Source organism: Lycorma delicatula, chromosome 6, assembly GCF_047948215.1.
Source record: "Lycorma delicatula isolate Av1 chromosome 6, ASM4794821v1, whole genome shotgun sequence".
In the NCBI taxonomy this organism is placed as follows: Eukaryota; Metazoa; Arthropoda; class Insecta; order Hemiptera; family Fulgoridae; genus Lycorma; species Lycorma delicatula.
In genome coordinates, this window is record NC_134460.1 from 15008740 (window position 1) to 15585455 (window position 576716).

A 576716-nucleotide genomic window follows, 5' to 3' on the forward strand; every position below is an offset into this window, starting at 1 on the left:
TACCTAAAAAACTTACGAGCGTACGCCATTTTCATCATATCCGTACGACTTTATCAGTTTATACCGTTTGTTAAATTCGCATTTTGTCTTGAAAAATATACAATACTGATGACTTTATTCAAATTTCTTTTGTAGTTCGGCATAGTTCTAATAAAATTCACAAATTTTATTTTCCTTTGTGTTTTTAAAACCTTTTTCCGAATCTCTTGATCCGATAGTCTTTTTATTGATTACAGTTATTCAGATGTAAAAAAGGTTAAAAAATAAAAGTACTTATCATAAATGCAAATTTAATTGTATGGTAAATTCAGAAATGAATATTCTGCTGAGTTGAAAAGAACTTTCGTAAAAAAAAAAAAAAAAAGAATAAAAACGACAAAAAAGATAAAGAGGGAATACACGTGAGAGAACGATGGGTAAAACGATCGGTGTCGATGGAAAAGAGTGGAGGGAATGACTGTGTTGAATTATGCATTCGGTTACAAATCTTGTCTGAGTGTGGACTGTAGAAACTATCTAAAGATAAAAAATGCATGTTTCCTTTCAGCTGCTTCGTTTCCCGAGTTCATTAAGGCCGGTGCTTCTTCGCTTTTTCTTCTTATTCTACGCTTTATTTCTCGTCTTCTTTTACTTCTTCTATTGATCCCGATATCTACCTTATACTGTATATATTGATTTGAATATAAGATTATGCTTAAGGAGATCTAAAATGCGGATAAACCGGGGCTTCGCTTTGCTATCTACATTATTATACGTTTTAAAGCCTTTACAAACACTGTTTACTTATCTCCTATATAAACGTCTCTATTTATTCTACTTATAATAATTTACAGTATTTTTTTAAGTATACTTTTGTTATCTTTAAAACTCATTAAAATGTATGCGGTTTTCTTGATTCGCAGATGTAAATTCTACTATTGGAGGTAGGATTTAAATTTCCAGTATTTATCTATATATACTAAAATCTAATGTAGCACCATATGACTTCCTTGTACGCCTATTTAATTACATATACATATTTTTTGCTGCACTTCATTTAAATTTATTTCATTTGAAAGTGAGATACAATCCTCCAATCCTTTAATGTAGTGGACAGTTACGTAATTGCTGAAATATTAGTTTTTATTTACATCAAATATTTATACAGTTATTAATTCAAAAATCTTACATGAAATATTAGCATAGAGTAAAAGTCCCTTTATTACTCGTATTACGATAAATACTGATATCGTAATACGAATTCGTATCTTCGGGAGTTGCTGATTAACAAAAGTTTCAAATTTGTGGAGTGTCGTATTAATAAACATTAATAATAATTAAACTGTTCCGTTTAGTGAACTCCTGTATACCGGTTACAATTGTAACCGGTATACAGGATACATTTGTATCCTGTATACCGGATTGTATCCTGTAAAATGTATACGGATACATTTTGACTTTACGGTGTAAAATATTCAGTTTTTATTATTGGATTATTTGGTGAATAATCAAAAATGAAAAAGTAACAGTCACACAGAAAAAAAAAAAGATAACATAAAGAAATAAATGTCAAAAAACGACAAGAAGATGAATATGAAGAGGAAAAAAATGTTACGAACATGGGAAGAATAAAAAAAATTTTTTTTTTTTTTTTTTTTTGTCTTCAGTCATTTGACTGGTTTGATGCAGCTCTCCAAGATTCCCTATCTAGTGCTAGTCGTTTCATTTCAGTATACCCTCTACATCCTACATCCCCAACAATTTGTTTTACATACTCCAAACGTGGCCTGCCTACACAATTTTTCCCTTCTACCTGTCCTTCCAATATTAAAGCGACTATACCAGGATGCCATAATATGTGGCCTGTGAGTTTGTTTCTTCTTTTAACTATAATTTTCCAAATGTTTCTTTCTTTATAGATTTGCCGCAATCTTCATTTGTCACTTTAACCACCCATCTGATTTTTAACATTCTCCTATAGCACCGCATTTCAAAAGCTTCTAATCTTTTCTTCTCAGATACTCCGATCGTCCAAGTTTCACTTCCATATAAAGCGACACTCCAAACATACACATCCAAAAATCTTTTCCTGACATTTAAATTAATTTTTGATGTAAACAAAATATATTTCTTACTGAAGGCTCGTTTAGCTTGTGCTATTCGGCATTTTATATCGCTCCTGCTTCGTCCATCTTTAGTAATTCTACTTCCCAAATAACAAAATTAAACTTTTGTTTTGTTCTTGTTTATTTTCACGCGATAGTTCTTGCGTAGGACTTCATCTATGCCGTTCATTGTTTCTTCTAAATCCTTTTTACTCTCGGCTAGAATTACTATATCATCGGCAAATCGTAGCATCTTTATCTTTTCACCTTGTACTGTTACTCCGAATCTAAATTGTTCTTTAACATGATTAACTGCTAGTTCCATGTAAAGATTAAAAAGTAACGGAGTTAGGGAACATCCTTGTCGGACTCCCTTTCTTATTACGGCTTCTTTCTTATGTTCTTCAATTGTTATTGTTGCTGTTTGGTTCCTGTACATGTTAGCAATTGTTCTTCTATCTCTGTATTTGAACCCTAATTTTTTTAAAATGCTTGAAATTAAAAAAAAATAAGACATGATAAATATAAAGAGAAAGAAAATGTTAAGATCATGAAAGAATAAAAAAATTAAGAGAGGAATATTAATTGAGGAATTTATATTCCTAGTTTTCAAATTTTATCTGTCTTTATAGACAGATAAAATTTGAAAATTAGAAAATGTGTACACAAATTAAGTACAGAAGCATTATATCAAATCAAAGAGCGATTAAATGATCGACAACAAAAAAGAAATAAACGAAATGATGATCGACTCCGATTTAGAATACTGTCCGACAATATCAGATGAGTAATGAACTAAATTAAAGATAAGAATATTTTTCAATTTATTAAAGATCGGGCATGTATGCCTCAGTGTGTTTATTGTTCTTGTGAGGGTCTATTTTTCAGTCGCTCTGTAGTTAATTTTAATGTCGATAAAATTAACCTCAAATTTTAAAATAATTAAATAAAATTAAACTACAAAATCCAAAAATAATACGATTCTAAATTATAATTTTTAATTAAAATAATCAGATTTTTACATATACACATATGCATTGTCTATTAAATTACATTTTCGCATTTTTAAAAGTACATAAAATTTTATTTCGCAGTTAATTTTTTTTTTTATTACTTTGAATTATTATTTATTGCAAATTTTGTTTTACAATTACGGGTTAATAATTACTAAACCAATATATTTAAGTGAAAAGAAAAAGAGAAGTTAAAGAAAATAAATAAAAAAAGAGTCACAAATACAAAAGGAGATGAAGTCTGATTCGAACCGATGCGCCTTCTCTTTAACATCCAAATATTTCATTAATTAAAATTTTAATTTTGATTGCAATCAAAAAGGGAGGTGCACAACTACAGTGTTAAATCCAAAATTTAACATCCTTTCTTTTCTTTTTCCTGTTTAGCCTCCGGTAACCACCGTTTAGATAATTCTTCAGAGGATGAATGAAAATGATATGTATGAGTGTAAATGAAGTGTAGTCTTGTACAGTCTCAGTTCGACCATTCCTGAGATGTGTGGTTAATTGAAACCCAACCACCAAAGAAAACCGGTATCCACGATCTAGTATTCAAATCGCGTAAAAATAACTGGCTTTTCTAGGACTTGAACGCTGGAACTCTCGACTTCCAAATCAGCTGATTTGGGAAGACGCGTTCACCACTAGACCAACCCGGTGGGTTAAAATTTAACATCCTACGGCTAATCGTTTTTAACTTATGCAACACATTTGTACGCACGTATAGACAAAAAATGTGAAAAAAAAATCCAAAAAGTGCCATAATTAATCAAAATGGATTCAGGGATGATCAAAGTGGATATTTCCGTTGAAATCTGAAAACCGAAACGTTTCGCGATCACAATACTTACTTTACTTCTTACAAGGATGTAAAAATAAAACGAGTAATAAAAGCTATCAATTTACTCTGTATTACAGACGATATTTATTTGTTTATTACATTCTTTGATTATAATTTCGGGATTGTTTTACTCGATGATTAATTTTTACCGCTTTCAAAAAAAGGAAGAGGTTCTGTATTCATCTGTTTTATATTGAAGTCATACTCATTATGAAATGTTTCGGTTACAGTAATTAAAATTTATAGAGAAAGGATCTTGTAGCGTCCCTGAAGTAAATTTCTTTCAGATTATAGGTGCGGAAAATCTTTCAAACGAAAACTTATACGATTACGTAGACTGTTTGAAGATTTTTTAATTTGGTTTTCTTAATTACTTATTACTAGTTTTTATGTCGTAAGACGGGAGATAATATTCAAAGTATTTTTAAGTATAAATTTAAAAAAATTATTTGAAGAATTTGTAATAGAAAAAGCTATTCTAAAATTGCCCACCAGGCCGGTCTAGCGATTAATTCGTCTGGCGATCGGTTAAAAGCTGATTTTTGAAATAATAGGTTCTAAGGTTCAAATTCTAGTAAAAGCTAGCCGCTTTTATACGGATTTGAGTATTAGACAGCGAATACCGGTGTACTTTGTTGCGGTTCAATTAACCACACGTCTCGTTAATGGCCGATTTGAGCCTATGTAAGACTTCAGATTTATACGCCATACACATCATCCGCATTTGATTGTGCCGAGGGTGGGGTGGGGGGTTGCTTATTGTTCGAGCTGAGCAGATCGCAATATACACGTTAGGAAAAAATAAAAAAAATATAATTCTACGTAGGGAGGTACGGATCCTAGATGTCCCACAGTAAGATCCTAGAAATCCTGGGATCTTAGAAATGAGTTATTATTTATTCCTCAGCTATCCATTAATTATAATAATTTTTTTTTGTCTTCAGTCATTTGACTGGTTTGATGCAGCTCTCCAAGATTCCCTATCTAGTGCTAGTCGTTTCATTTCAGTATACCCTCTACATCCTACATCCCTAACAATTTGCTTTACATATTCCAAACTCATTTAGCTCGTTTAGCTTGTGCTATTCGGCATTTTATATCGCTCCTGCTTCGTCCATCTTTAGTAATTCTACTTCCCAAATAACAAAATTTTTCTACCTCCATAATCTTTTCTCCTCCTATTTTCACATTCAGCGGTCCATCTTTGTTATTTCTACTACATTTCATTAATTTTGTTTTCTTCTTGTTTATTTTCACGCGATAGTTCTTGCGTAGGACCTCATCTATGCCGTTGAATGTGAAAATAGGAGGAGAAAAGATTATGGAGGTAGAAAAATTTTGTTATTTGGGAAGTATAATTACTAAAGATGGACGAAGCAGGAGCGATATAGAATGCCGAAAAGCATAGGCGAAATGAGCCTTCAGTCAGAAATATAATTTGATTACATCAAAAATTAATTTAAATGTCAGGAAAAGATTTTTGAAAGTATATGTTTGGAGTGTCGCTTTATATGGAAGTGAAACTTGGACGATCGGAGTATGTGAGAAGAAAAGATTAGAAGCTTTTGAAATGCGGTGCTATAGGAGAATGTTAAAAATCAGATGGGTGGATAAAGTGACAAATGAAGAGGTATTGCGGAAAATAGATGAAGAATGAAGCGTTTGGAAAAATATAGTTAAATACACTAAGGCCACATACTAAGGCATCCTGGAATAGTCGCTTTAATATTGGAAGGACAGGTAGAAGGAAAAAATTGTGTTGGCAGACCACGTTTGGAATATGTAAAACAAATTGTTAGGGATGTAGGATGTAGAGGGTATACTGAAATGAAACGACTAGCACTAGATATGGAATCTTGGAGAGCTGCATCAAAACAGTCAAATGACTGAAGACAAAAAAAAATTATAATTCCGTTTGATTTATTATAAATACATACCTTTTTCTAAATATTTTGTGAATGTATTAAGCTATTTTATTTTCTTTTTATAAATAAAATTTCTTGTTTTCGTTAATTATCAATTAAAAATGACGGGTATTCATCTTAATTGATCGTTACTATCTTCAATTAAGTCTCATTACAACCTCTTTCATGTTATTAATTGACGTGTGTGTATAATTGTTGTACCAGGACTACGTTAACTTTAGTTAATGTTTAGTTAAGTTAGTATATTTGCTCGGGGAGGCAGAAGAACCGTTGAGTAGTTTGGTCTAATCGCATGCGTTGTACGGTTTACTAATGGGTTTAATAATATTTAATTAATAGATTACAGCAATATCTTTAGTTTACGTTTAAACTTGACGTATTCTCAAGCGTAAATGTTTTTAAAAACATTTGCAATATTATAAGAAAACATCTTTTTACAATATCATGCTCGTACTATACGTATTTTTTTTTCATACTATCACAGTATCTATTAGTTATTTAATTATGGATTACCGGGTATTTCGTTAAAATAAAAATTCCTTACGAGTTGTACGTAAATTTATAAAGGTTATTCGTACTCGTTTGATTGCCGTTAAGATAAAAAAAAAAGAGTGAAAATTGGTTAATGCGATGAAAATACCGACAATTTGTAATTAATTTAATTTAAAAAAATATTTTATAATTAAATATTACCGTGGAACATGTTAATTACTATACATATAATAATGATGGTATTAATTGTATCTACTGCCAACATTTTTAAACCCTTTTTCTTTTTTATTATTAGTTTTTTAAAAATATTACAGTAATGAAATTTATTTTATAGTTGTAATTCAGTTAATTTTCTCATCTTTTAGATTACTTCTTTGATTAATGACGACATTATAAAGTGTTGGAATCTTTATAAATTATTTTATAAAAGGACTTGCAGGTAGAATAATCAGTAGATTTATAGTCCTTGATAAAGGAAAAAATTAGTTGTTATTAAGCAGCATTCATTATTTAATACCGAATATGAAGAGAAGTTTTTAGTTGATTAATTTCCAGGGATTTCTTCCTTCTTCGTTCTTTTTATGATTAATTTTTGATAACAGGTATTATTCAGTTTTATGACTAAATAATAACCGATATCCCTTGCGCTTGATACTTATGTTAGTTATAAATTCATTTATTACAGTCTTAAATAAATTTATTTTGTATCCGGAATAGTATAATTTAATATATTAAGAGTAAAATATACAGTTTTTTAAATGTAAGGTAACGGTCTTGAACGTATTTTTAAAAACCTAAAAAATATTACAAAAAATAGTTTAATCAGCACCGACTAAGTATTATAACACAGACGTTGCTGTAAAATAATTATTTTGCTTCTAGGCACGTTTCTTCATTAATTTAATTTTCTTTTACTTTTTCTATTTTTACTTTATTACTTTTTTTAATGCGAAAAAATTTTTTTATCTTAAGTTTTACTCCACCGAGTTGAATTTTACAGTGGTCTTTTATGTTTTTCCATTCAAATAATTTTTTGTTGTAATCGTCTTGTATTTATTTTCATATTAAAATATTCTGCTAGGTGTTTTTTAATGTTTTTTGCCTCTTAAGAAATTGATTTTTAACGTACGTGCAGTCCTCGCAGTAGTCGATTAAATTATATTTCAGAATCGTTTTACTAGTACAATATTTTTATGTTATTTCACTTTAACTAGCTTTTCTATTATTATTTGTCATCGCCGTGTTATTACTTCCTTAACGCTACCGAAACAGCTGTTACTTTACATCAAATTAAAATAAAATGTTACACAGAAATGCGCTAGAAGAACGACTTTTCCGTTAATTTAATTTGGTTTTAATTTTTTAATATTTTTTTAATTCGGTTTAATATTGCTAACAGTAGATAACGCAGATAACGAAACGTCAACATTCTAACTTATTCCGTTAAAATTTTTTCGACCCTAAATTTATCGTAATTCAAGAACGACGCGATCAATCATCATCCAATTTTTCCATTCGCAATTTCAGATACATTACTACAAGATATCTAAATTTCAGTGAAATCAATCTAGTAATCCGGAGATATTTGAGCTACAAAATTTTGTACATATGTACGTAGATCTATGTATATATAGATATATAAATATACAGAGCGTTTGGAAAGTCACTGTGCAGTATGCTTTAGAGAATTATTAGTGCATTCTGTTCATTCGGCGTTAGGTTGGTTGCCCTGTTGCACAGTGGTGCCAATCGCCAAAAACATGGTCAAAAGTCAAATACATGCTTTATACATTGAAAAAAATAATGATTCCTCGGTGAAAATATGTTTTTGAGGATGCTGAATCCAAATATGACATTTTTTTCAAAATTTATTTGAAAAAAACTCAAAAACAAGATGGCGGATACAAAATAGCCCCCAAGCAAATGTAGAAATGAATCAAATATCCAAAAATTAATGTGATTTCGTAGCAAAAATTGTATCAAAGGGGTTTTCAGAATGCTGAATCCAAATTTGACATTTTTTTTTTTGAAATTTACTTGGGAAAAAAGAAATATAATTACGGATCTAAAATGGCGACAAAAAAATTGAAAAATGAATATAAAATTCCAAAATTGATTTAATTTTGGACAATAACTTGGATTAAAGGAATTTTTTTCCCACAATAGTAATTCGACTTCATTATCAGGAAAAAATAAATAGCAATTTGAGAAATAGAAGTGCATACTATTCTGAATGAAAGATGAAGAAAGAAAAATTCTATCATGGAAAGGTCTTAATGTTTGCTTTTTGAAAAAAAAAATTATTTTTATTCTCACAAGAGCTCTTTCTTTAAGGTTACTGCCTCTTAAGAGGCAGTAACCTTGTTAACTAAATAGTGAATTCATATAAATCGCTTTATAAAATAATATCTTAAAACTAATATCAATTTAACTAATTAAAACTAATATGATTACAATTAATATTCATCATCTAAAGAATGATAGGACTCATCTGAGCTGCTGTCAGATGAAGAACTACCCATATCTTTTTCAGAGGTTACCCTGCTACTTGCTGTAGGCAGTTCAAGCAGTGCTTTTGCTTCTCGATCAACAGAATCTCATCGGTTTGCTTGGCGATCGCGAACACTCGATATTACCGGATCTGAAGAAACAAACAGCGTGCAAAAAACATCTTCCATGTTTTTAGCTCGACTTGTTTTTCGAGCGAAATCCTGGCGATATTTTTTTATAAATTTGTTGCACGACTCTTGTGCTTCTTCAGAAATATGCCCTATTGGCAGATGATCATGCCCATATGGCAGGATCAGAAACTGCTTTCCGATATTATTGATTAGAATCGAATTAAGTTGAATTAAATCACAATAAATTTCAAAGTGCATTTTAAGCATAACGGACAATGATGGGCGCTTGCTATAACGTGGAATCAAAGAGAAATGATTCTTTGACTCGCACAAGTTTTTACAAAGCCGGATCTTGTGGGACTTTTGAGTTACTCTAATTGTTATTCGATTAAAAATATAAACAATCGTTATAATTGTTTAAACATTATATAAATAATGTCAAGAGATAAAAATTCCGCCCAAAAACCAATTTAATACTAACCTTGAATACTCCTTTTCACGAAAAACCTCGATACACTGACATGCATAAACAGTTTTTCATCGCAATTTAGCAATAAACAATAATAATTTGTTTAAACAAATCACTCAATATTTAACGTTTACGAGAGCTTGCTGACGCTAACGCGTCAGCGTCAGCTCGTGCTTACTTCGGACCTTATAGATGCTAATTTCGTCAACTACAGGTACCAACTTAACTACGTGGGCCCTAAAAAGTCCCAAAATTGCTATCTTATTTTAGGGACTTTTGGCCAGCTTTTGGAGGATTGGCATCACTGTGTGTTGGTTCGATGGGGACTGTTCGGTAATAAACCAAGACGTCTTTGTTTAGTTGTGATCGAACGCGCTTCGTTTCGTTTCGTGTTGTTTCGTTTATCGGCATCAATCGTTGCGAGAAACTTAACGGTTCTTTCGATTGAGGAACGCATTTTTCTCGTTGAGCACGTGTTTCGTGAAGTGGCATGTTTGCAAATATTTTGAAGACAAGTTTTCTGAAAACTTTCTTAACATGTGCCTTACCGCAATAAAAATTTCTGCTCTATTGATGACGCTGATCAAAACGGACGGAATGCTTGATATTTCGGATGGTATGGCCGAAAGCCCGTCAAACTTAACGCGTAAGTTAACACAGCAGAAACGAATCGTACTTGCTAACGAACATCGTGCTGCAAGAAAAGAATTTAAACTTTTCCTCTACAAAGTAATGTGTTCGAGAACTGAAACGTCATGCCAAAAGGCTAAATTATTATCAACGTTTAAAGGTTTTATCGACCAAAATTCCGTAGGTATCCTCGAAAACTACGTACTTTACGTAGTTTCATCCGGGAGGGTATATCAATTGACAAAATACACGACTGGCCAAGAACTAACTCTCATGTATTACACGAAAATTATTTATACGAAGCGAAAATTGGATTCGTGGTCGGTCGTCGGATTAGAACGCACGCGCATTGTGGATCCAGTCTTTTTTTAAAGTAAGGTTCTTCAATAAAAATTTATTAGTCAGTCAACAGAAGTGGAAGTCAGTCACGGTTGGTTCCAACTAGTTGGCGCCACAGCGCGCACGGCTAACAGGTAACAGAGAAATTTCTTCGGTGTACAAATCATTTCGAGGGGTTTGTGAACTGCACGATCGCCCGATTCGACTCCCACAGATTACTTTTTATCGGGAGCAGCGAAATAAGCAGTGTACCGCAGCTGACCGCGCACGATTGATAAACTAAAAATCGCAATAATAGTATACGTACGAGACGTTCCAGTACATCAGCTGGTTAAAGTGTTGAAAACAAATTGAAACGTATGCAGTGTTGCATTGATATTGGAGGATATCATTTTTAACACCATTTAGTATTCCAGTTATCGTAATATCTGTTTCTGTAAAATAATGAAATAAAAATACAAAGTAATAATTAAGTTTCGTCAGTACACTTCTACAATTCCAGTTCACAGCAACTTTCCTAACGCTCTGTATATGTGCATGTTAAACTTGTGTTTTGGGTAAAGGGATCATGAACATTAAGATTTGCAAAAAACCCAACGCGCAAAATTCGACCCGATTATCATACTTTCCTTGGGTATACTGTATGTATAACCGATAAAGTAAAAAGTATATTAATTAAAAACTGAAAATTTCAATACCGTGCATGTATTTTGTCATTCGTTTGAAAGGTAGATAAATACTTCGAAAGTATTTATACACGAAAAAAATGATAGAAAATCAACTGAAATGTTCAATATCTATTTTATTTTTATTAAGAAAATTGGATAATAGTTATTCATCAATTTTTTAATCGGGTAGTTAAATATTAAATAATATTCATCGTTTTACATATCCACTATTTTAGTTCCTTTATAGACTTCCGTACGTTTTTTAAGGTCGGTAGAATTCTTCGACAAGCAATAAAATTATAGGATCGGACAACCTTGTTTTATTATCCTTGCATTTTTTCTCCCGTGGCTTTGAATTTCTGTAAGAAAATAATTTTTCTTACGGCACGTATTTACGACAGCTCAGTATTATTAAGTAAGAGTTTTCTCGTTAAAATTTACTGGGAAGGAGCTCAGAATTTTCCTCCGGCTTGCGCTTAATTCTATCACGTACAGTTCCTCCAACAACAGGTACTATTTTTTCATCTTACAATCTTTCCCGTTACCCTTGATCCCTCTTCTCAATTTTTGTCCGTACAGATGTACATCAGACCGTTCTCAGTCTAATTGAGGGTACTGAGATATATATTGTAGAATAAATATATTACATGCGGGTTAATGGTATGTAACTTCGGTTACTACCAATTCTTGGAAAGTGCAGGCCAAAGAAGAACGAAGAGGTCTTCGGAAGAAGAAGAGGGAGAAGAAGAAGGAAGACCAACCACTCGCCTCAACATCACGGACTGGAGTCCGGAACAGAGCCCAGCAGAGATGCGTCCTGAAGGGCAGCCATACCAGAAGCGGATGAAGAGCTTCTACACAACCTCTCCTATTTCAAAACTTACAGTAAGACAAAATAACCCAGCAATTGCGACTCCTCCAGAAAAGGGAACGCATTGCTCCCTCCTTATAGCTAGTGCCCCGTTGTGGCGTATTCCTGCTAGCCTATTAAAGAGTTAGCACCGAAAGGACTTCAGTGGACGGTCTGAAGGGGAATTACGTCGGGAGGACAGGCTTTATAAGCCTAGCCTTCCGCGATCGGCCCATGAAATGGGTTCGATAACGCTGGTTTAACAACGGATTGGAATGCAATTAAATCCGTCTTAAATTCACTAAAATAATAATAGACAAAACTTGAAAAATTAGATCCGAGATTAAAAAATAACCCTTTTAAAAAACAAGCCCGATTAGAATGATCCAGCAGCAAGGGACTCTGTCCAGGTTCTGCGATAAAGTAGGGAGTAATAGACTCCTGCCAACTTTGCATTCCATTCCATTCCATTACATGCGGTTTTGTGTGGAGAGTGATTGTGCGACGAGTATGGGATTCTATTTTCTGTAGTGATTTTACTGCAAAATAAGTCTGTTTTCTTCAGCGACTATGTGGTAGGCTAGCTTTTGGAATCGCTTTTAAAATGGAAATCCAATTAGGTTTCTAAAATCAGTCAAACGGAGAAATCCAAAAGAATTTCTGAAATCATGTTATTTATTACGGCAAATGTTATGTATCTGAGAAAAAAATAAACATTTTTTTTTGAACGAATAAGCGAGGAGTAAAATTAAAAAATAAGATTTGTTTGATTTTTTAAAGTTTGATGTTTATTTTTCAGATTAAAGGTTGGGGATGGGAAAAAATTTCTTTGTATTTTAATAGAATAGTAAAACAAGGTGTTCTTTATTTCAAATGAAGTTTATTTAACCAAACGTATACCGTTTTGATTAACCGGTTTTTGCCGTTTTTGAAGTAAAATCATAATCCCGTCACCGTAAAACTTGTTTTTTTCTGAATGAAAAAATGCGATAAAAAGGCCTCTTTTAAAGCCACTCTTTTACGGTTAAAAGAGTTTTGTAGAGAACGAAACAAACGGTAGCCTAGCGAAGAAATATTATAATTGCACGAATGATGCATTAAAACTTGACGATCAAGCTCTCTCAACTTTTGACTGGTCACCAAAATTTTTGGGATGGAAGACGACATATTTCGTATTAATCGATTCTGCTAATGCCCGTGGCGGAGCGGTAGCATCTCAGCCTTTCATCCGGAATTCCCGGGTTCAAATCGTAGTCAGGCGTGGCATTTTTCATACGCTACAAAATTTCCATTTTCATATTCCCTCGCGCAAGCTTCATTCACTCTTATGCGGTGAATTAATCCATCGAGCAAAAAAAAAAAAAATCTGGTCGCTTTATTTGATCGCTTGAAATAAATTATCTGTTGTTGACAGAAGAGGTTAGAATCGATCGTTTGATCGGACGAACGATTCCTTTTTGACGCTTGAACCAAATTTGTGCCGCACGTACTAATTATGCATCACGTCCGTAAACGTTACAAAGTTTTTGCGGTCAAAGCCGCATTCTTCGATTTTTTTGTACTAGAATTTCAAAATGTATCTTATTTATTTTTTATTTACGCTCGCTTTCAAAACGGAATAACTTTTAAATAAGAAACTCATATACTCGTAATCATAACCTTTCTAAAAATAAACGGTGTTGTGTCGTCTTTTAATATCAAACAACTGTTGCCGTATGTGATTAATATTACCAGAGTTATGCGATCCTAAAGCTACCTACCGGCAGAATACGAAGAAACTATTTCCCTGATCTTCAATATTTACTAAATTATTATGAATTTATATTTTTGATACTTTTTACTGATTTTTCGAAAAAAGGTTCGGTATTACTTTCGTTGAAATTGAATTATTTTTGAGGTTGAAGAGAACGAACGTACGTAATACATCACTTAGAACGTAATTTCCTTATATATATATCATCATCGTTTCTAAGAAAGGCAGTCCGACAAGGATGTTCCCTATCGCCGTTACTTTTTAATCTTTACATGGAACTAGCAGTTAATGATGTTAAAGAACAATTTAGATTCGGAGTAACAGTACAAGGTGAAAAGATAAAGATGCTACGATTTGCTGATGATATAGTAATTCTAGCCGAGAGTAAAAAGGATTTAGAAGAAACAATGAACGGCATAGATGAAGTCCTACGCAAAAATTATCGCATGAAAATAAAAAAGAACAACACAAAAGTAATGAAATGTAGTAGAAATAACAAAGATGGACCACTGAATGTGAAAATAGGAGGAGAAAAGATTATGGAGGTAGAAGAATTTTGTTATTTGGGAAGTAAAATTACTAAAGATGGACGAAGCAGGGGCGATATAAAATGCCGAATAGCACAAGCTAAACGAGCCTTCAGTAAGAAATATAATTTGTTTACATCAAAAATTAATTTAAATGTCAGGAAAAGATTTTTGAAAGTGTATGTTTGGAGTGTCGCTTTATATGGAAGTGAAACTTGGACAATCGGAGTATCTGAGAAGAAAAGATTAGAAGCTTTTGAAATGCGGTGCTATAGGAGAATGTTAAAAATCAGATGGGTGGATAAAGTGACAAATGAAGAGGTATTGCGGCAAATAGATGAAGAAAGTAGCATTTGGAAAAATATAGTTAAAAGAAGAGACAGACTTATAGGCCACATACTAAGGCATCCTGGAATAGTCGCTTTAATATTGGAAGGAGAGGTAGAAGGAAAAAATTGTGTAGGCAGGCCACGTTTGGAGTATGTAAAACAAATTGTTGGGGATGTAGGATGTAGAGGGTATACTGAAATGAAACCACTAGCACTAGATAGGGAATCTTGGAGAGCTGCATCAAACCAGTCAAATGACTGAAGACAAAAAAAAAACATCGTTTCTGCCGTTATCGATCCCCACTTCTGGATGTTTCCAAGTAATACGGTCTTGCGGGATTTTCTGCCAGTTCGGTATATATATATATATATATATATAAAGTTCGTGGCACGAAAATCTACAAAAACTATTGGATGAATTTCATTGAAATTTAGATATGCTGTAATAGTATATATGTAGTTGTACGTGTGAAAATTTGATGAAGAGTGGTTGAGTCGTTCTTGAGTTACGCTCTATTTAAGATCGTAAAAATTTGAGTGGCACGAGTTAGAAGCGTGGTTTGTAATGATGCTGCTAGTTAGAACATTGACGTTTCTTTATCTGCGGTATTTATTGTTAGCAATATTAAACCGAATTAAAAAAAAAAATTAAAATATCGAAACCAAATTACATTAACGAAAAGACGGTCTTCTTGCGTGAACTGTGCAAGATTTTTTTTTTATCTCTTCTAAAGTAATAGTTGTGTTGGTAGTGCTAAGAAAGCTCTACAATAAAGAGCGATGATAAATAATAATAATAATAATCGAAAAGATTAATTAAAATAAAATAACATAAAAATATTGTAATAATAGACTGATTCTGAAGTATGTAATTTAATTTACTACTGGTATGAGTTCCTGAGTTAGGCTTAATTTAAGGTCGACAACAGACAACATAAACAGAATTTGAGATATCATTTTCGGTCGCACGGTAGGGTTGAGGGATGATAATGAATTTTCTTTACGTTTTGAGATATGAGGAATATCATTCATATATAAAATGTGTTTCGAAAATATCCAAAACTAATATATAAATTTCAGTGAAATTTATCTATGATAAATACGTTATTCTGATACATATGTTTTAGTAGTGTATTGAAGTCGGGCATGTGCAAATTTTATGAAGATCGGTTGAGTCATTCTTCAGTTACACTCAATTTGAGGTCGACAACAGACAACATTACCTCAATCTGAAGTTAACTTTTTTTTTTTTTACGCGCTTATTCAGCGAGTCACAGTGATGAGGGAGTTTAAACTTAATGCTTGTATGTAGAGCCTAATAGTTATTTTTAATTATTTCATCTATTACATTTATACTAATTTAAATTTCTTATAGAACGAAAAAAATTTTGTTTTCCAGATTTCAACGGAAATATCCATTTTGACCATCCCTGAATCCATTTTGACTAGTTCCGGCTCGACGTCTGTACTTTCGTATATATCTCAAATAACTTTAAAACGATTAGCCGTAGAGTGTTGAAATTTTGGATTTAGGACTGTTATAATATCTAGTTGTGCACCTCCATATTTGATTGCAATCGATTGAACCAAAAGCGTTCAAAAAAATCACAATGCCAAAAACATTTGAATTTGGACTTTTTCTTAACTGCAGTAATAAGCCCTTATTGAGATCTTTTCGATGATCTATCTTACGTGGTAGTAGAAATATTTGGATCTTAGGGGATCTTATAGGAGGAGAAAAGATTATGGAGGTAGAAGAATTTTGTTATTTGGGAAGTAAAATTGCTAAAGATGGACGAAGCAGGAGCGATATAAAATGCCGAATAGCACAAGCTAAACGAGCCTTCAGTAAGAAATATAATTTGTTTACATCAAAAATGAATTTAAATGTCAGGAAAAGATTTTTGAAAGTGTATGTTTGGAGTGTCGCTTTATATGGAAGTGAAACTTGGACGATCGGAGTATCTGAGAAGAAAAGATTAGAAGCTTTAGAAATGCGGTGCTATAGGAGAACGTTAAAAATCAGATGGGTGGATAAAGTGACAAATGAAGAGGTATTGCGGCAAATAGATGAAGAAAGTAGCATTTGGAAAAATATAGTTAAAAGAAGAGACAGACTTATAGGCCACATACTAAGGCATCCTGGAATAATCGCTTTAATATTGGAAGGACAGGCAGAAGGGAAAAATTGTGTAGGCAGGCCACGTTTGGAGTATGTAAAACAAATTGTTGGGGATGTAGGATGTAGAGGGTATACTGAAATGAAACGACTAGCACTAGATAGGGAATCTTGGAGAGCTGCATCAAACCAGTCAAATGACTGAAGACAAAAAAAAAAAAAAGGGGGAAGGCACATCGGTTCGAATCGGACTTCATCTCCCTTTTTTTCAACTTTTTTTTTTTAAATTTAAATATATTGATTTATTAATTATTAACCTCTCATTGTAGAAAAACGTGTGTACGATGAAGAATAATTCATTCAATCACAACAAAAAAAAAAGTATGAAAAAATATCAGAAGTTATGTACTTTTCATCTTTAAAAAATATGTAAATGTAATTTAATAGGTGTACAAGGAAGTCATGTGTTGTCCACATCAGATTTTTTTAAATTAAGGGAAGCCGTATCTTTTAATAACTAAATAAATATTGTTTTTGTTTTGAAATTTTATAAAACGTTATGATGATTTTTTTTTTCGATTTATTTAGTTAAGAGAAATTAAATTTGTAATTGAAATATAAGGTGAAATTTACGAAAAGAAAAAAAATATATATATACGTATATTTATTTTATGTGCTTTTTAAATATAGGTAGAAAATATGTTGTTTGAGAAATAGTAATGCGATCTTTGTTTATATAAAAATCTTTAATACATGTTAAAAAAGGTAACAAAAGAAAATAACCTCATTAACCAGATTATTCTCGCCTTGTATTAAACGAAGGGAAGAAGTAAAAAGAAATAGGCTGCTGTTTTTTCCCTTTTACTATCCACTAGTGTAGGATATGAGATAATGTAATTGATTTTTTCTTTTATAAATTTTATTACAATCAAATTACCCTTTTTTTATTTACTGTTAAACCGATATTTTTAAGTTAAAATAATTTACTCCTGCATTCAATTTTTAACATAAAACGGATAATGTTTTTAGAGGGCTGAACGTATTAATGGAAGAGTTGTATCTAGAAAAAAATTCTGTTGTTGAAAAACGTAGAATACCGTTTATTAAAAATAAAATAAGAAGACTGTCTGATGGAAATAGATTTTGTTGTGTGATAATTATAAATTCTACCTGTATAGCAAGGTAAGAAAATTTATATTGCAAGCGTTGTCGTATTTCAGGTACTGTAAGAACATTATATTCTGCTTTCAATACTGGTTTTTCTTTACGTACAGTGAGACTGAAAAAAATATCGGGGTTTTAAAGCTATCTTTTTTTTTCTTTTTTTTTTTCTGTTTAGCCTCCGGTAACTACCATTTTAGATAATTCTTCAGAGGATGAATGAGGAGGATGATATGTATGAGTGTAAATGAAGTGTAGTCTTGTACATTCTCAGTTCGACCATTCCTGAGATGTGTGGTTAATTGAAACCCAACCACCAAAGAATACCGGTATCCACGATCTAGTATTCAAATCCATGTAAAAATATCTGGCTTTACTAGGACTTGAACGCTGGAACTCTCGGCTTCCAAATCAGTTGATTTGGGAAGACGCGTTAACCACTAGACCAACCCGGTGGGTTTTTAAAGCTATCTAATATCTCTTTACTTAACGGTAATGAATGAAATAAAGTGAAAGGATAACTCTTATAGTTTTTCTCCTACACGAGTTCAACGTGGCTTCTGCCTTATGCAAAAGTTTCAACGCGCGGCACAAATCCATCCGACGGGAGAGTTTGTCCCGTGCTTTAACCGTTATATCTAAAGAAATGGAAGCGACACTAAGTAAGTTGACCGGTCACTTAATACATTACGATCGTGAAAGTCATAATCTTCATTTTGTAACATTTCAATCGCAAATGCGGTACGCACAGCAGTCTGTAGGCTTCAAAGTCGTAACAGCTGAAAACGATACGGACGCGTAACTAAGCGTCTTCTTAAAACGTTTGGGAGTGTAATCACAGGCATTGCTAGTTTGCGGCCGGCCTTCCGAATAAATTTTGTAGGAGTACGCTGGAAAGACTCCCAGACACGCTCAATATTTTCTTCAGACACCTCGACCGTCCCGTAATCTTATCCCGTTACACAGACATCCGGTCGTTTCAAACCGATTATACCGTCGACGTACGTTATTGTCTCTCGAAGGGTCACAATTATACTTTCTACGGAACGCACGTCAAACTGTAACTACAGATTCGCATTTAGCAAACTGTAAAACACAGACGTCTTGCTGTTCAGGAGTCGCCATATTTGCTAGTGGCACTGACAAGCGGTATTGCGTGCAACTAAAAATGTCCTTTTTTTAATTCCTTGTACGAAATAAAGGAAGTATTGTGATCCTAAAAAATTTCGATTTTCAGATTTCAACGGAAATTTCCATTTGACCATCCTTGAATCCATTTTGACTAGTGTCGGCGTGACGTCTGTAGCTAGGTATGTAACTCGCATAACTCCATAACAATTAGTCGTAGGATGTTGAAATTTAGGGATTAGGATTTTTGTAACATCTTGTTGTGCACATTCCCTTTTGATTGCAATCGACTGAACCAAAAGTGTCCAAAAAAGCTCAAAATCCAAATAAATTTGGATTTTGGACTTTTTCTTAACTGCAGTAATAAGCTCTCATTGAGAGATTTTCAAGGATATATCGTAAGTGGTAGTTATATTCGTTGGTTCCAGAGTTATAGCCAAAAAAAAAAGAAGTAAAATATAATTTGTAAAATTAGTGAAATATTTGGATCTTGGAGGGAAGGCACATAGGTTTGAATCAAACTTCACCTCTGTTTTTTTTTAGTTTTTTCTTTTTACTTAAATATATTGATATATTAATAATTATTAACCTCTTGATTGTAAAATCCTTTTAAGATGAATAATAATTCAATAACAAAAAAAATAAATAAATATGAAAAAAATATCATAAGTTATTAACGAAATAAAACTTTATGTACTTTTCATGTGGCCACTACATTACTTCCTTGTACGCCTATTTAATTACATATACACATTTTTTCTGCACTTCATTTAAATTTATTTCATTTGAAAGTGAGATACGATCCTCCAATTCTTTAATAGAGTCCCGTCCGTGATGCTCCACTCGGGGTGTCCCCGTTAGAGGCATTGGCATAAAGACCGAGTCCCGGCTCCCGGAGTGGGGACCCAGGGACGGCATAGCCGGGCCTGGTGGATCCCATTCTGGGAGTTTGAGGCGGGCGCAAAGTAAGATCCGACCGGCGGGCCGAGACGTGGAGGCCCGTTAGAGTAAAGGACACTCTCCTGGGCTGTGCAATACTTAACTGCAGGATCCGGCCGGGGGGAGAAGAAAGAAAAAAAATCCTTTAATTTTTAATAAAGTGGACAGTTATACAACTGCTGAGATATTAGTTTTTATTAATATCACATATTTATATAGTTATTAATTCAACAATCTTACATGAAATATTAGCATAGAGTAAAAGTCCTTTATTACTCGTATTACAATTTTATCTGTGTTATTCCTATCTTCGTGAGTTGCTGATTAACAAAAGTCTTAGATTTGTGGTTTCTCGTATGAAAGACGTTAATAGTAATTTAACTGTTCCGTTTAGTGAACTCCTGCATACTGGTTACAAATATTAATTTCAACTTTACGGAGTAAAATATTAAGTTTTTTTTTATTTGATTAGTTGGTGAATAACCAAAAATGAAAAAGAAACAGTCACACAGAAAAAAAAAGAAGATATTATGAAGAAATATTCGTCAAAAACGACGAGATGAATATGAAAGGGAAGAAAATGTCAAGAACAAGGGAAGAATAAAAAAATTACGAAATGATAAATATAAAGAGGAAGAAACGGTTAAGATCAAGGAAAAAATAAAAAAGATTCAGAAAGGAAGATGAATACGAAGAAAGAGAAAATTTGAAAACTAGAGAACGTGTACACAAATTAAGATCAGAAGAATTATATCAAATCAAAGAGCGATTAAATGATCGACAACAAAAAAGAAATAAACGACGAAATGTTGATCAACTCCGACTTCGGGAGAATATTATCCGACGATATCAGAGGAGTAACAAACTAAAGGATAAGAAGTTTTTTGTAGTTTATTAAATATTGGGCATGTATGCCTCAGTGTATGTTTTTCTTGTGAGGGGCTATTTTTTCAATTCCTCTGTAATTAACTTTGATGTAGGTAAAATTAAACAGAAATTTCAGAATAGTAAATAAAATTTAACAGAAATTAAACTAGAAAATCTAAAAAACAATACGATTCTAAATTATAATTTTCAATAAATATTAAATAATCAGATGTTTCACCAAACTATTACATATACACACATATATGTAATGTCTGTTAAATTATATTTGTATACTTTTTTAAAATATATAATTTTTTCTTTCATTAATAATTATTTTTATTATCGTTGAATTATTATTTATTGTAAAAGTTTTTTTACAATCGCCGGTTAATAGTTATTAAATCTTTATTTAAATTTAAAAAAAAAGTTAAAAAAATAAATAAAAAAAGGAAATTCGAACCGATGTGCCTTCCCTTTAGATCCAAATATTTCATTAATTAAAATTTTAATTTTAATTTCGAATGCAATCAAAACGGGAGGTGCACAACTATATTACAACAGTGCTAAATACAAAATTTCAACATTCTACGGCTAATCGTTTTTGAGTTATGCGAGATACATATGCACATACATACACACATACGTACGTACAGATGTCACGCCAAAACTAGTCAAAATGGAATCAAGATTAGTCAAAATGGATATATCCGTTGAAATTTGAAAACCGAAATTATTTTCGATTACAATACTTCCATTACTTTGTGCAAGTAAGTAAAAATGTGCATACGTAATTTAAAAAGAGTACAAGGAAGTCGTGTGGTGTCCGCATCAGGTTTTTTTTATTTTTATTTTAGCCTTAAATCAACATTGTAGTAATTCTAGAGATATTATAACAATCCTTTTTGGTACACCCTGTAATGTAAACAAATTTTACCAACAGCGCAGTGCTGTTGAAAAATCGTTTATTACATTTTAACAATACTCCCATAATGTTTTATTATTACTTAATGACCAACTACAGAATTTACTTCCTATACTGATGAAATTCTTTACGCTGAATATTTTGTTCGTTAAATAAAAAACAAGAAAACGATGTATCGAACGCTATACTTAAGAATCATTGCTCTTAACTTGAATGAAATGTAAATGTGATTATTAGAAATATGATCTGCTTTGTAGCATTTCAAAATTATTCCTGTAAACGATATCTTCTGTCAGTCGCTTTTTGCTATTTTATTGTTTTTTTTCTTTTTTATCAAAATATTATAGGGATAAAATTTATTAATATAAATTCTGAATAAAAATTTACGTAAAACGTTCTTTGAAATCTCGGCCGCGGCCTCAACTCTCTTTAAAAATGTTTTTTTTTTTATAATTTATTTTCCATTCTTTCAAACCCGTGAATTAAAGTTCATTAATTTTAAATTAGTTTTATCTGAAAAGTGAGATTTTTAAATCTTGAGCCGGTCTCTTCTTTTCTTAGTGCAAAGTGATTTTCTACGACTTTTTGTACGCTACAAATCTTTTGTAGCGAGAAAAGTTAAAATTTAAATAATTAATTCATTTTGCTATCCCTCGAGAAGATTTTTTCTATATACCAAAATGTATTCGTAGTGTAGTATCGTATCTTTATTATTAATGTTTGAAATGGTATTACATAGCAGTATTACATTTCTGTGTAATTTTTTTTGGAAAATATTTTTGTAAATATTGAGAATTTCTTTTTGTTTTTTTTTTTTTGTGTTCAGTCATTTGACTGGTTTGATGCACTCTCCAAGATTCCCTATCTAGTGTTAGTCGTTTCATTTCAGTATACCCTCTACATCCTACATCCCCAACAATTTGTTTTACATACTCCAAACGTGGCCTGCCTACACAATTTTTCCCTTCTACCTGTCCTTCCAATATTAAAGCGACTATTCCAGGATGCCTTAGTATGTGGCCTATAAGTCTATCTCTTCTTTTAACTATATTTTTCCAAATGCTTCTTTCTTCATCTATTTGCCGCAATACCTCTTCATTTGTCACTTTATCCACCCATCTGATTTTTAACATTCTCCTATAGCACCGCATTTCAAAAGCTTCTAATCTTTTCTCCTCAGATACTCCGATTGTCCAAGTTTCACTTCCATATAAAGCGACACTCCAAACATACAGTTTCAAAAATCTTTTCCTGACATTTAAATTAATTTTTGATGTAAACAAATTATATTTCTTACTGAAGGCTCGTTTAGCTTGTGCTATTCGGCATCTTATATCGCTCCTGCTTCGTCCATCTTTAGTAATTTTACTTCCCAAATAACAAAATTCTTCTACCTCCATAATCTTTTCTCCTCCTATTTTCACATTCAGCGGTCCATCTTTGTTATTTCTACTACATTTCATTACTTTTGTTTTGTTCTTGTTTATTTTCACGCGATAGTTCTTGCGTAGGACTTCATCTATGCCGTTCATTGTTTCTTCTAAATCCTTTTTACTCTCGGCTAGAATTACTATATCATCAGCAAATCGTAGCATCTTTATCTTTTCACCTTGTACTGTTACTCCGAATCTAAATTGTTCTTTAACATCATTAACTGCTAGTTCCATGTAAAGATTAAAAAGTAACGGAGATAGGGAACATCCTTGTCGGACTCCCGTTCTTATAAGGGCTTCTTTCTTATGTTCTTCAATTGTTATTGTTGCTGTTTGGTTGAATCGTAAACTATAAGTTTATTATATTAGAAAAGTTCGAACCTCATTTCGTTATGTTGGTTTTCCGAATATATTAAAGTACATATTATTTGTAACAACTCTTTTCCAAATAACCTTTAAATTTTTAAGTTCAGATATGGGAAATTTGTATAACTATTGCAATTTTAAGTTATGAAAATGTTTTAAAAAAGTTATATTAAGTTTTATTTTAATCTCAAAATGTTTTTTTTTCTTTTTCATAAGACTGAGTGATATAAAAAGTCAGAAGTATTTTGTATTGTATTGTATTGTATATTGTATTTCGGTCAAATATTTTTTTCATCTTATTTTTACTTTTGTTTATTTTTCCCTGTCGGCCACGATTACTATAAATATATTACTATTAATTTACGTATTTATTCATTTTTTTAAAATTTATTATACAGCGTGTTCCACGAACATGTATACGTCTTAGATTGGCAATAAGTAATTTTATTTCCGACCGATTAGGTTAAATTTCTCGTGGATTCCGATAGAAGATACAAGTTGTATTAATAAAATACCAATTTCTTTTCGTTATTTACAAATAAAAGGTAAACATTTTTTTTCTAACATTTTAATCTAATAAAATAAGCTATTTTTTGTATACTATTTATACAAAAAAAATAAAAGAAATCAAACGTAAATATCTTGTATGAAATTACTTCTTCAGTTAATCAGGTAATTAATAAAGTATCGGGTTCGAGTTTACGTGTAGCGTTTTAGGATCTTTCGCAGGTATGTTTTAAATTTACTTATCGGGTTTTGATCCTTTATTAGAAACATTAATTTTAATGTATAAGTCTTTAGTGTCGGAAACAGGCAGTATAATAAAATGCAGCCGACCTGCAGTTTATGATAAAGAAGTAGCCGCGTGTGTTTAACGAGATTTGTTAAAAATAATTTTTCTTTTAATACTGATGAACAGAAATTTACGTACAAATTATTGTAAAGAAATAAATTCAAAGTCTAAAAAGACTTTCATCGTCTGCGGCCTTTTGAGGATGATCCGGGTAGACGAATTGAATTTTCTTTTCGAATGGAGTCCAGTCGAAATTCGGTTTATCACGTTTACTTTTCAAAGACGTCTATCTTAAGTCGGCACAACTTTCACCGGTATTATTCTGCAAATAAGATTTTCATCCGATCGAGCAGAAAAAGCTTAAATCAAAAGGAATTATAGTTTGAAGTTTTGGGTGTCTGTTATTACTAATGATATTTTTTTTATCATGTAACACCGCAGTGACGAATAGGCGTCTAAATATGTTGTTTAATTCTTCACCTTGATGTTTCAGAATTAATTCTATTATTTTACAACAAAATAATTATTCCGTTTAATGTAAAAATGGTTTAATAATGTTGTATAATAACGAACTTCCTGGTCGTTAGATCAGGTCAGGACTAACGATCTAACGTTATAACGATCTAACAGGTCGTTTGGAAAGTAGTGAACTTTTAAACTTTAATTTAAGATCGACAGATTTAACAGTCGGTGACTTTGTTTACGAGGCTATTTCACGGCATGTATTTACTCCCACAATACTAACGACGGCTTAAAAGAAACTTAAGAAAAAATGCTTCAAATCACGAGGTATTTTTTTTTAGATACGCTTAAATATTATTGCTTTAGCTTTAAATATTAGTAATTTTATAATTTTAGCGGTATATCAATAACTGTAGGTTTTTAAACAAAATTAAGTTGTTTAATTTAAAAAAGTAAAATAAAAGTACTGAATAAAAATATCTATCGTACGGCTCATTGTACAGTAAAATTCTAATTGAAGATCTTCACTCGCTGTAAAACAATTTATAAAAAAATAATTTCCTAAAGATTTCAAAACTGGAGTATTATTTTGAAAAGTCGTCTTGTATCGTTTGCCCTACAACATAAAACGGTTGCTATTTATTTTGGATTATTTTAAACGATTAGTTTTAATAGTCGTGTGAAATAAAAGTAGTTGACGGGGTGCGCCAACCCATTTTAGCAAATATATAACAAGTGAGCGGTTGGGACACGTAAGCCGATGGTGTATAGCAACACGCTTAGTCTGCTCGTGTTGTTAGGAAAGCTCTAGGAGCTATTTAGGACACTGGTCGCTAAACTGTTTCTAGGCTCAGTAGCACAGACATTCGGTCTGTGGTACTGAGGAATGTCTGTGGCACAGACATTCGGTCTTATGCTTTAGGGCGACCGAATGGGATGGTGGCGGGAGAAATGCCAAGCAAACCGAAACCAAAACCAAAACGATCTCATTTCATCGCGGTAGCTGAAATCCTAGCGTAATCTTTCGCTAGCCGCAACCGGCAAAAAAAGCATTTAGTAGATATATTTATATGAATTTTTTCCATTACTTTCACGTGTAGAATAGGTTATGAAATTGCCGGGAGAACTTTGTGTCACATTCTGTAGAAAAGGTATATTTAAAGTTTTTTTTCCGACTGGACAATCTAAGGATCACGTTGCACAGCCTTAGACTTCTCAAAACACAGCTTTCTTCTTTCGCAGTTTTCACAGCTGCGTTCACAGCTTTCTCCTTTTCAAAATTGTTTCATTTTTTCCCTGTATTTTTCGTTTACTCCATTTTAATTTTTATAGTTTTCGGCTTTTCTGAAAATTTAGACTCGTCTATTACGTTATTATAAGAAATTTAAACATTTAATACTAAAAAGAAGTCGAGTGAAATAGATAAATAAAAGTACAATAATAACCCACAAAATTCAATAATGCTTTTTAATAACTTCATTAAATACAATTTTCCTTTTTTTTATTGGAATCAGATTGTCGGACTGATAAAGTATAAACTAACATAACGTGTACATTTTATATTTAAAATTAGGTAAAAATAACAGTAAAATTAGAAAATTATTTTACGAGATTAAATTAAAAATCGTAAAAATAACCTTAGTTGTATAAAATAATCAGCAGCAGATACTTTGAAATGATTTTTATATCACAATATAATCAAAAAGCAAGGATTTGTTAAAATAAAAAAAAATTGGCAGTGGTATAAGAAGGTGGGTATTTTCGAATTTTCATTTTTTTAATTATGAAATAAAAATGCGAGTAATTAAAGAGAAATTAATGGAACAGTTAACTTTCCTGTTCATATTATTTTCTTTTGACATTAATCCACATTTTTTTTTTTTTTTTAATACCCGTGCCTTCTTTATAAGTGATTAGAGTCACTTTATATTTTAACTAAATCCTCACCTTCTGATTTTTCTATATGGTTTTTTCTATTACTTTAACATTGTTTTTTTTTTGTAATTTAAAATTACTGGAAACATAATAGATCGTATTAAATAGTAAAAGAACCTTAAATTATATTTTATAATACGTTTCATAATTATTCTACTGAAATTTAAATTGATAATTTATTAAACAAATTATTATAATTATTTTTTTTAATATACTATATATATATTTTTTTATATAAATTTCTACGGTAATGACATCAAAATAAATGTTACATAAGTTAGTTATTTATTTTTTTTAACTACGTTTACCACTTTCCAGTTTTTTTTTTTAAATTTGTTCCTATAATAGTTAATATTATTTATTATACAATCGTTAATACTGTACATAATTTAGTCTTTTTTTTTTAACATGCCAAAATCTTTTACAAAAAATACTCATCCTTTATAGATTTATAATAAATTTGTAAATAAATTAATTCTAGTTAACTTCTTTATTCAATTTTAATTCTAAAATTAATGTTCACTGCTTCTAAAAAATATTTTTACACTCCCTTTTTTTAGTAAATATTCTTTTAAATTAATTTTCAAAATAATAAAAAAAATCGTAAATTTTTCCGAAGTATTTTAATTGATATATAGATTTGAAATAACTTATTTTAAAAAGCGATAGAAGGATTTATTTTTTTTATGATAAAATTTCTATTAATAATAATTACAAAGGAGTGTAGTTTGCATACGAATACTTTTGGGCTAGTTCGCATCCCGTCAAACGGATTACATCAATTAACGACTATAGTGTATCTAATATCTGAAGGTGGATCAGTAGTGCGCCTTGGCCTACAAAACTACAAAATAAAAATATCAAATTGTACAGAAAAATACATAAATAAATAAAGCGTTAAAAAAAACGCGAGTAAGAATAATATAATTATTAAATTTATTGTAAAAAAAAAATTGTGAATACTCCAAAGATATTAAGTTCGTACTATAATAAACATAAGACATAAAATGATTTCATAAAAAGTAATTTATCTAGTATACTGTTCAAAGTTTTTTCCTGTTTAGCCTCCGGGAATTACCGTTCAGGTATTTTTTCAGAGGATGATATGTACGAGTGTAAATGAAGTGTGTAGTCTTCTACAGTCTCAGTTCAACCGTTCCTGAAATGTGTGGTTAATTAAAACCCAACCATCAAAGAACACCGGTATCCATGATCTAGTATTCAAATCCGTATAAAAGTACTAGCCTTTACTAGTACTTGAACGCTGGAACTCTCGACTTCCAAATCACCTGATTTGGAAAGACGCGTTCACCACTAGACCAACCGGGTGGGTCAAATACTGTTCAAAGTTAAGAAAACGTAAACACACGGATGCGCAGAAACATGAAGTGGCATGTGAAGTGGTGTGGGCAATGCTAGTACGGAAGGAGGGTGCGATACGTTCAAGAACTAAATAGAAGCAGGAATTCATTTGCCTTATCTTCGTATAGTTGACCCGTACGTTGTTACCGGTGTTTATAATCATTATTTTTCAATATTTTTTTTTTATAAACGGTTTCCAAAAACTAATTTTGTTTCAATAACGGAATTTTTAAATACTTAATCTTCCTAATTCCTCATCCAAGATGCAATCGAAGATTGGGAAGAGAAATACCTCTAAAAATCCAAAGAAAATGTATAATAATGAATGTCTACACCAAAATAGTCGAAGAAAATCCAGCGATGATACGTGCAGAAATTCAAGGTCGCATTGCAGATCTTTGTGGAGTATTTGTTCATATTGTTCGTAAAGTGGTAACAGAAAAAATAAACTGGGGGGAAATTAGAATTTTAGTACGCCGGGAAAAACTCGCAACAGAATGAAAATGAATGTTAACATCGACAACTTCCAAAGATGCGCCTTACGAAATATCATATACAATTTTCATATACAACTTAAAGCCCTCCGACATTAAAAAAGTTATTATTCGTTGTAAAAACCGAACACCCAGATTTTCAGATGAATTACAATCACGAAACTCTAAGGAAAATTCTGAGGGTGTATGGGTTTTAGATGGAAGAAGACTGAAAATAACAGGAACATTTTAGTAGAAAAATAAGATATTCATATTAAACGAGTAAATTATCTAAAAAAGTGAACATTTACAGACGGGAAGGAAGACAATAATTTTTTTAGATGAATCTTATATTCGCTCGACACACGAGAAAAGTTATGGTTGGACCGATGACTTAAATAAAGACTATAAAATACCTGTATCCAAAGGATCGAAGCTGATATTGGTTCGCGCTGGCAACTCAAAACCTCTTTTAATTTTTTTCATCGGGCCAAAAACGGAGAATGCCGGAACAACATGAATGCTAATAATTACGAAAAATGGCTGTGAATAATGCTAATCCCAAATATTCCACGTCGATCGGTAAGTTACACAAGGTGCCAAATTTAAACAGCAAAAAATATGATGTGTTAAAGTGGCTTCGAAAAAGAAATATTCCGTGCTCAGCAGATCGTTAAAAACAGAACTGTACGAATTAGTGCTAATTAATTAGCCCCGATGTGAAGAGTACTACTTCGATAAAATATTGCAGGATTACGTGAACTTATTAGGATTGCCTCCTTGAAATTAACCCGATTGAATTGATTTGGGCGAAAATAAAAAGTCGGATAGCGGACAAAAATGTCTCTAATCCGAAAAATATAAATGATGTGAAAGAAATTGCTGAGAAAAAAATTTTTGAACTGCCAACGGAATATTGTTGCAAACGTGCACCAACAATAGAAAAAAATTATTATGAAGCAGATCGAGTTGCCGACATGCAAACTGAAAGGTTTACAGTTTATTACAGTGAATTTGTATTTTTATTTGAAAATTCTTACCTACCGATTGATGTTTTTTCCATATGTTAAGGGTGATGATGGGAAGCTTAAATCCAGATTTTTAACATCCCCCTCCAGAGATTTTTGAAAAACTCAAAAGGTTTTTGAAATGCGTTTTTCTCTGAATCTATGCATTTTAGAGAAAAGTTTTTCAAACAAAAAATGTAGAGGACATTTTCCTCTACAATTAATGTCTTTGAAGTTATACCGTATAATTTGAAATTGAAATACTAGTTGTAAAAAATGTGTTTTTTCACCGGAAAAAATTGTTTTTCGTCTGTATTACATTTGGGAAATTTGTTAATCTCAAAAAACAGACAACTTTTATTTATACAATTTTCTTGTACGACTTACCGTTTTGGAGCTGTAGCTTGTGAAAGTGTGAGAATGTTGTGAATTGGGCACGTGTTTGACACCCGGTCTACTCGTTTACAAAGTTTTTTACACTTAGCTTTACTGTAGCTCAAATAAATAAATCAATACGGTAGAATAAATAAATAATAGAAATAATTAATAATTAAACGACAAACTTAAGCAAATAAGTAGTAGCAAAAATAGATGAATACGGTAGAATAAACGATAATAAAAAAATAATATATTAGCAATATCGTTTGGAGGTGTTACTTTTGTAGCGACTAGTAGCAAGTGTTGCGCATGCCGGGTTATGCGATCGTGCTTGCGGAGGCAAGTTGTAAGAAGATCCGCCTTTAGATCTTACATACACTATAGTCGTTATTCTCGAATATTACAAATAAACTGGACCTTTTTTTTTGATCCGCTGAGAGAGTTTGTTACTAATATGATCTTACAATTAGTTGTAATTAATTTTCATAGTGAAATTTTAAATTTTATACATTTTTTTTTATTTTTAAGGGAAGCGTGTACACTAATTTTTGAATTAATTTATCTAAATTAAAAATTTACAATAAATAGAAATACGTATTTTTTATCCTATTCTATAAATACATAGTCTTTTTTTTAATAAAGTTTTTTCAGTTTCTTATCAACAAATAATATTTATTTTCATCGTAATGAAAATTCTAGTAAACTTATCTTTTTTTAATATTCTTTAAATTAATACTGGTTTACTTTTTTCATAATAATTATCTATTACTACACAAATAACTTTATTTATTTTTTAAATTCTATATAGTATACTCTCTATTTTATTAATAATTAAATTCTCTGTACACTCACCGGAATTCAGTTGAATACAAAAAAGTATAAGTTACAATACAATTGGAAATTTATATATTTCTATTTACTCGATTAATCATATTATTTTAAATACTTAAATCCCATTATATGTAATTTACTAAAATATTTTTTAAATAATTTTCAGGTGTGCGCAACTGTAATTTAAATTTAAGTGATTTATTACTTATTTATAACAAATTACGGTAATATAATAGTAATAATAATAATAATAGATATCGTAACAATAGTAATAGTAATTAAGTATTATTATTCAACTGGTGTTTATGTATAGCCTAATCGGTAATATTTTTTTAAGATTTAGTAAGTTCTATAAAATAGATTTTTAAGTTTATAGATATAAAACTGTTCTGTACAATTTTTTTAACATTAGGTACTTCACTGAAGTTTTTTTATTCAACCAATAAAAAACAATAATAATAATAATAATAGAAATATTATTGTTGTTTATCGTATTATTCTAACGATCTACTCGTATGTTCAAAAGTCATGTTATTTGTTGAATTTTTATAATAGTATATATTTTTATAAATTACTGTTACATGTAAGTAAAAATTAGAAAATCGAACATTAAATTCTACACTTTGCAGTTAAGTCTTTTATATATATTTATGTTTGTTACATAGTTGCCAATAAGTATTAAATTATGTACGTTTGATCTACTTCTAATGACTTATTTTTTCTTCAGCGTTATCAATTATTTAAATTTTATCAAATATTTTAATAAATTTTAAATTAGTTAACCTTATTTGTGAAGAAACTTAACGTTTATATTTATGAAACTGGTGCGACTATCCGTATCGATACTCTGTAACATCAATCTTCCAGTGTTAAAAAGAATCCTATTATTTTATCCCGCGAATAAAATCGAATAGAGTAGAGCTGAACGGTAAAGATAATATAATTTATACGGTGTTCACGTGATAAAGAGTTTCAGGAACTTCTGACTTATCGACTAAGGTATAACGCGAACATTATAGTTTGCCGAGGAGATAAATGAACGGTAAGTAACACGGTACGGTGTTTTTTATGTGCGTAAGCTTATTCGCGTGTAAGTTTATTTTTTGTAGGAGGTCTGGCTATAACTACTACGTAGTAAAAAGTTCTGATAGATCCCTAAGCGGACGGTCCTCTTACCGATTTAGATCAAAGATATACTGTTTTCATGGATCTTCACTTTTTCCGCACGGTCTTGGTCCTGTTCGTTTGACCTGCAGAATCGATTATAAGGACTAATCTGTATATTAATCCTTTTAATTAAAAGAAATATTTTGACAAGAAAGGATCCGTGTTACGAGATGATATCCGTTCGAGGCTATCTGTTAATGTATATGTTGCGACGAAGGTGTGTCGCCTTTATATACATTACTAGCTGCAGGGGGTACCGTAGTAGGCACGCCTTTGCAGCTAGGCCCTCCGGACGGGTTGCCCTGGCGGGCGGCGTGTCGAAATGGAATTATTAGGTGTCCAAAATTGATTACCTCTAATGTAAAAATTTTTTTTTTTCAATGATGAAAATTGATAAAACGAAAGTTAGTTTAGAAATTTAAACTTAGAAATTGATACTAACGAATCGGGATTTTCCGCTAGTGATCGGTACATTCCGGTGCCTACATTTTGGTTATATTTCATTATTTTATGAAGAAAAACAATCACATTAATAAATATGTAAAAAAAGTTTTTCAAACACTGCTATTAAATTAAACCACTAATAGGTAAAAAATAATTTTAGGACGGTATCTCATCGGGTTTGACAACAAGCTTTGATGGTGATATGTAAGATTTTGTGAAAGTCACAGCATCAAATTAAAAATTTGATATTTTTGCTAATTTTTTCATACGCGTGATGAATGGCCTTTAAAAAAATATATATAATTTTATATTTTTTAGTCATCATAAGTTTATACTTTACAGCTGCGCTACCGCACAGGTTTGAACGTATTTAGCGAAAGATCGGACCGGTACGTTTTAAGGTGGGTGACTGAATCAAAACACAGGGCTTAACGATTTAATTTCCGGATAACCAAGATCCGTTTAATCAAGATCCGATGCGTTAAACAGGTAGCGGTTAACCTGCAGATACACACGCCGTTTGAATCACGAAAATCGGACGAGCAGTTACTGAGATATTACGGTGGCATCCCATCGTACCCTCTTACCGATTTACGAACGGCACCGCGGGGGCACTTAAAAATACTATCATTCGACGGGTACCACTGGGAGTGGATGGGGTTGTCGGGAAGGGAGGTCGAAAAAAATTTTTCAGAGCGCCAGGATCGACCGTTTTTGAGATTTTGCAATTTTCTTGTGAAAATTCCCAAAACTTCGATATAAATATTTCACATATATATCGATATTTATATACGGTAGGTATATCGATATATAATATAACAAGTATGTAACCGACCACTACGAGACGTGTACTAACGAATCGGGATTTTTCGCTAGCGATCGGTACATTCCGGTGCTAAGCTCATGGACGCGCACACACAGACACACATATAAATGCCGTTTAGTAGGGTGGGATATAGCGATTTAGATATCCTCTGGAATTATAGAGCCGTTTGATGACTAGCTCAACAATAATTATTATAATCGATTTAAGACAAACGTCCTTGTTTACGCGATAAAGGGGTTTCGTAACGAGTACTATTATTTTGTTATTCGCTGAAGAAAAATCTATTAATCTTTGTGTTTCGAAAATTTAATCTCTAACGAGGCTTTGTAAAGAGATTTTGTTAGGCGAACCCGTTTCTTCACGATCTGTTGAAAACCGTCTCCTTATATTTGCTTCTTCTTTTCTCTTAAATGAACGGTAGCGCTGAAGATGTGTAAATAAACACGGTACCTGTAGCGCTTAGCATCCGCGTAGCTCGTAAATAAAATAAGGTTTAATGTATTTGGAACATATATATTAATGAAATTATAATACGTAAAAGAAATGGAATAAGTTTTTGAAATTTATTTCTAACTTAAACTGTTCTTAATATATGTATATATTTTTTTTTTTTATAAAAATTTTAATACTCTTTTTATTGCTGTATAATTTGATTTTCATGTTATGTATTTACATTTTACATTAGACAGTGTGGGTGTGGGTTGTGCTACATTTTTTCATAAAAAAGAAGAAAATATTTTAATTTACATTAAAATAAATTACAATAATACTAATTAAAAACAAAATATGTAAATCGGTAATACAATTTAGATTGCCCAAAATATATATTATATGTATAGTTTTTTAATATTGTAGATGTCGGTGGTAAAATTCAAATAGTATAAGTTGGCCGTTCATGAAGTTTAAAAACTTTCAAAATTCTCCTTATATTCTGATACCGGTTATATACTCGTAGAATACCGTTCAGCATCAGACCGAATGAAATAACGCCTCATTCGTTCGTTTGATATTGTTTATTTTTTGTATCGTTCGTTAACCGCGATGTTTTGAGTATGAATTTTGTATCGTTATTTGAAAGGTAGCGTTCTAAAATACCGAGTTGATTTTGCGATTTACAAGTACCGGCCGACCTTAATTATTTCTACTCTGTTAGTATTATTTTTTATACGTTTACAAATCATTTAATAGGCTAATTTTTTATTATTATTTGAATTTTTTGTATGTTTTATTTTAATCACTGCTCGAGTACTATAATAATTTTTGTTTTTCTTACCGTATTTTTTACCCCAGAATTCAAGTACTTTTTTTAGAATACGAAAAGCAAAAAAAAATCCGTTGTGTGTTATTTTTCACATTAAGTCGGTTAGTACACATCGTTGTTTTTAATAAATGAAAAAGAGATGTAAAAATAAACACTGTATACTAATTTATCGTTACTTTTGAGAAGATGTAGTAGGCGTAAGTAATAAAAGTATTGAAGTTCTCTTCTACGGTAAAGTGCGAGTACTTAAATCGGTTACCCGGCTCTTCATTAATTTAATACAGTATTTTTTTTTTGTAATGCTTTGAAAGTCTATTTGTTTAACTTATTCACAGTTTCCATTTTTTTAATTACGTAAATTTAACTGAATTTTAATTCAGTTTCGTTAGGGTAACTTTTACTGACGCATATTTACTTCGATTAGAAACAATGAAATGAGAAAAAAACGTAGCGTGTTTAAGAATATTCCCTTTTAACTTTAACCGTGGGGAAATTTTCATACTCATAGGGTGTATAAACCGTGAATAATGTAATCTGCTTGCATGTAAAGCGTTTTGTAGATGCACATACAATAACCCGGGTTGGGATGCGTTCGCTTTTCAAGTTACGAAGAAAATATAAATATCAAAAACTCTTATTTTCAACTTTTCTAAATTAGATATGTTAGTATATTAAAAAATTAAAATTATTCTTAACTAATTTGATTTAATAATTTAATCGTTAAACGATTTTAGAGTAGCCAGACACTCGGCTTCACTCGGGTTTTCCCAAAAAGGATATTTGATTTCATGTAATCTTTTTATATATCATCTGATATTTATTCTTAAGCCGCTTAAATCGAAAATCATCAATTTATTTTTTGATTCATCAAATAAGGCGTTGCATAAAAGCGTTTGAAAAATTGATTTCAAATATATGTATTATATCTACGTATATTATATACATAATGATTCACTAAGAATGAAACAAACTTTCAGAAGATGTTTTCTACCGGTAAAAATAGAAAAGAAAGTTCACGTAAACATACGTTCAGAAAGGTTTCATTAGCGAGTGTCAGCTGGCGAAAGATTTCTCCCTGGTTCCTGCGTCTTCGGTAAAATTAAGCCAGACTGTAATTGTTGAAACCCAAATAAAGGGGAAAATGTAATAGTTTTCTAGGATATCTGACCTGAAAAATTGAAAAATGTAGGCCCGGGACTGTATTCTTTAGTCGTTTCGAGATATCTATAGTAAAAGAAAAAAAGATTGGGGTCAATAATACACTTTTATGTTTAACAAAATAACTTTATTAAATCGGTAATAAAGACGTAAAAGTTTAAAAAAACTTGTAGAGAATCTGATTTAAAAAAGTGACAAAAGAAAATAAATATTTTATTTAATTTTTACAAAATTATTTAAAAAATCACAATAGTTTTTTCGGTACAAAGCACCTTCCTCAGGTGTTATAAACAGAATAATACGTTAACAGATTATGCTGTGTTTTTTTAAAAATAATTTGTGAAAAATCAAGTAACATATTTCTTTTTCTTCTTTTGTTATGATGGATTTTCATCAAGTAAGGGATTTTCATCAAGTATCGATTCTTTAAAAAGAAAATTAATTAATTCCGCAGAAACTAAACACAAAGAGTAAGAATTTCGAAGTTTATTAAAAACATAACGTATTAAAATGCGGAAGATTTTTGTATATGTAATAAACGAAACAAAATTTTCAATAATATAAAAATAAAACAATTATTATAAAAAGTTATTTTTATTTTGTAGACTATATATATTTTTTCCCAAAGTGAATACTGATGGACTGAGTTTCCTAAAGAATTTCTTTTTTTTACCCGTGTACATATATAGATAGGAGTGGTAATGAATTTAACTGTTATGAATGTTTGTACAGCTTTACAGATTCATTCAATTACATCCAATTTTTGGTAGTAAAAGATCTTCGGTCTGGAAGTAACATAGCCTATCTGAAATTGTCATGTTCAAAACGGGAGGCAAAATTAAAAAAATACGCTGTTTTCAAATTTTAATGATAGTATTCTATAAAAAAATTAAAAAGAGGAACTCTTTTTACCTTACGTGATTTTTTTGAAAAATTCATCGTACTCTAGAAATAAGCGAAACGTGCTCGGCAGAAGAAAGGAGTGCATCGTGGTTAGCGCCCGCCTGCGCGCTGTATGTTGCCGGTATGCGTTGCAATTCATCGCTGTTAATGATGGGAATACGACAGGTTAGAACATGTGTGCGATATCTGTACTATTATCATAACAGGATTAGATACGTTAAACCTCTAGGGTATCCCTACCTCTTAATCGCTAGCTGTAATGTACGTTTATATGTTTGTTCCGTTCTGTAGCTTCACAGATCCAACCGACTACAATAACGTTCGGATGGATAGAAACAGATATTCGATTTGCAGGTAATATAGGCTATCTTAAATAGTCTTATCCAGAAAGGGTTGGCGCTACACGGAAGGGGCAAAATTTAAAACAAATATGCTATTTTCAAATTTTAATAATGGTATTAGATAAAACGATAAAAAGAAACTCTTTTTACTTTTTCTGATTCTTTTGAAAAATTCATCGTATTCGAGATGTAAGCGAAACGTGTTCTCGGCAAAAGCAAGCAAGAATGCATCGCGGCTAGCACCTACATGCATTACACGTATGCGCATTGTCATTCTGAATGATAATTTTAAAATTCTATTTAAATACCACAACGTTTCTAAAATAAACAACATATATCTGTATCGTATCCAGTCGACTTATATTGAACGTAAAGTTATGAAACAACAAAAACACGCTGAATGGGGGGTATGTTCATTGCCCCCCATATGGGAGCCGCGGTACTGTATGCGGCTCCCCCATATGGGAGCCGCATACAGTACCGCGGCTCCCATATGGGGGGGCGGCAATGAACATACAGCGAAATAAAAAGAAGTTGAGAAGTGTCCATAGACTGGCATTGCTGCGTGTAGCTGCTAGTTACTGTACGGTATCGTATTACGCGCTGTGCGTACAGACCGGGGTCCTACCCATAGACATTCAGATAAAAGCCAGAACCCTCAGACACAGCGGTATGTCGAAAGAAGAGATGGAAGGGGTTATAGAACAAGAATGGCAAGAAGAGTGGGCAGGGTCCAGAGTGGGAGAATGGACCAGACGCCTAATCCCTAATATTAAAACCTGGAATAACAATAGACTAGGAGATGTCAATTTTTACATGACACAATTACTGTCGGGGCACGGCTCTTTCGGTCAGTATCTGTATAGGATCGGGAAGAGAACCACCCCGCAGTGCATCTATTGTCCAGAGAACGACGATGCCGAACATACGTTGTTCATATGTCCAAGATGGGCCGTTAACAGAGGTCAAATAGTAATTAATGGTCTTACACCAGAAAATCTCATAAACCGGTCGGGGTACAACAATGAGAACCGGGAATGGTTCCGCAGGTTCGCCGGGAAGGTCCTGCGGGCCAAAGAGGATGAAGACAGAAGAATGGGAGTATAAACAGTAGGGTAGGGCGGACAGTCACTCCATGGAGGGCCTGTACGCCTTGGTGTGCGGGTACCTGAGAAGGGGGTGAACTCCAGGGGAGTTTGAGTTTGGGTTAAAATAAAAGACCAAGTCCCGGTCGGCGGGGTCGTCCCTGCGGGAGCCTAGGCTCTTTTTGGGGTCGGCGCTGTCGATTAGAGGCCAAAGGCGTAAAGACCGAGTCCCGGTTCCCTGCTGAGGCGCTGGGGGACGGCATAGCCGGACCTTGGCTCTAAAGCGGGGGATTAGAGGCAGACAATGTAAAACAAAAGATCCGAGACCGGGGAGGCCAACCTGTCGTGCCGGACGTATAGCCGGCGGGTGGGGGACGCCTCCTTTGAGAGTAAAAGGACACTCTCCCCGACTGAGTATACTTAATTGGATATCCGGTCGGGGAGAGTAGAAAAAAAAACAAAAAAAAAAAACACGCTGAATAAAAAAAAAGATAAAAAAATAAAAATCCCGATTACTAGTTGTATACGTGTATCTAGAATTGTTATGATAAACGAATAAAAAAATAATTGAACAAGTTTTTTTTTTATATTTTTTTACAGGCATTTTTGCGGGCATGTTCTTACTTTAAATATATTTGTTGGTATTTTTGGCTTACTGCTATCGGTGATGTAATTTAAATTTATAATTTACCTCGAAGTATCGATGGAAATAAAACGATAAATTTGAATCGAAGCGCTATAAACTTTTAAGAAGTTGTTCAAATTAGCTGCGAGAGAAGAAAACCAAATAAGTTCACGTAAACTAAAAACTTTGAATAAATTAAAAAGTTTTAGATTTTCATCTGCTTGGCCGTGTATTATTCTTTTTCTGAAATACTTTTTGTAATTTGTTTAGTATGTGAATGTATGACGTTTCATTAACCGTTCTTAGTCTACAGCATTTATTCTCAAACCTTTTCACTCACCGCCCGCATTGAGAAACAAACATTTTCTAGCGCCCCAAAAATTTGTAAACTTATCTCTTAAAAATAATAATTGCAGTTGCTGTTTTTAAAAAACCTTTATTTCCATATTTATTTGTTATCAGTATGTAGCTTAGATAGGGAGATATGTAACATTAAAGACAAAAGTGACCTTTTCTCTTTAAAGTGGAAAATTTCGGTTCAAAAAATCATAGACAGAAAAAAAGAATGATTTTCGGTATTTCAAACGATTTTAATACAATTTATTGTAAAAGTTTTGTTTCCGCCATGCGCTCGATGAAAGACCAAGAAATACTTTTAAATTTTTAAAACTTCTCACTGAATTTTTTTTTTAATTTGATAATTTTTGAAATCTGAAGCATACTGTCAAAACGTAAAGTAGGCAAGCTTTAATTTTTTTTTATTCGTCTCTTTAAGCCTCTTGGTTGCAAAGTTAAAGTAGTTTGAATACAATAATTTTTTATCATAAAATATAGATTTCCCTTTAATTTTTTGTACTAGGGTAGTAGGTATTTAATTTCAGTTTGAAATATCAGGAAAACATAATTATTGCCCTTTTTTTAAATCAGCCATCGCTTTCTAAACTGCCTGAACGCCCCCAATTTTCAGTGGGCCTTCGACCGCCCCCTCTAAAGCCCTCCAGCGCCCACAAGGGGACTTTATCGCCTATTTTGAGAACGAAAGGTCTGGAGGGATCCTTTGATCACAAATTAAAATTGGAATCTATAAGTTTAAAAATCGTGCGTGCTTGTGTGTGTATGTGCGCGCGCGCGAATGTGTGTGTGTGTGGTAAGAAGACAAAATTTAAGTTTAAAGATGGTTCTATTAACAAAAATTAAAAGATTGTTATTGTGAGATAATTTATTTATAAAGTTTTCGATAGAGGTTGTTTTACGGCGATAGGAGCATTTTATAATGAATAATAATTACTTAGTTAAGTATATGTACTTTAATTAGTTTAAATATACCGTTGTAAGTGTACAGTGCATATGTTTTCCTCTGTATTTAACAAATACTAAGGTAACTTCGTATATAACTGTGACTTATGTAATTCCAGACAGGTATATACACCATTTTAGTTTATTATTCGTGAAAAATTGTCATTACACTTCTCTCGAGGTGATATTTTAACTTCACACTACAATAATTATAGCTCGTATTATATCGATGTCGTTTCAAACGAGTAATATTGATACAAAGGTTAAGCTACCGATTTTTGTCCTGTATTATGTATATTACAATGGCTATGAAAATTACGACTTTTTTTAACGGATTAGATCGCTTTAGCAGAGTTTTCATTTTATATTCGTAAAACACATTATTGTACTTTTACAGGTCGAAAAAATAATATATATGTTTTTAGAGAAAAAAATTGGCAAGGTATTTCTTAAAAAAAAAAAGAAAAAACTTTTAAAACGTGAAATATCTGGAATAAGTGTATGTTTTTACTTAAATAAAGAGATGTTTGGGTTTATTGACTGTTTAAACGTATTCGATTACTTAAGTACATTACATAAAGGATTGTTTTAGGTAACGCTTGAAAGACAGAATACATAGTTCCGATAAGATCGTACTCTTAAGCCGTACCCAAACATGTCAAACATCTTGTGCCAGGTTTATTATAAAAATTGACAATGATTTTACGTTACCCATAGCCGAATATAATTTGTATATCGGTATTCCAGATCCAATAAAACGTAGATTATGTTCACTCCTCAATATAGAAAAGAAACTATATTCTATTAGCTACAGAAATCGACTGTACGATTAAAATCATTACTCTTAGCAAAAGCGAATGTTATTGCCAATTTTTATTTTATATCCTTTACATGTATTACCAAAGAAAGCAGGGGCAGATAAATGTGAAGAATACAGAACAATTAGTTTAACTAGTCGTGCATCAAAAATCTTAACTAGAATTTTATACAGAAGAATTGAGAGGAGAGTGGAAGAAGTGTTAGGAGAAGACCAATTTGGTTTCAGGAAAAGTATAGGGACAAGGGAAGCAATTTTAGGCCTCAGATTAATAGTAGAAGGAAGATTAAAGAAAAACAAACCAACATACTTGGCGTTTATAGACCTAGAAAAGGCTTTCGATAACGTAGATTGGAATAAAATGTTCAGCATTTTAAAAAAATTAGGGTTCAAATACAGAGATAGAAGAACAATTGCTAACATGTACAGGAACCAAACAGCAACAATAACAATTGAAGAACATAAGAAAGAAGCCCTAATAAGAAAGGGAGTCCGACAAGGATGTTCCCTATCGCCGTTACTTTTTAATCTTTACATGGAACTAGCAGTTAATGATGTTAAAGAACAATTTAGATTCGGAGTAACAGTACAAGGTGAAAAGATAAAGATGCTACGATTTGCTGATGATATAGTAATTCTAGCCGAGAGTAAAAAGGATTTAGAAGAAACAATGAACGGCATAGATGAAGTCCTACGCAAAAACTATCGCGTGAAAATAAACAAGAACAAAACAAAAGTAATGAAATGTAGTAGAAATAACAAAGATGGACCACTGAATGTGAAAATAGGAGGAGAAAAGATTGTGGAGGTAGAAGAATTTTGTTATTTGGGAAGTAAAATTACTAAAGATGGACGAAGCAGGAGCGATATAAAATGGCGAATAGCACAAGCTAAACGAGCCTTCAGTAAGAAATATAATTTGTTTACATCAAAAATTAATTTAAATGTCAGGAAAAGATTTTTGAAAGTGTATGTTTGGAGTGTCGCTTTATATGGAAGTGAAACTTGGACGATCGGAGTATCTGAGAAGAAAAGATTAGAAGCTTTTGAAATGCGGTGCTATAGGAGAATGTTAAAAATCAGACGGGTGGATAAAGTGACAAACGAAGAGGTATTGCGGCAAATAGATGAAGAAAGTAGCATTTGGAAAAAAAAAAGAAAAAAAAAGAAGAGACAGACTTATAGGCCACATACTAAGGCATCCTGGAATAGTCGCTTTAATATTGGAAGGACAGGTAGAAGGGAAAAATTGTGTAGGCAGGCCACGTTTGGAGTATGTAAAACAAATTGTTGGGGATGTAGGATGTAGAGGGTATACTGAAATGAAACGACTAGCACTAGATAGGGAATCTTGGAGGGCTGCATCAAACCAGTCAAATGACTGAAGACAAAAAAAAAACATGTATTACAGCGATAGCAGTAATCGGAACAGGTACTGGAAAGTAATAAAATTAATGTACTTAATTCTCTAAGAAACAGGAAAATATATTTTTTTCTTCCGTTCTTTAAAAGAATCTATAAACATATAATAACTTGCTTTTAAGGTCTACCCTATTTGCATCGATAATAATTTATAAATATCACGTCATTATATAATAAATTAATTATAACTATAAAAAAGTAAATTACAAAATCAAAAATAGACGTTTAAAATTTATTTAAATATAACCATATAATATTTAAATATAATTATAACCATATATTATTTAATTAACCATATTATATAATTAACCCTGTATTATTTAAATATAACCATGATTTGAAGGTACATGCTATAAATAAAAAAATTACTACAAAGTAATTCACAATCCAGATTCCTGTATTGAAAATTATTTTGAGCACGTATTTATGTAGGTACACGATGGTCGGGGTGAAGAAAAAATGTTTTTTTTTTTTAATTAATGTTATTTAAAAATTTATCGATAGAGTAGTACTGCTTCCGTAAAAGAAAGTATTTTAAATAAATTGGTGGAAAAATATTTTCAAATAGTTCGGTGATGTATTAAAAATAGCAAGAGAAGATTTAATAAGCCCTTTCTTCTCTTTATCAGTATTGTGCTGAATTACACGAAACAAGTTCTATAGTGTACGGTTTGGTAGGGTTGGATATTAAACGTTTTTTTAAAGAATAAGTGACTTTTTAGCAGCGATTGTTCATACATTATATGTAAAATCTCAAGGATAAGTTAACGTATTTAATTTACTAAATATAGTCTTAAATATTCATAAACCAGATATGATTTGATTGCTATTTTATTTTCCTCGCGAATGTAGCTGGAATAGCCATATTAAAGGGGAAAGTATGGTGATCTTGTAAAAATAGGGCATCGGGTGTTTTTTCAAATCTTTACGTTTTAGGGTCCTAGAACAAGAAAACATGAATGTATGTACGCGCGTACGTAGATACGAATGTGTATCGCATTGCTTTTGGTCTTATATCTCAAGATTTTCCCGACCGATTTTCTTGAAATTTGTATCAAATATTTCTACGTACGGACATTGATCGTATTAATTTTTTCAATATTCATTAAGGGGGTCGGGATATTGCGGGTAAACCGATTTCAATTTTCTTCAGAGGAATATTTGAGAAAAATTTATTTCACCTATAGTGCGTGTTGTTTCCGCGTGCTGTGCTTACTATCGTCGAGCCCGACGCTAGCCGGTAGATGTCGGGGGACTTGCAGTCTACCTACTCGCTTGCACGTTCCCCCACCAAGCCAGCTGATCCCACAGCGGCACTGCGGCCCTATCACTCGCAGGTGCCTATAAAAAACCGATGCCAGCACAGCGAAAGCATTCGTCACCAATCACCGTCTGGAGAAGAAGAAGAAGAAGAAGAAGAAGGAAAAGAAAGAAGTTCCCTGACTGGCCCAACGTGGGACCTCCCGTGGGACGCCATCCCCCCCGCCAGAGCAGCAGGCCTGGCCGGCCCGCCGAGGGAACCGCCGGGCACGGACGCTACCTTCCCGCTCCACCTTGCCGGGCTTCAAGCGCGCTCTGGCCGGCGGACCGATTAACAGGCCCATCAGGAGGAGCCGGCTCAGCGTGGGATCGTTCAGGGAGAACCGCCTTGGCCGCGCCGGCGGAAGACGACCGATGCCGATCTGACACTGCGGGGCTCTGGGATTTACCACTCCCATGCTGTAGCGGGAACCCGACTGCCACTGAGCGGAAGCTCTGTCTGATTCCGACGAACGAGCCGACATCGCCGGAGACCGGCTTCCGGACCCAGCAGCCCTAGGGGGTACCTCGGAAAACATACAAAGACCCTTTTCTGGGCTACCGTGAGGTTCCAGGTGTCACGTGCCGTCGAAGCCATTCGGTAATAATATATGTGCGATCCAAAATCTTTTCCAAAAATTAAACCGCACTATTAAAACTGAAATGTATGTTTTATCTTCTATCTCCCTTCGGTTTAAATATTTTTTAAAAGTTTACAATTCATTTATATAGACCTATCAAGAAATGTCTACACTTTTTTAAATTATACATTCCAGACCTAGATTAAGAAAAGCTTTTTTTTTTGAAGATTTTCCTTTTCTTATTTTAGTGTCTATCGAAGGGGATGTTAAATTTAGAGAAAACTTTATTTAAGTAAATTTGTTAAGTTTAGCCTACATATGAATATTTATGGAAAAATCTTTTTTAAAATTATTCCCAGTTTCTAAAAAATATATATCCTGATTTCGATCTTTGGCCCTAACTCTTTTAATTTTTATTATTCAAACGATTTTCTTTATCACTTAAACGGCTGTTAAAAACGAGAGGTTACGTTCGTAAATGTTATACTTTTTTTTTAGTATTTTTATACTTTCTTTTTAACAGGAATCGCTTCTTTATTACTAAATTTTCTCGGCAAACTAAGAAAACTGTTAAAATCGAAATTTTTTTATTCGAAATCTAATTTATTCGTTGACATCAGGCGACTAATTGTTTTCACGTACTGGACTCGGGAGATGTAACCGAAGGAGTGACCTGGGAGTGGGAATACAGGATGACCTTTACCACTGTGTACTTAGATAGTCTACAAATTATAGCTATTTCTATTTACCGGCGAATATCTATTTTATTATAGTGTTATTTTCATACATTGCTATTGATGAAATCTTTTTTATTTTTTACTTTTTCTTACTGTGATTTATTTCTAGCGCTAAGTTAAGTAATGAACTTTCCTCGGATCACCTGTACAATAGTTTTTGTTATATATGAGGTGTTGAACCTTTATGCTTTAATGAGGGGTTTCGTCGGGAAATCTTTCACGCTATTATCAGTAATCAAATTTACCTGCGAGGTATCGTTTGTAAATGCTTACAATTACAAAAAGAATTGAAATTTGGAAATTTTGATGCTTTTAATCTTATTTTGATAATCATGAATTCATCGTGTAGCCGGGAAATTCGTGCAGTATTTTCCAGATTTTTTGTGTCATATACAAAAATAAAAAAGTAGCGTTTTCCATGTTGTAACTAAGCTGTATAAGTACAGCATGTACATAAAAAAATTAAGATTTTTTTTATGTACATGAACTGTAATGTGTACATATGAGCGTAAAAACGTTTCACAGAATTATTTTTATATTATATTATTATATATTATTTTTCGTTTTTGTGGTTAAAAACAAGACTTTTGAACTAGTTTTCAATCGTTCATCGATTATACTTGTAGCAAATAAATTTAATTTACAAAGAAATAATACCTATATTAATTTTTACTCCTAATTATATATATATATATATATATATATTATTTTTATATGTATAATTTTATTGGTATAATAATTATAATTTTATACTAATTATATATTATATATGGTCAATATAACCATACACATGAAGGAACACATTGAGATCGACTAGTATAACTTAAATTTGTTACTGTCTTTTTTTTAATTAATATAAAATTTATTAAATCTGTCTTTAATTTAACGAAAGCTTCAGGCTTTGGCAGCGATCTTTGAAGATAAATGTATACACTCACATACATACTTAACTAATACGTTGCTGTATCCGCATAACAATATTTAGCACATTTTATGTTTTATGTATATATATATATGTTTACGTAATGTAATAATATTATATTAAATACTCTGTGGAGTAAGGCACCCGGCATGAATGCTTGAGCAGTTTTAATTTATATATATATATATATATTTATTTTTTTAAATTATAGCACCAATCACAACCCAAATAACTACTCTTGATTTTGACATTTTATAATCGTATTAAATTAAATATACCCGACCTCCGTGGCCGAGTAGCTAGCGCCTCGGTATTTCGTGCGGAGATCCCGGGTTCGAATCCCGGTCAGGTATGGCATCTTTTCATACGTTACCGATTTCCACTTGATAATTGGTAACGGGCATCGACTACCGTAGCTGTAGAAAATTAATTGCAGCGTTTTTTTATTTAACGAAGTCAATCGAATTTTATTTTTAATTGGATTGTTATTTATAACTTTTATTAATGGAGAAATACATTTGTATTTATGATTTATTTGATATTTAATGCAAAGTTTCAGTCTGTTTCACGCTGAAATGATCGATCGTATCGGTTAGCCTTTCCTTTATTTTAAGAACGATACATTTTAATTAACAAAAAAAGAAGAAAAGTTTAACAGCCGTTTTGCTTGTAACCGCTTGATGTGAACGGGTTACCTTTCAATAAAATCCTTTTAATATGATGTTTAACTAAAATTAATATCGACCGGTCGACGGGATTGTGTAAAACAACAAAAAAATAGTCGTAAGATTTTGTCTGTTGAATTATTTTTTAAATCTATATTTTTTACCTATATTGTATAGCAAAATGAATAATAAAGACTATCTCATCAAATAATACTTAGAAGTTCTTTTTTAATGATAATGTGTGGGTAATGGTGGATACAGATGGTGGTTTTAAAATAATTATAATAGTTTTAATGCTGTAAACTGTGTATAGTCTATACAAGATGTTTTTAGTGAACAAGATTCGGTTGAGATCTATTCCAAGTTGTTCAAGTTTGTGATATTAATGATATATTTATATTTTGTTAAATACCAAAAATAAACTTATCGATTTTTAATATGAAGTAAACACCTTGAACTACAAATACGCATTTGAATTTGTAAATAATAATCATCATTATTATAGTACTTCTGAAACCTATTTTCTTTTTCCGGTTTAGCCTACCGTTTAGATAATTCTTCAGAGGATGAATGAGGATCATATGTATGAGTGTAAATGAAGTGGTAGTTTGTACAGTCTCAGTTCGACCGTTCCTGAGATGTGTGGTTAATTGAAACCCGACCACCAAAGAACACCGGTATCCACCATCTATTATTCAAATCCGTGTAAAATTAACTGACAGGACTTGAACGCTGGAACTCTCGACTTTCAAATCAGCTGATTTGGGGAGACGCGTTCACCACTAGGCCAACCCGGTGGGTTATTCTGAAACCTTTAACTTTCTTTTTTCCTGTTTAGCCTCCGGTAACTACCGTTTAGATAATACTTCAGAGGATGAATGAGGATGATATGTATGAGTGTGAATGAAGTGTAGTCTTGTACATTCTCAGTTCGACCATACCTGAGCTGTGTGGTTAATTGAAAGCCAACCACCAAAGAACACCGGTATCCACGATCTAGTATTCAAGTCCGTAATCGTGAAACCTATCGGCGTTGAAGATCACGCCACATCCTCACTTCGTGTAACCTACCGATGCTGGTTGTTATTTATTATAAGAGTGTTTCAGTTATTATGATAAATATGTTTACCGTTTTATTTTTATTTTTTTTCTACTTAGAAAGCGTTATTGCTGTTATGTTACAACTAGTCGTAAACATTAGTAAAATGTATTTGTTACATTTGGAAATGTTGTTTTTTTAAGTACGATAAAAATATATATGTTAATCGTAATAACGGGTTTAATCATTTTAATGTATTAATTTATTTTAATATATTAAATTAATTTATAAAATTAAATTAATGTTATATAAATTAATAAAGTTGATAATATTTGTTCTTCTTTAAACGGATGTTTGAAAAATAATCACAACATTTATCTTAGACTGGAAAGACTTGTCTTTAAATTATTAATCGCTATTAAAGGTTTCCAAATTTAAAAAATCACTGTAACTATAGATTTAATTGAGTTTGATATTAATTAACCACTCGGAAATTAATTAATGTGTATTCTTCCGGAATTGTTTTTACGGGACTTAGTTTATTACAAATTTTTTAATTTTTGTTATTAGAAAAATAAGTATATAATTTTTTTTGTAGTTAATTATGTACTTTGTGTAGCGATAAATCGGCTCGTAATCAAATAAATAATTTAGGTCTCTGATCTCTTAATGCTAAACACTATTTTTTTTTGGTGTTTGCTTTTTTTACTTTCCTTGTTCCCGACTGTATTCAGTTACATTATTCATTCTACAAACCAGTACTTTTCCTCGCAAAAAAAAGGATATATTTTTTAATTTATTTATACGGTTTAAATCGGGAATGTAGAGTTATTGCTACTAGGACGTTTGGAAAGTTCTTGCCTGACACAGATGGCGCAAGTATGACCAAACGAGTCCGAAATTTGTCAAGTATGGTCCTGTAGATTGGGTGGGCTTCGGAGTTTCAGACGAGTGCGTTAAAACTTTTGTTTGTAGCGATCGAATAAAGCAAAAAAATTTTCTGAAAAATGAAGTTCGAGTCGTTTTGTTGTAAAACGTTTGACCGTCGACGGAAATACAAAAAGAGTTTGATTTCACATTAAATGATTCTTCCCCTTTTCTTTTGTCTGTTAAAAGTGGGCTGCTGAATTTAGACGTCATCCATTCAAGATAATGAGTACTCGGAAAGCCCGACGAAATCGGCACAAAATCTACATTTCCGTATTAATTGATCACCGATTGAAGATAAGCAAGCTTGTTGGCACCACAAACATCTCAATATATAGTGTAAACCATATATTACACGATGTTTTACGTGTGAAAAACGCGGCTCGATGGATGCCGCGTTTGTTAACAATCGACAGAAAACGCATTCAAGTGAACATTTCTTAAGGGTTTAGACGTATTTAAATGCGATTTCGCTGAGTTTCTTCGACGTTTTATAACAGCAGGTGAAACACGGATTTATCGTTACGTGCTGCAGACTAAACGACAATCTAAATAGGTGGAAGCAGGTGAAAATGCGCCGAAAAAAGTGAAAACGGTTTCTTCTGCTGGAAAAGTCACGGCTATATTTTTTTTGGGGATTACAAGGTCTGGTAAACTCAGAAAACCGCAGGAGCATCATCGAGAGGTGTACTAAGCTTCACTAGCGGGCCGATTGAAGGATGCTAATCAGGCTAAACGTTCGTATCTGACCGAAAAAAAAGTAAATTGTTATTTCACCACGATACTGCACCTGCGCACACGTCTCGAGTTATTGCTGCAAAACTCAATTATCTGCGTTTCAAAGTGCTTCCACATGCGCCGTATATACCGGCTCGTCTCCCCAGCGATTATTTTCTCTTTCCAAGCCTGATATGGCTTGCCGATCAAGATTTACTTTAAATGATGAGGTCCAAAGCTGAGACAAAGTCGAGTCCCAAGATGTGACCGCTTATTTTGTAGAATTGGACAAATCGGATTATTAAAAAAAAAAAAAAAAAAAAAAAAAAAAAAAACAATTTATAATAATTTTGTGTTTTCTTTTTCAGGCTAAGAACTTTTGGAACGGTCCTCGTACTTCTGATATTCTGAAATCGTATCTAACAATGAATATAAATTTAAAAAAAGAAAATCTTTGAACTCTGAGATAGTTTTAAAAAAAACACACGTTAAAAATGTACGCGAACGCTTGCAAATAATTAAAGAGTAAACAATAATTAAATTAAAAAAATTATTAGAAAAATGATTTTAAGTCTTTACTTTTTAAAAATGATGTATTTACATATAAGATGTTTGCGGTTTGATGCGAATCATGGAATGTGTGGCAAGAGTAGTTATTCTGGGTTTCGGGTGATTATATCACACGGTAGTCTCTCTGTCCACGTGAATAAACTCCACAGAAGGCAAAGGATGTCAAGAGGATGTCGTGGATGATGACGGATCGAGAAGCATTTCTTCGGTCGGTACGCGGTGCGGTCCTGTTGAATTACGATCTTTTCCTAAACGCCGTCTTCTGCGTTGTTGAAGTCGAAGCCGATGAACGACTAAAAGACCTATGAGAATGCAGAACCCCGCAACGCCGGCTGCTACACCGCCCAGTACGGCGTAAGTGGGAAGATAAGCCAAAAGATGTCTACCGACTCCACCGCAATGATTTTCGGATTCGTCGTATCCAGAAGGACAGTTTGTTCTTCCGTCGCACCATAAGCTCGAACTTATACACGCGTTTAATTCCGGACATCGGTGAGGACATTCCCAGTCGGATCCCATAGTTTCATTGACGGCTTCCGCCGACGTATCGCCGTAATCCACTAATTGTTGTAATAATGACGATTTTGAACGAGATATTTCCAGCCAGTTTAGCGCAGCTATTCCGGCTTCACGGCCTACAAATTCCAAAAGAAAACTGGGTGGTCGTGGCGGTCGTAAAAATACTTCTCCTCCTGAACTTCCCCACCATTCTTCTGAAAAAATATGGACTGCGAATTGACGTTCGTTTGGTGTAGCCGGACATACCACTCTCAAAAGCCTGTAAAAAAAAAAAAACAGTGTTTAGTAAATATTATGGAAAAATAAATGCTTTTTATTTAATTTAAATTTAAATAAATCAAATTATAAAATACTATTGTTAAACTAACAGCAGATATGTACAGACCACGGTCATATTAATTTTTGTTTGTCATTACAAGTGAAAAAAATAGAATTCTGAAAAGTTTCTTCTCAGAAAAGAAAACTGAATAAATAAATCAAGTCAAAGCGATTTTTAATAATAAAAGATATCATCAAAATAATAACGATACAACGTTCTTATTTACTCTTTAAGAGTTATGCCTGAATTATTAACCTGTACCTATACAATAAAAGTTAGAAAAACAATCCGTAATATTTTCTGTGTTGTTTAGTTTTAGTGTTTTAGGGTAGTGTAGTGTAACCCACCGGGTTGGTCTAGTGGTTAACGCGTCTTCCCAAATCAGCTGATTTGAAAGTCGAGAGTTACAGCGTTCAAGTCCTAGTAAAGCCAGTTATTTTTACACGGATTTGAATAGTAGGTCGTGGATACCGGTGTTCTTTGGTGGTTGGGTTTCAATTAACCACACATCTCAGGAATGGTCGAACTGAGAATGTACAAAGACTACACTTCATTTACACTCATACATATCATCCTCATTTATCCTCTGAAGAATTATCTAAACGGTAGTTACCAGAGGCTAAACAGGAAAAAGAAAGAAAAAGGGTAGTGTAGTGTAGTTTTAGTGTAGTGTAGTTAGTGTAGTGTAGTTTTAGTTTTAGTGTTGTTTTGTTTAGTTGTTTAGTTTCTGAGTTGTTTTTAGTTCCCTTCTTTTGAATTTTATTTATTTTTTTCTATTCTTTTGACGTTAATTACATAAATTAAACTTTTACCGTACGTACGGTATATATTTTTCCGCAGCTTGAAGCTCTAGGTAAGTAGATATTTATACCCGTTTGAAAAAATCTTTTCTTTTTACCTGTAATTATTAATGTTTTTTAACCCTCCTCCACCAGTTTTTGAGTTTTTCACGAAATATTTATCTTTTATTAGGAATGACTATTTTTTTAAATTGTAAAAATTTTTTTTTTTTTTTTTTTTTGTCTTCAGTCATTTGACTGGTTTGATGCAGCTCTCCAAGATTCCCTATCTAGTGCTAGTCGTTTCATTTCAGTATACCCTCTGCATCCTACATCCCTAACAATTTGTTTTACATACTCCAAGCGTGGCCTGCCTACACAATTTTTCCCTTCTACCTGTCCTTCCAATATTAAAGCGACTATTCCAGGATGCCTTAGTATGTGGCCTATAAGTCTGTCTCTTCTTTTAACTATATTTTTCCAAATGCTACTTTCTTCATCTATTTGCCGCAATACCTCTTCATTTGTCGCTTTATCCACCCATCTGATTTTTAACATTCTCCTATAGCACCACATTTCAAAAGCTTCTAATCTTTTCTTCTCAGATACTCCGATTGTCCAAGTTTCACTTCCATATAAAGCGACACTCCAAACATACACTTTCAAAAATCTTATCCTGACATTTAAATTCATTTTTGATGTAAACAAATTATATTTCTTACTGAATGCTCGTTTAGCTTGTGCTATTCGGCATTTTATATCGCTCCTGCTTCGTCCATCTTTAGTAATTTTACATCCCAAATAACAAAATTCTTCTACATCCATAATCTTTTCTCCTCCTATTTTCACATTCAGTGGTCCATCTTTGTTATTTCTACTACATTTCATTACTTTTGTTTTGTTCTTGTTTATTTTCACGCGATAGTTCTTGCGTAGGACTTCATCTATGCCGTTCATTGTTTCTTCTAAATCCTTTTTACTCTCGGCTAGAATTACTATATCATCAGCAAATCGTAGCATCTTTATCTTTTCACCTTGTACTGTTACTCGGAATCTAAATTGTTCTTTAACATCATTAACTGCTAGTTCCATGTAAAGATTAAAAAGTAACGGAGATAGGGAACATCCTTGTCGGACTCCCTTTCTTATTAGGGCTTCTTTCTTATGTTCTTCAATTGTTATTGTTGCTGTTTGATTCCTGTACATGTTAGCAATTGTTCTTCTATCTCTGTATTTGAACCCTAATTTTTTTTAAATGCTGAACATTTTATTCCAATCTATGTTATCGAAAGCCTTTTCTAGGTCTATAAACGCCAAGTATGTTGGTTTGTTTTTCTTTCATCTTTCTTCTACTATTAATCTGAGGCCTAAAATTGCTTCCCTTGTCCCTATACTTTTCCTGAAACTAAATTGGTCTTCTCCTAACACTTCTTCCACTCTCCTCTCAATTCTTCTGTATAAAATTCTAGTTAAGATTTTTGATGCATGACTAGTTAAACTAATTGTTCTATATTCTTCACATTTTTCTGCCCCTGCTTTCTTTGGTATCATAACTATAACACTTTTTTTGAAGTCTGACGGAAATTCCCCTTTTTCATAAATATTACACACCAGTTTGTATAATCTATCAATCGCTTCCTCACCTGCACTGCGCAGTAATTCTACAGGTATTCCGTCTATTCCAGGAGCCTTTCTGCCATTTAAATCTTTTAATGCTCTCTTAAATTCAGATCTCAGTATTGTTTCTCCCATTTCATCCTCCTCAACTTCCTCTTCTTCCTCTATAACACCATTTTCTAATTCATTTCCACCGTATAACTCTTCAATATATTCCACCCATCTATCGACTTTACCTTTCGTATTATATATTGGTGTACCATCTTTGTTTAACACATTATTAGATTTTAATTTATGTACCCCAAAATTTTCCTTAACTTTCCTGTATGCTCCGTCTATTTTACCAATGTTCATTTCTCTTTCCACTTCTGAACACTTTTCTTTAATCCACTCTTCTTTCGCCAGTTTGCACTTCCTATTTATAGCATTTCTTAATTGCCGATAGTTCCTTTTATTGTAAAAATAACGAATAAGATTGAATAAATACAGCGATTTTGTCTTTGACAATACGATGTTAATTGTAAAATTCAAACTTTTTTTTGTTTTTCGATTTTTACTAACAGAATAAAATTTATAAACGAAACGGTTGTGATAACTTACTAGAATATCTTTTCGGTCATTTTTAGTGTCTAGTGTTTTTCTTACCCTGGCGTCAATTCAATACAGATTAAATTTTATAACTAGATGTAAACACGGATAAACAGATAAGGTTTTTGGTCTTATTATCGCAAAAAAGCTACTGACAAAAATGAATTTTCGTATTGTATAGAAAATTTGCGACGATAGATATTCTCATTATTTTTGTAAATAATTAAAAGAAATTTTCTAATACTTTTTAAAATTATATTTTATAAATTTTAATATTAAAGTTTAATATTTTCGAAATCTAACTCTGAATTATTAGTAATTGAGAAATTTAAAACGACGTATAATAGTGTAAAACTAAACTATAAATGTTCTTCATCCTCTGAAGAATTATCTAAACGGTAGTTACCGGAGGCTAAACAGGAAAAAAGAAAGTATAAATGTTCGTACTCTATTTAGCGTTTTGTTTGTTTTCAATTTTGAATGTTATTTATTAATGGTATTTTCGTAACCGTAAAACTACTCTACATATTTTAATTTTATAAAAATAATTATAATAATTTGTGCTTTATTAGATTTCTTAGAAGAGATCAATCCATTCATTCGTTTAGATTTTCCACATTTTATACACACACGCGCACGCGCAACACACAACAGGGCGTTAATAATGTAAGGAAACCCTTAAATAACTTCACGACCGTTAAACGTAGAAAGATTTAATCGATCGAATTCTCTTGCATGAGAAACGTTCTATTATTCGGTGTGAGATGATCGCACCTGAGTTATAAGCCGGTCCCCCATAAGGACGATTAAACTTTACTTACATTAATTTCAATTCCTTTCATCCGTTCAGGTAGTTCTTTCAAATATGATCATTTCCTTGGTTCCCTTTTATCGAAACGAAGTATTATTTTTAAAACCGAATTTATTTGAAAAGAATGATACAATTTATCTCGATATAATTACTGATTGTATCGTATAATATTTTAAAGAGCATCGATAAAAAATGTTTGACGTAAAAATCATCTGGTTATGACTAGTTTAATCGATTGCAGGCCATTTAATATTTTTCACTGCCGATTTCAAAAATGATTACAGTATTTTTTTTTTTTTTTAATTTCAGAGTACTCGTATTTACATATCGACTGCTTAACGATGAAACACAAAAAAATAAAACTTAGTAAACGGTCTTAACTCAAAACGATTTATCCTTGAAATGAATCTTATTAAAACCCATTTTAATCGTGGTGTACTGTATTCTATTCTTAAAACAAACCGAGAAAAATAATAAACGGCTGGCATTTTGATTACGGTTGTTGTAGCTCGACTTTTTTTTATGTTAAAATATTTTTTCGATGTTGTTTAAAATGTTACGTCACAATCCAACCCTTTCCGTTTAACATTTTTGAATGTTAAACGGAAAGCCTCTTTCTTAGTGCTTAGGTTGCGGTGGTATCATACTAAAAAATATATCGTATCGAGGTGAAACATTTGTTTAATTTCAACTGTTAAAATGCTATTTTAGGGTTGCCTTACATTGTTAACAATATACATACGTGGATATATACATATATATATGTACATATTCGTATTCATGTATATTATATTGTATAACTCTATTATAAATCTTATTTAAAATTTGACTAGGTAAAGAAAACACCTGAGTTTAAGCCCCACCTAATAAAACCATTGTAATTTTTTTTTTAATTTATTATAATAAAACCTGCATTTGTTTCGGCTATTGAAAGAAGTAACTGAAAAAAACAGGTTTGCAGATCTTTTCAAAGAAACGATGATAAACGCCAGTAAATATCTCAAAAAGACAGTAGAACAAAGTATGGAAAAATTAAGATTACGGACCATTTTAAATATCTTGGAGAAATAATTAGTACAACACAAATTGGAACGACTAAACTTTTAAGCAAAAATTATATACAAAAAAAGAACCTTTCTATAAATGCAGAATTCACCGTTATAAAGCAGCGGTAAGACGGTAATCTTGTACGGCATGGAAACTATAAATGTTACCGGGATGGGAAATCTAATCAAAAAATAAAGAATTTTAAAAAGGATTTATGATTAAAAACAACACTGATTGAAATCAAATAAAGAGGTGTACGATAAAATTGAAAACCTGGAAGTAACAATAAGAAAATTCTACGCCTAAAATTCTATGGACACACGGTTCCAATGAACCGATCGAGGCTAAACAAACAGATTTTCTCTAAACTTGTAACTACAAAAGTCAAGGTGGCTATGTTAAACAGATGAAAGAAGAGCTCAAAAGTTTCACAATTACAGAAAACGACTGTCTAAAACAAAAAGAATACAAAAGAAAATTTTTGAGTTTAAGATTCCCGCAGGTGAAAAGAAAAAAACTCTAAATAGGAGACTGAACTGAAGAAAGAATAGTAAAACGGTTTGAAATAATTAACTTCCGGAAGAAAATGAAAGAAAGTACATGAAATGATTGCGTGGTCCTTGAATGCCTATCTGCAGAGAAAAAAAAGTCCGTACTTTCTACATTATTTTAATTTTGAAATTTATTACAACGAAATGAAACATGTCGATTACAGTTTTAGAAAAAGTTGAAAAATACGTTTGTACTATTTATTTAGTATGTGTAGAACTTTTCAAGGTCTTCCGCTTCGCTAAAATAATTTTATGTAATATTAGTATACCGTTTAAATATGGATTTTTCGGTTTAGTTATATCAGTTTCAGATTATTTAAGTCATTATTTTGGAAGCGGTAGTTATTTAAAAAGCAATTCTATTTTTGGTTTCCTTTAATTTAAAAAATATCCGAAATATCAGGCTCATTAATTGTCAAAATGATGTAGTTTGGAAAAATTGATAAATCTCTTTAATTGCTGTAAAAGATCGTTTAGCTAGTGATAATTGAAGAAGAAGAAAATAACTTAAAGCCTTAAATCGACCTAATTATTTTCTTTAGAGAAGTTTTTTATTAAAGTTATGAAGCTTGAAATCGCAAAATAAGAAATCCTAAAAAATTGTGAACGTATCATTCACAATTTTATTCTTTTCTTTTAAAACTGCGTGAAAAAAAAAATAAACTGGCTTTAATTTTGTGTGTAATATGAGTGCTTACAAAGGCTTATGTAAAAAAAATGTATAATGGTTTTTTACTGGCATTTTTTTATCGCATAATATTCTTTTTTTCTTCTATCCTTTTTTCGTTTCTATACTTTTAATGGATTTCAAGACGGGGAATTTCCTTATTATTTATAATTAAAATCGAAGTAATTTTTAAGGCGTAAGAAATTTAAATTCTAGCTTTAATAAAAAATACAATTAAAAACGATTAAAATAGATCTTCTGACCTGATCGGCCGTCCTGTGTAAAGAAGTACCCTGTTTTTTGTAGCGCACGTTACAGAATCATCAGCGGTCGGTTGGACGGGTAAAAAGTGGCCCCACGTTAGAAGAAATAAACTGCGGTTTTCGTGAGCCTCGACAAGCCAAGGTAATCCGTCGCAGTAAACGTCAGCTCTAATTTTAGGAGGGCTGACCAGTTCGATTTCACCACCCGAGCCTCGAACGCGTTGTTTTCTCGGACACTCCGGTCCTCTCTCCGTTTCGAAAGAAGCGTGAAAATAAATATCGTGAAAATCTTCTGTTATATTAAATCGAGATACCGTTAACGTTATTTCGAATACTCTTGATGCCGAAATAAATGTTATCGGTCGTCCGTTACTCGGAGTTAAAGATGTATTATCGCAGTAGCATCCCCTAGCTACTTTAACGTCCCTCCACGGTACTTCGTATACGAATAATTCTGCCGTTTTCGTTGTTTTCTCGTCTTCGCTGTTACGTACGCATACGGACCTTCCTGTATGTACATCGATTTCTGTAGAACAATCGTAATTTTCACCGAACGACGCGTTATGAAGCGTTAAGCGAATTTTTTCACCCTGTCCGGATTCAATTCTGAATAAACACGACAAATTTTTCGCTCCACCGCGTCCGTAAAAGAAAATATTCTTCGGTGATTTTACCGCTCCTGATTTTATTCTTCTAAATATTCTGCTGCAAGGTTGCGGTGGAGGTTCTTCACCTCTTCTTCCCGGCCATGGATCTCCGCCTAATCTTGTGTCGACAAATTCGTATCTGGAACAAAATTAAAAAAGTATATTAAAAACGACATTTATTAAATACATCTTTTTTTCTATATCGGCTACTAATATCTTATTTATATTAATCTTATTTATATTAATTTACTTATTAATATTTATGAAAATGGGGAATTTCCATCAGACTTTAATCAGACTAAAAAAAGTGTTATAGTTATGATACCAAAGAAAGCAGGGGCAGATAAATGTGAAGAATCCAGAACAATTAGTTTAACTAGTCATGCATCAAAAATCTTAACTAGAATTTTATACAGAAGAATTGAGAGGAGAGTGGAAGAAGTGTTAGGAGAAGACCGATTTGGTTTCAGGAAAAGTATAGGGACAAGGGAAGCAATTTTAGGCCTCAGATTAATAGTAGAAGGAAGATTAAAGAAAAACAAACCAATATACTTGGCGTTTATAGACCTAGAAAAGGCTTTCGATAACGTAGACTGGAATAAAATGTGCAGCATTTAAAAAAAATTAGGGTTTAAATACAGAGATAAAAGAACAATTGCTAACATGTACAGGAACCAAACAGCAACAATAACAATTGAAGAACATAAGAAAGAAGCCCTAATAAGAAAGGGAGTCCGACAAGGATGTTCCCTATCTCCGTTACTTTTTAATCTTTACATGGAACTAGCAGTTAATGATGTTAAAGAACAATTTAGATTCGGAGTAACAGTACAAGGTGAAAAGATAAAGATGCTACGATTTGCCGATGATATAGTAATTCTAGCCGAGAGTAAAAAGGATTTAGAAGAAACAATGAACGGCATAGATGAAGTCCTACGCAAGAACTATCGCGTGAAAATAAACAAGAACAAAACAAAAGTAATGAAATGTAGTAGAAATAACAAAGATGGACCGCTGAATGTGAAAATAGGAGGAGAAAAGATTATGGAGGTAGAAGAATTTTGTTATTTGGGAAGTAAAATTACTAAAGATGGACGAAGCAGGAGCGATATAAAATGCCGAATAGCACAAGCTAAACGAGCCTTCAGTAAGAAATATAATTTGTTTACATCAAAAATTAATTTAAATGTCAGGAAAAGATTTTTGAAAGTGTATGTTTGGAGTGTCGTTTTATATGGAAGTGAAACTTGGACGATCGGAGTATTTGAGAAGAAAAGATTAGAAGCTTTTGAAATGTGGTGCTATAGGAGAATGTTAAAAATCAGACGGGTGGATAAAGTGACAAATGAAAAGGTATTGCGGCAAATAGATGAAGAAAGAAGCGTTTGGAAAAAATATAGTTAAAAGAGGAGACAGACTTATAGGCCACATACTAAGGCATCCTGGAATAGTCGCTTTAATATTGGATGGACAGGTAGAAGGGAAAAATTGTGTAGGCAGGCCACGTTTGGAGTATGTAAAACAAATTGTTGGGGATGTAGGATGTAGAGGGTATACTGAAATTAAACGACTAGCACTAGATTGGGAATCTTGGAGAGCTGCATCAAACCAGTCAAATGACTGAAGACAAAAAAAAAAAAAAAATAAAAATATCTTATTACTACTGTGAGTTTTGAACGTTAGTATCGACTAATCATAATTTTTCAAATCCTAACTGGAGGTAGAACCTTCAACGTAGCAGGTGAGCGCACTGGCTCAATGGCATTTGGAATCGAGACAGTAATACATAATTAACGATTAAAATGTACGGTTTTTTACATAAATATAATGGTTTTTGGCGATCTGAAGCTCCCGAAAATGCAATCGTCTGGAAGAATAATAAACATTCTGCGTAAGGTTTATCGAATACAAATAAAACTATATTACGTCGAGATTCTTTCGTAAGGGATCAGACTAACATTAATAATCAGAACGACCAATTTTTTTCCGGTCGGAAAACTGTCTTTAAGCTTTTTGTTTTTTTTTAGAAACACATATTCTACGGTACGGGTTCATGTATTTTAAGAATTATTCATTTAAATGATTTAAGGTGTTAATTAATTGATAAAATGTATTTAAAAGCTTCATAATTTTCAAATTGTAGTAATTTTATCGTATTACCGTACCGTTCGCTAGCGGTACAATAATGAATCGTTTAAGATTAGAGCTTTCCTAATGAACTGAAAATGCGTATTTAAAAAAACTATTTTATTATATAAATACTAAAAAATATTTTTAAATGTTGACGTGTACAAGCATTTATTTTTCCGAAGCTTTGATGTTCAGATCTATTCGTATAAAATACAAAACCATACGTGTGTCTGTGCTTTGTCGAGAAAATTTATAAAATCCAACCGAGTTTCATACACTTGAGAGAACATAACCGATAAAATTTAGAAAAAAAACACAAAAAGGAACTTACAACATGTTGCAGATATTTTACGATGTACACGGTCATATAAAAGACGGCGATTGCTTACGTAAAAGTAGGAATTCTGGAGTCCACTGGGAGATATCCCAGAGGTAATTCTGGTGCTTGCTAGGGATATCGCTACACTTTTTCCCGATGGAGTCGAAGAACCGTGCTTTTACAGACATCAGTCGCTAAATTACATACAAACTTGCAGTTATATAAATTTATATATAGTATATGCTTTTATGAATTTATATACGGAGTGTTTTGTTTTATATATATATATATATAAAATTGTTATATTTCATATATGTGCACTCTATCATGTGTTAGATACATACAGATTCAAATATATTTATTTAAGTTTTATAACATCGGTTAGTAGTAGAAGTACTTTTTATGATTTTTTTCTTAGCAAACTGTACAGCAATTTAAATTACGCTTCAGATAAACAATTGACGTCCTAATCGTATTTAAGATATTGAGTGTAATGCGTTGTAACTTACAGAACGACTTAATAATTAGTCGTTTGTTGGAAATTGGTTCAAGCAGTGTTCACTAAAATAAAAAAGCCATTGTTGAAAAGAGGTTTATTTTGAAAAATAAATGTTTTTATATGCATTTAAACATTCATATATATCGGGCTAAGAAAGGTTGTATAGGTCGCTTGCTAGGCGTACTATACAGTAATGAACTGATGTTCTACTGATCATTCTGTGTTCTACTCCGTGCGCGCGCGCGCGTGTGTGTGTGTGTGTGTGTGCATTCTTATAATTTATGCGCTTATAAGAATATTTGATAAATATAAAAATAACAGAAGACTTGTCTGGTATCTTAATCAGTCTGTCACACTTTAATTCTATCTCTCTCTCACTCCCTCTGTTTTCCCCTATCTCCAAGTCTATTAAGAACTAGGCAACTATATATTTCCTTCTAGTTAAACGTCCATCACCTTTTTACATTTTAAAGAGAATGGTTAGCAAAGTTTGCTATATCCGTCGGATATATTCTGAAATTTAGTCGGTTTCTCACTTAAATATATATATATATATATATTAAATTTATTTTCTGAGATTTGTTTAATTATTTATTTCTTAAGATGGAGATTTTTTCAATTTTTTTTTATCTTGTTTTTTTTCTGCTTGTTATAGAATTATAATTTTTTCTTTAACGCAGCATGGTTTATATTCAAGTGATTTGGTTTTAATTATATATATATATATATATATATATATATATATATATATATATATATATATATATTTCGTTTTACGCTTTAAATTATCGATTAAAATATAATAAATTAATTGTAACATATATAAAATCTTTATACTGATTTTTAAGCTGAAGTTTATATAATGAAAGTTCATGCGGAAATAAGCTTAAATTATTTGATCTTTTAAATTTAATTTTTAGTTTAACATTACGGATGTCTTGGTTAAAAATCAATGTTTTGTAATTAATAGTAAACGAGTGACAGTTAAAATTACGTATCAAAAGATGCAAAATATTACTATTTATGTAAATACTAAACAGAAATTATCTGTCTTCTAAAATACTTCCAGAAATTAATTATAAACTTTTTTTTAAATTAAGAAATCAATAAAGATACTGACTGCATTCTTTATATCGAATACAAAGGGAAAATTTTAAAGAAAAAAGTTGTTAGAATCTTTTAACAAGATTTAAAGGCCGTATCGGAAATTTAAAGTAGGGACTAACATACGAACCCACTGGGTTGGTCTAGTGATGAACGCGTCTTCCCAAATCAGCTGATTTGGAAGTCGAGAGTTCCAGCGTTCAACTCCTAGTAAAGCCAGCTATTTTTACACGGACTTAAATACTAGATCGTGGATACCGGTGTTCTTTGGTGGTTGGGTTTCAATTAACCACACATCTCAGGTATGGTCGAACTGAGAATGTACAAGACTACACTTCATTCACACTCATACACATCATCCTCTGAAGTATTATCTAAACGGTAGTTACCGGAGGCTAAACTGGAAAAAGAAAGAAGGGACTAACTAACATACGAAATATCTTTAGGCAACAATGTATCGATGTCGTCTAACGTCTTACTATTTCTTAAGGCCGTGCATCTGGGTTCAAATATTTAACTAAAACTGTATCGTGTTTTTGCCCATCGACGTTCGGCAATTTTATAGTTTTAAGTTTTTTTTTTGTCTTCAGTCATTTGACTGGTTTGATGCAGCTCTCCAAGATTCCCTATCTAGTGCTAGTCGTTTCATTTCAGTATACCCTCTACATCCTACATCCCTAACAATTTGTTTTAGATATTCCAAACGTGGCCTGCCAACACAATTTTTTCCTTCTACCTGTCCTTCCAATATTAAAGCGACTATTCCAGGATGCCTTAGTATGTGGCCTATAAGTCTGTCTCTTCTTTTAACTATATTTTTCCAAATGCTACTTTCTTCATCTATTTGCCGCAATACCTCTTCATTTGTCACTTTATCCACCCATCTGATTTTTAACATTCTCCTATAGCACCGGATTTCAAAAGCTTCTAATCTTTTCTTCTCAGATACTCCGATTGTCCAAGTTTCACTTCTATATAAAGCGACACTCCAAACATACACTTTCAAAAATCTTTTCCTGACATTTAAATTAATTTTTGATGTAAACAAATTATATTTCTTACTGAAGGCTCGTTTAGCTTGTGCTATTCGGCATTTTATATCGCTCCTGCTTCGTCCATCTTTAGTAATTTTACTTCCCAAATAACAAAATTCTTCTACCTCCATAATCTTTTCTCCTCCTATTTTCACATTCAGTGGTCCATCTTTGTTATTTCTACTACATTTCATTACTTTTGTGTTGTTCTTGTTTATTTTCATGCGATAATTTTTGCGTAGGACTTCATCTATGCCGTTCATTGTTTCTTCTAAATCCTTTTTACTCTCGGCTAGAATTACTATATCATCAGCAAATCGTAGCATCTTTATCTTTTCACCTTGTACTGTTACTCGCAATCTAAATTTTTCTTTAACATCAATAACCGCTAGTTCCATGTAAAGATTAAAAAGTAACGGAGACAGGGAACACCCTTGTCGGACTCCCTTTCTTATTACGGCTTCTTTCTTACGTTCTTTGATTATTACTGTTGCTGTTTGGTTCTTTTACATGTTAGCAATTGTTCTTCTATCTCTGTATTTGAACCCTAATTTTTTTAAAATGCTGAACATTTTATTCCAATCTACGTTATCGAATGCCTTTTCTAGGTCTATAAACGCCAAGTATGTTGGTTTGTTTTTCTTTAATCTTACTTCTACTATTAATCTGAGGCTTAAAATTGCTTCCCTTGTTCCTATACGTTTCCTGAAACCAAATTGGTCTTCTCCTAACACTTCTTCCACTCTCCTCTCAATTCTTCTGTATAGAATTCTAGTTAAGATTTTTGATGCATGACTAGTTAAACTATTGTTCTGTATTCTTCACATTTATCTGCCCCTGCTTTGTTTGGTATCATTACTATAACACTTTTTTTGAAGTTAGATTAACATGATTAAGATTAACACGTTTTAAGTTAGATTTTTAATTTTTTTTTTATTATTTATTTCGCCGTTATCATACCGCATAGGCGTTTTACATCTTTTTAATTTTTAATAATTTACTGTAGTAATTTTGTGTCCGTTCGGGCATCTCCTGCGTCCAGGAAAAAGGAACAAAAAGGTAGGCCATAAATATATAAATGTATTTAAGTCGATAACTCTACTTCTAGAATAAAGTTTAAAAAGATAAAAAAGGACGACCGAGTTTGGAATAAAACGTGTAATAAAAGATCTAGTATGTAGAAAGTATGTCGATACTTAAAGTTATCGTAAGAGATAAATAAAGAGAGTAGCGCCTAAAACCGTCGCCAGACGAATGACTATCTCAAATAAATCTATTATATATAATATAATTTAGATAAACTTAAAAATACTATATGCTGGAAAGGCGGAAAAATATTGTCCGGCTTGAGAGTCGGTTTTATTTCAAACAATAGGCGACTTAAATTTTACGCCACTTAGTACATAAAGTCTGTTTAAATATTGAAGTATGTTACCTATGCGGGAGGTTTGTATAATCGGCTATTTAGACGACTTCTAAACGAAGGGATAAACCATTTTATCACCGTTCTAGAGATTCACCTTAAAATACCCTGTAATTATTAATTATTCGATCGCCAACGTTCGCGTACTTTTAGATAAAATTATTTTTCGTCGTTCAATCGGGCTCCTCTTCGTAATTCACCTATGAACCGAACGAGGAGAGGTTTAATTTATACAATTGAAATAATGCGATTTTTAAACGTTTTTTCATACTACTGGAAGCAAAAAAAAAAATGATACAGATTCAGATTCGAACGCAACCTCCCTCCGGGACAGTGAAGTAAAATTTGAATCTCTTTTGATTAACAAGTAAAACGGAGAAATTAATATTTAACGAATATAGTAATGTTTAGTATATCTTTTAATTTTACGATGAACGTAAGTAGTGTACACATATACAGTTACTTATTATCTTGTTACGTTTACCGATATAAAGTATTATAAACTTATACCGTTATAAATATGTAACATTATATATAAACCTATGATGGGATATAGTACCTATAATAGGTTAAACGTATATAAAATATTATACTTTAAATTACATTAAAAAAAATTAAGAACCTAACATTCAATTTATAATATAATATACTCGTATATTAAAATGCATCAAAGAAAGGAGTGTTTTTTCCGCATTTTATGCTTCGCTTTATACAACTCCTATCCCTTCCTTAATTACGTTAGGGGATTATAATATCACTTCACCGTCTGACACATCGTTACTAAAATTGAAAAGCATAAATTTCCCGTTTATGGAAATGATAATGTTAAAGGTTATGAAAGCTTAAAAAAAAAAAAAAACAACAATAAAAAAGGATAGAAATCTATTATTTATTTTAGGAGCGGGTTTAGTTCAGTTTATTTTTCTTTTTGGCTGTTTGAGAATATCTTGATTAGTTCTCCAGGTATTTTCATAACCTATTCTATTCGTACAGAAGAATTGAGAGGAGAGTGGAAGAAGTGTTAGGAGAAGACCAATTTGGTTTCAGGAAAACTATAGGGACAAGGGTCCCTAGACCCTTTTATAATTTTAGGGCTCAGATTAATATAAAAGGAAGATTTAAAAAAAACAAATCAACATACTTGGCGTTTATAGACCTAGAAAAGGCTTTCGATAACGTAGATTGGAATAAAATGTTCAGCATTATAAAAAAAATTAGGGTTCAAATACAGAGATAGAAGAACAATTGCTAACATGTACAGGAACCAAACACCAACAATAACAATTGAAGAACATAAGAAAGAAGCCCTAATAAGAAAGGGAGTCCGACAAGGATGTTCCCTATCTCCGTTACTTTTTAATCTTTACATTGAACTAACAGTTAATGATGTTAAAGAACAATTTAGATTCGGAGTAACAGTACAAGGTGAAAAGATAAAAATGCTACGATTTGCTGATGATATAGTAATTCTAGCCGAGAGTAAAAAGGATTTAGAAGAAACAATGAACGGCATAGATGAAGTCCTACGCAAGAACTATCGCGTGAAAATAAACAAGAACAAAACAAAAGTAATGAAATGTAGTAGAAATAACAAAGATGGACCGCTGAATGTGAAAATAGGAGGAGAAAAGATTACGGAGGTAGAAGAATTTTGTTATTTGGGAAGTAAAATTACTAAAGATGGACGAAGCAGGAGCGATATAAAATGCCGAATGGCACAAGCTAAACGAGCCTTCAGTAAGAAATATAATTTGTTTACATCAAAAATTAATTTAAATGTCAGGAAAAGATTTTTGAAAGTGTATGTTTGGAGTGTCGCTTTATATGGAAGTGAAACTTGGACGATCGGAGTATCTGAGAAGAAAAGATTAGAAGCTTTTGAAATGCGGTTCTATAGGAGAATGTTAAAAATCAGACGGGTGGATAAAGTGACAAATGAAGAGGTATTGCGGCAAATAGATGAAGAAAGAAGCATTTGGAAAAATATAGTTAAAAGAAGAGACAGACTTATAGGCCACACACTAAGGCATCCTGGAATAGTCGCTTTAATATTGGAAGGACAGGTAGAAGGGAAAAATTGTGTAGGCAGGCCACGTTTGGAGTATGTAAAACAAATTGTTGGGGATGTAGGATGTAGAGGGTATACTGAAATGAAACGACTAGCACTAGATAGGGAATCTTGGAGAGCTGCATCAAACCAGTCAAATGACTGAAGACAAAAAAAAAAAATTCTATTCATGAAAATAATGGAAATCATTTATGTTCTAAAGTGCTTCGTTTGCGAGTTACGGCTAGTAAAAGATTTCTCGCGAATTTCAGCTACCCCGGTAAAATGAAGTTGTACTGGAATTTTTATGGCGTTAATTAAGGGACAGGATTTGTGATTTATTATGGGTTTTAACTTGGAAAATCGAATAAAACAGGTTCCAAAACCATATCTGTCGTATTGTTTGAGAAATATCAATAAATTTGGTAAAAAAAACCTGTTTTTTATGTTCAACGTACAATAACTTTGCTAAATGGGTAATAAACACGTAAAATAAAGTTTGTAGAAAATCTAGTTCTGATCAAAACGGTTGAATAAAAGTCGAATAAAACAAAGAAACATTAGAAAAATGCGAATTTCAATTGGAAAATACGTTACTACATTTATCAGAAGGAGTTACTGTATTGACTTACTAATTGACTTTTGTAAACAAAAACTAATTTTTTTAGTGAGGTGAAAGCGTTGTAAAAATAAAATTTGCTGTTAAAAATTTGAAAAAAAAAAAATGGAAATTACACAACAATTGTAAAAAATAAATAAATAAAAATGACTTTGATAATCTTTTTTTTAATTATTAACAGAAATACATTTGACAGAATTTTAGTTTGAACGTGATCGGTTTGTCATTCAAATAATGCCGTACTTATTTACAACAGAGGAATACCCTAATACGGTATTCATTTTGGGTGTGAGTAACGGTAATGCTACAGCTCCTGTAGTAGAATATGAAATACGTTTTTGAAATCGCAGGATTTCAGATCCCAAAAAAATTAGCACGACTGTCAAAATCTTCCGGAAACAGGTTCACTGTCTACTATTCGTACCAGCTACGAACGATCTCTCCTAAACGATGCTGATGAAATTATTATCGATGCAGTTCATCGCATTCCAGGCGTCAGCACACGATGCCTCTAAACAGATCGGAGTTTCGCATACGATGGTTTGGAGTGCCCTTAAACAAAACTAGTTTTATTCTTTTCGTGAACAGCCAGTTCAACATCTGCACTCAGAAAACGGCCCGCTTCGCTTGGAGTTCTTCAACTGGTACAATACAAATCGCCAACTGTACAAGAATATTTTGTTTACCGAAAAGACAAATTTCGTTCAAGGTGTCGTCAACAACTTACGCGATGAGCGACATGGGCAGAAGTAAATCCTCATGAAACGGTGGAAGGCGATTTTCAACACCGATTTAGCGTCAATCTACGGTACGGCTTTCTTCGCATTCAGCTGTTTGGACAGTCATATTACCTGGCCGCTTAAATTCTGAGCTCTTCTTGCACTTTCTTCAAGAAGAATTACCGCAACTATTTGAAATGTTTCCTGAGCGCTGAGACGCAAATTATACTTCCAGCACGATGGTGCGCCTCCCCGTTTCTCTTGTGCCGTTTTCATTCCCTTAAATCTACGTTTCCCTGAGAAACGGGTCGGTGTGGAGGTCCACACAGATGGCCGACAAGATCACCTGATCTAATACCTTTAGATTTTTGCGTCTGGGGACGGACGAAAAGTATCGTATACAAAACAAAAAATACAATCTCCGCATTATGAATGCCACCGATCAGGTTAAGAAAAGCACTGAAGAACTAAAAAAAGCAACAAAAGTAGTTCAGAAGCGTGCCAAGAAACGCTTTGATAATGGCGGGGTCATTTTTGAAAATTTAATATAAACCGGTACATATAATGCACATCGGTCTAGGGTACTGTTTCTAAATAAAATTCGAATTTTCGTAACTTTTTTCGTTTTATTCAACTTTATGTTTTTAACTTTAAACTGTATGATTTATATTATTTGTGTTCATAATACTTTATTAAATTTTATTATTATAGCTTCGTATAAAGTGTTTTTTATTCTGTACTCAATATCGGTAAGTTTGCTGTTTTATTCGTGATATCTTTACGTTACATACAAAACTGAATTAACTTTTAGAAAATTACGATAATTATCTGCTTATTATCAGGTTATTAGTAAGTTGTTTTTATATTCAAGGAACAAATTTTTTTTTGAACTTACAATGATCGACTATTACCAGAGATAGGTTACGTAGTACCGCGAATTTTGTCTGAAACCGATAAATAATCTGATATCGATCTTAATAAATCTTGTCTTTGCATTTATATTTATCTCGATGAAATATAAAATTAACATTATTGTAGTTTTCTAGGAGAACTTTTTCGACATATTTAGAAAATTAGAATTTTCATAACGGTATCAATAACTTTGATTTTTTTTTCACGGGTAAATTTTAACGATTATATTATAATTATTTATAAAATAATTTGTAACGGGAAAAGTGAAATCGATAGAACGAATTTTGATAATATTGCTGGTAAAATGTTTTACATTCCCGACTAGAATAGTACATAAAAATAAATAATTTCTGTCGGTCATACAATGATTTTCGGATTTTTACCCGTTCATCAACGTACCGATCGGTTTGTGAATTTTAAAATATTAAATATTTGTGTATATTATCCGTTTAAGGCTCAAAAAGACTGTAATTTAACAATCGTAAAATCGGATGCGGTAGTTTAAACATTAAAGGGATTCTTTTTGATAATTTTTATAGAATATCTAATGCGGATAGTAGTAGTAAGGTATCTTATAGGTTTCATTAAATTTTTCTTCAGCGTATTTTATCGTTTTTAAAAAAAAAATATGAACTAGTAAATATAACTGAAATATTTGAAATTATATTTTCAATCCGGTACACACTTTATTTAGAGAATATATTTAAATGTTTTATCATGCAAAATATATATAAGTAGCTTTAAATATTAACCGAATGTTAATTGCTTTTAAACAGATTTACATACTGGACGGTGGATGGATACCGGTGTACCTTGGCGGAGGGGCTCAATTAACCACACGTCTCAGAAACGGTCGGCTTGTGGCTGTACAAGACTATACTTCATTTACATGCCGTATGGATCATCCTCATATCACTGGTCCGTGGAGGGGTTTCGATTTCTTGTTCTCTAGCTGAACATATTACGAGGTACGCATTATGAAAAAGAACTTAATTGGGGGAAGTAGTAAGAGAAATTTTGATTGTAAAAAAAAATTAACGATTGTGATCTGTTTTGTTGTTATTTAATAAATTTATAAAAAATAAACCGTAATTTATATTAAGATTTATTTGTAGTCGTATCTGTGAAATATTTGTATATACTGTACTTACTCGGTGTCTTTTTTGGTTTTTATATCCGCACCGAATTGGAATCTGATATCGTATTGAGTTTTTGAAAATAAATAGTTATAAGTTTTCATAAGGTCCTCCCTTCCACGTTTAATAATTAAATTTGTTTTTTACAGATTTCTTATAAAACGTTTCATTCCTGCCGTCAGGTTGAGAATAATTTTTTATCCTAATGAAACCCTTCCAACGTTATAATACGTAAGTTTTTTTTTCATTTAAATGCTTTTTAATTCTTCATTTTGTAGGCTTAAAAATAAAAATACAAAATGAATTACAAGTATATAATGCCGTGATTAAAAGGGAAGTGAGAAATAAGTATTTCTCCGTAGAGCCGAATGTCGGACTACTGCTGAATTGATATTCAGATATCCCTGAATTTCCATGGCAAGGACCTTCCCGGTCCTTAATAATAGTTCTCGTGCGCTCGCTTCCTGAAAATACTAATTATCAACGATAGAAAAATATTTATTTAAAGCGCGCATCGTTATATCGATTCGTACGTTTATGCCTCGTACTGAATTTTTTTATTACATTATTAATTTTAAAGGAATATATTATTATTAAAGTCCGCATTACCGCTTAATTTATACTTTGTTCCTTACGGTATTTATTATTATTTTCTTAAAGTATTTAATATATTTTTATTTTTATTTAAAATGTCTTCCCGAAAAAATCATACGTTTTGAAGAATGCGAAATCGATGCTACGGTTTTTAAAATTTGTGATGAAGAATCCGGAAAAGGAGCATTTCTACGTCCCGTTGGAAGTATTACAGAAGGGACAGCGCATTATTTCGGCGTTTCCGTGCCGACAGTTAAGACAATGCGTTTGCAGACTACCCGGACCAATGTTTTAATACTGCAGAGAAAAGTTTACATTTTTCAATCGAAATAAATAGTCTAAAATTTAAAGTTATCTAAACTTTAGAATGTTCTATTCTTACTAGACAGTAATTTTGAAATATGTAAGAAACCAACGAGTTGCGTTAAGTCAAGACGCAATTATGTTTACGCAGAAGTAATACGATGGCATAAAGAAGTAATCTGAACGTTTTTTAAAATAATGCTGTAAACGGAACGTTTTGACCTCGCGTAGTGTAAAACGCATGTCATCACGTATCGCTTGCAGGGCCCAAAAACTGTTAAGGGATTAGGGTTGTTCAAGAAATATAATCGATACCTTTACTCTAATCGCAACAAATATCGATCGTGTAACGAACATCATTTTGGGATGAGCAAAACTAATGCCGTTTTTATCTTTGATATATACGTAGTTTGTAAAACCAAGCTTCCAGTCCTTCTTAAAGTCTTATCCCGCTTGCGAATGGACTTGGATTTAGGAGGATCGATGTTCCATTCAACTCGTACACGTATAACCGATTGAAACTGTGCCAGCCGAAGCGCGTACTGAAACTTCTGTTGCGGGATCCACACCTCTACCGACTAGCGACTACGGTTGCAGTGCGAGTCGGCTTGCCGGCCCATGCATATTCCTCTGATCCGCGAGTATAAAAAACAAATCTTGGAGATATTTCCTGTCGATTGAGCCTACGTTTAAGAGATTACGACGAGTGGTTTTCTAAATATAGGCCGTTACTTTTGGATACGTTTTGCTCGTACACCCTATACGTGCATCATAGTCATAAGAAGAAAACGGGAAAGATAGTGTAAAGTAACAGATTAATTTATTATTTTCTGAAGGAGGAAAACGCATTATAATCTTTATTATCTCTAGTAGAACAAAAAATTTTACCTTTTTTAAAATTTCAAAATGTGGAGCGTTAAAACTCTTTAATTGCTAATAGCTCTGTAAATATTAGTTTTTCGAATTACGTTTAATTACATATTATTGAATTGTATTTTTTTTTATTTTAGATAAAATGTTACGTATGTCGTGAACAAAATGACACTTCATTTATTCAAATCTGTCGATTAACAAACTGTTAAGATATGACTGCAGTTGTGAAAATCAATCGCAAAACCATGAAGACTGACAATTTTGTGCCTGTTTTCACTTCTTTCACTAATCGGATTAAAAATAGTTAATAATAGTAGTTATTATTATTATTAAGTGAAAACAGTCTCAAAATTGTCAAACTAATTAAATGATTTTTGTTATTTACTTTAAAAAATTCAGCCATATTTCGAGAATCAGTTCCTTCAATTTGGTCAACACCTCCCGGGATACTCTGTATGTAATTTTCAACTTTATATCAGCCGGGGGGAAGTATATATATATATATATTTCCAAAATACTGTGATTTGAGGATTTATCAAAGTGAATTTTACGATATATTACGGTAGAGTATCTTAGCACAGGTACGAATATTTGCTTTAGTGTACATTAATTATCATTTTTATACTCGGAATGTAGGCCTAATCAGGCTAATCGCTACGTTGCTTACCTTATTCGGAAATTAGTTGGATGTAGAGCAGTTCCATCATCGGTGTGATGTTGCACGGTTAGAGAATTTGTGCGTGTTATGTAGCTTTCATCCGGTCTGCACGGTCGAGTGATGCGTGTTGAATTTCTAAGCGATGTGTGATCGCAAAGTCTTGGTGCGTCGCAATGATTACCTAATTGTACCCCGCCGCCGTCCCATATTCGGAGTCTTGTCGAACAATTGTGCGTCGAGTTTACTATCAGCGGATGATGCGAATAACTTGAAAAATATATCCAGACTTGATCGGTCGATTGACCGTGGAATTTATACGTACATGTTGTATTAGGCGGAAGCGTATGTCTCGGACTTAATATTACACCAGCTCTGCCGCGTAATTTACCTTTTGGATCTGTTACATCCGGATTCGTTGCGTTTATCCAAAACTCACACCTGAAAATAATAATTATATTATCAGATATTAAGTCTTTCGGACGTGAATTAATATTATAAAAACTAAACAATTATTAATAAAATTGATTTAAAATAAGTAAGATATTTTTTTAAATATTTAGAAATTTAATTAATTGTACGGTATTTACACAAATTATGTCGAAATTCAAGTTGGAAATTGAGTTTATTAACTTCTCGGATAACAATCAGATTAAGAACGTCGCATAACAAACTGTTAACGTATATAAATCAATATTCAAACATATTTGGACGTATGACACAGTTTTAGGGTGGAATTGAAATGAAGTAATTTAAACATGGAATTCCTTTAACGTTTCCCGATGAAATGCCGTTGAAAATATCAGATAAATCGTATTAATTAATAATTAAACACTTTTACAACGATCTAAATATTCTTAACGATAAAAAAAAAATATAAATTTATCTCTAATTTTGAAGAAAAACTAATCTCTCCGGAAAAATTTTTGTAATTAGCCTGCTCTCCTTTTTTTAACGTCCAGGACCACCGTTAGATATTACTTCAGAGGATGAGATACAATGACAATTTTTGTTGTGTGTGAAAATGCCATGTCGGACCGGGATTCGAAGCCGGGACATCCGGATGAAAGGCCGAGAAGCCACCACTAGCGCCACGGAGGTCGGCTGTAATTAGCCTGCTAAACAATAAAGAGGTAGTAAGAAATATAACAAGGCAGCACCTAGCGGAATTAATTTAATCGTAACTTGTATCACGCATTGCGATCGGTACACAATAATACAAGATTATTATAAATTATGTCAGGAACGGTTACGTTTGCTTCTCTTTCATGGTTAAAAAAGGTATTGTCCTGGCACTCTATTCTGAAATAATAATTATTATTACAAATATATATACTGCTCGTATGTCAGTATGAATCATCATTTGTCAATTACTCATAAATTATCAATATATAATTATTACACGACTGCACAAAAAGGAGTGTAATGTAGTTAGGGTTTTTGTATGTTTGTTCCACGGTAGCAGTTCATCGGATGAACCGATTTAGATTTATGACTCCGTGTTCAAATCTTTACGTTACTGGGAGTGTCGTAATATATATATACCGGCAGATGTCCGCTACTATGTGGAAATGTTATATCTTCGCAACCGATCTTCCGATTTTCAAAATTCAAACGCGGTATTTGCTAATGTTTGAAAAATTTTTTCGCGATTTCAATACTTCCTTGTACGAAGTAAAAAGTCTTTTATAAAGTCTTTTGCTTTTTATAAAGTTCTTTTTTGCTTGCTTGCACGAAGTATTATGATGGTGAAAAAGTTTGGTTTTCAGATTTCAACAGAAATGTTGACCGTCTCTAAAATCCATTTTGACTAGTTCTGGCGTGACATATGTACGTACGTATGTATCTCGCATAACTCAAAAACGGGATTAGCCGTAGAATATTGAAATTTTGGATTTAGGACTGCTGTTACATTTAGTTGTCCACCTCTCCTTTTGATTGCGATCGACTGAACCGAAAGTGTCCAAAAAAGCCCAAAATCCAAAAAAAATATGAATTTTTGATTTTTATTAACTGTTTAATCAGCCGTCATTTACTAATTTTCAACGATATATCATAAGTGGTACTTGTGTTCATTGGTTCCAGAGTTACAGCCAAATAAAATTTTAATTAATGAAATATTTGGATCGTACATGGGGAAGCCACATCGGTTCGAATCAGTTTTCATTTCCTTTTTTATAACCTTTTTTTTTAATTTAAATATATTGATTTATTAATAATAATAATAATTAACTGCTGTAAAACAAAATGTGTATATGTAATTTAATAGGCCTACAAGGAAGTCATATGGTGTCCGCATCAGATTTTTTTTATAGTCGCATCAGCAGTTAAAGTCGTTAGCGACTCAACACCATTTGTCTGAATATGCCGGTAAACGTGTAGTTTAAACAGACTCAGGCCGACCTTTCTTGAGACGTGTGGTTAATTGAAACCGGTGGTCACGATCTTTTCTTTTTTCCTGTTTAGCCTCCGGTAATGACCGTTTAGATAATACTTCAGAGGATGAATGAAGATGATATGTGTGAGTATAAATGAAGTGTAGTTTTGTAAAGTTTCAGTTCGACCATTCCTGAGATGTGTGGTTAATTGAAACCCAACCACCAAAAAACACTGGTATCCATGAACTATTTCGTGTAAATCTTAAATTTAAATCCGTGTAAAAATAACTAATTTTACTAGGACTTGAACGCTGTTCACGCGTTCTAGTGGTGAATGCGTCTTCCCAAATCTGCTGAATTGGAAGTCGAGAGTTCCTGCGTTCAAGTACCAGTAAAGTCAATTATTTTTACACAGATTTGAATACTAGATCTTGGATACCGGTGTTCTTTGGTGGTTACGTTTCAATTAACCACACACCTCAGGAACGGTCGAACTGAGAGTGTACAAGACTACACTCATACATATCATCCTCTGAAGTATTATCTGAAAGGTAATTACCGGAGGCTGAACAGGAAAAAGAGAAGGTATCCACGATCTGCCGGCCTCAGTGGCGCGAGTGGTAGCGTCTCGGCCTTTCATCCGGAGCTCCCGGGTTCGAATGCCGGTCAGGCATGGAATTTTCACACACGCTACAAATCATTAATCTCATCCTCTGAAGCAATAACTAACGCGTGGCCCCGGAGGTTTTGGAAAAAAAAACAAAAAGTTATCCATGATCTACTATTCAAATCCGATGTAGATGTATAGAAATATTTTACTCTTATTATAAAAATAATATTTATAAACTTTCAATAAATGTGATCACATAATTTAAATACGAATCAGCTGTAGGTAATTTGTGATTTTTTTTTTTTAATTTTCAACAACTTCTGTTACTACCTTTTGTGAAATAAAGAAATTAAGAATTTTTATTGTAATTTAAAAAAAAAAATATTCCTTTTGAATTCCGAGAAAAAATTGTGAATGAATCAAGTATAATTATGATTAAAATTCCTTATAAAGTAAAAGAGAAAGTCTACTTTTTACTTTTTTCGTCTTCAAGATAGCTTCTAAAAGATTATAGTAAAAAAAGAGATTGGATTTATTATTTTCCAATAAATCTTTCTTTATCAGTCCCACTTCTTTGATTCTTCGTAAAACGGTTTTGTAAAAGCATACATATGAATAATTGATAAAGCGAGGAAAGCTTTCATAAACCTAAGTCGAATGGGTTAAGTTACTTGATCGGTAATATCTGGTTTGAGATATAAGGGAAGAGTTGCGTTCATGATAGGAGAGCGCACATTCTCCTGCATAATATATTAAACATATTCTGCTATTTACTACTGTACATATATTAGCATCTTGTTACGAGGCGTGAAGATTCTCACTTAATAAAATCATTTTAAACCTAAAAAAATATCGACTTTATTCAAAATAGATTAAGCAATTCGATTAATAAAATTAGCCAAAATTTGGCTAAAGAAAATATTGGAGTTTAAGGTAGTGTAACATTTTCAAAAATTATTTTTTTGTAAAAAAAAAGAAAAAAGTTAAATAATGCTTAATCTTGTGCAATATCGTATTAAGATTTAATTTAATAAACAAGGTTCGTGTTTATATTTATACGAAAATCCAGTTCAACATAACTTCAGCGCTCTTTTCTATTATATATAGGGTTTCGAAGCAATGTAACGGTTTTTTTTTGGTTTGATGATATCACCACATAAACTTGAAGCTTGCGCGTGAGATATAGTAAAGGAGTTATGTAGCGTGTGAAAAATGCCTTTCCTGACGGGAATTAAAACCCAGGACCTCCGGTTAAAAGGCCGGAGGTCCGCTCCACCACGGGTAACTGGACGGTCGACATCAATACAAGCGTTTCAAAAAAAAAAAAAATACAGTTAGTATATCGTAAAATAAATGGCCTTTTATACTTATATTCAAAAATCCCGTACGGAGGCTTAACCCGTTTTCGAATAGTACTTTCATTCATAGAGGACGTATTTGTCCTATATACGAGATGTGTGTGAAAAGTAATGAGACTGACTTTTTACTTACCAAAGTTTTTATTTTTTTCAAACAATATTATCATCCCCTTTAAAGTTGTTCCTTTGGGCAGCTATACACCGGAGGAGTCGTTGTTCCCACTCCTGGTAGCAGCACTGGAAGGCTTCAACTGGTAGGGCTTTTAACCGGTCGGTCACAGTCTTTTGAATGTTCTCCAGAGTTCCAAAATGACCTCCTTTTAAGACACGTTTCAATTTCGGGAAAAAGAAAAAGTCAGAAAGACTCAAATCAGGTGAATAGGGGTGGTTGAGGAACCGTATGAATGCTTTTTGAGGTCAAAACTTCCCTGTTGGAAATGGCCGTGTGACACGGGGCATTGTCACGATGAAGCATCCACTTGTCTACAGTGTCTGGTCATGCGAATCACTCTTTTCCTGAGTCTTTCAAGGGCACCTTTTGTAAAACACTTGATCGACAGTTTGTCCTGGAGGAACAAATTCTTTATGCACGATACCCTTTCTGTCAAAAAAGGAAATCAGCCCGGTTTTGATCTTTGATTTGCTCATTCGACATTTTTTCGGTCGAGGAGATGACGGAGTGTGCTACTCTTCGCTTTGCCGCTTTGTTTCAGGATCGTACTCAAATATCCATGATTCATCATCTGTGATCACACGATTGAAGAATTCTTGGTCGTTGTCAATCCTCTCAAGAAGATCAACGCACACGTTTCTTCGATTGTCCTTCTGTTCCGTTGTAAGGTTTTTCGGCACCGATTTCGCACAAACCTTTCGCATGTCCAAATCGTCTGTCAAAATTTGATGTACGGTGAAAGCGTTTAAATTTAACTGTTCACTCATCATCCTTATTGTTAAACGACGGTCTCACAAGAACCCTCACACGCTCAACGTTTTCGTCAGATTTTGAAGTTTATGGAGCGAGGTTGATCTTCAACGTGTTCTCGGCCTTCCGAAAATGATTTGTGCCAGCGGAAAACATGTACTCTTGATAAGCAATGTTCCCCATAGGCCTGTTTCAACTTTTTAAAGGTCACACCCGCAGATTCCCCAAGTTTAACGCAAAATTTGATTGCACAACGTCACTCTAAATTCCGATGCTCCATTTTCGTAACACACAACAAAAAAACTACTTCACTGATGGCGCTGTTAAATATGATGTGTTGGTTGAACGGAGTTGAAACTCGTACTGAGCATGTGGAAGAGATGAACAAACCGGTAGACACAGCGTTGCCAGATCGCTCTCAGTATTACCAATCTCATTTTTTTTCTTACACATCTCGTATTTAAGCTGTTTAGTGTAAAATTGTTGCTCAATAATGTCCGTTTAGTTAAAAATTCACCGATCTCTCGAAAGATTATTAACGAAACGGGTGTCCGTTGCGGGAAGAAATTTGCGGCTTGAAAATTCCTTCCGGATGGTGTTGTTTTTACCTAAACGTAATTCTTTTTGAAGTAGATTATATTTTCTTTACAATTCTCTTTTTGTTTTATCATTTTTGATCCTTTTTTTCTCTTATTTCTTCTATCGGTGTGGTTCTGATCCTATACTGTTTTCGCGTAAGGATTCTGCGACTTGTCGGGTCAATTCATTTTTGGCGTTATATTACTGGAAATCTAGTTCCAGGCTTACTAGAGGACTCCGTTTTCTGTTCGATAACAGCAGAAATAGCCGAACTATTGAATAACCGACCGTTACGTATCGTATGTGGAAGAGGTTACCGGAAACTCGATTCTCTTCAGTACCTCCAACTTAGATTCTAATTGCGTCTCTCTTTTCCGTATCCATTGTCATTGTTGTCTATCTTATTAGTTTTTCTGAAAAATAAAGTTTCTAAGATAATCCTGATATTTTGTAAATCGTTCTAAAGTTTAATTTAGTTTTTTAATAATATAACGGCGTAAAATATTTCAATTAGATTTATTTTATCCTGAATAATACAGAATTTATTTTTCTTTATCGGTAATCTTTAATTGCAGCAATAACAGCGATTTTGTATTTATTAATTTATACGCGCCTCGCTATAAATTTGTATTAATAGTTGTAATTTTGGAAATTAAGTAAAAAAGGTAAAGAAAACGTCTTAGAATTATCATATTTATTAAAGAATTTAGTTTTTAAGTAATAAAGAAAAGTATATTTATACGAAATAAAATGTGAAGAGAGGGAAACAGGAGGACAAACACGGATTAAAAATTAAAGATAGAAATCGGTTACTTCATTATAAATAATTTTTTCCAGAACTTGTATTTTTAATATTAAATATCCAGCTGAAGTAAGATTCAAGAACCGTCGTCTCACTAATATCGTTTAAATTAAATCGCAGAGAATTACGGCGTCACTCGATGTACTAAATGATTTAAGTCGGCGTTTAAATTGGCTTTAATCTATTTGACTTTACGTTTTCGTAATCTTTTTGACAATTACCACCGTAAGATGACGAATCAGAAGAGTGCATCTCAACGTATAAGATTTATAAAATTGAAAACCAAAAGTATCGTTTTCTGTACTTATTTAATACGGCTAAATACATCGACCGGTAAAAATAAAAATAAATCGGATTCTTCATTACATTTGTAATATCATTAAATTTTATAATAAATTACGTTTAACTTATCGGATATTTGAAGTTATACGATTAATAAGTAACGAATTACTAATACCTTAGACCAATAAATCCAGTGTTTATACTAGCGATAAGATTTGTGTAACGTTCAGATCGTGTACACGTTCTAAAGGATGTCGACTAGCTTTCAGTCATCACGCGATAAAAGTTAGTTAAATCAGACATTCCAAATTATATTTTGACGAGTGACGGAGCTCATGTCTTCCTTTCGGCCAAACTTCACATCCGGTCGAGTATAAATTTTCAAAGCTGCACAAAAATTCACTCCATAGTGATAGTCTGCTCCGTCATTTTATTATTTGGAAATGTGAATTATTATTATTTGTTATAATGATTATAATTAATGATTATAATTATAATTAATAATTATATAATAATTTGTAATTATAATTATTATTTTTTATTTGAATTTATTTAAGGGCGATGACGGGATTGCGGTTACGGTAAATTCACAACTCTATATTATGATCTTAGTAAGCATCCTTTCGCCTGATTTAACCCGATTAACCCAGGTTAATCAAAAAAACGTTATTTCAACAAGACGGTTCTACGAGCCGCGCTTCAAGAACTTCCGTGACGTCGTAAGGAAACTTTTCCTATTCGGGTCATCTCAAAGATCGGGGAAATTCGTAGGCCGAAAGATCATCAAATCTTTCTGCGTGTGGTTTTTTTAGGGTATTTATAGTCGCACGTTTAGAAAACACCCGCAGTGCATCCAGGATTTTAAAAATGGATCCGAAATAGGTGGTTCGAATACATGCGGTTGCGCTGCAAAACGTGGTGAGTAACTGACGGTAAAAATTGTTGGATTTTTTATTTTTTTTGTCTTCAGTCATTTGACTGGTTTGATGCAACTCTCCAAGATTCCCTATCTAGTGCTAGTCGTTTCATTTCAGTATACCCTCTACATCCTACATCCCCAACAATTTGTTTTACATACTCCAAACGTGGCCTACGTTTATTTTACGTGTTTATTACCCGTTTAGCAAAGTTATTGTACGTTGAACATAAAGGTTTTTTTTACCAAATTTATTGATATTTCTCAAACAATACGACAGATATGGTTTTGGGACCTGTTTTATTCGATTTTCCAAGTTAAAACCCATAATAAATCACAAATCCTGTCCCTTAATTAACGCCATAAAAATTCCAGTAAAACTTCATTTTACCGGGGTAGCTGAAATTCGCGAGAAATCTTTTACTAGCCGTAACTCGCAAACGAAGCACTTTAGAACATGTGTGATTTCCATTATTTTCACGAATAGAATTTTTTTTTTTCTCTTCAGTCATTTGACTGGTTTGATGCAGCTCTCCAAGATTCCCTATCTAGTGCTAGTCGTTTCATTTCAGTATACCCTCTACATCCTACATCCCCAACAATTTGTTTTACATACTCCAAACGTGGCCTGCCTACACAATTTTTCCTTTCTACCTGTCCTTCCAATATTAAAGCGACTATTCCAGGATGCCTTAGTATGTGGCCTATAAGTCTGTCTCTTCTTTTAACTATATTTTTCCAAATGCTTCTTTCTTCATCTATTTGCCGCAATACCTCTTCATTTGTCACTTTATCCACCCATCTGATTTTTAACATTCTCCTATAGCACCGCATTTCAAACGCTTCTAATCTTTTCTTCTCAGATACTTCGATCGTCCAAGTTTCACTTCCATATAAAGCGACACTCCAAACATACACTTTCAAAAATCTTTTCCTGACATTTAAATTAATTTTTGATGTAAACAAATTATATTTCTTACTGAAGGCTCGTTTAGCTTGTGCTATTCGGCATTTTATATCGCTCCTGCTTCGTCCATCTTTAGTAATTTTACTTCTCAAATAACAAAATTCTTCTACCTCCATAATCTTTTCTCCTCCTATTTTCACATTCAGCGGTCCATCTTTGTTATTTCTACTAGATTTTATTACTTTTGTTTTGTTCTTGTTTATTTTCACGCGATAGTTCTTGCGTAGGACTTCATCTATGCCGTTCATTGTTTCTTCTAAATCCTTTTTACTCTCGGCTAGAATTACTATATCATCAGCAAATCGTAGCATCTTTATCTTTTCACCTTGTACTGTTACTCCGAATCTAAATTGTTCTTTAACATCATTAACTGCTAGTTCCATGTAAAGATTAAAAATAACGGAGATAGGGAACATCCTTGTCGGACTCCCTTTCTTATTAGGGCTTCTTTCTTATGTTCTTCAATTGTTATTGTTGCTGTTTGGTTCCTGTACATGTTAGCAATTGTTCTTCTATCTCTGTATTTGAACCCTTATTTTTTTTAAAATGCTGAACATTTTATTCCAGTCTACGTTATCGAAAGCCTTTTCTAGGTCTACAAACGCCAAGTATGTTGGTTTGTTGGATTCAGTGGAAAAAAAAGTGTCCATCTTAAAGATATTTTAAAATAATTTAAATAATGTATTTTCATTTCGTACGTAATAAAGAAAGGAAGTAATCCTTTTTTATTTGGTTACAGTGTACTTTTAATCTCCCGATTCTTTCCATAGTAATAATACTACGATGTTATAAGTACTATGAGTGAAAACAAATAATAAGTACTGCTATAAAATTACTGTTTCATCGACCGATTAACTGCCGATAAGAGTATACTGTTGCAACTATCGCGTAACAACGTAGACTTAGTCGCATTTTGGATCGCTGTAGTGTGTGTTCAAGATGCCGGCTGATTGTTTTCTTGTGAAAGTTACTGTTTTATATATATTTAATCCTGTGTAAATTGATTTTTTTTTAAATTACTACACGCATACTTTTACCCTTTTTATCAAAATGAATATAATAGCGGTATTAATTTTAAAAATATTATTCTGATTGAAAACGGGATTACGTATTATTAGATATTTTAATCGGTTTGGTCGGGAATAGATTAAGTTGAATTTAAATGTAATAAAATGAGTAATTTTAAATAAATTTTTGTGTTGTTATATAAAAAAAAATTTTGTATATTATAATAAAAAAAGATTGAGGAATTTAATAATACCAGTGAACTTTTTTAGCTTTACATTGACGCAAGTTATCGACTTTAAAACTCTTCGGCAAAGAAGATATCTCGACTAAAACTATTATTAGCCGTGTGTGTGTGTATGTGAATATATATATGTATATATATACGCATACAAACACACAGACACATGTAGGTAGATATGTAGATTATAAATTAAATTATTGTTACGAAAGATAGAAAATTTTATTTAAAATAATTAACAAAAAGTACTTGTATGCATATGTACGCACTTGTATGTATATGTAATACGTGTGAGTGTGTGTGTTTGCGCGCGCGCATGTAATAAAATTTTTTTTAATATTTATTATCTAATGGTCAAGTTTTTTTTATTAACTACTTTAGCAATATTTATTGGCTTCCGAAAATATTGAATTTATTTTGGATTAAAAACGGTTAGTTATAGTAAGAAATAGTATTGTACGTGTAGTGCAATATTTATGACCGGTAATAATACAGTATTACATTTATAAATCGGTTTCTGACAAGAGGGGTTCCGTTATATATTTATATCAAAAAAATACATACATAATACGCGTAACATACGTTTAAAGTTTACCTCGCATCATTATAATTTTTTTATCAGATCCGATTTAAAAAAATTATTTTATTTAATCTTCTTTCTTTTTTCTCAATTTTTCCCAAACGATAAGTTTTTTTATTATAAAAATATGAGGTTTACAGGTTATTACATATTACATATTTAAATTTTTATTTTTTGATAATTTTAAATACAGTTTTTCTTTGCTCAAATTGACGACTTTTAATTTATCGATCTATCCGAAATATAGGTTTTTATTTCAAATATTTTGCTATTAAATACGATCATGTAATATAACGTACTATACCTAGCGGATAACTACGAGTATTATAGGAATCGAAGAAGAATCGAAGAGGTTACGTAATCGAGACTTTAGAACATAATCTTTTCTCATCGATCCAAACGAATAAAAAAATACATCTACTGTAATAGAATATTTAGATCGATCTTGTACGATGTAGTGTAACTCTTTTTAGTCGAACTCTTCCTTAAAAACATTTGCGGTGTTATAAATTTTGCGTTACGGAACGCAAAAGCATTCTAAAAAAAACATTTGTACAATATTAGTTTCTCGTGAAATTTTTAACGACGCAGAAATATTTTGGATAAATTAATTTAAACGATTTTATTTTAAAGATGGAATTTTAAACAGTCGTTAACTACGACAATCGGTATCTACTTTTGATATCCCGACGTATTACACATATTATACATCGTTTTTATATAATACGTTTTAGTTACTTTTAAAAAGTAACTGTAAAGGTGAAAATTTACTTTAAAAAAGTTATTTCTCTTTGAAATGATATTTACTTTGAAACGACAGACTTACGAAGTCGACGGTACAGCGGGATTTAAGTAAAAAGAAAGTTTCTAAAAAAAATGTTTATTAAACCTTCGTTTTACAGTTATAAGCTCTTTTATTTCAACATTAAAACAGAGATGTTTCAATTTGATAATTAATATATTATACAACAGGCCTTTTTTTTTGCAAATTATTAAAAAATGATATTAAATTTTAATTTTCAAAGAGGTATGCTAATTGTGGGTGGGTGTGTGTGCGCGCGCGCACACGCACATATATTTATATATATATATAATGAAAAATATAAATGAATAATATGTGAGAACCGTTGCAAAAAATTAAAATGTATAATTAGATATTTAGATATTTAGAATTAGATATTTCCTCCTCTATGAATCATGAGACCTTGCCGTTGGTGAAGGGGCTTGAGTGCTCAGGGATACAGAGTAGCTGGACCGAAGGTGCAACCATATCGGAGAGGTATCTGTTGAGAGCCAGACTAAGGAATGATTCCTGAAAGAGGGCAGCAGCTCTTTCAGTAGTTGTTAGGGGCGTGAGTCAGGACGACTTAAACGGCCGTATCAACATCACTCAGTCCTCTGAGTACTGCGCAGCTGAAAGCAATGGAAAACTACAGCTGCTTTTTTTCCAAGAAAATGTGGCTCTCTGCATTTTCACATAGCAATAATGGAGGCGCCTTCCTTGGTAAAATATTCCGGAGGTAAAATAGTCCCCCGTTCGGATCTCCGGGTGGGGACTACTAAGGAAGGGGTCACCAGAAAATTAAAAAATAACATTCTACGAGTCGGAGCGTGGAATGTTAGAATCGGAGTATCTGAGAAGAAAAGATTAGAAGCTTTTGAAATGCGGTGCTATAGGAGAATGTTAAAAATCAGACGGGTGGATAAAGTGACAAATGAAGAGGTATTGCGGCAAATAGATGAAGAAAGTAGCATTTGGAAAAATATAGTTAAAAGAAGAGACAGACTTATAGGCCACATACTAAGGCATCCTGGAATAGTCTCTTTAATATTGGAAGGACTGGTAGAATAGAAAAATTGTGTAGGCAGGCCACGTTTGGAGTATGTAAAACAAATTGTTGGGGATGTAGGATGTAGAGGGTATACTGAAATGAAACGACTAGCACTAGATAGGGAATCTTGGAGAGCTGCATCAAACCAGTCAAATGACTGAAGACAAAAAAAAAAATTAGATATTATTAGCGTTTGGATAGTTGAACAGTCATAATCATAAAATGTAATAGTGATTGTAGATAAAATGTAATTAGTCAAAATAAAATCAACAGTTAATAGCTCAAAATAAAAAACAAATTTCCTGCGTTATAAAATTCAACAAAACCCTGGAAACTAAAGAGATAATACATATATACAGTCTATGAATAACGCAGGTTGAAAGCAAATTGTTAGTCGACTATATGGTGAATACGTTGTAGCAAACCTTTTGTTTTCGACCTGAACTATTCAGAGCGATGTTATATTTCCTAGTTTTCAGTCTCGTGATTTATCTATGTATTATTTATATGTATGCAGATATGTTTTATTTTGAATCGCGTAGTAAATTTGAACCTTTTTTATGTTTTTATGTTTACGATATATATATACATTTTTTTTTTTTACTTGTTATTTAATGATGTGATTTTGAAGCGTATTCATTTACTATGCTGCTTTCTATAATTACTGTAGGCGAGTAATTTAGTCATTTTAAAAATTAAATCGTTTTTAATTATGTTTAATGTAGCAATGGAATCATTGTAATAACTTCGCTTGACTGGATTGGTATATTTAAAAAAAATTTAAAAAACATGCAGATGAAGATATTTTTTAATCGAAGTATTATCCTAATATTAATGGTATTAATAGCGCATGTTTACTGCATTTTTAACGCTTAATAAAACGTGTAATTTTATCATGAATCAGTAAGCGAGATTCTTCATTTTATAATAGCACCTAAATCGTCTGGTTTTTATTTTAAACAAAAAAAAAAAAACGACATATATTTTAAACGAGACTCAAAGGATATATTTACGATTTAACGCGTAAATATATCCTGATTATAATTAGAAATTAATTTTTATAAGTTAATTATTTTCTTATGTAGACTATAAAAGAAATAAAACGATATGATATAATTGAAATTAAATTAAAAAGAAGAAAAAACTTACTTGCGAGAATTTCTTGAATAATCGAAGGAATCAGAATCTGAGAATATAACGTCGACATCGAGTTCAAAGCCCCGAAGGGGTGAAGGAGCTGACTCAGAATGTAAGGGTACGCTGAACGGGGACGAGTGAAAGGCGACAAGCATATGAGGTCCTCGAGATACAATTTGGGGTAGCCAGTCTCCTCCACAATACTTCACTAATACCGGATCGTTGGTTGAATCGCCGTCGTAAAATATAAGATGATCACGTTCCCCGGTACAGTCGGTCCAAGCACGTAACTCCTTCGTGGTTTTATTTAGGTTGGCTAGCGGAACTTGAGTTATCTGTTAATATACAAAGAAATTATACAATATTACACTTAAAATAAATAAATCCAATTTTATCTACAAATTATTCGTGCAATATTTTTTTTTGAAGCGGTAGAAATATTTACTACTAAAATTAATATTAATTTTTAATACTTATGAGAGAATTCATTTCATAAATACATCGTTAAATAATTTAATGAATAATTTAAAAAATAAGTGAATTTTAATTTAAATTTTAATTTAACGCCAACATACTTGGCGTTTATAGACCTAGAAAAGGCATTCGATAACGTAGACTGGAATAAAATGTTCAGCATTTTAAAAAAATTAGGGTTCAAATACAGAGATAGAAGAACAATTGCTAACATGTACAGGAACCAAACAGCAACAGTAACAATCGAAGAACATAAGAAAGAAGCCGTAATAAGAAAGGGAGTCCGACAAGGATGTTCCCTATCTCCGTTACTTTTTAATCTTTACATGGATCTAGCGGTTAATGATGTTAAAGAACAATTTAGATTCGGAGTAACAGTACAAGGTGAAAAGATAAAGATGCTACGATTTGCCGATGATATAGAAATTCTAGCCGAGAGTAAAAAGGATTTAGAAGAAACAATGAACGGCATAGATGAAGTCATACGCAAGAACTATCGCGTGAAAATAAACAAGAAGAAAACAAAAGTAATGAAATGTAGTAGAAATAACAAAGATGGACCGCTGAATGTGAAAATAGGAGGAGAAAAGATTATGGAGGTAGAAGAATTTTGTTATTTGGGAAGTAGAATTACTAAAGATGGACGAAGCAGGAGCGATATAAAAGGCCGAATAGCACAAGCTAAACGAGCCTTCAGTAAGAAATATAATTTGTTTAGATCAAAAATTAATTTAAATGTCAGGAAAAGATTTTTGAAAGTATACGTTTGGAGTATCGCTTTATATGGAAGTGAAACTTGGACGATCGGAGTATCTGAGAACAAAAGGTTAGAAGGTTTTGAAATGCGGTGCTATAGGAGAATGTTAAAAATTAGACGCGTGGATAAAGTGACAAATGAAGAGGTACTGCGGCAAATAGATGAAGAAAGAAGCATTTGGAAAAATATAGTTAAATACAGTAAAGCCACATACTAAGGCATCCTGGAATAGTCGCTTTAATATTGGAAGGACAGGTAGACGGAAAAAATTGTGTAGGCAGGCCACGTTTGGAATATGTAAAACAAATTGTTAGGGATGTAGGATGTAGAGGGTATACTGAAATGAAACGACTAGCACTAGATAGGGAATCTTGGAGAGCTGCATCAAACCAGTCAAATGACTGAAGACAAAAAAAAAAATCTAAATTTTCTTCTTAGGAAAATGTAATTTATTTCAAAAAAGCTAAAGATCCAGGTAACCGTCTGGTTTTACTGGTATATTGATTACGTCATCACTGTATATCTTTTACGATAAATTTTTGTTACGTTGCTAAACCAGTTTAAAATACATCCTGATCCCCGTAGCGGGAGGCACCCTTGTGACGATCCCGGTCTCCACACCACCCCATCCATCCTAGCCCTGATGGGCTTTAATGGAGGTCGTCTTTTAGACCCTCTAAACTTAATAGCACAACACAATCCCTTGTCCTCTTGTCAGGATTCCACCGCTGTAAATGTCTCGGCAGACATTGTCGTCAGTGTGTTTACACGACCTATTATCGCCTTCTTATGGCTTTTTTTTTTAGCCACGACCACCGACCGTAACTTACAACTGTCTACTATCACATTAACCGATTCGCGGAAGTGCGATTCCTCTGACACCGAAGGTTTCACACAAAAACTCTTCCTGTATCTAACTTCAACTAAATTCTGCCTTCAGATCATTACTTGATCTAATCTGTAAACGCCAAAAATACTATCCTCATATCGACAGAACAAGTGTTGATCGTAGCAACGACAATATTGTTCTACAATTCAATTTACTCAAGTCCTCTTAATTTATTTAAAAAACAGAATTACCAATTTAATAAGCCTCTAATCAAGTCGTACCCTATCTCTCTCTGCTGTTATCCGCTTTCGGGAGTTAAAATTAAGTCTAGGTAGGTTATTTTTTAACATTAAATTCGTACTGTAGGCAAGCGGTAGAATTACAGGCGCGGTAACTTTATTATCAACCGTTTTTAGTTTCCCTGCTACATGACTGTTACTGTTGCAACTATTGCAACAGAGTAGCTGTAAGGGAATACCCGCCAAAATCTCTTAGTCAGTCGATTCCAATTTTTTTCTTTTATTTATTTAATTTGAAAAGTAACCTTTTCTGACTGAAATAATAACGGTTGAACTGTGGACTGTAATTGGAAAACCATCTGTCAAAGAATATTAAAATTTGTGGAGAGAAAATTGAGATCGAAATATTAAATATAAGGTAGTTAACAGGAAGGGATATGTTTAATTTAATTTTTATTTTTTTACTCGGATTAATTTGAGTTAGGTTAAATATTAATGAAGGATAGAGGATACTCTATTATTGCTGAAGCAGATTAGCTAAAAAAAAAAAAAAAAAAAAAAAAAGCAATCGGTCAATTTTGGGTATCAGAGTTTCTGCAAATTTTGACGTTTTAAGACCTTAGTCTATTAAGCGTAAAAAAAGTAACAGAAAATTTCGGAAAATATATGTAAGTACGTACGTCTGTTGACCTGAATTTTTATTAATATCTTCGGATGGCTGAAAATAAACTCTTCGAAAATTGTTCAACAAATTTACTTATATATATATATATATATAAATAATTTGTATAAAATGGAACATTGATAACAATAAGTTTTGGAAAAAATTATAAAAGAGAAAGGGTTTAACCGTTACGTATCAAATTAGGCCGCAGTATTTCTACGCGTGATATCTTAATCGTATTAAATTTTAGGCCCGTACAGGCAAGCGGGTAAGAAGGTACCCCATTTCACATTTTATTCGATTTCTTTTTATATTAAAGCGCGAAATCGAAGTGAAACGTTATGCAACGGGATACTAATTTTTACGCGAAGTAAACTTTTTACGCGATCAGTGCTCACTACTATCTCAAGAAATACGAGGTCTGTAAATAAAGTAATGATGGAGGAAGAGATCTAAGCGAGTGTAGTCGTTGGGAGAGCTCTCCGTTTTTACATTTTCATTAAGTTCATACTTTATGTTTTGTTGTTCATTTTCATTACTACTTGTTTCCTTTATTGTTTTAAGTTGTTTCGTTTCATTTTTTGTTTTGTTTTCCTGCGTTTTTTGTGTTTTTCGTTCTAATTCGTTTGTTTAGGTTAGTTCCGTTTATATTTGTTTGCCTTGCGGGATACTTTTGTTACCCGTGATTTTATTTAGTGTTACTTCTTTATTTTATTTCATTTAATTTAACGTTCTGCTTGCGTTTATTAACATTTTATTGTTGTTTAAGCTAATCACGGTGTTTGTTTTTGATTTTTTTTTTTATAACTTAGCCAACTTAGTCTGTTAAGGAAGATTTATCTTAGCGACACGGCTGTTATACTTTTAATTTTGTTATTTACATTCCTGGTGTAGAAGTTCTAAAGTCGAACTATCTTGATTAGTTTGAACTTAAATTATTTTATACAGTTTACGTTATGTGTTATTTTATTTTGAACTATGACCGATATGACGGTACCGTCAAATTGGTGATAGTGATACTGACAGTGCGGCTAGGACTGACCGTCCTCATCGGCAGTCGGTTGCTAGGTACCTAGAGACTGCTAGATGGAAAACGATGCGGGTGGATGTGTCTGGGCGTCGCCAGCAACGAGCTGCGGCCCAATACATGGAACTTAGTGATGCCCTGAATGAGTGTGCGATTGACTTTCCTCCTCTCCCGGCTGTTTCTACTGTCGCGAAGATGGAGGGTCTACCGGTGGGGAACACATGAAAAAGGCGGCTGCGGCTCCTCCCCGAGTGCGAAAGAGCAAAAAAAACGTAGGGCGGCAACTGTGGGCTATTCCGTGGTTGGCTTGTTTGGCTGGAATTATTTGCCTGTAACTAAGTCCTAACGATTATATGTTCAGAGCGTAGTTTTATATGGAAATGAAACTTGGACGATCGGAGTACCTGTGAAGAAAAGATTAGAAGCTTTTAAAATGCGGTGCTATAGGAGAATGTTAAAAATCAAATGAGTGGATAAAGTCTGAGGATTAAATTCTGTTTTGTATGTAATCACTGTTTTTTTATTATTATTATTTAATTTATTATATTATTATTATTGTTGTTGTGATTACTATGATTATTATTTGTTTATTATTGACATTTATTATCATTATTGTTTGTTGTTGTCATTGTCATTGTTCTAATTATTATTGTCGTTTATTGTTATTATTGATTTGTCTTGTTTTACTTATATTCTTTAACTAATAAATTGTAATTATGTATACATTTTCGATTGTCAGTCTCTCAATATCTTTTTCGAGCCGCGAACACGTGACATTTTATCCATTCGTTATTAAACATTTTAAAAAAAAAGTAAATTACATTTCTAAACATTGCAAAAATGCAAGAACACAAATAAATTCCTGTATGTAGACATTTTATCCGATAAAATGTATCGAAACGTAAACTAAGATATATTATAATTATATTATCTTTAAGATAATATAATATAATATAAAACGTAAAAATAAAGTACTCCTGCAGATCGTGCTTATATCCGAACCTAAAGAAATAAAAATGGATTACTCGAACGAGCAAAATATAACTATTCGTTTGGTAAAAATTAAAGATTATTTAATTATTTCTTAATTTAGACGCTCCGTGGCGGTGTGGTAGCGTCTCTGCCTTACACTTTGAAGTTTCTGGGTTCAGTTATCGTTAAGGCTTGGAATTTTTTATACGCTATAAAAATCATCTTTCATTAGTAATTGTAGTAGGGTGATAACTTGCTAAAAATTTGCTAAAATAATTAAGTATGCTTTTTTAAGTTCTACGTCAGTTATTCGATGTCTATTTAATATTTTTCTATCCGAACCGAATTTAAGTTTCAGTGTGTGTGAGGCCAACTTTAAAGATAAAATAATTGAGAAACAGACGGTAAAATATTTCAGCAAACTAAAAAAGGAAAAGATATTTCATATCTACCTCTGGAGTAACAAAGCCGTTACTTTACCTTTTGTCCAATTATTAAGAATTTAAATATAGTAAAATAAGGCCTTTCCCTAACAGTTTAAGCCGTACTTTAACGACGAATTTAAAAGATCATAATATTTTGTTTTCGTAACAATAGTGGACATAAGTAAGTAAATAATAAAACTTTCTTAATGTTGCAACGGGCTTCGATTTTAATTGTTGTACTTGTAATTTCCAGTTTAGATGCTCTTTGAAAATCGCCTTATATTATATCTGAAAACGTTTCCTTCGTTTCCCCATCAACACCAAATAAATTGCAATTTGCGACGTTATTTTCAAAGCACAAAGATTAACTATTATTTTGCACGGTTCTTTCCATCTCTACTTATCTATTTCCGCACGGGTAGAGATGAACGATTGTAGAGGTGTGTTTGGAGACCGTAAAAAAATTACAGAAAAGAACAAGTTTCAATGTGTTATTAAACTTCTTTCTCTTTTTTTTAATAAAGCAATTTTTTTACCGACTTTACACGAAGAAAAGTACAGTATTACTTTCGGTTGCATGCTATGAACAAGGGGAGGGTGAAAATGAGTTTTCTTTACGTTTTGTTGTACGAGTACGAAAATATCATGCAAAAAAAAAAGGGTTTCTTTATATACATAATGCAAGTATAGACCTATGTTTAAAATTTTATGGCTCGAAAATCTCCAAAACTGCTGGATGAATTTCATTGAAATTTAGATATACTGTAGTAGTTTATCTGAATTTATGCTTGTGAAAAGTTGATGAAAATCGGTCGAGTCGTTCTTGACTTATCCTCAGTTTAAAGTCGAAAAAAAGATGAGGTTAGTAATATAAGTATAAAGTTGAGGTTGAGAACATATTATATGTTCTCGGTAGACATATATATGTCTACTCGGTCTTCATATTATATAAGTTATATTATGTATATATATATACGTAATATAACATATATAATATGTTGACCCAGTAGTGTTCTATTTTTCATTCGCGCTTGTGTCACAATGGTTGCAGTGGAGCGAGTTAAAAATTTTTTTAATTTTTTTCTGTTACAGTGCTTTTTTGACGTGTAACTATTTTTTACAGCATCAAAGGTTCATTTTTGTAAAATTTTAGATTAAAATGAGTTGATTTTTTCAAAAGGAAACAAAATAAAATAAATAATATTTTATTTCTTTCTTTTTTTTACTATAACTATTTTTACTGCACTTATTTTAATTTTTGTACACAACAGTTTTTATTACTTTTCTATTATTTTTACCTATCAACTTTTCTGTTAAAAAAGATTTTAAAAAAATTATATACTTTTAATTATTAATTATGTTCTGGTTAATTATAATAGTAGATGAAACTTTGATATTTTCCGAAATTAGAACTATTTTTGAAGCTTTTAATACGTATAAAATATATTAATTTTGTAGTTTAGTTCTAAGGAGGTTTGAAATTTGAAGATCACAGCAGAAAAAGACTCGTGTGTTGACGGATGTTTGAAAAAAGATTATATTAGTTTGTTTTCTGAATCATAGAGCCTACAAAAACACGGTTATTGAAATACGAGTTGTTTTTCCTGTTTTTTTTTTATTAAAAATGAGTTGTCGAAAAAGTTTTAAGTTATATATAATCAGTAATAGTACCTACCATTTGTTGAGTGAGGAATTGTTAGATTTCAGCTGAACGTAATACAACCTACAAATGATTTACGCCGAATATGTTAGAAATAAAAAAAAAGTTAATAAATTTCCTGTAAATAATTGTGGCATTATGTGTTTTTACATTTTACAAAAAAAAAAACTTGATGATTTCTATGTTAAGGGGGTTTTTTTACTTTATGAAATTGTTACTTTTTTGTAAATATTTGAGTATTATTTGAGTATCTGACCGAATGATCAAATGTTACCAAAATAGATTGGTAAAAAAATGCCACTTTTTAAATCAAATTTTAGAAAGATTCTGATGGTTAGTCTGTACAACTTAAAACGAGCTTACCGTCTACTTTTCAAGTTTTCAAATTCTGGGATTCTAGAAATGTTGATGTGTTTAACCGTTGTGTGAGGAGGGACATAAATTTATACCAGTATTATGAAGGTCGTTTAGTAATTAAAGAGACAATTTACAATACGGAAAAACTATTCAGTAGAATAAATTAAAACTGATGTTCAAAGTCGACACCGTTGACGTAGAAAATATAAGCTATTTGAATTACAAGCAACCCGTATCGTGTTTACAAAGAAACGAAGTGGTTTTCTACTGAGCCGATTATACTGTTTTACAAGACAAACTAAGTGTACCCTATTGGTACTCAGACACGTAAAAGTCACACCTTATTTCGGTTCGTGTTATGTATCATCTGTATAACGTACTTCATTTCTCATAAAGTGTAATTTTGACTGAAGCTTCTTGCATCTCAGGTGCTTTACGTATATCAAAGACGCTATATGGACAGTGAAGTAACGTGAAGCTGCAAATCCCTTCTGTTGTAAAATACAAATGCATTATGTACTAATACTTCTCTGGCTTATTTCAGTAGGGAAACAAACACAATCTGATAATTTTGTAAATTTATTCTTACTCGCGTAACTTTTTAAGGCTTAAATATAGTTAGATTAAAGTGAAAATGTATTCCAGATTTTTTGATTTTTACTTCCTTGTACGAAGTAAAGGAAGTATTGTGATCGCGAAATATTTCGGTCATCAGATTTCATCTACTTTTTTATTTTTTTTTACTTCGTTCTACAAAGTAAAGGAAGTATGGTGGTCGCAAAACATTTCGGTCATCAGATTTCACTTTTTTTTCTTCTTATTTTTACTTCCTTGTACAACGTAAAGGAAGTATTGTGATCGCGAAACATTTCGGTCATCATATTTCATCTTTTTTTCTTCTTATTTTTATTTCCTTGTACATTGTAAAGGAAGTATTGTGATCGCGAAACATTTCGGTCATCAGATTTCATCTACTTTTTTTTAATTCGGTGTACAAAGTAAAGGAAGTATTATGATCGCGAAATATTTCGGTCATCATATTTCATCTTTTTTTCTTCTTATTTTTATTTCCTTGTACAACGTAAAGGAAGTATTGCGATCGCGAAACATTTCGGTCATCTGATTTCATCTACTTTTTTCTTTTTTTACTTTGTTGTACAACGTAAAGGAAGTATAGTGATCGCGAAACATTTCGGTCATCAGATTTCATCTCCTTTTTTCTTTTTTTTACGTCCTTGTACAAAGTAAAGGAAGTATGGTGTTCGCGAAACATTTCGGTCATTTGATTTCATCTACTTTTTTCTTTTTTTACTTTGTTGTACAACGTAAACGAAGTATAGTTATCGCGAAACATTTCGGTCATCAGATTTCATCTACTTTTTTTTTTTTTTACGTCCTTGTACAAAGTAAAGGAAGTATGGTGTTCGCGAAACATTTCGGTCATCTGATTTCATCTACTTTTTTCTTTTTTTACTTTGTTGTACAACGTAAAGGAAGTATAGTGATCGCGAAACATTTCGGTCATCAGATTTTATGTACTTTTTTCTTTTTTTTACGTCCTTGTACAAAGTAAAGGAAGTATGGTGTTCGCGAAACATTTCGGACATCAGATTTCATCTACGTTATTTTTTTTTTACTTCCTTGTACAAAGTAAAGGAAGTATTGTGATCGCGAAACATTTCGGTCATCATATTTCATCTTTTTTTCTTCTTATTTTATTTCCTTGTACATTGTAAAGGAAGTATTGTGATCGCGAAACATTTCGGTCATCAGATTTCATCTCCTTTTTTCTTTTTTTTACGTCCTTGTACAAAGTAAAGGAAGTATGGTGTTCGCGAAACATTACGGTCATCTGATTTCATCTACTTTTTTATTTTTTTACTTTGTTGTACAACGTAAAGGGAGTATAGTGATCGCGAAACATTTCGGTCATCCGGTTTCATCTACTTTTTTCTTTTTTTACTTTGTTGTACAACGTAAAGGAAGTATAGTGATCGCGAAACATTTCGGTCATCCGGTTTCATCTACTTTTTTCTTTTTTTTACGTCCTTGTACAAAGTAAAGGAAGTATGGTGTTCGCGAAACATTTCGGTCATCTGATTTCATGTACTTTTTTCTTTTTTTTACTTCGTTGTACAAAGTAAAGTAAGTATTGTGATCGCAAAATATTTTGGTCACCAGATTTCATCTCCTTTTTTTTTTATTCCTTGTACAAAGTTAATGGAAGTACGGTGTTCACGAAACATTTCGGTCATCAGATTTAATCTACTTTTTTATTTTTGTAACTTCCCTGTACAAAGGAATGGAAGTATTGTGATAGCGAAACATTTCGGTCATCAGATTTCACTTTTTTTTTTCTTATTTTTACTTCGTTGTACAAAGTAATGTAAGTATTGTGATCGCGAAATATTTTGGTAATAAGATTTCAACTCCTTTTTTTTAATTCCTTGTACAAAGTTAATGGAAGTATGATGATCGCGAAACATTTCGGCCACCAGATTTTATCTCCTTTAGTTTTTACTTCGTTGTACAAAGTTAATGGAAGTATGGTAATCGCGAAAAATTTCGTTCATCAGATTTCTTCTACCTTTTTCTTTGTTTTACTTCGTTGCACATCTTTACTTCGTAAAGGAAGTATTGCGATAGCGAAACATTTCGGTCATCAGATTTCACTTTTTTTTTTCTTATTTTTACTTCCTTCTACAACATAAAGGAAGTATTGTGATCGCGAAACATTTCGGTCATCAGATTTCATCTACTTTTTTCTTTTTTTTACTACGTTGTACAAAGTAAAGTAAGTATTGTGATCGCAAAATATTTTGGTCACCAGATTTCATCTCCTTTTTTTTACTTCCTTGTACAAAGTTAATGGAAGTATTGTGATCGCGAAATATTTCGGTCATCTGATTTCATCTAATTTTTTCTTTTTTTACTTTGTTGTACAACGTAAAGGAAGTATGGTGTTCGCGAAACATTTCGGTCATCTGATTTCATCTACTTTTTTTTTTTTACTTTGTTGTACAACGTTAAGGAAGTATAGTGATCGCGAAACATTTCGGTCATCAGATTTCATCTCCTTTTTTCTTTTTTTTACGTCCTTGTACAAAGTAAAGGAAGTATGGTGTTCGCGAAACATTTCGGTCATCAGATTTCATCTACTTTTTTCTTTTTTTTACTACGTTGTACAAAGTAAAGTAAGTATTGTGATCGCAAAATATTTTGGTCACCAGATTTCATCTCCTTTTTTTTACTTCCTTGTACAAAGTTAATGGAAGTATTGTGATCGCGAAACATTTCGGTCATCTGATTTCATCTAATTTTTTCTTTTTTTACTTTGTTGTACAACGTAAAGGAAGTATTGTGATCGCGAAACATTTCGGTCATCAGATTTCATCTACTTTTTTCTTTTTCTTTTTTTTACGTCCTTGTACAAAGTAAAGGAAGTATGGTGTTCGCGAAACATTTCAGTCATCTGATTTCATCTACTTTTTTCTTTTTCTTTTTTTTACGTCCTTGTACAAAGTAAAGGAAGTATTGTGATCGCGAAACATTTCGGTCATCTGATTTCATCTAATTTTTTCTTTTTTTACTTTGTTGTACAACGTAAAGGAAGTATTGTGATCGCGAAACATTTCCGTCATCTGATTTCATCTACTTTTTTCTTTTTCTTTTTTTTACGTCCTTGTACAAAGTAAAGGAAGTATTGTGATCGCGAAACATTTCGGTCATCTGATTTCATCTAATTTTTTCTTTTTTTACTTTGTTGTACAACGTAAAGGAAGTATTGTGATCGCGAAACATTTCGGTCATCAGATTTCATCTACTTTTTCTTTTTCTTTTTTTTACGTCCTTGTACAAAGTAAAGGAAGTATTGTGATCGCGAAACATTTCGGTCATCAGATTTCATCTCCTTTTTTCTTTTTTTTACGTCCTTGTACAAAGTAAAGGAAGTATGGTGTTCGCGAAACTTTTCGGTCATCAGATTTCATCTCCTTTTTTCTTTTTTTTACGTCCTTGTACAAAGTAAAGGAAGTATGGTGTTCGCGAAACTTTTCGGTCATCTGATTTCATCTACTTTTTTATTTTTTTATTTTGTTGTACAACGTAAAGGAAGTATGGTGTTCGCGAAACATTTCGGTCATCTGATTTCATCTACTTTTTTCTTTTTTTAATTTGTTGTACAACGTAAAGGAAGTATAGTGATCGCGAAACATTTCGGTCATCAGATTTCTCCTACTTTTTTCTTTTTTTTACGTACTTGTACAAAGTAAAGGAAGTATGGTGTTCGCGAAACATTTCGGTAATCTGATTTCATCTACTTTTTTCTTTTTTTACTTTGTTGTACAACGTAAAGGAAGTATAGTGATCGCGAAACATTTCGGTCATCAGATTTCATCTACTTTTTTCTTTTTTTTACGTCCTTGTACAATGTAAAGGAAGAATGGTGTTCGCGAAACATTTCGGTCATCTGATTTCATCTACTTTTTTCTTTTTTTACTTTGTTGTACAACGTAAAGGAAGTATAGTGATCGCGAAACATTTCGGTCATCTGATTTCATCTACTTTTTTATTTTTTTATTTTGTTGTACAACGTAAAGGAAGTATGGTGTTCGCGAAACATTTCATTCATCTGATTTCATCTACTTTTTTATTTTTTTATTTTGTTGTACAACGTAAAGGAAGTATAGTGATCGCGAAACATTTCGGTCATCAGATTTCTCCTACTTTTTTTTTTTTTTACGTACTTGTACAAAGTAAAGGAAGTATAGTGTTCGCGAAACATTTCGGTCATCTGATTTCATCTACTTTTTTCTTTTTTTACTTTGTTGTACAACGTAAAGGAAGTATAGTGATCGCGAAACATTTCGGTCATCAGATTTCATCTACTTTTTTCTTTTTTTACTTTGTTGTACAACGTAAAGGAAGTATAGTGATCGCGAAACATTTCGGTCATCAGGTTTCATCTCCTTTTTTCTTTTTTTTACGTCCTTGTACAAAGTAAAGGAAGTATGGTGTTCGCGAAACATTTCGGTCATTTGATTTCATCTACTTTTTTCTTTTTTTTACGTCCTTGTACAAAGTAAAGGAAGTATGGTGTTCGCGAAACATTTCGGTCATCTGATTTCATCTACTTTTTTCTTTTTTTACTTTGTTGTACAACGTAAAGGAAGTATAGTGATCGCGAAACATTTCGGTCATCAGATTTTATGTACTTTTTTCTTTTTTTTACGTCCTTGTACAAAGTAAAGGAAGTATGGTGTTCGCGAAACATTTCGGACATCAGATTTCATCTACGTTATTTTTTTTTTACTTCCTTGTACAAAGTAAAGGAAGTATTGTGATCGCGAAACATTTCGGTCATCATATTTCATCTTTTTTTCTTCTTATTTTATTTCCTTGTACATTGTAAAGGAAGTATTGTGATCGCGAAACATTTCGGTCATCAGATTTCATCTCCTTTTTTCTTTTTTTTACGTCCTTGTACAAAGTAAAGGAAGTATGGTGTTCGCGAAACATTTCGGTCATTTGATTTCATCTACTTTTTTCTTTTTTTTACGTCCTTGTACAAAGTAAAGGAAGTATGGTGTTCGCGAAACATTACGGTCATCTGATTTCATCTACTTTTTTATTTTTTTACTTTGTTGTACAACGTAAAGGGAGTATAGTGATCGCGAAACATTTCGGTCATCCGGTTTCATCTACTTTTTTCTTTTTTTACTTTGTTGTACAACGTAAAGGAAGTATAGTGATCGCGAAACATTTCGGTCATCCGGTTTCATCTACTTTTTTCTTTTTTTTACGTCCTTGTACAAAGTAAAGGAAGTATGGTGTTCGCGAAACATTTCGGTCATCTGATTTCATGTACTTTTTTCTTTTTTTTACTTCGTTGTACAAAGTAAAGTAAGTATTGTGATCGCAAAATATTTTGGTCACCAGATTTCATCTCCTTTTTTTTTTATTCCTTGTACAAAGTTAATGGAAGTACGGTGTTCACGAAACATTTCGGTCATCAGATTTAATCTACTTTTTTATTTTTGTAACTTCCCTGTACAAAGGAATGGAAGTATTGTGATAGCGAAACATTTCGGTCATCAGATTTCACTTTTTTTTTTCTTATTTTTACTTCGTTGTACAAAGTAATGTAAGTATTGTGATCGCGAAATATTTTGGTAATAAGATTTCAACTCCTTTTTTTTAATTCCTTGTACAAAGTTAATGGAAGTATGATGATCGCGAAACATTTCGGCCACCAGATTTTATCTCCTTTATTTTTTACTTCGTTGTACAAAGTTAATGGAAGTATGGTAATCGCGAAAAATTTCGTTCATCAGATTTCTTCTACCTTTTTCTTTGTTTTACTTCGTTGCACATCTTTACTTCGTAAAGGAAGTATTGCGATAGCGAAACATTTCGGTCATCAGATTTCACTTTTTTTTTCTTATTTTTACTTCCTTCTACAACATAAAGGAAGTATTGTGATCGCGAAACATTTCGGTCATCAGATTTCATCTACTTTTTTCTTTTTTTTACTACGTTGTACAAAGTAAAGTAAGTATTGTGATCGCAAAATATTTTGGTCACCAGATTTCATCTCCTTTTTTTTACTTCCTTGTACAAAGTTAATGGAAGTATTGTGATCGCGAAATATTTCGGTCATCTGATTTCATCTAATTTTTTCTTTTTTTACTTTGTTGTACAACGTAAAGGAAGTATGGTGTTCGCGAAACATTTCGGTCATCTGATTTCATCTACTTTTTTTTTTTTACTTTGTTGTACAACGTTAAGGAAGTATAGTGATCGCGAAACATTTCGGTCATCAGATTTCATCTCCTTTTTTCTTTTTTTTACGTCCTTGTACAAAGTAAAGGAAGTATGGTGTTCGCGAAACATTTCGGTCATTTGATTTCATCTACTTTTTTCTTTTTTTACTTCGTTGCACATCTTTACTTCGTAAAGGAAGTATTGCGATAGCGAAACATTTCGGTCATCAGATTTCACTTTTTTTTTCTTATTTTTACTTCCTTCTACAACATAAAGGAAGTATTGTGATCGCGAAACATTTCGGTCATCAGATTTCATCTACTTTTTTCTTTTTTTTACTACGTTGTACAAAGTAAAGTAAGTATTGTGGTCGCAAAATATTTTGGTCACCACATTTCATCTCCTTTTTTTTACTTCCTTGTACAAAGTTAATGGAAGTATTGTGATCGCGAAACATTTCGGTCATCAGATTTCATCTACTTTTTTCTTTTTCTTTTTTTTACGTCCTTGTACAAAGTAAAGGAAGTATGGTGTTCGCGAAACATTTCAGTCATCTGATTTCATCTACTTTTTTCTTTTTCTTTTTTTTACGTCCTTGTACAAAGTAAAGGAAGTATTGTGATCGCGAAACATTTCGGTCATCTGATTTCATCTAATTTTTTCTTTTTTTACTTTGTTGTACAACGTAAAGGAAGTATTGTGATCGCGAAACATTTCCGTCATCTGATTTCATCTACTTTTTTCTTTTTCTTTTTTTTACGTCCTTGTACAAAGTAAAGGAAGTATTGTGATCGCGAAACATTTCGGTCATCTGATTTCATCTAATTTTTTCTTTTTTTACTTTGTTGTACAACGTAAAGGAAGTATTGTGATCGCGAAACATTTCGGTCATCAGATTTCATCTACTTTTTCTTTTTCTTTTTTTTACGTCCTTGTACAAAGTAAGGGAAGTATTGTGATCGCGAAACATTTCGGTCATCAGATTTCATCTCCTTTTTTCTTTTTTTTACGTCCTTGTACAAAGTAAAGGAAGTATGGTGTTCGCGAAACTTTTCGGTCATCAGATTTCATCTCCTTTTTTCTTTTTTTTACGTCCTTGTACAAAGTAAAGGAAGTATGGTGTTCGCGAAACTTTTCGGTCATCTGATTTCATCTACTTTTTTATTTTTTTATTTTGTTGTACAACGTAAAGGAAGTATGGTGTTCGCGAAACATTTCGGTCATCTTATTTCATCTACTTTTTTCTTTTTTTAATTTGTTGTACAACGTAAAGGAAGTATAGTGATCGCGAAACATTTCGGTCATCAGATTTCTCCTACTTTTTTCTTTTTTTTACGTACTTGTACAAAGTAAAGGAAGTATGGTGTTCGCGAAACATTTCGGTAATCTGATTTCATCTACTTTTTTCTTTTTTTACTTTGTTGTACAACGTAAAGGAAGTATAGTGATCGCGAAACATTTCGGTCATCAGATTTCATCTACTTTTTTCTTTTTTTTACGTCCTTGTACAATGTAAAGGAAGAATGGTGTTCGCGAAACATTTCGGTCATCTGATTTCATCTACTTTTTTCTTTTTTTACTTTGTTGTACAACGTAAAGGAAGTATAGTGATCGCGAAACATTTCGGTCATCTGATTTCATCTACTTTTTTATTTTTTTATTTTGTTGTACAACGTAAAGGAAGTATGGTGTTCGCGAAACATTTCATTCATCTGATTTCATCTACTTTTTTATTTTTTTATTTTGTTGTACAACGTAAAGGAAGTATAGTGATCGCGAAACATTTCGGTCATCAGATTTCTCCTACTTTTTTTTTTTTTACGTACTTGTACAAAGTAAAGGAAGTATAGTGTTCGCGAAACATTTCGGTCATCTGATTTCATCTACTTTTTTCTTTTTTTACTTTGTTGTACAACGTAAAGGAAGTATAGTGATCGCGAAACATTTCGGTCATCAGATTTCATCTACTTTTTTCTTTTTTTACTTTGTTGTACAACGTAAAGGAAGTATAGTGATCGCGAAACATTTCGGTCATCAGGTTTCATCTCCTTTTTTCTTTTTTTTACGTCCTTGTACAAAGTAAAGGAAGTATGGTGTTCGCGAAACATTTCGGTCATTTGATTTCATCTACTTTTTTCTTTTTTTTACGTCCTTGTACAAAGTAAAGGAAGTATGGTGTTCGCGAAACATTACGGTCATCTGATTTCATCTACTTTTTTATTTTTTTACTTTGTTGTACAACGTAAAGGGAGTATTGTGATCGCGAAACATTTCGGTCATCAAATTTCATCTACTTTTTTCTTTTTCTTTTTTTTACGTCCTTGTACAAAGTAAAGGAAGTATGGTGTTCGCGAAACTTTTCGGTCATCAGATTTCATCTCCTTTTTTCTTTTTTTTACGTCCTTGTACAAAGTAAACGAAGTATGGTGTTCGCGAAACTTTTCGGTCATCTGATTTCATCTACTTTTTTATTTTTTTATTTTGTTGTACAACGTAAAGGAAGTATAGTGATCGCGAAACATTTCGGTCATCAGATTTCTCCTACTTTTTTCTTTTTTTTACGTACTTGTACAAAGTAAAGGAAGTATGGTGTTCGCGAAACATTTCGGTAATCTGATTTCATCTACTTTTTTCTTTTTTTACTTTGTTGTACAACGTAAAGGAAGTATAGTGATCGCGAAACATTTCGGTCATCAGATTTCATCTACTTTTTTCTTTTTTTTACGTCCTTGTACAATGTAAAGGAAGAATGGTGTTCGCGAAACATTTCGGTCATCTGATTTCATCTACTTTTTTCTTTTTTTACTTTGTTGTACAACGTAAAGGAAGTATAGTGATCGCGAAACATTTCGGTCATCTGATTTCATCTACTTTTTTATTTTTTTATTTTGTTGTACAACGTAAAGGAAGTATGGTGTTCGCGAAACATTTCGGTCATCTGATTTCATCTACTTTTTTCTTTTTTTATTTTGTTGTACAACGTAAAGGAAGTATAGTGATCGCGAAACATTTCGGTCATCAGATTTCTCCTACTTTTTTCTTTTTTTTACGTACTTGTACAAAGTAAAGGAAGTATAGTGTTCGCGAAACATTTCGGTCATCTGATTTCATCTACTTTTTTCTTTTTTTACTTTGTTGTACAACGTAAAGGAAGTATAGTGATCGCGAAACATTTCGGTCATCAGATTTCATCTACTTTTTTCTTTTTTTTACGTCCTTGTACAATGTAAAGGAAGAATGGTGTTCGCGAAACATTTCGGTCATCTGATTTCATCTACTTTTTTCTTTTTTTACTTTGTTGTACAACGTAAAGGAAGTATATTGATCGCGAAACATTTCGGTCATCAGATTTCATCTCCTTTTTTCTTTTTTTTACGTCCTTGTACAAAGTAAAGGAAGTATGGTGTTCGCGAATCATTTCGGTCATTTGATTTCATCTACTTTTTTCTTTTTTTTACGTCCTTGTACAAAGTAAAGAAAGTATGGTGTTCGCGAAACATTACGGTCATCTGATTTCATCTACGTTTTTATTTTTTTACTTTGTTGTACAACGTAAAGGGAGTATAGTGATCGCGAAACATTTCGGTCATCAGATTTCATCTACTTTTTTCTTTTTTTTACGTCCTTTTACAAAGTAAAGGAAGTATGGTGTTCGCGAAACATTTCGGTCATCTGATTTCATGTATTTTTTTCTTTTTTTACTTTATTGTACAACGTAAAGGAAGTATAGTGATCGCGAAACATTTCGGTCATCCGATTTCATCTACTTTTTTCTTTTTTTTACGTCCTTGTACAAAGTAAAGGAAGTATGGTGTTCGCGAACTATTTCGGTCATCTGATTTCATCTTCTTTTTTCTTTTTTTATTTTGTTGTACAACGTAAAGGGAGTATTGTGATCGCGAAACATTTCGGTCATCAAATTTCATCTACTTTTTTCTTTTTCTTTTTTTTACGTCCTTGTACAAAGAAAAGGAAGTATAGTGATCGCGAAACATTTCGGTCATCAGATTTCATCTCCTTTTTTTTTTTTTTACGTCCTTGTACAAAGTAAAGGAAGTATGGTGTTCGCGAAACTTTTCGGTCATCAGATTTCATCTCCTTTTTTCTTTTTTTTACGTCCTTGTACAAAGTAAAGGAAGTATGGTGTTCGCGAAACTTTTCGGTCATCTGATTTCATCTACTTTTTTATTTTTTTATTTTGTTGTACAACGTAAAGGAAGTATGGTGTTCGCGAACCATTTCGGTCATCTGATTTCATCTACTTTTTTCTTTTTTTACTTTGTTGTACAACGTAAAGGAAGTATAGTGATCGCGAAACATTTCGGTCATCAGATTTCATCTCCTTTTTTTTTTTACGTCCTTGTACAAAGTAAAGGAAGTATGGTGTTCGCGAAACTTTTCGGTCATCAGATTTCATCTCCTTTTTTCTTTTTTTTACGTCCTTGTACAAAGTAAAGGAAGTATGGTGTTCGCGAAACTTTTCTGTCATCTGATTTCATCTACTTTTTTATTTTTTTATTTTGTTGTACAACGTAAAGGAAGTATGGTGTTCGCGAAACATTTCGGTCATCTGATTTCATCTACTTTTTTCTTTTTTTATTTTGTTGTACAACGTAAAGGAAGTATAGTGATCGCGAAACATTTCGGTCATCAGATTTCTCCTACTTTTTTCTTTTTTTGACGTACTTGTACAAAGTAAAGGAAGTATGGTGTTCGCGAAACATTTCGGTAATCTGATTTCATCTACTTTTTTCTTTTTTTACTTTGTTGTACAACGTAAAGGAAGTATAGTGATCGCGAAACATTTCGGTCATCAGATTTCATCTACTTTTTTCTTTTTTTTACGTCCTTGTACAATGTAAAGGAAGAATGGTGTTCGCGAAACATTTCGGTCATCTGATTTCATCTACTTTTTTCTTTTTTTACTTTGTTGTACAACGTAAAGGAAGTATAGTGATCGCGAAACATTTCGGTCATCTGATTTCATCTACTTTTTTATTTTTTTATTTTGTTGTACAACGTAAAGGAAGTATAGTGATCGCGAAACATTTCGGTCATCAGATTTCATCTACTTTTTTCTTTTTTTTACGTCCTTGTACAAAGTAAAGGAAGTATGGTGTTCGCGAAACATTTCGGTCATCTGATTTCATCTACTTTTTTCTTTTTTTAATTTGTTGTACAACATAAAGGAAGTATTGTGATCGCGAAACATTTCGGTCATCAGATTTCATCTACTTTTTTCTTTTTTTTACGTCCATGTACAAAGTAAAGAAAGTATGGTGTTCGCGAAACATTTCGGTCATCTGATTTCATCTACTTTTTTATTTTTTTATTTTGTTGTACAACGTAAAGGAAGTATAGTGATCGCGAAACATTTCGGTCATCAGATTTCATCTACTTTTTGCTTTTTTTACTTTGTTGTACAACGTAAAGGAAGTATAGTGATCGCGAAACATTTCGGTCATCAGATTTCATCTACTTTTTTCTTTTTTTTACGTCCTTGTACAAAGTAAAGGAAGTATGGTGTTCGCGAAACATTTCGGTCACCTGATTTCATCTACTTTTTTTTTTTACTTTGTTGTACAACGTAAAGGAAGTATAGTGATCGCGAAACATTTCGGTCATCAGATTTCATCTCCTTTTTTCTTTTTTTTACGTCCTTGTACAAAGTAAAGGAAGTATGGTGTTCGCGAAACATTTCGGTCATCTGATTTCATCTACTTTTTTCTTTTTTACTTTGTTGTACAACGTAAAGGAAGTATAGTGATCGCGAAACATTTCGGTCATCAGATTTTATGTACTTTTTTCTTTTTTTTACGTCCTTGTACAAAGTAAAGGAATTATGGTGTTCGCGAAACATTTCGGACATCAGATTTCATCTACGTTATTTTTTTTTTACTTCCTTGTACAAAGTAAAGGAAGTATTGTGATCGCGAAACATTTCGGTCATCATATTTCATCTTTTTTTCTTCTTATTTTATTTCCTTGTACATTGTAAAGGAAGTATTGTGATCGCGAAACATTTCGGTCATCAGATTTCATCTGCTTTTTTCTTTTTTTTACGTCCTTGTACAAAGTAAAGGAAGTATTGTGTTCGCGAAACATTTCGATCATCTGATTTCATCTACTTTTTTCTTTTTTTACTTTGTTGTACAACGTAAAGGAAGTATAGTGATCGCGAAACATTTCGGTCATCAGATTTCATCTACTTTTTTCTTTTTTTACGTCCTTGTACAAAGTAAAGGAAGTATGGTGTTCGCGAAACATTTTGGTCATCTGATTTCATCTACTTTTTTCTATTTTTACTTTGTTGTACAACGTAAAGGAAGTATAGTGATCGCGAAACATTTCGGTCATCAGATTTCATCTCCTTTTTTCTTTTTTTTACGTCCTTGTACAAAGTAAAGGAAGTATGGTGTTCGCGAAACATTTCGGTCATCTGATTTCATCTACTTTTTTATTTTTTTATTTTGTTGTACAACGTAAGGGAAGTATGGTGTTCGCGAAACATTTCGGTCATCTGATTTCATCTACTTTTTTCTTTTTTTATTTTGTTGTACAACGTAAAGGAAGTATAGTGATCGCGAAACATTTCGGTCATCAGATTTCTCCTACTTTTTTCTATTTTTTACGTACTTGTACAAAGTAAAGGAAGTATGGTGTTCGCGAAACATTTCGGTCATCTGATTTCATCTACTTTTTTCTTTTTTTACTTTGTTCTGCAACGTAAAGGAAGTATAGTGATCGCGAAACATTTAGGTCATCAGATTTCATCTACTTTTTTCTTTTTTTTACGTCCTTGTACAATGTAAAGGAAGAATGGTGTTCGCGAAACATTTCGGTCATCCGATTTCTCCTACTTTTTTCTTTTTTTACTTTGTTGTACAACGTAAAGGAAGTATAGTGATCGCGAAACATTTCGGTCATCAGATTTCATCTACTTTTTTCTTTTTTTTACGTCCTTGTACAATGTAAAGGAAGAATGGTGTTCGCGAAACATTTCGGTCATCTGATTTCATCTACTTTTTTCTTTTTTTACTTTGTTGTACAACGTAAAGGAAGTATAGTGATCGCGAAACATTTCGGTCATCTGATTTCATCTACTTTTTTATTTTTTTATTTTGTTGTACAACGTAAAGGAAGTATGGTGTTCGCGAAACATTTCGGTCATCTGATTTCATCTACTTTTTTCTTTTTTTATTTTGTTGTACAACGTAAAGGAAGTATAGTGATCGCGAAACATTTCGGTCATCAGATTTCTCCTACTTTTTTCTTTTTTTTACGTACTTGTACAAAGTAAAGGAAGTATAGTGTTCGCGAAACATTTCGGTCATCTGATTTCATCTACTTTTTTCTTTTTTTACTTTGTTGTACAACGTAAAGGAAGTATAGTGATCGCGAAACATTTCGGTCATCAGATTTCATCTACTTTTTTCTTTTTTTTACGTCCTTGTACAATGTAAAGGAAGAATGGTGTTCGCGAAACATTTCGGTCATCTGATTTCATCTACTTTTTTCTTTTTTTACTTTGTTGTACAACGTAAAGGAAGTATATTGATCGCGAAACATTTCGGTCATCAGATTTCATCTCCTTTTTTCTTTTTTTTACGTCCTTGTACAAAGTAAAGGAAGTATGGTGTTCGCGAATCATTTCGGTCATTTGATTTCATCTACTTTTTTCTTTTTTTTACGTCCTTGTACAAAGTAAAGAAAGTATGGTGTTCGCGAAACATTACGGTCATCTGATTTCATCTACGTTTTTATTTTTTTACTTTGTTGTACAACGTAAAGGGAGTATAGTGATCGCGAAACATTTCGGTCATCAGATTTCATCTACTTTTTTCTTTTTTTTACGTCCTTTTACAAAGTAAAGGAAGTATGGTGTTCGCGAAACATTTCGGTCATCTGATTTCATGTATTTTTTTCTTTTTTTACTTTATTGTACAACGTAAAGGAAGTATAGTGATCGCGAAACATTTCGGTCATCCGATTTCATCTACTTTTTTCTTTTTTTTACGTCCTTGTACAAAGTAAAGGAAGTATGGTGTTCGCGAACTATTTCGGTCATCTGATTTCATCTTCTTTTTTCTTTTTTTATTTTGTTGTACAACGTAAAGGGAGTATTGTGATCGCGAAACATTTCGGTCATCAAATTTCATCTACTTTTTTCTTTTTCTTTTTTTTACGTCCTTGTACAAAGAAAAGGAAGTATAGTGATCGCGAAACATTTCGGTCATCAGATTTCATCTCCTTTTTTTTTTTTTTACGTCCTTGTACAAAGTAAAGGAAGTATGGTGTTCGCGAAACTTTTCGGTCATCAGATTTCATCTCCTTTTTTCTTTTTTTTACGTCCTTGTACAAAGTAAAGGAAGTATGGTGTTCGCGAAACTTTTCGGTCATCTGATTTCATCTACTTTTTTATTTTTTTATTTTGTTGTACAACGTAAAGGAAGTATGGTGTTCGCGAACCATTTCGGTCATCTGATTTCATCTACTTTTTTCTTTTTTTACTTTGTTGTACAACGTAAAGGAAGTATAGTGATCGCGAAACATTTCGGTCATCAGATTTCATCTCCTTTTTTTTTTTACGTCCTTGTACAAAGTAAAGGAAGTATGGTGTTCGCGAAACTTTTCGGTCATCAGATTTCATCTCCTTTTTTCTTTTTTTTACGTCCTTGTACAAAGTAAAGGAAGTATGGTGTTCGCGAAACTTTTCTGTCATCTGATTTCATCTACTTTTTTATTTTTTTATTTTGTTGTACAACGTAAAGGAAGTATGGTGTTCGCGAAACATTTCGGTCATCTGATTTCATCTACTTTTTTCTTTTTTTATTTTGTTGTACAACGTAAAGGAAGTATAGTGATCGCGAAACATTTCGGTCATCAGATTTCTCCTACTTTTTTCTTTTTTTGACGTACTTGTACAAAGTAAAGGAAGTATGGTGTTCGCGAAACATTTCGGTAATCTGATTTCATCTACTTTTTTCTTTTTTTACTTTGTTGTACAACGTAAAGGAAGTATAGTGATCGCGAAACATTTCGGTCATCAGATTTCATCTACTTTTTTCTTTTTTTTACGTCCTTGTACAATGTAAAGGAAGAATGGTGTTCGCGAAACATTTCGGTCATCTGATTTCATCTACTTTTTTCTTTTTTTACTTTGTTGTACAACGTAAAGGAAGTATAGTGATCGCGAAACATTTCGGTCATCTGATTTCATCTACTTTTTTATTTTTTTATTTTGTTGTACAACGTAAAGGAAGTATAGTGATCGCGAAACATTTCGGTCATCAGATTTCATCTACTTTTTTCTTTTTTTTACGTCCTTGTACAAAGTAAAGGAAGTATGGTGTTCGCGAAACATTTCGGTCATCTGATTTCATCTACTTTTTTCTTTTTTTAATTTGTTGTACAACATAAAGGAAGTATTGTGATCGCGAAACATTTCGGTCATCAGATTTCATCTACTTTTTTCTTTTTTTTACGTCCATGTACAAAGTAAAGAAAGTATGGTGTTCGCGAAACATTTCGGTCATCTGATTTCATCTACTTTTTTATTTTTTTATTTTGTTGTACAACGTAAAGGAAGTATAGTGATCGCGAAACATTTCGGTCATCAGATTTCATCTACTTTTTGCTTTTTTTACTTTGTTGTACAACGTAAAGGAAGTATAGTGATCGCGAAACATTTCGGTCATCAGATTTCATCTACTTTTTTCTTTTTTTTACGTCCTTGTACAAAGTAAAGGAAGTATGGTGTTCGCGAAACATTTCGGTCACCTGATTTCATCTACTTTTTTTTTTTACTTTGTTGTACAACGTAAAGGAAGTATAGTGATCGCGAAACATTTCGGTCATCAGATTTCATCTCCTTTTTTCTTTTTTTTACGTCCTTGTACAAAGTAAAGGAAGTATGGTGTTCGCGAAACATTTCGGTCATCTGATTTCATCTACTTTTTTCTTTTTTACTTTGTTGTACAACGTAAAGGAAGTATAGTGATCGCGAAACATTTCGGTCATCAGATTTTATGTACTTTTTTCTTTTTTTTACGTCCTTGTACAAAGTAAAGGAATTATGGTGTTCGCGAAACATTTCGGACATCAGATTTCATCTACGTTATTTTTTTTTTACTTCCTTGTACAAAGTAAAGGAAGTATTGTGATCGCGAAACATTTCGGTCATCATATTTCATCTTTTTTTCTTCTTATTTTATTTCCTTGTACATTGTAAAGGAAGTATTGTGATCGCGAAACATTTCGGTCATCAGATTTCATCTGCTTTTTTCTTTTTTTTACGTCCTTGTACAAAGTAAAGGAAGTATTGTGTTCGCGAAACATTTCGATCATCTGATTTCATCTACTTTTTTCTTTTTTTACTTTGTTGTACAACGTAAAGGAAGTATAGTGATCGCGAAACATTTCGGTCATCAGATTTCATCTACTTTTTTCTTTTTTTACGTCCTTGTACAAAGTAAAGGAAGTATGGTGTTCGCGAAACATTTTGGTCATCTGATTTCATCTACTTTTTTCTATTTTTACTTTGTTGTACAACGTAAAGGAAGTATAGTGATCGCGAAACATTTCGGTCATCAGATTTCATCTCCTTTTTTCTTTTTTTTACGTCCTTGTACAAAGTAAAGGAAGTATGGTGTTCGCGAAACATTTCGGTCATCTGATTTCATCTACTTTTTTATTTTTTTATTTTGTTGTACAACGTAAGGGAAGTATGGTGTTCGCGAAACATTTCGGTCATCTGATTTCATCTACTTTTTTCTTTTTTTATTTTGTTGTACAACGTAAAGGAAGTATAGTGATCGCGAAACATTTCGGTCATCAGATTTCTCCTACTTTTTTCTATTTTTTACGTACTTGTACAAAGTAAAGGAAGTATGGTGTTCGCGAAACATTTCGGTCATCTGATTTCATCTACTTTTTTCTTTTTTTACTTTGTTCTGCAACGTAAAGGAAGTATAGTGATCGCGAAACATTTAGGTCATCAGATTTCATCTACTTTTTTCTTTTTTTTACGTCCTTGTACAATGTAAAGGAAGAATGGTGTTCGCGAAACATTTCGGTCATCCGATTTCATCTACTTTTTTCTTTTTTTTACGTCCTTGTACAAAGTAAAGGAAGTATGGTGTTCGCGAAACATTACGGTCATCTGATTTCATCTACTTTTTTATTTTTTTACTTTGTTGTACAACGTAAAGGGAGTATAGTGATCGCGAAACATTTCGGTCATCAGATTTCATCTACTTTTTTTTTTTTTTTTTTTACTTCCTTGTACAAAGTAAAGGAAGTATAGTAATCGCGAAACATTTCGGTCATCCGATTTGATCTACTTTTTTCTTTTTTTTACGTCCTTGTACAAAGTAAAGGAAGTATGGTGTTCGCGAAACATTTCGGTCATCTGATTTCATGTACTTTTTTCTTTTTTTACTTTGTTGTACAACGTAAAGGAAGTATAGTGATCGCGAAACATTTCGGTCATCCGATTTCATCTACTTTTTTCTTTTTTTTACGTCCTTGTACAAAGTAAAGGAAGTATGGTGTTCGCGAAACATTTCGGTCATCTGATTTCATCTACTTTTTTCTTTTTTTAATTTGTTGTACAACATAAAGGAAGTATTGTGATCGCGAAACATTTCGGTCATCAGATTTCATCTACTTTTTTCTTTTTTTTACGTCCATGTACAAAGTAAAGAAAGTATGGTGTTCGCGAAACATTTCGGTCATCTGATTTCATCTACTTTTTTATTTTTTTATTTTGTTGTACAACGTAAAGGAAGTATAGTGATCGCGAAACATTTCGGTCATCAGATTTCATCTACTTTTTGCTTTTTTTACTTTGTTGTACAACGTAAAGGAAGTATAGTGATCGCGAAACATTTCGGTCATCAGATTTCATCTACTTTTTTCTTTTTTTTACGTCCTTGTACAAAGTAAAGGAAGTATGGTGTTCGCGAAACATTTCGGTCACCTGATTTCATCTACTTTTTTTTTTTACTTTGTTGTACAACGTAAAGGAAGTATAGTGATCGCGAAACATTTCGGTCATCAGATTTCATCTCCTTTTTTCTTTTTTTTACGTCCTTGTACAAAGTAAAGGAAGTATGGTGTTCGCGAAACATTTCGGTCATCTGATTTCATCTACTTTTTTCTTTTTTACTTTGTTGTACAACGTAAAGGAAGTATAGTGATCGCGAAACATTTCGGTCATCAGATTTTATGTACTTTTTTCTTTTTTTTACGTCCTTGTACAAAGTAAAGGAATTATGGTGTTCGCGAAACATTTCGGACATCAGATTTCATCTACGTTATTTTTTTTTTACTTCCTTGTACAAAGTAAAGGAAGTATTGTGATCGCGAAACATTTCGGTCATCAGATTTCATCTGCTTTTTTCTTTTTTTTACGTCCTTGTACAAAGTAAAGGAAGTATTGTGTTCGCGAAACATTTCGATCATCTGATTTCATCTACTTTTTTCTTTTTTTACTTTGTTGTACAACGTAAAGGAAGTATAGTGATCGCGAAACATTTCGGTCATCAGATTTCATCTACTTTTTTCTTTTTTTACGTCCTTGTACAAAGTAAAGGAAGTATGGTGTTCGCGAAACATTTTGGTCATCTGATTTCATCTACTTTTTTCTATTTTTACTTTGTTGTACAACGTAAAGGAAGTATAGTGATCGCGAAACATTTCGGTCATCAGATTTCATCTCCTTTTTTCTTTTTTTTACGTCCTTGTACAAAGTAAAGGAAGTATGGTGTTCGCGAAACTTTTCGGTCATTTGATTTCATCTACTTTTTTCTTTTTTTTACGTCCTTGTACAAAGTAAAGGAAGTATGGTGTTCGCGAAACATTTCGGTCATCTGATTTCATCTACTTTTTTATTTTTTTATTTTGTTGTACAACGTAAGGGAAGTATGGTGTTCGCGAAACATTTCGGTCATCTGATTTCATCTACTTTTTTCTTTTTTTATTTTGTTGTACAACGTAAAGGAAGTATAGTGATCGCGAAACATTTCGGTCATCAGATTTCTCCTACTTTTTTCTATTTTTTACGTACTTGTACAAAGTAAAGGAAGTATGGTGTTCGCGAAACATTTCGGTCATCTGATTTCATCTACTTTTTTCTTTTTTTACTTTGTTCTGCAACGTAAAGGAAGTATAGTGATCGCGAAACATTTAGGTCATCAGATTTCATCTACTTTTTTCTTTTTTTTACGTCCTTGTACAATGTAAAGGAAGAATGGTGTTCGCGAAACATTTCGGTCATCCGATTTCATCTACTTTTTTCTTTTTTTTACGTCCTTGTACAAAGTAAAGGAAGTATGGTGTTCGCGAAACATTACGGTCATCTGATTTCATCTACTTTTTTATTTTTTTACTTTGTTGTACAACGTAAAGGGAGTATAGTGATCGCGAAACATTTCGGTCATCAGATTTCATCTACTTTTTTTTTTTTTTTTTTACTTCCTTGTACAAAGTAAAGGAAGTATAGTAATCGCGAAACATTTCGGTCATCCGATTTGATCTACTTTTTTCTTTTTTTTACGTCCTTGTACAAAGTAAAGGAAGTATGGTGTTCGCGAAACATTTCGGTCATCTGATTTCATGTACTTTTTTCTTTTTTTACTTTGTTGTACAACGTAAAGGAAGTATAGTGATCGCGAAACATTTCGGTCATCCGATTTCATCTACTTTTTTCTTTTTTTTACGTCCTTGTACAAAGTAAAGGAAGTATGGTGTTCGCGAAACATTTCGGTCATCTGATTTCATCTACTTTTTTCTTTTTTTTACTTCGTTGTACAATGTAAAGTAAGTATTGTGATCGCAAAATATTTTGGTCACCAGATTTCATCTCCTTTTTTTTTATTCCTTGTACAAAGTTAATGGAAGTATAGTGTTCACGAAACATTTCGGTTCATCAGATTTAATCTACTTTTTTATTTTTGTTACTTCCCTGTACAAAGGAATGGAAGTATTGTGATAGCGAAACATTTCGGTCATCAGATTTCACTTTTTTTTTTCTTAATTTTACTTCCTTGTACAACATAAAGGAAGTATTGTGATCGCGAAACATTTCGGTCATCAGATTTAATATACTTTTTTATTTTTGTTACGTCCCTGTACAAAGGAATGGAAGTATGGTGATAGCGAATTATTTCGGTCATCAGATATCATCTACTTTTTTCTTTTTTTTACTTCGTTGTACAAAGCAATGTAATTATTGTGATCGCGAAATATTTTGGTAATAAGATTTCAACTCCTTTTTTTTAATTCCTTGTACAAAGTTAATGGAAGTATGGTAATCACGAAAAATTTCGTTCATCAGATTTGTTCTACCTTTTTCTTTGTTTTACTTCGTTGCACATCTTTACTTCGTAATGGAAGTATTGCGATAGCGAAACATTTCGGTCATCAGATTTCACTTTTTTTTTTCTTATTTTTACTTCCTTGTACAACGTAAACGAAGTATTGTGATCGCGAAACATTTCGGTCATCAGATATAATCTACTTTTTTATTTTTGTTACGTCCCTGTACAAAGGAATGGAAGTATGGTGATAGCGAATTATTTCGGTCATCGGAGTTCATCTACTTTTTTCTTTTTTTTACTTCGTTGTACAAAGTAATGTAAGTATTGTGATCGCGAAATATTTTGGTAATAAGATTTCAACTCCTTTTTTTTAATTCCTTGTACAAAGTTAATGGAAGTATGATGATCGCGAAACATTTCGGCCACCAGATTTTATCTCCTTTATTTTTTACTTCGTTGTACAAAGTTAATGGAAGTATGGTAATCGCGAAAAATTTCGTTCATCAGATTTCTTCTACCTTTTTCTTTATTTTGCTTCGTTGCACATCTTTACTTCGTAAAGGAAGTATTGCGATAGCGAAACATTTCGGTCATCAGATTTCACTTTTTTTTTTCTTATTTTTACTTCCTTCTAAAACATAAAGGAAGTATTGTGATCGCGAAACATTTCGGTCATCAGATTTCATCTACTTTTTTCTTTTTTTTACTACGTTGTACAAAGTAAAGTAAGTATTGTGATCGCAAAATATTTTGGTCACCAGATTTCATCTCTTTTTTTTTACTTCCTTGTACAAAGTTAATGGAAGTATTGTGATCGCGAAACATTTCGGTCATCTGATTTCATCTAATTTTTGCTTTTTTTACTTTGTTGTACAACGTAAAGGAAGTATTGTGATCGCGAAACATTTCGGTCATCAGATTTCATCTACTTTTTTCTTTTTTTTTTTTTACGTCCTTGTACAAAGTAAAGGAAGTATGGTGTTCGCGAAACATTTCGGTCATCTGATTTCATCTACTTTTTTCTTTTTTTACTTTGTTGTACAACGTAAAGGAAGTATTGTGATCGCGAAACATTTCGGTCATCAGATTTCATCTACTTTTTTCTTTTTTTTACGTCCTTGTACAAAGTAAAGGAAGTATGGTGTTCGCAAAACATTTCGGTCATCTGATTTCTTCTACTTTTTTCTTTTTTTACTTTGTTGTACAACGTAAAGGAAGTATAGTGATCGCGAAACATTTCGGTCATCAGACTTCATCTTTTTTTTTCTTTTTTTTACGTCCTTGTACAAAGTAAAGGAAGTATGGTGTTCGCGAAACATTTCGGTCATCTGATTTCATCTACTTTTTTCTTTTTTTACTTTGTTGTACAACGTAAAGGAAGTTTTGTGATCGCGAAAAATTTCGGTCATCCGATTTCATCTACTTTATTCTTTTTTTTACGTCCTTGTACAAAGTAAAGGAAGTATGGTGTTCGCGAAACATTTCGGTCATCTGATTTCATCTACTTTTTTCTTTTTTTATTTTGTTGTACAACGTAAAGGAAGTATAGTGATCGCGAAACATTTCGGTCATCAGATTTCTCCTACTTTTTTCTTTTTTTTACGTCCTTGTACAAAGTAAAGGAAGTATGGTGTTCGCGAAACATTACGGTCATCTGATTTCATCTACTTTTTTCTTTTTTTACTTTGTTGTACAACGTAAAGGAAGTATAGTGATCGCGAAACATTTCGGTCATCAGATTTCATCAACTTTTTTCTTTTTTTTACGTCCTTGTACAAAGTAAAGGAAGTATGGTGTTCGCAAAACATTTCGGTCATCTGATTTCATCTACTTTTTTCTTTTTTTACTTTGTTGTACAACGTAAAGGAAGTATTGTGATCGCGAAACATTTCGGTCATCAGATTTCATCTACTTTTTTCTTTTTTTTACGTCCTTGTACAAAGTAAAGAAAGTATGGTGTTCGCGAAACATTTCGGTAATCTGATTTCATCTATATTTTTCTTTTTTTACTTTGTTGTACAACGTAAAGGAAGTATAGTGATCGCGAAACATTTCGGTCATCAGATTTCATCTACTTTTTTCTTTTTTTTACGTCCTTGTACAATGTAAAGGAAGAATGGTGTTCGCGAAAAATTTCGGTCATCTGATTTCATCTACTTTTTTCTTTTTTTACTTTGTTGTACAACGTAAAGGAAGTATAGTGATCGCGAAACATTTCGGTCATCTGATTTCATCTACTTTTTTATTTTTTTATTTTGTTGTACAACGTAAAGGAAGTATGGTGTTCGCGAAACATTTCGGTCATCTGATTTCATCTACTTTTTTCTTTTTTTATTTTGTTGTACAACGTAAAGGAAGTATAGTGATCGCGAAACATTTCGGTCATCTGATTTCATCTACTTTTTTCTTTTTTTACTTTGTTGTACAACGTAAAGGAAGTATAGTGATCGCGAAACATTTCGGTCATCAGATTTCTCCTACTTTTTTTTTTTTTACGTACTTGTACAAAGTAAAGGAAGTATAGTGTTCGCGAAAAATTTCGGTCATCTGATTTCATCTACTTTTTTCTTTTTTTACTTTGTTGTACAACGTAAAGGAAGTATAGTGATCGCGAAACATTTCGGTCATCAGATTTCATCTACTTTTTTCTTTTTTTTACGTCCTTGTACAATGTAAAGGAAGAATGGTGTTCGCGAAACATTTCGGTCATCAGATTTCATCTCCTTTTTTCTTTTTTTTACGTCCTTGTACAAAGTAAAGGAAGTATGGTGTTCGCGAAACATTTCGGTCATTTGATTTCATCTACTTTTTTCTTTTTTTTACGTCCTTGTACAAAGTAAAGGAAGTATGGTGTTCGCGAAACATATCGGTCACCAGATTTTATCTACTTTTTTTTTACTTCCTTGTACAAAGTTAATGGAAGTATGGTGATCGCGAAATATTTCGGTCATCAGATTTCATCTACTTTTTTATTTTTTTTACGTCCTTGTACAAAGTAAAGGAAGTATTGTGATAGCGAAACATTTCGGTCATCAGATTTCACTTTTTTTTCTTCTTATTTTTACTTCCTTGTACAACATCAAGGAAGTATTTTGATCGCGAAATATTTCGGTCATCAGATTCTATCTACTTTTTTCTTATTTTTACTTCCTTGTACAAAGTAAAGGAAGTATTTTGATCGCGAAACATTTCGGTCACCCGATTTCATCTACTTTTTTCTTTTTTTACTTTGTTGTACAACGTAAAGGAAGAATAGTGATCGCGAAACATTTCGGTCATCTGATTTCATCTACTTTTTTCTTTTTTTACTTTGTTGTACAACGTAAAGGAAGTATTGTGATCGCGAAACATTTCGGTCATCAGATTTCATCTACTTTTTTCTTTTTTTTACGTCCTTGTACAAAGTAAAGGAAGTATTGTGATCGCGAAACATTTCGGTCATCTGATTTCATCTACTTATTTCTTTTTTTACTTTGTTGTACAACGTAAAGGAAGAATAGTGATCGCGAAATATTTCGGTCATCAGATTTCCTCTACTTTTTTCTTTTTTTACTTTGTTGTACAACGTAAAGGAAGAATAGTGATCGCGAAATATTTCGGTCATCTTATTTCATCTACTTTTTTCTTTTTTTACTTTGTTGTACAACGTAAAGGAAGTTTTGTGATCGCGAAACATTTCGGTCATCAGATTTCATCTACTTTTTTCTTTTTTTTACGTCCTTCTAAAAAGTAAAGAAGTATTGTGATCGCGAAACATTTCGGTCACCTGATTTCATCTACTTTTTTCTTTTTTTACTTTGTTGTACAACGTAAAGGAAGAATAGTATCGCGAAATATTTCGGTCATCAGATTTCATCATCTTTTATCTTTTTTTACTATGTTGTTCAACGTAAAGGAAGTATTGTGATCGCGAAACATTTCGGTCATCAGATTTCATCTACTTTTTTCTTTTTTTTACGTCCGTGTACAAAGTAAAGGAAGTATTGTGATCGCGAAACATTTTGGTCATCTGATTTCATCTACTTTTTTCCTTTTTTTACTTTGTTGTACAACGTAAAGGAAGAATAGTGATCGCGAAATATTTCGGTCATCTGATTTCATCTACTTTTTTCTTTTTTTACTTTGTTGTACAACGTAATGGAAGTATTGTGATCGCGAAACATTTCGGTCATCAGATTTCATCTACTTTTTTCTTTTTTTTACGTCCTTGTACAAATAAAGGAAGTATGGTGTTCGCGAAACATTTCGGTCATCTTATTTCATCTACTTTTTTCTTTTTTTACTTTGTTGTACAACGTAAAGGAAGAATAGTGATCGCGAAATATTTCGATCATCAGATTTCATCTTCTTTTTTCTTTTTTTACTTTGTTGTACAACGTAAAGGAAGTATTGTGATCGCGAAACATTTCGGTCATCAGATTTCATCCACTTTTTTTCTTTTTTTTACGTCCTTGTACAAAGTAAAGGAAGTATGGTGTTCGCGAAACATTTCGGTCATCTGATTTCATCTACTTTTTTTTTTTACTTTGTTGTACAACGTAAAGGAAGTATAGTGATCGCGAAACATTTCGGTCATCAGATTTCATCTACTTTTTTCTTTTTTTTACGTCCTTGTACAAAGTAAAGGAAGTATTGTGATCGCGAAACATTTCTGTCATCAGATTTCAACTTTTATTCTTCTTATTTTTATTTCCTTGCACAACGTAAAGGAAGTATTCTGATCGCGAAACATTTCGGTCTTCAGATTTCATCTACTTTTTTCTTTTTTTTACGTCCTTGTACAAAGTAAAGGAAGTATTGTGATAGCGAAACATTTCGGTCATCAGATTTCACTTTTTTTTCTTCTTATTTTTACTTCCTTGCACAACATAAAGGAAGTATTGTGATCGCGAAACATTTCGGTCTTCAGGTTTCATCTACTTTTTTATTTTTTTTTACGTCCTTGTACAAAGTAAAGAAGTATTGTGATCGCGAAACATATCGGTCACCAGATTTCATCTACTTTTTTTTTTACTTCCTTGTACAAAGTTAATGGAAGTATGGTGATCGCGAAATATTTCGGTCATCAGATTTCATCTACTTTTTTCTTTTTTTTACGTCCTTGTACAAAGTAAAGGAAGTATTGTGATAGCGAAACATTTCGGTCATCAGATTTCACTTTTTTTTCTTCTTATTTTTACTTCCTTGTACAACATAAAGGAAGTATTGTGATCGCGAAACATTTCGGTCTTCAGATTTCATATACTTTTTTATTTTTTTTTACGTCCTTGTACAAAGTAAAGAAGTATTGTGATCGCGAAACATATCGGTCACCAGATTTCATCTACTTTTTTTTTACTTCCTTCTACAAAGTTAATGGAAGTATGGTGATCGCGAAATATTTCGGTCATCAGATTTCATTTACTTTTTTCTTATTTTTACTTCCTTGTACAAAGTAAAGGAAGTATTTTGTTCGCGAAACATTTCGGTCATCAGATTTCATCTACGTTTTTCTTTTTTTTACTTTCGTGTACAATGTAAAGGAAGTATTGTGATCGCGAAACATATCGGTCACCAGATTTCATCTACTTTTATTTTACTTCCTTGTACAAAGTTAATGGAAGTATGGTGATCGCGAAATATTTCGGTCATCAGATTCTATCTACTTTTTTCTTATTTTTACTTCCTTGTACAAAGTAAAGGAAGTATTTTGATCGCGAAACATTTCGGTCATCAGATTTCATCTACTTTTTTCTTATTTTTACTTCCTTGTACAAATTAAAGAAGTATTTTGATCGCGAAACATTTCGGTCACCTGATTTCATCTACTTTTTTCTTTTTTTACTTTGTTGTACAACGTAAAGGAAGTATTGTGATCGCGAAACATTTCGGTCATCAGATTTCATCTACTTTTTTCTTTTTTTTACGTCCTTGTACAAAGTAAAGGAAGTATTGTGATCGCGAAACATTTCGGTCATCTGATTTCATCTACTTTTTCCTTTTTTTACTTTGTTGTACAACGTAAAGGAAGAATAGTGATCGCGAAATATTTCGGTCATCAGATTTCATCTACTTTTTTCTTTTTTTACTTTGTTGTACAACGTAAAGGAAGAATAGTGATCGCGAAATATTTCGGTCATCTGATTTCATCTACTTTTTTCTTTTTTTACTTTGTTGTACAACGTAAAGGAAGAATAGTGATCGCGAAATATTTCGGTCATCTGATTTCATCTACTTTTTTCTTTTTTTACTTTGTTGTACAACGTAATGGAAGTATTGTGATCGCGAAACATTTCGGTCATCAGATTTCATCTACTTTTTTCTTTTTTTTACGTCCTTGTACAAATAAAGGAAGTATGGTGTTCGCGAAACATTTCGGTCACCTGATTTCATCTACTTTTTTCTTTTTTTTTTTGTTGTACAACGTAAAGGAAGAATAGTGATCGCGAAATATTTCGATCATCAGATTTCATCGTCTTTTTTCTTTTTTTACTTTGTTGTACAACGTAAAGGAAGTATTGTGATCGCGAAACATTTCGGTCATCAGATTTCATCCACTTTTTTCTTTTTTTTACGTCCTTGTACAAAGTAAAGGAAGTATGGTGTTCGCGAAACATTTCGGTCATCTGATTTCATCTACTTTTTTTTTTTTACTTTGTTGTACAACGTAAAGGATGTATAGTGATCGCGAAACATTTCGGTCATCAGATTTCATCTACTTTTTTCTTTTTTTTACGTCCTTGTACAAAGTAAAGGAAGTATTGTGATCGCGAAACATTTCTGTCATCAGATTTCAACTTTTATTCTTCTTATTTTTATTTCCTTGCACAACGTAAAGGAAGTATTCTGATCGCGAAATATTTCGGTCATCAGATTTCATCTACTTTTTTCTTTTTTTTACGTCCTTGTACAAAGTAAAGGAAGTATTGTGATAGCGAAACATTTCGGTCATCAGATTTCACTTTTTTTTCTTCTTATTTTTACTTCCTTGTACAACATAAAGGAAGTATTGTGATCGCGAAACATTTCGGTCTTCAGATTTCATCTACTTTTTTATTTTTTTTTACGTCCTTGTACAAAGTAAAGAAGTATTGTGATCGCGAAACATATCGGTCACCAGATTTCATCTACTTTTTTTTTACTTCCTTCTACAAAGTTAATGGAAGTATGGTGATCGCGAAACATTTCGGTCTTCAGATTTCATCTACTTTTTTATTTTTTTTTACGTCCTTGTACAAAGTAAAGAAGTATTGTGATCGCGAAACATATCGGTCACCAGATTTCATCTACTTTTTTTTTACTTCCTTCTACAAAGTTAATGGAAGTATGGTGATCGCGAAATATTTCGGTCATCAGATTTCATTTACTTTTTTCTTATTTTTACTTCCTTGTACAAAGTAAAGGAAGTATTTTGTTCGCGAAACATTTTGGTCATCAGATTTCATCTACGTTTTTCTTTTTTTTACTTTCGTGTACAATGTAAAGGAAGTATTGTGATCGCGAAACATATCGGTCACCAGATATCATCTACTTTTTTTTTACTTCCTTGTACAAAGTTAATGGAAGTATGGTGATCGCGAAATATTTCGGTCATCAGATTCTATCTACTTTTTTCTTATTTTTACTTCCTTGTACAAAGTAAAGGAAGTATTTTGATCGCGAAACATTTCGGTCATCAGATTTCATCTACTTTTTTCTTATTTTTACTTCCTTGTACAAATTAAAGAAGTATTTTGATCGCGAAACATTTCGGTCACCTGATTTTCTCTACTTTTTTCTTTTTTTACTTTGTTGTACAACGTAAAGGAAGAATAGTGATCGCGAAACATTTCGGTCATCTGATTTCATCTACTTTTTCCTTTTTTTACTTTGTTGTACAACGTAAAGGAAGAATAGTGATCGCGAAATATTTCGGTCATCAGATTTCATCTACTTTTTTCTTTTTTTACTTTGTTGTACAACGTAAAGGAAGAATAGTGATCGCGAAATATTTCGGTCATCTGATTTCATCTGATTTCATCTGATTTCATCTACTTTTTTCTTTTTTTACTTTGTTGTACAACGTAAAGGAAGTATTGTGATCGCGAAACATTTCGGTCATCAGATTTCATCTACTTTTTTCTTTTTTTTACGTCCTTGTACAAAGTAAAGGAAGTATTGTGATCGCGAAACATTTCGGTCATCTGATTTCATCTACTTTTTCCTTTTTTTACTTTGTTGTACAACGTAAAGGAAGAATAGTGATCGCGAAATATTTCGGTCATCAGATTTCATCTACTTTTTTCTTTTTTTACTTTGTTGTACAACGTAAAGGAAGAATAGTGATCGCGAAATATTTCGGTCATCTGATTTCATCTACTTTTTTCTTTTTTTACTTTGTTGTACAACGTAAAGGAAGAATAGTGATCGCGAAATATTTCGGTCATCTGATTTCATCTACTTTTTTCTTTTTTTACTTTGTTGTACAACGTAATGGAAGTATTGTGATCGCGAAACATTTCGGTCATCAGATTTCATCTACTTTTTTCTTTTTTTTACGTCCTTGTACAAATAAAGGAAGTATGGTGTTCGCGAAACATTTCGGTCACCTGATTTCATCTACTTTTTTCTTTTTTTTTTTGTTGTACAACGTAAAGGAAGAATAGTGATCGCGAAATATTTCGATCATCAGATTTCATCTTCTTTTTTCTTTTTTTACTTTGTTGTACAACGTAAAGGAAGTATTGTGATCGCGAAACATTTCGGTCATCAGATTTCATCCACTTTTTTCTTTTTTTTACGTCCTTGTACAAAGTAAAGGAAGTATGGTGTTCGCGAAACATTTCGGTCATCTGATTTCATCTACTTTTTTTTTTTTACTTTGTTGTACAACGTAAAGGATGTATAGTGATCGCGAAACATTTCGGTCATCAGATTTCATCTACTTTTTTCTTTTTTTTACGTCCTTGTACAAAGTAAAGGAAGTATTGTGATCGCGAAACATTTCTGTCATCAGATTTCAACTTTTATTCTTCTTATTTTTATTTCCTTGCACAACGTAAAGGAAGTATTCTGATCGCGAAATATTTCGGTCATCAGATTTCATCTACTTTTTTCTTTTTTTTACGTCCTTGTACAAAGTAAAGGAAGTATTGTGATAGCGAAACATTTCGGTCATCAGATTTCACTTTTTTTTCTTCTTATTTTTACTTCCTTGTACAACATAAAGGAAGTATTGTGATCGCGAAACATTTCGGTCTTCAGATTTCATCTACTTTTTTATTTTTTTTTACGTCCTTGTACAAAGTAAAGAAGTATTGTGATCGCGAAACATATCGGTCACCAGATTTCATCTACTTTTTTTTTACTTCCTTCTACAAAGTTAATGGAAGTATGGTGATCGCGAAACATTTCGGTCTTCAGATTTCATCTACTTTTTTATTTTTTTTTACGTCCTTGTACAAAGTAAAGAAGTATTGTGATCGCGAAACATATCGGTCACCAGATATCATCTACTTTTTTTTTACTTCCTTGTACAAAGTTAATGGAAGTATGGTGATCGCGAAATATTTCGGTCATCAGATTCTATCTACTTTTTTCTTATTTTTACTTCCTTGTACAAAGTAAAGGAAGTATTTTGATCGCGAAACATTTCGGTCATCAGATTTCATCTACTTTTTTCTTATTTTTACTTCCTTGTACAAATTAAAGAAGTATTTTGATCGCGAAACATTTCGGTCACCTGATTTTCTCTACTTTTTTCTTTTTTTACTTTGTTGTACAACGTAAAGGAAGAATAGTGATCGCGAAACATTTCGGTCATCTGATTTCATCTACTTTTTTCTTTTTTTACTTTGTTGTACAACGTAAAGGAAGTATTGTGATCGCGAAACATTTCGGTCATTAGATTTCATCTACTTTTTTCTTTTTTTTACGTCCTTGTACAAAGTAAAGGAAGTATTGTGATCGCGAAACATTTCGGTCATCTGATTTCATCTACTTTTTCCTTTTTTTACTTTGTTGTACAACGTAAAGGAAGAATAGTGATCGCGAAATATTTCGGTCATCAGATTTCATCTACTTTTTTCTTTTTTTACTTTGTTGTACAACGTAAAGGAAGAATAGTGATCGCGAAATATTTCGGTCATCTGATTTCATCTGATTTCATCTACTTTTTTCTTTTTTTACTTTGTTGTACAACGTAAAGGAAGAATAGTGATCGCGAAATATTTCGGTCATCTGATTTCATCTACTTTTTTCTTTTTTTACTTTGTTGTACAACGTAATGGAAGTATTGTGATCGCGAAACATTTCGGTCATCAGATTTCATCTACTTTTTTCTTTTTTTTACGTCCTTGTACAAATAAAGGACGTATGGTGTTCGCGAAACATTTCGGTCATCTTATTTCATCTACTTTTTTCTTTTTTTACTTTGTTGTACAACGTAAAAGAAGTTTTGTGATCGCGAAACATTTCGGTCATCAGATTTCATCTACTTTTTTCTTTTTTTTACGTCCTTGTACAAAGTAAAGGAAGTATGGTGTTCGCGAAACATTTCGGTCATCAGATTACATCTACTTTTTTCTTTTTTTTACGTCCTTGTACAACGTAAAGGAAGTATAGTGATCGCGAAACATTTCGGTCATCAGATTTCATCTACTTTTTTCTTTTTTTTACGTCCTTGTACAAAGTAAAGGAAGTATTGTGATCGCGAAACATATCGGTCACCAGATTTCATCTACTTTTTTTTTACTTCCTTGTACAAAGTTAATGGAAGTATGGTCATCGCGAAATATTTCGGTCATCAGATTTCATCTACTGTTTTCTTTTTTTACTTTGTTGTACAACGTAAAGGAAGTATTGTGATCGCGAAACATTTCGGTCATCAGATTACATCTACTTTTTTCTTTTTTTTACGTCCTTGTACAAAGTAAAGAAGTATTGTGATCGCGAAATATTTCGGTCATCAGATTTGATCTACTTTTTTCTTATTTTTACTTCCTTGTACAAAGTAAAGGAAGTATTTTGATCGCGAAACATTTTGGTCATCAGATTTCATCTACGTTTTTCTTTTTTTTACTTTCGTGTACAATGTAAAGGAAGTATTGTGATCGCGAAACATATAGGTCACCAGATTTCATCTACTTTTTTTTTGCTTCCTTGTACAAAGTTAATGGAAGTATTTTGATCGCGAAACATTTCGGTCACCTGATTTCATCTACTTTTTTCTTTTTTTACTTTGTTGTACAACGTCAAGGAAGAATAGTGATCGCGAAACATTTCGGTCATCTGATTTCATCTACTTTTTTCTTTTTTTACTTTGTTGTACAACGTAAAGGAAGTATTGTGATCGCGAAACATTTCGGTCATTAGATTTCATCTACTTTTTTCTTTTTTTTACTTTCGTGTACAATGTAAAGGAAGTATTGTGATCGCGAAACATTTCGGTCATCTGATTTCATCTACTTTTTCCTTTTTTTACTTTGTTGTACAACGTAAAGGAAGAATAGTGATCGCGAAATATTTCGGTCATCAGATTTCATCTACTTTTTTCTTTTTTTACTTTGTTGTACAACGTAAAGGAAGAATAGTGATCGCGAAATATTTCGGTCATCTGATTTCATCTACTTTTTTCTTTTTTTACTTTGTTGTACAACGTAAAGGAAGAATAGTGATCGCGAAATATTTCGGTCATCTGATTTCATCTACTTTTTTCTTTTTTTACTTTGTTGTACAACGTAATGGAAGTATTGTGATCGCGAAACATTTCGGTCATCAGATTTCATCTACTTTTTTCTTTTTTTTACGTCCTTGTACAAATAAAGGAAGTATGGTGTTCGCGAAACATTTCGGTCATCAGGTTACATCTACTTTTTTCTTTTTTTTACGTCCTTGTACAACGTAAAGGAAGTATAGTGATCGCGAAACATTTCGGTCATCAGATTTCATCTACTTTTTTATTTTTTTTTACGTCCTTGTACAAAGTAAAGAGGTATTGTGATCGCGAAACATATCGGTCACCAGATTTCATCTACTTTTTTTTTACTTCCTTCTACAAAGTTAATGGAAGTATGGTGATCGCGAAACATTTCGGTCTTCAGATTTCATCTACTTTTTTATTTTTTTTTACGTCCTTGTACAAAGTAAAGAAGTATTGTGATCGCGAAACATATCGGTCACCAGATTTCATCTACTTTTTTTTTACTTCCTTCTACAAAGTTAATGGAAGTATGGTGATCGCGAAATATTTCGGTCATCAGATTTCATTTACTTTTTTCTTATTTTTACTTCCTTGTACAAAGTAAAGGAAGTATTTTGTTCGCGAAACATTTTGGTCATCAGATTTCATCTACGTTTTTCTTTTTTTTACTTTCGTGTACAATGTAAAGGAAGTATTGTGATCGCGAAACATATCGGTCACCAGATATCATCTACTTTTTTTTTACTTCCTTGTACAAAGTTAATGGAAGTATGGTGATCGCGAAATATTTCGGTCATCAGATTCTATCTACTTTTTTCTTATTTTTACTTCCTTGTACAAAGTAAAGGAAGTATTTTGATCGCGAAACATTTCGGTCATCAGATTTCATCTACTTTTTTCTTATTTTTACTTCCTTGTACAAATTAAAGAAGTATTTTGATCGCGAAACATTTCGGTCACCTGATTTTCTCTACTTTTTTCTTTTTTTACTTTGTTGTACAACGTAAAGGAAGAATAGTGATCGCGAAACATTTCGGTCATCTGATTTCATCTACTTTTTTCTTTTTTTACTTTGTTGTACAACGTAAAGGAAGTATTGTGATCGCGAAACATTTCGGTCATTAGATTTCATCTACTTTTTTCTTTTTTTTACGTCCTTGTACAAAGTAAAGGAAGTATTGTGATCGCGAAACATTTCGGTCATCTGATTTCATCTACTTTTTCCTTTTTTTACTTTGTTGTACAACGTAAAGGAAGAATAGTGATCGCGAAATATTTCGGTCATCAGATTTCATCTACTTTTTTCTTTTTTTACTTTGTTGTACAACGTAAAGGAAGAATAGTGATCGCGAAATATTTCGGTCATCTGATTTCATCTGATTTCATCTACTTTTTTCTTTTTTTACTTTGTTGTACAACGTAAAGGAAGAATAGTGATCGCGAAATATTTCGGTCATCTGATTTCATCTACTTTTTTCTTTTTTTACTTTGTTGTACAACGTAATGGAAGTATTGTGATCGCGAAACATTTCGGTCATCAGATTTCATCTACTTTTTTCTTTTTTTTACGTCCTTGTACAAATAAAGGACGTATGGTGTTCGCGAAACATTTCGGTCATCTTATTTCATCTACTTTTTTCTTTTTTTACTTTGTTGTACAACGTAAAAGAAGTTTTGTGATCGCGAAACATTTCGGTCATCAGATTTCATCTACTTTTTTCTTTTTTTTACGTCCTTGTACAAAGTAAAGGAAGTATGGTGTTCGCGAAACATTTCGGTCATCAGATTACATCTACTTTTTTCTTTTTTTTACGTCCTTGTACAACGTAAAGGAAGTATAGTGATCGCGAAACATTTCGGTCATCAGATTTCATCTACTTTTTTCTTTTTTTTACGTCCTTGTACAAAGTAAAGGAAGTATTGTGATCGCGAAACATATCGGTCACCAGATTTCATCTACTTTTTTTTTACTTCCTTGTACAAAGTTAATGGAAGTATGGTCATCGCGAAATATTTCGGTCATCAGATTTCATCTACTGTTTTCTTTTTTTACTTTGTTGTACAACGTAAAGGAAGTATTGTGATCGCGAAACATTTCGGTCATCAGATTACATCTACTTTTTTCTTTTTTTTACGTCCTTGTACAAAGTAAAGAAGTATTGTGATCGCGAAATATTTCGGTCATCAGATTTGATCTACTTTTTTCTTATTTTTACTTCCTTGTACAAAGTAAAGGAAGTATTTTGATCGCGAAACATTTTGGTCATCAGATTTCATCTACGTTTTTCTTTTTTTTACTTTCGTGTACAATGTAAAGGAAGTATTGTGATCGCGAAACATATAGGTCACCAGATTTCATCTACTTTTTTTTTGCTTCCTTGTACAAAGTTAATGGAAGTATTTTGATCGCGAAACATTTCGGTCACCTGATTTCATCTACTTTTTTCTTTTTTTACTTTGTTGTACAACGTCAAGGAAGAATAGTGATCGCGAAACATTTCGGTCATCTGATTTCATCTACTTTTTTCTTTTTTTACTTTGTTGTACAACGTAAAGGAAGTATTGTGATCGCGAAACATTTCGGTCATTAGATTTCATCTACTTTTTTCTTTTTTTTACTTTCGTGTACAATGTAAAGGAAGTATTGTGATCGCGAAACATTTCGGTCATCTGATTTCATCTACTTTTTCCTTTTTTTACTTTGTTGTACAACGTAAAGGAAGAATAGTGATCGCGAAATATTTCGGTCATCAGATTTCATCTACTTTTTTCTTTTTTTACTTTGTTGTACAACGTAAAGGAAGAATAGTGATCGCGAAATATTTCGGTCATCTGATTTCATCTACTTTTTTCTTTTTTTACTTTGTTGTACAACGTAAAGGAAGAATAGTGATCGCGAAATATTTCGGTCATCTGATTTCATCTACTTTTTTCTTTTTTTACTTTGTTGTACAACGTAATGGAAGTATTGTGATCGCGAAACATTTCGGTCATCAGATTTCATCTACTTTTTTCTTTTTTTTACGTCCTTGTACAAATAAAGGAAGTATGGTGTTCGCGAAACATTTCGGTCATCAGGTTACATCTACTTTTTTCTTTTTTTTACGTCCTTGTACAACGTAAAGGAAGTATAGTGATCGCGAAACATTTCGGTCATCAGATTTCATCTACTTTTTTCTTTTTTTTACGTCCTTGTACAAAGTAAAGGAAGTATTGTGATCGCGAAACATATCGGTCACCAGATTTCATCTACTTTTTTTTTACTTCCTTGTACAAAGTTAATGGAAATATGGTCATCGCGAAATATTTCGGTCATCAGATTTCATCTACTGTTTTCTTTTTTTACTTTGTTGTACAACGTAAAGGAAGTATTGTGATCGCGAAACATTTCGGTCATCAGATTACATCTACTTTTTTATTTTTTTTACGTCCTTGTACAAAGTAAAGAAGTATTGTGATCGCGAAATATTTCGGTCATCAGATTTGATCTACTTTTTTCTTATTTTTACTTCCTTGTACAAAGTAAAGGAAGTATTTTGATCGCGAAACATTTTGGTCATCAGATTTCATCTACGTTTTTCTTTTTTTTACTTTCGTGTACAATGTAAAGGAAGTATTGTGATCGCAAAACATATAGGTCACCAGATTTCATCTACTTTTTTTTTGCTTCCTTGTACAAAGTTAATGGAAGTATTTTGATCGCGAAACATTTCGGTCACCTGATTTCATCTACTTTTTTCTTTTTTTATTTTGTTGTACAACGTAAAGGAAGAATAGTGATCGCGAAACATTTCGGTCATCTGATTTCATCTACTTTTTTCTTTTTTTACTTTGTTGTACAACGTAAAGGAAGTATTTTGATCGCGAAACATTTCGGTCATTAGATTTCATCTACTTTTTTCTTTTTTTTACTTTCGTGTACAATGTAAAGGAAGTATTGTGATCGCGAAACATTTCGGTCATCTGATTTCATCTACTTTTTCCTTTTTTTACTTTGTTGTACAACGTAAAGGAAGAATAGTGATCGCGAAATATTTCGGTCATCAGATTTCATCTACTTTTTTCTTTTTTTACTTTGTTGTACAACGTAAAGGAAGAATAGTGATCGCGAAATATTTCGGTCATCTGATTTCATCTGATTTCATCTACTTTTTTCTTTTTTTACTTTGTTGTACAACGTAAAGGAAGAATAGTGATCGCGAAATATTTCGGTCATCTGATTTCATCTACTTTTTTCTTTTTTTACTTTGTTGTACAACGTAATGGAAGTATTGTGATCGCGAATCATTTCGGTCATCAGATTTCATCTACTTTTTTCTTTTTTTTACGTCCTTGTACAAATAAAGGAAGTATGGTGTTCGCGAAACATTTCGGTCATCTTATTTCATCTACTTTTTTCTTTTTTTACTTTGTTGTACAACGTAAAGGAAGAATAGTGATCGCGAAATATTTCGATCATCAGATTTCATCTTCTTTTTTCTTTTTTTACTTTGTTGTACAACGTAAAGGAAGTATTGTGATCGCGAAACATTTCGGTCATCAGATTTCATCCACTTTTTTCTTTTTTTTACGTCCTTGTACAAAGTAAAGGAAGTATGGTGTTCGCGAAACATTTCGGTCATCTGATTTCATCTACTTTTTTTTTTTACTTTGTTGTACAACGTAAAGGAAGTATAGTGATCGCGAAACATTTCGGTCATCAGATTTCATCTACTTTTTTCTTTTTTTTACGTCCTTGTACAAAGTAAAGGAAGTATTGTGATCGCGAAACATTTCTGTCATCAGATTTCAACTTTTATTCTTCTTATTTTTATTTCCTTGCACAACGTAAAGGAAGTATTCTGATCGCGAAACATTTCGGTCTTCAGATTTCATCTACTTTTTTCTTTTTTTTACGTCCTTGTACAAAGTAAAGGAAGTATTGTGATAGCGAAACATTTCGGTCATCAGATTTCACTTTTTTTTCTTCTTATTTTTACTTCCTTGCACAACATAAAGGAAGTATTGTGATCGCGAAACATTTCGGTCTTCAGGTTTCATCTACTTTTTTATTTTTTTTTACGTCCTTGTACAAAGTAAAGAAGTATTGTGATCGCGAAACATATCGGTCACCAGATTTCATCTACTTTTTTTTTTACTTCCTTGTACAAAGTTAATGGAAGTATGGTGATCGCGAAATATTTCGGTCATCAGATTTCATCTACTTTTTTTTTTTTTTACGTCCTTGTACAAAGTAAAGGAAGTATTGTGATAGCGAAACATTTCGGTCATCAGATTTCACTTTTTTTTCTTCTTATTTTTACTTCCTTGTACAACATAAAGGAAGTATTGTGATCGCGAAACATTTCGGTCTTCAGATTTCATCTACTTTTTTATTTTTTTTTACGTCCTTGTACAAAGTAAAGAAGTATTGTGATCGCGAAACATATCGGTCACCAGATTTCATCTACTTTTTTTTTACTTCCTTCTACAAAGTTAATGGAAGTATGGTGATCGCGAAATATTTCGGTCATCAGATTTCATTTACTTTTTTCTTATTTTTACTTCCTTGTACAAAGTAAAGGAAGTATTTTGTTCGCGAAACATTTCGGTCATCAGATTTCATCTACGTTTTTCTTTTTTTTACTTTCGTGTACAATGTAAAGGAAGTATTGTGATCGCGAAACATTTCGGTAATCAGATTTCATCTACTTTTTTCTTTTTTTTACGTCCTTGTACAAAGTAAAGGAAGTATGGTGTTCGCGAAACATTTCGGTCATCAGATTACATCTACTTTTTTCTTTTTTTTACGTCCTTGTACAACGTAAAGGAAGTATAGTGATCGCGAAACATTTCGGTCATCAGATTTCATCTACTTTTTTCTTTTTTTTACGTCCTTGTACAAAGTAAAGGAAGTATGGTGTTCGCGAAACATTTCGGTCATCAGATTACATCTACTTTTTTCTTTTTTTTACGTCCTTGTACAACGTAAAGGAAGTATAGTGATCGCGAAACATTTCGGTCATCAGATTTCATCTACTTTTTTCTTTTTTTTACGTCCTTGTACAAAGTAAAGGAAGTATTGTGATCGCGAAACATATCGGTCAGCAGATTTCATCTACTTTTTTTTTACTTCCTTGTACAAAGTTAATGGAAGTATGGTCATCGCGAAATATTTCGGTCATCAGATTTCATCTACTGTTTTCTTTTTTTACTTTGTTGTACAACGTAAAGGAAGTATTGTGATCGCGAAACATTTCGGTCATTAGATTACATCTTCTTTTTTCTTTTTTTTACGTCCTTGTACAAAGTAAAGAAGTATTGTGATCGCGAAATATTTCGGTCATCAGATTTGATCTACTTCTTTCTTTTTTTACTTTGTTGTACAACGTAAAGGAAGAATAGTGATCGCGAAATATTTCGGTCATCTGATTTCATCTGATTTCATCTACTTTTTTCTTTTTTTACTTTGTTGTACAACGTAATGGAAGTATTGTGATCGCGAATCATTTCGGTCATCAGATTTCATCTACTTTTTTCTTTTTTTTACGTCCTTGTACAAATAAAGGAAGTATGGTGTTCGCGAAACATTTCGGTCATCTTATTTCATCTACTTTTTTCTTTTTTTACTTTGTTGTACAACGTAAAGGAAGAATAGTGATCGCGAAATATTTCGATCATCAGATTTCATCTTCTTTTTTCTTTTTTTACTTTGTTGTACAACGTAAAGGAAGTATTGTGATCGCGAAACATTTCGGTCATCAGATTTCATCCACTTTTTTCTTTTTTTTACGTCCTTGTACAAAGTAAAGGAAGTATGGTGTTCGCGAAACATTTCGGTCATCTGATTTCATCTACTTTTTTTTTTTACTTTGTTGTACAACGTAAAGGAAGTATAGTGATCGCGAAACATTTCGGTCATCAGATTTCATCTACTTTTTTCTTTTTTTTACGTCCTTGTACAAAGTAAAGGAAGTATTCTGATCGCGAAACATTTCGGTCTTCAGATTTCATCTACTTTTTTCTTTTTTTTACGTCCTTGTACAAAGTAAAGGAAGTATTGTGATAGCGAAACATTTCGGTCATCAGATTTCACTTTTTTTTCTTCTTATTTTTACTTCCTTGCACAACATAAAGGAAGTATTGTGATCGCGAAACATTTCGGTCTTCAGGTTTCATCTACTTTTTTATTTTTTTTTACGTCCTTGTACAAAGTAAAGAAGTATTGTGATCGCGAAACATATCGGTCACCAGATTTCATCTACTTTTTTTTTTACTTCCTTGTACAAAGTTAATGGAAGTATGGTGATCGCGAAATATTTCGGTCATCAGATTTCATCTACTTTTTTCTTTTTTTTACGTCCTTGTACAAAGTAAAGGAAGTATTGTGATAGCGAAACATTTCGGTCATCAGATTTCACTTTTTTTTCTTCTTATTTTTACTTCCTTGTACAACATAAAGGAAGTATTGTGATCGCGAAACATTTCGGTCTTCAGATTTCATCTACTTTTTTATTTTTTTTTACGTCCTTGTACAAAGTAAAGAAGTATTGTGATCGCGAAACATATCGGTCACCAGATTTCATCTACTTTTTTTTTACTTCCTTCTACAAAGTTAATGGAAGTATGGTGATCGCGAAATATTTCGGTCATCAGATTTCATTTACTTTTTTCTTATTTTTACTTCCTTGTACAAAGTAAAGGAAGTATTTTGTTCGCGAAACATTTCGGTCATCAGATTTCATCTACGTTTTTCTTTTTTTTACTTTCGTGTACAATGTAAAGGAAGTATTGTGATCGCGAAACATTTCGGTAATCAGATTTCATCTACTTTTTTCTTTTTTTTACGTCCTTGTACAAAGTAAAGGAAGTATGGTGTTCGCGAAACATTTCGGTCATCAGATTACATCTACTTTTTTCTTTTTTTTACGTCCTTGTACAACGTAAAGGAAGTATAGTGATCGCGAAACATTTCGGTCATCAGATTTCATCTACTTTTTTCTTTTTTTTACGTCCTTGTACAAAGTAAAGGAAGTATGGTGTTCGCGAAACATTTCGGTCATCAGATTACATCTACTTTTTTCTTTTTTTTACGTCCTTGTACAACGTAAAGGAAGTATAGTGATCGCGAAACATTTCGGTCATCAGATTTCATCTACTTTTTTCTTTTTTTTACGTCCTTGTACAAAGTAAAGGAAGTATTGTGATCGCGAAACATATCGGTCAGCAGATTTCATCTACTTTTTTTTTACTTCCTTGTACAAAGTTAATGGAAGTATGGTCATCGCGAAATATTTCGGTCATCAGATTTCATCTACTGTTTTCTTTTTTTACTTTGTTGTACAACGTAAAGGAAGTATTGTGATCGCGAAACATTTCGGTCATTAGATTACATCTTCTTTTTTTTTTTTTTTACGTCCTTGTACAAAGTAAAGAAGTATTGTGATCGCGAAATATTTCGGTCATCAGATTTGATCTACTTCTTTCTTTTTTTACTTTGTTGTACAACGTAAAGGAAGAATAGTGATCGCGAAATATTTCGGTCATCTGATTTCATCTGATTTCATCTACTTTTTTCTTTTTTTACTTTGTTGTACAACGTAAAGGAAGAATAGTGATCGCGAAATATTTCGGTCATCTGATTTCATCTACTTTTTTCTTTTTTTACTTTGTTGTACAACGTAATGGAAGTATTGTGATCGCGAAACATTTCGGTCATCAGATTTCATCTACTTTTTTCTTTTTTTTACGTTCTTGTACAAATAAAGGAAGTATGGTGTTCGCGAAACATTTCGGTCATCTTATTTCATCTACTTTTTTCTTTTTTTACTTTGTTGTACAACGTAAAGGAAGTTTTGTGATCGCGAAAAATTTCGGTCATCAGATTTCATCTACTTTTTTCTTTTTTTTACGTCCTTCTACAAAGTAAAGAAGTATTGTGATCGCGAAACATTTCGGTCACCTGATTTCATCTACTTTTTTCTTTTTTTTTTTGTTGTACAACGTAAAGGAAGAATAGTGATCGCGAAATATTTCGATCATCAGATTTCATCTTCTTTTTTCTTTTTTTAATTTGTTGTACAACGTAAAGGAAGTATTGTGATCGCGAAACATTTCGGTCATCAGATTTCATCCACTTTTTTCTTTTTTTTACGTCCTTGTACAAAGTAAAGGAAGTATGGTGTTCGCGAAACATTTCGGTCATCTGATTTCATCTACTTTTTTTTTTTTACTTTGTTGTACAACGTAAAGGAAGTATAGTGATCGCGAAACATTTCGGTCATCAGATTTCATCTACTTTTTTCTTTTTTTTACGTCCTTGTACAAAGTAAAGGAAGTATTGTGATCGCGAAACATTTCTGTCATCAGATTTCAACTTTTATTCTTCTTATTTTTATTTCCTTGCACAACGTAAAGGAAGTATTCTGATCGCGAAACATTTCGGTCTTCAGATTTCATCTACTTTTTTATTTTTTTTTACGTCCTTGTACAAAGTAAAGAAGTATTGTGATCGCGAAACATATCGGTCACCAGATTTCATCTACTTTTTTTTTACTTCCTTCTACAAAGTTAATGGAAGTATGGTGATCGCGAAATATTTCGGTCATCAGATTTCATTTACTTTTTTCTTATTTTTACTTCCTTGTACAAAGTAAAGGAAGTATTTTGTTCGCGAAACATTTTGGTCATCAGATTTCATCTACGTTTTTCTTTTTTTTACTTTCGTGTACAATGTAAAGGAAGTATTGTGATCGCGAAACATATCGGTCACCAGATATCATCTACTTTTTTTTTACTTCCTTGTACAAAGTTAATGGAAGTATGGTGATCGCGAAATATTTCGGTCATCAGATTCTATCTACTTTTTTCTTATTTTTACTTCCTTGTACAAAGTAAAGGAAGTATTTTGTTCGCGAAACATTTCGGTCATCAGATTTCATCTACGTTTTTCTTTTTTTTACTTTCGTGTACAATGTAAAGGAAGTATTGTGATCGCGAAACATTTCGGTCATCAGATTTCATCTACTTTTTTCTTTTTTTTACGTCCTTGTACAAAGTAAAGGAAGTATGGTGTTCGCGAAACATTTCGGTCATCAGATTACATCTACTTTTTTCTTTTTTTTACGTCCTTGTACAACGTAAAGGAAGTATAGTGATCGCGAAACATTTCGGTCATCAGATTTCATCTACTTTTTTCTTTTTTTTACGTCCTTGTACAAAGTAAAGGAAGTATGGTGTTCGCGAAACATTTCGGTCATCAGATTACATCTACTTTTTTCTTTTTTTTACGTCCTTGTACAACGTAAAGGAAGTATAGTGATCGCGAAACATTTCGGTCATCAGATTTCATCTACTTTTTTCTTTTTTTTACGTCCTTGTACAAAGTAAAGGAAGTATTGTGATCGCGAAACATATCGGTCACCAGATTTCATCTACTTTTTTTTTACTTCCTTGTACAAAGTTAATGGAAGTATGGTCATCGCGAAATATTTCGGTCATCAGATTTCATCTACTGTTTTCTTTTTTTACTTTGTTGTACAACGTAAAGGAAGTATTGTGATCGCGAAACATTTCGGTCATCAGATTACATCTACTTTTTTCTTTTTTTTACGTCCTTGTACAAAGTAAAGAAGTATTGTGATCGCGAAATATTTCGGTCATCAGATTTGATCTACTTCTTTCTTTTTTTACTTTGTTGTACAACGTAAAGGAAGAATAGTGATCGCGAAATATTTCGGTCATCTGATTTCATCTGATTTCATCTACTTTTTTCTTTTTTTACTTTGTTGTACAACGTAAAGGAAGAATAGTGATCGCGAAATATTTCGGTCATCTGATTTCATCTACTTTTTTCTTTTTTTACTTTGTTGTACAACGTAATGGAAGTATTGTGATCGCGAAACATTTCGGTCATCAGATTTCATCTACTTTTTTCTTTTTTTTACGTCCTTGTACAAATAAAGGAAGTATGGTGTTCGCGAAACATTTCGGTCATCTTATTTCATCTAGTTTTTTCTTTTTTTACTTTGTTGTACAACGTAAAGGAAGTTTTGTGATCGCGAAAAATTTCGGTCATCAGATTTCATCTACTTTTTTCTTTTTTTTACGTCCTTCTACAAAGTAAAGAAGTATTGTGATCGCGAAACATTTCGGTCACCTGATTTCATCTACTTTTTTCTTTTTTTTTTTGTTGTACAACGTAAAGGAAGAATAGTGATCGCGAAATATTTCGATCATCAGATTTCATCTTCTTTTTTCTTTTTTTAATTTGTTGTACAACGTAAAGGAAGTATTGTGATCGCGAAACATTTCGGTCATCAGATTTCATCCACTTTTTTCTTTTTTTTACGTCCTTGTACAAAGTAAAGGAAGTATGGTGTTCGCGAAACATTTCGGTCATCTGATTTCATCTACTTTTTTTTTTTTACTTTGTTGTAGAACGTAAAGGAAGTATAGTGATCGCGAAACATTTCGGTCATCAGATTTCATCTACTTTTTTCTTTTTTTTACGTCCTTGTACAAAGTAAAGGAAGTATTGTGATCGCGAAACATTTCTGTCATCAGATTTCAACTTTTATTCTTCTTATTTTTATTTCCTTGCACAACGTAAAGGAAGTATTCTGATCGCGAAACATTTCGGTCTTCAGATTTCATCTACTTTTTTATTTTTTTTTACGTCCTTGTACAAAGTAAAGAAGTATTGTGATCGCGAAACATATCGGTCACCAGATTTCATCTACTTTTTTTTTACTTCCTTCTACAAAGTTAATGGAAGTATGGTGATCGCGAAATATTTCGGTCATCAGATTTCATTTACTTTTTTCTTATTTTTACTTCCTTGTACAAAGTAAAGGAAGTATTTTGTTCGCGAAACATTTTGGTCATCAGATTTCATCTACGTTTTTCTTTTTTTTACTTTCGTGTACAATGTAAAGGAAGTATTGTGATCGCGAAACATATCGGTCACCAGATATCATCTACTTTTTTTTTACTTCCTTGTACAAAGTTAATGGAAGTATGGTGATCGCGAAATATTTCGGTCATCAGATTCTATCTACTTTTTTCTTATTTTTACTTCCTTGTACAAAGTAAAGGAAGTATTTTGATCGCGAAACATTTCGGTCATCAGATTTCATCTACTTTTTTCTTATTTTTACTTCCTTGTACAAATTAAAGAAGTATTTTGATCGCGAAACATTTCGGTCACCTGATTTTATCTACTTTTTTCTTTTTTTACTTTGTTGTACAACGTAAAGGAAGAATAGTGATCGCGAAACATTTCGGTCATCTGATTTCATCTACTTTTTTCTTTTTTTACTTTGTTGTACAACGTAAAGGAAGTATTGTGATCGCGAAACATTTCGGTCATTAGATTTCATCTACTTTTTTCTTTTTTTTACGTCCTTGTACAAAGTAAAGGAAGTATTGTGATCGCGAAACATTTCGGTCATCTGATTTCATCTACTTTTTCCTTTTTTTACATTGTTGTACAACGTAAAGGAAGAATAGTGATCGCGAAATATTTCGGTCATCAGATTTCATCTACTTTTTTCTTTTTTTACTTTGTTGTACAACGTAAAGGAAGAATAGTGATCGCGAAACATTTCGGTCATCTTATTTCATCTACTTTTTTCTTTTTTTACTTTGTTGTACAACGTAAAGGAAGTATTGTGAGCGCGAAACATTTCGGTCATCAGATTACATCTACTTTTTTCTTTTTTTTACGTCCTTGTACAAAGTAAAGGAAGTATGGTGTTCGCGAAACATTTCGGTCATCAGATTACATCTACTTTTTTCTTTTTTTTACGTCCTTGTACAACGTAAAGGAAGTATAGTGATCGCGAAACATTTCGGTCATCAGATTTCATCTACTTTTTTCTTTTTTTTACGTCCTTGTACAAAGTAAAGGAAGTATAGTGATCGCGAAACATTTCGGTCATCAGATTTCATCTACTTTTTTCTTTTTTTTACGTCCTTGTACAACGTAAAGGAAGTATTGTGATCGCGAAACATTTCGGTCATCAGATTACATCTACTTTTTTCTTTTTTTTACGTCCTTGTACAAAGTAAAGAAGTATTGTGATCGCGAAATATTTCGGTCATCAGATTTGATCTACTTCTTTCTTTTTTTACTTTGTTGTACAACGTAAAGGAAGAATAGTGATCGCGAAATATTTCGGTCATCTGATTTCATCTGATTTCATCTACTTTTTTCTTTTTTTACTTTGTTGTACAACGTAAAGGAAGAATAGTGATCGCGAAATATTTCGGTCATCAGATTTCATCTACTTTTTTCTTTTTTTACTTTGTTGTACAACGTAAAGGAAGAATAGTGATCGCGAAATATTTCGGTCATCTGATTTCATCTACTTTTTTCTTTTTTTACTTTGTTGTACAACGTAAAGGAAGAATAGTGATCGCGAAATATTTCGGTCATCTGATTTCATCTACTTTTTTCTTTTTTTACTTTGTTGTACAACGTAAAGGAAGTTTTGTGATCGCGAAACATTTCGGTCATCAGATTACATCTACTTTTTTCTTTTTTTTACGTCCTTGTACAACGTAAAGGAAGTATAGTGATCGCGAAACATTTCGGTCATCAGATTTCATCTACTTTTTTCTTTTTTTTACGTCCTTGTACAAAGTAAAGGAAGTATTGTGATCGCGAAACATATCGGTCACCAGATTTCATCTACTTTTTTTTTACTTCCTTGTACAAAGTTAATGGAAGTATGGTCATCGCGAAATATTTCGGTCATCAGATTTCATCTACTTTTTTCTTTTTTTACTTTGTTGTACAACGTAAAGGAAGTATTGTGATCGCGAAACATTTCGGTCATCAGATTACATCTACTTTTTTCTTTTTTTTACGTCCTTGTACAAAGTAAAGGAAGTATGGTGTGTGCGAAACATTTCGGTCATCAGATTACATCTACTTTTTTCTTTTTTTTACGTCCTTGTACAAAGTAATGAAGTATTGTGATCGCGAAATATTTCGGTCATCAGATTTGATCTACTTTTTTCTTATTTTTACTTCCTTGTACAAAGTAAAGGAAGTATTTTGATCGCGAAACATTTCGGTCATCAGATTTCATCTACGTTTTTCTTTTTTTTACTTTCGTGTACAATGTAAAGGAAGTATTGTGATCGCGAAACATATCGGTCACCAGATTTCATCTACTTTTTTTTTGCTTCATTGTACAAAGTTAATGGAAGTATGGTGATCGCGAAATATTTCGGTCATCAGATTCCATCTACTTTTTTCTTATTTTTACTTCCTTGTACAAAGTAAAGGAAGTATTTTGATCGCGAAACATTTCGGTCATCAGATTTCATCTACGTTTTTCTTTTTTTTACTTTCGTGTACAATGTAAAGGAAGTATTGTGATCGCGAAACATTTCGGTCACCAGATTTCATCTACTTTTTTTTTACTTCCTTGTACAAAGTTAATGGAAGTATGGTGATCGCGAAATATTTCGGTCATCAGATTTCATCTACTCTTTTATTTTTTTTACTTTCGTGTACAAAGTAAAGAAGTATTGTGATCGCGAAACATATCTGTCATTAGATTTCATCTCCTTTTTTCTCTTTTTTACGTCGTTGTACAAAGTTAAGGAAGTATGGTGATTCCGAAACATTTCGGTTTTCTTATTTCAACGGAAATTTCCATTTTGACCATCCCTGAATCAATTTTCACTAGTTTCGCCGTGAAGTCTAACTTAATAACGATTAGCCGTAGTATGTTAAAGTTTTGGATTTATTATTGTCGTATCATCTAGTTTTGCATCTCCGTTTTTGATTTTAATCGAAATTGAAATTAAAATTTTAATTAATGAGATATTTGGATCTTAATGTGAAGTCACATCGGTTCGAATCTGACTTTATCTGCTTTTAGTTTTTTTTACTTTTCTTTTTTTAATGTAATTATATTAATTCTATAATTATTAACCCGTGATTGTAAGAAAGTTTTACAATAAATAATAATACAAATATAATAAAAAACAATGAAAAATATTATTAGTTAAATAAAATTTAATGTATTTTTAAAAATGCTTAATTGTAATTTAATAGGCATTACGTATGAGTCTATGAATAGATTTCGTGAAAGATCTGGTTATTTAATTTTAATTTTAAATTACAATCGAATTGTTTTTGTGTTTTATAGTTTAGTTTCTGTTAAATTTTATTTAATTATTCAGGGATTTCTGTTTAATTTTGTCTTCATTAAAGTTAACTACAGAGCGTCTGAAAAATAGACCCTCACAAGAAAAACATATACACCGAGGCATGTATGCTCGATCTTTAATAAATTGCAAAACATTTCTTCTTTTAGTTCATTACTCCTGTGATATTATCGGACAATATTCTCCCATGTCGGAATCGATCATCATTTCGTTTATTTCTTTTTTGTTGTCGATCATTTAATCGCTCTTTGATTTCATATAATTCTTCTGATCTGAATTAGCGTACACGTTCTCTAGTTTTCAAATTTTCTCTATTTATATCCATCATCCACTCTTAATCTTTTTATTCTTCCGTTGTTCTTAACATTTTCTTCCCCTCATTTTTTTGAGATATATTTCTTCATGATTTTTTTTTTCCTGTATGATTGTTTCTTTTTCATTTTTGATTATTCACCAAATAATCCAATAATAAAAACTGAATATTTTACACCTTAAAATTGAAATTAACATTTTTAACCGGTATACAGGATTTCACTAAACATAATAGATTAATTATTATTATACTTAACGCCTAGTATTATTATATAGGAAGGAAAGTATATCGTATTCTTTGTCGATGTTTTGCTATCCTTAAGCAGTAATATATATATTTTTCTTTATCTTTGGGTGCTAATTAAATACCTTTAAAAAGAACACGACTATTATGTTGTTTTACTTTAAAATCTCTTACCTTGTTGTCTGTTATAGTACTTATCTTCTGGTCTTTTTACCGTTATCGGGTTAAGTGAAAAGTTAGTTAACTTGGAGGTTAGCTAACGAAACTATTTGTTGTTTGTTTTCATAAAATTTTCCCATTACTTCGTGTTTTTTTCCCGGTTTCTTTATCCAAACTTCTTCATTCTGTCCTTCACTACTTTAGTTTACTACATTGTCTGAGTTAATCTATTTATCTAATGGGATTATCGGTTTCTGATCGTAAATACTTGATTATAATAAACAACATAATTACTAAATTGCGTATAGATATAAGAGATACATTAATTATTTACATCTGATTACGTTGCAATTATACAGCGTTAGCTGTAAATTAATCGAGTAAAGGTTGTTCAATTTAGAGTAATTTACATATTATTTATATGTTATTAATTTTAATTAATTAACTGTAGTTATTTTTATATATAGCTTTTTAAAATCGTTTTACTTATTTTAAAATTTTAAAGCTTATTTCTAATAAAATTGTTTTTCTTTATTGCCGATCAATTTTTTTTATTAAACGTACTCCTGCTTCCATTTTTATAGATATAAAACAGTGTTTAAAAAATATCAGGATAAACTTTTGGAAATAATTATTCTATCTCTCACACTGAACAAAAAAGTATCTACTGATTATGGTTGTAAAAAAAAATGTTCTTCGTATTTCCATCTGTCCTATCTACATGTCTATAAAAATAAACATGTATACAAACAAAGGAATTGGTGAGTATATATATATATAAGATAAGTCAATTATTATCCGCAATGTAGTTATAAATTGTATTGCAATACAAATAGGAAACTTACATGTACATCATTTTTCAACATAGTCCCCTTGCATTTCAACGCACTTGGTCCATCGTTGCACAAGCTTCCTGATGCCCTCATTAAAGAAGGTTTTGGGTTGAGCGGAATGCACCGCTTCTTTCACTGTTTCGTCCGAGGTAAATCGACGGCCCTTTAATCCCTCTTTGAGTAGACCAAATAATCGGTAGTCAGAAGGGACAAGATCAGGACTATACGGAGGACGAGCCGGTACCTCAAGGTTGAATTTCTGGACAGTTTTAGCAGTGTGGCAGCAGTATGTGGACGGGCATTGTCGTGCAACAACACAACACCTTTCGACAGCAGTCCTCGGCGTTTGCTTCGAATTGCAGGCTTCAGCTTGGCAGTAAGTAGCTCACTGTAACACGCACTGTTTACTGTCGTGCCCCTTTCCACATAATGTTCCATTACTGGGCCTTGTGAGTTCCAAAACACAGTTAGAATCAGTTTTCCTGCTGACGGTTGGGTCGTGAACTTTTTTTGGCAGGGTGAATTTGGACGTTTCCATTTCATATTCTGTCGTTTACTCTCCGGCTCGTAATTATGGATCCGTGTTTCGTCACCGGTGATGTAACTGTCTAAGAAGATGTCCCTTTCGTTACCGTAGCGATCCAAATGTTTTTGGTAGATGTCCAAGCGCGTTTGTTTATGCGACTGTGTGAGTTGTTTTGGGACCCGTCTTGCACAGACTTTATGAAACCCAAGTCTGTTGTGAATGATTTCGTAAGCAGAACCGTGATTAATTTTCAGACGATGTGCCACTCCATCGATAGTTACTCGTCTGTCTAAGAAAACCATGTCACGTCAGGTGCACGCTCAATGTTTTCCTCATTTGTGGCGGTAAACGGTCGTCCGGCTCCTTCGACGTGCGTAACACTTGTGCGACCGTTTTTGAATTTTTCAATCCGTTCGTAGACACTCCGTTGCGGCAACATACTGTTCCAGTACTGTACCAGAAGTCTTCGATGAATTTCGACACTGATACATCTTCCGACCGCAAAAAAACCGATCACTGATTGTTGCTCTTCTTTGGTGCAAACAAAAAGCGGAGCAGCCATGTTTAACCGCAGGACAGCGGTAATGGAACTAGCCTAGCAGCATCAAACCTGCTGTCCGTACAGGTTTGATGCTAACAACAAACCGTGCGTGCGTCATCTTCGCAACACAAACATAAATTGCGTCATCTACCAAGATAAACAAAAATAAAACTAAATTGCGGATAATAATTGATTTACCCTCCTATATATATATATTTGCAAAATAATAAAGTGAGTTTAAAACAGTCATAATTTTGGAACAATTCTTAGAGATACGTGCAGCCTATTGAAGGAGTCACGTCCGGGACGATTCCTGAAGAATTAGGCGTTTCATAAAAAAGGTTCTAAAAAAATGGCTGCACTTTATTGATTATAAATTTATCCAAAGGTTAAAATTGAATGATCTGGATTCGGTTCAGGTATTCTGGATAAGTTTGATCGCGATTGGAAGTTTTAAAACAAATTTATTTTCTGTGTTAAAGTTGCGTATCATCTTTTGGGATCAGTATATCGGCATAATATTTTAATATAGGGGAAACCTCCATATGTCGTAATCCAATCTGACAACCTAATAGTTAATGTATGGTCTATTAAATATGTTGATCATTTTTCTGAAAATAAAACCGGGAGAAATTCATTCTCTAGTTAGATGGAGCTCCTCCATATTTTGCTACCGTATTTGTGCGGGATTACCTAAAGTAAATATTTCGTAGCGATAAATCAGACGAGAAGGTTGGATAGTCTGACCTTCGTCGTCTCAAGATCTTACTCTTATGGATTTTTACTCGGGGGGGTTATGTGAAGACAAAAAAGTTGTCTTGTCTAAATAAAAAATCTTTTAAAAGAACCGACCGGTAAATTTGCTTCGTTTATCATACCTAATGTTCTCTGTCGTGTGTGGCAAGAAGTTGAATATTGTCTTAATATGTGCAGGACAACTAAAGCAGTGTATGTCGAAATCCACTGAAAAGATAAGATTTTTGGAGAAATTATCTTTATTTTTACGTATACTTCATGTTTCTTCTGTCATATTTTCTGTTCCATCGCTTAAAATTCAATACTTAATAGATAACCGGACTCCGTAGCGCGAGCGGTTGCGTCTCCGCCTTTCACCCGGAGGTCCTGTGTCGAATCCCGGTCAGGCATGGCATTTTTTACACGCTAAAAATTTCCATTCGAGCTAAATGATCGTAGCAATCGATCGATGTCCGGACATCTCTTTAAAAAAAAACTTAATAGACGAGTTGAATTGACTTGAAGGAGGGAAAGCCCAACCGCAAAAAAAATCCTCTACATTTCTTTTCCGTTTTATTCTGGCTGAACCCCTGACAGTTGCCGATGGATGATAATGAAATTAATTATTTTTAGCGTGTGAAAAATTCTATGCCTTACGGGTTCTGAAACCGAGAAGTTCCGGATGGTAGACAGAGAAGCTACCGACCACTGCAACACGAAGATCGGCAAAATCCAGACTTATTTTCATTTTCTACGAAATCATTAAACAATATACCAAAAGTAAAATATTTATTTTTTTATTTTCCAAAATTGTGGTCTTTTAAAACTCTCTTGTAATAGTCGTACACTATTTAAGGATTTAACAGGAAGGACAACATCGGACTTAATATCTTATAGCAAATATTTAGAAAATTAATATTCGATCTGCTCTATCTGTGCTGCACGTTGCTTCATTGTAAAAGCCATTAATCAAAATAATTTTTGATATAACAGATGGTTTGATATTGGTTTGATATATGGTTTGATATAACAGAAGATTTGATATAACAGATGTTCTGTCCAAAAAATAACAGATAATAATAATATTTCATCTCACTTAAACGATTTTTTTATTAAAATATACAGAGAGCTTTTAAACTAAGGAAATGGCTTCGTATTTCAAAATTGGGGGATACTACACTGAGGGACGTAAAAACAAGCGCGGATCTACATAATTACAAAATTACTATTTTATGATTATGAAATTTGTGTCCGCCATTTGGTTAGCTGGCATTTCTCCCGCCACCACCCCATTCGGTCGCCCTAGAGCATAGACCAAATGTTCCGTGCCAAAAAACGGCTACTGTGCCTCAAAACAGATTTGCGACCTCGTTATTCCTAATGCTCCTAGTGAGCTCCAATCTTGCGTGAGCGATTAAGCTGGGTGCCGTACAGCACCCGCTTATGTGTCCCTACCGCTCACTTGACAAATTAAAACTAGATCGGGGAGGGGCACCCCTTGTTACAAATTAAAACTAAAAAAGTTACAAGTTAAAAAGACGGCAATTTAAGCCGCCACGCCTCGGTCGCTGTCAGCCAGCTAGTGCCTGTCCACCATTTAAAGCGCTTGGAGCTTTTACTGGCTGGTGGCCAGCCATTATTTCGGATAAGGACTTCCCACAGCTCCGCTAAAGGAATCAATAAATCCCATTTAAATTTAAAATCTAACGATGACGGTTGAACATCGCAACCTCATCGAGGAACCCCCACACGGTCCGACAATGCGGCTCTCGCCACATCGACTCGCCGTTTATGAGCGGCCAGTTTTCCCCCTGACCTCTAAGTTCCAGGGTGGCCCGGTCTCTGCCCCCCCCCCCCCCCAAGAGCAGGGCAGTCGAACAAAAGATGTTCGTTCGACTGGACCTCCCCGCAGACACACAACTCATCAGCCGCTAGGCGAAACCTAAACAGATATTGCATCAAATTCACGTGGTTGGTGAGCACTTGGGCACCCGACGCCCTTAAAAATGAATTCGAGGCATACCATCCCCCCAGATCCTGTATAGATAAATCTATACAGGGATCTTCCCTTATTCGTGGTGTGCCATTTATGCTGCCATGCATCCATCGCGAGGCTCCATAGCCTCTTCCGCAGGCGGGAAATGGGCAACTGAACGAAATTTGGACCCGGTGCATTGTGATAGTCGTTCCGCTCCGGTTCTAGCACGGCTCGAAACCGCATCCCAAATACCTCGGTTTCCCGACCTCTTCGCAACTTCCACATGGCTGCTCGAACTTTCACCACTAAATCGATTGGGAGAGCCTTTCCCAATACGGTGGTAGCCTCGTAGGAGGTTGTTTTAAAAACACCAGTGCATACTATCATGACTCTGCGCTGGGCACTCCTTAAATTTTGAAGAAGTGCTCTATTTCTATCCAACCTATGCGCCCCGACTGGCGCCGCGTATGCGATCATACTCTCGAAGACACCTCGGTACACCAAGTACATTTGGCGACCCGACAGCCCGTAGTCTTTCCGAGCAATCCTTCTAAGTTTGTGCATCACAGAGACAACGTCCGCCGCAACTTGCTTAATGTGGTTGCTAAAAAGCAATTTATCATCAAACAAAACACCTAGGTACTTATGAACCCTTACTCGGCTGATTACACAGCCTTTATATTTAATGTGGGGGTTTCGACCGGTTGATAATTTGTCTGCACACTTCAGAAGCATAAACTTCGTCTTGGGCACAGAAATCTTTAAATTTTGCATGTCCATCCAGCCCTCGGCGGTTGACAAAGCCGCCTGCGCTCTACTTTCTAGCTGCGGTCGTGAATTAACACGAACTAATAGGAGACAGTCATCGGCGAAAGCCTGGGCCGTGACCCCTTCTGGGAATGTCAACCCCAGAAATCCATCAAACACCAGGTTCCACACAGGGGATCGAGAACGGAACCCTGCGGGCTTCCCCTGGTGTTGTGTCCGCCATATTTAATGAAACATTTAAAAAAAAAAAAGAATGGTGGACATGTGATACATGATTTTAATGTAAAAATGATGTTTCTCGATAACGCATTCGTTTTCGAGTTTTAAGTAATCAAAAATGAAAAAAACAAAAAAATCGCGGTGGTAATAGAATGCGGTAAAACGCCCTGTAGTAACTTTATTATTTCCTATTGCCTTCTAAATTACATCCAATAACAGTTAATGTTGGAATTAATGGCTTGAACGCTAATAATAACAGTCTTCACTATAATAAATAACAATAATAATGCACAATAACTGATAATTTGGAACTCTGCTACAAATTAAACGGATAGGTCGACTGATATTATTTAATTAATAGTAAAAATGTTTTTTAAAATATGCTTTCCTTAATAAAAAAATAAGAAAACAAAAAAAAAATTTGTATTACTTTTTAAAAACTTGTTTCTGTATGAATGCCGAAATAGCTTGGGGTGCGCTGTAATTATGAAGTGGTTATATATGAGAGCACGCCCCACGCTTTTTTTTAGTCATGCATAAATAGAATATTCTTTTAAAAAAGTAATTTTTTTTAATACAAAATTATTTCTACTTTATATTATGAATTTTTTTAAATTTATTTTATTTTTTATTTCTAAGAAAAGCACGTTTTTAAATCTTTTTTTTATTTTCTAATTTTTAGTCATAATTAAGTGAAATTATCAAATTTTCCAAGCGAGCTTCGCAGTCTTGAAGATGTCTGTTGCACGATATTGCGATTCGCGCCGGCGTCGAAATGCCAATCGAACTTCACGCTGTTATGGTGTTTCGGTAGCTCTCAGGTTATTAATATCCATTCTTGCTCGTATTGCTTCTTTACCTTTATTTGCTTTCTTTTCTCGAATTTTTGTCGCGCTTTCTATATTCACCTCTTTCGCTGCCGAGTCGCTGTCTTTTTCTTCAACGTTGTAGAATTTTGTTTGTTTCCTTTCTTACATGCCGGCCGAGATTCGGTGTCTTTCGACTCTTCTTCTTTTAAAATAATTTCTGAGGAATTATATTATTCCATTTTTATTTGCTCCGCAGAACTGAGTCGTTTGATATGAACAAATAAAATTCTTTGAAGTTATAAAATATCTCTCCGTAAAGTGTTAATTTTATCACTAAGTATTTAAACTGACAAGTAAATCTTTACTTTTAATTTTATTAATATTTTAGTAAACAACAAAAAAACATTTTATTCCTATTACAAACAGGAGACGTAGTTTCCATTGTTATAAATGATACCGGTAATTTATAACTAGATGAAATGATTAGCGAACATAAATTTTAGAAGGTATTAACCTTCTAAAAAAATTTACATTAGTTATTTTTTTTTTTTTTGTCTTCAGTCATTTGACTGGTTTGATGCAGCTCTCCAAGATTCCCTATCTAGTGCTAGTCGTTTCATTTCAGTATACCCTCTACATCCTACATCCCCAACAATTTGTTTTACATACTCCAAACGTGGCCTGCCTACACAATTTTTCCCTTCTACCTGTCCTTCCAATATTAAAGCGACTATTCCAGGATGCCTTAGTATGTGGCCTATAAATCTGTCTCTTCTTTTAACTATATTTTTCCAAATCCTTCTTTCTTCATCTATTTGCCGCATTACCTCTTCGTTTGTCACTTTATCCACCCGTCTGATTTTTAACATTCTCCTATAGCACCACATTTCAAAAGCTTCTAATCTTTTCTTCTCAGATACTCCGATCGTCCAAGTTTCACTTCCATATAAAGCGACACTCCAAACATACACTTTCAAAAATCTTTTCCTGACATTTAAATTCATTTTTGACGTAAACAAATTATATTTCTTACTGAAGGCTCGTTTCGCTTGTGCTATTCGGCATTTTATATCGCTCCTGCTTCGTCCATCTTTAGTAATTTTACTTCCCAAATAACAAAATTCTTCTACCTCCGTAATCTTTTCTCCTCCTATTTTCACATTCAGTGGTCCATCTTTGTTATTTCTACTACATTTCATTACTTTTGTTTTGTTCTTGTTTATTTTCATGCGATAGTTTTTGCGTAGGACCTCATCTATGCCGTTCATTGTTTCTTCTAAATCCTTTTTACTCTCGGCTAGAATTACTATATCATCAGCAAATCGTAGCATCTTTATCTTTTCACCTTGTACTGTTACTCCGAATCTAAATTGTTCTTTAACATCATTAACTGCTAGTTCCATGTAAAGATTAAAAAGTAACGGCGATAGGGAACATCCTTGTCGGACTCCCTTTCTTATTAGGGCTTCTTTCTTATGTTCTTCAATTGTTATTGTTGCTGTTTGGTTCCTGTACATGTTAGCAATTGTTCTTCTATCTCTGTATTTGAACCCTAATTTTTTTAAAATGCTGAACATTTTATTCCAGTCTACGTTATCGAAAGCCTTTTCTAGGTCTATAAACGCCAAGTATGTCGGTTTGTTTTTCTTTAATCTTCCTTCTACTATTAATCTGAGGCCTAAAATTGCTTCCCTTGTCCCTATACTTTTCCTGAAACCAAATCGGTCTTCTCCTAACACTTCTTCCACTCTCCTCTCAATTCTTCTGTATAAAATTCTAGTTAAGATTTTTGATGCATGACTAGTTAAACTAATTGTTCTGTATTCTTCACATTTATCTGCCCCTGCTTTCTTTGGTATCATAACTATAACACTTTTTTTGAAGTCTGACGGAAATTCCCCTTTTTCATAAATATTACACACCAGTTTGTATAATCTATCAATCGCTTCCTCACCTGCACTGCGCAGTAATTCTACAGGTATTCCGTCTATTCCAGCAGCCTTTCTGCCATTTAAATCTTTTAATGCTCTCTTAAATTCAGATCTCAGTATTGTTTCTCCCATTTCATCCTCCTCAACTTCCTCTTCTTCCTCTATAACACCATTTTCTAATTCATTTTCTCCGTATAACTCTTCTATATATTCCACCCATCTATCGACTTTACCTTTCGTATTATATATTGGTGTACCATCTTTGTTTAACACATTATTAGATTTTAATTTATGTACCCCAAAATTTTCCTTAACTTTCCTGTATGCTCCGTCTATTTTACCAATGTTCATTTCTCTTTCCACTTCTGAACACTTTTCTTTAATCCACTCTTCTTTCACCAATTTGCACTTCCTGTTTATAGCATTTCTTAATTGCCGATAGTTCCTTTTACTTTAGTTATGTTATAAAATAATTTAAAAAAATAAAATTGTCTGCAAAAAATAATGGTACTAAAATATTACGAATAATTATATTTTAATTATTAAGTAAAGTAAAGGTAAACTTTTCCATTTTATTTGAAGAATTAAATTATTAAATAATTTATATTTAAAAAAAAGAATAAACATACTTTAATTATTTAAGGCTCAACTTGTTTTTTGTTTTTGTTTTTTTAGTAGTTTTAATAATTTTCTCGTTAGCGAAAAACTATATTTTTCAACTCTACTTTATCCCTTTATTCATAAATTAAATATGCTGTCGATAAAACTTGTTAGATTACTTTAGTTTTATCAGCGGTCTAAGTTTCATTACGGGTATCCTTTTATGGTTTTAACTTTTTCAGATATTCTCGTAAAGCTTTTTTCTTTCGTTTATATCTTTAAATCTATTTTACTGCTGTAGTTCTTTTTGACCGATATTATTTCTCATCTTTTTTTATTTTATTAGAAAAAGAATAATTAATTGTGAAGGGCTTTAGTAATTATTTTGATTAAGAATTTTTAAATTTATTGCCGACTTAAATATTATTCTACGGATACAAAATATTTGGTTGAAAAGGCGAGAATTTGTGAATTAAAAAAAAATAACAAAATTAATGTTTTATAAAAAAAACCGATGGAGGTATTAACTGGTTTGTTAAATTTAATTTTTAATTTATGATAAATAAATATAACTTACCGCACGTTTTATCTGCATTTTATGTGAACTTTCCTGTCTGACCGATATCATTGCATGTTTACACGTCGGTACAGTCTTCTGTCGTAATGTCAAATAGCATGTAACATTTCTCGGGTACATACCCGGATAATTTGGAGATTGTAGTCTACATCTTTTTCTATAACATTCATAAAAATTTCTACTGCAGTATGTACCCGGTACAACTTCACCTCTTTCAAAAGGAGCAGCTACGCTTCCAAATCTTACAATAGCTTCATCTTCACCTACAAATTTGTACCTAAAACACAAAAAAATAAATTAATTTAAATATAAATGCGATTTATAATGATTTATTAATGAAGCAATTTATAATTTTAAACAGATTATTCTTTTTATAGAAACAAAAAAAAAAAAGAAAGAAAAAACAGCTGATAAAAACAATTTTATTAGAAATAAGTTGTATAATACCATAAATAATTTTTCTATTCGTACCTAAAAGGAATCAAAAAATAAAGTACAAGTTATTGGATTGAAATTTTATCCTAAAACTGAATTTAAGTCACAAATACTCAAATACAAATAAAGAACTACATTGTGACCCAAATAAATTGGAAAAAAAAATAAAAATAAAATTCGTTTACAAAACAGTTTTCTTAAAATTTAAATTAGATGGCTATCTAGATTGTTAAAGTGCAAATATTCAGCAAACAAAATTACATAGATTAATAAGTGAATAATAATTACGAACAAAAAGATTTTTTACAGAGTTTATACTATAAAAAAGCCGGCAATGAGTTGCATAACTTCACCGGCGAAAGTTTTTTTAATTCATTCGATCGAATATAATTTAAATGGAGCGAAGTGGTAGCGTCTTGACCTTTCATCCGGAGGTCCTGGGTTCGAATCCCGGTCAGGCATTTTTCACACGTTTAACATACGCTACAAAATTTCCATCTCATATTTCCATACACAAGCTTCGAAGCTTATATGATGAATTATTAATGAATAAAAAAATAAATTGAAGCCAAGATGCTCAACAAAATAGAGCGATAAAAACTTTTAATAGTATGTTAGTATTGCAGTTTCGAAAATATGCATTCGAATTTTTGAAAATTTGGGTTCATGCATCAGGGGGCTTTTGTTAATGATAAAAATTCATTAAAAATTGATTTTAAATTAATTAAAATTTAAACAAAAAAAAAATTTTCGATTTAAAAAAAAATTTGGTTGTTTCCTATCCGGCGAAGAATATTATTTTAGTGGAGTATTAACTTATTTTAGTGACTTCATCGCTAACGAATTTTGAGCATTAAAAATTTTGATTTGCGAAAACTTTTTTTTTTATTGTTCCCTTACTCGAGGGGAAGCATTCGGGTAAAATTAATTTTTAAGAAAATAGTCCCTAAGTGGTGATAAAAAAACTAAAAAAAACATTTGTTAAAATACTTGAATAAATTGTAAATAATTCGTGAAAAAAATTATTCAAATGCTCTCCCAAGCGCAAAAGATTTATTTTTGTCAGACGTACGTTTGTGCGTATGTACGTGCATATGTATGTTGTTGGCCGGTAAAGTTACAATCAATTCGGATCGAAGACCACGATCTACTGTCCGCTCGTTAAAAAATTGAATAAAATAAAAATCCCGATACCTAGAAATTTTGCCGGTCACTGTTCTTTCTTTTTAATTAACTTAAAAAACGTAAAGATAGAGTCGTAATTCAAAATAAACAAAGTTGTAATATTCTTGAAAGGAGTTGAACATTTTTGGCTAATCTTCGTTCAAGAAATACTAAAGATTGAGTATGGGTATCAAAAATTAGCATTTTTACTTTTTAAAAACAGTTCATAACTTACGAGATTGATTTAAAATTAAAAAGAAATTTTTTTACATAACGGTATGTAAAATCTTATGATAAAGATGACATAAAAACTATAAGTGATCAAAGAAACGAACAGAATTTAAGGGATAAGTTAACTTTCTTCCGACAAAACTTTTACAAAAACGTTTTTATTAAATTTTAATTTCCACGTACGAGGTGTAGCTAGCTATTAAATAACGAGTCCAATACTGTAAAATATTTTATTTTAAATTTATACATATTTAGGTATTATCCCCTTCAATATAATACATCCTTTTCTATTCCTACAACGCTCCATACGAATTTTCCATTATTCGAAACAGTGCTGGACGTCTTCTTCTGAGAGCAATTTCATGATGTGTGCCGCTTTTTTTTCACAGCTTCAACGGTTTGAAATCTTGTTCCTTTTAATGCAGATTTGACCTTGCGGAATTGATAAAAATCATATGGTGCCAAGTCAGGCAAATAAGGCGGATGGTCTAACTCTGGGATGTTATACTTGGTTAGAAACATGTTGACAGTGTGAGCCAGTTCATGGTCTTTATGAAGAACCCATTACTTGTTCTTCCACAACGGGTCGTTTTTTTCTTATTTTTTCACGAGTTGAGGAAGGACCTCAAGGTAGTAATGTTCATTAATAGTTTGATCTTCAGGAACCGAGTGAAGATACACAATCCCATGAATATCGAAAAAATCAATCATCATAGCTTTGAATTTTGATCATCATCTTCAACGTTTTCTCAACCATCTTGGAAACGCTTAAACCACTGAAAAACCCGCGCCCGTGATAAACATTCGTTGTCATATACTTTTTTTTTAATAAAAGATAAGTTTCCGTAGCGGTTTTTCCAAGTTTCATGTGAAATTTCACAACAGTTCTTTGCTCTAATAAAACACTAAATTTTTCGGCAAAACAAAAAAAACAAATGTTATCCAAACGAAGGCCACGGCTAGACTAATATGACTACAGAAACTGGAGTGGCAACAATCGAAAGAGAAAGCTTCACGCTACACAGCTGTCGGTCGTAAAAATTTGGCGCATGCGCAGTTCTTCTGTAGCAGCATTAGTCTCGTTATTTAATAGCCACACCTCGTAGCTATTAGATATTTTATCGTTAATAACAAAGTTTTTATATGATCGTTTATATCTCACAATTATCTAATTCATATTTATTACGGATACTTAAAGTTTGTTTCTGATAAAGTAACTTTTTTAGAATTTGTAGGCGATGTTGATCAGAAGGCAAAAAGGTTCCTGTAATAGACGGAATACCTGTAGAATTACTGCGCAGTGCTGGTGAGGAAACGATTGATAAATTATACAAACTGGTGTGTAATATTTATGAAAAAGGGGAAGTTCCTTCAAACTTCAAAAAACGTGTTATAGTCATGATACTAAAGAAAGCGGGAGCAGATAAATGTGAAGATACAGAACAATTAGCTTAACTAGCCATGCATAAAAAATCTTAACTAGAATTGTGTACAGAAGAATTGAGAGGAGTGTGCAAGAAGTGTTGGGAGAAGACCAATATGTTTCAGAAAAAGTATAGTGACAAGGGAAGCAATTTTAGGCCTCAGATTAATAGTAGAAGGAAGATTAAAGAAAAACAAACCGACATGCTTGGCATTTATAGACCTAGAAAAGGCATTTGATACCGTAGACTGGAATAAAATGTTCAGGATTTTAAAAAATTAGGTTTCAAATACAGAGATAGAAGAACGATTGCTAACATTTACAGAAACGAAACAGCAACAGTAATAATTGAACATAAGAAAGAAGTCGTAATAAGAAAGGGAGTCCGACAAGGATGTTCCCTATCGCCGTTACTTTTTAATCTTTACATGGAACTAGCAGTTAATGATGTTAAAGAACAATTTAGATTCGGAGTAACAGTACAAGGTGAAAAGATAAAGATGCTACGATTTGCTGATGATATAGTAATTCTAGCCGAGAGTAAAAAGGATTTAGAAGAAACAATGAACGCCATAGATGAAGTCCTACGCAAAAACTATCGCGTGAAAATAAACAAGAACAAAACAAAAGTAATGAAATGTAGTAGAAATAACAAAGATGGACCACTGAATGTGAAAATAGGAGGAGAAAAGATTATGGAAGTAGAAGAATTTTGTTATTTGGGAAGTAAAATTACTAAAGATGGACGAAGCAGGAGCGATATAAAATGCCGAATAGCACAAGCTAAACGAGCCTTCAGTAAGAAATATAATTTGTTTACATCAAAAATTAATTTAAATGTCAGGAAAAGATTTTTGAAAGTGTATGTTTGGAGTGTAGCTTTATATGGAAGTGAAACTTGGACGATCGGAGTATCTGAGAAGAAAACATTAGAAGCTTCTGAAATGCGGTGCTATAGGTGAATTTTAAAATCAGATGGGTGGATAAAGTGACAAATGAAGAGGTATTGCGGCAAATAGAGGAAGAAAGTAGCATTTGGAAAAACATAGTTAAAAGAAGAGACAGCTTATAGGCCACATACTAAGGCATCCTGGAATAGTCGCTTTAATATTGGAAGGACAGGTAGAAGGGAAAAATTGTGTAGGCAGGCCACGTTTGGAGTATGTAAAACAAATTGTTGGGGATGTAGGATGTAGAGGGTATACTGAAATGAAACGACTAGCACTAGATAGGGAATCTTGGAGAGCTGCATCAAACCAGTCAAATGACTGAAGACAAAAAAAAAAAATTAATTTATTTTAATAACCGTTTTGCGTAGTTGTTTCTTTGTACTGCATTAAAAAATGATAAAGGAAAAAAATTCCAGTGATTGAACTCAGAACGAATTATTGAGATATTGCTATGCCGATCGCCGCACCGATTGTCCGTTAACGGCGTCAATAAAATACCTCTCCCTTTATTGATATCGTATTTTATTAATTATTACGATAACCATTCGGTTAAAAAACAAAATAATTGTTAATTTCCCGAGGTCGGTAAATAATCATAACGATTCCAATCGAATTAATATCACTATTTAATTATAGATATAGATATTTAAACAGAGAACACTAAAATAAATGACATATACGGTGTTATTTGTTGTACAGTAAAGTAAATTCCCATCCGATCAAGTCATTGAATTAATGGGGAAATAACAAACAAACAAATCGTGTAATAATAGTATATAAAGGTAGGGTCGGGAACCCCGAACCGGGATAGGGGAACTTCATTATTCTCAATTTGGGACAGATACGATATTCACCGGTCATCGCATCATTGCGGTTACGGGTTATGACGTAGCGAGGTATGGCGTACGTATACCTCGCTGTACGTGTCTGTTTAGAGCGTCCCGCTCGACCACTCTCCTCTCTATCTTTAGACAACACCCGCTCAATATTACTCTTATTGTAAAATAAATAAAACATTTTACTTCTGTATTCTGTTATTCCGAGCTAATTATTTTACATAAAAACGATGTATTCATTTACGTAACCTGAATAAATAACAGACTGTTTTTATTTTAGTTATTTCAAGTAATAATAAAATATAAAATGTATATAATACTAAATAAAAATAAAAAAAAATATTGAAATATAAAAAAAAACGTTTGAATAAGTACGTATTTATAAAATTTCATATATTCATTTGTGGTTATTAAAATTATGAAAACTGCTGTTTACGATGTAGAATTTTGACCGTATATTGAAACCTTATGAATTTATTGATTATAAAAATAAAAATATAAGTACAAACAATTTTCAGTAAGTTTATTCTGTGTTTCAACTGTACCAGATTTTAGTTACATACATACTGGTCGGTTATTTAACCACCTCAAAAACTGAGGAGAAGATTTCGGTCAACAGATCAATTACTGTTATTTATTATTCACTCGACTAGCAAAATGCTCCACTTAGATGAGAGTCGTTTAGCGAAGCAGTTTCTAAACGAATCTCATAAGTTTATGAAAATAATGAAACATTAAACAGTAGAAGTTTCAACTTTAATAAATAATTTTTTTTTGTTACTTTTTGTATTTAAATGAAAAAAAAAGTATTTTTTAAAACGATTAATTCACTACGTAAGCTATAAACCCTTATGCCGTAGGAATATGAAATTTAAATTTTGTAGCGTATGAAAAATATGATATCTAACTGGGATTCGAAACCGGGACCTCTAGGCTCTCTCTCTCTCTTTTTCCTGTTTAGCCTCCGGTAACTACCGTTTAGATAATTCTTCAGAGGATGATACGTATGAGTGTAAATGAAGTGTAGTCTTGTACATTCTCAGTTCGACTATTCCTGAGATGTGTGGTTAATTGAAACCCAACCACCAAAGAACACCGGTATCCACGATCTAGTATTCAAATCCGTGTAAAAATAACTGGCTTTACTAGGACTTGAACGCTGAAACTCTCGGCTTCCAAATCAGCTGATTTGGGAAGACGGGACCTCTAGGCTAAGACGCTACCACTATTCATTTATAATTCTTAGAAACGTACTTCACCTTACCGGAAACAAATCGAATCGTGATTTCGTAATTACACTATTTTGATTATAGTTTTTTAATTTATATAGAATTTCATTATTTTTATTTATTTCTTGTGTTGACAGGAATTTGAACAGGTACGCGTTTTAACGTTCTGGGTCAAATGTTTGTAGTCAATATTACATAACAGAATCGTCAAAGGTGTGTCAGAATCTTTTGTGATTTCTTAATATTTCATATTAAAAATTCCGTTCTATGCTGTTTTCGCATGTAATTATCCCCGTTCATCTATACGAATCACTGTTAAATTTATCGTAAAATACGTACAGTTGTTTCTTCAATATAAAAAAAACTATCGTTGTGAACACCACTTTCGTAATCAACTTTTTATTGGTGTTTTTATTATTGATATTTCAATATCAAGGTTATATGATTCCAGAATCGGTCTTCAGTTATTTTAAAAGCGGGGCGGGGGAGATAAATTGAATTTATTATTATTAATTTGAGATTTTACCTAAGTAAGAAAAAAATAATTCTTTCTTTATTTTCAGTTAGAAAATATTTTATTTCAAAAAAGTTCCTGTTAAAAAAAAACTTCCATTTTATTTTAGATTGTCTATGCCCCGGCAAGTTCGGTTTATTATTTTGGAATGTTCTCAAGCTTCTATTCTCATTTATTATTCTTATTTCTTCTCCGTTTTCACCTAATCGTAACAGTTAATTTTTTTCTATATCCTCCTTGCCTATATTTCAAACGCCTCCAGGCTTTCTTTGTCCCTTTATCTTATCGCCTGCTCAGATTTCTTTTCAAAGATTATTAATATTGATGAATCACGGTGCTGCGGTTACGACCCCGGAACCAAACAGAATTCAAGCTAGCGGAACTCGCTTCGCAATGTAATGAAATAAGTGCAATTCGTCTCGCCCGATTAAAGCTCAAGTGTGAGGATTTGTCGTTTTCCGAATATGACGATGTATCTGCTCGCACAGCCGTCTCAGTGCGCCAATATTTAGCAAAAAACGGGATGACTCCCTTGTCCCACCCGTTTTATTCACCTGATTTAGTTCCGTGCGGTTTTTTTGTTCCCGCGAATCATGAGGAACCTGAAAGAAAACCGTTTTGCCATCGTGGATGAGGTGAAAAAAGATACTAGGAAGGTGCTGTTCAATATCGCAACAGACGTATTTAAAAACGTTTTCAGCAACGGAATAAAAGACTGGGAAAATGTATTAGCTCTAAGGGAGAGTAATTTGAAGGAGATTTAAGGTATTTTTTTTGTAAAAACAGTAAATACGTAAATTAAAAAAAAAATTCCGGGTATTCCCTCGTATGATGATACGTTGATCAAATTTTAAAGATGATATCGCGATAAGATCTCTACAAGTTAAAAACTTGTCGATAAATAAAAAAATTATATCCTGTTTTATTAAAAATAGTATTATCTTTCATCAAGAAACGTTTTACAGAGGAGGTGGAGCTCTGAAAACAAATTTTTTCATATTTTTTTCTTAACTATTCGGGTGTTTCGCTACGTTTTATGTAGTTTTTTATTTTATTTGTTTTTTTAAGTTAATTTCTTTTGTTGAATTTTCAACGAGCAAAGACCCGGTTAAAAAATAATGTATAATCTTTTATTTTATATCTTAACGCCGTGTTGAAATAATCCATTTAAAACTGCCTGTGTCGTTTTAATGAATTATAACCTTCTAAATCTAAGCGATTTAAAAGTTTTATAGCGTGTGGGAAAATTTTTACTATTCATTTTATTTCTTTCTACGTATCGGTACTTAACACTAAATAACAGAAAGTGTTTATTTATCTTGAATTTTACCGAAGCTTTTTTTGTAATTTCAATTTATAATTTTAATTTTTAATTTCTTTGTATATAGAATATTTCAATTAAATATATTTATACCGTTACTGAACTTATATACGGAGGTTATCGTTATGTCTTTGATCATCGTAATATTACATGGCATATGCTGTGCGGCTAGCTGATTTAGTTCTACCGTTAATAAAGTAAGAGTTATAATGAAATAAAATTAAGTATCAATTAATCAGACGCCGTGTTTTGAAATTAACAGTTTCAGAAAAATACGGGAAGTTTATCATTTATTATTACATATACTGATTAATGTATCGAGTATGAATGTTCAAATCCTAGTAAAGTTAGTTCTTTTATACGGATTTGAATAGTACACAGTGGATATCAATGTACTTTGTTGGTTGAGGTTCAGTTCACCACTCGGTTCAGGAATGAGCTGTATAAGACTGCAAGTCATTTCCCCATCATACATATCTCATCTCATCTCGTCGATCTAGGCGGGTGTTATTGTTCACTAGTTGAACAGATTGCTACGTAAGCATTACATATAATGTTTAAATATGAATGTTTGGTCTGAAGTATGCAAATTTATTTTTAAAATAATTTTTTAGTTCGGTGATCCTTCAGAGACGGGCCGATTAAAATATATTCTCTTGAAATAACTGCGAATATCCTTTGACATGTAAGCGTGCGATTTCTACTTATAAGTGAAACAACTTTTTTTATACATTATTAATTCAGCTTATAAACGCGCGCGTGGAAATTTAGAAAGGTATGAAAAAATCTCTAACCGGACTGGGATTCACACCCAGGATCTTCTAGATGACGGATTGAAATTCTAGTAATTCGTTTTGGAGGTCAGATTATTCGTATCTGAAGCGCAAATGTTATGAAAAATATAAAGAATAATAATGAATCTTTTTCGCTTGCATAACGTGTATAACGGGATGGCCCGAGAATATGACGATTTTTTGAGGTTTATCTATTGTAAGAATAGAGTGCGGGGAAAATAGTACAGAGAGATCTTTCCGGTTTTGGATATTTCTATTTTCTGACTGTAACAATATATGCTGCTATACCAGCCACAGCGACAGCGGGAAAGTATATAGATCGGTAAAAAAAAATCTAAAAAATTATTGGTCTTTTTTAAGTTTTGTGCCATAGAAGTCATTAAAAAATTAAAAAAAAAAAAAAAAAAAGATTTAAATAAATTGTAAATAATCTACGAAAACCTTTTTATTCCAATCCTCGGAAGTGCAGAAACTCTATTTTGTCCAACAGATATTTGTGCGTACGTGTGTATGTTGGCCTGTATTTAGTCTTATAATTTTGGACCCTGTTGACCGATTTTCATAAAACTTGGTATACTGGTACTATCTTCGGGTGGCAAAAACGTATTAAATTTTTGCAAAAGTTAAAAAAGAGGCGGGGATGTTTTGACCGAAATAGAATTTTTCAAATTTTTACTTGAGCGCCTTTACAAAAATATTTTCTTACCAAAATTGAAGTTTTTTTATTGCGATCACAAATTACCAAAAGTTTTATTTAATATTCACCCCCTCCCCCAAACATGGCTTTGTATATCTTATTTTTTTAAGTATATCACGAATCAGAAAAGAAGTACGGGAGTTTTGCATCTAAACGGTATATTGTAAATTAATAACCCTTAAGCCACCTCAAAAAAATTTTGTGGAGCGCATTTATCTATGTTATTTTTAAATACATAAGATAACTCTCTTTATTACTATTTTGGTTTTTTCTTTCATTACTTTAACTCGATCAACCTTTATACCGAATAAATCATCGTTTTCTAGCGCTCACTTACAAATAGCGATTTTCCGTTAAAGTTGTTATATATTTTATTTAACGTATATATTTCTGAGAATAAGATTTTACGGGTATTAAAAACTACAATAAGCAAAGTACAGTTAAAACGAGATATTTCAGTACAATTTCAGAAAATTATTAATATTTATAAATTGTCTACAATAGTTTTTAAATAAGTTAAAAATTCAGATGTATTTTTTCATATGTATTAGATGTTTTTTCATAAGTATTTAATACACGATAGGTTTTAGCTACGAGATACGATGAAATATAATTTTTTACTCGTATAAAAAAAAATATTAAAGGAACTTTATCGCATATTTCAATGTTTGACAAAGCTTGTTAACGGTGATGTCAGCTTGGCTTTATGTAACTTTGTTAGTTCGCCCTTGCTGATGTCATTAGTAACACCAGTTGTCGAATCTTCTTGAAATCATTATAATTTTCTTACTTTACTCGTCGTGTTTGTTTTGTTTTGGAAAATAAAGGAATAGTAAAATTTATATTTCCCGAGCTTAAAATTTTCCTTCAAATTACGATGATTATACGTTGTTTAACATTATAATAATACTTTGTGTTTTTTCTTCATCGTGGAAAATAATCTTCAACTTCCTTATTCGATTCCCGGAAAAGCCTAAATTTTTATAATGAGATAGAACTATCTCAGGTTTGCCCGTCAATAAAAGTCTTACGTTAAAAAAATTAAAAATTTAAAGGAAAGAAAAATAGATTTAAATGAAATTTTTTTATTTGTGTACATCAGAAATAATACGATAAAAAATTGTTCAATACGTAGCTTTCTTTTTTTGTTCAGCCATTCAGCGATTTTTAATCTAACTCGTGAAGTGTTCTTTCTACTCGTGGCGAGCTATTTGTGGTTCACTGTAATCTAATTTTGCACTGCTATTTCTGAGCTTTGAAAAATTCAAAACTTTTTCATTACCCCAATAATTTTTAATTTGTCGATAATTATTTTGTATTGTTCTTTATTCATATCCTACCCTACTAAACGGCATTTGTATGTATGTGTTCGTCCCCTTTAGCTTAGCACCGGAATGTACCGATCACAACCGGAAAATCCCGATTCGTTAGTACATGTCTCGTGGTCTAGCGCTCTGAAAACTTTTTCGATCCCCATGGACGATAACCTCATCCGCTCCCGATGGTGCACGTCGGATGATAATATTTTCAAGTGCCCGCAGAGGGCTGTTCAGAAATTGGTGAGGGGGTGTGATGGGGTGCCACCGTAATATCTCGGTAACCGCTCGTCCAATTTTCACGATTCAAACGACATATGTATCGGCAGGTTGAACGCTAACTGCTTAATGGATCGGATACAAACTTGTTAGACCGGATCTTAGTTATCCGGAAATTAAACCATTTAGTCCTATGTTTTGATTGCACTCACCCACCTTAAAACGTACCGATCCGATCTTTCGCTAAATACGGTCAAACCTGTGCCCTACTGCAACTGTAAAGTATAAATTTATAGACTAAAAAGTAGAAAATATGTAAAAAAAAAACTTTTTAAAAACCACTGTTATATTAAATGCACTAAAAAGTAGAAAATAGAAAAAGTACTTAAAAAAAAAATTAAAACACCACTCTTTAATTAAACCCACTAAAGGGTAAAAATTAATTTTAGGACGGTATCTCAGAATGGATTTTACCACAACCTTTGATGGTGATATGTAAGATTATGTGAAAGCCACAGCTTCAAATTAAAATTTTGGTGTTTTTGCCAATTTTTTCTTATGCGTGATGAATGGCCTAAAGAGTGGGGTGTTGCAGCACCCCACTTTTAATCTTACATGTCACCATCAAAGCTTGTTGTCAATTCCATTCTGAGATACCGTCCTAAAATTATTTTTTAACTTTTAATACGTTTAATTTAAGAGTAACGTTGTAATAATCTTTTTACATATTTTTTATTTATTTATGCGATTGTCTTTCTTCATAAAATAATGACTTATAACCAAAAAGTAGGCACCGGAATGTACCGATCGCTAGCGGAAAATCCCGACTCGTCAGTATCAATTTCTAGAGTTAAATCTTTAATTTAACTTTCGTTATATCGATTTTCATCATTTAAAAAAAAAATATTTTTCACAAGAGGTAATCGGTTTTGGACACCTAATAATCCGATTCCGAAACGCCGCCGCCAGGGCAACCCGCCCGGAGAGTTTAACTGCGGAGAGTTTAATTATATGTATAAAATCATGAATGATTATTCCTCGGTTGGATATTGTAATAAAAACAGAAGTACAAAATATTCAGAACACAAATAAATTGCTACGTAAATGGTAAAAATACACATAAAACACTTAGATCGCAAATATTTTATTTTCATAGATATTGAGGTTAACCGATCGTTATAAAGTTTTACGATATTACAATTATTACATAAATCAAAAAAAAGATGTTTATCTGCATGCTCGGCAAATTTGATGATGGAAATTTAAGAATCCCAAATAATGGCTGAATTGAAGAGTAAGGTGGTTTTCTGTAAAAGATATGTAGATGTTATTGTATTATGTTTACCGGAGAACCAAGTCGATGAAACACTGAATGAATTTAACAGATATAAGGGCTATTAAATTCACAAGAGAAGTGTAAAGTGAAAATTAAATTATTAAAGTTTAGAATTTCTTGATACTGTACCCCATCGGAATGGAAAATTATACACTAGTTGGTGCGCTAAGAGGGTTTCTTCGGGTAGATATTTAAACTATCTGTCAGCCCAGCCGATGTCGTACAAAAAAGGTTGTGATAAAAAATTTAGCAGATGAGCTGTAACGTTTACTAACCTGATGGGCAGAAGGAGAATAATTAAAGAAACAAAAATTTGTCATTAAAAAATAATTATCTCACAAAATTAGTTTACATTGTTTACCGTGATAGGATTTATAAAGTATGTAATTCTAAGGATAACAATAACAGTAACGTCACAGGAGATTCGGTAAACGATGAAAGCGGTAATAAGCGCTATATAACTGTTCCAAAAGCCCAGAATTTGTCAGAAAAGATTAAAAATGTTTTGAAACAACAATTCAAAGCGACGTTTAAAAACCCAACAATTTTAACCGCTTTTTCTCAAATTGGAATCGCCAATTGAAAAATTTAAACAGTGTAATGGAGTATATAGCTATCATTGTAATTAATGACAGGTGCAATATATAGAACAAACCACGCAATATTTAAAAAAGCGTTTCGAGCATGAATACCGGAAAGTGAAGTCACAGCATCCAAACACGAAAAAAAGCTAACAGCTTTAATTACGACGAAGTAGAAACTTTGGACTATGACGTAAATAATACTAGAAGATTGGTTCTTGAAATCATTCTCATTATGAAAGATAAAAATTCTATTAACAACAGTTCGGATATTAACGCTTAAGTGGATTGTGTGCTATTATAATACGAGGTGTGTGAGAAAAGTAATGAGACTGACTTTCTACTTACCAAAGTTTTTATTTTTTTCAAACAACAATATTATCATCCCCTTTAAAGTTGTTCCTTTGAGCAGCTATACACCGGAGGAGTCGTTGTTCCCAGTCCTGGTAGCAGTGCTGAAAGGCTTCAACACTGGTAGGGGTTTTAACCGGTCGGTCACAGTCTTTTGAATGTTCTCCAGAGTTTCAAAATGACGTCCTTTTAAGACACGTTTTAATTTCGGGAAAAGGAAAACGTCCTTGTGTCACGGGTGTCACAAGGACTCAGGTGACTAGGGGGGGTTGAGGAACCGTAGGAATGCTTTTTGAGGTAAAAACTTCCCTGATGGAAGTGGCCGTGTGACACGGGGCATTCTCATGATGAAGCACCCACTTGTCTGCGGTGTCTGATCTCACGCGAATCAAGGACACCTTTGTAAAACACTTTGTTGACAGTTTTTTTCGAAAGGAACAAATTCTTTATGCACGATACCCTTTGTGTCAAAAAAGTAAACCAGCACGGTTTTGATCTTTGATTTGCTCATTCGACATTTTTTCGGTCGAGGAGATGACGGAGTGTGTCACTCGTCGCTTTGCCGCTTTGTTTCAGGATCGTACTCAAATATCCAGGATTCATCATCTGTGATCACACGATTAAAGAATTCTTGGTCGTTGTCAATCCTCTCAAGAAGATCAACGCACACGTTTCTTCGATCGTCCTTCTGTTCCGTTGTAAGGTTTTTCGGCACCGATTTCGCACAACCTTTCGCATGTCCAAATCGTCTGTCAAAATTTGATGTACGGTGAAAGCGTTTAAATTTAACCGTTCACTCCTCATCCTTATTGTTAAACGACGATCTGATATCACAAGAACCCTCACACGCTCAACGTTTTCGTCAGATTTTGAAGTTTAAGGAGCGAGGTTGATCTTCAACGTTTTCTCGGCCTTCCAAAAATTATTCGTGCCAGCGGAAAACTTGTGCTCTTGATAAGCAATGTTCCACATTGACCTGTTTCAACTTTTTCAAAGTTCACACTCGCGGATATCCCAAGTTTAACACAAAACTTGATTGCACACCGTCGCTCTAAATTCCGATGCTCCATTTTCGTAACATTCAACAAAAACACAACTTCACTGATGGCGCTCTCAAAAATAATGTTTTGGCTGAACGGAGTTGAAACTCGTACTGAGCATGCGGAAGGGATGAACAAACCGATCTAGTACAGACCGGTAGACACAGCGTTGCCAGATCGCTCGCAGTGTTACCAATCTCATTACTTTTCTCACATATTTCGTATAATATATTTAATCTACTATAAATAAAGTAGTGAAAGATTATTATATAGGATTACATATCGGTTTATAAAGGAATAACTATTTAGTCGTATGATACGATTCCAGTCAAGATGAATTATAGAAGTGACGGATATAAGTCATCGCATCACTCCAATAGTGTGGATCATATCGTATGTAGGATTTGTTTTGTAGTTGCACTTGATAAAGTGAAGCGAAACGTCGTGTCATTGGCTTATCATTGTTTTATGTGACAATTGTAATACTGTAAAATATCATAATGGCCGGTTTACCTGAACATTTATGAAAATAGAATATTTGTGATCTAAGTATTTTATCTGTGTATTTGTATTTATTTTTACAATCTACGTAGTGATTTGTTTGTGATCTGGATAGTTTGTGCTTCTGTTTATATATATATTAATTAAAAATTTACAAATAATATAAAAAAAGGTTGAAATATTTAATTTTTATTCGTCACTGTTGATTTCAAAAAAAACTCTTTTGTACTTAAACTTTTTTTTCAATATTATTTTTAAATTATTTACTATGTAAAGTTCAATTTATATAGAATTCCAATGTGGTATTTTACAAACCAACATTTATATCCTAAATATTAACACCTTTTATTATCGACTATTTTTCTGTATTGGATAAAAAAATTTAGTTGGGGTAATTCAGTTGAGCAATTAATTTTTCAACCGAAAAATATAAAATAAAAATTAATATGGAAAAAATGATTTTTTATTTACCCGGCTAGAGCTCTATTGATGACCCAATAGTATAACTATAATGGTAAAGTATAGTGCGCTTACCGACAAAATTTTGTATCGGAATTTTTTCAAATTTTGAGGTTTCAAGGCTCCCTTAGTCCAGAAAAATACAAAAAAAGATATAGAAATTTCCGGAACATGAATGTTCGAACTTGAGTTAATATGGCTGTATTTTGATTAGTACCTCTGGTGCCCCGACATAAATTCTTTGAAAACGGCTCAAAAATTTCCTATTCATTTTATATATATGTCACTGAAGACATTAAATTTTGGAGAAAATTAAAAAAAGTGGCAGGGATAGTTTTCACGGTTTTGAATTTTTTACCTCTTCTATGGTTATAGCAAATTGAGTTTTACAAGAATGAAAATATTATTAAATTAAATAAAATTCCATAGTTTTAAGTCGGTTGCGTTTAAGGTTGAAGGATATTCAATATTATTTCATATTTCGAGAATCTATTGACGAAAAAATTGAAATTTTGCTGTACATATCGTAGTTTTAGCTTGATTTTCTATCTCATCGGACAAGAGGGTACCTAAAATATTTATTATAAAAGTATTTCACAGTACATAAATATTATTCTATTAAACTACAATTTTTTAGTTTTGTTGAATTATTTCACAAGAAATCGAGTCATCTTAACTGAAGTTAATAATTAATTATTCTTGTAAACAATTTAAAAAACAAAAGTACCAAAAAACAAAGGGGCTAAGTGAGACCCCCACATTTAAATAGTATTTTTTTTAACTTTTATTTTCAAGATTTAAATTTCAACCGTATCTAGTATTAATATAGATGACATTAATACTTGATTTTTTTGTAATTTACAATCCTTTATTTTTTAAGTTTTAATTGTTATTAAAATTGTTACACGAGTGGCCACGCAAAGGGGTCAAATGGAAACGCATTTTTGTTCTAAATTTAGATGTTTTTTACTTCCTTGTACGAAGTATTGTGATTGCGTAAAATTACGGTCTTTAGATTTCATCTCCTTTTTTAACTATTTTTTTTACTTCGTACAAGGAAGTATTGTGATCGTAAAACATTTCGGATTTCATATTTCAACGGAAATTTACATTTTCACCATCCCTGAATCAATTTTCACTAGTTTCGGCGTGACGTCTGTACGTACGTATGTATGTATGTGCGTATTATATATCTCGCATAATTCAAAAACGATTAGCCGTAGGATGTTAAAGTTTTGGATTTACCACCGTTGTAACATCTAGTGCCCTTCCTTTTTGATTGCAATCGAAATTAAAATTAAAATTTTAATTAATGAAAATTTGGATCTTAAGGGAGGCACGTCGGTTCGAATTAGAGTTCTTTTTTTAATTTTTTTTTTTTAATTTAAATAGATTGATCTAATAATTAACTATTAACCCGTGATTGTAAAAAAAGTTAATCATTGCTAATAAAAAAATTTAAAAAAAATTTAGTGAAATAAAATTAAAATAATAGATTTGGTGGAACATCTGATTATTTAATTTTAATTGAAAATTATAATTTAGAATCGTATTATTTTTGTATTTTCTCGGCAAATTCTTATAAAAATTGCATATTTATTTATAAAAAAAATCATCTTATTTAATTATTTGACAGAAAAATAAAATTGATTTTTGAATTGTATTCTTTTTAAAGTGATTGTTAAATTTTTTTCACTGTGCGTAATATGCACAAGATTTCTGGTGTGTCGTCTAAATAAAAGTTAATAATAATTAAACTATTCCGTTTAGTGAATTCCTGCATACCGGTTACAAATATTAATTTTCACCTTACGGTGTAGAATAATCAGTTTTTATTACTGAATTAATTGGTAAACAATTTATTTAAAGAAATAAATAATACTTCAGGTAAGATTGTTGAATTAATAATTGAATAAATATTTGATGTTAATAAAAACAGTAACTTCGGTTACTACCAATTCTTGGAAAGTGCAGGCCAAAGAAGAACGAAGAGGTCTTCGGAAGAAGAAGAGGGAGAAGATGATGATGAAGAAGAAGGAAGACCAGCCACTCGTCTCAACATCACGGACTCGAGTCCGGAACAGAGCCCAGCAGAGATGCGTCCTGAAGGGCAGCCATACCAGAAGCGGATGAAGAGCTTCTACACAACCTCTCCTTTTTAAAAAACTAGAAAGACAAAATAACCCAGCAATTGCGACTCCTCCGGAAAAGGGGACGCAATGCTCCCTCCTTATAGCTAGTGCCCCGTTGTGGCGTATTCCTGCTAGCCTATTAAAGAGTTAGCACCGAAAGGACTTCAGTGGACGGTCTGAAGGGGAATTACGTCGGGAGGACAGGCTTTATAAGCCTAGCCTTCCGCGGTCGGCCCATGAAATGGGTTCGATAACGCTGGTTCAACAACGGATTGGAATGCAATTGAATCCGTCTTAAATTCACTAAAATAATAATACACAAAACTTGAAAAAATTGGATCCGAGATATAAAATAACCCTTTTAAAAACCAAGCCCGATTAGAATCATCCAGCAGCAAGGGACTCTGTCCAGGTTCTGCGATAAAGTAGGGAGTAATAAACTCCCGCCAACTTTGCATTCCATTCCATTCCATTAATAAAAACTAATATTTTAGCAATCGTGTAACTGTCCACTTTTATTATAGAATTGGAGGACCGTATCTCACTTTCAAATGAAATAAGTTTAACTGAAGTGCAGCAAAAATGTGTATATGTAATTTAATAGATGTACAAGGAAGTCATGCGGTGTTCACATCAGATATTTTAATTATATATTATTTTATTATATAGCTCTAATGTTTATATATTAAAAAAATGTAATTTAGACAACGGGATCAAATCCAGCCAAAATGCTTTGCTGAAAATTTTGATGTTTTTCGCAATTACGAATCAAATTTGCTTCCCGGTCAGTCGTACCGATAAAAACACTATTTTCACTGTCGTTAATATTAATAAAGATTATAATAATCTGCATTTAATATTCAAAATTTTTATATTTATTTAACTTATTTTGTTAATAAAATTATTTAGTTCATGTCACTATATATTGTTTGATTTTTGCATTCGTAAAAGATGTTTAATAATATTTAAAATTAAATAAATTTTACTTAACTACTTAATTTAATTATATTATTACGATTTTAAAATTTTGTAAACCGCTGGACAACGCCGGGAAGTTTTACAATCGTTTGTCGGCTTTTTTTATTATTGAATGAGTGTTAAGAAAAATATTCATTGCTTATATCAAATTTTAAGTTAAAAGAATTTCAGATTAATACTATTACCGTGCGGTCAACGATGCGTTAACACATTATCAAAGTGACGAGTAAATTTTACGATGTCGAACATCCTACTTACCGCGTAATTTGTTTTCCGATAAACCTTTAAAGGTTTACAACTCGTTTCATAATAAAGATAAAATATATATTAAAGGTAATGTTGTTTTACTCTTCAGCCGCTTCCTTGTTAATGCACGCAGTTTAATTTCATTATTCAATTTTTTTTTAAAGAAACGAAGGAAAATTAAAAAAAATCTTTTATTTGTACTTTTTACATTCTGTTTAAATTTTTTTTTTTTTTGTCTTCAGTCATTTGACTGGTTTGATGCAGCTCTCCAAGATTCCCTATCTAGTGCTAGTCGTTTCATTTCAGTATACCCTCTACATCCTACATCCCCAACAATTTGTTTTACATACTCCAAACGTGGCCTGCCTACACAATTTTTCCCTTCTACCTGTCCTTCCAATATTAAAGCGACTATACCAGGATGCCTTAGTATGTGGCCTATAAGTCTGTCTCTTCTTTTAACTATATTTTACCAAATGCTTCTTTCTTCATCTATTTGCCGCAATACCTCTTCATTTGTCACTTTATCCACCCATCTGATTTTTAACATTCTCCTATAGCACCGCATTTCAAAAGCTTCTAATCTTTTCTTCTCAGATACTCCGATCGTCCAAGTTTCACTTCCATATAAAGCGACACTCCAAACATACACTTCCAAAAATCTTTTCCTGACATTTAAATTAATTTTTGATGTAAACAAATTATATTTCTTACTGAAGGCTCGTTTACCTTGTGCTATTCGGCATTTTATATCGCTCCTGCTTCGTCCATCTTTAGTAATTTTACTTCCCAAATAACAAAATTCTTCTACCTCCATAATCTTTTCTCCTCCTATTTTCACATTCAGCGGTCCATCTTTGTTATTTCTACTACATTTCATTACTTTTGTTTTGTTCTTGTTTATTTTCACGCGATAGTTCTTGCGTAGGACTTCATCTATGCCGTTCATTGTTTCTTCTAAATCCTTTTTACTCTCGGCTAGAATTACTATATCATCGGCAAATCGTAGCATCTTTATCTTTTCACCTTGTACTGTTACTCCGAATCTAAATTGTTCTTTAACATCATTAACTGCTAGTTCCATGTAAAGATTAAAAAGTAACGGAGATAGGGAACATCCTCGTCGGACTCCCTTTCTTATTACGGCTTCTTTCTTATGTTCTTCAATTGTTATTGTTGCTTTTTGGTTCCTGTACATGTTAGCAATTGTTCTTCTATCTCTGTATTTGAACCCTAATTTTTTTAAAATGCTGAATATTTTATTCCAGTCTACGTTATCGAAAGCATTTTCTAGGTCTATAAACGCCAAGTATGTCGGTTTGTTTTTCTTTAATCTTCCTTCTACTATTAATCTGAGGCCTAAAATTGCTTCCCTTGTCCCTATACTTTTCCTGAAACCAAATTGGTCTTCTCCTCTCTGTTTAAAACGCGCAAAAAATATTTTATTTTTCGTTGCGTTTGCCAAATTTGGATGTACTCGGATCGACTTCAAATTTTCATTTATTAACTGTTTTTCAATTAATAGTTATTTTTAGTCAGGAATGATTATGCCAAAAAATGTTTGGCGGTAAAAAATGTGTGGTGGTACGTTCGTTTCGTTTTTTTTTAAGGCGATAAAGAAAATTATATAACGATGAAAAACTTCATTCATATGTCGGATAATTTTATATTCGTAAATAAAAACTTCATTTGGTAAATCGTCTCGTTTAGGGATTTGCAACGAATTTCAAAAGAAGATGATTACCAACTGCTTTCCAAAATAGCTATTCATATTTTTCCACAACAGGCGATTTATCAATTATTTTAAAAGAATTGTAGTTTTAAAAATACGTTATTCTTATTATAATAATATTTATTCGTTATTAATATGCGGCTTTTTTTACTTGGTTTATCAAAATAATCTACCGGTTGTATTTTTAAATTAAAAGAAAAAATGTTTAAAATTTTCTTGAATTTTATTTGCAGATCACCAAATTTTAATTAACGATCAGAAAATAATTTGTCTTTACTTTTTAAAATGTCTGCGAAGCTTGAAATGTAACTATATCTAATTCAAAAACCGAAGTCACTTATTCCTAAAAAATAACAATATCCGCTTTTATGAAACCAGGCAAGGGGATAATTGTTTGCGTGTAACACAACACAACACTTCGGCTTACGATTAAGGGTCGGGTCCCCCCAACCCCTTCTCAGACACACGTGTGTCTGAAGGTTAATAATTACGTGGAGTGAATAATTACTGTTTGCTTCTTTCCAGAAAATCGCCGCCCCAAAACCGCGATCGCGAATAGGTATCACCATTTGTAAGTTCCCTATTACCTTCCTTTCCTTTCAAGAAAGAAGAAAGAGGGAACGAGCCCAGCAGCCACCTGCCCAGCAGCCTTCTGCCCAGCAGCCACCTGCCCAGCAGTCACCTGCCCAGCAGCCACTGACAGCACAGAAGAGCGAAGAAACCTGCACTTTCCCCCGTTCAGCCCTTCGGGGCTTCGGGAATTACAAGGTTAATGGTATGTAACTTCGGTTACTACCAATTCTTGGAAAGTGCAGGTCAAAGAAGAACGAAGAAGTCTTCGGGAGAAGAAGAAGGAGAAGATGAAGATGAAGAAGAAGGAAGACCAGCCACTCGTCTCAACATCACGGACTGGAGTCCGGAACAGAGCCCAGCAGAGATGCGTCCTGAAGGGCAGCCATACCAGAAGCGGATGAAGAGCTTCTAAACATCCTCTCCTTTTCAAAACTTACAATAAGATAAAATAACCCAGCAATTGCGACTCCTCCGGAAAAGGGGACGCATTGCTCCCTCCTTACAGGTAGTGCTCCTTTGTGGCGTATTCCTGCTAGCCTATTAAGAGTTAGCACCGAAAGGACTTCAGTGGACGGTCTGAAGGGGAATTACGTCGGGAGGACAGGCTTTATAAGCCTAGCCTTCCGCGGTCGGCCCGTAAAATGGGTTCGATAACGCTGGTTTAACAACGGAATTGGAATGCAATTAAATCCGTCCTTAAAACACTAAATAATAATAAACAAAACTTGTAAAAATTAGACCCGCTATTTAAAATTAACCCTTTTAAAAAAAACAAGCCCGATTAGAATGATCCAGCAGCAAGGGACTCTGTCCAGGTTCTGCGATGGAGTAGGGAGTAATAGACTCCTGCCAACTTTGCATTCCATTCCATTAAGGGTCTCTTATGCTTCCGTTGTCATTTTATTTACTAATTATTTGTCCTCTCCTCCTTTTTACATAATTTCTTATCTACATTATATTTTCATACAAAAAAATTCTTACATCAACTTCATTGTACTTAAAAGCCGGTAACATTATTAAAGTTTCTAATATATCTAGTTCTTTTAAAGCTGAAAAAAAATTAGGTACTCCCGAGAAGAAACCTGTGTGGGAGTTAGTTACCATCACATTATTTTAACTGTATTAAATGAATAAAAAAAAAATAAAAAAAATTAATATATAACTTAAAGGCACTGTGCTGTCTACGACTAAAGTAAATGAAATAATTCTCGTACTTATTAACATCCCACCAAGGCCAATAAACCTTGATACCATTAGAATTGCATAACAATAGAAGAAGTTACCGTTAAGAACACCTCTCCACACAGATTTTTAATGTATACGAAAAAGAGCTGTGCTAAAAGCGTAGAGCTTTTTGCGCGATTCGTATTCAAAGAATTTCCAACTCTAACTTACTGGATTCTACCTGACAGAAAGCTAGAAAACCAATCCCCACAGATTTCTCTGACACCGGCATTTCTTAGTTTTTTTAGGATCGACAGAATCGAAGGCCTTTCTAATATGTAGGAATAATGCAGCAGCCTTTGAGTCGCTGTTTATACTGTTATAAATACAAGAGAAGAGATTTAGCATTGCATTTTCTGTATCACGGCCTTTCCTAAACCAAATTCATTATTATTATAGAAATATGTTTTACTTAAAAAACCATTTAAACGAATCCGCTTGAGCTTTTCAAGTATTTTGGAAAAATCGATTATAAAGCAATAGGTCCGTAATAATTAGGATCGTTTTTAAATCCTCCATTATGTATTGGAATAATGACAGACTTTTTTAATCGCTTTGGATACACTCCTGTTGCCACGCTAAGATTAAAGAGAAAGACTAGTATATCAGATATTTTGTCTATTGCAGTCTTTATGTATCTACTGTAATTTGATCATGCCCAGGGGCTTTTCTTCATTTAAGGGATTTTACTAAATTTTCTATTTCTTTTTTGTTTGTAGGCGTATAAACATTGTAGACGGACTTGTATTTTCAGAATGGAATAAGGTTTTATAACGGTTTTGGAGGGTTTCATTGCGTTTATTTGTGTCCGATGAAAGTGGCAGAGCTGTATTCACTGTGGCAAGTGATTAATTCATTCGCAGTACAGAAATTGACCGATATTATTCGACCATCTCTAATCTGGTTTATCTTGTTAATATCTTTAATTTGGTTTATTTTATTACTCGGTTTATTTTTACCGATAAGTTTATTTACGATACGCAAGCTTTCTACCGGGTTACCCTTTAAAGTACTCAGCATTTCATTGTAGAATTGGGAGTTAGCTGCTTCACACTTGGCTTGGTCGCGTAGTTTTTTGTATTCGTTTAAAAGTTTAATTTTATACGGTTACTATTCCAAATTTTTAATATAAATTTTCTTTTCGATTTTAGTTATAAGATGAAAATTTAACCAAGGTTTTTGAGATGGTTTTTTATATTATTTTTTACGATAACTTTTTACTCTTGATAAGTTCTAAGTTACCCTTTCAAACGTTTTTGAGAATGCATCAAAAACCGTATTTACATCTTCATAAATATATGCAAACGCGACCAGTCGGTTTTGTCTAATTCGTTTCTAAGGGTAGGCATATCAATTTTTGAAAAATCAAATCGACCGTTAGCGGTAGAGAAACATGTCAGAAAGAGAGTATAGTTTACTGTAGTGTAAAGAAATTATTGAGCGGTCAGTTATTTCGAAATGTTGAACAGCTGATCGGAAAGTATCGTCCTCTACAAGTGATTGGAGCGAATAAATAGATGATCCAGACACGAGATAGAGTTTCCACACGTACGCGTAGGTTCTTCTACGTAAGAGGCTGGAGATTACAAATCTGTATTCGTCTACCAAAGAATTTAATTTTAAAATATTATTATTTATGTCAGCCGTTATTAAGAGATTAGGGCGGTAATAAAAACTAGATATTCTTTTATTTCATTAAGAAAGTAGTCGCTAGCTGTAATGTGGAATCTGTATAAAGCGATAAGACAAAATTCGGTATCTGCCGCTTTAAAATCAACCTTTGTACCTTGCAGCGGAGACAGAGGTCGCATTATTAAATCGTACATTAGATCTTTAATATAAGCAGCTATTCTGCCCGCTCTGTAGTCGTCGTTACAATTAGAGTAGCTAGTATGATTATCGATCGGTTAGCAGTTTATTTCTTCACTGTAAACCCACGTCTCTGTTCATACAAGCTGGTAATTTTCTAATTTATTAATTTCCATCAAAGTTTTCCCTTATACTACGAATATTTTGAACTATACACAGTAGTATTTCACTAAATTATCGGGGAAAAATTATTTATATACAGTTACTATTATAATGATGAATAGAAATAAGATATTATATATTCTCGTGATTTAGATTAAACAATTAACAGAATGAACGCTTTCAAGTTTAATTACCGGGTCACCGTCAGTTTTTCGGATTAAGATTGAACCGTCTCTTATCCGTAATTACATGTAGTATTTATCGGATTTCGCTTTTCTCGCTAATGCAAAAACTTTCCTTTGTTCTCGGCATACTCTGGTTTAGATAGAGAGGAATATCAGAATTCAAACCCCAGCGTGTAGAAAAATCACGTTTGACTCTTCTTTTTTGCAGCAGTTCGTCCCTATCGATCCTCCGGAACTTGGAAATTCACGACTGAGGGGTAAGTAAGACCGTAGTCCCGTTGAGGGAGCCCTCTGGAGTTCACTTTTAACCACTAGTCTTGTATTAACAAAAATAGTACAATATATAAGACAAATATAAAGTTCTTTCGCTGTAAATACCTTTGCTTTTTGCAAATAAACAATAATTACCCTAACAATTTATAAATGAAATTTAGTACATTATCTTTTTCACTTAGTCTTAACAGTAACTCACCAACCACTTCTTGTTTTCATGCGCTGGAATTACTTGTGACGTCGCCGTAATCGCGTCGTACTTTCACGCACTAGAAATTCGCTCCTTCACTGACATCCTTGCAGAATGCTCTTCAGAATCTCCTCGCAGACTGTGATCATAACGTCTCGCTTAGACTGATCGTCAACCGGTCTTCCCCGGAGTATTTATACTTTTATCCTCTTTACCTGCTGGACCGGACCCGACTCAGCATGATAACCAGCGTCCGCCGTCACATTTTCCCATGAAATTTCAAACCTGGGTCCGGTAACTCTTCTTACGGAAGAACATCTGTGTAGGTGTGTCAGTGGGCAGTATAACAAAGGACGATTGTTAAACGGACCTTTTACATTTACTGAAAGAGTTTATTTTAGCCCTTTTCTGGATTCCTTCCATTATTATATTACTAATATTACTACTTTATTTTTAATCTACTACTTTATTTCTCTACTACTACTACTACTACTTTATTTTCTCTTCTACTACTTTATTTTTAATTGGCAGGAATCCGTTACTCAGGCTTGTTATACCCGGTCTTGTATATATAAACAAAGTACTTACAGAAATAAAGTTAATACATTTGCACTTAATAAGATCACATAGGTTTTTTTTTTTTTTTTTTTTTTTTTTTTTTTTTTTTTTTTTAGGGCGAAAAACGCTTGCGCGTTATCATCGCCCGGAGTCTTTTTATTTTTATATATATAAAAAATAAAAGGATTTAAAACTATTCTAAAAGATGAATAAAACTTACGACTAATATCACAGATAACAACTAATATAAAATCAAGAGTAAATAGAATTTTACAAAGTCCAAGATGGGTATAAAGGGCCCATTCTTGGATAACAAAAGACTAAAAAAAATCTAAAAACCATAAAAGATCTAATATAAAACTTAAAACTAAAACAACAAAATGAAATAAAACTTAGAACTAACACAAATTATATAATTAAAACCAGGTTAAAAATAAAAATTAAAAAGTTGAAATAAAACTTAAAACTAACATTACTAAAATCTTACAACTAATATCACAGACAGTCTTTAAAATATTAAAAATAAAAAAATAAATAAATAAAATAAATAAAAAATAACTATATAAAATTTAACAAATTCCGATAAGGAGTGTAAAATCGGATAAAAAAAAAAAAGAATAAAAAAAATAAATCAAAAACTCAGAAAAAAAGAAACTTATTTAAAAACTCTTCTAGCATTAAAAAATATACGCAACGATATTAAATTTTTTGCATTAACCCAGCACTTCGAAGAAATAAAAACAACCGGGTTAAAATTTCATTATCATTGCACAAGACACCACGGATATTTCTGGGTAGATTAAATTTACGACGCAACGCCGCATAACATATGCAATCCACAAGTATATGGTGCACAGTCATGGGGCAGTTGCATCGTGCGCATAGGGGTGCTTGTCCTCTTATCATCAGGTAATCGTGTGGGATCCTCGTGTGTCCTTTTATACTCTGGTCTCTTTTCATTACGCATAAATCTTTCGCCTTTTACTAAAGATCACATAGGTACAATAGTTCACAAAGGTCTAATGAAAAACAAACAAAAAAATGTATAACACCGTTAAACAATAGACAAAGACAAACAAATAGCAATATAACTAGCTCGTGATGATAAATCGAAAGCGGCTAGGCTCCTCATCAAGGCGTAGGAAGATGCTCGTCGAATATGCGATATTGAACCGGCTTAAGAATCGCTCGGATTCTCCAGTCCGAGTCCAGCGTATGTAGGCGTTTCAGTCGCCGGATATCCTCAATGTTGTCTGTGAGATTAACCGCTAGAAAATTCACGCGATTATCTAATCGCATTCTCTACTTTGAACCGAACGGTTTGAACTCTTCGCGAATGTACGATAATTTAAATTATTCGTGAATTTCTTCGTTCTGTACGAACCACGGCGCCTCCGCAGCGGTTCTCCCCAACTTATTCCAGAAACGTATAATCTCAATGTTACTCTTGCTCGTCGTACTCCGTAGCTCTAAACATTACGTACGATTTTAGAAACACTTTGTATATTAAAAGTTTGTTGGGTATCGAAAAGCGTTAATTCCTGCCTGATAACCCTACAAAACTGCTTATATCTCGCGTTTAACTGTTTTCTTTTTTCTCTCGCATGGTATTGGTTCAAGCAATTGTGAGTCGAATAGCGTCTGCGATCATACCCGCTATTCTAATTCTGTAATCCATAGAATAACTTTACGTTAAATAAAATGTATTCACTTATTCAAAAGTTTTTTAATGTTTTTTTTTTGTTTACTTTATTACATGTTTAATTATATTATATTTTTAATATTTTACATTACTGTGTCGTATATTAATAAACGAGATGAGATGAACATGTAGTGTGAAGTTATGAACGTGACAGTGAACAATACAATAATATAAATCGAATGCATATATTAACATCAGCTGTACTTAGACTAACTAGATATACAATTGTAAAAAAGAAGAAAAATATATCGTAAAGTAAATAAGATATCAAGCTGAACAGTATTTTCCCGTCGAACGACAATCAAGGTGAAGCCCGAGGTACCTTTACCGGTCAGAGTGTGTGATGAAAATGTCGTCTAAATGTGTTGTAAATATTTGCTCAAAATAATTTTCAATAATGGCATCTGAATTGTGAATTATTTCACGGTAACTTTTTATATCTTATGCGTTTAGGTTAACATCTCACGGCTGTATTTATATAATTAATGTGGACTTAAATCAATTTTTTAACGTATAATATATCTTATATTAACGCGATCTACATAATGTATTCTATTTATCGATCGTAAATGTTTATTTATTAATTTAATGGCATTCTCAAGTATAAATCCGTTAAGTTCGAGGTAGTGTATACTACAATATCGAATGATGGAAGGGTTTTACATATTTGTATGTTAGGTGAGTTTTTATGGTTAGATAGATTATTAAACAAAAATTATGATCGTTTATGAAATAAATACAGAAGTAGGTCTGTTAACATCGTACATACAGTGGCATGATCGTTCTTATCGCGTATATAGAAGTAAAATAAGGGCTCTTATCGGGGAAGTAAAAACTGTTGAAAGCAGCAGAATTTTAAGAAGCGTGTAAAAGATTGTTGAAGAAAAAATAAGATGAGAAATTTATGTAACAGGAATGGGCTAAATGTTGTTGCTGCTAATCTAAAATAAATTTGTAACGGTAGACGAAAAGATCGTTTTCAAAGAACTTATAATAATAGAATCCTAAAGTTGTTCCAGATTATAAGAATAGAAGAAAAGTCAAGGAAGACTGTTAAAATATTGGAAATAAAATATTATGTTACAGGAACAGATTATATATAATCTAATCCCTGAATTGGAAGAGGAAAATGAAATAACCATTTCTTCGTGAAATGCATATGTATTTGAAAACAACTGATAACAGGTAAATTGTCGGTTGAAAACCATCCGACTTTGGTGAGAACAATCAAACATGTTCAGTTATTAAGAATATATATTTACTCTTACGCAGGGGCGGGAGAATAGTTCTCGTTAGTTTTTTATCATTTCTCTTTTAAAACAAAATTCGGCAGCGAAATAAAATATTACGAAGCATATCTCATCGACAAGCATATAAGTACGTGTATCGTTTTAGTTTTGTTAGTCGATATCGGAAATAGTTACAAGCGCGAGATCGAAACTGTTATATAAATTTGGAAAAATACAAGGGGGAGTAAACTCCCGTTTTTATTACTTACAGAAAACGTTTACTCGATTCCTTTTATCGTAAGAAGGAGAACCCCGAAATAAAAATTGAATAAAAAAAAAATATTCGGTACTGAAAAATTTGGAAATACGGTTTAAAAATTCATACTATGTATAGTAAATATATATAAAGATTTACCTTAATTTGAATTCAAAGGGAGCGGCACTATGATAAACCCTTAAAGTAACTGTTACAGTACTAGTCTCGCTATAATATACTGCAAAACCTCTCGCCGCACCGCACCATGATCCTCCGGTAAAAGGACGTCCCAGTTCTAAAAGTTGCATATGTCCATCGGGACAACCGTCTAATGCAGTTCCTTCGAACCGGCCGATATGAAACGCATCAAATATGAGCTGAAAAATAAAACAAATAATATTTTATATAAATATTTAAATTATCGGTGACAAATAAAATCATAAATTCTGTTATAATTTTATACGAGTATATGCGTTAGGATAGTAAATGCTTAAAAATTCACTTGGTATCGTAATTTATTTTATTCGTAAGTTATTTATATAAACGTTAGTTTATATCACACTAAATGTTACATCACACTAAATTGCCTAGGATTTGCAGATGACCTCGCTCTTTTAGCAAATAATATTCAAGAAGCCAAAACACAAATCATGAGCCTTCAAAACCTAGCACAAAAGATAGGACTACATATCTCTTTCGAAAAAACTGAACTAATGGCCATAGATCCTCTGGTAATAGAGCGCATTACGGTAAACAATCAGAAAATTAAAATAGTAAAACGATTTAAATATCTAGGGGAAATAATAACTTATAATTTAAATGAAAAAGTGACATGGCAAAACAGGACAAATAAAATGATTAAATCCCAAAAATTAACTCGGTCAACATATAACAAAAAATGCCTTTCTGCTAAAACAAAACTTAAACATTATAAAACTATAGTACAGTCAGAAGTCACCTACGGAAGCGAGACCCTTTTCAAAATCACTCAGAAAAACCGAATTGAAAAAATTCTGAAAATAGAGAGGAGAATTGTCAGAACGTGTATCGATAAAAAACACCAAAAAGAAGGCCGATGGTGGATTGTGCCAAATGAGGTGGTGTATCGAGAAATAGAGCCTGTTACTGATACTATGCGGAAAAAAAGAATCTCTTTCTTCGGTCATCTCATAAGGACACCGCAAACAAGACCGTCAAGAAATATCATTGAAAAGCTCTGGTTCCAAAAGCTAGAAGTAGGATGGATCAAAGAAATTAGAGAAGATATGAAAGAATTGGGAATTTCCCTCACCGACCTACAGAATAAAACTGGAAAAATTACAAAGCTAAAAGATAAAAGCATTAGATTTAAACAAAAGACAGACAAACGACAAAATACAACGAAGAGGGTATTTACGGATGAAGAAAAGAAAGCAAGATCTGAACGGATGAAGAAATACTGGGCAGCTCGAAAGAGTAAAATAACACGCTTTTCTCAGAAAAGATCCAACTAAAATTGACTTAAGTGGTCCCATGTTGGCCGTAAAAGCATAATAATAATAATATAAACGTTAGTTTATACGCCGCTGAGGTGAACGTAAACGCGATTTGCAAGCAGGGAATAGAATGGACGCCAAGGAAGCGGTGGGTAACGAGATTACAGACGATCGGTGGCCATTGGTCGTGCCTCATGTTGTTATGACAACCTGTTTGTTCTCAAGAGCCGATAAAAAACCGGTTTTAAACCGTTATATTAATTCAAACGTTAGACAATATTTTTAATGTCAAACTTAACGATGTTCGGACTTTTTCGATCATTCTTTTCTATTTAATACATATAAATATTTTCAGCTAGGATCTTTGCAGCCCTGTGCCTTGGTGGTTTATTTGAATAAGGAACATTCTTGTTTAGAATACGATGAAAAGGTATATTAAATTTTAATTTTACAGGTGTATCTTTATTTTGTGTTTGGATATTTCGTAAAGTTCAAGAAATTTAAGATGCGGTTCCGTCGCTTACGTGTAGAACATCTTGGTAGTTGTTTTGTAATTTATTTTTCACTAAAATCTGAATGTTGAATATGACTGTTGCTATTAAAAACGGTTAATTTTCTATATCGTTCACAGCTGTTGAGAAAAACACTAAAATTATTGTTAATTAAAGCTAATAATTAATTATTATTAATAATAATTTTAATTAAATTATTAATTATTATGTAAAGTTAATTTTTATTTTCATTGCAAATTATAATTATTATTATCGTTATTTTAATCCTATAGGTTTTACGGTCACACAATTTGTAACATACAGGTCGATGCAATTTGTTATATATGAAATTACTTTTTTTCCAGTACACGTGAAGTTTGAATAAAGGAAATCGTCAATATTTACTGTGACTGACGTCCGGAAATTCTTCTGTTAATGCATTAATATGTAAGTTGTATTTATAAACCGGTGTTGTTTTTTTCTGACCTACATCGGTTTTATTTTATTCATTTACTAAAACTCGATGTAATGTTTTATCGATTTATGTTCACAGTATGGAAATTTTGTTATTATTCGTCATACATATATCGCGCATTCATTTGTTTTTTAATCGAGTAGTTTATTAATTTAAATTCTCCGCGATATATATGTTAATAGCTAATTACATCAGTAAATAAAATATACACTGGAGACCGTTCGGTGCATATTACTCTTCATTTATGTTTGTTTTCAAACCAAAATTTATTGTCGTTTATTTAATAACGTTTTCATTAATTATTAAAAAAAAATCGATGCGAGTTATTTGTAGTAGTTCCGTTATATATTTTCTGATTAATTTAAGATTTCGCGATTATAGTAGACGATAGGCCGCTTTCCTCATATGTATAATTATTAAAAAGAAAACTTTTTATTTTTGAATAATTTTTGCATAACATAAGACGCAGATGAAATAAAATAAAAAAGAAATATGCTTTATTAAGTACGTTATTCTTATATTTGGATCTTTATATTTAATAAGGATAATACGTTATTATCCTTACTAAAAAGGATGTAACATCCATATCCTTTGATAATTGGCCGATTTGATAATTTGATTTTGGGGCCGATTTGATAATTTGATTTTGGTTTTCCAAATACTAATTAGCACTTATTTCAATCAGGAAAGATTATTATTTTATAATTAAAATTTTGGTGTGTTCATTTTTATAATATAAATAAGAAAATGTACATCATTTATGACTAAAATTCGTATTACAAGGAAAATGAACGATTATCCGAAAATTTATTCGTAAGTCTAGGACGACGAGATCGATTAGATATTAAGCACCTTGAGGATACAGGTCCATTTCGGGCGATGCCACCGATGTGGTGGCCGGACTTGCACTCCTCGTTCGGGAGGAAATGTACGGGGGAGCTATTACAACGGATGCGGAGGCATCACTTGTCTCCAGATCATGTCAGGAGAGATGGGATCAGTCGACGAAGGATAAATGGATCCGCAGGCTGATTTCGACTTTCAGAGACGGTTGGACCGTAAGGACTAGAAATTTTGGCGCGTTGGTTTCTTATATAGATCACGGCTGTTTCAAAGCACACTTGTACACGTGGACGTTGAGACCCTCTGTGGAATGCGACTGTTGCGGGGAGGAGACATCGTAGAACACGCGGTGTTCGATAGCCATCGGTTCCTGCGGTACAGGGTAACGTGCTGCAGGGAATTCGCCGTGGTTTCTTTAGATAAAATCACGGGAACTATGCTGCGACCGAACGGACTGTTTTCACGATGTCGGCCAAGATTATCCGTACGAAGATGACGGAAGAAATGCAGGGGTGAATAATTTCCCTGATCCTCCCACGGGGCTATATTAATATTAAACGAGGTCCGGCCCTAATCTGGAGGTAAAAAAAAAATTTATTCAGTTATTTTGTTTTACACGATTCATGTAGATGTAAAGTCGAATTATTTTAAAAAGTACTCAAAAATAGTGTACTTTTCTTGCAAACTTTACCAGAACAAAAAAGAGAAATTATATAAGATTAAGATTTTATATATATATATATATATAAAATAAAGATTAGAAGTATTCAAAAATATATATTTTTTAATAAAAAAATCTTTTATTACAAAAATAAATCAAGTGTAAAATTCCCAAAATGGCAGAAAACTAACTTTTTAATAATTAAAAAAAGAGAAAGATGCCATAAAAGCTTCATAGAAAATTGTCATAAAAAAGGAATGAAAACTCGAGATAAATAAATTATATTAACTTGAAAATGGATTAATAATTGAAAGAACAATAATAATAAGGAACGTTCGTTTAAGAAATTCTTACTTAACTTTTCATTGACACATCGGGTTGGTCTAGTGGTTAAATTCGTCATCGCAAATCAGCTGATTTCGAAGTCGAGAGTTTGAAAGTTCAAATCCTAGTGAAGGCAGTTAACATTTATACGGATTTGAATACACTAGATCATGAATACCGGTGTTCTTTGGTGGTCGGGTTTCAATTAACCACACATCTCAAAAATGGTCGATTTGAGACTGTAAAAGACTGCACTTCATTTACAATCATACTTTAATCACATATCTGAGGAATGGTCGACCTGAGACTAGATTATACAAGATTATACTTCATTTACATTCATACAAATCATCCTCACTCATTCTCTGAAGTAATAGCTTATGGTTCCGGAGGCTAAAAAGAAAAAGAAATGACTTTTCATTGACATCTGGTTTTATAACTGAAAATGTTAACAGTGTAAAAATCGGTTACGCAACAGCTAACGGTTCAGCATATTTGCTCAATTTTTCTAACCAATAGCTAGCTCTCTCTGTGTGGGTAGTACAGGTTCAGTATAACTTCTGAACATTTATCTGTTTACGTCCTTTAAATTGAAATTTGTGTAGATACGAGTACATTCCATTTTTAACAATTTTTGCAAATTTAAAATGTAATTTAAATTTGTACGGATTTAATTTTAAAGGTATAATTCGATGAACTTTAAATATATATATATATAAAATATTGGGGAATACCAAGGGGGATTTAGGCCATGGAGAGGTTGCCCGGAGCAAATAATATCCCTAAAACTTATGATGGACTTATATAAAAGACGGAAAAAACAACTAATAATCACCTTCGTCGACTTTAAAAGGGCCTATGATTGTATACACCGACCATCCATGCTGAATATTCTGAGAAACCTGGGCCTTCACCCTAAACTCGTAAACATGATAAAATTAACTTTAAACGATACCCAGTCCAGAGTGAAATTCAGAGGTGAACTCTCTCAACCCTTCTACATAAAAACTGGATTGAGGCAAGGAGACGGCCTCTCACCACTCATTTTTAACTGCGCCCTCGAATTTGTCATGAAAAAATGGTATGAAATAAATCCCAAAAATATAAAAATGGGTACTAAGAAAAACTCCATCACACTAAATCGCCTAGGATTTGCAGATGACCTCGCTCTTTTAGCAAATAATATTCAAGAAGCCAAAACACAAATCATGAGCCTTCAAAACCTAGCACAAAAGATAGGGCTTCATATCTCTTTCGAAAAAACTGAACTAATGGCCATAGATCCTCTGGTAATAGAGCGCATTACGGTAAACAATCAGAAAATTAAAATAGTAAAACGATTTAAATATCAAGGGGAAATAATAACTTATAATTTAAATGAAAAAGTGACATGGCAAAACAGGACAAATAAAATGATTAAATCCCAAAAATTAACTCGGTCAACATATAACAAAAAATGCCTTTCTGCTAAAACAAAACTTAAACATTATAAAACTGTAGTACAGCCAGAAGTCACCTACGGAAGCGAGACCCTTTTCAAAATCACTCAGAAAAACCGAATTGAAAAAATTCTGAAAATAGAGAGGAGAATTGTCAGAACGTGTATCGATAAAAAACACCAAAAAGAAGGCCGATGGTGGATTGTGCAAAATGAGGTGGTGTATCGAGAAATAGAGCCTGTTACTGATACTATGCGGAAAAAAAGAATCTCTTTCTTCGGTCATCTCATAAGGACACCGGAAACAAGACCGTCAAGAAATATCATTGAAAAGCTCTGGTTCCAAAAGCTAGAAGTAGGATGGATCAAAGAAATTAGAGAAGATATGAAAGAATTGGGAATTTCCCTGACCGACCTACAGAACTGGAAAAATTACAAAGCTAAAAGATAAAAGCATTAGATTTAAACAAAAGACAGACAAACGACAAAATACAACGAAGAGGGTGTTTACGGATGAAGAAAAGAAAGCAAGATCTAAACGGATGAAGAAATACTGGGCAGCTCGAAAGAGTAAAATAACACGCTTTTCTCAGAAAAGATCCAACTAAAATTGACTTAAGTGGTCCCATGTTGGCCGTAAAAGCATAATAATAATAATATATATATATATGTATATATATATATATATATTTTATTAAATTATAAAATAAAGTAATACTTTTTTTTGAGTAATCGGTCATTTAACTCTGACCTCCATTTCTTTCTGTTGTGTGTGCTAATCCTCTGTATCCTGTGTACATAATTACAATATCATCTTACGTCATTTCTCAGATATCTATTTTAAAAATCCCAAATATTTCTCAGTTTTTCCTGTAGGAAATCAGCTAAACCTGGATGTATTAATACATGATCCACCGACCTACAAGTTCGTCTCGATTCTTCTGTAAGCTTCTCTAATCTCCTTCGTTCATTGGATTACCACTTTAAATACTTAGTTTACAATCTCAAATTTTACGAGTGTATCGATTTTATTTTAATTAATTAAATAATTCCTCTACGTTTACTATGTTACGTGGAAGAAACTAAAAACAATTCCGATAATAAAAAAATTTACAATCAATAAAACGTTACCACAGATTTCTTTTTTGGGTGTGAGGTGAATTATGATGAAATTTTATTGTAATATTATTGCTAAAAGTTCATTTTTTAAAGTTTGTTCGGCTTTCCCACCCTTAATATTGTCCCAAAGTATTTTTTTTTGGATCGCTTGCAATACTATTACTACTCCTAGGAAGACATTAGAAAAATTCTTTTAAAAAATATAAAATAACTAAAAAAATAGCTTATTTCGATTTTTGGAGAAGGGGAAATTTTAAGGCAGTATTTTTTTTTTAAAACTGGTAAAATAAGCACACGCACGCATGTGCTGAGCTTAACATAAAGTGGGGTTATATTGAAAAATTTCGAGAAAATACCCTCCCCAAACCCGCTGGAGATATTGAACCCAAATTTTACCAACAAATTGCCCCATATATCCTAGTTTCTATGCTAAATTTCATCAAAATCGATTTATCCAATCAAAAGTTATTAAGCTTCAAAACACGCCTACTCGCTTACATACATATGAATGTACTTATTGTATTGTATAGTATATTGTACTTACGTTCATCCGTTCATACTTCTCTCGTTTTTTCTGTTTAGCCTCCGGAACGACCGTAAGGTATTACTTCAGGGGATGATATGTATGAATGTAAATGAAGTGTAGTCTTGTACAGTCTCAGCTCGATCGTTTCTGAGATATGAGATGTGTGTGGTTAATTGAATCCCAGCCACCAAACACCGGTATCCACGATCTACTATTTAAATCCGAATAAAAGTAAATGCCTTTACTAGGATTTGAACCTAGCGCTGTAGACTTCAAAATCAGTTGATTTACTATGACGAGTTCACCGCTGACCAACCCGGTTGGTATATTCGTACTTTTTTTTTTTCCCCCTACTCTCCCCGACCGGATATCCAATTAAGTATACTCAGTCGGGGAGAGTGTCCTTTTACTCTCGAAGGAGGCGTCCCCCACCCGCCGGCTATACGTCCGGCACGGCAGGTTGGCCTCCCCGGTCTCGGATCTTTTGTTTTACATTGCCTGCCTCTAATCTCCCGCTTTAGAGCCAAGGTCCGGCTATGCCGTCCCCCAGCGCCTCAGCAGGGAACCGGGACTCGGTCTTTACGCCTTTGGCCTCTAATCGACAGCGCCAACCCCACAAAGAGCCTAGGCTCCCGCAGGGACGACCCCGCCGACCGGGACTTGCTCTTTTATTTTAACCCAAACTCAAGCTCCCCTGGAGTTCACCCCCTTCTCAGGTACCCGCACACCAAGGCGTACAGGCCCTCCATGGAGTGACTGTCCGCCCTACCCTACTGTTTATACTCCCATTCTTCTGTCTTCATCCTCTTTGCCCCGCAGGACCTCCCCGGCAAACCTGCGGAACCATTCCCAGTTCTCATTGTTGTACCCCGACCGGTTTATGAGATTTTCTGGTGTAAGACCATTAATTACTATTCGACCTCTGTTAACGGCCCATCTTGGACATATGAACAACGTATGTTCGGCATCGTCGTTCTCTGAACAATAGATGCACTGCGGGGTGGCTCTCTTCCCGATCTTATACAGATACTGACCGAAAGAGCCGTGCCCCGTTAGTAATTGTGTCATGTAAAAATTGACATCTCCGAGTCTATTGTTATTCCAGGTTTTAATATTAGGGATTAGGCGTCTGGTCCATTCTCCTACTCTGGACCCTGTCCACTCTTCTTGCCATTCTTGTTCTATAATCCCTTCCATCTCTTCTTTCGACATACCGCTGTGTCTGAGGGTTCTGGCTTTTATCTGAAGGTCTATGGGTAGGACCCCGGTCAGTACGCACAGCGCGTAATACGATACCGTACAGTAACTAGCAGCTACACTATATATTGCTATATTCGTACTTGCGTACATACACCCGCACTTACGGAAGTGAGTGTTGGGGACTCCGCAAATTATTTTTGTGGTTTGTTTAGAGTCCCTGGGTCGTTAAACGTCGAAAAATGCAGAAAACCTATTCCCCCATTATTTTACGGATTTCCTTACTTACTTCTTACAGCGGAGCACTCGAGATTTGATGTCACGAAAGTAAAAATCAAAACCTAGTACTGTTGAAATGCAGTTATAATTTTGGAAAGAGATAGCTATGGCATAACTATGGTAGGTAGACAGACGTAGGTGTATGTATGTATGTATTACTAAAAACGTGTGAAATAGTTAGTATTAATAAATAAAATAAATCTTCTCAGTTTTTTTGCCCGTTTTTTTTTAACTTATATAAATTTTTTTTCGATATCGACCAGCTTAATTAACTCTTATCAACTTATATTTAGCTATCTTTTGTAGTTCATTTTGTTTTATTATTTTGGTATTTCAATCGATTGACTTTTTTATTTCTCCTATTTCTTTTAAAGTTTGTCTTTTTTTTTTCCGGCAGTAATCGGTAGACCTGTTCCGATAGTGATTTTATTCAACATTTCTTTTTGTATTTGGGTCTATTATAGGACTTCTGTTAGGAAGGCTAAATAATTTGCGAAAGTTCAGCGTTCTGTTTCTTCGATTTTTTTAGGTTGTTAGTTTCTTTTTGCATTTTATTTTTTATTTTTCCCGATATACAATGGAATAGAGTAGGTGAGAGGCCGACTCCCTGGTGTACACTTGTACTTATCAGGAACGGTTATCAGTTTCTCCCGTGAATTTCACATTCGATTGTGTTTCTTTAATTACGTTTCTCGTTTTTTTATCTCTCTCAAATTCCTTTAAAATATTTATCCTATGTGTAAATTCATACGTCTTTTTGAAGTTAATGTAGGTTAAAAGATAGTAGTTTTTGCAGATGCATTTCTGCGTCTTGTTATTGTTTTTAAGTTGAAAATTTGCTTGGAATATGATGTTTCTTTTCTGAAACCACCTCGGTATTTTCCAGATTTATACTCTACAGTTTGTTCTACTCTATTTTGTAAAGCTTTGAATAAAATTTTATTTACGATAGGTAAAAGGTAGATTATTTATATGTTAATATTTTTCAAATACGTTTTTTCATGTCGAATAAAATGCGTTTTATTCTAATAAAGAAATGTTCCGCGCGATTCGATTCGAGTTAGATTAATGTAATCGATTAATTTAGTTTATTATCTAATGTTAGAATAGAATTACGGTCTACTCTACAATCGTTGTATTCTGCTGGGAGTATCGTTTCCAGTTAGTAAATTGAAATTTATATCTACTGATAGTAAAGTACTATGCTTTAACGGCTTAGTATATAACCGAATTAAATTATTAAGAAATTAATTCTATTCAAATCCTTTGTATGTAAGTAACCGTACCATTTTTTATTTTTATTTGATGAATAAGAATTTAAAATTTTTATTATGTAATTAAAGTTAATAATTACAGTTAATCAATATTTTCACTAATATGTAATTAAAATAAAAGTACGAATACTAGGAAAACATACTAGATGCTTGTATGGATGGTCGTACTGATTGTTTGTAAGGATGGTCGTGCAAATAATATAAATGATTTTTGTACTCGGGTAATGTGACAGTGCGGTATTTAGAATTTAATGTATTAAAAACCCGGAGGTCCCGGGTTCGAATCCCGGTCAGGCATGGCATTTTTCACACACGCTACAAATCGTTCATCTCATCCTCTGTACAGTAATGCTTAACTGCGGCCCCGGAGGTTAAACAGAAAAAAAAGGTATTAAAAACAGTACCTTTGTGCAAAAATTAATTTTAAATAGAACGTTCGGGATTAAGAAAGTCGGCTACAGGATGCGACACAAAAAATACAAAAAAATGTTTTGTTTTAGTAAGATTTTTTTTTTTGTTTCACTGACAAAACTTTACGTTCTTATATGTTTTAATATTTCTATAATTCTACCGTCTTAAGACAAATAAATTTACGTATTTAAAGTATACCGATCAGGAATTTGTCGTAAACTAATCTTCACGAGCGGATAGGTCAGACTTGCGCGTACGGGTAATTTGACCGAAACTATTCTTCCTTAAGAAAATGTTCAGCATTTAAAAAAAATTAGGGTTCAAATACAGAGATAGAAGAACAATTGCTAACATGTACAGGAACCAAAAGCAACAGTAACAATCGAAGAACATAAGAAAGAAGCCGTAATAAGAAAGGGAGTCTGACAAGGATGTTCCCTATCTCCGTTACTTTTTAATCTTTACATGGAACTAGCAGTTAATGATATTAAAGAACAATTTAGATTCGGAGTAACGGTACAAGCTGAAAAGATAAAGATGCTACGATTTTCTGATGATATAGTAATTCTAGCCGAGAGTAAAAAGGATTTAGAAGAAACAATGAACGGCATAGATGAAGTTCTACGCAAGAACTATCGCGTGAAAATAAACAAGAACAAAACAAAAGTAATGAAATGTAGTAGAAATAACAAAGATGGACCGCTGAATGTGAAAATAGGAGGAGAAAAGATTACGGAGGTAGAAGAATTTTGTTATTTGGGAAGTAGAATTACTAAAGATGGACGAAGCCGGAGCGATATAAAATGCCGAATAGCACAAGCTAAACGAGCCTTCAGTAAGAAATATAATTTGTTTACATCAAAAATTAATTTAAATGTCAGGAAAAGATTTTTGAAAGTGTATGTCTGGAGTGTCGCTTTATATGGAAGTGAAACTTGGACGATCGGAGTATCTGAGAAGAAAGATTAGAAGCTTTTGAAATGCGGTGCTATAGGAGAATGTTAAAAATCAGACGGGTGGATAAAGTAACAAATGAAGAGGTATTGCGGCAAATAGATGAAGAAAGAAGCATTTGGAAAAATATAGTTAAAAGAAGAGACAGACTTATAGGCCACATACTAAGGCATCCTGGAATAGTCGCTTTAATATTGGAAGGACAGGTAGAAGGAAAGAATTGTGTAGGCAGGCCACGTTTGGAATATGTAAAACAAATTTTTAGGGATGTAGGATGTAGAGGGTATACTGTAATGAAACGACTAGCACTAGATAGGGAATCTTGGAGAGCTGCATCAAACCAGTCAAATGACTGAAGACAACAAAAAAAAAAAATAGTGCGCTGCGCTGTTTCTGATAATTTTACATTGGGACAGAGATTTTTTACCGGACTGTAATAAAAAAGTGTAACGTACAATTTCGAAGAATTCTACAGATTATCAGAATTAAGAAATCAGAATTATCAGAATGAATTATCAGATTGTGAAAAAGAGTACGGATTCTTTCAACAAAACGGAGCAATATGTCCCGCATCAAGCGATCGACTAGGACGCCATTCATACGAAAGAACGTACTGTCACAAGTTGGCGGTGGTCTCCGCGTTCATCAGGATTAGTGTAGTTGCGATTTTTCCTTCGAACTGAATCCTTATAGTACCGATGAACTGAAGGCAAACATTCAACAATAAATGGACGGCATTGACTTTTGTGTCAGGTGACTCGAGCACAAAAGTGCATCGCTACGCAGGGTGTCCGCGTCAAACATCATTTAAAAAAGTATAATAAATATCTAAAATTTTTCTAATTTAAATACAAAATTAATTTAATTTACTTTTTCCATTTCCTTCATAAAATATTACATGTCGCAACCGTGTTTAATTTGTAGCGATTCGGTTTTAAGTTCACTCTATATAATATTTGTATGAAACAAGATGTTAGTGTGAAAAATCACGTACTTCATGATCATCGAATATTCCAACTTTCTTGGTGTTTTTTTTTTTTTTATAGTTTTACGAAGAACAGGTACAATAAATATAATAAATATATTGTGGATGTTAAACGATTCAGGGCAAGATATTAAGATTTTACGTTAGAGTTATGTATTTATTATTGATCAGAGATTAGTAAGATTAAATAGATAAATTCACAGAAATTCTACTTAGGTTATTCTCAAGTAGCGTTCAGGTATTGCAAAGTACTTTCTTTTTTTTGGAGGAGGGGAAACCTTTAGGCCCCATGTGGTCTCCCAACCCGTTTTAGTATAGGACTCTCCCTTGCGCGCCTACCCGATTGAATCTCTTCCATTTACAACTTGTGATGTTGGGCCCATCCTACGGTACTATCGCATCCATCCGCGTCTCAGTTAGCCCCACGCCTCGATCCTGCGGTTTTTTTTTTAAATTTCTACCTCTTGGAACCGGAGACCTGTCTCGAGGGAGACTCTGAGGTAGTCATTCATCCCTGGATATCTTCCGTTCAACTCGGTTCGGATGATCTTAACCGACATCTTCGACACCGTGTACCACGATCGTTCGGTCTCTAGCACAGTTCGATAATGTTCCCTGTCGTGAGCACGCGTAATTCCTGTATGCTTCCCTGCGCTGCAGGAACCGATCGCACACGAACATCGTATGTTCCGCGGTGTCCTCCTCTCTGCAGTAATCGCAATCCACGAAGGGTCTCGGCGTCCTCGCGCACAACTACACTTTGAATAACTCTTTGTAAGTAACCGGGTCGATTTGTACCCTATTTCCCACGGCAAATTTTTTTTTCGGCACGGCCATCTCTGGAGATCCGGGATTATTCTGTAGGTACGTCTGCCTTTCGTCGAATAATCCTGTAGTTACTAGTAATAGTAAATCGGAGGGGATAATATACTGTGACAGGACGTCATTCATATAACGACAAGCTAGTCACCGTCCAGTCCAACTGACTCGGCCTTCTAAATTTTTATGATATTTTATTATTTTTTATTCTCATTTACACTTCTAAAATGTTAAAATTTATTGATTCACAAGAGACACGCTTCTTTTTTACTGACAGATTAAAAATTCTCCATTATAAATACGGAGATTTATTTCTTAGTTATTATTTAAAAATAAAAAGTTGTTTATCAGATGCTAAACGATATTAAGTCTACGCAATTTATAATGTTGATATTAAAATAAAGAATAACGTGTGGCCGACGACCGACTTTGGAGTTCAGCTGTTTTTATTGGAAGAAAAGCAGAACCACCGGCTCATCGCTTGTCATTTTGACAAACGACTTTTAGTGTAGTTGACGGGATCTTTAGTAAAATACAGCTCCCACCTCGAATAGTATGTTACCGCAATAAGTTTTGGCTAAGCTCCATCTTCGACCGTCGTCCTACCTAATATCTTATTTGGCAAATACAGTATAAATTTTATTTATTTTACGATTTTTTTAACGTGTAAAGCTTGGTTTTATATGTACGTATATGTTTTTTACCGCGAATTTATAAGTACTGATTTTTCTTCGAGAAGTAGATTATTTTTTTCATTTTACTTTCACATTTATGTATTTTTTTTTTTTTTGTACTGAAAAGTAGAAAATGTATAATTCTTTTTTTTGTTCAAAGTTGCACGCCGAGTAAACAATTAGTTAATATTGTTGCAACTATAAATTAAACTAACCGACAAAGAAAACAATTTCTAATTTAAAATAACTTTTAAAATAACGTTTTTACGTATCTTTTTTCTCAACACTTTGGAACTATTTATTTCTTCTTACATATAACCCTGTTGTTTTGTTTTAAAATCTAACAATTTATTCAGTTAAATTTATTATTACTTTTTTTTGTTTTTAGAAATATCGGTTTGTCACAACTTTTCAATAAAATTATACTGGCCTAAATAATGTTGTTAAAATTATGAAGTTATAGCCTGTACTTCAGAATATACATTTTATGTGTTTGTAAATTTTAGTTTTTTTTTTTGTTATGATGTCTTTTTTTTAAACTCCGATTTAAAAAACATACTAAAAGTAAAAGAGGATTACGTTTTCTGTCCTTTAAGCCTCAAACTTATAAAGTTTAATCCAAACTACTTAATATAGCACCGAATTTATAAATTCAGATTTTAAAGACTTTTACTTAAATATGTGAGGAAGCGATTGATAGATTATACAAACTGGTGTGTAATATTTATGACAAAGGGGAATTTCCGTCAGACTTCAAAAAAAGTGTTATAGTTATGATACCAAAGAAAGCAGGGGCAGATAAATGTGAAGAATATAGAACAATTAGTTTAACTAGTCATGCATCAAAAATCTTAACTAGAATTTTATACAGAAGAATTGAGAGGAGAGTGGATGAAGTGTTAGGAGAAGACCAATTTGGTTTCAGGAAAAGTATAGGGACAAGGGAAGCAATTTTAGGCCTCAGATTAATAGTAGAAGGAAGATTAAAGAAAAACAAACCGACATACTTGGCGTTTATAGACCTAGAAAAGGCTTTCGATAACGTAGACTGGAATAAAATGTTCAGCATTTTAAAAAAATTAGGGTTCAAATACAGAGATAGAAGAACAATTGCTAACATGTACAGGAACCAAACAGCAACAATAACAATTGAAGAACATAAGAAAGAAGCCGTAATAAGAAAGGGAGTCCGACAAGGATGTTCCCTATCTCCGATACTTTTTAATCTTTACATGGAACTAGCAGTTAATGATGTTAAAGAACAATTTAGATTCGGAGTAACGGTACAAGGTGAAAAGATAAAGATGCTACAATTTGCTGATGATATAGTAATTCTAGCCGAGAGTAAAAAGGATTTAGAAGAAACAATGAACGGCATAGATGAAGTCCTACGCAAAAACTATCGCTTGAAAATAAACAAGAACAAAACAAAAGTAATGAAATGTAGTAGAAATAACAAAGATGGACCGCTGAATGTGAAAATAGGAGGAGAAAAGATTATGGAGGTAGAAGAATTTTGTTATTTGGGAAGTAAAATTACTAAAGATGGACGAAGCAGGAGCGATATAAAATGCCGAATAGCACAAGCTAAACGAGCCTTCAGTAAGAAATATAATTTGTTTACATCAAAAATTAATTTAAATGTCAGGAAAAGATTTTTGAAAGTGTATGTTTGGAGTGTCGCTTTATATGGAAGTGAAACTTGGACGATCGGAGTATCTGAGAAGAAAAGATTAGAAGCTTTTGAAATGCGGTGCTATAGGAGAATGTTAAAAATCAGACGGGTGGATAAAGTGACAAATGAAGAGGTATTGCGGCAAATAGATGAAGAAAGAAGCATTTGGATAAATATAGTTAAAAGAAGAGACAGACTTATAGGCCACATACTAAGGCATCCTGGAATAGTCGCTTTAATATTGGAAGGACAGGTAGAAGGGAAAAATTGTGTAGGCAAGCCACGTTTGGAATATGTAAAACAAATTGTTGGGGATGTAGGATGTAGAGGGTATACTGAAATGAAACGACTAGCACTAGATAGGGAATCTTGGAGAGCTGCATCAAACCAGTCAAATGACTGAAGACAAAAAAAAAAAAAAAAAAAATACTTAAATATCTCATAAGTTCTATTTTTTATACTATATGATTTGACCTGCTTTTTGGAAAAAATGATCGTTTGTAGGAAATTCATCTAGATAGAAGTAAGGAGAATAATTCATAGAAACGACGTCGACTATTACAGAACTAGAGCTATGATAATTATATGCGGGAAGATTTATATTGTACCGGGCGATTCAGAAAGGAATTCACAACTTTAAAAGCATTGTAAAAATTTTAAAGGGTTTCGTTGAGGTCTCGTTTCATAGAAGAAAAGCCGTCAAGTTTGTCACCGGACATTCACTTTGGTTCCATACAGCTTCCATTTGTAGTAATGCGACATGCATCTCACCTAAAGTCGATGCGTTCCAGACTGTAGCCAGCATGTCGGGCGTTGCCTTTGCAACTGCGGCGATAATTCGAAGTCTTAGGTCGACAAGATCGGCAGGCAAAGGCGTTACAGTAACTCGATCTTTAATGAAACCCTACAAGAAAAAAATCTAGGGGGATCAAATCTGGGTAGCGAGGTAGCCGTGCGATTGGACCTTCACGACCGATCTATCGACCCGGGAATTGAATATCAAGAAAAACTCGGAATTCTAGGCGGCAGTGAGGTGGTGTCCTGTCTTGCTGATAGTAATAGCGTCCATCTTTGTCATCGTCATCTGAGGAATTAGAAAAATTTGAGGCATGTGTAGATAAACGATACCCTTTACGGTCGCCTTCTGGAAGAAGAACAACCCGTCTTGACAAACGTTTGGTGCCAAGTGTAAATTGTACGCCTACTAGGATGCTTCCTACCGTACTCTCTACGAAAATTACGTTGAACCGCATTTGCTAACTACAAATAATGAAACAAAACGCACAACGAGCGCGTTCCGCACAAGTGAATGTATCTATTTTGAACAACACTGGTGACAGCGCTGTCACGCGGTCGAATTCGGTACTAATGAATTTTCGGGACACTAACGTTAGGATGCCGTCAGAGGATGAAATTAATGAAATTGTAGCGTGTGAAAATCCCACGCCTGACCGGGATTCGAACCCGAGACTTCCGGATGAAATGCCGAGACGCTACAACTTACGCCACGGAGGCCGGCCGGTACTAATGAACTACGTGAGTAAAAACTTGATGTGTTCTGCTGTAAAATGAGACTTCAGTGTAATCTGCAAATTACCTCGGTAAATTTTTATATGCTTTTAAAGTTGTGAAGTTCTTTTTGAATGACCTGGTATTACGATTTTTAAATTTTCCGATTGATTTCATGCGAGTACGTACATTCAATATCATAATGACGATGCGGTTGTTTTTTGTTTTATTATTTTTTAATTTATACTTAAAACGTTTCAAAAAATATTCTTAAGCCCGCTTTATTCAATAATTATTACGACGTAGATAGATTAATTGTTTGATCGTACTAATTACCATTATTATTATTTTTTGTACCGAATAAAGTTCAATATTTTACAAATATAATTGAATTAGTAAAATAAAAGAACGGGAAAGTTTAATTAACAATCCTCCTGATTTTCTTTACAATTGTAATTGTAATACAACGACGAAGGGATATTATGAAATTGAAGTTGGATGTGTAAGAGGAAGATAACAACAACAATGTTACGTTATTCCAAGTTGTCTGTATCTCCCTTCGGTAAAGGGAATTAATTGACGTAAGGTATCTGAACCTGCATTATTATACTCTGAATCCATTCATCATTAAAACAACTGAGCCGGCTGAGCGTAACCCGTACGCGTATATTCACGCAAACATATATACATTACTATTCACGAATGTGCGCGCAAATACCGCACTGATACTCACAAGCACGCACACACATATACATGTGCACGTAAATAGTGTTACAAATACTATGAATATCAACGAGAGAGTTCCCCTTCTAATTTCTGCTTCGTTCTGTAATTTAGGCTACGCGTTAAAATTTTATGGGATACAAAAAAATGTGAATTCCAGTTGTTCAGTGTAATATATATATATATATATTTTTTTTTATAACATTTTTTGTTGAAGTATGTTTTTTTTGTTGAATATGTGGTATAATTTTCTCGGTATTGATTTATTTTATCTATAAATAGTCTTATTAATATAAAGGCTAAACTGTTTTTTGAGCTTTATCAATTTATTCCACGTCGATACATTTTCCTCTTTATTATATTTTTTTATAAACGAATATCGTTAGATTCTGTCAACGCGTGAATCGACACAAAAATGTAAAAATTCGTTCAATAATTTCTAGAACCTTGCAAAAAATTAATAATATAGAAGAGAAAATATTTTTTTATGCGGTAAATTTTCTTAAAAATTAATGATCTTTTATGCGCGTGCGCATAAATACCTCCACACACACACACGCGTATATAATATATCTTCTACATACACACAAGTAAAATATTAGTACTTTTGTCGTGAAAAAAATACTCTATTGAAGAGAAAATAAGAGTTTGGTATTTTCAAATCTAATCTACATGTGTACACCTTATTTCAATTATCAAAGTCCTTAATTAATTATTTATTCCTTGTATTTTCAAAATGAAATAAAAAATTTATTCCCGAATAATGTGAATTTGAATGGTAGAATGTGTTTTTTTTTTTTTAAATTAAATATTCGATTAAAAAACAAAAGAAATACAGATTAATATATCAAGAGTTGTTAAACAAAAAAATATATATATAACAAGCGATAAATATTACAAATTAAAAAACACGTCGACCAAAAAAAAAAATTGCTCTTTAATATAGGATCATTAAAGAGCATGCGGGTAACAATTTTATATAGTATTTATATATATAGAATGCTCAAAAGGTGACGCAACCTTATGGGAAATAAGTTACAATAGTAGTTGAAAGTGTTCTCCATTATGCGATTTACATAATTGAATACGAAGTTGCATGCTCTTAAACACATGTTGTACCGTTGTTTTTTTTTGTTGAGGTATTGCAGCGACACATCGTTCAATTTCGCTCTGCAATTTGAAAGGGTGTGAGGATGAGTTTTGTAATCGGCATCCTTAAGGTATCTCCATAAGAAAAAGACAGAACCAGATAAATCAGGAGACCCAGGAGGCCACAATCCCTTCGAAATCACTCGCCCGTGAAAACTCTGATCCAAGAAAGTCATAGTGTTGTTGGCTGTAAGTCGTACATCGTCCTGCTGCAATAACGTATGCTCTACCCGGTCTGCAGGTATAGTGTATACAAATTGTTGCACCGTCGGTATCTAGCGCTCACTCTTCAGTGTACCGTGAAAGACATCACAAAGATTCGCCTACGTGACATTGTACAATAAACACTCGATTTTTTTCCGTGCAGCTGATGTGGACTTTTCGTACACCAAATGCGTGAATTCTGTGTATTCATGTATCCATCGAGGTGGAATTGTGCCTCGTCAAGCCGAAACCGGTCATCGAGTTCTTGCCCGTCTGGCTCAACAAATGACATTAATCACTAACAGGAAGTTTTCTGTCACCGGTTCTTCAGTGTCTGCAGGTCATACGTTCTTCAGTACGAATTCTGTACGGATGCATCTTTAAACATTTACGCGATGCCGTGCGGATACTTCCGACGGAGTGACCAGACCCGTTAGATAGGCGTCGCACAGACCTCTTGGGACTAAACCACCGCGTTTAGTTTAAACCACCGCGGTCTAGTGGTTAACGCGTCTTCCAAAATCAGCTGATTTGGAAGTCGAGAGTTCCAGCGTTCAAGTCTTAGTAAAGTCGGTTATTTTTAAACGGATATGAATACTAGATCGTGGATACGGTGTTCTTTGTCGGTCGGGTTTCAACCGCACATCTCAGGAACGGTTGAAGTGAGGCTGTACAAGACTACACTTCATTTACACTCGTATATACATATTATCCTCTGAAGTATTATCTGAACGATAATTATCGGAGGCTAAACAGGAAAAAGAAAGTGAAGACCTCTTGGGACTAACAGAATATATAGCTTGCACCGATTAATTTTTCTGGTGTTAGCACTTTCGGCCGACCGCTTTTGGTCGTTCCTGCCGCATATTCTGCCTCTTGGAAGAGGACTTGTTTGGTGCAGCGCACGGTACTTTTCTGTGAAGGCATTCTGGGCCCGGGCATAATTGGCACAACTAACGTATCGGGAAACAATGAATATATTCTGCTGCATTGTGTCCCCTTTTTTCCTCAATTAAACGTGCAAAAAAAAGGAGGAAACATTCTTCTTACGGTTTTGTCACTCTTTTAACACTTTAGTATAATTTTTCTTTTATATTTGTTTAAATTTATTTCATTATATATATATATATTAGTCCGGAATAGAGCCCAGCAGAGATGCGTCCTGAAGGGCAGCCATACCAGAAGCGGATGAAGAGCTTCTACACAACCTCTCCTTTTCAAAACTTACAGTAAGATAAAATAACCCAGCAATTGCGACTCCTCCGGAAAAGGGGACGCATTGCTCCCTCCTTACAGGTAGTGCCCCGTTGTGGCGTATTCCTGCTAGCCTATTAGAGAGTTAGCACCGAAAGGACTTCAGTGGACGGTCTGAAGGGGAATTACGTCGGGAGGACAGGCTTTATAAGCCTAGCCTTCCGCGGTCGGCCCGTAAAATGGGTTCGATAACGCTGGTTTAACAACGGATTGGAATGCAATTAAATCCGTCCTTAAAACACTAAATAATAATAAACAAAACTTAAAAAAATTAGACCCGCTATTTTAAAATTAACCCTTTTAAAAAAACAAGCCCGATTAGAATGATCCAGCAGCAAGGGACTCTGTCCAGGTTCTGCGATGGAGTAGGGAGTAATAAACTCCTGCCAACTTTGCATTCCATATATTACACACGCACACACATTTATATAACCTATAACACTCCCGATAACGTAAGGATTCCAACACGGGATCATCCGTCTAAATCGGATTAGCCGTTGAGCTGCTACGGTGAAACAAACATACATACAAACACCCTAAATACATTATACTCCTTTTTGGGCAGCCGTGTAAAAATATAAAACTCGATATTTCCTAATATATGCTAATACGTAATATATTTAAAAGAGCGCAATACCAATCTATATACACAATTTCATTTCCTCGTGGTAAGTTTTCTTATGTAATCGATCATAAATAATAGATATTGCAGTCGTACAAGGAAATGGGCTTTAAGTCGCGGGGTTAAGGGAAGCTACTTGTATTATGCGTGTAAAACAAAGCTACGTCTAGCAGAAATGCAACTTCTATTACCGTTTTACCAAATTTACCAAAATTAAAACATTTCTATGAAACGTTTTACAAATATCTTAACAATAGAAAAAAATCCGCCATTTTTAATGAGATGTTAGCTGTAATATTGTTTTAATAGAGAGTGTGGCGATTTACAGAATTCATCGTAATCTCTCAAAAACTGTTTAACGAATTAAAATATATTTAATATCTGTTCAAAAAAGCTCATGAAATAACTTAAAAAAAAAAAAGACTGATCTTTTTTTTAAATTTAAGGGGACGACAGTTCCCTTAAAAGGAATAAAAGTTTTAAAGTTGGAATAAAAGTTTTGTTAATTTGTTGATTGTGACGCGGTAAAGAGAGGCACTATTCGCAAACATTTTTACAGTAAACTGCATTAACTGCGGTTGGATTTGTATAGAAAATTATAGTATTTTTTTTTTATTTCAATATTTTATAATTTACTTTAAAAAAAAATCATTAAAATTGAATCCATTCTTGAATTAGAGCGAAAGAAGTAGTATTTCAACTCTTTTGAATACAGAAAAAATACAGCAAGAGACGGTTGCATTTTATGCATTAATTATTTTATTCTTGAAAATACTGCAATTTTATTACGTAAAAAAAAATATACCTACCGTAATAGTTTCACAGTACATTTATTTTTTTCTAGACTTGTACGAATAAAGTAATCGCTAAACATTTATAAAATAAAAGAATAGCAGTAAATATTCTCTTAATTAAACCAAGCGACGCAATTATTTTCCGTATTACGCAATATAATAAAAAGATTATGATAAAAATTTATAATTTTCATGATTTACGTAAATACCTGAAAGATTTTCCTACCGATAAAAAAATTAAATCTCTCATTTTACAAAAAAACAAAAAAATTATATTTATGAATTTTTAAATAATTTGTCTAATCCTGAATTTTACTTGGCCTGCTATAGCGTTATGTGATGCTGCTATAGCTATAACGAGAAAGTATATATATATAGATTGGTAAAAAAAAAAAAAAAATTAAAAAAATTGATCTTTTTCAAGTGTTCTGCCTTAAGGAGACATCTAAAAAAAAAAAAAATAGATTTAAATAAATTGTAAATAGTCTTCAAAAAGTTTTTATTCCGATGCTTTTTTAAAGAAACTGAAAGAAAGGATAAAGATCTTTTGGCGTAATAAAATTTTCTTACGGAAGTTGAAGTTTTTTAATCGAGATCACAAATTACCAAACATTTTTTTTAATAATATTCACCCCTCCACAAAAATGACTATATATATATATATTTTTCTTTTTTTAGCTATATCTTGCTTCAGAAAAGGAGTTAACGGGAGTTTTCTCAATATTTTTTACATCAAAAGGCCTTCACATCACTATAAAATGGTTTCGTCCGTTCTGCTCCGATGATCTGTGGTAACAAAAAATATTTTTTTTATTTTTTTGTACGTAATATTTATTCGAATTAAAAATGTAAAAATCTTAATGCTTAAGAATTAGCCAACGCGTTTTAAAACCTAGAAAAGTGCATTACATTGTTTAGAATTATTGCTGTACCTTGGCACTTTTTAAAAGATTTTAAAAAGTCCTTTTATTAAAATTTCTTTATCTCCGCTTAGGGATTATTTTATTGAAAATTAATTTTAACCGAATGCTTTCCTTGTGTACGGGAGCCCTTAAAATGAAAAAAAATCGTTTATCGCCATTTAAAATTTTTAACGCTCAAAACTTATTCGCGTTTCGTTAAACAATAAAATCATTAAAATAAGTTAATACCCTTTTCTTGGTTTAAAAAAAAAAATAACGAAAAAATTTCGTAGCCAGAAAGTTTCTTCAAAAATAAATTGAAATCGATTGGCGTAGTTATGTGATTTATTGCCGTCTTTTTTTCTCGTTTAACGTTACTTAAATGTGTACTGAAACGTTTGTTAATTAATGTTTGTAAAATCGTTTTCTTATCGTGTACTGCATTAATTTGCATTTGCATATTAAAAAATGGATCGAAGTTTTTTCTAAAATAATTATTTCTACGTAAAAATAATGAATATAACTATTTATTATTTAGTAATACAGTAGGACCCCGGTAATTCGTCACCTTTGGGACCGAGTGGGTGACAAATTAACGAAAATGACGAATTACGGAATAGTGTAACAAAAGTCGGGTTATATAAAAATTAACGCTATGCCTAACCTAATGTGAAGAATACAGAACAATTAGTTTAACTAGTCATGCATCAAAAATCTTAACTAGAATTCTATACAGAAGAATTGAGAGGAGAGTGGAAGAAGTGTTTGGAGAAGACCAATTTGGTTTCAGGAAAAGTATAGGGACAAGGGAAGCAATTTTAGGCCTCAGATTAATAGTAGAAGGAAGATTAAAGAAAAACAAACCGACATACTTGGCGGACCTATAGACCTAGAAAGGGCATTCGATAACGTAGACTGGAATAAAATGTTCAGCATTTTAGAAAAATTAGGGTTCAAATACAGAGATAGAAGAACAATTGCTAACATGTACAGGAACCAAATAGCAACAGTAACAATTGAAGAACATAAAAAAGAAGCCGTAATAAGAAAGGGAGTCCGACAAGGGTGTTCCCTATCTCCGTTACTTTTTAATCTTTACATGGATCTAGCAGTTAATGATGTTAAAGAACAATTTAGATTCGGAGTAACAGTACAAGGTGAAAAGATAAAGATGCTACGATTTGCTGACGATATAGTAATTCTAGCCGAGAGTAAAAAGGATTTAGAAGAAACAATGAACGGCATAGATGAAGTCCTACGCAAGAACTATCGCGTGAAAATAAACAAGAAGAAAACAAAAGTAATGAAATGTAATAGAAATAACAAAGATGCACCACTAAATGTGAAAATAGGAGGAGAAAAGATTATGGAGGTAGAAGAATTTTGTTATTTGGGAAGTAGAATTACTAAAGATAGACGAAGCAGGAGCGATATAAAATGCCGAATAGCACAAGGTAAACGAGCCTTCAGTAAGAAATATAATTTGTTTACATCAAAAATTAATTTAAATGTCAGGAAAAGATTTTTGAAAGTATATTTTTGGAGTGTCGCTTTATATGGAAGTGAAGCTTGGACGATCGGAGTATCTGAGAAGAAAAGATTAGAATTTTTTAAATGCGGTGCTATAGGAGAATGTTAAAAATCAGACGGGTGGATAGAGTGACAAAGGAAGAGGTATTGCGGCAAATCGATGAAGAAATAAGCATTTGGAAAAATATAGTTAAAAGAAGAGACAGACTTATAGGCCACATACTAAGGCATCCTGGAATAGTCGCTTTAATATTGGAAGGACAGGTAGAAGGAAAAAATTGTGTAGGCAGGCCACGTTTGGAGGGTATACTGAAATGAAACGACTAGCACTAGATAGGGAATCTTGGAGAGCTGCAACAAACCAGTCAAATGACTGAAGACAAAAAAAAATCCCTAGCCTTTATCAGCCCCCCTCTCACGTTACTAAGCGTGTCATAAAAAGACTGCAAACTGATGAAATTTAACTACATTATTCTACTGAACATTTAATATTTTATTATACAGCAAATGTAGTATACTTGCATAAGTAAACCATTCACTAACACAATTTTTTATAAAAATTACGTATCTAGTGTACTGTACTTAAAAAAATCAGTATACATACAACACTATAATACGAGTCAAAGATTAACACACAGTAACTACAAAACATTGTAGGCTTAAGTTTTGTTATTTATACATTATATATATAAAACCTACAACTAAAAAGGTACTATATTTAAATTTAGATTTACATATTTACACTTCATTTTACTTTCTAAAGAAATCTGTAATTTTTCTTTGGACATTAACGTTCCTTTTTTTTTTAATGATAATCGACGAACTAGTGCCACAGCAATTAACTTCGCCACCTGCGCTTCTTTTTTATCGGAATACTATTCATTCTATGGCATCTCCACGACTTCTCTGCAGCTCATTTTACTCGCTGGATTATCATCGAATTCTTCATCTTCGGCATCTTCCTTTAAATTTTCTTTGTTTTTAATATCATTAACAATTTCTTCATCGTTTAATATTGCATAGCCTAAATTTGTGTCGTCTAATTATACCCGTTCTTCTACCTCCTCAATTGTAACATCTTTTAAACCAGGAATGCTGTCGAAAATTTCTTTCGATTTCAAATTTTTGTCTGCCTTTTCTTCTTCAGTTTCTGATTCTGGTAGCCGGTCAGGCCACAGTTTATTCCAGCTCAACATCAACGTCTTTTCCGAGATGCCTTGCCAAGCGTCAGCAATACCACATATTGCTTCCTTTATGATTTCCAAACATCTTCTACCTGTAATTCATTTTCGCAGAAACTCAAATTTTGCATTAATAATTTTTTATAACGTTGCCTCGTACTTACTATGACCCCTTGGTCCGTAGACTGGAATTAACAGCTTGTGTTTACTGGAAGAAAATAGCAATTGTACGGCAATTATATTGCCATCTAGCGCGTCCAGTTTGTCGTCCGGATGGTAAGGAGCGTTATCCATCTTAAGTAACGCTTTTTCTAGTAAACTATTTTCTCTAAGATGTCGCTGGATTTCAGACACAAAACAGTCGTAAAACTACTGTCTACTAAAACTACTAAATTGATTTTAAATTTTGGGTTTTTTTTTTTGTCTTCAGTCATTTGACTGGTTTGATGCAGCTCTCCAAGATTCCCTATCTAGTGCTAGTCGTTTCATTTCAGTATACCCTCTACATCCTACATCCCCAACAATTTGTTTTACATACTCCAAACGTGGCCTGCCTACACAATTTTTCTCTTCTACCTGTCCTTCCAATATTAAAGCGACTATTCCATGATGCCTTAGTATGTGGCCTATAAGTCTGTCTCTTCTTTTAACTATATTTTTCCAAATGCTACTTTCTTCATCTATTTGCCGCAATACCTCTTCATTTGTCACTTTATCCACCCATCTGATTTTTAACATTCTCCTATAGCACCGCATTTCAAAAGCTTCTAATCTTTTCTTCTCAGATACTCCGATTATCCAAGTTTCACTTCCATATAAAGCGACACTCCAAACATACACTTTCAAAAATCTTTTCCTGACATTTAAATTCATTTTTGATGTAAACAAATTATATTTCTTACTGAAGGCTCGTTTAGCTTGTGCTATTCGGCATTTTATATCGCTCCTGCTTCGTCCATCTTTAGTAATTCTACTTCCCAAATAACAAAATTTTTCTACCTCCATAATCTTTTCTCCTCCTATTTTCACATTCAGCGGTCCATCTTTGTTATTTCTACTACATTTCATTACTTTTGTTTTGTTCTTGTTTATTTTCATGCGATAGTTTTTGCGTAGGACTTCATCTATGCCGTTCATTGTTTCTTCTAAATCCTTTTTACTCTCGGCTAGAATTACTATATCATCAGCAAATCGTAGCATCTTTATCTTTTCACCTTGTACTGTTACTCCGAATCTAAATTGTTCTTTAACATCATTAACTGCTAGTTCCATGTAAAGATTAAAAAGTAACGGAGATAGGGAACATCCTTGTCGGACTCCCTTTCTTATTAGGGCTTCTTTCTTATGTTCTTCAATTGTTATTGTTGCTGTTTGGTTCCTGTACATGTTAGCAATTGTTCTTCTATCTCTGTATTTGAACCCTAATTTTTTTAAAATGCTGAACATTTTATTCCAGTCTACGTTATCGAAAGCCTTTTCTAGGTCTATAAACGCCAAGTATGTTGGTTTGTTTTTCTTTAATCTTCCTTTTTTGGGTAAACTAAATTTTGGGTAAACTATTCTTTAAGAAAATAATCCCTAAGTGGTGATAATAAATTTAAAAAAGGAACTTTTTAATCGTTTAAAAAATACAAATTTCAGCCGTAGTTCTAAATAAATAGAGTTGAAATTTTTAAGAAGGGGTTTAAATTATTTATGTAGAAAATATGGATGAAGACTCTTCCATCAACTCCTTTTCTGAACCAAGATATATTTTAAAAAATTCAAATATATTTAAAATCATTTTTTAGGAATAAGTGTATATTAAATAAAAATTTTTGGTAATTTGTAGTCTCTATAATAGAAAAGTTTTTGCTAAAGAGCCTCGGTAAAGATTTGAAATTTATTTCGGCCGAAACACCTTCCTCCCTTTTTCCAATTATTGCATAAATATCATCCTCATTTATGATCTGAAGTAATACGTGACGGTGATTCGTGGAGGCTAATGGCTAAAAAAAGGTGACGTCACAAGTTATTCCAGTACATGAAAACAATAAGTTACTGTTAACTTTAAGTGAAAGAAATAATGTATTAAATTTGATTCATACACTGTTAGGGTCGTGAACAGTAAAGATATTTGCAGTAAAAGAACTTTATATTTGTCTTTCTGTTGTATTATTGTTGTTAATACAAGACTAGTTGTTAAAAGTGTTAAGACTAGCAGTCATGCTAAAGTCTTTTGTCTGAGGTACTGGATTCTGGTTTTCAATGTTTAATACCTTTGAATAGATTCTGACGATTACTTTAAATTCCGTTTTGTATGTAATCACTGTCTATTATTTTTTTTTTTATGGTTCTGATTACTATGATTATTATGGGCATTTATTATTATTATTGTTGTTTGCTCTTGTCATTATTATTATTATTATTGTGATTTGTTTATTATTTTCGTTCATCATTCTTATTGTCATTGTTATTATTGTTTTAGTCTGTTTTATTTATGTTCTGAAAGTATAAATGGTAATTATATAAATATTTTCAATTGTCAGTCTCTCATTATTCTGATCGAGCCGCGAACACGCGACAGTATGTATAATTTAATAGCCTTTAAACCAAATTTCCGGTTTAAGATCTACGTAGGTTTAGTAGATTGTGATTATTTATATTTAACATGTGTTTTTTATAAAGAATTATACTAAAAAAAAAAAAAAATTGAAATAATTTTGAAAAATTTCAGTTGCAAAGGAAAAAATGTAACGGATAATCTAGAAAATAATAAAGCGTAATAAACTGGAAAAAATTCAACAAATCTAAAAGCACTAAATAATTGAGTTGAGAATTTAGGATTTTGTGGGAAAGGGAGGCAAATAATATTTCTGTAATTTAGAATGCACGATTATCATAACTTGTCTGATTTTAAACAATAATGTATGCTGATAAATAATTTTACAAAATTGTATTAAAATATTTATAAAACAATCCTCGTACTGTTTGTTATATTTATTAATTTATGTTGACGTCATTGTATTTATTTTACGCATTCTAATTTTATTAACAAAGCTAGCTTTGCGACAGCTAAATTACTTTTCGTAAAGACAGAAGGTGTATCACATTATAAAGGATTCTACCATGTTTTCAGTACAGACATGGCTTTATTGCTTTTATGGTATAAACTTAGCTCCTATAATGAATTCACGCCTCTCCATGATTAATGTTACTTTTACACCAAAGACAATTTGCCTTACTGATGATGAAACTGTCGTTATAACTCTTTAAGTACTTAACTTCATAAAAAAGAAATTAAATTACAATTAATTATAATTATTTATTTAACATAATAAAAGTATCTAACATACTAAACGTTATTCTACCGAATTTAATTAACGAAACGTTTTTGTTTGTTTTGTTTGATCTGAATTTCTTTTTAATGTTAAAAATTATATCCAGAATTTTTATTTTTTATAAATTTTAAGTGACCTGTATGTGTAAAAAAGGATTATCAAGAACGAAATTTAAGTTGATCATTTTTCCTCTAATTTAGATATTCCCTTTAAAATTCATCGTAGACACGGACAAGAAATTACAAAATTGGGAAAATGAAATAATTTCTAGGTAGAGGGAGTATTTTTCGGATTTATTATGTGAGAATTTAAGTGAGGAGAATGTGAAGTTATGTTTGTTGAAGGTGGCATTAAAGAAGAAATAATTAGAACATTAAGGTGAATGACGCTAAGTAAATCTCCAGGTCACGATAATATTTGGGCTGAAATGATTAAGTGTATGGGATCCTAAGGCTGAGAAGTTATTGCTTTTGAAAATCGTGATATTAGCTTGGAGCCATAAGAAGATGGCAAAGGATTGGGAAGTAATAGTTCTCAACCCTAATCACAAGAAAGGAGATGATTGAGTGTGCCGGGTAAGATTTACTCAAGAAATATTCAGGGAAGACAAGCGGATGGTGGAGCCCGAAGAGATACAGTACGGATTCCGGTAGTAAAGGAGTAACAAAGATCCAATCTTTATCTTACGGCAGGTCCTGGAGAAAAGTAATGAATTCAGAAAAGGTTTATTGATTTATTGATTTTGTGAAGACTTTTGACGGGGTCCTATGTTGTCTGCTGTGGAGAAAGTTACAAGAGAGACACAGTAATTTAAATTTGATCAAGACCATACAAAACTTCTACGGAGTATGTAGAAGTGGACAATTCAGTCTCAGAGCAGTTAATTTCAATAATTTAAGTGAGACAGAGGGATAATTTGTTACCATATTTCTTTATCGGTCTCATGGGTGGACTAATCAAAGCATGTAAACAGTGACAAAGGGAATTTAAAGCAGAAGGTATTGGAGGACTTAGAACTGCTTTTGCAAATGATTGAATGCTTATAGCTAGCTCACCAGAAAATCTGAACCGTAACATAAAAATCTGGAAAGAAGAGATAGACAAAAGAATGATGAAAATAAGCCTAAACAAGACTAAGCTTCTTGTATGCCTCATAGCCAAAAATTTGAGATTATCCATCGACGGACAAGCACTGAAAGAAATTTCCAGCTTTAAATACCATGGAACAAGTATTAGTCAACATAGTAGGTTGGAGGCAGAAGTTGATAATAGAACTGCTGCTGGTACCAAGCATTAACGGTTTCCATCCAGGGGCTCCTGGAATATGACGGGATGAGTTTGGCGAAAAAGATACTTTTTTCCCTCTACTCCTCTAGGTCGGTCCGGACTGTTGGGTATAACTCCACCCACAGGAGTGCCTAGTTACTCTAACGAGCCTTCCCACCAACCGGCTGTATATCCGGCATAGTAGGTCGGCTCGTCGTCAGCTCTTTTGAGGAGTCTTTATTGTGCCCTTTCTTGACGCCGTGTCCGGACATATCTGCCCAAAACACAGCGTCGGGGCTTTTCTCTTTTACTGTGCCTACCATCCCCTGGAGTCCCCAGAGGATCATAGGCACTGGCACACCTGGGCATGCCAGCCCTCACCTCTAGGGTTTTCTTCTTTTTTTTTTCTGTTTAGCCTCCGGTAACTACCGTTTAGATAATACTTCAGAGGATGAATGAGGATGATGTGTATGAGTGTAAATGTAGTGTAGTCTTGTACATTCTCAGTTCGACCATACCTGAGATGTGTGGTTAATTGAAACCCAACCACCAAAGAACACCGGTATCCACGATCTAGTATTCAAGTCCGTGTAAAAATATCTGGCTTTACTAGGACTTGAACGCTGGAACTCTCGACTTCCAAATCGGCTGATTTGGGAAGACGCGTTCACCACTAGACCAACCTGGTGGGTTTCACCTCTAGGGCTGTTCTCCCGTTCCTATACTTATAGCCCCGGCGCCGCTCCTCTTTATTTTTACTCCTGATTACCTCTGTGGCATATGTGTTGACTCTCCTCCGATGTTCTTCGCTTTTAACATGTAGTTCACAAGGGTATCTGGTGTGCACTGTGCGTTACCCGCCCTATTCCGTTGTATGTCCCACTTTCAGCATTTGAACACTGTTTCTTCAACAGAGCCCTCGTCTTCGCAAAACATACATGACGGTGACGCGCTTCTGCCTTTTTTATGCAGGTAATCTTGAAAATTACCATGCCCCGTTAATATCTGCACTATGTATAAGTTTACTTCACCAAACTTCCTACCGTTTCACGCGACTAGGTCATGCATATTTCGCTTGGTCCATTGTGCCACTCCTCTTGCGCAGCGACAAAGATACCTGTCTTGAATTCAACACGCGTTCCTATTTTATTGTATTCTAGTGACTTGGTCGATGTCAAAGAGGAACAGAAAAGTAAACGCAATCTCAGGAAATGAAATATCTCAGTAGAGTGTCGGGTAAAACTAGATGAGATAGCATTAGAAGTGGTAACATTAAGCGACCGTGAGAACAAAGCTCATTATCCGGAAAGGCAGAAATAGGTCAAATAAGATGACCAGGACGTGTTTTAAGAACGAGCGAAGAGAATCTTATATTAGTGAGAATGAAAGACAGACGAAGAAGCGGTCGAGAAACGGTGGAAGGTTCAGGCTAGGAAGGTATAGTGAGACGGGAAAGAGACTGGAGTCAGGTGAGGCCAGATACCGAGAGACCGGAAACATGGAGATCTCTCGTAACCTTGACACGTGGTGACAGGAGACGACAAGAATAAAGAAGATTTAGAACGTAAATTTTGCAGTTGAATAATAACATTTTTGAACAAATATTTCATAGTTTTTCACTCGTAATTATTTTGGTGTAACCGGTTTTCCATATTATTGTCATCCTTAAATTATTTAGAAAATAACAAGTAACAAAATACTATATTTACAAATATTAAGAAAGGTATGTAACAAGATAACTGTGACTTTAATGATTAGATTGCATTTAAATGTACGTACACAAAAAAATAAATTGAAGTTGTTTTTTTTTTTTGGAACCGTTTTTCGAAACCATTGAAGAGAGCAGGAGTTAATGGACACTCTGACGAATGATAAATTCCAGAAATGTTTCCGCTCGATGAATAAACGTCTGGATCGCGTTATCCATGTAAAAAGGAATGGAAGCCAATAATCATCACGGTAATTAATTAAGTTTTTAAATGCTAATTTTGGAAACTTTTTTCCGATAGATCCTCTTGCACGATTGATTTAATTAATAATAACCGATATTTTTAATAACTTGAAATATTGGTGATAAATACAGAAAAATAACAATTTTGAAAAGTGTTAATTGGAAAAATTATTTCAATATACACGTATAAAATTATATGTGATCTATAGTAATTTAACATTAAGGGAGTATATGCGATAATGAAATGAAATGAAATGGCATATGAAAGTACGCGGAAATCTCCTAGGATTTACCTTAGTATTATTTCTTTCTCCTTAGTATTATTTCTTGCAATTAAATGTAAATAGAATTAAAAAAAAAAAAACAAAAAAAACGGGAATAAACTCATCCTGTTGTTATACAGTACAAAATTTATAAAAATCTCATAGAATTAACTGGTTACGTCATTGACAAATGTCGGGTTTTTATATAATTCTTGTTACCTTGATAACCATATGATCTATAAAGAGACCTAAATTACCTGATGAGAACTAAATACAAAGAAAGTTTCCATGATAAATACGATCACTATTTTCTGTATTTTACATTAAAGAAATTTATTTTGTTAGTCGTCCGTAGTACAGAACAATTTTTTTTTTAAGTTTATTCTTTTTTCTAGTTCAAAAATTATATGAAATTGAAGAGATTTTTTATAATACGAATGCTATGTAGAGATTTTTTCAAAAAAAGCTGTTCAGTGAAAAATCAAAGTTATTAAGATAGGACAAGAACCGCTTCATTAATGGATACACTCGTACATAATATGGATTTTCTGTTGACTACTAAAAAGAATTTGGATCATTCGAAACATTTTTTATTACTAGTTTTTAATAGAAATACCCTTTGTTCTTAATAACTGTGTCGGTTGTATTTGGGCAGTTGTACAATCGAATGCCGATAGTTGGTTACGGCAAGTTTAACGCTGCGTCAGTTCGTTATAAAAGAGGATCATCAATTGTTAATATGCGAAGAAAAATTCGCTACGTTTTTGGTGTACATAATGCGCCTTTAAATACGAAAATATGGAATTAAGAAAACATTTCGAGAAGATCAACGCTACAAGATTTGTCGAAGCCTCTACCAGAAAACACAAATGCTATATGGAATATTGTAAATAAAATTCTGTCGTATTATTCAAAAAGATAGTGTTTCTGCGACCTTTTCGCGGAAAGATTTGCATTTTTTCTGGGCAAAATTCATCTCGTTAACTTCTAGAAAATGACTGTGTCCTTCATTATGAATAGACTACAAAGATACTTCAGTTCGAAGATGATATCGATTTAACAAAAATTATTTACGAGTGATGTTCATCAAACCGTGCGTGGATATACGTCGAAGCACATTAGTCCGTTTTAGAGACGGAAAATTGGAATTGATTTACGAACGACCACTGCAATCACAGGTACACCGTTCGAGTCGTGATGTCACTGGACCGCTTTTATTTGGAGGTCCAAGTGAAAGTGTGAATGTTACCGGGGGCTTTCTTTTACTTGTTAGCCTCCGGAACCACCGTAAGGTATTACCTCAGATGATATGTACGAATGTAAATGAAGTATAGTCTTGTACAGCAGTCTCAGATCGACCGTTCCTGAGATGTGTGATTAATTGAAACCCGATCACCAAAGAACACCGGTATCCACGATCTAGTATTTCGAGTCCGTGTAAAACTACCTTACTACGATTTGAACTCTCAACTTGGAAATCAGCCGATTTTCGATACAATTTAACACTAGACCGACCCGGTAGGTTGTTACAGAGGGGCTGTTTTTTTTCCGGATCTTGACGTTTTGATAACTAAGAAACCCAAAAATCCGTATGAAAATTTTCCGGATGTTAATGTTCGTATGTTCGGTGTTGGCCTCTAAATCGCCTTATTTCTTTAGAACTACACGACCGATTTTCACCGTACTTAGTGAGATTACTTGTACGTATGGTGCACTGATAGCATTAACTTTCAAGTTGAAAGGTCAAGTAGGTGAAACTGTAGACGAAATCACTTTCAGAATCTCGACATTTCGCCTAATTAAGGTCATATTTTTTGTTAAACTCATTTGTTAACGTTAAAAAAATAACAATATTTGCAAATGTTTTTTGCAAAATCGCACCCCCATCCCAAAAAAGTTGTATTCGTCTGCTGTGTTGTGTTGTCACAAGTGAGTGGTAAAATTAAACGAATGAATAATATTTAAAGTGTAAAAAAATAAATCGGTCTCTGTGGGACTCGAACTCGATCGCCCGGTCGATTCGGTACCTGGTGCGTTAAGCCTCGCTGATATACCTGTCTGCCGACCGAACAAACTAAATTTATTCTATTTAAATTGTGAAATTACATCGCTTTAGTTAGTGCCGACCGTCGCCGCTAGTATCGCCACACCTGCGCGAATTAAATACAGTATGCGCGCGCACTTTAGTTAGAATCGCTGAATTAAATAAACGAAAAAATATTATATTTAAGTAAAATGATAAATATTTTTAATTAAATTGTGTGTGTAAGCCGTGCACCAGAAACAACTGTGTTGTCACTTTTTCTTTTTTTTTGCCAAAGTTTTTACAGAAGGGTCTACAGCACGTAGTTGTTCCATCAGCTACGTGGTATACATTTTATCCGACGATCAAAATTGTGAAGGATACATTTCCCGATCTAATAGTGTTGACGGCCACCTTTTTCATTTGCTTTGATCACGGTAGACATTTTTGGTCAGGATTACGTAAAGGAAATAATTTGCGCTTACAAGTCAACAATTGAAGATCGATTTCGTCGCGAAATGGAATATGTAACCTCAGAATTGTTTTTTATTCGATGAAAAATGTTTTGAAAGGAACCAGAATTTGTGTCGCTGCAGTTGGTTATTTCATCGATATAATTTTATATACGTAATTTTCTGCTCTTGAATTAATTATCCTGACGTTGTTATTCGAAGGTTATACAAAAAATATAAATGATCCTCTTACATACGAAATACGTACTTTTTTCGTTCGGACCGCCTAAGGATCACGATAAATACCACTCGATTTCCTGTCCTTCCGTTATTTTATCATCTTTTCTCAGCGATTCTTTCTTCTTTCTGCTATCCGTGCTAGACTTCTTAACATGTACTTTTCGTCTGGAAACAACATTCTTAAAAGGGATCTTCCAGTCCGTGTTTTGATATCTGAAGCTGTTTAAGATCCTTCTCGACTTCTTGGTTTTAGTTTTCCTGTTTTCAAAAGAGTTAAATATTTGTTTCGTCAATCTACTCTTTTCCATTTTATACAGATATTCTTAAGTTTTTAACCTTCTTCTCGTTACAGGATGATCGATTCTCTCCCGGTTTTTGTAAAGATCTTTAGATCTTTACATAGATTCCTTCCTATAGAATCGAGCGTGAGTTTTTCTTAATGTCTTTCTTCCCGCTTTTTCAATCCTTTTTCTTTTGTAAAGAAATTCAAGCGTTCAGATCCGTATATAGCTGCAAGTAAAATTCCTCCTTTGTAGCGTCTAAGTTTAGCGTTTCTCGATATTAATTTTTTTTAATTAGAAATTTGTTGTTTTACACGTTTGGCCATTTCAGTTTTTGTACTCTTGCTTTCACGCTATCTACTTCTAGAAATTAGGAGCGATTACTTCTCCGAGTATTAAATTTAGATGTACTTTTTATTTTTAATAGGAAATATTTTAATTACACCGATTGGGCTTTTTGTGTTGGAAATCCATTCCGTTTTTTCGTATAATATCAATAATCTTATTTTGCTCCCGCATTTTTCTATTCTTTTAGTTAATTTTTTTATTCTTCTGAGTTCTTCGCAAAGATTACTAAATCATTCGCGAAGGCGAGATGATTGGTTGACAGAGACAAAATATTTTTATGAAAATTATATCTTTCTAAAAAAATCTTTAACGGTTATTAAACTTACAAAATTTTTTTCATGGTCGCACGCCAAAAAATCATGATATATTACTTGTCGATCAATGATTTTAAATAATTCATTTTATTTTGATATTTATAATTAAGAATTTTTTACGGGAAGATTAAATATTTTAATCTATTACCCCGTATTATTTTTTAAATAAGTGCTCGTTCACTGGTTCCAGAATATAAAAATAAATTAGAGAAATTATATTCGATCGACCTCAATTCGAGTTTCTTTTATTTTGTTTTCATTTTCATAAAAAGGGAAGTGTTAGTTTACGTAACGTTTACAACAACGTTTATTTCGTATTTCAATATAAATCCAAACGATCCTTTGACCTCGACCTAAAATACGAGTATTTTCAGTTTTTACTGTTTTTTCATAATAGCAGCTTTTATATAGGTAATAAAAAAAGACTACGTAAAATGTATTATGAACTTAGAATATAAAATTTAAGAATTATTCATCGATAAACTTTCAGTTTTTATATAAAAGTCTGTGTTTGTAAAGCGTTTTAAGTAACAATAAACTCTTTTTATTTATATTAACACTCTGATTCAATTATTATGCACGTAAAAACTTTGTTAGCTATACTTCAGAGTTAACTTTTAACAATTGTGTTTTTACGGTTTTATTACTTAAGTAAGAATTTTATTTTATACTAAAATATTCGCTGAATACGATGTTTAATATCATTAATGTTGGCATAAAATTATTTTATTTCAATGTTAAAAATATTTCATATATATATATATATATATATGTGCTGTAAGTATTTATTTATTAAATCGCCAAGAATCATACCTAAACTTCCAGTATGGCCTTCGATGGTGTTATAGCTCTTAGTGAATTACCGAAATATAAAAATAGATGGGCACTAATGGTTTAAGAAGAGATGCACCATACGCAGGGAACACTACTGTTACAATAACCATAACATAATTTTTCTAATTATTACTACCTGAACCAAATGTATCCTTTATAGCTTTTACGAGCGTTACATGACAAGACCTTCACAGTGCTTACGTATAACTTTGGTGTTTGGTTTTATGTATTGATATCAGTACAAAAATGACCTGACATCATTACACAACTACTCAAAAAGGAATGTAATCTATTTAGGGTGTATGTGTATATTTGTTCCATCGTAGCAGGTCAACGGCTGAACGGATTTAGATTATGATAGGTACGGACGATTGGTAATAGTGGATGGACGATTTAGGGATACGTTTAATTATTTTAAATTACTGGAGAACGAATTGATTTGGTTTTACTCGATATTTCTTTACTAGGCGTGTAGTAGAAATTGCACGGGACATTAAGGATTCTGTGTGGTAGAATAGTGTTTTATATTATTGAGGGAGGACGTTTGATTGCCCAAAATTATATACAGGTTGGGGTTTGTATATTTTATTTGTTATTTTAATATAATATTTGTCTTGATTATTAAGTTATAAAACATTAAAGTTATAGACAAGAACTGTCCGGTAAGTGACGTCACTATTGCGAAGTTTGTAAACAACGCTTAGGCCAGCCGTTTATGTCGCTGTTTCCGCGGCATTTAGTTGGTTGGCGGGAGTCCAACCAAGTTTTTAGGTTAGCCTGCTGTAAATGGCGGCAAGTTGTTCCGAGCTTGTAAACAGCTGGTCGGTGGGAGTCGGATGACTTTCTAAGTTAGCCTACTGTACTGGGGGTTCCCGCGCTGGTAAACAGCTGTCGACTTCCCAAACTACTTTTGTAAGGTTTATTTACATTACGGACTTTTAATATTTTTTGTGTTTCTGTTGTCCTGTTTTGTTGTTCGGGTACTACCCGAGAATGTTAGAAGACATGTTAAAAGTAGAACTTATAAGATTAATAAAATCAGTTTAACAAAAATATATTCATTATAAAGCAAATTAAATAGGAAGATTAAAAAATTGTGTGATGTTACTCTTTCTCCGTACCGTTGCGATTTTAACTCGGTATATTTGATATGGGCATAGGTCAAAGGCAACATTGGGAGTAATAACACAACATTTAAAGTTAATTGATGCAAAAAATCTATTAATAGAATGTGTTACTAGATTAGATGCAAATGTTTGGAAAAAATTGTATTCGGCATGTAATTAAGGAAGAAAAAAGCACGGAAAGCTAGCAGACAGTTTGTGTGAAAATATTATTGAAGATATTGTAACAAATTTGGGAAACGATGACAAAAGTTCTGCAGACAGCAACTTATCGGGTATTGAAAAAATAAATTGAGGTAACAAATATTTACTTGAAATTTAATATAACGGTAACGTATTTTTTTAAAACGTTTTTTTGGAATAAATATATCATTTTATCACAATTTTCTAATTTTTTGATTAAAATTTTTACTTCAATTTTATGTTAAAAATAAATAGAAGGTTTTTTTTCGGCTGTATTGCGCCAAATTAAATTACAATCATTATTCTGTTTGGTTTGCTGTACGCTTTCTTGAAACAAATTAATGATACATTTTTTAGATTTCTTAATTTGTTCTTCAACTTGATGTCGAATTAAAATTTCTTCAGAACGGTTCTTAAGGCTTAAGACCGGTTCGACCTTTAAATTTTTTTTTTATCGACATATTTCTAAATATTTATAATTATTTTTAATTTTAACTCTATTTAAACATTTTTTAATAATAAAAACAATGGATTCCTTATTAAACGAATAAAAATCTATACGAAACATAAAATTGGTGGATTAGATTAAGTGGTAATGACAATATTTCCTTTCAAGAAACCAAGATATCTTGTCTAATACTAAAAGTAAACTTTACCGGAATAGAACAGAAAAGAGGAACCGTAATTCAGTTAGTTTAACGATGAGTGTGAAACCAATTTGAGAAAACTTGGACGGTGTAGGTTAGATTAAGTTATCTTAGCTTTCTGTATGAATTTAGTTTCTGCAGATTCCCGCAGAGCTACTTTTATTCCCGTATCAGTATAAACAGTAGAATATAGTACACACAACCTAAATTTTCCAAGAAATTGTTAACTAACTATATACACATATATACCGGGTGGCTGAAAAGAAACTTACACTTCCTCTAACCTTTTTATAATTGACATAACTTGATGCGGTTTGCGGCGTTCTTCCTGGAACCGAGCGGTTATTTCAATGAATGTATATTACTCTTTTTGATTTTTGTGGTGCGGGGGTCAACTCAAAAATTTCAGTCGGACCGTTGGTCAGTTGATATATCATTTGGTACAGTTAAAACTAAATTCTGATCGCCCAATCCAAAATGGCGGTCAAAAATATTTTTGTTTAGGATCGCTAGAACTACGGTTGTATGCTCCCTTTATTTTTTTGTTATTTGAGGTGTTGTCTGTTTCGGGATTTTCTTCGATAACAAAGGATACTCAGTAAGTCCCGATTTAGAATATTCGGTCTTCAGGGGGAGCGGGGAGTAAAGGCGGCTCAAAACTTTTAAATGGCGACTACTAAAGTCATTACGTAATTAAATATTGAAAAAACTATTAATTTTTTTTTTAAATTAAAGTTACAGTCTTGAAGAATTTAATTTAATTTAAATAAATAACAGTTTGCAGTTTACCTTTTCATACGTAATTAATTCTAACATTTATGTTGAAAAAGCTCCTATAATCACGCGAATTAAATATACTGAATCAGGTTATTTGAGGTAAAACATGTTATCGCTTCTCAGCTCATATTAAATAATCAAAATTTTCCTCCGTGCAGTAATACAGATGCTGCACGAAAGCTTCTCTCACATAATAAATAGTTTCTGGACAAATTTTCCTACATTATATTTCAATGCATCTGGCAATGCTGAAGTAATAATAAACCTTGGTCCGTGACTCGACGTATGTCAGTTCCTGACACACTACATCTGTCAAGTATGGTACTGCCGGAGAACACAGATAACCGCACTCGAGGAAGGTGTTTGCGGTAATAAATTTTCAGTGAATCGGGTGGCATATACGACGATGGAGCCCAAATAGTTAGTTTCTTGTGATTCTGCGGTTCGTTTGCCGTACTACGATATAGAAAAGTTAATCGTCTTCGCGGCTTAATAATAACGACTGAGCCTGTCGTCCAGAAGATGCCGGGTCAGAATACCGGTCACGCTTGGAATTTTTCATCGGTTACAATTTTTTCTTTACTTATTTCCACACGTATGTAGTAAAAATAATCATCGTAAAAAAACCACGCGGAAATGTCTGATGGAAATGTTCGGTGAGGCGTTTGCATCGGTGGCATTTTGACACAAGCCAAACTGATGACTGTGATGTGTCATCACAGGTTTACAAGGTCTAAAAGACGATTTCCGGTAAGGCCATCAGGTGACTTCTTATCGGGTCTAACTTAACCCCAAACCTTAACCTTTTTTTTTTTCTTCCCCTACTCTCCCCGACCGGATATCCATTTAAGTATACTCAGTCGGGGAGAGTGTCCTTTTACTCTAAGGGAGTGTCCCCCGCCCACCGGTTGTACACCCGGCACGGCAGATTAGCTCCCCCGGTCTCGGATCTTTAATTTTCTTTTATTCGCCTGCCTCTAATCCCCCGCCTCGGAGACGGGGTATGGCTACGCCACCTCCCATCCGCTCAGCAGGGAACCGGGTCTCGGTCATTATGTGTTTGCCTCTAATCAGCGGTACCGCCCCCACTAAGCACCGAGGCACCCGCAGGAGCGGCACCGCCAACCGGGACTCGGTCTTTTATTTGTCCCACACTCCCCAGGAGTTCCCCCCCTTCTCAGGAACCCGCACACCACGGCGTACGGGCCCTCCACGGAGGGTCTGTCCTCCCTACCCTAATTTCACAAACCCCTTCTTCTGTCCTCTTCTTCCTTGGTGCGTAAGATTTCCCCGGCAAACCTACGGAACCAATCCCAGTTATCGTCACTATAGACCATCCAATTTAAGAGGTTTTCAGGTGTAAGTCCGTTGTCCGAAATTTCTCTTCTATTTGGAGCCCATCTTGGGCATACAAACACAGTGTGTTCCGCATCATCAGTCTCTGGGCAGTACACACATTGTGGGGTAGGTCTTTTTCCAATTCTAAACAGATAATGGCCGAACGAGTCATGCCCCGTCAACAGTTGTGTCGTATAAAAATCTACATTACCTATTCTATTACTAGTCCACATATTTATGTTGGGGATTAGTCGCCTGGTCCAATCCCCAACTCTATAGTGTGTCCATGTATCCTGCCACTCTTGATCGATTAGCCGTTCAATCTCATCTTTGGACATACCCCTATATCTAAATGTTCTTTGTTTAATTTGTAAATCATTAATTTACAAATTTGTTTAATTTGTAAACTTTGCGCAGTGGCGATATCGTAACCAGTGAAGTTCAAACCTTAACCTGTAGCCGAGATGCTTATTATATTTAGTTAGTTCTTTTCATCCCAATGATATAAATGAAAAATAAAAGAATTTTACGTTGTTTTCTTCACTAATCATGTTATACTGTTCTGAACCCGTGGAAACGAAAGCGAAATTTAATCACAAATTCAGTGACGTCATCATTTTGTTTATCTTGAAGAGGATTATATGAACATTAATAATATTAGAGAAAGATCTCTTTAAAATTATTATTTTTTTATTAATTTTGTGTTTTCTTTTGGATGGTAGTAGAGTATCGTTGATTTGTATATATATAAATAATTATTTCATGCTTTGAATATATTTATTAAAAATATATTAAATTACGCTCATAATATAATTTTTTGTATTGTTGCTAATTATATAACCGTAAATTAGAGTTTACTAAAAAGAAATATTTCTTTTTACAGAAAGAATTTACTCTAAAACTGAATAATATGAGAAACCAGTAAAATATAAAGAATGTAATGTATATAACAGTAAAGAATTAATAATGTTTGTGTAGGAAATTATCGATTAGATTTTAGTAATTTTGGAAACGATAAGTTTATTATTAAATAAGTTATAAGAAAGAATTTATAGTAGAGGAAATCGAAAGTATTTTTTTTTTTTTTTAATTAAAAACAAAAGAATTATAAGTTTCGTTTGAAGTGTAAAAGAACTATAAAGGGCGTTGTAGAGGGGGGTATAACTCGCACATCCGCTTTGTTCATTATCTGCCGTTGGACTTTAGAGAATGAACCGGGGATTATTAGACGGTTGTGAAGGGTGAGGGTAACCAAGAATTATTGTTTGATCGGATTAGAGAAGGAGATGAGAAAATAGGTTAGAGAGAGAGAGAGAGAGAGAGAGAGAGAGAGAGTAGATACATAGCGCGGCTGTTTGTGTCACATCGTTCGTCACGCGTTCGACTGTAAATCAACTCGTGTTTTGACCGGTGCCAAATTGCAGTAACCTGAATTATTCGCATCGCTGACGGATTCGTAGCGTTTTTGTCGAATGAGGTTCATGTTTTCATTCGATAAATGAAGCGTTTTCGATAATTATAAATCAATCTTCTCGCAATTTGTAATAAAGAAGATGTGTTCGTTTAGTTTTATAGAATGTTTTTAGTTTACAGAACTTTCATTAACAAAAAAATATAACGCTTCAAAAATGTTATTAATTTGTTTTTTTAATCGACTCCTCCGAAAATAAATTTATTACATAATGACCTATCTATTATTAATGTAGCCTGGCTATTGCGTCCCACGAAAAATTACACCGACTTGTAGTAGTACTACACGACGGAGTACTGCGAACGCATAAAAAAATTATTACATAATTCGATTAAACTTTATTATTTTATAAATTTATGTATTCTCAATAAGATTTTACTTTAACGATTAATTTATTTTCGCTATTATAACCTGGAGCTTGTGCACGGGAATATGAAATTTAAATATTGTAGCGTTTGAAAAATTCCACATCTGTCTGGGATTCAAACCCGGGACCTCCGGATGAAAGGCCGAGATAATACCGCTCCGCCGCGGTATCACTACATTCTTCAAATAGATCGTCTTTGAAATTATACTTCGCTAGTAAATTCCAAAATAAAATATTGTTATTTGGAAAATATATTCGAACGCATCTTTTAAACACGTCAGCAAAGGTTCGGCTTTCTAGAAAAGGGTTTAGCTGTTGTAGAACAAAAAAATCGTTAGATCATTCCTGACGTGTCGTAACTATTGCGCGCAGTGACGATTTAGCGCGGCTTAACCGTAAGGTTATCTAGCGTTCCTTAGCGGACTTACAGAGTATATTTTTTATTTATATTTTTTTAATTTACAATACGTCTTAAATATTTCCTTTACTTAATATTATCCTAATGTTTTTTGTACTTTAACGATAGAACCAGTTCATCCTTGACGGTCGTTTATCATTCCCCAGGCGTAAAAAGATACAGGCATTTATATTTGTATTTAGAAGAGAGAAGTGAACGCAGAACCGCTCGCTAAGCTGACATAACGATCGTATTATGATAGCTGATCGTAGCGATTATTTGTATATCCGGCAGATAATTTTTTTCGGTCTGAAAAATAAATAAACAGAATAAATAAAATTTCAATTTTCTTATATTAAACGATAGGAATAACGTGTTGTAGATAAGCCGATGAATGTCGAAACATTAAAAGATTAAATGTTTTAGTTTTGGAATGCTTAATTTCTCTTTTATCGGGGTAAATTTCATCCTGAAACTTGCAAACAATAAAATCGACCGAACGAACGAGGGAGTTTGATATTATATCGTTTCATTCGGTGTGATATTTATGACTTTTTCATACACTAGTTATTTCCCGCGGCTTCGGAGATTTTTGATCGTGGATTTCTTTACCTAGAATAAGTTTTCAAAACAAAACTTAATTTAGAGGTTGATGTTTTAGTAGGCATATCGGCAAATTGTTCTTCTTACTTTGGCGAGAAGTTATTACTATAAAAACCGTACAATAATTCTTTTTTTTTAAGAATTCTTCATTTTAAAAAAGTGTTATTTTTATCAGTGTTATTTTTGTATCATTTTTAAAAGTGTTCAGCATTTTAAAAAAATTAGGGTTCAAATACAGAGATAGAAGAACAATTGCTAACATGTACAGGAACCAAACAGCAACAATAACAATTGAAGAACATAAGAAAGAAGCCCTAATAAGAAAGGGAGTCCGACAAGGATGTCTATCTCCGTTACTTTTTAATCTTTACATGGAACTAGCAGTTAATGATGTTAAAGAACAATTTACAATCGGAGTAACAGTACAAGGTGAAAAGATAAAGATGCTACGATTTGCTGACGATATAGTAATTCTAGCCGAGAGTAAAAAGGATTTGGAAGAAACAATGAACGGCATAAATGAAGTCCTACGCAAGAACTATCGCATGAAAATAAACAAGAACAAAACAAAAGTAATGAAATGTAGTAGAAATAACAAAGATGGACCGCTGAATGTGAAAATAGGAGGAGAAAAGATTATGGAGGTAGAAGAATTTTGTTTAGTTATACTAATTAGTTATTTATACTAATTAGTTATACTAATTGTTCTGTATTCTTCACATTTATCTGGCCCTGCTTTCTTTGGTATCAAAACTATAACACTTTTTTTGAAGTCTGACGGAAATTCCCCTTTTTCATAAATATTACACACCAGTTTGTATAATCTATCAATCGCTTCTTCACCTGCACTGCGCAGTATTTCTACAGCTATTCCGTCTATTCCAGCAGCCTTTCTGCCATTTAAATCTTTTAATGCTCTCTTAAATTCAGATCTCAGTATTGTTTCTCCCATTTCATCCTCCTCAACTTCCTCTTCTTCCTCTATAACACCATTTTCTAATTCATTAGGTTTTTCAATAAAGATTGTAAAAACAAGAATTATTTATTCTTGTTATTATATAGAATTATTTATTAATACTAATTACGTAATAATGAATTATAACTAATAAGATATGAAAACGGTAATAAATGAAATATGCGTAAATAAACGATTGTTGGAGTTGTCCTCTTAGATGGGTGTAAAAGTTTTCAAGTTCGGTAGAATTGCAGTCTCGACCTTCACCAGCACAAGCTTTTATTGACATTGCATGCACTATACCTAAGTGTAGCGGGGGATTATGTTGATAGGTAGTGTTGGTTTTATTGACATCGAATAAATAATAATTTTGCTGCAGTCCTTTGTCTATTTAATTATTGAACGACCTACGGCAACTACGATATTGCAGTTTACTAACTACGAGAATAAAATTTATCCATTTGTATCACAAATATTAATTCGGGTGTCACTGATTTAAAACTATACGCTAGAATAATAAAAACCAAATTTATTACCGATTTAATTTTACATAGATTTTATTATTATTATTATTACGTAAATATTAGTAATTTATTTGCGTAATTTATGATAGTTTAACTAAGCGAATTTAATATTCTGTTTTTTTCTGATTGTATTGTTTAAATGATTAAAATTTTATCGATTAATTCCCGGTATCTATATTCTCGATATTTGTCTAAACCGCAGAACGTTACTGCATAATAAATTCGTTTACGTAAAAACCGGGATATGCGACGTCAAATATTATTATACTATTAACTGTTAGCAAAGAGATCTTGCTTACTCCAACCGCTTCATCGTATAACGCTCAAACCTTTATTTGTGTTTTTTCCTTTCAAAGAAATGAAAGGGATGAGGTATACACGTTTACGCGGTAAACGTACGTACATATTCCAGTAACGGGTCGACTTTATAAATTGGTCGGTGGTGAGGGCATGTCGAATAAATGTAAGCCGCTGTCCGATCCGTGTTTTAAAAAAAGTAAGGATTATTATTCCTTTACTTATTTTTCTTTCCGTATTTCTAAGAGTTATATAGATCGGCAGTTGCACGGGCCCGGCCGAACTTTTATTTATTTTACAGAACTATTGATGATGTGGCTGTTGTCAGTATGACTATTATCATGATCGGATTCATTTAAATTTTAGTCGTTTCTCGTATGTAGATATGAGACTATATTTTAAAGTTCTGGTGTCGTTTAATTAGATTTCATTTCGTTGAATATTTAACAGCAGAATATTAATACAGATTCGTTTATTTTTTAACGAGTAAAATTAGAGTTGAAATTTTTATGTAATACATTAAGATATAATTAATGCGAGTTAGGGTGTATCAATCGGATATTTGTGTATACTGTGTGTTTATAGATATACTATTTTTTCTTATAACTTAAAGTAGACATCCTGCCGGTTTAGATAGACTCCAACCGGAAGAGGTACAAACGGTTATGAAGGTTGTGTATATAATAATAATTTAACGCGAGATGTAGGACAATATTATTTTATACATAGTGATTCACGAAGAATGTAGCAAATTTTCAGGACATATATATAAACGTAGGTTTAGAAACGCTTCGTTAACGACCGTCGGCTAGCGAAAGATTTCGCCCTAATTTCTGCGCTTTTGATCAAATTAAGCCGGACCATTAATTGCTAAATTTAGTATGGAATCTCATCTGAAAAATTGAAAAAAAAAATAAAAAATAAAAATAGGTCCAAGATCTGTATATTTAGTAGTTTTTGCTAAATCTGGGATAAAAACAAAAAAAAATTTGGAGGTAAATCACACTTTTTTATGTATGGCGTAAAATAATTTGTTAAATGAGTAATAAACAGATAAAGTTTTCAAACAGACCTTTAGAGAATTTGATTTTGATTGAAACGGTACGAATAAAGTCCATTGAAACTAAATATAACCGTAAGAATTTCGAAGTTGATTAAAATCAAAAATTATCAAAACTGCGAAAAATAAAGTTTGGAACTTATTGTTTTTCAATTCTTCGGGTCAATTCTTATAAAACCACTAAATTTACCTCTTAATTTGGGTCGTAAGGTACAGTCTGGCTTAATTTCACCGAAAGCGCAGAAGAAATTAGGGCGAAATCTTTCGCTAACCTACACTCGCTTCCGAAGCTTTTCCGAACCTATTTTATACGAAATTCTTCTTTATTTTTCACCAGTAAAACATGTCCTGGGACAAGTTTGTTACATTTTTCTTGAATCATTCTATATAAGAAGTTGTATTGTTGGTATTGATTTAACGATGAATGTTGTAAATTTGGGCAGAAAATAATAATAATAATAATAATTATTATTTTTTTAAAATATTGTTAATATTACTTGTAAAACAAACTTGTAAACCAACATACTTGGCGTTTATAGACCTAGAAAAGGCATTCGATAACGTAGACTGGAATAAAATGTTCAGCATTTAAAAAAAATTAGGGTTCAAATACAGAGATAGAAGAACAATTGCTAACATGTACAGGAACCAAACAGCAACAGTAACAATTGAAGAACATAAGAAAGAAGGCGTAATAAGAAAGGGAGTCCGACAAGGGTGTTATCTATCTCCGTTACTTTTTAATCTTTACATAGAACTAGCAGTTAATGATGTTAAAGAACAATTTAGATTCGGAGTAACAGTACAAGGTGAAATGATAAAGATGCTACGATTTGCTGATGATATAGTAATTCTAGCCGAGAGTAAAAAGGATTTAGAAGAAACAATGAACGGCATAGATGAAGTCCTACGCAAGAACTATCGCATGAAAATAAACAAGAACAAAACAAAAGTAATGAAATGTAGTAGAAATAACAAAGATGGACCGCTGAATGTGAAAAAATAGGAGGAGAAAAGATTATGGGGGTAGAAGAATTTTGTTATTTGGAAGTAGAATTACTAAAGATGGACGAAGCAGGAGCGATATAAAATGCCGAATAGCACAAGCTAAACGAGCCTTCAGTAAGAAATATAATTTGTTTACATCAAAAATTAATTTAAATGTCAGGAAAAGATTTTTGAAAGTATATGTTTGGAGTGTCGCTTTATATGGAAGTGAAACTTGGACGATCGGAGTATCTGAGAAGAAAAGATTAGAAGCTTTTGAAATGCGGTGCTATAGGAGAATGTTAAAAATCAGACGGGTGGATAAAGTGACAAATGAAGAGGTATTGCGGCAACTAGATGAAGAAAGAAGCATTTGGAAAAATATAGTTAAAAGAGACAGACTTATAGGCCACATACTAAGGCATCCTCGAATAGTCGCTTTAATATTGGAAGGACAGGTAGAAGGGAAAAATTGTGTAGGCAGGCCACGTTTGGAATATGTAAAACAAATTGTTAGGGATGTAGGATGTAGAGGGTATACGGAAATGAAACGACTAGCACTAGATAGGGAATCTTGGAGAGCTACATCAAACCAGTCAAATGACTGAAGACAAAAAAAAAATAAAAAAATAAAAATATTACTTGTAGATCTCAGCAACGTAAAGATTACATGAGAAAAAGTCGTACCTAAAAATAGCCGTTCCCAAAGTACCGTCACACCGTGTAAAGAGAACTGAAGAAAATAACGAACGAAGCGGTCTCTCGTACTCTTCTTCACCACGCCGAATACATTATTACCTATTGAAACTCGTTTAATTCAACCCTACAAGTGTCACCTTCAGTCTGCTGCTTAGAGTGGATGTATTATGAATATCGTTCAGAAAAAAAAACTGGACTGTTTTGGTCATAACGGCATATAGTGCCGCTTGGATGTCAAATGTTACGGATGTATTTTTAGACAATTGAAACGTAATTTAAAAATCCTTAATTTAGTAAACAACTCAGATTAATTAACCGCTATGCATTAGTTAATTACTCTCCATTGCGGTGGACTGTAGCGTCTCTCCCTTTCATCCGGAAAGTTCTGGGTTGGAATCCAGATCGGAGTTCAAATATATTACGCTTAGTTTGTTTAAGAAAACCTATATGTTGACCATACGAATAAATAAAACACAGTTTCTAAATTGTTGAACGATCGGCAAGAGAAAAAAATGGAAGTTCGTATAATAATAGTTTATAATTTAGATCGTATATTATTTTTTCATCGATTTCTGAACAGTTTATTTTAAAATTAACCGCGTTTGAAAAAATAAAAATTTGGATGTATTATTTTTTTTTTTTGTCTTCAGTCATTTGACTGGTTTGATGCAGCTCTCCAAGATTCCCTATCTAGTGTTAGTCGTTTCATTTCAGTATACCCTCTACATCCTACATCCCTAACAATTTGTTTTATATATTCCAAACGTGGCCTGCCTACACAATTTTTTCCTTCTACCTGTCCTTCCAAAATTAAAGCGACTATTCCAGGATGCCTTAGTATGTGGCCTATAAGTCTGTCTCTTCTTTTAACTATATTTTTCCAAATGCTTCTTTCTTCATCTATTTGCCGCAATACCTCTTCATTTGTCACTCTATCCACCCGTCTGATTTTTAACATTCTCCTATAGCACCGCATTTCAAAAGCTTCTAATCTTTTCTTCTCGGATACTCCGATCGTTCAAGTTTCACTTCCATATAAAGCGACACTCCAAACATACACTTTCAAAAATCTTTTCCTGACATTTAAATTAATTTTTGATGTAAACAAATTATATTTCTTACTGAAGGCTCGTTTAGCTTGTGCTATTCGGCATTTTATATCGCTCCTGCTTCGTCCATCTTTAGTATTTCTACTTCCCAAATAACAAAATTCTTCTACCTCCATAATCTTTTCTCCTCCTATTTTCACATTCAGTGGTCCATCTTTGTTATTTCTACTACATTTCATTACTTTTGTTTTGTTCTTGTTTATTTTCATGCGATAGTTCTTGCGTAGGACTTCATCTATGCCGTTCATTGTTTATTCTAAATCCTTTTTACTCTCGGCTAGAATTACTATATCATCGGCAAATCGTAGCATCTTTATCTTTTCACCTTGTACTGTTACTCCGAATCTAAATTGTTCTTTAACATCATTAACTGCTAGTTCCATGTAAAGATTAAAAAGTAACGGAGATAGGGAACATCCTTTTCGGACTCCCTTTCTTATTACGGCTTCTTTCTTATGTTCTTCAATTGTTACTGTTACTGTTTGGTTCCTGTACATGTTAGCAATTGTTCTTCTATCTCTGTATTTGAACCCTAATTTTTTTAAAATGCTGAGCATTTTATTCCAGTCTACGTTATCGAATGCCTTTTCTAGGTCTATACACGCCAAATATGTTGGTTTGTTTTTCTTTAATCTTCCTTCTACTATTAATCTGAGGCCTAAAATTGGTTCCCTTGTCCCTATACTTTTCCTGAAACCAAATTGGTCTTCTCCTAACACTTCTTTCACTCTCCTCTCAATTCTTCTGTATAGAATTCTAGTTAAGATTTTTGATGCATGACTAGTTAAACTAATTGTTCTGTATTCTTCACATCTATCTGCCCCTGCTTTCTTTGGTATCATGACTATAACACTTTTTTTGAAGTCTGACGGAAATTCCCCTTTTTCATAAATATTACACACCAGTTTGTATAATCTATCAATCGCTTCCTCACCTGCACTGCGCAGTAATTCTACAGGTATTCCGTCTATTCCAGGAGCCTTTCTGCCATTTAAATCCTTTAATGCTCTCATAAATTCAGATCTCAGTATTGTTTCTCCCATTTCATCCTCCTCAACTTCCTCTTCTTCCTCTATAACACCATTTTCTAATTCATTTCCTCCGTATAACTCTTCAATATATTCCACCCATCTATCGACTTTACCTTTCGTATTATATATTGGTGTACCATCTTTGTTTAACACATTATTAGATTTTAATTTATGTACCCCAAAACTTTCCTTAACTTTCCTGTATGCTCCGTCTATTTTACCAATGTTCATTTCTATTTCCACTTCTGAACACTTTTCTTTAATCCACTCTTCTTTCACCAGTTTGCACTTCCTGTTTATAGCATTTCTTAATTGCCGATAGTTCCTTTTACTTTCTTCATCACTAGCATTCTTATATTTTCTACGTTCATCCATCAGCTGCAATATATCGTCTGAAACCCAAGGTTTTCTACCGGTTCTCTTTATTCCGCCTAAGTTTGCTTCTGCTGATTTAAGAATTTCCTTTTTAACATTCTCCCATTCTTCTTCTACATTTTCTACCTTATCTATTTTACTCAGACCTCTTGCGATGTCCTCCTCAAAAATCTTCTTTACCTCCTCTTCCTCAAGCTTCTCTAAATTCCACCGATTCATCTGACACCTTTTCTTCAGGTTTTTAAACCCCAATCTACATTTCATTATCACCAAATTATGGTCGCTATCAATGTCTGCTCCAGGGCAAGTTTTGCAGTCAACGAGTTGATTTCTAAATCTTTGCTTAACCATGATATAAGCTATCTGATACCTTGCAGTATCGCCTGGCTTTTTCCAAGTGTATATTCTTCTATTATGATTTTTAAATTGGGTGTTGGCAATTACTAAATTATACTTCGTGCAAAACTCTATAAGTCGGTCCCCTCTTTCATTCCTTTTGCCCAACCCGTATTCACCCACTATATTTCCTTCCTTGCCTTTTCCAATGCTTGCATTCCAATCTCCAACTATTATTAAGTTTTCATCTCCTTTTACGTGTTTAATTGCTTCATCAATCTCTTCGTATACATACTCTACCTCATCATCATCATGGGCGCTTGTAGGCATATAGACGTTAACAATCGTTGTCGGTTTAGGTTTTGATTTTATCCTTATTTCAATGATTCTATCGCTATGCGTTTTGAAATACTCTACTCTCTTCCCTATCTTCTTGTTCATTATGAAACCTACTCCTGCCTGCCCATTATTTGAAGCCGAGTTAATTACTTTAAAATCACGTGACCAAAAGTCGTCTTCCTCTCCCCACCGAACCTCACTAATTCCTACTATATCCACATTTACCCTATCCATTTCCCTTTTTAAATTTTCTAGCCTACCAACCTTTTTTAAGCTTCTAACATTCCATGCTCCGACTCGTAGAATGTTATTTTTTAGTTTTCTGGTGACCCCTTCCTTAGTAGTCCCCACCCGGAGATCCGAACGGGGGACTATTTTACCTCCGGAATATTTTACCAAGGAAGGCGCCTCCATTATTGCTATGTGAAAATGCAGAGAGCCACATTTTCTTGGAAAAAAAGCAGCTGTAGTTTTCCATTGCTTTCAGCTGCGCAGTACTCAGAGGACTGAGTGATGTTGATACGGCCGTTTAAGTCATTGTGACTCACGCCCCTAACAACTACTGAAAGAGCTGCTGCCCTCTTTCAGGAATCATTCCTTAGTCTGGCTCTCAACAGATACCTCTCCAATATGGTTGCACCTTCGGTCCAGCTACTCTGTATCCCTGAGCACTCAAGCCCCCTCACCAACGGCAAGGTCTCATGATTCATCGAGGAGGTGGATGTATTAAGAGAATTCATAAATTAACTGGAATACGAACTAAAAACCGCACAGCAGGAAAAAAGTGGACACAAAAATAAGAAAAACTTGTAAAAGAAGTTGGAAAATTATAAATAAACAAAAGAAAATGTTTTTATCTCGTACGCACGCAAAAATATACTTATACAAGACAGATACGAGAATAAGGTTTTATCTTAAATAAACAAAAGTCGGTTTAAATCAATAATTTACATGAAAAACCCGTACAAGAATTGAAGAGGATGACTGTTTAAAAGAGCATTTTATAGGAGGGATATAAATAAATAAAACCAGGTACTGACCGGTGAGAGATGTTTTAGGAAGTAAGGGAAAAAGATAGAAATTGTAACAGGCAGTTTGTGTACGTTATTCGTGAAGTGGAAAAATAAAAGAGAGAAATACTATAGAAAGGGTACAAATAAACGATGGGAGCGACGTAGAGCGGGAAAGGAGAGAGAGCGAGCGAGAGAGAATGAGAGAGGGAAAGAATGAAAGAATTGTTTTAATATAACAAACGCATTGTTTTAATGTAGCTGAAACGATTACGTATTTCATTATGACTTGTTTAAATGCTGTGATGTTAATAAAATTAACAATGTTTGTACAAGGAGTGTATTACTGTAAAAGCTGCCGTATTTAATACGTTACCTAACGTTTTATTTCTTTCTTTCTTCGTAAAATAAATTTAATGTTGCATTATCTGTCTCTCTCTCTCTCTTTGTAATATCTCGGATGAAAACCGCCCGAAGTGTAAGAGAACAGCCAGAGTTACTTCGTCTAAAAGTGCCGGTATTCATTATTCAACTCGCCTTTGCGATCGGCGAAATTACTTGAAAAATGGAGACGCCTGTATCGCTGAATATCTCGTACTTGCAGCATACTGATGTACCCGATAGATTTAGTTCAGATGTACTTACTTGAGGGTCTTTCCCTGTAAAAAGCAGTAGTTGAGGTAATCTCTTTTACCTCTACGATACAAATAAAACAGCCTGTCGTCGAGTAGGATCATTTGGAAGTACCGGTAGTATCAAAGTTACGGTTGCAAGATCGGGTGTCACCTTTTTAAGTTACAGGCTACGCACATTCCTCCGCTACCCACACGTCGTAGAAAAAAAAATTCCGTTCACCTAAAGGCGATCCCAGTTGCCGATCGAGTCTAGACGTGTGTAAAGCCCACCTTCCTGAAGGAAGAGTTTTCCCGGTTTCAGTGAATTTTGTTAATAGCGAGGAACTTTTGTAAAACATATTTTTTTTTTGTCTTCAGTCATTTGACTGGTTTGATGCAGCTCTCCAAGATTCCCTACCTAGTGCTAGTCGTTTCATTTCAGTATACCCTCTACATCCTACATCCCTAACAATTTGTTTTACATATTCCAAACGTGGCCTGCCTACACAATTTTTCCCTTGTACCTGTCCTTCCAATATTAAAGCGACTATTCCAGGATACCTTATTATGTGGCCTATAAGTCTGTCTCATCTTTTAACTATATTTTTCCAAACGCTTCTTTCTTCATCTATTTACCTCTTCATTTGTCACTTTATCCACCCATCTGATTTTTAACATTCTCCTGTAGCACCACATTTCAAAAGCTTCTAATCTTTTCTTCTCAGATACTCCGATCGTCCAAGTTTCATTTCCATATAAAGCGACACTCCAAACATACACTTTCAAAAATCTTTTCCTGACATTTAAATTAATTTTTGATGTAAACAAATTATATTTTTTATTGAAAAACATATAAAGCCTATAATCCAAAGACGACATACATCACAGCAATAAAATAATAGATTTTATAAACGATAGCGATCATACTAAAATAGCAAACTCCAAAAATATAAATATCTTAGATAAACAAGGAGTCTATAGTCTGAAATGTGAAGACTGCCGTTTAGAATATATAGGTATGACCGACCGTTCTTTTTCTATTAGAGCCAAAGAGCGTATTAATACAAAGAAAGGCTATTTGCATAAATCAAAGTTTGCTAGACGCATGTTACAAAATAAGCACAACGATTTTTATAAATCCAGTATCCTCGAAAAATTCAATATATATTATTATAATAAATTAATCGATGAACAGAGCAGATTCGTGGACGATATTTTATTCAAACAAATAATTAATAATTATCAGGATGCCTAAACTATCTCCCTCCAAACACTAATATTCATAACAACTGCGACTTTCTTACATAACAGACATGACTAACTATGCTATGACGACCGGTTGTGATTTTAAATTTACTTTTTACATAATTTGATTTTAACGATCTGAAATTGCAAAATAACTTTTCCTGAGGATGATCGAACGACCGAAAGTGCTAGAAAAGAGAACGCGGACGAATCGTTGGTAATTTGGTTAGCTGGCATTTCTCCCGCCACCACCCCATTCGGTCGCCCTAGAGCATAGACCAAATGTACTGTGCCAATAAACGGCTACTGAGCCTCGAAACAGATTTGCGACCTCGTTATCCTAATTGCTCCTAATGAGCTCCTATCATGCGTGAGCGGTTAACCTGGGCGCCGTACAGCACCCGCCTATGTGTCCCTACCGCTCACTTGTCACATTAAAACTAAGTCGGGGAGGCGCACCCCTTGTTACAATTAAAACAATAAAAGTTACAAAATAAAAGACGGCAATTTAAACCGCCACGCCTCGGTCGCTGTTTGCCAGCTATAGTGTCTGTCCACCATTTAAGCGCTTGGAGCTTTATTGGCTGATGGCAGCCATTATTTCCAGGAAGGTTTTCCACCGACACGCCACAGGAATCAATAAGTCCCCATAAATTTAAACTTAAACTACCGATGACGGTTGAACATCGCAACCTCATCGAGGAACTCCCACACGGTCCGACAATGCGGCTCACGCCACATTGACTCGCCGTTTATGAGCGGCCAGTTTTCCCCCTGACCTCTAAGTTCCAGGGTGGCCCGGTCTCTGGCCCCCCCCAAGAGCAGGGCAGTCGAACATTGGGTGTTCGTTCGACTGGACCTCCCCGCAGACGCACAACTCATCAGCCGCTAGGCGAAACCTGAACAGATATTGCATCAAATTCACGTGGTTGGTGAGCACTTGGGCACCCGCCGCCCTTAAAAATGAACTTGAGGCATACCATCCCCCCAGATCCTGTATAAATCTATACAGAAATCTTCCCTTAGACGTGGTGTGCCATTCATGCTGCCGTGCCTCCATCGCGAGGCCCCAAAGCCTCTTCCGCAGGCGGGAAATGGGCAACTGTTCGAAATTTAGACCCGGTGCATTGTGATCACCGTTCCGTTCCGGTTCTAGCCCGGCCCGAAACCGCATCCCAAATACCTCGGTTTCCCGACCTCTTCGCAACTTCCACATGCCTGCTCGAACTTTCACCACTAAATCGATTGGGAGAGCCTTTCCCAATACGGTAGTAGCCTCATAGGAGGTTGTTTTAAAAACACCAGTGCATACAATTAAAGCTCTGCGCTGGGCACTCCTTAAATTTAGAAGCAGTGCTCTATTTCTATCCAACCTATGCGCCCAAACTGGCGCCGCGTATGCGATCATACTCTCGAAGACACCTCGGTACACTAAGTACATTTGGCGACCAGAAAGCCCGTAGTCTTTCCGAGCAATCCTTCTAAGCTTGTGCATCACAGAGACAGCGTCCGCCGCAACTTGTTTAATGTGGTTGCTAAAAAGCAACTTATCATCAAACAAAACATCTAGGTACTTATGAACCCTTACTCGGCTGATTACACAGCCTTTATACTTAATGTGGGGGAATCGTTGGTAAGGTTGAATTTCATTTATTTATATATAGATTATATTATATTCTAACTGTGCTATGCTTAATAAACTTAACTTATTAAAATAAATTCGCAAGTATAATATGGTATACTTTAAATATAATTATATATTTATAACGTAAATAATATTTGTTAATTTACTTGTTTAGTTAACACAGTATGACTATTATTTCTCCATTTAGGTATTTAGCTTATGATTTTGCGTGTGTTTGCGCGTGCGCGGTGAGAAGTCTGTGTTCTCAAATTATAGCTTTAAAATATCTGAACATACCTGAAACTTGCGAGATTTTTTCTTTAATCTTGGAAGGAAGTTTCAGGTTAGAAAACTGTCTTAAGAAATGCCTTATTGAGAAATTGTTAGCTACTGTGATTTCTTTTAACGTCATTTGTATTAATTTTATCGTTAAATTTCCTTTCTGTTATAATATACTGAATTTTGACAAATATTTAAACATTTTTTATTTTTATTAAAAAATTTTCCCGAAAAAATTGCACGAAAAATTTAAATAGATTGGTGAACAAGAAATTCAAAATCTATTCCGTTTTCCCTTAGCCGATATACGTTAATTTAAAACGTATGATTTACCATTTTCTTCTTTTTTTTATACGGGAAGAAATACATTTTCGTTGGTTTTATCTTAAAATGATTTTTATTATTATTTAATAGCAAATATAAAAAAAAGGGTTTGATTGTCACTACCGGTTTTCTCTCTAGCTTACAGGCATATCGTTAAATTCGTTTTAGTGATAGAGAAGAATATCTATATGAAGAATAGAATTTTACACAGATATTACCGACGAAAAAAATTTTCCTTTACGGCCCGGTTCGATGACATTGTGAAATAAAAAATAAGCTAATATTAATTTTATGAAATTTAAAAAATGTACACGCATTCTTCGACTTCTGTGGTTTGTTAAAATTTCCTAATTAAATCGTTTTCGAAAATAAAATATGCTGTTGTTAACTAGCAAAGAAGATACTTCGCTGGCAAATTAATTTTAGTAACCTATTATCGAAAGGACTGCCCTTCTCCAAAAAATCAATATATCAATTTGTAACTTCGACTTTAAAATACCAGCGCATTTCATTTTATCTCAAAGCGTTCAAATTTCTTGTTTTAATGAAAAAAATAAAGAGGTGGGATATAGATCATGTTAAGCTCGTGTTCTGATCTCAAACTAAACACGCTCGGCTGTCATTTTCTCATTTTCCTGCTCGTAGATAATTACCGGGTAAGATTCACTGTCATTTATTTTTCCTATATAATAATATCATTAATTTATACTCCTCAATTTAAATTAATTACTCGATGGAAAATATTTAGAAACCTTTTTCCTTTATTCATTTACCCACTGCAAATTAAAAAAAATAATAATAAAAGAGGTTATTTGTCTGGTTGAATGCATTAAACTTTCCCGCGTAAAATATTATGCCTTAAAACGTTTTATTCGTTACTCTACAATAGATTTTAAGGTAACTGTTAATCAAATTATTATAAACGTTTTGGTACGGGACACGTACAGTACATATTATGCATACAGGCCTTTTTTTCATTACGCACCTTCGGACCGGACGTGCTTTAATATGAATACACCCCGGAGCAGGATCAGTGGGTGGGTATTATTCATCCCCAACACTTCTTCCGTCAACTTCGCGCGGATAATCTTGGCCAACATCGGGGACTGCATACCTGGGGGATGGAAGAGCATATCGAATTCTCTTCGGCGTGCTTCCATATGCTGCAGAAATCGATCGCACACGATCACTGTGTGTTCTGCGGTGTCTTTTGCCCAATAGTCGCATTCGGCGTCTGGTATCAACGTCCGTGCACACAGGTATGGTTTGAAATATTCGTGGTCGGTAAGGAACTAGGTCGACTTGTACCCCGTTTCCTCGTGTTCGGGGTCCAAACAGCTCTGGAGGTTCGGGATCAGTCTGTAAGTCCAACCTGCTTTCGTCGGTGATCTCTCCTCCTACTTACGGACAAGCGATTTCTCCGCATCTTCCTTACTTCCTACCATTTACATCTCCTTCTTCTTCCGAACAAGGAGATCCAGAGGTTGAAGCCCGGCTATTAAGTTGGCGGCATCGTCCGAGATGATCTTGTACCCGCAGAGTACCCGAAGCATGTAGATAAACCGATCTTCACTCGCTTCTTTTGCCGTTAGCCCGACGTATCATGTTTAAATAGATAGGTAATAAATCTTAACCCACCGGCTTTTTAGCGGTGAACGCGTCTTCCAAAATCAGCTGATTTGGAAGTCTTGGAAGTCGGTGTTCCAGCGTTCAAGTTTTAGTAAAGTCAGTTATTTTTACACGGATTTGAATACTAGATCGTGGATTCAGGTGTTCTATGGTGGTTGGGTTTCTATAAACTACACATCTCGTGGAACGGTCGAACTGAGACTGTACAAGACTACACTCATACATATCATCCTCATTCATCCTCTGAAGTATTATCTGTAAGGTAATTACCGAAGAAAAAAGGTAGGTAAAAAGTTACGGTTACATCGTTGTAGTCAAAAAATGAAATTTTTATCCCTTTCTTATCGTTTCTATCTCAAAAGAAAATTTAAATGTTGGACGGATGTTTAAATTTGTTTTATATATCAGTTTCTTACGGTTCCGTGCACCTCTTAATAAGGATGTCTATTTCAGTTTGTTATAAATTAAATCCTTTACTAATTTTTTCGAAATATATCTATTAAAATTATATTCATTTTAAAACTGCTTTCATTTTATTAAATCTCCATAAAAAGAAATTTACCAAATGAAAGTAATTTACGAAATCGGAACTATTTACAAAATAAAAAATGATGGATGAAATTCAACTCTTTTATCAATAAAAACATTTTATTATGTGAGAACGGTAAATTCCAAAAACTTAACTGCATCCTCACGGTCTACCGAATTGTAATAGTCTTAAATGAAGAATTATCAAACCCTTTAAACGGTGAAATCCACATAATCGGCTAAATTCAAATAAACAAAATTATAGAACCAAACGACTTTTCCTTTGTGTTAGTGTGAAATCAAAAGATAATAACGGAAAATCAGTTTAGTGCTTCAATGCTTAAAATTTTGATAGTTTTATTTTATTTTATTTTCTGATACGTTTTGAAAATTATATATATTCTTTTTGTAACGGTCGGAAATGTTAAGGCTCTTTGTATAAGTGAAATAAAAATGTACCACGGTGACTTTGTAATCGGACTAAGCAGTTGGATGGAAGCAGTTATGAAATGTTCAGTATTTGAATTGCTCGTCGTTTCCCGCGTTTTAGTTCTCGTCAAAATCGGCGGGACAAGTTTTTGTATCATAATTTTTTTATATGGTGAAAAGTTCGATTTTTTTTTTTTAACTAGGTAAAGTTATAAAAACTTTGATTTAATTGCTTTTGTTTATCCCGTATGAGTTTTTTTTAAATTAAGTCTTCTTTCAAGACGTACTCAAGAAAGGAAGATATTTATCGCCACAGTGGTCGATGATTACGGTATACAGTCGTAACCGAACTGAAAATTTGAGACTTGATGCGTAGTTCTGTGATGTTAATTGTAGATTACTTTTTTTCGCAGTTTGTTTTGTCGTAGTATTACGCTCACCGGGAAATCTCCAAGGTCACTTGTTAGCCCTTTCTTCTCTAGATAATGTTTACACGTGAAAAAGATAAACTACTGATGTCTTTAACTTCGAAATCGTAATTTAATTTAAAAAATTAAGTTTCCCGTAAATTTAAAACTAATAAAGCCATTTTATGGCTTTATTATTATTGGAATAGTTGATATATCCCCTGCTATTATCGATTTTTTTTAATATGTTCCATTACATTTTCAGCTATACGTGCTTCACAGGAGTTAAGGGAACCTTTTGCACGTATATTTTCTACATCGATAGGCCGTCAAACCTTTATAAAATGTTTTATCCGTTCCACACCGACGATGTCTTAAAAAAGTAATATTTTTTAACGGTTTAAAAATTTATTTTAAATTTAAATCCGTCTCGCAAGTTACCCGTCGCATTAAAATAGCAATAATCTTAATTTTTTTATACCCCTTACTCTTTAGTATTTTAATTAAAAGCGATTAATACGTGATATATCCACCTTACCAGCAAATAAATGTCGTGTCCTCGAGATCTTTCAGTTTTCTCAAACCGTCATCAGCAGTTAAAAAATTATACTTAAGTTAAATACGTATACAGTCATGATTGCATGTTTTTTTTTTTTTTGTTTTTTTGTTTTGAGGTTTTTAGGGGCATCGACTACTTTGGTCATTAGCCCCATCCCACTTCAAAAAAAAATAAAAAAAGGGTTCAAAATTTCACATTTTCATGTGTCAAGAAATGATCAAAATTTTAATTTTCTTATAACTTCTGATCCAATAAAATTACTTTCTAGGCTTTCCTTTCGGCCATCCTTTTTTACGTTTCTCCATTCTTCTGACGGCCTCAACCTCTGATGACAGCGTATCTGAGGCCTCAGACATGGCATCGTCTTCCTCTATTTCGGATGCCAGTGACGTTCTTCGGCTGACGTCAGTTGATGAAACTTTCGCCGGCGCTGTTAGCATCTTTGCTAAAGAATCTAAATTAATGCGCGATGATGTCTCCGCGGCGGATGAGCCGGACTCTATCTCTACTGCAGTACTGGGTTCGGCTGAAATAGATGCTCTCACCGAAGCTGGTCTTTGCGCTTTGGGAGGCTCTATTCGTACAGGTTTTATTTCATCTGCACCTGGTGCTTTTTCTATAATAACTTGCACCTCTGTTTCCGCAGATTCAGGTTTTCTTGTCACAATTTCTTTAGATTTGTGACTACACGACGGAGCGATCTGTTTCTCTTTGTCAGATAAATCAAGATTTTTAATTCTTACACAAGTTGGTGACTTTACAATCGCAGATTTAGCTGGTTTTTTAAACGGCGCTGGTGTGTCTCTCATGTCAACGGCGTCAGTCCGGGGATGAGCCTTCTCATCTTTACTTTGTTTTCTCTGATGAGTCGACTCAATCTTTGAATCGATGATTCTTTCAATCATCGTCGCAAGACTTGGTGCCATCGTGTTAAGCAACTGCTCCACATTAATTTTAGATGTGGAAGGGGCAGCCGCTGCTTCTGCATAAGAAGTCGATGGTCGTGGTGTACGCTTATTAACAATCTTCTTTGGTTCAGGATAGCTTACCTTCTGAAGCGTTTTAACTTCCTGAATTGCTGTTTCTAATTTATATGTAGGGCAGTTTCTTGAACGACAGTTGTGATGCCCTTTACAGTTAACGCAGGTTGGAGGGTCTTTACATGGGTAACCCTCATGTGTTTTCTCTCCACATATACATATTTCCTGCGCTTCACATCTTGCTGCTGTGTGTCCGAATCGTTGACACTTAAAACATATCATCGGCTGCGGGATGAAAGCTCGTACATCAAGCCGATGGATGCCAGCTCGTACCTTTTCAGGAAGATTCGGCCTATTAAATGTCAAAACATGCGAGGCCGAAGGAAGAATCTCACCATTTCTTCTCATAGTAAGTCTGCGACATTGAGTTACTCCCTGACTCGACATTTCTTGTACAATTTCTTCTTCTGTACAATTAAGAAGATCGCGACAAACAACAACTCCTCTGGATGAGTTCAGTGTGCTATGCGGTTGGACAGAAACCGCAAATTCACCGATCTTCTTCAACGCCAAAACTTTCTGGCTTTGCATGTCGTTGATGGTTTCGACATGCAATCCATTAAAAGTTTTACGAATTTCCTTGACAGGACCACCAGCACAATTTGTAACTTCTCTTGCGATAAGGAATGGACTAACTTTTTGAAAGTTTCCATTCTCCCTTGTAATAATTAAAAATCTTGGTTTTGTGCGCTATAGCCAAATAGACTTTTCTTTAATTCTTTACTGATTCTATCAGCATCTTTCTTTATCCTATCAGATTCTTTACTTTTTTTCCTCTTCGCTTGCGGCGAATCGGAGGTTTCCAAACGAGGGTGTTTACGTGCACCCTCTGCCACGTTTGATTGTTCAATATTCATGAACAGTGAATCCCTTCTGTAGCAAGGCTAGCCGCCGGGGTACACCCCCACTCCAGGGCTACTAACCTTGGAGGTCCGATCCGGTACTCCGGTGGAACCGGCATATGTCCTGGCAGAGAGCGGATGCGCAGTCTCTGCACTGACTCCAGGCTCCTACTCACCGAAGCTTTCAGAGCTCCCATGCACCGACATACATGGGCACCATTGCTACATGCTAGCCATCGCAGGGGGCATGTGGACAACGGAAGGGTCTCCATTACACCTACAATAACATTGACCCTGGCCGCCACATCGCCAGCTCTAAGAGTGGTATGAATCCATTTCCAAAATCGTTTGTTATTCCATTTCCTGCAGGTGGCCAAAAATCCAGTCCGTTTAGTGACCTGAAGTTGGAACCAAGTCAAACTTAACAAAGCAACCGAGGAATTTACTCGGAACCCCGTTAGCCAGCTATATGTGATGTACAAAGGTACAGCTGTTGCCGCCCTGGACGTGGAACATAGATGTTGTGTTCCGGACGTGGGGATTATCTACCTCAGGGCAATAAGATTGCATGTTAACAATATACTGAAGAGAATATACTCTAATGGATTGAAACGTAATTAAAAGGAAAACCGTGTTATCAAAAATGATATTTTAGTTGTTCCGATTATTATTTCTTTATGTTTGTATTTAGTACTTGTTTAAATAATTTATTTTCTTTAAAAAATTTATGTTTATTAATTCGATTTTTTTTTTCGTTACTATACATGTGGAATTTGCCTGAATTATGTGTATTAAAATGATCGTAAGAAATATCTAACATTTTTATAAATGTATGTGGGTTGTAAGTATGACCGTAGCAAAATTAGAATTTTCTGGTTTATTGTTTTTATATTATCAATATGTTCTTTTGCACGTGTAGAAAATTTACGATTGGTCATACCGACATGTATCATATCGCAATCCTCACAGCTCATACTATATAACACCCCCTGTTTGTTAAGGTTAGAATCATTACTGTTTATTATCTTATTAAAATTATTATTAATATATTTAATTTATTTATTATTTGTATCCGTTAGCAGGTGTTATATTATTTTTTTTTTATAAACTGTTTCAATTTTTGACTATATGAAGTGTATTCATTTTTTATGTATATTTTTTTTTCAGTTTTATCTGATAATAATTTTATATTATCTTATTCATTTTATTATTTATTCTATTGTATAATTTATTTATAGTATTAATATTATAACCGTTTGTTTTGATTTAATTATAATATTTAACTCATGATGATGGTTAGAAAAAACCGAAAGATCTCGAGGATTTAACACTTATTTGGCGGTAAGGTGGATATATCTCACCTGGTAAGGTGCGGAAGTGAGTTACTATCTCACCCACGGGAACTTCACGGCTTACCTAATCGGTTCGGAAGAAGAGCCTCCCCGGCGTGTGCATATTGTACGCCAGTAGACACCAGAGGACACGGTTTTTAACTGTGCTCGGTGGGATCACGTCAGGGTACAGATGAGACTGGCGTGGCTCACCCCGATTAACATCGTGGGATACATCCTCCTAGGCAGGAAGGAATGGAACGCCGTAGAGAAAACGGTCGACAGAATTCTGGGTACGAAGGAACAGGAAGGCAGATTCGGGGAGGCGGCTCTACGAGGCTAGGAAGAGGACTTGATGAGTAATGCTTGCTTTGAGGAAGTAACGGCCATGCGATGCTTGACGAGGCCGCGATCAAGGGGATTTTTATTTATTTATTTATATATATATATATATTTATAGAATGTTTATATATTTATATATATGTTAAAGAACAATTTAGATTCGGAGTAACAGTACAAGGTGAAAAGATAAAGATGCTACGATTTGCTGATGATATAGTAATTCTAGCCGAGAGTAAAAAGGATTTAGAAGAAACAATGAACGGCATAGATGAAGTCCTACGCAAGAACTATCGCATGAAAATAAAGAAGAAGAAAACAAAAGTAATGAAATGTAGTAGAAATAACAAAGATGGACCGCTGAATGTGAAAATAGGAGGAGAAAAGATTATGGAGGTAGAAGAATTTTGTTATTTGGGAAGTAAAATTACTAAAGATGGACAAAGCAGGAGCGATATAAAATGCCGAATAGCACAAGCTAAACGAGCCTTCAGTAAGAAATATAATTTGTTTACATCAAAAATTAATTTAAATGTCAGGAAAAGATTTTTGAAAGTGTATGTTCGGAGTGTCGCTTTATATGGAAGTGAAACTTGGACGATCGGAGTATCTGAGAAGAAAAGATTAGAAGCTTTTGAAATGCGGTGCTATAGGAGAATGTTAAAAATCAAATGGGTGGATAAAGTGACAAATGAAGAGGTATTGCGGCAAATAGATGAAGAAAGTAGCATTTGGAAAAATATAGTTAAAAGAAGAGACAGACTTATAGGCCACATACTAAGGCATCCTGGAATAGTCGCATTAATATTGGAAGGACAGGTAGAAGGGAAAAATTGAGTAGGCAGGCCACGTTTGGAGTATGTAAAACAAATTGTTGGGGATGTAGAATGTAGAGGGTATACTGTAATGAAACGACTAGCACTAGATAGGGAATCTTGGAGAGCTGCATCAAACCAGTCAAATGACTGAAGACAAAAAAAAAAAAAATATATATTTTGCAGCAGCAGTACACTCATACATGTGTGACAGAATGTTGTAATTTAAAAAAAAAAATAGGGAGGAAGCGTGGCGACGTGCAGGGTCAAGGAGGTACTCTTTTTGCCTAGGGTGATCGGGTCCGCTCACATTCAAGAGTGGAGGGGTCGTGACTCCCTGATGATGGCATAAAGAATCCTCGAGGTATGAGCGGGTCGCGAAGTGAAGGATGTGCGAAACGTACATCTGTAACTGTTAGATTAGGAACAGGATGGGAAGCTCCTTAACGAAAGGGCGTAGCGGCTATCCGGAAGAGGAATGTCGGTGTGTCCTAGTGAAGTTGGGGAAACCCCGGTGGAAAAGCCCCAAAAGGCGGCTAGGTAGGACAGAGACTGCTGCCACGACACTCCGAAGTGACTGTGTTTTGCTTAACGGCGAGGACCAGTTGCCTTGGAGGTGGATATATCACTTATTAATTACTTTTATTTTATTAAAATATACCAGCGGAACCATGTTGAAGAAATTCTTTCGTTTTTCTTGGGGAAATTTTTTTTACCCCCACCCCAAATTGACCCCAAATTTTGACTTTTCACCCCCCTTTTTAGAAAATTACAACTTATTTATTTAGAATTACGGTTGTATCTGCATATTTTCTAACATAATAAACAGTTATTTTTTATCACCGCTTATGAATTATCTTGTTTGAAATAGTTTTGTTAAAAATTAATTTTTTCCGAATGCTTCCCCTTGAATATGGGAGCCCCTGAAATAAAAAAAATTCTTTCGCAATTTCAGTTTTTTAGTGATAAAAATGTATACCTCTCTTTTGATGGGGAGCTCCCAAATTTTTGAAAAACTCAAAAAGGTTTTCTTAAATTACGATTTTAATTTATTTAAAATCAAATTTAGTGAATACATTCTTATTATTAAAAAAAAATCCTTATATATGACGCCTAAATATATGCCCTTAAATTTCCAAAAAAGAGGTAACATATTTTTCAAAATTGTGGCACTAATATACTGATTTTAAAAATAAAAAAAATAAATCGAATAACTTGACCGTCGAGCCGGGAAAGGTATGTATATTTATTGCCGACATTTTAAAATTTCGTTCAAAATATTTTGATGAAATAAATGCTTCATTTTGAGCTTTAAATTTTAGCTGTAATCACAAATATAAATCGATAACTCGTTCTGTCCTCTTTCATACCGATCATTTCTTACAGCATCAAAAACAAATATTATATCAATTAGTCGATAGAAACTACTCAAAGAATCGATAAATATTGTTTCTTCGTACAGTTTATGGATGTTAAAAAATTCAAATATAATATCTGAACCGCTTTATATTTGAATTATTTTTCTGAACTGTGAATGAAAAAAAGAAAAAAAATTTAACGTCTATTTCGTCATACACTAATAAATTACGGTATGTCTGTATACGTATGATCACGCCGTCTTTAATTTATTTTGTAAACAGAAAATATTTGAATAATCTACATAAAGTTTGAGCTAAAAACTGAAAAACAGAAAGGAAAAAAACGATTTTATGAATTGCAACAACATAGACAAAGTATATGACGATTATTTTTTTATTATTTGTAACCTGTAATATGAGTAGCATTTAAATTAAAATTTCAATTTACTGAGTGCAGTTTACGTGTTTAATTCAGCAACGTAAATACAGTTTTTTATCTAACATTTTGAACGTTTTATGAATTAAAAAAAAATATATATTTATATAAATTATATAACTTGAATAGAAATTTCATGGGTTTTTTTACTGTAAGCTGCATTTTTATGGTGTAATGAATATATTTACGTAGTGGAAACGCTGCATGAAATGGTGGATTACATTTATTTTGTTTACACTATCGAGTATAAAATCCGTCTAAGCGTAAATAAACTTGTTCACAAATTTTTTTAACTTTTAGGTTTGTTGATACATTCATTTTTTTGTGATATTTTATCAATATGAAAACAACTACCCGTCTTACGTCTTCATTATTGCTATCCCTCCCTTCCTCTCTCTCTCTCTCACACTCTATCCATCACCCTCTCTCTCTTTATATATATATATATATATATATATATATATATATATATATATATATATATACTGTCTTTTTTTATACCGATAAAACAAGATATCCTGACTGATTCAAAATCAACGCCCAGCAAAAATTACTGAAGATAAATTGATGAAAACCTGTATTTTGCAGATCTAAAATCTATCTTTTTTTGCAGCTGTTAATTAAAATTTTTAATTTTTTTCTCGTATCACTTCCTCCCTATTGCAATATTTTCAATTTTAAATACTATACACGAGTTATCTTCTCAAATTATCAAACGAATGTACCGGAAGTTTCAATGTTTAAATAAACCATTTCTTAGTAAGATACAAGGCTTCCTGTAAACTGACCTTTAACCTAAAAACTAAAAAAAATGCATCCAGAAATCGTTAAAACGAGACGATAACAATATTAAATGACTGCTATCAGTAGAATATACCTATATTTGTTTATTTTTTCTTCAGCGTTTACACGGATTTAAGTTAGATAGGTTAGCGAGTAGTCGAAAACGGTACGATTGAGTTTTACGAATACAAATTCAAGTAATTAAATAAAAAATTACACGGTTTAATAAAAACAAGGTTGGAAAATAAAATGAATGGCTTCCCCGATTATTTACTATACCATAAAAGCGAATTATTAATCTTAAAACTCATCTGTTAAAACAGCGGCACCTTATATTTATTTAAACGGTTGTGCTGCGAGTAGTTTTGTGCGTGTTAAAAACTAGGAAAATGAAAATATAAAGTCGAAATCGATTATTAAACACTACTCGATTAGTAAATAAATTATAATGCAGTTATATAAAAGAGTTGTGCCATAATTAGTTTTATCCATGGTTTTTTTTGTTTGTTCAACAACCAATATATTTACAATCGGCTTCTTAAGTGGAATCACAAGTAAGTCGCTTGACAAAGAAGCTCATGATAAGGGATTCTTAAGGAACTCCCATAATAAGTTAATTTATAATAATTTTTTTTTTTTTTGTCTTCAGTCATTTGACTGGTTTGATGCAGCTCTCCAAGATTCCCTATCTAGTGCTAGTCGTTTCATTTCAGTATACCCTCCACATCCTACATCCCCAACAATTTGTTTTACATACTCCAAACGTGGCCTGCCTACACAATTTTTCCCTTCTACCTGTCCTTCCAAAATTAAAGCGACTATTCCAGGATGCCTTAGTATGTGGCCTATAAGTCTGTCTCTTCTTTTAACTATATTTTTCCAAATGCTTCTTTCTTCATCTATTTGCCGCAATACCTCTTCATTTGTCGCTTTATCCACCCATCTGACTATTTTACCTCCGGAATATTTTACCAAGGAAGGCGCCTCCATTATTGCTATGTGAAAATGCAGAGAGCCACATTTTCTTGGAAAAAAAGCAGCTGTAGTTTTCCATTGCTTTCAGCTGCGCAGCACTCAGAGGACTGAGTGATGTTGATACGGCCGTTTAAGTCATTGTGACTCACGCCCCTAACAACTACTGAAAGAGCTGCTGCCCTCTTTCAGGAATCATTCCTTAGTCTGGCTCTCAACAGATACCTCTCCGATATGGTTGCACCTTCGGTCCAGCTACTCTGTATCCCTGAGCACTCAAGCCCCCTCACCAACGGCAAGGTCTCATGATTCATAGAGGAGGCTTTATAATAATAGTTATCGGTAATCTTAAAGTCCATTAGAAAAAATATTTCTGCCAACACTTCATAGCCCACAAAAACAAAACATTAATAAACTAGTCAAAACCGATTCAGGGATGGTCAAAATGGATATTTATTTTAAAAATCTGAAATCCGAAATTTTTCGCGATCACGAAATTTCCTTTACATCGTAGAAGGAAGTAATAAAGCTTAAATTATTCATTAGTTAATTTTCTTATGAAGGATTTTTAACAATAGCAATCCTTCAGAAATAATAAACGAAACGTTTTTTTTACCTCGATAAAATAAGTTATTTTATCGAGTTTATTTATCGTTACGGACATTTAACCTAAAATAAAAGTATCGATTTTTAAATCATTGTTCAAAATGATTCCCGTTTTCCTGTAATCGATAATAAAGTCTTTGTTAATATTCACATCTTACTTATTTCTTTAGTTACACGCCTACACTCTCGTTTTTCAACTCTTGTATGTTATCAGGAATGTCTTTATAAATTACCGATTTTAAATAACCCGCAAAAAAACGTCCAGTGGTGTACGATGAGGAGATCTGGTCGGCCACTCGACTGTTCCTCTTCTATCTATCCGATGCCAGGAAGGAAATTTTCAGCCGTAGTTAATTCGTCTAAAACCATTTGCCCTGCACGTTTCTTATTCGTGACAGATCGTGTTTCTTGGAATTTTTTTTACAAGTTTTACTTTGTAAGAGTGTGAAATATTTTTATTTGTATGTCGTTCATTAAACGCTTGTGCAGTTCTTCTTGCGCATTTATTTTGTTCTCCGTATGTAAAAATTAGTTCGGTCTTTTCTTCCAGATTGTAAGTCGTTTTAGCGACAAATTTACAAAAGATAGAAAATGAAAGGTCAATTTTAACCGAAGAACGTAACGATTTAAATAAAGTATGACTAGTTAAATACAATAAATACCTTTTGCTACTGATTACACACGATACGAAAGAAAACAATTTGCAAAAATTTACCAAAGAAACCAGATTTCAATTGCTGGCGGAAAATTACAACCTGTTATAAAAAGTAATATAACACCAGCAATGCGATCTTCAGTTTTTTAAAAATTGTAGAGAGCAGTTGCCAACTTTTGAACTCGAAAATATCCAAGTGTTAATTGAATTAAATTTAATCGTTCGATTTGTAATAATGGAAATTTTACTTCATTAATGATGGTATTAGTAGTCATTAGAATTTAATTAATAATTATTTTTTTATTAAATATTATTAATTTATGAATTAGTTCTTATTTAATTATTTAATTATTAAGTTTATCTGGTAATCAATTTTTCAACTTGTTAAGGCAAAGAAGTAGGTACCTTATTATTGATTTTTCGTGTATTTAACTGATGTTATAATGTGTTTATCGTTACGTTTTTTAAACGCTGGAGGTACCTAAAACCTATTCTTTTTTAAGAAGAACGGACAATTTCTAATGATTTGTTTCAGTAACATTGAATCCCAACATAACGTAAAAAAAACCACATTTTTAGTTATAACTTATATATTAATTATATATTTTATTTTATTTGCACCAAATTACTTATCGTTCAAACGCACTTCCAATCAGGTGTCACAAGCTACATCGTCTCATTTAAAAACAATAAGTTTTCAACCTTTGAAAATTTAGAAAAAATGTAAGGGCGAAATTGTATGTCGATAATTTAAAAAATAACTAGCTGTACCCGCCACGCTTCGCTGTGGCACATTGTGGTTGCATGGATGAGAAATGAGAAACAAAACAAAGCATACGTTTCATAGAAGTTTAATTTTGCAATACTTGTGGATATACAATATTTTTTGTTTTTCCACTGTCTGCGTAGATATAAAGGCTATCTGGTTTGCCGACGCGGGAACACGCAACATACAGTTGCCCATGTGAGACGCAATCCGCATCTAAATCTAAACCACACAATTCTAAAGATTGACCTTGAGCGTTATTCATTGTGATTGCAAATGCCAATCGAATTGGGAATTGCAATCTTTTACATTAAAATGGTGTATCGGTCAGGATTATGGGTATTCGAGGAATGAGGACATCTTCACCTTTGAAAGGCCCCTTTAAATTCGTTGCTTCCACTACTTTATTCACCAATTTCTTAACTGCAAGTCGCGTGCCGTTGTAGAGTTTTAGCTGATTAATATTTCGCAACAGGATAATTGTCATTTTTTGATCGAACCGTTGCAAGAATCAATCTAATGAGGAATGTTTTCCCAGTTCCTCCTGGCGCATCCAACAAGAAGGTCCCCCCAACTCCGTCATTTATCATTTGCATTATGCGATCATAAATGCCTTTCTGTTCACGCGTTAATTTGGGAATGTTTGATTGGACATATGATTGAAGATCACCGATGTTGTAACCCTGTTCACGGCGTAAATCCACATCAAATGAAGCAATCGCAGCTAGTGCCAGTGGGTGCTGGTATTCCCGAATGACTAAGAACTTTATTTGCAATAGCTAAGCACTTGTCTTCAATATTTATCAATGCTTCGTTTTAAATGCCTTCTGTAAATTCAATGGTTATATTGGTATTTTCTAGGCGTACTCTATGCAAAATATCCTCAGCCATATGCGATCGATATATTTCCCATAACTCTGTGGGAGATGAAGGGAAAGCAAGCGGTCAATATAATTGCGAATAATGCGCGAATTTGGTTTGGATGTGCAGTGTTGCACGCGTCATTAATACATATATCCCACTGTTGGTAGTTTTATAATAAATTCAGAGCTTGGTGAAAGGTGCAGCTCAATCACGACACGATCGCACAAAAGTACCTCGATTAAAGTGAATATTTAATTCAGATTGTATAATAATCTGAATCAGATGCAAGTGGATACGTTTGTTTTTTTGTTAATAAACAATGTAATTGGGAACAGGTATTGTTTCACATTTGACTGCGGTTGTCGTTAGCTAGTATGGTGAGTGTTCCCCTCGCTTCCGGCAGATGGCGCGGTCACTGGTTTTTTTAACTGACCGTTAAAAAAACTGTTTTCTTGCGGTCGCGGGTATGTGACTGATGCGAAAAATAGATAAAAACAATCTTTGATGCGGGTTATATATCGTGCTGAAATTTGAGCTCAATCGGTGGAGAACATTTTGAGTTTTTGAAGCCGTACACAAACGAACTTAACATTTTTATATATATATAGATTTTCACAGTTTTAACCCACACATTACGATTATTTCATATGATTTAATAAGTTGTATCGCGTAATTTTATAGTGAAATTTATTATTTAAATTGAACTGAAATTTAAAAAAATTACTACCCCAAACGATTTTTCGCAGCTACCGAGCAAAGGGATAGGCGGATTTTAATTTTCTTTTCACAAAAAATTTATTATTTTTTTTGGGCTGTCAATTAATGTAATTAAATGTTATCGTTGCTATTTAAGAATTTTGAGTCGGGGTAGATGTAGCGTAGGTTCCATCCCCTTTGATAATAATTTAAAAAAAAATTCCCTTCGGAATTGGGTGGTATACGTGCCTGTAAACAGAAATACGATGGGAGTGGTAACTTTTCAAACGATCACCCGGTATATCTGCTCGCTCAGAATATTTTAACTGCTTTTTAGGTGTCTAGCAGTTCTCCCGACTTTTATACGAAGATCTTTAACAAGATCTTTCGCTGCGTTTATCATATTGTCGTTAATCGACCTCTCTCGCCATGTCTTTCTTCCTCTCTCGTCTGCCAAAAATGACGCCAACGAGAACTTGTTACCCGTCATACGGTCTGGCCTAACCGATGTTTTGTACAGATGAAAGATCGACTGAACATTTTTAAACAAGCGACGACGTATAAAAGCAGTCCAAAATTTTTCCTTGCTCTGGATACTGTTCAAAAAATATGTTAGTAAAACATTAGTTTGGAATCAAACACCTAAATCCATACTACTTATTCTCTACGTATTCGACACTGAACAACATCTTAAAAATATTTAAATTTCAATATTTTTTCTATAACTGTTTTTCCTAAATCCAGGAGCATTCTTTAACAATAAACCATCGATTCATTCTGTCGGTGTCAAAATCAACAGTTAACAGTTTTCACCGCAACTTCAACATCATCTTTAAACAAAAGGATCTTAGAAGAAATAAAGATGTTTTTTATGTAAATAATAATAACGATAATAAAGATAAAAATATTGGAAAAAAAGTTTTATATATATAAAATTAATTATAAATAAAAAAATCGTAACCTATGTAAGAATTAAAATTCTTTCGATCGACCGCGTCCAAAATCTACACCGTTTCATTCTTCTGTAATATGCCAGGACTTTACATCTCACTAGAAAATGCATCGCATCTTCTTGTTCATCCGAACTCGCATAACGAACATAAGCGCCTAATACCCACCGTCTGAAGAACGACGTCGTGAGTTATCTTCTGTATCTAAAAATAACACTCGTAAAAGTCTCGGAGAAAATATCACTTATTTAATGTAATTCTCCTAAATTTATATATCATTTATGAAATCCAAACCTTTGAAGCTATATCAAACCGTTTGACCCTAAGCTGTCCTCTAAATTTAATGACAAAATTTTTCCATCGCACTCTTTTTTTTTTTGTCTTCAGTCATTTGACTGGTTTGATGCAGCTCTCCAAGATTCCCTATCTAGTGCTAGTCGTTTCATTTCGGTATACCCTCTACATCCTACATCCCCGACAATTTGTGTTACATACTCCAAACGTGGCCTGCCTACACAATTTTTCCCTTCTACCTGTCCTTCCAATATTAAAGCGACTATTCCAGGATGCCTTAGTATGTGGCCTATAAGTCTGTCTCTTCTTTTAACTATATTTTTCCAAAAGCTTCTTTCTTCATCTATTTGCCGCAATACCTTTTCATTTGTCACTTTATCCACCCATTTGATTTTTAACATTCTCCTATAGCACCGCATTTCAAAAGCTTCTAATCTTTTCTTCTCAGATACTCCGATCGTCCAAGTTTCACTTCCATATAAAGCGACACTCCAAACATACACTTTCAAAAATCTTTTCCTGACATTTAAATTAATTTTTGATGTAAACAAATTATATTTCTTACTGAAGGCTCGTTTAGCTTGTGCTATTCGGCATTTTATATCGCTCCTGCTTCGTCCATCTTTAGTAATTTTACTTCCCAAATAACAAAATTCTTCTACCTCCATAATCTTTTCTCCTCCTATTTTCACATTCAGCGGTCCATCTTTGCTATTTCTACTACATTTCATTACTTTTGTTTTGTTCTTGTTTATTTTCACGCGATAGTTCTTGCGTAGGACTTCATCTATGCCGTTCATTGTTTCTTCTAAATCCTTTTTACTCTCGGCTAGAATTACTATATCATCAGCAAATCGTAGCATCTTTATCTTTTCACCTTGTACTGTTACTCCGAATCTAAATTGTTCTTTAACATCATTAACTGCTAGTTCCATGTAAAGATTAAAAAGTAATGGAGATAGGGAACATCCTTGTCGGACTCCCTTTCTTATTAGGGCTTCTTTCTTATGTTCTTCAATTGTTATTGTTGCTGTTTGGTTCCTGTACGTGTTAGCAATTGTTCTTCTATCTCTGTATTTGAACCCTAATTCTTTTAAAATGCTGAACATTTTATTCCAGTCTACGTTATCGAAAGCCTTTTCTAGGTCTATAAACGCCAAGTATGTTGGTTTGTTTTTCTTTAATATTCCTTCTACTATTAATCTGAGGCCTAAAATTGCTTCCCTTGTCCCTATACTTTTCCTGAAACCAAATTGGTCTTCTCCTAACACTTCTTCCACTCTCCTCTCAATTCTTCTGTATAAAATTCTAGTTAAGATTTTTGATGCATGACTAGTTAAACTAATTGTTCTGTATTCTTCACATTTATCTGCCCCTACTTTCTTTGGTATCATAAATATAACACTTTTTTTGAAGTCTGATGGAAATTCCCCATTTTCATAAATATTACACACCAGTTTGTATAATCTATCAATCGCTTCCTCACCTGCAGTGCGCAGTAATTCTACAGGTATTCCGTCTATTCCAGGAGCCTTTCTGCCATTTAAATCTTTTAATGCTCTCTTAAATTCAGATCTCAGTATTGTTTCTCCCATTTCATCCTCCTCAACTTCCTCTTCTTCCTCTATAACACCATTTTCTAATTCATTTCCTCCGTATAACTCTTCAATATATTCCACCCATCTATCGACTTTACCTTTCGTATTATATGTTGGTGTACCATCATTGTTTAACACATTATTAGATTTTAATTTATGTACCCCAAAACTTTCCTTAACTTTCCTGTATGCTCCGTCTATTTTACCAATGTTCATTTCTGTTTCCACTTCTGAACACTTTTCTTTAATCCACTCTTCTCTCACCAGTTTGCACTTCCTGTTTATAGCATTTCTTAATTTCCGATAGTTCCTTTTACTTTCTTCATCACTAGCATTCTTATATTTTCTACGTTCATCCATCAGCTGCAATATATCGTCTGAAACCCAAGGTTTTCTACCGGTTCTCTTTATTCCGCCTAAGTTCTTCCATTCTTCTTCTACAGCCCATTCTTCTTCTACATTTTCTACCTTATCTTTTTTACTCAGACCTCTTGCGATGTCCTCCTCAAAAATCTTCTTTACCTCCTCTTCCTCAAGCTTCTCTAAATTCCACCGATTCATCTGACACCTTATCTTCAGGTTTTTAAACCCCTATCTACATTTCATTATCACCAAATTATGGTCGCTATCAATGTCTGCTCCAGGGTAAGTTTTGCAGTCAACGAGTTGATTTCTAAATCTTTGCTTAACCATGATATAATCTATCTGATACCTTCCAGTATCGCCTGGCTTTTTCCAAGTGTATATTGTTCTATTATGATTTTTAAATTGGGTGTTGGCAATTACTAAATTATACTTCGTGCAAAATTCTATAAGTCGGTCCCCTCTTTCATTCCTTTTGCCCAGCCCGTATTCACCCACTATATTTCCTTCCTTGCCTTTTCCAATGCTTGCATTCCAATCTCCAACTATTATTAAATTTTCATCTCCTTTTACGTGTTTAATTGCTTCATCAATCTCTTCGTATACACACTCTACCTCATCATCAGCATGGGCGCTTGTAGGCATATAGACGTTAACAATCGTTGTCGGTTTAGGTTTTGATTTTATCCTTATCGCACTCATCCCTTTATTACCATCGCACTCATCCCTTAATATCCCTTAATATTAAAATCAAAATGACCGTTACAACTTTCAGTTAACTTCCTCCACTCTTTTAATCTAATTTCTTGCCCGTTTCCTTGTATACGAGCTTACGAATCAACCTATTGTCCCGTAAATCTAATACTTTGCAAATATTTATTTTTTAAGAGATGAGACCTAATTCTATTTCGATGTGAAGAATATAATCGGGTATATTATTTGACACGGCTAAAATTCTTTCCGAAATAGATCTTTCAAACGTTTTCAGTTCTTTCCCGAATATTATAATATTCATTTTCTTATATCGTTCTTTCTGTTATAATCTTTAATTTAAAATCGCTAAAAATATTTCGTATAATGGTAAATTTCGCTCGGCTTGATTAATTATTTTTATAAAAAAATGAGTAAACTACTTTTCCTAGTTTGAGGTAAATAAATAATGTTGCGGGAGTGAGAGACTTGAAATACTAGAAAACTTGCTTTTATTCGTGCTCCAGTCCATACGCTTAAGTGCTACTCTATTCGGTTGCTACGCAACGGTCTAAGAGTACCGAATACTTCTTTTTTTCCTGTAAGTGTACAGATAAGACGTGTTAAAATATTGTTCAAATGGTAGTCTGATTCAGAAACGTTTACGTGTTAGGAAATAATAAAAAAAATACGGATTCGTTTTGTAGTTTAGGGTTAGACAGTCGAATTATATTTAGTTCCACCACGCCCTCATAAATATTATCCGGCTTTATAATACATCATTCGTTAACATAAATCTACCGACGTAGTTTATTCTAAATGAACCTACTGAATTAGAGTGCATGTATTACATACAACCGTAGTTCATAATAGAGAAACTTCTATTGTATTTCGTAACAAGAAGCTAGTTCGGTTAATGTGAGGAAAGGGACCTTAGGCTATATAGTTCTATAGAGAATATTATAATGCGCCTATTAAGTAAGAGGTTTCAGTCTCAAATTCGGTAACTGCATCGCTTTATTTCATTTACGGGTTTCATGAAATTTTAAGGAGAGTCACAAAGAGCGTCGTCGACTATTTAACATAAATAACTAACCTTTTATCAAGAACGTTGATTCTTTATCGATTTATTGAACGAAGTTAAAATTTTATTAAAAATTAGATACTTTCTAGAAGATTTTACAAAAAATGTTACTTTTCGAAAATGTTATCGTTAAAGAATTTGGCCTTCATTTTTTTTTTGTCTTCAGTCATTTGACTGGTTTGATGCAGCTCTCCAAGATTCCCTATCTAGTGCTAGTCGTTTCATTCCAGTATACCCCCTACATCCTACATCCCTAACAATTTGTTTTACATATTCCAAACGTGGCCTGCCTACACAATTTTTCCCTTCTACCTGTCCTTCCAATATTAAAGCGACTATTCCAGGATGCCTTAGTATGTGGCCTATAAGTCTGTCTCTTCTTTTAACTATATTTTTCCAAATGCTTCTTTCTTCATCTATTTGCCGCAATACCCTTTTATTTGTCACTTTATCCACCCGTCTGATTTTTAACATTCTCCTATAGCACCGCATTTCAAAAGCTTCTAATCTTTTCTTCTCAGATACTCCGATCGTCCAAGTTTCACTTCCATATAAAGCGACACTCCAAACATATACTTTCAAAAATCTTTTCCTGACATTTAAATTAATTTTTGATGTAAAGAAATTATATTTCTTACTGAAGGCTCGTTTAGCCTGTGCTATTCGGCATTTTATATCGCTATTGCTTTGTCCATCTTTAGTAATTCTACTTCCCAAATAACAAAATTCTTCTACCTCCATAATCTTTTCTCCTCCTATTTTCACATTCAGTGGTCCATCTTTGTTATTTCTACTACATTTCATTACTTTTGTTTTGTTCTTGTTTATTTTCACGCGATAGATCTTGCGTAGGACTTCATCTATGCCGTTCATTGTTTCTTCTAAATCCTTTTTATTCTCGGCTAGAATTACTATATCATCAGCAAATCGTAGCATCTTTATCTTTTCACCTTGTACTGTTACTCCGAATCTAAATTGTTCTTTAACATCATTAACTGCTAGTTCCATGTAAAGATTAAAAAGTAACGGAGACAGGGAACACCCTTGTCGGACTCCCTTTCTTATTACGGCTTCTTTCTTATGTTCTTCAATTGCTACTGTTGCTGTTTGGTTCCTGTACATGTTAGCAATTGTTCTTCTATCTCTGTATTTGAACCCTATATTTTTTAAAATGCTGAACATTTTATTCCAGTCTACGTTATCGAATGCCTTTTCTATGTCTATAAACGCCAGGCCTTCATTTATTCATTATTATTTATATACTGAACACAACGTGTGTTTTATACTTAATTCTGAACAAAAATTACTTTTGAGAGGGAGAGAAATTCAGTCATCAGGATAATTATTATTTTATGCAGCCACTGAACAGGGGACAATAATTCTCGAGTCGGTTCAAAGAAGCCGTCCTATCTACCGATTAACGTTACGTGTGCAGTGGTTTTGTTATCAAGAACCCTGGGAATCCTCAGTATGGAGGATGTAGGAAAGTTAGACTTTTTTTTTTTTTTCTGTTTAACCTCCGGTAATTACCTTTCAGATAACATTTCAGAGGACGATATGTATGAGTGTAAATGAAGTGTAGTCTCATACGGACTCAGTCGGACCATTTCTGAGATGTGTGGTTAATTGAAACCCGACCGCCAAAGAACAACGGTATCCACGATCTAGTATTCAAATCTGTGTTACAATAACTGACTTTACTAGGATTGCACGCTGGAACTCTCGATTTCCAAATTAGCTGATTTGGGAAGATGCGTTCACCACTAGACCAACACGGTGGATTTAGGGGAGTTAGACCTAGACTTGCATAACCGATGTTTAAAAATAAAAATGTGAAGGATAAGGAAAAGGGAAATAGAGGAAGGTTTATCCCGTCCGTCCAGGAGAGGGAAAAAACATTATCCAACGGGTAGACTCTATCCGCCGGGATAATGTTTTTTTTTGTTCCGGGATAGGTTCTCTATACCCATAAATATTGTTAGACCATAACTAAAAATTTCTTATAATTCCATGTTTTAATGGAACAGCGGAGATAGTTGTTACTAATGTTCTCGTACAGGACGGTGATATTTCGAGGTCTGACGGAACCAATTTTATGTTAATGCCAACGGCTTTCGATACTACCGTAATTCTATTGTTCTAATAATTTCACGTCCTTGAAGTAATAAGATTACATTCATTACGTAATTAATAAACGCAGCCGGTTACGGATTATGAATCAATATAGTTTGCGTTAAGATATCTGAATACTTCCGGAATATCACGAAACGATCAATCGATCTACACACCCAAATAGAAGAATTACCATATCTAAAACGTTTAATCATGCCAAAATAATATGATGAGATTACCAAGAATGTACTTTTACGTTTTTACGTATTGCTGCACGTTATATTTTGATAAATTTATTCGTTTAAATCAGTTTTATATGATTCTGTCTGATATGTTGAGATTTTAAAAAAGTAAATAGCTAGTAACAAAAAAAAATCTTCGGGCTTATAATATCTTTAAATTTTAGAAAACGAAAAAAAATATTTTGGTATACAGTATGAAACGTTCGATAAACTTTACATTGTTTTTTTTTTTTTTATTCCATCATTGCCTTGTTTTTAGTAGAGTTCATCAAATAATTTGGCGTTATTCTTTGTTACCTTCAGTTCTAATCTTTAATCTCGACATACTTTGCTACACCGTACATACTGAACTACCTCTTTTACACACCACTCTTTTTACTTCCGATACAATTTTCAATACCGGGTGTACAAAAGAAAATATCGGGGGTTTTAATTTGTTATATCTCTTGGATGAGGTGACCAGCGTTAATTTAAGGCTAGAATCCCTTCTTCTTTTTCCTGTTTAGCCTCCGGTAACTACCGTTTAGATAATTCTTCAGAGGATGAATGAGGATGATATGTATGAGTGTAAATGAAATGTAGTCTTGTACATTCTCAGTTCGACCATACCTGAGATGTGTGGTTAATTGAAACCCAACCACCAAAGAACACCGGTATCCACGATCCGGTGTTCTTTGGTGGTTGGGTTCAGAATCCAACAGTAAACAGGGCGCGTACTGCTGTAGATCTATTCCCTATGTTTCCGCCTGATACCGCCTGTCGCAAAGATGGCGACTAATGAACAGAAAGCCTTCTGTGTATTTCAGTTTGCTAAATGTAAATCTGTAGTTTCAGTTCGACGCGCGTTCTGTAGAAAGTTTAATTATGGCCCTCCTAGTCACAATAGCATTCATCGATGGCATAATCGGTTTGAAACAGCCGGATGTCTATGTAAGGGAAACATATAGGACCACCTCTAGGTGGTCCTGTATTCTTCCCTTTTTAGATATTCTAATATCTGAGGAAATTATTGAAGGTGTCAGGGTCTTTTCTTGTATAGACCTAAACAATTTTTTAGGAAGGCGGGCCGCGAATTAGCGTTGCCGGTGATGACAGTGCCGAATATTTTAAGGAAACGCTTACATACGCGTACATACCGTTTACAGCTGTTGCCTTCCGACTATGTTTTGCGTGACGAATTTTTGATTTTAATGTGTTTAGTGATGAGCCAAAATTCCATCTCGATGAACGCACTAATGTCGGTATCTGGGTGTCAGAAAATCCCAGTGAATTCTTACCGTGTGAAAAGGAATCGCTGAAGCCAGTATAACAGAAGTTGCTTGTTTGAATGTGCTGCGGCGTACACGGTTCTTTCCTCAAATGTAGGATACAACAGAGAGTTTTATTTGGAACAAAATTTGGTGCTCCCGCTGATCGGCATAATTCTGTACGGGATCGATTGAATGTCGTTTTCTTCAACCGCTGGATCGGTCTGCATGGACCCCATGACAGAATTCGTTTGCCGTAACCTCCAAGGTTATCCCATCTGACCCGGTGTGGTTTTTTTTCTTCGGGGTTTTATAAAGGATCTTTGCTTCCGTTGCCTGATGATCTACCATTGATTTGAAGCACAGAATTTAAGCGGCTTCTAATACTTCACACGCGCTGGTTAAAATATGGGAATGGGACTAACTCTCCTATGGGTTGGATGTCTGCAGCGTGACGAAAAGTGCCACTTGAACACTTTTAGGAAAAAATTATTTAATTATTTTAAAATTTATTTGCGATTCATTATTTGTAAGTCGATGTTAATAGAAATTGAATATCATTAAAACCTGATATTTTTTTTTGTACATTAATTGCTGGATTAATTAAACCGGTAGTTTACTTTACAAAATTTTGTCATAAACTTCATTTTTATCCTACTCGTCTTAAGATTTATTATTCCGCGCTATAAAAATATTTTATTTTATTAACGCAGCAGCTTTTAAAATGCAATGAATTAAAAATAACGAGTTCGTTCACTTTCACTGCTTTTAAGTATAAGTTAACTCAAAATTACTGTAATCGGTTTGATATAATTCTCTTTAAATATTTTTGGTTTGACGGTATTCTATTATTATTTCCACATTTTTATAAATACAGTTTCTGTCTTTTTTTTAATGATTAATTCATTTGAAATAAGCTTGAACCTTGTGCATGGGAATATGAAAAGGAACTTTTTTAGCATATAAAAAATTCCATGCCTGACCGGCATTCGAACCCGAGGACGAAAGGCCGAGATGCTTCCGCTTCGCCGCGTATCGTTTTTATAAATAAAGTGATATTTGAAACATTGTAGCGGATTTTCTTTTAAATTTAACCTTCATTTTAGTTTATAAAGAAATAATGGCAGAAACATATGGTATATGACATATATTTAATTTAATTTATAATATTTTATTAAATTTGGGAAGACATTTCAGTCTAAGATAGGTACACGTATTCATCTCACTTTACGATCGACTAGAATCAGTTATCCCGTATCACATTAAAAAAGTAAAATAAAAAACGTAAGCTTCGAAAAAATCTTATAATCTTGACTGCATTTTCTTTGTGATTTTATTGCGTATATTTACGCAGTTAACAAACTAACTGATATACGAAGATTCGTGTGTCAGTTAATCGAGCTTGATTTCTTATTTACGTTTACATATTAGAAACAACAGTACATAAATTTTATGTGTAATCATATTCCTAAATAAAGTAAAATTGTCATATAAGTAAAATAATTATTTATGTAAATATTGATTTTTTGAAGTAATTTCACGATCTTTAATTTCAGCTCGCTTTCATATGCTGATAATATGACATACGTACGAGCTACGACGTATTGCAGTAATCTGCAGCCTATTACACCTTCATATTTAAGGTAATGAAACAATTTGAATGTAAACCGAATGATTGTCCCTGAAATAACTGGAGAAAATGTACACGGATAACTATTGTAAAATTAGAAACTAACAAAAGTCGAATGTTTTCAAGTACCTGAATTCGTTCTTGAGATATAAATTTACTCGTATACCGTATCTCAGGAATACAAAACACAAAATGGCCGACAAACAAAAAAGTAAGCGTTTCCGGACATATGCTTATATGAACCTTTTTATTTATTTTTTCGTATGTAATAATGTAATAAAAAAATATACTCTGCTATTCATTTTCGAATTATTTGTATCAAAATGAACAAAAAGTGTTTGTTATTCTTTAAAAAAAAAAAAAAAAATGGTAATTTTCCCTTTATTTTGATCCTGTTCGTCTATTTTCTTCAAACAAAAATTTATATCTCAAGTTAGGCTTAAGGAATCGTAATACTTGGTATAGATATTTATTAACACCGATGTTTTTTTTTTAATAAATAATAAATTTTGTTAACGATTATTATCTCTTCAATTATTAATAATGGCGACTTAAATGCCGATCTCCGAGACAGAGTGTAGCGTATCGATCTTTCATCCGAGGATCCCAGGTTCGAATCCCGGTCAGCAGATATGACATATTTTATACGTTACAAAGTTCCATTTCCATATTTCCATGTACAAGCTTCAGAGTGTTTGTGATGAATTAATTTGTCGAGCGAAAATAATAAATGAAAATAAAAAGAGTAAAATTATTTTCATTATACGATCTGCACAATTAAATTAAAAAAAATTTCATACTCGGTGAGAAAAAATAGAATTAATTTCTACAGTCATCTATTCAGAATGAATAATAACAGATTCGCAAAACAAATCTCTGAATTCCTCAGTTCTACTAAAATTACAAGAACAAACGGTTAAAACCGGTTCAAAAATATTTAGCAGAAGTAAGCGTAATAGAAGAAACCATTACACAGAAATCACGGAAAATATTAAAAAATAAAAATAAAAAATTCCAGGAGAAACCGAAGTCAACATGCGAACATCAAAACAGAAGAACAAAAAATCTCCAAAATTTTAAAGCTTAATGGCAAAAAAAGAAATAAACAGAACGTATAACAAGTAATTGATTTAACGTACCCTTAAGGTGGGTTTATTTATTGATAGTGTTCTGCCATTAGGGCACAGGTCCTGTCACGGTTGCTGCTCTCCATCTTGTTCTATCCTTTGCTAACCCTTTTTTGTTTCAGCATATTTTCCCTTCTCTATAATTCCATCCATCATTTGAAATTTCTTCCTTTCTTTCCGTTCACCAAGTCTTCTGTCGCATCCGCTAATAAACACCATCTTCTCGCACAATGTACAAGCCGGTTCCATTTCCTATATTCAGTCGCATTTAGTATTTTCTTGTTCTTTCCCGTTCTTCTTAATATTTCTTCATCTGTCTCACGGTTTGCCGTCTGTCGTTTATCATTATGCGCTACACCCGCATCTCAAAAGCCTCAATTCGTTTTTGTCTACCTTTGTCGTCGTCCATATTTCAGTTGCATAGCGTCGCGCTCTAAATAAAACATTTCATTAATCTCTTCCCTAACGCTAAGTTTAACTTTCCACACAGCCGTCTCCCCTTATTATTAGATGCCCGTTTACTTAATGATATTCCGGTTTTAATTTGTACCGTGGAAGTCAGTTCATCGGGTATAAAGTTCTTTAAGTACTGAATTTTCTTTACCTGCTCTAAAAATTCATTTCCTAACTTATTCTCAGTCCTCTCTTTTCCAGCTACTACCGTAAATATTGTCTTTTTTTGTATATCCTCGTACTTTGACTTTCGCAAGCTTCGTTTAAATCATCAAGCGTTTCGTTAAGGTAATTGCTACGAAAAAAAAGAACCCGTTTTGTTCATTTTGCAGTTAAATAACGTTTTAACAAGTTATTTTATTTAGAGTTAATTAACTAAACACGATCAAAAGAATGAACAAATTCAAGTTTATTCAAATTAATTACTTTAATAGAGATGAAGATGGAATCCGACTGAAAATTATCTTATCGATTTTTGAATACACGGTTTCGGCCGATTTTCAAAAATAAGCTATCATTTTCTTTGAAATAAGTTTCATTTTTAGCCGATAAAATTAACGATTATATAAAAAAATTCAAAAATTGACTGGCCACTATTATGAGAATTGTGGGTAATTTTTTACCGTAATTTTTTTTATTTATTTGAGAAATTGTGGGTAAACATGTATACCAAATATTCTAATGTTTAATCCAATCTTAAGAAATAAATTCTTTTAAAACACAAATTTGTGTTGACGGAATGTAGGAAAAAGAAGGGATATTTATCATTTTTTCGTAGAACATTTTATGTTCATTTTGATACGCAAATTTAATCAATAGCCTGGAAGGTTTTTTGTTATACTGTATATAATTTTACTCGTATATCGCCTTCTATTTTTTTTTTTCTATTTAACTAATGCGACATTTAATATAATTAGAAGTTCAGATTTACAGCTCAGTTTACAATCTTTAGTATACACACCTTTTTTTCCTTTTTCTGTTTATCCTCCGAACCAGTATGAGGTATTACTTCAGAGGATGATATGTATGAATGTATATAAAGTATAGTTTTGTACAGTCTCTGGTCGACTGTTGCTGAAATGTGTGGTTAATTGAAACCCGCCCGCCAAAGAACACCGGTATCCACGATCTAGTAATATTCAAATCCGCATAAAAGTTAGTATACATATTTACAGTACATTTAGTATAACATCACTGGAGCGGAAACAATTATTTTAAGGTAGTACAGTTTTGCGAACGGTAGATACATTTTGAATTTAACAAATTACCTCTCCAGCGAAATTAAATTAAAAATTAAATGTATTTTAAAAGGAACTTTTTGTTATAATCTGTATACTATATAATGTAAATTATTGTATTGCATTTATAAACGCGTAAGTACGTAGATAAATAATCAAATTGATTACGCTAGATTTAGCCGGCACAAAAATAATCTTATCTATAATTGCTATATTGGTAGCACTGTTTTCTAAACGATTGTCTGTCGAAAATTATTTCTTCGGAAATATTATATAATTTTGGATATTTTCAAGTTCTTCGAACTAGCATATTTTGGTTTTTCCTTTTTTCTAAAACGTAAATGTATATTTACGTTACGTAAATACGTATTACGTATTTACATATATATATATATTTTTAAAGTATGGTCTAGTATCATCCAACCTATATAAATGACTATAAAATCTGTGTGTTTTTTTCTCATACGGTCTGTCTTTACAAAACGTTGGTGTATTTCTTCCGACTTTCTAAATTTTTAAGTTTTATCCTAGATTTTTTGGGCGTGGAATTTTCTTAAAATTCTTTTCGATTTTTACGAAATTTTTTTTTTCAGAAATTCTGTAAGCCTTCCGCATTATGTAACGATTTCGATAAATTATGATTTTATTGTCTTAATTTCGTATTTTTGGATAGGGATTTTTTATAGTAAATATTATTTTTGTAAGATGATATGTGTTCTGGCTTTTATCTTTATTTTTGTTAAACATTCCGGGTAATTTTTTCACCTAAATATTTAAATTTTTGGACTCTGTTGTACGATTCTTCTTCTGAAATTTGTATCGTTTGGATTCTAATTTTATTATCGGGAAACCGTTCTGTTTTTTCGTATGAAATTTGTATAGAAATTTAATTTTGGATATTTTTCTAATTCTTGAATTTTTATTTCCATCTAATGTCTTTTACAAAAATTACCTGATTGTTAGCGAATGTTAAAACGTTTACATTTAAAGATTTAAATTCTGTATCCGTTATTATATTCTTGTTTATCTTATACATTTGGAGTTTTCTCCAATTTTTTACTATTTTTTGTATTTTGTAACCGAAATATACACAGTAAATATTTTTTTTGGTCTTTTTTTTTGTCTTCAGTCATTTGACTGGTTTGATGCAGCTCTCCAAGATTCCCTATCTAGTGCTAGTCGTTTCATTTCAGTATACCCTCTACATCCTACATCCCTAACAATTAGTTTTACATATTCCAACGTGGCCTGCCTACACAATTTTTCCCTTCTACCTGTCCTTCCAATATTAAAGCGACTATTCCAGGATGCCTTAGTATGTGGCCTATAAGTCTGTCTCTTCTTTTAACTATATTTTTCCAAACGCTTGTTTCTTCATCTATTTGCCGCAATACCTCTTCATTTGTCACTTTATCCACCCGTCTGATTTTTAACATTCTCCTATAGCACCGCATTTCAAAAGCTTCTAATATTTTCTTCTCAGATACTCCGATCGTCCAAGTTTCACTTCCATATAAAGCGACGCTCCAAACATACACTTTCAAAAATCTTTTCCTGACATTAAAATTAATTTTTGATGTAAACAAATTATATTTCTTACTGAAGGCTCGTTTAGCTTGTGCTATTCGGCATTTTATATCGCTCCTGCTTCGTCCATCTTTAGTAATTCTACTTCCCAAACAACAAAATTATACCTCCATAATCTTTTCTCCTCCTATTTTCACATTCAGTGGTTCATCTTTGTTATTTCTACTACATTTCATTACTTTTGCTTTCTTCTTGTTTATTTTCATGGGATAGTTCTTGCGTAGGACTTCATCTATGCCGTTCATTGTCTCTTCTAAATCCTTTTTACTCTCGGCTAGAATTACTATATCATCAGCAAATCGTAGCATCTTTATCTTTTCACCTTGTACTGTTACTCCGAATCTAAATTGTTCTTTAATATCATTAACTGCTAGCTCCATGTAAAGATTAAAAAGTAACGGAGATAGGGAACATCCTTGTCGGACTCCCTTTCTTATTTCGGCTTCTTTCTTGTGTTCTTCAATTGTTACTGTTGCTGTTTGGTTCCTGTACATGTTAGCAATTGTTCTTCTATCTCTGTATTTGAACCCTAATTTTTTTAAAATGCTGAACATTTTATTCCAGTCTACGTTATCGAAAGCCTTTTCTAGGTCTATAAACGCCAAGTAAGTCGGTTTGTTTTTCTTTAATCTCCTACTATTAATCTGAGGCCTAAAATTGCTTCCCTTGTCCCTATACGTTTTCTGTGACCAAATTGGTCTTCTCCTAACACTTCTTCCACTCTCCTCTCAATTCTTCTGTATAGAATTCTAGTTAAGATTTTTGATGCGTGACTAGTTAAACTAATTGTTTTGTATTCTTTATATTTATCTGCCCCTGCTTTCTTTGGTATCATTACTATAACACTTTTTTTGAAGTCTGACGGAAATTCCCCTTTTTCATAAATATTACACACCAGTTTGTATAATCTATAAATCGCTTCCTCACCTGCACTGCGCAGTAATTCTACAGGTATTCCGTCTATTTCAGGAGCCTTTCTGCCGTTTAAATCTTTTAATGCTCTCTTAAATTCAGATCTCGGTATTGTGTCTCCCATTTCATCCTCCTCAACTTCTTCTTCTTCCTCTATAACACCATTTTATAACAGTAAATATATAACAACTTAATATACAAGAGATCGGTATATACCAGCCGCTCGATTAATTTCATTTCATGAGTAATCCTCACCCACCGGTCACTGGGAACTCTTACTTAAGAGGTGAGAATCACCAGTCGGCGCTCTTTTCAATAGTTTTACTCGCTGCCATTTCGAAACGAATAATCTTTATATATATATATATATATATATAAATCTTGTTCTGTGTAATTATAAGGAACTTTGCCGCAATTCGTAAAAATCGGAGAAGACCTTTAGCTATACTTGTAAATTAGTTGTAACTCTTTTCATTTCAATTAATTTACAAAGTTCTTTTTTATGTGTTTACACTTTACTAAATATTTTCACTATATTTTTTTAATATTCTTTTAGAATTTTTACAATTTTTAATATTATACACTAATACAAGTATGTCAAACCGTTTGATTGCGATTATCTATCTTACAGAATGGTTTTTTCTGATAGTATACATTTTTCTCATGAAAAATTTATTCAAGTTCAAAATTCATGTTAAAACAGATAATGACTTTTGAAAAATACATTACAGAAAGTAATACCACGTAACAATAAAAAAATAATAAATTTATTATTAAGTTCAGTAATCCTTCGTTATACGCGGGGGTTCCGTTTCGCATAAATAGCACGAGTAACAAAACCGCGATACCAAAACCAAATTATTATTGTTTTTTAGTTCTTTACGTCATTCACTATATGGCGCTAATGCCATAAAGTGAATTTATGCTGTTTTATGCTGACGTTTAAAATTTATTGACCGCTCTAGAAAAGGGTCAATTTCAGAAAAATTTGTTATTAACCGCTTTTTTTCTTTTTCTGTTTAGCCTTCGGAAGCACCGTCAGATATTACTTCAGAGGATGAATGAGGATGATATGTATGAGTGTAAATGAAGTGTAGTCTTGTACTGTCTCAGGTCGACCATTTCTGAGATGTGTTGTTAATTGAAACCCAACCACCAAATAACACTTGTATCCACGATCTAGTATTCAAATCCGAGTAAAAATATCTGACTTTACTAGGACTTAAACGCTGGAACTCTCGGCTTCTGATTTGGGAAGACGCGTTCACCACTAGACCAACCCGGTGGGTGCTATTAACTGCCTTGTTTTTTTTTCTTTCACCTTCGGGACCACCGTTAGGTATTGCTTCAGAGGACGAGATGAATGACAATTTTTGTAGCGTGTGAAAACGCCATGCCTAACCGGTATTCGAACCCGGGACTTCCGGATGAAAGGCCGAGACGCTAACACTCCCGGCACGGAGGCCAGCATCTATTAACTGCCTAGCTGGAAAAAAAATTACTTTACAGATTTTAATTTTAGCAAGGCACTTGTAACGTCTTCCTTTTGTGTTCATCTTCCGGAATAGGAAAAAAGGGTGTGTTGTTAGCTCTTCAAGAACTTCTACGGTGAGCTCTTCCTTGTCGCACTGGATCGGTTCCTGATCATCTGAAGCGTCAATTGAAACCTTGACCTTGAATTTTATGTGTTGTTTGCACAATATCGTTCAGCGGTTTTGTTTTATTCGTTTTCTCAGTTTTCATTTTTTCTTAATAATGACGGGCCACAAATTCCGCCACCGTGCGTTGATCGCTGATTATTTAATTTCATCGACTGACTCCTTAATTTTTGCGATGCGATCTGCTACGGTGTAATTTTTCCATCACTGATTCATAGTCGATATCCACCTCTGTTTCACTTATCGATCTGCTGAAAGTCCGCCGCAGAAATAGGCTTTGAAAGCAGCGATAATCTTTTGATCCAAAATTTGAATTAGAATTGACGTATTTGGTGGCAGAAATAACATCTGTATATCATGTAGCATTATCGATTAAAAGAAGAACTTTAAACGGTAAAGACTTTGTTTTACAGATAACGTTCACCGTGTTTCGCAAAAAAATGAAACCGCTTAACAATAAGCGATGCTGTTACCCACGCTTTTTGTTTTGATTTCCATAAAACTGGTAAATTATTTGTATAATTTTTAAATTAATTTGTTTGTAGTTATACTAGTAAAATTCACTCTTTAGAAAATTGGGTGAGGCAATCACGAATAAGTAAAACCGCGAATAGCGTGGCATTACTGTAATAATAATTTCTTTTAAAAATAATAATTTAAAATTAACTCTGGTAAGCCAAAGAAGAGGTAGGTAAGCGTAACAGTATAGAGGTAGGTAGTAACAGTTATTTTAAATTATAACTGTTTCAAAAATAAAAAAAAAACTATTTAAAGAGCATTAGATAAGAATGGAAGTAACAAAAAAGAATTTAAATCATCTTTTCAAACATTTTAGGAAAGGAAAGATTACAAGAACAACAAACAGTTATATTTTCGTGTGCTTTTTTAAGGTCTGATTAATATGACACCGATTGTGAAGTACAGTAGCATTGTTTACCTTGTGTGATGACAAATCAGTGTCGTTATTATATTTTGTACGATGATGACGATGTGTGAAGAATTTTTGTATGCATTTTTGAATTTACTCCTTCATTTGATAACGCGAGTCTTCGAGTTAATGAACTAATAATGATGAGAATTCTCATTCCGATATTAATAACCGGTATACGATCGTGATATATTTTAAATATTATAAGTTAATATAATAAAAATAAAAATTATTAAAGATTTTCTATAAAACTTAGTATATATTTGGTTAAAATCGACACTGATCTGAATTAAAAATTACTTCCGCTTTAATCACTTTAATTTTCAACCAAATAGACCTATCGTACAATGTACAACATTTTAAAACTGTAAATTACGGTATAACGATGTAAGTTTTGGGTCGGTGCCAAAATATTTTTTGGAAAACAATCTGACTTGATAATAATGTAAGCAACATAGAAAAAGTTATAAAAGTGTATTTTGTAGTAAAATTTTAATTCACGAAAAAAATTAAACTTCCATTTACACTAACTCCTTCTTGCAAAAGAATAATTCCTCAGTGTCATGTAACTTGAGACTCGCAACGGGCGCGCGCACACACACTCACACACATATATATATATATAAAATACGTTAAATGAATATTGCCACATAAAGAAATATTCACAGAATATTAGTTCATTGTCGAAAAACACAAATTAAAAAAAAAATAAATAGTTCCTTCAGTTTTGTGTTATTTCCCCACAGGATACACGCTACGTTCTGTTTGGTTTTGATTTTCTTTATCATCTAGAACAGTTGCAATTACAGTTAAATATTCCGTAGAGAAATTCATTGTGTGTAATGAGATCAAAAACTATACTCGCAATTCTCTCGGAAGCCGCGTTCACACAGTCGTTTATAGTATAAATTGCACCCACAGAAACCCCTGTGACAGAACGGAACCTGTTCCGGTATATTGTTTAACTTTTCCCGGTATATGTGTTATCGGGTCTTTATTTTGTTATTCCTTTAAATATTTCTTCGTAATCGTTATAAAGTTTTAGGATTGCTTTAAAAAAAAAATCTAATTTCCGTTTTTTCCCCCGAAAACGTAGATAATGGTTTTGTAAGTATTTATAAAGATGTAATCTTGAAAAATGCAAAAAAAAACGCCATTCTTCTGCATTCATTCACGTTAGGACAAATTGATTCTACTTATTTGTCTATAAAATTGTATTTTTGGTCGATTGTTTAATAATTATCGGTTAAATATATTTGTAGAATAATAGGTACGGACAAATGTAGTAGACGTATTGACAGGATTTATTTGTGATAATCTTGGACATCTAAAACGTCTTCAAAATATTAAAAACATTTTTGAAAATTAGTACATCAGATAGTCGTAGTGTGCTGTACTTAGATTCGTAATAAAAATTAAAAAAATTAACAATTTCCCTATTATGTGAAGACTAGTTTATTTTTTAACTACTTCTATTTTAATGTAGTCATTATTACTTTTCTGTATTCTCCGACGATGGTTGTTATAGTTTAACGTTTTAATTGTAAAGGTAATAAGCTTGAAAGTGATAGGTCAAACGGTTAACTAGAAAAAATAAATTTTTGTTGATTTCCAGATCGATTTGTTAAACGAGTCCCGCTTCAAAAAAATGTTATTTTCTTTCCAAAAGTTTCCTTTTTTATTTTCTGCTTCTTCTTATTACCGGACATCCGGTAGGGTGAAAAACCTTCGTCTAGTCTTGTTTTACTTCCCCGATGAATCATTATAGACTACATATTCGACGGGGCGCAAACTCTTGGGACATTTTTTAGCGACTACCAGCAAAAAGTGAAGAAGTATGAAAAAAGGTAATGAAACGAACCCTCTTTCCAGACTCTCCTATTAGTGTCGGGGATTGGAAATAACAAGAGTTAGCCTAGAGAGGCTGATAGACGGCTTTAAAGCGAGTAGTACAAGTAACAGTGTAAACAGTACCTCTTAAGGGAGAAAGATGCACAAAAGAGAACGGGGACTCCGGAGAGGCTTCTTACTATGACGATACCAAGGGGCGATCAGGTCGCTACATGCTATTGTTCGTTCTATTTTGCAGCGTAATTTTAGTACAACATTTTTTTCCTCGTATTTAAGTATTTAATTTTCTTTCTATACGTACACAAAAAGTAATAACGGTAGATTATTTAATCAAAATCACACAAAATATATATAAAGATATATTCTAAACGGAAATAGACTGGAAAATAAGATTACGCTCAAAAATTAGTTTCAAAGTTTCTACTTAAAATATAAAACCAGATGATTTGTATTTAAAATTACTTTTTAAGCGCTTTCAGTTTGTATAGTACCGTTCTTGTTCCGTCCTTAGGTATCGTAAAAATAACTCGAGTGATAACACTGCTCGAAGGTCGCTCTTATTAAAAAGATAAATAGGAGGAGCAGAAAAATTATTTAATAAAATGAAACTGTCTTGACATTAGCACCCCTGAGTGTAGAAAAATATCAACTGTTCCCAAACAATTTCCGTTATTATAATCTCCTTTGTTTATTTTAAATTGTCGGTTCCGCTTGAAACTTGTACCCGCAAGAACAGTCGGATGCGATAAAAAAAGTTATTTTCTGAAGGTGTAAACCGGCCGTAATTTTATCTTTGATGGTAAAACATCATATTGTTTTACTGTAGTAAAAGGTGTACCTTGGATATTTTTGTAAGTCAATCGGAAAGTTTAAATCTGGTAGAACAATTATCACCACTGATTTTCATCTTGGCGGAAGGAAGGGCCGGTGGAAGTTTCGATTGATGTTTTGCAAAATCGCATTAATAATATTTTTCGAAAGAATAGAAGCGTAAAAATTTGGTAAATGGTTTAACATTTTTATTCCGAATGTCGGCGCTATCCGTTCCATAATCTAAATTACCACAAAACTTGTTTAACATGGATTCCGAAACGATCGAGAATCATTTATAGCGTTCACGTTTCTTCAGAACTTAAACGATGTTTTTTAACGAAAACTTTTTTTGATCGCATAACAACTAGCGATGAAACTGGGAATCATAATTTTGAGCCGGAATAAAAAAAACGTACGGTTTGGAAATATTCCAGTCAAGTTAGCTCGTCAGGAAAAATTCAAAACCAGTACTCAAACGGTAAAGCTACGCTAACGGTGTTTTGGACTATTCTATTAATAGGAAGAATAATGTCCTATCGTTACATGAAATAGTGAGAGAAAAAGTAAGACCCGCAATAAAGAGGAAATGTCCTGGTAATTTTTTAAAAAAATTTTGCACGATAACGCCTATGCTCGCACCGTTCAAAAGACACGGGAAGGTATTCAAAAATTGGATCGGGTGGTGTTACCTTCCTTTCGTTTCCCTCATTTCGCACCATCAGATTTTCTTTGTTTGATCTTTTCAGAGTTTTTACGTGTCACCTAGTTCGACAACAATCAGCGGTACAAGAATGGCTGAGAGACCGATGTGAAAAGTTAATTATTGCTGCAATAACAAAGCTTACAGAAAGGTGGCGTGGCCTAAATGCAGCCGAGGATTACGTTGAAGAGTAAAGTTACTTTCATTGCCGTTGAATAAAGAATAATATTTTACGGTCGTTTATTTGTTTATTTATTGAACGACAGTCGTATGTATTATAACAGTTTCAAAAAAAGTTAAGAAATCTAAAAAAAAAACTCGTTACTCCTGTCGTAAAATTTGAAAAATAATTTTAACAGAAAATAGCTCATTTAGAAAAAATAAATAAATATGCATTTAAAATTTATATTTTAAGGAGAAATGGAGATTTCATAACTTTAAAAAAAAATAATTTTTAATCGATATTATTTCCAAGCGATTTTGTAATATTACTTTTTACGTTCTAAAAAAACATATGAGGGTACGACATAATGGAGTTCCCCATTTCACATGTTAATAAAAGAAAAGTAGTAAAATACAAAAGCCTTTTATTTCCGAAAAGCACATAGAGTAAAGTGTTAATTACTTAGTTTTTTAAAATTATGTCGTCCAAATGGCGGCCGTCACGAATGATACATACTAAGTCGTTCCTGGAATTTTTGCATCGCTGTCTCCACTACATGTCGAGGAATAGCTATGGTAACCTCTTATCATATTCTTAAGATGTTAAGGGTTTGAGGCCGATGTTTGAAGACCTAGCTTTTCAGATTGTTCCATTAAAAAAAAAATCACAGGATCATAGATCACGAGAGCGAGTTAGCCGTAAGTATTTCTGGCAAAGTGACATGAGAACGACGAGTACTGTGTGCTGTGGCTTCCTCCTGTTGAAGCAAGAAGTCCTCTGATTCATCTTCGACGAATTCTTTCAATCGAAGCCGCAAAGTTTCTCTAACGCAAAGTTTTCTCGCCTTTCCCTGTATTGTTCACTTAATTCTTGTGCAAACATCGTTTGTACTGTGAAAATTCAAATTGTCGTGCAAATTTCGCCGCATTTTTTTTTTTGTCTTCAGTCATTTGACTGGTTTGATGCAGCTCTCCAAGATTTCCTATCTAGTGCTAGTCGTTTCATTTCAGTATACCCTCTACATCCTACATCCCCAACAATTTGTTTTACATACTCCAAAAGTGGCCTGCCTATACAATTTTTCCCTTCTACCTGTCCTTCCAATATTAAAGCGACTATTCCAGGATGCCTTAGTATGTGGCCTATAAGTCTGTCTCTTCTTTTAACTATATTTTTCCAAATGCTTCTTTCTTATCTATTTGCCGCAATACCTCTTCGTTTGTCACTTCATCCACCCGTCTGATTTTTAACATTCTCCTATAGCACCGCATTTCAAAAGCTTCTAATCTTTTCTTCTCTGATACTCCGATCGTCCAAGTTTCACTTCCATATAAAGCGACACTCCAAACATATACTTTCAAAAATCTTTTCCTGACATTTTAATTAATTTTTGATGTAAACAAATTATATTTCTTACTGAAGGCTCGTTTAGCTTGTGCTATTCGGCATTTTATATCGCTCCTGCTTCGTCCATCTTTAATAATTTTACTTCCCAAATAACAAAATTCTTCTACCTCCATAATCTTTTCTCCTCCTATTTTCACATTCAGCGGTCCATCTTTGTTATTTCTACTACATTTCATTACCTTTGTTTTGTTCTTGTTTATTTTCATGCGATAGTTCTTGCGTAGGACTTCATCTATGCCGTTCATTGTTTCTTCTAAATCCTTTTTACTCTCGGCTAGAATTACTATATCATCAGCAAATCGTAGCATCTTTATCTTTTCACCTTGTACTGTTACTCCGAATCTAAATTGTTCTTTAACATCATTAACTGCTAGTTCCATGTAAAGATTAAAAAGTAACGGAGATAGGGAACATTCTTGTCGGACTCCCTTTCTTATTAGGGCTTCTTTCTTATGTTCTTCAATTGTTATTGTTGCTGTTTGGTTCCTGTACATGTTAGCAATTGTTCTTCTATCTCTGTATTTGAACCCTAATTTTTTTAAAATGCTGAACATTTTATTCCAGTCTACGTTATCGAAAGCCTTTTCTAGGTCTATAAACGCCAAGTATGTCGGTTTGTTTTTCTTTAATCTTCCTTCTACTATTAATCTGAGGCCTAAAATTGGTTCCCTTGTCCCTATACTTTTCCTGAAACCAAATTGGTCTTCTCCTAACACTTCTTCCACTCTCCTCTCAATTCTTCTGTATAAAATTCTAGTTAAGATTTTTGATGCATGACTAGTTAAACTAATTGTTCTGTATTCTTCACATTTTTCTGCCCCTGCTTTCTTTGGTATCATAACTATAACACTTTTTTTGAAGTCTGATGGAAATTCCCCATTTTCATAAATATTACACACCAGTTTATATAATCTATCAATCGCTTCCTCACCTGCACTGCGCAGTAATTGTAAAGGTATTCCGTCTATTCCAGGAGCCTTTCTGCCATTTAAATCTTCGCCGCATAGATCGATCGAAAGTCCGGAGTGCAGAAGTAAATTTTACAAACAGAACGACTCGAAGACCGCTGTATAGACGCTGTAACAGCAGCGATGTTTTCAGGCGTTCTTATAGTACTAGGACAGCCAGCCGGTCATCTCGATTATGTAGACCGGTTGCGCTTACGTTTTCGATCCGTTTCGGTTTCGTTTTTTGATCTGGAACGGCCACGCTTGCCGTTGAATGGAAGCGCGTACGAAACGCTCTTTGCAAAGAGTCGCGGTCATGGATGATGCGTTTTTAAAAAAAGTTTCAATGTCGTAGCCCCCTCGTTCACTCGACCGAGGCGTGGCGCCTACTGACAAACTTCATTCTCCGCCCGAGCGTAAGGGGACCTCCCTCATCTATCTACCCTTCCGCCTGGTCAGTGACTTTGCGAAATGTGGGACTCCATTCTGCCCCACCCGGTGTAATATTCCTTCAATATTTCTTTAACAGCTTCTAATATGAATTTTTAGAACGGCTATTCAGATCGATTTCCTTAAACCCTCCTAAAATAAAATCATACAAAATTTATGACTTTAAGTTAAACTTTTTATAAATATTAAAACTGATAGACGCATACGTACAACATTTGGAACCAAGATTTGTCTTTTCTTTTATCTAATTAGAATTTAATTTTTTATGTAAATTTTATTTTATTTAAACAAATTCTTAAAGGTAATAAAAATGTTTAAATTTATCATTAAAAGAAGAATCATTAATAATGAATGATCAATGTAAATTTAAATTATACCAAATTACCGATAAAGGTTAGGTATATCATAGCAAAATTATTTCTCTACCTCTCTCTTTTGCTCCCTTCTGTTTGCGTCCCCTCTAAGGGTTTTCTGTTCTGTTCAATCAAAAATATCTAAGCTGCCCGCTGTAGAGATTACAAATAATGTACGTAAAAGGTACCGTTATATAAAATCAAGGTATTAAGATTATTGTACTGATTTTACGATAATATTTGTATTAACGCTATACCTATTAACCTGCGGTGGAGAACAATGAATATTATGTTGTTATTGTAAATAATTTTCATACAATATTGCTCGGTATAATATTCACCGCTGCATTGAAACTCTTTAAATATGTCACTACCAGGCGAATAATAACAGGTCATTCTATACGGTGTTGATAATGCTGATCGAAATTATTACGTTGTCTTTTGTAAAAAAACCTTCCGTATCTCTTACAATAATCAGTTTTATTAACTAAAAATTCTCTATCGATAGTAGTTGTCGTCTTAAAATTTATTTTTTATTCCGTTAAATAAAATTCCATTGTTGATTTTAAGATAAATTTACTTTTTTTTATTAGACTGATAAATTAAATATATAAAATTTTATGGCGTTTTGAAAAAAAAATAACAGAAAACATTTGCGCTGATTTCAGATTTTTTTACCGTTATGAATTATTTTCTTATTTAATCGTTAACAAGTTTTCGAATACACATTTGTTTTATTTTGGATATACAAGTTTTTTTTTTGTTATTACCTATTTACCTGAATCAATAATATTATTATTATTACTAACAAAAAATTGTTATTAAAATCCTTTTTTGTATTATATGTGCAGTAGTGCATTAACTACGGACAACGCGTCAACACGAGAAATATGGGAAATAGAACTTAAAAAATTAAACAATGTACTTGAAGATATAATAACGGGCAAAATTCAAATTCATAAATATAAATTGATTAGTCTTCGCAGACGATTTTGCAATTTTTTCAAAAGATATATACGAAGTGAACCTGAAAATTAAAAAAAACCAAATGAATGGGCAAATAAAATTGATCTAAAAGTTCCTTTCGTAAAAGCAGAATGATTGTCCATCGACAAAAAGATAGAATTCATACTGTTAAACTTTCCGAAAGAAAAGAAATAAATAAGTCCAAAAATTTAATTATCTGGGAGAAGTCATTTCGTAAAATGTAACTGAAAATTAAAAAATGGAATTCTAGTATCGTTTCACGAAGATTAACATAAAAAACTGCTGTTATGTAAATAAAAATTAGACATAAAACTATGATCCTACCAGAAGCATTATATGGTACTGAATGTTTACGGTGCTTTTCAGTACATCACGTAACAAACGCGAAGTTAAGAATTCTAAGATAAATGTACGAACTAAATATGAATTTACAAATAGAAATGTGAAAAAGAAATTTATAAACGTGCGGAAAGAATAGCGAATTTAATCCGAACAAGAAAGTTAAGATCTTATGAGCATTTGTGTAAAAAGTGAATAACAAACTGACAAAACCTTAAAAGAAAGCAGATCCGTAAAGATCATACGGTTTAAAGTAATAGAAAAAGATTTAAAAACATTGGGCCTTTAAAGATGTGATGAAGACGATAGAGATGAATTAGAAAATTATTACAAAAATCTAACTTACCAAAGAGAAAAAAGAAAGGTACGCGCTTAAATAGATGGACGAAAAAAGGAATCTACAACTAAGCGAAAGAATGAATACCTTTTTTGGAAAAGAAAAAATTCCCAACTGTGTAAACGCGATCCTTTGTGGTCAGAACGAAAAAATAAATTTAAATTATGAAAGTGTAATGAAAATAAATTAATGTGATTGATAAGTTAAAAAAACATATCCTGTAATATTAAAACAAAATTATTGAAAAACTAAAATTAATTATCTCTAACAAACAAATGAATTGCAGGCCTTCATTTTCTTCGTTTATTTAAATAAAAAGTAACGCCTACTCTTCCATTTGTCTATGTAACCCAACTACCGCTTATTTATGGAATGGAATGCAAAGTTGGCAGGAGTCTATTACTCCCTACTTTATCGCAGAACCTGGACAGAGTCCCTTGCTGCTGGATCATTCTAATCGGGCTTGTTTTTTTAAAGGGTTAATTTTAAATAGCGGGTCTAATTTTTACAAGTTTTGTTTATTATTATTTAGTGTTTTAAGGACGGATTTAATTGCATTCCAATTTCGTTGTTAAACCAGCGTTATCGAACCCATTTTACGGGCCGACCGCGGAAGGCTAGGCTTATAAAGCCTGTCCTCCCGACGTAATTCCCCTTCAGACCGTCCACTGAAGTCCTTTCGGTGCTAACTCTTTAATAGGCTAGCAGGAATACGCCACAACGGAGCACTACCTGTAAGGAGGGAGCAATGCGTCCCCTTTTCCGGAGGAGTCGCAATTGCTGGGTTATTTTATCTTATTGTAAGTTTTGAAAAGGAGAGGATGTTTAGAAGCTCTTCATCCGCTTCTGGTATGGCTGCCCTTCAGGACGCATCTCTGCTGGGCTCTGTTCCGGACTCCAGTCCGTGATGTTGAGACGAGTGGCTGGTCTTCCTTCTTCTTCATCTTCATCTTCTCCCTCTTCTTCTTCCCAAGACCTCTTCGTTCTTCTTTGGCCTGCACTTTCCAAGAATTGGTAGTAACCGAAGTTACATACCATTAACCTTGAAATTCCCGAGGCCCCGAAGGGCTGAACGGGGGAAAGTGCAGGTTTCTTCTCTCTTCCGTGCTGTCAGTGGCAGCTGGTCAGGTGACTGCTGGGCTGATGGCTGCTGGGCTCGTTCCCTCTTTCTTCTTTCTTGAAAGGAAAGGAAGGTAATAGGGAACTTACAATGGTGACACCTATTCGCGATCGCGGCTTTGGGGCGGCGATTTTCTGGAGGAAGTAAACAGTAATTATTCACTCCACGTAATCATTAACCTTCAGACACACGTGTGTCTGAGAAGCGGTTGGGGGGACCGCGTGGCCGCAGTGAAGAAACCATTTGTTTTTGTGGTGGCCGCTTATTTATGTATCACAATATCTCTAGAACCACTGTTAATTGTTGAGATTTGATAAGCTTCTTTAATCGTAGCTATTCACCGAATAAAACCTTTTTTAGACTTTCACTTTCACCGAATAAAACCTTTTTTAGACTTTCACTTTTAAGTCGATTAAAACGGATTTAAACCACTTAAAGCGGGATTAACTGTAAAGTCATCAAGCTCTATTGGAACAGTGTAAAAACACGAGTACAGAAATCTTCAGTAGTTTTAGATAACTTCAGTTGTTTCTGAGAAAAGTGAACGTTAGTCGTAAATATGTTAAGACGGACATAAAGGACATAATTCCGCTCATTCAAATCGGCCTATAAGTAAATTCTCGTGAAAATTTAACGCTACAATTTTTTGTAAGTTGAATAATAAGAGATAAATTTAAAAAATTAAAAAAATACTGTCAAAAATATCATTGGTGACAAATACTGCTCTTTAATCTAGGATAATTTAAGAGCGTGTGGGTGACAATTTTGTATACAGTATAATTTGTTTTCTAACTTTCTATATATATTTAAACATATATATATAATGATTTATGGTAAATTTTTTTATGATTTATATTTTTTATCCTATGACTCTACAACGCGGGGTCATACATCTTAATCGGTTCAGCCGTTTCGCTGCTACGGTAATGGAAACATACGTTCGTAGACATACACCCTAAATACACTACATTCCTTTTTGGGCAGTCGTGTAATAAAACTTTCTTTTTAGTTGAAGTAAGTAAATAACACTTTGTACGCCAAAATTACATTTAAAAAGACACATCGCGAAGCACAGTTATCTTTGCAGTAAGATTAAATATTTAACAAATCTTTGCCTTGATTTGGTATCGACCGGTTTATTTTTTTTATAAAGTAGCTTTAGAGTTCTGTTTTTAAAAATCGACTTCACTTCAAAAATTCTATTTTATGACGTTGTGAAAAACTTTCTACTCTAAACTGAATGTTTGTCATTATATTTCGAAACCTGTTTCTGGTTTTAATGTAGAAAAACAAAATTAAAATGAACGATTAATTAAAATGTTTTTATGATATTCGTAAAATTAAATAGTTATGTTATGAAAACCGTAAAGTAACTTTTTTATTCGACAGCATGGTAAATAACTTAATTAAAAACCTAATTTTTATTAATTAATTAATTATCAAATAAAATTTTTCATTTAATAAAATACTCCATATAAAGTTAAGTAATGAAAAATAAATATTCTCATCCTAGCAAAAATTAATTTTTGAATGATCTTTTACGTTTCTCTTAATTTTATTTATTTTTTTTTGATATCGAGGATGTAAATTAGAAATGCGTTTCAGTTAATTAAAAAGATCGTAGAAACTATTTATATTTGATATTATAAATATTAAATTTAGATAGACAGTGTTAAGGCATAGTTTACAAAAAGTGTTAGTATTTCATTTCATAGAATCGACTATATTCTTGTGATGTTAATAATTTGCCCTCCTATATTTTCTATTTTTAACTCTTATGTTATATTAAAAGGAATATTATTACCTTGATATCGTCATGTCTTTTTTTTTTTGTCTTCAGTCATTTGACTGGTTTGATGCAGCTCTCCAAGATTCCCTATCTAGTGCTAGTCGTTTCATTTTAGTATACCTTCCACATCCTACATCCCTAACAATTTGTTTTAGATATTCCAAACGTGGCCTGCCTACACAATGTTTTCCTTCTACCTGTCCTTCCAATATCAAAGCGACTATTCCAGGATGCCTTAGTATGTGGCCTATAAGTCTGTCTCTTCTTTTAACTATATTTTTCCAAATGCTTCTTTCTATTTGACGCAATACCTCTTCATTTGTCACTTTATCCACCCGTCTGATTTTTAACATTCTCCTATAGCACCGCATTTCAAAAGCTTCTAACTTTTCTTCTCAGATACTCCGATCGTCCAAGTTTCACTTCCATATAAAGCGACACTCCAAACATACACTTTCAAAAATCTTTTCCTGACATTTAAATTAATTTTTGATGTAAACAAATTATATTTCTTACTGAAGGCTCGTTTAGCTTGTGCTATTCGGCATTTTATATCGAATAGCTTCATCTATGCCGTTCATTGTTTCTTCTAAATCCTTTTTACTCTCGGCTAGAATTACTATATCATCATCAAATCGTAGCATCTTTATCTTTCCACCTTGTACTGTTACTCCGAATCTAAATTGTACTTTAACATCATTAACTGCTAGTTCCATGTAAAGATTAAAAAGTAACGGAGATAGGGAACATCCTTGTCGGACTCCCTTTCTTATTACGGCTTCTTTTTTATGTTCTTCAATTGTTACTGTTGCTGTTTGTTTACTGTACATGTTAGCAATTGTTCTATCTCTGTATTTGAACCCTAATTTTTTTAAAATGCTGAACATTTTATTCCAGTCTACGTTATCGAAAGCCTTTTCTAGTTCTATAAACGCCAAATATGTCGGTTTGTTTTTCTTTAATCTTCCTTCTACTATTAATCTGAGGCCTAAAATTGCTTCCCTTGTCCCTATACTTTTCCTGAAACCAAATTGGTCTTCTCCTAACACTTCCTCCACTCTGCTCTCAATTCTTTTGTATAGAATTCTAGTTAAGATTTTTGATGCGTGACTAGTTAAACTAATTGTTCTGTATTCTTCACATTTATCTGCCCCTGCTTTCTTTGGTATCATTACTATAACACTTTTTTTGAAGTCTGACGGAAATTTCCCTTTTTCATAAATATTACACACCAGTTTGTATAATCTATCAATCGCTTCCTCACCTGCACTGCGCAGTAATTGTACAGGTATTCCGTCTATTCCAGGAGCCTTTCTGCCATAAATCTTTTAATGCTCTCTTAAATTCAGATCTCAGTATTGTTTCTCCTATTTCATCCTCCTCAACTTCCTCTTCTTCCTCTATAACACCATTTTCTAATTCATTTCCTCCGTATAACTCTTCAATATATTCCACCCATCTACCGACTTTACCTTTCGTATTATATATTGGTATACCATCTTTGTTTAACACATTATTAGATTTTAATTTATGTACCACAAAATTTTCCTTAACTTTTCTGTATGCTCCGTCTATTTTACCATTGTTCATTTCTCTTTCCACTTCTGAACACTTTTCTTTAATCCACTCTTCTTTCGCCAGTTTGCACTTCCTGTTTATAGCATTTCTTAATTGCCGATAGTTCCTTTTACTCGTCATGTCTATTGAAAAAGTAATATTGTATTTAATTTTTTACATTTTTCTTTTTTTTAATTAATTTACGTCATTTTGCTGACAAATGTAAATGAAATATAATTACTATTACAGTAAGGAACGAACTTTTAGGTGATAAAATAATGAATAATATTTACCTTTTCTTTCAAAAAATATTCCTTAAAATAGACAAATTATTTTATTTTACGCATCATAATATTCGTAGTTTTCATTGAATGAATGCTTTATTTTGTACGGTCGCTTAAATAAAATATTTTGTTTATAATTCTTTGGCACGGCAGAGTAAAATAACCGTTATTTCAAAATTTTCTGTAATAAATCACTGCCGACTGTCCTAAAATAAAACTCGATATTTGGAAAAGAGATCGTTTTACATCTCAATAAGTCTAGTCTAACGTAATTTAGAAGTATTAGATTACCAACACAAAGGAACTCTCGGTGTCTACAAACGTAAACGACTTACTTTTTCTTTTTACGGTATGCAGAATAACATAACGTGACAGAAATTTGATCAGTGGATATAATATACGTATAACTTATAACTTTCGCCGCTAGGTGATGTAGCAGAAAGTTAAACGATATCGTTAGTCTCAAAATTCCTATGAAAACTATTTACGCAATATCCGTAAAATCTTATAATAGGCCAGATATAAGCAATATTATTTAATCACTGTATTTGCTCCATTATAATTATTTTTCTTTCTTTTCCACATATTTTTACGAATATTCAATATTGAAAAACCCGGTATTTATACGAAAAGTTTTAAAAATTTAATACGATCAACATTTTTAAACATATTTACTTATCTTTCGAAATTTTTAATGAACCAAATATGCTGTCCTTATGAAACAATCGTTATTTTGTGCTCAAATTAATTTATTATTTGCCTATATATATAAAGTGCTTTAATACTTTTCCTTTACTAGGTAGTACTAGTAAAGTACTGTTTACACTTTGTTATTGGATGTAATTTTGAACGAAATAAATCTATATATATAAAAATGTTAAGTTCGTTTGTGTTCGGCTTCAAAAACTCAAAATCTTCTCCACCGATTGAGCTCAAATTTTAGCACGATATATAACCCGCATCAAAGATTGTTTTCATCTATTTTTAATAAATCTATCTATCTATTTTTAATTTGTACAGTTTTTTAATAAATAAGAGGCTAATAAATCAGATGGAAATGTAAACAAAGGAAAACCAATCAGATCAATGCAAGATGGCCGCTGTCAAACACAACGACCAATCAAAGAGCCCGTATGGCCGTTGCCAATGTAAACAAAATCACAACTGATTAAGTAACAAATTTCTTTGAATTATATTTAACAGCTAAAACATCTGTATTTTATTAAAAAAAAAAAAAAAAAAAAAAAAAAAAAAAACACCAAAACATAAAGAAAAGCCACCAACAAGGATGACTTACAGTAAATAAATTAAAACACCCAACTTTCTTATAGCCCAGATAGACTTAAACCTCTTCAAAAATTATTCCTTTTGAACTAAGCCACATTTTGATATCACTGTTTTTCTATAACACGGCTGGAATTCTTTTCGTTTAATGATAAGATGCGTTGTCAAGACAATAACCGAATTCTCTTCCAAAGGACATAATACACCGCTAAACTATTTCTAAATAATTCAAATTCGTGTAATTTTTTTACGAATCGCGTTTTTATCAAAATCTCACCTTTTTCTCAATTGACCTGCGGGGTTTTGTTTTCTTTGGAGACCGTAATTCATTAGTAGATTCATAAACGAGAATCACGTTGTACACTGAAGCAGCACAACTTCTACTTACGTTAGCAGTTTATTAACATCGGAAATCAACGCCGTTTGATTATTCTGTAATTTGTAAGCATTACTCTGCTTTTGTAAGCATTTAAAATGATGTGTTTTTTCGCACGACTTAAAGGCTTTTTTCGCAGCCCACAAATCTTTATTTATAAAAATGTTAAGTTCGTTTGTGAACGCTTCAAAAACTCAAAATGTTCTGCACCGATTAAGCTCACATTTTAGCACGACATATAATCCGCATCAAAGATTGTTTTTATCTATTTTTCGCATCAGTCACATACCCGCGACCGCGAGAAAACAGTTTTTTTAACGATCAGCTGTGTACCAGTGACCGCGCCATCTGCCGGAAGGGAGGGGAATATTCGCCATACTAGCTTACGACAACCGCAGTCACATGTGAAACAATACCTGTTCCCAATTACATTGTTTATTAACAACAAAAAAACGTATCCCCTTGCATGTGATTCAGATTATTATACAATCTGAATTAAATATTCACTTTAATTGAGGTACTTTTGTGCGATCGTGTCGTGATTGAGCTGCGCCTTTCACCAAGCTCTGAATTTATTAGAAAACTACCAACTGTGGGATATATGTATTAATGACGCGTGCAACACTGCACATCCAAACCAAATTCGCGCATTATTCGCAATTATATTGACCGCTTGCTTTCCCTTCATCTCTCACAGAGTTATGGGAAAGATATCGATCGCATATGGCTGAAGATATTTTGCATAGAATACGCCTAGAAAATACCAATATGACCATAGAATTTACAGAAGGCATTTACAACGAAGCATTGATAAATATTGAAGACAAGTGCTTAGCTATTGCAAATAAAGTTCTTAGTCAATCGGGAATGCCAGCACCCACCCGAGCTGCGATTGCTTCATTTGAACTGGATTTACGCCGTGAACAGAGTTACAATATCGGTGATCTTCAATCATATGACAAATTAACATATGACACATTTGGGAATTCAAACATTCCCAAATTAACGCGTGAACAGGAAGGATTTATGATCGCATAATGCAAATGATAAATGACGGAGTTGGGGGGGACCTTCTTGTTGGATGCGCCAGGAGGAACTGGGAAAACATTCCTCATTAGATTGATTCTAGCAGCGGTTCGATCAAAAAATGGCAATTATCCTGTTGCAGAATATTAATCAGCCAAAACTGTGCAACGGCACGCGATTTGCAGTTAAGAAATTGATGAATAACGTAATGGAAACAACGATTTTAAAGGTGGGCTTTTCAAAGGTGAAGATGTCCTCATTCCGCGAATTCCCATAATCCTGACCGATACACCATTTTAATTTAAAAGATTGCTATTCCCAATTCGATCGGCATTTGCAATCACAATGAATAAAGCTCAAGGTCAATCTTTAGAATTGTGTGGTTTAGATTTAGATGCGGATTGCTTCTCACATGGACAACTGTATGTGCGTTTTCCCGAGTCGGCAAACCAGATAGCCTTTATATCTACGCAGACAGTGGAAAAATAAAAAAATATTGTATATCCACAAGTATTGCAAAATTAAACTTCCATGAAACGTATGCTTTGTTTCGTTTCTCATTTCTCATCCATGCAACCACAATGTGCCACAGCAAAGCGTGGCGGGTACAGCTAGTAAAAAAATAAAACAATAGTTAATTCCAATATAAACTGTTTACAGTTTGTTATTGGATGTAAATATGAACGAAATAAAAAATTTATAAGGGCCGCTTTACTTCGGTTTTTTTACTACCGCAATGTTTTTCGTTTTTGAGAGTTCGATTGCTTATAAATCGAAATCGAAGACATTTATCGAGAAACAGTTTCCGCGAACGTTCCCGTAAAAATTTACTTTAAATTCAAATATCATGTTTAAAAAAAAATTGACTCACTGTGGCGGATCCAAGATGGCAGAGAAAAATTTCAAATCCACACAAAGGAATAATAATTTTGTAACTATGTAGATCCGCATTTGTTTCTACCGCCTAGTATCCCTCGGTTTTGAAAAATAAAGAAGTTTCCGTACTTTAATATCATCCTGTACATTTTGTGATAGTTGCCTATTTAGTTATCGGTAATGGTAGATGGATGTATTAATAATATATTTAACGAGGAGTTAAATATTATGATAGAATAGCACGATTTCCCAGAAGTGAGAAAATTATGTATTTAGCTTATAAAATTACAAATGATGATAAAGTAAAGCAGATATCAAAAGCGACGAAAGAACTTTCACGGATAAAAGAAGTCTGCTGGTTGCTAAGTATAAAAATAAGGATTTGAAAAAAATCTCTTGAAAATATTTGTGTGGAATATAATGATTTGTACGAGTAAAACGGACAATAGAAGAAGCAGAAAGGAAAATAATTCTTTAACCGTTTCAAATGTGGTATTACAGGAGGAAGTGACAATAATACACGGAAAAGATTTCGATCAAATCAAGACGAAACTCTGCAAACAGTTGCAAAGCCAGAATTGACGCTAAAAAAAGCGATGCTGTATGTGTGGAATCGGAAAGGAATCGTTCACGATTCCGATCAAACGATTGATTTAACCTCTACTGTCAACTACTGGAAAGATTTACGATGAGGTACAAATATGCCTCAGTATACTTGAGGTAAAAAAAAATCTCAATATTGAGGTATTAATATACCTCAATAGAGGTATTTTTTTACCTCAAAAATGACAAAAGTAATCAGTCAAAACTGCACATATGTTTTAATAAACTTCATTTAAAATATAAAAAAAAAAAACATTGTTTTAATTTTGCCTTTTTTTTTTTTTAATTATTTGGCCTACCATTGGGCCACTTTAGTCAATTTTTATAGGAGGGGTTTTTCAGTTTCCTGTTAGCCCAGTACTTCTTCTTTCTTTCGGATGTCAAATTTCTTTCATGGTCTGAAATCACACTTCCTATTTTTTGTCTGTTGATTTTCGTTTGTAGTCTAATTTGTTTGTCTTTGAGTTTCTTAATTTTGTCTGTTTGGTTCTTCCATTGTAATTTCGAGTTCCTTCATGCATTCTTTGTTTTCTGTAATCCAATTTATGTTGGTTTTGCTATTCCATAATTGTTCTATTATTTTCCATTATTCTGATTATTCTGATTCCATTATTCTGTCCCAAAAATGAGATCCGTTTCTTTTTTATTGCGCCGGTTACCGGTTTTATTTCTTTGTAGACTGTTTTATTTGAAGCGAACCTCCACTGTTCATTATTTTGATATTTTTCGTTTATGCAGTTCTGACTAACCTTTTTCTATCTTGAGGATCTTGTCTATCGATGGTCGTTTTGTAGATGGTCTCATTCGCATATGTAATTTCTTTTGTGTGACTGTTTTATAGCGTTTTAATTTTGTTGCTATTGAGAGACTTTTTTTTTTGTAGGTGCTGTTGGTAGGATGCTGCGCTCTAGACAGTTTGTTTATTCTGTTGTGCCAAGCTGGTTTTCCGTTGAGGTTGTATGTTATAATTTTTCCAAGATACTTGAATTTATATACAATTTTAATCTCTTGCCCATTTACTGAAATTTTATTTGCAAGTGGGGGGATCTGTTAACATTATTTCACTCTTTTCAAAAGATATTTTGAGGCCGATTCTTTGTGATATCGCTTGTAGTGATTTTATTTCTTGTTTAGTTTCTTGTATGTTGTTTACCAAAAGGGCCAGATCGTCCGCGAATCCTAGGCAGTTTAAGTTTATGTTGTGTTTACATCTTCCAATTTTTATTTCCTTCGGGTTGACTTTGTACCAGTTTCTCATTATATATTCCAAGACACAGTTGAACAGCATTTATTTTGCTTTAAAATACGAGAAAACATTTTTTTCCTCAACTCTTATGTATGTTAGTGTGTGTGTACTTAATACAAGCCTATCTCGTATTAACAGTAAGTTCTGGAGAGCGTCTCTGGCTCTAATTAACATTTTAATCCTATCGAATGAGTTAACTAACTATTTACAGTTTTTGCAAGTCTCCACTTCATGAAATCAAACTAATTTTTTGAATATTTGTATGACATCCTGTTTTACCTAACAAAATATTAAATTATTTTAAATTAAATATTCGAATCGTATTGCTCTTTGCGATTGAAATATGCAGATTGTACTAAAGTTTTTTGACTTAACCGTGGAATCCACAGGAGTTCTAGAGCACTCCAGTAGTTCTTTTATTGGCCACTGCTAGCGCTATTTGCAAGCTTGTCACATGAGGCTTTGGTTATTCTCTATACATGAAGTTTTTTGTGCTAGTACATTCAGTGCTTTATTGTCCCATTATTTCGTTTAATTATTTGCGAGTGGGGTGCTGTGGAATCCCATCTGTGTCTTAATAGTTTTAAACGTTTAATCATTTTACGACCGGTTTTGAGTTTTTTAGTATTTGTCTTATCTTTTTTACAATGAATTCATCAGGTAGTATTTAATGAATTTTATAAGGAAAAATGTTCTGATGAAGATGCGAGTGATTGTGACGATAATATTGAAGTGTACTCTGAATCCGGTGATGATATAAGTTTGTTAGATAAACTGAAAGTGAAGAAGACGTAAATGATGATATAAGTGCCTTTATCGTTGGAATTAATGGCCATAGATGGAACAAAAAACCCCTCACCAGTGGACGTACATCCCAACCGCTTAGGAGAAGACACCTGCCTAGTGACTTTCCGGTCGCCACCCCCTCCCGTTCCTAGCCCTGTTAGGCTTTAACGGGAGACCAGTAGACGTACAGCTAAAAGAAATATTTTGATTCAAATTTCGGGAGGCGAGGCGAAAAATATAAATACTATTTAAGTCTCTTGGAAAATGTTATTCAGCAGGGAAATGATCGATGTTATTGCACATAATACAAATTTAGAAATCTATATTCAGACACAAAATTACTCGAACGATTCATATTTTCTAAACAAAACTAACAGCCATAAAATATATGTTTTTTTTTTGTTTGGATTACTATATACAGCTAGAGTTATGAAAGCAAGACATCTCAACACAACTGAAATATGGAACAACACGCGTGTAATCGTCCTTTACAAGTTTATTATGTCGCAAAATAGATTCAAGTTTTTGGTAAACTAAGTTTAAACTGTTTAAGATGATAAAGATAAATTTGCACCCGTTAGATCACTCTGGAATATTTTTATAAATAATTGTAAATCTAGTTATAGTCCCCATGCTTACTGTACTATGGACGAACTACTGCTTTGAATTTGAGGAAGATATCCGTTTGGATTATATATTACCTCTAAACCTGACAAATATGGAATCAAAATTATATGTTTGTCTGACTCCAAAACCTATTATATTATTAACGTATTATTAATTGTAGGGAAGAGGAAGGCGTAAAAGAACCACTACCAACAAAATATGTCAAGAGAGAGAGACACAAAACCGCCTGTAATTTGACAACGGATTTGGTTTACGTCGATCTCACTCGCAGAAACAACGTTGAATGATTCACAACAAGAGAGAAATTCCTCCTTCTTTTCTACCATGAAGCATTAAAGAGGTTCATCAAGTTTTGCTTTTGATCGGTGAAAAACATTAGTCGGTTTTTGTCAAAAGAAGGAGAAAAGTGTAATATCCCTCTTAAACGTGCATGATGGGTAAATCAGCGAATTCAGTAACAAAAAAACCTGAAATTTTTATAATGAAATAAAACGGGTAAACCGTTTATACAATGTCAGCAGGAAATCCCGAAGATGGACTCTACGGTATGCTAGATGAAGCTGATATCGTTGCATATGTTTTGTGTAAAAATAAATATCCTGATGAAAAGGTAGACTGATGGCGTAAAAAATCTCCTCGGTGTTAAGGTAGTATCAGTGACCGATAAAAATAAAAAAAGAATAACCAAAACAAGCAGGATTCAGTGAATGCCCCAGGAGTAAAGAGGGTAAATTAAAACGTTTTGTAACAAATGTAACAAACCGATTTGTTATGAGCATAAAGTATATGTCTGACGATCGTATTTTGAATAATTTTATATCGTACAAATTTTTCCAAGCGTTTGTAATTCGGTTCTAAGTAACGTGGATCATTAAAATTAATTTTTATAAGGATATAAATGTATTTTCCCTTGACGTGCTGTAACACCGCATCTGTGAATTCAAGTATGTATTTTTTGCCTGCGCATTTTAGTGTTAAAATAGGTTATCTAAGCTCAATGATTATTATGGAGCCTACACTAGAGAGTGGTAATTAGTAAAGCGTTCATTCGCAGAATTGAGCTTTCGTAAAACGAATATATTGGAATTACTCATAGAAATAAAAAAAATCTAAAACGCATGTCGCAAAGTAGTTATAACCGGGTTGTCTGAAGTATTGTTGGCATCGCCAATACAGTGTTGTTAGTACAGCGTTGCTAATATAGCGTTGTTAATACAGCTGAGGGTTGTATCGGGAGAAGACACCACCATAGGTAACAAGAAGTCGGATGTTGGTCGAACAATATGTACCCGCGCTGAGCGTTGTCTAAATTTTTAAACTTTAACAGTTAACATCAGTATATTTTTATTTCTGCTTGTAATTAGATCGATATGTAAGTATCGATTATCAGTAACGGTTCTGAAACGATATAACGTCAAAGTTTAATTCTACCGTACTGTGGTAATTATGTTTTATTTAAATTTCATCCGATGAAATTTAAATTATCAGAAGGAATAAATAGATAGGATCCAGGATTTTTTAAACTATTTAACCGTGAAAATGCATATCGTTGTAATAAAAAAACGCGTTTCAAAACTGTTCGCGCTAAATATTTTTAGTTATAATGCTGAAATAAGAACCTGGAAAACGGGAAATAATTATTAATTTTTTTTTTTGTCTTCAGTCATTTGACAGGTTTGATGTAGCTCTCCAAGATTCCCTATCTAGTGCTAGTCGTTTCATTTCAGTATACCCTCTACATCCTACATCCCTAACAATTTGTTTTACATATTCCAAACGTGGCCTGCCTACACAATTATTCCCTTCTACCTGTCCTTCCAATATTAAAGCGACTATCCCAGAATGCCTTAGTATGTGGCTCATAAGTCTGTCTCTTCTTCTAACTATATTTTTCCAAATGCTTCTTTCTTCATCTATTTTCCGCAATACCTCTTCATTTGTCACTTTATCCACCCATCTGATTTTTAACATTCTTCTATAGCACCGCATTTCAAAAGCTTTTAATCTTTTCTTCTCAGATACTCCGATCGTCCAAGTTTCACTTCCATATAAAGCGACACTCCAAACATATACTTTCAAAAATCTTTTCCTGACATTTAAATTAATTTTTGATGTAAACAAATTATATTTCTTACTGAAGGCTCGTTTCGCTTGTGCTATTCGGCATTTTATATCGCTCCTGCTTCGTCCATCTTTAGTAATTCTACTTCCCAAATAACAAAATTCTTCTACCTCTATAATCTTTTCTCCTCCTATTTTCACATTCAACGGTCCGTCTTTGTTATTTCTACTACATTTCATTACTTTTGTTTTCTTCTTGTTTATTTTCACGCGATAGTTCTTGCGTAGGACTTCATCTATGCCGTTCATTGTTTCTTCTAAATCCTTTTTATTCTCGTCTAGAATTACTATATCATCAGCAAATCGTAATTATTAATATCGAAAATTATTTTATATATGCGTTTTTCTGATTAAAACTTGAATAATTATTATTTATTGAAATAATCGCGCCTATTACAAAAAATAATCCAAAAGTATTATAGAATATTGCGTTCAAAAAAAGTAATTTAATCTTAAGTATGTATAATTAAATGGAAAAATAAATAAACAAATTATGTATAATGTAAAGGTCAAAGTTAAAGAACGACAATAGTTACATATAATGTATGTTTATGTACAAGCGGTACTGTTAAACCGGCAGGTAACATTCTCGTATGAAGTGTGGGACAAACAACCACAATGATATTGTCAACTAACTAGTATCACTTCAGTAAAGTTGGGCACGAATTGCGGTTCGTTTGTGTTTACAGTTAATTTTAAACAGCGGCTATGTATATTAATTAAATACATTTTTTCTTCGCTTCCGAAACAATTTAAACACGGCTGTTTAATACTTTATTAGTATACAGAGCTAACAAAGCTAGAGAATGTAACCGTTTTATTGAATTACTCTTATGTGACACTTGTTTAAGCATTAGCATATTTATTAATTATTTTTATCTCATTTTGTATAAAAAAATCATTCTGTAATCGTAAAAAAAGTTAAATTTTTATTTTATCGTACCAGATTTTTTTTTAATAGAACCTTTAATTCTGCTGACACGATTTAAATCCTGAATAAACAAAAATTTGGTTTTATTGGCGTAAATAAAATATGGTTATATAAAAATAGAGACAAAGGAAAAAAATATATAACTGCAAATTAAATTAATCCAAATCCCATAAAAAAAAAACTTTAAAATGTTATAGCGTGAATGAGCGTGTAAAAAACTTCGTTAAGAAAAAAAAACACAGTCAAGGGATACGTTTTGCTTGTCCTTCAGCGTAAGCACAAAAACAGTTCCTTCAAATTATTTTTTGCGTTTCTGGAACACGCATTGTTTATAATGAAAAATACTCCACCACAAAAAGTTGCTGTATTCATGTAAAATCAAATATTTGGATTTAAAGTCTCCTACATTACTACAGTTTTATGGACCGATGTTTACTTTTCTGACTATAGCTCTGTTGCTGATGCAGCAGCGTAACTAAAAAAGGGAAAGTGTAGCTATCGGCCAAAATTTGGGGTAACGGGTTTTTTTTTAATAAATATCAACGTTTCAGACCCTCTTTAGTTCCCATAAACACATAGAAATTTCCGGAAGATGTATGTACGTCCACAAATCGGTCTATATTTTAAGCTCAACATAATTTTTTCGAAAACTGTGAAAACGTAATATTGAAAAATATTGTTTAATGTAAGAAATAAAATAGCGTTAATTTATATCAAGAGTTACTTCCTCAATACTAACCGCAGTCGGCTAAACTACAATGCGATTGTCTTTTTCCTACATATTACACTCCCTTTACTCTGCCCTTCACTCACCAGACGGAGTGCGCATCCAATTACTACGCGAGATTAACTTCGTTGGATTATACATCATTACCTATTTCATAAAACAATAATTATCTCCTTCCTATCTTTTTTAGTAGTTAAGATTTTTCCTTATGCCGGTCTGATCAAGGTTACTACACGGTTTCCCTTGATTCTTCTAGGCAAATTCTGGAAATTTCGTTTTTTTCCTACGGGATACCTATCCTGACTGATCTACGTGGTGAATTATTATATTACGTTCTAATTGAAAAAAGAGCCGGCAATGAATTGCATAACTCAGGTCAAGTTACGCAGTTTATTTTTTCAATTCTATCCTTTTAAAATGTTTGGGCTCATGCATTGGGGACTATTTTTAATGATTAAAATGTTAGTAAAATTAGTTTGAAATCAATTAAAATACGAAATTAAAAAAAAAAATTCGATTTAAAAAAAAATTTTTTTAATTTAAAGCTTCTCCTATAAGAAGTGAAAAAGTTATTTTAGTGATTTTATTGTTCAAAAAAGTACGATTTGAGCATTAAACATTTTTTTTCCTCATCTGGGGTTCCCATATTCAAAGGAAAGCATTCGGATAAAATTAATGGAGAAAACAATTAAGTGTTCATTTTTTTTTGTCTTCAGTCATTTGACTGGTTTGATGCAGCTCTCCAAGATTCCCTATCTAGTGCTAGTCGTTTCATTTCAGTATACCTTCTACATCCTACATCCCTAACAATTTGTTTTACATATTCCAAACGTGGCCTGCCTACACAATTTTTTTCCTTCTACCTGTCCTTCCAATATTAGAGCGACAATTCCAGGATGCCTTAGTATGTGGCCTATAAGTCTGTCTCTTCTTTTAACTATATTTTTCCAAATGCTTCTTTCTTCATCTATTTGCCGCAATACCTCTTCGTTTGTCACTTTATCCACCCGTCTGATTTTTAACATTCTCCTATAGCACCGCATTTCAAAAGCTTCTAATCTTTTCTTCTCAGATACTCCGATCGTCCAAGTTTCACTTCCATATAAAGCGACACTCCAAACATACACTTTCAAAAATCTTTTCCTGATAATAAATTTAAAAAAATAACTTTTTAAAATGAAAATCTTTGGCTAATTCTTTTTTTTTTTCAACAAATACTAAAGAGTAAAGAGTAAGGACTATCAAAAAATGAAGATTTTTACGTTTTAAACGCAACGGGTAAGCTGTGAGATTGATTTAAATTCAAAAAAAGTTGTTTAATTTAAAAAATATTTTTTGTTACCGCAGACCGTCGGTGTGCGATGTGTAAAAATGTTATAACGGTTTGAAGACCTTTTATTGTAGAAAATATAGAGAGATGCTCCTTTTTCTGAAGCGAGGTATAGCTAAAAATTGAAAGTACACAAAATCTTCTTCTTTTTTTTTTTAGGCGGCAGCTGATAATTAAAATATAAACTTTTGTAAGAAAGGATTTTTGCCCGGTAAAGATTTGAAATTTTATTATGGCACTCCCACTTCTTTTTCCAATTTTTGCAAAAATTTAATAAATTTTTATCCTCGAAGGTCGTACTTGTTTGTTTTTTTTTTGTTAAATTTGTTTAATGTTTCCTTAAGGCATAAAGCTTAAAAAAAAATATTAATTTTTTTGACCGATCTATGTACTTTCTCTTTATAGCTACAGCTGCTATAGCCGGGTAACTTATATACTTATTTTATATTAAGTACTGATGAGAAGTTAATCTAAAAAAAATAAATCGATTTTTTGCCGCTGACGAGTTAATTCTGAAAAACAGGAATACGGTGAATTTCTTGAGTATTAGTTATTTATTGATAATTAGACTATCGTCCAGAAGCATGAAATTTTTATGAAATAAAGGTAATCGTTTGATTTTATTCATAAATTTTACAATTTTTATCGAAAAATAATTTTTTCAGCTATCACACTTTGAGTTTCCAGTAATTGAACTTCTGTAAGTACTCCCTCTTGCTTTTCACAATTAATTTTGTATTATAAAAACTAAATTTTATTAATAAAAATAAATTTACTTCGTAAGGGTAGACGATCCCCCAATCTTGTACTTATTTATGCAGTTGTTTCTGTATAAATAAAAACTTATGCTATACGGTTACTGTAATAAATTGGAAAAGACCTTAATTTACGGTCAGTTTTCAAAAATGTTGTTTAAAATTTAGCCTACATTTTATCATTTTTAATATTAAAGTATCGTCATCAATAGGGCTAAGGAAAATGTATGAATAAGAAGAAGTAATAAACAAATGAAAAAGAAGAAATAATAATAACAATAAATATTAATTTTTAAATAAAGAGTACTTTCGAAACATTTTAAAACTAGTATTTTTAGGTTTTTTCGTCTACCGATAATGATTGTTTAAAGATCAAAATGATAAAATCTATGTATAGATTGTACTTAAACATTTAAAATTTTTTTTTTTTTGTGTAATACTGTACTGTATAAATAAATTATCATTATTTCCTCTTTTCAATATGAGAGACGCTTTCACAGAGATTTCTGTTACTTCAGATACGATGCACGTTTTTAAAGTAAGTACCGTTTTGAAATTACGCTGCGGTCGACATTCCACACCTGCACACTGTGTACCCGCATCTGTTGGCAAGCCACAGACGCCATTTCGGAAATATTCGACTGTATTTAAGTTTGTGAGTATTTAAAATGCCTCCGCTGATCGAGAATACCGCCGACTGTGAAATACGTGGTGTGATTTGTTATCTTAGTGCTAAAGGCGTGAAAGCGGCTGAAATTCATAGTCATATCAGCGAATGATATGACTATGAAAGTGGATTAGAACTTTTAAAGATAGCCGCCATTCATGGTAAGGAACGGAATGGACGACCTTCTGTCATTACTGAAGATTTGGCGTAGAAAGTTAACGAAAAAGTGAGAAAGAACAGACATTTTACGATTTCTTCGCCATGTGAAGCATTTCCTCAAATTTCAAGAAGGGCTGTTTTTGAAATTGTAACCGAATGCTTAAATTATCGAAGATGATGGTGTCAAAGCGACCGTGTTGCAGTGGTTATTAAATTAGGCGGCAGACTTATGACGAAGGTGTTCAAAAGCTGGTTGCGCAATACAAGTATCTTAATATTGGTGGAAATTATGGAGAAAAGTAGATTAAAGTACAGGCTTTTACGTAAAAATAAGATTGTTAAGAATAGTCTATTTGCTTTTTTTTTAATTTCAAAAATGTACTTTAAAAACATGTCTCGTAAATAAAAATATAGGGTCTTTTCTGTTTCTACCCGCAATGGTTTTTTTGTAAGAATAACTACCGTATTTATTCCAGTACCCCTCGCCACCGAATAAGCCCGCACCTCGATTTTCCGGACCAAAAATATAAAAACAAATTCAGTATATACCGATAATTTAAAGCGCAACAGATACGAGGTGTGATCAAAAAATACGGTGAATAATTTTTTATTAAAAAAAGTAATAAGGTTACATAAAATTCTCCTTCAAAGTACTGTCCTTGGCTAGCAATGCACTTATCCCAACGTTGACTCCATGACTGGAGGCATTTCGGAAGGGCTTAAAGCTGCTCGGTCGTGGCCCTCTCAATGTCAGCAATGGTGTCAAAACGTTTTCCTTTAAGCGCAGTTTTAATTTTTGGGAAGAGCCAAAAGTCGCATGGTGCTAAATCCGGTGAGTATGGCGGATGTGGACAGACAGGTACACTTTTTTCGGCCAAAAACTCGCGAATGAGAAGCGTGGTGTGACACGGCGCGTTGTCGTGGTGAGGAAGGAAGCCAATGGTCCATTTTTCTGGTCGCTTTCTCACTCGTCTCATTTCCAATTCATTAGTTAAAATGCTTTGAACGGATCCGTACGAGATGTTAAGGTCTTCCGATAGCTCTTGAATAGTCATTCGCCTGTTTGAACGAACCACTGTTTCCACTTTTTGCACTTTTTCAACTGTTTGAGGTTACTGGACGTCCCGCACGCTGCTCGTCTTCAACAGACTCATTTCCGTTTTTAAATCGGTCATACCACTTGTACACAGTGTTCAAAGTTACCACATTATCGCCGTACACCGATTCTAACATTTCGTGAGCTTCTTTGGCACTCTTTTGCAACTTAAAACAAAACTTAATGTTAATGCGTTGTTCAAAATCCATGTTGCACGACAGACACGATAAACACAAACTCACTCTAGCGGCTCTGACAGCTGACTGGCAAGCTCTCACGTGTTACAACTTGTCCCTGGAATGGAAAGGAATGCGTAGTTGGCGGGAGTTTATTACTCCCTACTTTATCGCAGAACCTGGACAGAGTCCCTTGCTGTTGGGTGATTCTATCGGGCGTGTTTTTGAGGTTTATTTTTTAGTTAGCGGGTCTAATTTTTACAAGTTTTCTTTATTATTATTTAGTATTTTAAGACGGATTTAATTGCATTCCAATCCGTTGTTCAACCAGCGTTATCGAACCCATTTCATGGGCCGAACGCGGAAGGCTAGGCTTATAAAGCCTGTCCTCCCGACGTAATTCCCCTTCAGACCGTCCACTGAAGTCCTTTTGGTGCTAACGCTTAGTAGGCTAGCAGGAATACGCCAAAACGGGGCACTAGCTATAAGGAAAGAGCAATGCGTCGCCTTTTCCGGAGGAGTCGCAATTGCTGGGTTATTTTATCTTTCTTGTAAGTTTTGAAAAGGAGAGGTTGTGTAGAAGCTCTTTATCCGCTTCTGCTATGGCTGCCCTTCAGGACGCATCTCTGCTGGGCTCTGTTCCGGACTCCAGTCCGTGACGTTGAGACGAGTGGTGCGTCTTCCTTCTTCTTCATCTTCTTCTTCTCCCTCTTCTTCTTCCGAAGACCTCTTCGTTCTTCTTTGGCCTGCACTTTCCAAGAATTGGTAGTAACAGAAGTTACATACCATTAACCTAGAAATTCCCGAGGCCCCGAAGGGCTGAACGGGGGAAAGTGCAGGTTTCTTCTCTCTTCCGTGCTGTCAGTGGCAGCTGGGCAGGTGACTGCTGGGCAGGTGGCTGCTGGGCTTGTGACTGATGGGCTGATGGCTGCTGGGCTCGTTCCCTCTTTCTTCTTTCTTGAAAGGAAAGGAAGGTAATAGGGAACTTGTCCCTGCCTGTCTCAGTTGATCACGCTATTGGAAAAATTACAGCATATGGATGTAGTGTCGGCAGTTGCCGCTATAAAAATTCATCTCCGTATTTTTTTATCACACCTCGTATGATAAAATAATACGAAAATATTCAGAAAGTAAAGCATTTAATTCGTTCATTTAAATTACAATATTAATATTACATTAATAATTAATTACCGTAAGTACTAGTTTAGTTCAGAATCAGTAGGCCAGTAAAACGAAAAGAAAGTATCATGTTGAAAAGGATCATTTCAATACGCTTTTTAATGTGGGATTGTATTTTTAATTAATCACTGTCAATGCCAATGTCTGTAGAAGAGTTACCGGTAGTCTCCACATCGCTTTGCCAAAGGTGATTGTCTTCACTACCATCAATTTCATTAGATATTCCGCAATTTTTAAAACTTTTCCTTACTAATTCCGTGGAAATACCTTCCCAAGCATCTTTATCCAAACACAAATCCGGTTAAAATCTGGGCGTTTGATTCTTCCTGTAGGCGTGAGAAAGAAATTTTCATCAGCCATCCATTTACTGTACAGTTGTTTTATTGCAGATTTAAACGGTTTATTAACGCAGACATCTAGTGGTTGCAATAGAGATGTAAATCCGCCTAGAATTATTACTTGGTCTGTCATACCCTTTTTTAAAATGTCTTTCACTTTATCAATCGTATGCCCCCGATAACTATCCATTACCAGCATACCGGTATTTTTTTTATTAAGTAAATCTCCTGATCGCTTTTGCCATACACACCTGATCCGATCTGAAATTAAGGTTTCGTCCATCCAACCTGATTTCTGTGCTCTGATAATAACTCCATTTACCTGAACGGTAGGTAGAGATTTTCTTTTAAAAACAATGTACGGAGGTAATTTTGATCCATCAGAATAATGCAAAGCATAACACTACATCTTTCATTACCACCAGTGCGAATCGTAACACTTTTTTCACCTTTTTTGTTTACGGTTTTGTCAAATGGCATTTCAAAATATACGGGGGTTTGATTAGCGTTTCCTATTTGAGAATGCAAATATCCTTTATCTTTTCTAAGATTTATTTTGTATTTGTGAAAATGTAATATTTTTTTTTTTCATAAACGTCTGGAAGGCGTTGAGAAATGGTCGTCTTCCTTCTTATTGACAAACATTTCGTGCAAAAAATCGTGTTATCCATCCACGTCTTGCTTTAAAATCAACTTTATTCAATGATTTAGCAATTTCACGAGCATATGATCGACACATTTCTGTCGTGACAGCATAACCTCATTTCCTTTTTTCCAACAAAGTCATACAACTTTTTCTCTATGTCTGTGTATTTTGGTTTTGAGCCACGAAAAACCCTTTTATTACCGGTGCTTTTCACCAGAAGTTGTTTCTTCTTACGCCAGTCTCGAATGCAGCTATCATCTACGTCAAATTTTCTTCCTGCCGTCTTATTTCCAATTTTTTCAGCCTCTTCTATAAGGCACAGTATTTCATTTATTGTAAAAGATCGTAGACGCTGTCCTTTTGTACTCATTTTAATGCCGTAATTAAACTTTACAAGATAAACTAAACAGATAAATGCACATAACCGTCCACATATACAAGCAGTAAAATGACTATGGCGAATAGACAAGACGACGATGGGTAACTGATACTGTAACTGTAATGTCATTAGAACCGGATGCAGGCTATACAGAATGAATCGGTTTTATAAAAATACCGTAATTTCGTTCCTATCGATAATATGAACAGGATGTTAATAATTAAGGATGTATTCTGTATTAAGCGGCATCCGGTATTGGTAAACAAAAGCCTAATGTAATAATAACTATATTTATATGATTGAATTTAGATACTTCTAAGAAAACGTTTACTTTACATTAATTATCCTGGCTAAAGGCTATGTTTCAAGTAAGCCCCGCAGCCTTATTTTTTCTCTACAATTCCAAGAAAAAAGTGCGGGGAGTACTCGAATAAATACGGTATTTAAACTCATTAAAAAAATAATAATTGTTATTTTTTAGTAACTTACCTACATATTGAAAATTAGATGTTATAAGTTTTTAACAGAGCGATTGTTCTACGCTATTTTATTTCATTTCTTATCGACATTTTAAAGTAAGATGTTTTGCGTGTAAGAAATTTATAACTGTACCGTTTATATTTGTAATATAAGACACATTTAAAAAAAATAATAATAATAAATTAAAAAATTTTACCGTTTGTAGAAAAATTATAAATATGATCTCTGCAAATGGTAAAATTTAAAAAAAATTATAAAAAAAAGAGAATTACGAAATCATAGAAAAATCATTGCGCGGGAGAAACATAAAAGACCCAAAATATAGGTAATAGAGTTTTCTCAATGATGAGTAAAATTCATTGTTGAAAAACATAATTATCAAATTAAAATACAGTGAAGTATGTTTACCATTTTAACCGCTAATACAATTAACAAATCGGTTGCTATTACAGCTTGAAACAAATAATGAAATTATTGACGTTCGTACTATAATTTGAATATAGATTTTTTAAATTAATTTTTATAATTTAAATTAAGTTTATTGTTTCTTAATTCAGTCGTCATTATCAAACTTTACTTCTTCATTAGTTATACTTTTATCGGCTGTTTTTCTTTACGATATATTTTATCGAGAGTAACGGATTTAAATTTATTCCTATTTATTATAATATTGGAACGTTAAAATATAGTTTAAAATTTATATTTCTTGTCTGCGATACGATAAGCGTAATTAGTTTTCTGTTTATTGTATTTATATACTTGCAAAATAACAATATTTAGCTGTAAGTGAATGAAATTTTATTGTTAGGAATAATTACGCGTACATTCTTCTCTTGCCGGGATGCAATTCGCTACATTATTTATAAGATGTATAACAGTAAACGTTAGTGTTATTTATTTATTTCCATTCCGTTCGAGAACGTTAATTGTTATTTGATTTATTTCATCTCTTGATGTAAATCAGTCTGTGCTTAAATTTATGTTTGAAGTTATAAACAAGTAATCGTAACGAATATACCGTGAAATTCTTTGAATACTAAACGAGCGATTTAAACGATTCGTTTGATAGCTTTTTAGCTTTAATTAATTAGGAAAAATTAGAGATTATCGCATTAAATTTATATACGTCGTAGCCCCTTATAAACCGATTTCACCGAGTACTTCTCGTTCGTCAAACGTAGAGTACGCGTCGTCGACAAATTTTTTCTGGTAGTCTAAACAGGCTTTAAGACTGATTTATGACTCGATAATTTATTGTCTACTGAAAGCTGATACGACATAGATCTCTATGTCGTATCAGCCAGTACATGTTTTTAAACTTGTGCTCCGACTGTTTCCGCTTAGATTTGATATGTTTCTCCCAAGTAAGTCGTCGGTCAAGATAAAAACCCAAATATTTACAGGTCTGAGATCTCGGAATCGGAACATTGAAGACAGAAACAGGAGAACAGTGTTCCTTACGAAGGGTGAACGTGACGTGCTTTGATTTTGTTTCGTTTATTTTTAATTTCCTACACTAAGGCTCGATTCGAGGAGAGCAATATAAACTTCAATAAAACGAAACGCAGTAGCCGGATCCTCGTGGACAGCAAGAATTGCAGTATCGTCAGCAATCGTTGCAACTGTGATATCTCTGTAATTGCCAAGTCAGCCGTAAACAGAACATACAAGATGCGTCCGAAAACGCTGCCTTGAGTTACCTCCGATTGCATAAGGAACAAATCCGACAAAACCTGTCCATGTTTAGCCTGAAAACCCCTGTATTCCAAGTAAGATTTCAGCACTACGTAGAAAACATGCGGTAAAACTTTGTCAGTTTATAGAGCACCCCTACATGCCAAACCATGTCAAAAGCCTGACTGACATCGAAGAAAACTGCTGAACAGCACTGTTTCTCGTCTTGAGCATGATTTATAACGTTAACAATCCTGTTCGTTTGCTTCACAGCAGCATGTTACTCCCTAAACCCAAATTTGTGAGCCGGAATTTGATCGTCTACGAACCGCTTCAGTCTTTTCAAAGAGAGCTTTTCAAACACCGTTCTCTGCCATACGCATCGCAGTCTCCGACGTTCATCTATTTTCTTCCTGATGAAGACCGGATACGTATTTTGATCTGGGGGAGCAAAATCCATATTGGGCGTGGAGGTCCACGACGCCGATCGAACCAATTTGGTCAACTCGTGCACTGCATTTTCCACATCGGCCGGTGACATCAAAGGCACGTCCAACCGTATATTTTTCTCCAAAAAGTCTTGAAAACGTCGTTTGTTGGTAAATTTATTAAACAAAGTGGGAGATCTAGCAGTTCGCGAAATGGTAACAGACATTGTAAGTACAACCGTCAAGTTAAAATGCGGTTCAACATGCAAATAGTTCCTAGAAATACCCTTATAAACGAAACAAAATCCAGGAGATCGGGAACTTTGTTTAGATCTGTAGGCCAGTAGGTTGATCGCCCTTATGACAAACACTCCAAATTATTGTCAGCCATTGACCGGAAAGGTTGCCTTCCGTTTAGTGATGTCGGTCGTGAACCCCATTGTAGGTGCTTAGAATTCCAATCTTTGGGTCAAACAGATGAATCTTTGATCCAAAGATCTAAAGAAAGTGGTAAACTGATCCGCCTGCACAGCATGTCGTGGTGGGCAATAAACGGAGGAGACAAAACACCACGATCGTCCACCGCAGACAATTACAGTAGTAGCCTGTAAAAAGTTCTATAAAAAGTATATTTAAAAATGCTTCCAAATCTATCTTCTTATCAGACAACCCGTTAGCATTCCAGATTGCTGATCTGAAAAATTGTTCATTTTCTCTCAAGACGAATCAGGAGTAGTTCAAACATCCTGTCCATCATAATCCCCATTATTCGCTCAAATAGTTGAAACATATGACGGATGAAATAAGGAAAAACTATTTCAGTCATCTAAAGTAATAAAATTTAAAAAAATTAAGTTTGTGCGGTTCACGACGTCGATGGAAAAAACTTTACGTCAAATTTTTTTTATAAAATTCAAATCTTTATTTTATCTATCGCTTTGTAATAACGTAATTTAAAAGGAACTTTGACGTGAAAAAATAAAATATTTTTAATGAAAATGGCGGTTTGTAAAAACACTTTATATACATTTTTATACAAATTTATTTATTTATATTTTTTCGATCTTACAATGATTTAAGTTAAAGTGATTGCTCCTTTATTAGGACCTCCAGGGTCTTAAATTGTTTGCCGACCTAAATAACAAAATTATTATACAAATTAAATTTATTTTTTAAAAGACAGCTGTTATTTTATAACGGTAATGTAAATTAAATTTTTTTGGGTAATAGCTTAGTAACTTTTGAATAAGATTATGTAAAAAGAAGTTGGTATACCTTTGAAATTGTCATAATTTTCTCTACTATAATGTGCGTTTTTCTCCTATAAGATGGAACGCGGTTAAGATTCTAAGCGGCTGGAAATCACTATTTTTTTTTTATTTTTTTTTTTCCCTACTCTCCCCGACCGGATATCCAATTAAGTATATTCAGTCGGGGAGAGTGTCCTTTTACTCTCAAAGGAGGCGTCCCCCACCCGCCGGCTATACGTCCGGCACGGCAGGTTGGCCTCCCCGGTCTCGGATCATTTGTTTTACATTGCCTGCCTCTAATCCTCCGCTTTAGAGTCAAGGTCCGGCTATGCCGTCCCCCAGCGCCTCAGCAGGGAACCGGGACTCGGTCTTTACGCCTTTGGCCTCTAATCGACAGCGCCGACCCCACAAAGAGCCTAGGCTCCCGCAGGGACGACCCCGCCGACCGGGACTTGGTCTTTTATTTTAACCCAAACTCAAACTCCCCTGGAGTTCACCCCCTTCTCAGGTACCCGCACACCAAGGCGTACAGGCCCTCCATGGAGTGACTGTCCGCCCTACCCTACTGTTTATACTCCCATTCTTCTGTCTTCATCCTCTTTGGCCCGCAGGACCTCCCCGGCGAACCTGCGGAACCATTCCCGGTTCTCATTGTTGTACCCCGACCGGTTTATGAGATTTTCTGGTGTAAGACCATTAATTACTATTTGACCTCTGTTAACGGCCCATCTTGAACAAATGAACAACGTATGTTCGGCATCGTCGTCCTCTGGACAATAGATGCACTGCGGGGTGGCTCTATTCCCGATCCTATACAGATACTGACCGAAAGAGCCGTGCCCCGTCAGTAATTGTGTCATGTAAAAATTGACATCTCCGAGTCTATTGTTATTCCAGGTTTTAATATTAGGGATTAGGCGTCTGGTCCATTCTCCCACTCTGGACCCTGTCCACTCTTCTTGCCATTCTTGTTCTATAATCCCTTCCATCTCTTCTTTTGACATACCGCTGTGTCTGACTATATAACTTAAGATCTTGAATGGGATTTCATGAGTCGGTGTGTTAAACAGGAAAACGATAACCGAGGGAAAATATGAAAGTTTTAAGTACGATTAAAAGTAAATAACTATGCAATATTTTATGAATTTTATCAGTATTTTGTTGTAATAGTTTAGACGAGAAAATAGTAAACAAAAAGTATTTCTTGCTCAAGGAGGACACGTAATTTTTTAAAACCTGATAGTCCATTTAAATTAGAATATATATAAAATTAAATTTCTAATCTTATTTAAAACGTTCAAATATTAACGTCCTTATATATAAACATTAATTTATAATTGTAATAAGTTTAAATAAGTAATATATGCACCTATAAACGTACAGTGTAGGCTTATTATTTTACTCAACTAATGAAAATAACCAACCGGGTTGGTCTAGTGGTGAACGGATCTTTGCAAATCAGCTCATTTCGAAGTCAAGAGTTGCAACGTTCAATTCCTAGTAAAGGCAGTTCTTTTACGCGGATTTGAATACTAGATCGTGGATACCGGTGTTCTTTGGTGGTTGGGTTTCAATTAATCACACATCTCAGAAACGGTCGACCTGAGACTGTAGAAGACTATACTCCACTTACACTTACACATATCATCCTCTGAAGTAATACCTGACGGTGATTCCCGGAAGCTATAAACAGGAAAGAAAACTAATAAAAATAAGATAATAATTTATCTCGGGGAGATAATAACGGTAAATGTTCTCGAAAAAAAGGAATTAAAAGTAGGATTCTTAAAATGGTAACGGCTTGTAGATCGAGCCGATGTTTACAATAATAAATTCTCAAGCTAATAAAGCGAGACTACGACGCTACCGTTTGGTAATTTTCCCAGAAGCCTTATACGCAAGCGAGTGTTTAGGAATGTTTTAATGTAAGAAATCTTTTAAAAGAAGAATTTTAAGAAAGATTTTCGGACGGGAAAGAACAGAGGAAAATTATAGGCTAAAATCTAACAAAGAAATTTACCAAGAAATAAGAGATTTAGAAACAGAAATGCGGAAAATAAGAATAAAGTTTTTTGACGGTAGACAATAGACTTAAAAAATAATTATTTAACTTTTACAGAGGTATAAAAATAAAAATAGGGTGGCACCGGAAAGTAAACTGAGACCTAGAAGAAGTAAAAAATAGTGGAAAAAATAATAACAGACAGAGTAGAGTTTCGAAAACGATTGAGGTTTTCAAACTAAATGAAAGGAAAAAGCAAAGAACAGCTTTTTTTTTTTTTTTTTTTCTCTCAGCTCCCCTGGGCCGGACCGACTTGTTGGTATTACGCCGCCCAGGGGAGTGTCTTTAAACTCAAATAGGCCTCCCCACCTACCGGCAAGGCAGGTTGGCCTACCGGTTAGCTCTTTTTGAGAGTTCTTTATCAATAGACCCAAAAGGGCAATACTAATACACCACGCCAGACCCAGTTCGCCGCGACGCGGTACCGGGTCCCTTCAGTATTCAGTGTGCTGTTGCCTGACTGTTACCCGTGGAGTCCTTGGTGGCTCATCAGTGCCAACACACCGCAGCATGCTGGACCTCACCAGCAAGGCTGTCCACCCAGTTCTATTCTAGCCAACACCTTGTCTTCTCTCGTCGGAGTATTTCTGTAGAACAACTTGTCTAACAAAACTAGCAAAATTATTCCAGTTTGACTCGCTTCTTAGCATGTAGTCTATTGTTGTCTCTGGAGTTATACCTGTGAGTGCCTTACTATGTCTAAGTGTGTCCCCCCTATTGCACTCAAAAAAGGTGTGCTCAGCATCATCTATCTCGTTGCAGTAGTCGCAAATTGGCTCTTCTCTCTTGCCTATTTTGTGCAGATAGTTATTGAAGGAACCATGTCCTGTAAAAAACTGCGTTAGGTGATGATCAACCTCACCAAATCTTCTCGACAACCACGGCTTGATGTCGGGGATGAGGGTTCTCGTCCATCGACCCACAGCTTCCTGCGACCATCTTTCCTGCCAGATATTATAAACGGCATCCCTGACCTCTTGTTCTGGCTTGCCTTGTGCCCTCTCCACCCTCTTTTTTGCGATTAGGTCAATAGGAGGTGTACCCGATAACACGCACAGGGCGGCATAGGACACTGTCCTGTATGCGGACACAACACCTAGGAGCACACACCTGTGCGTTCTCGCCAGTCTCTCTTTGTTGCGCCTGATGGCGATAGAGCGCCACCAGGCCGGAACGGCATACATAAGCGAAGACACGACGGTGGTCGCCAGTAAACGGCGCTTTGAGGCCCGAGGGGCATTCTGCGATGACATGATGTTTAGACTTTTTATCATCCTTTCTGCCTTGTTGCATACATTGACTGTGTGCTCGAAAGAAGAAGAAAATAAATTGACGTGTATATGTATTATTTTACCTGGTTTTGAAAATAAATGTCCGGTTTGAAGAAGTAAATTTAAAATTTCACACCTTGTAATTAGTAGATTAACATGGATTTGTATCAAATAAAACGTTATATTATAAATTCTAAAGTTAGGTCATTACACGTGAAAATAATACTGAAATTTACTTATAAATAGAAATAAAAATATATATAAAGGTCTAAAAATGTATACAATTAAAAAGTTACATTTTATTTAGAATACTGAATCCCAAAGTTAAATTTATCTATTGTCGTAGAATTATAAAACCCGATTTGTTGTAACATTATTTATAGAATAAAAACAGTCTTTGCAAAACTACTACAAAATGTAGAGGTAATATTATATTTATGTTTTCGGTACTTCAGTACATCGAACGTAAAAGAATAACCAAAATAATAGTTGCGGTTTATCAGAGCAAAGGATTCCATCCGATATGAGATTTCTATTCGTTCCCGTTTATATAATGAATTGAGATCTGTCGAAAATTAAAATCCTGAATATATAATAGATAAACGTGAAGGTTTAGAAAAAAAGTAGAACATATAAACAAAATTTGCGAAAAAGTTTTACTCTCTTTAGTTATGTATTTCAAAGATGTACAGTAAAACTGTAATTTACACGTGAATGAAAAACGTTTCTATTTTTTCTTTTTTTTTCACTATAGTAGCGAAGCCCTACCGTTTTTCTATACTTCACATCGTCGTTCTGTAAGAGGTTGTATGAAAGTTTAATCGGAATCGATGTGGAAGTTTCCAAGAGAAATATTTTTTTTCTGGAAAATTTAACACTTGGTAGGATTCCAAAAAGCTAAATCCACTGCTCTGAAACCGTAAATAACCGTCATAATAATTCTAAGATCAACATATTATACGGGAAAGTTATGTATGATTACACACAAAAAAATATTAAATATCCATCCTACCCTACTAAACGGCATTTGTATGTACGTCCTCCTTAGTTTAGCACCAGAATGTACCGATCACTAGCGGAAAATCCCGATTCGTTTGTATGTATCAGGTGTATACTTGTTATATTATTACATATCGATATACCGTATGTGTGTGTGTGTGTGTGTGTGTGTTTGTATATATATATATAACAGGATCCGGTTAAAAAGTACTAAATTTTCCCAAAACTTCGATGTATATTTCGCATATATATATATATATATATCGATCCTAGCGCTCTGAAGTTTGATCTCCGGACGACGTTTCACCCGCTCCCAGTGGTGCCGGCCAGATGATAATCTTTTCAAGTGCTCTCGGGCCGCCGTTCGGAAATTAGAGGAGGTGCGATGGGGTGCCATCGTAATATCTCGGCAACCGCTCGTTCGATTTTCACGATTCAATTGGCGTATGTATCTGCAGGTCGAGCGCTAACTGTTTAACGCATCAAGTACAATCTCGATCGACCGGATCTTGGTTATCCGGAAATTAAATCGTTTAGCTCTATTTTGATTGCACTTACCTACCGTAAAACGTACCGATCCGATCTTTCGCTAAATACACTCAAACCTGTGCGCTAGCGCAGCTGTAAAGTATAAACTTATGAAGCCTAAAAAGTAGAAAATAAAAAAATGTATAAAAAAAATGTACAAGCCACTCTTAAATTAAACGCACTAAAATGTAAATAATAATTTTAGGACGGTATCTCAGAATGGATTTGACTACAAGCTTTGACGGTGATGTGTGAAAGTCATAGCTTCAAATTAAAAATTTTATGTTTTTTCCAATTTTTTCTAATGCGTGATGAACGGCCTAATGTTTGAAGTGTAAACACACGTAAGAAAAAATTGGGAAAAATATCAAATTTTTAATTTAAAGCTATGAAGTCATAGCTATCTTTATGAAGTAAAGCTATGAAGTCACATAATCTTACTTATCAGCAACAAAGCTTGTTGTCAAAGCGATTCCAAAATACCATCCTTTTTTTTCTTTTTTTTTTGTCTTCAGTCATTTGACTGGTATGATGCAGCTCTTCAAGATTCCCTATCTAGTGCTAGTCGTTTCATTTCAGTATACCCTCTACATCCTACATCCCCAACAATTTGTTTTACATACTCCAAACGTGGCCTGCCTACACAATTTTTCCCTTCTACCTGTCCTTCCAATATTAAAGCGACTATTCCAGGATTCCTTAGTATGTGGCCTATAAGTCTGTCTCTTCTTTTAACTATATTTTTCCAAATGCTACTTTCTTCATCTATTTGCCTCAATACCTCTTCATTTGTCACTTTATCCACCCATCTGATTTTTAACATTCTCCTATAGCACCGCATTTCAAAATCTTTTCTTCTCAGATACTCCGATCGTCCAAATTTCACTTCCATATAAAGCGACACTCCAAACATACACTTTCCAAAATCTTTTCCTGACATTTAAATTAATTTTTGATGTAAACAAATTATATTTCTTACTGAAGGCTCGTTTAGCTTGTGCTATTCGGCATTTTATATCGCTCCTGCTTCGTCCACCTTTAGTAATTCTACTTCCCAAATAACAAAATTCTTCTACCTCCATAATCTTTTCTCCTCCTATTTTCACATTCAGTGGTCCATCTTTGTTATTTCTACTACATTTCATTACTTTTGTTTTGTTTTTGTTTATTTTCATGCGATAGTTTTTGCGTAGGACTTCATCTATGCCGTTCATTGTTTCTTCTAAATCCTTTTTACTCTCGGCTAGAATTACTATATCATCAGCAAATCGTAGCATCTTTATCTTTTCACCTTGTACTGTTACTCCGAATCTAAATTGTTCTTTAACATCATTAACTGCTAGTTCCATGTAAAGATTAAAAAGTAACGGAGATAGGGAACATCCTTGTCAGACTCCCTTTCTTATTAGGGCTTCTTTCTTATGTTCTTCAATTGTTATTGTTGCTGTTTGGTTCCTGTACATGTTAGCAATTGTTCTTCTATCTCTGTATTTGAACCGTAATTTTTTTAAAATGCTGAACATTTTATTCCAGTCTACGTTATCGAAAGCCTTTTCTAGCTCTATAAACGCCAAGTATGTCGGTTTGTTTTTCTTTAATCTTCCTTCTACTATTAATCTGAGGCCTAAAATTGCTTCCCTTGTCCCTATACTTTTCCTGAAACCAAATTGGTCTTCTCCTAACACTTCTTCCACTATCCTCTCAATTCTTCTGTATAAAATTCTAAGATTTTTGATGCATGACTAGTTAAACTAATTGTTCTGTATCTTTACATTTATCTGCCCCTGCTTTCTTTGGTATCATTACTATAACACTTTTTTTGAAGTCTGATGGAAATTCCCCATTTTCATAAATATTACACACGAGTTTGTATAATCTATCAATCCCTTCCTCACCTGCACTGCGCAGTAATTCTACAGGTATTCCGTCTATTCCAGGAGCCTTTCTGCCATTTAAATCTTTTAATGCTCTCTTAAATTCAGATCTCAGTATGGCAAATACCGTCCTAAAATTATTTTTTTTACACTTTAGTGCGTTTAATGAATGGTGTTTTAAAAATTTTTACATTTTTTTAAAATTTATTTATGCGAGTGTTTTTCTTCATAAAACAATGAACCGTAACCAAAACGTAGATAGCGGAATGTATCGATCATGAACGGAAAATCCCGATTCGTTTGTATCAATTTCTAGAGTGAATTTTTTAATTTAACTCGTTATATCAATTTTGATCATTCAAAAAAATATATATATATTTTTACACAAGAGGTCAGTTTTGGACACCTAATTATCTTATTTTGAGACACCTTCCGTTAACTACTATTTAAATAAAATTAATATAAATAATATTATAAAATATATATTTTATAAATATAAAATTAATACAACAATTATATATTTTATCGCGGTTAAATGATCGTACAGGTGGTAATATGTGAATTTGCTTAAAAATTTTGTAATTTTTATAAATAAAATAAAATTAATTAAACTGAACTTATAAATATTGTCTTTAATGTGTACCGTATATTTTATGAATACTGTGTTACGCACTTGTAAAGATTTAAATTTTAAAAAGCATTTTCCGCACGGGTTATTAATGAACACTCGACTGGTTTATTGCATTTCTTCGTTATATCTTGTTGCACTGATCCATCATAAAATTTTCTAATTCTACTTTTTCATTTATTATAATTAATATCCCCATTACTGTTTTACCGCCTCTATACTTCATTTTATTACTAACTAACTTGTAATTTACGACCCATCATCAACCCGGTTCTTCTTGTATAGAGAATCTACATTTTAGATAATCATTTCAAAAACTTCAGTTATTTCTTTTTGACTTTCCTAAAATCCATATTTATTCCCATAAATCGTTAAATATTTTTAAATCGCCATTCTGATACCAGAAGAGTCTTTCACAATCTGTTCTCCTTTTTTATCTCAACCCTGCTCTTGATGATATGTTTATATATATATTTAATTTCTATTCGATTAAGATACTTCTTTGAATTCTGGGGTATTACACTTATTCTGGGCTGTTGTACTTCCGTATTAAAATTTTTATTTCATTTAATTTTTCAGTCGCACTTCATTTACTGTTTATTTATTTTTGGATTTAAGTTCTGTACTTTCAATGAATCCATATTTTTCAAAATATTTGAACTTTTCAAGCCGCAAACATCAAAACTTGTAAATTGTTTGAAATCTAAAATTATAATTTTTACTTTCTGGCGTCATATCTCTAGCGCTATGCTACAAGAAGGAAAGTACGGTAATCGTTAAAAAAAAATGGGAACGGGTTTCTTTTTCATTTCTCAAAGTTTTTTATGATCCAGGAACCCCAAAAAAGAAAAAAAGTGTTCGGAGTAATATTTGTACTTATTTACTCGTGTTCGGGTGTTGAAGCTTAATAACTTTTGACTGGATAAACCGATTTTGATGAAATTTGGTACAGAGACTTGTGTGCAGGGGCAAATTATTGGCAAAAGTTTTGGGTCAATATCACCAAGCGGGGCAGTTTGTTTTTTTGAGGACAATTTTCTCAACTTTTTTTAATTCACCCCGCTTTATATTAAGGTCAGTATATGCGTACACGTTTATCTTAGAATTTTTAAAAAAGATTGGCCCCCATATTTTCTTCCTTCTTTCAAAAAGCGAAACGACTATCATTTTATTTATTGCATATTTCTTAACCGAAATTTTTATGTTTTCCTTGGCGTAGTAGTAGCCGATCAATCGATTTTATAGGTTTTTTTTTAAACTCTGGTTTATTTAAACATTTAATATTAATATTATAATCAAATTTCATCATAATTCACCCCACCCTCAAAAAAGGATGTTAGGTAATTTTTATTGGTTGCACATTTTTCTGTAGAATGTTTTTAAAAATCTCTTCCATTTAACATAGTAAACGTAGGCAAATCATAAAAAATTCTTATGAGGTGATTTTTTGGGGTGAGGAGCAGAAAAAATTCTAAAAATGTAGATTTTTTGAACGTTTTTCATTTATCATTATTCTTCCATTATATAAGAATAATTATAAGGCTATACAAGGAGGACCGGAAAAGTGCGGAAGACATAAGAGCCATAACGAGAGTGCATGACATAATGGAAACAGTGAAAGCTCTGAAATGGCGATGGGCAGCGCACAACCCGAGAAGATGTGATGGAAGGTGAACAAAGCCGGTCCTTGAGTGTAGTCCAAGAGAGCGACAAAGGCCAAGAGGCAGGCCCACCAGAGGCATTAGAAGGGTGGCTGGAACCGAGTGGCAGAGAACGGCGCAGGACAGACAAGCATAGCGGGAACTGTTGAAGGCCTACCTGTCGAACTACACTTGAAGAGGCTACATCTTGTAAAAGATTGAAACAGCTGTGTAATAATAATATAAGAATAATTAACCGATGCCAGGAGAATACAAAAACTTTGTCGTCAGGATTGTTCTATACACACTTCATTTTCTTTTTCTCTGAATTTAAGTTTTATACTAGTAATGAATCTATTTACAATTTTTAAACTTATTTTAACTTTTCAAACTTGGGACCATCAAAACGTGTAAACCGACTGAAATCTAAAATTATAATTTTTTTTTATGTTCAATTCACGCTTACTTCTTAGGGATACAGTTCATCATGATTGTGAACTCCTAACAACGTCTAACTACTCGTTCCCAGCAACCTTTTTGTTATCTCCACCGTCTAATCTACATTTTTATTATATCTTCGTCAGTCTCGTTTCCTTCTTAATCTTCCTCTATCTTGTCGTACTTTTGAATTATCACTGTTTATCGGTACACATATACACTCCTTGTCGAACGATCCTTTTCATTTTGTTCAGATATAATATTGTAGTGATCTTTCTTTTTCATTTATATTTCTAGTTACTACGATTTATTTTCCAAATTTATCTGCGTTTCCCCATACCCGTTCACCCATTATACTGTAGATAAACATGTCCCTTTTTTACCTCTATTATTATATTATTATGCTTTTACGGCCAACATGGGACCACTTACGTCAATTTTAGTTGGATCTTTTCTGAGAAAAGCGAGTTATTTTACTCTTTCGAGCTGCCCAGTATTTCTTCATCCGTTCAGATCTTGCTTTCTTTTCTTCATCCGTAAACACCCTCTTCGGTGTATTTTGTCGTTTGTCTGTCTTTTGTTTAAATCTAATGCTTTTATCTTTTAGCTTTGTAATTTTTCCAGTTTTATTCTGTAGGTCGGTCAGGGAAATTCCCAATTCTTTCATATCTTCTCTAATTTCTTTGATCCATCCTACTTCTAGCTTTTGGAACCAGAGCTTTTCAATGATATTTCTTGACAGTCTTGTTTCCGGTGTCCTTATGAGATGACCGAAGAAAGAGATTCTTTTTTTCCGCATAGTATCAGTAACAGGCTCTATTTCTCGATACACCACCTCATTTGGCACAATCCACCATCGGCCTTCTTTTTGGTGTTTTTTATTGATACACGTTCTGACAATTCTCCTCCCTATTTTCAGAATTTTTTCAATTCGGTTTTTCTGAGTGATTTTGAAAAGGGTCTCGCTTCCGTAGGTGACTTCTGGCTGTACTACAGTTTTATAATGTTTAGGTTTTGTTTTAGCAGAAAGGCATTTTTTGTTATATATTGACCGAGTTAATTTTTGGGATTTAATCATTTTATTTGTCCTGTTTTGCCATGTCACTTTTTCATTTAAATTATAAGTTATTATTTCCCCTAGATATTTAAATCGTTTTACTATTTTAATTTTCTGATTGTTTACCGTAATGCGCTCTATTACCAGAGGATCTATGGCCATTAGTTCAGTTTTTTCGAAAGAGATATGAAGCCCTATCTTTTGTGCTAGGTTTTGAAGGCTCATGATTTGTGTTTTGGCTTCTTGAATATTATTTGCTAAAAGAGCGAGGTCATCTGCAAATCCTAGGCGATTTAGTGTGATGGAGTTTTTCTTAGTACCCGTTTTTATATTTTTGGGATTTATTTCATACCATTTTCTCATGACAAATTCGAGGGCGCAGTTAAAAAGGAGTGGTGAGAGGCCGTCTCCTTGCCTCAATCCAGTTTTTATGTAGAAGGGTTGAGAGAGTTCACCTCTGAATTTCACTCTGGACTGGGTATCGGTTAAAGTTAATTTTATCATGTTTACGAGTTTAGGGTGAAGGCCCAGGTTTCTCAGAATATTCAGCATGGATGGTCGGTGTATACAATCATAGGCCCTTTTAAAGTCGACGAAGGTGATTATTAGTTGTTTTTTCCGTCTTTTATATAAGTCCATCATAAGTTTTAGGGATATTATTTGCTCCGGGCAACCTCTCCATGGCCTAAATCCCCCTTGGTATTCCCCAAGTTCCAGTTCAAGTTGGTCTTTGCTTTTACCTCTATATATATATAATACTCTTATTTTTTGCCGTTGTTTACGTCTCGAATTTTTATGTAAACCTCAGCTTTAGCACTCATGTAAATTCTAATTTATATCGATCTTACAACATATTTAAAATTTTTATATTTCCACTGTACAAATACATCATAATAATTTCGGAATATTGATATCCGTATACAGTATTGAATTAAATTAATCCTCCAAGCTATCCTTAGAGAGTTAATGCTCGTCCCTTTTTAATTATTATGCACCTCTCTCTTTATGTCGAGAAGGTACATAGACAATTTTGTTTGTAAAAAGTATAAAACGTCGGAAACGGTTTCGTATTATTGAGTTATTTAAAAAAATAAAAAATAAACGAAGCAAATATTTGATCTAAAAAATTCATGTATTCACTCTAATTGAGTTAACCTATACTATCGACTATCGGTGTGTTTTGATAAAACAAATAGTATAATCTATTAATCTACGAAGGTTATTTTTCATCGTTCGACTGATTATTAACCGATGAAAAGGTTATATGATAAAAAAATGATTGCCTACAGGGACGTCGTACTAAACAAGAACAGTAATGCACCGAGCTAAAGCTGAAAATTGATTTTCATTCTCGAAACAGACACACAATATCTAGCCGGCTCTAAACAAATAAGAGTACATAGACTAACACACGCGTGAAAGCGTGCGCATGTACAAATTCATATACGGAATAAAGTATGACGTTTTCTCTTGCGAATCGCTTGCTGAGATGACAGAGGATATTCCTTTAACCGTTTTCTTTCAGTCGTTACATTAGACTGTCCTCTTCCTTTGGGAATATAACGTATGAACGGACGTTGTATCCGTGAGGGAATAGAAACCATTGTAATCGGAACGGTCGAACTAGGATCTCTTGTTTCTAGTTTAAAGATTTTATGACTTCCAACAGTCATTTTAGTTTAAAAAGACAGCAAAGCTATTTATTTTTTAAAATTCTATTTCTCTTTAATTTTATTTGAAGATGCGACTTGTATAATGATCGAATTTAATTATGACAACAATAAACGTTCATAAATCATATATATATATATATATATATATTTTTTTTTTTGTCTTTAGTCATTTGACTGGTTTGATGCAGCTCTCCAAGATTCCCTATCTAGTGCTAGTCGTTTCATTTCAGTATACCCTCTACATCCTACATCCCCAACAATTTGTTTTACATACTCCAAACGTGGCCTGCCTACACAATTTTTCCCTTCTACCTGTCCTTCCAATATTAAAGCGACTATTCCAGGATGCCTTAGTATGTGGCCTATAAGTCTGTCTCTTCTTTTAACTAAATATATATATATATATATATATATATATATATATATACAAAAATGAATGGTTTTTGTTAGTCCCCTATGCGTTCCTACACTGTTCATCCGATTCTGATGAAACTTTGGTGAGTTTTGCGCACGCCCGCTAAGATTTTTGAATTAGTTTGGACTTGCTAGGTGACCCTAGGATAGAGATATTTCGAAAAATTGAGTTTATGGTCCGATTTGGTTCATATTAAGAATATATATTAGTTACGTAAAAGAAAGATTTTTACAAAACCTATACCCGCTAGGTGGCGTCGGTGTCGAGATATTTACGACACAAACAAAGAAATATACTTTTTTGTATATTTATATAACGCCCGTTTGTGTATCCGCTGTAGACTAAAAAAACCGATTTACGCGAGAGAAAATGGAAACAGGAAAAGGGAAACGGGAATAGGGAGAAAGAGAAAAAGGGAAAAAGGTAAAAAAAAGTAATAGGGAAAAAGAGAACTAGAGAAAAAAAGATAAAGTGAAAGGGTAATTTTAATAAATGAAATTAAATTTTTACTTATAATTTTGGGACAGTAGAATTTTTTTATTATTAGGTGACAAAATATCAATTAATTATTATTTATTTAATTGTAATGCAAATATTAAAGGATCGTTCCATATAATCATTTTGACTTTCGATAAATTCTTCTACTTAATTAAATGACTACTAACTGTACTACCTTATTTTCTTTTTCCTGTTTAGCCTCCGGAAATTACCGTTAAGGTATTACTTCAGAAGATGATATGTATGAGTGTAGTCCTGTATCGTCTCAGTTCGACCGTTTCTGAGATGTGTAGTTAATTGAAACCCAACCACTAAACAACACCGGTATTTACGATCTAGTATTCATCCGTATAAAAATAACTGCCTTTACTAGGAATTGAACGCTGAAACTCTCGATTTCCAAATCAGCTAATTTGGGAAGGTGCGTTCACCACTAGAACAAACCGGTGTGTTGCACTAAATAAACTATATAAAACTATGCTGACTAGAAACAAAACAAGAATACACTAAGCGAGCTAAAAGCTTGCCCTGTCTTTGTCAACTGAACGGTTTGGTTCCGATTGCTAATAACATGACGCATTTTCATATAACATGTAAACGCAACAGACTATTACACTAGCAGTCGACGAGGGGCAAACTTTCAGTTTTCGTATTGTACGTAATGGTTGTACTTATTCATTTCTAATGGCTAGTCGGCGGTTGATAACGCAACTTTACAATATAAGATAAACTATCACGAAATTTATCGATAGTCGAATATAATTTATTAAGAGACAAAACCCTTAAGAGACGTAGAATGATGGATCGTCTTAGTTCTTGGAATAACGAACAACATATAAGGACTAGGTCTATTTAGGGGTACAAAGAAACAAACGCTCCAGCAGCGTCGGCAGCTCTATCGAGTGTTTCATATTTTTATAAAAACGTTCCAGTGAGGCGATTTCCCGCCATACGTTTACTTTTTTATTATTCGTAAATATCGTCTTAGAAAGTAAAAATGTACACTCTTTAACACGATGTGTAACAATTTCACGGATGGATGTACAGGGCGTTTCATAATGTTCTTAGGAGTTACAAAAATTCGGTACAAAAAAAGTATTTCACTTACCTAAATGAAAGTTATACGAGGTCATGCAGGAACTCAAACAGTTTTTGTTAAAATCTATAATTGTTCAATATGTCCTCCTCTGGTAATACGGCACAAATCAACACGAAAGTCTCTTGCCAAACTCGTTCTAACATGTCATTTTCGATAGAGTTGATGGCATCGATTATACGATCCTTTAGCTCAGAGATATCGTGCGACATCGGTGGAATAAACACCTTATCTTTCACGTATCCCCAGAGAAAGAAATCACATGGCGTGAGGTCTGGTGATCTTGGGCCACAGCATAATGTGTTGGTCTTCTTCAGACGCACGTCCTATCCGGCGCCGAGGTAATGTTGTGTTAACGTACTGTCGAACCTCTTTATGAAAACGGGCAGGACAACCACCTTGCTGGAAAATGAAGTCGTTGAGTAGCTTTCCATAAGCCATAATTGTAACATATCCAGGTATATCGTGCCGGTTACTGTCGTTTCCATAAAAAAGAACGGCCCATACAATGCCTCAAGAGAGATCGCACAAAAAACGTTTATTTTTGGAGAATCCTGAATGCGTTCCGCATAAGCGTGTGGGTTTTCAGTTCCCCAAATTCGCACGTTATTACGGTTTACTTTGCCGCTAATATGGAAAGTAGCTTCATCGCTGAAAATTATCTTGTTTAGAAAACCTTCATCTAACACCATCTTTTCCTGTAATTGTAAACAAAAATCGAGCCTACGTGTTTTATCTCCATCAGAAAGACGCTGGATTAATCGAAGACGTTACGGTTTGCATAGTAAACGTTTACGGAGTACTCTCCACACTGTTGTTTTCGGAAATTCAATTCTCTGCCTGCAGCCGCAGTCGATTTTGACGGGCTGCGAATGAAACTTGCACGCACACGTTCGACATTGACTTCTGAGGTCGATCGACGACCGGTTGATTTTCGCTTGCACAGGCAACCGGTTTCACTGAAGTTTTTATACCGTGCACGAATTGAATTGTCACTCGGTGGCTCCTTATGAAATTTCAACCGAAACGCACGTAGCACAGAAATTACTGACTTTGACAAGTGAAATTCTAACACGCAAAACGACTTCTCGCTTCCCGTGGCAGCCATTTTCTGTACTGTCGACGCCTAGCGACCAGATGGTTTACTAACTGCCTAATATATGTGGAAAAAACTATTTGAAGTACTCTTTCGTACAGTACTTGTTGTATTCTTATGAGTGAAATAGTTTTTTGTTAATGAATTTTCGAAACTCCGAAGAACATTATGAAACGCCCTGTATAATGTTTAAATGAGAAATAATCAGTTTTACAATATCTTAGTTAAAAAAAAAGGTTTTTTACGGGTGAAATTGCATCTAGCAGGTTTATTCACTACAAACGTTACCAAATATTTTTTACTGTTAAAGATATAAAAACAAAATAATTAATTGTATAATTTATGTAACATAAGAATAGAATTATGATTTGTGTTAAACGTAGCGAACGTGTTAAATTCTCAGTTCTAAATCGGTCTAATCGGTGAGAGCTCAAAGTTGCCGCAACTCAAGCATTACTACTAAAACATAAATCTCACTCCTTTATTATTATTATTATTATGCTTTTACGGCCAACATGGGACCACTTAAGTCAATTTTAGTTGGATCTTTTCTGAGAAAAGCGTGTTATTTTACTCTTTCGAGCTGCCCAGTATTTCTTCATCCGTTCAGATCTTGCTTTCTTTTCTTCATCCGTAAACACCCTCTTCGTTGTATTTTGTCGTTTGTCTGTCTTTTGTTTAAATCTAATGCTTTTATCTTTTAGCTTTGTAATTTTTCCAGTTTTATTCTGTAGGTCGGTCAGGGAAATTCCCAATTCTTTCATATCTTCTCTAATTTCTTTGATCCATCCTACTTCTAGCTTTTGGAACCAGAGCTTTTCAATGATATTTCTTGACGGTCTTGTTTGCGGTGTCCTTATGAGATGACCGAAGAAAGAGATTCTTTTTTTCCGCATAGTATCAGTAACAGGCTCTATTTCTCGATACACCACCTCATTTGGCACAATCCACCATCGGCCTTCTTTTTGGTGTTTTTTATCGATACACGTTCTGACAATTCTCCTCTCTGTTTTCAGAATTTTTTCAATTCGGTTTTTCTGAGTGATTTTGAAAAGGGTCTCGCTTCCGTAGGTGACTTCTGGCTGTACTACAGTTCTATAATGTTTAAGTTTTGTTTTAGCAGAAAGGCATTTTTTGTTATATGTTGACCGAGTTAATTTTTGGGATTTAATCATTTTATTTGTCCTGTTTTGCCATGTCACTTTTTCATTTAAATTATAAGTTATTATTTCCCCTAGATATTTAAATCGTTTTACTATTTTAATTTTCTGATTGTTTACCGTAATGCGCTCTATTACCAGAGGATCTATGGCCATTAGTTCAGTTTTTTCGAAAGAGATATGAAGCCCTATCTTTTGTGCTAGGTTTTAAAGGCTCATGATTTGTGTTTTGGCTTCTTGAATATTATTTGCTAAAAGAGCGAGGTCATTTGCAAATCCTAGGCAATTTAGTGTGATGGAGTTTTTCTTAGTACCCGTTTTTATATTTTTGGGATTTATTTCATACCATTTTCTCATGACAAATTCGAGGGCGCAGTTAAAAAGGAGTGGTGAGAGGCCGTCTCCTTGCCTCAATCCAGTTTTTATGTAGAAGGGTTGAGAGAGTTCACCTCTGAATTTCACTCTCGACTGGGTATCGGTTAAAGTTAATTTTATCATGTTTACGAGTTTATGGTGAAGGCCCAGGTTTCTCAGAATATTCAGCACGGATGGTCAGTGTATACAATCATAGGCCCTTTTAAAGTCGACGAAGGTGATTATTAGTTGTTTTTTTCCGTCTTTTATATAAGTCCATCATAAGTTTTAGGGATATTATTTGCTCCGGGCAACCTCTCCATGGCCTAAATCCCCCTTGGTATTCCCCTCTCACTCCTTTATTAATGCATTTGATGTATATTATATATTATAATAAATTAAAAAAAGAGTTGACGCATATTTAATATTTCTCGTTTTATTGCAGCTTGTAAGAAGCAATTAATCACCGTCTTAACAAATGTCATCTACTTTCTTAAATTACATAAGTGTAGATTTAAACATTGAATCATATGATTTTTGATTATTATATTAACACATACACACGTTGATATTTTTTATAGAAATTAATGAATTAGCGAATTAACTTGCGGTAATGGAACATTAACGATGTAAAAGGAAACTATTATCGGTTCAGGCAACTAAAATTATATTTAATTTTTTTTTTTCTTTAAGACTAGATACTAAGGAATGGGAAAAGAAATATATTTATAATTTATTCTTTTTTTTTTTGAAGATTACAAAAGAAATTCTAACAACAAAGTTGTAATACTTTCCTGGAGTTGATTATATTTATTCTTATGTAGTGGAAAAATAATGATACATGAAAAAAGTTTAAAATTCAAAAAATCGATATCTTTTAACTTTGATCGGTCTCCCTTACCCTCTAATATTGGCCTCGAAGTATTTCTTGTTTGTTCACTTGTGCTACTGCTATGCTTAGGAAGACGTAAAAAAAAGTTTGATTAAAAATATGCGATAAATAAAAAGATAACTTATTTTAAAATTTCGGAGAAGGGGTAAATTTCGGGCAAATTTTAATAAAAGATTATTAAAATTTGCCCGAACACGCTTATCTTATGCGTGTACGCATGTACTGAGCTTAATACAGAGTGGGTTACGTTTGAAAAATTTTGAGAAAATTGACCCCAAGAAAACTATACCCCATCCTTTGGACATATTGATTTCAAACTTTTACCGACAAATTGACCCGTATACACAAGTCTCTGTACCAAATTCCAACAAAATCGGTACTCGTACGTACATTTGTTTGTAGAACGAAAATGATCTCCCACATTTCTTTGTTTTTTTTTGAGATCAAAAACAAAAGAAAAATGTATGACATGAAACTTCGAGAAATTAAAAAACTTATACCTCATTTTTCGACTGATAACTGATTTTTTACTGATTATTTTTCTTCTTGCAGCATATACTTCTTGGTATCATAATTCTATATCAACAAGTAAAGAACGATCGGAAGTGCAATTTAACCGTGTAAAAGAAGCAAAAAAATATGAAATCTAAAAAAGGAAACGGTAGAGTTATTTGATACTTTAGGTAATTATTGGAAACGGTTATTTTGAAAATAAAGCAGGAGCTTATTTATAACTACCCTGCTTAAAACCCAAAATTTTAAATACGAAAAGAGCAGGATATAACATATAATTCTACTCCCATTGACTGCGCGATAAAGAGCTCCAGCAGAGAATATAATCCTGACGTGTGGTTACTAGGTCGTATGTTTTGCTTTTATCTCAATAAAAGGGATGTATTTTTAATCTTTAGCTTGCTTCTAACTGAACGTCTCAATATACTTACTGTCTTCACTGATCGATCGCTCCATTTTATTTGCTGTACGTCAGTACAGAATGAATAAATTAACTGACTCATCCGTTTTCATTTTTTCAGTCTTGAACAATATTACGAATTTATAAACAAAGTTGATTTTTTTATCAAATTTTTTATAATTTTATTTATCGTTTTTTAAAAAATTATTTAAAACTAAAATGTTTGAATAATTAGGTAAGCCTTTCAGGACATCTAACACGTACATAAAGCTCAGAATTTAATTCTATTAATAAAACTGAGAATCGTTTATATGTAAAAAAAAAATTATTTAAATTTCTTTTCTGAGAAATAAATTAATAAATTGATTTTCTTTAACCGGTAAACGTTTTCGAATACCTCAAAAATTTCTATGTTTTATTTAGTTAATCCGGAATCGTATCATAAAATACACTTAAATCACGTCAGTTTATAATTTGTGGCTTGTGACAGAATATAATTGTAGTGTAAATTACAGTAGTTTTATCGGTTGATTAGATAACGGTTGCCACGGTGATATTTCAAGGTTACGGTTGTCAGACTATTTTGCTAGAACAACATAAATCGTGAATTTTTTTATCGAATGATTATTTGTTCACAATTTTTTTTTTGTCTTCAGTCATTTGACTGGTTTGATGCAGCTCTCCAAGATTCCCTATCTAGTGCTAGTCGTTTCATTTCGGTATACCCTCTACATCCTACATCCCTAACAATTTGTTTTACATATTCCAAACGTGGCCTGCCTTAGTATGCCTTACCAGGATGCCTTAGTATGTGGCTTATAAGTCTGTCTCTTCTTTTAACTATATTTTTCCAAACGCTTCTTTCTTCATCTATTTGCCGCAATACCTCTTCATTTGTCACTTTATCCACCCATCTGATTTTTAACATTCTCCTATAGCACCCCATTTCAAAAGCTTCTAACCTTTTCTTCTCAGATACTCCGATCGTCCAAGTTTCACTTCCATATAAAGCGACACTCCAAACATACACTTTCAAAAATCTTTTCCTGACATTTAAATTAATTTTTGATGTAAACAAATTATATTTTTTACTGAAGGCTCGTTTAGCTTGTGCTATTCGGCATTTTATATCGCTCCTGCTTCGTCCATCTTTAGTAATTCTACTTTCCAAATAACAAAATTCTTCTACCTCCGTAATCTTTTCTCCTTCTATTTTCACATTCAGTGGTCCATCTTTGTTATTTCTACTACATTTCATTACATTTGTTTTGTTCTTGTTTATTTTCACGCGATAGTTCTTGCGTAGGACTTCATCTATGCCGTTCATTGTTTCTTCTAAATCCTTTTTACTCTCGGCTAGAATTACTATATCGTCAGCAAATCGTAGCATCTTTATCTTTTCACCTTGTACTGTTACTCCGAATCTAAATTGTCCTTTAACATCATTAACTGCTAGTTCCATGTAAAGATTAAAAAGTAACGGAGATAGGGAACATCCTTGTCGGACTCCCTTTGTTATTACGGCTTCTTTCTTATGTTCTTCAATTGTTACCGTTGCTGTTTGGTTCCTATACATGTTAGCAATTTTCAGAAGGAAAGTTTAGATTTTGCAATCTTTTTTCTAATTATTTCTAACGCTTTACTTACGTACACTTTTATTATTACTAATTTGAGAATATTATCTACGATAGAAGAGTTATATAATGTAAGAAAGATTAAATAATATTGTTACATTAGTTATAAATCCAACTATTAAGTATACGTCTTACAAGGAATCTAACCCAGAAGCAAACGATTAAGAAGTCTATCGTGATGATGTCTTAAGAATCTAGTTGGCTTGGCCGTATTAATAATAATCTATTAATCGTAAATTTGCTTGTTATTATTATTTATTTATTTAATTTATATACTTATTTATTCGCTTATTTTCTTAATTTTTATCGTGTACTTATTCTCAGTTACTGGATTACAAAAAAATGATTGTTCTGTTATTAACAAAAATTTGTTTTATTTATGAATTAATTATACGCGATGGTCAATCGCAAAAGATAAGTACGGTAAATTATCTTTTGAAAGACGGATGAGTTTTTTAGTGCGTGAATGATGCCCTATCTAACCAGGATTAGAATCCAGAACTTAGGATAAAAAGGAAAGATGTTTGTTACCTTCTGCAACGGAGGTCGGCATCTTTTGGCTATATTATACTTTCTTATGAACCTATCGTTATTTATTTTATTTTACTTGTTTTATTTGTGAAAGATTGAATCAACAGTAATAGATATTTTTCAACTATATCGGCGTGTAATGGATTACTTTAATTTTTAATTTTTATTATTTACATTACTTTTATATGGAGCGATTCAAAAAGGACTTCGCAATTTTAAAAGCGTATAAAAATGTATTTATGTAACTTAAACATGCCGTTGAGGTTTCATTTCGTAGCAAAACACATTAAGTTTTGACTCGCGTAGTTAATTAGTATCGAATTTGGCCACCAGTTGTTAAATATAGGTATATTTACTGGTGCGAAACGTGTTCGCTGTGTTTTGGTTTCACGATTTGCAGACAGCGACTGCAGTTCAACGTAGTTTTAATAGAGAGCACGGTAGGGAACCTCCTGGTAAGCATACAATTTACTCTTGGGGCCAAACCTTTCTTGAGACGGTTCTGTCAAACATACAAAATCACCAGGACGCTCCAGCGTCCCTGAAGTTCCTGTGGAGCAACCCAGAGAAAGCTTTGCACGTAGTCCGAAGATATCAACTCGACGTGCGTCACGTGAGACTGGCATTCCACAGACGACTGGTGCTTATGATGTAAACGATTGCGCTAGAAGTTGTATAAACTGACCGTGGTTCAACGCATTGCAGATGACAAAATCGCTTGGCTGAAGTTTTTTTTTTTGTGTAAATGATGGATAGAATTGCAGACGACATACATTTTTAGACGATGTAATTTTTTAGTGATGAGTCAACGTTTCACACCGGCGGCAAGGTGAACAGCCATAACTGACGAATATGAGGTTGCGAAAACCCTCATGAAACTTTGCAGCGCGTTCGTGATAGCCCTAATGTCAATTTTTTTATGTCCCCAGCAAACAATGACCGTACGGCCCGTGCTTCTTTAGCAGGCGACCCTAAACGGTATCGTTTATCTGGATACGCTTCAAAATTTCCTAATTCTTCAGTTTGTAGACGATGACGAACAAGATGGACGCCATTACTGTACGGGGAGGCACCACCTCACTACCGCCTACAAGTCCGAAATTTTCTTGATACTCGATTCCCAAGTCGATCGATCGATCGTGGAGGTCCAATCGCATGGCCACTTCACTACCCAGATTTGACTCCGCGAGATGAGATTTTTTCTTGTGGTGTTTCATTAAAGATGGAGTTTATCGGCCGATCTTGTCGAATAAGAGACTTCGAATTTACACCGCAGCTGCAGAGGTAACGCCCGACTTGCCGGCTACAGTCTGAAATGAAATCGACTTCAGGCGGGATGTATTTCTCATTGCCAACGGAAGCCATATCGAACCAAACTGAATGTCGAGTGACAAACATGATATGTTTTTCTATGAAATGAGACCTCAACTGAATCTGGAAGTTATCTCAAATTTTTATGTGCTTTTAAAGTTGTGAATTCCTTTATATTAATGTCTAGTTACCGGTATTTAATACTGTGTTTCGATTCTCTCTTTTTATTCTTTAAAATGTAATAAATAGTATTCTACAATATTTATTAAAGAATCTGTAAAACAAAACAAATATAATAAAATCAAACCTAAAAAAAGATAACTATCTCTATATAAAATTAATAAATTTAAAGCAGTTTATCCGCTAAATTATTTCTATGTATTATATGATTAAAACGCAAAGACCAACTTGAACTGGAACTTGGGGAATACCAAGGGGAATTTAGGCCATGGAGAGGTTGCCCGGAGCAAATAATATCCCTAAAACTTATGATGGACTTATATAAAAGACGGAAAAAACAACTAATAATCACCTTCGTCGACTTTAAAAGGGCCTATGATTGTATACACCGACCATCCATGCTGAATATTCTGAGAAACCTGGGCCTTCACCCTAAACTCGTAAACATGATAAAATTAACTTTAACCGATACCCAGTCCAGAGTGAAATTCAGAGGTGAACTCTCTCAACCCTTCTACATAAAAACTGGATTGAGGCAAGGAGACGGCCTCTCACCACTCCTTTTTAACTGCGCCCTCGAATTTGTCATGAGAAAATGGTATGAAATAAATCCCAAAAATATAAAAACGGATACTAAGAAAAACTCCATCACACTAAATCGCCTAGGATTTGCAGATGACCTCGCTCTTTTAGCAAATAATATTCAAGAAGCCAAAACACAAATCATGAGCCTTCAAAACCTAGCACAAAAGATAGGGCTTCATATCTCTTTCGAAAAAACTGAACTAATGGCCATAGATCCTCTGGTAATAGAGCGCATTACGGTAAACAATCAGAAAATTAAAATAGTAAAACGATTTAAATATCTAGGGGAAATAATAACTTATAATTTAAATGAAAAAGTGGCATGGCAAAACAGGACAAATAAAATGATTAAATCCCAAAAATTAACTCGGTCAACATATAACAAAAAATGCCTTTCTGCTAAAACAAAACTTAAACATTATAGAACTGTAGTACAGCCAGAAGTCACCTACGGAAGCGAGACCCTTTTCAAAATCACTCAGAAAAACCGAATTGAAAAAATTCTGAAAATAGAGAGGAGAATTGTCAGAACGTGTATCGATAAAAAACACCAAAAAGAAGGCCGATGGTGGATTGTGCCAAATGAGGTGGTGTATCGAGAAATAGAGCCTGTTACTGATACTATGCGGAAAAAAAGAATCTCTTTCTTCGGTCATCTCATAAGGACACCGGAAACAAGACCGTCAAGAAATATCATTGAAAAGCTCTGGTTCCAAAAGCTAGAAGTAGGATGGATCAAAGAAATTAGAGAAGATATGAAAGAATTGGGAATTTCCCTGACCGACCTACAGAATAAAACTGGAAAAATTACAAAGCTAAAAGATAAAAGCATTAGATTTAAACAAAAGACAGACAAACGACAAAATACAACGCGACGGTGTTTTCGGATGAAGAAAAGAAAGCAAGATCTGAACGGATGAAGAAATACTGGGCAGCTCGAAAGAGTAAAATAACACGCTTTTCTCAGAAAAGATCCAACTAAAATTGACTTAAGTGGTCCCATGTTGGCCGTAAAAGCATAATAATAATAATAATATGATTAAAACGTCTTGTTAACCGATTACTATAAATAAAATAGGACAGAAACTAACTTTTATCCGTGACGGTTTAATTCATGGGATGTAAAATTTAATAAGTTGAACAAACCCCTAACTATTGTACTTAACCCGTAGTAATTTTCATTCCAGTTTCTAAGGAATTAGAATATACTTGTCAATTTTTAATTACACCCGTACATTACACTTTTATTCACAAGTCTCTCATATTGAAAGCAAAATAAATATTTAATTAATTATAATATTATTCTTATATAAAAATATATAAAATTAATATTATAAATTATTGCTTACCAAATTTTGTTTGTTATAACTTTTATTTTGTATAATAACTAAAGGAACAAACACCATCCTTCGGTCACGTTTGTAAAAAAACGTAAAAATGCCTCTTGAACTTCAGTGTGAAAGTCCTTTATATATATATTCATGTAATGTGCAAGAGAGAAGGAGAAAAAGAAATACATTTGATTTATAAGTCTAGTTTAACATCTTTGTTTTCGTTAAAAGGCCACAAATTAAGTATAATAATTTGATTTCTTTAATATTGACAATTCTAATTGGTTCTGAAAATTTCAATATTAAAAGTCCGTCAATTTACAATATCCACTTTAAAAGTGACACACCTTTCCCATTATACTGCTCGTTGTTTTGGATTCTTGATTTCGCAAAGCCAGGTCCTTTTCGCACTTTTAGTCACCTTTACGACATTTATAGTCAATCTTGTTTACTGAATTTTAATTTTTTTTTTTTGAGTTCGGCTAATTCATACTTCTTTTTTTTTTGTTCGTAACAACCTGTGATAAAAAATATATAGAAACTGAACAAAATCTATTTAACATAGGACGTTCATCAATTGTTGTTGCAGTTATATTTATTTATCAGTTCTGCTTTCATCCTCATGTCAGTTGATGTTTTTGAGTTAAAATACATATATTTAAAAAAAACGGTGCTAGATTTGAATCGTGTCTGTTATTTTAATATTTATTTTCCTGCTTTGATATATTTCATAACTCAGCAAGATGTGGGTTTCGACTATAACGGTTTTTGTTAATTTTACTGGATTTGTGATCCGAATTTGCGTAGGGGTTGTCATATGTTAATTCAGTGTCGTCACGTAATGGTTTTTGTGAATTTATTATAACTTTGTTAGAAACTTCGTCCTGTTTGTCTTATGTAGAATATTAAGCAGTCGGGTAGCTCGGTTTTACAGCGTTCAAGTCCTAGTAAAGCCAGTTATTTTTACACGGACTTGAATACTAGATCGTGGATACCGGTGTTCTTTGGTGGTTGGGTTTCAATTAACCACACATCTCAGGAATGGTCGAACTGAAAATGTACAAGACTACACTTCATTTACACTCATACATATCATCCTCATTCATCCTCTGAAGAATTATCTAAACGGTAGTTACCGGAGGCTAAACAGGAAAAAAGAAGGGTAGCTCAGTTTATACATTTTGTGGGCATTGTATCCATTAGGTGTTTTTTTTATGTTCTCCAAATATTTAATGACGGGATTGTTTAATATCAAATAAATCTATTAACTATTTTCACGCCTTAATTGATTTATTATAAATAGTATTCTGAAAATAATTTTAAATAAAAATTTAAAAAAAAAAATTACGATAAATTACGCTATTTTAACGTGTTGTAGTTTTGTTGTAACGGGATACAATTTCTTTCAAGAATGTTAAATTTGTGTTGTGTAAATTCTTCACAACAAAAGGAGCGAAGAATTAAGAACTACGGAAGGCACCGAGACGAAGAACATCGGTTTCAATTACGATTAGATAATTTATTTATTATTACATTTTCTCGTTATAAATGGCGAACACTATTTACTGAAATTATATTTATTCGTGATTTGTAATTTGTAAATAAGCAATTTATTTTTACTTTATTTGACAGAAATTAAAGTTGTAACTTAAATGTTAATATATAATCTTGAGTTTTTATTAGCGTAATGTATTACTTTTACTGATATTTTATTTAACAAATATTCGTTAAACATCTAATCGTATTTCAAGTAAATAAAATGCAGTTTGAGTAAAGAATTTCAAACGCTACTAGCTATGTAAAGTAAAATGTATTTCTTAATGGAAATAACAACTTTCCGTCAGTGTAACCCTCTCTTGAATAATTTTTTATTATACCGTAATAAAAACGTTCAGTTATAGCTTATGAATAAATGTGTTCTTCCGTTAAAAAACAAGATAATATATTATTTTATACTTGAATAAAATTGTAGGCGGTTTACAAAGGTACGGTTAGCTATAAATTAATGTTATCGATTTAACGTCAATGATTTTCCGGGTAGCCAACTTTTAATAAATTTTATGAAGACAGGTAATATGTTTTCTGTCTTGTGAAAATACTTTCTTTTTGTTACACACACTATTTCGTACATGCGTCCACTTTAGCTCATATAAATACTATAATATTCATGTGATAAAGGGAAAAGTCGTTATTTATTACCGTTTAAAATTATTTTTAATTTTTACATAATTCAATGATTTGTAATTTAGTTACATTCAACAGGAAATAATTTAAAATCTTAAGTAGGAAAGTAAAAAAAAATTTTAAATCTTGTTCATAATGAACAAGAAGATAGGAAGAGAGTAGAGTATTTCAAAACACATAGCGATAGAATTATTGTAATAAGGATAAAATCAAAACCTAAACCGACAACGATTGTTAACGTTTATATGCCTACAAGCGCCCATGATGATGATGAGGTAGAGTGTGTATACGAAGAGATTAATGAAGCAATTAAACACGTAAAAGGAGATGAAAATTTAATAATAGTTGGAGATTGGAATGCAAGCATTGGAAAAGGCAAAGAAGGAAATATAGTGGGTGAATACGGGCTGGGCAAAAGGAATGAAAGAGGGGACCGACTTATAGAGTTTTGTATAATTTAATTTAAAGTATAATTTAGTAATTGCCAACACCCAATTTAAAAATCATAATAGAAGAATATACACTTGGAAAAAGCCAGGAGATACTGCAAGGTATCAGGGTTAAGCAAAGATTTAGAAATCAACTCGTTGACTGCAAAACTTACTCAGGAGCAGACATTGACAGCGACCATAATTTGGTGATAATGAAATGTAGATTGGGGTTTAAAAACCTGAAGAAAAGGTGTCAGATGAATCGGTGGAATTTAGAGAAGCTTGAGTAAGAGGAGGTAAAGAAGATTTTTGAAGAGGACATCGCAAGAGGTTGGGAGAATGTTAAAAAGGAAATTCTTAAATCAGCAGAAGCAAAGTTAGGCGGAATAAAGAGAACTGGTAGAAAACCTTGGGTTTCAGACGATATATTGCAGCTGATGGATGAACGTAGAAAATATAAGAATGCTAGTGATGAAGAAAGTAAAAGGAACTATCGGCAATTAAGAAATGCTATAAACAGGAAGTGCAAACTGGTGAAAGAAGAGTGGATTAAAGAAAAGTGTTCAGAAGTGGAAAGAGAAATGAACATTGGTAAAATAGACGGAGCATACAGGAAAGTTAAGGAAAATTTTGGGGTACATAAATTAAAATCTAATAATGTGTTAAACAAAGATGGTACACCAATATATAATACGAAAGGTAAAGTCGATAGATGGGTGGAATATATTGAAGAGTTATACGGAGGAAATGAATTAGAAAATGGTGTTATAGAGGAAGAAGAGGAAGTTGAGGAGGATGAAATGGGAGAAACAATACTGAGATCTGAATTTAAGAGAGCATTAAAAGATTTAAATGGCAGAAAGGCTCCTGGAATAGACGGAATACCTGTAGAATTACTGCGCAGTGCAGGTGAGGAAGCGATTGATAGATAATACAAACTGGTGTGTAATATTTATGAAAAAGGGGAATTTCCGTCAGACTTCAAAAAAAGTGTTATAGTAATGTAATTTTTTTTTGTCGCTCCTGGACTCGAATTTATATTTTGTACTAATTAGATGATTCCATCTTATTATTGTCACTTTGGTTGTGTATTTAGGTAATTTAATTCAACTGCGGAAGAAAATAAATTTTTTCGTTTTTTTCACCAGTTATTGTTTACCTTGATTCTTCTGACTCGATAATTCGTGTTTTGCGAAATTTGGTACCGTTACTTCTGAATATGGTTTTATTGGTGTTATTTAAATTTTAGTTACAATCCTTAGCTTCCTTGTACGAAGTAAGAAAATATTGTAATCGTGAAAAATTTCGGTTTCCAGATTTCAACGGAAATATCCATTATGACTCGTTTCGGTTTGTCGTCTGTATGTATGTACGTTCGTATCTAGCATAACTGAAAAACGATTATCGGTAGAATGGTGAAATTTTGGATTTAGGAGTTTTATAACATCTAGTTGTACACCTTCACTTTTGATTACAATCCATTGAATTTTAAAAAAAAATTATATTGATTTATTAATTTAAAAAATTAATTAATTATCCTCTGATTGTATAAAAAAATTACAATAAATAATAATTTAATAATAACAATAAAAAAAGGAAAATATCAGAAGTTATTAATGAAATAAAATTTTATGTACTTTTAAAAATGTGTACATGTAATTTAATAGGCGTTCAAGGAAGTTATGTGGTGTCCACATTAGATTTTTTCTTTATACAATTCTTTAGTTTACTTTTACGATTTTCTTAACCTTTCTCCTATTTATGTCTGTTGAGAGCAAAACTCTGTATAGCAAGAATTATGCAACTCTTTCCTGGTTTTTTTTACTTAATTATTTATGAACAAACTTTTACTTTAAACTCTTATAAACAGTTTCTTAGTTTTGAAAATATTTAAATTGTACTTTTTATTTTTGTTTAAAATATAGTATTAAAACTTGGGGCTATTTCAGCTAGTCATATCGCGTTTCCAGGATACAAAAATGAGTTGTTCGATTTTACTTCTTGTCAATAAATATGCTTCATGAATATATTATTTTATTTTTAGTTGTTTCCATGAGTTTATATTTACGCAGTTGTACTTTTGGTAAAAAGAAGATATGTGCATATAATAATAATAATAATGATGATGATATATTTTTATATTGGTCTTTCCACACTCCTTCAGCCACAATCACACTTTCCATAAAGACCAATAGGAAGGGGCTGGGAAGAGGCTGGTCAAAGAGGGATAAGTGGCAGAACACTAAGAATCTTAGTGTGCCACTACGTGAATACAAATAGATAAAATAAATACGTACGTATAATAATAATAAAGATAAAGATTGAAAACCGTTCGGCAGAATAAGTGGAAGAAAAAGAAAAAACAAATATTTCCGTAAGATGAAATTCTACAAAGACCGTGAAATCACAATAAAACAGATACAATAAATAGTATCAATACATACATTGGCAATTTCTACTAGAGAAATACCGCCATGGCTCTTGCCAGCGGTTAATACAAGTTTGGATCTCTCTCAAGGAGAAATAAAATAGAAACCAGCAGTGATCATCCAGCAGGAATGTTTGGCAACCGTCAGTAGTTACGAAGAACATATTAGAATTTATACTGACGGTTCTAAAACCGAACATGGTGTTGGATGCTCGATATATGTAAATGAAGAAGCCCACTTTTGGAGACTTCCAGATGTGGCCAGTGTCTACACGGCAGAACTCACTCCAATTCAGCAAGCTCTTCGCTACACTGAACACTATTGCGAAGAGAGAGTGCTAATATGTTCCGATTCATTAAGTGCACTCGTCGCAATTCGGAACAAGAACATTAAGGATGTCCTAATTGCAAACATCCTGTCCATTTTATACGTACTAAAACAACGAGGACAGCGATGCGTTTTTGTATGGACTCCGGGGCATGCTGGTATTACAGGTAATGAAATCGCAGACGAAGCTGCCAGAAAGGCAACAGTCTGCGATATTTTGGATGCATTTCCTGTAAAAGTGGCAGATGTTAAAAACCGTCTAACAAACATAGTAAAAAACAAGTGGAATGCTGAATGGAGGAGATTAAATACAAAATTAAACACAGTAAAATCTTCTCCTTATAAATGGAAAAGCGACTATAAGTTGACTCGCCGTGAACAAGTAGCGGTGACCAGACTTAGAATCGGTCATACGCGATTAACAAATTTATATTTGTTAACCGGCGAAGTGAGACCAATGTGCGGTGTTTGTAATAAAACACTGACAATCAAGCATCTAATAGAAGATTGTACCATATATGAGGACCTCAGAAAGAGGTTCCGTTTTAGAAATAATATTACTGCTGATCTGGATAATGGAAATGAAGAAAATATAGTTTCATTTTTACACGCCAGTGGACTTCTTAAAAGTCTATAAAAATGAAAGTTTAAAGCTGTGACGAAAGAAACTCTAAGCGGTAGCTTATATATATATATATAAAGAAAGAATGGTATTGATAAGTTTAATTTTAATTTTAAATGTATGCATATATACATAAGGGAGTCTCGAAACGTGGCACGTATAGTGACGGGAGGTAGCCCTCTTGCCTAGGCCATTTTGGCTCACCTGCATTCAAGAGCAGTGAGTCGGGGTGTGTCCGATGATGGCATGGGGGACCCTCAAGGGTGGATTGAGGGCGCGAGGCTGTGGGTGTACGCTGTGCATGCCTATATCCTGTTTATAAGAAGGATTCAACTGCCACGGCACCCTGGCGCGACTGATATACTGGTCAACGGCGATTTTGGTCGCCCCGAGGGTGCTTAAACAAACTATAAATGAGACTCGTAGAAGAAAGAAAGAAAGATATGGTAGGATAAGTTTTAATTTTAATTTTAATTTAATGGTCTTTTGGGAACCTATCTCAAATTTTAATATTGGGGCCCTTTATACCCCATAAGTGTTTTGTGATTGTCCTTGTCTTTATGTCTTAAATGTTTCTGTAGTTTGTGCTTTTAAATAAAATGTAAGGTCCCTTTACACCCTTACATATTACGATCCAGATGTTGATAGTAGTTTCTTTTAAAGAAACTACTATCACCATCTGACGAGGGCCCATAAAAATTCAGAAAAAAAAAAATAGTTTATAATGATGAAACGATACGGAACAGACAGATCTGTCCCCGACAAGTTACTATGTTGTCTCTTCTCTCAAACAGATCGATCGAGTCAGCATATCTATTTTCTAAGCTCAGAAATCTTGCGACAGGAGATTATTAAGAAGATCTTATACAAAATAGTCGAAAAACTCTTATATTTCTCCTTGAAATCCTTTTCCGTTCGATCTCCTGATTAAACGATAAACTTTCATGTAGGTAATCGCTAATGAATTTCAAATTCATAAAAGTTTGACTCGATGCCTAGTTCTGCACATCGAATAAAATACTTGTACAAACTGCTTTCAAACACGACAGGGAATCTCCATTTCAACGCCCGTAAAAAACTTTTCTGGATAGGTTCCATCGTATTAGATGTAAATAATTCTTCATGATTATAGATAGTCGTACAGTATTCGAAGTTCCGATGTACCAAAGTCTTACTCGGCAACATCCAAGTACGTACGAGTATATGTTTTGAAAATATCGACCCAGCCTTCTCGTGATATTTTAAATTAATTAAATTTCTTCTAGCTTCTGAAATTAACATTTCAATGCGCCGCACGAACTAAAGATCGGGTTTTTAACTTCATAGGCTCATTTAATTGGGATATCGGACAAAACAAACCGAAAAACCTGACCGGTTGCTTTGTCGACTCATAATTTTTGTTTTATCCAAATTTAGAGGAAGGCCGTTATTTATTTAACGTGTTAACGAATCTGATACAAATCTATTTTTATTAATTTTTTTCTTAATATCCTTGCAACTTCCGCAGTAAGATTAGCAGCATTTTCCATACCCAAGCTTTCATCCGCTTCAGAAAAAACAGTTCCTCTGCATCAATCCATCTTAGATAGAGAGTAACGGTCTACTAGGAGGTGATGTCTTTCTTACGGGTATGATGCGTTTAAATCAACTGAGGTACTAGAGATACCATTCAGATTTGCTTTCTCTGAGAATAATGATGCTCACCTTCTTTTAGATTGGCGTAAGTTTAATTTTTTAATTTGCCAATAACCAAGTAAATCTTTACAAATTTAGTTCAGAGAAAATTGATAATTAAAGTCAATAAAATTTTTAAAACTCAATTTTTTGAAAATCAAACAAAGAGGTTCTAAAAATTTATAGAGCGTTTGTAAAGCATTGACTTTTAGACAAGAAAACTACGCAAAACCTAGATTAAATTTTCATACCTATGTTTAAATGAATGTTTTTTTAAAATTATTTTCATCAGTGGAATTGAGTATAACAGAAATTCCTTAAAGCTCTGCGTATAATTTCGCTATAATAATCCAGTATTAAGCAAGATAACGACAAAAAAATTTTCAAATTTGTATTGAGATTAACTTTTTATTTAAAATATCTTTTTTCTACCTTATCTGGAACAATAATACGACTGGATCATCTTAGAAGAAGTTCCTGTATTTTTTAAATCGGTCCTTTTGGTAAAGGTATGTCTTGAATATACGTAAAAAAATATGCACGGGTCGAATTGAAAACTTCCTGCTTTTATTGAAGCGGTTAGAAAATAATAGCTTCATATTTTTAATTTATTAAATATTAATATTTTAAATTTTTTAAATAGCTGAGTTTGATCTTAACAACTTTATGTTGTATCTTAAAGATGCTTCCTACTAAAAAGTGATCAAGATGTGCGTTGAAAACAACTCAGTATCCTTGCCTGTGGCTCAAAAAGTTGAAATTTTTGTTGGTTTTTATTCAGTGCAAATAAATATGATTTGAGATTAGCTTAATGATTTTACAGAATGTAATGTTGAATTTTCAGAACTAAAATATCGTGATTTTTTTAGATTTGAAATTGTTCAAATTTTTTAGCGCCTTTGAAATTCTTATCGCCATTTCCGGTTTTGAGAATTTCACCATTATTGATTTTTTTATAGTTTCAATATTTATTTACAATCGTTTACATAGTAGAGAAACCTTAAGTAAATCTGATCATACGCAAACATTTGGTAGAAGATAACCATCCAAATTCCACAATAATTACAGGTAGTATCAAAACTTGTGAGGAAAGTTCAACACTATAAATCTAATATCAGTACAGGCCGAACAACAATGAACCGAAAAAAGAAGGAAGAGATAAATACTGAGAAAGAAAAAATAAAATATAAAGTAAACTGAAAACCTTAAAGAGAGTAAGTGTAAATAGAAATAGAACACTCAACAGGGTGCGTTAACATAAATAACATAAACGCTTCATAAATCAGATAATCATAATGTAACCAATATTACAGTTAGCATTACTTCATAATCATATCACAAATCAAATAATTATAAATCATATGGAGTTACTAAGGTCTAGTACGTGTAGTTTTTACCTCCCGACATCCTCACTGTTGTGTCCAATATCTTAAAGGCTAAGTTGTTCATGCGGTTGTTTAATTGTAGTTCATACTTAGAACTGAAGCGTTTTATCTCTTTCGGGACGCAACGTAAACCCAAACATTCATGGATCTCAATATGTTTCGGAGACCACGACTCCTCTGTGATACACCTCACCAATTTTCTGGAAACCTTGTAATATTTCGACATTGCTCTTGCTTGTTTTCTTCGTATTTCAATAGTATAACTCTAAACCGATTTCAGGACTGCTAAGTGCAATAACAGTTTATTAGATAACGATAATTACTGGGACCTCCTTCCCAGCAAACAGAACATTTCCTAAAACTTGACGTTTAATTGTTTCCTCTTTTCTCGAACGTGAATCTTCATTCATCGATTTAGGATGACGATCCAGGTGAAGGCCCAGGTACTTTACGCTGATGATATGCGTGATCAAAACGCCATCCTGATTGACACGAGGACAGTTTTATCTGTTCGTAACAAACGTCACGCGACTCGGCTTCGTTAGGTCGATCCTTATCTCCATTTTTCCAGCCTCCTGTTGACTTGATCTAATATAGATTGCGGAATAGCCGGGGCCATAGTTGGGTCCCTTTAAGTCCATCAGGGCTGGGAACGGGGGGTGTGGTGTGGTGACCGGAAGCGTCACAAGGCGGGGTCTTCCCCTACGGGGTTGGGATGGGTCCATTGGACTTTGAGGGCAAAAAGATGACTTCCGTTTAAGCCAATAATGGCTATGAACGGAGGGGGTAGTGCGCCAACCGGACATGTCACAAGGCGGGCGTTCTTCTCCCTCGAGGGGAAATTGTGATGGGTCCGTTTGGACAGCCAGAATAGCCTCGTCAACGAAAGAAGTAATGGTGATGTATCCGCATTGAAGATGGAGTATAGCACAGGTTCCGTAACTGAGTCTTGAGGTACGCCTGATTTAGTGTCGAAGAACGTAGACGGCTCTTGGCTATACTTAACCTGGAAACAAATCCGTTCAGGTAGCTACGCAGAAATAGGAAATACGACTGACGGAGACACGTTTTTAACTCGTATAGTAGACTAGGCAGCCGTACTTCATCAAAGGCCTATTGGACGTCCAGAAAGGCAGCCGAAGTCAATGCGTCGCTCAGCAGTGGAGTGGCTCCAACGAAAACCAAATTGATAATCAGGAACGAGAATCCTTCCTCTAGAATAGACCGCAGTGTCCAAAGGAACAATCTTACAAGTACCCTTGACAACACAAGTTACAAACTTATTGGCTTTACAATGATATGTGACGCGCCGGCTTTCCAGGGTTTGGAATCATAACCGTTTGCGAGACTCAAATCCATCGGAAAGTACGTCATCCTTAGTATATACCGTTAAATAGATGCTTTACGTACCGGATGGCTGTGGGAAGAAACAGGGCAGCATCTTATTAGTAACTAGATCAAAACCTAGGACCTTCTTCGCATTTCCCTCCTTTCTGATTCCATCACAAATCATACGATTTTCCTCTTTCTTTTATATACATTACAGATATCTTAATTTAAAAAAAAAAATATTTTTATTTAGGCAATTGTGATGGCAGCCTAGACATAGAAAACTTGTGTACTAGACTTCGTTTAAGATGATCGGAAAGATACCAAATTTCTTGTAGAAAGTTTTATCTTTTGTATTTATTTATATTTCGTTTTAGTAAAATAACATTCGAAAGAAAAAATAGCTAATAACCGTGCCTGATTTTTTATAGGGCTGCTATTTTACCTAAATTTGGATTAGAAAAAGAGCAAATTACCTTATAAAAAAAAGGGGGAAAAAGTGGAACACGTGTGCGTGCGCAGTTATGTAATGAAACAGTAAAAAACAAAATTGCTTTAAAACATTATTGGTCAGAATTTTCCAAGCGTAGGAAAAAAAAGAAGTCTGGACTGCGTAGGGAATTCCTTATGTCATCCTTTGATCCGGAAATTCTTCTCGACACAAAAAGCGTTTTCTTTTTCCTTGACGTTAGGGACTAGCTAAGGCTGTGCACATAAAATATATTCGAGAACCTTCTTTCTCAGCTTGTTCCCATTAAATTCATCAGATGTGACCAGAATATAAGTAAGCGTTACGTTATTACATCTTATTTACCGAAGGTGAAATTGTATTATACTGTTGAATGTGACCGTGTAAATTACTCCACTTTTTTCTTCATTTAATTATTTACACCTAAAAACATGACAAACGGTTAGAACTATTTTCTCGTGTTTTATATATTTTGTTCTATTAAAAAAGAGGGTTGTGGTGAATGTGTGTTACGTGCGCGCGCGCGCGCGCAACACACACACACATATACACACGTGTGTGTATTTATTTGCTGAACTGTGTGGATTAATTGAATTTATTAACTTGTATACATACCAGTTGGAATATTATATAATGTTATTATTAAAATTATCTTTATTTCTTTTAAGGTAACCAATCTTATATTTACTAAATTATACAACTCGTTACTTGCATAACATGTGGCTTATAATTATTTTAAATGCACGACATTAAAAAAACTCATTCGTACATTATTTACCACAACGCACAATTTTTTTTTTGATTGTTCAAGAAATTACCTTGGCGTTTTACCGCATTGTTATATTCCAGTTTTCGTAAAATTCAAAGTCTACTTTATTTGAATATATAAATGATTACAAAAATATTTTGTATGGTTTATTGCAGGAAATAATTTGATCTTTATGATGTACGAGTATATGTAGAAATTAATGTTTCTAATGGAGCAGACTTATATTTTAGCGAAATCAAATTTTTAGAAAATTCCATACGAAAATTGATTAAAACTCTATTTAAAAACAAGAAGATCTGCTTTTTTGAATATTTTTTTTCTAAAATTCACTCATAGGATTTAAATAATAAAAACAACTGTCCCTGCAAGATATAGAAAGGAATACTCATTTGAAATTTCAAATAAGTTTATGTGAACATTTTACGTTATCTGTTTCTCTTTAATGTTCATCGCTTGAAATTTTTTAAATAAAATTGATCCGGTGGTTTAGCAATTATAATTTTAATTATGTCTAAACAGACAGCGAAACGCTTCCTGTCTTCTATTTGCTGAAAAAAATTATTTCAATCATCTACCGATAAAAGTTACCGCTTGGTATTTTCTATGAAATAGGTTGTATCTGAAGAACAGTTTATCAAACTTTTCATATGTGAATTATGTAAGTTTTTTAATTGTTGTTGCCGGAGTCGTACGGTTTATCTTTTGTAGACAGCGATTTAGCGAAGATGTTCAAAAGGTTAAGCCAAAAATAACGATATGCTTTCTGTTTAAGCTTTATTAACTACCCGATAAAGTTAAACTGATAATTTAATCGATTTCAAACGGTTATTAAATTTAATTTAAAACAACGGTAATAAAATCGTTCGTTTCAGTCAAGCGGTTTATTAGTTTTAAATGACCATCGGTACAAACTTACATTAAAAATACTTTTTGTGTTAATCGTTTTTTGTAACTTTTGTAACTACAAGTAAAATTCGTTTTAAGTTCTAATATTAGAACTTAAAACGAACATACGACATATTAAAACGAACATACGAACTTAAAGTTTTAAGTTCGACATACGAACTTAAAACGACATATTTTATTACCTGTTTATGCTTTATCGGTTATTTATTGTTATATTGTGGAAAAATAATTATACGTGAAAAAATTACCTAAGATTTCTTTGTTTGGGTGGGGGTAATTTTTAATGAGGTTTATTGTAAAATTATCATTATACTTTAAATAAACAAAAAAAAGTTAAAAAAAATTCAAAAAATGGTGCTTTTTAAATTTTTTCAGCTCCTCCACCTCCAAAATCATCTTCCAAGAAAACGGTTTGATTTTTCTACTTTATTATATTAACTGGAAAAATATCACTAAAAAATGAACAACCAAAAAAAGTTACTTAAGCTCACTTTTTTGAAGGCGGGGATGAATGATAATGAAATTTTATTGTAAAATTAATACTAAAAGTTTATTTAAACTTATTTTAACATTTAATAATATTAAAAGTTTAAATAAACCCAAAAATACTTTGAAAAATTAAAAAATTCGATATTTTTAACTTTTGATCGGCTTCCCCACCACCAATTTTGCCCGAAACGTATTTCTTAGGTCGCTTGCACTTCTCCTACTATGCCTATCAAGACATTAAAAAAAATCGGTTAAAAACCATCTGTTAAATAAAATGATAGCATTTATCGATTTTTGGTGAAGCGGGAATGTAAGGCATTCATTTTTTTTAACGGTAAGATAAGCATGTACGCATGTACTGAGCTTAATATAAAGTGGAATTATGCTTGAAAAACTCTGAGAAAATTGACCCCCAAAAAAACTCCTGTTACCGCCTAGAAATATTGACCCTTTCTTTTTTCTGTTTCCTGTTTAGCCTCCGGTAATTACCGTTCAGATAATACTTCAGAGGATGAATGAGGATGATATGTATGAGTGTGAATGAAGTGTAAGGGGGTTGGTCTAGTGGTGAACGCGTCTTCCCAAATCAGCTGATTTGGAAGTCGAGAGTTCCAGCGTTCAAGTCCTAGTAAAGCCAGCTATTTTTACATGGACTTAAATACTAGATCGTGGATACCGGTGTTCTTTAGTGGTTGGGTTTCAATTAACCACACATCTCAGGTACGGTCGAACTGAGAATGTACAAGACTACACTTCATTCACACTCATACATATCATCCTCGTTCATCTTCTGAAGTATTATCTAAACGGTAGTTACCGGAGGCTAAACAGGAAAAAGAAAGAAAGTCTTGCACAGTCTCAGTTCGACCGTTCCTGAGATGTGTGGTTAATTGAAACCCAACCGCGAAAGAACACCGGTATCCACGATCTAGTAAATATTGACCCTAAAATTATTTTTCCAACAAATTGCCCCGTACACAACCTCTATCTGTACAGAATCTCACAAAAATCTGTTTATCCAGTCAAAATTTATTTAGCTTCAGACATGTCAACTGGTACGTACATAGGTACGAACTTACCAACATTACTCTTACTTTTTTTGTTTTTTTTTGGGGGGTTTTTGAGTCATGAAACATTGAGAAGTACAAAAGAACCCGTACCCCATTTTTTGACTGATTATCAGATTTTCCTGTTTGCAGCATAATTCTAGATCTATGATGCCAGCAAAGTAATAAATAAAGTATATATATCTGTGCCAGCAAAGTGATAAAATATATATAATTACTTTTTTAATCATTATTTTATTCATATGTGTCCATTCGCTCATTTTTTTTCCTATAAAATGGAAATACACTGTATTCAACGCGTAGCGTGACTAATAATAATAATGAATAATTCCTAAAAGAATATTTTAACGATGGCATTATTATTAACTGTCAAAAACCGATGCTGCATCTGACATAAATTTCCAGTTTTATTGAATATATTATGCACAAATTGTTTTGACTTTACGTAATGTCACATATCATTGGTTTTGATTTATAATTATTTATTAACGATTTTTTTTGTATATTAAATAACAGTAAATGGTATACAGTCAGCGAATTTGAGAATGTTTGTGTATATTTAAAATAAATAATTGCTATAGATAAAACTTATAACTTTTTGGGGGGGGGGATGGTACCATATATTGAATATTTTCGTCTACTACGCATGAGTTGCAAGAGTGGCTTTTACCCATTTTCTTGAACTGAGATATGGGGGGCCGAGTAAGGTCGGCTTGCTTCGTTTCGTCGACACCGTGACTCGGAACAAGGGTAGTTTTCTCGTCCGTTCAGTCTCATTTTGAATTTGTTTTTATGTTTTTTTACCTGAATCTTTCGTGTTATTATATAGGATTTCGATGATTTTTTTTTGCGTTTATAAGTTGCTTGTACTGTCTCATGCGGCGTGACATATCCATATCATTGGGTGTAGGATATTATGGCGCGAGACATATTTATGTCGCTTGAATATTGTAATCTTATTATTATCAAGTGTAATTCCTATCGTTGTATCATTGCACTTTCTTATTAGTCGGATAGTGTACGCAAGTACGCGGGTCAAGTATGCGAATGCATTTTCATCGGTGGATCTCTGTTCCAGTTCTTGAGCAAGTTACGATAAATAATCATAGCCCGCATGTCTCACGTTGTTTTTGTGCTAAGACGTTGTTTTTGTGGACAGCTTGTAGTTTTAGATAATTGTGTTCCGTTGTTACTTTTTCACGTATACTAATTGTGTCTCATTTGTATTTTTTTGTGTCCGAAAATGTATTTCAGTTGCTTTTATTGAAGGTAAACTGAGGTTATCGCGCGATATAAAAAAACAAAAAAAAAAGAGGTGTAAAAATGTATGGCACCTGGGGTCGAAACATGGAGGTCGTGTAGGACCAAAGAAATAGCCTTTCTGCTGAGGACGTCTTGGCTCAACCACACACACAAGAGTGGCTAGCTCGGGTGTTTCCGATGACGCATTAAGGACTCTCATAGTGTGAGAGGCGGGGAGATATGAGTGGAACATATCCGGACCATGAGTAGGATTCGGCTGGGAAGGGTAGCCCTCCTGGGGAGGGGTCTCGGCATTCCAGAAGGGACGGTCGGGATATTCTTATGATCCAGAGGGGACCCCGATGGGTGGCCTGTAAGAGCCCTAAGCTCTTACTAAGCCCTAAGGGGCCCTCTTACTAGGCCCTAAGCCCTAAGGGGAGCGCTTCAACGCCAAGACACATGGGCGCTATTGACGCAACGCGTTTTTAGGCGATTACCGGTCGTCCCCATGCTGTTTAAAAAAAGGATAGAAAAAAATGTTTCTTCAACTGAAACCCACCGGGTCGGTCTAGCGGTGAACAAGTCTTCCCAAATTAGCCGATTTGGAAATCGAGCGTTCCAGCCCTAGAAAGGCAGTTACGATTACACGGATTTGAATACTAGATCGTGGATCGGTATCCACGATGTTCGTTGGTAGTTGGGTTTAAATTAACCGCACATCTCAGAAACGATCGATCTGAGACTGTATAAGTTTTCACTTCATTTACACTCATAAATATCCTTAATCAACCTCTGAAGTAATCCCTGACGGTAATTCCCGGAGGCTAAACAGGAAAAAAGGAAGAATTTTTTGAACTTATATATGCGGTATCCTATAACTGTATTCGGTTAGCTTATATACTGAAGAATAAGGAAACGTTGCGTTTGTGTTAATAATTTCGTCATGAGCTATTGAGTCACGTGCCTTGTATCAGTGCCGTTTCACAACGCGGCTATATCTATATACAACACTATAATCGTGTCTCGTATATTAGTCACCGTATAATTAATTTTTCGTATAGTAGTCATGTAATCAAACGTTTATATAACGTTATGTTTTCTCAATTCTATTAAAACCTTCATATTTTCATACGTTCGCTCTTTTGTTCTCGTATTCAATTTTTGTGTTTCTGTAACATACGAGTAATTTACTTTAATGTTGTTTAAATAATGTAGTGCAAATTTTTAAAGTTTACTGCGTGTAGTATATTCCTAATTTGTGTCTGTAAGACTTGAGTTGTACCGTTATTTTGACACCATGTCTGATATCGATTAGGATGGTAATATGTACGATTATTGATATCCCTTCCGAAAAAAAGGCTGCGAAAAAAGCCCTTAAGTCGTGCGGAAAAACACATAATTTTAAATACTTACAAAAGAAACTTGCAGTGTAATCCAACGACGTTGATTTCGGATGTCGTTAATAAACAATTAACTAAGTGGAGACTCATCACTTGCCTCATCATCTGCCTCTTTCCACGGAAATCTTTAGTAAAAGGCGAAAGATTTACACGAAATGAAAAGCGACCAGAGTATCTTGCCAGAGTATGTTGCCAGCCATGGATTAGAAAACAAAACATTTCCAGGAATCTGGAAGGAATCTAGGGTGGTGTTTATCCCAAAAGGCACAAATGAGAATGGAGAACCTTTATACAGACCATTGAGTCTTTTAAATACCATGGCGAAGGTAGTGGAGAAGATGCTCCCTGGCCGAATCTTTAAGGAACTTGAGGAAGGAATAGGCATTAGTGAAAATCAGTTTGGATTCATGAAGGGTCGTTCGACGATACAGGCGGCGACAAAGGTGATCGACTGGGCTAAGGATACTAGGAGCGGCACATGGAGAACGAGGCGTATTCCCCTATTCATAGCTTTAGATGTAAAAAATGCATTCGGTTCTATTAAGTGGGAATCAATAAATAGGGCATTAGTGGAAAAAGGTATCAGTCCTTATTTAAGAAGGCAGATAGGGGAATACCTCTCAAATAGAGAATGCTTGGTGGAGACGCAGAGCGAGTGCCTACGTTTCAATATTTATGGCGGTGTGCCACAGGGGTCTGTACTGGGACCCTTACTCTGGATACTGGCCTTCGATGGGATATTAAGACTAGACTATCAGGATGGGGTACAAGTAATTGCCTATGCCGATGACCTGGCGATACTCATCAAGGGTAAAACAACTGTCGATGTACAAGAGAGTGCTAACAACACGTTACGGACGATAGATAATTGGTTGAAAGAGAGGGGACTCCAGCTGGCAATAGAAAAATGTAAATATATTATGTTCACAGGGAAGAGGATTTTAGACCGTCCGGCCATCCAAATTGGAAACCAACAAATAACAGAGGTCGAAAACATTAAATACCTGGGTGTGACTTATGAGAGGAATTGCCGGTTCACCCAGCATATAATAGACATATGTGCCAAAGGTGAACAGATGACTAAGAATTTGAATATAATAATGTCTTCGCAGAGAGCTCCAATACCCACTAAGCGAAGGGCGATAGCGTCCACAGTGACATCTATGATGTTATATGCAGTACCAGTGTGGTGGCACTCAGTCAGGGTTAAAAGAAATTTGAACAGACTGGTTAGTACTCATAGGAGGCTGTTGCTGGGGGTTGTTTCAGCTTACAGGACGGTCTCCTATGAGGCGTTGTGCGTGTTGTCTGGGGTGCCACCAATAGACTTAATGGCCCTAAATAGAATCGAAAGGGCGCAAGGCCTCGAAGCAAATGAAGCAAAGATAGACTTAGACATAGATGGCAGGAGGATGGACCAGCCAGAGGCACGAAGGAGCTGATTCCAGATCTTACACTATGGTTAGACAGGGAACATGGTGAGTTAAATTATCATATCACCCAGTTTTTTACAGGTCATGGCAATTTCAATGAGTACCTCCATCGTGTTGGAAGAAGGCCAGGTCCAGAATGTATGTACTGTGAGAGAATTGACAATGCAGAACACACATTTTTCTTCTGCGAGAGGGCAATTAAAAGGAGGAACTGTGGCATAATAGGTATGAGCCCAGCAGAGGTCCTAGAGCACATTTTGAGGAGCGAAATAAACTGGAAGAAGGTTACGGAATTTATAGTAGCAGTATTAACAGAGAAGGATATAGATGAAAGGCGACTAGGTTACTAGTGTAGAATAGGGTAGGGTGGACAGCCTCAGTGGTGAGAGATGGCACGCTGAGGTATGTCGTTCTCAGTGATCCACTGAGGACTCCAAGGGTTTAGATAGGTTCCGATGAAGAAGAAGAGTAAGAAAAGACCCGGTGCCACGTTACGGCTATTTGAGGTATGTCGTGGTTTCCAAATGGGCAAACAGAAAATCACTCAAAAGAGCTGACACCGGCGAGCCGACCTGCCATGCCGGACGTTCAGCCGGTAGGCGGAGAGGCTCGTTAGAGTTTACCAGACACTCCCCTGGGTGGCGCAATACCAACCAGTCGGACCGGCACAGGGGAGTAGAGTGAAAAAAAAAAAAAAAAAAAAAAAAAATTGAAGGTTATGTTGCTTCAGTGAACGATGTGATTCGCGAGTATGAATCTAGTAATGAAATACGGTTTCCTAAAAATCCAAAACCCCGCAGGTCAATCGATGAAAAATTTGACGATTTCGATAACGACGCGATTCATAAAAAAGTACGCGAATTTTATTTATTTAAAAACGGTTTATTGATGTATTAGCTCCTCTGTAAAATAATTTGGTTATCATCTTAGACAACACCGCTTATCGTTCGTCTAAAAAGGAAAGAATTCCTTTTTCGTCGTGGAAAAAGAACATCAAAATATGCCTATTTCAAAAGGAGTGATTGTTAAAGAGGATGAACCTAACCTTCGATTATTGCAAAGGGTTTCGCGTATTTAAAGTAATTTTAATGCGCACAAAATCGATGAGTTAGCGAGATCCAGTGGTAAAACCGTGCTTCGATGTGTATTCGATCCGCTTGAGTTAATTTAGGGACAAATCAAAAGTTAATTAACGTCAGAAAATATTGCTTTTAAAATATCTGATGTTAAAAGTTTGGGCTTAAAAACCATCGATAAAATAGGCCGGCCGGAATGGAAAAATTGTATAAAACATGTACCTGATACTATTTAACCAAATTATTGGGAATCGGGTAATATAATAAAAACAAAGTTGAGCCTCCTGTTGATTTTTTAATATGGCAGCACTACGGATTTCTCAATCGGTTGACAAAAACTAAATTGAATGTATTATTTGTTTATTATCATAGAAATTCAATCTTAGATATTAGTTAACTTTTACTATTTTTGGACAATTGACGATTTCAGAACTCTTAAAAACTCAAAATGTCTGTATTTATTTAAATTTAAAATATATAAGTAATTCTTGTAAAATTTAATAGCACGTGGTTACTGAATATTAACGTCGCGTAGTTTGCTTTTATATGCATCAGGATTTACAGGACATGCTTTTGAATCGGCCGCTTTTAACGGTCGTTTGCGCAGTCTGTTTATTTGAACTCTATAAATTAAGTAAGAGTAAGTGTTTGCAGGGTGTTTGCGGGGTCATATTAATGACGCAATTGCGGCTAGGGGCCTCAGCCCGTACCTGCGTAGGCAAATTGAATGTTACTTGTCCAACAGAGGATATCTGGTGGAAGCACAGGAAGAAACAGTACATTTTCAAATGCACGGTGGAGTTCCGCAGGGCTCTGTTCTGGGGCCGTTGTTGTGGCTGGTGATTATAGATGAACTCCTTCAGAAGGAGTTTCCTGTCGGCGTCCAGGTCCTGGCTTATGCAGATGACCTTGCAGTCCTCGTAGAAGGAAGGACGGTCTTGGAGGTGCGGGAGAGGGTGTATGCGGCCATCGACACTATATAGGAGTGGTTGAGGTCCAGCGGTCTGCAACTGTCTACGGATAAATGCCGGTGTATTGCCTTTACGGGTAGAAGAGTGCTAGAACCGTTCAATATTTCCATCAACGGTCATGCTATAGAAGAAGCGAATAACATCAAGTACTTAGGAGTTATCCTCCAGAAAAACGGTAGATACACCGAGCACATAGTCGATGTAAGCAACAAGGCAGAAAGGATGATAAAAAGTCTAAACATCATTATGTCATCGCAGAATGCCCCTCGGGCCTCAAAGCGCCGTTTACTGGTGACCACCGTCGTGTCTTCGCTTATGTATGCCGTTCCGGCCTGGTGGCGCTCTATCGCCATCAGGCGCAACAAAGAGAGACTGGGGAGGACGCACAGGTGTGTGCTCCTAGGTGTTGTGTCCGCATACAGGACAGTGTCCTATGCCGCCCTGTGCGTGTTATCGGGTACACCTCCTATTGACCTAATCGCAAAAAAGAGGGTGGAGAGGGCACAAGGCAAGCCAGAACAAGAGGTCAGGGATGCCGTTTATAATATCTGGCGGGAAAGATGGTCGCAGGAAGCTGTGGGTCGATGGACGAGAACCCTCATCCCCGACATCAAGCCGTGGTTGTCGAGAAGATTTGGTGAGGTTGATCATCACCTAACGCAGTTTTTTACAGGACATGGTTCCTTCAATAACTACCTGCACAAAATAGGCAAGAGAGAAAGCCAATTTGCGACTACTGCAACGAGATAGATGATGCTGAGCACACCTTTTTTGAGTGCAATAGGTGGGACACACTTAGACATAGTAAGGCACTCACAGGTATAACTCCAGAGACAACAATAGACTACATGCTAAGAAGCGAGTCAAACTGGAATAATTTTGCTAGTTTTGTTAGACAAGTTGTTCTACAGAAATACTCCGACGAGAGAAGACAAGGTGTTGGCTAGAATAGGACTGGGTGGACAGCCTTGCTGGTGAGGTCCAGCATGCTGCGGTGTGTTGGCACTGATGAGCCACCAAGGACTCCACGGGTAAGTCAGGCAACAGCACACTGAATACTGAAGGGACCCGGTACCGCGTCGCGGCGAACTGGGTCTGGCGTGGTGTATTAGTATTGCCCTTTTGGGTCTATTGATAAAGAACTCTCAAAAAGAGCTAACCGGTAGGCCGACCTGCCTTGCCGGTATATAGCCGGTAGGTGGGGAGGCCTATTTGAGTTTAAAGACACTCCCCTGGGTGGCGTAATACCAAGTCGGTCCGGCCCAGGGGAGCTGAGAGAAAAAAAAAAAAAAAAGAAGGGTGAGAGCTAACTTATTTCTTTCGTGTAATAAGTATACAAATTTAAACAAAATTACCCCACAACAAAACGATTACATCATTCGTATAACGGTATAAATATTCTATTATTAATTTAAATATTATTTTTTTGATAGTTTTGTAATCACATTATTCTATAAAAATATTTAGTATAATAATTTTTTTTTTGTGAAAAATCACTTTTACTATTATTATAATTTTAACGTCTCGGCCTGTGGCCCCGTAACTTGCAACGATTTTCTGAGAAGCACTTGATATTATGTTCACTCTTGTAGTTATTTCTTTACATCAGTGATTCTTAACCGGGGGTGCCCGCTCCCCTGGGGATGCGGGAAGGTATTTTTGGGGATGCGAGAGAAGCCTCTAACAATATACATATATTATTTTTGCGATATTTGAAAAATATGTATTTGAATTTTCGATGACATCAACCAATTGTTTTTTGTTTAAAAACGGTTAGGTAGATTTGGCTGCGTCCGCTTCCATTCCGTTACTCTCTGCCTGAGTTGTTGTTTCTGCGTCATCGCCAGTTTGTTGAAAAACCTCTTGAGACGGACACGTGTACGCATTTAAGCATCCGATTATTTACGTTACTTACCTATTTAATACATTCATATCGATCAGTGATTCAAGCCCAAACAGGATACATCGATAATACAAATGTAAGAATTTTTCTCTTTAATTTAAAATAATACACCCGAGCCACAAATTTATGCCACAAACATATGTTTCAATGAAACATATGCCACAATTTATTAATCCGTGTTATACGAGATTTGGTTGTATTTTTGTTATTTTTTATACGTTATTTGTAAATAATTTAATTGATTATAGTGAACCCTGCTATGTCAAAAAAACGCCAATGGAACGACAAGTATGTTGCTTATAGATACACTTGTACAACAGAAAAAGATGGTAAGCAGCAACCTCAATGCATCTTATGTTCCAAGATATTTTCAAACTCCAATCTCAAACCGTCAAAGTTATTAGAGCATTTCAACAATCTGCATGGTGGGGAAGGTGCAGGCCATAGTATGAACAGCTTGAAGTGAAAAAACGCTCGATTTGATACCGGCGGTAATATATTAAAATTATGCCAGCCAGCAATTCAAAAGCCCCTGTTAGAAACGTCATTTCAAGTGGCATATTTGTGTGCAAAGGAAAAAACCCCACACGATCGCCGAGGAATTAATAAAACCTTGTGCATTGATAATAGCTGAAACTGTATTGGATTCTGAAGCGCATAAAAAAATTCAGCAGATTCCGTTATCGAACGATATAATTCGATCGCGAATTCAAGATCTCGGTAAAGATATTTTACTACAAATAATAGAAGACATAAAAGCCAGTCCGCTAAAAGTAAGCGTACAACTGGATGAGTCAACCGACGTTGATAATTGCAGCCGGCTCTTGGTATTTGTGCGATAGGGGTGCGGAGACCTTTTTTCAACGTTCACTTTTTTCACTTTTAAGTGAGCCGCACCCCTTTATTAAAAGGGGTGCGGCTCACTTAAAAGATTAAGAAATACTGCTTTACATCTTTGTGTAGCCTACCTATTCTAGTTTTTCCTACCTATTCTTTCAGCTGTGCTGTTGGCTGGGATTTTTCAGTCTGTTGACTCAGCCAGTCGGGTCCGGGAAACTGTTTGGTTTTTTTTTAGGTCGGATTAGTCGATCGGCTTTTATCCCGGTCCGGATAAAGAACCAAACGTAAAAGCGTATAAACCTAAAGGGACCGACGGATAAAGGACCAACCTTTCTGTGGGTTTGATCTTTTCTCTCCATTACTTTTTCTGAAATTCCATCTTTCACGGTCGGTCATTTTTATAATCGATTTTTCCCAGTAGGTGGGTTGTGAGGTCAAACTTTTTGTCGATCCTCCGGCAGGTTAGGGAATAGATACTCTTATCTCACCTCCGGCCAAAAGTTGAGGTTTCTTTTTTTTTTAAGAGGCACGCCAACTGACGGCACAAGAAGTTTTTATTTTTTGACTTAGCTTTTAATTTAGTTAGGTTCTGCGTTTTATTTCCGTCGTATTGACGTGATGGTCCATCCAAAGTTATTTGCGGTTGAGGTAAGTTCTTCTTTGGGAAACGGAAGCGTCTGCCTTGTAAAGAGCCCTGTGGTAGGATATTTCATCCTTATCGTGTTCATGTCGGCAGCGATGAGGTTGACATCTACATGCTGGAAGGTGTTAGGAAATACCTTTGCGATAGTTGCAATAGGATTCCTAAGAATGACAGCACACCTGTTGATGGTCGATTTAGTATCGTTGACAGCACGCCTGTAGGTGGTGGTAGCACTTTGTCTGCAGCGTCTGGTTCTTCCGTTTACTTCCTCTAAAACGTCAAGAACGGTGATGTTGATACCGATCGCGTCTCTGAATGTCACTGTGAAGCTTTCATCAACAAATTATTTGATGCGATTGAACACTTAACTCTAGGGAGGTTTGTTGATCGATCATATCTCAGACACGAATAGGGAAATTGTTTCTTTACAATCTGAAAACAAAACACTTGTCGACATACTTGATAAAATTAATACGGGCGGTTTTTTGTCTTCGTAATCGAATAGATTGTATAGTCAGGTCACTAAAATTCCAAACACAGACAAATCAGTCGCACCGGACAGAGAAGAAGAGTAATAAAAAGAATAACAACAGGGTTCCGCCGAGATTGATGTTATCCCTCCGTTTGTGGCTGAAAATTCCCGTTGAGAATGGGAACGATTGGAATCTCGTTAGGCCTAAAAGAAAGGTAAAAAAGAGCTAGAACGGTCCAGTTAAAAAATAACAGAAAATTTATTGTAGGTACTGATACTAGTGAAACCGATTTTTTCAAGCCTAAAATTAAGCCTACGTTTGTTATTCGCTTTGAACCGTCTACTTCTGCAGATATTATTATCGATTTAATTAGAGATGCGGTGGATATTGACGTCTTCTGCACCGAGTTGAAGACACAAAAAAAAGATGGTTATAGTTCTTTTCATCTTGCGATTTCGGAGGTGAACTTTGATAAATTAATGTCTTGAAATTTGGCCATCTCGTGTTTTGATACTCCCTTTTTATGGATGGTTGAAATTTGAACAGTAGTTTGTGCTTTCGTTTATTTAATGTGGACCGGCATTAGATTTCACAGTGTAAGCTTTGGCAACAAAGTAGTATTGAGAAAACTTAAGAAACTGACAAATCTTGAATTGGTTTTTTTTTTAATATAATGAAAATGGTTGTCTTTAGTCTGTTCAATTTTGCTATAATCCTCCGTCAGAATTTAGAATCTATATAACTCAATAATAAAATAATTACTAGTTCCTTTAAATGTATATGATTTTATTGTATTTAGACAGTAATACCTTTTACTTTTCAAGCGAATATCGGTAGAATCAGAGGGAAAGTACGGTGACATGTAGAAAATGGGATGTCAGGGTTTTTGAAAAATCTTTACGTTTTGAGTCCAACTAGTTTGTCTATATCGAAGAAACATATTTATCTGTGTGTGTACATGCGGCACACTCTCATACGTGACCTTATATATCAGCCTTATACATTCTGATAAGAGGATACCTTATATATCAAGATATATAAGGTTATATAAGATTGACACATACGGTTAATGTGTCAAGATTAGCCGATACGAATTTCTTCAGTTTGGTTCAAATACTTTTCTTTTTTTTTTGTCTTCAGTCATTTGACTGGTTTGATGCAGCTCTCCAAGATTCCCTATCTAGTGCTAGTCGTTTCATTTCAGTATACCCTCAACATCCTACATCCCCAACAATTTGTTTTACATACTCCAAACGTGGCCTGCCTACACAATTTTTCCCTTCTACCTGTCCTTCCAATATTAAAGCGACTATTCCAGGATGCCTTAGTATGTGGCCTATAAGTCTGTCTCTTCTTTTAACTATATTTTTCCAAATACTTCTTTCTTCATCTATTTGCCGCAATACCTCTTCATTTGTCACTTTATCCACCCATCTGATTTTTAACATTCTCCTACAGCACCGCATTTCAAAAGCTTCTAATCTTTTCTTCTCAGATACTCCGATTGTCCAAGTTTCACTTCCATATAAAGCGACACTCCAAACATACACTTTCAAAAATCTTTTCCTGACATTTAAATTAATTTTTTAAGTAAACAAATTATATTTCTTACTGAAGGCTCGTTTAGCTTGTGCTATTCGGCATTTTATATCGCTCCTGCTTCGTCCATCTTTAGTAATTTTACTTCCCAAATAACAAAATTCTTCTACCTCCATAATCTTTTCTCCTCCTATTTTCACATTCAGCGGTCCATCTTTGTTATTTCTACTACATTTCATTACTTTTGTTTTGTTCTTGTTTATTTTCATGCGATAGTTCTTGCGTAGGACTTCATCTATGCCGTTCATTGTTTCTTCTAAATCCTTTTTACTCTCGGCTAGAATTACTATATCATCAGCAAATCGTAGCATCTTTATCTTTTCACCTTGTACTGTTACTCCGAATCTAAATTGTTCTTTAACATCATTAACTGCTAGTTCCATTTAAAGATTAAAAAGTAACGGAGATAGGGAACATCCTTGTCGGACTCCCTTTCTTATTAGGGAATATACTCAAATACTTTTATGTATGGGTATTTGACATGTTATCTTTTTTTTCAACATTCGTTCAGAGGTTGGGGAAATAACGCGAAAAAATTAATTTCGATTTTTTCTGAGGAATTTCAGCAAGATCTTTATTAAAGTAACTTTGTTACCTATGCACACACACACACACACACACACACACACACACACACACACACACACACACACACACACACACACACACACATATATATATATACATATAAATATATTAATGAATGTTACACTGAATTAATTTTTCACGTATATTCTAATTTATGTGAGTGTATATCTATATTATACATTGAATAGTTATAGAATTTAGAAATTAATTTACTGAAGTTACCATCACTTCTTTAACGATAGATGTAATTGTATTCCTTTTCCTTCACTAATTTACAGTAGTAAATGTTACAGTAATATTATTATTTTTTACTGTATTTCTTCATTATAATGGAATAATAAAAAAATATATAATACTTCAATAATGCTTTAGTAGAACAACAATATAAGTTTTATAACAAGCTGATAAGTTTTCTTGTATTGAAGTACTAAAAATGTTTTAATCGGTAAGTTTAAACAATAATTCTTTGAAGTTCCTTAAAATAAATTGAACATACGATTTTCCTTTACGAAGAAAAGTAATCGTTACATTTCTCTGAAACGAAATAGAGATACGAACTTAAACATTTAATTTCTCAACTTAGGTAATACTTCTATATTCTAAGAGCGTGTGTGCGTACTTCAGATAATAATCTTAGTACTGGAATTCCCTCTCTTTGGGGAGAAAAAGTGAGCAGTAAAATTTTTGATAGCTGTAATAATTAGATTAAAATTTATATAAAATGAATTAATATTTTGTTCATTAATTTCTTTAATGAAATAAGTTATAGAAAACTTCAAAATTAGTTATACAAATAGCATTTTAGATTTTTAATGTGTGTTTAGTCTACATAAATTACCATGTCATTGAGAGTTGAATTTAAGTCGACGCCAGGTGTAAAGATATATATATATATACACACAAACAAAGGAATTGTAGCATGAGGAAACGATGTCTCTGCAAGTTGGAAGGTTTTTCTTTAATTCCCTCGCGATTACTCGCCGCCTGCCCTATATTATCATATAAATTGCCCACCACACCCATCGACCTCCTCATTTTCATCTTTCCAACCCCTTAGTAGTACGTTTTACAGAAAAAAGCGTTTTTCCCTCGACCTTCTTTCCCGTTTTATTTACTATCTTTCTCTTTTTTTTGAATTCAGTCACATTCTGTTCTCTTTTTCACCTTTTTTTCCCCCAACAATTTTCATTCCTCTATAAAATTCTGCCACGAGTTAATAATTCTATCGACCCGGTAGACAATGAAGTTATTTAAATGAATAAATATTTTATCACACGTACACGTATACACACGCACACGTATATACATTATATAGAAAGAGATAAAAAAAAGGAAAAGGTCTGGGTAATCAAGAAATATGAATATTTTTACATTTTTAATGAGTTTTACACATTAATTTAATTAATGATTCTGTACGTAACGTAATTATAACGTATGAAAATGACATCCAACAAAAACACGTTGTCGTTTTCTAAATTATATTTTAAATAATTTCTTTTTATAAAATTACCCCTAGAATCTTTTTAATTAATCGATTGATTTTTTTTCACTACAAACAATAACTTCGATAAAGATATTGAACCGAAGCGTAAAATTGTTTTGTTGAAATTGTTGCATTACTAAATGACTTTTTAAATTTTTTATTTCATTTCAGGTTGGATTAAGAGGACTGAATGCGCATTCTCAGCATCGATCTACAAGGAGTAATTCAGAATTATCCTAATATAACAGGATAAATCGGGGTAAAGGATAAACCTTCCGTAAGTATTCGCTACGAGACCCACTCGATCGGTAGCTGAAAGCTTTTATAGATCGATCCATCGACCAAAATCCACGAAAAATCGATCGATTATGGTTTTGATAAGTTTTATCGAGGTAAGAAGCTGAAATATTTTGATGAAAGATTTAAAAATGTGTAATAAAAAAATTTATTTTCATTCGTAAATTAAAAATACCCTTACGTATTCTAGTAAATAAAATATATCACTCTGTATAGAACTTTTAATTTGAAGATTATATTTTGTAATATTAATAGAAATGGTATTTTTTAAAGATTGAATTTATAATTTTTTTAATCTCTGAATGTCACTGGATCAAGCACATTCTACCGTAAGTTTGATTGCACGGCAATTACCACGTTTTACCGGACTTTCTACCTTCAATTCAAATTTAAATAAATTAACTGAAATTGAACGTTCTAGTAACGCTATCTGTAAACACTCGATACAATCATAATACCACCCTTTACAGGGAAAATTGGATCTGTTGTTCCGAGTAATTTTGAATCCTTTATAAATGTTCAGTTATCATAATTTTTACGATTTAATGTTTTATTTGATTGCCGAGCAGATCTCGTATAAAGATTTGTTAAGAATCTGTAGGAAAAACTGATGGATTTGTAATCAACTAAAAAATATTATCTAAATCAATAATATTTGTTAACAGTATTTTCCCGGCGTCTTTCCATTAGCCCACCTAGATAACATTTCAAGAAACGTTTGTAAAAAAAGAATTTTTTTTTTTGGTTGATTGCGGGCGAAAACGCTTGGGCGTTATCATCGCCCGGTAGTTATTATTAAAATTGCAATATAACTCCGAAATAAGAAGCTATACAAGGTGTAAATGTAATATTAATCATATAATAAAAATTTACTAAAACAAGCCAAGAAGGCAAAAGAAAACCCAAAACTAATATCACAGACAAAATCGATAAAACATTAAAGGTAAAATAATAGAATAAAGAAAGTATAAAAACTTACCTAACTCTGATGGGTTGTGCAAAACTCCCCACCCTGAATAGTAAAATTAAACTAAAAAATCAAATCGAAAATAAAGGTTAAAATTATTAAAAAACTCTCCTTAAAACATATGTAAGTATATTAAATCCTTTGCAGTAACCCAGTACTATGCAAAAAGAGAAACATTCGCTCCAAAACCCTGCCATCATTGCCCAAGACATCACGAATGCTGCTGGGTATATTAAACTGACGACGCAATGCCGCATAACATACACAGTCCACGAGAATGTGGTGCACAGTCATGCGGCAATTGCATCGTGTGCACAGGGGTGGGTCTCCTCCTGACATTAGATATTCGTGTGTGATCCTCGTATGCCCCAACTGTAACCGGCAGAGGACCACTTCCTCACGACAAGAGTTCCTACAAGAGGAGCCCCACAGCAACACTGAGTCTTTAATCCGTCGAAGTTTACTATCGACGACAGCCGTCCAGCCACTTTGCCACCTAGCAAAAAAAATTACACCTATTACAAACATATAATGTATGTTGTGAATTATCGCTTCTTATCTGTTTGGAATCTCAGTTGCATTTACATTCTTGAAATTTGACGTAAAATATCCAGTCAGATTTATGTCACAAGAAATTGTAGGCCATTTAGTAATACCGAAGAAATTGATTTCATTTCCGTAAAAAAATTTATGAAACTCAGAAACAAGACGCCTTATTTAGGTAACCCGTTTATTTCTGGTTTAGCACGGTTACTTGATCTCAAAAGAAAGAGACGGTTCTCGTAAAACAATTTCCTGGAAATATTTTACGTTCCGTCACACCTTATCATCTTTTATTATCAATATAAGAGTGTTGTAAAAGCCATGATGTATTTTTTCTTCTTAAATAATATTAATCAGGATTGTCGTAAAGTCTACGATACAATAAAAATGCATTATTACTGTATTTCGTACTGTCGTTGATAAGTGAAATCGAATACCTCTCCGTTTCACGCCTATGGTATGGATTCCTAAAAATGTGAATCCTTTCATTGATTCTGTAATACTCTGGATATCTAATGAAACTATCTCGATTCGGAGCGCTGAGGTAGCTAAATCCTATTGAGCTTCATCTCTCCTCCACCCACTCACTCAATGTTATCGTTAATCCGTAGATTGGTTTGCAGCGGACTTCCAAAATCCTTTCTCCTGTACTTTCCTCCGTGTAGGTCTGAATTTCTATGTTGCGTAAAACACAGTTATGATTGGTACGGGTGTAGCATTGATTTAACTTTAAACTCGTTCGTTTTCTGAGGCATTAACATTCACGAACGGTGTTGTCAAATCTGCGGTAGGTACGGGGTTCGTGCTTCCGCGTTTTCGGTCAGTTAGTTTGAGGGAATCGTGTTAGGTTGGATGTGATGTCCGTTGGAGGCATCACATCCATTTTGTGAAGGCGAAATTTGATATGTATTTACTGATGAAAATTTCTGCCGAGGTATTTACGTCGGTGGCATCCCGACTGAGGCCTGGCTGATGACTGTGAGATGTAATTAATTGAGGGTATAAAGAAGACCTCTCGTAAAGCCCCTTAGGGCTTGGAACGGAGGAGGTGGTGTAGCGAACGGTAACGTCACAAGGTGAGTGTCTTCCCCCTGCGTGGTTGGGATGTACCTTACTCTTGAGCTGTTGATAGCTTTGGAAGTTCATGTCATTCGTGATCTGCCTGCTATATGCACCATCGTTCGGTTACCCATCTCCCGCCTGCGGAAGAGGCCGTAGAGACACGCGATGGAAGCATGGCAGCCGGAACGGGGCACCACGACTAAGGGAAGATCCTTGTATAAGTTTATACAGGATATGGAGGGATATCCCACATCCCCCCATATCCTCGTTTTTAAGGGTAACGGGTGCCCGGGTGCTCACCAACCACGCTAACTTGAATCAATACCTGTTTCGGTTCCGCCTGGCAGCTGATGAGCTGTTCGTCTGCGGGGAGGTCCAATCAAATGAACTTCTGATGTTTGACTGACCTGCTCTTGGGGGAGCCAGAGAACGGGGCACCCTATAACTTAGAGATCAAAGGGAAAATTAGCCATTCACAACCGGCGTGTCAATATGGCGAGAGCCGCATTGTCGAACCCTGTGGGCAGCCTAGACAAAATGAATTTTATTATGGATGTCATATATATTTTTAGTAGTTGACAGGGTGCGCCTACCCATTTTAGCAAATATATGACGCGTAAGCGGTTGGGACACGTAACCGATAGTGTGTGGCACCACGCTTAATCCGCTCACGCTGTTAGGTAAGCTCTAGAAGCTATGTTAGGATGCTAGTCTCTAAACTGTTGGAGACTCAGTAGCTGTTTTAGGCACAGACATTCGGTCTTATACTTTAGTGCGACCGAATGGGTGGTGGCGGAAAAATGTCAAGCAAACCAAAATGCACCCTCAATAATGGTCTTCAGGATCCCTTTGTCTCTTAGCAGATTTCAATTAATATAGCTGTTCTTTTAAGATTCTTCCATATGGATCTATTTTGATTTATTCGTTTGACTATCTCATCATGAGCTTATTTTACCTAGTTGTAACAAGTATTGTTATTGCTCATGTATTAGAGATAGTAATTTGCTATATTACTTAGTAGGAAAATTTGATACAGTTTTCAAGGGTTAGATTTCAGCTTTCTAGTTTGTTCTTGTGTTAAAGCGTCTTCCCAAATCAGCTGATTTGGAAATCGAGAGTTACAGCGTTCAAGTCCTAGTAAAGCCAGTTATTTTTACACGGATTTGAATGCTAGATCGTGGATACCGGTGTTCTTTGGCGGTCGGGTTTCAATTAACCACACATCTCAGGAACGGTCGAACTGAGAATGTACAAAACTACATTTCATTTACACTCATACATATCATCCTCATTCATCCTCTGAAGAATTATCTAAACGGTAGTTACCGGAGGCTAAACAGGAAAAGAAAGTGAGGTACAAAGTTTGTTCTTATGTAGATTAAGCGCGTTCAGCGCATTCAGCTCTCAAAGCTCTTTTGCTCATTTCTCCGGTGTACATACAAATAGATACTTAAAAGTGCGGTGAGAAGTAAATTGCATTATAAAATAGTACAATTTATCTACTTAATATGTTTATTGTATTCCCACAAATCTATGTTTATTTAATTAAACAATAAGTGTCTTTCATCATTGAAATTAAATTTAGGACACGATGCAAGTGACCTAAAGTGAATGCAAGTGACGAGATCACTTTTAGGTAACGGCACGTTGCTAAGGGTAGTGGTAGGATTATAATTCACGAGCGGCTGCCTCTGCCTGTCTAGAGCTCAATAAACTCGATTCATTTTATTAATGGATAGTATATTATTGTTACTGTTTTATTTATTTATTATCCTAAAATATATACATTCTGTTTGGAACAATGAATAGATTTGTTGAGTATTTATATTCAATGAAGGAAAGAGACAAAGCCCAACAGCAATCGACTCTATATTCCATTTTATTTTGGCTGGCATCCTGTAACAGCTACCGATGAATGATAATGAAATGAATTATTTTGTACCGTGCGAAAAACCGTAAAACAATAATCGGTAAAAATAGCAAAAAATGCCAAAAATTTATGCCTGACCCGGCCGGGACTCGAAGCGTCTGGATCAAAGGCAAATGATGCCGCCGCTGCGTCAGAAATGTCGGCCAAGTTACAATAAATTAAAAAATATTTTTTTACAATTTAATTTTCTTTTTTACATATATCTGTTGTATCAATTAGAAAACAAATATTCAGGATAAATTTACCGGTACAAAATTAAGTGCATAAGTTTATCCGCGTCACGTCAGTGAAACGGGAAATATGAAAAGCTTGATTATTCGTTTGACGCTGATTTTGAGGATATAGTCATTCATTTAATGCCGTTTTCTAAACCCGGTACAGCGATCGTGTGCATATCGTGCTTCTTGAGTTAAATCATTTCATAAAAACGGTGACTCCGCTGCAAGTGTACGAGATTATTTCGTGATCGGGTCAATATTCTATGTCATGGGCGAGTACCGTCTGTCCATGCAGTTAATTTGTGGGTTGAGAAAACCGGTTCCATATAAAATTTAAAAAAGGAGCATCAAAAAGCGTTTAAACGCCAGAAAAACACCGATAGAGTTCAAACTGCCTTAACAAACGGTCCAAAACGTTTTACGATTAATCACGCATTAGCATTGTACATCGGTGAACCACCGATCCGTTGAATCGTACATAAGAACTTACGTTTTCACCTCTAATAAATATAAATCGTCCAGTAAGTAATAGATGCTAATTTTTTTCGCATCAATTTTTGTCAAGACATGTTGCAGCGTTTGGGTGATAGAAAATTAATCCACTGTATGTTTATGTCAAGATGAAGCTCGTTTTCATCTGAACGTTGAATAAGCAGATTAGTCGATATTGGAGCGCTGAAAACCCACTTTAGTTACATTAGAAACCGTTTTGTAGTCCTAAGGTCACAGTTTGGTGTGCCACTTTCGTCATCTGTTGCCATTAGACCGTTTTTTTTTTAAGACGACCGAGGAAACGCTACAACCGTTACTGCGTTACAACCGGTATACCAGCGCGGTACACGAGCGTGGTCATTTTAGAGGCAAGAATTAGTACCATTTTCCACTAAATATGTGGGTCCAGCAACACAGTGCTACAAATCGTATTGCTTTTATGTGTATTACTGCTTTAAGTATTACAGCTTTATTACAGTTCTCTCTGAACCGTATCGTATCCAAAAATGGGGCCGTAATTTGGTCGGCTAGATCGCCTAATTTGTCCGCACGGGAATATTTTATTCGGGATTTTCCGAATAGCAAGGTCTAGCGACCGCAAACGTTAGCGGAACTAAAATTAAAAATTCAAGAGATTACACGCATTACACCGACCATTTTTCTGCAAGTAATAGAGACTTTTCGAATAAGATTCAAAAGAGTTCTTAGATCATAACGGTGCCCGTGTAACAAGCGTTGTTTTTAAAAATAAAATACATTTATTACTTAACACAATACTGTAGAAACATTCATGTTGAAATAAAGACTCATTTAAATATAGGAGTTTAAAATTTCCGACTTTTCTGACTTCACTTTATATACAATTATTCTGGTTTTTATGGTAGACTTGTACAAAGATTTCTAGTTTTTACTTTTAGTTATTTTAACTTGGTATTATGTAAAAAAAAAAAAACAAAACAAATTCAGTTATCAAACCGTTTAAAAAACACCAAATATGGATAATTTTTTTTAACGTAACAGTGAAATTTATACCACGATTATAAAGATAGGATAATTCAGTTTATCTACTAAAATAATGTGTATTAATTTTATCTTCCTAATTGTCATTATTTAAAAAAATTATACGTACATTTCAAAGAAATATTAATAATATGTTTCCGTGTAAATGTAATGTATTATAAATAAAAGGCTAAAACTTTGACATTAAAATGAGAAATATTAGATTTGTTGGTAATGTTTTTAAGAAAATTAGGGTTCAAATACAGAGATAGAAGAACAAATGCTAACATGTACAGGAACCAAACAGCAACAATAACAATTGAAGAACATAAGAAAGAAGCCCTAATAAGAAAGGGAGTCTGACAAGGATGTTCCCTATCTCCGTTACTTTTTAATCTTTACATGGAACTAGCAATTAATGATGTTAAAGAACAATTTAGATTCGGAGTAACAGTACAAGGTGAAAAGATAAAGATGCTACGATTTGCTGATGATATAGTAATTCTAGCCGAGAGTAAAAAGGATTTAGAAGAAACAATGAACGGCATAGATGAAGTCCTACGCAAGAACTATCGCGTGAAAATAAACAAGAACAAAACAAAAGTAATGAAATGTAGTAGAAATAACAAAGATGGACCGCTGAATGTGAAAATAGGAGGAGAAAAGATTATGGAGGTAGAAGAATTTTGTTATTTGGGAAGTAAAATTACTAAAGATGGACGAAGCAGGAGCGATATAAAATGCCGAATAGCACAAGCTAAACGAGCCTTCAGTAAGAAATATAATTTGTTTACATCAAAAATTAATTTAAATGTCAGGAAAAGATTTTTGAAAGTGTATGTTTGGAGTGTCGCTTTATATGGAAGTGAAACTTGGACGATCGGAGTATCTGAGAAGAAAAGATTAGAAGCTTTTGAAATGCGGTGCTATAGGAGAATGTTAAAAATCAGACGGGTGAATAAAGTGACAAATGAAGAGGTATTGCGGCAAATAGATGAAGAAATAAGCATTTCGAAAAATATAGTTAAAAGAAGATACAGACTTATAGGCCACATACTAAGGCATCCTGGAATAGTCGCTTTAATATTGGAAGGACAGGTAGAAGGGAAAAATTGTGTAGGCAGGCCACGTTTGGAGTATGTAAAACAAATTGTTGGGGATGTAGGATGTAGAGGGTATACTGAAATGAAACGACTGGCACTAGATAGGGAATCTTGGAGAGCTGCACATCAAACCAGTCAAAAGACTGAAGACAAAAAAAAAAAAAGATAATGAAATTCCTGAATTTAATTTTCAATTTAGTTTTATTTTGCTACAAAAAAAGTAGTTCTCAGTAAGATATTATTATATTAGCGTTTCAGGGGCTAAGCAGAAACTATAAAATTAGTTACATAACTAATACAACTAACATTAATAATAATTGTTATACAACTTATAAGCGTAACCAAGAGAGTGTTCAGTTTTAAAGAGTATAAAATACTTTACTCGTTTTTTTCTTCTAACTTTTATATCGATTCCTTTTTTATCAATCTGATAAAGATTTATTTTTTCGTAATACAGGATTATCTGAGATCGCCAACCGTTCGAGAGGAGATACCGAGATTCAGCACATGTTACAAAAAGAGACCGAACAAAACATGTGAACTAGCTCGCGGTTAACCTCTTGGATAACAGCGAGGACGTTAGGCGCCTAAAGCGACTGGATCTATTAGATCTGTAAGTTATCCGAGATTTGAGGTGAATCAGCTACCCTAAGGTGTCGTGCATTGCCAAAATTCTACATTTCGTTTTGCAACTTACTTTAGTAGTTCTTCAATTTGTTTCAATGTTTCTTTGATTGATAAGATAATTTTTTAGCGTCTGCTTTTATGTTCTAAACTGTGGACTTTGATTAATGTTCTTTGGACTCATGTTTGTATGTATATATTTATATTTACTGCATATTTTTACATATGCGTACATTTATTTGTAAACATATACAGCTCTTTGAGGGATTTCTATAATCGAAACCCCTCCTTGCACGCTAACTTTTTAATATTCAGATTTGCTTACGGTTCCAGTAAATTGGAACCGATTGTAAATTAAAAATTGCGACAAAAAAAAAATGAATCATAAGCAATAGTTGGTATTAAGAGACTATATTGAAATGATAAAAATCAACAACATATCAACCCGTACATAAGAATGTCATTTTTGACCGCAAGTAAAACGAATGAAAAATCAATTTAACTCAACAGTGCATGCACGATATTAACAGAAATCGTTTCATTTTAGAACTTATAATGAAACTTTTTAAGAAATTCGGACGTCTCTATATAATATATAATCCAAAATTTAATGTTTCGCGGCATTTATAATAATACAGTATATTCTATAATAAGAAGTAGAATTTGCAAATCTGTGTTGGTGTGCGCGCGCATACGAGAGAGGGAGGAGAGTACGTGCGTGTGTGTTAATATCTGCAGATTGCATCTATGTTCATTGATATTTTTTTTTTACGGGCTGTCTATTGCTGCCTACTTGTTGGGCGTGAACTTCTGTCGTGTAGACCGTCTATACGGGACTCATGAGATCCTTGTCATTTTATTGTATCTAGATGTAGGTTTTTCTATTTTCTTTCCATTTGTTCCTGTTTTTCCTATTTATCCTATGGGGTCTTAACTCCATCGAGACTGATTTGAGCTTTGTGATTTGTGATGTCTAATACCCAGGGTGTAATTATCTGGATGTGTGTATGGGTGTATGATAATTTCAAAAGAATGGACTGGCGAAAAAAACTGGCCAGGGGTCGAATCGTGGACGCGTGTAGGGTGAAGGGAGGTAGCTTCATTGCTGAGGGCGTTTCTAGTCCATCCATATACAAGAGTGGTTGGATTGGGGCGCTCCGATGACGCATTATTTCAAGGTATGTGAGGTGAGCGCGCGATTCGGAGGGTGTATGCGTGGGGTGCATACCCGGACTCTGATTAGCATATAGGGACGGGAAGGGCAGCCCTTCTGAAGAGGCATAGGGGCAACTGGATACAATTGTCATGTCTCGATGAACTAGGAGGGCAGCGGTGGCACTACCCCGATGGCAGGGCAGCGGTTTTAGCTGTATGCACTTGGGTGGGTTATTCTACAGCCATGTCACTCAGGACCGACCGAGGCAGCGTCTTTTAGGCGATTGCCGGTTGCCCCTGTGTAGTTAAAAAAGAAATTAAATAAATAAATTTATTATTAATATATATATATATATATATATTTATTTTTTTTTAAATATTTTTTATAGAGGCAATCTTTTATATATATATATATATATATATATATATATATATAAAAAATAAAAATTGTAAATAAAATTATATTTAATAAAATATATAGGCAATCTTATATATATAAGATTGCCTCTGTGAAATTTTTGAAAATTAGCTTCTATATGTAGAGCATGATATTATTAAATTTTGGATATGGTTCTCAAAATGGTGTGCGACATAGTCGAGAGGTTAGGTTTCATGTACTAGCTGCGGCTGAACTCGTTCGAGTTTTTTTTAAATATGAACTTTTTTTTCTAAAAATGATTCTGAATTTTAATGTATAACATTTTTAGTCGAATATTTCAATTTATTTCATAATACTACTTATATATATATATATATGTGTGTGTGTGTGTGTGTGTGTGTGTGTGTGTGTGTGTTTTTATGTTTAAATATCAGGCAGTTATTTAGTGGTGAGCTAATGCAGGCGGTAGTGTTCTTGTGACAGCGCTAGCGTAGTGTGCACTATGTTCACGGACATGTTTCAACAGAAACGAACCGTTCCGTTACTACGCAGTGCCTTTCTTGTTAATAGGTCTATTGTTACTTTAAGCGTTGTTTTTGCAGCGAGTTTTATGATTATTTATTCGCGCGTATTGTTTATCTTAACGTATGCAACAATGAAATTAATTTTGGATTTGTTTGTAATCCGGTAAGTTTACAATATTAAATTTATTTTATTTACTATTTTGTTTAGTATGTACATATATGCGTACTTATATATACTCTTTATTCTTTTATTGTTTTACTCTTTTTTTGTATTAGGTCCATATCGGTCTGTTTATTGCGTTCACTTCATACTATAACGTGAGGTCTAGTGAATAATTAAAATTAATTTAAGTTCATCCGTATCTATGAATTTGTAACCTATTTTCCTGATAGGTTATATTACAAAAATTTTGCTAATTCTTATTTGCCGAAAAAAATCTTTGGCAAAACGTAAAAGTTATTCCCGTGAAGTATTTTACTTTTTACCAATTATTTTTAACATATTATGTCAATAGGCAGAGTTTCAGTTTATGTTTGTTTATCAGTCACTTTCGTCATCGTTTAAATAATTCTGTAATGGAAGTACTTCACGAACATCGAATACCTCATTACTTCATATCTACGCTACAGATTCCAAAAATGAATTTTTTTTTTTTGATTGTTTGATCGATTCCAGCGTGTTTTTCTTTTATATAAAAAAATTAGAAAGAGGTTGAAATATATGAGGTTACAAAAAAAAGATCTCCGGAAAATTTGCTGTACTGTTATCGATTTCTTATTTAAAAAATTCGATGAACTTACGATATCGATATTAACAAGAAAGAATACTTACAAGTGTTTGGCTTTCTTAAGAAACATTCTTAATCCTCAAAAATTGTAACCGTTATGATTTTGTTGTTTGTAATTAATGATAGATATATTTTTATATTACCTCGCCCCTTCCTATTTTTTTCGTAAATTAATATTTTTCATTTTTTAATCACAACGTTTTCGAAAAATTATATATTTTTGAACTAGATTACAATAATGACGTTGATAATGTCATCGTAAATTACGGACGAAAAATACATTTTTTCCGAAATATACACGGGGGGGGGGGGAGGTTCGACATAATAGACATTTTACTTGAGGTATCATGTCTATTATCTTGACCTCTCTGGATATCCTACTGCTAAAACGATGCTTTTGCATGTCGAAATCAATAATTAATTGTAAATTTAGTATATTCAGTTGTTTTACACAATGTATAACGTGGGATTCGAAATAACGGACATTATTATCACCTCGACACCCCGAGAAAGTAAATGGTTATTTATATTTATTTATTTTATAAATATAATTTAACCAAACTTAACCTACGCTCGCTTCGCTCGCTAACCTTGACTAATTAACACCGTAATTTGAGTATTTATTTAATAAATTCAGTAATTATTGGAATTATTTATTATTTAAATAATCAAAACACTCCTGTTAATTAGTCAAGGTTAGCGAGCGTAGGTTAAGTTTGGTTAAATTATATTTATTTATGTTAAACTCTATATCGGCCCATTTTCCTCCGAAATCCGATTGACTACTTTTTTTTAAATAAAGCTGTAGCTGCGGTGGCGTTAATACGTAAGTACCGTTTTTTGATATCGCCTACCATTGGCCCAGGGTGTGAAAAAAATAGGGTTTTGAAGACAAAAAATCATACCTGCCTTAATTGATATAGCATCGAATCGATTTAAAGTGGTCGTTAGTCCTCTAAATATTACCTAAAACTTTTGTCTGTAACAATTTTTGATAAGACTAACCGTTACGGCAAAGGATGAATAAAATGTTGCTGGAATTGCAAAAAGGTGGGGCTTGTCGTACGCTAAACTTGTGAAGTTTTTTTCACTTGTAACCATTGTCGTATATTTTAAGTTTTTCTTAATTTTAAGGTGGAAATCTTTTTTATCCACTTCTTAGCACCAGTGTAATCTACCTCCGCCTTCCGGCGTGCCGAAAGAGATTTTTTTTTTGTATGTAAAAATTCTACGAGTTTGTAGTGACGTTAAGAAAATAGAATTGATACTTTCGTGTACACTTCTATTATCTCGTTCCCCGTTTACACCCCTGAATAAAATTCGAAAACGTTTTCGAAAAATTATATATTTTTGAACTACATTACAATACTGACGTTGATAATGTCATCATAAATTACGGACGAAAAAGACATTTTTCCGAAATATACAGGGGGGTGGGGAGGTTCGACATAATAGACATTTTACTTGAGGTATCATGTCTATTATCTTGACCTTTCTCGATATCCTACTGCTAAAACGATGCTTTTGCATGTCGAAATCAATAAATAATTGTAAATTTAGTATATTCAGTTTTTTTTACACAATGTATAACGTGGGATTCGAAATAACAGATATTATTATCACCTCGAAACCCCTTGAAAGCCGTTTAAGTTCGTAGACTACGGCGAGATAAGGCTCAGACGAAACAGGATTAGAATATTGTTCTTTTATTATCCCAGCATATTCTATCCAGCCAAATTCATGTTTCGTGGTAAACATTCCAAGGTTATTATATTCGAAAGCTAGTATAATGCTCATCGGCGAATTCACCTCCTAGCACCCGATAGATACGTAACATAATTTTTATATTTGTACTGTTAGGTAGATTTCATAAGAAAGCTACTTACTGTAATGTGTACCATGATTCGACTTCCGTAAAATTTCGTCATATCTTCGCGTTTCACATGCCCTAGATCCCAAAAAAACCGTCAGATGAAAAGTTTTTACATATATATATATATATATATATAAATATATAAACACACACACATACATACACACACGCACACGTATATCCAAGAGTATATATATATATATATATATATATATATATATATATATATATATATTTCTCTTTCTTATGGACACGATAACTGCCGTAATTTTGCACCAGTCACTTTCAAATTGATACATAAAATATAACGACTCAAAATCTCGGTCGAATTCGTTAATGGGCAAAATCGAACCATAGGAGTTGCAACGGTCGGGGGGGGGGGGGGGGCTTTTTCTAAAAAGAAAAATATCGCTGTAACTTTCTTATTAAGTAAAATATCGAATTCGTTTAAAGATCTTACTATTCTTTGGATAAGGGCCTAAAACTTATGTAAGTAAAGTTTTTTGATATCACCAACGATTGGCCCAGGGTGTGAAAAAAATAGGGTTTTGAAGACAAAAAATCATACCTGCCTTAATTGATATAGCATCTAATCGATTTAAAGTGGTCGTTAGTCCTCTAAATATTACCTAAAACTTTTGTCTGAAACAACTTTTGATATGACTAACCCTTACGGCAAAGGATGACTAAAATGTTGCTGGAATTGCAAAAAGGTGGGGCTTGTCGTACGCTAAACATGTGAAGTTTTTTTCACTTGTAACCATTGTCGTATTAATAAATTTTAAGTTTTTCTTAATTTTAAGGTGGAAATTTTTTTTATCCACTTCTTAGCACCAGTGTAATCTACCTCCGCCTTCCGGCGTGCCGAAAGAGATTTTTTTTTTTGTATGTAAAAATTCTACGAGTTTGTAGTAACGTTAAGAAAATAGAATTGATACTTTCGTGTACACTTCTATTATCTCGTTCCCCGTTTACACCACTGAATAAAATACAACTAATATTCCTAATAAGGTACTGAAACGAACTTCCGTAATAACTTTTCAAATCAAATATCTATTTTTCCGTTAGCGATATCAGATGATAAAAATTTTTATTTTGGTAAAAAGAAGGGGGTCGAGATAATAGAAAAGTACCTAATGAAAAGGGCCAAATTCGATAGGGATAATTTAAAAGAGATAATAGTGGTTGGAGATAGTCCATATTCGTTGTTATTTATTTATTTTTTGACGGAATGAACATAATAAGAAGAAACGTAGAAGCTTGTTTTTCCTTGGAATATTATTAATTTTTAGTGTTTTTATTACATTCCAAATGAATAGTTTTAAGTATTGGGTACTTGTCTGTTAGCGAGAGCCAGTTTTTCGTTTACTATTATTCATCGATATTATATTAATTATTGCTCTGTTACTGTAGGCCAAAAATCTGCAGTTGCAAAAACTGAAAGTATAATTTTCTGGTATCGTTGCCGTCACATAAACTCGATTAAATACGACTTCACGATGATAGCATGCTTTTAATTTCTGTACGCTGATTTTAATTTCTGTATCGTTCAGTACCCCGCAAATGTTAATCTGATTGCGAGTACGCTCCGGATTTAGGATTCACGGATCGGTAAATTATGTTTCCTTAAAATGAGGTTAGCCCGCTTCCTCTAATGCCGTTATACAGTAAGTCTTTTAGGAATCAGAAACACAGTTCGTTTCTTCAGCAACATTAACGGCAATATTATGGAATATTGTGGCCTGATTTCTGTTTAGTATGTGGATAGGAAAACATAGCTTCGTTTTTCGCGTTACTCTTACTGTATATGAATAAATCGATTTCGAAGGTAGTATTTTTGCCGCCTATTTTGGCATCCGGTCGCCTTATCGACCTGTCCACGCGTACTTCTCGCATATAGCTATTCGACTAAATTATGGTCGTCTATTCATTTTTAATCGGTTTTCACATCACGCACGATTGACGTGATTGACGTGAGTGGTAACAACCGAATTCGTGAATTCTGAAATCGGTTATTGATATGCAAGTTAACTTTCATCCGGCACCCGGGACATACCCGTAAATTATAGCACCATTGCATGCGATCACCTTTTCATGATTTCTTGTTATGACCCTTCGTACGTAATACATTCACCGGTAAATACCATTTTGTTGCAATAACGGTATGGCTGTTTGGTATTTTGGTTCGCAAAGTTAGACTGTTGAATTTCAACTATTTTCTAATTTATTGTTAGCGTCCGGTTGCAATGGTTATAAGGAACGGAATGAGCACGTTTGATTTTAAATTTGAAATAACGGTCGTTAAAGTTTAATCGCGGTTCTTTCAATCGCTGTATTACAAGCAGTTTCATAATAAACTGAGATTAAAAATAATATAAAAATCTGTGGATTCTAAATGTAAAGGAGATAATGTAATCGATGTCGTTGGTAAAGTAATGCGAAAAAAGCGCATTGATTGACAGACGACTGATTTCCCCCTTATTATTAAAAATGTCAGGAATGGATATTAAAATTGATGGAACAATTAATTAATAAAAAATATAAGAAAATAATAAAGTTCGAAAATAATTAAATCGTTTAAAATGCATAAAAAGTGATTTGTTTTTATCTCTGAATAAACAAATTTTGAATGTTGCTGTATTTGCATTTCATAACTTTAGCCGTTTAAATCTTAGTGTTCATTAAAGAATAATATAATATAACCTTGTGTATATTATCAAGTATATTGGATACTTCTTGAGTACTGTCTAACTCACTCTCTTTCTCACTCTCTCTCTCTCTCTCTCTCTCTCCCCAACCCATTAAGTCTCTTTTTCTGTTTGTCTTGTGAATAATGGTACGTTTAATACATATGTACACAAATTGCCAGCATTTTAGTCGGACGATAAAAATAACATTCTTTATATATGCTTTCATAATAATAATAATATTAATAAAGTAAATTTCAGTCTTACTTGAACTAGTTGACCGAATGATCGGCCGTTGGCAGTGAATGTCAGGTGGCACAAAAACGGTAAACGTTCTTCTCTCGGCTTTGGCAGCGATAGCATATATGTTTTTCCAACATCCCCGTAGTAGGTTCTGTTGCACACTGGAAAACCAAACGACAGTAATTATAAAAAAACATATACTTTAAAGTATTATTTAAATATTGTTTACAATTTAATTTTAAACGTTAACTTAGAATGAATAATGGCAGGCCACTAATGAATGAATTTGTAGTACTTAATACTTTTTTAGAAAACATTTTTTACGTTCTTTTTTGTATATGTCTGTAATTATTAAGCTATATTATTTGTAATTAAAAACATGTGCTTAACATAAAAGTCGTTACATTTACCCGTATACCTTTACACCTTATCAACCTATCCCCCTATGCTTTTCTTAAAATACTAAGAACCTTTACTCTTAATTTTCGTCGAGATGAAAATGTAATTAATTAATACGTTAGGTAACTGTAAAAAATTATACGTAGAGAATGTTTAGCATTCAACCGGTTTAAAAAAAGCCTTTTACTCGTACATCGTTTAATTAATTTTAATAGGTTTCTGAAAATTTACCTTTTTATTTTTTTTAGTTAAGAAAATTTTAGTATTAATTATTCCGGCAAATAATTTAAATTATATTTTTTATGTTAATTTAAATTAAAAAATTTAAAAGTAAATATGAACAGTTTTCCGTGATGATGAAATATATACAAAAGAGGCACGGAATTTACATCCAACAATAAATTTTTTTAACTTATATCAGAAGGCTTGTATTTGATATTGCGGCCTTCTTCGGTGACACTATTATTACAAATAGCGATATTAAAGATATTCGTAATTTCAATTAAAAACGTATTTTATAAATAAATTATTGCCTTAAACGTAATTTGACACTGTTTATCATTTTAAAAAAAAGACAAAAATAACTTTTTTTTTTAAATTGCTTATTAAAAAATAAATAAATACTTTGGGAGAATATCAAATGAAGTAAGCAAAATAATGAACATAATTATTTTTTCAGTACAAAATATATAATTCAAGTTTTATGAAACACGACTTGCGTTTGCCGTGTTTTAATATTTTTTAACAAAAAAAGAAGCACTTAATTATCTAACACGATTATGATTAATAATTAAACATTTCTGCACGGCTTTAACAACTTTTTTAAAAGTTTTAGGCCCTTCTTACTTCATAAATAAAATTTGAAAATTCGTTAGGAAGAAACGAAATATTTCTTATTTCCAGATTTGGCCGGAACAAACTTTTCCGGTTTAAATTTGAACTTTGGTTCGTATTTTCACCTATGCTGTGTTTTAAGTAGTACGTGTATTTGAACAAATGAGATGTCTTTTTTCTTCAATAATATGTTTTTTTTTTTTTTGTCTTCAGTCATTTGACTGGTTTGATGCAGCTCTTCAAGATTCCCTATCTAGTGCTAGTCGTTTCATTTCATACCCTCTACATCCTACATCCCCAACAATTTGTTTTACATATTCCAAACGTGGCCTGCCTACACAATTTTTCCCTTCTACCTGTCCTTCCAATATTAAAGCGACTATACCAGGATGCCTTAGTATGTGGCCTATAAGTCTGTCTCTTCTTTTAACTATATTTTTCCAAATACTTCTTTCTTCATCTATTTGCCGCAATACCTCTTCATTTGTCACTTTATCCACCCGTCTGATTTTTAACATTCTCCTATAGCACCGCATTTCAAAAGCTTCTAATCTTTTCTTCTCAGATCCTCCGATCGTCCAAGTTTCACTTCCATATAAAGCGACACTCCAAACAAAATGTACGAAATATTTTTTTAATAAACAATTTTACTTTCTGATGCTTTAAGAATTAATAAGGCCAACACGATTTTGAAATTGTAAATATAAAAATAGGTATGTTTTGTTATTTGTAAATTTTCCTATACGGTATTTTTTCATATGAAGTTTTATTTAAAAACCACAAATAAACAGAAAAATAAGATAATAAATGTAATAAGCCCTTGTTTTTACAAATTCGATTAAAATATTTAACGGTTCTTTTTCAAATTATTCAAATTAATAAACCTATATACGAAGCTTTTGGTAAAATGCAAACTGTATTGAATCTAATTAACGAGTGGCTAGCTAGATGGAACATGAAGGTTAATTTACATACGGGTTAGTCTTCGTTTCTTACATTTGCGATGAGGAGGGGTCTGCCCGCGAGTTCAAATTAACCTAGCACCGCATCTGCATCATCACCGTCTGACGTGAAGTCGTGTCAGGGGAAAAAGGATACAACTTAACATTAACTTCAGGGATATGTACTGGTTGTTTGGCAGGGAGCGCAACTATCATTTTCTGACAAGAAATTACTGTACAAAGCGGTCCTGAAACCGATTTGAATCTACGGGATCCAACTGTGCGGTACGACAAACGAGAGTAACATCGAAGTCGTACAGCGATTCCAATACAAAATACTTCGATATACAACAGAAGTACCTGTTTACGAAAAACACTGAAATACACGATTATCTGCGATTGCCAACCGTTCGAGAAGAGATTTGGTGATTCCGTACAAGATACAAAATGAGAATGAACATGTGAAGTGGCTCGCGGTTAACCTCCTGGATAACATCGAAGACTTTAGGCGCCTAAAGCGGTTTTTTTTGTCTTCAGTCCTTTGACTGGTTTGATGCAGCTCTCCAAGATTCCCTATCTAGTGCTAGTCGTTTCATTTCAGTACCCTCTACATCCTACATCCCCAACAATTTGTTTTACGTATTCCAAACCTGGCCTGCCTACACAATTTTTCCCTTCTACCTGTCCTTCCAAAATTAAAGCGACTATTCCAGGATGCCTTAGTATGTGGCCTATAAGTCTGTCTCTTCTTTTAACTATATTTTTCAAAATGCTTCTTTCTTCATCTATTTGCCGCAATACCTCCTCATTTGTCACTTTATCCACCCGTCTGATTTTTAACATTCTCCTATAGCACCGCATTTCAAAAGCTTCTAACCTTTTCTTCTCAGATACTCCGATTGTCCAACTTTCACTTCCATATAAAGCGACACTCCAAACATACACTTTCAAAAATCTTTTCCTGACATTTAAATTAATTTTTGATGTAAACAACTTATATTTCTTACTGAAGGCTCGTTTAGCTTGTGCTATTCGGCATTTTATATCGCTCCTGCTTCGTCCATCTTTAGTAATTCTACTTCCCAAATAACAAAATTCTTCTACCTCCATAATCTTTTCTCCTCCTATTTTCACATTCAGTGGTCCATCTTTGTTATTTCTACTACATTTCATTACTTTTGTGTTGTTCTTGTTTATTTTCATGTGATAGTTCTTGCGTAGGACTTCATCTATGCCGTTCATTGTTTCTTCTAAATCCTTTTTATTCTCGGCTAGAATTACTATATCATCAGCAAATCGTAGCATCTTTATCTTTTCACCTTGTACTGTTACTCCGAATCTACATTGTTCTTTAACATCATTAACTGCTAGTTCCATGTAAAGATTAAAAAGTAACGGAGATAGAGAACATCCTTGTCGGACTCCCTTTCTTATTAGGGCTTCTTTCTTATGTTCTTCAATTGCTACTGTTGCTGTTTGGTTCCTGTACATGTTGGCAATTGTTCTTCTATCTCTGTATTTGAACCGTAATTTTTTTAAAATGCTGAACATTTTATTCCAGTCTACGTTATCGAATGCCTTTTCTAGGTCTATAAACGCCAATTATGTTGGTTTGTTTTTCTTTAATCTTCGTTCTACTATTAATCTGAGGCCTAAAATTGCTTCCCTTGTCCCTATACTTTTCCTGAAACCAAATTGGTCTTCTCCTAACACTTCCTCCACTCTCCTCTCAATTCTTCTGTATAGAATTCTAGTTAAGATTTTTGATGCATGACTAGTTAAACTAATTGTTCTGTATTATTCACATTTATCTGCCCCTGATTTCTTTGGTATCATTACTATAACACTTTTTTTGAAGTCTGACGGAAATTCCCCTTTTTCATAAATATTACACACCAGTTTGTATAATCTATCAATCGCCTCCTCCCCTGCACTGCGCAGTAATTCTACAGGTATTCCGTCTATTCCAGGAGCCTTTCTGCCATTTAAATCTTTTAATGCTCTCTTAAATTCAGATCTCAGTATTGTTTCTCCCATTTCATCCTCCTCAACTTCCTCTTCTTCCTCTATAAAACCATTTTCTAATTCATTTCCTCCGTATAACTCTTCAATATATTCCACCCATCTATCGACTTTACCTTTCGTATTATATATAGGTGTACCGTCTTTGTTTAACACATTATTAGATTTTAATTTATTTACCCCAAAATTTTCCTTAACTTTCCTGTATGCTCCGTCTATTTTACCAATGTTCATTTCTCTTTCCACTTCTGAACACTTTTCTTTAATCCACTCTTCTTTCGCCAGTTTGCACTTCCTGTTTATAGCATTTCTTAATTGCCGATAGTTCCTTTTACTTTCTTCATCACTAGCATTCTTATATTTTCTACGTTCATCCATCAGCTGCAATATATCGTCTGAAACCCAAGGTTTTCTACCAGTTCTCTTTATTCCGCCTAAGTTTGCTTCTGCTGATTTAAGAATTTCCTTTTTAACATTCTCCCATTCTTCTTCTACATTTTCTATCTTATCTTTTTTACTCAGACCTCTTGCGATGTCCTCCTCAAAAATCTTCTTTACCTCCTCTTCCTCAAGCTTCTCTAAATTCCACCGATTCATCTGACACCTTTTCTAAAGCGGTTGCTAAAATATTAATTTTTATTAACAAGTATACAATTATTAATTGAACAATCTAACTTGAAATATTAGGATAGATTAAAAGTCCAAATTATTTATAATTCCAAAAGAAAATAACAATATTAAACTTTTTCTATAAAATTTTAAATCAGTATAAGGCTCCTATGATCCATATTGCTGTAGCTAACAAGGGGAAGGCACGGGCTTCAGGACACCGATTTAAACCATATTGCGTGTGTGATTGTACCCAGTTTACGTGTCTTCATCACAAAATACTAACACGCAATATTCAATTATATTCAAGGAAAATGGCCCTAAAAACTTCCTTAGCATTTTATACTAGTTTACATATTAATTTTGTTTCACGTCGCTGAAGTAGATGTGTGGTTTAAGCGATAATGTTTCGGATTCGTAACCATGCACACACACATCGGTTCGAATTCGACTTCATATGCATACATTTTTTAAAGTTTTTTTAAAATCTAAATATATAGATTTATTAATAATTATTAACCTCTGATTGTAATAATTGTTGAATTAAAATGAAAAGCACATAAAATTTTATTTCACTAACAACTACTGTTTTTTTTTCTTTTTTTTTCTTATTATTGAATTAGTTATTTATTGTTAAAAGTTTTTTTTACAATCAGAGGTTAATAATTATTAATAAATCTATATATTTAGATTAAAAAAAAGTTAAAATATATATATATATAAGGTTTGTAAATAAAGTAATGAGACTGGTTCAGAAAAACGCTTTATTTACAATCCAATTATACATGGACTCTTATCACTTTTGAAATAGTTCCCTTGGGAAGCCACGCAACGCTTCAAACGGTTTTCCCACTCATCATAACAGTGTTGGAACTCAGAAACTAGAATATTCTTCAGATGGTCGGATACATTTTTTTTGTTTTCTACTGTTCTAAAATGGTATCCTTTGAGGTGTTTTTTTAAAGACGGGAACAGGAAAAATTCGCAGGAACTCAAGTCAGCTGAATAAGGTGGTTGAGGAATTACAGGAATGTTTTTCTCTGCTAAAAACTCATTAATTGAGAGTGCAGTGCAACAAGGTGCATATAAGTAAATAAATAAAAAGTCGGATTCGAACCGATTTACCTTCAAAATTTATTTGGTTATAACTTTGGAACCGGTGAAAATAAATACCATTTATAATATATCGTTGTAAAGCTCTTGACGAGGACCTATTACTGAAGTTAAGAAAAAGTCCAAAATCCAAATGTTTCAAAATTGGAACCCCACTTTATTTAGATGTCTGACTGTATACTCATTTTTGGCACAGTCGATTGCAATCAAAACGGGAGGTGCACAGCTAGAAATTACAACAGTCCTAAATTCAAAATTTCAACATTCTACGGTTAATAGTTTTTGAGTTGTGTACGTACAGACGTCACGCCGAACTTAGTCAAATTTGATTCAGGGATGGTCAAAATGGATATTTCCGTTGAAATCTGAAAACCTAAATTTTCTCGATTACAATACTTCCTTGTACGAAGTAAAAAGCTGCAAAAAATCTTTAATGTTAATAATACTTTGTTACTTCTTTAAATTTCTGTAAATGTAAATCGGAATCCGGTTTTAAACAACTACCCGCAAAACTAAGTAATCCTAAATTTGTGGCAAGTTTAAAAGTTAAAATGAAAAATAAAATTGTGCTTTCATAGTGATTTTTAAATTATTTTAAAAAATTTTATACTCGTATTTAATATTCCTTTTTGAACATTAATTTGAAGTATCGATAGGCCTATAAAAATAGATGCCGTTATACGACTGTACGTAAAACGTAAGGACGAGAAACCTGAGAAGTAAGAAGTGGAAAAAGGAAAAATTACGTTAATAGATTAACTCCTCGTGAATTAAAACTTTTTGAAATACGGAAGTGCGTAATAATTTTTTCCGTAAATTTTACCATTTGATCTTTTAAATTTTGCGTGATAGTTTTTCCAGACTATCAGCATGTCTAGAATTATTTTATGATAATCCAACGCTAACTACTGCTGATTGCAAAAATAAATCTTGAAGTTGTAGATAATTAATTTTTCTTGTTAAAAAAATCCTTCGCTACAATTACATTAAAAAAAAAAACTTCTTTACAAAATAGAATAGGAATTATCACAAAATCGGTCTATTTTGCGAAGAGTAACTTTAAACGTAGATTAAAATATATATATGAGTCGAATTTAGAACGATCTCCTTTAATTATAATAAATGAAAAATAAAAATTTTGAAATTTGACAATCAATAGAATTTTACAAAACAGCTTACTATTAAATTAGAATATGTTTTTCGTAATAACAGTATTGTCTTAACGAAAATAAAAAAATTAGAATACGTTGTAACATATTTTCTTTGTACGGTGTTAATTACAGAAAATTACTGTTTGCGGGGAGTCGATTGAATATTGAAGTACTAGTCGAAAAAAAATTTCAAAATTTTATACACTTGCTTATTATTAATTAAAACACTATTCTCAGGAAAAATAATATCTGGTCATTTATCAAATCTTATCATTATTATAAAAAAAAGATAAACTAAAAAAAGGTAGTGAAAGAAATCCGGCGTCAAAAAAACGTAGAAAGAATTATTATTTCATCGATTAGCGACAGTTGTCAAACATTTCAAGGCAATTTTTATATAAAGATTCCTCGTTTGGCAGTAGACTGAATCTCCGCCAAAAATTCAAACGCAGGGGAAAAAAAGAAAACAACAGAGTCGTTTACTAAAAAGGCTCTTATTAAAGTTTTCGACTTTTCATTCGCTAAAAAAACATACACTAACATGATAATACGTAATACTGCTTTGTTATTCACTTTTTGTTTATATAAAATCTATTCGTGCTATTAAATATTCATTAATTGACACGTTTTACGTGTTTTTAATATTTTTTATCGCGAAAAATGTAACCTCCGGTTTTATTCTCCGACAGCAAGCAGGCGTACGTTTCGTCTGTATTTCATAAGATGGCGCTAGCTATCAGTGTTTAGAAAATACTACGATATGTATAAAAAGGTTATTATGAAGAAACGTTTTAATAAATTATACATTTAAACGTAACAGAATATGAACGTACTAATCATAACGAAGAATTATTAATTATTAACGAAAGTAATAATAAAGCTATACTAGCGTTAGTATAGCTAGAATAGACGATTTAAACATTCATAAAGAAAGATGGCCAAGAAATTCAAGAAATGCCTGTATATTTTTCTTAAAGAAAATAATCAAATACACTTTAAAATGAACAAAAATTTTGATATCGCAAACACCTAAAAGCAAAATTAGTGTGAAAGTGTTAGTAAATCAGCTTATCATTCTCCCAAAAAGCGTCCCCCAAAATTAAGAAATTTTTATTTTAAAAGAAGCCCAAAAAAATTGTTTGTCTTGAATACAAAAAAAAAAAAACACAAAGCAGAAAGGTATAAAAAAATTGAAAATAATACAAACACTTACACTGTGAAGGTATTCCTCAATAAAAAATCGTTTCCCCCGAAACGAAAAAATTTACGTACACTACTAAAATTTAAGTACTATTTGCTACTCTCAAACTTCTTTAAAAGACAATTATTTGCTTTAAACGCAGAGAAAAAATATTTCATAAATTAAAGCGTGCAAAACTTGAAAAAGTTAAAAAAAATCTAATCGCCACGGGGCTGTTTCAATTATAAAATAATAAATAGCAAAATAATGTTATTCTGAATTGATGTTGCTGTTAACGATCGAGTGGCTTGTTTGTTTTCCCGACGAAGGAATCGTATAGAAAAATATCGGCAACAGTGATATTTTACGGTTCTAAAAATTTCGCACGAACAGAATAGCCTGTATTTGGGTTTTTATACTCAAAGAAAAAAATATTAATAGATGAACGTAAAAAAAATATTAACCAGTGGCGCGTGAATTTTTGTAACTTCTCTCAAGTTTTTGCGCGACTTAATTTTAATTTGTTAGATATTTTTTCTCTGCGGTTGAAGCGAAGAATTTTGTTTTTGAGTAGCAAAGGTATTATTCTGTTTCTTTATATATCAATTTTTTTCGGAATTGGGTCAAACAATTGTTTTTTGATGAATACCTTCACACTAACTGTTGGTCGCGGTTTTGTATTATTCACCATCTTTATATCATTCTGTTTTTGTTATTTAGGAAAAATAATTGTTTTTTTGGGCCTCTTTTCAACTGAAAAACGTTTTATAGGGGTAATAAAGAGCATCACTAACCCTTACCCTGAAGTTATTTTTTGGTGGTTGTGTTTTACATTAACGCATACTTACCTACGAACGACAACTCAATAGTCGGTTTGTCGTCGACGGGCTTCATTCAAATATGTTATCTTTTTTTTTGTAGAGGATATTAAAACAGTCTGTAAAACCTTTTTCTCAAATTCAAAGTCTTTCGACGTAGTTTCTTTATGCGTCAGTAGAATCGCTTAGGAATATTTATTTTAAATCTCTTTCTTTTATCGCAATCACCCTCTCGGAATCACGATTATGTCTTTCAGAACTACCCTGCAACGTTCAAGTATGCAGATTACTACGGACAGTCCTGTTTAGAAAAAAATATAATTTACACTTTGAAGCAACAAGTGTCTTTCGCCATCCCCTTTAAGGCTCTTTGTCGTCGAGAAAACATACATCGTTTAAAGTCTGTGTGTTTTAAAGTCTCCTAGTAACCGAATGAAATTTTTTCCTCGTAATGAGATATCTCAAATATTATTGGTCGTACTAGATTTCATTCCTTTTATAAACTCATCGGGATAAATCCGACCGATTCATTTTTATTCTTTTCTGTTACGCATTAAAACCGGTAACACGATAAATTATACGTCAGTAGCAATTATAAAATGTAACGTTTAAATTATTACGGCATTGCTTATTATCGTGACTGTAGAATCCCCCAAAAAATAGTTAATTTAATTTTGTTTGATATTAATTAGTTAAAATTATTTAACGATGTCTTATTTCTTTATTTTTCTACGTTAATGGATGCTGCTACTACAGATATATAAATTCACTAATTTTAACCGTTTGAAATTTTCAACCGATATTAACCTTTCATTTTCATCATATACGATAAAATTTCATACGCACAGGTTGTAACCTATTCTTCAATAACAACTATTTCTTCTTCCTTTAGAACAACTTGCAGTACATAAAGATAATTCTGTATATTTAAATTTTTTTTTTTTGTCTTCAGTCATTTGACTGGTTTGATGCAGCTCTCCCAGATTCCCTATCTAGTGCTAGTCGTTCCATTTCAGTATACCCTCTACATCCTACATCCCCAACAATTTGTTTTACATACTCCAAACGTGGCCTGCCTACACAATTTTTCCCTTCTACCTGTCCTTCCAATATTAAAGCGACTATTCCAGGATGCCTTAGTATGTGGCCTATAAGTCTGTCTCTTCTTTTAACTATATTTTTCCAAACGCTACTTTCTTCATCTATTTGCCGCAATACCTCTTCATTTGTCACTTTATCCACCCGTCTGATTTTTAACATTCTCCTATAGCACCGCATTTCAAAATCTTTTCTTCTCAGATACTCCGATCGTCCAAATTTCACTTCCATATAAAGCGACACTCCAAACATACACTTTCAAAAATTTTTTCCTGACATTTAAATTAATTTTTGATGTAAACAAATTATATTTCTTACTGAAGGCTCGTTTAGCTTGTGCTATTCGGCATTTTATATCGCTCCTGCTTCGTCCATCTTTAGTAATTTTACTTCCCAAATAACAAAATTCTTCTACAACCATAATATTTTCTCCTCCTATTTTCACATTCAGCGGCCCATCTTTGTTATTTCTACTACATTTCATTACTTTTGTTTTGTTCTTGTTTATTTTCATGCGATAGTTTTTGCGTAGGACTTCATCTATGCCGTTCATTGTTTCTTCTAAATCCTTTTTACTCTCGGCTAGAATTACTATATCATCAGCAAATCGTAGCGTCTTTATCTTTTCACCTTGTACTGTTACTCCGAATCTAAATTGTTCTTTAACATCATTAACTGCTAGTTCCATGTAAAGATTAAAAAGTAACGGCGATAGGGAACATCCTTGTCGGACTCCCTTTCTTATTTGGGCTTCTTTCTTATGTTCTTTAATTGTTATTGTTGCTGTTTGGTTCCTGTACATGTTAGCAATTGTTCTTCTATCTCTGTATTTGAACCCTAATTTTTTTAAAACGCTGAACATTTTATTCCAGTCTACGTTATCGAATGCCTTTTCTAGGTCTATAAACGCCAAGTATGTTGGTTTGTTTTTCTTTAATCTTCCTTCTACTATTAATCTGAGGCCTAAAATTGCTTCCCTTATCCCTATACTTTTCCTGAAACCAAATTGGTCTTCTCCTAACACTTCTTCCACTCTCCTCTCAATTCTTCTGTATAAAATTCTAGTTAAGATTTTTGATGCATGACTAGTTAAACTAATTGTTCTATATTCTTCACATTTATCTGCCCCTGCTTTCTTTGGTATCATAACTATAACACTTTTTTTGAAGTCTGATGGAAATTCCCCATTTTCATAAATATTTCACACCAGTTTGTATAACCTATCAATCGCTTCCTCACCTGCACTGCGCAGTAATTCTACAGGTATTCCGTCTATTCCAGGAGCCTTTCTGCCATTTAAATCTTTTAATGCTCTCTTAAATTCAGATCTCAGTATTGTTTCTCCCATTTCATCCTCCTCAACTTCCTCTTCTTCCTGTATAACACCATTTTCTAATTCATTTCCTCCGTATAACTCTTCAATATATTCCACCCATCTATCGACTTTACCTTTCGTATTATATATCGGTGTACCATGTTTGTTTACCACATTATTAGATTTTAATTTATGTACCCCAAAACTTTCCTTAACATTCCTGTATGCTCCGTCTATTTTACCAATGTTCATTTCTCTTTCCACTTCTGAACACTTTTCTTTAATCCACTCTTCTTTCACCAGTTTGCACTTCCTGTTTATAGCATTTCTTAATAGCCGATAGTTCCTTTTACTTTCTTCATCACTAGCATTCTTATATTTTCTAGGTTCATCCATCAGCTGCAATATATCGTCTGAAACCCAAGGTTTTCTTCCAGTTCTCTTTATTCCGCCTATATTTAAATTAACAATGTTAAAACTTATTGTTACTATCGTCTATGAGATTTAAGATATTTTTTTAATAGCACATTCTAAAATTCAAACCGTTATCGACCGATCAAAGTCAATCCAATATCTTGCAACGAGGAAAAATATTTTCTGGCAATAAAAATACTGCTTTTAGTTTTTTATTCCGTAACTATAAATTATAAACCAAAATTTTGCCAGAAACGGTTTTGCTTAAAATCTAAAATCAGATCGGTTAGTTTGTTTGTTAAATTATCAATAAGAGTAGATACTGTGAGAAAAGTACGTTTAAGAAGTTTATGTTTTCATTTATCGTAAAAATAAATGAAAAAGAAGAAATAATAATTATAATCAAAAAATATTAATCGATAAATAAATAGCAATCGTAAACTCAGATTCGACCTATAAACAGAAATAATCACCGGTGCCAACTAAATTTAAATAAAGGTGTGATTAAAACAATTATGATCGTAACCTTTACGGTTTTAACGAAAAGTAACGCGTACAATCACAGTCCATTACGGTTTATCGTTTTATGACAGATTAATTTTGATTTTTCATATGTTGTTTCGTAGTCCATGTTTCAGTTAACCGCAGTTTAAATGTTTGGCTTTTATTGCATATTCACCCTAAATTTTTAATACTTCATTACTGTCAATGAAAAATCAGTTAATTTTTTTTTATATGGAATTATAATTATATATTTTTCTGGGTTAGATACTAAAAAAACAAAATGTATCGTATACTTAATTTAGGTATTCTAGCATTAATTTCTTACCTTACAAAAATTCTATATTCTGCGTCGGTTTACAGTTAATATGGATTTGTTTCTTTTATAAATAAGTATTTACTTTAAATTAATTTTTATTTTGTTTTTTTTTTTATCGACTAATTTCAATCTATTATCTTTATAAATATTTAAACTGTCGTGATTTTATTAAAACATCTGAGCACCAGTGTACGGTTATTGCTTCCTTGTACGAAGTAAAGAAAGTATTGTGATCGCAAAAAATTTGGGTTTTCAGATTTCAACGGAAATATCCATTTTGAGTAGTTTCGGCGTGACGTCTGTACGTACCTATGTATCTCGCATAACTCAAAAACGATTAGCCGTAGGATGTTGTAATTTTGGATTTAGGACTGTATTTACATCTAGTTGTGCACCTCCCCTTTTAATTGCAATCGACTGAACCAAAAGTGTCCAAAAAACCCCATAATCCAACAAAATTTGGATTTTCGACTTGTATTTTAACTGCAGTAATAATCTCATCATCGAGTGCTTTTCTACGATATATCAAAAGTGGTACTTATTTTCATCGGTTCCGGTGTTATAGCCAAATAAAATTTTAATTAATGGAATATTTGTATCTTACAAGGGAAAGGTCATAATAATCATAATGCATTATCGGATCGAATCAGATTTATTCTCCTTTTTTTTAACTTTTTTTTTATTTAAATATATTGATTTATTAATTTTTATTAACCTGTGATTGTAAAAAAGTTTTATGATAAATAATAATTCAATAATAACAATAAAAAAAAAACAAAAATCAAAAGTTATTAACGAAATAAAATTTTGCGTACTTTTCATTTTACAAAAAAAATATGTGTGTATGTAATTTAATAGGCGGACAAGGAACTCATGCGGTGTTCACATCAGATTTTTTTAGATTAGGATATGAAGAGATTCAACTTATTTTTGATGTTATTATGTCAAATTATACAGAATAAAGGTTCATGATTCTATGAAGCTGACAGTTTGCTAGTGTTGTAAGTTTAACATTTTAAATATTTTAACTTTCTTTTTAGTTAAGAATACGTTTCTTGTCGATGAAGCCCTATCCTGAGTTTTAAAATCTACAATAGTAGATTCTAGGTTTTAGAATCTACAAAACCTAGATCTTTCCTTTACTCTTCTTACAATTATAGCCTACAGATAACTAATGCGATCCCCCTCCACGAAGGGAGTGCATTACACCCTCCGAAAATTAGGGCCCCATCAGGCGCATTCCTGCTAGATCGAAAGGCCTTCCGTGGACAGACCGAAGGGAATCGCGTCGGGAGAATGACGCAGATATCTTGCCGATCTCCTAAGGAATAACCCGAAAAATTAACATTTCAAAATCCGATCTACAAAGGACCGGAACGTATTTTTTAATGGACGTATTTTTTAAAAAAATATATACAAATATATAACGGCCATTAAAGAATTAAATACCCGCTCGATAATTTGAAAAAGCTAGCGGCAAGGGTCCTGGCTTTGCGATTGTAGGGAGATAAAATATCTCCCCATACCCTTGCGTTCCGTTCCGACATCGGCTATTCTTTTTAATTCACCGGTCAAATACATTTTAAATTTCCATTACAAGTAAAGAACACCGGGGTAGCTTCGTTGCCACAACTCCTGTCATTTTGTATGAAGATTAATCCATAAAATATTTACAGTTGAGTCGGTGTCACCCATCCGATTTTGAGTTTTATCTTTCATTTAGCAACGAGTCATCGGTTAAAAATGACATCGTAGCTTCCTCTAGCAAAGAGGCAGACTCCACGTTAATTAAAATTGTGTCATCTCAGTAAATTACGGCTTTAGATGATAAATTAAGTCCTATATCCTTTATTAGAATCGTGACTCCTGGGCTATACAAAATTTTCTATCTTTAAACTCCGAATTTTTCCCGTCGAAACTATTTTTTTACGGTCAAACCGTGTGATCGACATAGATTATAATTACCCGTAAATATCTTAATGTTTACTTTCCTTTTAGGATAATCCATTACGGGACTAAATTAAATCCCTTACTCGGTAATATGGTGTTACACCAAAATATTTACGATTTTCAAATCTATCCGTGATAAAATGAACCGTATAGGTTTATAAAATAATGACGTAAAATAAATCAACGTTGATAAATTTTTTTGTAAGTTTAAAACCGATCTAAGTTAAGCGGATAATTACTAATTTTCTATAAGTACTACCAACGTTGTAAAACTTTAAAAATTATTTATTAAAACGGTTTGTCCGATTTTGGAAAACTGCGTAGTACGAAAATAAAAACGAAAAATTCGCTTTATGAATGCAGTTAAAATATCAAAATTTGTTAGAATTTATCGTTTTGTTATTAGTTGTTTAATAGAAAAATCAAAATGACCCCTTAAAAATTTTTTTTTTTTTGTCTTCAGTCATTTGACTGGTTTGATGCAGCTCTCCAAGATTCCCTATCTAGTGCTAGTCGTTTCATTTCAGTATACCCTCTACATCCTACATCCCCAACAATTTGTTTTACATACTCCAAACGTAGCCTGCCTACACAATTTTTCCCTTCTACCTGTCCTTCCAATATTAAAGCGACTATTCCAGGATGCCTTAGTATGTGGCCTATAAGTCTGTCTCTTCTTTTAACTATATTTTTCCAAACGCTTCTTTCTTCATCTATTTGCCGCAATACCTCTTCATTTGTCACTTTATCCACCCATATGATTTTTAACATTCTCCTATAGCACCGCATTTCAAAAGCTTCTAATCTTTTCTTCTCAGATACTTCGATCGTCCAAGTTTCACTTCCATATAAAGCGACACTCCAAACACACACTTTCAAAAATGTTTTCCTGACATTTAAATTAATTTTTGATGTAAACAAATTATATTTCTTACTGAAGGCTCGTTTAGCTTGTGCTATTCGGCATTTTATATCGCTCCTGCTTCGTCCATCTTTAGTAATTTTACTTCCCAAATAACAAAATTCTTCTACCTCCATAATCTTTTCTCCTCCTATTTTCACATTCAGCGGTCCATCTTTGTTATTTCTACTACATTTCATTACTTTTGTTTTCTTCTTGTTTATTCTCATGCGATAGTTTTTGCTTAGGACTTCATCTATGCCGTTCATTGTTTCTTCTAAATCCTTTTTACTCTCGGCTAGAATTACTATATCATCAGCAAATCGTAGCATCTTTATCTTTTCACCTTGTACTGTTACTCCGAATCTAAATTGTTCTTTAACATCATTAACTGCTAGTTCCATGTAAAGATTAAAAAGTAACGGAGATAGGGAACATCCTTGTCGGACTCCCATTCTTATTAGGGCTTCTTTCTTATGTTCTTCAATTGTTATTGTTGCTGTTTGGTTCCTGTACATGTTAGCAATTGTTCTTCTATCTCTGTATTTGAACCCTAATTTTTTTAAAATGCTGAACATTTTATTCCAGTCTACGTTATCAAAAGCCTTTTCTAGGTCTATAAACGCCAAGTATGTTGGTTTGCTTTTCTTTAATCTTCCTTCTACTATTAATCTGAGGCCTAAAATTGCTTCCCTTGTCCCTATACTTTTCCTGAAACCAAATTGGTCTTCTCCTAACACTTCTTCCACTCTCCTCTCAATTCTTCTGTATAAAATTCTAGTTAAGATTTTTGATGCATGACTAGTTAAACTAATTGTTCTGTATTCTTCACATTTATCTGCCCCTGCTTTCTTTGGTATCATAACTATAACACTTTTTTTGAAGTCTGATGGAAATTCCCCATTTTCATAAATATTACACACCAGTTTGTATAATCTATCAATCCCTTGCTCACCTGCACTGCGCAGTAATTCTACAGGTATTCCGTCTATTCCAGGAGCCTTTCTGCCATTTAAATCTTTTAATGCTCTCTTAAATTCAGATCTCAGTATTGTTTCTCCCATTTCATCCTCTTCAACTTCCTCTTCTTCCTCTATAACACCATTTTCTAATTCATTTTCTCTGTATAACTCTTCAATATATTCTACCCATCTATCGACTTTACCTTTCGTATTATATATTGGTGTACCATCTTTGTTTAACACATTATTAGATTTTAATTTATGTACCCCAAAACTTTCCTTAACTTTCCTGTATTTTACCAATGTTCATTTCTCTTTCCACTTCTGAACACTTTTCTTTAATCCACTCTTCTTTCACCAGTTTGCACTTCCTGTTTATAGCATTTCTTAATTTCCGATAGTTCCTTTTACTTTCTTCATCACTAGCATTCTTATATTTTCTACGTTCATCCATCAGCTGCATTATATCGTCTGAAACCCAAGGTTTTCTACCGGTTCTCTTAAAAAAATAAAAGGTATAAAAAAATAAGAAATTAAGAGTATAAAAAACATTTCTTAAACCGTTTGAACATATGATGTACAACTCCGGGATATCTGGGATCAACAAACAATATTTCAGAGATTCTTGTCAAAATACTTTGTATATCTAACAAAAACCCTCTGGCGATTGAAACTACTTTCCTGTTATTTCCGATGAGATTAAATATTTACGTTTAGCATATGAAGAAAATGAGAAAACTATGAAAATCTAAAGGTTAATAACGTTACTCGACGACCCCGAAAACAAGTACATCTTACGGACTTTTTTGTAACAATTACACAATCACAACTTCATTAAAATACGAGTTAGAACATTAGAAGGATAATAAGCATCGTCTCGATCGGAATACGAAATGGGTAGCAATAATTTTTGTTTATTATTTTTCGATATATTTCTTTATAATTTTAAAATAAGTTTTTCAAAAGCCTATATTTTTTATATTTAGTAAATCTTTACCTTTTATCTAGTACGATCGATTATTACTTTACTTGAAATTTTTTAACTAAAATATGTATCTATAAATTACCGATTAGGAAAAATGCATGGAGCTTGATAAAAAAGGAGAATAAATTAAGAATATTTATACCGAGAGGAATAAAATTAAAAGAAAAAAGAATCAAAGTTTTATACAAATTTTAAAATAATTAACTAAATTTTAACATTTATTACCGTAAAAACAATTTAGAACTCGTAACAACTGCGAGCATATGTCAAATATATAAGAGATAAGAGGAAGCACGTAATAGGTCTCGTTGGTCTTATGAGGGTTGTGGGTTACGGGTCGGATTGTAAGGGGGTTGTTGAACATAGTTTTGGTTGTCGGGGACATTGCGTTATCCTAGTCTTATCTGATTCTCTAACAAAGCGTAGTAAATGTTCTGTTATCAGCCCTTATAGAAAACCCTTACTGTATCCTTGGTCTAACAGCTTTTCTGTACTAAAAACACAATAATATGAGCGGAACTGTTATCGATATACTCTGTTCGGTAGAATTTCCAATATTGGTTTTGTCTGTATTTAATTTTATCCGCTTGAATCTCTTCCTGTTTATCTGTAATTATTTTAACTGTAATAAAAAATTATAAGTCTATTAAGTACTAATTAAAACGTATTTAAATACATATTAATATTAGGGTATTAAAAATAATAAAAACCCTATAAAATAATAAAAACGTACGTAGTATTTATAGAAATGCTAATATACGTAGGATTATTTTTGATTAGCAATTTAATAATAAAAATATATGTAATTATCCGGTTAAAAATATTTCGAGAATACGACTTGCTAGGAACAGTAATGTTGAAGCATGTTTTCAGATGTGAAATAAAATTTTGATTCAATTTTTTTTTTTGACTAAAATATTAACAAATCTAGTGGTGTTTAGCTACAAGTTTTTTTTTTATTGACTACTTCTTTTTATCGATTTTTATTTGTAAATTGTTTGTTTTTATGGACCGTATAGTGTTAGGTATATTCTTTTACTGCTGAACTCAAAGATTATTGCTTACCGATAACTTTTGTTCTGGATTGATTTATTATACGAGATTATTCAGAATTCCCTATCTTGTGCTTATTATCAAACGATGTACTTACGGTTCTACTTAGCGAGCCACTTATGGTTGTAAATATACTACTTGTGGGGAAAAAAGATTATTTATTGAATCCGAAAGTTCTAGAGCTGAATCCTAATCAGGTATGACATTTTTTTTAAAGATATACATTTTTATACTTATCCGCTTTGCAGAGTAGAGTTATAAAGGGCATCTGACCGTAAAATTTTAACTAAATCCGTTTCGTCTATCTCAGAAAAAATTAAGATTTTTTTTTCCTATCGGTTGGCATTTTCTATCTGTACTAATAAATTTCATTAATGATAATCACGTTAAGAGACGTCCCCGTCCAAATACGGTTCAACAGTTCGTAATATAGAAAATGTACCTCTTTAAGTGGTCCGAGTAAAGTTGAATAAGTTAACTTAGCGCTAGAAATATTTAGCATTAGAAAAGTACAGAAATAAAAATAAAATCTACCTCATTATTAATACTACTATACGAAAACGATATAAAAAAAAACCAAATATTCGTCGGTAAAAGAAATTGCTGTAATTTGTAGACTATCAAAGTGACGTTCACTGCACAGCGTTAGAGACGTCTGTGTTCCTGATCCTAGGTTTCTTTTCCAGGTCACTCCTCCGGTTATATCTCCCAGGTCCAGCGACGTTTTAGTCGCCTCATGTCATCGCTGTTGACCGGTAGATTTACCGCCGGATAATTTACACGTTCTTCTAACCTCTGTTTGTACCGCGAGTTAACTAGGATTGCCTTGTCTGGAAACGATGCGACAGAGACGTAATCTGGAGCAGTAAGGTCTGATGTGAAAATCGAATACAGAACAGGCCCCGCTATACATCCTAAAGAATTCCCGACTTTGTATCGTAGAACTCAGATAATTTCTGATCGAAACTAACCTGAAAAATCGCCCATAAAGGTAACTCCTTTAACGGCTGAGGGAAACTCTGTTTTAGCGTACACAACAGACCAGGCAGCATGATCTTATCAAAGGCCTGCTAAACATCCAAAAATGCTGATGAGTAGTACTTCTCCTTGAAAAATCTGATTAATTAAAAAAAATGGCGGCAAAATTTTTAATGGAGTTCTTATTGTGTCGTTGGTTTTTTCATACATCACTTTAACTACGTAAAAGTACTGTTAGTTGTTGAATTCTTTTACGTTCGTTGTAAAAATATTCCGAACATAAAATAGAACAGAATTCATAAAATGGACGGAATTTTATGGGAGATAAGTCTTCATGAAGGTATCCAGTGTATTGTTCAGGCGCTGTCTGACTGGTTAGTATAGTGTCATTACTTCAGAATTACGTATGATATCTTGATACTTTATTGGTCGGTTGAATTTTATTATACCTTATTAGTATCGATAAATTTTTTTGAATAAACTTCGCTCTTGAAATTGGATGAAATTCTTGCGCGGATAGTCGGGTTTTTCATCGTCTTATATTTATATAAAAAACTTTAATTTTTTTGTAGAAAGATATTAAATTTTTTTGAAATCTGTTGTATTTATCAGTGTAAAATTCTCTTTTCACGAATCGAGTATCTAAATCTGAACGCCGGTTGCTGATAACATAATCGCCTACTACGACCTATTATGAAAAATCCTGTTTTACAGATCTATTCATGGTTGAATATCTAATAACCTTTATCTAGATTTAGCTATATCAAGTCTTTTCAATCGAGTAAACGTATAAGTATTTGTTCTGTCGATTGGGAATTCAGAATATTTTATGATATGAATTGTTTTATAATAAAATACGAAATGTTAAATAAAAATTAATAAAGATTAAATTTTTTTAACTGTAATGTTAATAACGATTAAAAAAATTCTTGTGGTAATAAAATCCTTTGTTGTTACGAGAAGGACTGGCGAGGGGAAAGGGTTACGGAATATATAAGTAGTAATAGAACAGTAAAGCCAACTATTTTTACACGGACTTGAATACTAGATCGTGGATACCGGTGTTCTTTGGTAGTTGGGTTTCAATTAACCACACATCTCGGGTATGGTCGAACTGAGAATGTACAAGACTACACTTCATTTACACTCATACATATCATCCTCTGAAGAATTATCTAAACGGTAGTTACCGGAGGCTAAACAGGAAAAAGAGAAGAAAGTAATAGAACAAGATGGAGATGTACGATCCACCGCTAAAACCGGGTACTAGAAATAGGAAGAAAAAGAAGAAACTTAATCCCGTTATAAAATTGTTTAATCCAGAATGCCGGTTTCCGAAACTTAATATTACGCCAAAATCAATAATGATTATTTATCGAATCCCTATCTCTCGCTTAAATTTATCGTAACCTATATAAATTTATGCGATTTTCTGGAATGAATATTTTCTTATTCCGATTGGATAAAGATCAGCCGAAATTGTTTAAACTTTTTTCTTTAATTTCTTGCACTGTGTTTCCGTAGAAAAAATTATGTCTTCAGGCAGATTCGACATCGGAATAATATTTTACCGAATAAAATTAAATTTTTTTACTAGTTTTTTCGACTTGACCCATCGATTGGTTAGATTTGCCTGATAGTAATTCTTAATTCTGAACGATTTCTTTAAACTATATTACTTCCGAAATTTACGATATTACCACTGAAATAGTGGTAACTATTACCACTAGTGTAACTATTACTGAATGTAGTGGTTAGCGCTGAAATTTGTCGTTGCTTTTCGGTTTTGTATGGAACAATTATTTCATTTCATCAATGTAGGGAATTTATAACTATATTTAACGATATATATACGCATATATGTATATTTTTAATTTAACCTAAATTATTGATGAAAAATAAAAGTATAAAATTATTTATTTTCAAAATTTTAATCAAATTTGATGAAAAGAATTCTAAATTGAAATATGCAGCGTTTTGAATTAACAGTTATCTCATTGTCGTACTATGTCACAATTCTTGAACACTGCAACGATTAGTCTGCTTCGGTGACCATCGCCTCCGAGATTCACCTCTATCACATCTTTCTTTACGTTGTAATTCGAAGAAAATATTTCGTGACAGATTTTCTTCTAAGATTCTGTTAAGATATCGAAACCGTTCTCAATTATAACTTAGTTGCGTCACAATAATTGCGAATGATGGTTTATAAAATATTTACTTGTCGGTTGAGTTTTTACTTTCCCGACTGCAGCAGCGTAGGCGTAAAGGAAAAGTAAACTGATGGTCAGATCTTGGGTATTAAGGTTTTTTAAATGTCGACGTTTAAATATCTCCCTTACTCCAAAAAAAAAAAAAATACAAGAAAGTTATAGAAATTTCCGTAAGATGTATCTTCGTACGCGTGTTGGCATGTATTTTGATTAATATCTCCGGACCGGCTCGACATAAATTCTTCGAAAATGGTTCAAACTAATTTCTATATAGGGGGCATTGATGGGATTAAATTTTAGACAAAATTGAAATTTAACTTTCGTTGTTCAATACTATTCCTTTTTAAACTTTAATTTTCAAGAATGAAAATTCAGTTGTATTTAGTATTAATGTAGACCATATGGAAACATTTTTAAAAAGAAGTCTCATGGAACCGGAAAGAATTAATTAATTTTTTTTTTAATTTTTAGTAATTTATGATATTTTATCTGTTTTTCAAGCTAATCTGTTATAAAAAATGTTATACGACATAGTTTTTGAGCAAGAGATCAAACGGGACCCAAATATATTTACTAAAACTTTTAATTTCTTTTTAATTACTTTTTTTAACAATTGCACTCTAAATACAGTATAGTTTTGATGATAAAAACGTCATTTGTTCGAGGAAGTCAACTGAGACCCAAATAATTTTACTAAGAATTTTGTTGTTATACTCGGTTACACTTTTTGTACCGCATAATTTTTAAGATAAAAATGTCATTTGATCAAGGAGGTCAAATCACTCCCAAAGTTTTTATACTGAAACTTTTGATCTATTTTGAAATTTTTATCAAAATAATTGCATAATTAAGTCATTATTACTAAAAAAATAAATGGTGTATTTGAAAAAAATTGTGAAAAGCAAAGCGGGTAATTTTTATGCCAATCGGATTTAAGGTTGGGGGTATTCAACACTATTTCTAAGCAGTTTTTACCTCATATTTCTAACCACTTATAAATTTCCACCAAACATATATTTATATATTTTTTATATTATATATACATTTTTTTATAAATATATTTTTTTTATATTATACATTTCCATTCGGAGTAAAAGTACAAGGTGAAAAGATAAAGATGCTACGATTTCATGATGATATAGTAATTCTAGCCGAGAGTAAAAAGGATTTAGAAGAAACAATGAACGGCATAGATGAAGTCCTACGCAAGAATTATCGCGTGAAAATAAACAAGAACAAAACAAAAGTAATGAAATGTAGTAGAAATAACAAAGATGGACCGCTGAATGTGAAAATAGGAGGAGAAAAGATTATGGAGGTAGAAGAATTTTGTTATTTGGGAAGTAGAATTACTAAAGATGGACGAAGCAGGAGCGATATAAAATGCCGAATAGCACAAGCTAAACGAGTCTTCAGTAAGAAATATAATTTGTTTACATCAAAAATGAATTTAAATGTCAGGAAAAGATTTTTGAAAGTGTATGTTTGGAGCGTCGCTTTATATGGAAGTGAAACTTAGACGATCGGAGTATCTGAGAAGAAAAGATTAGAAGCTTTTGAAATGCGGTGCTATAGGAGAATGTTAAAAATCAGACGGGTGGATAAAGTGACAAATGAAGAGGTATTGCGGCAAATAGATGAAAAAAGAAGCATTTGGAAAAATATAGTTAAAAGAAGAGACAGACTTATAGGTCACATACTAAGGCATCCTGGAATAGTCCCTTTAATATTGTAAGGACAGGTAGAAGGAAAAAATTGTGTAGGCAGGCCACGTTTGGAGTATGTAAAACAAATTGTTGGGGATGTAGGATGTAGAGGGTATACTGAAATGAAATGACTAGCACTAGATAGGGAATCTGGGAGAGCTGCATCAAACCAGTCAAATGACTGAAGACAAAAAAAAAAAATACATTTCCACCGAATCGGGCCGATATATTGAAGAAAATAATTACTTTAATGCCCCAAAAACGACAAGGAACTCGAACTTAACATATAAATTTTTTAAACTTAATTCTGAAGGTTAAAAATTAAACAGAAATTAGTACTAACGTATACGACATTGAAACTTTTTGAATTTTTGTAATTTCTGATACTTTATTTCTTTTTAAAGTTGTGGCTGTTATAAAAATATGTTATTTGAAAAATCAGGTGGGATATAATTTTATTTGCTGACAATTTTGGTTTTTTCTCATTAAAACTCCATTATTTTTAAGATAAAAAGTAATTTAATCAATTTTACACAAATACACTTTTATTTCTTTAATTTTACTTTTGTAATTTTAGATGAATTTCCTTTTTTTCCCAACTGACCAAAAAGATGTGTAATGTATGTACACCCAAAGGTGTATGTTATTATATTTGTTCCACCGTACCAACTCAACGGGTGAACCAATTTAAGTGTATGACTCGTGTTGAATCCTTACGTTACCTAGTGTCTTAGGCTATATATATATGTATATGTGTGTGTGTGTGTGTGTGTGTGTGTGTGTGTGTGAGTGTGTGTGTGTGTGTGTGTGTTTGTTCAAAGAAATTAAAATGTTTGAAAAAAAATTATACTTTAAACAAACATCGTATACAAAATTGTAATCCGCACGTTCTTTAATTATCCTATTTTAAAAACCAGTTTTTTTTTTTGGCGGTCGGAGTTTTTTAAAATTTATCTCTTGTTAGCAGTTATTCTTTTAACACAGTATATAATAAAAACATCTTTTGATCCACTTGGTCAAGTGGGAGCCAAATTTTTTTACTCAACTTTTATAAAGTACATATATAAAGCCGAAAGTTTGTTTGTTTATGTGTCTGTCTGACCGACAGCTTTCAAATTTACAGGATACCTTCATGTTATCCCAGGGAAGATTTTAAGCCATAGATCTAGGCCCTTTAGGATGAAGTTTTCAATTGAGGATGATCATTAAAGAAAAAAAAAAAGGTTAATCTTTTTGCTTTGTTGTTATATTTCTGTCGCTACGGCAACAGAAATAAGTCGTGATGTTTTTCTCATCAAAGGTATGTATAGCTACCATCATTACTGCTACACTGTCTTGCATTTTAGTTTTTTTTTTTTCACGTTTCTACAATCATGAGAATAACGAACGCTGCGGAGTCCAGCGTCTTGCAAGACGATAATGGCGTGCGAAGCGAGCTTTTGTTGGTACGGGGACCGGTCGGGCCTCGCTTTGCTCAGACTTGCACTGGAGGTTCCTCAGGGACCCTGGGGCTCTGGGAGGCTTCTGCGAGCTCCGAATTGATCTGCGGGCCGCGGGAGGGGGCCGGGGAACCTCTGAGTGGTTCCGCCCCCTAATTAGATATCGGGCTTGGGGAAGCAAGCTCCGATCGGTTGGTATTGTACAATTGAGTTATTAATATTTAAAAACTCTTATTAAATCAAAAATCTGCCAATAGCTTAGCCCGGAAAGGTATTTTAACTCTTTTTCGGCTTTTTTTCACTACCTATCGGTTTTTATAGTTTTGTATCGTATATTCTTACGATCAGGTTTGTTTGGGTAGCGAAGTAATTGCGGTTTTGTTTTTTTGTTGAATTACATTTCATTTTTCTTCACTGAAAATTGAATAAATTTTCAAAACTAGTTTACCAAATTTCGTACTCGTAACTTCGATTGATTTTTGTGATTTCTCCTCAGAAATGTGAAATGTATTTTTTTAATCCTAAAGGTAAATTAAATTCTTCTGTAGCTAATTTTTTTCTGCAAATTTAATGGGAATATATGGTTTGTTTCTTCGATTGGATAAAAATAATTTGTATGTGTGTAATAATAATCTGTATAATAGTCTATATTTTTAATTTATTGAATTAGTGATTAAACGAAAATAAATTGTTTGGAAATCCTTAATTAATAAATCCCCTTATCAACCCTTATTGTTAATAGTATTTTTAATTTAATTATGGTTTGGACGTTATTATAAGTAAAAAAAAACTGTACGCAAACGGTTTGTAGCGCTAAATTTCTTATGTAGGCTTTTAAAATTATTATCTACTCTACTCTGGTAATAAATGAAAATCAATGGTTATTCCCGGATTAGATTATTACGATAAACTTCATTAATTTTTTACGTAAAAATTTCGTAAATTATACGCACGGTAATGATAAATAATCGCAGTAATACACTTAACAATAATTTAATTTTTTTTTTTTTTTTTTTTGTCTTCAGTCATTTGACTGGTTTGATGCAGCTCTCCAAGATTCCCTATCTAGTGCTAGTCGTTTCATTTCAGTATACCCTCTACATCCTACATCCCCAACAATTTGTTTTATATACTCAAAACGTGGCCTGCCTACACAATTTTTCCCTTCTACCTGTCCTTCCAATATTAAAGCGACTATTCCAGGATGCCTTAGTATGTGGCCTATAAGTCTGTCTCTTCTTTTAACTATATTTTTCCAAATGCTTCTTTCTTCATCTATTTGCCGCAATACCTCTTCATTTGTCACTTTATCCACCCGTCTGATTTTTAACATTCTCCTATAGCACCGCATTTCAAAAGCTTCTAATCTTTTCTTCTCAGATACTCCGATCGTCCAAGTTTCACTTCCATATAAAGCGACACTCCAAACATACACTTTCAAAAATCTTTTCCTGACATTTAAATTCATTTTTGATGTAAACAAATTATATTTCTTACTGAAGGCTCGTTTCGCTTGTGCTATTCAGCATTTTATATCGCTCCTGCTTCGTCCATCTTTACTAATTTTACTTCCCAAATAACAAAATTCTTCTACCTCCATAATCTTTTCTCCTCCTATTTTCACATTCAGCGGTCCATCTTTGTTATTTCTACTACATTTCATTACTTTTGTTTTGTTCTTGTTTATTTTCACGCGATAGTTCTTGCGTAGGACTTCATCTATGCCGTTCATTGTTTCTTCTAAATCCTTTTTACTCTCGGCTACAATTACTATATCATCGGCAAATCGTAGCATCTTTATCTTTTCACCTTGTACTGTTACTCCGAATCTAAATTGTTCTTTAATATCATTAACTGCTAGTTCCATGTAAAGATTAAAAAGTAACGGAGATAGGGAACATCCTTGTCGGACTCCCTTTCTTATTAGGGCTTCTTTCTTATGTTCTTCAATTGTTATTGTTGCTGTTTGGTTCCTGTACATTTAATTTACAATTTAATTTATGTACAATTTAATTTAAAAATTGTATATAATTTTTTTTGGGATGACAGGCATCGACTGCTTTGTTCATCTCATCCTATGAGAATGGAAATTTTTAGCGTCTGGAAAATCCATGCCTGACCGGGATTCGAACCCGTGACCTCCGGATGATATGTATCTTTGGGGCTATAACCGTACTGGAGGACAACCTTTGTAGGCAAACTTATATATGATTCGTTGTTACTACTGAAAATATCATACCGGTTCTCAAGAATAATAAGCTTCTATGCCACGGTTACTTGGAAAACCGAGGTGTGAATTCGTTTTTCATTATCGTCTTTACCGAGCGTATCACCTTGTCAAGCGTATCGAAATAGAAATGGTATTTAGCCCTACAAATGATATATCATTAAATCATCGGGGCAATCCGCGTACTCGACGTACTTAATCTCAGAGAAACAATTTCGAATGGCACCTGTTGTACCTCTTGTGTTACAGCCGTAAAAATATTTACAGGTAATTTAATGCAATTATCGTGGTTTTTTTAAAAAATATCAGAGTTTTGTGGAACAAGAAATCTTCCCGTTTATAAAATTTGAAGATTTATAAATTTTTTATATTTCTTAACTCTTTACACCTTTAATTCATGTAACAATTACGAGTCGATTCGTGTATTATTATTTAAACTACTTACACACAAATTTGAAAGGATAAAGATGAGGTAAATAGTATTGTTTTTAACAGCTTTAATAATCCCTTAAAATATAATATACTAGGTTTTAATTTATACCGATTAACTTTTTCTGGTTTAATAAAGAAATAAATTATTGTAAATTAAAAAAAAAAATTATATATCTATATAATTTCGTAAAACAAAAAAAAATACATACATATATATATATATATATATATATATATATATAAAACATCTGTAAGGATAGTAATAATTTTCAGCTTTAGTTTAATTTTACTTTTATCTTTTAGCGAAGTTAGGACTATCGAGTCTATTCTGCCCCTTACAATCTTTTTAAAAAAATTTACTTTTTAAAATTAAAAGAAAAATGTATGAAATACATTTAAAAAAAGACAAATGTATGAAATAATGTAAAGGCAAGAAAGAAAATAGTACTAATGTTTTGTAAAAAATGCAAAAAAAAAAAACTTTAGATATTACTTTAATTATGCTAATCTTTTTTATTAATAAAGAATATATACCGGTGATTCAAAAAGGACTTCAAAACTTTAAAAGCATATAAAAATTTATTTGTGTAACCTAGAAATTGGGCCGAGATCTCATTTTATAGCTATTACAGCAAGTTTTTACTCGCGTATTTCGTTAGTACCAAATTCGGTCACCAGTGTTGTTAAAAACGTATACATTATTGGTGGTGAACATGCTCGCGGTATTTTGCTGTGACGAGTCAGTTTCACATCAGCGGCAAGGTGAACACCCGTAACTGCTTAATGGGGTAAGGAAAACCCTCTGAAACTTTTCAGCACTTCGCGATAACTCTAAGGTGAACGTTTTTATGCCGTAATCAAACAGACTGTACGGCCTGTTCTTCTTCCAGGAGGCGACCGTAAACGGTCGGCTTTTTCTTTCTTCTTCTCCTCCGGGCCGGATCCTGCAGTTAAGTATTACTTAACTGCAGGATCAGGAGCCCAGGAGAGTGTCTCCTGCAGCCCAGGAGAGTGTCCTTTACTCTAACGGGCCTTCACGTCTCGGCCCGCCGGTCGGATCTTTTCGCCCGCCTCAAACCCCCCAGAGTAGGATCTACCAGGCCCGGCTATGTCGTCTCTGGGTCCCTGCTCCGGGAGCGGGAACTCGGTCTTTATGCCAATTTCTCTAACGGGGATACCCCGAGTGGAGTATACCCGCCGGGACTCGGTCTTTTTCGCTCGGGAGTTTATTTAATTTTCTGAAAATGTACGCCATTTAAAAGATCATACTTGGCAGATATCATAATCATTTGGTTTACTCGCATCATCTCTTTGTCAACGCGCGAATCTTTCGAACGGTCCTATTCTATATATATGTGTGTGTGTGTGTGTGTGTGTGTGTGTGTGTGTGTGTGTGTGTGTGTGTGTGTGTGTGTGTGTGTGTGTGTTCACGTGCTTGAGTGTGTGAATATATGTCTTCATTCTTACATTTATCAGAAAATTTATAATTAAACTTATTCGTTTCATATGATTGGAATAGATAGATAGATAGACAAAAAATTTTAATGTATTTTGTCGAATATTCGACCAAAAATCCATGTTGGGGTATAGTTAAGAATTTGGAAAGAAGACCGGATATTTCTACAAATTATAATATATTCATTTATTTTTCACTAATTTCCTTCACTAAAAAAAAAAATCGCCCTATAATATTAAAAACTTAATTTAATTTCGATAATACAGTATTTTTTGTAAATCAACACAGGAATTAAGTTCAACATCAATCATAACTACGTTTACACTATATCTTTTGTTCGGTGGGCGTCATAATGACATTTGTTCGTAAAATAATCTATTTCTATTTATCCTAGTAAGATTGGGATATAATGGGCTTAAAATATATATGAAAAATAAATCGCGATTAGTTTTAAATTGAATGATTTTAAATTACTTCGTTTGTCAGTTTTAAGATTAAAAGATTATTTTTGATTAAACTTTTAATTTAAAGCGGTCAGTTTTTATTTGCATATTGCCGTTTTATTTAAACAGTTTTTGAAAAAGAATTTAAAATTATTTTCAGTCGTACACTGTTGTAGTAAAAATCATTTAACCGAATGAATTATTGCTTTACATATTTTTTTTTCTCATTACGTATATCCGACTTGCCAAAATGAAATCGGAATCTTGTTAAAATTAAATGTTTGTTTAATAAATAACAAAATAATTCGAGTACAGTTGTTAACAAGCAAAATCTTCAAGTTTACTAAAGAATTAAATATTTTAATTAATCAATTTTCACGTAAAACAGGAATCAATTAAGCTTAAAACGTCAACAATTTTAAGTGAAAAAGTTTGTGGTTTATTCTTCTATAGGACGCGTCGCATTTCCTGGCCGGTTTGGATAAACGGTGGCACCATCTGTTGTCAAAACAAACATTTTCCTTCTTTTTCCCAAGCCGGAGAGTAGAATATAAGAGAGATAGAGCGGTGTATTCGCGCTTTTACCCCACCTCTTCCCCTGTTTCCACCGATCCACAAATACAAAGCTTCCATCTAGGCTCTCTCCAACAACGTTTGTTCTTCTCTTTCTTTCCTTCCTTTAACATTGTTGAAGTGGTAAGATTATTCTTATCAAAATTTTCTCTTTATTGAAATCGCTTTCGGTTGTTTGTACCGAGTGCCTTTTATATAGGATCTATATATTACGTTAAAGTAGGTACAAATAATGGTCGTATTTAAACGGTACGGCACTTAATTATTGTTATATAAGTGTACTTTTAAGATCGTAAAAATATGAATTTATAAATACTGCTTTTCGCCTATTTTTAAATGAAATTTACCACTTTGTCAGATCATTATTAAGTAAAATACGTTATATTTTTAATGAATTTTAATATATTAATTCCGATTCGTTATTTTTTTTTTCGAGGAAGCGATTGATAGATTATACAAACTGGTGTGTAATATTTATGAAAATGGGGAATTTCCATCAGACTTCAAAAAAAGTGTTATAGTTACGATACCAAAGAAAGCAGGGGCAGATAAATGTGAAGAATACAGCACAATTAGTTTAACTAGTCATGCATCAAAAATCTTAACTAGAATTTTATACAGAAGAATTGAGAGGAGAGTGGAAGAAGTGTTAGGAGAAGACCAATTTGGTTTCAGGAAAAGTATAGGGACAAGGGAAGCAATTTTAGGCCTCAGATTAATAGTAGAAGGAAGATTAAAGAAAAACAAACCGACATACTTGGCGTTTATAGACCTAGAAAAGGCATTCGTTAACGTAGACTGGAATAAAATGTTCAGCATTTTAAAAAAATTAGGGTTCAAATACAGAGATAGAAGAACAATTGCTAACATGTACAGGAACCAAACAGCAACAATAACAATTGAAGAACATAAGAAAGAAGCCCTAATAAGAAAGGGAGTCCGACAAGGATGTTCCCTATCTCCGTTACTTTTTAATCTTTACATGGAACTAGCAGTTAATGATGTTAAAGAACAATTTAGATTCGGAGTAACAGTACAAGGTGAAAAGATAAAGATGCTACGATTTGCTGATGATATAGTAATTCTAGCCGAGAGTAAAAAGGATTTAGAAGAAACAATGAACGGCATAGATGAAGTCCTACGCAAGAACTATCTCGTGAAAATAAACAAGAACAAAACAAAAGTAATGAAATATAGTAGAAATAACAAAGATGGACCGCTGAATGTGAAAATAGGAGGAGAAAAGATTATGGAGGTAGAAGAATTTTGTTATTTGGGAAGACAAAAAAAAAAATTTTTTTTTTTCAAAACAAATTACAAACAATAACCCAATTACTTGTTCTATTTTTTAATAATAATAAAAATAAAATTCAGTATAACAATTCTGCAATATAACATAAAATGTGTAACTTGTATGTAAATTTTGGTACCCTCTGTAGATCAATCCCGTGTTGCGTTTACCATCGCATCAACGTTTTTTTAAAGAAACAGAAATTCTGATGTACATCGTCAGCAACTTAAAACAGTAATAACGATTAAATATTGTAATTATACAATATTAATTTCTTTTAACAATTTTTTAACTAATTAAATTAAAATAACTTTTCAATTTCATCGATTTCTAATAACCATACAAGTATCAGAACATTGTATTTTCTAAAGTTTCTAGATTCCTTTACATTATTAAGCGAGAAATTATATAACTTTGGAGCCTCAGATGAACAGAATTGTCTATACGCTCCAATTTTGGCAAAGGTAATACGGATTTATCATTTCTACCTAAATTACTCTTGACATATATGTGCGTTACTCTACACATATTACTCCTTTAATAAAAAAAATTTAGGACTGTAAAAACATGTATAATACAAACCTTACCGACTAGTAATACCAGACATTAATCTCGATTCTATCAAGAAGTGACACATCATTTTGTAACTTTGCTTTTCAAAAATTTACATGTAAAATTACCCCCAGAACCGTATTTACTTGCGGTACGGTTCGACATGTGAAATTTAAGTTTTTATTATAGTTTAAATTGTGATATTTTATGCCGTATAACATTTTTGGCATACATTTTAATTGAACTGTCTATTAAAATGTAAATTTAAGCCGTTTTTTATTAATCGCCACCTGATTGTCATAAGGTCTTCTACAATATTTTCCTTTATTTCATATATACTTTCATCTTCATTATGTAATGTTATTTTATATGCAGATGTTGTCATTCTATCGTTAGATTTTTCACTGCATAAATCATTTAAGTATATTATAAATAAAATAGTTCCAAGTACAGAACCTTATGGGGTTCTCAAGGTATGTTACGTGCGGTAGCAAACCTTGAGAACTCATTTCTTCTCCTAATTTGACCAGCTGCTGAGATCTTCCCGTCAAATATGTCTCGAACCGTTTCTTTGAAATAATTGGTTTAGTTATATCGCTAGTAATTAATTTTCAAATTATAATTACTGTGAACTTTTAAGATATTATTTTATAAAAAGTATTCTTCTGTTACAAATCAGTTCTTTATATCTTTTCTGATGAGTTTAAAGCCTAAACAATCTTCCTGATAAGGTTAAAAAAAGTGATTAGAGGAATACACGTCCAAAATAATTTTTCTATCAAGTTGTATTCATTATAAAAATTTATGGTAAATAAAAAGCAAAACTATTAAAAAAAAGTACGTAAAAAATATTAGAGGAAAGAAAAACATAATGTGAATTTACGCTCGTTAAAAAATATTAAAAGGATTTTTAAAATATATCCTACCAACATCCTGATAACAAATCGTTTTTCCCTTTTCTAGTCCTGCTTTTGCATTTGTCGCCCAACAGGTTTCCCGGCTATGGTTATATTGCTGCTGCAGTAGCATATGTATAAAGATGAAGTACAGTGTTCGGCAAATATTTTAGTTATGGAGGTTTTCAAAGCTCCCTTAATCCAAAAAGCACAAAAAAGTTTTTTTTTCTGATTTAAACACCCCTAAGGCAATGCCTAGTCCGGCAATCAAGCAGGACTCGGTCACCTCAGGATGTCGTGGCAGCAGTCTGCCCTCCCTTTCTGGCCCGGTACCTTTTTGGTACCCATCAGTTTGATCAAGGTTGATATAGCCTTATGTGCTTTTGCAGCGATCTCAGCTATATGTTTGCCGTACCGGCCAGACTTATCCAACCGCAACCCCAAGTGCTTCCACTTACGATGACTAAATTATCCTGAATCTGCCTACCGTGATTTCAATTTCACGAGTTCGGCGCCGACCCACAACAACCGCCATCTTTCGGGCCGCCAACTCCATTTCCCGTGATCTGAGCCATCCATCGACCTGGCCCACCGCAGAGGACGCCAGCTCCATGACCTCCCACTCAGTGCGCCCGCCCACCAGCAGCGCTAGGTCGTCTGCATACGCTACTACATATACACCTCCGTGCATCCGAAAGCGGACGTCCCCCTCCTCCGTAAAGATTAAAAGACAGCGATATAGGACGTCAGTGATAGCCACTCCCAGATAGGTGCTGATGTTCCTTCTCTTCGTTTCACCGAAGATCGTCCTCAAGGCCCACTATTAAACGCATTGCGAACATCCGGTAGACCAGTAGTGGAATCTTCCTCGTCCTTAAGATGCCGGCAGCGCATGATCTAATCCAAGTTGTTACTCGCCTTATTGCATCAACCGTTGACCTCCCACGGACGAATCCGTATTGATCCGGCGAAAGACCACCTGTGCCGTCCAATTCAGCTGTCGCTTCCAGTTTCGCGGAAAGCTGCCTGCACTCAGGGCTTTAAGACTGCCCATGAGTGTTCTCTGGCGACTGTTTTCAGTAGCAGCCCTGTCACACCATCTAGTAAGTACTTATTTGTCCTATAGCCCATTGTAGTTCACCCATACTAAACCTCCGTTCTTCGTCACTGACCAAACCAACATGCTCCTCTTTCTCGCAGGGGAATAGAGCCAGGACCGCATATTTTGCCTGCTTCCTGGAAGGACTGGGCAGGGAGCTACAAAACGTCTTCATGAAGATCTGGTAGGCCGTCTCTCACGGGTTATTATTCAGTTCTTCTAGTAAGTTCTTCCACGTCGAACGTTTGGACTCCTTAATGGCGAAAGTCAACTCATTTCTGGCTGCGCGGTTTGCGAATTCTATGGCCTGTGCACGATCGGAGCTCTCTTTCGCTTTCTCTGTAACCTTCTTCGCGCCCCTACGCTTCTTGATCGGGTAGCTTGTTGGCGGTGGCGAACATCTCTCCGCTGCAGATACCTCCTGTTCACACAAGAACTCCGGTTCCGGCTCCCTTCTCTTATTGGAGGTTTCGTTGAACTCCATCGCCTCCGTTCCCACTGTGTGGGAGAACGCGCGTGATTCCGGTTCCTTTGGTTGTAGCTCGGCTAAGTAAATCTGCTTATAGACTTCCTTACAAGTTTCAATTTGTTCCTCGTTCTAGACTTCCTCGTTAAACGTAATATATCGACTAAAAGTAACATAATTATCACAAAACGTAATATAATGTCCATTTTCGCTTACAGAGCCTTGTAAACTATTTGTCTCGTTCCACATACGCGTAAAAGAAATGTGACCTACCAAAACAAGCAGCCGTCTAGTCAATCGGAATTGTGCCAAACATTATTGCATCACAATTTAAGGTAAGAGTATTACTCATCTAAATTTGAAAGATGTAAACACATAGATGCGCACTCTTTCTGACCCAGATACCTGAAGTAATACTTCTACTACTAATAGTACAGTGAATAGGATAGTATACAGCAATCGGGCATCGTAGAGAACAAGAAACCAGTCGTCCATTGAATGCACAATTCATTCCCATCCTGCGCAAACCTGCTGTGCTTTCTAAACGTTTTCGATTATCACTTGCGTATATTTCGATGTAAGATCTTACTTGTTAGAACTTATAGCTATAAGATTGGTAATGACTACACTTTGTAATCCATGTTTTCAAATTTTGTAACAAAAATCTCTAGATTCGTTTTTCATTGACGGTGCTGCAGTTGTATTTGATATATACAAAAGACACTAGGGGAGTTTTGCAATACGATTTTATTTTTTATAATTTTTCAAAATAATTTCCATCACACATCCGTCGAAACCAGTCTTGAAAGAGACCCTCCCTTTCTTCGGAGATCTGGGCACACTCATCGTCCCAAAAGCCCTTAGGAGATTATGATTGTTCGTAAAATGCCTATCTTTCAGTCCGTACTTCACCTGGGGGAATGCCTGAAGTCACATTGAGCGAGGTCAGGACTATAGGGAGGGTGCTGCAAAACTTTTATTCCGGTGCTGGCCAGATACTCAGAATAAACTTTGGAGCGGTGCACGGGAGCGTTATCGTGATGAAGAGACCATGTGTCCATCGTTAAGTTTGAGCGCAGCTTCTTGAGAACTTCTTCAACTTAAGGCAGGCGCTCCTTGGTATACCATTTCCCTGTAACGTTCTTCTGAGTTTCCGATATAACTCGCTCTAAAATTCCTTTCGCACTAAAACATTCGGCCACCTTTCTCTTCTTCACCGATTTGGATTTTCAAACGGTCATGAGGATCTCCTCATCTTCAAACACTCGCTTTGTTCTGAGCCTTGGTGGGCAAGTCATAATAGTATAGTCAAGTTTCATGCCGTCTGATCGTCGGTCAAGTTAAACTTTCTAACTTGAAGGTAATCTCGCGGAATAGCGTGAACTGTTTGTGCATTAATGCCCACGGATATCTCTATTTGGTGGTAGGTCACAAGCCTGTCTGACTCAAACAGTTTTCGTACTGCAGAAATGTTTCCCTCCGTCACAGACGAAATCAACCTGATTTTGAAGCGTCCTCAAGGCTAAACTTTCCTCTTTTAAACTCTCAGTACCGTTTGAATATTGTCGTACGATGAGAGCAATCTTTTGAAGCGCAGAAATTATTTCCTCTAAACGTTCATTAAAACCTCTAATCTACGTGCAGAATTGCACTGCATTCGATTTTCGACTCCGCCATCTCTACCTCTTTTCACTAACACATATAAAAAGCAAATGACACTGCGATAATGACTAGACCGGCTATATAGCAGTTGGGATCTTTTTTAACACGTGCTAATTTGAAACTGCCTGTGATGATCCGTTCCGTTCTGTTGCAGAACTTTCCTAGTACGCTTTCTTTTATAAAATAAATATCGTATTATTTATTTTACATCTTTATGAATATAAAAAAAAAATTGTGCTTTAATGTAATCATTAAAGAATTTAATAGTATTTCTCACTGTTTGCAAAATTTGTTTCTTATTTTTTCAACAAAATTTCAAAAAGGAAAAAACGTATGCCAAATGTCACAGATAAATTCAAAATATCAAAGGCAGGGATACCGTTTTTAGGGATGTATTTGTGTCATCTGAAGTCGTATCAGTTATTCATAACATATGTCACTGCCCGCTTCGTCGACATCGACTTTATTGCTTCGGTTGTAAAAATTCTTATTCCTTTCATCCCTTAAACTGTTCCACACTCTCGTATATAAATTTCTTCTTTTTACTTTGATTGCTAAAATCTTTCCTTCGATATTTCAAAAAGAAAAGAAAATATTTTTCCTCTTTCTTGAAATCATTATTTTTAGTTTTATCTTTATTAGATTTTGGCTTATCATTGGATATACATTCTTTTATAACAGCTATAAAAATTTATTTTTCTATAGCTATTTAAACATTAAAAACATTAAATTCTCTGATTGCGGTTACAAAAAATCCAATTATTAAAATATACGACTATTTCACAAGTACACATATTACCAGCTGTTGATCCATCATTTGATAACACATAATTATGAAATGTACTGTATTTTTTAACGAATTGGTTTCACGTCATCGTTCATTTTTTTCGTAATGTAAGTACTATGTTAACGGGTAGATATAACTGCGAGAATAAAATGATAATTTTATAAAAAGTAATCCATTGTGTTTTTATTACTGCTGGTCCTTTTGCTTTTAAAAATATTTATGTGGAAGATAAATTTTTATATTTTCTAAAAACCGATGAAAAAATACCAGATTTTTTATTTTCTATCCGTGTAGATTGGTCTGGCGACTACGTTTTACTTGGAATTTCCAGAGTATAAAAATCATTTGGAAAGACTTTTTTAAATATTTTTCATTATTCTACCAATTGTTATCTTTGTAGTGAAAGTAAATACCGATTTCAGCATGAAAAAATCTGATTCTGTTTTCTTTTTTCTTGTCGCATATGTTAATGTAATAATAATTTAAAAAGTTTTTTTTTTTAAAACCACACTATCACCGTCGGTCGTTAATAATTTATTTTGATTATTATTTACATTTCATAATTTCATCGTCAAATCGATCTAGTTTGATATCGTATATGATATTAAATTTTAAAAAATAATCGTGCGGACAGGAATTTTCTTTCGTTGAAAACCATTCTATAACTGAAATACCATTGATTGAATGAAAAATGCCCAAACTTGTTGAGCAGAGTTAGAAAAATCTGTTTTTTGGTAATTATTTGATCGTACTTTAAGAATTTTTTGCGTGCGTGCATAAAATCCGATTTGCAACTAACACATTAAGCATCTTAAAAATTTATTAAACTAATAATTACGTTTCAAATAGATTTAGTTTAGGTCCATAATTTTTTTTATTAATATTCTTAAAAATATTTAAATAATGCGCATTAATTGTTCGCTTATCCGACTTTATTTTTTAAAAAGTAGATTATAATTTCCCCTTTTTTAAAACGTAAAGTACAACACAATATTCTATATTATGACATCTCATAAATAAATGCAATTTTCTACTCTCCTTTACCAAAGACTTCCACTTTTCTCCCTCTCTCTCTGTCTCAGTATCTCTCTTTTTCTTTAGCTCTTCATTTCGCTTCTTTATATTAATTGATTTACTGGAATCTGACTAATATTTCATTACAGTTTCGTTTCCCCTACCTTTTACTTAAATTCTCACTATACTATCACTTGAAAATGTTATTTTTAAAAATTATATTCATTTTTATTTAATTTTTATTGTGAATTTTAAAAGCATTTTTCGTAGGTCGTGTTTTTATTTATCGAATTTATTTAGTCTTCATTTTGTTTTGTATTGTGTTTATGTAGTTTTATTCCCATAAAAAAATTTAGATAGTTATATTCTCTGATAGTAGTGTTATATAACTAAATATAAAATCTTATGTTTACCACGAAATATAAACGTAACATTTTTATATAAATAAAATAAAATAAAGTTAGTGTTATTTGTTTAAAATGACATGGAAAGAAGAAATTGAGAAAAAATTAATGAAACATAAACTCGTATCTCACAACCCCCTACATCTAATTTTTTTCAAATTTTACTGCAGCAGTCCCTTCAATACGAAGGTCATTCAAAAGAGACAAATGACAATAGCGGAAAAAAATATTCAATACAATGGTTTTTTGTTTTTTTTTAGCCTCCGGAAACACAGTTTGATATCGCTTCAGAGAATGACATGAAATTTTTGTACCGGGATTCGAACCGGAGACCTTCGGACAAAAGGTCGAGAAGCTACCATCGTGCCGCGGAGGCCGGTAATAGAATAAGTTGAAACTATCTGACGTTCACGTCGGCAGTCCTTACATAAAAAAAAATCAGCCGTTCGAAAAGAATTTTCATAACCTCTTTTGTTTATTTCAAATGTCGGCTCAGATTGAATCATGTGTTGTGGAAAAACAGCTGCTGATATTAGATTTTTATTTTCAGAAGGTGTAAAACCAGGCGAAATTCACTCGCGGATTGTAAAACGCTATAGTAAAATGTGTACCGACCGTGCAAATCTTTATATGCGAGTTGATTCCTTTAAATCGAGCAGAAAAAGCAGGTATCATCGATTTTCATCGTGAAAAAGACTGGGAGAGATTGCAATCGTAATTTGGGGAATCGCTGAAATTTATAGTGCTAGTATCGGCACTATCCATTCTATTATCCTTGATAACTGAATTAGAAACAATTAGGAACTAAAAACACGGTTTTAGTGGTATCTAATGTCTTTTTTTCATCATATTGAGCCGGATCAAAAATATCAGAATGTAGAGTAAATACAGGAAAAATTAAAACCTACACAACCTGTAAAATAATGCTAACGGTATCTTGGAATAACGAAGACCCAATTTTTTGCAATTATTGGGAAGAACAACGTATAATCAAGAGCTAGTACTATTGTGACGTGCTTCAAAATAAACTGAAACGCGCAATAAATAAATTCCTGGTTTTCTTCAAAAGTCATAATTATTCTGCATGATAATCTCCGCCCTTATACCACTAAAAAAACATGAAAAGATACTTTAAAATAAAAAAATTCGGGAGGTATGTCACATTCACCTAACAGTTACGATCTTGCGCCATTAGATTCTTCTTTGTCTGATCCTCTCGAAGACTTTTAACGTGGCACCAACTTCGGCAACAAGAGCGGATCAAGAATGCGATACAAGAGTGGTTCAGACATGTGGCCGAGAATAATGTCGAAAAGTAGTGTAAGTTTCATCGTCATTGAATAATTAATCATTTTTCTACCGTCATTTGTTTGTTTTATTATTAAATGACCTTCGAAAATAAATTACCGTAGTAAATTTCATGAATGTAGATTAAACTGTTCCTGAGTTGTAAACAATAAATTTATTAACATGTTGGTGTTTCATTTTAATCGCCTAGGCGATTTTCTCATAAACAACGCACAAAACAAAAAAAGGACCTAAACAAAAGTTACTCAGATTGGAGGGGGCATCTCATGGTGATCATTGATTTGACCTTGACCTTATTTAAAGGTTAACACGATTTTGTCAAATTAAATGACCTGTTTTTGTTCTCTCTAATAAAAAGAGCAGAAAATTTTACATCTGAATCTGTAGTCACACATACGACTTAGGACTTTTTTTGAAGGTCATAGGGCTAACCATCAGAGATAGTGTTATACGATAGTATCATTTTTATGCTCTTTCTCATAGTTTGCAAGATAAATAGCCTGGAATATAAATATTCCAGAAATATTGTACGACCTTCAGAAACGTGTAACTCGTATAACACTATCTTTGATGGTTAGCCGTATGACGTTTATAAAAGATCCAAGGTGGTATATGTGACTACAAATTTCGATGTAAAATTTTCTGCTCTTTTTATTGGTGTGGTCAAAAATAGGTCATTCCGTTTGACAAAATTGTGTTAATCTTAAAATAAGATCAAGGTCAAATCAACGGCCACCGGTATCCACTCAAATCTGAGTAACTTTTGTTTAGGTCATTTTTGTTTTTGTGCCAATTTTACGAGAAAATTGCCTGGGACGATTAAAAAGAGACACCTATATATGGAGGTCGTATTTTAAGGTTTTAAAAACGCTTTTCAGATTTGACATTACTATTGGTGTAAAATTTGACTTTTTTATTGTTACATGAGTGACAGCACAGAAATCGGCGAGTATTTTGTTTATGGTGAACCTTAAAAAAAAAATAGTTTCGGGGAAAAGTGGAAATTTCACGTGAAGGTTTTGTTTGAATGATTTTTTACGATTTAGTAAGCGCTTAACTCAACAACAATGCCTCAACGTTTGGTAATAAATCAGGATCAGAAAAGACTATTTACGATTGATTTGCAGAATTGATTCTGGTCGTGCTTACGTCAGCGATGAATTTCGTGAAGATTGAGCAAAATTGGTGGTTGTTCCAAAAAACATCGATGCTATGCTTAACATGATCGAAGAGAATAGGCATATGATGTACCATGAGATATAGGCGTTTGTAGGGAAATCGAAGATTACAGTACATTCGATTTTGCATGAACATTTAGCTGTGAAAAAATCTGTTCCCGATGGATTCCATATAGTTTGAACGAAATTCAAAAACAGTCTCGTCGCAATCGGTGTAAGAAAATGTTCAAAAAAGTTGACCGAGAAAATGCAAAATCCTTTTACAACATCGTATCAGGAGAGGAAACTTGGATATATTGTACGAGTCCGAAACTGAACGACAGAACTGTTTGGGTCTTCGGTTATACTGGGCATGTAGCAACCACTGCTTTAGACGATCGAAGAACAGGTAATGCTGAACGGTATACAATAGTTTGTTTGCCAGAAGTCAATCAATGAAATCAGGAAAAATAACCGAAAACTTCGCATCACTCTTCATTATGACAGTACCAGCTCTCGCACAACACGTCAAAAATTGATTATTTGACGGAAAAAAAACATTGAATTTATGTGCCATTGCTCGTATTCATCTTATTTATCGCTTAATGCCTTATTTTTGTTCCCGAATGTCAAACAGAAAATGCAATGACAGCGATCTTATAACCTAAAGAAGCTCGAAAGGATTACGGGTTATCGGGCCGTTTGTACATGGTGTACCGAGGTGTCTTCGAAAGTATGACCTCTTACGCGGCGTCCGTTTGGGCGCAAAGGTTGGAAAGAAATCAAGCACTTTTTCAAAATTTAAGGACTGTCCAGCGCACAGCCTTAATTGGATGCACTGGTGTTTTTAAAACAACCTCCTACGAGGCTACCACTGTATTGGGAAAGGCTCTCCCAATCGATTTAGTGATGAAAGTTCGGGCGTCCATGTGAAAATTACGAAGAGGCAGGGTGGCCGTGGTATTTGGGATGCGGTTTCGAGCCGGGCCTGTACTGGAGCAGAACGATGATCTCACTGCAGAGGTTCTAAATTTCGAACTGTTGCGCCCATCTCCCACCTGCGGAGGAGGTTTTACAGCCTCGCGATGGAAGCATGGCAGCAAGAATGACACGCCACGACTAAGGGAAGATCCCTGTATAGGTTTATACAGGATTTGGGGGATAGTATGGCTCTCCTTCGTTTTTAAGAGCAACAGGAGCCCGAGTGCTCTCCAACCATGTAAATTTAAACTAATATTTGTTTCGGTACCGCCTGATAGCTGATGAACTGTGCGTGTGCGGGGAGGTCCAGTCGAACGAACACGTGATGTTCGACTGCCCAGCTCTTGGGTGGGCCAGAAGTCAGACCACCGTGGAACTTAGAGATCAAAGGGAAAATTGGCCACTCACAATCGGCGAGCCAATTTGGCGAGAGCCGCATTGTCGGACCGTGTGGGAGTTCCTTGATTCGGTCGCTTTGTTCAACCGACATCGATAGTTTACCTAAGGGAAAAGACTCCTAGCTCACTACTGTGGGAATCTAACCGAGAGATATGGCTGACTACCAGCCAGATTAAGACTTCAAGCGCTTTAATGGTGGAAAGGTACTTGCTGGCATTCAGCGGCCTAGGCGTGGTAGCGAATTGCTGTCTTTGACGAGATATATTTAATTATTGATAGTCATATATGTTTTAATAGTTGACACAGACATTGCCGTTTGTGGCAATGACATTTGATCTTATGCTTTAGGGCGACCGAATGTGGTGGTGGCGGGAGAAATGTCAAACAAACCAAATCACCTTAAGAATCTGTTGAATCTTTCAAAACCACGTATTTGAGGTAACAACTTCAGACTGGAAAAAGTGTTTCGAGAACTGAACGCATGTAAAAGTGTATAAATCTTAAATGCGAATATTTTGAGAAACAATAAAACGATTTGTACCAAAATTTTTTTTTCTTTCATTGTTTTTGTAAAAACTTAAAAGGTGGCCCTCGTGTATGTGTGTGTGTGTGTGTGTGTGTGTGTGTGTGTGCGAGTGTATATATATATATATATATAGTTTTCGTTTTTATCTCGATAAACGGATTAATTATTGAAAAACGGGCTTAACCATCGTTGATTTACTTGCCAAAGTTTATTTGAATATTTTACGTAACGTTTAACCATATTGCTATATAAATTTTTTACTTGGATTGAAAATAGCAGGCAAATATTTAAATCGTTGGAAAAATTGCGTTTTTTCAACCGTGATGCGGTATCAACATTTCTTTCTGTCATTTAGCTGCTATCAGTTATAGTAGTAAGTTGTTTCCAGCCTTTTCTATCCCACTGTATATTGACAGTAAAACAGCGATATACTAACAGATTGGTGTTTTGCTTTCTATCACGTTTACACACCAGAAAAGAAGCCTTTTTTCAAATTTGCCAGCAGATTAAATTTAGTTGTCTCGTATTGATTGATACAGATTTATGTATTATTAAGAACGGACAGGTTTTTCAAAAATTAATAAAGAAACTCTCATTAAAGTCGACCTCTCTTAAGTTATAATACTATTATATATCTATCGGAAGAATAAGTAAATATTATACTTGGCTAATGAATTTTCAGCGATTTTAATTTAAATTTAATTACAGGAAATTCATTAGAAAGTTTTATAAACTTTTAACATTTTATAAAAACTTTTATTCTATATGAATATTAACTGAGATTAAGGTTATTTGCTGAACCACTTATTTTATTTTCTAGTACGTATATAATTAAATAACTAAACAAAGTTCCATTATCAAAACTTGTGATTTTATTAATGAAGTGTTTTCTTTCTTTTTATCCTTTAATAGAATATATATATATATATATACTTTTAAGGATTTTACTCCCCCCCCCACACACACACAAAGAGAGAGAGAGAGAGTATTTAACAACATTAAAAACTAATAAAACTGCCAATTTAAAAATTACAGAAAAACAGAATACATCCTACTTTTTTTTAATAATAAAAATCAGTGTAATAATAAATAAATTATACGAGGGGCGGCTGAAATGTAATGCACACTGGAACATAACGGAAGAACAAAACATCGCTCTAATCAGTAGGTGCTGCCACCTTGGAAGTTTCATTCCGCGCTATTACTAACATTTCGAAACTTGTTGACCCATACCCTCTCGGTTTCTATTAGTCATCGTTGTTATAAATTTGAATACACCTGCTACGTTAAGCTTATAAAACTACGGCCAGCGATTGAAAAGCGAACGACAGTGACATTCAATCGTCGTCTAAAAACCGTTTATAGTAACAAAAGTACGACTGAGTTATTGTGAAACATATTCGGGCAGGTGCTCGCACAGAAAATCTCAAACAACAAAAGGAATTTTACGAACATTTTCTGAAACGCTATCACGACGAGGAAGATGACTTCCTTTTCAGTATAGTGACGGGAGACGAAATTCGGGTGCGTCGTTAAAACCCAGACGAAAAAATGTTCCGTGCCGGTATTCCGAACAGAATATGAAATACGAATGCTACGGATTACCGCATTCAAAATTCAAAATACAACCCTCCGTAAAAAGATTTTCTTGACGACGGTCTGGGATTCCAAACAGGTATCTGGAAGCCGGGTCGACCCTAAATTCTTTGCGATATATAAAGACGTTAAAATACCTGGGGAATGATTAAATGATTATACGAGTAATTGCGTGTTATAAAGAACTAATAGCTAATTACAAATAAATGTATCGTCAACGTTATAACACGCAAAAAATCAACAGAAAAAGTATTTCATCATCTTTTTTTAAATATCAAATTAGTAAAAAACGTAATACGTGTGTAGATTTTCACGTTAAAAATTAACATGAAAATGTTAAAAGGTAATATTATTAACAGCATAGAAGAATTTTATTAATATAAAATTAAAAGAAAAAAACTTGATTCAGGAATTAGTTTAGTACATTTTTATAATGTAGCGTTGTTTAAATATATATTTGAAAATAAAGATAAATTCAACACAAACAGTACTGCAATGCGAATAATATAGATATCCAAAATACATTTATTTTTCTCTGTACCTTATTTTGTGTTTTTTCTATAAAAATATTTACGTGCTAAGAAAGGATTTAAATGTTTAAATTAAATTCGGTGTACATCTATCCGATAAAATCTTCAAACTAAAAAAGTTTAAACATTTTACCGTTGAAAATTCCAAACTGGCGGCCATTTAAAATTATTTTATTATCACTATCTCCGTAAATATTATTTTTCTGAAATTATAGTTTATTAAAGTTAAACGTTAAACCTTTTATCGTGAACAAAATGACATATTACTTATTTAAATCGGTTGAAATACTGCTGAAATCGTTGAAGTTTATCGCAAAAATAATGTAGGCTAAATTATGCCCGGGGTTTTTAATAATAACGTAAATATTTATTATTTTTAATTCGTTTAGTGAAGAAAGTGAAAACAGGTATATCTTTTATGTTCTTTTTTCTTTACGATTTAATTAATATATTTATGGAGATATTTCACGAATTTATGTGAACAGTTAATCCTATTCGTAGGTTTACAAAAATTTTCAACGTATAGCGATCCAGAAATCTAATACAATTTGTGTAACTTCGTAGCGTGAGGGGAAATTATAAATTGTGAAAAATAATTGCGGTTATGAATTCTACTAAAGCTGTTATTAAAAAGTAAAAGAAAGACAACAATACAGCAAAAACGTGGGTTAAATTAAGGGTATTATAATTTTTTTTTGTCTTCAGTCATTTGACTGGTTTGATGCAGCTCTCCAAGATTCCCTTTCTAGTGCTAGTCGTTTCATTTCAGTATACCCTCTACATCCTACATCCCCAACAATTTGTTTTACATACTCCAAACGTGGCCTGCCTACACAATTTTTCCCTTCTACCTGTCCTTCCAATATTAAAGCGACTATTCCAGGATGCCTTAGTATGTGGCCTATTAAGTCTGTCTCTTCTTTTAACTATATTTTTCCAAAGGCTTCTTTCTTCATCTATTTGCCGCAATACCTCTTCATTTGTCACTTTATCCACCCATCTGATTTTTAACATTCTCCTATAGCACCGCATTTCAAAAGCTTCTAATCTTTTCTTCTCAGATACTCCGATCGTCCAAGTTTCACTTCCATATAAAGCGACACTCCAAACATACACTTTCAAAAATCTTTTCCTGACATTTAAATTAATTTTTGATGTAAACAAATTATATTTCTTACTGAAGGCTCGTTTAGCTTCTGCTATTCGGCATTTTATATCGCTCCTGCTTCGTCCATCTTTAGTAATTCTACTTCCCAAATAACAAAATTCTTCTACCTCCATAATCTTTTCTCCTTCTATTTTTTCACATTCAGCGATCCATCTTTGTTATTTCTACTACATTTCATTACTTTTGTTTTGTTCTTGTTTATTTTCATGCGATAGTTCTTGCGTAGGACTTCATCTATGCCGTTCATCGTTTCTTCTAAATCCTTTTTACTCTCGGCTAGAATTACTATATCATCAGCAAATCGTAGCATCTTTATCTTTTCACCTTGTACTGTTACTCCGAATCTAAATTGTTTCTTTAACATCATTAACTGCTAGTTCCATGTAAAGATTAAAAAGTAACGGAGATAGGGAACATCCTTGTCGGACTCCCTTTCTTATTAGGGCTTCTTTCTTATGTTCTTCAATTGTTATTGTTGCTGTTTGGTTCCTGTACATGTTAGCAATTGTTCTTCTATCTCTGTATTTGAACCCTAATTTTTTTAAAATGCTGAACATTTTATTCCAGTCTACGTTATCGAAAGCCTTTTCTAGGTCTATAAACGCCAAGTATGTCAGTTTGTTTTTCTTTAATCTTCCTTCTACTATTAATCTGAGGCCTAAAATTGCTTCCCTTGTCCCTATTATAATACACTCGTTTAAATTGTTAATCGTATGGTTAAGAGTAAACAAAAAAAATTGTAATAAGTTTTGTTTTTTTTATGTTTTCGGCTTATAAAACTTTATATACTTTACAGAAATTATTACTAACATTAATCTTGCAGTAATCTCTATTATTTCATAATTTAACTTATTTAGTTCGTATAAAATTAATTTAATTTACCGAAAATAAATTATTATTACAGGACTGGAAAATTCTATTATTATTACATTATTTATTATTACTTGTACTGCCACATATTTGCCGCTACGAGTAATACGGTGGCGTATCGGTACGTAGAAGCAGACAAGTTACATAAAATTAATCCGGCTACGGATAATACTTCGAAGTTGGTTCGCCTCGATCGCATCCGCGTGAAAATATTTTATGCCTAACCGTTGCCGATTTATCATCGCCTATCCTACCGGAGGAAGAGTATTTAGTACCCGAAGTCGTATCTTAAATAGAGAGATCGTGTTCTGTCTGAATAACTACAGGAGTTGGTGACGAAAACTTCCACAACTCTTCTCAAAGATACCCGGTTACAATTGTATTATAAAAAAATTATGGAAAACGTTACGTACATTCGATAATAAGGAAACTGACTGGAAAATTTCATACAAATCGGAAAATACGTTCGGCCGTAATTGCACAAAAGGTTACGAATTATTAAAAGCTCTAGGATTTACCTTACCTCACAGATACCATAGCGCAGTTACGATGGCCGGATAAAAGTTTTTTCTTAGGTAAATCCAAGTGAAAATAATATTACATTAAAACATAAAATTAAAGAATAAATTAAAACGCGGTCTACGGTTAATAAACTGTAAAATAATAATGTAGCAGATAGAACTCTTTATAATAATACTGAAAAATACGAAGAGTACTCGTATTTCATTTATTATACCCTGCTGAAAGACAATAAACTGTATTTAATATTTTTGAATAAAAATAAACGCGGTTGTTAAAGGAAAATATAATAAAACAGTATAAACTAATAAAAAAATAGTAAACATGAGGGATAGATGACAGACAAGCGTAATTAATAATTTTAGAACCTTTTGTTTCGCGTTTAACTACAGACAATACTCTTGTTTTAATGGTTCTGAATAGTTAAATGACATCTTCTCTCCGAGACCGACCGTCATTTACTGAAATGACTTTGCTCATTTTATACCAAAGTAGTCTCTAACGCTTCAGCTGGGTGCGAAATTTTACATTTGAATACTTTCTTCTATAGCTTTATTGTATATTTATAAAATTAGATCGTATCCGTTTTGAGAAAATACTTTTATCTTTTTTTAAGTTTTTTTACCTTTATTTTCAACGAAAAATATTATTAAAATTACTTTAAAATGTAGCCTACTTTACTCGTTTAATGATTTTTAAAACGATTAACTTTTCAGCGTAGGTTAAATCTTATTCCTAATGATTCGGTCTATATTTTTCCGCGTACTCCTCGTTTTAGGAAGAGATTTAGAATGATTTTCACAGCCGGATGCCGTAGCCCACCGGGTTGGTCTAGTGGTTAACACGTCATCGCAAATCGGCTTATTTCGAAGTTCAAATCCTAGTAAAGGCAGTTACTTTTATAGCGATTTGAATGCTAGATCGTAGATACCGGTTCTTTGGTGGTCGGGTTTCAATTAACCGCACATCTCAAGAACAGTCGACCTGATACTGTACAAAACTACAATTTATTTACACTCATACATAAAGTAATACCTTACGGTGGTTCCGGAGGCTAAACAGATAAGAGAGCCGGGTGCCGTTCCTGATCGAAATTTAACCTATCAGAAGATGTCTTGATGTTGTATTATATTATCCGTTTACCAACCGTGACTGATTATATCTAACCTTTTTTTTTTTTTAGTTCATAGTTCGGTGAATTAATTTAGCTAATGTTGCTAATTATATTTTGGTAAACGGGAATTTTCGTCTGATATTTTCTTTGTATGAGATAATTTTAATTTACTACATTATTTGTGTATTCATTGTGTTCGCTTGTCACTCAGATTTAAAAAAAATTCTACCGTTTTGATTTAAATCGATGTTATTTGTCTAAAAGACTGATAATATTTGTTTCACTGATCGATTAGAAACTGCTCAGGTGGTACGTAGGGGAGTCTCGGCGGCAATTGCGAAACATGGTGAATGTCACGCGGGACTCCGCGATGGCGCTGTACGGGAGTAGGAGTTTATTCTCCTCTCCCGGGCAGACCGGAACGGAGTCAGATTTGAATTTATTAGAGTATAAGCGGGGTTCTTAAGGGAACTAGGTCTAAATTTCGATGTATAAACTTTAGTGGGAAGTTTATTGATGAGGTTGTTAGTGCGGATCTGAGACATTCAGAAAGTGGCTCTTTATAATAGGATCTAGGCGCGGGGTCTTCTTTCCGCGGTTAGGTTTCTTAGCTTAGTTCTTGAGGGCGACGTGGTAGCTGCAGGTGTCCGTTGTCTTCATTCTGAAGGCATAAACTTGTAAATCTATCTCGGGGTGAACTTTACCGATGTAGATGTCCCTTGGGGCATCTGCATCGGTGACATCTCTGCGGGGCCTAAACTGTAAGCTGTGGTGTGCATCAGTTTGAGGGCGAGAAGAAGTCCTCCGTTAAAGCCACTGCTGGCTAGGAACGGAGGGGGTGGTGTAGCGACCGGACACGCTACGAGGTGCGTTCTTCTCCCCTCGTGGGGGGGGGGGGGAATCGAGATGATCGATTAGAAATCGAGAAAGTGGAAGAAATGCAATGAAAGATATTCAGTGCATTTAGAATATGCACTGAATATCTTCAATGCAATGAAAGACTGAGTATCTTTCATTGCATTTAGTTATAAAACATTTTGTTAGTGTTGGCAATGATGATATCTGCTCTAATCGATAGAAATTCACTGCTCTGTGTTTGTGCCCGTGTATTTTTTTTACCTAGCAGTTAATATAAATCGTTGTTTTTTAATAAGTTTTTTGTTATTCATCAAACGAAAAACGGAAAAAATTTCATTTTGCCATCTACAAACTCGTCATAAAAACTATTCATAACTAATTGATACATCTGAGGAGTAAAAACAAAAAGTTAAAATAAAAAAAAAGTCAATTTTCTTAAATGTCAAAAAAACATACTTTTATTATTATTATTATTGTAACGTTAAGTAACTTTACAATCTGTTCAGAACGAAAATTGAACAATAAGTAAATAAGGTAAATTTGGAATGAAAATTAAGAAGCTACAGAACCAGTGGTTAGTAACTTAAAAGTTAACAACGAAAAGAAATGAAATTGAAGAGGAGTTGGTAAAGCTGGTTTATGAAACCAATTAATCGAATCGATATATCAAATCGACAATATTGTTTCTCATTGATCTTGAAAAGGCACAAAACACGTCTTCTTTCTTTCTTTTTCCTGTTTAGCCTCCGGTAAATACCGTTTAGATAATTCTTCAGAGGATGATATGTATGAGTGTAAATGAAGTGTAAGTCTTGTACATTCTCAATTCGACCGTTCCTGAAATGTGTGGTTAATTGAAACCCAACCACTAAAGAACACCGGTATCCACGATCTAGTATTTAAGTCCGTGTAAAAATAACTGGCTTTACTAGGACTTGAACGCTGTAACTCTCGACTTCCAAATCAGCTGATTTGGGAAGACGCGTTAACCACTAGACCAACCCGGTGGGTCAAAAACAAAACACGTCTGTCTTACACAAACGACTTAGTTAAACGAAATTGTTTTTATGTTTAAAAACGATAAATAGAAATCAAACAGTTAATTAATTAACTCATCTCTTGTAATACGGTATCTATAAAAAATATTATAATCCATTTTCGCATTTATTAAAATAAAATCGTACTAGATATAAAAAAATTTAATCGGTTCTGAATTCGCGGTGAAATATGAGCAAACTGAAAGTTTTATTTATCCTTGGAAAAGTTTAATATTGTTAACAGTCATTACGTATTATAATCGTTCAAAAGTTGCTGTTCTCCAGAAAGTATGACATGTACAATTATTAATGAGTGATAAAAAGGTTTCCGATTATATATAAATTCTATTAAATATGAGTTTCATAATTTAATATAAATCTTAAAAAGAGTAATTTCAGAAATATATATCAAATTAAAAGCTAGGAAAATAAATGTTTTGTTAAAATATATAAAATCATGTTAAAACAAATAAACAAATACGATCAACGCAAAATCGTTGATCAGAAGAACTGATCCGACTGTTGTGAAAATGTTCTGATATCCCGAGCGATTTAGGTCGCCTGTTACCTAGAAGTGGCCTTGAACTTTCCTAATAGTCAGAGGTTGTTTGCCTCAAACTCTGTTTCTCAGTTAGTACATCCTCTTTTCCTCACGATTACATATTTTAACGCTACTTTTATAAATAAGACATTTTGTGAACGTAAACGATTTCTCTAATTTACTTTTCGATTGAGAAGAACTGGGAGTTAGGGATTTTTAATGATTTATTTATTATCGAATCCAAATTCAGAGTACACGTATTTGCGGTATGAATATATTTTTCAGTTTGGGGTGAAGTATACAAAAAGATATGTGTGACGATCCATGATCATGTAGTATTCATATCACAAAAATTATTGAACTTTTGTCGAATATCAACACAAACGCCACTCGCGCTTATGATTGATTGCGTTTGTGTGTGTGTGCGCGCGCACACACACACACACACACAAACGCACAAACAAAAGTATTTTACCTAATTTTCTTTAATCACCTGATTTGAATACAAGCAATTTCTCTATATTCAGGCGGTGGTTTCGAGCCGGGCCAGAACCGGATCGGAACGGTGATCACAATGCACCGGAGCTAAATTTCGTCCAGTTGCCCATCTCCCGTCTGCGGAAAAGGCTACAAAGCCTCGCGATGGAGGCATGGCAGCTTGAATGGCACACCACGACTAAGGGTAGATCCTTGTATAATTTTATACAGGATTTGGGGGGATAGTATGCCTCGAGTTCCTTTTTAAGGGCGTCGGGTGCCCAGGTGCTCACCAACCATGTGAATCTAAACCAGTATCTGTTTCGGTTTCGCCTGGTGGCTGATGAGTTGTGTGTCTGCGGGGAGGTCCAGTCTAATGTACATATGATGTACGACTGCCCGGCCCTTGGGGGGGCCAGAGACCGTGCCACCCTGGAACTTAGGGGTCAGGGGGAAACCTGGCCGCTCACAAGCGGCGAGGCAGTGTGGCGAGAGCCGCACTGTCGGACCGTGTGGGAGTTCCCCGATGAGGTTGCTATGTTCAACCGTCAACGGTAAATTTAAGGGATTCTTAAATGTAATTGCATTTGCACTCCTAATAGCTTTGCTGCTGGAAACCAACCTTGGTAATAGGGCTGGCCATCAGCCAAATCAGCTCCAAGCGCTGTTAAATGGTGGACAGGTACTAGCTGGCATACAGCGACCGAGGCGTGGCAGCCAAAATTGCTGTCTTTAAATTTTTGACGTATAGTTTTAATTTGTACAAGGGGTGCGCCTCCCCGATTTAGTTTTATGTTTGACAAGTGAGCGATTGGGACACTTCAGCGGGTGCTGTATGGCGCCCTGCTTGATTCGCTCACGCACGTTAGGTAGCTCACTAGGAGCTTTTAGGATTTGGGTCGCTAAACCGTTCTGAGGCTCAGTAGCCGTTCTTGGCACGGAACATTTGGTCTATGCTCTAGGGCGACCGAATGGGGTGGTGGTGGGAGAAATGCCAGTTAACCAAATATTCAGGCGGTGTCAGAAGAGTAATTCACTTATTGTCAGCAACTAAAAGATGCTTTGTGTTTTATCAAACATTCATATATATCTATATATTCTTTGTATATACGCGTGCATATTCCTAAGCATAAATAAATGCGTGTGTACGTGCGCGAAAAGTTTTTGTCAAGAACTTTCATATTTCAGTAATATTGTTACGGACCTCCTTTATTCTGCCTAATTACTAAGTCCTACATAAATGTTTAAACATTTTTTTGGTAAAATTTATTAAAAACTTTGTAGGCATTTATAATTTTTTACGCAATAATAAGTTGAAATCTGTTATTTTTCTGTTGGTAGAAAAACGAAGAAAATACAGAAAATTTCTGTGATAAGTTATAGCCTGGTATTGATCGGTTAGACGTCTGTTTTTGTTGAATCATATTCCACAGGTTTTTTTTAAAACCTGGTTTAAAAATAACTTTTTTAAATACGATAATACTTATTGTCTTGTATTGTAACTTATAACTGGTTAAAACACGGTTATTGTTTGTTTTATGGGTTTTAGCTTTTATATATTAAAAAAATAACCTCAAGAGAAGAGAATTAGAGTATGAGTTTCTAAGAGATTACTTTTCATTACGTCTTCGTTGTAATGGAAGCAGGTGTAGTAGTGTTCTCATCTGTTATATCCCATAGAATCAATCAAGGTACACTGTCGGTGGTCTCTTGATGAAACTTAGTCCAATACTAATACATTATCATTCATTGACGGCATATTTCAGTTAAAAACGATCCTAAAACAGTTTAGTTTACTGTTTTAAGGTATTGATTTATATTACTCGATAAAAAAGATTAATATAAAATTTACATTACATACACTGAACTTTACTTCATAAAAAATTATTATAAAATTTAGACCCGTCTAAGCCTGTCGTATTTTAAGGCTACCAGCTCCTAGACGTGGTCTAGGATCACCGATCTGTCGTTAAGACATTTAAAAACCATCATGACTTGATCGTTTAAGTTTCCGCTTTACTCACTAAAGGAACGCAGCTGTCTAACCCTAAATTAAGAAGTTGCAATTAATGTTTTGAGACTTCTAAAATATCATTTGAAAAAAAATATTTGTTGACTTTTGTTCTTTCGCCTTCGTGTAATCTGATTATTTGTTTTTATTTCGCTTTGAGGTAACGGATTTATTTTCTAAATGGAAGGGTTTTACGTACAAATTCAGCAGGACGATTCCCTGTTCCGCGTTTCGAACAGGTTTTCTAAAATCAAGATTTTGTTGTAAGATCGATAGCGCGAGTCAAATATGTCGATGTGTATTTCATCCTGCGTAAATATATCTTTAAGATTTTGATAGGTGACATCTACACTGTACTTGAAGGACCGTAAGTAATATTGTTCGGATGGATTTCTGTTTCTTCTCGTGATCTTTCCCTCGGGAAGATCGTCCGTTGTCACATCGTCCGGTCCTTTTCTATATCCTTGATTTCTTGTTTTTCAGTTCTTTGGATCCGGGTCAGGTGCCTGCTTAGGCTGATATTGTCGGATGAGGACCTCTGTACGACTGCTATTTCTGTACGGAAGCTGCGATTATAAAATTATCACAAGTCTGATTTTTTTTATCTCATCTAAAACCTTGAATATAAATTAAACTGGTAATATAAATCAGAATATATAGTCGATCTCAGTGGCGGAGCGGTAGCCTTTCATTCTGAGTTTGAATCCCGGTCAGGCATGGCGTTTTTCATACGCTACAAATTTCCATTCTCATTGGGCATAATGGCCAAAGAAGTCGATGCTAGTCGTCTCAACCGGTAATATTATATACATTATAAAGAAGAATGTAAATTAATTAATTTTGTCTAGTATAAAAGTAGTCTTTTCTAAATTTTAATTTATTTTACGTAACCAAAACTTTTTAGCGAAAATGCTAGGTTGTTACGGGAAATTAAATCCAACATCAGCCACCCAGTCCGGCTAACTACTACATCAACCGGTTGGATTCAATATTTTTCAATTGTATTTTTGTGCTTCGGATGATGAAGAACACGTAATGAGTAATTTGACACTCTCAATGAATTTTCAATCGTATGACATCACTAGAATATTGAACTTCATGATTTATAGTTAAATGGCAGAAAGGCTCCTGGAATAGACGGAATACCTGTAGAATTACTGCGCAGTGCAGGTGAGGAAGCGATTGATAGATTATACAAACTGGTGTGTAATATTTATGAAAATGGGGAATTTCCATCAGACTTCAAAAAAAGTGTTATAGTTATGATACAAAAGAAAGCAGGGGCAGATAAATGTGAAGAATACAGAACAATTAGTTTAACTAGTCATGCATCAAAAATCTTAACTAGAATTTTATACAGAAGAATTGAGAGGAGAGTGGAAGAAGTGTTAGGAGAAGACCAATTTGGTTTCAGGAAAAGTATAGGGACAAGGGAAGCAATTTTAGGCCTCAGATTAATAGTAGAAGGAAGATTAAAGAAAAACAAACCGACATACTTGGCGTTTATAGACCTAGAAAAGGCTTTCGATAACGTAGACTGGAATAAAATGTTCAGCATTTTAAAAAAATTAGGGTTCAAATACAGAGATAGAAGAACAATTGCTAACATGTACAGGAACCAAACAGCAACAATAACAATTGAAGAACATAAGAAAGAAGCCCTAATAAGAAAGGGAGTCCAACAAGGATGTTCCCTATCTCCGTTACTTTTTAATCTTTAGAAGAAACAATGAACGGCATAGATGAAGTCCTACGCAAAAACTATCGCGTGAAAATAAACAAGAACAAAACAAAAGTAATGAAATGTAGTAGAAATAACAAAGATGGACCGTTGAATGTGAAAATAGGAGGAGAAAAGATTATGGAGGTAGAAGAATTTTGTTATTTGGGAAGTAAAATTACTAAAGATGGACGAAGCAGGAGCGATATAAAATGCCGAATAGCACAAGCTAAACGAGCCTTCAGTAAGAAATATAATTTGTTTACATCAAAAATTAATTTAAATGTCAGGAAATGATTTTTGAAAGTGTATGTTTGGAGTGTCGCTTTATATGGAAGTGAAACTTGGACGATCGGAGTATCTGAGAAGAAAAGATTAGAAGCTTTTGAAATGCGGTGCTATAGGAGATTGTTAAAAATCAGATGGGTGGATAAAGTGACAAATGAAGAGGTATTGCGGCAAATAGATGAAGAAAGAAGCGTTTGGAAAAATATAGTTAAAAGAAGAGACAGACTTATAGGCCACATACTAAGGCATCCTGGAATAGTCGCTTTAATATTGGAAGGACAGGTAGAAGGGAAAAATTGTGTAGGCAGGCCACGTTTGGAGTATGTAAAACAAATTGTTGGGGATGTAGGATGTAGAGGGTATACTGAAATGAAACGACTAGCACTAGATAGGGAATCTTGGAGAGCTGCATCAAACCAGTCAAATGACTGAAGACAAAAAAAAAAGATTTATAGTTTCTATAATTTTATTCTAATTGTTATTCATATTATTTTCTCTTTTACTGTCAAACGTAACATTGAAGAGAAAGAAAAGATTTTTTTCGTTTAAATTGGGGTAATGCCTTAATCCTTTGCGGTTTAAAACTGAAACTAATAATTTAGGCTATTATATAGTATAACATTTTTGAACTCCAAAAATACTGTTTTATTTTGATAATTTGTTAAATTGTCTCAACGATAAAGTGAGTCTAAATACCGATGCGTTTTCCTTTATTAACAGCTTTGAAAGTTTCAAATATTTTGAGTAATAATGTATATGAACAGAAATAAGGTTTACTTTAATCTGCCGTACATCAAATTATTAACAATTTGCATCGATAAAATAAGCAGTTCAAAATCTACACATAATTTTTTGTGTAAATCTGTTTAAAATCAATTATTTTAAATTCCTTTAATTTTTTGGGAGATGAGAATGAAAGAAGAATTTCAAACTGTAATTTAAGAAATTATTTCATATTTAGGAATGTTAAAAACGGAAGAGCTAGTTTTCTTTTTGTGGAGTTACTTTTACGTTTAACCGAAATATAGCTTTATCACTCTTTTAGATGGAACATACATAAGATCACAAAATTTATCCTTAATTAAGACTCCTCGTTTTAAGGATTATTGTTTTTTTTTTTAACTCTAGGTGTGTTTTCGTAACCTGTTATATTTATCTTGTTTTAGCGAAATTGACTATGTAAAAATTCGGAAATTTCACTTTTCTATCGCAACGGGTTCATATGATAAATAAATTGCAGAGAAAAAACTTTTAACGATTTTAACTTTTTTAAGGGTGGTTTTAGTGTAATTCGTCGGTAGTAAAATAGAGTAAATATACGTGGTAAATTGCAATAATGCTTCTACAAGATAAACGATCGGTTTTGAGCGATCGTTTTGCATCTCTTTTGACGTCTTCTTAAAAACAAAAAAATATGAAGTGACGGGAGGCACAAACTATCCGATGGAGATGATGGACCTTATTACTGCAAAGAGGCGACTTAGGAGAAGGTGCTACTAGAGATCTGAGGAGGAAACATCTCTTAATAGAACTGCACGCGAGGTAAAAAAAAAAACTGCCGAGGTCTATTAAAAATGAAACTTTCACAAACTATCTTGAGAATATTTCCTCCTTGAATAGAGACGGCTACGGGTTGTGGAAAGCCACGAAGAAATTTCGGCGACCTCCGCTTTCATTCCCTTCTTTGAGAGCGTCGAACGGATCGTGGGCTAGGAGCGGCGGACAAAAGGCCCACCTATTTCCTGAAAATCTGTCTAGGTGAAAGAAAAGAGTATACGACGGTAAGCTTTTTCTAGAAACCGTCAAGTTTAACCCTTCTATAAAGCAAAAAGGTTATAAAATGATTTAAAAAAACTTTTTGGCCTGCTTTTCAAACACGGATATTAAGGAAAAGGGCCCTCTTACGAATAAATGTGCCGAATTTTAATTTTCCAGAGTTAGTGAAGAGACCTTTACAATATAAATAGGATAATTAATAAAAACACAGGTTACAAACTAGAAATATTAAAATGTTAACCGATTACTTATAAAGTTATAAAATGAGAAAATGAAACGGTTCGCAGAAATAAATATACAGAGTTCATTTATTTTGGCTCGGCTTTACAATAAATGTTGTTTACGTAGTAACACCATGTTGTGCTTCTGTGTAGTTTATTTCAATAGGCTCCGTCATTTAGCAACAGCGCTCGAGCGCTTTACTCTCTTTGATCAACTCGGCTGTTGCAATCTGTTCAGTTTCTTTCCTTCTCGCTCACCGTCTCTTACTAATGTTTCCTTTCCGCTTTGTGTGCTGAAATTCATAATAATAAGAAAAAACCTCTTGAAACTTCTTTTAGAAGTCGAGTTGAAAACTGTTTTCACGGTTCCTTAAATTTACATCTCGGCACTAAAGCTTGTTAACTAATATCATATTAACACGATATTATTAACTTGTTAATAATTTAGTTTTTTTTTTGTTTTTATGTTATCCCGTTTACCGAAAAAATTATACTGTTCCTTCATAAATTAATTGTACTAATATTAACGAGTAAAGTTTTCTATGTACGCTTACTTATAACGTTATTGCATGTTATTGTTTTTGTAGAAATAGTATACTTTTTCTTCTGGATTAGGCAGTACAATACAAAATGTATTTGATTTCCTCCGAAAGTTACACATTGCTTCTCGGTTTTCTTAATAGCTATTTAGCACTTTAGATACGTCACAGCTGTGACGCATCTAAAGTGTTTAATGTACAAGTAGTATTATGAGTTTGCCTTTCCTAAAAGTAATGATATTTTTATCGTTCAGAGAGATCTTAAGAGAATAGAGTATCAGTTGTAGGGCTACGTATGCAGATGTAAAATACCATATTCTTTTCAGTGAAGAAAGCGTTTTGCTTGATATGAGGTGCTTATTATTATTTACAATGGTATCCGTTTTAAGAGAATAACTTGTCGCGTTTTCTTAATTCAACATCCACATAAATATCCTTTTATGATTTTTCAGTTTATCGTTTTAAGAGTAATTTAAATTAATTATTTACATGTATTGTCTACAAAGAGAATAAGTTTTTTAAGTAAATAAAATTAAAATTTCTTAAGTTTATTTTATTCTACGTCCCGTTCGTCCGAGGTGGTACAAATATAAAATGTACCACCATTTAAAATTAGCAGCTAGGCAGCTAATTTTAAATGATTAGACATTTGGTTTGTCGGACCAAATGTCAGAAAGTCAGAAAGTGTTACGACAGTTTGAAAAATTTGCAGATCGACCTCTCTCTCTCTCACACTCTCTCTCTCTCTCTGTATGTATACATATATATATATATGTATGTATGTATGTATGTATGTATGCGTGTGTGTGTGTGTGTGTGTGTGTGTGTGTGTGTGTGTGTGTGTGTGTGTCTCTCTCTCTCTGTGTGTGTGTGTGTCTGTGTGTGTCTGTCTGTCTCTCTCTCTCTCTCTCTCTCTCTCTCTCTCTCTCTCTCTCTCTCTCTCTCTCTCTCTCTCTCTCTCTCTCTCTCTCTCTCTCTCTCTCTCTCTCTCTCTCTCTCTCTCTCTCTGTGTGTGTGTGTGTGTGTGTGTGTGTGTGTGTGTGTGTGTGTGTGTGTGTGTGTGTGTGTGTGTGTGTGTGTGTGTGTGTGTGTGTGTGTGTGTGTGTGTGTGTGTGTGTGGTTATGAGAAAGATCTGTCTGCTAGTTTTTTTTGAGAAAGAATAACTTTAGGTCGATATTTTCTTCGGGGTTCCAAAATCTCTTTGGTTCCTTATAAGGCTTGATTTCATAATCCTTTGTTCTATACTTACTGGTGGCCCTTCTTTTAAATACGAACTCTGACACGCGGAGTGGAATTAATTAATAAATAATTATTTTTTATCTTCTCACGAATAACAAAAGTTTTCAATCGCCCATATGTCAAAAAATCGTAAGATAATTATTGTTGCTATTTAGCAAACCTTTCACTACTTTCTATTCTCCTTAAAAATTAATAATTATAAAAATTTATGCTTTGTTTTTTTATTAAGTTTGATGCAAATAACTGATCGAGATTTCAGTTTGTAGGTACACAGTAATTTCAGAATCAGTACGAGTAACTGAGGACTTCTGTATATATACGTATACACAATCTATATATATGCATATGTATATTTGCATATTAGGTTTCCGATTATTTTTATCCAACTCGTGTATATTAGACCTAGATCTGCATAAACGTAATGTTTTTACTGGAATTCAATTTAAACCCCGATGAATGATTGTATACTCACTCTCAATAGAAGGGTTCTTTTTTTTATCAAGAAGGCTAAAATATAATAATATTTTTATTTATTTATTATTTATTCCTTAAGATAGAACGTGTTGTTGTTTTATCTTTCTCAAGTATTCAAATAATTACATTATTTAAATTTTTATTATTTAAAGAGAACAAAGTTAGTTAGGACAAAAATCGAGTTAATATCGTAAATTTCAATTTTTCTCCATCTTAGTTGGAGTTTCAGGGGAGTGATTATAGGATTCTCATTCTTACAAGATATGATGATGATCCTTTATCTCGATTCGAACAGGGATCCTAAAATTTGATAAATATATTGTCGCGTGTACGCGGTTCGAAAAGGATATTGAGAGATTATAAAATTTTTTAAAAGTACAATTTGTTACCCTTTGAAATTAAATAATAATACTTATATATAACATACAAAATAGTAATTCAAATAAAAAGGACAAGATTCGGTTAATGACAGTTAAATTATAAAAATCAGAATACGGTCTGATTTACTAAAAACATTATAATGACCGCTAGAACGTGATATTGCATTAACAACAAGATAACCCTAGAAAAGTCTAAAGTTCAATTCACTTTCTGCAAATTTACTTTTACTATTTACACCTGCACTTTATGAACGAACAGAATTCTGTCGCTCGTTATTGTTCACCGATAACTCCTCACCGAAAAACTTCCTGCATTCACCCTGTTCACGCTGGAATACTCGTAACGTACTCTTCACTCTTTACCAATCGCTTGCTGATGTCGACGACATCGCAGCCGCGTCGAACTCCGGCTTGCGAAAATACTCACTGTAATCGCTTGTTACCGTGACTACGCTGAACAGTTTCTAGCAGAACTTACTCTCTCCGCTGGTCCCCGGCAGCATTTACATCCTCTGGCCTGCAGAAGCAGCATCCGCTTCATCCCGCTAATTGTTGAAGCGTAATAATTTTCATCGTTCGCGCCGTTACGTTTTTCTTATAAATTCTTAATTCGGTCCGGTAATCCTGGTTTAATAACAGCTTTTGGAGGTGCCATTGTCTGTAGTACAAAGAACGGATTGTTAAAAGGATCCGTTACTTTACAAAAAAGGATCCCTTTTAGTTCTTTCTAGATTCTTCTTTTTATAATTATTTCCTTCTAAAGAAATTCTCTTTCTAATTACACGAAATTCGTTATACTGGTCCTGTTACAACAAAATAAATTATTTCCCAAAATCAGGAATTATTAACTATTTATTTTTAGTACCCGTATCACGAAAAGTATCAAGAGTTAATTGAAAAGAGATAAAGTCATTATCTCTCTCTCTCTCTCTCTCTCTCTCTCTCTCTCTCTCTCTCTCTCTCTCTCTCTCTCTCTCTCTCTCTCTCTCTCTCTCTCTCTCTCTCTCTCACTCTCTCTCACTCTCTCTCTCTCTCTCTCTCTCTCACTCTCTCTCTCTCTCTCTCTCTCTCTCTCTCTCTCTCACTCTCTCTCACTCTCTCTCTCTCTCTCTCTCTCTCTCTCTCTCTCTCTCTCTCTCTCTCTCTCTCTCTCTCTAATATATATATATATATATAGAAATATCATTGAAAAGCTCTGGTTCCAAAAGGTAGAAGTAGGATGGATCAAAGAAATTAGAGAAGATATGAAAGAATTGGGAATTTCCCTGACCGACCTACAGAATAAAACTGGAAAAATTACAAAGCTAAAAGATAAAAGCATTAGATTTAAACAAAAGACAGACAAACGACAAAATACAACGAAGAGGGTGTTTACGGATGAAGAAAAGAAAGCAAGATCTGAACGGATGAAGAAATACTGGGCAGCTCGAAAGAGTAAAATAACACGCTTTTCTCAGAAAAGATCCAACTAAAATTGACTTAAGTGGTCCCATGTTGGCCGTAAAAGCATAATAATAATAATAATAATAATATATATATATATATTTTTTTATTCATAACGGTCGGCGTTGTTATTAATAAAAAAAAAACTGATGTGGACAACACATGACTTCCTTGTACGCCTATTAAATTGCATTTAGACCTTTTTTTAAAATGAAAAGTACATAAAATTTAAAATTTTATTTCCATAAAAACTTTTGATATTTTTTCATATATATATATATATATATATATATATATATATATATATTTTGTTATTGAATTATTATTCATCGTAAAACCTTTTTACAACGAGAGGTTAATAATTATTAATAAAGCATTATATTTAAATTAAAAAAAAGTTTAAAAAATGTCTGATTCGAACCGATATGCCTTCCCGTAACATTAAAATATTTCATTAATTAAAATTTTCTTTGACTATAACTCTGAAACCAATAAAAATAGTACTTTCAACATGTTTGATTTTTTTTTAAATTTCAACATTGGATGGCTGGTCGTTTTTGAGTTATGCGAGATACATACGTACATGGAATACGTGTACATACATGAGATACACACGTAACAAACTAGTCAAAATGGGTTCAGGGATGGTCAAAATGGATATTTCTGTTAAAATCTGGAAACCAAGATTTGTCACAATACTTCCTTTACTTCTTACAAGGAAGTAAAAAGAAAAAAATTGCAACAACAAATCAAAAAGAACATATCCCACGATATCTATGAAAAAATATTTGAAAATTATTAAATATATTAAGATAAATGACAGACACGATTCAAGTTCAACGCACATTTGGATTTCAATACATATATGTGTCTGCCTAATATAAAACTGTACCTGCAGTAATATAAACTAACATAGCGGTACCAGACAACCAAAAACGTTATGAAGCTAATTTTCAAAAACGTTTATAAGATTTTCTTCGATTTGTTTTAGCTTTATATCGCTATATTAAAGGGAAAAGTACGGTAATAATGTCAGAAAATCTTTACTTTTTAGGGTCTAACTAGTTTATCTAGACCAAAAAAGCATTGTATGTATGTGCCTCCGTATGCATCGCACTGCTTTTGACCTTGTATCTCAGGATTGACCGAACAATTTTCTTAAAATTCGACTCGGATATTTCTATATATGGGCGTTGATCGTATTGATTATTTTTCAAAATTTGTTAAGGGATGGGGGATATGCAAAAAAAGATTTCCATTTTCTTCAGAGGCATTTTAGAGAAAACTTCATTAAAGCAAATTTGTTACAATGATAAATAATAATAAAAAAAAAATTAACCCGTATCTCTTAAAATGTTTTGTTTTCCATCTGGACGCCATTTTGTGATTTTCAACAAAAAAATTATTTCTCAGGAACGGATTAACGTACTTTAATTAAATTTGGCAAATCTAAGACCAGCATCTTGTCCTACAAAATAAAAAGTTTGGAAAAGTCACCTTCAAAAATTTCAAAATGGCAGCCATCTTAAGTTTTTAATCTTCAATAACTTCGTAATTATTTGTTTGATAAAATTTTTACTTTTACAAAATTTATTAAGCATTTCATTTTGAACAAAGCCACACTTCATTTGTAAAAACCATTGACAATCGAAATATTGCAGACAATTAATCCGGCAGTACGCTTGCTCACCGTAATGGAAGGTGATAATTTTTAATTAATTTACTATTAATTATTATTTATTAATAATTTTTATTACATTTAGTGGAGGAAATAAAATCAGGCAAAATATTATAAGTTTAATTATTAAGTCAAATTTAATTAAAGCAGGTTCAACCGTTCCTGAGAAATGTTTTTTTGTTGAATATCACAAAATGGCGTCCAGAAGAAAATAAAGCAAAATAGGACTTATGTGGATATGACCTTTTTTGCTCATTTCGATGTTCTGAATCGGTTCCTTAAGTTCGACTAATACGTCCCGGAATACTCCGTATAGATCAACTAAAGTCTACTTATTTTTTGTTGAATATAGACCATGGCAGGACCTAATGCAGAATGTTTTTTTAACTTTATTTTTCTTATTTTAGCCTCTACGGAACGGGGAGTTACATTTACAAAAAAAAATTACTTAAGCAAATTTGTCAAGCTTAATCTATATATTGAATATTTTTCAAAGAAAATTATTTCTCTCCTCTAATATATATATCTAAATATTTTTTTGTTAGGGATCACTTCTTTATAAATTACGTTTCCGTAAATTTATCCCAAAGATTAAAAAAGCGTCTAAAATAATAAAAAAATTATTCAAAATCAATTTTTTGGTATATATAAGAATATATTTTGAAAATTATACCAAATACTTTACAGTTGTTTGAAAATTCTTAGACAAGGGCTAAAAAAAAATTACGATGAATTGAGAATAATGAAATAACTATGTTGTTAAAGATATACCGTAAAATGTACAGTATGCTGTTTAAATTTACATAATTGTTATGTTTGTAAAATAATATGATTAATTTACATTACACGCAATTGCGTGTAAGCTTGATTGAAAAATTAATTATTTGTAAAATAATTTCAGATTACATAATACGTAAATAGGTTCAAACGTAAATCTATTTATATAATCGTAGTTTGTACAACTAATTACTTTGAAGTTATCTCATTATCAGTAATTTATATAATAACTTAATATATATTCTGTATTCATTCCCACTTTCATTTTCAATTTCACTTTATCATTACTTCTGTTCAATTCATTTCCTATTTATTATTAATGTTCAGAATAATTTTCTCATTTCGAATTTTGCTTATTGAATTAAGCTAATAGGTTCACATATATAAATCCCTGATAAACCTTGTTTATATATATATATATATATATATATATATATGTAAATAATATCTTAAATTTATTTATATTTTACATATACTTTTTTTAAATGCTCAAAATAAGAATTTTTTTGAAATCTTAATTTTCACTTTCCCGGCTGTGTACGAGGCCGAGTCAGAAATTATCTAAAATTTTTGTTCTACAATTTATTGCACAAAGGTAAGGGTGATGTACATCATTCTTTTATATAGTCACCTCCATAGTCAACGCACTTGATGCAGCGGTCCACAAGCTTGCATATTCCTTCCAAGAAGAAGGTTTGCGGTTGATCGTGACGCCATTTTGGCACAGTTTCCTACACATCTAAGTTTGTGGAATCGATAATCTCGCACTCTTTAGCGGCTCAAACTGATAAAAGTGGGAGGGAGAAGATTTGGCCTGTATTGAGGATGTTCTATTACCTCAAAATTCAAGTTACAAAGGCCCGCTATGTCAAAAAAAAAGAAAGTAAAAACGGTTAGTATAATTTCCCGCCGTTGACTCTTTTTTAAATTTTTTTTCGTCGCAGATCTCGGGTGTTTTCACTCCGTACTCTGGCGATTCGATTCTGGCTTAAAGTGATGAACCTACGTTTTATCACTGGCGACTATCTATTCTGCTCAAAAACGTGTCGCCCGATTTCCTTGTTGAAGCGATCGAGTAAGCGTTGACAGAACTCAATACGTTTGAGTTCGTGTTTCTCACTGAGATGTCTTCGTACTCATCGCGCATAGACTTTACAGAAGCGGAGTTCATTGTACATGATTTGATAGCCAGAACTATGAAAAGAATTCGTCTTCTATGTTCAAAGAAGACGCTACCTCATCGATGGTAACCCGTCTATTCGCCAGAACCACCTCTCGAGTTGGTTGAATCTTGTCGTCTACGATGGTGGTCTGCAGGTCTGCACATTCGTCCGGCCGCTTTTAAACTTCTCAGTCCATGAAAAACACTTTTACGTGATAAAACGCGTTCCCCGTATTGTGATAAAAGCCTACGACATTTCAGTCCCTTTCGTACACCCTCCGACCAGAAAAATCGTATCACTTCTCCTTGTTCGTCCTTCTGCAAACTACTAGCGAATTTTTACACTGTATAAGCTGGAAGACAACTGACACGATCGAAATCAAATTTGGCATACGCCACTGCAGTCGTACGCACTTCAAGCGCGCATACGTAGAGGGCAGTATGACAACTTTAAAGGTGTGTTATGGCGAAGGGTAAATGATTTTTGACTCTTCTCGTTGTCAGTTACACTTTATACTTATACTCTGTATTACACAGGGAAAGTAAGCTGATCGAGTCAGATTTTATATCTCAGTAGTTTTGTAGATCTTGATATTTCGTAACCCCCTTCTAACCCTAAAACATAATTTTATCGTTGAAAAATTCCGGAAGGATTACGTAAATATGTTGGCATGTTGTTTTTTTTTTTTAATATTATTTCAAGATGGGATGGACCTATTGTCATGTTTTTATATTACATTGATACCATTTAATTAAAAGGGTAGTAAGATATGTAACTTATGATTTCCGTATCTCAAAATTTTATTCAAAGATGGAAAATTTTATAACGCTATTAAACCGAGCCAGAAAACCAAGAAAAGCTGGAGACTAAAACGTTTAGAAAACTCTAGTTCGATATTTTTTTTTGTAAAAATTGTTCATAGATTAAAAATCCGCGTTAATAAAATTTACTACCCAACGCTCTTTGGTAGGAAAGATAGATTTCTGATAGCGGTGTTTCTGATAGATTTCTACTCAAGCTTGTAAACTAGTGGACACAAAACGTCCTTTTATCATTTTTGTCATTACTGGACTGTCATATCCTTGAAATAATTAGACGATTACAATACATTACTATATCAATTTCGTTATATTATATATTTGGGCAATTTCATTCATGTGTGGGGGGGGGGGGTGATAAGCTTAATTTGCTGCTTTTTTTTTAGGTCTGTTGTCGTTTGCTTGTTATATTCCGACTTTATTAACCGATTTCTGTGAAATTTTCCACGATATGGATAATTTTGCATGAATATGGATCATTGATGATAGCATTTAATTTTGGTTATATTCTGTCAAGGGATCTCCATCGTTACCGTATAATGTGTTTAGATAATTCTTTACTTGCATAGTTACTTAGTTTAATATTACAAATAATTTTCCTCCTAAGTAGTAGTTTATTGTGAACGAAGCCATCGGTAGTCCGATTTGCATAACTCTAGCTATGAATTTTTTTAATTTTGTGTTTTTTTTTATTTAGATCGTTACATAGGTTGTAGGTAAAATTTGACAAAATTCTACGCTAAATTATAAACAAGAAATCAAGAAAGAAGTTTCCTCTGGAATCGTAGTACTAATTTTTGATAATAGAACGATTTTTGTAAAGAATCTACAACCAATGTTTTAGAAACACGAGTTTTTCTAAATCTCAAACTTTTCTTAGTTTTCTGGTAAGTAGTTTCAGATCCTTTTTCTAAGAGCAGTTTTAGTTCCTCATTCGTTATTATAAAATGGTGAATGTATTCTCCAAATCGGGATTTTAAATCAGATTGTTATCAGCCCTTAGGCAGATCTCTCGCACTATGTCCATTTTCAACTTTCTCTAGTCCGAGCTAAGCTTTTCTCTAGGCGTACGTATAAAATGGAAATTTTGTGGCTTGAAAATCTCCAAACTTACTGATCGATTTCATTGAAATTTAGATATGTTGTAGCGATCATTTTAAGGTCGAAATTAATTTAAGGTTTGTCGATTGCGTAGCGGTGTATTTTTTATTTGCGCTTATGCAGTGAATCGCAGTGGTGAGCGAATAAAACTTCATGCTTGTGGTATAGGGTCTTCTGGTTAATCGAACGTATGTAGTACGTTGTAGTAGAAAAATCACTGCGTTTCTGACTGCGAAACAGGGACGGCGTTGGAAACAAAAATCTTCTTACGTCGATCTGCGCAACAGTTTTTTTTTTTAATTATGTATGAGGTCACCGACCCTGTTCTGGTAGATATGGTATTTTGTTACGCTATTTATTTATTGAGAAACAATACTGAGATCTGAATTTAAGAGAGCATTACAAGATTTAAATGGCAGAAAGGCTCCTGGAATAGACGGAATACCTGTAGAATTACTGCGCAGTGCAGGTGAGGAAGCGATTGATAGACTATACAAACTGGTGTGTAATATTTATGAAAATGGGGAATTTCCATCAGACTTCAAAAAAAGTGTTATAGTTATGATACCAAAGAAAGCAGGGGCAGAAAAATGTGAAGAATACAGAACAATTAGTTTAACTAGTCATGCATCAACAATCTTAACTAGAATTTTATACAGAAGAATTGAGAGGAGAGTGGAAGAAGTGTTAGGAGAAGACCAATTTGGTTTCAGGAAAAGTATAGGGACAAGGGAACCAATTTTAGGCCTCAGATTAATAGTAGAAGGAAGATTAAAGAAAAACAAACCGACATACTTGGCGTTTATAGACCTAGAAAAGGCTTTCGATAACGTAGACTGGAATAAAATGTTCAGCATTTTAAAAAAATTAGGGTTCAAATACAGAGATAGAAGAACAATTGCTAACATGTACAGGAACCAAACAGCAACAATAACAATTGAAGAACATAAGAAAGAAGCCCTAATAAGAAAGGGAGTTCGACAAGGATGTTCCCTATCTCCGTTACTTTTTAATCTTTACATGGAACTAGCGGTTAATGATGTTAAAGAACAATTTAGATTCGGAGTAACAGTACAAGGTGAAAAGATAAAGATGCTACGATTTGCTGATGATGTAGTAATTCTAGCCGAAAGTAAAAAGGATTTAGAAGAAACAATGAACGGCATAGATGGAAGTCCTACGCAAGAACTATTGCATGAAAATAAACAAGAACAAAACAAAAGTAATGAAATGTAGTAGAAATAACAAAAATGGACCGCTGAATGTGAAAATAGGAGGAGAAAAGATTACGGAGGTAGAAGAATTTTGTTGTTTGGGAAGTAAAATTTCTAAAGATGGACGAAGCAGGAGCGATATAAAATGCCGAATAGCACAAGCTAAACGAGCCTTCAGTAAGAAATATAATTTGTTTACATCAAAAATTAATTTAAATGTCAGGAAAAGATTTTTGAAAGTGTATGTTTGGAGTGACGCTTTATATGGAAGTGAAACTTGGACGATCGGAGTATCTGAGAAGAAAAGATTAGAAGCTTTTGAAATGTGGTGCTATAGGAGAATGTTAAAAATCAGATGGGTGGATAAAGTGACAAATGAGGAGGTATTGCGGCAAATAGATGAAGAAAGAAGCATTTGTAAAAATATAGTTAAAAGAAGAGACAGACTTATAGGCCACATACTAAGGCATCCTGGAATAGTCGCTTTAATATTGGAAGGACAGGTAGAAGGGAAAAATTGTGTAGGCAGGCCACGTTTGGAGTATGTAAAACAAATTGTTGGGGATGTAGGTTGTAGAGGGTATAATGAAATGAAACGACTAGCACTAGATAGGGAATCTTGGAGAGCTGCATCAAACCAGTCAAATGACTGAAGACAAAAAAAAAAAAAAAAAATTTATTTATTGGAAGATGCGTTCTACTAAAAATTATAATGAAAAATATGTTAAACTTTTTCTCTTGTTTTATTCGAAACATATTTACGACAACGTTTCCGCGAACGGAAACTATTTTCTTGACTAAGTAACGGTAAAGTTGTGAGTTTTAAAATATGTTTTACCTTGTTTCTGTATAGAGGATGTGCTGCCCTTTCTTCTCTTCTTATCTCTGTTGTTCTTTTTGCTTTTATCATTCACTTCTTTATATTTGTATCAGTTGTTTCAACTGATAATGACTGTTTAATAATCGAACTGGGCCTCCCGATATGTAGCGATTTGTAACGAAATTATTTTTTATCTGTTTTTTAGAGAGTAATCCTATTTTCTTATTTATCTCGATAACATTTTAACGTCGCTGTTTATTTTTTTTATATACCTGCGTTCACTCGTGAAATATCTTCTTTTCTTCTTATTTTTTGTGACAAAGTTTGAAATCGAATAAGCAAATATTTTTCTATTTAATTAACTTTTGAACGATTGTTAATTAGACTTATAACGTCGACTAGAAATTTTGTTTCCGTTTCGCAATTAGGAAAAGAATCGGTAGCGAGTTGATTCGTAAAAAGAGAAGAGTTTTATAGGAAAGGGAAACGGACTGGGCACAAAGAAAAGGATTAATACCTCTGCCCGGTTAGCGGCTTGCTGCATCTAAACTCCTTGAGCAAGGTTAACGCATTCTCCCGGGATGAATTATCTAACCCTCGTCTGTTTTGCCTTTAACCAGTAGCGATATTTTTTCTTCTTTCAAGTCTCCAATTTTCTCGTTGACGCACTTTTTTCCTTTGTTTATTTTGTTTAAACACGTAAATCATGAATACATTGGTAGAGAATAAATAAAGTTTATTTTATGAATTATTCATTTTTTCGTTACAGCTGCTTTAATAATTATTTGTTTTGTCAAAAGAAAAAAAGCGGTACCTAATATGCATAAAGTTTAGTGTTTTTTTTTTTTTTTTATTTATTGTACTGTAATCAAATTTTGTGCTTCCTTTTAAAACTTCCAAACTAACATGGCTAAACGTAATTATTTTACGGATAAACTAGGGGTATTAATCGATTAAACTCGATCTTAACCGGTATTTTTCATGGCAATTAAAAAACTAACTCGGTTAAGAAACCGCTAAAATTCCTTAAAACATATTCAAATTAATTTCTTGTTTAATTTATTGTTATCGATTAATTTTTAAAAAGAGTGTTAATACAAATCTCGTCTGTCGATTAATTACAACCGGTAAATAGACTGAACAATATTTATAATTAAAATAAAAAAGTCAGGAATTATTAATAAATTTAAATAATTCCTTTCAGAGCGATTGTAAAATGTCTCACCTTACACCTGTATCGTATAAGTTCTGCACGGAACGAACCGCATTCACTGAAATTTTGAAATACAATTGCTGCGAATCGATGTTGACTGGTGGCGGAAACATCAAGGAAACATTTCTCAATGATTTCGCTAGTATAACATATCACTCGTGTAACTTACTAGGTAAAGATAAAGATGATTCGATTTGCTGATGATACAGTAATTCTAGCCGAGAGTAAAAAGGATTTAGAAGAAACAATGAACGGCATAGATGAAGTCCTACGCAAAAACTATCGCATGAAAATAAACAAGAACAAAACAAAAGTAATGAAATGTAGTAGAAATAACAAAGATGGACCACTGAATGTGAAAATAGGAGCAGAAAAGATTATGGAGGTAGAAGAATTTTGTTATTTGGGAAGTAAGATTACTAAAGATGGACGAAGCAGGAGCGATATAAAATGCCGAATAGCACAAGCTAAACGATTCTTCAGTAAGAAATATAATTTGTTTACATCAAAAATTAATTTAAATGTCAGGAAAAGATTTTTGAAAGTGTATGTTTGGAGTGTCGCTTTATATGGAAGTGAAACTTGGACGATCGGAGTATCTGAGAAGAAAAGATTAGAAGCTTTTGAAATGCGGTGCTATAGGAGAATGTTAAAAATCAGATGGGTGGATAAAGTGACAAATGAAGAGGTATTGCGGCAAATAGATGAAGAAAGAAGCATTTGGAAAAATATAGTTAAAAGAAGAGACGGACTTATTGGCCACATTCTAAGGCGTCCTGGAATAGTCGCTTTAATATTGGAAGGACAGGTAGAAGGGAAAAATCGTGTAGGTAGGCCGCGTTTGGAGTATGTAAAACAAATTGTTGGGGATGTAGGATGTAGAGAGTATACTGAAATGAAACGACTAGCACTAGATAGGGAATCTTGGAGAGCTGCATCAAACCAGTCAAATGACTAAATACAAAAAAAAAAAAAAACTTACTAGGTAAGTACCGGATGATAAATGAAAACTGCTGACTGTTGTGCTAAAAACCTGCTAGAGTCAGACCACAAAAATGCACGTCCGACGAGTCCTAATATCTGTTTCTAAACATCGTCCCCCTTTCAAGTAACAACTTCTACGTGTCTCGAAATGAAATCATTAAGGTGAGGCTTAGTGTTACCCGAACCGACAGCATGTAGAACGGTTATATCAGAATGACTTCTTAACTTAGAGTTGCCGAGATGTTGTCCGAATTTTTTTTTGTCGTTAGAATGTTGAACATTTATCGGTAAAATATTCCCACTGGTAGAAGATACGGTAGACCTACACTCATATAAATGAATAAAGCGAATAACGACTTGGAAGGGATGCAACTTGACCACCTAGAATCATGTGAACTGGAGACAACGGACCGTGGAGAGCAGATTCTAAATCAAACGTGAAAGTTTATTCTTTTTTTCGTTTATAAACGTGTAACTTTCAATATCTCCTGTAATCATAGGTTTTGAGTTACTCGCATGATCCAAATTATTCTGAATTTATTTTTGTTTTTGATTTAATCGTATGATATGTATTTGAGCTCGCGCGGGCGAATATTCTTTGTGATGCATATATTGTTTGTTTCAGTGATTTGAGAATTAAATTATGAAAATTGATTTAAAATCTTTAATTGCTTTTCTTTTTATTCATTTTATTATAATTACCAGATAATCTTTTTCAAAAATTAGTTTTTACCTCTTTCAATCGCAGAACATTAAAATACTTAACATCGTCATTCTTATTCGTTCATCAAATTTTAAATACTTGATGCATTTATCGATTTTGATACTTGAAAATTCATATAAAATGCCGATCTTTATTTCGAATTCTGTCCGCTCTTGACGTGTGTCATATATTTTCTTTAAAAAATTGTGCTATGGGGTCAAATATTTCTATATATCTACTTTAAAATATCTACATTTTATTATTTACAACCGCGACAATGTACCGTTTATGAAATATCGTAGGATCAGAAAAAGAAATAAACATACACAGTAAATTATAACAAATAAAATCAGTCTAAAATAGCGTTTATCAAATTGAGTTTCGCGATCCCCAAAGGGTTCGCGGTGATGTGATAGGCGGGATTGCGAAGTTAGCCTACAACATTACACGTAAACAATAACGAAATCGTTTTATGAGAAAAATGATCGTTTATTGTAAACATTTTATTGTTTATTACATATATAAAGAAAATAATAAAATGGTTGCGTTTGTTTTACATTTAAAAGTTTCTCCGTACGCGGATCTGCATTAGAAACACATAGAAGCAAATTGTTTTCAACCGATAAAAGACGATTCCTATATTTAGTTTTTAGCATAACCGTTAAAATGTAATAATGTGTTAAACAAAGATGGTACACCAATATATAATACGAAAGGTAAAGTCGATAGATGGGTGGAATATATTGAAGAGTTATACGGAGGAAATGAATTAGAAAATGGTGTTATAGAGGAAGAAGAGGAAGTTGAGGAGGATGAAATGGGAGAAACAATACTGAGATCTGAATTTAAGAGAGCATTAAAAGATTTAAATGGCAGAAAGGCTCCGGGAATAGACGGAATACCTGTAGAATTACTGCGCAGTGCAGGTGAGGAAGCGATTGATAGATTATACAAACTGGTGTGTAATATTTATGAAAATGGGGAATTCCCATCGGACTTCAAAAAAAGTGTTATAGTTATGATACCAAAGAAAGCAGGGGCAGATAAATGTGAAGAATACAGAACAATTAGTTTAACTAGTCATGCATCAAAAATCTTAACTAGAATTTTATACAGAAGAATTGAGAGGAGAGTGGAAGAAGTGTTAGGAGAAGACCAATTTGGTTTCAGGAAAAGTATAGGGACAAGGGAAGCAATTTTAGGCCTCAGATTAATAGTAGAAGCAAGATTAAAGAAAAACAAACCAACATACTTGGCGTTTATAGACCTAGAAAAGGCATTCGATAACGTAGACTGGAAAGCATTTTAAAAAAATTAGGGTTCAAATACAGAGATAGAAGAACAATTGCTAACATGTACAGGAACCAAACAGCAACAATAACAATTGAAGAACATAAGAAAGAAGCCCTAATAAGAAAGGGAGTCCGACAAGGATGTTCCCTATCTCCGTTACTTTTTAATCTTTACATGGAACTAGCAGTTAATGATGTTAAAGAACAATTTAGATTCGGAGTAACAGTACAAGGTGAAAAGATAAAGATGCTACGATTTGCTGATGATATAGTAATTCTAGCCGAGAGTAAAAAGGATTTAGAAGAAACAATGAACGGTATAGATGAAGTCCTACGCAAGAACTATCGCGTGAAAATAAACAAGAACAAAACAAAAGTAATGAAATGTAGTAGAAATAACAAAGACCGCTGAATGTGAAAATAGGAGGAGAAAAGATTATGGAGGTAGAAGAATTTTGTTATTTGGGAAGTAAAATTACTAAAGATGGACGAAGCAGGAGCGATATAAAATGCCGAATAGCACAAGCTAAACGAGCCTTCAGTAAGAAATATAATTTGTTTACATCAAAAATTAATTTAAATGTCAGGAAAAGTTTTCGAAAGTGTATGTTTGGAGTGTCGCTTTATATGGTAGTGAAACTTGGACGATCGGAGTATCTGAGAAGAAAAGCTTAGAAGCTTTTAAAGTGTGGTGCTACAGGAGAATGTTAAAAATCAGATGGGTGGATAAAGTGACAAATGAAGAGGTATTGCGGCAAATAGATGAAGAAAGAAGCATTTGGAAAAATATAGTTAAAAGAAGAGACAGACTTATAGGCCACATATTAAGGCATCCTGGAATAGTCGCTTTAATATTGTAAGGACAGGTAGAAGGGAAAAATTGTGTAGGCAGGCCACGTTTGGAGTATGTAAAACAAATTGTTGGGGATCTAGGATGTAGAGGGTATACTGAAATGAAACGACTAGCACTAGATAGGGAATCGTGGAGAGCTGCATCAAACCAGTCAAATGACTGAAGACAAAAAAAAAAAGCGGCTACAAAGGTCGGTCGCTGGTCTAAAAGAACTGCTATGCAAGTCGGCAAAGCGTACATACACGCGCACGCGCGCGCGCGTGTGTGAATCCACCCCGGAAATTGGCACTTATTTTCTTATATAGTTTTTCTAAATAATAAATAGTTAGACCAAATTTTAAAAAAAATTATTGCAATCATTAAATTTGTAATTTAAATTATTCTATTTTTATTGTATAAAATAAGATTATAACTACTCTTCCACGATGCATTATTTACGTAGCCTCTAATCGGTTTTTGTACTACGATGTATCCTACGGCATTCCGAGCTACAAATCTTAAATTCTGTCGTTTTAGGTGCAGGATCGTGAAATTTAAATCTAATAATCAATTTTAAACATACATTTAAAATCCTGAGAAAATTATTTTTTTCTTTTGGACCATCTATGTATCGTATTAAAATGGTAGCTGTCCTTTGCGTTTTATTTCATTTTTTGACTAAACTTTTCTCTCTTTTTGAGAAAATTCTTTTTTCCTTTTTTTTGAAAATTTAAAATATTTTATTTTTATTACATAATGTATTTCGATCCAAAATTTCTCCCTTTCTATATGCCTTTCTGTTTCTTGAAACCAATTATGTTAAGAATTTAATTTAGAAAGACAATTAAAGATTTTTTTTTTATTAATCTTTTGTCTTCCATTTTTTTTAAGTGTCTGTAAAAGCCTAAATCTTTTTCTTATATATTCCGGTAATTTTTTGGTAAATTTCTTCATTTGATCGTAAGACATTTTTGTGTTTTTTTTTTACATTTAAGTCCTAAAATCATTTATTAAAATTTTCCTTTCTTTTTAATTATGTTTTTCAATTTCGATTATTCGACTAATGTTACCGTTGTGGATCGTATAAGCATTCTGATTTAATGGTTGTGCTATGTTTAAATTATGCGTTGAAAAAGAGGGATTTTTTGTTGAGTTAAATGTTTCCAGGGCATTATATATTAACCCACCGGGTTGGTCTAGTGGTTAACGTTCCAAATCAGCTGATTTGGAAGTCGAGAGTTACAGCGTTCAAGTCCTAGTAAAGCCAGTTATTTTTACACGGATTTGAATACTAGATCGTGGATACCGGTGTTCTTTGGCGGTTGGGTTTTCAATTAACCACACATCTCAGGAATGGTCGAACTGAGAATGTACAAGACTACACTTCATTTACACTCATACATATCATCCTCATTCATCCTCTGAAGAATTATCTAAACGGTAGTTACCGGAGGCTAAACAGAAAAAAGAAAGAGGCCATTATATATACTATTGTATTACTTTGAGATATTAAAATATTTCACCTATTTTAATTTTACCGTAAATATATTTTATTTGCAGAATTCGAAATTTTTTGAAAATGGTATGTTAATAATAAATAAATATACTTTCTGATTAAATTGATTTGCTTTGCATTTCTCCCCTCTACCCTATTCGGTCGTCATAAAGCATTCGACCCAATGTCTGTGCCACAAACTGCTACTGAGCCTCGCACAGTTTAGCGACCGGTATCCTAAATAACTCCTAGACCTTACCTAACAGTACGAGCGGACTAAGCGCGGTGCCATACACCGGCTTACGTGTCCCAACCGCTCACTTGTCATATATTTGCTAAATAGGTAGGCGCACCCCGTCAATTACTAAAAATATATATGACATCTCTAAATTAAAATTCGTTTCGTCGCGACAGCAATTCGTTGCCACGCCTAGGTCGCTGAATGACAGCAAGTACCTGTCCACCATATTAAAGCGCTTGGAGCCTTAATTGGATGGTGGTCAGCCGTAATATCTCTAGGTTAGCTTCCCACAGCAGTGCGGTAGGAGTCTTCATGCTTAGGTAAACTACTGATGTCGATTGAACAAAGCACCCTCATCAAGAAACTCCCGCACGGTCCGACAATGCGGTTCTCGCCGCTTGTGAGCGGCTAATTTTCCCCTTGTACTGTTAAGTTCCAGGGTGGCCCGGTCTCTGGCCCCTCCAAGAGCAGGGTAGTCAAACATCAGGTGTTCATTTGACTGGACCTCCCCACAGACGCACAGCTCATCAACTGCCAGGCGGAACCGAAACAGATATTGGTTTAAATTAACACGGTTCGTGAACACCTGGACACCCGTTGTCCTTAAAAACGAGCTCGAGGCATACCATCCCCCCAGATCCTGTATAAATTTATACAAGGATCTTCCCTTAGTACTTTTTAGTTAATTAGAACTTCCCTTGAGCGTTATATGATGAGTTTTGTGTGGTGTGTGTGTGCGCGCTCGCGTTCTTTTACACCTTATATAGTAGTTACTTAAGATTGATTGTCTTTTTTTAAACTAAACTGATTTTTTCTTTTTTACAAACTATATTTAAAGAGCGATAGCCAGTGATAAAAATAACGAAAGGTGAAAAAACCGTACTTTTTATGTTTTAAATTATTTTACAATAATTGCCTGCTATTATTAAAATTATTTGCAAAAAATTTAATAATTATCGGGCGAGTGATTTTGTTTGCAGTTTATAATGAATAAAACAAATTAAAAATCCCGCCTACTATGAGGTACGATCGATCGATCATATGTTTTTGAATGTGCAACGTATTCGGCCTGTGGAAATTCATCGCCAAATTACTGCCGTATATGGTGACAGTGTAATGAAGGAAACGTAAGGAAATGGCGTCGTTTATTTACGGCAGGGAGAACATCTGTTCACGACGAGTAACGCTTAGGACGGCCTACTCTCGTTATTGAACAGATCGATTGGCATGTTAAACAGAACTGGCGTTTCACGTCGAACGTTCAACTCTGTTACGTGAAATTATGACTTCGTCGCACGATTCAAAATCGCCGGCGAGGTCTTTTTACTCGTGGAATGTGTTTACTGTATTACAATGTACGTCCACCTGCTGCAAAAAAATAACCTGTGAACTTTTCAAAAGTATCGGATGGGATGTCTTTGATCATTCGTTGTACAGTACCGTCCAAATCTTGCTCAAGCGATTTCCACCTGTTTAAAAAATTAAATAAATTTCTTGGGGGAAACCGGTGTGAGAATGACGATGACGTCAGGACGTCGTAAGGGGCTTAATGTACTGGCGGGGGACTCCTTTGACAAAAGCATACAAAAACTAGGGCCACGATTTGACAAACGGTTGAACTTTGGAGTTAATGTTAAAATAAATACAATAAATTTGTTATAAACGGTTTTTAGTTTTTCTGTTATTATTAAAACTTTACATTTACTTTACTGTTAGAAGAAAAACGGTTTTTATTTCTGAATGACCCTCGTATTATTATATAAACAAATTTATACTGTTGGACACATAGGAAATACCTATTTTAATGTTGGCAGTGCTGATTATTTAAAATGGAGGTTAGGTTTTAATATCATTGTTATCAATTTATCGAATTTCGAAATACAGTGAGCATTCAACGTTATGTGTTTGCATGTAATAATTTTATTGTATATACATTGAAAATCGGATTGTAAATACTGAAAGGTTGAGAAACGCTGTACGGTGATGAATGTTTAGTTCATCGGCGATATCTGCTTACCTGCCGGTTTTTCTCGATGTTTGATAGCATTTCATTTACTTTTCTGCGATCGGTCGCTCCCTGCGAGGAGCATCTTACACACCGAAATTTCTAAAACTAAAGCGACTGAACCATCTTTCGGCTATTGCTTTTGATAACGTATCTTGCCCGTAAATAGCGCAAATTTCTTCACGGACCTGCGCAGCATTTGCATCTTTATCGGAATGAAATAGTAAAATGCAGCGCAGTTTTGCGGAAAGTTCACTTGTCTTCACGGGGCAATATCTTACGTCTGAGTATAAGAATTACCACACTTTTTGCAAATTTACTAGCTTCAACTGCCAGCTGTCAAATGACATTCGGCCTGACCCGCTACGAACCTTTTGATTGTATTGGGATTACATATCTATATGTAACCTCATTTGTATATGTAATAAGATTATTTATTTGATTAAGTAATGAGATTACATAACTCAAATCTCGGGGTACGAATTATGTAATTTCATATGCGCCGAGATTTAGACGCTAATCTTATTTCGTGCGCAAAACGCAAGTTTACATGATCTTTCGACCGAGATCAGTATCCCGGTAGTCTCAGATTATTATCCGAGACTAAGTTTTCATAGTAGTGGTGGTAAGTAGATGTAATTATTTTCACAAAAAAAATTTATTTTAAAAGATTATTTTCCTAAAGTAAATATCATCCTGTAAATTAATAAAAAATATTGTATACATAAAACTTTCATAGCCAAAAATATTGAAACATTAAATATTTAACTACGGAGAACTTATTTATTTATGTGTTAAGTTTAAAAAAATAATAAATGTATTATTCTTTTTTATCAAGCTATATATATAGAGATATTCAGATTATGTGGTACGCCTCTAACAGTAGGTCTGAGCGAGGAAGTTTTTGAATGAATAATGAAAAGCAGTTGTAGCCAAAAATGTTTCAGTTAGAGAGCGGTGAAACTTTTTTGGCTCAATTTACCATTTTTTTTTTTTTAAAGAGGAAAAAAGTACCGTAGGATATAAAACATTTAAGCTAAGTTGATTTTTTCTGTTAAATAGGAACCTTTTACTTTTAACTATAGTTGAATTTATTTTTATATATATTCAATGATAAAAAGTTTTTCGGTGCAGTCAATTTTATGTAGACTATAGTTAAGATTTAACCTCGCCCGATTATTTTCAATAATTCAAAATTATTCTACAAAGTATTAAAAAAATCAGTGAAAATCCTATTCTTATAACTTTATCGTTTAGTTTTAAGACGTTTAAATCAAACGAAATGTTGAACTCTGTATAAAAGAATTTTATTGAATAACAAACCAAATTTATTCTCAGCTGAAAATGAAGTATAACGTAATAAAACTGACTTTTTATACTAACATGAATAACAAAAAATACATTATTTTTCCTTCTGAAATTTATATTACTATATTTTAATTTTACCAATGTTATTCGTATTCTACGCAACGAATGCGACTGTTTTAACGTATTTGATAACATCGTATTTAAAAAAATTCAAATAGGTGAATTAGCATCTCTACCGTCACGTTTGAATCTCGTGAATTTTTTCTCGATTCTAATTAAAGATAAATATACTTTTAAATAAATTTAAAGATTTGTTTTTACATTTCGGTGAAGTTAAATCGTTGAAAAAGTTAAGAATAGGTTATGTATTAGGCTTTACAGTAGCTCGATTAGTTTTGCAATTTTTCGGTGGTATATCTATTTTCCTTGCTAAACGATGGTTTTTCTTGAATACAGTCTATCCGGATAAACGTACTGGCAGAACCATTGCCATTATCAAGATTTACAAAGGAGAAGGTTGTTGGAGAAGAATAGTTGCTCCTCTTTCGACGGTGCTGCGCCGGGCGGCTGCACACAGCTCACGAACGATTCATTCGTTCGAACGATTTATAATTCTTGATGCGAACGATTTGTGTTTTAGGGATAAAAAAGGGAAAATATATGGGGTTAGAGCTGTATTAAAAAATTACAACCGTGTAACATTTTTTCGGCGTCTTTTTCCTAGTAATATAATAACAATTATTAACAAAAATGGAAATAATAAATTTATTTTACGTCGAAGTAATCTTTGTTTCAGTTAACTATACGAGTATATTAAAACGAGCCGGATTAAGCAAAATAGAGATGCATTTAAAATTAAAAGATTTATGTTTTTACATATTATTCTCTCACTTAAATTTATTTATTTTTTTTTACATAAAAGTTTACAACAAAATAAAATTTTCGGACAAAATTTTGAATTACCTTATGTTCGCGAAGAGGTCAAACGGTTCCGTTCAATGTTTAGAAACGGTTAGATAGTCGCGTGAACTTTCTAGCAGTTAATTTCCTAGACACCAGCGAGGATGTCCGGCGACTGAAACGCCTACATGTGCTGGATTTGGGAAAATCTGAGCGACTCTTAAACCGGATCAATACCGCATATATGATGAAAATCTTTCTATACCTTGATGAAAAGCCTCTTTCCGTTTATTACCGTGAACCTGTTACTGTTATGCAAAGTTACTTCAGTCATCGGGATGTGCAGCCATGAGGGGGCTGCACATCCCCCTCATTTACCTCAGTTCGCGGGGGAGGCAGCCATGAGGTTGGCAACACGCTGTCTAAGAGCTGTTGGGTCATGGTCCCAGGGCAGTATGTTGGGTCCATTATTGCGGGTGGGGGAGTTTGATTCTCTCCTGCGGCTGAGGTTGCCCAGCAGGTATTGCATCATGGCTTATGCTGACGATAGGCTCCTGCTGGTCGAAGAAACTCGCAGAGGGAGGTTGAACTCCGAGCCACTCGGGCTTGTAGGATGCTTGAGCTGTGACGTCATCAACAGATGACGTCACAGCTCAAGCATCGAAGATGACGTTTAGCCCGAGAAAGACCACGATGATGTTCCTCAAAGCCGTTTGGTGGTGAGTCAACGTTTCCGTGTTTCGATGGCACGCCAGCGTATAAAGTATGTTCAGGTTCAAAAGTACCTCGGGGTGTTTCTTGATGAGAAACTGCAATTTAAGAAACACCTTCAATACGTCGCGGAGAGGGCCTGTAATGCGTTTTTCGGTATTCGACGTGCGGTCTATCCTGATTGGAATCTTAAATTTAAGACCATGATCATCCTGTATAAAGGCGTGTGCGGGGCTATTATGCTATACGTAGCGCATGTTTGGGCGGATAGGCTAAAATATAAAAGTCATCGAGACATTTTATTAAGGGCTGAACGCTTAATATTGTTAACGGTAACGGGTGATTACCGTACCATTTCACGGAAAGCAGTGTTGGTGATTGCTGGTGTGAAACGATAGACTTGATTGCGTCTGAGAAGCAGCAGCGGTATTTCGCTAAGAAGCCCGGTAAGTTGGCTTTGGATAAAGTTCGAGAAATTGAACAACATGGCAATGCCTTGTGGCAGGTTAGATGGGATGGGACAGATAGTGGGCTCATACGCATGATCAAATGTTGTTGGTTTATGGGACGCCTCTTGGGTGCACCTTAATAAATATGTGACGCATTTTCTTTTCGGTCATGGTGCTTTTAGGGACAGACTGCAGAAATTCGGCCCGGTAGATTCTGAGATGTGTCCTCAGTCTGGAAAATTGGACGTCGCCTACCGTGTTCTTTATGAGTGCTCGAAAAACGAGTTAATGCGTACGAAGTCCATCTGTCGGCTTGATCTTATCGGGTCGGCGTTGGATCTCCGTGTAAACTGGATAAGCCAGGCCGAATAGGCAATAGTGAAGAGTTTTGCGGCCCGGTAGATTCTGAGATGTGTCCTCAGTGTGGAAAATTGGACGTCGCCTACCGTGTTCTTTATGAGTGCTCGAAAAACGAGTTAATGCGTACGAAGTCCATCTGTCGGCTTGATCTTATCGGGTTGGCGTTGGATCTCCGTGTAAACTGGAGAAGAGTTTTATAGTGCCGAATAGGCCTGGTGAAGAGTTTTATAGTGAAGAGTTTTATAGTCTACTTAGCAAAGGAAAGGATTTGTGAGGGGATCTAGAGCTCTCCCTGGATTTCTCTTTTATTCTATTTTTGTTGAGGTTTTGTCTTATAAATTATGTTTTTGTCCTTTGTTTTGTTTTAAGTTTCACTGTGTTGTTATTGTTCCGTGTAATATTTTTATGTTTTGTGTTGTGTATTGAACCCAATTTTACCTTCTACGGGTAGGTTTTTCAATTCCTTTGTTAGTTAAGTATTTTCAGTCTTTCTTAAGACTCGGTGAGATGAGTTTTGTTTTAAGTTCATTAGCTAGTAGTACACCGATGGGATTCGTATCGGTGGCATCTTGGCCGAGACAGACTGAAATATGTCAAAAGCAGAGTTTCGGAGATGACCTCCGGTAAAGCCTATAAGGGCTCTCAACGGAGAGGAGTGGCGGAGGGCGTCTTCATGTACAGCTCAGGTACGCACTGTTATGCACAGTCCAGTATGGCTTTGTTAATTATGTCGGTAGTATTTTCAGGGGAGTCAGATATTAGTGCCTCAGAAAGAACCGCATCCGTGCACGTTCGGAACTTATCCCGATCAGCCTTGTTGAAATTCCAGCGCGGAGCCGGGCAGTCATTATAAGGTGACTGGTCTGTAATTGAAGTGACGAGAACGGCTCTATGGCCGCATCCGCCGGCGTCATCGAGAAGTTTAACTTTTGTTTTACAAGAAATATGAGGATGGGTGACAACCAGATCCGGCCTTGACGTTTGACCCGGAAACGACAAGAAAATTGGGGGCGTTTCCAAAACCACTAATTGATTACTATCGATTAATTCCTTCAAAGTCCTCCCAGGCACGGTTAATCTTGGATAGTTCTATTTTGGTGAAGGACTGTTAAAATATCCGACGAGAATACTGGTAGCCTCGATTGATGCTTCAACCGCTTCAAAAGAGGGAATGTTACCAAGAGGGTTATACAGGCCAATCGCATTAAAATGTTGTCCATTTTTCCACATCTCGACTTTAACGGCCTCGAGTTTGTCTTCATCTTCCATTTCATGTAACATTCGGAACCGTTTGTCTGATAAAACTCGGCAGTTTCTGTCGCAGCTCTTGCTTCGACGATAAAGAATAAATCCACGTCTAAATGATAGACGTTTCGTTTGAATTCTAAAACCTTATTGCTGTTAGGGCCTCCCGCATTCCAATAAAGGATACGAAGGCTAGTGTCTGAGCTGTTAAAAGAGCTGGTCTGCGGAAGATTCTTTGAAGCCATCTTGATGTAGTCTGCGTGTCAAAAGGCGAACCTTGTGTTGATCGTTTAGATTACGCTGGGGGGTCTACGACCAGGCGATCAACTTCATACCCCTGATATATTATTTGTAAAAAAAAACTGATGTTATAACTATTGAAACATATAATTGAACTACATTTCAAACACGTTAAATGTTACTTATTGTAAAATATATTATTAAACGACTAAATTTAAACGAAACAAATTAGATGGAACTCAAAAATTTAGAAAATATAATTATGAATTACTTAACTAAGAAATTATTTAATAATTTGTGAAAATAATATTTGTTACGCGAGATATATAAAAAAAGGGATTTTATATTATATTTAAAGAATGGATGGGTTTAGGTATAAAATTAATTTGTTGAACACTTGTAGAACCTACTATATATAATTCTTACTGTCAGAATGCATGAAAGATAACATTATTAAGTTTATATTACAACATATGTATAATGAAGTTGAATAATACGACTATATATAATTTTTTTTTTTTTTTTTTGTCTTCAGTCATTTGACTGGTTTGATGCAGCTCTCCAAGATTCCCTATCTAGTGCTAGTCGTTTCATTTCAGTATACCCTCTACATCCTACATCCCCAACAATTTGTTTTACATACTCCAAACGTGGCCTGCCTACACAATTTTTCCCTTCTACCTGTCCTTCCAATATAAAAGCGACTATTCCAGGGTGCCTTAGTATGTAGCCTATAAGTCTGTCTCTTCTTTTAACTATATTTTTCCAAATGCTTCTTTCTTCATCTATTTGCCGCAATACCTCTTCATTTGTCACTTTATCCACCCATCTGATTTTTAACATTCTCCTATAGCACCACATTTCAAAAGCTTCTAATCTTTTCTTCTCAGATACTCCGATCGTCCAAGTTTCACTTCCATATAAAGCGACACTCCAAACATACACTTTCAAAAATCTTTTCATATATAGTTTAAAATCCAGCAATTATCTGTTACAATAAAATATTTATTAAAATGATAAAGATTAAGAATAATCGTATTAAATAATAATCGTCATAATAATATAATATATTATTATATTAAAATATTTATTATATTGTAATAAATATTTTATTGATATAAATGAATATAGAAAAGATGAAGCATTCAGATTTATCGATTGTTTTAAAGACTTTGGAAATAATGCTCAGGAAAAATAAAAGCTTCACAGTTGATATATCAATTTGGATTATAATATTGTATTGTATATTAATTATTATTATTATTGTTATATTGCACGTTAAGATATTTAATAAAGAAAAACATCTGTGGCTGCTGTTCAACCCTAGGAGTTTTTATCTGGGGAGGGAGGAGTTACGTTACTGAGAATAGCCTGAGAATAGATGATGCATTACATTCCATAAGCCACGTGTGTAGCGTATCCCTTTTTTCCAGGAAAACCCACCGCATGAAAGAAAGTAATGCAGCTGCAACCTTTGTTTCTTTATTTTAATTGTAATAATAATTAGTTCTACGATGACTTTAAAGTCCTATAGCAGCTCTCATGGGCTAAAGTCCTGCATTAGTAGAATCGCATATTGCATCGTCCTATTAAAGTCATTTGCATATACGCAATAATGACATAACAATTAAGTCTAATGGAATTCGTTGGGTTTTAAACTTTATATATATATATATATATATATATAATTTCGTGGGAATAGCATAATTAATTACTTAGTCTGTTTAATATTCAGCTGAATTTTGTTTTACAGCTTATGTTAATTTCCTTTGATGAATTTCAAATTTTTGCCGTGCAGTTTTTTAATCTTGTGAATTAAGTGAAATAAAATATATTTATACTTCTGTTTGAGATTATTATTTAACAGGTTAAAATAATTTGATTATAGTAGGCGTTATAATACAGTTAGAACTGAATGTAGGCGAAATCGAAGAGCTAGAAAGAAAATATTAAGAAAAATATTAGGGCCGATTAAAATTGAATACAATAAGTGGAAGAAAAAACGAACAGCTCTATAAATGTAATGACAGACTTTCAGATATTATAAGGAAAAGGAAACTGATTTTTTTGGACATCTTTTCAGAACAGAAGATAAAAGACTGTCTAAATATAGAAATATTTTAAAAAACGTGGTTTTGCAGGAAAAAAAGAATTATGATTACAATGGAGCGAAGGAAAAAAGCGAAAACGTAGAGAAAGAATGAAGAAATATCGGAAAGAAAGGAAATCAAAGAGAAACATATTTATTGCAGTTCTAAGTTGGTCAATACAAGAAGAATAAGAAGAAGATAATTTGATTAGTGTTCCTTGTAAATATTATTCCAGATTTTTTTTGTAGGAGTTATTTAACCGATTATTTAGTTAAGAAGATAAAAAATTAAATAATAAAAAAAAAAAATTAAAGCTAACAAATTACACGTTATACATACAAAGATGTAAAATAAAATGTTTCACTAGAGATTTTACCTTAGAGACTTGTTAAGTACAGACCTCTTGCTAACTTGCAACTCTACTTTTTCACGTAGGAGGAAAAACTTAAGTTAAATGTATTCTCATTTACTGTGTAGCTCACGCAGTTATGTTTGCCATTTTGGTCTATAAATTGTCGTTTGCTTGGAATTTATTTAAACAAAATAAAAGAGGTATTATAATACGTTTAGATTATTTATCATCTTTTTTTATTTGATAGAAAATTACAAATTATCTCTTTTAAAATAATTTTATGATAACCGCTAAATGTGTTACAAAATATTGGTTTCTTCTTTTTTTAAATAGCTGTTACATCGTAACTTTATTTATATTTATTATACCTTTTTGATGAAATATCATTCCGTTACTTTAATTTGTGTACGAAAAACTGAAGGTTAAAAATAAGCTTAATTTCATCAAATTTACAGCCCCGTGTGAAACACCCCCAAATCAAAATCACTTAATAAACGATTATTAAAATAAATTGAAAAAAAAAATTGAAATTGAAAATTAGATAATCTTGTTTTTATTTGCTCAAAGACAATTTAGTAGAAATTTGTATTAATTAGAAATTAAGTTGTTACTTATGAAAGATTACAAGAAACGTATTTTATTTTTAAAAAAATAGTAAAAATAAAACTAATTGAATATTTTCCATCTGGAAGACGCAAACGGGACCCGCATTACTGAGCTGCTAGGGATCAGTTTAGCGAAATGACCAAGTCAACTTCTTTCTGTACCTCGGCCGACGATTGTGGCCTTTCAATAATACAAGTTTGCTCAGCCCGAAGAAACGCATCAAAAGATTTTTGCGGTTTTTCTAAGATAGTGGGATGAAGAACTCAATTTAGTAGATTCGCTTACGTGAGATCACTTACGGAGAGTTCTGTGTGTGCAGTGAAAATGGTCTAGCGGTCATGTTCCTGTTTCGATATTTTTTATCCGATGTGGTGTTAATTACTTGTGAACATTTAGTTTTATTTAAGTCTCTAATGACTATTATCGTCGATCCGACTATAAACAATCGATTAACAAAAAAAATTGATTAAAATTTTAGGGTTTTAGGTAATTGCAATCAAGTGCGGAAAATTAGCTTTTAAGACAGCGTTAACCAGTGCAACTTCCAGCTCAGATCTCTCCTTTAAAATAACCACCTAGTTTTGTGTTCTAAATAAATTTTGATGAGCGTTTCCAATTTTAAGTGTATAATTTGTATACAATTATATATATATATATATTAAAATTCGAATAATTTATCCTTTTTCATTATTTTCGACCAATTTAAAAATTGTTGAAAGTATAATTTCATATTTAAAGACCGTTTTAGCAAAAATATATAATCTGTTTTAAAATACATTCCTAGAATAAAGAGTTTTTCAATTTTGAACGGGTGATCTACCCCATCTACAAAAAAAAAATTTTTTTGTTAAAAATTTAATTACTAGGTATACTCGGTCAAATGATAAAGAGACGACTTCCATGGCTGAGTAGGTAGCATCTCGGCATTTCCTGCGGAGGTCCCGGGTTCGTCGAATCCCGGTCAGGCATGACATCTTTTCATACGCTACCGATTTCCACCGGGCTAATGACCGTAGCTGTTGATGCCCGCTCTTTCATTACATAAAAAAATTATAAAATAAAATCCGAAAATTATATTTTATCGGAAACATTTTTCATAATGTTTTATTAAAAAATCTCCTTTTGTTGAATCAGATTAACTATCCCGGTCGTAAAAAAATGTGATAATTTTTCTTGCTCTCCGATAAATTAAAAAACAAATAAATAAAATAACAGTTTACCTTTTAAGCGTACATTACAGGAGCAGACGATGCAAATGTATCGCTTAGTGGCGAAGACGGTGTAGAATAAATAAAGACTATTATGTTTTCAAAAAAATACGTAGTTCCCTAATTTTCATGTTCTCTTCTTATTTTTCAACGGTTATTAAGTTGGAAATATCATGCGCCTAATTATGCTTTCCAAACGAAAAATAATTCAGTATATTAAGCCGAAAGAAAATCTTAGATTGAAGATCGATCCTTATTTGATATGCTGCAATAAACGATTGGAAAGTGCGAATTTGGTAGACCGAGAATTATACGGATGGTTGCTTAGCTTAGAAAATCGAATCCGTAAAATAAGAATTATGCGGGAGTAGTTACTTATGTTTATAGTTTATTTATTTTAAGGATGTTTTTAAAAGTATAGGAAACGGTAAACAAAAAGCATTACTATTTTTTATTCTCGTCGATATATAAGTATTAAATAACAGGTTACACAGTAAACAAGTTTATATGACGAGTAAAAGAATACCGTAAAGAAAGTTTCGTCGCAGATATGATCGTTACGAAAATCTGTGGTTTCATTAGACCATAAGATCCCTTCAAACATAAACGTCGGTTGATGGTCTCCCTATCCTGAAGTTCAGTACCGGGCTTTGTAAAACGTTACGGGAAAGGGAGGTCGAGAGAGTAAAGACCACGCCCTACATTGCACGACCCGACCTATGCCCTAGTTCCCGTTTCTCACTCTCTCTTTCTCCTCGACATTATTTCTCCCTCTTACTTTCTCTTTCCTTCTCTCGCTCTATTTCTGTTTTCCGACTCCTAATATATCTTATTCATGAACCGCGTTTGCTTCTCACGTCTGTGTGCGCTCTAGTTTCGTGTTGCTCTTTATTTCTTCTTTCAAACCGTATAATATATCCCTAAAACTAACGTACAGTATTGGAAAAAAAAATCAAACTTGAAATTCAATATTATTAATATTGTTTTCCTTTGGCTTTGAGTACTATTCCGTTACATGTTATCGAGTGATATATATATGCAAAATGAATGCAGATCTATTTTCTTGCATGTTTCCATGTCGTGTTCATTTTTTGGTAGAGATGTACGGGTAGGAGGAATTCTTTTATTTGAAAAAGAAAATGTTTACATACAAATATATATTTCTCTTCCCTTTTTCTCTATCTCTCGCTCTCTATACCTTTCGTGCGCGCGTTTGTAGTCGCATAATTTATTGAATCCTTCGTAATATAATTCCTCTTTAATTCACTGCACTAAATAATGTACATTCTTAACGTTCTCGACTTTCATTGTGACTTATTGGATCTGTGAAATAATATTAAAAAATTAGTAATAAAGTTGAAAATTATTCCATAACAGAAGTCTTTTTTTCATTTTTTTTACTTTTAATAATATTGGCATATTTGCTTAAAATAAATAATAATTGTAGTAATAAGGGTCTTATTGTCCTCCTCCCAACAATTAAGTTTTTTAACTTGAAAAATTAAAAATTAATTATAATAAAATATATTTCTCGTCCTTTTAATAATTTCCATTTTATTAAGTTTCATCTTGGATATCCCGTTTGAAAATAAAATAAAATAGTTAAATTCGAATTGAGTGTGAAAAAATAATTTTTAAAAGTTTCAGGAAATGAGTACTTCTATTTTTAGTGTTTAGGGTTAATTATATTAAAATTTTGAATTTGACAACATTTCCGTCTTAACGGATTATCTTACAAACATATAATAAAAAATAATTCTCAGAAAGATGAGTGAAACAGAGAAGAAATCGACGAATGACCAGGGTACACCGGTCAAGTTATGCGATTCATTTTTGAGAAATTCATTTTAAATGTATATTCAATTCAATTAACTGAATGTGTATTTAAATCCATTTTGATTATATTTAAATTTTCTGATTTTAATTATAGAAGCCCAAATGCTGAATAAAATAAAATAACCAAAATCTTTAATATTAGTATATTATCATCGCAATCTCGAAAAATGTTTTTTTTTCGAATTTTTAAAAATTTGGAAGTTCATGCATCAATGAACTTATTTTAACGATATAATATTCACTAAAATTGATTTTAAACGAATTTAAATCGAAATTTGAAAAAGTTTTCTATTTATTTTAAATTTGGGAGCTCCTCAAAAAATTTTAAATTACAAAAAAAAACTTTTTCCATTTTCGAGGCTACCGTACTCAAGGAGAATCATTCGGGTAAAATTAAATTTTTATGAAAATAATCCCTAAGGAGTAATAATAAATTTAAAAAAGAACTTTTTAAAACGTTTTAAAAATTTAAAGATTCAACCGAGTAAGTTTAAATAAACAAAGTTATAATTTTCTAGGAACGGATAAACATTTTTCCCTAATTTAAAAAAAATGCTTTTTTTTTCAAGAAATACTAAAGAGTAATGGCTATCAAAATTTAGCCTTTTCACATTTTTAATGCAACTGGTAAATTGCGAGATGGATTTAAATTAAAAATAAATTAAACAAAATAATTGCTTAAAAATTAAAAATATTTTTTTCTTACAATAGGGAGAATGTTAAATAAACATTTTTGGGAATTTGTGATCTTGATAAAAAAAATTCAAGTGCTGCAGTAAGATTTGAACTTTTGTTTCGGCCAAAACGTCCCACCGTTTTTCAACTTTTGCAAAAATGTAATATATTCTTTTCCCCTGAAGGTAGTAAAATAGAAAAAATATTTAAGTTATCCTTATATGTAAATCTAGGCCTAAAAATAATTTGGGGTAATATTTTTAACATAACAAACAAAATATCAAAAGGTTTTAGAAAGTGCTGTAGGTAAATTAAACTTTACGAGAATTATACGTTAAATTGTTAAAATTTAAATCCGGTGTTGTTTCTCATGTAGGACCATCAAAACAGTTACTGTAACAGATTCGCGTATCGCAAAGCAGATTGCATCCCGATTAGTCCATACGTTTACGAAAAATGACACTTTTTAATTATTTATGCACTACCATACTCGTTGCCTCTTGGTTAGAAATTTCGTTCTACATATTGGTATTTTAAATATTCAGTTTTAAATGTTTGCAATTTTAACTCGAAAACTAATCAACCTGTTTTCATCGAATCGAAACCAAAAGACTGGTTTGTAGCTCCCATACTAACTTCTATTCATAAAGAATAAAAATAGTAATCGGTTGATTTTTACGCGATTACCCAAAAAGGAGTGTAATGATTTAGGGTGTATGTTTGTTTTACTGCAGCAGTTCAACGGTCGAACCGATTTAGATGTCTGACACTACGTTGGAATTCTTACGTTAACGGGAATATAATAGGCGATATAAATATGTATATATATTCCCTCTATTAATCAAGAGACCGTGCCGATGGTAAGAGGGGCTTGAGTGCTCACTGATATAAAGTAGCTGAACCGAAGGTGCAACCGTATCGGAGACGTATCTGTTGAAAGCCAGACTAAGGAATGATTCCTGAAAGAGGGCATCCCAACCCCGTAGAGGGAAGACCTTGTGACGTTTCCGGTCGCCACACCAGCCGATCCGTACCTAGCTCTGAAAGGCTTTACCGGAGGTCGTCTTTAGACCCTCTAACTGATTGCATCTCCATTCAGCCAGGCTTCGATCGGGATCCACCTATGTAAATGCTTCGGCAGATATTTGCATCGGTAAAATACAAATCAAATTTTGCCTTCACGTAGGCCTCAAACGGACATCACATCCAACCTAACATGATTCTCCCAAACTAATTGACCGAAACCACGGAAGCGCGAACCCCGCGCCTACTAAAGATTTGACAACAGTGTTCGTGACTGTGAATGCCTCAGAAAACGAACGAGTTTAAAGTTAAATCATTGCTACACTCATGCCAATCAAAATTATGTTAGAAATTAAGACCTACACCCAATTAAGTCGACCAATTTAGATCACCGGTTATTTTCTTGATTTTATTTTCGGAACCACGCTCATCAACGCACTTGATGTTTCACTATCATCTTACGCACACTTAAAAATTTATCCATGGTTATCTATAAATCTACTGCCGTGGATATTTAATACCTTTTTTCTTTTTCCTGTTAGCCTCCGGTAATTACCTTACAGATAATACTTCAGAGGATGAATGAGGATGATATGTACGAGTGTAAATGAAGTGTAATCTTGTACAGTCTCAGTTCGACCATACATAAGATGTGTGGTTAATTGAAACCCAACCGCCGAAGAACACCGGTATCCACGATCCAGTATTCAAATCCGTGTAAAAATCACTGACTTTACTAGGACTTGAACGATGAAACTCTCGACTTCCAAATCAACCGATTTGGGAAGACGCGTTCACCAGTAGACCGACCCGGTGGATTGAATATTTAATACCTGAATTGCAATTAACACGCAAATTACAACATACACATTCACGATAGATTCGATAGCGGTAGAAGGATCGACTCGACTGAGACTGGCTGAAATCGAACGAGGCGCAGGATTTATACACGTTTGCGCTGACGGTCCCGCAGACTTTACAGAATGTTCGAGTCAAATCGGAACTATTTTTGAAGCCGCAAGTGTGTTCGATATGGTGGACGTAAGACAGAGCGCAATAGAAAGGCATCGATTCTGGATTTATCAATGCAGCGGATCGGTGTTGCCAAATATTAATAAATATACTTGTATTTGGTAATTTGTAAGGTTTGTAATTAAGGTCGTAATATAGCATTAGCATCGTTAAAATACTCGTAATACATTATCACTGTATTCATTGTTATTGTATCTAAGGGGGGGGGGCGAGATAAAAATCATTGAAAATCGGGTCGCAAGTACTGAAAGGTTGAGAAACGCTGCCCTAGAGGATTAATCAATAGATTTTACCAAAGATATGTACTACTGGTTTATATATATTTTATTATACATTTTAGTGTAATATTATATATTATTATTTATACTGTGTTTATTTTTTGAAATATTTATTTATTGTGCATAGCGTTTTCATGTTTTACAAACACGAAGTTCAAAATCGTAACCCGTGAAATATAAAGAACTAGTGCTAATTGTTTTTCCAAAATAAAAGCAAAAGGGAGAACGCAAAGCTCCTGATATTAATAACGTGATAAAAGAAAAACCGTTTAAATTTACGTACGTTATTCAAATTTATAATTTACTCCTACTACCCCTTACTAAAAACAACTTGAACAATGATGGCTAACATGTACCGATTAAAATTAAAGACGACAATTCGTGTGCTTGAAAACATAACGACAGTGGTCGACAACGAGTCAACGTTTGAATCCAATTACTTCTTAAAATAGTATAACCGTTTAAAAAAAATAACAAGCCCTTCGTACCAAGATTACTGTGGAAAATGAGTTTGAAATTATTTCCTGTTGCCTTCTTCAATGATCTGTTAATATATACAAACAAATTAACAACACACCGAATCTACCAAATTAAAGGTGATATTCAGTTTAACAACTAACAACTACAGTCTGTTCATAAAAAATCGATGTATAATATACTTCGTCAATTCCTAAAAGCAAATTCTTACCGTTTTCATTTTTATCTCAGATTAGTTATTTACCTCATTCCTATAAGAAATATTGATTTAGAAATGTAAAACAACAAATTATGTACGAATTTCTTTTGAATGCCATTATATTTATTTACATATTATCTCCATTCAGGTTACAAAACTTTTACGGTTTTCCAATATGTTGTTATATATTTAAATAATTTAAAAAATCTCGCTAGATAATCTTTGCTTAAAAAACTTTTATGTTTTAAAAAGGAAAAAAGAATTACACGATGAACTTTATTTCGTTTGAAATCAGTTATTATTGAGTTCATCTACGTTTAAAATATTTTCTTTTCTTAATGTGTATGTTGCATTCTGTTTGACTAGGGAACAGTAAGCAAACCAACCGGGTTGGTCTAGTGGTGAACGCGTCTTCCCAAATCAGCTGATTTGGAAGTAGAGAGTTCCAGCGTTCAAGTCCTAGTAAAGCCAGCTATTTTTACACGGATTTGAATACTAGATCGTGGATACCGGTGTTCTTTGGTGGTTGGGTTTCAATTAACCACACATCTCATAAAAGGTGGAACTGAGACTGTACAAGACTACACTTCATTCACACTCATACATATCATCCTCATTCATCCTCTGAAGTATTATCTAAACGGTAGTTACCGAAGGCTAAACAGGAAAAAGAAAGAAATGGAACAGTAAGTAACCCGCTCCCACAGCCCGATGAGATAAGGATGATATATATATATATATATGTTACATGAAAATGAGGTGCAGTCTTGTAGGAGTCAGGCTGACCGTTCCTTAGACGTCTAGTGTTTAAAACATATTACGTGCTTATTACTTTATTTTCTTAGTTTGGTAATATTTTTTTTTCTATACTAGTGTTTTTTTTTTTTTTTTACTTTCTTCTTTTCAGTTTTTTTTATTACTACTCGTATTTTGTTTAACTGAAGATAATAAAAGAAAAATTAAATGTTTTCATTGATAAATATCACTGACTGTATATAAATGTACTATACGTATTAACATCGGTCGACTAGACGTATGGTGTATTGTTATGTGGTACGGCGTGTAGAGTAGCTTTTCGCAACCTGGGATCGCTATGATGTGAAAGGAGTGTCGCGAAATCAGCCTACAAATTTACACGTAAACAATTATCAATCATTTTATGAGAAAAAATAATTTATTTTTAACATTTTACACGTTTAAGTACGCAGTAAAGAAAACAGATTAATAAAATGGTAGCGTTTGTTTTTCATTTAAAATTTCTCCATATCCGGATCTATGTTAAAAACGCAAAAGCAAACTGTCACTTTCAAGTGATAAAAGATGATTTCTCTATATTTAGGTTTTAGCCTAAGCGTAAACGAAAAACCCTTTTCACACAGGAAAGACGTGGCGAAAGAGATTAATATTTTCAACGCTTCTGCGACTGAATTTCCATATTCCATTTGATAATGTTTGTCTTCTGGGAAATACTCCGTCAACTCGACTTTTAACTCGCGCAATTGGATCTTCATGTTATCCAAGCTGTGGTGAATTTCTTCATCCAAATTTTTTTCAATATAATCGGAAGCGAGTGGAAACATATCAAAAGTTTTACTTTAAAATGAATAATCCGGATAAGCTTCTTAATGAAAGCACGAGCTTTGTCTGCCATTAACAAAATGTTTTTATCGCGTCCTTGTAGATTCACATTAAGTCGTTAAATGCGAAAATATGTCATCAAAATAAGCCAACGGCAATAATACACTGGTTCTGTAAAGACGATAACCATCTGATTTCTATACGGAAAAGAACAAATATTTTTCTTTTCGCGTATTTCATCGCATAGTTTAGCAAATAGCCACAGATAAATTCTTTTAATTAGGTTTCATCGGGTTGGGGGTAGGAGTCGCGAAATTTCAATAAATATTTTTTTTTTCGGAATCGTGGAGGAACTAAAATGGTTGGAAATGGCTGGAAGTATATGGTTATTTAAAGAGATATTATTCGTTAGAATTTTAATACGCGACGCTTAATTTTTTTCTTTTTGTAAAGCTAATATATTAATATAATTTAAAATTTGGGTAGCTTAAAGTACAGGTTACCGTATTGTAGAATTGGCAAAAGCACTCAAAAAAAATTACGTTAACATATGATACGTCAAGATAAAGATACCTATTATAAGGAACCACAGAATAGAGGGTTCCATTGTACGTGTGTTTCCTCAACCCGGCTCGCTACTAGATCCATTATTGTTGCATGCGTACAAGCAATTAATCTAGAGGTTATTCTGCCGTAGAAAAAAATAAAAAATAAACGATGGGATTTTTTCTGCAGATTTTTTTTACTTTCTGTATTTTATGTGAGATAATTTTATATTTTAGTTTAAAACGTACCGTGCATAAAATACTTAAACGTTTAAGAAAATTACGCGTAAAACTAAACAAGAGGTATATGTTTTTTATAAAAGAATTAGATAGTAGACATAAGTATGAAAGAGAAAAAAGTATCTCATGTTTTGGTAGATCTTGAATTACATGGATTTATAACTCAGAGAGATTACATTAAGAATAAAACAAGGGAAATGTAACAAAAAGCGATAAAGAGAAATTAAATATCAAGATAGAGGAATACAATATATACTAAAAGCGAGCGAATTTTGTTTTTTAGGGAGTAGAATTACAACAGATGTCGAACTCATAGAATCATCAAAAGCATACTGGCATAAGGAAAAAGGGCTAGGTCCAAAAAACGTTTGCTAGTACCGAACTTACATTTAAGAAATAAAAAGAAATTCTTGAAAATAATTTTAATGCCTTACGAGGGCTGCTCGAAAAGTTCTCGGGCTGGAAGTCACAAATTGTTCTATATTTTTCAATGTAGTCACTTTGCGATTCGATACATTTAGAAGTACAACTTTCCAACTTTTTAATTGCCTCGGTATATTGTGATTTGTCTGACTGCAAAATATATTCAGCTCTAACCTCATCATTTAAAGTAAATCTTTTTATCCAGCGAGCCATTTATTCAGTTCTTAGAAGAGAAAGTAATCGCTGGGAGCCAAATCCGATGAATACAGCGCATGAGGTTTTTGCAGCAACATCCCGAGACGTCTCTGCAGGCGCATTATCGTGGGGAAAGAGCACTACTTCCTTTTTTCCAGATTAGATATTTAGCTTGAATAACACTCTTGGGCCAGTAATGAAGCGTAAAATCGTAGCCGTGACTTTTCCTGTACATGATACCGTTTTCGCTTTTGTTGGCTCATTTTCACGTTCTCCCTCCTTCCCGCTGTTTGGTCTCTGGCGTGTTGTGGTGATTCTGTCTCATCTGATGTTATTCAGCGGAATCGCATTTAAAACCTTTGAGAAATGTTCACTAGAATATATTTTTGGTCGACTGTTAACAAGCGTGGCACCCATCGAAAAGAAAGCCTTTACATGTGTAAAATGTAACGAACAGTCTAACGAGATGTTTGCAGTTGACCGGCAAGCTTTACTTATCTTCATTCGGCAATCATTTAATATGGCATTGTTCCGAACGTTCATTATCAAGAATGCGTGTACGATCATGTTAAATTTAATCCTTTTTTTGCAGTCGAAATCAAAGCGGAAGAATCCCTTAAAGTGAAATCTAACTCTTTTTGTATATCCGTCTGGATTACACCTTTTAAAACAAAGTTTTTTAGAACGGTTCGAACTTCAATTTGTAACCGTTTTTTAGAAAATGTTACCTATTTCCTTTATTCGATCATCACAAATAAGCAACTAAACTCAACCGTTTGAAAATTTTCAAGGTAAGTTATAAATTCGAGTGAGATCTTATTTCATAGAAAAACGCATCAAGTTTGTCACCAAACATTCACTTTGTTCGATATGTATTCCATTTAAAATGCGACACATCCCACCTGAAGTCGATTTCATTCCAATCTGTAGCCACAGACGGACGATATCTCTGCAGCTGCGGCGTTAATCAGAAGTCTTAGCTCAACAAGATCAACAGACAAACGTGGTACTAAACCCGATCTTTAGTGAATTCTCACATAAAAAAAAATCTAGCGGGGCCAAATCTGGGGAGCAGGATGGCCATGTAATTGGGCCTTCACGACCAATCCACCGACCTGGGAATCTAATAACAAGAAAATCTCGGACGTTTAGGCGGTAGTGAGATGGCGCTTCTCGTCTTGCTGATAGTAATGGTTCATCTTGGTCAGCATCATCTAACTGAGTGTCAAAGCATGTCCAGATAAACGATACCGCTTACGGTTACCTCCTGGAAAACGAGGGTACATTCTTTGTTTGCTTACGGCACGCAAAACATTGACCTTAGGACTACCACGAATGCGGTGCAAAGTTTCATGAGGGTCTTTGCTATCCCATATTTGTCAGTTGTGGGTGTTCACTTTGCCAGTGATTTGAAAGTTGACTCGTCACTAGAAATTATATTGTCTAAAAATGTATCGTTGTCTGCAATTCTATCCATCATTTCCACACAAAAGTGCGACCAAGCAACTTGTCATCACTCGTAGTTTGTTGAACTACGGTAAGTTTGTATTGCTTCAATCGCGATAATTTACGTATGAAAAAATGAATAAAGTGGAATCGTTTTCGTAATACGAGCCAAACAGTCGTTTTCGCACGTGACGCACGTCGAGTTGATTTCTTCGGACGATGCGCAAAGCTTTGTCTGAGTAGTCCCACAGCAGCTTCAGGGATGCGTGAGCATCCTGGTGATTTTGTATGTTTAACAGAATAACTTGCCCCTGTCTCAACTGAGGTTTTGTGCGGCTCCCTACCGTACTCTTTACGAAAATTTCGTCGAACTGCAGTTGCTGACTGCAAATCGTGAAACCAAAACGCACAGCGAGCACGTTCCGCAACAGTAAACGTATCCATTTTTAACAACACTGGTGGCTGAATTCCGGTACTAACGAACTACGTGAGCCAAAAATTGGTGTGTTTTTTTCTATAAAATGAGACCAGAACCGAATTTATAAGTAATCTAAATAAATTGTTATATGCTTTTAGAGATGTAAAGTCCTTTTTGAATTAGGTGAGTTGATAAAATCTAAATAGAAGAGAAATTTTTGAGATGAATTAGATCATGGGCCGTACATTAACTCATCCCGGTTTTGTTATTTTGTAATAATGAGGTATAGAAGGTAAAACGTATTTAAAGAGAAAGATTGAATACGTAAAACGTACGATTGAGTGCATAGATAAGATGTAATATTTCATGTTCTAACTATATACTTGTTGAAATTAAAAGATTGGCACAAAGCATAAAACGTGAAATTGAATGACTGTAAAAAAAAATAAGTTAATAAACAGGAAATTGTTTTATTTTTATGCTAAATTAAGTTATGTCAATCTAGTTATTTCTCTTAATAGTAAAAGCCAGTTATTTTTACACGGATTTGAATACTAGATCGTGGATACCGGTGTTCTTTGGTGGTTGGGTTTCAATTAACCACACATCTCAGGAATGGTCGAACTGAGAATGTACAAGACTACACTTCATTTACACTCATACATATCATCCTCATTCATCCTCTGAAGAATTATCTAAACGGTAGTTACCAGAGGCTAAACAGGAAAAAGAAAGAAAGTTATTTCTCTTAAAGAAGTAGACGAAAAAGAGTGCCACAGTAAGAGTTTTAGTGAATTTAATAAAACGTGTAATTTGACTAAAAATTATTAATTTAATTGGAAGTAATGAATCGGGTTCCATATAATTTATACATGAGTTTTTTTTTAATAATTAATCTTTATTAATAATATTTGTTCGTATAATTCTCTCGCGTATCTTTAATTAAAAGATAAGCGATTTTTAATTGCCTTTAATTAAAAAATACAATCCACTTTTTCGTATTTAATAAGTTATGATAAAACAAACGGAGAATATTGTATTCGAAACTCAATTTATTTTAATTTAATTAAAAATCAAATAAACAAAGCAGGAAAAAATGAAAATTTGTTACTTGAAGAAGTACTCTGATGGGAGTTTTTCATATCATCTAGTGTATGTTATGATACATTTTTAATTGCGCATTACAAATCGATGAAAAAAATTAATATTTCATATACACAAACTGAAGTTTTTATTTAAGACTAACGACGAATGTTATATCTCATTTCGGTTTGCTGTTAAAAAGTTTTATTACAGCCTTACGTAGAATAATATATTTTTTTATAGGTGTAAATACGGAAGTACAAAAATGTATGCTCAAATTTTAATCAGATTCTCGTAAGTTTTTTATAGATAAAATTTCCTTCTTTTTAGATTAACTATAAAATTATAAATGCATTGAAAATTATAACCATTTGATCTTGAATAAAATTGATTTTAAAAACTTCGTAGAGTAGATTGCTTTTAATCGCTGGACATTATTTAAAATTCTTTTTTTTTTTTTTTTTTTTTTTTTTTTTTTTTAACTGGATTTTTACGGGCATCGACTACTAAGGTCATTAGCCCTCGTCACATTCTTTAAAAGAAATTATTATCTCCATTAGGATCGTCATATGTAAGGGTGTAAAGGGCCCTTACATTTTATTTAAAAACACAAACTTCACAATAAACATTAAAACATGAAAGACAAGGACAATCACAAACACTTACGGGGTGTAAAGGGCCCCAATATTAAAATTTGAGATAGGTTCTCAAAAGACCATGAACTTAAAATTAAATTAATCAATACCATATCTTTCTTTCTTCTACGAAGTCTCTTTTATAGTTTGCTTAAGCACCCTCGGGGCGACCAGAACCGCCGTTGAGCAGTATATCAGTCGTGCCAGGGTGCCGTGGCAGTTGAATCCTTCTTATATCAGGCCATAGGCATGCACGGCGCACACCCATAGCCTCGCGCCCTCAATCCACCCTTGAGGGTCCCCCATGCCATCATCGGACACACGCCGACTCACTGCTCTTGAATGCAGGTGAGCCAAAATGGCCTAGGCAAGAGGGCTACCTCCCGTCACTATACGTGCCACGCTTCGAGACTCCCTTATATGTATATATAAAACTACCGCTTAGAGTATCTTTTACCACAGCTTTAAACTTCCATTTTATAGACTTTTAAGAAGTCCACTGGCGTGTAAAAATGCAACTATATTTTCTTCATTTCCATTATCCTGATCAGCACTAATATTATTTGTAAGACGGAACCTCTTTCTGAGGTCCTCATATATGGTACACTCTTCTATTAGATGCTTGATTGTCAGTGTTTTATTACAAACACCGCACATTGGTCTCACTTCGCCGGTTAACAAATATAAATTTGTTAATCGCGTGTGACCGAAAAAAGAATTAAAATTCTTTTTTCTGACGCATTTAATTATTTGAACGTGAAAATCAATGTTGCACTCGTATCTATAATTTGAAATGTTTGGATACATTAGAACTGTTAAAATCATTATATATAGTCGTTCCTCAACTATACCTTTCAATTAACACAAACTTTTTTTTTATAAGAATAAATTTAACGTATACTTTTAGTAGACATTTGAATATCTAACTAAAATACATCACGTCAGTAAAGAGTAGAAATTTTAAACTTCTGTATTAAATTAGTTTTTATTTTAACAGGAATGATTTTACAGTTTTCTGTTAAGAAATGCATTTATATTTTTAAAACAACGCTCGTTAGGCGGGTACCATTTGATCTACGCACTCATTTTAATCGTAAATTTTTTATTATTCTCAAAAAAATGGCCGGTATGATGTGTGCAGCTTTGAATTTTTAATTTTACTTCAGCTAACATTTAAATTCTCCCGAAATACACTTTGCTCTTCAGCTAAAATCCTAAAAAAAGGACACGTGCAGACAAATTAGGTGATCTAGCCGGCCAAACAATGTCACTATTTTTTAAAACTAATTCTTCTCTCAAAAATATTGGGTTCATGCATATATATCGTACTGCAGTAACGGTTGTAGTGTAACCTTTGGACTATGAACTATTGTATAGTCTAAAGATTACAGTATAACTTAATTTACAGATTACAGTTTAAATTTACTGTAAATATACGGCAGTAGCAATGTAACTGAAGGGTGTCTTCAATGCTTCAATATCAATTGTTTTATCAGACGTTCAGGTAAAATGAGCTTAATCTGACATTCATATAGTGGATTAACTTTTCATCACTATCCAAACGCTGCAACATTTCTTGACAAAAATTTAAAACTATATTTCCAAAACCATTTAATTCCTTAACAATTTGAATTTTATGTTCTTATGTAAAATCTGACTGATCATTGTTCACTGACATTTAATGCTAATATATTTTTAATCGCAGAACGTTTTGGACTGCGTGTTATCGCAATACGAACACTAACAATGGTTTTTTGGCGTTCTATCACTTATTGATGTGCCCAAAATAGTTGCTGGCGTTCTTAGATTCTTAACCTTGCGAAGGTTGCCTGAGGGGGTCTTATGCTGTTATACGTAGTTCTATATATGAATAGAAACCCGGGTGGTTAGGGGCCCGCCTGGGTGCTTACTGTGCCAAGATAGGTATTTTGGAATCAACCCCCGGTTATATGAAAAATTTGGATGTGTGGAGAATTCTGTAATGGAGCTGCGGTGTGGGAGGGTGTAGGCATTGGCTTCTCTCCCTAAAGCGGACTAGAAAGATAGGGTATGTTTTCATTAAAAGCTTATTAATTATGCAATTTTTTTTTCTTGATTTTTAAGTATATAAAGAAGACTTTGAGTAAATTGAATTGTAGGACAAAATGTTCGTTGTTGCGATCAACACTTGTTTCTTGTATGAGAATAGTATGTTTAGTGTTTAAAAGACAATCTAATGATTTATATGCGTAGTCTAATGGAAGTTAGATACGGGAATTTGAAATCTCCGATGTAAGAAGAAGGCGCGGTGATCGCGGTTCTGCGAATCGATTAATCTGGTAGTTGAGGATTTAAGTTATAACAGGTGGTCGAGGTTTTAATAAACCATACTGAGGCGATACGCTGATGGAAATGTCTGCCGGGGTATTTGCATCTGTGGCATCCTGACAAAGGCCAAACTGTTGAATGTGATGTGTTATCGGCTTTAGAGGGTCTAAAAGACGACCTCTGGTAAAGCCAATTAGGGTTAGGAAAAGAAGAGGTGGTGTGGCGACTGGGATTGTCACAAGGCGGGTATCTTCTTCTGCAGGGGTCAGGATGAAAGTATTGATCTTATCAGGCTACTTCAAATGTTACAATCTCAATGTTAACAAATGTCCCCTTCGTAATAAATCACCCGGAATGAATTCATCCTCTTCTATTCATAGTGTGGACAAACCGGTTGATGTTTTTGACTTATTTTAAAACAATATGGAAACGTTTATGGATACAAGAGATCTGGAAGATAATTAGATGAAATTCTCGGCGTAATTTCAAAAAAGAATAAGAAACGACGGGAATGTAAGTGTTAACATACTCGACCGTAACGATTACTTTTCTTACATTTTGTCATAAAATATAATGACCTACTATCTTCAAATGAGCAAAATTTTTAACAAAAATTTAGTTTTGGCGTATAAAGATTAAAAATGGTTTTACTGACTTTTTGTCTCTTAAATAATCTGGAATAAAATAATATTATACTGTAAGTTACGATGATTTGTTTTGTTAATGATGTACAGCTTATCGATTACCAGTATTCTACGCAGTCGGTTATTATAATAGTTTATTGAAAATTTAACCAAAACGTTTTCGAACATTATCAGGTAACAAATTACAACGTGTTATAATGCATAAAATATGAAAGATTTCATCATTTAACCAATGTCATTAATGCTAGACAATGCTAAAATAACAAGGAGTATTTGTAAAGTGAAATATAAATAGTTACATGAATTATATTTCTCGTTATAAATTGTGCGATACTGAAATTCAAATATTCCAGTAAATACCTGATAAACAAAAAAAAAATATAGGTAACGTGTTGCTGAGCACGGAATTAAAATACTCTTCAGACATAAAAAAAAAAACCAGTTAGGTATAACGTTCTATACAATGACCTGATTAAAAACTTACGAATCATACTCTATTATTTATAAAATATATAACGAAATAATTACTTCAGTGTTGAAAATATGCATAATTTGAAATAACCCACTGCAATATCCTACTAGTAAATTCTACGGAAACATAATTACTTACGTAATTATATATATAAATTGTATTTCCTTGTTTCAGCGGCATTCAACAAATACCTGCTTATTTCCATAACCTCAAACTTTTTCTAATGAAATATTATATTTAATTTCAGTGAATTGTTACAACACCTTCAGAGAATATTTGTCAAATCTTTCTGAAAATCTATTAATGTATAAAGATAACATTAGGTATATGGATGGATATAAACTGATATATGTTGTTTGGTAATTTATTTTTGTAAAACTGAAATTCGTACTACAGAATTCTTACTTAAAGAGTTCAGTTGTTTAATCAATTTCTTAAAAAAAAAAATACTTCATATAATTTTATAATCTAAAATTATAACTTAATACTTTTGATAAATTTATCTGTTCAGCAGTTTGATTTAAGTATTGTTGAATTCTTCTATTGTTTTTTTTTTTTCAAGGTGGGTCCCATCACCCTTTCTTTTTCCTGTTTAACCTCTGGGAATTACCGTTCAGGTATTACTTCAGAGGATGATATGTATGAATGTAAATGAAGTGTTGTCTTATACTGTCTCAGTTCGACCGTTCCTGAGATATCTGGTTAATTGAAACCCAAACCAACAAAGAACACCGGTATCCACCATCTAGTATTCAAATCTGTATAAAAAAGTAACTGCCTTTACTAGGACTTGAACGCTGGAACTCTCGACTTCAGCGAGAGTCTTCCCATCAGCTGATTTGGGAAGACGTGTTCACAATTAGACCAACCCGCTGGGTTAGAATCCCACCACCTCACCTTGCTTGTACCACACCCCCTGCGAAACTGAGTTTTTGGTAAGATATACATTGCTATGATATTGTTTATTACTTAGTAACAGTACATATTGTTAATAAAAAATTTCTATAAATTCTATAATATTTATTAAATGTTAATTCTTTTCTTTACTTCGGTAGAAAACCCCAAAGATATACATATTTCAACAAATATTGATTTCAGACCTATCTTCCTGTTACATAAACTGTTCTCGTTACGGCATGATTATAAACATATTTCTATTTAAACTGTATATGACAGCAAATTGTGATTTGTTTTTATTATTACTACGTACATTTTTCTTCTTCTTCGTATATATTACTACTGGATGATAACAAATAAATTATTGTTCTCTCATTTCCTAGGACTCAACTTCGCATGCACCACCAACCGTGAAAAAAAATCTTCCGGGGAGATCTTCACTAACCGTGTGAAAAAACTTATTCATACAAACGGAGAACGGAAGAAAAGCACAGATACAAACCCAAAATGTTGGTATCCTTCTAATCACTACAGCCTTAAACAGAATCGTTTAAAAATAAGGCTGATTTGATATTTATTGACTTGTGTGTTGTTTTCTACCCTTCCTACCACTGTCTATATAACATACGTAGTTGACGCGTTTCGGGGTATCTCCATTCTCAAAACTACTTTTAGCACTCTCAACTGCTACTCCTGTTAGAGTGATAAATCAGCATCGGTGGCATCCTTACTGAGACGAAACTGATCACTATAATGTGTTATCAAGTTTGGGAGGTCTAAAAGACAATCTTTGATTGTCTTTTAGACAATAAAGTCCGACAGGGCTACGAAGGGGAGGAGAAGTGTTTTCCCCTACGGAGGTCAGAATGAGTTTTGTAGAAGTTGTATAATGGTAGATATAACGTGGATTCACGCTTACACAGCAGAGCCCAAACTGTGGGTGGGAGCGGTTGAAAATGTGCCAAAGAAAGCGAAAATGATTCCATCTGCAGGAAAAGTCTTAGCTACGGTTTTCTGGTATTGTCGTATCATGATGTTGATAAACTACCTGGAAAAGGGCGGATCATCACCGGCGAGATTTTAAGTTCACATCTGGACCGATTGGAGGATGATGAACAGCCTAAACGTCTACATCTGGCCTTAAAGAAAATGGGTTTTCCCTGTAATAATGTGCCTGCTCACACTTTTCGGGTTGTTGCTACTAAATTCCACGATGAAATGTTTTTAACTTATGTTTTTACGGATTCCTAGGGCCGTCCGTTTATATTCAGTAATTTAAATTACCATATAGTGTATCAGTTATTCGTGCCGATCGCCGTATCGAAGTTTGAAATTTTAATGGTGACATAAAATGTGATGTTTTGACAATGAAGTTACGTGAATCGCGTCAACATATAATGAAAGAATGAAGCTAAGAAAGCTAAAACAGTACTCAACGTAGAAATATAGTGTTCGTAGCTGATAATATAATAATAGTTATTATTATCCTAATAACATCGATATCTTATAAAATTCGTTGTATTTTTTACGCTTAATATTGAATAATTGTACAAATTTTATTTCTTAAAACAATATATATATACACCTAACGTATTGAATAATTATATATAAATACGATTAAATGTAGTATAGTATATCTTTTTTCTGTAATTTTTTATTTTAATTCGTGTTAATTATCTGAAATGAAATTCGTATAAAGTGGAACCTTGTGGTATTGCATGCTAATTGAAGTTGGCGAAGCACGAATTCGAGTGATAATATCAATATTGGCTTTCTGCCCTACCGTTAGTCTGTCTTCCTTGTAGAAAAGGATGTGTACTTAATTATTAATTCAAGTGGACTTTATTTTGTATATTACGTAGTAAATTTGTGTGATTCTTCCTTTTCAAAAACTTATTTTTGTATTATTATACGTTTACATTATTATAAAATTTTATTATATAAAATTTACATGTTATTAATTTTAATTAATTATTGTACTAATATTATTTTCTCTTACCTGTACACTGACGAGGTTCATCCGATTCATCTCCGCAATCATTTACACCGTCGCAATAAGAATCGGGGCTAACACATTTCCCGTTACGGCATGTGAATTCGGAGATGGAACATCCTGGTACTTGTGGTAATGCGACTAACACCAAAACTGCCCACCACATAACTGAAAAAAAAAAAAAAATTATAATTATTTCACTTTTTGAAACCGGTACAGCCGTTTTCCGCATAACAACTATTCCATTTCTGAAAGCAAGCTAATAAAAATGAAGAATGAATTAGTTTTCCGTTGACCTTTTTTCATCGATCCGAACATAGTTTCACACATCAGTATTCCAAACGCACCGAAATTCATTAGATATTAAACATTATATGAGTGACACTTCCTTTCTTTGCAGTATAGGCCACCTGTGGCCAACCCGAGGCACGCGTGCCACTTGTGGCACGCATGGTCACGTTGAGTGGTACGCGGAGGATATAGAAATAACAACTTTTTTGGATCGCCAACTTCGGACAAAAAAAATTAAATTTTCCGTAATTTGAAAAGATAACCGAAATTATAATTAATACTCAACATCTACTCTACAATAATTACTTTGTTTTCGATAGAATACACGCGTATTCAGACAACATTTTATCAACATTCTTTAGTTGCTACCGATTGTAAAGTTAACACTTACGAGTCGCCAGAATCTATAATTTTTATTTCCTTTGAAGTGTTATTTATATTTGTGTTGCTTTATAATAGCGCCAGGCATGTCTGATACAGGAAGCCGGTTATAAGGGTGTCTGATATTTTTACAACTCACCATTGTCTTTGTTAACCTGCACAGTAGTCGTGTGAAGTCGATCTCGGATCAGATTTATGTAAATTTTACTTTTATTTTGGTGCTTGTCGTTTAAATTTTTCTCGTATTATGTTTTTAAGTAAGCCATCTACTTCAAAACGAAAATATGAGATCTCCCTTCGTTAATTCAATAACGTGCGGGAAGAACACTTTTTGTTTACTAATCAAAATACATCGAAACCCGTTTTTTTTTATTTGTGGTGCTATTTGACCGTTATCCGCTCACTTTCCTTCGCTTTGAAACTTGTCGAAGACTCATTCCTTAGTGGAGATGAAATCTTTCATTCAATAGCGACAGTTTTCGTCTTTGACGACTTAGGGCTGCTTTTTCTACTTTGTCGATTCTTGATCTTCTGGTTAATAATTTGTTCCGCTAAATTGGCTAAGGCTGGCCCCAGTTCACTTATTAAGTCTTTTGATTTAAAGGTGGCAACAGGGGCGGCAGCAACCTGTGCGTAGGACGTGACCTTTGGAGATTTCTGAGATAGATTTTCTTGGCCTCAAAGTAATTTTATCTTTTGAATAGTCTTTAGATTCTGTATTGCCGATTCTTCCTTGTATTTTGGACAATTCCTCGGTCTCGCCGAGTGATATTCATTACAGCTCACTTAAATGATGGATTCCTACAGGGGTAATCCGGATGTAATGTGTCCCGCAAGCACATAATTTTTCCAGCGGAAACAAGTATGTTCGCCGCTGTATGTCTGAACCTCTGGCATCTAAAACACCACAGTGGAGGAGGGCTGAAAGGACAACATCCAACCTTTGAAATTCAGCTTTATTTTTTCCGGGCGCTTAGATCTTTTTTTTTTTTTGACTGGTTTGATGCAGCTCTCCAAGATTCCCTATCTAGTGCTAGTCGTTTCATTTCAGTATACCCTCTACATCCTAGATCCCCAACAATTTGTTTTACATACTCCAAACGTGGCCTGCCTACACAATTTTTCCCTTCTACCTGTCCTTCCAATATTAAAGCGACTATTCCAGGATGCCTTAGTATGTGGCCTATAAGTCTGTCTCTTCTTTTAACTATATTTTTCCAAATGCTTCTTTCTTCATCTATTTGCCGCAATACCTCTTCATTTGTCACTTTATCCACCCATCTGATTTTTAACATTCTCCTATAGCACCGCATTTCAAAAGCTTCTAATCTTTTCTTCTCAGATACTCCGATCGTCCAAGTTTCACTTCCATATAAAGCGACACTCCAAACATACACTTTCAAAAATCTTTTCCTGAGATTTAAATTAATTTTTGATGTAAACAAATTATATTTCTTACTGAAGGCTCGTTTAGCTTGTGCTATTATTCGGCATTTTATATCGCTCCTGCTTCGTCCATCTTTAATAATTTTACTTCCCAAATAACAAAATTCTTCTACCTCCATAATCTTTTCTCCTCCTATTTTCACATTCAGCGCTCCATTTTTGTTATTTCTACTACATTTCGTTACTTTTGTTTTGTTCTTGTTTATTTTCACGCGATAGTTCTTGCGTAGGACTTCATCTATGCCGTTCATTGTTTCTTCTAAATCCTTTTTACTCTCGGCTAGAATTACTATATCATCAGCAAATCGTAGCATCTTTATCTTTTCACCTTGTACTGTTACTCCGAATCTAAATTGTTCTTTAACATCATTAACTGCTAGTTCCATGTAAAGATTAAAAAGCAACGGAGATAGGGAACATCCTTGTCGGACTTCCTTTCTTATTAGGGCTTCTTTCTTATGTTCTTCAATTGTTATTGTTGCTGTTTGGTTCCTGTACATGTTAGCAATTGTTCTTCTATCTCTGTATTTGAACCCTAATTTTTTTAAAATGCTGAACATTTTATTCCAGTCTACGTTATCGAAAGCCTTTTCTAGGTCTATAAACGCCAAGTATGTCGGTTTGTTTTTCTTTAATCTTCCTTCTACTATTAATCTGAGGCCTAAAATTGCTTCCCTTGTCCCTATACTTTTCCTGAAACCAAATTGGTCTTCTCCTAACACTTCTTTCACTCTCCTCTCAATTCTTCTGTATAAAATTCTAGTTAAGATTTTTGATGCATGACTAGTTAAACCTAGTCAGCTTAGATCTAAAGCTTAGATCTATTAAACAGAAATACTCGTACGTGGCGGAAGGTAAATCTTCTCCCTTGCATTGCATGTTCAATCGTCGACTTGTAACAACTCCTTGTGCGTGAAGTTCCTCAACGATTTAACGATTTCTTCTTCAGTGCAATTTAGCAAATCTCTGCATACTTACAGCACCTTCGGACGTATTAAGCGTGCCGTGTGGAACAACTTCAATATCAAATAAACGAGTCTTTGTGGCTTTCAAAAGTCGTTATGCGTGCAGGTCGTTTACAGTCCCGTAGCCGTCTCTCTAGTTTCTTTAACAGGTCCTCCAGCGTGACCTACGAGCAATTACGAAAGGACTGTCATTAAAAAAATCTCCTTCTTTCTTCTTAATGCAAAATACTTGGGAATCGGTTTAGTACTCTTAGGTCGAAACTTCGTTCGATTCTTCTTTTCCAAAACTTCTTCTTTACCGCTAAATTCGACACACTTCCTCCTCTTTCCTTGCGAAGACAAACGCTTTCCAGGATGAGGGCTTTTACGCGGACCCTCTGCTACGGAAGTCATGGAAGTTGAACGTTCCATAATCCTACGTTCCGTTAGTCAATATGTCGCAAGCTGTGAGCGGAAAGACGGTCGGGCGTGCCCCGGATCATCGATCCCGCCTGGGTACCCCCGGTCAGCCCACAGATTTAACTTGGGCCAGGAAGTTAGGCACTGCCTGACCCACGATACCGATGTTTCAGGGCTCGCACATAGCAGTAAGATACGGTCATGCCTCCCATCTCCGCTGTAAACAGCGAAACCTAGAAACATAACCGCCACCGGCTCAGACAGCTCGGGACAGCCAATCCCGTAATTATTTCTTTAACGTCTTTTATAGTTGAACAGTCTCTTTTTTTAAACGATTCTAAATGAAAAAAAAACTGATACATTTCAAACGAATGATACGAGTTACAGATCAAACTTTACGACTTTCATAATATGATAAGTATACAATTTAATTTGTAAATTAAAAGTCTCATTTAAAACAAGACTTAATGAATCCCAAAAGGACAATAAAACGGTTAAATCTTTTACAAACTCCTTTTCTATTGGTATCGAAGACTTGTGCCGTTACCCTTCTGAAATTCAAGCAGAAATAATTAATCTTCAGCACTACAATTTTCTTAAAAATAAATTTAAGAAATTAATTTCAATCCCAGATAGCGAAATTGGATTTTGGAAATTTCTCTACTACTGATTTCCCAAATTTATTCGACTTTACTCCGAAATTTTGTTGTTGGTTTGGTTCCGTATTAATTTGTGAATGGTTATTCGCAATTATGAATTCGATAAAAAATAAATTTCGATCAAAGCTAATTCTCATTTAAAAAACTTGTTATATCAACCGGGATATAGATGAAATTATAAAGACCTTGCAAATTCAAAAACCTTATTGGAGATAGTTTCTTTTCTGTTGAAATAGTCTGGCCCTTAAAAACAACTTCGTAGAAAAATTAATTCTTGTAGGATGTAGTTATTTCTGAATAATCCATATTATTAGTTTTACTGTAATTAATTTTTTGCAATTTACAATCGTATTCCGTTATACAGTATCGATGTTAATATTCAACTGTCGATTAATGTTTAATCATTCACTGTAAAGTTAAATATTTTGAATCGTTATTGTTAAATCAACATATCCAGATATATTTTTTACTAATATTACATAACTTCATAAATTTCTACAATATCTAATTACATTACAAAATATCGAATTACATATTTTACCCGTCTATCCGTAACCGTCTGAATAAAAGTTATTTTGAACGGAAAAGTTTTTCGTTTAATGGAATGGAATGCAAAGTTGGCGGGAGTTTATTACTCCCTACTTTACCGCAGAACCTGGACAGAGTCCCTTGCTGCTGGATCATTCTATCGGGCGTGTTTTTAAGGTTTATTCTTTGTTAGCGGGTCTAATTTTTTCAAGTTTTCTTTATTATTATTTAGTATTTTAAGACGGATTTAATTGCATTCCAATCCGTTGTTCAACCAGCGTTATCGAACCCATTTCATGGGCCGACCGCGGAAGGCTAGGCTTATAAAGCCTGTCCTCCCGACGTAATTCCCCTTCAGACCGTCCACTGAAGTCCTTTCGGTGCTAACGCTTAATAGGCTAGCAGGAATACGCCACAACGGGGCACTAGCTATAAGGAAAGAGCAATGCGTCCCCTTTTCCGGAGGAGTCGCAATTGGTGGGTTATTTTATCTTACTTGTAAGTTTTGAAAAGGAGAGGTTGTGTAGAAGCTCTTCATCCGCTTCTGGTATGGCTGCCCTTCAGGACGCGTCTCTGCTGGGCTCTGTTCCGGACTCCAGTCCGTGATGTTGAGACGAGTGGTGGGTCTTCCTTCTTCTTCATCTTCTTCTTCTCCCTCTTCTTCTTCCGAAGACCTCTTCGTTCTTCTTTGGCCTGCACTTTCCAAGAATTGGTAGTAACCGAAGTTACATACCATTAACCTTGAAATTCCCGAGGCTCCGAAGGGCTGAACGGGGGAAAGTGCAGGTTTCTTCTCTCTTCCGTGCTGTCAGTGGCAGCTGGTCAGGTGACTGCTGGGCTGATGGCTGCTGGGCTCGTTCCCTCTTTCTTCTTTCTTGAAAGGAAAGGAAGGTAATAGGGAACTTACAAATAGTGATACCTATTCGCGATCGCGGTTTTGGGGCGGCGATTTTCTTAGGAGAAGTAAACAGAAATTATTCACTCCACGTAATTATTAACCTTTAGACACACGTGTGTCTGAGAAGGGGTTGGGGGGACCGCGTGGCCGCAGTGAAGAAACCATTTGTCTTTGTGGTGGCTGTTGGCTTTTCGTTTAACTTATTTAATTTTTGTCACTGCTTGACGTGATATTTAGAGTAATTTAAAAAATAAGTCTATTAAGTAAATTATCACGTAAGACATAAGTGAAGTCGTAAACTTAAAGATAAAGGAAAGTAGTGGGTGGAAAGAACACGGTCGTGAAAGTGGCACTCTTAAGATTCGACGCTCAAAAAGTGGCACCTTATTGAAAAAGGTTGGCCGCGGATGCTATAGGCTATATAATGAACATTATAACTTTCAGAGAAGGTAATCTGAGCAGTGGTGTACGTGCATCGTAAATATATGATACTGAAAAAGTTAGTGTAAAGTATCTCCTTCAAATCAACCTATCTCGTCTATCGAGAAACGATACGTTATCGCTATACTTTTGTTCGGCAACCGGTAAGAGAAGGTTTCGAATTGTCTAACTTAAAATATGATTTACAACGTTGCGATATGAGCTTTGCCAAGTCGACATACTATTGCTTAGGTAATAATCCCGTTATTGTAATATAATTATTTTGTTGCCTTTAGTTTGAATTTTTTTCTAAATTTTGGACATTTTGTTGTAATATGATAAATTTTCGTAGGATATCAGATCGATTTTGTTTGAAAAAATTTCAGATATATTGTTTCTTTTTCAAACGCCTTATAATTTGATGAGTTATGCCTAATTCGCTGAATCTTTTTTTTTTGTAGACACCGGTTTGTGTCTCGATCATTGAAATGCTGTGACGTCCAAATTTATCTCATTTTTTTTAATTGCACAGAATTTAGAAAACATACAGATTGAAAAGAAAAAAAAATTTGAAACAACATTTTTGTAGCAGTGTAGTCAAATATATCTGTCGGGTGCAGCGGTCGACCGTTAAAGTTATTATGCTTATTTTTTTCCTAAAGATAAGAAGTTAAGTAATTAAAAAACATAATAAACTCGAAACGAACATGAGATATGGTAAAGAATTTATATATAACTTTATACATAATTTACTTACGCCGATCGTATTATTTTCGCGTCTGACATAACTGTTCGTATGTCCTCCTCCAAGGACGTATTTATGTGGTCACCAAGAAAGATAACCGACATTCTAAGAGATAAGACGAAACTAGTTACGTCAACGTCAGAAATGGTTGGCGGAAAAATTTATTTTTTATAAATACTCGAAATCTGCATTAAAAACAATAACCTATAGGAGTATATAAAAAATGTATATTTATTTATATAATAGAGTTTTTTTTTCCGTAAGCGGAGGAAGAAGCTCTGCCAGCCGCCATCAGGCCCACACTGACAGCAGTGCGGAGCTCCCTCCATGCAGGAGACGGATCTAAACCATACGGTATGGTAAACAGCCCCTGCATGATCACCCAGGCACTCTACTATCCGAATTTACATGACCGGACGGCATCCACAGGGGGCGATCGACAAGCGACGACTCCGAGGAGCTTGTCCAGCCATAAGCCTAAATACTTTGCGGCTGGGCTAGGGTGGATCATCGTGTTTCCCACTCACCCAGCCATAACAACCACTTTTACCTTGTCTTCAGCGAGCCGTAGACCATTAGCTATTAGCAGCCACCTCCTAATCATGTCAGCCCCGGCTGCCATCAGTTCCTCTTCTGATTTGCGCACAATTACAAGTGCTAAATCATCGGCGAATGCCACCGGGGTGACGCCCACCGGGTATTACTGCCTTAGGACATCATCGAAAGCAATGCTCCACAGGGTCGACCCAGCAACGAACCTTGAATGACACCCCTTTCAACCGGAAATTTCGTCTACCCCCCATCTGACCGTTCTTTTTTTTCCTGTTTAGCTTCTGGTAATTACCTTTCAGGTAATACTTCAAAGGATGAATGAGGATGATATATATGAGTGTAAATGAAGTATTGTCTTGTACAGTCTCAGTTCGACCGTTCCTGAGATGTGTGGTTAATTGAAACCCAACCACCAAACAACACCGGCATCCACGATCTAGTATTCAAATCCGCGTACAAATAACTGATTTTACTAGGACTTGAACGCTTGAACACTCGACTTCCAAATCAGCTGATTTGAGAAGACGCGTTCACCACTAATCCAAGCCGGTGGGTTGCCACCATCTGACCTGTCCACCACGTATCTGTCTTTAAAATATTCGTTCAACACCCATCGCAGTTACGCCGGGATTCGTCTGGCTTTTAGTTCACGAAATATAACTTCATACGGCAGCCCATTGAACGCATTGTGTATAACTAGCATCATGACCGCTCATTTTTTCTTTTTTTCCCTGTTTAGCTATCGGTAATAACCGTTCAGATAATATTTCAGAGGATGAAGATGATATGTATGAGTGTAATCTTGTACAGTCTTAGTTCAACCGTTCCTGAGATGTGTGGTTAATTGAAACCCAACCACCAAAACACACCGGTATCCACGATCTAGTATTCAAATCCGTGTAAAAATAATTGTCTTTACTAGGACTTGGACGCTGGGACTCTCGACTTCCAAATTAGCTGATTTGGGAAGACGCGTTCACCACTAGACCAACTCGGTGGGTTATTATGACCTGTCCTATCTCTCTCGTCCTCAACGTTCCCTGCGTAGTTGATCGAATAATATTCATCACGCGCTCGATCGTATCAGCCGCCGAACGCCCGGGTCGAAAACCAATTTGGTCCTCATGAATTCATGAAGAAGGGAGCCTTCTTCCAAACGTTTTTGTGACGATACGATAGGCGTCACCCCACTGATCAGCTTTCACAGCATCACAAAATTGCTGCCACTTGCGTTTTTTGTACGCAGAAATTGCTCCTCAGAAGTTCCGTCTCGCAAGTCTTAATCTTCCGAGCTTCTCTTTAATGTACTCCTCCCGCTACTGAATAATACAGTTTAAAAAATAAATAAATTTATTAAATAAATATAACTTAATTGTTTTATGTTAATCAAAAGTTTTTTTAATTTATCTTCAGTTAAATTCCCTTTGTATCTTCTACGATTTTTATTTCAGCAGTATTATCAAATATACGAGTAAATGGACTTAGATTCTGACTCTCTCTTAATTCTTATGAAGTAATAATTCTATGTACTTTAAACTAAAGAATTGAAGAGAAAATTAAATATTTACATTTTTGTAGCTTATCTTTGTTATATCTGATTCAACAGGTTGAAGCGCTTAAAATAATCTTTACAAAATTTTTAAACATAATTCAGCATATTTAAATAAACGTTCTTAATTTCTTACTGATAATTTTTGATTCTAAAATTAATTGATATTTTCTGTTAAGTAATATTCTGTATATATATATATATATATATATATATATATATATATAATTTATTTATTTATACTTGTTAAGCTATCATTTAATTCTTTCATTACTCTATTGTAAGTTTCTTCTAATTCATTCCTTGTTCAAATAAATTATCTTTTCGATAAATAAAAATGATGTAATATAATCAGGTAATGTATATTAAAAATATAAGATTATTTAATGAAATTACAGTTTTTGTAATTATTATTATTTTTATTAAATAAGATTTTAAAAGTTAATTGTTACTGTATAAATATGACATATAAAAGCTAAAGGATTAGTTAATGGAATTGGCCTTGGAATCGATACGCTTTTGTCATATTTATAACGCGTTAGTCCTTTTACTTTCTTAACCGCTCCATTTGAAGTTTAATAACTCCTTTCAAAATAATGGAAAATTTATCTTTTTTTTTTTACAAGTGAATTTTCATTTCATTAATAAAATTTTTCTACAATAAACTGAAATAATGATACTCTTTTCGACAACTTGTTAACCTAAATGTAATTTACAGCCGTGTGAAAAGTATAAAAACAATTAATTCTTAAAGAATATGTATACTTTATTTACCAATTGCCTTGTAACTCTCATTGTTTTGAGCCGAATTTAGGAAATTATGATCAAGGGTTTTCTGATTATGAGTTATTGTTCAAGTAATTCCTGTTTCAATAAACAGTAGCCATTTTTGAAAATCCCCAAAGGTCTTGATCATAATTTTTGTATATTTATTTAAATTTATTTTAACCTGAAACTTTTATTTCGATTTACCGAGTTCTTTTTATTAGTTTCTTATGTCCGAGGTCCGAGTGAAAATAATTTTCTACCTATTAGAGGGATATTGACTGTTTTTACTACTACTTTAATTTGAAACGAATTTTGCCAATTTTTTAAAGGTAAAAAAAATGAAAAGAAAACAATAAATTAAATAGTTTATTTATTTTCTATCGATACGAAATAAATAAGACTGTAAGTACAATAATAATTTTTAGCTTTATCGATGGAATTAAATTTAATTTCAGGTACTGTCAAATAAAATGAACCTGCCTTGCCAGGTTTTCTGTGTTTGACATGGTTACAGCCAAATGTGTTTTTCAAACTTAATTAAATTTTGCGGTTATGTTTCTTGCTATTAGACGGAATTACGTACTTGTAATAATTTTTCATAAAATTGTCGGTTTCAAAATTCCTTTATTAAATGTAGGATTACGCTGGGGAAGACGGACTACACGATTTCCTTTCTGTTCCTGACGCCGTAGAATATTTCCGTCTACCTCGTAGTGGCTGTGTGCTAGATACTTTGGACTTTCACATTTCAATTATAACGATAAATTCACGCTTACGGTTCACGTTTGTATAGTCTTACTACTACTAAACAGCATAATGCATCTGAGTTAAGTATAATTATACTTTAATTTAACGCACGCACATTTTAAGTTCAATATATTAATTTATAGGAAAAAATTATACAGTATTTATTTTCAAATAATTTTTTTTTTTTTTGTCTTCAGTCATTTGACTGGTTTAATGCAGCTCTCCAAGATTCCCTATCTAGTGCTAGTCGTTTCATTTCAGTATACCCTCTACATCCTACATCCCCAACAATTTGTTTTACATACTCCAAACGTGGCCTGCCTACACAATTTTTCCTTTCTACCTGTCCTTCCAATATTAAAGCGACTATTCCAGGATGCCTTAGTATGTGGCCTATAAGTCTGTGTCTTCTTTTAACTATATTTTTCCAAACGCAACTTTCTTCATCTATTTGCCGCAATACCTCTTCATTTGTCACTTTATCCACCCGTCTGATTTTTAACATTCTCCTATAGCACCGCATTTCAAAAGCTTCTAATCTTTTCTTCTCAGATACTCCGATTGTCCAAGTTTCACTTCCATATAAAGCGACACTCCAAACATACACTTTCAAAAATCTTTTCCTGACGTTTAAATTCATTTTTGATGTAGACAAATCATATTTCTTACTGAAGGCTCGTTTAGCTTGTGCTATTCGGCATTTTATATCGCTCCTGCTTCGTCCATCTTTAGTAATTTTACTTCCCAAATAACAAAATTCTTCTACCTCCATAATCTTTTCTCCTCCTATTTTCACATTCAGCGGTCAATCTTTGTTATTTCTACTACATTTCATTACTTTTGTTTTGTTCTTGTTTATTTTCACGCGATAGTTTTTGCGTAGGACTTCATCTATGCCGTTCATTGTTTCTTCTAAATCCTTTTTACTCTCGGCTAGAATTACTATATCATCAGCAAATCGTAGCATCTTTATCTTTTCACCTTGTACTGTTACTCCGAATCTAAATTGTTCTTTAACATCATTAACTGCTAGTTCCATGTAAAGATTAAAAAGTAACGGCGATAGGGAACATCCTTGTCGGACTCCCTTTCTTATTAGGGCTTCTTTCTTATGTTCTTCGATTGTTATTGTTGCTGTTTGGTTCCTGTACATGTTAGCAATTGTTCTTCTATCTCTGTATTTGAACCCTAATTTTTTTAAAATGCTGAACATTTTATTCCAGTCTACGTTATCGAAAGCCTTTTCTAGGTCTATAAACGCCAAGTATGTTGGTTTGTTTTTCTTTAATCTTCCTTCTACTATTAATCTGAGGCCTAAAATTGCTGCCCTTGTCCCTATACTTTTCCTGAAACCAAATTGGTCTTCTCCTAACACTTCTTCCACTCTCCTCTCAATTCTTCTGTATAAAATTCTAGTTAAGATTTTTGATGCATGACTAGTTAAACTAATTTTCAAATAATAAATATTCTTTATTTATGCGTAATATTAATAAAAAAATCTAAAAGAGAGAAACGTAAAAAATATATTTTCTGATCTGTATGACAAGAATAAATTATGTGGATAAAATATAATAGAAGCGTATAATACTCGTAGGATGAATATAAAGAAAACTGTTGGATGTTGATCTAAGAAAGTATTAAATTATGTAAACAAAATGCGACATTTTTTTACACCCGCGCGTAAAACGTGCCTTTTAATAAAACTGTAGAAAATGATATGTAAATATTTATATTTTATTTGAAAATCTTGAATTAATCTATAAAACTAATTTTAATATATTTCAACAATTTTAAACAAATATTTAACTACGTCAGCTGATATTGCTATCGAATTTCAAATTTTATACGAATTTTTATTTATATTATGATTAGATTACTTTTATTTTATATTTTATCTTTATTTACATTTATCCAGTAATTTATTAAACGTTTTCTTTTTTTATCTTTTAAAAACGACAGATTTAATCATTTTACTTCCTTGTACGAAGTAAAGGAAATATTGTGATAGCGAATAATTTCGGTTTTCAGATTTTAACGAAAATATCCATTTTGACGATTCCTGAATCCATTTTGACTGCTTTCGGCGTGACGTATGAATATATCAGACGTAGAATGTTGAAATTTTGGATTTAGGACTGTTGTAATATCTATTTATGCACCTCCCCTTTTGATTGCATTCGACTGGTCAAAAAAAGCTCAAAATCCAACAAAATTTGAATTTTGGACTTTATCTTAACCGCAATAATAACCCCACATTGGGTGCTTTTCAACTATATATCATAAGTAGTACCTATTTTCAGCGGTTCCAGAGTTATAGCCAAATAAAAGTTTAATTAATTAAATATTTGGATCGTACAAGGGGAAGGCACATCGGTTCGAATCCGACTTCATTACCTTTTTTTAACTCTTTTTTTTAATTTAAATATATTGATTTATTGAATTAGAAAATGGTGTTATAGAGGAAGAAGAGGAAGTTGAGGAGGATGAAATGGGAGAAACAATACTGAGATCTGAATTTAAGAGAGCATTAAAAAATTTAAATGGCAGAAAGGCTCCTGGAATAGACGGAATACCTGTAGAATTACTGCGCAGTGCAGGTGAGGAAGCGATTGATAGATTATACAAACTGGTGTGTAATATTTATGAAAATGGGGAATATCCATCAGACTTAAAAAAAAAGTGTTATAGTTATGATACCAAAGAAAGCAGGGGCAGATAAATGTGAAGAATACAGAACAATTAGTTTAACTAGTCATGCATCAAAAATCTTAACTAGAATTTTATACAGAAGAATTGAGAGGAGAGTGGAAGAAGTGTTAGGAGAAGACCAATTTGGTTTCAGGAAAAGTATAGGGACAAGGGAAGCAATTTTAGGCCTCAGATTAATAGTAGAAGGAAGATTAAAGAAAAACAAACCGACATACTTGGCGTTTATAGACCTAGAAAAGGCTTTCGATAACGTAGACTGGAATAAAATGTTCAGCATTTTAAAAAAATTAGGGTTCAAATACAGAGATAGAAGAACAATTGCTAACATGTACAGGAACCAAACAGCAACAATAACAATTGAAGAACATAAGAAAGAAGCCCTAATAAGAAAGGGAGTCCGACAAGGATGTTCCCTATCTCCGTTACTTTTTAATCTTTACATGGAACTAGCAGTTAATGATGTTAAAGAACAATTTAGATTCGGAGTAACAGTACAAGGTGAAAAGATAAAGATGCTACGATTTGCTGATGATATAGTAATTCTAGCCGAGAGTAAAAAGGATTTAGAAGAAACAATGAACGGCATAGATGAAGTCCTACGCAAAAACTATCGCGTGAAAATAAACAAGAACAAAACAAAAGTAATGAAATGTAGTAGAAATAACAAAGATGGACCGCTGAATGTGAAAATAGGAGGAGAAAAGATTATGGAGGTAGAAGAATTTTGTTATTTGGGAAGTAAAATTACTAAAGATGGACGAAGCAGGAGCGATATAAAATGCCGAATAGCACAAGCTAAACGAGCCTTCAGTAAGAAATATATTTTATTTACATCAAAAATTAATTTAAATCTCAGGAAAAGATTTTTGAAAGTGTATGTTTGGAGTGTCGCTTTATATGGAAGTGAAACTTGGACGATCGGAGTATCTGAGAAGAAAAGATTAGAAGCTTTTGAAATGCGGTGCTATAGGAGAATGTTAAAAATCAGACGGGTGGATAAAGTGACAAATGAAGAGGTATTGCGGCAAATAGATGAAGAAAGAAGCATTTGGAAAAATATAGTTAAAAGAAGAGACAGACTTATAGGCCACATACTAAGGCATCCTGAAATAATCGCTTTAATATTGGAAGGACAGGTAGAAGGGAAAAATTGTGTAGGCAGGCCACGTTTGGAGTATGTAAAACAAATTGTTGGGGATGTAGGATGTAGAGGGTATACTGAAATGAAACGACTAGCACTAGATAGGGAATCTTGGAGAGCTGCATCAAACCAGTCAAATGACTGAAGACAAAAAAAAAAATTGATTTATTAATAATTATTAATCTCTGATTCTAAAAAAAAAAATGTGTATATGTAATTTAATAGACGTACAAGGAAGTCATCTGTCCACATCAAATTCTTTACCATTATTATTATTATTATTACTTTTTTTTAATAATCAACGTTTTGTAATATTGCAAATCGGCAATAATATATAGCTTTACTTTTTCTTTACTTTTTAGCTTAAATTCATCTCTTCTTTCTAACATTAAGCTGAAAATTATTATTTTAAATTGTTTTTGATTTTTAACATATCATCACCTGGTGTTCCGCCTGGTGGGAGATAGGTCCCTTACTCTTTCCCTATTTCCGTCCATTTTTGTACCAAGTCTTCTCCTTCGACCTCTTATAGTAACCAGTCTTCGCCTCATCTAGTAACTTCGTCTTCCTTCTTCCTTGTTTTCTTTCTTTTTCAATCGACCCTTTCGATCCGGTCGTCAAGATTCCACTTCCTGTAATCGCATGTCCCGACCGGATTCCTTATGTTTGTGTACTTCTGCCATAAGCTCTTGTTTTTTTTTTAATGTCGTTCATTAATTCCTCGTTTCTTACTTTATCCATCCTTTTCTTTCTTTTTCCTGTTTAGCCTCCGGTAACTACCGTTCAGATAATACTTCAGAGGATGAATGAGGATGATATGTATGAGTGTAAATGAAGTGTAGTCTTGTACATTCTTAGTTCGACCATTTCTGAGATGTGTGGTTAATTGAAAACCCAACTACCAAAGAACACCTTTTGTTTTGTTCTTGTTTATTTTCATGCGATAGTTCTTGCGTAGGACTTCATCTATGCCGTTCATTGTTTCTTCTAAATCCTTTTTACTCTCGGCTAGAATTACTATATCATCAGCAAATCGTAGCATCTTTATCTTTTCACCTTGTACTGTTACTCCGAATCTAAATTGTTCTTTAACATCATTAACTGCTAGTTCCATGTAAAGATTAAAAAGTAACGGAGATAGGGAACATCCTTGTCGGACTCCCTTTCTTATTAGGGCTTCTTTCTTATGTTCTTCAATTGTTATTGTTGCTGTTTGGTTCCTGTACATGTTAGCAATTGTTCTTCTATCTCTGTATTTGAACCCTAATTTTTTTAAAATGCTGAACATTTTATTCCAGTCTACGTTATCGAAAGCCTTTTCTAGGTCTATAAACGCCAAGTATGTCGGTTTGTTTTTCTTTAATCTTCCTTCTACTATTAATCTGAGGCCTAAAATTGCTTCCCTTGTCCCTATACTTTTCCTGAAACCAAATTGGTCTTCTCCTAACACTTCTTCCACTCTCCTCTCAATTCTTCTGTATAAAATTCTAGTTAAGATTTTTGATGCATGACTAGTTAAACTAATTGTTCTGTATTCTTCACATTTATCTGCCCCTGCTTTCTTTGGTATCATAACTATAACACTTTGATTTGATTCTACGTATATCATAATATAAATAATACGTAGCGTATAATAAAATCCAATGTCGCCAAATATAAAATTAGTAAATCATGAAGAAGCAATATTTACAATTAGAAATAAAAACGTCTACGCTTATATATACTAATATACTATTGTAATGAATACTCAATATAAAAATATAATAATAACTATCTGTTGTATCGTACGAGCTGACATCATTTGTATCAAATTCCTTACGGTGTTACGGTCTATTTGTAATATTACACGGAAGGTACAGCAGGTTGTGTGTTCAGAGGGGCTGCACACGTTTAATAAAATAGCGGAAGCTCAAACCAGTCCTCTTAACGTTTCAGTCGACTTGTAACCGGCCCTTCTAATCCTTTATATAATACGATACAAAACCAACTGTAATTAAGATTTAAAAAAAAAAAAAGTTTCATTTCGGTTAGTCTTTAAATAAATAATTACCAAGTGTTTCTCGATATCTATCGTATTTCACCTCCTGTAGTCTACTCAAAAACATTAAAGGAACTATTTTATTAGAGAATAACAAAAAATTATAGAACTTAAACCTCCGAATTGAGTCGAAGATCGTGTGATTTATAGTTTGAATAATGTTTTATCAAATGCTGGACTTTTTTTGTCGTTTTGGTTTATCAGCGGTAAAGCTATGAGACCTCTATTTTAGTAATAAAAATAGAATTACGTGAAATGTTTAACCGACTGATTTTAAAACACTTCGATTAAATTACTTTATATAAAATCAATTGTCTGTTATAAATTTTATTGTAAAAGGACAGTTACGCTTAAAATGGAAATTTATTAAATTACATTATTTTTACCGTTTAATTATATTAACGTAGTTTAAAATTACAGAATTTTTGTGTTAAAAGAAAACTTTTTTTTAGCTGTAATTGTTTGTATTGTAAATGTTAACGCTGGCTTATTTAATCTATTACTGTTATGTAAATATTTCCATGTTGATTAGTCGGTTACGACTAACGAGATTGTACGTTTCTGTTTGTTTGTTACTTACTAAGAGGGATGTAGGGACGGATATATTTGTATAAGAGGAACTCGTTTGAGGGAATCGTGAAGCTAGCTAAAATTTAGAGCTTTTACTACAATAAGCGAGGAGGTAGAGAGGTGTGTGTATAGAGATATACAATCCGGATTTATACCCCCAAACGGACTAATTCCTTTCACTCACACATATCATCCAAATAATTTAGGTTGCAATTGTGATTTCGGGTTTGAATATTCTGTTACATACCGTTAATGTCACGCAATTCCGTCGCTATGTCACTACTTCTCTCGTGAATGTAATATTACTTATAAATAACGCTTCGGTTAATTATCGTAAATTGAATATCGTCGAGCGTTTTAATGTAAGAATGTATTTTGCATATTTGTGTGTGTTTACTGTACGGATAATATAAAATTCATTACGATTTGTTATTTTTAATGCGATGCTTTTTTCGTCATTTAAGCTTTGAAGTTTGTCCGTGGGTTATGGAAATGGAATTTTGTATGAAAAATGCAACGCCTAACCGATTTTCAAATCCGGGATCTAAAGACGAAAGGCCGAAACGCTATCATTTCTCCACGGAGATCTGAAATTTAAGATGATAATTCAATTTAAATAAAGAGGACCCAAAAGAATAATCTACAAACACGATTATCGGCAACTGCATGCTTAACTTACCCGGTATAATTTGTTTTTTCCCCCCCTGGAATTGTTTCAACTTCTATCCAATATATTTTGTTTTATCATTATTAAGAAACTGTTTCTTAAAACACGTAAGTATGTAAATCATGTTGAATTACAAATATTACACTCGCAGAAAGTTTTCGGGAGAAAAAATTTTGATAATCCTTATTTTTAACTAAGTAGCCATTTTGGGGAAGAAATTATAAATTAAAATTATATATTTTTAAAAAAGCACAAAATTTGTTAGAATAAAATTAGTCCCATCCTTGATATTAACCCTCCTCTCTTCCCAACACCTTGGAAATCCGATCGCATTAATATCCCGTATAACGAATAAATTTACCTTCTCTTCTTTTATATTTCATAAGGTTTCATGATTCCTTGTGCAGGCAGGCAACGTTTGGAATATGTAAAACAAGTTATTAGGGATGTAGGGGGTATACCGAAATGAAACGACTGGCACTAGATAAAAATCTTGGAGAGCTGCATCAAACCAGTCAAATGATTGAAGACAAAAAAACTTCCTTGAATCCACAATATACGCGCTATCCGCTATACGCACATCCATTTCTTTCTGTTATTTTTCAGAAAATAAGAATCTTATATCGCGACTTGCTCTTCATCCACGGTACATGTTTCAACCGTAGCATATATTTTGAATAAACGAAACAAGTTGTAAGAATACAAATTTTTTTCGAACTGCTGAAATTCTTTTGCACATTAGGGGTACCGGGTTGAATATCGGCAGTAACAGTTTATTAAATACTTTTTCTGCTGTTGCCATTTTCCTGTTTTGTTATTGGGCAACCCTCATAATTTCTAAAAAGTACGATCGTTTTAGAATTTTCTCGGAATACTTCCGTACGCCGCAGGAGCTGATCGCACAAGAGTACTTTGTGTTCTGCAGCGTCTTCCTTCCATGAATCACAATCTGCGGAGTGTCTCAGTGTCCGCCCACACAGGTATGCCTTAAAACACCGCGAACGGTAAGAAACAGGATCCGCTATACCGCGGTTTCTCGTGTTTGCGATACAGTCATCTCTGGGGGTCCGGGTTCAGTCTGTGAATCCATCTTCCCTTCGTCGACCGATCCCATCTCTTCTACATGTGGATGAGCGATACCTTCACAACACCTTACCCGCTCTCCTGTATATCTCCTTCTTCCGAAAGAGGAGATTTAGGGATCCAAGTTTGACCCATGCGCCTGGCGCCATCGTCCGAAACGGTCCTGTACCCGCTCTCTGCTATTAATTGGCAATAGTTAGTTTTCCTTATTATCGTAGCCGAATTTGGGTATTTTTAAAATTGTAATTTTTGATTTATCACCGTTTACTCTTTAGCCTTTTTGAAATGCGTATATATTAAAAAAAAAACGAAAAAAAAACTGTTACTTCTTTTTGATGTGCTGAATGCAAAAGGTTTAATAACAAAAAAATAAATGAATATAAATTTTGCAATAGTGAGTGGGTGTAGAATTCTTTCAAGAAATTAGTTAACCGTAGCTTTATCTTACGAGTGTGATAGTTTACAATAACTTTGTAGGTTGTGTAATAGTGTTATCATTTATCTACTTTCTCCTCTCTGCAGAATTTAACGTAGCAGTCATTTTAAAAGAATTTTTATTAAATACCGATTTAATTTCCGTTGTATTAACGGTTATATAAAATTAATTTACACATTTTCTTATTCGGCTTATTAGAACGTTACGTTTTATTTAATTTTTCTAAAATTCTTGACTAAAGTACCTATTTAGATGAAAACGCCCAATTCTTGGGTAAATAATTATAAAGGATTAGTTATTTAAGTAAGTATACTTTTTTTCACAACTCATTCGGTTAGTGTAAATTAAAGTAAGAGTAAGAAGGCGTCAAGAATACGTATTTATTTTTCTACAATAATTTTAGTAATAAAATTAAATGTCCTAAGCTAAAATATCTCTTTAGTCTTAAGCTTTTAATTAAGAAATTTATAAAGCTTCAGAATTCATCAACCAATATGTATTACAACTAGTAAATTTGGATCGTTAGTATTTGTAAATGAACGAGTAGAAATTATCAAATTAAAAAATCCAGGTCGGCTGATTTAACGTAAAAGGTTAGTATCATAAAGTTACGGTTGCAATAGTTTATTATCATCAGTTTCGTCTTATCAATATTCCTTATAAAAATTTTCAGATATTACGTTGTAATAGATTCAATGCCTCTGTTATAACCGTCAGCCTTTTACGTTTCATGTTTATACTAATCTTTGATTTATTTATACAGAAAATAAAATAAGAAATATCTTTACGTACAGTTCTGTAATTTTTTTTGTAGTTGTAAAGAAACTTCAACATATACTCGAAGGATCTCACAATGTTGAAGAATGAAAACTTTCGGATGACATTTTTTGTTCGTAAAACTTTCTTTCGGCGACTCAAACTTTTTAGCTTCACGACCCTCAAAAAGTAAAAAATATATATAATGAATATTTCGCGATCTCCCGACCTCCACCCTAAGAACCTAGTTGAAACGATATAGCTGCGTTGATGCCGACGAGTATGAACATCCTTGAATTAAGTGTACAAACATGAGCGATTTACAGGTTCCGACTCGATGTATACGCGCCCCTTTTAATTTAGTCCGGTTGCTTGAACACAAAAAAAAGATGATAACCCGGAAGATAAAAATGATTTCTCAAAGGACGGGTCTGAATCCGTTTAGTGAAAACTTTGTTGCAGCCGCTAATTTACCGGTTGAGATTTACGAACGGCTCGTCGAAATATCTGCCGTTTAAACGTTACGACTACAATTAACATCTGAAAATTTACATGTGTTTTGGCTTGTTTGTCGAACTGAATGTGGAAATTTAGTCGCAGAAACGTTGAAAATGTTAATCATTTTCCCTACGTCTTACCTTTTTGAAAAGGGTTTTTTTATTTAGGATTGCCCTAAAAACTGAATATAAGAATCGTCTTTTATCGCTTGTAAACAATTTGCTTTTTGTGTTTCTAACATAGATCCGCATAAGGAGAAACTTTTAAATCAAAAAACAAACGCAACCGTCTGATTATTTTGTTGTCTTTAGATATGTACTTATCTAAACATTTCACTTACATTTGTAAGTGAAATGTTTACAATAAACGTTTTTTTTATTATTATTATTATTTACGTGTAAAGTTTTAAGCAAAATTCGCTACTCCCCTTTCATATCAACGCGACCCCCGTGTTGAGAAACGCTGGTGTAGGCTATCATGTGATAAATAGAAAAATAAATATTGTTCTTATTTTTCTTTACATCGACAAAATAAATTGCTGTTAAAAATATGTAATTTATTATTGTTTGAATCGTTAAACTTACGGTACTTGTGGTTGGTTTTTAAATAATTTTAAAAATAATAGTTTTTTATTTCTTGTAATAATAAAGTTAAGGTGCTAAACCATCCATCTCAAGGTTTGACTTGCATTTGAAGTTTATAATCGTGCGTAAACACGGTTTAACTTTCTAAGTTAAGTAATACAAAGCTCCGGGTGATAATAAATTTTACATGTACATCCCAGGCTCAAAATACTGCCGACTTTAATTATGAAAGCGCTCGTAATTCACCGCATTTCCATCAATTATTTTATTCGCGTCTTAAAAATATTTATTGTCTGCGTATTTTTATATCGATCGCCTATTTCAGGTAGGGAGTTATTAAATGTATCGCTTAAAATAATGTCACAAATTAAACGATCAGTTTTTATGTGATTTTTTCTATTCTTGTCAATCTTTTTATTTTTCCTTTTTCCAATTTATTTTATCTTTCTCTCCTTTAAAATCATGTTTGTAAAGGTCTTTCTATAAACAAAATTTAGAATTTTTTTTTATTTTGAATATGAAAAACAGTCGTAGTTTTAAATTTTAAATTCGTTTTCAGAATAACTTTAAAAAAGTAAATAAAATAATAATTTTACAAATTCGTGAAATACGAAATTATTAATGAATAATATATAAAAACAATGGCTTATAGAAATAAATGAGAATATTGAAATGAAATATAATTTATTATTTTATCTGAACGGAAGGTTCGATATTTGATATTATTAATACGATATACAAAATTAATTTGATATTTTTTAATTTGGACCGGTCTTTTTTACTGTTATTTAGTTAAGTAAGTGCTAAAGAATATTTTTTTTTTCAATTCGTTTTGGTATTTTATAATTGAATGTAGAATTTCTGTTTTTTTAGATATATCTATATAATACGTCGTTTGTAACTTACCATCAAGTTCTCATTAATATTCTCGAGAAGTTTAAACGCCTTTGAAATTTTATCTAACGATTTAAAATCGCTGGATAATTACAGTATTTGACTTGCTTTCTGATTCTCAAAATTGTATCGTATAAGCTTATGAAGGTTTCTACAAGACTAGATTTATCTCACTAATCATTGTCATCCATTGTTTATCATTCAATATAAAACTTGCCGTTTCAAACTTCTCGTTTTTCTAATACTCACGTTTTTTTTTCAGATAAAAAAGTATATTTTTGATTTCAGCTGACCTAACATTAAAATTAATATTTTTTTCTTTTTTTAATAACAAAAGTGGAAGAAGTGTTAGGAGAAGACCAATTTGGTTTCAGGAAAAGTATAGGGACAAGGGAACCAATTTTAGGCCTCAGATTAATAGTAGAAGGAAGATTAAAGAAAAACAAACCGACATACTTGGCGTTTATAGACCTAGAAAAGGCATTCGATAACGTAGATTGGAATAAAATGTTCAGTATTTTAAAAAAATTAGGGTTCAAATACAGAGATAGAAGAACTATTGCTAACATGTACAGGAACCAAACAGCAACAATAACAATTGAAGAACATAAGAAAGAAGCCGTAATAAGAAAGGGAGTCCGACAAGGATGTTCCCTATCTCCGTTACTTTTTAATCTTTACATGGAACTAGCAGTTAATGATGTTAAAGAACAATTTAGATTCGGAGTAACAGTACAAGGTGAAAGGATAAAGATGCTACGATTTGCTGATGATATAGTAATTCTAGCCGAGAGTAAAAAGGATTTAGAAGAAACAATGAACGGCATAGATGAAGTCCTACGCAAGAACTATCGCGTGAAAATAAACAAGAAGAAAACAAAAGTAATGAAATGTAGTAGAAATAACAAAGATGGACCGCTGAATGTGAAAATAGGAGGAGAAAAGATTATGGAGGTAGAAGAATTTTGTTATTTGGGAAGTTAAATTACTAAAGATGGACGAAGCAGGAGCGATATAAAATGCCGAATAGCACAAGCTAAACGAGCCTTCAGTAAGAAATATAATTTGTTTACATCAAAAATTAATTTAAATGTCAGGAAAAGATTTTTGAAAGTGTATGTTTGGAGTGTCGCTTTATATGGAAGTGAAACTTGGACAAACGGAGTATCTGAGAAGAAAAGATTAGAAGCTTTTGAAATGCGGTGCTATAGGAGAATGTTAAAAATCAGACGGGTGGATAAAGTGACAAATGAAGAGGTATTGCGGCAAATAGATGAAGAAAGAAGCGTTTGGAAAAATATAGTTAAAAGAAGAGACAGACTTATAGGCCACATACTAAGGCATCCTGGAATAGTCGCTTTAATATTGGAAGGACAGGTAGAAGGGAAAAATTGTGTAGGCAGGCCACGTTTGGAGTATGTAAAACAAATTGTTGGGGATGTAGGATGTAGAGTGTATACTGAAATGAAACGACTAGCACTAGATAGGGAATCTTGGAGAGCTGCATCAAACCAGTCAAATGACTGAAGACAAAAAAAAAGAAAAAAAAAAGATAATAACTGTAATTCTACAACGATAAAGATTATTTAATAAAAGTAACTCTATCATATTTTCTATATATTTATCTTATACAATTAATATAAACCTATCTATAATCTTATATACTAGTACAATATACTCGTATCTAAATCTGGAGGCTAAATAAGGAAAAAAGATAATAACTGTGAAGTAAAAGGTTATATATAACCTTAATTGTTTTTTATATTCTAATGTCGACATATTACAAAACAGAATTATAAACGAGTGTTCTGGTTTAAGTAAAAAAAAAAAATATTAATACGTTTGCTATTTAAAAATTAAAGAGATAAAACATTTCTTTTAAAAAAGGTAATAATATTAAAAATGCCTATCTTATAAAAAAAAAAAATTATAAAAAAATACGAATGCACTTTAATATCAACGCATCACTTTATATTTAAATGACTTGAAAATAATGAAGGGATATTTAAAATTAAAAGTCCGATGTTTAATATAAACGAGGTCATGGTTTTAAATGGACTTTTATTCAAATTCAGCAAAAGATCTTTAATAATCAAAAATAAAATATTGTTTTTATTTTTACTTAAAACATCTATTTTACTTTATATTTAAATGACATGAAAATCATGAAGGGATATTTAATAATTAAAGGTCCGATGTTTAATATTACCGAAGTCATGGTTTTAAATGAACTTTTATTCAAAATCAGTAAAACATCTTTAATAATTAAAAATAAACTATTGTTTTTATTTTTACGTGAAATATTTATTTTTTAAACTGAATGAATTATCAAATTTTAGGGGTTTTAAATGGGTAAAACCCCCAAATTTCAAAATAGTTTATTTCATTATATTTTTGACAATCTAATGTTTTAGATAGATTTCATAAGAAGCTACCAATTGTAATGGGTACCATGATTCGAATTCCGGAAAATTTCACATATCTTCGCGTTTCACATCCCCCAGACCCCAAAACCACCGTCAGCTCAAAAGTTTATGTATACATTTACATTTTTATATATGTATTTTTTCACTTTCTTGTGGACACGATAACTCCCGTAATTTTGCGCTAATCAATTTCAAATTTTACTTTAAGAATAACTCGTCAGAAAATTTCGGTCGAGTTCGTTAACGGCCAAAATCGAAGTATGGCGGTTGAAATGGCGCTTTTTCGAAAAAACAAAATATCGCTATAACTTACTTATTAAGTTAAATTTCGAATTCGTTTAAAGTTCCTACTATTTTTTTGGTTAAGTGCCTAAAACTTATATAAGTAAAGTTTTTGATATCACCAAGCATTGGCCCAGGGGGTTAAAAAAATGGGGTTTCGAAGACAAAAAAAAATCATATTTCCTTAATAGGCACAGTATCGAATCGGTTTAAAGTGTTCGTTTGTTCTCTAAACATTACCTAAACCTTTTGTTTGAAACAAGTTTATATATAACCAATCCTTACACCAAGGGATGACCACAATTTTGATGGAATTTTATAAAGATGGGCTTCACGTATGCTAAACATTTGAAATTTTTTTTCACATGCAACCATTGTCGTATTGAGTAAATTTGAAGTTTTTCTTAATTTTAAGGTGGACGTTTTTTTTATCCCCTACCTAGCACCGGTAAAATCTACCTCCGCCTTCCGGCATGCCGAAAGGATTTTTTTTATTTATGGATGTAGAATTAATGATTTCGAACAAATTGTAAGCTTGCCAAAGCGAACGTCGATCGTTCTCCAAAAAGCCTTCTTAAAAACTTTTTTCTTTTCGAAGTCATTATTTCTATCGAGAGCAATTTTACTTCGTATTGCCTCTTCTAAAATTTCTCAGAGAAACAAAATACTGTAGCGAGAGTCGATTTGAAAATTAAAGCGGAAACATATTAAACTAATATATGTTTGTTATACCGAAGAAGTTACGTGTTATTCTTCAATAAATTACAATTAACGGTAAGACCGCTTTTACAGTTCGTTTATCTCATAAACTTGAACCTTATACTTAGTTCAAATAACCTTTTTTCTTTTCTTTTTTTAACCTCCAGGTCCGCAGATAAGCAATTATCGCAGAGGGTGAGATGAATACTTTGTAGCGTGTGTGAAAAATGTGATGCCTGACAGGGATTCGAACGCAGGACCTCCGGGTGAAAGGCCGAGACGCTACCACTCTCGCGCCACGGAGGCCGGCAGTTCAAATAACCTAAATTACCTCGTATAATATAATTGTAGCCTATCTAATTATTATATCTATATAATATTTAGTTTATCAAATAATTTTATATTTTTTTTTATGTTTGTAAATCTCCGCGGTCTTTAATACAGCAAAAAGCAAGTACTAATTTATTCTAAACTAATGATTGTATGAAGAATAAAAAAAAATTAGATCTACAACGAAATTAAATTAATTAAAGTTATTATTTTAGTTTAAATTTATTACAACAGAATTGCCGATCATAATTATTTCTGGAAGAATTAACCTTTTCTAAAAATAAACTTAACTGCATTACCAATGTTTGGTTAATTGGTTTCTAGATTTTCTTCGCCCGCGAAATACATAATCAGAATTACAAATACGAATCGTCATTTCAACGTTAACAAATTTCATAAAGCATTTTTAAGCCTAAATCGAGTGAATATCTTTTTTTAGTATAGTCGGAAATCGGAAAAATTTGCAATCATTGTTCGAAATTTTTTTTACTTTTTTCTTCACCCCTTTCAAGGTCGAATTTCAGACAATTTAGGAATCGGTTTTTAGGAATTCATATGAAGACACCAATAATCAAGCTGATACCTTTATTTGTTACAGAAAATTAAAAAAAATTGTAAAATTTATTTTTACTGAATTTTAACCCTTTAACTCCAAATTTAAAAAAATCCTTTCTAAAAACAGAGTGATTTTTTAGTCCTGTTACCCAATTTTAAATGTAATTTAAGAAAGGGAAATTTAGGTGGAATAAAAAAATGTATTTGTTACTTACAAAAGAGATTTAATAAGCTGTTACATAATTGTTAAAGAATATGCTCAAATGCCCACCCCTTGCGGTTATACACGCACGGACTCTTTTCAGCATATTATCAATTGTAAGTGCATACTATAGAGTAATTTTTTAGTCCTGTTAATTTTTAATGTCTGGTATTTTTTTTCTAAGGGAAATTTTATTTTGTTACACAAAGCGCTACTCAACCTGTATAGATACGGCAGTGCGAGTTGATTCTCTTTGAACTGTGTAAACTTTTGTGCCGTTTCCGGTCGTGTTACCAACAGAATATATTTTACCATAGAACAACGAGTTTTCATTCTTGAACAATATTTTTCTACGAAATCGTACGCGAGTGTAAAAGAATCATTTCAGATTAAATTTGTTGGTGTTCCTCCGTCAGAAAAAATGTCAATTTCTAGGCTAGCAAACAGATTTCGAGAGACAGGTAGTGCTTGCGACAGAAACGTAGAGGTCGACCAACTCGCTTGACAGATGACGTTTTAGAGAATATGAAAACAAGATTGCTCAATTCTCCACGGAAAGTTTACGAAAACTTTCCACGTAAGTCGGTTTGTCATATTCGAGTGTTCAGAAAGCCGCTAAAAAATTGAAATTGTATCCGTATCGCGTACGATTAGTCCAAGAGCTTCAGTCTCCAGATTTTTACCATAAGATTATAAATTATAATGAGCCGTCGAAGCCATTCGACGACAACGACAGCCCTTCTCAGGGTTACTACAAGGTTATAAAGCGCCCGTGCCGTCGAAGCCATTGGGCGACAAAATATACAATCTCTCCCTCCGCTAACTTCTATAAATCGACCTTTTAGAAAAAACATTCAGTTATCTTTAATTTTGTGCTACGTAGAATTGTTCAACTTGCAGAGTACATCTTCTATTCTACAGCTAGATGGAATTGGTATGCGAAGCTATACTTAACTATCTGTACTAAGTACCTATAAAGTAATTGTACTAAAGTACCTATCCAAATGATTTTTAGTTGAAATTGAAACATTAAAAATAAATTATTTTTTTTATTCAGCATCGAGTTAGTGTTCTTTTTATTTTATATTAATATAAAACATCTTTATATTTTCCTGTAACTATTATTTTTATTTTATTTCATGATTTTAAGCTTTTGAAATGCGGTGCTATAGGAGAATGTTAAAAATCAGACGGGTGGATAAAGTGACAAATGAACAGGTATTGCGGCAAATAGATGAAGAAAGAAGCATTTGGAAAAATTATAGTTAAAAGAAGAGACGGACTTATAGGCCACATACTAAGGCATCCTGGAATAGTCGCTTTAATATTGGAAGGACAGGTAGAAGGGAAAAATTGTGTAGGCAGGCCACGTTTGGAATATGTAAAACAAATTGTTGGGGATGTAGGATGTAGAGGGTATACTGAAATGAAACGACTAGCACTAGATAGGGAATCTTGGAGAGCTGCATCAAACCAGTCAAATGACTGAAGACAAAAAAAAAAATCATGATTTATGTATTTATGTTGCCCGAATAAATTTAATGCTGCAGTTTTCCATGTTCCTTTAAAACAAATGCTGGAACGGCACTTTTTTGTAACCTTCAAATAGCAAACCTATCCTTTTCCGTCATGTTGTATGTTTAAGCGTTGCTGAAAAAAAAAAAAATATTCTAAAAAACACAATTGTAGGACTGTAAACACAGTTGTAAGTCCTACAACTACGAGTTGTTTCTGATGCACGGCGTACACTAAACAAGTAATTTTTTTTTGAATATTTAGCATTTTATTTGAATATAATATTTTTTTATTTAATTCAATTACTCTAACTAAAGCGCGCGCGCATATCTTATTTAATTCGAGCGGATGCCGCGGTTGGAAATAACTAATGTAATTTCACGAGTTACATAGAGCAAATTTCGCTTGCACGGTTGACAGACCGGTGTAGCCGCGAGGCTTAACGCACTAGATCCGAATCACCCTTGCAATAGAGTTCGAGACCCTGCCAGATCGAGTTACTTTTTTACATTTAAAATATTATTGGTATATTTAATTCTACCGCTCACCTGTGACGTCAGAATGTAGCAGATGACTGCAACAGCATTTATGGGAGGGGGGGGGGTGCGATTTTGCAAAAAATTATTTTGCAAATATAGTTATTTTTTAATTGTCAATAAATGCGCCTAAGAAAAATATGACCTTAATCAGCCGAAATCTCGAGATAATGAGGGCGACCATGCTCTACGGCCTCATCCCCTTGACCTTTTAAGTAGAAAATTTAACTGTATCAATGCCCATTTATAGAAGTAATCTGACGTAGGTTGGTCAAAATCGGTCCAGTAGTTCTGTAGATATTTTTTTTTTGTCTTTAGTCATTTGACTGGTTTGATGCAGCTCTCCAAGATTCCCTATCTAGTGCTAGTCGTTTCATTTCAGTATAACCTCTACATCCTACATCCCTGACAATTTGTTTTACATACTCCAAACGTGGCCTGCCTACACAATTTTTCCCTTCTACCTGTCCTTCCAATATTAAAGCGACTATTCCAGGATGCCTTAGTATGTGGCCTATAAGTCTGTCTCTTCTTTTAACTATATTTTTCCAAATGCTGCTTTCTTCATCTATTTGCCGCAATACCTCTTCATTTGTCACTTTATCCACCCGTCTGATTTTTAACATTCTCCTATAGCACCGCATTTCAAAAGCTTCTAATCTTTTCTTCTCAGATACTCCGTTTGTCCAAGTTTCACTTCCATATAAAGCGACACTCCAAACATACACTTTCAAAAATCTTTTCCTGACATTTAAATTAATTTTTGATGTAAACAAATTATATTTCTTACTGAAGGCTCGTTTAGCTTGTGCTATTCGGCATTTTATATCGCTCCTGCTTCGTCCATCTTTAGTAATTTTACTTCCCAAATAACAAAATTCTTCTACCTCCATAATCTTTTCTCCTCCTATTTTCACATTCAGCGGTCCATCTTTGTTATTTCTACTACATTTCATTACTTTTGTTTTCTTCTTGTTTATTTTCACGCGATAGTTCTTGCGTAGGACTTCATCTATGCCGTTCATTGTTTCTTCTAAATCCTTTTTACTCTCGGCTAGAATTACTATAACATCAGCAAATCGTAGCATCTTTTTCTTTTCACCTTTTACTGTTACTCCGAATCTAAATTGTTCTTTAACATCATTAACTGCTAGTTCCATGTAAAGATTAAAAAGTAACGGAGATAGGGAACATCCTTGTCGGACTCCCTTTCTTATTAGGGTTTCTTTCTTATGTTCTTCAATTGTTATTGTTGCTGTTTGGTTCCTGTACATGTTAGCAATTGTTCTTCTATCTCTGTATTTGAACCCTAATTTTTTTTAAATGCTGAACATTTTATTCCAATCTACGTTATCGAAAGCCTTTTCTAGGTCTATAAACGCCAAGTATGTTGGTTTGTTTTTCTTTAATCTTCCTTCTACTATTAATCTGAGGCCTAAAATTGCTTCCCTTGTCCCTATACTTTTCCTGAAACCAAATTGGTCTTCTCCTAACACTTCTTCCACTCTCCTCTCAATTCTTCTGTATAAAATTCTAGTTAAGATTTTTGATGCATGACTAGTTAAACTAACTGTTCTGTATTCTTCACATTTATCTGCCCCTGCTTTCTTTGGTATCATAACTATAACACTTTTTTTGAAGTCTGATGGAAATTCCCCATTTTCATAAATATTACACACCAGTTTGTAATCTATCAATCGCTTCCTCACCTGCACTGCGCAGTAATTCTACAGGTATTCCGTCTATTCCAGGAGCCTTTCTGCCATTTAAATCTTTTAATGCTCTCTTAAATTCAGATCTCAGTATTGTTTCTCCCATTTCATCCTCCTCAACTTCCTCTTCTTCCTCTATAACACCATTTTCTAATTCATTTCCTCCGTATAAACTCTTCAATATATTCCACCCATCTATCGACTTTACCTTTCGTATTATATATCGGTGTACCATCTTTGTTTAACACATTATTAGATTTTAATTTATGTACCCCAAAATTTTCCTTAACTTTCCTGTATGCTCCGTCTATTTTACCAATGTTCATTTCTCTTTCCACTTCTGAACACTTTTCTTTAATCCACTCTTCTTTCACCAGTTTGCACTTCCTGTTTATAGCATTTCTTAATTTCTGATAGTTCCTTTTACTTTCTTCATCACTAGCATTCTTATATTTTCTACGTTCATCCATCAGCTGCAATATATCGTCTGAAACCCAATGTTTTCTACCGGTTCTCTTTATTCCGCCTAAGTTTGCTTCTGCTGATTTAAGAATTTCCTTTTTAACATTCTCCCATTCTTCTTCTACATTTTCTACCTTATCTTTTTTACTCAGACCTCTTGCGATGTCCTCCTCAAAAATCTTCTTTACCTTCGATTCCTCAAGCTTCTCTAAATTCCACCGATTCATCTGACACCTTTTCTTCAGGTTTTTAAACCCCAATCTACATTTCATTATCACCAAATTATGGTCGCTATCAATGTCTTCTCCAGGGTAAGTTTTGCAGTCAACGAATTGATTTCTAAATCTTTGCTTAACCATGATATAATCTATCTGATACCTTCCAGTATCGCCTGGCTTTTTCCAAGTGTATATTCTTCTATTATGATTTTTAAATTGGGTGTTGGCAATTACTAAATTATACTTCGTGCAAAATTCTATTAGTCGGTCCCCTCTTTCATTCCTTTTGCCCAGCCGGTATTCACCCACTATATTTCCTTCCTTGCCTTTTCCAATGCTTGCATTCCAATCTCCAACTATTATTAAATTTTCATCTCCTCTCTGGAGATATAAGGTGATTTAAAGGCGACACCAAACACACATACGAACATTAACATCCGGAAAATTTCCATCCGGTTTTTTTTGTTTATGAGGTTTCTTAGATGTGGAAAGGTCAAGATCCGGTGAAAACCGCCTATACGCGGATCGGACCGATTATAATGCTTTTCCTTCTAGAGTTATAGCGCTATCTAGACGGGATAGTAAAAATAACAGAATTTTTAGAAGTTTCTCTATAAAGCCAATTACAGAACTATTACCTTGAAATTAACACATTACTTCAAGAGAATGGGTCTTATTATTCTTACGTTACCTTTTTAATAAATTCCCGAACCGTTTAAAACACTTTCCCACCAATTTATTTGTAAAACAGTTGAAAGATATTTTATAGAAACTATAAAACTCACGCTCGATGAATTTAAAGAAGAAAAAATAACATTAAACCCCAGAGTTTTCCGTTAACGCGTTAGATGCCTACCGTAATAATATCTGCTCAAATAATTTTAATTAAATGTTTATTATATTTAGTTCTTCAACAATTTATTTTAATATTGTTTTCTGTGTTTTTATTTTAAATAATTAAAAAAGAATTTAATTACTTATATATTTTATGTTCTAATTAATTGTGTATCTTGTATTAGCACCTCTGATCACGATTTCCGTCGATTCATTCAGAATCGACGGGGTAGCACCATTTTTTTTTACCGTGGAGTAGGATAGCATATATCTACCGTTTATGGCGCGGTCTATATGATGTGTTATTGTGTACCGATCAAAATAATAGATTTATTTATTTATTTACGTAAAGTATAACAAAATAATTTACCGACCTGAATAAAATATATATTTATTGAACTGCTAGTAGTTAACGAAAGAATAAACGGTAGGTAAATGCTACGATTCAACATCACAATATTTACCTAAAAATAAATATTATATATTTACCAAATGCATCAAAACTCTCAGATTTTAATAAATTTATCTCTTTTAATTCTGGAATTGTCTATTTTTCTCGTTAGTGTATTTGTGAACAGTTGTAAACTCATAGTGAGGTGTAAAAATAACATTTATTTAATATCTTTAAGAATTAAAGAATAAATTAAGAATTAATTGGGTTTATTGAAGAGTTTTTTATAATTATTTTAATCTAATAAATCTTTTGCAAAAAAAATGTCTTCTTCTTTATTAATAATTAAAGAGATCTAAATAATTAAGTAATAATCACGTATATATAGAATTTAATTTCACCAGAATATAATGTACTTACGTTTAAGGGGTTGTCTTATACTCTTAATTTAATCTACACTTGTTCTCAAACGGTATGTCGTACTGCCTTTTATGAACCGAGAGAATTTGTTCATCAAGTTTTTATATAGGTTATAAAATAAGTCGTGAATTTTAAGATTCTACATAACTTTAACTAAGCCGCTCGTATTCTTTTTATTAATTCGTTAAAGTCTTTCTTTACTTATTACGAAAAAAAATCACTGTCGATTGTATTTTTATTTTTAAAATTAAAATCTATAAATCGGTTATTTTATCCGACTTTACCGGAAGGATGTCGATGTACCGTGTAATATGTCTGTTGTCTTGTTTTTATTTTCTACAATTTTTTTCTAAATTTATTCCCTTTCGTTATTGTTCTATGAAATATTTTATTAAAGTTCGTCGTAGAATGTAAGTCAGAAAAAAAATGATCTCGCCAGACGAAATAGTAAGCCTCGGTTTTTAATATTTAAAAAAATGTTATATAAAATTCTATTTGTTTAGACTTTCACCGCTTGAAATTTTTTATTAAATAAAAAAAAGTTTTATCAGAAGATTAACGGTTTAAATCTTTGCCGTATTGCAATTTTTTTTTCGAAGCGAGAAAATACCAAAGATACATTTTTAATAAAGATGCCCCCTGGTGCCGGATAGTCTAGAACGGATAATTGTTAGGATACGAATAATAGTAAAGCCTTATTGGGATTCGAACCCGGGATATTATGTATAAGAGCCTGGTATTCTAATACTCCGACTCGAATCATGATAAGTTTACTGGAAGTTATTTTGTAGTCGAGATTTTTTTATTAATTTTATAATTTAAACGTTTTTATAATTTAAACCGGATTAAAATAAAATTAGTAAACTAGACGGCGATATTCATACGGGTCCCGGGCCGTTGCGGCATCCTCGGGAACGTTTTCGAGAAACCTTTTAATCTTAACAGAGAAATCAAGTCATCCTAACGCGGCTGTGGATCGGACACGCAAAGCGACGCCCACCTATTCGGCTCTACACAGCGTAATTGTGAGGCGTGTAAAACGGTCCGTAAACCGCTTAACTCCTAGACCGCCCGATGTTGTCGACTATTCGTCGTAAATTAAATCCTGGTTCAGACGTGACAGGTTCGCTCAACCGATAGAAATACATCAAAAGACCGTTGCGGTTTCTCTGTGATGAAGAACTCGGATAAGCGGTTTCCTTTACGTGAGATCTCTTACGGAATACTATGTGCGCAGTAAAAACAGTCTAGCGGTGATGTCCGATGTTTGTTACCCGTTTGTTGTTCACGTTCCAGTTTGTCATCTAATGTTTGATGTTTATCGTCTGATTATTTACGATCGATTAGTTCTATTTATCGCTGATCGTTATCGACGATGCGACTGTAAACAAACGATGAAAAAAACATTTATCATCGATTAAACGAATAACTTTTTTACTTGTAAAATTTCTAAATCGATTTTAAATTATTGGAACAGTAAATTAATATAAATAGTTCATAAACTCGATCGTATAAAGTTTATTTTTATTTTCAGCACAAAATTTACCTTTATGTTATGTTTTTACGCTTTTAAAATCAACTTTTACTTTTCATAAAACATTAATTTTAATTACTACGACCGCTAAGTTTTTCCTTCTCGTTCAGTTTATTAAAAATTGTTTGATTTAATTAAAGCTATCGCAGTACAACTTTAAAGAGCTTTTTTCCGTACAGGTTGATTTGATTTTTTTTTTAATTTATTTGATGCAGTTTCATTAAACATAAAAAAAAAACATATTTAAAAAAATAAGAGTAAATATTTTAATGGATGTAATAAAGACAACCAACCAATAATTTTTAGGGGTAAAAACCTATGAAAAATGTATTTTCATATATTTTAAATAACGACGGTCCGAGAATTCATAATTATTAATTTAAATCTTTTCAGTATTTCTGTGAAAATGTTGTATTTAACAAAAGTGTGGCAAAATAAAATACATTTTTATTCATGAATATTGAAAATACATTTTCCGTTGTTTTGTCCGCGATGAAATCTATCTTGTTCAAAAATTAACTTTGTTGTTTAAGATACGTAATCGTATTATTGTACGATACCGATAAACTATTTTTATTTTATTTTAATTTCTTTTCCTCTAAGATTTTGGGAAGTAATTTTATTAAATTAAGCTTACCCGTTCCTTTATTAAAATTGTTAAACCGGAACAGTAATACCAGAAACCGTAAAAAATAAAATATTCGACCGTTCATTTATAATCTTATTTGCACTATATCTTTGCCTGTTAGAAGCGTAAAAGAAACGGTTCTTCTTAACGATAAAAAACTAAATTTATTTTAATCTCACCTTTAGTAACACATTTCATTGTAAGAATCTGTTTTCAAAGAACTAAAGAAAATTATATTTTTTAAGTTTAATTGGTCATTACGCCTGTGAAACACGCAAAAAGAATTCTAAAAATAGTTCCCGTTAACTTTTTAATAACTTTATTTTTTCTCTCTGTGTATCTTTATTTGGGCATTTTCGGACCGAATGTTTTACGGTTACCGGTCCTTTTCAGGATTTAAAAATTAAAAACTTGTTCGTATAGATAAGTTAGAAATAAAATATAAATAAACTATTTGACAAAGTAATGATTACGTACGACTACATTTCAGCCGAATATCATTCGCATTTGTAAAAGCGAAAATATATATTAATGTTATGCACTAATATGTAAAAGAAAACTGTTACATGAGTGTTAGCTTATGATGAATGGTCCGCATTGTAGTCTTTTTTTATTAGGCGATTGTTACAAATATTTTTCTTTTTTGTAATAGTTAGTATGGGAGAATTTAATTTTTTTTTTTTTTAAATACTACTTTGTCCCCGTAGTAATAATAATTACTTTTAACTATTTCAAATTTCTTTTTATTCGCGTTATTAATACGAAAATGTCACTTTTGTGTATTAAAAAAAAATAACCATTCCTAATTGAATAATGGCCCCTAAATATGAACCGTTGTTATAAAAAATTATAAATGTTAGGTAGACAATGCGTATTTATTACTTATTATTAATAGAACAATCATAATCATATTGTAATTAACAGAGGATATTTTAACATTTTTTGCAAGTTTCACATGGACATAAACTCGAGTTTAAAAGAACAGTTAGAAGTGCTCTTTTTTAATTTTATTTTATACTGTTACGATAAATCTCGCTGATGACATCGGTTAATCATCATTTTTTTTACTACGATTATGAAGCGAGTTATAAACCTTCAAACGCATCAGCAAAAATACTAAGCTACCAGTATTATCATTACATTTTTATTTAAGACGTATATTAAAATAAAATATAGCGGTTTCTTTTTTGCTATGATGTCAGCCGACTCACCGTTCGTTAATATTCATAGTGTATGCTTGATTGTATCGATAGTGAACGTGTATCGATTTGTAAATAATTTTCTTCAGCCCGTAACACGTTAAAACGCGTATCAAGAAATAAGGTGAAATTTAGATAAATATTTGTTTCCTTAATATTTCTTTATCAAATAATATTAAAATATATTGTTAATTTGAATGTTTTATTATACGCGATACGCCAGTAAAAATATTATGCCTTTAATAAAAAAATTATACTGCCGCGATCTACAGCACCGGTTTTAAATAATGCAAGCAGATTATTGTTTAAGTGTTAAAGGTGTAATTTTAAAAGAATTAAAGAACGTTTAAAATAAAATGTTTGCTTACTATTTTAAGAAATCCGTGCGATACACAAACTGAAACATTGAAAAGAAACGTAACGGTTGCTGATGTTCTTAAAAGCTGGAATGAATTCCCTACGATACCGTTTTCCTTATTTGTTGCTTCGAGTGACGACGTTATAGTTACTAGTTACTAGCTCACGGGCAAAGATATCGGTAATGTACAGTAGAAGGAAGAGGATGAAATACAAACCGGTAAAAAAGGAAAAAGAAGACTGCAGACTGCCGAAAGAAAGTAATGAATTACCTATAATAATACTTTAAAGTCAAAGAGGATATCGACAAAGAAATTTTCGACTGTATTGGAGGTTTATTATAAATTGCTCCAAATATACGGTCTCATTTCGAAAAGCAGTTCCTTTTTTCATTGTTTACAAGCAGGCAGTGCATTGTTCGGGAGTGTGTGTAGACACGCTGGTGAAGATCTACTGTCTATTTTTAAATACATAATATTTACTTAAGCAAAGCGAAACGACTTGTACTATATTATTTTCAAATTCCGGTAACACAATGCGCGTTGGAAAACCTGGAAATACAGACTGTCCCTTATAAAACGAAGCCCGTCTGTTATAGCTTTATATGGTAGGTGTACTTAAATGAAAAATGCAAAATTAATTTAATCGTTTGATTACCAAATTTTAATCACCTTAAATTATAAATTAGATGCTGAAGGTGGCAACCGTGTTACCTCCTTCCATAATTTTCACTATGTTTGTTGACTCTGTTTTCGAAGTTAGCGACTAGATATTTAATACAACTTTTTTGATACCGACCTTCATGGTTTATCGATGTAGACTTTTTCATTAAGATAACCCCAAATAAGGAAATCCGGTAAGCGTTTCAAATGTGTTAATGAAAACAGTTTTTGAATTTGCGATGTGATGATTCCCGTCACGTTCTAATTAACAGTATCGATCTTCCTCTTTCGATAAAACAATAAAATATTTTGATATCGTTCTTTATTAATGATGTACTCAAAGAAAACAGAACTGACGATTTTTTTCGTGATATCGGACACTAGAGCCCGTCTGTGCGAGTGGTTTTTCGATAGGGCGTAGGAATTTTCACCCCTCCAGGTTTTACTGTTTTGACTCTTGTTTATGTAGCCGGCCGATGGATCCCCGCTTCATCGGAGAAAAATCCGGTTTATAATTTGAATCTCTTCACGCACAAACGGGAGACTCCAATGACAATATTTTAGCCGATTTTCTTTATCAAGGTTAACAGGTTGCTGAACCGTTAAGTTCGATTTCGTTGTAAATTTGTGGTTTTTTTTTTGTTCGATGAACGGTTGATTTTGGTAAATGAACTTCAGCTGATAAGCGTTAATCGGTCATCGATTTTTGCGGGGTTATCTGCATTCAACACTTTCCTCGAGTTTAAATGCAGTCATTAATACAACCAATATATTTTTGAATTTAGTTGCCAATATCAATACTGATGACTTATAAGGAACCGTTCTATCTCGTTATTTATGGTGAAAATATTACCACCGAATTAATACTTAATAATAAAAACACCGTCTTCTCATGCACATTGCACTAGCGTTCTGATCGATTTGTTACGGCTACCGGTAGTAATCTACTGTATTGGCTCGGTAGTTAGACGATGAAGAGCCCGTTCCAGTAAAACCGTGGGGTTCTAGGATAGTCAATTTAGATTTTGTGCAAGTCTGATCGATGGGTTGCATTTACAAAGGATGCTGTGTATTTTAATAAAAATGTATTAAAAATTACACGGCAATCGTCGATAATTAAGGCACATTCAAATGAAATTCTGTAATTAATTTTTTTTTCTTTTTTTTTTTATAAATTAAATTATTAAAACCGAATAAACAGAGCTCGATTAAATAAAAATATGCCGATTTAATATCCAGACATCAAGGATGATAGCTCTACAGCTATGCTGAAAAAAGGAAAGTGTGGATATCGGTCAAAAATGGGGTATGGTTTTTTTACATTTCTCGACGTTTCGTGACCCAGAGATTCCTAAAACAAAAAAAAATCTGATGTGGACATCACATGATATCCTTGTACGCCTATTAAATTATATATTCACATTTTTGACTGCACTTCATTTAAATTTATTTCATTTGAAAGTGAGATACGATCCTCCAATTCTTTAATAAAGTTGACAGTTATACAATTGCATTGTGATGGACACCACATTGCACACATTATTTTGTTGTGACCGTATCAGCATTTTATATTACATTATATATTAATTTTTTTCACGTGACTCAAGTAATAATGTGGTGTAAGTGAGAACGTGACGGATCCGTTGCCATGCACACATGACTTTATATATATATATATCTTTTTTAACTTTTTTTAAAAATTTAAATGCATTGACTTATATTGGTAATTATTAACTTTTGTAAAAAATGTTTCCTTTAAAAAGAAAAGTATATAAAATTTTATTTAACAAATAACTTCTGATTTTTTCATATCTTTTTAATCGGAAGTTAATAATTATTAATAAATCAATATATTTAAATTTAAAAAAAAGGAAATGAAGTAGGATTAGAACCGATGCGCCTTTCCCTTGTAAGATCCAAATATTTTTTTTTTTTTTGTCTTCAGTCATTTGACTGGTTTGATGCAGCTCTCCAAGATTCCCTATCTAGTGCTAGTCGTTTCATTTCAGTATACCCTCTACATCCTACATCCCTAACAATTTGTTTTACATATTCCAAACGTTGCCTGCCTACACAATTTTTCCCTTCTACCTGTCCTTCCAATATTAAAGCGACTATTCCAGGATGCCTTAGTATGTGGCCTATAAGTCTGTCTTTTCTTTTAACTATATTTTTCCAAATGCTTCTTTCTTCATCTATTTGGCGCAATACCTCTTCGTTTGTCGTTTTATCCACCCATCTGATTTTTAACATTCTCCTATAGCACCGCATTTCAAAAGCTTCTAATCTTTTCTTCTCAGATACTCCGATCGTCCAAGTTTCACTTCCATGTAAAGCGACACTCCAAACATACACTTTCAAAAATCTTTTCCTGACATTTAAATTAATTTTTGATGTAAACAAATTATATTTCTTACTGAAGGCTCGTTTAGCTTGTGCTATTCGGCATTTTATATCGCTCCTGCTTCGTCCATCTTTAGTAATTTTACTTCCCAAATAACAAAATTCTTCTACCTCCATAATCGTTTCTCCTCCTATTTTCACATTCAGCGGTCCATCTTTGTTATTTCTACTACATTTCATTACTTTTGTATTGTTCTTGTTTATTTTCATGCGATAGTTCTTGCGTAGGACTTCATCTATGCCGTTCATTGTTTCTTCTAAATCCTTTTTACTCTCGGCTAGAATTACTATATCATCAGCAAATCGTAGCATCTTTATCTTTTCACCTTGTACTGTTACTCCGAATCTAAATTGTTCTTTAACATCATTAACTGCTAGTTCCATGTAAAGATTAAAAAGTAACGGAGATAGGGAACATCCTTGTCGGACTCCCTTTCTTATTAGGGCTTCTTTCTTATGTTCTTCAATTGTTATTGTTGCTGTTTGGTTCCTGTACATGTTAGCAATTGTTCTTCTATCTCTGTATTTGAACCCTAATTTTTTTTAAATGCTGAACATTTTATTCCAGTCTACGTTATCGAAAGCCTTTTCTAGGTCTATAAACGCCAAGTATGTCGGTTTGTTTTTCTTTAATCTTCCTTCTACTATTAATCTGAGGCCTAAAATTGCTTTCCTTGTCCCTATACTTTTCCTGAAACCAAGTTGGTCTTCTCCTAACACTTCTTCCACTCTCCTCTCAATTCTTCTGTATAAAATTCTAGTTAAGATTTTTGATGCGTGACTAGTTAAACTAATTGTTTTGTATTCTTCACATTTATCTGCCCCTGCTTTCTTTGGTATCATAACTATAACACTTTTTTTGAAGTCTGATGGAAATTCCAAATTTTCATAAATATTACACACCAGTTTGTATAATCTATCAATCGCTTCCTCACCTGCACTGCGCAGTAATTCTGCAGGTATTCCGTCTATTCCAGGAGCCTTTCTGCCATTTAATAAATAATATTTAATATATTAAAATTTTATTGGCTATAACTCTGGAACCGATGAAAATAAGTACCGCTAATGATATACCGTTAAAAAGTTCTCAATGACAGCTTGTTACGGCAGTTAAGAAAAAGTTCAAAATCCAAATTTTTTGGAATTTGGGCTTTTTTTGGACAGTCTTGGTCTAGTCGATTGCAATCAAAAGGGGCGGTGCACAACTAGATGTTACAACAGTCCTAAATCGAAAATTACATGTTTTTACGGCTCATAGTTTTTGAGTTATGCGAGGTACGTACAAACGTCACGCGGAAATTAGTTAAAATTGATTCAGGAATGGTCAAAATGGATATTTCCGTTGAAATCTGAAAACCGAAATTTTTCGCGATTACAATACTTCCTTCGTACCAGAAAGTAAAAAGCGGGAGCTAATATTCGTATGAACGTACGTTTGTACTATGTTGGCGTGTTTGAAGCTTAATAACGTTCGACTGGATAATCCGATTTTGGCGTAGACTCGTGTATACGAGACAATTTGTCGGTAAAAGTTTGGTGTCGGTGTCTTCAGGGGATAGGGTAGGTCAATTTTTTGGAGTCAATTTTCTCAATATTTTTTTTAATTCGCTCCCAAATTTTCTCTATACCTTCTATACCTTCCTAAGCACAGTAATAGTGTAAATAGCTAAAAAAAAGTAAAATACTTTGAGACAATGTTGCGGGTGAGGAAGCCGATCAAAGTTTAAAAATATCGATTTTTTTAACAAATTTTTAACCTTTTTTTACGTGTAATATTTTTTCACTATAAAATAATAAATAACCAATAACAGAAAGGTATAACAACTTTGTTGTCAATATTTTTTTTTATTAAATAATTATAATTCGTACTACAACGTAAAGGAAATATGGATTTTTTTTTTATCACAGAAATTGTTATATAATTTTGTCGCTTACACAATCCTATTTGATATTTTTTATGGCTATGACGACTATAAATTAATTGAAGCGTCTTAATTTCCCGTGAACAGGGATCGACTGTCGGTATACAGAGTGAAGCGCTTATGGAGTTAAATATCTTATGTATTTCGTTGGACTTAGCATGTTAATATGTAAGAATATATGTATTTATTTGGCTATTAGTGAAGAAGGCAACAAAAATTAAAGCCGTTCACTCTTCTTTCCTTGAAAGTCTGTAATTACTAAATTACTAGAAAATGATTATTTTATTTGCAGAAGCGGATCGTCTCATATTAATTCGTTTACAATCGTATTTAGTTGTCCGTTTACATATAGATGGTACATAACAGTTACTAATATTGTAAAGTATATTAAAAATCGTAATCCTGCATCGTTTATATCTATCTATCTGTTGAAGATTCAGTATGTAACTAATAATTGTTCATTTTACTAAGCAAATGTTGAAGAATTGCTTTATAACTTTTTACTAATTTATCCTGTTTAAATTTTTGTAACCATATTGTTTTGTTTGGCATATAAAAATACTAAATTAAGTACAATTTTTAATCGAATGCAAGCTATAAATAAAATAATTTAAAAAAACCGATTTCAAAAAATAGTTGTACTAAAATGTTGTAAATAATTATATTTTCATTTATTAACTAAAGTAAAAGTATTACAACAAATAACTATTCTTGAAATCGGTGCCAGCCAACAAGTTAAACAAAGAAATAAACCTATGATCTATTTGGTAAAAGTCCTGCTTAAAACTATGCAAAATTGGTAATAGAAGTTTTACTATAATAAAACAAGATCTGTAAAAACATAAGAAAAAATGCGAAATTCAAAAATATGATATAAGAATACTTTTCAGATGCTTAGTACGTATATTATCACAAAGTATATATGCCTTGGCGAACTCAAGTTTTATTCCATTTATAAATTCTTTCCAAATCTATAAGGTTTAAGCAAATTTCTAAGAATATACGATACACGTGTAACAGAATTAAGATATGTTTTCGTTTCATACAAAAACATAAGAAAAATTACATCCTTTACCTCTATATATCTATTTTTACATATTTTTTTCCGAGTACTCTTAAAATATAAAATTTAACTCCGAATGAAAGCTTTGATATTACTAAACTTAAAATAAAATATTTAAAAGACAGTTCTTGAATTTTTTTTTCATTTATTCGCTCAAGTTTAATTTAACAGAAAGGTCTTAACAATAGACAATAGATGAAACCCATAGAAGATATAAAGTTTCTAGTTTTTTTTTAAGTACCTACAAAGAATTTGACATATTTATTTAGCGTATAGCACCAAAACAAAACACCAATTACAATCAAAATTACAAACAAAGATTTAACAAACTAATATTTGCTACTGATTCTGTAGTCGCCATCAGGAAATCTTCAGGATTCCCTCCATAAGCTGTCCTAGGGCAAACGTCTGTGATATGTCTGAAGGTTTGATTTTCACCACACTCACAAAGGGGTTTCGGTGTTTTACCCCATTTATACAGGAAATAGGCGCACCTACCGTGCTGAGTTCGTATTCTGTTTAGCTTTGACCATGTCTTACGTGGCAAGTCAAAACCCGGCGGCCTTTGAGTAATACATGGAATTTGGTTATTCTGCTTTGTGGTCCATTCTTTACGCCAGGCGTCAGTTAGGTTAAATCCGTCCTTTGTGGCAGCAATTGCTGTTTTGATAGGTGGCTTTCTAGATCGAAGACGATCACGATTGACATCTTCAATGTCCTCATGTATTGGTAGGTTTCAATTGTCCATAATCTTCTTGTACTCTCTTTCAAGAGCGTTCATACGGTGCAGGTTTAGGGGTGGATACCACCGATCAGCAAAAACTATAGCAGATTTATTGGAGCAGTAACGAGTAACCCTAAGAAGTTCATCCCTAGTGGGTTTTTCAGAGAATATATCCCAGGGTAATCCCAAAATTGCGAAATTCTCTACCGAAGCTTCCTCGAGACGGGCGATCAAGAGGTGGCAGACGAGCTTCTCCATAGCCTCGATGCTGCAAGACAACAGAAATGGTCAGAAACGGTGGGAAGCCTGAACTTTCAGACCTCGAGTCGTCATGCATGGACTCTGCTAAGAAAATTAGGAAGCGGATCTCCTATTCAGAGACCAAAATCAAGTGCCTTCCCAAACACTGTAGGATCCCACATAGTGGCAACATCCAGAGCACCAAGAGACAGGGTGCACACAATTGAGGTAAAACGCGAACTAAGAAAGTTGAGGAGGAAGACAGGAGAGACTGAGTACGCTCACCCTTTTACACTTGAAGAGATTGAATCGGCGCTCAAAGATGTTGCTCCAGGGAAAGCACCAGGGTTCGATGGTATCAATCCGGAATTTTTATTAAACTGCGGAAAATATGCAAAATTTTAGCTGGCCAGATTCTTCACTGACATAATGCAGACCGGTAGCGTACCCTGAGAGTTCAAGCGGTCGAAGGTAGTAGGCATTTTAGGACCAGGAAAACCAGCAAAGTTTTTCTAAGAGCTACATGCCTATAGCATTGCTATCAGTGACGCATAAATTATTAGAAAGACTTATCTACAACAGAATCTGTCAGAGAATATTTGATGTTATACCGATTGAACAAGCAGGCTTTAGGCCAAAACGAAGCTGCACCGACCAAGTTCTCTCGCTCACAACGTACATTGAAGCGGGTTCCAAATAAATCTTAAAACCTCTGCTGCATCTGTTGATTTATCGGCCGCTTACGGCACTGCCTGGAGAGAAGGCATGATTTGTAAGGTCCTTCGTGTAATCACATGCAATCTGCTCGCCTCCTTAATAACATATTGAATGACAGAATGTTCCAAGTTATCATGAGATCCAATATAAGCTCACCGGGGAAACTCAAGAACGGCCTGCCACAAGGGTCGATACTTCCGCCTCTCCTTTTCAGCCTCTATGTTGCGGACATGCGAGAGACAAGATCTAAAAAGCATGGCTTCGCCGATGGCTGGGTGATAACAATAACATGTAGATCATTTGAAGAGTCGGAGGAGTTTCACTGATGGCTGACCTGGAGAAACTGGGAAGGCCCTTCCGAGATGGTGCCTCCAACCAAATGCTAGTAAAACAGAGGTGTCATGCTTCCATCTGAATAGCAAGTTCGCTAATAGGGAGCTTAAAATTATATTCGAGAATACATGGCTGTTTCACAATAAGACGCCAAAATACCTAGGCGTGACACTTGATAGAACGCTTTTATTTAAGGAGCACCTAATGAAAACTGCAGAGAAATTGAAAGCGAGAAACAACATTATACATCGTGGGGGAGTATCGGTTTCCACTTTGCGCAGATCGGCTCTGAACCTGGTCTTCTCGGCTGCTGAATATTGAGCGCCAGTGTGGCTTAACAGCCCTTATATTCATAGAATTGATGCTCAACTTAATAACACTATGAGAATGATTGCCGGGGTTATTATGTCAAATTGTTATCAATTTGACATTATTATGTCAAATTGTTGACATAATTATTGACCTTAAAAAAGTCAATAATTATTTTATTACTTCAAAAGTTCTAAATTATAAAATCTCAATTTTATTAGTTTTCTGATCGCTGGGCCCAGGCAAACCCCGGAGCCGATCTGGGGACTTTTCAGAGCCGTGGAGTTGGCCTCGCTCGCGTTTCCCGTCTACCCAGGGGATGGAGCTCCCTGGACCCCGCAGTGTTCGTTATCCTCATGGTTGTGAGAACAATACTGAAAAATAACAAAAACTTCAAACTACAGAAACGTGAAAAAGAAAAATCACAAAATACAGTATAATAGTAACTACGGTAACTAAAGCGCACACCTTTGACGACGAAAAATTCATAACTCATTTCTGTTGACGCGGTGACAGAAACATAATAATGGTGTAAAAGGATTATTATTTATTTTCTTTAATGAATATCTTTAATTTACAACTTCACCGTCAAGGGGGCTAAAGCCTCGGTCTACGGCTTAAAACCTTTCCAGGGACAACACTATTGTGTCCTGCCAATTTGAAGGCATCGTCGATCGGCTCTCGCTTGATGCCAGAACTAACAAACGGACAAACTTTCGATTTTGTATAAAGAGTTTTTGTTTTTTTGTTTTTTGATGTTTGCATATATTTTTCACAAAATTATTAAATAAAAAAACTCAAAATGGGTTGAGATGTACGTCGGAAATTACTTTTATTTCAAAAAATTTGACAATTTCTTCCAAATTCTTTTTATTAAAACGTTGAAGATTTATTTTTTTCGTAGCGGATATAATATTTTAATTATGATTCCAATAAATAAACCCATATTATTATATGAAAGAGGTTTTTAAATTATTGTTATTCCATTTACACAACTTCCATTGACTATTTGAAACTGCTGTAGCTCTCAACGTAGTACGAGGTAGTATATTGTTTAAATAATTAAAGAAAGATTAATTTTTCTATAAATTTAGTCCCTGTTTTTATTCATGATATTAATGATCCTTTTTTATGCAAATAGACTTTATAAATTTATCATTTGCTAGTTAATTTAAGTATATAATAATTTAAGTATAACAGTATCACGTTGAGCTGAGCATATTTAGGAATATCTCAATCGGGTTGCGGGTCACAGTATTTAAGATAACTATTTTCAGTTTGGATCGGAGGTGATATCTTTCAGAGATTTATTAGAAGATTTAAAATTGTTAACATTAATCATTAAATAATGTAGTTTATTAAAATGTTGTAACGTGAAAAGTCAAAATTTACATGTAAAAATTTAAAGGTATTTCTAATAGGGAACAAAAAATATACCAGTCTTGTGTTTTGTTTCAGGTCTGATTTTTTTTTTTTTACAAGGAATATTTTTGCTGGTGGTTTTTGATTGTAATACATCTAACTGCATTTTTTTTTTTTTTGTCTTCAGTCATTTGACTGGTTTGATGCAGCTCTCCAAGATTCTCTATCTAGTGCTAGTCGTTTCATTTCAGTATACCCTCTACATCCTACATCCCCAACAATTTGTTTTACATACTCCAAACGCGGCCTGCCTACACAATTTTTCCCTTCTACCTGTCCTTCCAATATTAAAGTGACTATTCCAGAATGCCTTAGTATGTGGCCTATAAGTCTGTCTCTTCTTTTAACTATATTTTTCCAAATGCTTCTTTCTTCATCTATTTGCCGCAATACCTCTTCATTTGTCACTTTATCCACCCGTCTGATTTTTAACATTCTCCTATAGCACCGCATTTCAAAAGCTTCTAATCTTTTCTTCTCAGATACTCCGATCGTCCAAGTTTCACTTCCATATAAAGCGACACTCCAAACATACACTTTCAAAAATCTTTTCCTGACATTTAAATTAATTTTTGATGTAAACAAATTGTATTTCTTACTGAAGGCTCGTTTAGCTTGTGCTATTCGGCATTTTATATCGCTCCTGCTTCGTCCATCTTTAGTAATTTTACTTCCCAAATAACAAAATTCTTCTACCTCCATAATCCTTTCTCCTCCTATTTTCACATTCAGCGGTCCATCTTTGTTATTTCTACTACATTTCATTACTTTTGTTTTGTTCTTGTTTATTTTCATGCGATAGTTTTTGCGTAGGACTTCATCTATGCCGTTCATTGTTTCTTCTAAATCCTTTTTACTCTCGGCTAGAATTACTATATCATCAGCAAATCGTAGCATCTTTATCTTTTCACCTTGTACTGTTACTCCGAATCTAAATTGTTCTTTAACATCATTAACTGCTAGTTCCATGTAAAGATTAAAAAGTAACGGAGATAGGGAACATCCTTGTCGGACTCCCTTTCTTATTAGGGCTTCTTTCTTATGTTCTTCAATTGTTATTGTTGCTGTTTGGTTCCTTTACATGTTAGCAATTGTTCTTCTATCTCTGTATTTGAACCCTAATTTTTTTAAAATGCTGAACATTTTATTCCAGTCTACGTTATCGAAAGCCTTTTCTAAGTCTATAAACGCCAAGTATGTTGGTTTGTTTTTCTTTAATCTTCCTTCTACTATTAACCTGAGGCCTAAAATTGCTTCCCTTGTCCCTATATTTTTCCTGAAACCAAATTGGTCTTCTCCTAACTCTTCTTCCACTCTCCTCTCAATTCTTCTGTATAAAATTCTAGTTAAGATTTTTGATGCATGACTAGTTAAACTAATTGTTCTGTATTCTTCACATTTATCTGCCCCTACTTTCTTTGGTATCATAACTATAACACTTTTTTTGAAGTCTGATGGAAATTCCCCATTTTCATAAATATTACACACCAGTTTGTATAATCTCTAACTGCATTATATGTACATTTTGCTTTCACGTTAATCGAACTCAAAAGCTGCTCGTAAAAAGCAAGCCTTAGTATTTTAGTAATTTATAGAACTGTTTCAGTAAAACATTTTGGTAAATATTTTTATGCAGACGTTAAATAAATATATCATCATTAGTAATTCATTTTCAGAACAGGTTTTATATCGTATAGAAAATCAAGTTTTATTTTCTAAATTCGTTTTTATTCCTTCAATTTCAACGATTTGTTGTAATGAACTGAATTATTATATTCATTTGTCTGTATTGAATTTTGAAAGACGCTCACTCTTTTACCTCTCCTCTGCCATTTCGTTTCCTTTTATGGAAGTTAAACAAAGTTTTGCTATTCACGTTTATATACTAACTTTTAACCTGCATTTGTCTCCGTCAAAATCTAGTTAAAGTTTCTTTCTATAAATCGTAAAGTTCAAAATTTAATTAATTACGCGGTTTGTGTTATTTATATACGATTACTAGATATCGTTAAAAATATAAGTTTATAAACATTTTTATTTGATCAAGTACTCCTTTATATATTTTATGAATCTAGCTATCGAATAAAGTTATTATGTAAAAAGATTATCCGATCTGGATTTTTCGTTTTTGTAAAAATGGGCTTATTAAAAACGAGTGATTTTTAATTTTTTACCGCATTTAATTTTTAGTTTAACACATTTTATGTTCCGTGAAAAAAATTGGAAAAAATCTCGGTTTTTTTTTCTTTATTTTTTAATTCATATACAGAGTGTATCACGAAGTTCTCTCAGTGTATCACCTTTTCTACTCATTAAAATAATTAAAAAATCACATAAACATATGACCTAAAATGCTTCGTTTGTGAGTTACGGTTAGTGATAATTTTGCTCGGATTTCAGCTTCCCCGGTGAAATGAGATCGTACTATAATTTCTAGGAGTTTAATTAAGTGGGAAAAATTAGTGATTTCTTATGTTCTTTGACCTGAAAATTGAATAAAATAGGTCCCAGAAATTTATTTCGGTAGTTTTTGAAACATTTGGGGTGAATATCAATAACTTGGGGGTAAAAACCCCTGTTTTTTATGTTTGATTTATAATAGCTTTGTTGAATGTGGTCGAACTGAGAATGTACAAGACTACATTTCATTTACACTCATACATATCATCCTCATTCATCCTCTGAAGAATTATCTAAACGGTAATTACCGGAGGCTAAACAGGAAAAAAGAAAGCTTTGTTGAATGGGTAGTAAAACATATAAAACTTTATAAAAAACCTCGTTTTTTTTTTTTTTTTTTTTTTTGTCTTCAGTCATTTGACTGGTTTGATGCAGCTCTCCAAGATTCCCTATCTAGTGCTAGTCGTTTCATTTCAGTATACCCTCTACATCCTACATCCCCAACAATTTGTTTTACATACTCCAAACGTGGCCTGCCTACACAATTTTTCCCTTCTACCTGTCCTTCCAATATTAAAGCGACTATTCCAGGATGCCTTAGTATGTGGCCTATAAGTCTGTCTCTTCTTTTAACTATATTTTTCCAAATGCTTCTTTCTTCATCTATTTGCCGCAATACCTTTTCATTTGTCACTTTATCCACCCGTCTGATTTTTAACATTCTCCTGTAGCACCGCATTTCAAAAGCTTCTAATCTTTTCTTCTCAGATACTCCGATTGTCCAAGTTTCACTTCCATATAAAGCGACACTCCAAACATACACTTTCAAAAATCTTTTCCTGACATTTAAATTAATTTAATTTAATTTAAAAAACCTCGTAGAGAATTTAATTCAGAACAAAGTGGTGTATGATAAATTGAATAAAATAAAGAAAAATAAAAAAAATCTAATTTTATTTCGAAACAGTACATTACTCCATTTGTCAGAAAAGTACTTATTTAATGTAAACAAAAACCAAATTGTTTTTGGCGATGTGAACAATCTGTAAAAATAAATTTACTGTTAAAAATTGCTGTTAAAAAATTGGAAATAATTGTACAATAAAAATTACTTAGATAATAATTTTTTTTTGTTAATTTGGCAATAAAATAATAATAGCCGAACAACAATTCGCAATACTGTATTAGTGTTTAATTCATTCTGTAAGGTACATTAAGTATATCGGATCCTGTGAACTGTGCTGCCGTTAGCCGAGGTTTACTGTGAATTTATGTTTGAACACGATCGGTTTCCTATTGAAGTAATGCCGCACCTATAATATGGTATTCATTTTGGGTGTGTATAATGATAGTGCTACAGATGCTGCAGTAGAATATGAAATAAGTTTTCCGAAACGCAGGATTCCAGATCCCAAAACAATTATCGCGATTTATCGCAATCTTCGGGAAACTGGTTCACTACCTACCATTTGTACCGGTTACGAAGCTCTTATTGTTGAAATTATTTTCGATGCTATTCAGTCCAGGCCTCAGTACACGACGTCTTTATAAACGGATCAGAAATATCCATTCGACGGTTTGGAGGACATTTAAACAAAACAAGTTTTATCCTTATCATAAACAACCGGTTAAAAATTTATATTCAGGACGGTCCACTTAGCTAGAAGTTCTGCAACCGGTAGAATACAAATCGACGACAATTCTACAAGTAAGTATTGTTTACCGACGAGGCAAATTTCACTCGACGTGGCGTCAACAACTTACTCCTACGCAATGAGAATACTCGTACATGGGCGGAGGTTAACCCTGATGAAACGGTGGAAAACAATTTCAAATACCTATTTAAAGTCAATGTATGGTGCGGCTTTCTTTACAATCAGCTGTTTAGACCGTTCGTATTACCCCGTCGCTTAAGTGCTTAGGTCTATTTGCACTTTCTTCACGGATAATTGGCGCAGTGACGGGCTCATTTTTGAACATTTATTATAAACTGTTAGGTAAAATGCCGAATAGCACAAGCTAAACGAGCCTTCAGTAAGAAATATAAGTTGTTTACATCAAAAATTAATTTAAATATCAGGAAAAGATTTTTGAAAGTGTATGTTTGGAGTGTCGCTTTATATGGAAGTGAAACTTGGACGATCGGAGTATCTGAGAAGAAAAGGTTAGAAGCTTTTGAAATGTGGTGCTAATAGGAGAATGTTAAAAATCAGATGGACGGATAACATGACAAATGAGGAGGTATTGCGGCAAACAGATGAAGAAAGAAGCGTTTGGAAAAATATAGTTAAAAGAAGAGACAGACTTATAGGCCACATACTAAGGCATCCTGGAATAGTCGCTTTAATTTTGGAAGGACAGGTAGAAGGGAAAAATTGTGTAGGCAGGCCACGTTTGGAATATGTAAAACAAATTGTTAGGGATGTAGGATGTAGAGGGTATACTGAAATGAAACGACTAGCACTAGATAGGGAATCTTGGAGAGCTGCATCAAACCAGTCAAATGACTGAAGACAAAAAAAAAAAAAAAGTCCTGCATTCTTAACAAATGTTCTGCCCATTTCTCTCTCTGTAAGCGGAAATCTTCTCTTGGATAGAAACTACGTTTAAATCTTTTCGAACATTTTCGTTTTTAATTCTATTTAGACGGTTACACAACCTTGACGCTCCGAAGAAAAGCTCTGTATAGAACTCAGTTCTTTGTAAATTAATTATAAAACCCAGATTTCACAGTCGTATAAAAGCATTGGCAAAGCTATTTTCGTATACAGTTTTTGCTGGCTGTCAATTAATCCGTTATTTCTTAGGTTTCGCCTTATAGTACCGATCGTCGACCGAAAGAAATTAGGTTTAATTAATGTCGTTTTCTCTGTCATTAGGTAGGTTGTAACGACTTTGGTATTTAAAAGATCTGACTTGTTTAAGAACATAATTTTCTAATGCAATTTTTGATCTAATAGGTTTTTTATACTCCCGAAAAGCCGACACCTTCGATTTTTTAACGGACAATTGCGATTGAAATCTTTAGTTATCTTGCTGAATTTAAATAAACTAAATCGTATATCGTTTTCATTTTCACTTAATCAAACCGTCAGTAAACATTAACACATTAACATAAATATCCTCAAACAGATCGCCCAGAGACGGTTGCTGTTTCCATTACTAGATCGGTTCGCCAAAGTATGTATGAATAACACTCGTGACGAAAACCAGAACCTTGTCGAACTCCTAAATTAGTATTTACAAATTTTTCTCCACCGACCAAATGTTTATATATTTTTATATAATTTTAATTACATAAAATTACGGGAAAATTTTTGAGGTTAGCCTTTAATTTTTCACCACGTATATATATGTACATTTTAATAATTTTACTTATGCATATATCACTCTTTTCTTAGTTTTTCTACTTGACCTTGAGAAATATAGACTCCGACTGGAAAACGAGGCGGTTTTTGAGATTATTAAAGCTACGCCGTACGATTACTTTAGATTTTATTTTAAAATAAAAATATGTTTACGCTTATTAGTAATGGTTCCTATTAAAAATTACGTCAAGAAAGAGCCCCCGTTACGGGTCGGAGACATCTTTACTGGGTAGTTTTAAAATTTTCAGTTTTTGAAATCGTTGAAATTTTCTTCTTGTTTTGAAATAATAATTTTTTTATTTCTACAACCGCATTATTTTTTTGATTAATCGGTCCTTAAAGTTATCTACTGTCTACAAAAGGTAACTCGAACGCGAGTTCTGTCTTGAAATACTGACAAAATAAATGTAATATCTTGTTAGAAGACAAAATATTAAAAAATAAAAATAATAATAATCTTGATCGAAAAGATTTTGTACCGTATGTTTCTTCGATTCATTTCAACTATAACGGCAAAATGAAGAGTCTATCGTTTTTATTTGTCGTCCGTTACCTTAAATCAATGATATCGAAGAAAAATTTCCGTAGTCGGCCATTTCAAATAATTTTTTTCTCTGCCGGTTGACGAACAGATTTGGATGTTTTATTTTTGTATAGAGTGATTCAAGAAGAATGTAATATAATTTCAGGTGAAAATTTCTTCTTCTGGTGAAAATAAAGAAGAAAGTTTATATAACTATAGGGTCGGAAACGCTTTGTCAGCCAGTGTCTGTTGGTGAAAGATTTCGCCCTGATTTCTTCTTAATCTTCTTATGTCATTCATTCTTGTTGAGTCGTTCTGTATAAAAAAAATATTAGAAATGAACTCGTTCAGTGTGATCATCTTTTTCATTTGCGCCAACAGAAGTGAATATGACTAGTTGGTCCTATATTTCAGAAACATTTACTATCGTTTTGTAAAAATAAACCGATCCTCATTAAAAATAAACCTTGATATTTTTCACACGCACGAAAAGACTACATGATAACGCAAATTATCTCTATGAAATTTATAAACACACAAAAGCTTACGAAATTCCGATATAATTAATGAACAATCACGATTCAAATCAAACACTTTCCGATCGCATTCTAAATATGTCTGCTTTATTTAAACAAGAAGTATCACCTGATACCAGTTACTAAGGTAATCGCAAAGGTGATTGAAATTAATTTTATATTAATTGTTTAAAATGTTGTACTTATAAAATTTGGTTCGTTTTATCATTTGAAAAGCGTATAATTTTATATATAAAATGCTCATTTAAGATATATAACGTTTTTGTACCTTCTAAATTTAATCTGAGGTTAAAATTGCTTCTCGTATTCCCTTCCATACTTTTTATGAAATGAAATTTATATTCAAGTATAAAATTAAATTTAAACCAATTTTTCGTAACGTTTTTCATTCTGGTACACAACTATTATTATTATACTTTTTTTATACAAATAAAGAATTTGTAAAACGGATTTCAATCAAGATATTTATAAATCTTTGAGTTTTGATCAATAATGTAAACGATTGTGAGAAAATTAAAATATATGTATATATATATAAAACTATTTTTATAAGACTACCCAACAAAAAGGTGTGAAATGTTTTCAGGGTGTATGCATATATATACTTTTATTCTACCGTAGCAGCTCAACGGCTAAAGCGATTAAACTGTATGACCTCGCGTTGGAACCCTTACATTACCGAGAACGTCATAAGCTATATAGATATCTTTAAATAAATATAAAAAATTTATGCTATATACAAAATTTAATTTACGCGCCCTCCCAACTGTACAGTTACATAACGCTCAGCAAAATGTTTCTGTTTGTGGTCGCTTACGCCAATATGGAGTCGAGCCTAATAATTTTGTTCAAATCGTTTTTTGTGATGCGTAATATTCGATGAACTCAGTCGTATTGACATAAAGATTTCACGGATCTCATGGCAACGGTCTGAAATTTAGGGGATCCGCATTTTTACTTAACGCTGTCGAATAATCTGCACTAGTCGGACATCATATTATTTATTTTTTTGCAGCTGTTTTTTTTAATTTTTTTTAAATTTAAAACGTGTTTTATTAATTAAATTCTTATTCTTATTTCTCTGATTAGGTTCCAGATTGCATATCCTGCTTTGGTTAAGAAAGATTTTTTTTGGTAGTTAATTAACATTTATCTCGTTATCTATGCACAGCTTACGTAGAAATTATTCGCATTGTAAAAAAAAAACTTATATTTGGAAAGTATTTCAAAGTAAAGAAGCGTACAATTGTATCGTTGATATCAATTCTATTAAAAGGCTTATTCTGTTTGTTCAGCTATGAACCGACCGTAATCCTTTGTTTTTTTGTGACCGATGAAATTAGATAGAATGTTATCGAATTTATTTTATTAAAAATAATACAAAATTCGGGTACATTTTTTAAAAAAATGTCTTAGTTTTTCTGTAACAATACTGCGTTCAGTACAGTTTTCTTCTAACTTTACGATTTATTATCCGTAAGCTTTCCGTTATGTTTTTCGTTTTTTTTATTAAGACATTTTTTCGCTAACCGTTCATATATTTACACATGTTTGTTACCTAATAAACACGTACTAATTTTCATAAAAAAACAAACCTTTAATAACCGAAAAGATAAAGTAATAAATAATGTATACACATAGGCCGGTAATAAAGTACGGGACTCTTTAAAAAATCTTTCAACAGGTTTAATATCTTCTCTTTTTTCTTCTCAATCCAAAGCTTGATGGGCCTTACAGTTTCCTATTCAAAGGCGATTTCTTAAATTTCTTTTAATAAAATATTTGAACGTCATCTGAAGTCGATAAAATGTCTGAAATAAATAAAGTAGTGTTTTATAAAAGAACTATTTAATTAAAATTATATCAAATTTTTTTTTTAAATTTAGTCGAAATGTTGAAATGTTATCACGCATAAGTACTGCGTACACTTGTTTTTGCATTTTGACTTGAGAATAGTTAGTCGGTATAACAATCGGCATACCTACTTTGAGAGCAATTGTTTTTTAATAGCAATAATACATTTATTTGTTATGTACAATTCTGTAGTTATCGGTACAGACCTACAGTCACTTCATAATATTTTAAATGTTATTCTAAATTTCGATCTTTAAAATACATTTACAAAGTAATTTTTAACTGTTCTCTGCGATTTACGCTCAAATTTAATGAATTTTTCATCGTTACAGAGTAATTTACGAAAAGAAAATTAATTTTAGACATTTGATAATGTCTTTTGTACGATCTGAATACTAAAAAAATAACAGATGTTATAAGCAGAATGAATTACCGTTTCGTACGATGAAATGTCATTTTTTTTAAAATTATCTAACTATAACTACGGAATTATGTTCTGGTTAATGGATAAACATATTTAATTTAATCTTTTTCATCCAAAATTACTGATACGTTTTCTCATAAAAATATGCCTGTGTAAAATAAATTTCATTCGCAGCATTAGAACTCGCTATTATGTAGATTTGAAAATGAAATTTTTATTATCGTATAATTTATATTTTAGCGTAATATTTCTTTCTGGTTTTAAAACAATATTAGGTGAGAAATCCGTAGCTCTTTTAGAAAAAAATTCGGTTAGAAAAGAAAAAATAAGGCGTGGGAATTAAGAGTAAACCAAGAAAGCGCTAGATTATTAGCGCTGTGACGGTTAAGAGAAAGAAAGAGACGGTAGATTTTTAGTACGATCGAGGCGAGTGCGAACTAAAATCCTGGGTCGGGTTGTACAGGTTAGGTTAGAGTTGTGTCGTGCGTATTATGAGTTAGTTCGGCGAAAGAGAAATATTGCAACCGTCTTAATAATACGCGTGTCTGCGGGTCTTTGTTTAAAGTGCGAATGAGAGAGAAAACGGATGATGTAGGAAAGGGTTAAACGAAAGAGAAGGTTTGATAGAGAACGGAGTGGAAAAGGTCGGTTAAAAGGAGACAGAGATAAATTTGATCGTGCAGCGCGCTCCATTCACTCTTTGCAGGGGACTTATCCCGGGTAAATTGACCTTTTCTATAGCAAAAGATCTTGATTTACAAATAGTATAACCTTACCTGTTTCAATTTAATAATCCTATTACCGTTAAAAAAATATTAACCTTAGTTATAGTTCGGTTATACGTAATTCATATATTTATGTCAACTAACCGCTGATTCTACAAAATAGTTTTTTTTAATGTTTAAATTTAAACTATAGTTTTTTTGTTACTGTATTTCAAAAGGTATTTCTTTAATTTTGTAAAAACTAAAATTAATAGCTAGTATTGGTATTTGCAAATGTAAGTTGTAAAAAGGAATGTTTCGCGAATTGAATTTAAGAAGCTGTAATCCAAATTCTTTTAATTAATTCCTTAAGTATTAACTAATTTAATACCGATACTAATTTTCTATAAACCTAATACTGCGATCGCGTTTCATATAATCCACATAATTTACCTTCCCTTATAATAAGATTAAATTCGGTACAGGTAAAATACTCTGACCTGTATTAATTACATTATATCGGAGTTTTAATCCGTAAACGTAAATGTTTCATCTCCTACTTATAAAACCGACCGGTTTGCCGTTGTTTGTGATGCTTAATAACTAGCTTCGAAATAATTGTAAAATAAAGAGTGGTCTTTTATTCTCCAACAACTTTTTTGTTTAATCAATTTCATTTCATTACTGGTAAAATTTATCTTTAAAAAAAAAACTGAAAAAAACTTTAGCTTAAATCAAATTTATCCACGTGTAAAATGCGAAAATGTTTATGTAAAAATATGTTCTGTTTATTTTCCTCGTAAATATACACAGCGATTCAGGTTAAGTGAAATTTTGAAAATTAAATATTCTTATGAAAACATTAAATAAAATAAATGATAAACTTACACGCTTATTTTTTTATTTTTTACATATAAAACTGTTATTTTACATACATATATAGCTATTACATATTATTATTATTACGCGTTATTTTTGCAGTGCGTTTTGTTATAAGAGTTACTTTATTTCTCGTTAGCTGTTTGATACCCCAATAATTTTGTTCATTTATTTAGTTTAAGTAGCCGTCAGATAAATGTGAAGAATACAGAACAATTAGTTTAACTAGTCGTGCATCAAAAATCTTAACTAGAATTTTATACAGAAGAATTGAGAGGAGAGTGGAAGAAGTGTTAGGAGAAGACCAATTTGGTTTCAGGAAAAGTTTAGGGACAAGGGAAGCAATTTTAGGCTTCAGATTAATAGTAGAAGGAAGATTAAAGAAAAACAAACCAACATACTTGGCGTTTATAGACCTATAAAAGGCTTTCGATAACGTAGACTGGAATAAAATGTTCAGCATTTTAAAAAAAATAGGGTTCAAATACAGAGATAGAAGAACAATTGCTAACATGTACAGGAACCAAACAGCAACAATAACAATTGAAGAACATAAGAAAGAAGCCCTAATAAGAAAGGGAGTCCGACAAGGATGTTCCCTATCTCCGTTACTTTTTAATCTTTACATGGAACTAGCAGTTAATGATGTTAAAGAACAATTTAGATTCGGAGTAACAGTACAAGGTGAAAAGATAAAGATGCTACGATTTGCTGATGATATAGTAATTCTAGCCGAGAGTAAAAAGGATTTAGAAGAAACAATGAACGGCATAGATGAAGTCCTACGCAAGAACTATCGCATGAAAATAAACAAGAACAAAACAAAAGCAATGAAATGTAGTAGAAATAACAAAGATGGACCGCTGAGTGTGAAAATAGGAGGAGAAAAGATTATGGAGGTAGAAGAATTTTGTTATTTGGGAAGTAAAATTACTAAAGATGGACGAAGCAGGAGCGATATAAAATGCCGAATAGCACAAGCTAAACGAGCCTTCAGTAAGAAATATAATTTGTTTACATCAAAAATTAATTTAAATGTCAGGAAAAGATTTTTGAAAGTGTATGTTTGGAGTGTCGCTTTATATGGAAGTGAAACTTGGACGATCGGAGTATCTGAGAAGAAAAGATTAGAAGCTTTTGAAATGTGGTGCTATAAGAGTATGTTAAAAATCAGATGGGTGGATAAAGTGACAAATGAAGAGGTATTGCGGAAAATAGATGAAGAAAGAAGCATTTGGAAAAATATAGTTAAAAGAAGAGACAGACTTATAGGCCACATACTAAGGCATCCTTGGATAGTCGCTTTAATATTGGAAGGACAGGTAGAAGGGAAAAATTGTGTAGGCAGGCCACGTTTGGAGTATGTAAAACAAATTGTTGGGGATGTAGGATGTAGAGGGTATACTGAAATGAAACGACTAGCACTAGATAGGGAATCTTGGTGAGCTGCATCAAACCAGTCAAATGACTGAAGACAAAAAAAAAAAGTTAGCTAAAATGCACTACAATTAGTTAAACTAATTGTTCTGTATTCTTCACATATTTCTGCCCCTGCTTTCTTTGGTATCATAACTATAACACTTTTTTTGAAGTCTGATGGAAATTCCCCATTTTCATAAATATTACACACCAGTTTGTATAATCTATCAATCTCTTCCTCACCTGCACTGCGCAGTAATTCTACAGGTATTCCGTCTATTCCAGGAGCCTTTCTGCCATTTAAATCTTTTAATGCTCTCTTAAATTCAGATCTCAGTATTGTTTCTCCCATTTCATCCTCCTCAACTTCCTCTTCTTCCTCTATAACACCATTTTCTAATTCATTTCCTCCGTATAACTCTTCAATATATTCCACCCATCTATCGACTTTACCTTTCGTATTATATATTGGTGTACCATCTTTGTTTAACACATTATTAGATTTTAATTTATGTACCCCAAAATTTTCCTTAACTTTCCTGTATGCTCCTTCTATTTTACCAATGTTCATTTCTCTTTCCACTTCTAAACACTTTTCTTTAATCCACTCTTCTTTCACTAGTTTGCACTTCCTGCTTATAGCATTTCTTAATTTCCGATAGTTCCTTTTACTTTCTTCATCACTAGCATTCTTATATTTTCTACGTCCATCCATCAGCTGCAATATATCGTCTGAAACCCAAGGTTTTCTACCGGTTCTCTTTATTCCGCCTAAGTTTGCTTCTGCTGATTTAAGAATTTCCTTTTTAACATTCTCCCATTCTTCTTCTACATTTTCTACCTTATCTTTTTTACTCAGACCTCTTGCGATGTCCTCCTCAAAAATCTTCTTTACCTCCTCTTCCTCTTTTTTTTTAAATTACTTAAATTAATTTTAAGACTGGTCTTAGGTAAATAAAAAATACAAATAAAAAGAAAATTATGTAAAATAATATGTGTGCTGGTTAATGCACAAGTACCGAATAAATTTTTTTATAACATTTAAATAGGAAAATATGATGCCATTCATGATGAACCATTTCATAAAATTTATTTTTGAAATAACATCTTCCACGTGAGCTCTGTCTCTGGGTAGACATTCCTCCGGCCTTGTAAAACTCTGTACGGTTCGATGCAACATTTCAACAATTGCTCTTCGGATTTCGGCATTTAGTTTTTCTGTAGTAGCAGATAGAGTAGTGTACACTTTGATTTTACGGTAATTCCACAATAAATCGCACATCGGCAAATCAGGAGACCCGTGAGGCCGTGGAACGTCACCGTTTCTCGAACTAGTTTGGTTGCCAAACGATTGGCGTTCAGCAGCCATAATCGACATTCATTCTGCGTGTGATACCGATCAGTCTTGTTGAAACCAAGAGTAGTCAGTAATTCGAGGAAACGACTATAGTTTTTACGCAATAAAGTTTTTCAACACGGTGACGAATCGATCTGATGTGATTATAATCGTGAACCCATCCTCCCTTACAAAAAATAAGGGTCTATTATGCCGTACAATAACAAAGAACAATGCACGGTAACCTTGTACATGAATAGCGGGCACTAATGTAGCTGTGTAGGATTCATTTGTGTCCGAAAACAAGAATTTTGTTTATTAATAAATCCGTTAAGGTGGAAATGGGCTACGTCCGACCCTTCAGTTTGTTAACAGAATCATCCTCGTTTATCTTTACAACCATTAGTTCACAGAAATGCTTTGGTTTTAGTTCTCGGACGATCTGCGACTTGTACGGATCGTAAAGAAAAGTCCAGCAACTGTATTCTTTGAACATTTGAATTATGCAACTGTAAAAAGACTGCATGACGACGAATTGAACGGTGCGGGCTTCTTATGACAGTAGGCTTGCAACAACCCACCGGGTTGGTTTAGTGGTGAACGCTTCTTCCCAAATCAGCTGATTTGGAAGTCGAGAGTTCCAGCGTTCAAGTCCTAGTAAAGGCAGTTATTTTTACACGGATTTGAATGCTAGATCGTGGATACCGGTGTTCTTTGGCGGTTGGGTTTCAATTAACCACACGTCTCAAAAATGGTCGAACTGAGACACTGTACAAAACTACACTTCATTTACACTCATACCATCCTCATTCATCCTCTGAAGTATTATCTGTACGGTAATTACCGAAGGCTAAACAGGGAAATAAAAAGAAGTAGCCTCGAACGGTCTCGGTATCGTTTGGCGAACGAACGGTCCGCACTGGAGGTTTCCTTTTCGTTGCTGAACTTGTTTCCTCAAAGATACTTTTAGTATTAACAAGAAATAACAATTTATATAATTCTTAATTGGTTGCCGACTATAAAAAAAAGTCGATATTAATAGAAGAATCGAAAAACATTTTCTTTATTAATATCGACTTTTTGGATTATTAATTTTTAAAGATTATTCTCCTTTAATCTTAATTAAAATTTGGTCAGATTAAAAAAAATACGCTGCTACACTGAAGAGAAACAATGATGAAGAAATCTATATGAGAGAAACAATATATTGATATATAATAGTTGCAATAAAATAAAAATATAAAAAGATTAATTACTACGGAGCATGAACTAAGACTTTTTACAATGAGGAATTATTTAATATTCATTTTACTGCAATTTAATAAAAATATGTAAAAGAATGAGAAAAAATGTATGGAGAATTATAATTTGTTAGGCTAAGCCGCTCTAAAATGCAAAAATATATTTATTTTTTTTAATACTTTTATTTATAGTTGTATGAACAATTAAATCACCAGCAACTTATCAGTGTAATGTAACTGTAACGTTAAATGTGTAGTTTTGAACAAATTCAGGCCGACCCTTCCTGAAACGTGTGGTTAATTGAGACCCAACTACCAAAGAACACCGTTATCCACGGTCTAGTGTTTATATTCGAATAAAAGCATACCTTTAGTAAGATTTGAAATGAGAATTTCGATGTCGAAATCAGGTGATTTACGACGACGAGTTGACCACTAGACCAACCCAGTGAATTATGTTTTATTTTTATTTTTACCTAGTTTAATAATATTATTATTATTATGCTTTTACGCCCAACATGGGACCACTTAAGTCAATTTTAGTTGGATCTTTTCTGAGAAAAGCGTGCTATTTTACTCTTTCGAGCTGCCCAGTATTTCTTCATCCGTTCAGATCTTGCTTTCTTTTCTTCATCCGTAAACACCCTCTTCGTTGTATTTTGTCGTTTGTCTGTCTTTTGTTTAAATCTAATGCTTTTATCTTTTAGCTTTGTAATTTTTCCAGTTTTATTCTGTAGGTCGGTCAGGGAAATTCCCAATTCTTTCATATCTTCTCTAATTTCTTTGATCCATCCTACTTCTAGCTTTTGGAACCAGAGCTTTTCAATGATATTTCTTGACGGTCTTGTTTCCGGTGTCCTTATGAGATGACCGAAGAAAGAGATTCTTTTTTTCCGCATAGTATCAGTAACAGGCTCTATTTCTCGATACACCACCTCATTTGGCACAATCCACCATCGGCCTTCTTTTTGGTGTTTTTTATCGATACACGTTCTGACAATTCTCCTCTCTATTTTCAGAATTTTTTCAATTCGGTTTTTCTGAGTGATTTTGAAAAGGGTCTCGCTTCCGTAGGTGACTTCTGGCTGTACTACAGTTTTATAATGTTTAAGTTTTGTTTTAGCAGAAAGGCATTTTTTGTTATATGTTGACCGAGTTAATTTTTGGGATTTAATCATTTTATTTGTCCTGTTTTGCCATGTCACTTTTTCATTTAAATTATAAGTTATTATTTCCCCTAGATATTTAAATTGTTTTACTATTTTAATTTTCTGATTGTTTACCGTAATGTGCTCTATTACCAGAGGATCTATGGCCATTAGTTCAGTTTTTTATGAAGCCCTATCTGAGATATGAAGCCCTATCTTTTGTGCTAGGTTTTGAAGGCTCATGATTTGTGTTTTGGCTTCTTGAATATTATTTGCTAAAAGAGCGAGGTCATCTGCAAATCCTAGGCGATTTAGTGTGATGGAGTTTTTCTTAGTACCCATTTTTATATTTTTGGGATTTATTTCATACCATTTTCTCATGACAAATTCGAGGGCGCAGTTAAAAAGGAGTGGTGAGAGGCCGTCTCCTTGCCTCAATCCAGTTTTTATGTAGAAGGGTTGAGAGAGTTCACCTCTGAATTTCACTCTGGACTGGGTATCGGTTAAAGTTAATTTTATCATGTTTACGAGTTTAGGGTGAAGGCCCAGGTTTCTCAGAATATTCAGCATGGATGGTCGGTGTATACAATCATAGGCCCTTTTAAAGTCGACGAAGGTGATTATTAGTTGTTTTTTCCGTCTTTTATATAAGTCCATCATAAGTTTTAGGGATATTATTTGCTCCTGGCAACCTCTCCATGGCCTAAATCCCCCTTGGTATTCCCCAAGTTCCAGTTCAAGTTGGTCTTTGCATCGGTTGTATATGATTCTCGACAGGATTTTGTATGTGCAATCCAGGAGAGATATGCCTCTGTAGTTTTCAGGATTAGTTTTGTGTAATGGATGGATGAGGGCTGTGGTCCAGTGTTCTGGAAGTTTTTCTTCGTTCCATATTTTCACGAGGCATAGATGTAGGGTAGTTTTGACTGAATAAACTGATGAGTGTTTCCAGAGTTCTGCGAAAAGCTGGTCTTCTCCGCTTGCTTTGTAGTTTTTAGTTTAATAATAATAATATAAAATTATGTAATAATGACGATAAATGTACGAATGTTATCTTCAGATTTATTGCCTATCAAGGCAATGTATTTGTTTTTTTTTTTTAAATATTCAATTAAATTGTTTGGAAAAAACTTACCACAAGATCATCAGACTTCCTCTACCAAAATAAAAAAGATTTTAAATCGATCTGGTTGAAGAGTAAGGCTTCAATGTATTTTTTAAAATGCGGGTCGAATTGAGAATCTCCTCTTTTTATGATTTCAGTTAAAAAAAAGAAACAGTCTTATCAACATTTATTTATTTTATTAATGTCTAATCGTTGAATCTATTCAACTAGTGAACAGTAAACGAGGGCTGGTGTAGTGGTTAACTGGTCGTCGTAAATTATCTGATTTCAAAGTCGAAGTTCTCAGGTTCAAATCCTAATAAATGTAGCTGCTTTTATTCGGATTTGGACACTAGGCGGTGGATACCGGTATTCTTTGGCGGTTGGGTTTCAATTAACCACACGTCTCAGGAATAGTCGGCCTGAGTTTGATCATGACTACGTTCATTTACATGTCATACATATCATTCTCATTTCATTGGACCATCTCATTGCGGGGATGTGTCGTTTATTGTTCAGTAGTTGAGAACAGATTGCAATGTACACATTTTTCGACATTAAATACTATTATTTTATAATTAAAAAAACAACAATTATTACGACTGAATAGAAGATTATCTGAAATTTTTTTTTTTTTTAATAATTTCAGTTTATACAGCTCTGGAGGAATTATTGTAATAATATAAAAATTGGGTTCTAAATACTTCAACAACATTATAACGGTTCCGTTAAATTAGTATATATGAGTTTTCTTTTTCATCGTTATCTAAACAATGAAATTATCTCTAATTATAAAACAGCTAACAGCTAATTTGTCCTTCCCTAAATTTGGCGAGGAAAAGCTATTTGTAATTATTTAATATTATTTCAATTTTTTTTCAAATTTCATTTGGTTCTAAAATAAAATTAACGTAACAAATTAATGCTTTTTTATTTCTTTATCGATTTTTTAATGACAAATTTCAGTATAAATTGAATTATACTGATTAACTGAACATTTATGGTGAAATATTATGAAACCATCGAACGGATTTACAGTTTACTGACCGGTTGACCGATGGTCACTTTACCGAGGGGACCGTTTGACCGAAGAAAATTTAACTAAGAGAATATTTGACGGAGGAAATAAAAAAATAATTTTTTGCGCTACTTTTACTTAAATAACCCAGTAACCGAATTACGTTATTACTTAACCTTATAACTTTAACTGTTAAATAATTTAAAATTACTTTTAATAAAATCGCCGATAAAATGTCCCCATTCAGTCAAGTGGCGCCTCGATCAAGTGTCCATCGATGAAGTGATGCTCGTTTAAGTGTCATTATACGGGATTTACGTAGTTCTAAAAACGATTGTTTTAAAGTAAATTTAGTTGCATTCATCATTAAAAATAATAGTTCTTATGTATAGTTTATAAAATTTCAAAACAGTTAATAAAAAATGGTCAGCATACGTATGTCGTTATTGTCAAAAAACCTCTTTGAACACTTCATGTAAATAAAAAATCTGATGTGGACACCACATGACTCTCTTCCTTGTACGCGTATTAAATGTGTATAAATACACACAATTTTTTTTTTTTTTTAATGAAAAGTATATAAAATTTTATATCACTAATAACTTCTGATTTTTTTCATATTATTTTTATTGTTATTGAATTATTATTTTTTGTAATTTTTTTACAATCGGAGGTTAATAATTATTAGTAAATCAATATATTTAAATTAAAAAAAAAAACGAGATGAAGTCTGATTTGAACCGATGTGCCTTCCCCTTGTAAGATCCAAATATTTCATTAATTAAAATTTTATTTGGCTATAACTGTGGAACGAATGAAAATAAGTACTACTTATGATATATCGTTGAAAAGCTCTCAATGGGGGCCTTATTACTGCAGTTGAGAAAAAGTTAAAAAAAAAATTTTGTTATGGATTTTGGGTTTTTTTTGGACACGTTTGGTTCAATCGATTGCAGTCAAAACGAAAGGTGTACAACTAGATGTTACAATAGGCCTAAATCCAAAATTTCAGCATCCTACTGATAATCGTTTTTGAGTTATGCGAGATACATACGTACGAACAGACGTCACGCTGAAAATAGTCAAAATGGATTCAGATATGGTCAAAATGGATATTTCCATTGAAATCTGAAAACGAAATTTTTCGCGATCACAATATTTCCTTTGCTTTGTACAAAGAAGTAAAATGTACGCGCACGCTTATTTATGTTAAGTATTTAGATATACAGAATTTCGTTATTTTATATATATATATATATATATATATGCAACAATAATTATCAGAAAAAAAAATTATGTTAGTTAAATGAATATTTTTACGGTGTACGTAATTCTTATATAATGAGAAATTAATTAAGCGTTATTTCACCTGTGAACATAGCTAATACATACATATATTTTCTTTCTTATATAATAATAAAACTTCCATTTTTTGTGGTGTAAGTAATAGGAGGGCTGGACCAATTATAAAAGTTGGTAAAGGGGAAGTGAGAGTCTTATGGAGAATGCAGAGGGTTTGAACAGACCCTTAGGGTTTGAATGAAGCGTGCTCTCCTGACTTTTTTCAATTTTTTAACATCATCATGAATTTCCACTACGCATTTTGTTTTAATCATAACATAAATCAGTGAAACAAAAACAAAAAAAATTACAAAATTTCCTTTGTTTTATTTCTGGTTACTCATTACTTTTTTTTTCTTTTTTTTTTAGTGTTATAGAAAATAGGATTTCCTTTAATAAACATCATTACAGAGGGAAGTTTAAACTTTGTTATATTGATTTCTGTTGTCAAATAGTTGCCAACAGTAAAGCGTAGACCTCTATGTCGCTGTTTATCTGAATCTTTGTGACAGTATAGGCTTACATAAACTAATTTTTTCGCATCAAAATCAATACATTATAATCCTTAATTTGATGCCGATTTTAACATTTTTAATTTAAATAAAAATTGAAAAAGGATTATTATATAATTTATTATGAATATTTTTTTTTTTGTTAATTTTTGTGTTTTTAATATTTATTTTACGTTATTTGCGTTAAAAATTAGATAAGCGTACATATAAAAAGTCCTTATTCTTGTAAAAAAAAAAAAATCACTAGGTAACCGAAGCGAGAAACCTGTGCCTTTATACAACTAATAAAACGAATGGAAACAACACAGAAGGCTCGCTGAAGACCATAAAATAAGGATATTTGAAAACTAGGAGTATATATTTGTTAAAAAAACTTGTAAAATAACATTAATGTTTTTTTTACCAAAGATGGTACACCAATATATAATACGAAAGGTAAAGTCGATAGATGGGTGGAATATATTGAAGAGTTATACGGAGGAAATGAATTAGAAAATGGTGTTATAGAGGAAGAAGAGGAAGTTGAGCAGGATGAAATGGGAGAAACAATACTGAGATCTGAATTTAAGAGAGCATTAAAAGATTTAAATGGCAGAAAGGCTCCTGGAATAGACGGAATACCTGTAGAATTACTGCGCAGTGCAGGTGAGGAAGCGATTGATAGATTATACAAACTGGTGTGTAATATTTATGAAAATGGGGAATTTCCATCAGACTTCAAAAAAAGTGTTATAGTTATGATACCAAAGAAAGCAGGGGCAGATAAATGTGAAGAATACAGAACAATTAGTTTAACTAGTCATGCATCAAAAATCTTAACTAGAATTCTAAACAGAAGAATTGAGAGGAGAGTGGAAGAAGTGTTAGGAGAAGACCAATTTGGTTTCAGGAAAAGTATAGGGACAAGGGAAGCAATTTTAGGCCTCAGATTAATAGTAGAAGGAAGATTAAAGAAAAACAAACCAACATACTTGGCGTTTATAGACCTATAAAAGGCTTTCGATAACGTAGACTGGAATAAAATGTTCAGCATTTTAAAAAAATTAGGGTTCAAATACAGAGATAGAAGAACAATTGCTAACATGTACAGGAACCAAACAGCAACAGTAACAATTGAAGAACATAAGAAAGAAGCCGTAATATGAAAGGGAGTCCGACAAGGATGTTCCCTATCTCCGTTACTTTTTAATCTTTACATGGAACTAGCAGTTAATGATGTTAAAGAACAATTTAGATTCGGAGTAACAGTACAAGGTGAAATGATAAAGATGCTACGATTTGCTGATGATATAGTAATTCTAGCCGAGAGTAAAAAGGATTTAGAAGAAACAATGAACGGCATAGATGAAGTCCTACGCAAGAACTATCGCGTGAAAATAAACAAGAACAAAACAAAAGTAATGAAATGTAGTAGAAATAACAAAGATGGACCGCTGAATGTGAAAATAGGAGGAGAAAAGATTATGGAGGTAGAAGAATTTTGTTATTTGGGAAGTAAAATTACTAAAGATGGACGAAGCAGGAGCAATATAAAATGCCGAATAGCACAAGCTAAACGAGCCTTCAGTAAGAAATATAATTTGTTTACATAAAAAATTAATTTAAATGTCAGGAAAAGATTTTTGAAAGTGTATGTTTGGAGTGTCGCTTTATATGGAAGTGAAAGTTGGACGATCGGAGTATCTGAGAAGAAAAGATTAGAAGCTTTTGAAATGCGGTGCTATAGGAAAATGTTAAAAATCAGATGGGTGGATAAAGCGACAAATGAAGAGGTATTGCGGCAAATAGATGAAGAAAGAAAAATTTGGAAAAATATAGTTAAAAGAAGAGACAGACTTATAGGCCACATACTAAGGCATCCTGGAATAGTCGCTTTAATATTGGAAGGACAGGTAGAAGGGAAAAATTGTGTAGGCAGGCCACGTTTGGAGTATGTAAAACAAATTGTTGGGGATGTAGGATGTAGAGGGTATACTGAAATGAAACGACTAGCACTAGATAGGGAATCTTGGAGAGCTGCATCAAACCAGTCAAATGACTGAAGACAAAAAAAAAAAAAAAAAAAAATGTTTTTTTTAGTTTAAGTGATTGCAACAAAAATATATTTCTTTTAAAATGTTATAATATTTGTATCGTATCAAATTTTTTTATTTTATACAGTGTTAAACTTAAATGAGGCCCCCATCATTCAGTAGTTTACACTAAATGCACGTATCGGTTTTAGATGGGTAAAGTAATGTGGAAGATGTCGGTACGACTGGAGCTGGAACGGGAAGGGCCGTTTTATTGCCTGCGCATTTGAGTATTGGCAGTCTGTGTTGAGCTTTGACTTTTAAACAAGGTTGCGTAATCGTGTATTGTTGTCTGTTAAAATGGGGTTAACTGTTGAAAAACACGTATTCGCGAAGGAAACTTATTTAGACGAAATCTCATGTTGTGTATCGGCGAAAGTTCAGGTAGAGATTTAAAAAGGAAGCGCCAGTGAAAAGTGTTATTTAGAAGTTAGTTAAAAAATTTCGTGAAACTGGTTCGTGTTAGACCGCAAACGTGCCCGACACAGGGTAAGTTTTAACGATCGTACAAAGCGACAGTTAACAAAAACTCCTTGTAAATTTTTGCGGAGACTAAGCCAGGTAAAGAACATTTGATAGGTTCAACCCGCCCAGCAGTGAGGAGAATGCTGAAATGTTATCCGTATCGAATGAGGTTTTCCACGAGGTAACTAATGCCTATTACGCTATAAGGGTTCGTTGTTGTCAACGGTTCAAGAACTTCATTAGAGGTAACATCTTCATTCATCGGTAACATATTAGATCAGGTGATCAAATGTTTTTCACAGGTAAAGCGAGTTTCACCTTGATATGAGAATGTTAACAGTCAGAACTGCCGGACCTGGGGAACTGAAAACCGGCACATTTTCTTTGAATTTCTCCTATACCCGCACAGAGTAGGCGTATGATATGCGGTTTCAAGCTGACGAATAATAGGATCCTTATTTTTTGAAATCAAGAAATTATCCCACCGTTCATAGCCTTACTGCAAGACGATGCAACAGGACTGTGCTGCTTGCCGCCTGCTCTAATATGTAGACGCTACAGGATTTTTTCGGTGGTAGAATCATTTCTAATGGATTGTGTCCACCAAGATTTCCTATCTCGCTAATCTAGACTTCTTTCTGTGGGTTATTTAAAAAAAAAAATTGTCCTGGGAAATAGATAGCTACAGCCGACTAGAGTGGCCTATTGTTGACAAGCGTATAAAAGTGAATGGACATAATTTTCAACACGTGAAAATTATTATGTAAGTGTTTGCCAATAAACTATTATTTACAGTCTAAATTATGTGGTAGGAGTTTTTTCAAGCTGAACACTACATTTTAATGTATTTTGTTGTTATCAGTAAATATATAAAAATAAAATAAATATTATTTTTGTACCCTAACTGTAATTATTTTCTTTAATTCTTAAATTAATAATATTTTAATTGTAGAATGACATCCGACTGTATATAATTATGCTAAATAATTCCAGTACTAAGTAAATATTATCACAAAGTATTTTAAACATCTTTAAATAGTTTTAAATGGATTATTTTCATTATAAAATAATCTTTACTTGAATCGGTTAAAAATAAAAACGTTTAATACGTTCAATACAAGAATAATCGAAAGTGGTCGATTTAAAAGAAAGAATAAAGTTCGAGTTTAAGAAAATTATATTCGGGTCCAATTAAAAACTATTTCTTTTTATTGCTATCGGATGATATGAACTGCTCATATGTTTGTAACAATGCAAAATTAAATGGATAAAACTGTTAAAATCCCTAAAGTTAGCGACATCCGTTTTTATTTAAAAAAGTTTTTTTTAGAACTTCAATGTGACTTCTACCTTTCTGGAATGATATGAAATCCTGCAAAACGCTGTAAAAAATCCGAATGGAAGCTACGTAACTCAGGTTAATTTTTTTTTTCATATGAAGTATTGAACTCCAAATAATTTGTTATGAATGTATATTAACAAATATTCTGAAAAAACGAATTAAACTACAATCAAAACTGAAACAAAATTTATATCAAAAACTTTTCGGTAAGGGATATAGGGATGGATCTACTTGTGGCTATCCAGAAGATGAAGGATAGCTAGTCATGTAACTTTAAAAATAATGATTAAATAAAACTTTTCTTTAAAACATTTAACATAGTCACTCGCTATTATAATTAATATTATTTTTGTAAATAAATATAATTCTATACCAGTACAATATTCAAGATTATTTGTTATAAACTCTATGGCTCGATTCCAGTGCAGCAGTCCATAAAAAGCCATTTTGGCATCACTTACCAGCATTAGTTATTCCGTTGTATTGTTTCAAATTTCTTTGTTTCCATTAATTTATATTTCAAATATTTATCTCGTGAAAATACTGTAAAAATAAAATAAAATTTTATTATTCAAATTAACATACCATTACACATAGTGTGTGTGTGTGTGTGTGTGCGCGCGCGCGCATGTTATAGCATTTATTAATCAAATTTATTATTAAAGGCACCAAGTAACAAATATCTCATCTCACTACTATATAAAGAGACAACGTTTTTTCGTGTATTCCTCATAACCTGAATAACTATTGAATCTATCAGTACGAAATTTTAACTGTAGCTTTCTTATGACCCCCCGGAATATTTACCACAGTTCAAACCTCACGAGTTTCCCTACTATATAAATTAAATGTAACCAGTGTCTTTTTCAATATCAGTCTTCTAAAATGTATGATTTTCTAAATTTAATGTCTACGAGTAAAACGATCAATTTGTATTATTATCGTAATATAGTAAAGCGAAATTAGTTTGATAACAGAGCGCACCAGGTTGGTCTAGTGGTGAACGCGTCTTCGCAAATCAGCTGATTTGGAATCGAGAGCTCCAACGTTCAAATCTTGGTGATGGAAGTTACTTTTATACGGATTTGAATACTAGATCGCGGAATCTTTGGTGGTTGGGTTTCAATTAACCGCACATCTCAGAAATGGTCGACCTGAGACTGTACAAGACTACACTCATACATATCATCCTCATTCATACTCTGAAGTAATACCTGACGGTAATTCCAGGTGGCTAAACAGGAAAAAAAGGTTTGATATAAAATTAAAGGGAATGACGATAATTATATATTTAACAAATTTTGTTGATTTGAGGAATATTGAATTTCGATATCAATATCAGCCTCTTCAGAAATGTATTATGTGTTTTGCTAAATTTAATGTCATTGTCCATTCTGACGGCGACTTGCGAAAGTCAACCTCATGCGAGGTAAGTTACAGTGTTTAGATTTTTAAATACTGAATTAAGAAGTTTCATCAGGGTAACCGTACACATAATTAGCGTAGATTCTATTTTCAATTTTTTATTAATATTTTCATAACGCCTACGTTAGTGAGATCACAGATAAGATGAAAAAATTGTAGGGCTATTGGATTTTATGATATAGCCAACGTGAATCTACTCCAGAGCGTTTTCGAAGACTTAATGTACGCTCGGCACAAATCGAGTTCAAACTTGAGAAATATATAAGCTCTCAAATTAGCTTTGTATTATCGCCCTGTAATCGATAGAACTTTTTGAGTTTGAAAGATTTTCAAGTAGATCATTAGATCAAAAGATAAAACCAAGAACATGGCACTTTGCGCATTATGTCTGCTGGTAATGATTCAAGGGTAGGCCATATTCGTAAGATGTTCATCAGTTATGTGCCAAAACTCGTTCCGTTAACATTCTCGTTGTTCCGTTTTGACGCACACGCGCGCTTAAGCACCGCCTGCTGATGCACGAGCCGCGACGAGATCCTCTTCCGCATGACGACCGACGGTGGAGGTCGGTTAATTACACTAAACTAGTGTAATTCCTCATCTCATATAGAACAAATTTCAGATGGATGGTGAGGCGCTCCCGTAGTCGTGCGAACTAAAGCACCCGTATCCCGCGTGATCTGGTGACCAAGTCTGAAACCAACTGTTATTTTTTTACACTTCAGATATTAATTATTTATATAACTTTCTCATGTGTGACGTCACACATTAGCGGACGGCTACAACAACTGTATATCAGTGCTACCAAACTTTGAAATATTCAAATAATAAAATAAATAATTAATATTTAAAGTCTAAGAAATAATTAGAAAGGCATCACCCTGAGGGAAAAGGGAATTTCCTACAGGGAAAAGGGAAAATCCGAGATGGCGGCTGAATTTCATATTTCTCGGTCCAAGATGGCGGCGGCGACACTAGTGCTCGTAGCGGTAGCAGGGGATACTATTGATTTAGTACAAGTTTTTCCGTACTATTTGTTCTGGATATATACAAAAAAGCCCACCGGGCTGGTCTAGTGGTTAACTCGTAATCGCAGGTCAGCTGATTTCGAAGTCGAGAGTTCTATGGTTCAATCGTAGTAAAGGCTTTTACTTTTATACGGATTTGAATACTAGATCGCGGATACCGGTGTTCTTTGGCGGTGGGTTTCAATTAACTACACACCTCAAGAACGGTTGAGCTGTACAAGACTACACATTATTTACATTCATACATTTCATCCTCTGAAGTAATATCTTACGGTTGTTCCGGAGGCTAAAGAGAAAAAGAGAGAGTGATAAAAAAAGAATTTCTGTATAATTGGACCGATTAAGTTTCCGACAGAGGTAATGACTTTTGCATTATTTATTGTCGAGGATAAAGTATTAAAACTTGGCGTACGAGTACAATTAAAGAAGAAATTGGAAAAAAAAAATTATAATTCTGATACTTCACATTATGTTTGTCTAAAAAATGAGATACCGTTTAGAACAGATATTAGCGTACGTATACTGGGAGGTGATTCAAAATTGGACTTTATTTATAATCTCATTAAATGGTATATTACGGAAAATACTCTTTACCTATTCATACATCATAGATAATCGGTTTCGTTTATAAAAATAATAACCGTTGTTTTGATATCATTACAAAGAATTTGTTGAAAATAAACTCCTTTTAAAAGTTTTCTAGATATTATACTTGGATTTACGTTAAATAAGGAATGTATTTGTGTTAAGTTGTTTTTAAAAATCTGATGTGGACCCCCACATGACTTACTTGTACGCCTATTAAATTGCATATACACATTTTTTTTTAAATGAAAGTACATAAACTTAACTTTTTTTTTACTGTTATTATTGAATTATTTATTGTAATTTTTTTTACAATCAGAGTTTAATAATTATTAATAAATCAATACAATTAAAAAAAAAAGTTAAAAAAAAGGAAATGAAGTCCGATTCGAACCAATGTGTCTTCCCTTTATAAGATCCAAATATTTCATTAATTAAAATTTTTTGTAACTCTTGAACTAATGAATAAGTACCGCTTATACAACTTACACATTGTTGCAAAGCTGTCGATGAGGGCTTATTACTGCAGTTAAGAAAAAGTCCTAAATAAAAAGTTATTATAGCAGTCCTAAATCCAGAATTACAACATCCTACGGCTAATAGTTTTTTGAGTTTTGCAAGATACATCGTACGTACAGCCGTCACGCCGAAACTAGTCAAAATGGATTCAGGGATGGTCAAATGGGATATTTCCGTTGAAATCTGAAAACCGAAATTTTTCCCGCGATCACAATACTTCCTTTACTTCGTACGAGGAAGTAAAAATAATTTACGTAGAAAAACGAATAACCTTTCATTCGTTGGTATCTGAACAAATCAACAAAAATTAAAATTTAATATTTTAACGTTTAGTTTTTGTATTAATCTTCCCATTTACTATATTTGCCCGCCGGACTGGCCTGATGGTAAATTCGTCGTAACAAAACCCATGTTTAACAGCTGATTTTCGGAGTGGAAGGTTCTCAGGTTCAAATCCTGGAAAATGTTAGTTACTTGTATACGAATTTGAATACTAGACAGTGAATAACGGTTGACTTTGGTAGTTGGGGTTCAATTAATCGTACAAGACTACACCTCATTTACATGTCACACATATTATTTTCATCTCATTGAGCCATAGGGGGGATCGCTTATTGTTCACTAGTTGAACAGATTGCAACGTGCGCGTTAGAAATAATAATAATCTACTATATTTCAAAATTGAAAAATATTAAGGGAGAATGAAGTTTGGATTTATTGTATTTCTTTAAAACTAGTTTCACGATCTAGTTTTTATGTAAATTACATTTCAGTAAACGTTTTAAATAGCTTTTTTTTTAATGATAAATGATTTATATTTTAAATTAAAATAAAATTAATCGTATTATTTATTACTTTTGTTTTCTTCGAATTCAAATAACAGTAAAACATAACATCAGTGAATTGTATTTTTTTGTAAGCCTTTATTGCAGTAAAATGCGTCGTAATTAGCTTCCCTTACGTTTATTTTTCAAGGAAGCGAAAGGAAATGCTAGTTGATTTCTAAAGTAAACTAAGAGAGAGCTAGCATTAACGTTTGATCTTTCTTCATATAGTATCTTATAAAGGAAAATACGGTTGCACTTAAGCATTCTTTCTTTATTTCTTTACCTTTTTGCTTTCTGTATATTTCTTTCTTGTATGAATTCCTTTTAAGTGGCTTTAAAAAAGATTAAAAAAAAAATTATTATTTTAGCTTTCTTTTCTTTTTTTTTTTTTGAAAGGAAGTGTAATTAATTAATTTTCTAAATAAAATCAGCGGATTTTGTTATTTTTATGAAACTTTTCTAATACGACTACGTTAGGTCTTTTTTGGTGTTTATATTTAATTTAATTTTAGGGTTATATTAGCCCTAGCAATAGTTATTTTTTAGATTGTTAAATATTCTTAACGTTTTGAATATTACACTTCAATATTCAACAAAACATTATTTCCTACATTAATAAATTTGTTTTCAAGAAATTTAGTTGTAGAAACGGAAGATTAAAACATTTAAACATAGTCTGTTTATAAACATTAATTTTATTCCAGCTGTAGAAACAACATTTAAAGTAAATGTTAATTATTATTATTATTTTTGTTGTTGTAATATCGTATTAGATTAATAACAAAGATTAAAAAACATTTATCATTACTGACGATGACGTCGTAATATGATTTTTGTTTGAAAATCTAAGTAAAATCTTCTGATTTCTATGAAATAAAATAGACCCTTTGTAAGATATGCCAACTTTTTTTTGAAATTCTATTGCGATAATTTCTTTCTCGCAAAGTAAAGATTATTAACCAGCCAACCTTATGGTTGTGTAGTACGAAACTTCGTAAATGAGTTTTTAACCGATCATCCGTATCCCGTTATTTTTAGATAAAAGATGCTGAATTAGACTAGGCGTGTCAATATGAGGAATTTATTAGAGAGTAACATAATGTGTGGCTAAGACCACACATCTCTTGACCCACTGGGTTGGTTTTGTAGTAAACGCGTCTTCCCAAATCAGCTGATTTGGAGATCGAGAGTTCCAGCGTTCTAGTAAAGTCCTAGTAAAGGCAGTTACTTTTATACGAATTTGAATACCAGATCGTGGATACCGGTGTTCTTTGGTGGTTGGCTTTCAATTAACCACACATCTCAGGAATGGTCGAACTGAGAATGTACAAGACTACACTTCATTTACGCTCATATATATCATCCTCATTCATCCTTTGAAGTAATACCTGACGGTAATTCCAGAGGGTAAATAGGAAAAAGAAAGAAAGAACCACACATCTCAGGAATGGTCGATCTGATACTGTACAAGACTGCATTTCATTTACACTCGTACATTTCATCCTCTGAAGTAATACCTGAACGGTAATTCCAGGTGACTAAACAGGAAAAGAAAGAAAAGGATAATAATATTTATTCCCTTTTTTATTTTTAGTTTGCATATAAACATATTAATACAATCGATACGTAGTATTTTGTTGTAAATTTAAAGAAACAAGACATCTTTTTACTTCTTCCGACCGATGCGTAGAACCACAACGTAGAGTGGGAAGGGTAAAAAGTAATATTTCATCTATGTTTCCGATTATCCCAATAATTTAGATGTTTATAATTTTAAATTTCCGCCGAAGAATATCTCCGTATCCGAATAAGTGTGTGAGAATACTTGTTATTTGTATATTACCGTATAATTTATCACCTTAAACGTAATTGTAAATTTGTTAAGCGTTATACCCTTGCTAAACAACATTCCTGAACGATTAAGTATAATGGATGTTTGAAAACCCCTAGTCGGTTCAGAATTACAGCACCTAATCCGCTCCACGTTACCGCTGGGGGTTTATCTCTATTTTCGGATCACTTAGTGATTACGTCTTAGTAAATTTCTAGTCGTACTTACAACAGGAATATTTGGAATAAAAATATACAACTCGCTTCTTGACTGAATTTATTGATACTTTAAGATGTCTAATTTTGTATGGGCGGTAAGAGAGAGATAAAATGTTAACGGTTGTACAATAGAATCCTCTCTGGTGTTTAAAGAGAATTAACTAATAAGAACATTTCTACTTTCTTATATATATATATATATATATATATATATATAAACGTTCATATCAGAGTTAATTCTCTTTAAATACCAGAAAGGAATCTATATATAAATATTAGTTTACTAATGTTAGAATTCAAGTTATTTATTATTCGGTGAGTCCCTAAAGTTATTTCTAGGGTTCAGAATCATGTCATCTGAAATAATCCTTTTCTTTTCACTTTTTTTTTGTATTAAGGTAATTAATTTTCGATATAATTATTAAATTAACTTTCTAAAAAGTTTGGTGTTTTCGTTGTCGGGATTTCTTTCCGGTTAAACTTTTACATTATGTAAATGCTATTTCTTCTCCACTATGTCGTATGTATATATAAGTTGCATACAGGAACTTTCAGAAGCTTTTTAATGTAGTTTCTTATTTGTAGTCTCGCGTTTCTTTTTTACATCATTCTATACAAAATAAGAATGTTTAATAAATGCCTTTTATTTGTTGAAATAAATATATATTAAAATTAATCGAGAACGTTAATCGAGAAGTTAAATTTATCAAAATTAATGTCTTCTTTCCTTTTCATTTGTAATCGAAGATGGCAGCGCGTCTTATCGATTTACGTGTGCGTGTAAAAATACAACAAACAACGACGACCTCGATTAAAACTAAATAAAACTTACAGGATAACTTAAATTTAAATCTGAATAACTCTTCGTCGTCTTAAAATATTTACGAGGCAGGGTCTAGCCTTCCTTTTTCTTAAAATTAAAATTTTTTTAACTTTTAGTCTTTACGGATGTAATATTCTTGTGAAAAATTTCAGTATTGAAAAACTTTAACCGGAATTTTTTTTAAACATCCATCTTGTGCCTTCGGAAGATACGTTCTTTACTTGTTGGAAAAGTGTTTTAACAAAAAAAATTTTCAGAGAGAAATAAAATTTTCAAACCTTTTTGTTGATACATTGTCAAGGTTGATACTAGGTGAAACTTTAAGTAATCCCTCCGGTAGTAAACCTTTTTTTATCTTCTTTAAATAGACCAAAATGAAGTAACTTATTTAAGGTTTTTATCACAAACCTATTTCGGTTGTTTAGATGCTTATCAATATTATCATATTTGATATTATATATGCTTATCATATTTGTAGTCTCGCGTTTCTTTTTTACATCTTTCTATACAAAATAAGAATGTTTAATAAATGCCTTTTATTTGTTGAAATAAATATATATTAAAATTAATCGAGAACGTTAATCGAGAAGTTAAATTTATCAAAATTAATGTCTTCTTTCCTTTTCATTTGTAATCGAAGATGGCAGCGCGTCTTATCGATTTACGTGTGCGTGTAAAAATACAACAAACAACGACGACCTCGATTAAAACTAAATAAAACTTACAGGATAACTTAAATTTAAATCTGAATAACTCTTCGTCGTCTTAAAATATTTACGAGGCAGGGTCTAGCCTTCCTTTTTCTTAAAATTAAAATTTTTTTAACTTTTAGTCTTTACGGATGTAATATTCTTGTGAAAAATTTCAGTATTGAAAAACTTTAACCGGAATTTTTTTTAAACATCCATCTTGTGCCTTCGGAAGATACGTTCTTTACTTGTTGGAAAAGTGTTTTAACAAAAAAAATTTTCAGAGAGAAATAAAATTTTCAAACCTTTTTGTTGATACATTGTCAAGGTTGATACTAGGTGAAACTTTAAGTAATCCCTCCGGTAGTAAACCTTTTTTTATCTTCTTTAAATAGACCAAAATGAAGTAACTTATTTAAGGTTTTTATCACAAACCTATTTCGGTTGTTTAGATGCTTATCAAACAAACCTGAGTGATATTTACATACAAGTAAACTTTATTTTCTTATTAGAAAAAAAATGCGTTTAATTATTTTTCAGGTAAATGAAATTCAATTCTCGGTTACAGTTATCTCATGATGATTATAAAGGAATAAGAAATGAAGTACATGGCTTACGAAAAATCGGTTTCGAACTTAGAACCTCTAGTTTTACGAAATATTGTTGCTGTCCTTAAAACTTTAACGAAACATAAAATAGAGCGCCTATGTTATAACAGATTATTATGTCATGTTAGGTATTATATAACATAGAGATAAAACAACATATTTAACAGACTTTTCGATTTCTTAAGGTAGAAACATTAATTTTTCCCCGACTATCTTATCCTGTAATAGAAAGAGATTGAAACAAGGACGCGGTGGAATAGTGAAGTAGATAACATTTTTGACTTATCGACTATGTTCGTATCTATGGAAACGAAAAGGTACATCGTTCCATCATAGGCAGGATGTCTCTTACCTTGTGATACGTCCGTAAGTGCCACATCAATCATGCATCGTGCTATTCGCTGTAACAAACATTTCAGTAGTGAAACAACTTTTTAAAAGCTAATTAATAATATATGGGGTTGAGTAATTTTTTATCATAAGTTAGCGTCTGCTTCGTTTTAGACGTACATAGCCTGTAGTTATTCACTTACGTAATAAATTTATTTACTCATTCAGATTATTATTATTAATTCAGATTATTATTAGAAGATATATTCTGCATTATATATATATATATATATATATAATGTGCGGGCACGCGCACACACATTACATATATAATGTGTGTGTGTGGGCGCGAGCGCACACAGATATATATATTTCTTTGTTTTATTTTTTGAGTTATCTGTCAGTAGATAATAGTTGATTTATCAGTCAAAAATTTCTTTCTAATTCAGGTCTGTATACTAGAAGATTTTTTTATGGATGAGGCCTCCCCTATATTTGTGCGTATTTGTTTTTTGACTTTCTGTTACTTTGTCGTTTTTAATTTTTTTTTTTTCAATATTTAATTCTTCATTAATTTCCTTTCGTTTACATTTTATTATCCATTTTCAGATTGAAGTTATTTCTTAGCGTTGAAATTTATTCCACTCAATATTTCTTCTAATTAATCTTTGGTTTCTGCCAAAAGAACAATTTCAGCAGCGAATTTTAAGATCTTTATTTTTTTTCTCCTTAAATAATTAGTCCGACATAAATTTTTTTTTGTTAATTCCTGCGTTTCTTTTTCTGTATATTGATTGAAAAGCAATCGGAACAGATTACATCCTTGTCTGAAACTACATCCTTGAATCTCAGTATGGTTTTCTTCATTTTCTATACTTAAAACTTCTACTTAATTTTTATAAAATTTTAAACAGTCATGCTAGCAACCTTTTGGAGGAGTAAAGGTTGTTCCCTGTTTTATTTGGTTTTTTTTTTTCATTGAACTAACATAAAGGAACTTATGCGTGTGTGGCATGTAAATTACCTGAGACACAAAGGATACTAGTCAAACCGTTTTTTCTCTAAGAATAACGATGTTCACTGTTCAGCCAGTTTTTGTGATGAATACAGTGAAGGTGTTCTTTAGACGGCTAAATACGCTTATAATTCAGTGAACTTGGTATTTTGATATTTCAACGTATATTTGGATCAGTGAAGCAGGCCGCTTCTTCTTCGGGTAAGATTGGCATCGAATCTTTTTATTCTTGTATGTTGCTGTATCATTTTCGGGACTCCCTGAACTGGCTTGTCACCGCTACAAGTTTTCTGGAACGATTATGGTTTTAACATTAACATAAATACAACCACTCCCGATTTGATACGGTACTTATTTAAATAATTATAGATAACTGTCTTGTTTTTTAAATATTTATTTTGTATTTCATACGACGTAAGGTCGGTTTAGGTTAGTAAAAAGTAGTCGTGAAATACCTCAGACTTGTTAGTTTTTATTCACTTCCTTGAAGATCAATTTTAGTTATTAAAGAAAATTGATTTAATTATACACAAAATAATTAATGAAAAAGACCACCCTCGATTCTATACCATTCTTATGACCGAATTATTGACCTTTAAATTTTATGCAATAACTTAAAACGATTGATATACTGCTACGTCTTTATTTTGTCTGTGTAGTGTGATATTAATCTACATTCGTGAAATTTATTGTTAGCAGCATGAAAGAAGTAAAGATGATAACGTGCGATAAACTTTTGTATATAAATGAACATTATCGCTTATCATTTTAAACGTAGCACATATTGATTTGTTTATTCGATAAACACGATGATAATAATTATTTTACTTAAAATTATTAATAGAAATTATTTTCATTAATTTTATAATAAATGTGAGATAATTATTGTAAGAGGAACCCGTTTAATTTTTGATAAAAGTTATGAAAAAATATGTGTACCGGTGAAATGTTGAAATAAAAGAATGGATTATGCGGAACGAGGGTAAAACTAGAAATTTTTGACGAGAAGAAATTAGTCTAGTTGATTTATAGCGAGGAAGTTATTAAAAAAAGAAAGAAGAAAGTCTGGAAAAAGGTTTCTGAAGGAAAGAGTAGCGGAATATACTACTAAATAGAGTAAGAGAGATATATAAAGAAACAGAGAGAGACTGTTAAATAGGATGAGACGGAGATAGCGAAGTGAAAGGCTCATCAGTCACTGGTCTGTTAATACTAAACTCCCACGCTAGGCAACGCTGTCAGATTCACATTCGTTCTTTTTCCTCTCTGGAAATCAATTCGTATCCACCGACATGTTTATTCCAGAACCCTGTTAACCATTAGAAGGTCATTTCCGCGACTTCCGCATAACATATCTTTCTACATCTGATAAATTTCCTCTTTTTGAAAGTATCGAAGACTTGTTTTTTGACGTATATCAGAGTTACGAATTTTCGACAGGAATAATCCAATACGTTAGCGGATCCGTGTACGTTTTGCTGAAAAGTTATTCTTCTGGAAAAACAATGTTATAGATCCCCGAATTCTATTTATTAATCAGCCGTCAATACCATCCACTTTAATATTAATCAGATGAACGTCTGAATATAATTTATTTCAATCAAACTGCTTTCGCCATACAAGGAGAAAATATATACATAATCGTAAATACTTTTAAACGTTTAAAAGATTACTAATTTTTACCGGCGATCTCAATTTACACCTGGTTCCAGCGATACAGTTGTTTCTTTCCTAGTTCCAGTTACATCTTTTGAGAGCTTGGCTCAGATATATGACAGGATATAGACTACTAAGAATACTGATAAGAGTTCCTCGTAGAACGAATGGCTGAAAGCGCCTATTGATAATGAGATAGATCAGAAAGCTTCCTGTGTTAGCTGATTGAAGTGATGGTTGCGGTATCGGTGATAGAACAGGCAGGAAAATTGCACTTTCATTCCCGGGATGGCCCCTACACTGTTCGGATGCCTCGTGTTTCTACTTCAAAGCCTCTGCTTTGCGTTTCAACAGAAGACCTGGCCACCAAGCAGCGTTGCTGATAGATAGACCTGGTCAGGTCTGGTGAAAGCCAAGATCTGTAGAGTCAATCGATTCTTTGTGTTATGCGGTCGGCAGAACTGCCAACTGTGTTTTCTTTATTTTTGTCTGCGCTTATTCAAACTGTGCAATAAGCTTAATGGGGTGAGCCAGACTGTGGTCTATATGGTCTCATAAAATACAAAAAGTATTATTTGAATAAAAGACATTTTAGATAATAAACTGTAAATCGGTCGCTATATATATTTTTTCACTTTTTCTCAGAATATTAGTCCTTATAGTTGGTTGTAAACGGCGGAGCGGCTCTACCTTACTCAAATAACCGCTGGAGTCGAATAACTATATAGGAGCAGGCTTTGGCCGTCCTTATCATGTTAGCATCGAACGACAGAAATTTATAAATGTCCTGATAAAAATCCATTCCTCTCTCTCTCTCTCTCTCAGAAATCCTACTAAAAACCGGGGAAGCTGGGTTTTCTCTGAATTAAGTCTGATTTAGTCGAAAATGTGACGTGCACAGCGAACCTTTACTGGCAGCTGTGAGTTCCGGTGAGTGAACAACGTTTAAATCTGACTTTTTTGGCCAAGACGATATATGGGTAGCAGAAAGATAGCCGGAGAATTATCAAGATGGTAACTGACACTCGTACAGTACAGTCGGTGAGTTGGATGACTGCATTCAAATGTCACACATCTGATTGTACTGCTTAGTGATGGTCAAAATCGAATGCTTTAAAATAATTGAGATATTGAATTTATATTTATTTATATTAATTGAGTAATCGAATGATTCATTCGAAATATGAATATTACTAATATTTTAACAAGTATAAACATATAATAATATTATTAGTTTGACTAATACGCTTTAATAGCTGTTGCTAATGTATCATTTCATAAGTAATGACTCTACTGGATTACTGGCGCCGCAATTAATCCCTCCCTAAAAATTGTTTTCTGCAGTATTGAATTAGTATCTCATTCTCAATCAGTCGCTAACATTTTGATATCTTTGGTTTTTGTTTATAAATCTTGAGTTAATACGTACGGTGTTGATTTGTACCGTTTCAGTCAGCGTAAAATAATTGCGCGTTTGAGTTTTGTTTCTTTAGATTTTTGGATTCATTCTACAGAATTTTTCGTTTATTTTAGTATTATAGAAGTTATTACTTAATAGAATTTACTCATTTAGAGACTGTTTTGTTAAACATTAGTTTTACTGAGTTTCATTATTTTTCGTTTATAATTTAGCCGTTTAGAAACTTTCATATTTACTTGTATTTATAGAGTAGAATTACGAAACCAGTAAAAACACAAAGAATCGATTGACTCTACAAAAAAGTACTCTTAAAAAATGAAGACAAAAAAAGTGTTTCTTGTTAAATTTGGAAAAAAACTTTTTTGCAAAACGTTTTTCGGCAGTACTACAAACCTTAAAGAGCACATAAAACGGATACATCCTTTACAGTTAAATGAAGTTACAGTTAGGTAATAGTAATAATAATAACGAAAGAGGAAATACTTCTTTAACTTCTACTTCATCGAGTAATACCTCACCAACGCACAGTACCAGTAATAACAGACCCTGTTCCTTCCACACATCATCACCCGAAACAACAGGTAGTAAAATTTCATTTAATAAAATAAATATAGCTCCGCCTAAAAACAACTACGTCTATTTGGACGTTATGACAAAGAATTATCGTTGGAATAAAAAACTGCGATTGATAGTATCATTAAAAGGGTAGCTATTGATTCCCAACCTTTATCACCGGTTGAAAATCCTGGGGTTTTGTAGAATATACAAGGAAATTGGAACCGCTGTATACGCCACCTAGTAGGAAACATTTGTCATGTACAATGCTACCGCAGGTTTACTCTGAAATATCGGAAAAAAATTAAAAATATGTTAAATTCAATAAAACATATTTCAGTAACTACCGATGACAATAAATCGTTTGTTACAGTGACTAGTCATTTTAAACACAGTAACAAGCTTTCAAGCGTTCAATTGTACTCGCGAAATATTATTATTGCTCATACGGGAATGGCAACCGGCTCTACTTTAAAAACAATTTTCGAAGAATTTAATATTACTGACAAAATACTGACAATGGATGTAATATGAAAATACGCGATTAATGAACATTTAAATTTGCATTACCATCCGTGTGTGCCTCACACCCTTAATTTATCTGTGCAAGATACTATTAAAAAGAACAAAGAGTTCTCAGATTTATTGAAAAAATGCAGGTATCTTGTTTCACATTTTAAAGATAGCGTTACGGCAACTAAATCAAAACCTAAACCGACAACGATTGTTAACGTCTATATGCCTACAAGCGCCCATGATGATGATGAGGTAGAGTATGTATACGAAGAGATTGATGAAGCAATTAAAGACGTAAAAGGAGATGAAAATTTAATAATAGTTGGAGATTGGAATGCAAGCATTGGAAAAGGCAAGGAAGGAAATATAGTGGGTGAATACGGGCTGGGCAAAAGGAATGAAAGAGGGGACCGACTTATAGAGTTTTGCACGAAGTGTAATTTAGTAATTGCCAACACCCAATTTAAAAATCATAATAGAAGAATATACACTTGGAAAAAGCCAGGCGATACTGCAAGCTATCAGATAGATTATATCATGGTTAAGCAAAGATTTAGAAATCAACTCGTTGACTGCAAAACTTACCCTGGAACAGACATTTATAGCGACCAAAATTTTGTGATAATGAAATGTAGATTGGGGTTTAAAAACCTGAAGAAAAGGTGTCAGATGAATCGGTGGAATTTAGAGAAGGTTGAGGAAGAGGAGGTAAAGAAGATTTTTGAGGACATCGCAAGAGGTCTGAGTAAAAAAGATAAGGTAGAAAATGTAGAAGAAGAATGGGAGAATGTTAAAATGGAAATTCTTAAATCAGCAGAAGCAAACTTAGGCGGAATAAAGAGAACTGGTAGAAAATCTTCGGTTTCAGACGATATATTGCAGCTGATGGATGAACGTAGAAAATATAAGAATGATAGTGATGAAGAAAGTAAAAGGAACTATCGGCAATTAAGAAATGCTATGTGCAAACTGGCGAAAGAAGAGTGGATTAAAGAAAAGTGTTCAGAAGTGGAAAGAGAAATGAACATTGGTAAAATAGACGGAGCATACAGGAAAGTTAAGGAAAATTTTGGGGTACATAAATTAAAATCTAATAATGTGTTAAACAAAGATGGTACACCGATATATAATACGAAAGGTAAAGTCGATAGATGGGTGGAATATATTGACGAGTTATACGGAGGAAATGAATTAGAAAATGGTGTTATAGAGGAAGAAGAGGAAGTTGAGGAGGATGAAATGGGAGAAACAATACTGAGATCTGAATTTAAGAGAGCATTAAAAGATTTAAATGGCAGAAAGGCTCCTGGAATAGACGGAATACCTGTAGAATTACTGCGCAGTGCAGGTGAGGAAGCGATTGATAGATTATACAAACTGGTGTGTAATATTTATGAAAATGGGGAATTTCCATCAGACTTCAAAAAAAGTGTTATAGTTATGATACCAAAGAAAGCAGGGGCAGATAAATGTGAAGAATATAGAACAATTAGCTTAACTAGTCATGCATCAAAAATCTTAACTAGAATTTTATACAGAAGAATTGAGAGGAGAGTGGAAGAAGTGTTAGGAGAAGACCAATTTGGTTTCAGGAAAAGTATAGGGACAAGGGAAGCAATTTTAGGCCTCAGATTAATAGTAGAAGGAAGATTAAAGAAAAACAAACCAACATACTTGGCGTTTATAGACCTAGAAAAGGCATTCGATAACGTAGACTGGAATAAAATGTTCAGCATTTAAAAAAATTAGGGTTCAAATACAGAGATAGAAGAACAATCGCTAACATGTACAGGAACCAAACAGCAACAGTAACAAATGGACGAAGCAGGAGCGATATAAAATGCCGAATAGCACAAGCTAAACGAGCCTTCAGTAAGAAATATAATTTGTTTACATCAAAAATTAATTTAAATATCAGGAAAAGATTTTTGAAAATATATGTTTGGAGCGTCGCTTTATATGGAAGTGAAACTTGGATGATCGGAGTATCTGAGAAGAAAAGATTGGAAGCTTTTGAAATGCGGTGCTATAAGAGAATGTTAAAAATCAGACGGGTGGATAAAGTGACAAATGAAGAGGTATTGCGGCAAATAGATGAAGAAAGAAGCATTTGGAAAAATATAGTTAAAAGAAGAGACAGACTTATAGGCCACATACTAAGGCATCCTGGAATAGTCGCTTTAATATTGGAAGGACAGGTAGAAGGGAAAAATTTTGTAGGCAGGCCACGTTTGGAATATGTAAAACAAATTGTCAGGGATGTAGGATGTAGAGGGTATACTGAAATGAAACGACTAGCACTAGATAGGGAATCTTGGAGAGCTGCATCAAACCAGTCAAATGACTGAAGACAAAAAAAAACGGCAACTAACAAATTAAGGGATAAACAAATGACCGTGAAAAACCCTGTATTAAAACTTTAACAGGATGTCTCTACCGGGTGGAATTCTGTTTTAGTGATGCTGGAAAGACTATTGAAGTAAAAGATCCATCCATTGTTCGTTACTATATTTGAAATTCCAAATGCTCCTCGATATTTGTATACCTTCGAACGGATAATCGTCACCGATTGTATTAGTGTCTTAAAGCCCGTTCAGCAAATGACTGTGAGTTGTCAGGTGAAAAATATTCGACAGTGGCATTAATTGTTCCCTTAGTAAGAGAGTTGCAACGTACATTAAAACTTTAATTCCAAAAACAACTGTTGGACGTAATTTAAAAGAAAATTTACTTTAAGTTATTGGCAGAAGGCTTGACCGTTTGGAAAGTAATAAATTAGTATCCAAAGCTACTTTTGTCGACCCGAAATTTAAAAAAAAACCCACTTGGCGTAGAAGAAAATGGCAAATGTGCCCAAAAATTGGTAACCGATGAGGTTACAAATTTCATTAATTCAAGGCGAATGGACTTTGATACCTTGCCGTTAAATGAAAATCTTAGAACCTCAGACGCAACAAATCCTAACAACGGTCTGAAGTTTATTTGAAGAAAAAACAATGACCCCTGTAACAACCGGAATATTGCAAATACGACAATATTTAGAAACGCCACATTCTGGAAATGCAGACTAAAAAATCCTTTGGAATTTTTTGGAATTGCATAAAAATTCATTTCCTGAATTATAGGAGATAAATTTAAAATACTCCTGTGTACCTGTACATCAGTTTCCTCAGAAAGAGTGTTTTCTAAGGCTGGACAGCTAACTAATTTGCGTAGTAATAGACTATCTCCATAAAACCTGGACAAAATAGTTATTTTAACGCAGATTTTTAAACTGATTTTTCTTTTATAACTTGTGTTTTTTCCTTATGTTAAGTTTAATAACTTTTAAATTTACGAACAAAAATTAAGATCGTCTTGACATTATCATATTTTGTGAAAGAACCTTAATTCATAACTATTTTTGTAGTTAAGAATTTAGCAGTGCTGCATCAAATTTTTCTCTTTTTTAATTAAAAAAAAAAGAATATATAACTCTTGGCATTTTATTTAACTGACATCTTTTGTGTTAATAAAAATGAAAGTGGAATGATAATAGTGTGGCGATTTTTTTTAATTCCTAAGACCTGGAATTGATAACATAGAGTTTACGGTGAGTACGAATTTATTATTATCTTTTTTTTAAATTAATAATAGGAGGGGTGATAGCAAGTGATCGAGAAATGACGTCAAAAAATAAATATGTCTCGTTGCTGGAATTAGTAACTGTGTGTTAAAATATTCACTCGAACGAAAATGAAAAGTAGTAGTTGAGATTCTCTCATCATTCATATTCCTATTAGTAGTCGGTATTCGGCCAATTCATCTTCCAAATCCGAGCGAGTGACGGAATTAAAAATTTCAGTAAAATTTACTAACCGTTCGTAACATTAGTTAGTGTATTACAAGCGAGAACATCATTCGAATGATGCAGTTAGTAGTAATTCGAAATATTTCAGTGATCGAATTGTTCCTACTTTTTCATTTGACAGATCCCATCACTAGTGCTGCTACTACAATCAGATTGAACAGGTGGCGTTAAAAATGATTATTAACCAGCCCTTTATGGTTCATATGCCGTAATGTTGTAACGGAAGAAGGTGCGAATTTTTTTTTCTTGTGGGTAAAACACATTTTTTCCGAGTGATTGTGGAAGGGATGATTGTGTTCGTTGCCTTGAACTACCCGTGGTTGAGGTTGTTTGTCTCATATTGCACAGTTAAATCCTTTTTATCTGCACAGTTTTCATTTTCCCCATTACAATTTGAATGTAGGTCAAATTACTGCTAGGTACATGCTAATAGTGCCAAGATCTGTAGAGTCATTTTATCCTTTGTGTTACCTGGTGGGGAGGACTCCTTCCGTAACTGAACTGTGAATTCTTGTTTTTTATCTGTGCTTGTTCCAACTGTGCAATAAGATTGAAGCACTTATCAAGTAAAGCTAAGGTGATATATCCGTCGTAAAATACAAAAAATATTATTTGAATAAAAGAAAATCGTATATAATAAACTGTAAATCAGCCGCCATATTTAATTTTCGCTTTTTCTTATAAACCGTAGTCTCATAAATATTAACAATGTTTCAGTTTATTGAAAAAAAATTTTTGAATAAACTTTCACGACATACATAAACGAAACCGTATCATTAAAAGAATACATAAAGAGGAAACTATCCTGTTTAAAAATAACCTGTGTGTAATAAGAGATTATTCGTTTCTTTTTTTAGTCAAAATTAATATGTATTTTACTGTTAACGAGAAAATTACCAAGAAATCGAAAATCTTGAAATTTTCGTTGAATTTTATCGTTATTTTTTTCACGGCACTTAAATCGGTTATTAAAAAGCCGAAAGATGACTGTTTATCATTTTTAGAAAAGGAAAAGATTACCGTTATTGTTCCCAGTAGAATTTATTTACTTTAAACAAATTTATCAATCGCCTTTCCTATCGACATACAAAATAAATTTTTTGTGTAGAATATCTTTAATAACGTGAAATAAAAACCAAGGAATTTAATTTTTCCTTCAGGATTAATTTCTGCGCCCAAATTCAGTTCTTATGTAATATTTTATATCATTTTCTTTTCCTATAAGATAGAAAATCCGTCTTGTCCTTCGGAAGGGGGGAAATCTAATCATTTATTTTGCATCGTCAATTCACTTCTTTAATTTAATCTACCTTTATCCTCTTTTATGTAGAGTATCCTTCCGTAAAGTTTTAGGTCTTTAGCTGATGAAATTTCCTACGAATTTAATCCTCTAGATTAGGGAATAAAATATACGTGTATATATATATATATTCCCTAATATATAAAATGCAAAAATAATATTTAATATTTGTAAACCGAACGTAATTCATATTATAACGATTTGTTTTATAAGATAAAATTAAAGAAACCTGTATTTTAATACGGCTACTAATTATAGATGTACTCATTTTAGAAATTCTTTCTAGATATTGTGTCATTGTGGTAGAAGAGAAAACCGTATAGCGAGATTATGTACATAATGGAGAGTCGTACATCCTTCATTATATTAAGCTGGGCGTGGTAAAGATATACACACACGTATACGGGCACGCTGTTATCAACTTTACTATCTAATAACCTTATGAATTTCATTTCACGGTTATTTTAAACCTATGTTTATTATTACAACAACTTCGCTACTTCTGATGAAGATGGCAAGTGCTTTCTCAGGAGCTTACCCGATAAAATCATGAATATTAATGGTTATTGGCTAATTTAAATTCCCTCGTAACTTAAATTTCACTTCGGTTTCCAAATTATAATAAATCCTGAAAACGTTAGTTAACTCACCTCGAAGTTTACGTACGAACTAATACTACGTTGTAGTATTTGGTGCCGTGCGTGTGACGAAGACAAATTCTTCATGAAGTTTTATAATTTCTACAAATAATATTAATCCTTTCAGTTATGTCCTGAAACAAAGGGTTTAAGTTGTTAATTTGGAATTCTCATCTTATCTTCTACTCTTTATTTAAAACGTTATCGTAAAAAGGAATTGATCTATTGAAAATCAGTTACTGTAAATATTGCCGCAATATTTGACCGATTTTGATAAAACTTTGTAAGGACGTGTAAACCGAATAGAGTGAGATTCCTATCGATTTTCAAGCTAATCAGTTGACTGGTACTAGAATTATAGGCAAAAAACTGATATTTTGGGTGTTTTGCCAGAATTTTTCTTTATAGCGGGCGCAATATTTGACTGATTTTGATAAAACTTTGTTAGGACGTGTAATCCGAATAGAGTGAAATTCCTTTCGATTTTCGAGCGAATCGGTTGACTAGAACTAGAATTATAGGCAAAAAACTGATATTTTGGGTGATTTGACAGGTTTTTTTTTCTAGCGAGCGCAACATTTGACTGATTTTGATAAAACTTTGTAAGGACATGTAAACCGAATAGAGTGAGATTCCTATCGATTTTCGAGCGAATTTGATAAATTGAACTAGAATTATAGGCAAAAAACTGATATTTTGGGTGTTTTGCCAGAATTTTTCTTTATAGCGGGCGCAATATTTGACTGATTTTGATAAAACTTTGTTAGGACGTGTAATCCGAATAGAGTGAAATTCCTTTCGATTTTCGAGCGAATCGGTTGACTAGAACTAGAATTATAGGCAAAAAACTGATATTTTGGGTGATTTGACAGGTTTTTTTTTCTAGCGAGCGCAACATTTGACTGATTTTGATAAAACTTTGTAAGGACATGTAAACCGAATAGAGTGAGATTCCTATCGATTTTCGAGCGAATTTGATAAATTGAACTAGAATTAGAGGCATAAAACTGATATTTTGGGTGTTTTGTCAGTTTTTTTCTATCTAGCGAGCGCAATATTTGACTGATTTTAATAAAACTTTGTAAGGACGTGTAAACCGAATAGAGTGAGATTCCTATCGATTTTCGAGCGAATTTGATAAATTGAACTAGAATTAGAGGCATAAAACTGATATTTTGGGTGTTTTGTCAGGTTTTTTCTATCTAGCGAGCGCAATATTTGACTGATTTTAATAAAACTTTGTAAGGACGTGTAAACCGAATAGAGTGAGATTCCTATCGATTTTCAAGCTAATCAGTTGACTGGTACTAGAATTATAGGCAAAAAACTGATATTTTGGGTGTTTTGCCAGAATTTTTCTTTATAGCGGGCGCAATATTTGACTGATTTTGATAAAACTTTGTTAGGACGTGTAATCCGAATAGAGTGAAATTCCTTTCGATTTTCGAGCGAATCGGTTGACTAGAACTAGAATTATAGGCAAAAAACTGATATTTTGGGTGTTTTGCCAGAATTTTTCTTTATAGCGGGCGCAATATTTGACTGATTTTGATAAAACTTTGTTAGGACGTGTAATCCGAATAGAGTGAAATTCCTTTCGATTTTCGAGCGAATCGGTTGACTAGAACTAGAATTATAGGCAAAAAACTGATATTTTGGGTGATTTGACAGGTTTTTTTTTCTAGCGAGCGCAACTTGACTGATTTTGATAAAACTTTGTAAGGACATGTAAACCGAATAGAGTGAGATTCCTATCGATTTTCGAGCGAATTTGATAAATTGAACTAGAATTAGAGGCATAAAACTGATATTTTGGGTGTTTTGTCAGGTTTTTTCTATCTAGCGAGCGCAATATTTGACTGATTTTGATAAAACTTTGTTAGGACGTGTAATCCGAATAGAGTGAAATTCCTTTCGATTTTCGAGCGAATCGGTTGACTAGAACTAGAATTATAGGCAAAAAACTGATATTTTGGGTGTTTTGCCAGAATTTTTCTTTATAGCGGGCGCAATATTTGACTGATTTTGATAAAACTTTGTTAGGACGTGTAATCCGAATAGAGTGAAATTCCTTTCGATTTTCGAGCGAATCGGTTGACTAGAACTAGAATTATAGGCAAAAAACTGATATTTTGGGTGATTTGACAGGTTTTTTTTTCTAGCGAGCGCAACATTTGACCGATTTTGATAAAACTTTGTAAGGACATGTAAACCGAATAGAGTGAGATTCCTATCGATTTTCGAGCGAATTTGATAAATTGAACTAGAATTAGAGGCATAAAACTGATATTTTGGGTGTTTTGTCAGGTTTTTTCTATCTAGCGAGCGCAATATTTGACTGATTTTAATAAAACTTTGTAAGGACGTGTAAACCGAATAGAGTGAGATTCCTATCGATTTTCGAGCGAATTTGATAAATTGAACTAGAATTAGAGGCATAAAACTGATATTTTGGGTGTTTTGTCAGGTTTTTTCTATCTAGCGAGCGCAATATTTGACTGATTTTAATAAAACTTTGTAAGGACGTGTAAACCGAATAGAGTGAGATTCCTATCGATTTTCAAGCTAATCAGTTGACTGGTACTAGAATTATAGGCAAAAAACTGATATTTTGGGTGTTTTGCCAGAATTTTTCTTTATAGCGGGCGCAATATTTGACTGATTTTGATAAAACTTTGTTAGGACGTGTAATCCGAATAGAGTGAAATTCCTTTCGATTTTCGAGCGAATCGGTTGACTAGAACTAGAATTATAGGCAAAAAACTGATATTTTGGGTGTTTTGCCAGAATTTTTCTTTATAGCGGGCGCAATATTTGACTGATTTTGATAAAACTTTGTTAGGACGTGTAAACCGAATAGAGTGAGATTCCTATCGATTTTCGAGTGAATCGGTTGACTGGAACTAGAACTATAGGCATAAAACTGATATTTTGGGTGATTTGCCAGGTTTTTTCAATCTAGCGAGCGAAATATTTGACCGATTTTGATAAAACCTTGTAAGGACATGTAAACCGAATAGAGTGAGATTCCTATCGATTTTCGAGCGAATTTGATAAATTGAACTAGAATTAGAGGCATAAAACTGATATTTTGGGTGTTTTGTCAGGTTTCTTCTATCTAGCGAGCGCAATATTTGACTGATTTTAATAAAACTTTGTAAGGACGTGTAAACCGAATAGAGTGAGATTCCTATCGATTTTCGAGTGAATCGGTTGACTGGAACTAGAACTATAGGCATAAAACTGATATTTTGGGTGATTTGCCAGGTTTTTTCAATCTAGCGAGCGAAATATTTGACCGATTTTGATAAAACTTTGTAAGGACATGTAAACCGAATAGAGTGAGATTCCTATCGATTTTCGAGCGAATTTGATAAATTGAACTAGAATTAGAGGCATAAAACTGATATTTTGGGTGTTTTGTCAGGTTTTTTCTATCTAGCGAGCGCAATATTTGACTGATTTTAATAAAACTTTGTAAGGACGTGTAAACCGAATAGAGTGAGATTCCTATCGATTTTCGAGTGAATCGGTTGACTGGAACTAGAACTATAGGCATAAAACTGATATTTTGGGTGATTTGCCAGGTTTTTTCAATCTAGCGAGCGAAATATTTGACCGATTTTGATAAAACTTTGTAAGGACATGTAAACCGAATAGAGTGAGATTCCTATCGATTTTCGAGCGAATTTGATAAATTGAACTAGAATTAGAGGCATAAAACTGATATTTTGGGTGTTTTGTCAGGTTTTTTCTATCTAGCGAGCGCAATATTTGACTGATTTTAATAAAACTTTGTAAGGACGTGTAAACCGAATAGAGTGAGATTCCTATCGATTTTCAAGCTAATCAGTTGACTGGTACTAGAATTATAGGCAAAAAACTGATATTTTGGGTGATTTGCCAGGTTTTTTCAATCTAGCGAGCGAAATATTTGACTGATTTTAATAAAACTTTGTAAGGACGTGTAAACCGAATAGAGTGAGATTCCTATCGATTTTCGAGTGAATCGGTTGACTGGAACTAGAACTATAGGCATAAAACTGATATTTTGGGTGATTTGCCAGGTTTTTTCAATCTAGCGAGCGAAATATTTGACCGATTTTGATAAAACTTTGTAAGGACATGTAAACCGAATAGAGTGAGATTCCTATCGATTTTCGAGCGAATTTGATAAATTGAACTAGAATTAGAGGCATAAAACTGATATTTTGGGTGTTTTGTCAGGTTTTTTCTATCTAGCGAGCGCAATATTTGACTGATTTTAATAAAACTTTGTAAGGACGTGTAAACCGAATAGAGTGAGATTCCTATCGATTTTCGAGTGAATCGGTTGACTGGAACTAGAACTATAGGCATAAAACTGATATTTTGGGTGATTTGCCAGGTTTTTTCAATCTAGCGAGCGAAATATTTGACCGATTTTGATAAAACTTTGTAAGGACATGTAAACCGAATAGAGTGAGATTCCTATCGATTTTCGAGCGAATTTGATAAATTGAACTAGAATTAGAGGCATAAAACTGATATTTTGGGTGTTTTGTCAGGTTTTTTCTATCTAGCGAGCGCAATATTTGACTGATTTTAATAAAACTTTGTAAGGACGTGTAAACCGAATAGAGTGAGATTCCTATCGATTTTCGAGTGAATCGGTTGACTGGAACTAGAACTATAGGCATAAAACTGATATTTTGGGTGATTTGCCAGGTTTTTTCAATCTAGCGAGCGAAATATTTGACCGATTTTGATAAAACTTTGTAAGGACATGTAAACCGAATAGAGTGAGATTCCTATCGATTTTCGAGCGAATTTGATAAATTGAACTAGAATTAGAGGCATAAAACTGATATTTTGGGTGTTTTGTCAGGTTTTTTCTATCTAGCGAGCGCAATATTTGACTGATTTTAATAAAACTTTGTAAGGACGTGTAAACCGAATAGAGTGAGATTCCTATCGATTTTCGAGTGAATCGGTTGACTGGAACTAGAACTATAGGCATAAAACTGATATTTTGGGTGATTTGCCAGGTTTTTTCAATCTAGCGAGCGAAATATTTGACCGATTTTGATAAAACTTTGTAAGGACATGTAAACCGAATAGAGTGAGATTCCTATCGATTTTCGAGTGAATCGGTTGACTGGAACTAGAACTATAGGCATAAAACTGATATTTTGGGTGATTTGCCAGGTTTTTTCAATCTAGCGAGCGAAATATTTGACCGATTTTGATAAAACTTTGTAAGGACATGTAAACCGAATAGAGTGAGATTCCTATCGATTTTCGAGCGAATTTGATAAATTGAACTAGAATTAGAGGCATAAAACTGATATTTTGGGTGTTTTGTCAGGTTTTTTCTATCTAGCGAGCGCAATATTTGACTGATTTTAATAAAACTTTGTAAGGACGTGTAAACCGAATAGAGTGAGATTCCTATCGATTTTCGAGTGAATCGGTTGACTGGAACTAGAACTATAGGCATAAAACTGATATTTTGGGTGATTTGCCAGGTTTTTTCAATCTAGCGAGCGAAATATTTGACCGATTTTGATAAAACTTTGTAAGGACATGTAAACCGAATAGAGTGAGATTCCTATCGATTTTCGAGCGAATTTGATAAATTGAACTAGAATTAGAGGCATAAAACTGATATTTTGGGTGTTTTGTCAGGTTTTTTCTATCTAGCGAGCGCAATATTTGACTGATTTTAATAAAACTTTGTAAGGACGTGTAAACCGAATAGAGTGAGATTCCTATCGATTTTCGAGTGAATCGGTTGACTGGAACTAGAACTATAGGCATAAAACTGATATTTTGGGTGATTTGCCAGGTTTTTTCAATCTAGCGAGCGAAATATTTGACCGATTTTGATAAAACTTTGTAAGGACATGTAAACCGAATAGAGTGAGATTCCTATCGATTTTCGAGCGAATTTGATAAATTGAACTAGAATTAGAGGCATAAAACTGATATTTTGGGTGTTTTGTCAGGTTTTTTCTATCTAGCGAGCGCAATATTTGACTGATTTTAATAAAACTTTGTAAGGACGTGTAAACCGAATAGAGTGAGATTCCTATCGATTTTCAAGCTAATCAGTTGACTGGTACTAGAATTATAGGCAAAAAACTGATATTTTGGGTGATTTGCCAGGTTTTTTCAATCTAGCGAGCGAAATATTTGACTGATTTTAATAAAACTTTGTAAGGACGTGTAAACCGAATAGAGTGAGATTCCTATCGATTTTCGAGTGAATCGGTTGACTGGAACTAGAACTATAGGCATAAAACTGATATTTTGGGTGATTTGCCAGGTTTTTTCAATCTAGCGAGCGAAATATTTGACCGATTTTGATAAAACTTTGTAAGGACATGTAAACCGAATAGAGTGAGATTCCTATCGATTTTCGAGCGAATTTGATAAATTGAACTAGAATTAGAGGCATAAAACTGATATTTTGGGTGTTTTGTCAGGTTTTTTCTATCTAGCGAGCGCAATATTTGACTGATTTTAATAAAACTTTGTAAGGACGTGTAAACCGAATAGAGTGAGATTCCTATCGATTTTCAAGCTAATCAGTTGACTGGTACTAGAATTATAGGCAAAAAACTGATATTTTGGGTGATTTGCCAGGTTTTTTCAATCTAGCGAGCGAAATATTTGACCGATTTTGATAAAACTTTGTAAGGACGTGTAAACCGAATAGAGTGAGATTCCTATCGATTTTCAAGCGAATTAATTGACTGGTACTAGAATTATTCTTGTGCGGCTAATATTATTGGATTATACCTAAAAAATGTTCAGTTAGTTTTCTGCTCGGTTGAACAACTTAAAACTGAACAGAGTCGGCTCGAAGTGTACTCATTTGCTACTGGTATTATTGTTCGTGTGTCTTACTACGCACGATTGGCAGTTGAAAAGTATTCACGCTTCAGTGCAGTATAGTCTTGTACTTTGCGCTTGTGTTTTCTAAAACGATTAACTTTTAAAAACCGAAAGTAAAATTTTAAGAAGGATGCGTGGTCCAAGAAAAACGATAAACAGATATAGAATGTAGTCAGATGAAGAAATTTACAAAATTAAAGAAAAAAAAGATAAATCTTTTGATGATTTAGAAATCACAAACCGAAAAAGATCGAATTTAATTCTAAATCCTTACGTGAAACGCGTCAAACATTCACAAAAAAATTTCGAACGCCAGTATCCCAGCAAAGAGTAGAATATTCTATTTGGTTAAAAATGGTGTACAACGTGGTATGTTTTAAATGGAGAACGAATAATCGGCGGATGAAGGCTTTACTTGGTGAAAATCCATTATATGCAATAGGTGTGAAATAAAGTAGGTAATCGGCAATTTTATTTGTGGTAATTATCGCACTAACATCTTCGCCGAATTTTATAATGTAGTATACTGTTTTATTAAATGTAAATAGTACTGACAGTTGTAATGCGATACGAACGTCTAACATATCGATAAAAAAATAACTTCAACATAACTTTGTTAATTAGTAACGAACTTAATCAAAGCAATAATCGCTATGTGTAATAGAAAACACACCGTTAACTATTATTAAATTATATAGAAATCGGAACGTAAAATTCTACAGTAACTGTGCATTTAGTTGCATTATCATCTTAACTTGTCATCTTAAGTTGAGGAGGATGAAATGGGAGAAACAATACTGAGATCTGAATTTAAGAGAGCATTAAAAGATTTAAATGGCAGAAAGGCTCCTGGAATAGACGGAATACCTGTAGAATTACTGCGCAGTGCAGGGGAGGAGGCGATTGATAGATTATACAAACTGGTGTGTAATATTTATGAAAAAGGGGAATTTCCGTCAGACTTCAAAAAAAGTGTTATAGTAATGATACCAAAGAAATCAGGGGCAGATAAATGTGAAGAATACAGAACAATTAGTTTAACTAGTCATGCATCAAAAATCTTAACTAGAATTCTATACAGAAGAATTGAGAGGAGAGTGGAGGAAGTGTTAGGAGAAGACCAATTTGGTTTCAGGAAAAGTATAGGGACAAGGGAAGCAATTTTAGGCCTCAGATTAATAGTAGAAGGAAGATTAAAGAAAAACAAACCAACATACTTGGCGTTTATAGACCTAGAAAAGGCATTCGATAACGTAGACTGGAATAAAATGTTCAGCATTTAAAAAAAATTAGGGTTCAAATACAGAGATAGAAGAACAATTGCTAACATGTACAGGAACCAAACAGCAACAGTAGCAATTGAAGAACATAAGAAAGAAGCCATAATAAGAAAGGGAGTCCGACAAGGATGTTCCCTATCTCCGTTACTTTTTAATCTTTACATGGAACTAGCAGTTAATGATGTTAAAGAACAATTTAGATTCGGAGTAACAGTACAAGGTGAAAAGATAAAGATGCTACGATTTGCTGATGATATAGTAATTCTAGCCGAGAATAAAAAGGATTTAGAAGAAACAATGAACGGCATAGATGAAGTCCTACGCAAGAACTATCGCATGAAAATAAACAAGAACAAAACAAAAGTAATGAAATGTAGTAGAAATAACTAAGATGGACCACTGAATGTGAAAATAGGAGGAGAAAAGATTATGGAGGTAGAAGAATTTTGTTATTTGGGAAGTAGAATTACTAAAGATGGACGAAGCAGGAGCGATATAAAATGCCGAATAGCGCAAGCTAAACGAGCCTTCAGTAAGAAATATAAGTTGTTTACATCAAAAATTAATTTAAATGTCAGGAAAAGATTTTTGAAAGTGTATGTTTGGAGTGTCGCTTTATATGGAAGTGAAACTTGGACGATCGGAGTATCTGAGAAGAAAAGGTTAGAAGCTTTTGAAATGTGGTGCTATAGGAGAATGTTAAAAATCAGATGGGTGGATAAAGTGACAAATGAGGAGGTATTGCGGCAAATAGATGAAGAAAGAAGCATTTGGAAAAATATACTTAAAAGAAGAGACAGACTTATAGGCCACATACTAAGGCATCCTGGAATAGTCGCTTTAATTTTGGAAGGACAGGTAGAAGGGAAAAATTGTGTAGGCAGGCCACGTTTGGAATATATAAAACAAATTGTTAGGGATGTAGGATGTAGAGGGTATACTGAAATGAAACGAGTAGCACTAGATAGGGAATCTTGGAGAGCTGCATCAAACCAGTCAAATAACTGAAGACAAAAAAAAAAAATCATCTTAACAACGTAATGTTTTACTATGGATACTGATTACATATTTGAAAGTTTTTATTAGTTTTCAGGAAAATAATTGATGGACGTTTGGCCCGTAGCATCCGAAATATCAAGCGGTATCTGCTCGTTTAGTTTAGCTGGTCTTCCCTTTCGATCGGCGTGTTTAACAGAGCCTGTTGCCCGAAATTCTTCGATAAGAATTCGAACCGCATTGCGGCGACGAACAGGAGTATTTGGAAACTTTTCAAAAAAATTGTGCTTCACTAAATCAGTATACTTGACACCTTCACGAAAGAATTGTTCGAGGAGAAAAATGCGTTTCTCTACCAAAAGAACTATTACGTTTCTGGCAACTGTTGATTCCGATATACGAATCACGTTCAACTACAACTCGACAACCGATCAGGGCAACGAATGATTGATTCTATTTATACCGGTTTACATGTACAATCTGTCACAAAAGTGTAAGTCTCACGAGGAAGTACTCCCTTCTAATAGAAGGGAGTATATCCCTTCATGGGAGGGAGTATATCCTAACATGAGGAAGCGTATATCCCTTCTAACAGGCTCTCTTTTTTACTGTTTAGCCTCCGGTAACTACCGTTTAGGTAATTCTTCAGAGGATGATATGTATGAGTGTAAATGAAGTGTAGTCTTGTACATTCTCAGTTCGACTATTCCTGAGATGTGTGATTAATTGAAACCCGACCCACCAAAGAACACCGGTATCCACGATCTAGTATTCAAATCCGTGTAAAAATAACTGGCTTTACTAGGACTTGAACGCTGTAACTCTCGACTTTCCAAATCAGCTGATTTGGGAAGACGCGTTAACCACTAGACCAACCCGATGGGTCTTCTAACAGGCTAGTAGCATGTTTGATTACGGCATTAATTATAGTTTTAAAAGTGCGGAGATATTACAAAAAATACCCAGAAAGTGAAAAAAAAATAGAATTGTGTACACACACACAATGTTATGTAAACTAAGGCCATTCTTTGTTGTTACCTTCGCAATCGTCAGTAATTGGAGTACGGGTATTTCAATTATAAGCAATGATTTAGATTACGGAAGTATCGTGAAAATTAATGACGACGAAATTTTAGGAAAAGGCAGAGTAATAGTTGCGTTGTTAAGTAATATTTCAGATAACCAGTAAAGCCCACCGAGTTGGTCTAGTGGTGAACGCGTCTTCGCAAATCAGCTGATTCCCGGAGTGTAAAGTCAAAAAAGGATGATAACCAATAAATAATTTATGTGTTTTATATCGACTTAATATGTATGTTTAATGTATTTTAGTGTGTTTCATATTATTTGATTTGCTATGTGCATTATCTGTTGACATTATTTGTTTTATTTTCATGTAGGTGTGGTTACATTCCTGTACGTGATATATTGTCGTAAAGTGATGGTTGCGTGTT

The 576716-nt window shown here is 33.3% G+C and overlaps 1 protein-coding gene and 1 non-coding gene across 2 annotated transcripts; both read right to left on the reverse strand.

Moving 5' to 3' along the window:
- Positions 1 to 49681: 49681 nt before the first annotated feature.
- On the reverse strand, positions 49682 to 476937 carry LOC142326569 (uncharacterized). The gene is made up of 8 exons (XM_075369149.1): positions 476778 to 476937; positions 371219 to 371355; positions 179652 to 179869; positions 150843 to 151123; positions 85316 to 85619; positions 71707 to 72135; positions 56681 to 57466; positions 49682 to 50297 (listed from the first exon to the last, which is right to left on the reverse strand). Exons 1-8 carry the CDS (start codon positions 476935 to 476937, stop codon positions 49682 to 49684), a joined length of 2931 nt encoding a protein of 976 aa, XP_075225264.1.
- Positions 344358 to 344476, reverse strand: LOC142327151 (U5 spliceosomal RNA). Its single transcript, XR_012756937.1, has one exon. It is a non-coding gene; the product is annotated as a U5 spliceosomal RNA (small nuclear RNA).
- Positions 476938 to 576716: the final 99779 nt, after the last annotated feature.

Coding starts and splice junctions, on each gene's coding strand:
- LOC142326569 (XM_075369149.1), bottom strand. CDS start 476,937: ATGTGGTGGGCAGTTTTGGTGTTAGTCGCATTACCACAAGTACCAGGA. Junction 371,356..476,777: donor TGAACCTCGTCAGTGTACAG/GTAAGAGAAAAT, acceptor TTGGTTTTCCAG/TGTGCAACAGAACCTACTAC. Junction 85,620..150,842: donor GCAGATAAAACGTGCGGTAA/GTTATATTTATT, acceptor AAGTTCCGCTAG/CCAACCTAAATAAAACCACG.